Raw genomic sequence first — 532579 nt, 5'->3', positions numbered from 1 at the left:
GACATACCTACTTGCCAAATTTCATGATCCTAGGTCAACGGGAATTACCCTATAGGTTTTCTTGACAGACACAATAGACAGACGGACAAACAAACAGTCAGATAGGCATACAGACAGACAGACAGTCAACAAAGTGATCCTATAAGGGTATTCTTTTTACCTTTTGAGTTACGGAACCCTAAAAACTGGTCAAGTGCGTTTATAAAGTAAAGAACACGTATAGTGTACTGAGAGTTATCCGTAGCCATGCTAGTTGCTAAAAACTTTGGCAGTCAAAGTAAAATTTTTACTGTATGTTTTTCTTTTTATGTAGCAGCAGGTAAGTAGATAATAGGTTTCTATAACTATATTAAATTTCAGATTAACAGCTCTTATAGTTTAAACTTAAAGTGGCTGTGACACACAGGCCCCAGAGTAAGGGTTCCTTATTTTAAAACGGAACCCTATAAAGATTTGATAGAAGATAACTTTTTGCAAACTTCTTTAGTACATTCATTAAAACTTTATCAAGAAAGTCGGAACTTATTCCAGAAAAGGCATGACTGATCTGAGTGAAATTAGTTACAATTTGATTTTAATATCACTTTTATGACGACTACAGACACAATGACGAGTAATGTGTTATGAGTGGAAGGGCCCGGGTTAGATTCCCGGTAGAGGCAAATAGAGATTTATAATTTCTGAATTTGTTCTGGTCTGGTTTGGTGGGAGGCTTCGGCCGCTTGACACGTTTCTGACGCAGTGGGAAGCGCTGTCTTATAAGTAGGAGGTCCGGGGTTCAATCCTGGCAGGGGCAATTTGGGAATTCATATTTTTTAAATTGTCTCTGCTCTGGTCTGGTAGTTTAGGCTAGTTACCACCCTACTAGCAAAGCCGTGCCGCCAAGAGATTTAGCGTTCCGGTACGATGCCGTGTAGAAACCGATCAGGGGTATGGGTTTTATAAAACTGCCATACCCCTTCCAAGTAAGTTCGCTTCCATCTTAGACTGGATAATAACTTACCATCAGGTGAGATCGTGGTGTAGAGCTAACTTGTATCAGAATTAAAAAAAGACATTGCTCACCACTGCGCCAGGGAGGTTGTGATTGAGTGAAAAAAACCATATTATTTAGTCATGATAAAATGAAAATGTGCGTGGTAGACTTCGATGAACAACTATTTTCTATATCAATGGTGGTAGGTATGGTAGATTGATATCTAATAACTGGCAACGCTCGCTGTCAAAATTAAATCTCCGAGTGATTTCCACGTTCGAATAGTTTCCGAAAGGACTCCCGTTACTGACGCCGCGTCGGCTCTGAAATTCTATCAACTATCTAGACGTTTGATTTCTCTTTCATGTAGGAGGATTCTTCAAACGTCTACGTTTCTATTTATAGCTTCCTTTAGTACATTTTGTGTAAAATACGAAGAGTATCTAAGATATTTTCGTTATTTATCCATTACTAAGTACTTATCTTTTAATGTATAGTACTTATCTTTAAGATATCTCGGGTGTTCTTCTCAGAAAAATAACAAGAATAATAAATGTATCTACCTATCTGAGGATTATTTATTGTACTTTGTTTTTTCATGTTTACTACTGCATTCATTTGGTAATTGAATAATTTCCGAAATAATAAACTGAAACATTTATGTACATAACTATGAATTATTATGATACACATAAAATTCTTCTTCTGCTCAATCGTTCACTCTTGGCAGAGTTGTCGTGGCTATGAGTTCTCTTTCACTGCTGCTCGTACGATCTCCCTTCAGCGACTTCTGTTGGTGCCATTGCGTTTACACTACGAGCAGGTGTATTTGTCACGGAACGGATGTCTGTCCACGTAGTTGGGAAATGACCAAGTGGACGTGTATCCTCCACTTGCAGCACTCTTCCTAGTTGCTGGTAAACTGGTAATGCTCAAAGCGATGACGACTAGCGACGAAAACCTTTGAGTTATCTACAATTCTTTGATTCATAATGATTCTATGGGACTAAATAATCCTTTCTCATTTTGGAAAATATACCTAATCCGTTTTTGTCATACGCCTATGGGAACCCTAATTGCGTAATGTCGCCAGTGGCGCTTTGCGCATCATTAGCACCCTACGAAAGGTCACTTGGCCGGGCATTCTTGCGGAAGTCATCTCTTTAAAAGCACCGTTTTTATTATTGCCCTTAAAGGTCAAAGGCAAATGTGGAAATATATTATCTTTGAGAGAGAGACATAAATGTTCAAATAAGTGTAATACTTATATTAAGAAAAAATTGGCGTAAACAGCTTTACTTGGGTGTAGGTTTAATGCTATTAAATCAATCAATATTTAAATCAAGGTATACACACATACCTAAAAATCCTTTGATATACATGATAATGTTAAAAGAAGTAAGCCTAGTGCGCTTCTCCAGTGCTTCCCATACAAACGCAGTTTGATTCCAATTTGAATATTATTTAACCAATCAAACTCAATGAAATTTTGTAGACACGTTCTTGAAACTAATTATCTGTTATTTACATACAAATCTGAGCGGATGTACCTGCGAAACCACATATTTTTACAGAAATCTGTAAAACCACAAATACAAATATTGGTTTCTACAAAATTTCATTATGTTTGATTGATTAATATTGAAATGAGAATCAAACTACGATTGTATGGAAAGCGCTGGGGAGCGCAATAAGGTTACATCTCTTAGGCAATCTTAATAATCTCTGGTATAAAAAGACAAATGCGATAAAATTGTTTATAAACCTTCAATCGACTAACAAGAATACCCTAAGTACTTACTATTAACTTTCAAATAGTCATAGAGTTATGATAGAGATAACCACATCACTGCAAATAGTATTCTTTTTTCCGTAGGAAAAAGGCGGAGAGGCAGAAATGTCACACACCAGTCTATGCACACATCCATTCAATTTTTGACTTTACGCATAGGCGTTAACTTCAAAAGTTACATTCAGCAGGACTCAAGATTCAGGCTTGTAATTTCTCTAGTCCGTGCTTGTAATTTCTCTAGTCCGTGCTTGTAATTTCTGTAGTCCGTGCTTGTAATCGAAAAAACTTCTAAGTGAGTTAGTAAGTACTCGTATTATATTCCTATCCGTCTTAGTTCATTTCCTTCTTTTGTTTGGCATAAATAATACGCAAAGTCCCTTTGCCTACGACCCTTGTCGACTCCGAAGAGGGGAGATAATTAGGAAGGATATCAATTCTTTGTCTTTTGACGGATGTTAACTTTACATTCAAGTGTTTCGCTAAATTCCTTTTTGTGTTTTCCTTTTGTTAGCCTTTCTTTTTGATTGTAAGGACAAAAGCTAAAGATCAAGTTTTTCAGAACGTTGATCAAAAAAGGTTGGTCAAAAGCTGTGATAACCTAGTGGTTTGAACGTCCGCCTTCTAATCGGAGGTCGGGGGTTCGATTCCGGGCACGCACTTTTCGGAGTTATGTGCGTTTTAAATAATTAAATATCACTTGCTTTAACGGTAAAAGAAAACATGGTGAAGAAACCTGCATGCCTGAGAGTTCTCCATAATGTTCTCAAAGGTGTGTGAAGTCTGCCAATCCGCACATGGCCAGCGTGGTAGACTATGGCCAAACCCTTCTTACTCTGAGAGGAGACCCGTGCTCTGCAGTGAGCCGGCAATGGGTTGATAATGATGATGATCAAAAGGTGAAATTACTCTTTCATTATCATTATCATCATCAGTATCAACCCATTGCCAGCCTACTACTAAGCACGGTCTTCTCTCAGTATGAGAAGGGAGGTGAGAAGGGAAATTATTCTTTTATAAATAAATGAAAAAATATGCTCTGTGAGGGCTCTGGATTCAATAATAAAATGATTTTCTTAAAATAAATAACTCATCAAGGAACTTTAAACACTAACCGATTTCTCCATACAAGTGAAACATTCTCCGTTTTGAACACAAAGTTACAGCAGTCAACAAGGTTATTGAGGAAGTGGAACGCTATTTATCCAGACGAGAGGTGGAATTTTCGTTTTGCCTTTGGCATTGTTGGGTCCAGTAAGTTTGGAAGCAATAGAGATAGACGTTTTACCTTTAATACCCAATAGAGATCTACCTATAGAGGAAAATGTGCCCTGCACTTTCCTCTATGTGAATTACGAGTATACACTCTTTCTATTAGAAGAAACTTTAATTAAATTCTTTTCACTTTCTAAAATACAGACACCTTTTTTTACTAATAGAAGTGGTGAAATTTCTAGTAGTTAAGATGTCGATTCCAGGCATGTAACCCACTAACTTTTTGAATTTATACTTATGGGCATAGATTAATTATTGGTCTCGCTGTGCTTATGGGTTTTAAGCAATTAAATATCACTTGCTTTAACGGTGAAGAAAAATGATGATGATGATGATTTAGATTTAGATGTCATTTTGACACTGACAAAGGATCACAGAACATTAATAATATACGTAGCCAAAAGGATACTTAAACGACAAATGAAAAACGTTAATTTTTAAAACGTTTTAATAAACCTACCGCAATAAAAAGAATAAAACCGAGATAAAGGCTTTGCAGCCTCACCTGAATTCGGTAGAAGACCGTACTTTACAATTAAAAAGGGTTAAATAATTAAAATAATTATATATATAGGGCAATTATAATAGGGCTCTGCCTGAAAATCAGCGCTGCAGTAGTCAAATACTGCAGCATCATGCTTTTCAGCTCAAACAAGACATCATTTTAGTTTTTGATACTGTCGAGCTCGTAGTTCTAAGTTTACCTAGTTTTAATTTTTTTTAATTTGTAACATTTGGTTTTCTTTTTTTTCGTTTTTTCTTGTTTTGTGAGCTGAATAAACTTTTATTTATTTATTTATTTAATAAATTACTCCACTTGTACTCGACCGAATATTGAACCGACTCGGTCAATTTTGTCTTACTTACTTTTCATAAATCGGTAGGCGTGTTTGATTTCAGCGTCATGTGAAACTGAAATAGAAGGCTTTGTATTGTAAGATCCCATACCGTGGCTTCGGGCATTGGACGAATTTTTATTCTATACTGACCGAATGGCAGATCAAAGTACTACACAAACCAGCCTAGATACTCAAGGTTGTCTCAAAGATTTCGAGAAATTCAAACAGAATGTAAAAAATCTAAATAGGTAAATGACAAAGTCGCGGGAAAAAGCTTGAATGTAATAAGAATGTTCGTAATAACGTCTGAATACAACCAAATCATACATCCTCTAAATGGGATTATGGCCGAGTCGGCGGTGGGGATTAAAATTAAACTCTTTTGACTGTAACTCGTTTGTCTCTACTGAATATTTCAGTCCAATTTACTAACGCGGCCCGACGTCTGTTCATAAGCCGGAGTCTGTAAGGGTGGTAAATTGAGCGGAATAGAAATATACCCGGATACGGAATAATCTACCACCTTACAAAGATTAGAGGAAAAAAAATTTACTTTACTTGATCTATCTACCTAGTAAAGAATAGAAGCTAGCCGTCGACTCCCTTGTAATGCATATGAGGTGTTATAAATGAAATTTGCTAGATGTTAGGCAAAATTGTTTTTAATGTAACTTTTACCGGGGTCGCTTAATACAGAATGATGGCTAATAATGCTTAGTTATTCTAGCTTAATGCCAAGACTTAATTTAGATACATTAGAATGACTTAGGTAGATAGTACATAAGATCTATGTTTTAAATTTAAGATGCCATTGGCATGGAATAGACAATGACACAGTAAAATTCATAAAATTGTTTCAAAATAAAAGCTCAGTAGTAAAGACAGGGTTCTTACTGTACACATACACTAAGAAGGTTCACTAACTGTTGCAGGATACAAACATTTGCTTACTTGTAGGTGCGAAGACTGCAAGGTAGCTGGACGGCATCGGCCAAGATCCAAAACTCAATTTATTTGATTCTTCACAACCGAAATGTTTCATTACAAAGATTTTCACCAAGTCTTATCCATAGCAATTAAGTTGTCAACGTGAATGTGCAAAAGAAATAAATACGAAAACCGAAAACGCAAACGGAAAACTAAAACGGAAAACTGAAGCTAAACGTAAAACGTAAACGTAAAATTAAAAACGTAAACCCTGTAACAAAGAAAAACAAGATTATAATTTGTGCTGTGTGAAAATTTCGACACGTGGAATTTTCCCGATCAAACACAACTCACCTATTGAACTCCTGGCCACCAATGGTTTTCAGAAGTCCACCCACAACCCATTATCCTCATTTATTTGGGAAGTTAAAATAACTGGAACTGAAAGAAATCATGAGATTAGGATTTTCTCTAACCAAACCGCCATTTTGTCGAATCCACATTACTTGATTTTTCACTCACCATAACTGATGAAACATTGAAAATACGTTAGGATGACTAAAATTTATGACTATTGTATTTTTCCAGGCGAAGCCATGGGCGAAAAGAAGTGAGATTTTCCTGGAACGAAAAAAATTCGTCTTCACATGTTGACTCCAGGAAAATTCTAAATCTCAGCAATCGGTGTTGCCAGACGCAACCCGAGTGTGGCCGCACTCATTTAGTTTGATCATGAAGCCAATTCATTTTTGAATATTTGCGGAACCTAAGGATATATTATAAGAACCGTTTTGTTAATGACTTAACAATAAACAAATGATATTATGGTTTTATTTAATTATTTTGTTTTATTTTTACGACAATTGACAACGAAGCAAACGCCATCTATTGTGGCTCGAATGAACTCTGAACATCGACCCACGCGTAGTTCTGCACCTTGATGCTAGGTGGCACCAACATACTTTGAACAAAATAGATTTTACTTAAAAGCGAAACGCTAATTAGTAGTTCAAAATTTACAACGTCACAATACTTCCCCTCCTACGAAAAGGTTCAACAGGTTGAACCACGCTGCCCTCAGCGTCATCCAACAACTACTAACAATTTGCCTGAAACAAACAAACAAAAAAACACAGAAGTTACGCGTGAACGCACATCTACTACTAACAAGGAAAATTGTCTAACAAAATAAATATACTGAAAACAGTGTTAGGTTTTATACATTATACTTAACTACACAACCCTAACTTCTAAAAAGAATATATACAAAAAAACTTCATGGTGTCTAAGACACTTGAGTGGAAACATCTTGGCATCATTCTTCAGCTGACTGATAGAATGCGTCTAGGCCTACGGTGGTTCACTCTTTTAAACTACCATCGTAATATTTGTTACTCAACAAATACGGAAAATCTGGTTGTGAACGGGTCCATCTGATATGGCAACCGTTCTCTATCCCATTCGGAAAAATAAAACCGAATTAAAATCGGAATATGAGAAAAAAAAAACGAAATAACTCTCCTAGAAAATAGATCTCGGAACAGAATCGGAAAAATAACAGAAATGATCCATTATCTAGAAGGAAACGAAAACAAAACACAAAACCCCCCCCTTTTCGTTATCCCCAAAGTACGATATTTGCATTTTTACTTTCTCAACCGGTTGGTCTACCACAAGCATTCCAATCATCACATATTCATCCCTACATACATCCACTACATTCCTCCTCAACTGAACCATGGTAATGTAACTGTTAACTCAGAACATCACTACACTCATTCAAATTCCTAATTGAATATTGATAACTTAAATATTCAAACAGTTTAGACCAAACTAAGTAATGGCAAATATCTACTTCTTAATATCCTTAATATGCCAAGTGCCTATTGGGTGGTTGTCAGCTACTCTAACTAGTTCATAAACCAAAGGTGACAAAACCTTGACAACCCTGCACTTTTCATACTTAGGTGCCAGCTTAGCTGCGAAAAAATTTGTAGCGTCGCTTTGTGGATAGGTCTTTTTCCACACTATGTCCCCAACAGAATAGCTTGCAGACCTACGCCTTAAGTTGTAATGCGTTGCATACTCTGCATGAGCCTGAAACAAATTTCTCCTAACCTGACCAAATATGTCCTCCAAAGTTCCAAACTTTCCTGCGTATTCCTCCCTTGGAATTCCGGCCTCGTACTCCTTATCCGTGTCCTTATAGAAGGAACCATTTAAAACCGGTTCTCTAGCGTGGACAAGGAAGAACGGGGAGAATCCAGTGGATTCATTAACCGCACTGTTTATGGCGAACTGGACCTTGTACAGGTTTTCGTCCCAGGACCTGTGGTTATCTTTCACAAAAGCGGCTACAGCAGTCATAACAACCTTATTGTACCTCTCAACAAGGTTAACTTGCGGAGTGTACAGTGGTGTGTAGTGTAATTTCGGAATATTATAACGCTTAATGAGATTACGGAATTCAGATCCTGTAAATTGGGACCCATTGTCCACAATCACAGTCTCTGGAACACTATGGTTCAAAAATACAAAATTCTCTAGCGCTTTAACAACAGCGGCACCTGTGGCACGCCGTAACGGAAACAACATTGTATATTTCGAAAAACAACACGTCACCACAAAAAGAAATGTAAATCCTGATTTAGACCTAGGCAAAGGTCCGACTAAATCAGCCGAAATGACCTGAAAAGGTCTCTCGCAGACTTTAGGCTTCCCTAGCAGACCTGGAGTGGCTGATGTCGTGTGTTTATACGCAGAGCAAGTATCACAATTCTTAACGTACTCAACCACGTCCTTATACATACCACGCCAAAAATATCTGAGGGATAATCTGCGATGAGTTTTGAACACACCAAAATGACCTGCAGTTGCATCTGCATGGTTTTGTTGCATAATTCTAAGGATGTCGTTCTTGTGGACTACCTCTTTCCAGTCGAACTCACTGAGAAGCTGGTATTTACATTTACTGTAACGATATAGTTTATCGTTCAAAATACAAAAATTCGGAAAATTTGCTGGATTGATTTTACAGCCATTAAATGTTTTGTCATACCAGTCATCTACCAAAACTTGTTGACTAGAGTTATCATTACGATTACCAACTACATCTACGTGTATGAGTCTCGACAAGGTATCCGGAACTACATTATCACAACCCTTCCTATGTTCGATAACAAAATTATACTGTGATAATCTACAACCCCATCTGGCGAGTCGTCCTGAGGGATTTTCTAAATTTAAGAACCACTTTAGGGATGCATGGTCTGTGATAATTGTGACTGGCTTGGAACCAAAATAAGCCTGAAATTTCTCCACTGCAAAAATCACAGCTAGAGCCTCGCGTTCCGTCGCGCTGTAATTCCTTTCGTTTTTATTTAGGCTCCTACTGACATACGCAATGGGATGATCGCAACCATCGGTTTCTTGCGTCAGCATACCGCCAACACCATATGCAGAAGCATCACAATGTATTTTGAATGGTTTTTCAAAATTCGGTACCGCAAGAACAGGTGCGGTTACCAACGCATTCTTCAATGTATTAAATGCTACCTCTGCCTGTTCGCTCCACTCAAATTTAGGTGCGTTCTTTCCTTTACTCGTTAGTCTATTGAGTGGTGCAGCGATGGTTGAAAAATTCCTAATAAAGCGCCTGTACCAAGAACAAGTGCCTAGGAAAATCTTTACCTCCTGTGCAGTTTTTGGGGTCGGAAAGTTCAAAACTGCGGCAACTTTTCCAGGATCTGTGCGTAAACCAAATTCATCCACTATATACCCTAAATATTTCAAAGAGTTTCTAAAAAAATTACATTTTTCAAAATTTATGGATAGTTGAGCCATTTTTAGTTTATCCAGAACTCTGTTTAATAAAATTAAATGGGTTTCGAAATCAGCAGAACAAATAACAATATCATCTATATAACAAAATACTATTCCATTTTCAATATCACTACAAAAATTTTGATTAAATAACTGGTCCATTAACCTCTGCTGTCGTGCTGGTGCACCACATAGGCCAAACGGCATGACTTTAAATTTGAATAACCCTCTACCAGGAACTGTAAAACTGGTTTTTTCCTGAGAGTCGTTAGCTAACGGAATTTGCCAGAAACTTGAACTTAAATCAATCGATGATAAAAACCTTGCCTCTTTCAAGCTATCTAGAATTTGTGGAATGTACGGTATTGAGTATGAATCCCCCTTTGTCACTGAATTTAATTTCCTGCAATCTAGGCAAAATCTCCAGTCTCCATTTGCCTTTTTCACTAAAATTGCTGGGTTATTCCAAGGGCTTTCACTCGGAGTAACTACGTCCATTTCCAGCATCCTATCTAACTCTTTACTTAAAGCTTCCTTCTTTTCGGGAGAAAGTGGATATTGTTTTATTTTTATTGGCAAGGCATCACCGGTGTCAATAACATGTTCAATTAATTTTGTTCTACCCAATCCAATTTTCTCTGAAGAAATATCTAAAAATTTATTTACTACAGACTGGGCTAATTCTTTCTGTTGAGATGATAAGTTTTCAAAAGAAGTGATGGTATGAATTTGTTTATTATCAATCGCACAAATATTGTAAAATTGAGAAGGTGCCTTAATTAATTCTAAATTATCAAAAATGCCAGGGGCTAACTGAAATGTTTTCCAAAAGTCACAACCAAAAATAACATCCGCTATTATAGAGGGTACTACAAAAAATTTTATTATGTGAGTTACGGAATTATAAGTAATCGGAATAAACATATAACCCATGCAATCAAGTTTGTCTCCATTTGCCACTGAAAATGTGGTATCAATACTGCTATGCAATTTATAACCGAATCTCAAAAAAACCTTGTGCGCCTGGTTACCCAAAATTGACGCGCAAGCACCGGAATCTAGTAAACCTGTAATCTCAAAACCGTCAACAAAAACCTTTAAATGTGGCCTAAAGTCTCGTTTATCCACTGAATACAGAACTGTGTCAGGTAAAAGGGATGTTTTGTTGTTAATGACCAAGTTCTTTACTTGTGTCTCTGCACAGTTCTTACTAATTAGTTTTTTGAATTTTTGTCCGGAGCGGGTTTACTAATCGCCTTTTTACTACAACTTGGACATGTCTTTACTGTAAAGTTCTGACGTCCACACGAAAAACATCTAATAAATTTCGGAACTGTCCTGCAAAATTTAAAGGAATGGTTACCCTTGCCGCACTTGTAACATAGTTGTTTATTTGTTTTCGAAAAATCAGTGCCTTTACTTGTATCAACCTTAGGTGCAGGTGTGACTGAAAGTGTGTTTATCTGTTTTGTCACTTGTTTGTAAGCAAACTCTGAACTTAAAGTTGCCTTACTGTTAGTAGGCTCAGAAAATAAGGCGGAACGCTGCCTCGCAGCCTCTAGTTTGCGACACTTTTCCTTCAACATTGCGACAGACTTAATGTCAACAAGAGCTAATTGTTCTGAGTAAAAAGGGCGAATATTATGTAATAAAATTTGTAACTTTTGTTCTTCGGAAAGTGGTGTTGACAACCTTGAAAACATGCAAAACATTACAGCGAAATAGATAGACACAGGTTCTTCAGAGCCTTGTGTTCTTGCTCGAATTTCACCTAGCAACCTGTAGTCATAATCTACTGCATCAAATTCCTCTAAAAATAAAGTTTTCAATTCTGACCAAGACGAAACTTGACATTTGTTGCCTCTGTACCATAACAATGCTCGGCCTGTAAAAAGATGAAATGCAGAAACAAATAATTTTCCATCTGAAACGCCATAAGATCTTTTATATTCCTCAACGCGTTCGATGAAACTGCGCGGATCACCCTGTCCGTTGAAATTTAACTTCCACTTGGCAACATTTTTATCACCAGTGCAGTCAACGGCGGTACTCTCGGAATCCAGTGATTCGTCGTGAGACGACTCATTGTCAGCATCTAATCTGGAAATCAAACTCTGCAACTTTGTATGTAATTCACTCTTCCTACTTATTAAGCTGAGTTCGGAACACTGTATTCTCAAAATTCTAAAGTACAAATGTGAAGCTAAAGCTTTAGACCTACAGAGGGCATGTCTATCTTTAGTGTCAGAACACTTTTTTAATAAATCTTCTAAGTCTTGAAGTTTTTTAGTAATAACCCCTAACTCACTTTCAGAAGAGAAATCTGTCTCTAAAATTGATTCAGAAGGAATTTCCTGAATTAATTGTTTTAACTGTTTCTTTAAACCTAGCACTGTAGGTGCTGGAGTTTCGGAACGAATGGATACCTCATAACACAATTCGTCCTTCAAAAGTGAATGAAACTGGGCAAAAGTCTGTTCCATTGCGTTAAGTCAAAACACATTTAACAAAATATCGAGCTTGTGTAACTGTCTATGTTTAGCCTTATACAAATTGGTTAAACACAAACACAAAAGAAGTTATTTAAACTATTAAATATACACAAGCAAAATACACAACAAAAACAATATTCTTAAGTCTATCCTAACTATTTTATCAATTATGTTCCTATTCCAAAATATTGTTAATAATACCAGCACATATTATTACTATAGTAAACAAAATATAACAAAATAAAACTTCCCAAAATTGAATAAATGATTGTAAGGTGCAGTATCACCTTTATGAGTACACAGTGTGTTACAACCTTTACAATTACAAAAGTAAACAGGCAACAAAGTTGCAATGAACTCTGAATAGCATATTATCTTTAAAAAAACAAAGAGATTGTGCAATGGTTTGATGACTGTTACTTTACACTTTTAACACATAACCTAAAATACAACAAAATCTGTTTCTAAATGTCACTTTAAACTACCAGCATTCAATTAAACTTAACATGTTTTGTGTGTGAAGTAGCTTTTATCATAACCTTAACACAGCTCTAAACAAAATTTCAACAAAATAATGAAGTATCAAGTCACTGAAAAAAAATTGTTCATAACTTCCTACTTGAACTTAATGTAATCTCTGAATATAGTTTATATATTTAGTTTCACAAGTTGTAACTCTTAGTATTTATAAATGTATGTGTGTAACTAGTTAACGGCACATAGCGTTTCAAAACTTTAATTATACTAAGTTACCGGAATTTTCAAACATAAGATGTACTTACTATTGAAAGCAATACCCAACAACAACTCAGTTAAGCAATGTTTATTACTAAACTGAAGGCAAACATTCACTTATACACCTCCAAGGTAAGTCGATAACATAATTAAACGGCATAAGCACCATTTATAATGTGTTAATTAAATAAGAAAAAAAAACCAATGTTGGACTATACTCAGAAAATTACTTAAACTATCAAACAAAATTTCTAACTATTAGTTATTATTTAGTTAGTTAACCATAAAAAACAGCTTAGTGCTCTTTGCAATGTGTCACTACTTAGAAAATTGTACAATCAGCGGAGTACATTTCATAAAATTCACAAAATTTCTCAAAATATACAGAAATAACTATATAAAAAAACGTTCGGGCGCCATTTGTAAGGGTGGTAAATTGAGCGGAATAGAAATATACCCGGATACGGAATAATCTACCACCTTACAAAGATTAGAGGAAAAAAAATTTACTTTACTTGATCTATCTACCTAGTAAAGAATAGAAGCTAGCCGTCGACTCCCTTGTAATGCATATGAGGTGTTATAAATGAAATTTGCTAGATGTTAGGCAAAATTGTTTTTAATGTAACTTTTACCGGGGTCGCTTAATACAGAATGATGGCTAATAATGCTTAGTTATTCTAGCTTAATGCCAAGACTTAATTTAGATACATTAGAATGACTTAGGTAGATAGTACATAAGATCTATGTTTTAAATTTAAGATGCCATTGGCATGGAATAGACAATGACACAGTAAAATTCATAAAATTGTTTCAAAATAAAAGCTCAGTAGTAAAGACAGGGTTCTTACTGTACACATACACTAAGAAGGTTCACTAACTGTTGCAGGATACAAACATTTGCTTACTTGTAGGTGCGAAGACTGCAAGGTAGCTGGACGGCATCGGCCAAGATCCAAAACTCAATTTATTTGATTCTTCACAACCGAAATGTTTCATTACAAAGATTTTCACCAAGTCTTATCCATAGCAATTAAGTTGTCAACGTGAATGTGCAAAAGAAATAAATACGAAAACCGAAAACGCAAACGGAAAACTAAAACGGAAAACTGAAGCTAAACGTAAAACGTAAACGTAAAATTAAAAACGTAAACCCTGTAACAAAGAAAAACAAGATTATAATTTGTGCTGTGTGAAAATTTCGACACGTGGAATTTTCCCGATCAAACACAACTCACCTATTGAACTCCTGGCCACCAATGGTTTTCAGAAGTCCACCCACAACCCATTATCCTCATTTATTTGGGAAGTTAAAATAACTGGAACTGAAAGAAATCATGAGATTAGGATTTTCTCTAACCAAACCGCCATTTTGTCGAATCCACATTACTTGATTTTTCACTCACCATAACTGATGAAACATTGAAAATACGTTAGGATGACTAAAATTTATGACTATTGTATTTTTCCAGGCGAAGCCATGGGCGAAAAGAAGTGAGATTTTCCTGGAACGAAAAAAATTCGTCTTCACATGTTGACTCCAGGAAAATTCTAAATCTCAGCAATCGGTGTTGCCAGACGCAACCCGAGTGTGGCCGCACTCATTTAGTTTGATCATGAAGCCAATTCATTTTTGAATATTTGCGGAACCTAAGGATATATTATAAGAACCGTTTTGTTAATGACTTAACAATAAACAAATGATATTATGGTTTTATTTAATTATTTTGTTTTATTTTTACGACAATTGACAACGAAGCAAACGCCATCTATTGTGGCTCGAATGAACTCTGAACATCGACCCACGCGTAGTTCTGCACCTTGATGCTAGGTGGCACCAACATACTTTGAACAAAATAGATTTTACTTAAAAGCGAAACGCTAATTAGTAGTTCAAAATTTACAACGTCACAAGTCCGGGCTTTGCGATGTATAATGAATTACAGCATTAAAACGATATTTTATGAACATGATATTAAACTTTTTATCTTTTGACTATGAAACTGACTGACTATACTCTACCCACGGAGAGATGTTAGTTTAGGGCTCTCTCTGTTACGTAATCCCATACAAATGACAAAGACAAAACCGCAGAGGGGGTTAACCATTTTGAGATACCAACCAATCAGAAACGAAACTATGTTTTCGAATTTAATTTTGAATTTTTTTTTTATACAGAGGGTTCTCTAGTAGTAGGGGATAAAATGTTTTTTATAAAAGGGGCATATGGCCTAGTGGCCATAAAAAATAAAGGTATATTTATTCGTAAGGGAATAGAGATAGAAAGTCGTATCAAATCAAACTTTATTCATATTTTCATAATAAAAGTACTTTTTGTACTGTGTATAGTGTCATCCGTTGAAAGGCTTTTGCGTGCGGATCACGTCGGCGCCAGACAAAACCTCGCGGCTGGAGCGAGCAACGTTTTTACTTTATTGTTATTTTACGCGTTGCGCTAACTTACATTTGTACCGCTTTTCATAGAGAAAACAATGTGAAAATATGTCCCATACCATGATTATACTTGTCACATATATAAAAACGAAAGCGAAGTATTCTTGTGATCCTGTGTTCAAAGGCTACAAGTGCGGCATATGTTGAAAACTTACTATTCAAACTACAGAGTTTATTATTAATACTGTTTGATTTATAATATCAGCTGCCATAAAATGGGAAGTACGTATTACCAAGAAAATTACAGAAGTATCTAGTACAATATTGGGCGGGAATTAGCGCTCGTTCCCACTTCCTACTAGTTTAACAGTACAGTTAGTATAAGATTTCATAGTTTTAAAAATACCAATCTCGAAATCGACTGTTTCCATACATCTACAGGCAGCGACACAGCGGAAATATTGCGAACTAAAGATGATCGAGTGTTTGCGAGTATGGCTTTCAACTTTACGATACCAATTACCATATAACTACGTCACCATCGAGAATGGTTTGCGTTTACCTACACCAATACCAATATCGAGTAATTTGGCAGTACGAGTCCTAAGTTTGACGTCCTAAAACTAGTAAATGACGTCATTTTCGCTTATGGATACGAGTCGATAGTCGAATTGTAATTCACCAAAAAATACTCGGTGAGAGAAGCGTGAAAGCTTATTGATAATTAAACAAAATGATGAATTTTAATAAGTGAAGAGCCTTAATTTGCCCACGGAGGCAAGGAGAATGTTTAGGAAGGCAGTCAAAGCTAACCGTCGTGATTGTGTAACTTAAATTTGGTTCAGTGGCGTAATTTGTGATGTGCGCAGTGTATCCGTCAAAGAAACCGGTTTTCACATAGCCCGAACCCCCCAGCAAGTGGAAGTGGCAGTGAACAATCCATGCTTGTCGTACTGGGTTGAGCATCCGTCAAAGAAACAGGTTCTCACATAGCCCAAACCCCCCAGCAAGTTGAAGTGGCAGTGAACAATCCATTCATGTCGTACTGGGTTGAGCATCCGTCAAAGAAACAGGTTCTCACATAGCCCAAACCCCCCAGCAAGTTGAAGTGGCAGTGAACAATCCATTCATGTCGTACTGGGTTGAGCATCCGTCAAAGAAACAGGTTCTCACATAGCCCAAACCCCCCAGCAAGTTGAAGTGGCAGTGAACAATCCATTCATGTCGTACTGGGTTGAGCATCCGTCAAAGAAACAGGTTCTCACATAGCCCAAACCCCCCAGCAAGTTGAAGTGGCAGTGAACAATCCATTCATGTCGTACTGGGTTGAGCATCCGTCAAAGAAACAGGTTCTCTGATGGACCGTCCACATTATAGAGTAGGTAGGTACCTAACGTGAAGTGGCTGAATGAGGATGCCTCAAGACTGGATGTAGAAGACAGACATCCGCAGGCTAAAATGATAGATAATGATAATAGTGCATCTCGGATGAATCATTTTGTGCAGCGATAGCCATGCCATCCATAAATATAGCTCGCAGAATGCATTTACTGAATGTTAAGGTAGAATTGTAGCGTTAGAAGATCGATCACAAAGAGTATGTCATACCTTGATCAGTGAGGCAAAGGTAAGATATGCACAATTTATTACCTACCTAATACCTACATAATATTATTCTAAGCCTTATAGGTAGGTACATCAAACGTGTGGCTCAAATTTACTACTAAGTAGGTGCCTACTTACATTATTTTACCATCATTTAAAACAGTTCACCAAGAAGATTGATTCAATTATACATATAAGTTGGTACAGCTATATCTGATTGAAATCAACCCATTTTTTCACCAGATTAGAAACCTAGGTAGGTAGGTACCTACCTACTAACTAAATATTTTCAAACTTATTCGGTACCTACCAACCTCATAGAGGTGAAGTAGGTAGGTATATTAATAAACATGCATACAATAACAGAAAATACCCACCTACTAGGTACCTACCATTCCTTGCATCCATTCCCAAACAAGAAAGTAGGTACCTAATTTATCTATATATATACATATATAAAAGGAAAAGCTGACTGACTGATCTATCTAATTGAAATTTGTGAAGTCCTCGCGGACAAAATCGCGGGCACAAGCTAGTATAGAAGGGTATAAGTTAGTATGAAATGGACCTACCTACCAAATTTAGCTAGCTTATTTATATAAGTATGTTTCTAAAATAAAATATTATTTTCAGGTTGCAGATCATCTATGGTACCTAACCTATACTTACCAGATTATGTTGCCTATCTTCCAGCTACCTAAGCTAGGGCCACTAAGACCTAACTTAATTCAAGAGTCAAGACTGCAACTAACCCGGGGGTCATCAGACTTGTAGAATACCTATATAATTTGAACTGTTTATGATGTACCTACTTAAATACACCTTATGAATTTTACAGCTGATGTAAAATACTTATATGCATACCTACCTACTTATAGTCTCAAATTTAAATAAAATGATTTAATTTGTTTTATTTCATCCTAAAAAAATAAGTTCTCAGATGATGCTAATAATAGTTAAAAGGTATCCTGGAATTTGCCTGCCTGGATATTTCCAGGAATCTATGATCAAAACTAAATTAAAATGACAGGTTTATGTGTGTATTGCTGTTCCTTTCATAAGCTCCCTGCACTGCAGAAAAGGATAGCAATAGATTTAGACCTTGTCTAACAGAATTAACCACACTGTCCCCAACTGTTTGTGCACCAAGTCTCATCAAAATCGGTTCAACACTTCAAAGATTAGCTCACAGAGCTTATTGAGAATGTAACAGGCAATCTTCAATTTTGTTTATTTGTATGAATAAACATTTTGAAAACGTCGTACCGCCTTGATGGGGGTAGCTGAAGTAAGAGGGAGGGGAGGGAAATCATTCCCTTTGAAAGGAGTGACCTTCCGCCGGGGACGTATACTTTTTAAATGATTTTTTAATTTTGATAAAATTGTCATTGACTTAAAACGGGCCTCGATAGGGGGCGGCGGGGTAAGTCAACCCCTTCACTCCTTCAGCGAGAGACTCGCTCACTTTTTGTATGGGTGAATCCAGAGACCCTCCGGAACGTCCCTATCTACTCTTTTTTTCCTCCATCAAGGCGGCAAGTCTCAAAAGCTAACCCGTTGTATGTAGGTAGGTATAAATTGAAATGCCTATAAAAGAATCTATTATGGCATGACTAGCTATAAAAACACTATGTACTTAATAGAAAAGCAGAGACAAAAAAACATTTTATTTACTATTAAATTTTTATATTATTATAAAACTGTAGTTTGTTGCGCAGTGTTACTGCACTTAGATGACTTATGAGGATCCTGTAGGGTGTAGTCTTGATGCAGCAATATCAACTTGCATTCTTCTAACAAAGTGGATTAGGTAGGTGGTGTGGTAATCCACAGGCTTTGAATAACTAACTGGTCCACAGGTATCACTGAAAAAATAGAAATTATTGATTTTTAATTTTTTTAATTGCTTATTAGACAATGGGGCCGATTCTCTTGTACACAATCTCTAAACTAAACTAAATTAACAGGTCTAAATCTAGTGCTATCCTTTTCTACAAGCAACATTATAAAAGGGATAGCAATAGATTTAGACGTGCCATTTTAGTTTAGTTAAGAGATAGTGTACAACGGAATTAGCCACAACAACTGTTCCTCTTATTTTACTATCTATCTTAATGAGGTCTAAGTTTTATTTATAATATTAATTAGTAAGTGGATGATGCCCGTGACTTTATCCACACTGATTTCCGGGATAAAAGTAGCCTAAGTCTTTCTCCAGCATGTACTCGCAACTTCATTTATCTTGTGGGAACTGTTCAATTTTCAGAGCCTAGGTTATTTAAAAAATAGGCTATATCCATGCCCAGGATGAAAGATCTTTGTACCTTTCGTCAAAATTGGTTGAACGGATGAGCTGTGAAAAGCCAGCAGATAGATAGACAGATAACCTTTATACATACACTAAAATACAGCTCAAACTCAAGGTCCCGAACTTCATTACATGTCTTAAACAAAGAAAACTTTATTGATTATTATTAAAGTGTAATATAGAGCTGCCTTTCTGTAATAGACTACCTAGATGTTTTATTGCAACTTTAACTTCAGTGTACCACAAGATTATGTCTAAAATGTGTTGCCATTTATCAAGCGGTCAGTAGTCGAAACTGTTCTAACAAATATAATAATTAATGATGGCTCAGCCCTTTTTGAACTCATTTAATGCTAGGTACCTAGTAGACAGTAATTATTTAAGTAGGTAGGTACATATGAAGTTATGTTATGATTTCACTATACTCTTCAAACCTGGCCACTTGTCTATGTGTCTGAATTCAGATCAAGAGATTTGTATTACCTAGTAATTAGTACATTATGTGGGCGTGATCCGAAGAGAGAGAGTAAACTTACTTAAGGTCGTCAGTCCAGCGGGTTGGAGGTCGTCCCATACTGCGCTTGCTGATACGCGGTCTCCACTCCAGAACACGTCTGCCCCATCGGCCATCGGTTCTGCGGCAGACGTGGCCTGCCCACTGCCACTCCAGATTGCTAATTCGTTGGGCTATGTCGGTCACTCTGGTCCTCCTACGGATTTCCTTGTTACGGATTTTGTCCCTCAGAGAGATACCCAACATAGCCCGCTGAGCGACTTTGAACTTGTGTGTCCACGTTTCAGCGCCATACGTCATCACAGGTAGGACACACTCATTAAAGAATTTCGTCTTTAGGCTTTGGGGTAGCGACGAATTGAAGACTTGACGAATTTTCCAAATGCTGCCCAGCCCAGCTGTATTCTTCTGTCAGCTTCCTCGTCGAAGTTGTTTCTACCAAAGTTGTATTACGTACAATAATATATACCTAATAAGCAGTAAAACTTCAGTTTTCTAGTTAAAACTAAAGCGATTGTTCCCTTTTTTTCAGTTTCTATGTTGGTTTGTTTTGATTTATTTTTTATTGACAATGACAGAGTAACAGACTAGAAAGCGGTAACTTTTTTTTTAATCTGATGAAAATTTGGCTCTGGACACAAGTTTCTTGAGGTTTTTAGTGATCTTAGACAAATTACCATAGACACACATACCATAGAGTGTGCGGTGGGCTGTCACTTGACTGTCACTGTCACGCTGTCAATCTTCTGTCAAATGCGTCAGAAAACGAAATAATAAATGCCAAATTAAACAGAGTGACAGCGTATATCTGTCTCACTTTTTTGCGAATGTGTAAGAGAGACAAATTGTGGCGAGAGTTGGACCATTGCGTATACTATTTCTTTTACTCGATGAGTCCAATACTGACTGTTATGGCCAACTCATACTGTGAGACAATACGTAAACATTGATAGTGAGGAGCAAACGAAACCATTAACGATAAATGCGTTGTTCAATCTTGTACTAACTGTACTGAAGTTGCACTCTATCGGCTACGTGAATTGTCTACGCCGTATCGTAGAAGCTACGCCTGTAGCTGCATGTAGCGTGCGCTATGAACTAAAGTTGTATGTCGACGTAAGTACATAATTAGTAAAAATAATGATGAAGCTTATTTCGTGGTTTAACGACATTAATCCCTATTTAAATGCAAAAATGCCATCCGAAATTTGTCCACCAGGATACCTGCAGCGGGTTCACGTTCACGTGGCTATTTGGATGAAATTCTATTTTTTACATAATCAGTCCTTTAAAATAAAATAAAAATTGTGGCAATATCACTTAAGCGCAATATCACTAAGTTCGAACGCTCTATATGAAAAACCTTATACGTACTTAGTTATACTAATATATCCTAAACAAAAAGAAATTCGTGGAAGATTGATAATAAAATGACAAAGCACTTGCTCGAAAAAATAATATCATTGTGGGGAAACACAAACAATAGCTCGAAGGAAGCTTCGGATTCTATGAATACTTATTTCGGTTTATTTACCACACTTTTGCGGATTTCTTTTGCGAATTCCGTGTTATAAGTATGAATCGTTCATTGGATAATTGGAAATGTTACATTATTAGGTATCTGAGTTCTTTATAAAGATTTTATGTAATGCAAATAGTAGGTATTTTTCTGTCGAGAATTATTCGCTGACTTTTTTTTAAATAAAAATAGCGAGAAAACCAGCAAGTAAGTTACCTGATGTTAAGCGATTAGATACCACTGTCCACTACCCATGAACATTTGCAGCTCCAGAGAAATCGCCAATGCGGCCGGCTTTTCAAGAATTTGTTGATCCGCATCTTGAATAACCCCATGTTGAAATCTAGTGGAAACACCGTCGCAGGAAGTTGGTTACAGTTTGCATGTGCGTGGAAAAAAGATCTGGCACAACGGGTAGGTAGTCCATGCACCATGGCACCCAGGTGGTGAGGGTGAAAATGCTTACGGGCGGCTTGTGGTACGGTTGTAGAAAAGTGTATTCAAAAACAGTAGGTCTAATGAGGTCTAACATAGTTTATATATGAAAAACTAGCTGATATCCGCGACTTCGTTCGCGTGGATGCAAGTTCTTAAAAATCAAATAAAATAATAAGAGTAGCCTATGTTACTCTCCAGGTCTTTAACTATACCCATGCATAAATCAGCGGGCCGATTGCGAATCGACTGCACCTATCATTTAATGACAGCATCAATGTCAAAATATGGTTTTCCTATCACGGTTCGGTGAGACAGTCCACAAAGGATAGATGTGGACAAAAAAATGTTTTGACAGTTCATTTACACTATCGATAAAATTTATTGTATGAAAAATGCTATTGCGGACGCGTTTTGAAGTTTGATGTCATATAAGAACCTCGACAAATGTTACGTCAAATGAGGTTTTCATTGAAACAACTCGAGAGGTGTTTTTATCAGTGACATAAGCCAACATAAGCTATCCGCAAATCGTTTTACTACTCATATTAATTAAAATAAAGTTATGAAAGGGATTAAAAAAGGCTATAGTAATTCTTCTGCTAGATAAGAAATCAATTATTAATTTTAGAAGCTAGTATAATAGTATAAAAGCATTTTTAGATTAATATAAGTCTCATAAGTACTTTTAAAAGAATATGTGATGACTCTTTCATTAGTAGGTTTGATGCACAGAGTACATTAAATATAGAGGTATACTAACACTGAGAAATGAGAATCACAGAGTACTTTTTACACGCACCTATAACTTCTTGAAGAACAGTTATGTGCATTTTAAGTAAATAATTAAATATCATTGCTTTAACGGTGATGGAAAACATCGTGTGGAAACCTGCATGCCTGAGAGTTCTCCAAAATGTTATCAAAGGTGTGTGAAGTCTACCAATCCGCATTTGGCCAGCATGGTAGACTATGGCCAAAACTCTTCTCACACTCAAGAGAACCGTACTCTATAGTGAGCCAGCGACAGGCTGAACATAATAGTATACCTTTGACTCCTTTGAGAACAATATGGAGAACTCTCAGGCATGCAGATTTCCTCATGATGTTTCCTTCACCGCTTAATCAAGTTAAGTATAATTAATTGTTTAAAACGCACATAACTCGAGATGCGTACCTAGAATTGAACCCCCAACCTTCAATTATTCAGAGGTGGACATCCTAACCACTAGGCTCTTCGGGGGACTTCTTCTAAAATTATTCCCCAAAGTAATGTCCAAAAGTCAAATCATTTTCTGATTTAATTGATTTAGCTTTGGAAATTACTTTGGAATTTGAATTATTTAGGCAAATAAAACAACAGTTTGATGATTTTTATGTTTTCTTTTATTAAAGTAGATTAGATTCTGACATTTTAATTATATCATCATCTGCTTCTTATAAATCTAATCTGGCACCATTCATTATTTTATTTGTCTCTGCACGGGGTCCAAGAGCTCGAGTTCACAACATATCCCAATCCATATCTTTGTCAGGATGAAGAAATGAATGCAGCACTGTATCACCTTTGCCTGAAAAAAATTATGATAACTGAGTAAGTGACCACTGACTGTGTTGCTTAATCTATACCACTAGGCACTATCAGCTTCTGTTTAGGTATGACGTTGTCTGCGAAGACTTTAGAATCAGTGTATATGGTATCTTTGTTACTAATTTAGCTAATCCAAATTGTTTCTTTAAATATTTGTGGTGCGAAGGAGTAAGAAACATCCAAACTTTCATATGAAGAGCAACGTTTTAGGCAGCTCTAGGTACATAAGGAAACATACTCGAGAAAGCACTTGTAGTGTGGAGGTACTTACTATGAAGTCATAACCACCAGTAGCAATGGACTCAATTTGTATAATAGGTACTTTATGAAACGCTGTTAAAACTCCTCTAACTTTTCGGAGTTTAATACCATTGTAACAACTAAATATCACTTGCTTAGCTGTGAAGGAAAAGGAAGATCGTAAGGAAACCCGCATGAGAGCCTTCACTTGTATTGAATGATAACGTTTGTTAACTTACGATTTCTAACTTCTACCACACCTCGTCACACAACAACTTCTCGAAGCAGCCACAGTCCGTCAATAAGGGTCCCAATACTTAGGCAAATCAGTGCCCAGGCATTTGCGTATAAGTTCAGTGAGAAAAACTAAGTCTCCGGAGTCCGAGGAGCAAGCAAAGTTGCAGAATAATTAATCACAAAAAACAAACGGGTAAACTAAGGAAAAACAACAAAAAATTGTACTCTGTGGTCTGGGGTTCTAAATAGTTAGGTACCACAGACTAACTACTTATTTGTAATAAGTAACGTAGCCAAATTTAGGAGACTGTTATGTCCATGTAAATTGCTAGATTACCAAGTGATTACCATAGATATTCGATTTAGTCGGGTTATAAATAGGTCCGTGCTACCAATACGTCATCAAAATGTCGATAATGACCAAATGCGATATAGTGCATTAGTCGTCCGCGATAGCAAATTTATCAACTGTAACGATCACGGTTCTTAAGGATATTTCTATTGCGATGTCACATGTCAGTTTACGGCAATCGGCCTGCTGGTCAATCCGTTGCGACGTGACTGAAGGACAAACCAACAAACAAACACACTTTCGCGTTTATAACATGGGTTGTGAAATACCTCTTAAAGGATACTTATTATAACGATAGTCAGGTCCGGTACCAATAATTAACAAAACTACGTTACGAGTACCAGACTATACTAAGTACCTACTGCATTTTGCATAGGTAAAACAAAACTTTGCCATTGAAAAATTATTCCTATAACCACTCCACTAAAGCTTCATGTAGAAAGCCTAATTTTTGCTTTCCTGTCTACCTACATAATATATTTTTGTAATAACTACGAGAATATCATTAAACAAGAGTGCTTAAAATTTCGGCAGACTTCGTTAATTTTCAGTCAACAGTCACGCCGGTACTTTTGTTTTTTAAAAGTTGAAATTTCGTTTTGTTTCAGGTTTGCAATATTTATTTACACTCGCATTTATCCGTGGCTTTACACGTGACACTATAATATTATAATTATAGTAAATCTCAACTTTAAGCCAATGACCACTGGCAAGTAACTTCCGCATTTTTCACAGAAGTCAGTTTTTTGCACTATGTAAAGTTGTAAGCACTCACAACAAATCAATTTTTATACACCTGCTCAGTTACCAATGATCAGGTTACAGAAACTCCGATCATCGTAATAATCTAACCTACAGCGTTGATTAGTGTTAAATGCATCAGTTGATTTGCAAAACTCAAACGATTTCCTTGACATATTTCAACAAGACGTAACTTAAAAAGTTTTCAAAAAATCCCGACTGCGATTTGCACTGCATCTTTTCAGTCCACACATTAATGCTCATAAAATGCTCCGTTGAACCGTTGAGTAGTTACGAGTGGACATAGGAATGAATATGAATGGACTACATACTTTTATTGACTTCGCCACAGTCGGGTAAAGATTCTTCCTTAATAGCAACCCAATTTTGATTTTAATAACAGTACTCCCTAATTTTTTAACGCTTACTGATTCATTATTCACTGAATAGTTATTCAGAAATCGGTGATTGAATTTCCACATGGCTTTTTAAACAAGTAGAACATGCCCTCCCACACACGAAATGAAATTGATAAAGGTCGTCTTTTTACGGATCATCATAAATATTTCATATCCAGGCGACATTTTAAGGATTACCTACTTACTCTATATATAAGAGAAATTTATTTTCTCTTTTCCTAAAAGATATAACCATTTCATCATTTTATGACCCCTTGGAGATGAACGTTCTTGTTTTATAACCCTTGTTTTGACGTTCAAAAAATGTTGGATGCGGCAATGAAGACGAAAAATTCTTGTCTTGTTATTGGTCCGCAGGCTTCGTAGTAAGTACGTGATAAGACATATAAACCACGTGATAATCGGATAAAACATACATATTTTTCATGAGACATACTACCTCTACCATCATGCCTCGCATGAGTTGATTTTCTAAATGGAATGAGTTCAAAGCTACCTTCAATTTAAGTTACAGTAAAAGTTTTCGATTTCTTAACCCATCGGCATTAGCTTTAAAAGTCTTTGCAGCCAATTACTCAATTGTAAGTAAATTGGCCTAAAGGATGTTCCAAACGTTCCTCGCAGTGTTGAGGATAATACGCAGATAAACTTTCAGCTTTTATAAAATGACGAAGGTCTGGCACGCGCTGGCTCTCTCTCTCTAATACAGGTATGATACACTGAGCAAACTTTGAAATACTCATTTCCAAACCGATGGGTATCGAATCTATCTTATTCCCTCTTGACAACCGGAGACGCAATTAACTGTACTGTTTATATTGTCATGTAATATTTGTAACATACGGCAACAGGGCAGGGTCCAGTTGCTGCTAATTCTGTTGACTGATGGACAGCAATACGTCTCCGTCACTGACCCCTGCGAGATTAGGTACGTCGTCAGATCGGTGTTTGATCAAAATGGATTAAGCCTATTTTATTCGTTGCTATGTTAAATAAGTAGAGGGTGAACTAGTAGTTAGTAATTTTAAACCGGTTGAGCTGTATAGTTTGTTATGAAACTAAAACCCACCTTTTTATTAGCAAAATGTTTGAATTAAGTATTTTGCTTCTGCTAGCCACGATTTTGTTTGCATGGATTTTAGAATATTTAATTAAAACCCTCCAGAACAAAATATTTTCCTGGAAAAAGGAATATAGTTCAAAAAACAAAGGAAATCAGTTTCCCGGTTTTTCTATAGATAAATAATAAGTAAATAAATCATCATCATGATCAACCTACAGCCGGTTTACCTGTATATACTAGATTTGGTACAAAGGTAGCTTACGTCCCGGAATTGACATAATATATGCAACTTTTAACAGGGCTATGGAGCGGGCTATGTTGGGTATCTCTCTGAGGGACAAAATCCGTAACGAGGAAATCCGTAGGAGAACCAGAGTGACCGACATAGCCCAACGAATTAGCCAGCTGAAGTGCCAGTGGGCAGGCCACGTCTGCCGCAGAACCGATGGCCGATGGGGCAGACGTGTTCTGGAGTGGAGACCGCGTATTAGCAAGCAAAGTGTGGGACGACCTCCAACCCGCTGGACTGACGACCTTAAGAAGATAGCGGGAAGTGGGTGGATGAGGAAGGCGGAGGATCGTGTGTGGTGGCGTGCTCTTGGGAAGGCCTATGTCCAGCAGTGGACGCAAACAGGCTGATTGATTGATTGATTGATTGATGCAACTTTTTATCCCGTAATAACAAAGAGTTCCCATGGGATTTAAAAAAACCGAAACCGAAGTCGCGGGCATCATCTAGATTCTAGTCTAAAGATATTTTGAGTTTTCAGACTCTTTTTATTGAGATGTTGTTCGGCAATAATTTAATAGCGATAGGGGAAATTGCTTCTATTTTCCAATAGCAGGTAGGTACTCGGAGCTCCGTTCGCTTAAACCACACGAGTAGTGTGCTTAAACTACTCAATAAATAACGTCTCAAGAACTTTGTGCAGTAACCATGATTTGTTCATAAATTAGTAAGATTATTTTCAAAGGTGCTAGTGCTTATTTACTACTCAGTACTTACCTCATACATTTACAGAAAATAATAGGTATTCTACTGGTAACTACGGTAGTAGAACTTTGTTAAATATTCCAAGAGATGATAAAATTCGAAACTTTTTCAATTCTTCAGACGTAAAATCATTACCCATTTGTTGTGAAGTAGGTACTTACTCAGGTATCGAACTCCTTTCGCGACGGAGGAATGGATAGACATAATTTTTTGGTGGATATAGTTTAAGATCTGAAGAGTTTCACAGTTTGACCTTTTTTATTCCAGAAAATCAGACAGTTCCCACGGGATTTTTAAAACGCGGACGAAGTCGCTGGCATCAGCTAGTTATACCATAAGAAAATAAAATAGCTTTTATAAGTCGATAAATTCTTAATGTAATTACCTATTCTTAGAGTGAATTTAGGGGCATAAGATTCCAGGAACTTATATTTTATTTATAAAAATAATGGTCGAAAAAAAGCTTTTTCTCGTCGATCATAATTTGATTACACTTTCAGTTTCTTAAAAAGAATTCTGTTGTTATTAAATTTGCGGAGCTTTTTAGGCTGGCCTTGAAATAAAAGCAATTAGCTTTGAAAGAAAATAATTTTACAGTGAGTAGGTAAGGCGAAATGCATACCTACGGAGTGGAGTAGAGTTAGCCGCATAGTCTCTTTTGATGACAATTACAATTACCTACTCAACTTTGAGTTGCCAAAGATGCCAAACTAAATAGAACTGAGTTTTTATGCACAAAACAAAGTTTTACTGTCTTCACATAGGTACACAATTTACAAGATGTATTAAGTACTTACTGGCTAATTAATTACTGGGCAAAAATATTTAGTTATAATGTGGAGACTGCTGTTTGAATTAGGTAAAACCTGTGTTTCAAGATACCAGACCCTATCTCCAGAGTTTTAGATTGATGTGTTATCTAATATCTCACTGCGCCTAAGTTCCATTGCACTCTCAATGTAAGCGTTGCGCCTAAGTGTTGTAAAAGTAGGCGAGACTAATCAATCTTGGCTGGCAGGCTGCCCGTGAAACTTGATCCATTCATTCGGCTTATATTATGTGAGTATATAGCCGACTACGGATACTGTATATTGAGTTTATCCGTAGTACTTGCTGGATTTTAACGATATTCAGGAAATGTTGCAAGCTTCTAAGTGAAGACTTTATACTTATGGTTCTAAAAACAAATATCATAAAATTTTAAATTAAAATTTATTAGTGACAAATTTTTCTGCATGTATATACTATAAATATAGTTTTCTTTTTTTTTTTTTTTTTTTCATACTATCGTTGGTTTAATCTGGTTTATTATTTACTTATCGACAAGGAAAATTCTCATATTTATTCGAATTATTTACATAACAAATAAACTATTAATAAACTTAAATCTAAAAAAAAAGATAATAAAAACCTAAATAATAAAAATATCATAAAAACCTTTTTTTTTTGTAGGCAAAACAAGTCACAGATCGTTTAGAAATTCAGTAAATGAAGCGTACTTTTCACACTGTTTTCTACGGAAATCCTGCTTGGTGTTTGTCCTGTTCGTAGCTACATAAATCCCACTAGTACGCGAGTAGGTATGGCAATCGGGGAATGAGGTGGGGGGACGCCCCGTACAGCCACACGTCACTCGCGATATCCCGCGCCGGTGGCTGTGCGGGGAGTCCCCACCCCGATTGCCATCTCGACCTGTTGCGTACCTTTCATCTCTGTTGTACGTATTCTATTTATTTGTTACCTTACTCCTCAATTTCTTGTACAGGGAGACTTGTATCCTGAAGACAAATATTGGTTTTCTTTTTATCCCGAAAAATCAAAGAGTTCCCACGGGAGTTTAAAAACCTAAATCTACACTGACGGACGCGGAAGCGACGCGGTTATCGTCTAGTATTTTCATAAAGTACTTATACACTCAATATAGCTGTTAATTTTCTCTAAAAAAGCATGAAGATCAGTTACCGTTGCTTTGTTACCTATAATATACCTTTGATTCGCTAGATAGATAATCTAAATATATAAAAAGAAAAGATGACTGACTGATCTATCAACGCACAGCTCAAACTACTGGATGGATCGGGCCGAAATTTGACATTTATGAGCTATTATGACGTAGGCATCAGCTAAGAAAGGATATTTGAGAATTCAACCAAGATTCAACCCCTAAGGGGGTGAAATAGGGGTTTGAAATTTGTGTAGTCCACGCGAAGTCGCGAGCATGAGCTAGTAATCATAAAATCACGTATTACTTCAGCAAAAACCATTTTATATTGATAACTAAAATCTTCAGATATCACTAAACTTCAATAAGTCAGAATCGTGTCGTACATAAGGCAAAAGTGTAATAAAAAGCGAAATTAAATGCTGGCAGATTCCATGTTTTCTGCCTCAACAGCGAAAGCGCAAAATTGGAAATTATTTTGGATTAGAAATACCTTTCTCTATTGCGGAGCTTTCCACAAATTCTATCAAAGGAATAGTTACTTGTTTATGTACACACAACACTATCAATAAACGTTTGTTAGAATACTTGTTTGAAATATCTCTTTCTAACAGCTTTGTGAACCTGAATAATGCTCAACGGTGTTTAATTTAATTGACTCTACTGCCTGCGACTTCTACATAGGTTTATTTTCTCCAGTCTAGGTAGGTTTACATGATAACAAGAAGCGAAATAATAAGCATGAAAATTTTAAAACTAACTTATATAAAATGTAGGTCTGTGATCGTCATGCAGCATACAACCATAGGTGCTTTAGACATAAACTGAAAGAAAATATAACTGCACTGAGAAATGAGAGAAAGTCTCTTTTCTTATGACAAATCTACTGAAGTATAAAGAATCTTAAATAATTGCTAGACCTTGTACAAAGATTGCAATTTAAAAATTCAAAGCCGAGCACAGTTGCTTAATGGAAAAGCGTTTAACATACGACCTTGCGGACTCGTTTCTATATAAAGTGAAAATCGTTTAAGTTTCTAACTTAAGAATTAATTAGGCTTATATATTTCAAATGACTTATCATTTATCAAAATTGGTTGAGCCGTTCAATAGTTACAAGAGGACACAGGAACGGACATACATACATACAGGTCAAACCTATAACCCTCCTTTGGGCTTCGCCGCAGTCGGTTAAAAAAGAAGATTTCGAAATTCCCCTAGAGAGGTTTCATTGTTGAACGGTGGAGCAATACAGTCGACGTATTCTGCCGAATCTCTCCCCCACCAGAGCAGTGCTTGTCGATATAAAATGGTGGTTGAAGATGACATCCAGCACAAATATCGGCATACAAAGGCGTTTGTCGGTTATACCTAATATCTTTTCAATAAAGCACTATTGTAGTTGTTATCAGGGACCCAGATTTGTTCCGCCGCGATAAATCTCGCCGAGATGTCAATACTTGTCACAAATAGGGGGATAAATCATGTCTCACGAAGGCCCTTGTCTCATTTTTCGTTTTATTTTTCACTTATTCCCTCTCGTGTAACATGAAACGTGTTTTTATTGTTGGGTTAGGTACGTTTATAAGTATGAGTTTTTTAGAAGTGATAAAAAGTTATCTAATTTTTTCCACAGCTTTGCCTACGTGTATTTTGTGTCAACCTCCATCATCAGTGTTAGCCTATGTGAAATCTCTGTTACCAAACTGCAAGAAATAAATGTTTTTACTTTTAAACTGCGAAAGTTTTATTAAGAAAAAAAAACTAAATTACCTAAAAGAAAAACAGACAAAAGAACTAAAAATCATTTTTAGAGTTTGATTCTGTTTGATTCACGCCTTGCTTGGCAAGTTTACTCATAAAATAGTTTTTAATAATCCGCAGAGTAGAAGAATTCATGACATGCATTATGGACTGTTTTGTGATTATAGCAATAAAGCTTTAAACACACTGACGATGCTTTATAGGTTTTAGACAACTGTTTGAAGAGTCACTCCATTAGTGCCTCGTTAACACCAAACATTTATAATCTACGGCAAATCTTTTACAACCCAGAAAAACTTTCATGCAACAATATACTGTATGCCGTAGTATAGAGAGACTATTCTGGTACTCTGGTTTGGAGTTTAAATCGGATTACGATTTCGTTGGTTGTACCTAAAAACCAGTGCATAGGTGCTGGTGCTGTCAAAGGAACATAATCCCATTTGGAACAGTGCTTCCCTTTGAGGCACATGTTCCATTGTTTACCTGAGTTTGTGCGTGCTAGTGCATTCAAAACGATCTGCAATCACACCTGTGAAATTCTCAAATAAATCACCTTCGCCATACAGCATACAGAGCCTGCGGCTTTACCATCTGCGAAATATGTTAGAGATAACAAAAATTCACAAAATAAAAATTCTATTGAGTCGGTAGCAATATTTTTCTGTAGGTAAATTTTTAGTGAATATTCACTTTTAGGGTTCCTTACCCGAAGATGCCAACGGGATCCTATTACTAAGTCTCCACTGCCCGTCCGTCTGCCCATCCGTCCGTCTGTGCGTCTGTCTGACAGCGAGCTATGTACCTACATATATCTCATGAACTGTAATAGATAATGAGTTGAAATTTTCACAGTGTTCATATAAAAATTTCAAAATGACCACCAAAAAAGTTAAAAAGTACTTACATCGGTACCCTTATTATAAATGCGAAAGTGTGTTTGTTTGTTGGTTTGTCCTTAAATCACGTCCCAACGGAGCAACGGATTGACGTGATTTTTTTGCATGGGTATTGTTGAAGACCTGGAGAGTGACATAGGCTACTTTTTATCCCGGAAAATCAAAGAGTTTCCACGGGATTTATAAAACCCTAATTCCACGCGAACAAAGTCGCGGGCATCAGCTAGTAATGTTATATCTTGTACGATGATATGGGACCCTTCGTGTGCTAAACCGACTCGCACTTAAACAGTTTTTAGATTATTTTTTCTATTCTTAAATATTTAAGTTAATACTTAATATGAATATTACTTTCTTATTAATTAATCAGTTTTAAATTCTAAAACATGCGAAATTACTTGTAATAATCGACTTTTTAATTTTTATCTCTTTGAAAGTGTAAACGCTAACTGAGCTTCAAATAATTTAGTGGCGTTATAATTAAATTACAACCCGCCGGAAATATCTGTGCACCTCGCTAGAATGCGCTTCCCCTTGCGCTTCCCTGCAGCTCACCCATTTTCACCTATCCAGTACTCAAAGAGTAACCATATAAACACTACGTTCTACCAGTACCGTTGCCAGTACCAGTGCCAGTACTGTTGCCAACGCAAGTACGTTGCATGACGCCATTAAGCCAGGTCCCCAGATATTTCCGTTGGGTTGTACTATTTTTCTGTACATAAGTAAAAGACGTGACTAGCCAAATTCCGTTTTCCTGCTTTTTCCCGTTCTTTTGCGCACCGTGCGGCTAATCTAAAATGTGTGATCAGCATAATACAAGTGAGTGGTCTGCAAATACTTCTGATACAGTATTTAATCATAGATAAGTCGTATCGGTGCGTAGAATATTAGTTTGTCAGACCCTCGTCTGGCCGTCGCAAACCTTGACATTTGGCAGATCACGATTTTCTATTTTGGGGATTTTAGGCGGATTATTTAGGGTTCCGTAACCGGACGTGTGAACGATGGCAACGGGACCCTATTACTAAAACTTCGCTGTACGTCCGTCTGTCAGCGGGCTGTATCTCGTGAACCGTAATAGATAGTGAGTTGAAATTTTCACACAATATGTATTTCTATTGACGCTATAAGAACAAATAATATAAATTAAAGTGTTATTTCTTGTACAATGGTAAGGAACCCACGGTGCGCGACTCTGACTCGCACTTGGCCGGTTTTTTAAAGCAATATCACAATAAGTATACACAATATATAATATCTACGCATTGCGCCACCATTTTGCAGTGATTAATTGCATCGCCTACACACTATCAACCCGAATTAGGCATGTAGATTGTAGACCGTTCTATAAAACGGTTCTTATGTAACCCACATCACTTGAACGACGTTTCAGGACCTAATGAAAACGGCGACGTGGGCGGCACAGTAATTAATCTGGCTTAAATATATTTATGGCTCTACTTCCTGAACGCTCAGATTTTCTTCCAGACAAAGCACACACATTTGTTACTAAATTACGCGAATTGTGTGAGTTTTTAGTAATTCAAAGTATTTATACCATTGTACACTTTATGATTATTAATTATTATTGTCGAATTTGTAATATAATGATGTACCTAACTACCTACATAATGGTGACAATCTAAATATATAAAACGAAAAGTTGACTGACTGACTGACTGGTCTATCGACGCAAAGCTCAAACTACTGGACGGATCGGGCTGGGCATGCAGATAGCTATTAAGACGCAGGCATCCGCTAAGAAATGATTTTGGAAAATTCAACCCCTAAGGGGGTGAAATAGGCGTTTGAAATTTGTGTAGTCCACGCGGAAGAAGTCGCGAGCATAAGCTAGTTAATTATATAAACTTGCAAGTTAAAACTAAAGCTACGAGGATTCCAAAGACACCCTGGTCTGAGAACTTTAAAGGTTACAACTTACTACATATTATCTAAGTTAAAGCAATTATGAGCTGTCTATTTAATCGTTATAATATAACTTAACCGAGGAATCATTTATTTAGATATTTTTAAATAAGTAATTAAATTAATTAACAAGCTGTCTTAGTACGAGCACGTGTCAAAGCACTCCTTTTTTATTAGGATCACATTTTAAACTAGCATAATATTATGTAAGGAGTAATAAAAATTGTTAACATTTATTTTTTGTGAAATAACTTATTTACTAAAATTGAAATTGGCAATTTTTCTTCCTAGGGATACAAAAAATCCTGAGACTAAGTAAGCATCTCTTTATTCGCAACAGACAAATTCGTTTAGGGTCCAATCCAGTTGTCGGTTATTGTCGAGATTTCGCAGACAGTAATTTCATGCTTTATTTAGCAGGAAGCAATTCAGCTAGTCCGTAACTCAGCTCTGTAATGTCATAAACCATGTTATTATCTGTTTTCATTATCCTAAGAAAACATAAATTATGAGATTACTCGTAGATACCCGCAACTTCGTATGTGTGGATTTAGGTTTCTCTTTCGCTTCTTTGACAGACAGACAGACAGACAGACAGACAACAAAGTGATCCTATAAGGGTTCCGTTTTTCCTTTTGAGGTACGGAACCCTAAAAATTAGGTTAATGTGTTGCTTTGTTGCGACATAATTGAAGAACAAACCAATAAACCACTTTAGCATTTCATCATCATCATGATCAACCCATTACCGGCTCACTACAGAGCACGGGTGTCCCTCTCTGACAGGGGTTTTGGCCATAGTCTACCACGCTAGCCATGTGCGGATTGGTAGACTTCACACACCTTTGAGAACATTACGGACAACTCTCAGGCATGAAGGTTTTTTTTTTTTTTTAAATCAAAGAATATTAACCATGTTCAATGACTAATATTCCCCTTTCCTCTCCAATTAAGCGTCAGGCTTGTGCTAGGAGTAGGTACGACAATAGTGCAACGGGCGGGGTTTGAACCGTCGACCTTTCGGTTTTCAGTCCACTCCTTTACCGGTTGAGCTATTGAGGCTCTGTTTTATTGTTTCCTCACGATGTTTTCCTTCACCGTTAAAGCAAGTGATATTTAATTACTTAAAACCCACATAACTCCGAAAAGTTAGAGGTGCGAACCCTCGACCTCCGATTAGAAGGCGGACGTCCTAACCACTAGGCTATCACAGCTTTAGCATTTATTAAATAAGAAATATCAGCTTTTGCCCGCGACCTCGCCCGCGTGATTATAATAATTTATAGCCCTTTCCCTTTTGTATTACACTCGGGCATAATGTTAAAGTAAATCAGTAAAAGAATTGTCATAATCGGATCCATAGATTAATTATTGGTCTCGCTCGGATCATTAGTTCTGGAGATTACCGCCTACATCATAACTTACAAACTTTACCTCCTTATAATAGTACCTAATAGTTAATGTAGAGAGATGTTAGTGATTTACCGGATCACGACGACCTGGGATGGAAGATTCGGCGCTAAGAGACATAAAAATACAGCAGCAAAATATTGCCACTTGAAGTTTCACAGTGTTTAAATCTTTATCAGACGCCAGGCAGAATTCGTGAGCATCTGCCCTCGTATGCAGAGCACTCTCGTGCTGTGGAGCTAGCCCGTGACCCTGTGTCTGTGAACTAGGTCGCCTAGTTTCAGCTCATCTAATTTTAAGATATAAATATCCATATCACGCACTTAAATAATCTACATTACTAGGGTTCCGTAACTCAAAAGGAAAAAAGGACCCCTTATAGGATCACTTTGCTATCTGTCTGTCTGTCCGTCTGTCGTGTCTGTCAAGAAAACCTATGAGACATTTACTATTATATTGGGTATGAGTAGTGATGTCAAATCATCATCATCGTCATCAACCCATCGTCGGCTCACTACTGAGCACGGGTCTCCATCTCCACGCAGTTTGTGAAAAGTTTCGTTGCACCACACTGGCCAAGTGTGGATTGGCAGACATCACACACCTTTGAGAACATCATGAAAAACTCTCAGGCACGCAGGTTTCCTCGTGATGTTTTCCTTCACCCTGTTATTTACTTAGTAGGTACTTAATAGTGGGTATTACACCATTTCAGTGAACTGTGAAAAGGATTAACGTAATGATCATATCTATACGTTAATTGAAAACGATAGTAAATAATCCCGTGCGATGCACCGATTCAGTAATTAGTTTGACATTCCATTACCTGCGTGTCCGAGGTTGATCGAGCTATTTGCTTATAGTGTGTTCTGAAACCTCTTGACAGTAGGCTTAAATCAATGAATGATTTATTTATTCAAGAAAATGCAGGTACAAACGGTTGAAATACTGGAGATGGGCCTTATACATTTTACCAATAATGGTCTTGTAATATTAAAATGATCATAAATTCTACATTTTGCAATTTGTCAATCGTTCCTAAATAAAACGTTCCTATACAAACATTTCCCCCCTATTTTACCACTTTTAAGGGGGGTTTTTCCAAAATGACTTGTACATATTTTATTAATTATTATTTACAGCTAATAACCTAAATGTCGATTTTCACAACTTCAAAAACATAGGACTTTCATATTCGACCTTCGACTTCGACCTTCCCTTTCACCCCCTTTGGGGGTTTACTCGAAACCGTTTCTTAGCTGACACTTACGTCCTAGAAGAAACCTACTTTCCAAATTTCGAGTTTGTAGGTTTATAGTTCCTGAGATTTCGTGATTAATCAGTAAGTGAGTGGTATTTCGCTTTTATATATCTAGATTTAGATAAGGTACCACAAAGTATCAATATATTATATAGTCGCCGTGTAATACTGAGAGCTATAATTGGGCCTATATCTGATTTAACTATTATATTCGAAAGCCTATTAACTATCTTTACCCTACCTATACGCAAACATACGCGTAATATGGGAGCTATCTTGCGAAGTACCTAACATGGCGTAGTCAAATTATAAAGCTATTGAATCACGACGACGCAAAACTAAACTGCTCAGGTATGTTGGAGTTGGAAAATAGGTTCCCGGTGGTTTATCCCGGACAGGCTGTCCTTTTGTCACGGCCTCTCCGCTGTGAAATTCGAATCAAAATGTAACTCGGGTTTTAGTAGACCGACTTTATAAAGGTAGACCGTAGACTTTGAACTTCGACAATGTCATTTCAATCCGTCCAAAACAACGCACACCTACCTCGTTTTAGTAAAAGGTGAGCTGGCATGGTATGGGCATATAATGCGGAGGGAAGAAAGCCATGTCACTAGAAGAATGTTAAAATATGCATGTGGCAAGAAAAAAGAGAAGAGGACGACCAAAGAAAAGGTGGATAGATTGCGTGAAAGAGGATATGCGTGTAAAAGGGGTGGATAATACGTTGACGGATGACAGAAGTGAGTGGAAGAAAAAGACATGTTATGCCGACCCCACGTAGCGTGGGATAAGGTACGGAAGAAGAAGGAGAAGATGATAGGTAGGACCTAGCCATCCACTGCTGGACATATTCTCTTGTAGGGACTTCCACACGACACGGTCTTGCGCCGCCTGAATCCAGCGTCTCCCTGGGACCCGTTTAATATGGTCTGTCTACCTAGTACGATAGATGACGTCAAACTTTATATAAATAATAAGTCCAAAATTCATATAAATAATAAGGTAAAGGATATACTTATGTATTGTCAGCCGCGGCCAGGACAAACAATCTCGAAGGATCTTCCATAAATAATCTCGCCTTATAAAGATTCATCGCTCCTTGTGGGGGCTTAAGGTCTGTACGCACAAGGCGCGATGGCAGCATGGCAGAATGATATTGATAGCGTATACGATTTGTAATTTGATATTGACGCAGTGGTGAGCGCTGTGGTCTTATAAGTGGGAGGTCCCAGGTTTGATGCCTGGCAGGAGCAATTTGGGATTTTATAATTTCTAAATTGTCTCTGATCTGGTCTGATGGGAGGCTTCGGTCGTAGCTAGTTGCCACCCTATCGGCAAAGCCGTGCCGCCAAACGATTTAGCGTTTTGGTGCAATGCCACCAATCAGGGGTATGAGTTTGGTAAAACTCAGGCTCGTTTTCTAAACCTTCACTCGTGTTTTAATACCATCTATTATGCAACCGTTACATAAACTACTATTACAATATTTTAGGATGTTATTTTTTGTGTTATTGTATTAATTGCCTGAATTAAATTAAATAAATAAATAAAATAAAGTTAGATTTTGGCCATAAACGAAACCGAATATCGGCCTCTGTTTTGGTTTTGGCCGAAACCGAAACTACGTTGGTCACTAATTACAAGCTCTGGGAGCCATGGTGAACAAATTTCCGTCACGCGTTTTGTTCAACCAAGCCTTAACTCGTATCGTACCGCATCTGTACCGTGACGTAACTTACGAACTTTATCGCATACACTTCACTAGGAATCATGTCTACCAAGTTTTCTACTACATTTTCAGACGATGTAGGGTAAAAATGATTTATAAAATCAGTACATTTTGGTTTATATACAAAGTTATGTTGATAATATTTTAGTACCTTTGCAAGTTTATTACCTAAAGGCTCAGCTAGCTCTCATTCACACCTTAGGACAGGTTTATGGTAGAGTTGAACACACAGTTATTTACCTATTAACCAGGTAATACCAGAGTAAACTGAAGTAAGGGAACTTTTGGTTTGATCTTCAATTGACGATACGTCCAATATTAGGCTATAGTGACGTAAAATCAAAGAAAAATAGGGCTACTTTAAGGCTACCTGCGTCAAATGTACTAGGTAACATTTGACGCTTGCCAGTGACGCCAGAAGCCTTGCCAGAAGCCTCGACGACTTTGTAACAAGTTTCCTAGCTGTCATAAACTGTGGTATACAAAGATCTCTCATGGCTTTAAGAAAAATTAAATCCACACTACCGAAGTATACGCTACCAATCTTCAAGGCTATCATCAAGTCTACGCTAATATTATTAAGATGTAAAGTTTGTAAATGTGGATGTAAGATGTAGTCACCAAAACTACTTATCCGATTTTAAAAATTCTTTCTCAGCTACAATTATCTTAAAGTATAAATTATTAAATTTACTGCGGACGAAGTCGCGGGCTAAAGCTAGTAAATAATAAAATACTCGTAATTGTAAATAGGTGCTTGTAGAAACTATCACCGTCATTATCATCATGATTAGAAGGCGGACGTCTTAACCACTAGGCTATCACAGCTTGTGCCACAACTACAATGCCACAATATACCTAGTATTAAATGATGATCCTCTGTGGCATGTGAATTGTATAGCTACATAGTTTATTGAATATAAATTTCTTTAAAGGTTGAAGCTACATTGAAAGTTATGCAGAACATTTGCAAAGTTTCACGTCACAACTATGTATAAACTTTTGAGCTTGCTTGTCGGGGACGGTGTAATTCATCGAGTTACCTGCTTCATTACAGATGAATAGGCTCGGGACAAACTCGGGTGAGCGCTAAGTGCGGCCGTACGTGGGCAGCTTGAGCAGTTTATCGTTAATCAACTTAGACCGCTTTAATGGGCATTGGCGTCGATTCTGATATCTTTCTCTAAACTAAAGGAGATGTTGCAAATTGAGCCACATACAATGTACGGTTCCTTAAAAAAACTGAGTAAACCCCTTTATCCCGGGAAAATTACAAATACTTAATTCGTTTAAATGTAGGTATAGTTTAGTGCTATATTACTATATTACTATTTTCTATAATAATGGCATCTGATTATTGATATACAAACTACTAGGATTTAGGTTTTTAAAAATCCCGTGGGAAGTCTTTAATTTTCTTGCATCAAAAGTAGCCTATGTCCTTCCCCGGGTTGCAAGCTATCTCTGTACCAAATTTTATCCTTATCGGTTAAACAGATGGGCCACGAAAAGCTAGCAGACAGACAGACAGACGGATAGACAGACACACTTTCGCATTTATAATATTAGTATGGATATGGATATAGATTACACAGTCCTCATAACCCTTTCGTTACGTATTTCCTACATTTGCTATGTAGTCGGTCAGTCATGAAACATGACTGCTTCAAGCTGCCCTTGTACGGCCACCCTTACTGACTGACTCTAACTCGCTATACCCATTGTTCTGTTGCACTTTGCCTCAGCGGCGCGGCGGCGGTGTCGATCAATTTTAATGAGGCAGGAATGTTTAGAACACGTTCGTTTTATAGCCATGCCAAAGCTTCATTGGTGCAGCTTCCAGATTTCCTGACTACTTATAAAATTGATTATAAATATTAAAAACCGGCCAAGTGCGGGTCAGCCACGCGCACCGAGGGTTCCGTACTACATTCGTATTTTTTCGACATTTTGAATGATAAATCAAAAACTATCAACCATAAAGATAAATAAAAATCTGTTTTAGAATGTACAAGTAAAGCCCTTTCATATGACACCCCACTCGGTATTTATCTTACTTACTTTCATGAAAATACCGATATTATTTTGTTCATGAACACGTTTTAATTTTTTTTTGTGATGTAACCACAATTTCACGGTTTTCAGATTTTTCCACTTATGTCTGCTATAAGACCTACCTACCTGCCAAATTTCATGATTCTAGAAGGTCAACGGGTCAAACCCTATAGTTTTTCTTAACAGACACGTTAGACAGTCGGGCAGACGGACAGACAGACGGACAGACAGACAACAAAGTGTTCCTATAAGAGTTCCTTTTTCCTTTTGAGGTACGGAACCCTTAAAACTTGAAGTTCAGTGCTAAAATGGCGACCTCGCGCCGGAAAGCGCTGTGTTTGACGTCATTTGTCAACGGGAAGTACCCTATAGGTTTTCTCGTCAGACACGACAGACAGTCGGAAAGACGGACAGACGTACAGACAGACAGACAGCAGGACAGCAGACAGACAGATAACGAAGTGATCCTATAAGGGTTCCTCTTTTCCATTTGAGATAAAGAACTCTAAAAAGTAAAAGAAACCCCAAGCCGACACATAAGTTAATATTTTCCCAGTGTTTTGGTAGGAAACAAAACATACATAAACAAACATAAGGCGAGCAATTTCCTAATGCAACTGCCAAAAATCCTTACCATTGCGGCCCCATGAGGAAACGTGAGATATTACAAGAGGGCCATGAATGGAAGCTTAGCTTTATCCTGCTTCCTAATACTTACTAATATTGTTACTGCTTGTGTTTGTTGCTAAATAATTGCCAAAACAGCTGGATTTTAATTTTTTTCACTTCGTTGTCTATCTGTCTGTCTGTATAGTGTGTCAAGAAACCTACAGATTACTTCCCGTTGACCTAGAATCATGAAATTTGGCAGGTAGTTAGGTCTTATAGCAGACGTTAAGGAAAAAATCCGAAAACCGTGAATTTGTGGTTACATCCCAAAAATAAATTAAAATGTGTTCATTAACAAATAATTAGTATTTTCAACTTTTAAAGTACGATTACTTATAAGAAATGGAGATATGAAAGGGATTTACCTGCACAATTTTAAAACGGATTTTTGTTTATTTGTTTTATGCATAATAGTTTTTGATTTATCGTGGATAATGTCGAAAAAATACGACTGTAGTACGGAAGTCTCAGTGCGCGAGTCTGACTCTCACCTGGCCGGATTTTTTTGTTAGTTTGTCTAGAACTGTGTACAACAGTCAAAATTTTCAAGCAATCATAGTGCCAGGTAGATGTCTGGAATCTGGATGGCACTGGAAGTATGTGTCTGTACCTATAGATACCTACTGTCCTGAATTTTCGTATTGCGCAAAGGGTTGGCTGGAGAACCAATCGCACGGCGAGACAGACACCGCCGTCCAGTGCATCTTCTTGTACCACCAAATAAATCGATAAATAAAATAAATCACCCACTGCGCAGGTTTACGTCACAGAACTTTTTCCTGCCGCTCACTGTACGGCACACGCTGCTTGATGCGCAATTTAATTAAGTGCTATTATGTACGATATTAAGTAAATAGTACGTAAAAGTAGTAAGTAAATAAATGGGCTTATAATATTTCAAACTCTTGCTATCCTAAATATTCCTAAGGAAATCCAATACATTTAAGAAAACTAGAGTTCGCCATTTTAATCTTCACGTTTTTGTGGAATTTTATATCCATTAATCTTTTAGGCTTGGATGAAAAGCAATTTGCTTAAAAGTAGATTATTTTATAATGAGGTAAAGTTGTTATGAAGAGAGTTGGGCATAATCAATCTTGCTGGCAGCTTGCCCGCTGAGCCTGGACTGATCCTTTCATGCAGGTTCCTAGTTCAAAGCCATTATCTTATTAGGTATAGTACGCGACAGGTCGAAATGACAATCGAGGTGGGGACGCCCCGCACGCCCGCACAGGTCCCGCGCTAACCCGCCTCAGACCCCGATTGCCATCTCGATCTGTCGCGTACTATAGGTACATGTTGAGCTTGTTAATTCTATTTTAGTTCATCATAATCAACCCATCGCCAGCTTACTACAGAGCACGGTTCGATCCCGGGCACGCTCCTCTAACTTTTCAGAGCTATGTGCGTTTTAAGTAATTAAATATCACTTGCTTTAATGGTGAAGGAAAACATCGTGAGGAAACCTGCATGCCTGAGAGTTCTCCATAATGTTCTCAAAGGTGTCTGAAGTCTAACAATCCGCACATGGCCAGCGTGGTAGTGGTAACCCTTCTCACTCTGAGAGGAGACCCGTGCTCTGTAGTGAGCCGGCGATGAGTTGTTCATGATGATGATAAAAAATTAAATGTTTCTTTTCAAATATTCCCTATTGTACATAATTATAGACCATTGATGTTACTAAATAATCATACAGATTATTTAGGTCAAGAGTTGCCTATCTTATTAGTTAGTAGATAGTATACCTAGTCTTTCTTACCAAGTAAGTAAGTAGATAAGTATATTATCCTTGTTTAATACAAACATTTGCCAAGAGTAATGGTATATTTACTGGGAGATGCTCGTATTACTTTTTCTTAACAAAAATAAAAGTTCACGTAACACGTACGGGCTCGTTGCGAAATGCGAAGGCTCCCAAGGGTGCACATCGAGGACTCACGCATGTTGAATGAGTTTTTTCTAGACCCAACTAAACAGTCTACAAAGTATAAACCAACATGAAATATAAATATAAAAACTGGCCAAGTGCGAGTCAGACTCGCACACCGAGGGTTCCGTACTATATTTTTTCGACATTTTGCACGATAAATCAAAAACTGTTGATTTACTATGCGTATCTTCTATAATATAAAAATGAATCACTAAATGTGTGGCTCATCGCAAATCTCGAGAACCGCTGAACCGATTTCGCTAATTCTTTTTTTATAATATTCCTTGAAGTATGAGGATGATTTTTACGGAGAGAAGAATTTAAAAACTGTTAGGCGGTACGAAGTTCGCCGGGGCAGCTAGTAATAAATAAAATCTGTTTTAGAATGTACAGGTAAAGCCTTTTCATATTATACCCCACTTGGTATAGTAATCTTATTGTCAAAATTGGTTAAACGGATGGGCCATGAAAAGCTAGTAGACAAAGCGACAGACAGACACATTTTAAAACAGACTTCATTTTATTTAAATTTTTTACTTAGGTAGGTTAGATACTGGTGTCCAATCCAAATACCTATACCTAAATTTTAAATGAAGCAAGAATAAAATATATCTATATCAAACAGAACTCGGGTTCGGTCGGGGTTAACCACTTGAAAGGGATGACAAAGGGCTTACCGCCTTTCATTAAATATTCATTAGGAAAAATGTGTAAGTCATTAATTATCCTAAAGCTTGCCTTTGAAACCTTTTATTTAGGGAAAAATATAGAATAGAAATTAAGACTGCTCAGAGTTTCTATTCATTAAAAAGCCGACCGGATTTTTAAAACGTAAAACCAATTTTCTTTATAAAATGAAAAAACGAAATGTAGACAACACTCAATAAGAGCTTGTGCTAACAGCAATACTGTCAATTAAAAATGAGTCCAACATTTACTTCCTTTGGATTTTTAAGTCTGTCAAATGAAATTAAGCCATTTAGAGTTCAAATAAAGTTGGGTTTTCAAAGGCGAAGAAACAGTATTTCAGTTTCTTTGCGGTCCACTATCCATTTGTTAGATACTACCTCCTATAGATACAACATAAACAGCTATTATTTTTCTATGACTACCAGGCTTGTACATCATCGTCATCGTTGACCGATAGACATCCACAGCTGGACATAGGACTTGTAGGAAATGTCATCTTGAGTGGAGGCTCTTCCTTACGGCGAGCTGTCTGGTGCAAGATCGCAATTCCCGCTGTTTCAGCTACTAATTTATAGTAAATGATTTTACTATAAATTACTAATATTTATAGTAAAATCAATTTATTTAAATATAGTATCATTCAATATTTAAGCATTTGAATACACCTGTTTTCAGTATTCAAAATATGTACTAATTTATAGTAAATGATTTTACTATAAATTACTTATATTTATAGTAAAATCAATTTATTTAAATATAGTAATCATTCAATATTTAAGCATTTGAATACACCTGTTTTCAGTATTCAAAATATGGGGATTGGCTTATCTGGGCTCAATCAGTATTTTGGCCCAGATAAGCCAATTGCCACCTACTATCGTGGTTCAACGACGAGTGAATACAATATTTTGCCGGACAGCTCGTGAAGTTCCAGTGAAAAGAACAAGAAAGAGGGTAGTTCGCTACTGCCCATGATAGCTCGAACTTCATCTCGTCGTGACCGCGACCCGTGCAATTGGGTTGAGATATCGACAAACAAAACATCAAATTAATCGTGGTATGTACCCGTTATTTACATTAAAATATGTTTTATAGTTGAAAAATCCATCACCCCCTAATGTCTATCGCCCTATGTGCCCTGCCCGTGCCCATCGTCACTACTACAATACTCACAGTCACTAAAGAAAATGTTATCGATACTACATGAGTTCAGACTGTACGATTATGTGTTCTTCTCTCCCATAGCAAATATTTTCAAATAACAACACTATAAAAAATATAGACGTTTTACCAATAAAGTTGCATTTACGCCAAAGCTGTGACATTGCGGCATATCACAGAGCCGCATGGCACAATAACGCACATGGTCGCACATTGTAACAAAAATTATGCAGCAACGTCATGTGGCGGGCTGCCGTACCGTAATATTCCAATTTTACAGCACGATGTTCCCTCGCCGTAAAATAAGGTAATGTTCAGTTGCGCGAAGTTATCATATCCGAATTTCGGTCACGGCGGCCAATCTCCGTAATCTCTGTAGAGATTAGCCAATTGCACGGGAGATATTATATCTAGTGCATAAGTGTGTGCGCAAACACAGGTGCACTCTCTATTCCCTCACTCTCATAGCCCGATGGGACGAAAATCCGACACGACCGCAGAGAGATCAGGCGCAGGACGGACGGCTTTACGTGCTCTCCGAGGCACGGGGGTGACACACCGCCAACTTCCTAATTCCGGGCTAGTACCTTAGAAAAACCCAATACCAATTTTTGAGGCCAATTTTTCCTGGGGAAAACGTAGTGAGGAAATCGTCATGCCTGAGAGTTCTCCATAATGTTCTGGAAAGTGTGTGAAGTCTAAGTATCAATCCGTGGGGGGTTATGCCAAACCCTTCTTACTTAAGTTAGCAAGTAGGTACTTAGTTCAAACTTTGTTTAACATTTTTCAGCGTGTGAACCCCTTTGCAATGTTTATGCCCTGATTCAGAAATTGGGCCAGTTCGCTACAGAATTAGCGGAGTGTTCTCAAGTTAACGCAAATGAATTCCTGTTAGGAAACTTTGTCAGAACTTTGATATGCTAATGCTCTTTGCGGATAATCTTACCTTTTTCTTTTGTTCTTCGGAATTTCTTTGTGTTGCGAGTCTTCGTCCCATCTACTGCTGAACATGGAGAATGTTAATTATTGACTTAGGCACTGTTTCTAACTGTCTTTTTTTTAAAAAAACGATAAACTTTATTACAATGACAAGTTAGATCTTGACTGCAATCTCAGTTCTCACCTGGTGATTGATTGATCTTCAAAACATTATAAAGAGGTAATGCATAGATGGATGTAGAAGGTAATCTCTGGAAGCAATGGTCCGATTCAGATAATTATTTTACTGATAGCACACTATTCCTGAATGCTATATATGTAGGTAGGTCTTATAGTAAAGGAATAAAATATGTGAAAACCGTGGATTTGTGGTTACATCACACACAAAAAAAAAATGTGTTAATGAACAAATAATTAGTATTTTCAATGCTCAAAGTAAGATACCTATATCAAGTAGGCTATCATATGAAAGAACTTTACCTGTATATTCTAAAACAGGTTTTTATCTATTTTTATGCATAATAGTATTTGATTTATCGTGTAAAATGACGAAAAAAATACCCAAATACGGAGCCCTTGGTGCGCGAGTCTGACTCGCACTTGGCCGGTTTTTCTTATCTTATATCAAAAGATAAGGATCATCGATGGGCACGGACTATCTGAGGAATTTCATAAAAGGACCGGAACTTATTATGAGGCATGGCAGAATTTTTTTATTGGATTTTTTTTGGATGCACGACTCTATATCTTGAGAAAATAAATACAATCTCGACACCTAAACTTGTGCCCTAACGTATGAAACAAATGGTATCTAAATCTAAAATTAGAAAAATAACGTTTGTATTTTGGATAAAATAGTTTCTAAAATCCAAACAGAATTAAATAAGAACCTCTATTAATTAAGCCGCCCTCACACCCTAACTTGTTGTTGTACGTATATGTGCAAAATGTCGAAAAAATACGAATACAGTACGGAAACCTCGGTGCGCGAGTCTGACTCGCACTTGGCCGGTTTTTTAAGCGTGTTTAGAGATCTCATGATTTGAGAGCCTCTACTTTTTACCTACCGCATGTAACGTGAAATCTGCTAGATTATAATTTCTAAGACGAGAAAACTGGAGCGATCAATTTTATGTAATAGCATCTCATTGTAAAATGTTTCTGCAAATAAAGAATCTTTGAATCTTTGAAGCGAAAAAAGAAAATACTTAGATAAGTATTGGTAAGTAAGCTGCATTACAGCCAACATCCACATTTCCATAACAAAGAACCATACCTATATATAAAAGGAAAAGGTGACTGACTGACTGACTGATGTATCAACGCACAGCTCAAACTACTGGACGGATCGGGCTGGGCATGCAGATAGCTATTATGACGTAGGCATCCGCTAAAAAAGGATTTTTTAAAATTCATTTTAAAATTTTCATTCATTCATTTTTTAAAAAAATGGGGGTTTGAAATTTGTGTAGTCCACGCGGACGAAGTCACGAGCATAAGCTAGTTTAAAAAAAGATTTTTAAAAATGTGTTTCACAATTTTTGGCATTGAATCACTACTTACTTGGGTATCTAAAGATCATCAAAATAAGGCATTTTATTGAAATGCCACAAACCGACATCTAATGACGACTTAGTCTAGACTAAGTCGCAAACTACAGCCAGTCGCCATGGCGTCAATCGTCTGCGGTCAACCTACTGACGAAGGTTTGACAAACTAATATTATCCCGGGTGCGGTCCCAAACCCCCAGCGGATTACGTTTAGGTAATATACCCCAGTCTCTGAAGGTTACGCCTTGTGGTTAGACAAAATTAAGTGAGAGGTTAGTTATATTATTAGGTTCAGAATGTGCGGCCATGGACGGTCAAAGGACGTTTAACAAAAGTATAACAACTTTAAATAAGATTGTTACAAACTAGTTATAATATGTGACAGGTTTTAATAGTCCCGAGGGAACCCTTTGCTTTTCCGATATAAATAAATAAAAAATAAATAAAATCATTTTATTGCAGGTCAGGGCAGGCATATAAAAACATGTTGATGATTAAAAAATTAAATATGTGTATAAACAATAAGTATATAGTTAATTAAAATCATTTAAAAAATGAATAGGGTAAAGGCGTGATAGATGCCCCAGTGGGATAGTTGCCTCATTTTCAAAAAAAAGTAAATTCACAAAATCGCAACAAAATACACTTATATAAAAAGTTACCTATGCCCATTTCCGCGACCTAAGCTTACCTCTGCACCAAATTTCATACAAATTGGTTAGGCGGATGGGCCTTTAAAACTCGCCCTGGGAACTCTTTGATTTTCCGGGATAAAATGTAGCCTATGTGCGTCCCCGGGATGTAAGCTAACTCTATACTCTGGTCTGAAATAAAAGATTATTTATTTATACCGAATTTCATCAAAATCGGTTAAACTGTTGGGCCGTGTAAAGCTAGCAGACAGACAGACAGACGGACAGACAGACAGACAGACAGACAGACAGACACACTTTCACATTTATAATATTAGTATAGATGTAGGTATAGATGTTTTGTAGCATTTCAGTAAGTAGGTAAATAATATACCTTGCATTTGGTGCATTGTGGATTCCTATTAATTATTATTTGTGTATTTTTATCATATTAATATAATTTCAAATTTGCACGCCATGGTATGGCAGATTGTGGCTTGAAACAAAAACATTTGTTGTAACAACTAATGTGCCTACCTGCAATCAGCAAACAAATGACTTGATTTGATTTGATTTGCATTAAGTTAAAAAAGTCATTTGAACTCGCATAAAATAAAATCATTTATTACGATAAGTCATCGGTTTATACCCTCAATATTGAAAATGGGTTTCCAATAATAGGTATCGATAAACCGACATTTCATCCGGAATCGAGATAAACCCGATTTAACCCAGATCATTTTCGAAAACGTTTTAATTGATACTTCGTAATTCGTCCATTTGTATTTTTAATTTTGTTTATTGTTTTGCTGATACCGGCTCGTTATTTTATTCATCCACTCCAATACCAATATAAATTGATTTTCATTAAATTCGCTACACTTTACACCTCCCTGCGTTCGCCCGGTGTTTTAGCGAGCAACGCACTTTTAGGCCGTTTTTTATTTTTTTATTCAGATACAAGTTAGCCCTTGACTGCAATCTCATCTGGTGGTAAGTGATTATGCCGTTTAAGATGGAAGCGGGCTAATCTGGAAGGGGTATGGCAGTTTGTATTAAACCAATACACCTTTGGTTTCTACACGGCATCGTACCGGAACGCTAAATCGCTTGGCGACACGGCTTTGCCGGTTGGGTGGTAACTAGTCAAAGCCTCCCACCAGACCAGACCAGAAATTTAAAAATTATAAAACTCCAATCTCCTGCCGGGAAACGAACCCGTGACCTCTTACTAATAAGACCACAGCACTTACCACTGCGGCAGGTTGTTGCCGAGAAAGAAAGTTGCAAAGAAAATACTTCTTTGCCGATTGTATCTACATAGATACTTATTGTTTATCCTTATCAAGGTAATAATTACCTTGATAAGGTAATTTAACAATAAAATTATTGTTAAAATTACACACACATAGCTCCGAAAATATTAGAAGTGCATGCCCGGGATTGAGCCCCGGATCCCCCAAATAGGAGGCTGGCGTCTTAATCACTAGGCTATTACAGCTTTAAGGTTGAATAATTTTAAATACATATCAACAATTGCGGAACCGGCTGGATTCGAACCTACGTCTTTTGGGTTCGCGCCCGACGACGCCTTGACCGTTAGGCCACGACTCGCTTGCTGCCAGTGACGAAATTTGTGATATGTGTATGTTCACTCCGTACTGAAGTGACTGTTAATGCCATCTAGTAGCTACACTTTGCAGTTATCGAAATTACTTACAGTACAACTGAACAGACAGATTGCGTAGATTCGAATCTTGCCGGTTCCGTAATTTTTTATATGTACCTATTTAAGATTATTTTAGAAATTTCCTTGAAGTGTAGGTAAACACACTAGCATAAAAATTACAGCATCGTAAATGGTTCCATTTAAAATCTACTTCAAAAGCAAAAATTTTTACCTTTGAAACCTCAGTTGCCGTCAAAAACACGCTGAAAGCTTCGTTATATTGGGAAATAACTCGAAAGGTTTAAGAGTAGATTTTAGGAATTGATTGAAAGGATGGGAAAATTGGTTGAATTGATTGGTTCCGGTGATCGGCAGATTGCAGTTCGACGCGTCACTCGAAATTGGTGCGAATCCCCGAACTACAGAAAAAAGCATTTACAGAAGAATTTTAGATGCAGTGGAGTGCTCCCTTTTAGAGGAAAAATACTAATGAAATTTTCATAGTTTAAAAAACCTTTTCCCCTATTCAGGAGAAAATGGAGGTTCGGTTCCAGACACGCTTCCTCTAACTTTGCGAAGAGTTACGTGCGTTTTAAGAAATAATATGCTTTAAAATATAATGAAGAAAAACATCATGAAAAAACTTGCATGCCTTAGAGTTCTTCATAATTTTCTCAAAGGTGTGTGAAGTTCACCAATCCGCACATGGCCCGTGTGGTGGACTATGGACAAAACCACGAAGTAGAAAATATTTCTACTTCGTGGTTTTGTCTAAACTATTTATCTGAATATATAAAAGGAAAGGACTGACTGACTGATATTGGACAGATTGTACTAAAATTTGGCACTCAGATAGATACCTATAATGACGTAAACAACTAGACATCCGCTGAGAAAAGATTTTTGAAAATTCAAGGGGAAAAATAGGTATAAATTTGTGTAGTCCATGCGGACAAAGTCGCGGGCATAAGCTAGTTCACTATAAATTCTAATAAGTACATAAAGATTTATTTCGAAGTTCCTATTACCTACCTAATTGTAGTCTCATAAATTCATTTCTTTATATTGGACTGGTACGCAAGGCAATATTCGAGCTTCGATTATTTTACATTCGGCCTTGATTCTTATTCATAACACGAACGAATATAAAGCTTTCTTAACAGAAAATATGTTTCAGCCTGAAAATCTTTTTCCATACATATTACTATACAAAATATTCTGAAAAGACATTGCGTTATCGAGCTTTTCTCGTATAAGTATGTAATTTAAAGGTGCTATTTGGCCACAGTTACCTATCTTTTACTGCCATGGCAGAAATTCCAAATATGTATTTTTATATATATTTTTTTAATTTCAGCTAGTTACCTTATAACTGCAATTTCGTCCGCGTTCATTTAGGTTTTTAAAAAGGAAACTTCAATTTTCCGGGATAAAATGAAAACTATGGTCTTTACCTATAACTATCAAAAAATCATATCAATCCGTTGCCCTGTTGGGACGTGATTGAAGGCCAAACCAATAAATCAACAAAGAAACAGTTGCATTTATAATATGGCCAGTGATATCTAAACACAGGTCGTGAAATATTTCATTTTCAGTACCCTTATTATAAATGCGAAAGTGTGTTTGTTTGTTGGTTTATTGGTTTATTGGTTTGTTGGTTTGTCCTTCAATCACGTCGCAACGGATTGACGTGATTTTTTATATGATTTGCATGGGTATAGATAAAGACCTGCAGAGTGACATAGGCTACTTTTTATCCCGAAAAATAAGAGTTCTAACGGGATTTTTAAAAAACCTAATTCCACGCAGACGAAGTCGCGGGCATCAGCTAGTAGTGTAATAAAATATAATAGAACTAGCTTATGCTCGCGACTTCGTCCGCGTGGACTACAAAATTTCAAACCCCTATTTAACCCCCTTAGGAGTTGAATTTTCAAAAATTCTTTCTTAGCGGATGCCTACGTCATAATAGCTATCTGCATGCCAAATTTCAGCCCGATCCGTCCAGTAGTTTGAGCTGTGCGTTGATAGATCAGTCAGTCAGTCAGTCACCTTCTCCTTTTATATATATAGATACCTACACGAAAAAGCCAATTTGATGGAATTAAAGTACTCAAGTACTTTAGCATCATATTTTACAAAGGAGAAGAAGACATCTTTTATTAAGGTTACAGTGGAATCTAAATTAATTCTCCTTATAATTGAAAATCTCTTTACATTTTCACTTGAGTTAAATACGATCTCAGTAATTGAAACTCATTCAGTATCTACAATTCTCCTCTTGTAAAGTAATTTATTAATTTCACGACACAATTACGAACAGCTGTATTCACCAAAAAACGCGTAAAATTTACTAGTACCGTGGATTTTACTCATTTTATTTTCAAACAATTATCATCATCATCTCGACCCATCGCCAGTCTACTACTGAGCACGGGTCTCCTCTCAGAATGAGCAGCATTTACCAATATCTCAAAGTTCACCAAACCAGCTAGTTTGGATTGGCAGACTTCACCTTTGGGAACATAACATTATAGAGAAATCCCAGGCGTACAAATTTCCTCACTACGTTTTCCTTCGCCGTTAAAACAAGTGATATTTTACATGATAGGTACATAACTTTGATAAGTTAGAGGTGCGTGCCTGCAACTTCTGACCTGCCGAATAGACGACGGATGCACGGATGTCTTAAACAATAGGTTAGCACTGTTCTTTTTACCTATATTGTAATTGGAACAAATAAAGATTATTATTATTATTGCTATCACGAACATTTGCCATTTGGAGATCCGCAATTAAATTGCATTTAGGTTTATTTTAGACCACCAATTTTACAGCCAATTTGAATGTTTCCGGTTAAAAAATACCTATCATGCAACGAGTACAAATTTTAAGCCTTACAGACCTATCCAGGCAAAAGTAACATTTTTTTAAATTTCCAGACTGTCGTAACTAGGATCATTACTTAACAAGTGTGACAATCACACTTGTTAAGTAATGATCCTAGGTACGTAAGGTGGAGCATTCTTGCCAAGAAGATGCTTATCCACTCTTGATTCACTTTAATAATTTCAAATTCTTGCCATTAAAACCTACAATCCATATTAGTAATATAATTCTTATTAATATTACTTATACATGCGGAAATATGTCTGTTTGTGGCTTTCTTACCTTTTCATAGCCCATCAACTGAACGGATTTTAACATTTGGTACAGAGATAGCTTGCATTTAGGAGACGTACATAGAATACTTCGTATCTCTGAAATTGAAAGAGTTCCCACGAGAGTTTTTGAAGATTCAAATCTACGTGAAGTCGCGGGCAAGTCATTAAGTATTAATAATATAGATACCTACTCCTAGATATGTTGCACGTCGGTTTGTGTACTCCCAACAGTGTACGTAAATATTTAATACCAAGCGAAGTCCAAGAGAAAATTCGCAAGCATTTTCCCGATAGCTCATAAAATATTATTTGCATCCGCTGAGCAACTTCCGCACGTTGCCTGCTCTTACTAACCTTAAATACCCGAGCATTAGGCAGTGGTCCAACCGCCGACGATGAACGAGAAACGAGTAGAACTAGAAACTTAAACGAGTTGGCGATCAGCGGGAAGCGAGTGTGTAGTTTCGATAGTTTTGCCGCCGGGCTATCAGCGAGTGTGCAAGTGCGACGAGCGATTACTCGCGCCATTCGCCCGCGGTCGCTCAGTCTTGTGCAAACCTGCGCGCGCGTTACACGTGTTCAAGCGAGCGAGCGAACGAATATCGCTGAGCAAGATTATTTTTGAAAGCTCGTCGCTCAGCGACAAAACCAGTAAAGCGAGTCGTCGCCGGCAGTGTAAACAGTCAGAGAGCAAGTTTTCATCTATCTCTTTGAGCATCTCTTTCGTTTACACGGAATGTACATTTATTGTGCGTTTCTTGAGAGAGAAAATCGCCGATAGTTAGTCGTTTTCTCGCCGGCGCGGCGGTCGGACCACTGCCTTAAACTACGTAATAAATATTTAAACAACTTGTACTTCCTAAACCACAAAGCTTGTTTAATATTTTACATACGACGATGTTAACTTTTCCACCTACTTTGGTGTTTTATTAGGTTGAGGGTTTGACCCTTAGGTAGCTTACTGCGTACATTACTAAGGTTAACTGTAGCTGAATAAGTAGGTAAGTAGGTTAGATTTAGTGTAGACACAGTTAGCGCCACCAAATAAGATGCTGGTTTCGTACCTCAAGAGGAAAAAAAGGAACCCTTATAGGATCACTTCGTTGTCTGTCTGTCTGTTTGTCTGTCTGGCTGTCTGTCTGTCGTGGCTGTTAAGAAAATATTTAGGGTACTTTCCGTTCACCCAGAATCATGACATTAGGCATGTTATTTAATCTTTTAGCACAAGTAATGGAAAAATCCGAAAACCGTTAATTTGTGGTATCATGTAAAGGGACTTGTACATTCTAACATAGATTTTTATTTATTTTTATGAATAATAGTTTTTGATTTGTCATGCAAAATGTCGAAAAAAATACCCGAGTACGGAACCTTCGGTGCACGAGTCCGACTCGCAGGCCGGTTTTTACCGCTGCCTGAAAAACTTTTTGTACCTAACGTATCACAAAATAACATAATCAAAAGTTGGATATTGTGCAAGTTTTAGCTACACAGGACAATGAATGAACTCAGAGCTTATTTTGACTGTCGCTTTCCACATTAGCTTACAATCGACTCTACGCAAGTTTAATTAGTTACGCGACAGAAGCTAAATCAAAACTTAGCTTTGACGTTCAATTAGGGATTGAAAATCCTTTTTTCTGTTCCGCAAATAAAAGTGAAAATGTTCTTAACATTCAAGTATTAGCTGCACCAGTTATTTAATTAAACTTTTGTGTACACTTATATAATTGAACTTGTATTAGTTTTGTATTCGTACCTATGCAAATTCAATAAGTAGGTAGGTGCATAGTACTTTATCATTCAATTACGCTCTAATTCAAACAGTGAACATACAACCTAATTTTCAATTTGATAATACGATCACGTTCTCTCATAATGAAAGTCTGTTTTGTTTTCAGATTTAAACATTGGATCTTATTTGGTTGGTCCCAAATCTCGAGATAATTCCAATGGCAACGGAATTTTAAAAAGTAGCAGCCAAGGATGTTCTAAAACCTTAAATAATATGACAAATAAGTAATATATGTAAGTAGGTACATTATACATATATGTATATTGTATAAGAAAAGTTAAAAAGAAGAAAATTGTCTTTCCCGGTTATTATTACTGACGCCTGAGCCGTGAGTATAACTGTGCGTTAATCTAGCATTCTAGTAGGTAAGTACGGATCGTTTCGGCAAAGTTTACGTTAACTTGAAACTACGGCTCGCGCCCGCCACGAGTTAGCATAAATCATCCCTAAGTCGTAACTTGTAACCCTACTCTAGTAAATCTCTCTTAATTAAAGTTTCTTTATAAAATAGCTTATCTATCTAGGGAAGGTAAGAAAACCAGGTAAGTACCTACTAACAGTAGAGAAAATTATGTTTTCAAGGAAAACACGTTTTAATGAAAATATCCACATATTGAAGTGAGACTTTACCTCGTAAACGTCTCATGCAGAGCTCGAGGGTCCACTTAAGATGTCTGCGCTCGTCACAAAAACGTTTACCTGTAGAATATACCAGCAAATTAATGTTTCCATTAGTATGGCTCTTTTCTTTACTTTTCATCAGATTTTTTCGTATTACCTAATTATATTCACTGTTTCTTGTGCCAGTCTTCACATTTTTATTTAGTGCGCAATCTTACAAAAAAAAAGTTACATAAAAATGGCCAGCGCATATAGAGTGGAGTGGAGTTTCATAACAACATAAAATCTGCTTTTTAAGCGTTGAATACGATTTAAATTGGTTAATTGAAACTTTTTTTGCTTTATCCTATATACCTAGGATCTCTAATAAGAAATCAATCCTACCCGTAACTATCGACGTAAGTAAAGCAACGTTGTTATTTGTCGTAAATTGTATGGTCGTTTTTAACAAACAAAAATGTTGCTAAGTAAAATATCGACAGGTTACAGAAAGATTGATTCTTTATTCATTTCTCGGCCGTAAAAGCACACGTACTAACTTAGTTATGTAATAAAGAAAATTACCTAAGTACATTATTTTCATGTAGTACCTAGTTCAGTCCAAATCAAATATCCGTATTACGTATTATGATACACATTACAATGGGTACCTACTACTACCTACACGTGCACAAATATGAATAATAAAATATCAATAAATCTTGTGCAAGCGGGGGACGGGAGTCAAGCTGTGGGATGCAAATCAGACAAATCCGTTTAAGGTTCAATCCCATTGACGGTTACTGTCGAGACACTTCGCTTCTACGCGAAGATTTTCTTGGAATTTAATATTTTTCTGTCTGCTTTGCCTTACGTTTTAATACCAACTTAATTATGCTCTCAAAATTGGGATCATCCACCTCTATTTACGCCAGTTGCTAAATTGGTCAGAACTCTGAACATAACAACATTGTATCAGAAACGGAATACATATTTTGTTCTTTCTTGTATCTGATGAATGAATTATATTTGATGAATGCACATTTATATCTGATGAATGCACATTCATTTATTCTTTCTTTTTTACGTATTCATTAATTTTCATAACTTTTAAATCTAATCATTTAGAACAAAAAAATATTTGACAGAATCTTTCTGGTCACAGACGTTTACGATTACGGGACTAAAGTAGACAAAAAATCATTTTCTTTGTCGATTATCTCTTAAAATATCTCGTATTTTTCTTAACTGACTTAATAGCTGGTTTCCAAAATTCATATTCAATACGGATACCATCAATAGATCCTATATATTTTACATGCTGTCAAATACACTATTGTGTACCCAGCTGTAGTACCTACCGTCATACAATACCTAGGTTACCTAGGTTACTTAATGTACGCGACAGGTCGACATGACAATGGGGATTCGTGAACTAGAAGTATTATTCCAAATGCTATGAGCAGTCCCTTGCCCCCACATTTTATCATTCGGATCACATTCCATACCTACCACACGCGTTGGCTGTAACGGTGTTTTTATTAAATATTTGGCGGCAGTTTTCATATGCAAATTCTTTGACACCATTGATTCCGGAGGGTGCATGCGAATCGTAATATGCAATAAAAACGATTTACAACAGTTTTTTCACTTTTTGGGCACTCCAAATATCACTCATGGTATTATTGTATAAACACTGATCTATGAATAAGTACTACAATATTTTAGACTATTCTATATAACACAATAGAACCCAGATTTCTGATCACACAAATTTCATACTTAATAAGTATTAGAAATGTCTATTGAATAAGATTTGTAAATCTCGGCGGTTAGTTAGACGATAGAAGAGGTGTGCGATTTCGACAGAGCTGCATCGTGCACGACGATAACAGAACGAAACTCAGAAGGATGACACACTAAACGCGCACGTACGCGTGTGTGAATTATAATTGATGTACTTACTTGTAACGACTGCCTAGGTTAACAACTGACGCGCTATAACTCCTTCATACAGTTTTTTGCATCATGTGAGCAGCGTTGAACACATTTCCGACGCATTTTGTGTCAGTCCAGCCTTTTATTCTGGTGGTATAAAGAGATTATTTATGACTAAGACCAGTTCAGTGAGAACAAAGTCTAGGACTTAAATTTTCCAATAGCAAAGCTCTGATCAAAAACTATTCCGTGAGCTTGTCAAGGATATTGAAGACTACAAAACGTCAGCCTCTTGAAAATAATGATGCAAAATGAGATTTCAACTCCACGCTTCAGCCAAAACTTGAAAATGCATTGATGTAGTGAGGAAATATAAAATGCGGCTCCTGGCGGCATTACGCAAGTGAATATGGAGTCAGAAATCCTACATCGCTCGTAGAACGAAAAATCAAAATCCTTTGAGAGGATAGCCGCCTAAAATTGGAATGCAGGTGGAGTGAATTATTGAAATAAAAAAACTTAACTACAGCAATGAAGGAAGCTGTGATAGCCGGTTAGGACGTCCGCCTTCTAATCGGAGATCGGTGGTTCGATCCCGGGCACGCACCTCAAACTTTTCGAAGTTATGTGCGTTTTTTTTTAAATTAATTAAATATCACTTGCTTTTAAAGTAAAGGAAGGTAAGAGAGCCTGAGAGTTCTCCATAATATTCTCAAAGGTGTGTGAAGTCTACCAATCAGCACATGGCCACCGTGGTAGACTATGGTGAAAACTCTTCTCACTCTGAGAGGAGACCCGTGCTCTGTAGTGAGGCGGTGATGGGTTGATCATGATGATGATGAAGTCCTACCTGAAAAAAGCGATGGCAAAATTGGTCTAAAGAAAAACTGCCCAACTGAAATGTGAACTAAGTACTCAAATACTTCGCTAACAGCTAAACGATCAGGTAAATAGGTGAATAGAACGCTAGTTGACGATGAATCGTCGAAAGCGGGAAATCCCGAACTGAAATGGTCGGGCGGTAAACCCCAAACTAGGTCACGGTTCTACTCTACCCCTCGGGATAAATTAGCCACTTATCTCTTTATTCACGGGACACGAAAATATTTTCTATTTAGAGGTTGTGCTTTTCGGCTGAGAAATGAAGAGCATTTGTTTAGTTCTTTGTTCTTGTTAGACGATAACCTAATACTTTATCTCAAAAGTTTGATATATTCAAGAAGTGTGCCTAGTTGTGACAACGCATATCAATCGATTGCGATTCCTAAGTATATCAATACTTCAATCTTAGTCGATAACTGGTAATAACTTTGTATTCAGAATTCGGTCTTTTCGTTACCTCGGAGAGCACGTTAAGCCGTGGGTCTCAGTTATCATTAACATATCTGTTAAGTTTAACCTAACATTCGAATTCTCATTCTCATAGTCGAGTTGTATGCAGAAAGATCTAGCAACGCACCGCATTACTATCCCAAGACAACTCCTACAATTATGTGATTAATGTAAAGGATGAACCTGTAGGGACACATACAGGTAGGGTAACACGATGCTTGGAGATGACTCAGCGAAGCGGACCACCGCCGCCGCAGGGAAAATATAACCTGTAAATATAAAATTCAAAATCCTGAATGACTGACTTATATATCAATGCACAGCCTAAACCACTGGTTCTAGAGATATGAATCTTGGAGGGTGTATTTTTCGTAAAGAGTAGATATCCACTAAGAAAGGTACCTACTAGTAGATATCCACTATGTAGTCCACGCGGATGAAGTCGCGAGGATAAGCTAGTTGCCAGTCTTTACTACATTCTTGTACCTATTGGTAACACACCTAATAAAGGTATCAAGGAATGTGTAATTAATTCTTTGTTCTCAGTTTCTTAGAAGATGCTTATATCTTCTAAAAACCTAGTAGCCCTTGGTGTAAGAGAGAGGAGTATATATCTGTGGACATCCATCAGTCAATTAGAACATAGCAAAAATATCGGGCAGACTATGTTCGTATTCGTCCAAACATGTTTTTCAATCAAGATTCATCCAATTCGAGTAAAGTTTATTTTGTCTAATCCTATAACCCAAGTTCAGGGACTTTAATTCGGACGAGTAAACTGAACCGGTTCAATTGCAGTTGGCAAACGGATTAGAGTCTGACTAATTCGCACCAATCCTCCAAGGCGGTTCGTAGGACGCTGGGAAGTTTTGTTGGCTCCCGTATTAACTTCAGTATAAGGCTAAGAATATATTACACCGTGATTGGTGACGCGACTGGAAGGGCGATAGTAAGAAATCGGCCAAGTGCGAGTCGGACTCGCACACAAAGGGTTTCGTACCATCGTACAAGATATTTTAACATTTTATGTGCAACACTGCAAGATAATGACAGTATATGGCACGAAAAATTTCGTGAACATATTTTTTTTTGTGATGTAATCACAAATTCACAGTTTTCGGATTTATTCCTTTACTTGTGCTATAAGACCTACCTATCTACCAAAGTTCATGATTCTAGGTCAACAGGAAGTATGCTATAGGTACTGACAGACACGATGGCGAATAGACGGACTGCAGACGTACAGAAAGAGATACGGATAACAAAGTGTTAATATAAGGGTTCCTTTTTCCTTTTGACGCACGGAACTCTAAAAACCGGCCAAGTTCAAGTCGGATTCGCACACAAAGGTTAAATTTCCGTACGTTTTTCCCCCCGCAAAATCTGTGAACTATAGAACTAAGTAGGTACATAGAAGTGCGCGCACTGCTGAATGATTTCAGCACCGGATTTTGATAGATTAAAATTCAAATTTGCGGATTTAAAACGCACCGCTACCCACCCCACCGTGGTGAGCGCTAGCTCTTAGATTTTGCAAAGTATTAAGTGAGTTTCCTAGTAGGTAAGTAGGAGTAACCTCAACCGGTTTAGTTAGGAATTCTAATAGTAACTATTACAACAAACGGAGTAGTATCTACATAGAAATAGGTCAACGCTCTATCATTCTCTCCAAGTTTCCCGAAATTTACACAGATAAAATATAATTAGACTAGCGACCCGGCCCCGGCTTCGCACGGGTAGCTTATACAATTTTCGTAGGAATCTCTAATTTTTTTGAAATAAAATATAGCCTGTATCCACGGAACAATGCTGCAATTTCTACGGCTAGCTGAAAGAATTTTCAAAATCGGTTTATTAGCTCCATAGATTATTTATCCCCTACAAACTTTACCTCTTTATATAATACCTTACCTCTTTAGATAAGTAAGATTGTAGATTTTAGATTTATTTAGATTTTAAAACCTCAAGTTACTACATAATAATTTTAAATACATATCAAAAATTGCATTAAACAGTCGCTTCAGTACTGAGAGAACATAACGTATCAGAAATTTCGTCACTGGCGGTAAGCGAAACCGTGGCCGAGTTGGTCAAGGCATCGGGCGCGAACCCAGAAGATGCAGGTTCGATTCCTGCCGGTTACGCAATTTTTGATATGTATTTTTGATAAAATTATTTAGTAATTTCCTTGAAGTGTAGGTAAAACTCTAAAAAATTATAAAAAAACCTCAAGTTATTTAAGCACCAAATTAGCTGTTAGACCCAGGTCTCAGTTGAGGACAATTAAGTAAGATTTGTAATATAGATAAGTAAGATTAGCAGGGTTTACTCTAAGCGCAGCATGCTGCTATGCTAGGCTTTACTTTGTTTGTTTGTCTTTGTTAGTTATCCAATACTGAGGAATGAGCTTTTACTTCGGCCGAGGTTCTGCACAAACCTGCGCATGATGTATTGTAGTACCCGGCTATTGAGGAACTAATTATATTTAATTACCAAGGATATTTATTTTTTCGAAGTTATAGCTATCAAATATTAAGGTATCCAAGACCCAAGCGTTTAAATAAAAAAAGCGATTATCTAAAGTTGTAATTTTTCTAGGAGACTATAAGTATTTAAAGAAGGCCCGAGGCAAAATGGGGAGAACTGTAATTTTCTTGAAAGCAAGCATTTTCTTGGCGAGTGTATTGCTTTGAAAAACTTAATGGCGAGCAAAGTGCAATTGCAATTCAAGTTTAGTGTCCTTTCTTTTTCAGTGGATGCTGGATACAGCGAGATTATTATTTTGTTATTGAACCTAAGCCTTGTGCAAGTCTTGGTAATGCATGAACATTCACCCACTATTTATAGAGTTAGCGTTCAAAGAGCTTAAATATTGTAACTTTTCTTTACATTTGAGTTGCCGTATAGACTCAAAGATTATTATTTTATATCATAATTATGATACTAATTTAATTTAGAGATTGCAATACAGCAACAACTTCCTTATCGAATGAAAGAAGGCTTAGCCGAAGCTTAACTAATTTTTAGGGTTCCGTACCTCAAAAGGTAAAAAGGAACCCTTATAGGATCACTTCGTTGTCTGTCTGTCTATCTGTCTGTCATGTCTGTAGAATTATAAAATTTGGCAGGTAGGGTCTTATAGCATACGTAAGGGGAAAAATCCGAAAACCGTGAATATGTGATAACATCAATAATAAAAATTAACGTTGACGTGTGCTACCAGCCTACCTTACCTACGGGAAGTACCCTATAGGTTTCTTGACAGACACGACGAACAGACAGATAGAGAACGAAGTGACCCTATAGGGGTTCATTTATTCCTTTTGACGTACGGAACCCTTAAAAACTAAGTTGGACAATGGAATAAAAACCTGTGTCGCTATATACTTTAATCTCAAAGATCGTTGCGTGTGTTCATTATTACCATTTTCGGTGTACCCGACAGACCTCCGAAATTTATACTCATACGTGTTACAAGGTAACAAAGCGAGCCAACTGGCGCATGAATAAAACAGAAGCGACCGCCGTGAATATTTCACGAGCGTACAGACCAGTTGCAAAACCTTAACCCGCCTACCAAATGCCTACAAAAATGTCGAAAAAATACGACTGTAGTACGGAACCCTCGGCGCGCGAGCCTGACTCGCTCTTGGCCGGTTTTTTTAAAATAATTCCACCTGTCGCAGTTAAGTTTTATAGTAACACTTTTAATTAACAAATTTAATTCACTTTTGAAGGAACAGTTAAACAAATGAATTGTTTTTTTAAGACATAAAACTGTATTTATGTACTAAATAGCTTTTACCGGCGATTCCAACTCGTGGATTTAGATTATTACTTTTTTCAGGTTAAAAAGTACTTATTATGAAAAAAATCAATTGCTCCCTTGCTCCATTGAGTGAAGAATAGTCAAAGCAACAAACTACGATACGAGATACGTAATACGAGAAAATGCTACGTTCTCGTAGCTTTAAGCTACGAAATAAACTGCACCCGAATGTGGTTTAAACCTATTTGAAAACCTGAATTTCTAGTACGAGTCAGGTAATAGCTTTCGACGTAGAAGTGTAAATATCGAAGTTCAACTCTCGAATACTGGCAAAATGCCATGTTTTTCAAGATTATATGGGATATAGATTACAGAAATACTCGTAGGTTAGGTATTTCTAAAATCGGTAGGAAAGGCATTCCGAACAAGTGGTAGATGCATCCGACGATTCAAAAGTACTTGTGAAAGTTTACTTGAATAAAAAGTATTTTCATTTTCATTTTTCATTTTCAGTTAAGTAAGCGCTTCAAGCTGAATTTGACTCATCTCTCTTAATTGAAATAATAAAGACTTCGCTTTTAATTTTTAATTTTCTCAAATACAATATCTTACGGATCTTACAATATCTTAATATTACGGAAGCGAAGCTCTAGTTCGACTCGAGTTCGTCTCGATTTCGGCTGTAGTTTGACTCTAGTTCGTCTCTAGTTCGACTCGATTTCGGCTGTAGTTCGACTCTAGTTCGTCTCGATTTCGGCTCTAGTTTGAGTTCGATCCTAGTTCGGCTTGAGTATATCAAAGGCCATATCCGGGCCTAGGCCCGCTTCTCATGCCACTGGTGAGAGAAGTTGGTGTGTGTGCGTGAGTGGCACGAGGAGGCACTGAAGTCTGTACGTTTACTCTTTAAACCCCAAAAGAATGACGTCAATAATAAACAAGATTTAAGAATTAATATGACTTCGTTTGAGCATAATGAAAAAGGACGGTCATCAACGTCATAATCGCTAAAACAAGTCATTTGGAAAGAATTAATGTGACAAAACACATTTTGATCGGCCGGCCGCTTAGGGAGCAATTTTGGTAAAATCTCTTTAAATAAAAAATGATGGTTTACTTGAAAAGCTGAGAAAAGCTTAATTTTTCGTTATTGTCAATTTTATAACTTGACTGCTTTTGCCGTCGCCACCGCGTAAAATTCGGTTCAAGTAGGTATAGTATGCTCAGAGGTAATAATCTGTGATAGCCTAGTGGTTAGGACGTCCGCCTCCTAATCGGAGGTCAGGGGTTTGATCCCGGGCACGCACCTCTAACTTGTCGGAGTTTTGTGCGTTTTAATTAAATATCACTTGTTTTAACGGTGAAGGAAACCTGCAGCCCTGAGAGTTCTCCATAATGTTCTCAAAGGTACGTTAGTACTATTATATTATATTCTGTGTCAAAGGTGTGTGTTGTGTGTAGTGTGCCAATCCACACTTGGCCAAACCTTTCTCACTCTGAGAGGAGACCCGTTCTCTGTAGTGAGCAGACGATGGGTTGATCATGATGATGATCATGAATTTGTGGTGGTAAGTAGTATTGTATCAAGGTTTGATCAAGGTTGGAAGTAGTATTTAAGCCAGGCTATAGGTTCAAATAACGAGAGTTGACGCAAAGTAGGTTATTTACAATAATGTTTGGGGTCACGCACACTGCACAGGCTGAATAAAAATGAGAATACATAATTTTAATTTAGTTTTTATGTGAGGTTTTCCCCGATTATCATGACTAACATTAATCGTAGACAGTTTAATAAAGCTATGGTAAGTACAAGGTTTGAACCAGTACATATCTACCACGTTTGAGTGAATAACCAAAACATGATATTAACTGAGCGAAAGCGTACTGACAGCATGTGAAGTGGGCTCTACAAATTGATTGACAAGATGGAAAAATTGGCAAAAATGATTGGTTCCCGTAGTCCTTCGTGCATTTTTCACGTCAGTCGTATTATTGCTGCAAATTATTGAAACATCACAAAAAAGATAGTAAGATAGTATATACTTAAGTTTAGTATATACTTAAGTATAGTATACTTAAGTATAGTAGTTAAGTATAGTTAGTATAGTATATAGTTATAGTATAGTATACTTAAGTGATGTTTCAATAATTTGATGATAAGGTGTAATTACACCTTATCATCTGCGATATATACCTACCTACCTACTTGTGCATGCTAGAGAAGTTAAATTGGTGTCACGTAAAACGGCCTCCAAGGCCTGTGAAATCTGAACGCGATTCATTGACAGATATTAAACGTACCTATACCGGCACCGAGAAGAATTAATAGTCTCTACATACCGGAGATGTCTGCGCATGCGATAAGTATAGTATGGTTGTATTCATTGTACAGACCGCAAAATAAAAGTTTGAATTACAAGCCAATGCACTACGGCAGGTATAGATCTGTTTGCGGCTTGCTTACACTAATATTATAAAGCGGTAAAGTTTTTAAGTTTGAATGTAGGGGGTAATTCCGGAACTGTTCCGTTTCTGCAATCACTGATAGTCGATAGATGTTCAGTGAAAAGAGCACAGGCATGTTTTCAAAAAATCCAAATTCAATTCGAATATGTTGGCAAAAAAACATTCCAATTTCAATTTGAAGACATAAGTAGTTTCGTTTATAATTGATTGGTGCGTCAAAATGGTTAACATATACTGAGATTTCTCTCTCTGTCATTTGTATGGGATTACGTGACAGAGAGAGCCCTATTCTAACTTCTTTCCGTGGATAGAGTATAGTTTCTTGTAACAGCTAGTACCCAGGTAATTCACATCTTGAATTTCGTCACAAAGGTGAAAATATCTCAAATTGTACTCTGCAGGAATAAAGAACACTAAAAAGCCTTTTCGTTTCAGCTGAATGCTCTCCGCAGTGGGTAAGAGTTGAGAACGGAAATTAATTTCATCGTAAAATTATCGTAACACGACTAGCCCATAAATAACGAGCTTTGCTACGAGTAAAATGAAAATTCAGACACTAATTTATAGAGACTGTTCGCATAGATGCTCTTTGTAGGAATGAGATTAGGTATATACAGAAAAGTATACTGAAGCCATTCTCCCATTCCACGCGCGTAATACACGTGCGTATATAGTACATTACTGCACTAGACCGGATTACAAGATATTCAGGAAGAAAGATTATTCCAAATTCAAACTAATGGTACGATTACACCTACCGAGTAGTGAAGCGAGACAGTAAAATGTCACTCGGCCGAGACAGTGCTGTGGCTGAGAAATTGTGGCGAAATTGCAGAAATTGCACTCGTTGTTTTAAGTGTTTATACCAAACGAGTACTCGGCCGAGGACACTGACTCGCCACTGTACTCGTTAGGTGTAATCGTACCATTATCATAGTTACTTTTCTGGACAGTTATGAGGAACAAACATTATTCCAAATTCAAAATTATGATATGAAATGAATGAATTATGAAATGCATACTTACTTTTCTGGTCAGCTTGGTCAGTATAACCATACTACCTACTCTCGTAACCGTAGGCACGGGTGTGCCGGCTGTCTCGTATTTTTAGTACGTTAAAAATAATGGTACAGTTATAAAATTACATGAGCATATCGGTTATTATTTTCTTTTATAAAAGTTTTATATTGTGCACTGTGCAGCCCGAGACTCGGGCGTACGCGTAATCAGTTTTTACGGGCTTCATCGCACCGCCCCTTGTGAATACCGGCTTCAACGTTATTACCTATGTCCTTTTCGCTATAAATAGCAAATACAACGTCGAATGCATTATATTCATGGAATCAGAAACTTTTATTTGCGACTAGCTGATGCCCGCGACTTCGTCCGCATGGAATCAGGTTTTTTGAAAATCCCGTGGGAACTCTTTCATTTTCCGGGATAAAAAGTAGCCCATCTCTCTCTCCAGGTCTTTATCTATACCCCTGCAAAATTACGTCAATCCGTTGCACCGTGATTGAAGAACAAACCAACAAACCAATAAACCAACAGACAAACACACTTTCGCATTTATAATAAGGGTACTGATTAACCTAAAAAAAAAAACTGAGAATCCTAATCTATAGATACTTGTGTAAATTAATATTATAAAGTGAGGTAAGAATATCAATTTGGTTTTAACAATTTGTTAACAAACTGAAATTGCATATGAAATATGAATTTATGAACCTGTTCCGACGTAGAGGGGTGAAAATGCTGAAGCGTTCGCTTTATTGAAATGAGACAAATTTTACATTTCAATCCTATTGAAGATATCGTAGCATTCGGCGTATCCAAAAAACTGAACGTTGCAATTTTAGTGCGGATTACGTAAATTGAGGTTTCGATCCCTCGATGATGTCTTTTCAAAGATATTATACTACTCCTGATAAGCAAAGCTCATACATTCCAGAAAGTAAAGATAAATTGTACGCTTTTGTGTGACACGTTAAGACTCTAGACCATACGTAAGTCGTAACTATATAGGGTATAACCAGAACGCTAGCAAAAACTTAGCATTATTGTTATACTACCTAAACACAATCCAATTCTAATAACCATTTGCTTCATTTTGTAGTTTTAGTGATTTAGTATCTTTCAATGTAAAGCGCGCATCAAAACTCGGGTTAATGCCCCGCCTACGACGCGGTATTGACTCCGAGTGGCCTACTTACGCAACGTTCGTTGACCTCTAGCGTCAGTCAGATGTTTTTTTGTAATATATCGTGAACTTTTATAAAATATAGGAATTTTTTCGCGTTTTTTTTTGTGCTATAATCATCAGTAGGCAAGCACTATCACCTGTCTTCGTTTTTGCTAGCGTTATGGTTACACCTGGGAACTCTAAACTACATAGATCTGACCGTTCTTTCGAAATGCATGTTCAAGAAAATGGCGGCCCATGTCTTTTATTTTATGAGAGTCTGTACAGATTCATTATCGGTTCATAGATTTTTATTTTCGCCGCAAATGAACCTCTAAATATTTTAAATTCCTCTAATTCTCGTTAATTTTTACGATTCCTTACCAAAATGGTTAAAAACCTCTTAATTATGCAATAATTGCTGTCCAGGATTCAGTCTTTTACTAATAATGATGTTTCTGTCTGATTCGACACGTAAAATAACCCTTTTTACTTTAGAAAAATCTACCATTAATCTACCTACCAGGATAAATATATACTAGCAGGCCTGCCGTTCAGACTCTGAAACTCTTTAAATAGGTACCTAAATGTTTTATGACCCTTCACCTGATTAATTATTATAGCCTTCACTGCTTTCAACCATACAAATCTTTAAATAGAATTATAAATAACTACTTAAACTGAACAAATAAGGGCGCAATCTGATTATGAAATCATCCCTTCTCTTTACAGTATACGCTTAGTATAAGATTTTACGTCTCACAAATAATATAAATCGACTTCAGCTCCAATTCGACACCTCCAAATAGGTTACGATATAAATCAGCTCACCTTTGATGTTTACCCCTTTAATTTTTTTGTTTCACGGGTTGAAAGGAAACGCGGACAAAAGATAAATTCGTCGTTACACTAGGAAGTAAAGTTACCATCCGTCAAAAGTCAGAGATATCCTCGCCAATTAAGTCCCCTCGCGAAAATATGAGCCTTGAGCCTCAATAGCTCAACGGGTAAAGGAGTGGTAAAGGAGACTGAAAACCGAAAGGTTGACGGTTCAAACCCCGCCCGTTGCACTATTGTCGTACCTACTCCTAGCACAAGCTTGACGCTTGGTTGGAGAGGATGTCATTTAACATGGCTAATATTATTTTCTAAAAAAAAGCAAGTGTCGTCGATTTGAGATAATTTCTTCATCACTCATACCTATAACGCTTTGTCGGTTTCAACGACCGAGACAGTGCTCTACAAATCTGCTGTCTCCTTCTAAAGATCACTTCTGGCCGCGTACTGTAGGTAGGTATATAAGTAGAAGTTGCTATACGAGGCTTGGCATACCTACATTTTTTGTACATTTTAATGTTTTAATGGTCTTAATTTATCGAACTGTTTGCTGAGAGTAAATAACAAAAATAATATCAAGCTTATGATATGATAGGCTGGAAATTTTCATGATTGCAACGAGCGCCGGTCTCGAGGAGGAAATAATTTTTTTAATTAAATTTATTCACGGCAACTCTGAAGGCTTATTAAATTTAGATCTGGCCCAATTTGACTCGGATGGACTCAGGGACTGCGATGAAAAACTAATTGCCACTTTGAAAAATTTATAGGTTATGTGGGAATGCATTGCGAAATGGAACGTCAGGAAATGACAGAGATGCAAGATGTGCTGAGAGTGAGATGTGAAAGGGAGAAGGAAGGTGTGAGACAAGATGGCGAAAAGTTAGAATGTAGACGCGTGCCTGTGAACTGTACTCGGGGTGTAAATTAAATAAAAAGAAGTGTTTATGTAACTTTAAAGATGTTTAATTTTCTACTTTACATCCCACATTCCCATATGTTTATTTCTCGCTGATACGAAACTATAGGATAGTTGTGTGAAGATCCGCATTTCGCCAGCGTGGTGGACTTCATTCTGAGAGAAGACCCGTGCTTTGTAGTAATGCCTGCGATGGATTATAATGATTTAAGACATAAAACAACAAAAACTTTTTTCCGAGCTTTTTGTGAAACGAACTGATAGAATGCAATTTTTTTACATTTTAATTTCACTGAACTTCCATACTTATATTACGCTTATACTTAAGTCTCAAAAGTCGGCAAATAAGTCTTAGGTAAATATATTTGAATTTTGAAGGTTAAGCAGCCATGAAAAATCGTGATCAGATATTCAGCCAAAGACTTTGAAGAGACCTGGCTCTGAAATCGGAGATGCTTAAAACATAATTTGTAACCTTATTATTTTTAGGGTTTTTAGGGTTCACCTTAAAAGGAAAAATCCTACCTTCATAGGATCACTTTGTTGTCTGTCTGTCCGTCTGTCCGCCGTGTCGGTCAAAAAAACCTATAAGGTACTTCCCGTTGACCTAGAATCATAAAATTTGGTAGGTAGGTTTACCACAAGTAAAGGAATAAATCTGAAAACCGTAACTTTGTGGTTACATTACAAAAAAAAAATTAAAATGTGTTCATGTGTTCCTTTATTCTTACTCTGTAATTTTGTTAACAATAAAGTTGTTTAAATTAAATTAACAATTAATATTACTTAGTATTTTCAATTTTCAAAGCTAGATAATTATACCAAGTGGAGTATCAGATGAAAGGGCTTTACTTGTACATTCTAAAACAGATTTATATTTATTTTTATGCATAAAAATTTTTGATTTATCGTGCAAAATGTCGAAAAAAATACCCGAGTACGGAACCCTCAGTGCGCGAGTCTGACTCGCACTTGTCCGGTTTTTCTTATTTAGAAACTTTAGAAAATTACTACAAAAGGTATGAAAATTCATTTGAGACACTCGCGAGTCGCAGGTGCTCTAATAAGCAGGTCACACGTGCATTTTCACTAGATAACAACCAAGTATCTAACACTTGTGTCATGCGTCTAAAACTACGCCATATTATCTAGGTAGATATACAATTTTATTATTATTTATGATTAAGTAGATTTTATTTTTGTAGGTAGGTATATTTTTCGTAAGGGGCTGCAATGGCTTGTATAGTACGGTATAATAACATTGTAAATTGAAAAATTAAAAAGAGCAACCGCCGAGTTTCTTGCTGGTTCTTCTCGGTAGGAACGGCATTCCGAACCAGTGGTAAATTAAACCTGACTATTCATAAGCACTTTTAAAAAGTTTACATGAATAAAAAAACATTCTATTCTATTCTAAGTAAAAAAACTATATATTATATTGCATAAAAACTATAATGCTTAAAAATAAATGAAAATCTGTTTCAGAATGTGCAGGTAAATCCCTTTCATATGATACCCTACTTGGTATAGTAATATTACATTAAACGCTGAAAATACTAATCATTTGTTCATTAACACTTTTTTTTTTTTTGTGATGTAACCACTAATCCACTGTTTCAGATATTTCCCCTTAGCCTTACTTACACCTAGTGATCCTATAAGGGTTCCGTTTTTCCTTTTGAGGTACGGAACCCTAAAAAAACGTATTTTAGCCGCAAAGATACCTACCTCTACGCGTGAGCGCATAAATTTTACAGAATTTTAAATGCAAGCTCATGCAAATGCGCCATGCAATAAAAGCCATGCGGCGGCACGTTTCATGGTGCCTGAAAGCTAGCTCTTATCCTCTTAGCTTGCAAAACATACAATGACATACCTCATGTTTCGTGTATGCGCAACGTGTGAAGTCAGTATTCGAGCAAAAACGAAGACAGGTAATAAGTACTGACGATTACTGATATGATATTACAAAAACGCTAAAAAAAAAAAATATTTTATTTTATTCGTTTTTTGCAATCAACAGCGATATATACAATATAATTTTACATAATAACAGACTGAAAATAAGGCCAAATAGGGTTACAATTTTTTACAGATTACTTAAATAGATATTAATTATAAATTTATAACAGTACGTTTGATAATTTAAACAAGCTTTACAATAATATAATAATATGAAAATATAAAAGTCAATTAACTAGTAAAAATACCTAGTAGGTGATTCACAACATATGTATGTGTGTGTGTATGTGTGAGTGTATGTGTGACTGTGTGTGTGTTTGTGTGTGGGAGAGAGAGAATACGTGAGATTTTTAAATCCTATGTTTAAATAAACCAGGAATAAATTATAAATTATTCTCAATGACTAATTAAAACAAAACTTTTAGGTACCAGTGATTGAGTGAACAAATTCGTTAGCAATTGTGAAAAATATATAAGTACTATATAGGTCGAGTAGTAATATAATATAGTAGTATGTAGTAATATAGTAGCTAATAATATATACAATGACCTACATTTGGAATCACCTACTATAGGATGTAAGATCTACAAATATTTATAGTGTCCCAATTCCACAGTGCAGTCAATCCGAAACCGGCAAATAAAGGGACCCGCGCGTAACGTTATTTAATATTCTGATCCAGCCGGTTAGGGCGGCCCATCCGTTGAAATGTTTACAGCCCTCAGGGGTACGATGCCGACGCGAAAATACTCGTAATATTCAATTCGAGACCCTAATGCAGTGGGACATTATGTCAACCTTTTTACATGAAAATAAGTAGAATTAGATATCTTCAAATATCTAATCGTTAATGTGCAAGTAAGTATAACATACTCCCTCCGAAGGCTGGTGTTGTTTGGTTGGTGTTGATGTGATTGCACACTGACAAAGCCTAATATTTATGCAGAAACAGCTGTAAAAGGACCATGGAGACGAAAGCTGATTTTACTGAAGGAAAAATCCGAAAATCGTGAATTGTGGTTACATCACAAAAAAAATTAAAATGTGTATATGAACAAATTGCCTAATTAGTATTTAAAATTTTCAAAGACAATCAATCAATCAATCAATCAATCAATCAATCAATCAATCAATCAATCAATCAATCAATCAATCAATCAATCAATCAATCAATCAATCAATCAATCAATCAATCAATCAATCAATCAATCAATCAATCAATCAATCAATCAATCAATCAATCAATCAATCAATCAATCAATCAATCAATCAATCAATCAATCAATCAATCAATCAATCAATCATCAATCAATCAATCAATCAATCAATCAATCAATCAATCAATCAATCAATCAATCAATCAATCAATCAATCAATCAATCAATCAATCAATCAATCAATCAATCAATCAATCAATCAATCAATCAATCAATCAATCAATCAATCAATCAATCAATCAATCAATCAATCAATCAATCAATCAATCAATCAATCAATCAATCAATCAATCAATCAATCAATCAATCAATCAATCAATCAATCAATCAATCAATCAATAAATCAATCAATCAATCAATCAATCAATCAATCAATCAATCAATCAATCAATCAATCAATCAATCAATCAATCAATCAATCAATCAATCAATCAATCAATCAATCAATCAATCAATCAATCAATCAATCAATCAATCAATCAATCAATCAATCAATCAATCAATCAATCAATCAATCAATCAATCAATCCAACTTGGGACATCATTACGGATGATTGTTACTGATTTCGATTTAGAAATTGCAAAGATATTTGAGGACTTTTTCCAAAACATCCCAGTTACCACTACACGTTCCCTTGTTCTTGGTATAATATATAAACGATTCGATATTTCGTCCATAATACTTGCGATATTGTGCAATATATTATGTATACAAGAGTTATTGTAGTTCTATAGTAATATTCTTTGAAGCGCTAGACGAAAGGACCGTCTCTACATAGTGAAATGGTTGGTGGCCGAGCCAGTCTAAATCGGTCACGTATATAATAAATGAAGAGGACTCGCATAAAACTGGTGAACTGTAAAAAGTTTATTGCTTCAAAGACCTTCAAACTACTGTAGATAATTTGTCCTTTTTAGGGTTCCGTACCCGAAGACTGCCACCAAGAATTACTAAGCCTGCCATGTCCATTTATCTGTAAATATGTGTTACAAACAAATAATAAAAATTTCAAAATGGCTGCCATGCAAAAAATAAAGTGTTATTTCTTGTACGACGTGACGCGGCGGTACGTACGGTAATAAGTAGGAGGTAAAATAATAAAACGCTATAACAAATAATAAAAATTTCAAAATGGCTGCCATGCAAAAAATAAAGTGTTATTTCTTGTACGACGTGACGCGGCGGTACGTACGGTAATAAGTAGGAAGTAAAATAATAAAACGCTATAACAAATAATAAAAATTTCAAAATGGCTGCCATGCAAAAAATAAAGTGTTATTTCTTGTACGACGTGACGCGGCGGTACGTACGGTAATAAGTAGGAAGTAAAATAATAAAACGCTATAACAAATAATAAAAATTTCAAAATGGCTGCCATGCAAAAAATAAAGTGGTATTTCTTGTACGACGTGACGCGGCGGTACGTCGGTAATAAGTAGGAGGTAAAATAATAAAACGCTATAACAAATAATAAAAATTTCAAAATGGCTGCCATGCAAAAAATAAAGTGTTATTTCTTGTACGACGTGACGCGGCGGTACGTACGGTAATAAGTAGGAGGTAAAATAATAAAACGCTATAACAAATAATAAAAATTTCAAAATGGCTGCCATGCAAAAAATAGAGTTATTTCTTGTACGACGTGACGCGGCGGTACGTACGGTAATAAGTAGGAGGTCCCGGGTTCGATTCCTAGCAGGGGCAAATAAATTAAATTAGATTGTCTCTGGTCTGGCGGGAGGCTTCGGCTGTGGCTAGTTACCAGGAAAGCCATGCCGCCTCGCCAAACGATTTAGCGTTCCAGTGTAACACCACCAAAGGCTAAGTTGTAACGGAATTTGAAAAAAGATTGATTACTAGCTGATGGCCGCGACTTTATTCGCGTGGATTTATGTTTTTAAAATCCCGGGGGAACTCTTGAATTTTCCGGGATAAAAAGTAGCCTATGTCACTCTCGTCTTTATTTATAGGTACCCATGCAAAATGACGTCGATCCGTTGCTCTGTTGCGAGGTGATTAAAGATTAAAGGACAAACCAACAAACAAATACACTTTCGCATTTATAATAAGGGTACTGATTAATTTCGGTCGTTATGATTTAATTTAAAGCTACAAGTCTTTTATTGAAAATTAGGTAAAAATAAAACAACAATTATTTCATTTTATCTGTTCATTATATTTAACAGAAAACTTAACTGATATAAATAAAATCATTTGACAGTTAGAATGAAGAACTAGGCGCGAGAAAAAATACAATTAATACACATAGACAATATATAAAGATTACATGATTGTAACAACAATTTTCTTTTACATTCAAATTATTATTTCATTAAAGACGGCATACATTTATTCAGTAAAGGATTTCACGTAATTGTATAACGTTAGTAAGTTACGCAAATTGCTAATGCGCGTGGCCGCCATTTTAATGATGTCAGCACTGGACTGAACTTTCGACCTTATGGTATATTTTTATTTCGGCTGACGTCAAAATGACGTAATTTCGATGTTAATGAGACATGGTTCCAGCGCAATAGCAATTTGCGGGACTTGTTTTGGCTGGCGCGTTTTCTGGGTTATTAAATCTGTATTCATCATCCGTTTGGCGCGCGAAGAACTTTTAAAAGCTGTTTCTTCAAACAATAAGTAAAAATACAAGTGACCGCCTGCGGCTACGCTCGGCCAAAATATAAATCCCCTTTATTCCCTATCTTGTGGGAATTCCTTAAAGTTCAGCCTTATTCCTTGTCGACATTACAGAGACCCTCTGTGCAAAATTTCAGCTTTTTAAGTCCAAGGGTTTGGGCTAGGCGTTGATGAGTCAGTGAGTTAGAACTTTTCTTATCATATACCTCTTATTTAGATTGGCACAAATGTGCAACACTGTTACTTCCAAGACCGTAAAAAGCTGAAATATTTAATCCATATTTTTTCAAAACTTTTGAATTCATTTTGACATATAAATAACATTCAATTTATGATATAATGTAAAGGCTGATAATTCCGCTCTGTAAATTCCATTACCTTATTTAGTACCTAAAACCCCCAGAACACATTAGCCCGACGGACTCGGCGAATGCACTCAACGTATATGCACAAGGAAATTTGGCGTACATTTGCCAATTGGGCTAGCGCTGGCCGGTTTACCAAATTTTGTGGTTAATGAGAGCCACAAAATGTTTGACATCAACGCATACAAGTTTAAATTTTGCTAATTTATAACAATTCCCTTACATTCCATTACCGATTCATTATACGACATATATTGTAACATATCGAAATTATATTATTAGATAAGAACATATTATTTTCATGCTGTGGGATTACACAGTTTATTTTTTGCTAAGTTTCCAGACAGTGCGCCTTAACCTTATAAAGTAAAAAAAGTCGTTTGGTAAAAAGCTGTCAACACAAACTGCATATAACTACATTTTATTGCAATCGCAACATCTAGTCATTTATACACGTTCAATAAATAAACAGTTACTTAAAGCTGAATTTCTATTTAACTACTGAAAGAAAGAATTATAATTGCCTTAAAAACATGGCAGGAATATGATGGTTAGGATACTAATTTCTCCGTTGGAGCTAGAGTTGAACTGTATTTATGGATACAGTCCACACAGAACCAATATAATTGGCGAGTGGCGGCCAACGTGTAAACACTGTTTGCTAATCGCACGAAAATCCTGTTGTTTGCTTGAAATTAAACAAAAATCGGAATTTCGACCGCACGCAGTATACGGCTTACACGTTCGCCGAATGCATTGACCTATATGTAGTGGACTCTTTATAATGGAGTCAACGTTCGGGTTGGCAACAGATAAAATCGGAAAATTACCACATCAAGGAACTATTAAACGCGAAGCACATTATTTCAGACTGAACACCAATAATGAGTATTTTATTTTTATAATTATATCAGAACATTTATATTGAATTATTACGTATTTCTAATAACATTGAATTAAATAACTTACGTGTGTATATCGGTTTTTAACGCCTTTAGCACACAGACGCACTCGCAAGTGGTAGTTAAACGGTTAATGGTCCAAACGCACAATACGCTGCACTGCACGACGCGGAACACCGTGCTCCATACAAACTTACATAAACGTGACGTGCCGCGTCGCGTCGCGCAGTGCAGTGCAGCGTAATTGCGTTTGGACCTTAAGAGAAGTAACCCTAGCGCGCTTTGTAGCGTAAAGGCATATTGCCTATTACGTATATCAGCAAGGTTCATCCGATTTTAAACCTCACCAACATTGATAAAATTCGAGTCAAAGCGCTCTAGCGTTAAAGTGAAATGGGCCTTAAAAACCTTTTTTTAAACCTCAAATTCGTCCATACATCTACAGCAAGCGCTCCAAGCCAAAAATTTGAGAAATTAACATTGGCGGTGCTGAATTTTTGACTTTAAATCAAGGATATTAATGTCAAACGTTGTGTGACGTTCGATTTCTATCCACGTTGGTGAGATATAAAATCTCATGCCAACCCTATACAGGGGTGAATGCATCGTATGTGTACAAAAGGAGTGAATAACAAAGGATATTTTTATATGAATGATACAAAATGTACGAAAATATTATAGTTTCTAGCTCTACAATTCTGTTTCAGAGCGTCTAGTGCAAGTTATATAGTAAACGAGTCCCTAGAATTGGCGTTGGCGTCAATTTGTATAGCGAACCATAGTTTTAATTTGTTTTTAACAGTACGCTTAGTATAAGATTTTACGTCTCACCAAACGTTGCTAGAATTCGAGAGTCGAAACACAATAACAAGTAAAATGAACCTAAAGGGCCTTGAATTGAAGTCAAAAATTCAATGCCACTGGTTTTAATTTCGCAACGTTTCCGCTTGGAGCGCTGGCTATATATGTGTAGACAAACTTGAGCTTTAAAACAAGGCAGTTAAGATCCAGTGTACTATAACGCGGAAGTGTTTCGACACTCGGATACTATCAACGTTGGTGAGACATAAAATCTCGTACTAAGCCTACTGACTTACTTTGATTAATGCCCACTTAAGCGGAGCGGAACCGTATTCAGCAGACCAATCTGATAGAACAAAAATCTGAAAAGAAAAAAAATCTCAAAAGGAGAAGTTTTACAGGAGAAGCAAAAATACTGAATGACTGAAACGGTACTGTGATTGTATCGCTTTGATCGAGAATCATTAACTTTTTTTTTCACATACCAAGTTCAGCTGTTTTAGGCCGTTTTGGAACTCGTTGACTTCAAAACTAACCTTAGGCTGAGATCTAGAGCGTGCTTCAATTCTGCTCAGACTTAGGTAGAGTTAAAACAAGACAACTCTTTTTAGTGCCCTAAGTATGAGATTTTACTTCTCACCAATTTTCATAGAATTCGAAAGTCGCAACAAAATAATGTCAAAGTAAAATGGGCCTAAAGCTTCTTGATTTAAAGTTAAAAATTCAGTACCATTGATTTTAATTTCGCAACGTTTCCGCTTGGTGCGCTGGCTGTAAATATATGTACAAACTTGAGCATTAACACATTGATGGACAGTAACGTCCACGGACGTTCAGATAGTAAATAATGATACGACAGAACGCCTGTAGACGTCATAGTTATTACTCGTGTCACGGCAGTACGTCTGAGGGCGCTTGATTTTCAATACTTTTACAAGGAAGAACATGTTGTAGTGTCACCGCAAAAGTAATGCGGCTTTCCTACTGTCATCGTACATAGTTCTACAACATGTCAAGTTACACACACATTGACAGAATTCCGGTACCCCTCTCCCCGCACAGTACGCTCGTGGGCGTCGTGTTTTCAAACATTTAGTCACGTAGTGCGCGTCGGCGGGAGGATTAGTGTCACCTCATACTTTCGCGCGCAAATAACGGTTCGAGTGGTAAGTTATCAACGTATTTTTGTGTTTTTATTTATCGAAACATTCAAATTCAATTCATGTAACTTACATATAAGGTAATTGTGCTTCTAATATTAGTAGTTGCTTGTTTTGAATGCAGTTTTTTGGTATTGAAACAATAATGAATTTATCTACAGATGGCGCCTGGAGATCCGTACGAAAGGGAACAAAAACGGTTGTTAGAATTGTTCAATGAAGTTGAAACTCCGGAATCTAGTGAAGATCCATATGCTGATGATGGGGAATACGGGTCCGACAAGGACTACTATCCTTCAGGCGACGCCTATATGCGTTCTGTCACTCAACAACATTGTACATACAACCGCATTGCCACTACGCCCATAGGCAATGTATGAGAATAAGAAGTGTCATTTAGGAAGAAATTCTTAACTTGTACTGTCCACCAACGTGTTAAAACAAGAAGGGCCATTTTACTTTAACACTAGAGTGTATCGACTCTCAAATACTATCAACGTTGGTGAAAAGTAAAATCTTATACTAAACATACAGGTACATAGCTCTGTCTCGTTTTAACTTAGGGTGAAATCTATAGAGCGCACTCTGATTTTGCTTAGACTTAAGTCACAGTTAAAACGAGACAGAGCTATTTCTCTCACATAAATCTGTCTCGTTTTAACTCTATCTTAAGTCTGAGCAAAGTCAGAGTGCGCTCTATAGATCTCAGCCTTAGTCTTAAGTCTGAGCAAAGTCAAAGTACGCTTGGTTGATCTAATCTTCAAGGTTCTGGTAAAACTTAATGAGAAAAGGAAAAACGAAAAGGTTTAGAAAATACAATCTATTTCACAACTGAAATTGAGATTCGTATGTCATAGCTATTGTAAATGATCTTATTTTTATAAAGTTTAAACATTGACTTATTAGATTTTATACGTAAATCAATGTGTATATGTGTAAGCATTAACTTTTACCCTCTAACAAATAGACATGGAATAGTGATACTGTTGTCTTTTTCCTTCAACTGTCAAATTACTGATGACAGAGAAAGACAAAATAAAGTATAACTAAGGCAGTAAATGATCAATGGCAAGACGCGTGTATTACCTACTGTGGAAAACCGTAAACTAAAAGGAAAGGTGTATTTTTGAGAGAATAAAGATTTTTCAATCGTCAAATAATATTTAACTGCAGAGAAACAAAAAGTACTTTTTAGTATTTGTGTCGAAAATCTACCAAAACGGCTCTATTTGCCAGTTTAAGTAGTTTATTCCGCGATTGAAACGTGTGCTCTAAGAATCTAAAAGAAAACAATCACATACCTACTCATAAAATTACGTGCTATTTCTATACCCCATAATTAAGACTGGAAACACACAAAACACGCATCATTTGCAGCCAATCCGCGACAGGTTGAGATGGCAATCGGGATATGAGGCGAGGGGACGCCCCGCACACCCGCACTCGCCCGCACCGGGTTGGCGCGGGGGCGGGTGTGCGGCGTGTTCCCTGCCCGACTGCCATTTCGACCTGTCGTATACATCCACTGTTGGTCACAAAACTCCCAACATTTCAAATTGGGTATTTGACTCCAATTTTTTTATTACTTTATTATAAACTAGGATAAAAATAATGACGTAAACTGAAAAAAATCTGTTTAAATCGATCAAATAACAAAATAGTTTAGCATTTAAATATTTCTGATTAGACAGAGATAGCGATACAGCAGTTTGACGTCACACCTACTAATGCCATAGTAGCTTCGTGCGGTTTCATACAAATTTTCGTTTTGCGAGAAAGGGATAGAAGACCCTCCCACACCAAAATTAAAATGCCTGTAACTTTGTTAATCTTTGTTGGATTTTAATATTTTTTTAGTGCATGTGATTTTTTTTTCCTAGTTTATAATAAAGTAATAATATTTATCAAATTCAAAAGTAGGCAAATACCCAATTCCTTGGCTTTCCGCATCCAATCGATGGCAACCATTTTCCGGATAAAAGATGAGTTATACATGTGCAAACTGAATACCATGGCATCAAAATACGAAAACAAAAAAAAACAAAAAAAATAGTCAGGGCTCAAATAACTTGTAAAATTTTATATGAATTGGTATTTGAACTCGGTCACTTTACATAGATTCCGGTCGCGTTTTATTAATGTTTCCACCTTTAATTATTACCGTCCAAGATATTATTACATCTATTTTATTTCATACACGATTTATCAAAAGCTACATCACTTTCGTATCACTTTACATTCCTGTACCTTGCCTTTTCAATTTCATTACAATAATTATTTTATATTGTCAATAAGCCAAAAAATGCCCTAAAAATTAAGCTATAAAGTAGTTAAACTACATTTTCCTAGCGGCAAAATTTTCTCAAGGTCACTTTAAAAAGTGCTTTGAAGTTTTAAGTTAGGGCCGACGCGCATCTGTCGATGCGCAGCTCAGAGCATTTTTCACTGCCAAAACATTATCGACTTAGCTTACGTTGAAATAATATCGAAAATTAAGTGACACAACTAGTTGGACTATCCCTTTTACTCTTGGGTATAGCGCATAACTGAGTAGGCTTCTGCGGTAGTGGAGCAGGAACCTACTCACAGTTATGCGTTATGTCTGTAGTAGCAGTGTCAATAGATTTTCAATATTATTTCAACGCAAGCAAGTTCGATAATGGGTTGGCAGTGAAAAATGCTCTTCGCTGCGCGTCGCCGATATGCGCTGATCCTTAAAGCATAAGCATCGATCGTCAAAAATCATACTATTTTTTTACAAACCATAGGAATTTTGTTTGTGTATATACAAGGTGCAACCAAAACGCTAACAAAAACTACTACGTTATTGTTATACTACCAAAACACAATCCAATACCAATAACCATTTGCCTCATTTTGTAGTTTTAGTGATTTAGTATTTTTCTAACCCGCAATGTATAGCGTGCAAAACTCGGGTCAGTGCCCTGCCTACGACGCGGCATTGACTCCGAGTAGCCTACTTACCAAACTTTCGTTGAACTCCAGTGTCAGTCAGATGTTTTATTTGGAATATATCGTAAACATTTACAAAATTATAGGATTTTTTAAATAATTTTTTCGCGTTTGTTTTGGTGTCATATGAGTAACCATCAGTACTATCACCTGTCTTCGTTTCTGCCAGCGTTCTGGTTGCACCCTGTATGGCTTACATAAAACAGTAAAAATGTGTTGTTATAGTATAAATACGTTATCAACCATTATAATTACACAGTTAATGAACGATTTCATTCGAAGACAGTGCAGACAAAGATCTTTGTTACACACATCACCTGTTCTGTCATGTTGTGGCGCGCTGACACCTTATCTCAAGACGCGCTTTGATTGGTCAATCGTCGCACCAGATAAGTTGCAACCACTGAAATGTACATATACAAGTACGCTGGAACAGGTGTGCCGAAATGAGTTATTTTTTGTGCCGATACGAAGCGTCCCACTTTTGACATGTCTTCATGTTGCCACTATGTTGACAGACGTCTCATTACTAACATTTAGTTCCGAGTACCCTCACATGACGCTTACTACTGCTATCAGCGCCTAAAATGGCGAAAATCAACTTGCTTCAAAAACAGGTCGGCTATCGCAGGTCCAGCGTACTTGTATTAATAGAGAATAGAGATCAATGGTTGTAACACATCAAAACATAAGGTGGAAGACACGGTCTGCTCGCGAAAAAATTTAATTTGGTTTTTCGCAATTTGTAAACTAATACGACAAAGTAGGCTTATGGCATTCAAATTGAGCTCCTAGCAGTATCATCTTTACAGGCTTATATAAAAATCTTTACTTGAAAGTATCCAGTTTAAGAAATAGTCAAAATAATGAGTTTGACGTGAGCTACTCACAAATTAGTCATATTTTGACTAATTTCTTGAACTTGAAAACTGGACACTTTCAAGTAAAGATTTTTATATAAACCTGTGAAGATGATATTGCTAGGGGCGAAATTTGAATGCCATAAGTCTACTTTGTTGCATTAGTTTACAAATTGTGAAACACCAAATTAAATTTGAATTTCGCGGGCAGACCGTGTCTTGGGCCTTAATGTACCTGCAGCTTTATTGGTTCAAATTATATTATGAGGAAATAGAAAACTAAAGAACTAGGATGAGCAAGAGTGAATGTGTGAACGTTGAATGACTACCATCAACATGATAAAACTAAAATAAATAACTTCAATAACATTCCTCACTTGAGATAACAGCGAACTTAGCTAGAGTCCGTACAAAATGACTTCTCACGCGCCATTTTAACTATACGGGTGAACTGTCATGTCATAAGTACGGCTCACCTTTAAAATAAGGACTAAAATCGCACTTTTGACATTACAATTGACTTCTCACACGCCATTTTAACTCTATGGGTCAGCGGTCATGTCAAAAAATACGGCTCAACTTTAAAATAAGGACTAAAATCGTACTTTTGACATGACAATTGATTTCTCACACGCCATTTTAACTCTATGGGTCAACTGTCATGTCTAAAGTACGGATCACGTTTAAAATAAGGACTAAAATCGTACTTTTGACATGACAATTGACGCATAAAGTTAAAATGGCGCGTGAGAGGTCATTTTGTACACATAATATATACATTTGAATACTTAGCATCGTTACGTAGAACTATTCATTAGATAACTGTTATGACTCGATAACTCACAGTCCCCAACTAAATTACAAGCGATGTATGAAAGCAGTTAGTTTCCATTACTTGTGTCGTCTTCATACAATAATCGCCTTATGTGAAGTCGCTGAATTGCGCGAGGGCGGTTTTCACTCTGAAAAAAATGCCTACGTCAATATTCATCAAAAACGTTCAAGTGCGAGTCGGGCTCGCTCACGAAAGGTTCCGTCGTACAAGAAAATATAATACTTTAATTTTTAGGATACCTCAAAAGGAAAAAAGGAATCCTTATAGGATCACTTTGTGGTACAGAGGTAGCTTGCATCCCGGAAATTGACATAGGTAATTTTATATCCTGGAAAATCAAAGAGTCACCACGGGATTTTTATAAAACCTAAATCCACGCGGACGAAGTCGTGGACATCATCTAGTTGAAAATATATTTATTACATTGAATCTAAATAGAGATGTCACAATATGGCGGAAACGTTTCCTATTCTTAGTTGGGACACTTTTTACTCACTTCTCGTGAAGATGGTGCGCGTCGTGCCTCGCGCGCAGCAGTTTGAGCGCGCGCAGCACGCCGAGGTCCGCGAGGCGCGCCTGCCTCGCGGCCGCGCCCGCCTCGCCGCGCCACACCAGGTTCCCCGCCACGAACAACGCCGCTTCTTGAAGCTTGCTCTCTGGATGCGCCTGCATGCAAACAAAAATTCAGCAGCTAGACTTCTATTATTCCTAGCCCTAGGCCAGGGTCTCCAAACTTTTTAGTTTGAGACCCACACTGATTCCTCCACTAGTTCAAAGGGCCAACAAGATTAGCTTATTGTTTTGTATGACTTCTCTACATTCTAATGTATAAAACACAAAAAAATGTTTCTTACCATATGGTATGAAACCATAGTCGAAATGGCAATTGGGCCCCCACGCTAACCCGGTGCTGGATAGTGCGTCTGACGTGAGGGTGTGCGGGGTGCCCCAACTCCCACTCTTACCCCGATTGCCATCTAGACCTGTACTATATGTCTGTTACAGACTTTGAAACCACCCAACCGATGTGCCCCAAACCGTTTTTATTCAACAAAGTTTTTTCGTTTATTATACGTACCAGATAATCAACGAGCTTCCTCAACACGTCCTCGTTGGCCATAATGAGATCCTTCGCCTTCTCGCCGTCGCCGATGTTGCCCAGGATGCACAGCGCCTGCTCCTTCACCTCCGCGGGGTACGAGCCTTCCAACACCACTATCACTGCCTGAGGACAAATTAGTGGCACCATAAAAAGGAACCCTATAAAGGTGCCTCACCGAATGGCTGTGGCTTGAGATATAGAGAGGATCCGGACTGGCAAGCGGGATCTGCGTTTTCGTATACGTCTACTCCAGAAAGGGAGAAGATTTAAGGGACAAGGACATACATAAACAACTTGTAGGGAGTCAAGAAAGCGCCTCCGGAACCACGCCAAGAGCAATTACAGTACGCGGCAGAAAGTAATGTACATCGGCCTTTAGAATGACGTTTCGGCTTTGTAGAGCGACCTCTATCACTCATATCTGTGACGTTTTGTCGGTCTCAACGACAGAGACAATGTTCTACAAAACCGCTACCTCTTTCTAAAAGTCGATGTACTTTTCTGCAGCGTACCGTACCAGTGGGCTCTCCCGCGATTCGGCCCATATAACCGAGAGGTTGGTGGGGCCATGGGAGGTGGAGGGTTGTCCGTACTCCCTATACACACCTACTGTCAAATACCTGCATGACTTGTGAGGAGTACTCCGCCATGATGGCGTCGATATGCTGCCGCGTGGACAGCAGGTTCCGCAGCAAGCCCAGGGTCTTCATGATGACCCGCGTGTCGCCGTCGCCCAGCAGCCGAAACATCTGCTCCGTGCCCAGGCAACATAGAATGCGCTGCTTTACTTTTTGTTCCGCCTGTAATACATTTTAAACTTTTTCAGGGGTCCGTACCTCAAAAGAAAAAAGGAACCTTTATAGGATCACTTTGTTGTCCGTCTGTCTGTCGGTCATGTATGTCAAGAAAACTTATAGGGTACTTCCCGTTGACCTAGGATCGTGAAATTTGGCAGATAGTAAGGTCTTATAACACAAATAACGGGAAGAATCCGAAAACCGTGAATCTGTGGTTACATCACAAGATAGAAAAAATATGTTCATGAACAAATATTAGTATTTTCAACTTTCAAAGTAAGATTACTATACCAAGTAGGGTCTCATATGAAAGGGCTTTACCTATACATTCCAAAACAGATTTTTATTTATTTTCATGCATGCATTTTTATATATTTTTGATTTATCGTGCAAAATGTCGAAAAAGTATGACTGTAGTACAAAACCCGTTGTGCGCGAGTCTGACTCGCACTTGGCCGGCTTTTTTAACCGACTTCCAAAAATGAGAAGGAAGTTGTTACGTTACCTGAAAGGCCATGTTCATGAGAGCCCAAATTCCATTTAATCTTAAAGCCGCTTCGGGCCTTTTTGTAAGATTACATAGCATCTCTACGGCACCTGTTAACAGAGGGATTTTACTGTTTCATCATAATATTTATATTTAAAACATTAGGCAGAATAAATTGTGACTCATTCTAAATCATCATCAAACCATGGCCGCCTCACTACTGAGAACGGGTCGGCCAAACCCCTCTCAGAAAAGGGGGGACACGCTGACCAAGTGCGGATTGGCAGACGCCATTATGGTTACAATATAAGAATTAAAAAAAAATTAAACTATGTATTTTCATTTGCCTAAAACCTTAGTTAACTTAATAATGATAGGCAGGATGAATTGTGGTGACTTTTTGCAAGAAACATTGTAAAATGAAAGAACCATATCGCTCACAATACAAAGCAAACCTTGGTCTAACATGGGCTCTTTGGCGGGCGAGAACTCCAGCAGCAGATTGCAGAGTGTGGAAGACCCCACAGTTAGCAGCTCCGTACCGGGCGAGTCATTCAGTAGCTGCATACAACACTAGTGTAGTCGCTACACAATACAAATCAAACCTTGGTCTAACATGGGCTCTTTGGCGGGCGAGAACTCCAGCAGCAGATTGCAGAGTGTGGAAGACCCCACAGTTAGCAGCTCCGTACCGGGCGAGTCATTCAGTAGCTGCATACAACACTAGTGTAGTCGCTACACAATACAAATCAAACCTTGGTCTAACATGGGCTCTTTGGCGGGCGAGAACTCCAGCAGCAGATTGCAGAGTGTGGAAGACCCCACAGTTAGCAGCTCCGTACCGGGCGAGTCATTCAGTAGCTGCATACAACACTAGTGTAGTCGCTACACAATACAAATCAAACCTTGGTCTAACATGGGCTCTTTGGCGGGCGAGAACTCCAGCAGCAGATTGCAGAGTGTGGAAGACCCCACAGTTAGCAGCTCCGTACCGGACGAGTCATTCAGTAGCTGCATACAACACTAGTGTAGTCGCTACACAATACAAATCAAACCTTGGTCTAACATGGGCTCTTTGGCGGGCGAGAACTCCAGCAGCAGATTGCAGAGTGTGGAAGACCCCACAGTTAGCAGCTCCGTACCGGACGAGTCATTCAGTAGCTGCATACAACACTAGTGTAGTCGCTACACAATACAAATCAAACCTTGGTCTAACATGGGCTCTTTGGCGGGCGAGAACTCCAGCAGCAGATTGCAGAGTGTGGAAGACCCCACAGTTAGCAGCTCCGTACCGGACGAGTCATTCAGTAGCTGCATACAACACTAGTGTAGTCGCTACACAATACAAATCAAACCTTGGTCTAACATGGGCTCTTTGGCGGGCGAGAACTCCAGCAGCAGATTGCAGAGTGTGGAAGACCCCACAGTTAGCAGCTCCGTACCGGACGAGTCATTCAGTAGCTGCATACAACACTAGTGTAGTCGCTACACAATACAAATCAAACCTTGGTCTAACATGGGCTCTTTGGCGGGCGAGAACTCCAGCAGCAGATTGCAGAGTGTGGAAGACCCCACAGTTAGCAGCTGCGTACCGGGCGAGTCATTCAGTAGCTGCATACAACACTAGTGTAGTCGCTACACAATACAAATCAAACCTTGGTGTAACATGGGCTCTTTGGCGGGCGAGAACTCCAGCAGCAGATTGCAGAGTGTGGAAGACCCCACAGTTAGCAGCTCCGTACCGGGCGAGTCATTCAGTAGCTGCATACAACACTAGTGTAGTCGCTACACAATACAAATCAAACCTTGGTCTAACATGGGCTCTTTGGCGGGCGAGAACTCCAGCAGCAGATTGCAGAGTGTGGAAGACCCCACAGTTAGCAGCTGCGTACCGGGCGAGTCATTCAGTAGCTGCATACAACACTAGTGTAGTCGCTACACAATACAAATCAAACCTTGGTGTAACATGGGCTCTTTGGCGGGCGAGAACTCCAGCAGCAGATTGCAGAGTGTGGAAGACCCCACAGTTAGCAGCTCCGTACCGGGCGAGTCATTCAGTAGCTGCATACAACACTAGTGTAGTCGCTACACAATACAAATCAAACCTTGGTCTAACATGGGCTCTTTGGCGGGCGAGAACTCCAGCAGCAGATTGCAGAGTGTGGAAGACCCCACAGTTAGCAGCTCCGTACCGGGCGAGTCATTCAGTAGCTGCATACAACACTAGTGTAGTCGCTACACAATACAAATCAAACCTTGGTCTAACATGGGCTCTTTGGCGGGCGAGAACTCCAGCAGCAGATTGCAGAGTGTGGAAGACCCCACAGTTAGCAGCTCCGTACCGGGCGAGTCATTCAGTAGCTGCATACAACACTAGTGTAGTCGCTACACAATACAAATCAAACCTTGGTCTAACATGGGCTCTTTGGCGGGCGAGAACTCCAGCAGCAGATTGCAGAGTGTGGAAGACCCCACAGTTAGCAGCTCCGTACCGGGCGAGTCATTCAGTAGCTGCATAAGCGGCCTCCACACTGCGTGGTCCTGTACAACTTGTATCATACAAACATGTTCCATACAAAGATATGTCACGATATTTGAAACTATAGATGATCCGTTTCACAGAGTCAGCTCATGACGAGGGTGTACCAAAGGGATCCAGTCCAGTTTGCAGAAAACTCCGTTAGTGCGAGTACTGTTGGCGGTACATTTGTTCGGGACTACGCCCTGAATGTTATCGATTGAATAGCGCCATCTAGTTGCATCTGTGGCAACCGCCACAAACGTAAAGAATCAAAGCTCTCGCAACTCGCATCCCCTCGATCCCTGTCAGTCAAGCGGTACACTTTTAAACAATAGCCAATTTTATATTTTCAAAGTAAAACTTTGTTACACGAGGCTTGAAACTCAGATTTTTTCAAACTCGCGTTAAATCGCCGTGCCTATTTAAAATGGCCCCAAATACAAGAGCTTTTTTAGGGGCGCTAACTAGTATGGAAGTTAGTTCCATGGATTAAAAGACCTAATATCTGCTACAACGTCAAAGAACTAAACTTTATTTTAAAGTGTTTACCTACACTATAAGGAAATTTAGTTTGGTTTTTTATTGAAATGGAATCCGGCGATATTTAAATCCCAGCTCCTTGGGTATCGTACCTTCACTGTCTTTGGTTACTTAGATCACGGTTTTCTACGGTATAAGTCCCGCAAATTGCGCTGAAACCGTGTCTCATTAACATCGAAATGACATCATTTTGACGTCAGCCGAAATAAAAATATACCATCAGCTCGAAACTTCAGTCTAGTGCTGACGTCACTAAAATGGCGGCCACGCGCATTAGCAATTGGCGGGACTTATAATGTAATATCCAGGTTTTCGTGATGGGTCTTTGGAAAATTAATTAATTTAAAAATCGGTTTCAAACGGTATATTAAAACATCGACTATATAATATGAAAAGGCCATAAAAGTAGGACTTGAGTCAAACATCCATACTTCCATACTAATATTATAAATTTGAAAGTGTGTCTGTCTGTCTGTCTGTCTGCTAGCTTTTCACGGCCCAACAGTTCAACCGATTTTGATGAAATTTTGTACAGCGTTAGCTTACATCCCGGGGAAGGACAAAGGCTAAAAATTGAAGAGTTCCCACGGGATTTTTAAAAACCTAAATCCACGCGAAGAAGTCACGGGCATCATCTAGTTTTATTATATCTCAAGTGACGATAAACGTACGTGCATACAATATGACATATTATCAGTCATAAATACCTGAAACGTCGTCCGTAACTGCTGAACTGACCTTGACAGTGAGTGCAGACATCGAACGGCCGCTAACCTCACCTACAACAATACACGTGTATTACAACATGCAAACAACCTGCACAAACTCATAAATAAAATACGAAACGACGGCTGTTTCCATTGTAATTTGTAATTACTCTAATGGCAGAAACACGTTCATTAAATTAAATCGCAGTATGTACGTACAAAAGCACGTATTTTGTACACACGTATCGCATCAATAGGGTATTTTAGGGTGACCGATCAATTCAGAAAAAACAAATAACAAAGTTTCATTCCACAAACAACGTTTAGCAAAATTAGGATTCATTTAACAATGTCGTTATAAAACTTCTGGTTCTACAAATAATACACTTGACAAAACAATTTACCAGACAAATTATCATTTCATAAAATATCATTTGACAAACAATTGATTTCTTAATCGTGTTAATTAGTAAAACAACATAATATAGCTTATTTTTTTTGTTGATAAAATGCCCATGATATTATAGGAAAAATAGGCACAGAGAACTAAGGATGCAAAGAGCGAGCGAAGCGAGCTCGGGACTCAGGGCACTCCAACTCCGATGGGTTGTAATAGTGTTAGAGTCAAAAGTAGATAGTGCGAGAGAGAGTCAAATAGGGGAAGCAATGTAGTCTCACCGATGGTTCGGGGTTGTTCATGCCGTTCACCACGTGCACCATGAGGCCGTGCGTCTCGATGATCCTCGTCCGGATATCGTCATCATTAGCTCCGAGGGAAGCGAAACACTTGAAGGCGCCTTGTTTGGCAGCCGCGGACGGACAACGAGCGAGAGGCAGACAGTATGAGAGTGAGAGGTGATTAGTAATAGTGTGAGAGTGAGAAGCAGATAGAGTGCGAGAGAGAGTCAAATAGGTGAAGCAATGTAGTCTCACCGATGGTTCGGGGTTGTTCATGCCGTTCACCACGTGCACCATGAGGCCGTGCGTCTCGATGATCCTCGTCCGGATATCGTCATCATTAGCTCCGAGGGAAGCGAAACACTTGAAGGCGCCTTGTTTGGCAGCCGCGGACGGACAACGAGCGAGAGGCAGACAGTATGAGAGTGAGAGGTGATTAGTAATAGTGTGAGAGTGAGAAGCAGATAGAGTGCGAGAGAGAGTCAAATAGGTGAAGCAATGTAGTCTCACCGACGGTTCGGGGTTGTTCATGCCGTTCACCACGTGCACCATGAGGCCGTGCGTTTCGATGATCCTCTTTCGGATGTCCTCATCATTAGCTCCGAGGGACGCGAAACACTTGAAGGCGCCTTGTTTGGCGGCCGCGGACGGACAGTTGACGATCTCTGCGAGCGAACTCATCAGGTGGTTGGATATTGCCGCTAGCCTTTGGAGGGAGGTGTCGACCTGCACAGACAAATACGAGTTACTATTTTCCGGGTTCATCATAGAAATTGGAAAAGGGTTTGAACATTTTTAGGGTTCCGTACCTCAAAAGGAAAACCGGAACACTTGTAGGATCACTTTGTTGTCTGTCTGTCTGTCAGTCTGTCAAGAATCTTACAGGGTACTTCCCGACATTAGGGGAAAAGTCTGAAAACCGTGAATTTGTGGTCACATCATACAAAAAAAAATTGTGGTCATAAACTAATAATTAGTGTTTTCAATTTTCGAAGTAAGATAAACTATATCAAGTGGGGTATCATATGAAAGGGCTTCGCCTGTGCATTCTAAAACAGATTTTTGTTTATTTTTATGCATCATAGTTTTGAATTATCGTGCAAAATGTCGAAAAAATACGACTGTAGTACGGAGCCCTCGTTGCGCGAGTCTGACTCGCACTTGGCCGGTTTTGACTGCCGGTGACAGACAGACAGACAGACAACAAAGTGATCCTATAAGGGTACCGTTTTTCCTTTTGAGGTAGTGAACCCTAAAAAAGAAAAAATTCAGACGAATTGAGAACCTTTTTTGGAGTTGGTTAAAAACTGGCAAGAAAGTAAAATATATGAAAGGTGATCAAATGAAGCAAACATCTCGTACTAACCTCCGCTAAGTATGCTAGTGTTTCGGCCGCGGTGGCTCTAATGTCTTCAGGCATTTCCTTAGTACAAAGCCTGGCCAGGCATGGCAGCGCTCCGAAAACAACTCTGAAACAAAAAAAAGATTCCGACGAATTGAGAACCTCCTCCTTTTTTGAAGGCGGTTAAAAAGCATTTTCATAACAAGAATTACTTTATGTGCTTTATTTATACCTCGGTGATGCCTGCGACTTCGTCCGCGTGGATTTAGGTTTTTTGAAAATTCCGTGGGAACTCTTTGCTTTTCCGGGGAAAAATGTTGCCTATGTCAATTTCCGGGATGCAAGTTAACTCTGTACCAAATTTCTATGAACAAAAGTGTATTTCTATACACTATGAAATTTGGTACAGAGTTAGCTTACATCCCGGGGATGGGCATAGCCTATTTTTTATGTTGGAAAATCAAAGAGTTCCCAAGGGATTTTAAGAGCCTAAATCCAACAGGATGAAGTCGCGGGCATCAGTGCGGTATGCGATAAATTAGGTGGAGGTAATTGGTTGGAAGTCCCGACCGTGGTTAGCTATCATCCTAACGGTATAATATTATTTAAAGTTTGTTCCACCAACTCCTACTGGTCTATCTCCATCTCTGCCCTGTCACTTAGCAGGACTGCTGTGTCTATATGTCTCCGTCGATCAACTGTATGAAGATTTCTATGGGCTGTGCTAGAGGTATAGTCCTCACCTGTTGTCGTCGGAGGTTAAGGCGTCCGCAGCGCGCGGCGCCCATCGCGACAGGCAATGGTTTATCTCGCGATACGAGTGTTGTAAGTAACTCTGGTATTTGTTTAGGCTCTGCTAGCGGTATAGTCCTCACCTGTTGTCGTCGGAGGCTAAGGCGCCCGCTCTGTGTATGAAAGTGAGGCAGCGCGCGGCGCCCATCGCGACAGGCAATGGTTTATCTCGCGATACGAGTGTTGTAAGTAAGTCTGGTATTTGTTTAGGCTCTGCTAGCGGTATAGTCCTCACCTGTTGTCGTCGGAGGCTAAGGCGCCCGCTCTGTGTATGAAAGTGAGGCAGCGCGCGGCGCCCATCGCGACAGGCAATGGTTTATCTCGCGATACGAGTGTTGTAAGTAACTCTGGTATCGTTTTCTCACAGTGCCTTAAAAAAAGTACCAACCATTAAAAAACCAACCATAAGTCATTAAAATTTTCAAAAATTTTGTATCTATAATATTGTGTTGAAGGTTAAAGTCAAAAAATGATAGCTCATGATGCTTTGCTTTGAATAAAAATTGGCATCATGAAAGAATAACTAAGTTAGCAACATCAACTGCACAGTTATGATAAACATCTGATCAAGGGTAAAACTTCGTATTTGCAACTTTGCAAATGTTGTAAATGTGAATGTGCTTCACATTTTATACTTTGGAGGGACTTATCTTTTTGTAGTAAGACAATGACTATGAGACATGAATGTAATCCTTAAATAACAGCAATCCAATGAAAACAATCACATTTTAATTTACTTTATTTTCAACCCATCGCCAGTCCAGTACTGAGCACGGGTCTCCTCTCAGAATGAGATATGTTAAACAATAAAACAGAAGAGCTGGCTTGTTTTTTGCGCAACGGTTCAGCCTAGCTGTCCAGTGCGAAAACGCAGCCAGTATTCTTGGCACCATTCCACGCGGGCATGATTTGAATGGTAATAACTTAATAAGTTAAGGCTAGCTTTAAGTTTTATTGTATTATTTTCATTTTAAAAATTAACAATAATTTTATTATGTGACGAGTAGTTAAGCACCTGGTATTGAGTGCAACTTGGGACACATTGGCGTTCTCGAAGCACATAGCAGCGAGCAGGTCCAGCGCAGGCAGCGCCCTCGCCACAGGCGGCGCGGAGGAGCCCCGGGTCGCCAGCAACGCGGCGACGGCTGCGCAGGCGCCGGCCGCGCACAGCGCCTCCTGCTCCACCGGCCCACCGCACCAGATCGACAGAATGCGGACTACACACGCGCGCGCTGTGGGTGACCCTTCTCGGGCTATTTCTACAAATATTACACTTTCATGGTACAAATTGCTGGTTGGTATTGTTGGCAAGAACAAACGAACAGCTCAGAATTCTTCTAAATTGAACCAAGTATGCAGAATGATCAAAAATCGCTGAAATTTTCACAGATTTCATGTAAGTGTTCGCAAAAAAGAACCAACGTCATTATTTCGCTTGAGACAAAATATGCTAATATGGCGGTGATAGTTTAGTGGTAAAAACGTCAGCCTTCTTATCAGGAGAAAGAGGGTCCGATCCCAGGGACACACCACTAACTTTTCGGAATTATGTGCATTTTAAAAACAATTAAATATCACATGCTTTAACGGTGAAGGAAAACATCGTGAGGAAACCTGCATGCCTGAGAGTTGATCCGGCTCAGTAATGGGCCGGTAATGGGTTGATCATGATGACGTCAATGTGATTCGCGAATGCGTTTAACACACTCGGTGTGCATATATAAAAACGTTTATATATACTTAATGGCATGCAGATAGATAATATCATGATGTAGGCATCCGCCAAGAAAAGGTTTTTGAAAATTCAATGCCTAAGAAGGTTTGAAATTTGTGTAGTCCACGCGGAAGAAGTCACGGAGCATAAGCCAGTTGGTTAATAAAATAATAACCCAGTAACAATAACAATATACAGTAATAATTATATATTCCCAACTTACGTGTCAACCTGGTGAGGAGTCTCATATCAGCGGGTAGCGCAGCAATAGGCGCAGGTGGGTGCTGGAAAATGCTCCGCAAAGCACACAGGCATGCTTCTGCCAGCCGTGTCCCAGTCGGCACCACCTTCAGCAACTCTACTAGCACTATTGTTGTACCATGTTCCACTAGTGCGGCTACGTTTTCTGGAGTGCCTTTTGCTAAGGATCCTGTATAGTAAAATTGATTCTATGAGCTAGCGAACAGTACCAGTCTATTCTTAAATAACTGTAAATGTGTCGGCAGCGCCGTCTTTTAGACCGGTGTAGGGGATGGTGGAGCCAGTCTAGGTAGGGTTTTAGGTTTGGTTAGCCTTGCAGTATTGTTAGTGCGTCCACGAAGGCTTGGTTAATCTAAAGTGTGTAATCCTGACTTATCCGGTTAATCATCTTATGAAAGCTAGATGCCTTAAAATACATATAAAAAATTGTGGAACTGGCAGGAATCGAACCAGCATCTCCCTGTGAATCACGCCTGGAGAGCCTTACCACTCGGCCACAGTTCACTAGATACCAATGCCAAAATTTGAGATAATATGTATTTTCATTCATGCACTGGGCGCGATTCCCAGGGAGATGCATGTTTGAATCCAGCCGGTTCTGCAGTTTTTGTTATTTTAATTTTATTTGATTTGTCTCAGAACCGCTTACAGAATTACACCCTTAAATAACATAATATATTTTTGAGTATATGTATTTGAAATTATTTAGAAATTTCCTTGAAGTGTAGGTAAAAACACTATCATAAAATTATAAACAGTGTAGTCTCTAGTCCTGTTTTAACTCAAATACATTTTTTTTAATCGTAGTGTCTTGACTTGATCCAGCTAACTTGAACCCTATTGTTATTTTCAATTTCAACAGGCTCGAAGTGGAGTAAAAATAGCCTCAAAACAATTTTCAAACAAACCAGATTAGTCCAATATCCTCTAGAGATTCAAAAATGCAATCATAAGGTGTTTTTCACAGTCATGATCCTAAATAACACTTGCGTCAGTATGGCCTGGAACATTTATGCTTCTTTTCCCCCCTTTCATTGGGATGTAAGCTAACTCTGTACCAATTTTTTTTTAATCAGTTAAACTATTAAGCAGCGAAAAGCTAGCAGACAGACACACTTTCGCAATTATAATAATGTTATAGAAGTGATCATTCATAATATATATACATTTATAAGGATCAGTGTACAACTCATTGTTACAATGAAAGCTAATTTGTTACATGCTAAAAGGGTGTTACGGACTGCATAGCAATGTAAACTTTACTTTTATGTCAATGTTTGTTTCAAGCATAATATTGTGTTCTTAACCAATACCTAATAGCTATGAATATCAGAACGAATACCTGTAGAAGTAGCTCTATTGTGACTCTTACTGTTAGAGGGAGATAGTAAAATGCATTTAAATAATAATAAATAATAAATAAATAATCTTTATTTCATAAGACATCAAAGGCCCACAATATTATGTTAGTAACCATCTTAACCTATGTTAGTAACTATATTATAATATTATAATGTATGTTAGTAAGAGACTTATTTTATGTTAGTTAATATAATTAATATACTTATTAACTAATGCAGACATCCAGTGTGCTTTGAGAGCGCTGTCCTGTCTGTCTGCTATCACCTTCAGGATAATGTTGGGACTTCTCTCCAACCTACTTTTGATTGAGGCGATCCTTTTCCATATGATTGCGAAGAAGCCGTCTACACAGTTATCCGCAAACATACCGGACGCGCTACAATACCGAGGCAGTCCCAACATTATTCTGAAGATGTTATTATACTGGACTCGGAGAGCGTTTATAGATTTTTGGGTATAGTCAACCCACAGACTGCATGTGTAGAAGCTCTGACAAAAGGACTTGAACAAAGTGACCTTAACTTCTTTTGTGCAATGTGCAAATCTGCGAGCTATCATATTCCCTCTAACCGCCAACGCCCTCCTTTCCCTATCAATGTCACAATTATCTTTCATGTCTGCTGTAACCACATGACCCAGGTATGTGAACTTGGGCACCCTAACCAGCTCTGCACCGTACAGTCTCACTGGAGCTTGTATTAGAATGTGGTGAATGATCATGTTCTGTCCTTATCACCGTGGTCACCTTTTTTGTTTGTCAATATGTATTTTGTTCGTGAGATCTTGACAAGCAATGTGAAGTGAAGTTAAGTTGACTCAAGTATTTTAAAGAAATAATTGATCTGTTTTGAAAAAAATTATTTTTGAAGTTATTGTGCAATGGTGGTGGGTTGCAGTATACTAGGCTATAATAGCTGAAGCGACCGTAAATTAGAAGGAATAACATGAGGGAGAGGTATTATAGGGGCCACGCTAGTTGCATATCTGTAGGTATGTGCTATGAATAGAGCTACATTGATAGCAAAGGGCAACAACTTGTCAATAATGTTTGCCAAACACTTTGTATGCAAGGCTAAGGTGAAGGAGCGAAATAGCAGACTCACCGATCGTAATTGTTGCTTCAAGTCTTATGTTTGGATCCAGCCCATCATCAGTCATTAATTGCAACAGTCTTGGTACTATTCCCTGTTGTATCACGGAACTCTTTTGCCGATTGCTGCCGATCACAGAATTCTTCAGTGTCACCAGTGCCTCCATCACCTTCTCAGGGTTCGAGGAGTACAGCTCGTCGATGTACGAACGCGAACTCTCAATATCCTTTCGGCAAAACTTTATAGGTTATGAGGTCCATACAAAATTAGGATTTTTTTAGGAGAACAAAGGCCAAATACATTTTCTCTTACCATAAACACTGTTAGCTGCTGCATCCTTTGTGATATCTACGCAGCACTGTGGATAAAAATATAACAGTGCTGAAAGTGAAATCACAAATTATTTTCTGAATTGTTCCTGACACCGATTGGCGAATACGCTACCGCTGTCAAGTGTCAACAGTCAAACTTTGATGACAGTTGACAATTTGCCACAGATAAATATTAGTTTCATGTCCATGAGGTTTCATCATTCAAGGGTTTCATAGGGTTTCATGCAAAGAACTTGGAAGTACTACTACATGGTTTCATGCTTTCATGCCTCTCATCACTGCTTATACAATATAATACATGGTGCATTTTTATGCTTATCAAGCGAATAACCACAGAAAGAACAAAGAACTTAATTTAAACTATTATTTATATCTCTACTAGCTTAAGCTCGCGACTTCGTCCGCGTGGACTACACAAATTTCAAACTAGGAGTTGGAAATTCACCCTCTTAGGAGATGAATTATCAAAAATCCTTAGCGGATGCCTACGTCATAATAGCTATCTGCATGCCAACAGCCCGATCCGTCCAGTAGTTTGAGCTGTACGTTGATAGATCAGTCAGTCAGTCACCTTTTCCTTTTATATATTTAGATGACAAAGAACCTCCAAAGAACCATAATTATGAGTCTCCGTGGATTCTCCCAATGCTCCAAGCCCCAATGTCATTTTGAGTTTGACAAATTGACAATTTACACCTCGCTGAACTCCATCGACATAGGAACAAAGAATTTCTAAGTAGGTACTACTTCGATAGGAATACACGGTGTACTACGTAGTAGTACTTCCAAATTCTTTGATTGGTCTATAACACAGAGTACTTTTTACATGTCTATAATCTGAGTGTTTGCGACGAGACGAGTACTATAGTAGAAAGTTTGTTAGTTACTCTTCTTGTTGTTTCTAAATTGTTGTTTCCTGCAAACAATTATTGTTGTTTTTCACTTTATTATAAATGCTTGGTATGTATCCCGAATTCTAAATTACATAAGAACAGTATAATGGCAGATTCAGGTGTGGACACTGGGAATGAAAGTAGCGACAATCCTGTTTTTGACCATTCATACTGTGTGCTCGAATTTAATCCGCCAGCGATACCGATCAACCTAGCAGGCCAACCGATGCCTATAGACTTCCTGGGTGAGCCCCATGAACATATTGGCAAGATTAAATGCTCAACAAAAGCGAGACACTGTAGGTTGAAGTATCGATATGGAGGTACAATTTGTTCGTCCAGAAATAAAAAGCTCCGATTCGCTGCCTCTACCAATAATACAGAGCTCGTCGAAAAGCTGCTGCTCTCAGGCGCAGACCCGAATTGCTCAGATGAACATAAAAGAAGTCCTTTGCACCTGGCGGCTTGCCGTGGTTATGTTGATGTTGTTAAAATGCTAATAAGACACGGCGCTAACCCTAATATCAAGGACACCCTGGGTAATACGCCGCTTCACCTCGCTGCCTGTACCAATCACATCCCTGTTGTAATTCAATTGCTAGATGCAGGTACAGATGTGAGCTCACACGATAAGAACGGGCGTAACCCTATCCAACTTGCACAAAGCAAATTGAAGTTAATACAGATGCGCCCTAGTGGTGCGGGCCACTTCGAAGAGACCAAACAGCTCATCAGTGAAATTTGCTTAGTTGTCGAGATGATGTTAAAATATATGAAGATACAAAAGGCAGATGCTGGAGAGTTAGAGTCTGTGCGCGAGAGACTAGAGAATGTCAGCACAAGGGAACAAGTTGATTCTGAAGTACAAAACCTTCTTGACAGTCTCGACTCTTTGAAACTGAGATAAAAACGGATCACATGATAGGAATTGAAGACTGTTAATGTAATGATAACTGCCTAAGATAAGAGCTCACAATAGTTATTAAGTAATTCAATTGAAAACAAAGTCAGTGTCATTTCATTACTCTATTATATTATTATAGTTTTTTTTGTAGGTTAAGATTCTAATTGATGAGTTAAAAAATGATCAGACAATTTTATGCTTATTAGTAAGTCAAATTTTGATTTTATGGACTAAATGCTAAAAATAATAATTTTACTTATGTGTGTTAATATTTTCTCAAGTAATAAAATTAATATTCTTTTTTACTATATATTTTTTCTTTACTTTTACACCACAAAATATTGTTATGAATATAGCTGCTTACTGGATGTACTCAAGCAGGTGGTTATAATGGATATCACTCAAACAACAAAATATTGTATTACAGTACCCAGCAAGCCATATTGTACATCAACCTTAATGAGATTTTGGTTTTGTAGATCATTGTACCTTTTTTTTCATTTTGTTGGTCTCAACAACAGAGACAACACTATGAAACAGCTATTTCTGAAGGTTGATGTACAATATAAATGTATACTTAAAGTTATGTAATAGTTTCCGCAAGGTGATTCGCTAACTCAGTGATCATCACTGACTGATAGCCACCAAGTCATGTGACATTTATTTAACATTGAAGGTTTTCTATGGAAAACTATTTTATCATTCAGTGAAGTAGCAATGTAGAACCAATGCCAAATGAGTTAGCATCCCCCCTCATATCAACTGTTCGTGTATTATAAACATTAGAACAACTAACCAAAGTAAATGAGACCACTATTGGAATTAAACTACAAAATTAATTTAGAACCATTTTATTAACAACAACTTTTAGCATTAAAAGTTCAAAACTTAAATAGAAAGACATGGAATGATAAAATAATAACTTAGATCTTTTATTAATTCCATTTCCATACCCATTTACTTATAGTTTTGCTTAATTCACTATGTATATTAAAATGGAAAGCATTTATATGTATGGAATGTATGTAATAAATACAAAAACATGAAAAATATTATATATTTTGTTGAATTGCAATACCTAATCAATTAAAAAAATTAAAAATTCTGCATATTTTTTCTTAGCTCAAACTATGATACAGTTCTTGCAATTCACGAAGGCTACTAAACTTTACTTGTGGTAACGTCGTTTACATGGTCATTACGTAAGTGTGCGTGCATGTCGGACCAATCAGTCGCGAGCAAGCGCTGTCAAACGCACAAATTTAGTGTACCTTACGTATACGACTTAAACACAAGCATGAGTCAGTGGCCTTTGTGAAATGCAAGAACTATACTATAATTCCTATAACCTAGATGTCAATGACAAAAACAACAGTGTGTTAACTACCTAATGTTGGTTATGTCATGAATCCAAGACATAATCCACATTAGATACTTAGTATTGTTTAGCAGGCTACAATATTCTAGCCTAAGAGCAAGTCTAACATAGTATGTAATTAATTGATCTATTAAAACATAATAACAAGCTACACATAAGAAAATATTATAACATAATTCATACACAAGCCTCTTACACTATTATAAGTAGGTAGGTCGACAAAAGTTTCTAGGAAACCGATTTATTTACATTTGGATACAATCCAGAAAAAATATATTTTATAATATAACAAATAGAAGTAGGTAATTTTTAACTTTTGAGCACTCTTTGAGGAATTTTTTGTACAAAAAGTTTTTTTCAGTTTTATAAAATTATTCTTATCCTTCTGGTGTTATGTTGAAACAAAATTGGCGACAGGATTTGGGAGGGGAAACAGGACTTAGAAAGTCTGAAAATATAGTCGCTAACTTAGCCTCAGATAGCCTGAAAGCGCAAGGCGCTGCAGGAGGGTCACCGCAAATAGCAATTCACAGGTTTCTTTTTCATGATATTTAAGTAAATAATATTTTTAGTACCATTTTTGCAATATGTTATTCTCTAGCACTCTAACCTACCGTAAAAATATGTATAAGGCAGGTAGGTTATTTAAAAAAAATTAACATATTATACATATTTAAAGAGAAATTAAGTATTTAGTTTTTTTATATTGTGCGATGATTTTAAATGTTAAGAAAATGGATGATTTTAAATGTTAAGAAAATGGTACCTAGGTAGGAAAATTAAAAAGAAATGCCTAGGCAGGGCACAATTCGTAGTTTGATAAATTAATCTAAATATCTGACCACTAGTTTTGCTTTTGTTCCTTAATAAATTAATAGGATAGAATACATAATATATGAGTACACAAGATGTGTAAAATAAATTATAAGTGACTTTCATATTCTATTACATATCTAGCATGCAAATATTGAACATTCATAACTTATGGGAGGATTTTTTTAAATAAAATGACCGCGAATGTTAATTTATTAATAAATTGACCTAATCAGTTTGCAATAAGGAACAAATAAAAACTATAACTGAAACTTCGTGTGCGAGTTCGACTCGCACTTGACCGATATTTTTTTAAACTAAACAACCGTTTGTAGCAGTTTAGACACTTAAATATTATATTATGTAGTATATATGTTGTAAGCATTTATTTTATTAAAATTCAAAAATTATTGAAAAGTTCTTATATAAATAAAGCCATTTATCAATAACATTAGGCACGCAGCAGCTATGGGGTTAAGAATTGTAATTGTTAACTAACATTATGGCAGAAACTGATATTTTATCACAGAAAGTTTATATAAATTTTAAATTAAATAATTACTGCTAATATTACAGTTATATTAAGTAAAAAAAACAATTATCTATTTTATTACATAGGTGTACGTGACAGCTCGAGATATCGAGATATCGGGGGGGGGGGGGGGGGGGGGCCGCTCCTCGCATACCCGCACAGCCCCGCGCTGACCCGGTGCGAGCGAGCGCGAGTGACGTGTGGGTGTGCGGGGCGTCCCTCCGCCTCATACCCCGATTGTCATCTCGATCTGTCGCGGACTATAGGTACTTCTAGAACCCATACAAAACTTGAAACAGCTGCCAATCGAAAAATATATCTAATTATATTTTATTTCACTGAATAATATGGCGAATAGACTGGTTTTCTTATAATTTTGATAGAAAAGCGTAATTTTCAGCTACTAACCGAAAGTACTGGCATCATACCTAAGTAGTCACCCAGCGTATGGTAGATCCCAATAAATTTTAATATTATACTCTATCCAAAGATAAAGAAAGAAGTTAATATAGGGATCTCTCTGTTACGTAATCCCATACAAATGAGAGACTATGTTTACGAATTCAATTAAGGCGAGTCACCGAGGCGGGCAGCGCGGCTTTGAAGTAAACCGCTTGGCAACGTTCAAATTCTGTGTTTCAAACGTTAAATTTGAATTTAAGAAATTATAGAAGTCCTGTTGAAAACCAAAATTTAGCAGGGTCTCTGTGTTTAGACTTTAGGCCATAGTTTGCCACGCTGCCCAGTGCAGATTGGCAGACTCCACACACCTTTAAGAACATTATGAAGAACTCTCAGACATGCAGGTTTCCTCACCATGTTTTCCTTCACCGCTAACGCAGGTGATATTTGATGGTTTGAACGCACATAACTACGAAAAGTGGGCATTCCCGGGAGCGAACCCCTGACCTCCAGAATAGAAGTCAGACGTCTTAAAGGTACGGACAGACGTGCTCAAAAAAAGCGTGCTTTTATGCTTGCTTAATGTTAGCATGCTCATGCAACTGTTCACATTTGCCAGCAATAAGCATGCTTAAATAAACTGTAGAGTTATATGTTGTATGTTGTACTGAGTACATGCTAATAAGCAAACCCTGTTCAGACGCGCTCGGAGCACGCCCCCTTCTACCCGCGCCTCAGGTAGCATGCTCGAAAATCAAACGTCGGTTGATTTTTGAGCATGCTCGAAATAAGCATGCTCATTACATGACACACGTGCTACTAATGAGCACTTGCTCAATAAAAGCATGCTTTCGTGCTAGTAATGAGCACGTCTGTCCGTACCTTTAAGCCATTTTCTAACATTTTTTTTGTAACACTACCTGTAGAAGAATTTACAGTAAAGCGTGAAACAAGGAATGGGGCTATCACCCGCGTTCTATATTTGTTTCCGCCTAATGGGCTTAAAACTGGTACCACCATATGTAAAAAAACCACATGAGTACCTTTTTATGTATTCATAAAGTATTTACCTATCCTTAATTAGAGAAACCACTTAGTGAACCAACACGAAAAATGACATGTTGTGAACAATTGCCTAAATTATAATGAACAGTTTCAAGTATGTACTAAAACAGATAATTTAATACAAGGCGCGGAGCTCAATTTGTATTCAATTGCCCTACATTTGAGCATCACTTTGATTAATAAACACTTTGGAGTTATACACCTATGTAAGTTTTGAAACCTTGGATATTAGAAAATTTTAGAGTGCTATATTTGGCACCATCTTTGTAAATTTCGATAGCATTGACTAGTTCTAATTACTTAGGTACGTGTCTTTTTATCGAAATAATCAATCTACTTAAAAATATTATCACAATTTTAGCTGTATACAATTAATTGCAAAAAAATCATGCTTTTATAATTCAAAAATAAACAAGAACATAAATCACAATTGTTATGGATTATGAACAATGCACATAATAGTAGTACCCTTACTTATAAGACACTTACTTTAATATTAAACAGTAGGTAAGTGTACTTATATATGTGTCTTCTGGCACAACCATTTTAGATATATTAAGATTAACATCTGTTACTGATATAATTAATTTTTTATTGCACAAACGGCTCGGCAAATTCGTTTTAATGAACTATTAGGTACCTAAACGGTCATTAATACTAACTTATAACGTTTATCAAACGTTATTTTGTGTCTGGCACCAAGACATTAACTATATTGGGAAACACTTCAGCTTGAATGGGTCCGTACTCGACCAGTTCGCCGTCTACTGTGAGATAGCCATTTGGACCCTCGGGTACTATTCTAAACGCACTAACTGGAACCATTTTAATATATTCATTATTCGCATCTGAATGATTGCCCTGACTCATGCCTATGAGGAATGATAATACTTGAGATCTCGATATTCCGGCTTTGATGATGAGCATCCACATCACTCCGTCCGAAAGGAGAGAGCTCGGCGCGAAAAATAAGTCCTCGCCGATATACGATTGGAAGGAAACGTGAACCATAACAAATTCCCCTTCCTCGTGGACCCAATGCGATGGCAATTGGGACACTAGCGAAGGTAAGTGGGAAGCGGGGCCGTGCATGCACGCGTGAACTGGCGACCGCATCTCGGAGCCACTGCTCGTGACGCTGTGGTAGTCCGAGCCTCGAGTACTGTAGAACGCACTTCTCCTAGAGTTCACCGAGTACCAGGAGTCCACCCGCTGATGTCTCTTACCGTTGACCGCATTGGCGAATACTTCCGAGTTCTCATCGCAATCGAAGAACGCCTCCACGTCGGGCGAGTCGAGTGCGTCGTCTTGACTCACGCTGTGACCGATCGTCAGCGGGTGTTTGGGCTTCGGCAAATTGCTTACGTCCTTTATTTTGGAGTAACTCACCACGCCTTTGTACTTCCTCAACCCGACCAGTCTGGCCAGTGCCCAAAGTGTGAACCTCTGCCCGCCGATGGCTCTTAATCTTTCACTTTCTATATCGATGTCTGATAGCAAGCCCCAGCCGACCGATAAAAACGAAAACATTATCTGTAACAAGATATGATTTGTTTAATTAAGTAATTTTAAGTGGTTTTTAATACATTCAAGTTCATTACGTAAAAAAATAAAAAAACCGAACAAGTGCGAGTCTAATCGCGCACCGAGGGTTCCGTATTACAGTTGTCTTTTTTTCGACATTTTGAACGATAAATCAAAAACTATTATGCATAAAAATAAATTAAAATCTGTTTTAGAATGTACAAGTAAAGCACTTTTATATGATACCCCACTAGGTACAATTATCTAACTTTGGAAAAAAAGACCCGACGGACCGACGGAAACACAGACAACAAAGTGATCCTATAAGGGTTCCTTTTTCTTTTTGAGGTACGGAACTCTAAAAAGCAAAATGTGTAGCACAAGTTAGTATTCGCATTTCCATGATTGAAGCTAAAACAAGTTTAAAGGTACCAAAGTTTACAAATCCTGACTTGTGCTGCTTATGCATCCCTTGGCTTTTATTATGATCTTAATCGTAACTGTAAAGTAACTTTAACCGTCTGTCATGTAACTGGACCTCAACAGACGTGAGTCAACTATTTTGCGTCGTGGACATTATTGGCATAATAAACACGCTAGTCTAGATAATCGCGTAGATTGCGAACGTAATAGGATGAACTAGGTACCTACATGAATTATGGTATCCTCATTCCTCACTAGCACTCCCTCTTTGTTTGTTATGACGGACGCAGTCAATTGAATAGTGTAACATTATATCTGAAGGTGAAATGGCACCAAGCTTGACCGTAATATCCTTCGAAAACAACTGTTAAATCTTTAGAGTACGTATTTGATCCTCCATTTACATATTCTAAAAAACCGGCCAAGTGCGAGTCCGACTCGCGCACCGAGGGTTCCGTACTAAGAAGTATTTTTCCGATATTTTGCACAATAAATCAAAAACTACCATAAAAATTAATAAAAATTCTAATGATTTTAAGCTTATTTCGTGGTTTAACGACATATTTTAATGTATAAAACGGGTACATACCGCGATTAATTTTTGTTTTTATTTGTCGATATTTCAACCCAATTGCACGGGTCGTGGTCACGACGGGACTCAAAATTAATCGTGGTATGTACTCGTTTTATAATAAAAATTCGTTTTAGAATATACAGGTAAAGCCCCTACAGTACAGCCACTTCGAAAAATTACGGATACGAACCGAATACGGATGAGTGCACAAAGGCCCTAAGGGTTCTTTTATTCATTTTATTTATTTTGAGGTACGGAACCCTAAAAAGGTGACTAACTGGCTGATCTATCAACGCACAACTCAAACTATTGGACAGATTTGGCATGGTGATAGATAGCTATTATGTCGTAGACATCCGCTAAGTAAGGATTTTTGAAAATTCAACCCCAAAGGGGCTAGAGGTTTGAAGTCGGGGCATAAGCTAGCTAGAAACTATAAGCAAATTAACTAGGTACTTTTCAAATTTTTATCACGGTTATTACTGCGCTACCGTGCAAGCCAACCCCACATTTATTAACGTTTCGATATATGTACTAGCATAAATACCCGTATCAAGAAAACAATAAACCGATAAGAAATTCACGCAAAGCAGGCGGCCTTCGTTCAGGAGATTAAATACAAATTCATTTAAAAGTGTTGTAATCAATTTGAAGTGAAAAGGAGTGAATAATAGGTATATCAGTCAGAGTTAGCACAAACCATACTTCCATAATACTGTAATACATACATCATTATTATAAATACGAAATTGTGTCTGTCTGTCTTTTTTACGGCCCATTCGTTTAATTGATTTTGACAGTTTAATAAACTTTGTCTGCAACCCTATGCTGGGAATATACTGGTTCTACTATTTGCATATAGTACATGCGCTTTAAAGCTTCTTCCTTCCTTCCTTCTAAAAGCGTTTCTTTTTGAACTTTTCCATTCCCGATTTGGGTAGGATTAATTTCAAAAGGAAAAGCTCTCGCCTTTGAAAAAACCCTTTTGATAGGATAAAATCACAAGGAAACTCTCAGTTTATTGAATCAATTGGCAACACTGTTGTTAATATCATAAGATAGATAGCAAACGTTTGACAAAAGCCAGCCTAATAAATTTAGAAAAAAATATTCATTTGTTTCCAGACCAAAATAATGGTAGTTACAATGTAAGTTTTATTGCATTATACACATAATATGTGTAACTAATAATATTAGTAAATTTAATAAATAAAATTACTAATATAAATCACTAATACTAGTAAAATTTTATGGACAATAAATCAGTATTATGCGAAGTAAAAAAAAAACAATTATTAAGTACGAAAAAATTTAAAAGCGTTGCAAAAATACGTCTGTCTGAAAGAAACAACAAAATGGTTGAGGTTTATGACCGCATTATTTCATTTGACCTTTAAGATTTAATTCTTTGTTGCAGACTTAAACATACATAACTATTTACAGCTAGCTACACGGTCTTAAAATTATTTATTTACTCGAGTTTAAGTCAAAAGGGGACGGATTTATGCCAGCTAGGTATATAAAGCTGTCTCGTTTTAACAGAGTCTTAAGTGTATAGATTTCAGCCTTAGTCTCCGCTGTCCAACCGTCCGTCTGTCTGTCTGTCAGCGGGCTGTATCTCGTGAACCGTAAAAAGGTAAAATTTTCACACAAATTTTTAATAAAAAATTCAAAATGACCGCTATTTTAATTTAATAAAAATAGGTATATAGTCTTGTACGATGGTACGGAACCCTTCCTGTCCGACTCGCACTCGACCGGTTTTTTAGTGTTCTATCCATTACTTCAAAAGCAAAAACGCAACACTATGAACTTTGCTGGCTGGTAGCAATTGTAATTTGGTGGGTTGAATTAAATAATTATGATGGTAGGTCATTTAAGCTGTGATAGCCTAGTGGTTAGGACGTCCGCCTCGTAATCGGAAGTCGGGAGTTCCATCCCGGGCACGCACCTCTAATTTTTCGGAATTATGCACTTGTAGGTACTACATCGGATGTTAAGATAGTTTCTATGACGGAAAATTAGGTAGATCAACATTGAAATGATTAAACTGCTATCCCTCTTCTGATGTAGGCAAAACTGCCTTCATGAAGATGATGATGATGATCAACTGGATAAGTCAGGATCACAATATATCAGATCAACCCAGTCCTCGTGGGCGCACTAACGATATTCTCGCACACGACGAGGGACAACACAAACTACCATTAACAATAACTATAGCAGCCCTCACTAATTATGATTTATGAGACATGATACCAACGTCTCCAATGAGACTAGACAACCCTAACTAGGTCCCTACCTAAACTGGCTCCTCCATCCCCATACCGGTCCCAGACTAACCAGCTAACCTAGCACACCACAACCTAGTACTATAACCTCAACCAACTGAAACCACATTAGGTTACAACAACAATTATAAAACCTACAGTACGACACCCCGTGTCTAGTAAAAAATGTCTTTGGCGAGAGCCAGACGAATAATAAATCGTGACACACTGCGCGTTCGATTTTATAGTCTCACAATGACGGTGGGGACGATGACGTGATGTTCAATGAGCAAGCTGTTTACAACTAAACTACGGTGCTGCCGACATACTTAATTAAAATATCGCTTGCTTGAACGGTGAAGGAAAACATCGTGAGGAAACCTGCATACCCAAGAGTTCTCCATAATGTTCTGAAAGGTGTGTGAAGTCTGCCAATCCGCACTTGGCCAGCGTGGTGGTGGCCAAAAACCCTTCTTACTCGGAGACGAGACCCGTTCTCTGTAGTGAGCCAGCGATGGGATGGTGATGATGATGGTTTGGTACTCACTTTTGATCTAGTTTCAACTCTAATGACGTCCATAGGTGCCGTTTTCCCTCTCGCCAGTGACATAGACAACCCCGTCAGGTTTTGGGGGATATAAGGTTCACTGGAACAAAAAACATTGGATCATTAAAGATTTTATAGGTGGGCATATATGTATATTATGATAGTATAAAAAAACCGACTTCCAAAACCACTACAAAGTAAAAAAAAATTGATTCTACTCGTGTAGATATGTCTGTTGAAGTCGGGCGAGCTTCACGCTTTGTTTCCTAGTTTATTTTATTATGCTCACGCGACTTCATACATACATTATGTACCTAACTAGGTAGAAACAAAAAATATTTTTTTACTTTGTAGTGGTTTTGGAAGTCAGTTTTTTAATATTTTTTTTTTATTTTAAGCTTTTTAGTGTAAGTAGGTAGTCATTGCTTGGTACCTCAAATATCAATTCACCAGCAAAACCTAGTAGAGTAGTAGAGTTCAGTACCTTACAGCATCAGGATTGAAGAGTTGGGACTGTGAATTCAATAACAAATGTCTATGCTTGGCATTTACAATATTATTTCACCTGTTGTTTGTCTGTCCGTCTGTCCGTTGTGTCTGTCAAGAAAATCTATAGGGTACTTATAAAATGTAGTAGGTAGGTAGGTCTTACAAGCACAAGTAAAGGAATAAATCCGAATACCGTGAGTTTCAGGTTACATCACAAAAAATAATTAAAATGTGTTCATGAACAAATAATTAGTAGGTATTGTCAATTATCAAAGTAAGATAACAAAGTGGGGTATCATATGAAAGGGCTTTACCTGTAAACAGACAGTTTACCCTAAAACAGATTTTTATTTATTTTAAAGAATACAAGAACAAAGTGTCGTCAAATAAGGTATCTTAACTATAAACTAAGCTAAGTCAATGGACCGATTCTTAGGTATAAGTACGTTTTAAATAAGTTTAGGTTAATATAATATTGCTTATTAGCCTCTCTCATAGGCTAGATTGTAATGGTAATAAAGTACTGGTGTCAGTACTTTACGACAATTTTTTTTAAGCATAATAGGTTTTGATTTATCGTGCAAAATATCGATTAAATACGACTGTAGTATGGAACCCTCGGTGCGCGAGTCTGACTCGCATTTGGCCGGTTTTTTGGACATGAATGGACACTCGAACCTCTCTCAAGTTTTATTGTCATTAAAATCATAGTCTTTTATTTTTCTCTAGGTTATCAACATAATAATTATGCACTCTACAATATGTATTTTCCCTAAAACAAATGGAAGTTAACACCTGCCTGCGCTCAATCAATGAATACGTCACTTAGTGTCGTACAATACAAATCGATCGACTTCGACGCAAATTCGTACTGTAAAAAAATGCTTATCGACTATTGTTTCGTATCAATACCAAGAATCAGTCACTGTGTTCTATTTCTGTGTAAGCAAGAAGTTATTAACAAAGTATAAACAATGATGAACATGAGCACTTAAGTTATACTTAACCGAAAATTAAACCTGACCAAAATGCAATTTGGATGTTTCCTCAACTTGAAGGAGAAAAACCTATAAAACAGTTTCCAAAAGATGGTCTCTGCATTTCGTCTCAAAGTAGACTAACTTTGACAGGTATATTTCTAACCAGATGATGCCTGCAACTTCACGTGGATTAATTGAGGTTTTTAAAAACCGTGGATTCCTTTGATTTTCCGGGATAAAAAGTAGTTTATATCCGTCTCCGGGATGCAAGCTATCTCTGAACCTTTCGTCAAAATCGGTTAAGCGGATGGATGCACAAAGTTACCTTCCACAAAGACACTTCCGCATTTAAAAATCAATACGGGTTGAGGATTGCAATAATGTAGGTATCCTATTGGACACCTCTTTTTTAGGGTTCCGTACCCGTATGGTGCCAACGGGACCCTATTACTAAGACTCCGCTGTCCGTCCGTCTGTCTGTCAGCGGGCTGTATCGTGCGAAACATAATAGGTAAAGACATATTTCACAGAATGTGTACTTACTTCTATTGCCGCTATAACAACAAAAATCTAAAAAATAAAAAAAGATTTTTGTTGTTATAGCGGCCTATAATGACAAATTTTTTTTTAGAATGTACAGGTAAAGAAAGCCGTTTCATATGATACCCCACTTGATCTTACTTTGAAAGTTGAAAATACTAATTATTTATTCATGAACACATTATAATTTTTTTGTGATGTAACCACAAATTTGCGGTTTTCAGATTTATTCCTTTATTTGTGCTATAAGACCTACCTACCTACCTACCAAATTTCATGATTCTAGGTCAACGGGAAGTACCCTATAGGTTGTCTGGACAGAAACGACGGACAGACGAACAGACAGATAGACAGATAACGAAGTGATCCTATAAGGGTTCCTTTTTCCTTTTGAGGTACGGAACCGTAAAAATTTCAAAATTGCCGCTATGAAAATTAAAAAGTGTTCTTGAACGTCTGAACGATGGTACGGACCCTTCCTGTGCGAGTCCGACTCGCACTTGACCGATTTTTTTAGTCGGGAGAAAGGGGTGTAAAAATAAAAATGCTCAACTTATAATATTCATACTAACCTATCTTACTCGAATGCATAACTTGATCACAGTCGTGGCAAACGCAAATGATGCAAAAGTGAAAGTGTTGATGATCAAACTAAATCTGAATGGGGTAGAGCCGGTGTGCGGTGTGGTGAGGGAGGCGTAAACAGAATTGTACAGTTATGAAATTGTGACATAACGCTGCATTGGAAATTGGAGAATACAACAGCTATAATATTCTCGTGCGCAAGTTTATTTGTTAAACAAAACTAGTTCATTTATGTTGGCTTTGTTTACAAACTATTGACCACCCATTGATTCGGTTGACGTCAATATAAATTCTATTTATTCCCTATCCCGTAGGAATTTCGACATGTCCACCTGTTATTCCTTGTCTACATTACAAAGGGACACTCTGTGCAAGATTGTATAAAATTCCAAAGCTTTCCAGTCGCATCCGATGTCCGGGATCTGTAATGTGCCAGAGAGTCTGCCAGTCAGCCAGTTCCACAAACCCGCTCTTGTGCGGGATGCGTAATTGAATTTTTACCGGCAGGAACAAAGGGTATTATCTATTTCCATTCCAACAGGCAAATCCGTCTAAGTCCGTTTCTGTGTGAAAGAGTAACAAACACACACGCATACACACTTACACCACACACATACCCAGTGGCGTGCACAGTGTTTGAAGCCAGGGTAAGTATTAGTTAGCTAGGAACCTATTTACTGGCAGGTCATAATGAAAAATATGCATTGAGCTATTACAACTGGGGTAAGCAATGCATTTATGCCTCTGCACGCCACTGCACATACCTACATACAAACTTTCGTAATATTAATATTATTTTGTAATATATATAACTTTGTAATATTAGTTTCATTACTTGGACACAGTCTCTCTCTCGCGCAGTTGTGCAAATAATAATTCAACGAACGCAATCAAAAATTAAACTTTAGGAAAACAAGAAATTGAGTCAAATTAGTAAATGATCTTTCTAATATAGCTTTGGATTTTTGTCGTAATTTATGGTAGTTTTATTGGCCTTTCGGTAAAGCCGTACTCCCAAGGATTGAGGTTCCAAATACATTGCTTATGCAAACTTGAAGATGCCTACAATACCCTTTTTTTTAATTCATTATAGGCGCACGCTTGACCACGATCACACCTGATGTGATGATGTGGTCTAAGATGGGACGCGTTTGCCTAGAAGGTGCCTATTCACTCCTGTTTTAAAGATACCCGGATTATAATTGGCAGGAAACACTGATCTAGGAAGAGTATTCCAGACCCTAGCCATACGTATAAGGAATGATGACGCAAAGCGTTTCGTACGCGAAGATGGAATGTTGACGATATAGGGGTGGAAACTCGTAGGTACCTATACTGTAACAAACTGTTTAGTAGGTGCTCCGAAGACGAGTGATCACTACCCATATTAGAAATGCGAAAGTGTGATTGTTTGTTGGTTTGTCCTTCGATCACGTCGCAACGGAGCCACGCCGGATCGACGTGATTTTTGCACGGATTTATAGGAAAATCTGAAAAGTGACATTTTATCCCGGAAAATCAAAGAGTTCCCACGGGACTCCACGCGGACGAAGTCGCGGGCATCAGCTAGTATCTAAAATAGTACTATAGTATATAGATGTCATTATCCATGAGTTTTTTTTATAAAGTGAGAGAGAGTCCGTGAAAACTGAAAACCTACCAATGAAATAAGCGTCACCAAAGTTCAAACGCTAAAACAAACCAATCAATCAAATACGTTGACAAATTCCCAAGGGTCAACGTTCACAGGGTACACTGCCCTCATTTGTCAACTACCTATCTAGTAACTACTATATCCACGCAACATAATCATATGAATACGGAGAAAAGATTACTTTGGGTTATTTCAGAATTTTTTATTGTTCCGTACCTCAAAAGGAAAAAAGGAACCCTTACAGGATCACTTCGTTGTCTGTCTGTCGTGTCTGTCAAGAAACCTAAAGGGTACTTCCCGTTGACCTAGAATCATGAAATTTGGCTGTTAACCTGGTCTAATAAGGGAAAAATTTGAAAACCGTGAATTTGTGGTTCCATAACTAAAAAAATAAAGATTTATGTTTCCGGAATAATTAGTTTACTATATCACATCAGGATGGCAATGTACTGGCGCTAAACTTGCAATTATTTACTATCCTTGTTTGAGATTTCTGTACGATGGTGCGGAACCCTTCGTGTGCGAGTCCGACTCACACTTGGCCGGTTTTTTCCTACTATGCTTGCGTTGGCCTTGCCTTGGCCAGTTCGACCTCTTTCTTACCGCGACCTTTTAGATCCGTTCCAGTTTATTTTCACTTTCATTTACATTACATTTTCAAAGAGACAAAGCTCAGTGCAAGTTGCTTCTTAACTAGATGCATCATGCATAATTAATTATCTCGTTGGAATTAAATAGGTCACACTTCACACATTTTCCAATCGAACACTATACTTTTAATAGAACTGTAACTAGACAATTGCTGTACATCTTCTATAATATAAAAATGAATCACTAAATGTGTTGGTCATCGCAAATCTCGAGAACCGCTGAACCGATTTCGCTAATTCTTTTTTATAATATTCCTTGAAGTACGAGGATGGTTCTTACGGAAAAAAAATAAAAACTGTTAGGCGGTACGAAGTTATATATATTTTGAAAATTTTAATCTGGGGAAACAATATTATCGATATAGACCTGAATCGATATCGATATAGAACTTTTTAGGGTAAAACGGGACCATATTACTAAAACTCTGCTGTCCGTCCGTCTGTCTGCCTGTCCGTTTGTTACCAGGCTGTATCTAAAGAACCGTGATAGTTAGACAGTTGAAATTTTCACAGATGATGTATTTCTGTTGCCGCTATAACAAGGGGGTTCCCATACAACAAACGTGATTATTTTTTGCTCGTTTTTATAGATAATGGTACGGAACCCTTCGTACGCGAGTCCGACTCGTACTTGGCCGGTTTTTATATCCGTATTTTCATGGACTCGGATCGGATGAGTGTGTGACAGCTCTAACAATGAGGAAAAAGAACGAAAGAAATATTGAAACTGCAATGTCATCTAACATGTGCTATCCGCCCGACAATAACAGAACAATGTTTATTTACATATTTTGGCACCACAATTAATCTTACGGGGAAAAAATGTCTCATATCTAAATTAGAAAACTTCCTCTGAAAATCTGAAACAAGTTTGTGAAATACACACTTTAGCACACTTTTTGCTATCTTTAACTACCCTCATCCTAAATCTTTTTAATTAAAAGAATATACCTATCTAAGGTTAAATTTATGTTACAATTAAAGAAGGGAGGGGGGGGGGGGGTTAAGTTTGATACCCCGCTCGAGGGTCTTGAAAAAAAATTTTTTTAACCTGCACATTAAATTCTTATGACATCATAATTTATATTATAATGTTCTAATTAAGAGACCACAAAGACTTACTCATTAATTAATTGCAAGAATAATAAACATACTTGGAAGATCGATTATACTTGTTAAATTACGGAAGTACCTACCTATTAGGTGCCAAAATATAATACTGACCCCATTCCCAAATTGCATAGTTATCAAACCAGTTTAATTAATTAGCATGATGCTCTAAGTAGCCTTCACTCAACGAGTTAGCTGGCCGCGCGGTATCATTAAAGTTACATCCACGTACTCCTACTTTATTTTAAAATTCAGATACAAGTTAGCCCTTGACTGCGAACTGATCTGCTGGTAAGTGATGATGCAGTCTAAGATGGAAGTGGGCTAACCTAGAAGGGGTATGGCAATTTTTAATAAACCTATGCCCCTTTGGTTTCTACTGGTACCTACTAATGCTACTAAGTATCTACTAAGTAGGTAGCTACTTTCGTTTCCTCCGTGCCTTGGAAAGCACGTTAAGCCGTCGCTACCGATTATTCGATCTCCTACCAATAATTAAATTTTCTCTAAAGGTTAATTTTTTGTGAAGGTTGAACGAAAACTTATCAATCCAACTCGATGTAATCGTCTGTCGCAACTCAAGCCCTAGATAACTAGAATGTTTTTGTAAAGCGCAATGCCGGAAGCTCGACTAGGTAAAGCTGAATGAAGGGACGACGGAGCTAGTCTTCTGGCGCAGCTAAAGTACCACTAGCGGCGTACTAGACACTTCCTTTAATTGAACCTTGGCAGTTAGCAATAAGAGACAAACTTGCGACAGAAATAACTCAATAGCTCAACCGGTAAAGGAGTGGACTGAAAACCGAAAGGTCGACGGTTCAAACCCCGCTCGTTGCACTATTGTCGTATGTACTCCTAGCACAAGCCTGACGTTTACTCGGAGAGGAAAGGGGAATATTAGTCATTTAACATCGCTAATAATTCTTTAAAAAAAAAAAATAGAATTTAACCCACTAATAGTAACAGATTTTTTTTATCTAACAAGCACTTGTGGCCATATTATGCAAGTACTGCCAATTCGAGCCTATTGTTTAAGAGGTGTTTTAAAGCGCAACTGTGCCCACAAAAGAAGCAAGACCGTGGCGTGTGGAAGTCCCTACAAGAGACCTTTCTTCAGCCGTGGACGTCTATCGGTTGATGATGATGATGATGATGATGCAGTAATTATTGTGAAAGAAATCGATTAAAAGATAGGCAATAGTTAATTGATAATTTTATGAGGTCAATGGTAAAAAGATAATTATGGATAAATAACTATGTACATATTGATTAAGAATCCAGCTGTAGGTAAAGTTAGATTACCTGTTTTATGAATAGACTGATAAAGAATTAGATATGACTAGCTGATGCCCTTGACTTCATCCATGTGGATTTAGGTTTTAAACCCGTGCAAAAAAAACCAAAGAATGGAACCCTTGGTGTGCGAGTCTGACTCGCACATGGTCACTTTTATTCACTACTAGCTGATGCCTGCGACTTTGTCCGCATGAAATTGGGTTTTTAAAAATCTTGTAATTACTTTTTGATTTTCCGGTATAAAAAGCCTGTCACTCTCCAGGTCTTTATCTATAACCATGCAAAAAAATCACGTTAATCCGTTGCACCGTTGCGACGTGATTGAAGGAAAAACCAACAAACCAATAAACCAACAAACAAACACACTTACGCATTTATAATAAGCGTACTGATAGGCAGGATACCTATTCACTCTTGTTTTAAAGATACCCGGATTATAATTGGCAGGAATATATTTGTAGAGTATTTTTTTGTGCCTTATCATGCGATCAGTCGTTGCACTATGAGCAGATTGGTTGGAGACAACTTCCCCAGCGGGAAAACTCCATGAGTCTCAGCTAATTATCCAGTACTAGCTGATACCCGCGACTCCGTCCGCGTGGCATTAGGTTTTTTTAAAATTCAGTGGGAACTCTTTGATTTTCCAGGATAAAAAGTAGCCTATGTCACTCTCCAGGCCTTTATCTATAACCATACAAAAAATCACGTCAATCCATTGCACCGTTGCGACGTGATTGAAGGACAAATGAACAAACACACTTTCACATTTATAATAGGGGTAGTGATATAATGTATGCTTTGTTTAGTGCTCATGGAGTTCTGATATCTGCAAGAACCATGGTGCATTGGATAGTTGTTTCAAAATGTAAAATTGAGTTCTTTGTACAATTAAAGTATTGGAGTTGCATGCTGATCACCAGAGCTCTATGCCATATGATATGACCTAATTAATTTTAAAAATAAAAAGTGTACTATGTAGATTGTAGAGGTTTCATTCTTATAATCCTTATATTTAATTGATAAATTATTTTTTAAGTTATTAATTATTATCATTAAATAATTTAAAAAATAAATGACTCACTTGTAGTGGTGACAGATGGTCCTCGCCAGGCCATTTCCTGAGCCACAGGGCAGGATAGCCAGCGGCACCTCCGCCAGAGCCTGCTGCCAGTCCAGCCGCTCGAACATGCCGTTCAGGATCTCAAACAACACCCCGTCACCACCCACCGCCACGATGCCGCGCCAGGCGTACACATTCCTCGTACGCACAAACTCACGAGCATACTTGGCATACTTCGTCACATGCAAGTCGTAAGAAGCCTCAGCCTCTTGCAAAATAGGCGCGACTTTAGTTTGAAACAGCTCCCTCGCCTTCCCGGGACCCGACTTTGGGTTCAACAATATCAATAGCTTCTTTTCGCTGTGCGGCAACGCATACGCGACGGGCAAGTCCGCTAACAGACATTTAATTGTAGTCCGCCACTTCTGCGCCTCCCTATTGTTGTCTTCGTACCTGTCGTACGATCTGAATCGCAATGTTATTGTTGTTCTCTCCCGCTTGTGAGTGCGGCGACTGCGCTTTAGAACGTACGCGTAAATGTATAGATAAGCGCTGATATCGCTCTCGTCAAGGTCGCCACTGTTTTCATCCACTACCTTGAGGTGGTGACCAGCGAGGGAGCTGCACACACAGGAACCGGCACCGACACGGCGTCTTTTGCTTCTCATACATTTGCTGCCGATAATGTCTCGCAAAAGAATCGTTTGCTCTTTCGAATAATCGTCGGTTTCTTTTATTAAAGAGAGCCCTTTCGATGTTAACCGTACACGGAACACGGATTTCTTCTTAGTAAGAATATAAAATGTTTCTTCAAGATAAACATGGTCCTTTGAATCAGAATTCTCATCAGTTTTGCCGTGCAACATGTCCTTCACAAACTGTGGTTCCGCCATAACTGACATAGAGATTCTGTGTAAGAAGTCTGGAACCGTGAGCTGAGCTGTCAGTGTCAAAATAACAAAGAACCAAAGAAATTTTATGTACTACGTAGACAGAGTAATAAAGGTAGAGACAGGAACGTTTGCTTTCTCATTCACACTAAAAAGAGAGCACAGATAAAGTTACTAATGTGATAAACAGAGACGCAGCTAACCTATTTTTTGTCCCTTATCGTGTAACTGGTTTCCACATCGCATACAGTGCGACAAGGCTCTCTTGGCCTAGAACATTAGAATATTCAAACAATAACAAAGGGGACACTTGACGGCAACATTAGTTCCGATTTTTGCCACTGTAGGTATAGGTATAGTTGGGTATAGTGGTAAACGTAGTGATTCTATGATTATATTCTCTTTGCGTTTGGTACCTACCAAGTACCTACCTACTGACTCAGGCAGGAGTAATAGTCTATGTTTGGTCTGTGTCCTTTTTTTTCTGGTCGGTGGTCTCTGTTAGTTATATTCTCTTTGGCAGTCTTTTTTTCTTCATGATTTTTGTAGTGATTACCTACCTATATATGTTATTGGTCCGTGCCTATATTCTCTTTGGATTTTTCAATCACAGAGTACATTGAATATACGGGTTTTCAATAAAAATAAAGACCAATGGACCAAAAGACTATAATGTAAATCTCAGCTGTAAATGAGTGAAAGTTCTGAAAAGATCCACTGCTCCATTGATTAATAATGCCTCAATAAAGTTCATTAATCAGCAAAGTAATATTTTAAGTTGTAAATTAGAAATGCACAGAATACTAGAACTTTATAGTGGAATAGGTGGCATGCACTGTGCATGGAAAGGTGTGTGCATGCATAATATATTTTAATGGCACATTTATGTTCTACTTACCTTAAAAAATGAGTATATAACACTAGTTCCTAAATCTTTACCTATTATAAATAAAATCGTTTAGATAGTAGATCTTGTGTTATAAGTTATAAATTATTTCATGACACAATCACAACTATCTACTTATTTCTTCACTGCATGATCATAACTTACTATCAATAGAATCAACAGTTGGTTATTTTTTTTTCCAGAATCACAGTTGGATGGGAAAATAGTATTAGCTGTTGATATTAATACTGTAGCAAATGAAGTTTATACATACAATTTCCCTGAAACTTGTCTTTCAAACAGAAATATTCAATCGTTGACTGCTAAGGAAATTGAAAAATTTAATGTTAACTCTGTGCTTATGTCTCCACCATGCCAACCATTTACTAGAAATGGTAAATACTTGGACGAAAATGATCCTAGAACCAATTCATTTATTTATCTAATTCAGTTATTGTCTGAGCTAAATAATATTGAATATATTTTAATGGAAAATGTCAAGGGTTTTGAAAGTTCGACAGTAAGGAATTTATTTATAGATTCATTAAAGGCTAATGGATTTAGTTATCAGGAGTTCCTTCTCTGTCCGTCCAGAGTTGGAGTTCCAAACTCCAGATTAAGATATTATTGTATTGCTAGAAGAAGCATTTTAGAATGGCATTTTAAAAGGAAAGAAGAAATTGTAAGTAATAACATTTTAACATAAATATTGTTAGTTTTTTTTATTTGTTCATTTGCTTTCATTTGTTCATTTGCTTTCATGATTACACGAAGCCCAAAGCCCCATCAGGGCTTTTGAAAGTTAGGTACTTTTACAAGAAATACATTGTAAATATATATTATTATACAATATACAGTTACATACAAGCTATGTGTTACATTGTTTTATAATAGACTAGATGATCGCCCGCAACTTCATCCGTATGGATTTCAATTTGGAAAATCCCATGGGAACTCTTTGATTTTCCGAGATTAGGAGTAGCCTATGTCCTTCCCCGGTATGCAAGCTATCTCTGTACTAAATTTCATCAAAATCGGTTGAACGGTTGAGCAGTGAAAAGCTAGCAGACAGACAGACACACTTTCACATTTATAATATTAGTATGGATTTAATTAGGTAGTTGTCCTGGGATCTTCCACTAATAAGATCAAAGGCATCACCACTGCACTGGGAGGATAAAAGGCAAGTTATTAAATTAATTAAAAATTAACTTTCAGATCACAAGTCTCCCCCATGATTATGGTGTTCCAAATACCCTAGAAGATATACTACAAACAGATGTACAGAGTATTTATTTATTAAATGACAAATTGTTAAGGAGAGCAAATGTATTAGACATTTGCTATAAGCATTCCAGAAGGTCTTGCTGTTTTACCAAGGCTTACACTCATTATGTAGAAGGTACAGGATCAGTTTATACAGAAGCAAATGAGGATCAGGTTGAAAAATGCTACAAAATGGCAAATACATTTGACGTAAGCAGTGAAAACTTTATTGAGTCGTTAAAAGAATTAAAGCTGAGGTTCTTTACGCCCTATGAAGTTCTTAGACTAATGAGTTTTCCTCAAAACTACAAGTTTCCTTCAAATGTAACAACAAAGCAATGTTATAGGTTATTAGGAAACAGTGTTAATGTTAAAGTCATAAGTGAACTTTTAAAGATACTTTTTGACTAATTAAATAGGTAATACTGTTATAATTCTGTGTTTAATATTCCACTGCAACATAAAAGATCCCTCTCTCATCAAAGAGAGAGCATATAGTACGCGACAGGTCGAAATGGCAATCGGAGATGGAACAGCCCACACTCCCGCACGAACCCGGTGCGGGCGGGCGTGAATGACGTGCGGCTGTGGCGTTCCACCGCCTCTTATTGTTATAAGCAAATCAGTAAAAAAATGTGTTGGCGAGAATAAATTATTATTTATTTATAAGTATAGGTATTAACTATTACATTAATTAAAAATACGAACTTAAATAGCTCCATTACTAAGCACCTTTTGGGCTCTCTTTTTCGCTCTAAAATTGAGTACTCTTGTTCTAAGCATTACAGCTAATGAAGATGCCAGGCCTATAACAAAAGTCCAAATTGTAAACTTCCAGTAAGCTCTTTCCTCTAAATATGCTACTCTATCACAGCTGTAACAAAAACAAAAGTGCATTATTTCATTGCTATGGGTACTGATTCTGAGCACAACCTAATTGGGTATTTGACTCCAATTTTGTAATTACTTTATTATAAATAAACTGAAAAAACTAATTAAATCGATCAAATAACAAAAAAGTTATAAGCATTTAAATATTTCTGATTAGACAGAGATAGCGATACAGCAGTTTGACATCACACCTACCAAAGAGAATATAATCACTACGTACACCTACTAATGCCATAGTAGCTTCGTGCGGTTACATCCAAATTTTCGTTTTTCGAGAAAGGGATAGAAGACCCTCCCACTCCAAAATGAAAATGCCTGTAACTTTGTAAATCTTTGTTGGATTTTATTATTTTTTTCAGTGTACGTCATTATTTTTATCCTAGTCTAAATATATAATAGGTAAAGGTGACTGACTGACTGACTGACTGACTGAATGACTGACTGACTGATCTATCAACGCACAGCTTAAACTACTGGACGGATCGGGCTGAAATTTGGCATGCAGATAGCTATTATGACGTAGGCATCCGCTAAGAAAGGATTTTTGAAAATTCAACCCCTAAGGGGGTGAAATAGGGGTTTGAAATTTGTGTAGTCCACGCGGACGAAGTCGCGAGCATAAGCTAGTTTATAATAAAGTTATAATATTTATCAAATTCAAAAGTAGGAAAATACCCAATTTTAAAGTATTCGCATCCTCTTCTTACTAATGTAATATGAAAAGGACAGACGCAGTTTAACAGTTTTAAATTAAATTTAAGATGGTAAAACTCGTGATTTTAGCGCACAGTCGCGAGCCTACTGTTTAAATTTGTAGCGTGCACTAAAATTTAGTCTTTATTGTAAAGTTCATGTTCTGTCCCTTTTTAGCATTGTTAAAAAGAAAAGGATGCAGATACTCTAAATTTAGTTTAGAGAAAGACAACGGAATCAGTTGCCATATTAAATTTTTTTATAGGTTACAAAAATCAAATAAAATATTTTTGAAGTAGATTTAATCCATACAAAATTATTATAAATGTAAAATCTGCCTGTCTCAGTCTGTCAGCTTTTCACGTCCTACTAGCCGATTTAGACGGGATACAGAGATAGCTTGCATCCCAGGGATACAATTATTTTTAGGGTTGTGTACGTCGTATATGTCAAGAAAACCTGTAGGGTACTTCTCGTTGAGCTAGAATCATGTTTGGCAGGTAGGTAAGTCTTATATCACAGGTATAGGAAAAAATCGCTCAGTGTGGCACTACTGAAAGCCATAAAGCAAAATAAGAAGAAAACCGTTTTGTGGTTACCTACATCACAAAAAAGTGTGAGTCTATTTATTTTTAGGCATAATAGTTTTTGATTTAGCGTGTAAAATGTCGATAAAATACGATTGTAGTACTGCGCGAGTCTGACTCGCACTTTTTTTTTTTCACACCGGTTTTTTTTCACTTATCACCACTAATTAATTGCCCTGCAAATAGTGTGCTGAATTCATTGTTTTTTCATACAGGTGATCTTTAAATTAAAGAAGTCTTTCAATTTCAATTTCAATTTTTATTTATTGCATTTCCATAACTCATTACACCATATTAAGCATGTATAAAGTATTATGGATACCCAGTTTGGGTGTCGCAATTTGGTCCTTAGACCTTGGTAGGGAGACCGATATTATTATTTATTTTTATGTTCGTCGTTTAGGAAATCATTTTTTGCTCTTAAATGGGTCCAATGGTTACTTTGACCATATATCTTAAAAACAGTTTTACCTATAAATATTATAATAATTACCTTCTTGTTACTGTTTCACCATTTTTACATTTTAATATTTCTTTGAAGCTTGTATGAATGCATACGCCAATACTCTTGCTCCTAATTTCAAAATCTGGAACATATTATTTTAAATTTTTACTATTATTATTTTCTTAATAATTATAATAATATTATAAATGTGAAAGTGGGGATGTTTGGATGCTCGGATGTTAGTTACTCAATCACGCAAAATCGGCTGCACGGATTTGGATGAAATTTGAAATAGACATAGATTATACCCTGGATTAACACATAGGCTACTTTTAATCCCGGAAAATCACCCGCGGGATTTTGAAAAATGTAAATCCACGCGGACGAAGTCGCGGTCATCAGCTAGTGATTAATAAAATCTAAAAAATCATACTGGTTGAGTAGTACACAATTCACAAATCTAGTTACCAAAATAATGAGCACAACATCTGTCAAGAATGGTTAAAGCAGGCATGAATTTATTTGGAATTTATAGGCTTGGTAAGAAAGATGTTCTTAAGGTTGTCAATCCAACAGGATGAAAGGCCCAAGGGTGACAAAAGTTAATTACCTGAGCAAGGATGGCATTCACTTATTACAGTGTATGGTTGATGAATCCAACAAGTTGAGTTGTTCTCTGTGGGAAACATTTTATTCCTTCTCTGGCTGCCAGATAGAGTATCAGCAAGGTGTGACTCAAGTATTAGAACCACTATGGTCAGCCTGAAACATTCAATAAGTACTATCTATACACTGGACCTCATAAGAAAGCTCAGAGTCACTCAGCGGGCGATAGAGAGAGCTATGCTTGGAGTTTCCTTACGTGATCAAATCAGAAATGAGGAGATCCGTAGGAGAACTAGAGTACCTAACTGACATAGCTCATCGGGTTGCGAAGCTGAAGTGGCAATAGGCACATAGTTCGTACAACCGATAGACATTGGGGTCCCAAGGTGCTGAAATGGCGACCTCGCACCGGAAGATGCAGTGTTGGAAGACCCGTGGGGCGTCTTCCAACACAGCATCTTCCAGTCTTCAAATCTTTGTTTTTTTTTATTTCACTGCATCTTCCAACACTCTAGGTGGACGGACAACATCAGACAAGTCGCAGGGAGTCGCTAGATTCAGGCGGCGCAAGACTGTGGCGTGTGGAAGTCCCTACAAGAGACCTATGTCCAGCAGAGGATGTCTATCTGTTGATGATGATGATGATGATCTATACACCTGAAAATATGTCTGTTTTCTATATTATTATAACAGACTAGCTATAACAATTATAATATTATATAATTAACAACAACTGAAATGTTTTAAATCAGAGGAATGGTAAATAAACACAAAACCAAACATATTCTTAGGGTTCTGTACCTCAAAAAGCAAAACAGAACCCTTATAGGACCACTTTGTTGTCTGTCTGTCTGTCTGTCAAGAAATCCTATAGAGTATGTTGGCCTAGAATCATGATATTTGGTAGGTAGGTAGGTCTTATAGCACAAGTAAAGGAATAAATCCGAAAACCGTGAGTTTGTGGCAACATCACAAAAAAAATTGCAATGTGTTCATGAACAAATAATTATTAGTTTTTCAATTTCCAAAGTAAACTAACTATATCAAGTGGGGTATTATATGAAAGGACTTTACATTGTACATTCTAATTTCTAAAACAAATTTTCATATTTATTTTTATGGATAATAGTTTTTGATTCATAGTGCAAAATGTTTAGAAAATACAACTGTAGTACAGAACTCTCGGTGCGCGAGCCTGACTCGCACTTGGCCAGTTTTTTTAGTAATAGAACAAACTGATTGATTGACATAATCCACATATAAATAAATCCACACAAGCAATGTCTTTGAGGAATTCCAATGGAATCAGCAAGGTAACTAATGATAGATACAACATTGGGAATCTATGTATTATGTGTGACCCTCTGATCTTAGGGCATAAGCCGATTAACTATTTAGTGCTCACACAATAGTGTACACCAGTGAAAATACATTCACATCTGTTCCAGTGATATAGTGTGATGTCTCCTAATGCCACTTGGTCAGTAGTGAGCCGACGATGGGTTGATCACTTGGACGGATTAAAGGTTGATCATGATGCAACTTGCACTTACTATAGTTTTGTTCAGTCTTTATGAATATGTTAAAAAGATAATATTATTAGGTACCTATCGGTATTTTTTTGTGGTTGTGTTAAAATACTTACACTCCCATTAATATAGTTCCAAGTAACATACATCGTTTCGAGCACGTTTCAATCATTTTCGAGAGTTAATACCTAGTGGTTTCTCCATGAAAACAATTATTTCTTTGTGACCACCACAGAACACATTTACTCCAGGAGGTGACCACTGACCACACACATTTGAGCAAAGAGAACAAGAGATTAATAATTATCCCTATTAATCTGTGGATTAAGATAATATAATCACTATATTTCACATTTTAATATATATATGTATGTTTTTTAAATTAAGATACTAATTAGGATGCTCAGAACAAAAGGATGTATGGCTAATGGCGTAGATTGAGTAATAAAGGTAGATTGAAGTACTGTGTAACCGCGTAGTGATAGCACGACGTAACGATGAATAACACGACAATTATCACCATTGTTTAGTACTCAATATTTGTATTAATCGATCAACAATATTTGTACTAAACGTTTTTTACATGAAAACAAGTAAATAACTAATGAGAAATACAATTACGCCACGAATTCTCAAAGTTTGTTTTGCAACTAAAGTTGTATTCCTTGTATGTATTCTTGAAAAAAACCAGCTACACGATAAGGGACAAAAAATAGGTTAGCTGCGTCTCTGTTTATCACATTAGTAACTTTATATGTGCCCTCTTTTTAGTGTGAATGAGAAAGCAAACGTTTCTGTATCTACCTTTAATACTATATCCACGATGTGTGGTCATAGGATGATTTCGATAGTTTTCTTTTCGACTTTACGACTCTGGGTTCTAGCCTTTTTGAGCCAAATCCAATTGACCATCGATATTTTGAATGAAAATATATGGTAGTAAAAGTAAAAAGTAGGTAAAAACCTGAGTCATTTTATTTGTTGGTTTGAAAAAAATTCGTTTTTATACCTTTTCGATAGTTGGAATTTTATATCGATACATCGATATATCGAAAAATTAAATATCGCTCAAAAATATCGATATATCGAACAAATAATATCGATATTTCGATATATTGATATGTTTTCGATAAGCCACAGAGTCACAGATAGCGTGGCCTATGCGTGGCCTCCTCAGTCCCTCTCACTCAAGCAGAGGTACTTACTTGTGAAATGTTATTCCGTCTATTGTACGTTCGCTTCGGCTATTGTAGCCTAGTATACTGCAACCCACCATTGCACAATAACTTCAAAAACAAAAAACAACAAAATGAATCAATTATTTTTACGATCGCACGTGGAGCACGATAGTGGTTATTTACAATACTTGAGTCAACATAACCTCACTTCACGTTGTTTGCCAAAATCTCACGTACAAATACATTTTGGCAAACAAAAAAAAGTGGCCACGGTGATGAGGACAAAACATAATTATTTTGTCACGTTCTAATAAGAGCTTAAATGCATTTAGCTATCTCGCTCTAACAGTAAGTGTCACAAGAGGGCTACTTCTAATAGTCTTATTCTGAGGACAGAGTACATTGGTATACTTTCGACAAGACCCGTGGCCCCTGGCAACACTGTCTGTGACAAAGTCAAAACTCTACGGATGGATTACTGCCTAAAACAAAAATTGCAAAGAAAGCAAACCGCCATGTTCGCTACGCTAAAAACGTAAACGGAAAAGAAAGTGAATTTTTTGCTGACTGTAAGTGTTGTCGTTTAATGTTATATACGGAATTCGTTTTTTCTTAAGTGTTATGTTTTGTATTTACTTTTTTCCTAATAATTGATACAAAGTGCTACCATGGCTCAGCCTGCAGATTCTCAACGATCTTTTCGGCTTTATGTGACCCATGTGGATGGTGAGGGACACTTACTAAAAATAAGTGGGCAGCTCGATCAGCAATCTTCTCTAATGGTCGAGAGCCTATTCGATGCAGCCCGTGAGAACTTAGAAAAAGGTATCGGAGCAGTTCCCGCGGCAGCTATCCGCGAAGGTGTAATTTGTGCCGCAAAGTACAAAGATGGAACATACTACAGAGCCAAAATTATAAACATTTCCAATCTCAATACCGGCTTAGTCGGTGTGCACTTTATCGATTTTGGCAACAAAGATCTTATTTCATTAAGTACTATCCGGTACTTGGAGACGTATGATCCCATGTTATCTCAGTTGCGCGGACAAGCCACGGATTACTATTTGTCTCGCGTTACGCACCCGTCGGGGAGATGGGATGAGCCCCTAATACTTAAACTGCAAAGTCTTCTGTGCTATTCCGAATACACTGCAACTGTCGAATTGCGGACGCGAACCTTACCCATTATATCCATTCAATTCAAAGGAAACGACCTGTCGACTCACTTGATCTCCAATAGATTTGGAGTTGACGTTCCTGTGGTCAAACAGGAAGTTCTGCTGTTGCAAATGAATGAACAGCAAAGCAACTGGTCTCCCACCTTGTTGGCACCGGGTCCACCACGCTTGATGGAACATGTACCTTTTTCTATGAATCAACACTTCCCCAATCCTGCATCAGCCATGCGCTTGAATCAGAATGTCGCCTTGCCATATAACAGCACCTCCGGTCAAGGAGTGAGCCAAAGATTGATAGTGAACAAGTCTTCAAGGACTATGGCGAACCTTAGAGCGCCAGAGCGTCAGCTGCAACACACTCCGGCCAGCGTAGCTCCCCTGCCTGTCACCCCATCCCTGTCTGACACCCCTCGGGCAATGGCAACAGTGAACAAGCCAGTCTCACCAAAGAAATCGTTGACATACAAGAGTAGACTCCTCGAAGTAAACTCTCAGCACCAGGTTTTTGTATCATTTGCTGAAGATGGCCCTGAGCTGTTTGTCGTCCAGCTCACAAGCGAAACAGTAAAGTTGCAGGAAATGATGGATGACATCAACAGAAGACCACACAGCAGTCTCGCAGAGCCACCCATGATCGGTACAGTATGCCTCGGCCGAATGAGAGGAGATAGAATCATTTGCAGAGCAATAGTCACGAGTCTATCTGGAACCTATTGTAAACTATTCTTTGTAGACTTCGGGGACACTGAGATGGTGTCGTACTATGACATATTTGATATACCTGAAGAGTTTGTGAAGCCCCATATATTTGCTATGCGTTTCTGTCTGTCCGGTGTGAAGAAGTTGGAGAAGAACGCACAGCTCGAACAGACCTTTAAGCAATTGGTTAATGGGCAAGTGTTGATGCTACGTGTGGTGCCACCCGACGGGCCACCGTTGATTCAGTATGGTGAATTATTCATAGACAATAAGAATGTTTTAGACTTGCTACTGGCAAATATGAAGGATACCCTTCAATTCAAGTGGATGGACATGCTTCCTTTGGGCAGCAGGCAATCTGTGCTGGTGTCATACGTCGATAGTTGCATAAAGTTCTACGTGCAACTGTCTGACAAGATTGATGAGTTGAATGCTGTGATGGACGCTGTGAAGGCTCACTGTGAGAACAGTTTGCCCCCCGGAGAGTTGCCTGTCGGGGCAGTGTGCTGCGCCAGGTTCCCTGATGATGCCAACTGGTACAGAGCAATAGTGAGGGAGACGAAAGGCAACAAAGTGGTGGTTGCATATGTGGACTATGGGAATGAGCAGGAGGTCAATGTAGAAGATTTAAGGACCATTACACCAGATCTGATACTGCTACCCGCACAAGCCATGAAATGTGCTTTAAAGGTAAGTTTTTTTAATACTCTACACTGATACATGTAAGCCTCTTTAACATTATATTATAGTCCATACAAAATGAGAACTCATGCACCATCTTAGCTCTATGTATCAACTTTCATGGCTTGTTCCATGGTGGCACTACCAAAAGCCACTACTACTACTACAACAACAACTTTCATGTTAAAAGTATGATTCACCAAATGAAAAAGTGACTGACTGACTGACTGATCTAGCAATGCACAGCTCAAAATACTGGACGAATCAAGCTGAAATTTGCTATTACAGAGAAAAAGCTATTACTATAAAAAGTAAAAGTAAAATATGCTTTATTGTACACCAAAACCAAAACAATAGACATATAACAAAGATAGCATGTACAATAGGCGGCCTTATCGCTAAAATAGCGATCTCTTCCAGGCAACCTTAGGGTAGAGGATATTATAAAAATTAAAGAAAGCGGAAGGGGTGTACTAATTAAATAATGTTATTTACATTAGTTTAATTAGTACATTAGTATATATATAATATACGTACGTATATATATATATATATACAGATAAAAATACAACAGTAAATAAGAGAGGAATAGACGACAGATAAGTGGAATAAAAAGTAAAAATAAATAAATAAACACATCAAATGGAAGATAAATAAAAGAGCTTATAGAGTATTATATATATAGTATATTAAAGAGTATATATGTATTATGTTAAATGTGTGCGTAATCCCAGCAAAATAATGTCGAATTTCTGGATTTGAGTTGGATAGATTTTTAGTGCGTAACGTCGTGTAATTGTGCGTGAAAGTTTTAAATTTGTGCGTCCAACCAATAAGTAGATATTCGAAAAAAACGCGTTCTGCCAGGAATACGTCATCCCAGCTACACATTTTTTTCCCAATGGACGTACGAGAAAAAAAATGTGCGTGCTAAAATCAAATTTGTGCGTCATAACACTTCGAAGATATTCAGTTTTTTGCTGGGATGACGTTTAACCATTTCTTATATCTCTTAAACGGTTAAACGTATAGATGTGATTTTTTTTACACATGTTGCTATGAATTTGTGCGTAATGTTTGTAAAAACAGAATTAAAAAAAAATTACCGTTCAGTTTTTATAATTAAAAAATAAAATCACGTTATTAGGTCCTAGTACTTTAAATATGACCTCTAAAGATAAACTTATACCGTTGATTTGTCCCTTATAACGGCCCACAGTATCTTATCAAGTTTCATTGGAGTATTTTAAGTATTTATTGAATTATGAAGAAAATTACTACGACAGGACACGATATTTTTAGACATTTAATTGGTCGAGTTTTTTATGAGTTGGCTAATTAAAATTTCTACCAATAATTAGTGCGTCAGCTCATTTATCCATCTGCAAAAATATAGCCCAATACACAGATAAATTATAGAGATATAATCAAAAACCTATAAGATGCGCAATACAATGATAAACCGACAAAGTTTGAATAGCCACAAAAAAGCGACCGTGTCATATATTGTGCTAACCTTCCAAAATTGATAGTATTGTACCATTACTTTTTTAGCACTTAAGTACATGTACGTACATAATAGTTAGTGAAAATTAAAACAACAGAACAGTTCAATATATTTTTTATTTTCTAAGTTTTAGTTGATCAATATTCTGACTGAATACCGATTGTAAATTAAGTAGGTAATCAAAAATTATTGTATTAACATAATTTGTCATATTAACATAACAATAAAAATAATCAACAGTAACAAAATAGTAAAAAAATCTAGAAATAGAGATAAATCACGTTGAATCAACTAGTAGCTGGTGCAGTGCCCCATATTTTCCCTAACCTACCTAAGAATTTGCGTTACCTAAGTTACGTGCGAAAAAACATCTAGGATGGATCCCTCTAAAAGGGAACAGCTGTATAAACAGCGAGCGTCGTCAAGAACTACATGAGCAAGCCCAAGAAAAGGACTATCACAAAGGACAGGAAATAAAATAACTGTTAACTCTAATTATAATAGGAAATAAAATATCTATTAACCCTCATTTATGTTTTATTTTAGTGAAATAGTAGGTAGATCTTCAAAGTTTCAAACAAGTTTTAAGTTCCTACATTCTTACGAAAGACATACCTACTAGGTACTGCCTTACATTAAGTAAGTGGGCCGTATGTGGTCAATACGTAATTTCAAAAACTAATGATTTTATGTATTTGTAATGTAAGTAGGTGCATAGTGTTTTAAATATAACTAGATACAGCCTATAGAAAGCTGTCCACTAGTACACTTGTAGCTCTATCGGTTTATGCCACAGATTCACGGCGGATCCTAATTGCGACGTTGCCAAACTTAATAGCATGGCTTGTAAGTAAAGATGGCTGTGGTCGGAACCTTTGGTACCTATTAGTTTTAAAATTCAGTTTTATTGCCGTGTTTTGAAGACGAACGGGTGGCTTAGTTTAACAGTTTCCAGAAAACTATATTGTTTAATTATGGCTTGTGACCAGACAATAGGACTGTTTGCTTTTGTTTGTTAAAATCCCGTGGGAACTCTAATATTTCGGAATAAATGTAACGGGTCACTTATGCAAAAATCACGTCAATCTGTAACTCTGTTGCGGTGTGATGGAAGGACAAACCAACAAACAAACATATTTTATAATAATGCTCGCATTTATAATTTTAGTATGATTAATAAAAAGCTTAATAATTTTGTGCGCACATGTACCAGAAAAGAAATGGCACAATACTATCAATTTTGTAAGGTTAGCACGATATATGACACGGTCGCTTTTTTGTGGCTATTCAAACTTTGTCGGTTTATCATTGTATTGCGCATCTTATAGGTTTTTTGATTATATCTCTATAATTTATCTGTGTATTGGGCTATATTTTTGCAGATGGATAAATGAGCTGACGCACTAATTATTGGTAGAAATTTTAATTAGCCAACTCATAAAATACTCGACCAATTAAATGTCGAAAAATATCGTAGTCCTGTCGTAGTAATTTTCTTCATAATTCAATAAATACTTAAAATACTCCAATGAAACTTGATAAGATACTGTGAGCCGTTATAAGGGACAAATCAACGGTATAAGTTTATCGTTAGAGGTCATATTTAAAGTACTAGGACCTAATAACGTTATTTTATTTTTTAATTATAAAAACTGAACGGTAATTTTTTTTTAAATTCTGTTTTTACAAACATTACGCACAAATTCATAGCAATATGTGTAAAAAAAATCACGTCTATACGTTTAACCGTTTAAGAGATATAAGAAATGGTTAAACGTCATCCCAGCAAAAAACTGAATATCTTCGAAGTGTTATGACGCACAAATTTAATTTTAGCACGCACATTTACCTCTTAAAACGCACTAATTCATGGACCTATTTTTTTTCTCGTACGTCCATTGGGAAAAAAATGTGTAGCTGGGATGACGTATTCCTGGCAGAACGCGTTTTTTTTCGAATATCTACTTATTGGTTGGACGCACAAATTTAAAACTTTCACGCACAATTACACGACGTTACGCACTAAAAATCTATCCAACTCAAATCCAGAAATTCGACATTATTTTGCTGGGATTACGCACACATTTAACATAATACATATATACTCTTTAATATACTATATATATAATACTCTATAAGCTCTTTTATTTATCTTCCATTTGATGTGTTTATTTATTTATTTTTACTTTTTATTCCACTTATCTGTCGTCTATTCCTCTCTTATTTACTGTTGTATTTTTATCTGTATATATATATATATATATATATACGTACGTATATTATATATATACTAATGTACTAATTAAACTAATGTAAATAACATTATTTAATTAGTACACCCCTTCCGCTTTCTTTAATTTTTATAATATCCTCTACCCTAAGGTTGCCTGGAAGAAAATGCCAAGGTTGCCTGCCAAAAAATGTGTAGCTGGGATGACGTATTCCTGGCAAAACGCGTTTTTTTCGAATATCTACTTATTGGTTGGACGCACAAATTTAAAACTTTCACGCACAATTACACGACGTTACGCACTAAAAATCTATCCAACTCAAATCCTGAAATTCAACATTATTTTGCTGGGATTACGCACACATGTTAAATAATACGATAATTAATCATGAGAACATTTTATTGAGCTAAGTAGCAAAACATGACAGTGCAACAATTATTTTAGTTTTTTATCTACCCACTTGTATTATCTTTTATTACAAAAAGGTAAGCAAATGTTGTAGGTTTTTATACATGACACTATATTAAGGAGGTAAAATAGGGGTTCGAAATTTGTGTAGTTCACACGAAGTTGTGGGAATAAGCTAGTAATGACTAAAATCATACTTTGACATGACAATTGACACAAAAACTAAAATGGCACATGGGAACTTAAAATTTATGCACTATAAGGTACATAATATTATATTTTACTTCAAAAACAGGGTTTTGAAAACAGACCTGTAGAGACAAAGACATCAAACCAACTGGAAATGATAGCTTTAGAGAAGACTTTAATGGCCCATGTAGTGGGTGTGCTATCTAATGACACTATGATAGTGACCTTGGTTGATGACACCGACAACCCACCCCTGGACGTGGCCAGGAGGATGAACCAACTCTCACAACCCAGGAGCGTGGAGGTAAGTTGTTTTTAAATCTCTTTTTGTTTCATATTCATTTATTATGCATTCCAATATAATTCACAATGATTTTATAGTTTTTATATCATTTTATTATATCAAAAATTTATATTCTATTCTATTCAAAAATATTGGAATCCTGTTTGAGGCACAGCAATTTTTGAGGAGATAGGTCTTGGTCCCAGTTTCGGCCGAAACCGAAACCGAAACCGAAACTTATTTGAATTTTTATAGCGTCTTAAATCTATTGTATTTTTACGCATATAGGGCCAGTAAATAAAACCGTTTTTTTTGGTCAACCTCGCACTAAATTTCCGATCCAATTTTATTTTATTTTTAGGTTAAGGGTCACTTACTGACCATAAAATCACAAAATGCTGTCAGATCCAGGTAGAGCTTCGATCGCAATCTTGAAGGAAAGTTTTTGGCCGATATCTCGAAAACTATCCACTTTAGGGCAAAAGTTATGTAGACCATTATTGTAGAGAATAAAATTTCGCATCTTTTGTTTCCTGAAAACTTTTTGCGAAACTTACCGTTTACGATTTATGGCCGATTTAATTAACCGGTTTTTCTTTTTTGGCCGATAACTTTTAAAATATCGGATTAATAAATAAAAACTGGTCATTAAATCGGCCATAAATCGTAAATGGTAAGTTTTACAACTGTACACATGTGATCGCGTTGAGTGTTAACAAAAGTCTGCCCGTTGCCGGTTTAAACATTTCCGGCCCGAAGTTATAATATTATCATAATACAAAATTATCATAAACAAGACTTATCAAACAGTCACCAAGGAAAATAATAAAAGCTCCGTACTGTGAAGTGTGTACGAGATCTCATTACGCGGGTCACATAAACAAAGGCCCGCTGATAGGTACCTAATATTCGAAATATAAACATACGGGCAATTAATGAGGCCCAGCAATAGACGAATAATGCGCGACAATTCACGAACACCTAGTTTCGGCGGGGCCGAAGGTTCGGCCAATTATTGGCCGAAACTAGCCGAAGCCGAAACCGAAACCGAACCTTCGGTCGGTCCTTAATAGTTATATTACTTTGAAAATTGAAAATACTAATTATTCATGTTCACATGTCATGTTGTGTTCATGTACACACTTTTTTTGTGATGTGACCACAAAGTAACGGTTTTAGGACTTTCCTTTTACTCGTGCCACAAGACCTACCTACCTACTTCCCCAATGTTAAAATCTGGTGGGAATACCACTTCTCAGACTGTCATAAACATTTTTTTAAAAATAGATATACCGAGCAAACGAGCAGGCGGGTCACCTGATGTTAAGTGATTACCGCCACCCATGAACATTTTCAGCACCAGAGGAGCCGCCGATGCGTTTGCCGGCCTTTTAAGAATTTGGTGGTCCGCCCGTCACAACAACATTCATCAAATGCTGTCCTTTCTTGCTTTATTAGGCAAAAACCACTACAACAGCGTGGAAAGAAGCACCAGAAGCCTTAAGTTCATCGGAAGGCAGTGTCCCAGATGACAGCCGGAAGAAGAGCTTCCGGCGGGAGAAGAGCTTCAAAGAAGACAAGAGATCTAAGGACGGTGAGGACTTCGGACAAAGAGGTGGCAGTTTCCGGAACAGGTACGAAGACTGACACTTGACGCTGATGCGAAGATCCTTATCATTCATTTGGAATTGGTTTGTTTCCTTTTTGATGGCTTCCCTGGCGCAGTGGTGAGCGGTGCGGTCTTATAAGTGGTAGGACCCAGGTTCGATTCCCGGCAGGGGCAATTTGGGAATTTAAAATTTCTAAACTGTCTCTGGTCCGGTGATTAGTTATCACTTTACCGGCAAAGCATAGCCACCAAGGGATTTAGCGTTCCGGTACAATGCCGTGTACAAACTGATAAGGGGTATGGGTTTAATAAAAACTGCCATACCCCTTCCAAATTATTCCGCTTTCATCTTAAACTGCAGTCAAAGGAAGGCTCATTGGCTGGACAGCGCGTATTGTTATCGTCGGTCGACCTATATATACATCATGGCTTTTTGAAGTAATGCCTAACAGCTAGATATAGGTATTAGGTTAACGCGTGACTACTATCTTACGTGGGTAAAGAGAAAGTGGCGGTTACTCAGACTTCATAAAATGCATCGAGAAAAAAGATCAAATCAAATCCAAATCAAAAGGAGATTGGCGAAGATGAAACCAGCTATTTTAAAAATCATTTAATTTTTCTGAGTAAAAACCATATTTTTAGAAGTTGCAAATCAAAAATATAATTTTATTTTGTGATGCATAAAAAATCGTTCTAATATGTGTCATACTCAAAATATACCAGTTGTCAACTCAAAGTTCAAACAAATGTCATCAAGCATTTGTGATTTGTGGTCATTATTTTATTTACGTATAATTCATTCGTATTGTATTTGAGAACTGTATAGGACACCTGGGCAAAGTATGAAATCAAAAATATTTTATACATTGCCTGTATGTTTTAGGTTCGATGGAATGGTTAGGTAATCTATACAATACGCGTATATAGCGTATATAGATTGACGGTAACATATACATTATACACTTCCTAAAGGCAATTCGTGCGGTCTCGTTAGTGCCCAACTCTTGTCAGCAACTTCGTATATTTTTCATGTGTACCTAAAGTACCCTTTAAATAGAATCCCGACTCCAAATTGACAAGATCTCTTAAATCCATATTCCATACTAATCCATCCATACTAATATTATAAATGCGAAAGTGTGTCTGTCTGAAATTTGGTACAGAGATAGCTTGCATCCCGGGGAAGGACATAGGCTCCTCTTTATCCCGGAAAATCAAAGAGTTCCCACGGGATTTTCAAAAACCGAAATCACGCGGACAAAGTCGCGGGCATCATCTAGTTCTGTATAAATAGCGGTTTTGCTCATCTAAAGCTATTAAAAGCAGACATTGTAGTGTATAATGGTCATGAATATTCAGTTAAAGTGATGAATCTCGATCAAAAAAGCGAAACATGGAACTGAATGCGCTTCGGTTAACTTTTTCTCTGTGATGTTAGCAAAAAAATGATAATAGTACCCTGAGTCATGGTCAATGTGGCCTTCGTTCTCGGTTCTTGAACTCGTTGCAAAGAAAAATTTTCAGTCGGATTAAGACTTTGAGCATTCAACATGCACAGATATTGGTATAGGTAAATATTATGTGGAAATATACTGTTTCCTTTCGCTTTTCTTGCCCTTAGTTAAATGCGTTGTTCAGTTTCGTGTTCTTCCGTGCTAAATCAGTTTGACGTGTTCGTTTCTAATGGATTTATATAGCGGTGTAGGTTTGCGTGCGCGTATATTGAAATGATTATTATCTTGTGTTTTTTTCATTCAGTGTATTTATTCAATTCTTTTATAAGTTTATCTTCTCGAAACTTTAAATGAATTCATTAGGTGTATATTTTTCTTAACTATGTAATATAGTTTGTGAATCAAGCTTTAAATAACATATTGGGGATTATAATAATTGCGTTTTAGTTCTATGATAATCTGCTAATGCAGGAACTACTTTAAATAAATTCGCCTGTTTGCGACTTCAACGTGTTATTTCAAAAACTTGATTTTTGAGAGTAAAAGATTTGCAATGGCTGTACATTAGTTTCTATGCAGTTTAGAAGGATTGTGAGTTCTGTGGAATTAACTGTCCAGTATCATAGATTGAGAAACAATATGCATTGAATGTAACTTTTAATATTTTAATAATAAATAAATAGGTTTGAACATTATTATCAGTTAAAAATGTCACTTTTCCGAAATAACAAGTTGTAGTTGCAACAGGTTTTAGGGATGTTTTATGTTACACCGGGCCCGTGCCCGAGCGGCGCGGTGCACGCTCAAATATTATTTTGACATTGTATGAAGTAATTCATGCTATACCTACTGTGTCGTGTGCTTGCCCTACACCTCTCACTTTTGAGAACATTAGGAGATTTCCCAGGCATGCAGGTTTCCTCATGTTGCGCGCTTGCCTAGAAGTTACAGGTACATGTCCGGGGTTGAACCCCCCGACTTCCCGAAGAGGACGCCGACATTTAACCACTCGGCTATCACCACTCTTTTCGGCCTAAGTATTACGGCAAACAATAATATTGTAGTAGCCATGTATTTTGTGAAGTGAATGTTTTAGGGTTCCGTACTCGAAGGGTGCCAACGGGACCCTATTACTAAGCCTCCGCTATCCGTCCATCTTTCTGTCAGCGGGCTGTCTCCCGTGGACCGTACCTAATAGAGTAGAGAGTTGAAATTTTTACAAAATGTGTATACCTATGTATAACAAAAATTAAAAAATGGCCGCCATGAAAATTATGGAATATAAAAAGTGTTATTTCTTGTACGACGGTACAGAACACCTCGTGTGCGAGTCTGAATCGCACTTGACCGATTTTTTTGTCTGTAGAGATCAAAAGGAAAATTTCGAAAGGTCAGCGCCGGCCCGTCACAGTGAAAAGTATGGCGCCAAACCCGAGCGCGCTGAACGATACGAAAGGTGAGAGTTATAATTACTGTTGTTACTTGACTTGCCAATTACTGGGTTAAGTGCAGCTTAGAGAAACAAAAGTAAAAGGCCGGAACACATTTCGACGGTCAGTTTGAATTACCAGTTAGATTATTACAAGTTTATAATCTAAACTAGCTTATGCCCGCGTGGACTACATTTTTTTTTTTTTAAATTATCTGACATTTTGTAAGGGGCTTTTACAGATAATCTATATGCCAGCCCCATCGTTACAAACTAAATTAAAATCAAACTACACAAACACAACTAAAAAACAAATTTGAAACCCCTATTTTACCACCTTACGGGTTGAATTTTCAAAAAGCTTTCTTAGCGGATGCATGCCAAATTTCAGTTAGTCTTTTCCCCTTGTCTCTTTCTCCCCTCTCCAGCTCTCCTTCTCCTCTCTCTTTCAGATCTCGCAGGGAATAAGTATATTAATTGTGATTTCTATTTGATACTTGACTAATTTTAGTATCATTCCGGACTCCGGTCACTTACATAATTACTTTGTAAATTGAATGAAATTACGTGCATTCGTTCAGGCGTTCGTAAAACCGATAGACGTTGGGGTCCCATGGTGCTAGAATGGCGACCTCGCACCGGAAGACGCAGCGTTGGAAGACCCCCCACTAGGTGGACGGACGACATCAGACGAGTCGCAGACAGCCGCTGGATTCAGGCGGCGCAAGACTGTGGTGTGTGGAAGTCCCTACAAGAGACCTATGTCCAGCAGTGGACGTCTATCGGTTGATGATGATTATTTAGACGTTACAATGCTCTGACAGACGGACGGACGCATACAAATTCACTCAAGTAGACTCAAGGACCTCTTTTCGCTCCGTCAACAATAGAATAGAACGACCTCCCTGGCGCATTGGTGAGCGCTCTGGTCTTTTTTAGTGGGAGGTCCCCGGGTGCGATTCCCGGCATGGGAAATTTGGAATTTTATAATTTCTAAATTTTGTCTGGTGTGGTCTGATGAAAGGCTTCGACCGTCGCTAGTTACCAACCTGCCGGCTACGCAAATCGCCAAGCGATTTAGCGTACCGTTACGATGGCCTGAAAACTGTCATGCCCCGTCCAGGTTAGCCAGCTCCCATCTTAGACTGCATCATTACTTACCACCAAGTGAGACTTAGCAATCAAGCGCTAACTTGTATCTGAATAAAAAAATATTTCTATTCAAATAAATTTACTTTTAGGTACTTTTGAATCTTGAGTACAATGTGAATGTACTTGTTCTGTTTCAGACGCGGGCCGCCCAAGCACCAAGAGAACCACACGGCCGTGTCCCCGGGCGGGGACGACGAGTGGGAGGAGTCGCCCGCGCCCGCCGCCGACCCACCCACCAGGGACTTCCGACCCCCAAGGGACAACACGAGGGACAGGTGACTATCACATTATGCGCAGTCGGCCAGTCGCATGGCGACTCAGTCCTCGGCGTCCACCGTTAGAATCTGTACGTTATATGGAACTCGCTGTGTCTGAGTATGTCGCCATAGACTACCATATAAATTACATATTCTAACGGTCGCCGGGCGTAACGGGTTGTAGGCTTCACCTAAAGAGCACACGAGTACGATTTTCGCCGTGCAACTAGTTGGTACCCAATTCGCCAGCCCCGCCATTTACACAGTTGACTGAAACAAGCTATAAGCTCATTTTATTCGTTGAGCAGAGTATAGGTCTCCATCGTGCTGGCTGTGACATAATTCGATAAGGAAAAGGAACGGAAAAAACATATTGTTAAGGTTTTTCCAGGTTTTTAAAACTATATCCATGCAAAAAATCACATTGATTCGTTGCTCCGGGACTGAAGGACAAACCAACAAACTAAAATACTGGTAGTGATGATGCATTAAAAAGGGTTGACTATGATCCCGATATATAATCTTATTAATGTCAGATACAGAAGCTAGCAAGAAATATTGTACATCAACCTTTACAATGAGATTTCGGCTTTGTAGACCATTATCTGATGTCTCTGTCACTCATACCTATGTGACGTTTTGTCGGCCTCAACGACAGAGACAACGCTCTACGAAACCGCTATTTCTTTCTAAAGATCGATATACAATATTTCCTGCTGAGTACTTTGATTCATTTATATTTCAAGTCACGCACAAATCTGCAATAACTTTCATTAAGAAATTTCTAGCTAAAAATAACAGTGGTAACGTAAAAGAAGTCTTGAATCATAACATATCAAATGAGATTTCAAGTGATTCTGTGCGAAACTCATGCGTTCAGATAATTGGTACTGAATAAAACGGCAACGCCTATCGCGCATAATATGTTCTATTTTTCACTTTATTAATGCCAATCGAGGCAATTCTCTCCTCGCTAGAAAATGATACAGTGAAATCGGTTTCGTTCAAGTCAATCGAAAGTTTTGTATCTGATATTTTTAATGATCTCGTTTATGTCATATTTTGTACACTTAATGGGGCCAATTCTCTTGTACACAATCTCTAAACTAAACTAAAATGACTCGTCTAAATCTATTGCTATCCCTGTCATAATGTTGCTTGCGGAAAAGGATAGCACTAGATTTAGACCTGCAGTTAATTTAGTTTAGTTTAGAGATTGTGTATAAGAGAATCGGCCCCATTTTATTGTTATATTGTACTATGCTTATCTGACTTTCGTAAGTGCTTGTATAAGTTTAAATCGAAAAAAAATACAAATACAAATTAATTGACAATGTTTTAGGGTATATGTACAAGTCAGAATGATACCAAGAATGGCTGCATTTCTGAGCTGAACAGCCAGATTCCTTGCACAAAATATGACATGCCTTGTAAAAAATTTCAATTTCTCATTGCACTTCCGTGAGCGGAAGAGCCAATTAAACATTTTAATCTTTTGTACACAATCTATCAATTGCCAGATTTAAATCTAGTGCTATGCTACTCTTTTCCGCAGAGAGCATTACCATAGCAAAGGATACATATATCAGTTTAAAGCATACATTCAGACTTCTAATTTTAGTTTAGTTAATAAATTGTGTATAACAGAACAATTAGCCTCAGTGAAAGGTTTTTTGGCATGAGGGCTGGATGTTTAAATTTCAATCTACATAATATATTACTCAGTATAATATTTAGGATGAAAATGTACAGTACCCAGCAGGAAAATATTGTACATCGACCTTTATAAAGAGTTTTTGGCTTCGTAGAGAGTTGTCTCAGTCACCTATGTGGCGTTTTGTCGGTCTCAACGACAAAGACAACATTCTACGAAACCGCTTTCTCTATCTAAAGGTCGATGTACAATTTTTCCTGCTGGGTACTGTAATGTATTTACTTATATATATTGTTTCGTTATTCGTTGAATTTTGATGCGATCTCATGATAGAATACAAATTCTCAAAAAGAGGTTATCTTTTATTTACTATAGAAAATAAAAAAATGTATCAACAGAAGACCTAGAGGGGATCACCATGACAAAAAAGGTGCATGGAAGAAAGAAACGGGCGGGGTCGGCAAACGGCTTAGACAGGCCGCTGAGGCGGCGTCCTTAGACGTCCAAACGCACTCGCATACCGGGCCCCAGCATAAGGGCGCGTCCATACAGGACCGGTTGAAACGGTACAGAGTGCAGTGTGACGCTTTAACGAGCACGCTTCCACGTAATCTTGTACAGCACTTGTAAACGTTATGCACTCGCTGTAACACGCTAAAAGACATAGACCTTAATGTTTGCACCCTGCTACCTATAATATGACAAGAATGCATAGATCAAAATTAGCACGTACCATAGACACATACCTACATTTTGTGTTCCTATTGAGTTATAGATGACAAGTGTTTGGTGTGCTTTTGAATCATCTACATTTGTGTATAGCCCGTTCAAAATGTCTCCTCACGCGCCATTTTAACTATGGGTCAACTGTCATGTCAAAAGCCTAAAACAATTACTAAAATCGTACTTTTGACATGAAATTTGACACGTAAAGTTAAAATGGCGCGTGAGGAGTAAAATTTTACGCATCATACTACCATTAACACTTTCCCAGCGGGCGATGCGATACCCGTACGCGGGCGGTTTTTAGTGAGTTATAATATATTTCAATTTTCATCACACCATTGAAAAGAAAATATTTAATATTTATATTTAAATGATAAAACTAACAACAATAAGAATAATAAATTACTTGTTTTTTATGTACACTTTAATATTATATGTATTAAAATAAACCCCTGATATCTTACGGCCGCCATTCTAAGAAACTACAGCATAATCCCTTAAAAAGCTAAATCCCAAATCGCTGGATAACAAATTTCCTATTTCATAGTTGCTCACAATTTGTGTATAAACTGTGAGCAACTATGAATATATGTGATAAAATAAAGACATTAAAAATTAATATGTCTGTGTGTAAAACTCAGGTTATAATCTAAAACTATAGATATAAAGATTTTTTATAGGACTTGTAATTGTGTCAAATGATCACGCCTGAAAGCCAATAAATACCCAAGAAGTACATCTAAAAACCAGATAAAAACAATGCATTTATAAACAATGGCATAAAACATTCGATTTTATGTTCATAAAAGCATTAACAGTAGAATTGTTCTTGATTCCTCGCCCCATTTGCTTCCCCGATACGCTTCGCCGCGTAGCACTGTATCGACTTGCGTGTTTTAGGGTTCCGTATCTCCAGTGGGAAAAGGAACCCATATGGAATTATTTCGTTATCTGACAATCTGTCTGTCAAAACCCGTCAAGGGAATTAAAACCTATAGGCTACTTCCCGTTCATTGACCCGTACTAGAATCATGTTTGGCAGGTACCAAGTCTTAAATAGCACAAGTACCTATAGGGAAAAACTGGCCAAGTGCGAGTCAGACTTGCGCACCGACTGTTCCGTATTACAGTCGTATTTTTTCGACATCTTGCACGATAAATTAAAAACTATTATGCATAAAAATAAATCTGTTTTAGAATAGTTATCTAACTTTGAAAATTGAAAATACTAATATTTGTTCAGGAACACATTTTATTTTTTTTGTCTACGATGTAACCACAAATTCACGGTTTTGGGATTTATTGCTTTACTTGTGCTGTAAGACCTATCTACCTACCAAATTTCATGATTCTAGGTCAACGGGAAGTACCCTATGTAAGTTTCTTGACAGACACGACGGACAGACACAACAAAGTGATCCTATAAGGGCTCCTTTTTCCTTTTGAGGTACGAAAACCTAAAAATCAGAAAACTGAACTTGTGGTTAGGTACATCACAAAAAAAAGTGTTACATCTTGTAAGATGTTACGGAACCCTTCGTGTGCGAGTCCCAATTCGCACGTGACCGTTTTTTTCTATTCGATATTTAGTAACCAGTCTGTTACTGACCACCTGCACACAAAACGTTGCATTGTAACATTATATCACTTGAAAAACTACTTTGAAAACTACAAGGCTCAATTCACATTGACGTAGACTCATAGACTGATATTATATAACTTTTAGGATGAAGACAGGCCAGCGTAATGTTAGACGGTAAAGAATGTACAGTACTCGGCAGGAAATATTGCACATCGAACTTTAGAAAGAGATTCCGGTTTCGTAAAGTGTCGTCTCTGTCACTCATACCTATGTGACTTTATGTCTATTTCAACGACAGAGATAACGTTCTAACAAACCGTTATCTCTTTCTTACGTTCGATGTGCAATAAACACCACCCGTACGTCACCCGCGCTCGTCCGCATCGGGTTAGCGCGGGTGACGTACGTACTGTGCGGGTATATGCGGGGTGTTCCTTCCCCGATTGTCGTCGCGTACCATAGATATAGAGTCTGAGTGCCGTTAATGTGGATTGATTCTAATCGATTTGTTATGTATCGAGTTATTTCTATGACTAGACTAATATCAATTAAAAAGCTAGAATTAGGCACGGTTCGTGTGCAGTCTTGAGTCTGCTTTGTTTTTTGTTGCATTCAATAGCACCTTTCGTTTCAGCACGATTGTACATTACCTATCATTTGGTTTCGTTTTCACGTAATCTGTTGTCTTCGCTGATGCTTGGTTGAAAATTTGTCGTATAAGCTCACCAATTTAATATTTCTTCTTCTGCTAAATTCACTTAATTTTAAGTGCAGGTTAGATAATGGCACCGATTCTGTTGTCTTTCTCTAAACTAAATTTAGAGTATTTGCATCTTTTTCTTTTTAATATTGCTTAAAAAGGACAGAACAAGAATTTTACATTAAAAGACACTAAATTTTAGTGCACGCTATTTAAACAATGCTTGCGGCTGGCATTTAAAACTGTCAAGCTGTCTGTCCTTTTCATATTAAATTGGTAGGAAGAGGATGTGAATACTCTAAAATTTAGTTGTAGATGTTGTTTGTGTGATACATTGCCCAAATTACTGTTCTAACTTTACATAGTAAAAAATAACAGACTAAAACGCACTATTAACTGTATTCTATTGATTATAACGAAAGAGCAAATAACGTAAGTTCAAAAAGAGAGAATACATTATTATTCATTTGCCATCACACACAGTTTTTAAATTAATAATTGTGAATTAAAAAATATATTCTAAATTTTACGTAAAGGTGTATATATAACATGTCTTATAAAATGTACTGTTAATTTACAAGCGACTAACTACTGAAATTTCTTCCAGTGATAATAGGTTCGGTCAACAAGATGACGACAACCAAAGCAACGACAGAGGGAGGAACTTTAGACAAGACAGAGAAAGACCGTTTAGGCCGGACAATCGGGGAGAGAGACGCGATTGGGGCGACAAAAAGGAAGGCTGGAACCAAAAGCGAGAATTCCGGGACAATAGGTCCGACAGAGGAGACAGAAATGAAAGAAACGACCGAGGAGATAGAAACGACCGAGGAGATAGAAACGACAGAGGAGATAGAAACGATAGGGGAGATAGAAACGATAGAGGAGATAGAAATGATAGAAACGACAGAGGCGATCGTGGAAATAGAGGTAACTTTGCACCAAGGGATAGGTCGGACAGGTTCGACAGATCGCAGAATTCCGATGGCGACAAGAGGGAGAGAAGCTTCCGATCCCAAGGCAGTGGCGACAACTTTGGCCGCGCACCCCCGTTTAAGAGCCGGGGCAAATTCACACCATGCAAGGAATTGTCAGATCCCCTGCCCTTAGAAACTCCCTTCGCAGAGCCCTCAGTAGAATTAGGATCCCAACAGGAAGTGTCCGTGACCTGGATTATCTCGCCAGAAAACTTTTACACACAAATTTTGTCGCTGCAGCCGAAATTCCTGGAAATGATGCACAAAATCCCCGAATTATACAAGGGAGTTAAGTCTTTCACTGGAAACGTGCCTGTGGGAGCATCAGTTCTGGCGCGATATCCGGCAGATGGTGTGTTATATAGGGCCACTGTGGTATCTGTGCAGCCTTTCTCCAAATTCATTGTTCGTTATGTGGACTTTGGCAATAAACAATTGGTGGACGCTAAGGATATATGGCAGATGGATAGAGAACTAATGGAGCTTCCCAAAATGGCCGTTCACTGCTCTTTGACGGGTGTAGCACCAAAGGAAGGGGAATGGAAGGCCGACCCCGAAATAGACCTTTGTTTTAACGCGCCACGTTACCAATGCATATTCCAAGATTGTGTGGAAGAACAGTACAAGGTGTCCCTATGGAATAATGGCGTAAGCGTGGCTGATATGTTGGTCGAAAAACAGTTGGCCATTATGTCCGAAAGTCAATCCGTCACACTAAAGGGTAAGGTTTAGACTAGATGATGTAAATGTGGATAGCTTATTACTTTCCAACTTGTTACTTATTAGCTAATACTTTTAGATTTACATTCATTTACAGATGAAGCGATCGATCTGACGATCATTGTGGGTCAGCAGATACTTTGTAGAGTGACGCACGTGGAGTCCTTTGAGAAATTCTTTGTACAGTTGGACTTGGAAAAGGCTGATTTGGTGGAAAGTGCTATCGCTAACTTTGATGTTGCGAACGTGAGTATTTAATTTTATTCATGTAAATTATAGGGATAATGAATAAACATTATTTCATTTTATAATTTAGTATGATTCTTATCTAATTAATAACGTACATGTTAAGACTACTTTGGGCTCATTTGAGTTGTTTGATGGCTGTTTTACGTCGAAGCAACAAAATGCGACAGTGTGGCGTGCTACAAATGGAAACATTAAAAAGTGTTATTTCTTGTATGGTGGTACAGAACCTTTAAACTACGGTTTTTTAAACTATATTTTAATAATTGTTTTTTAGCTAACGCCCCTGAGCGCTGACAACCTCACAGATGGAACTCACTGCACGGTGAGACGAGACGAGAAAATATACCGCGCCATACTCAACGACGTGTCCGACCCGGCCAACGTGCAAGCCGTGTTGCCAGACTATGGGAACGTTATTACCACTTCCATAGACAATGTACGTATTTAACGCTAAGGCGATATATATAGCACTAAGTTAAAAAACTGCTCCCACTAAAATCCCGTGGAAACCCTTTCATTTTCCGGGATGAAAAGTAGCCTATGTCCTTCCCCAGGATGCAAGCTATCTCTGTATCAAACGTCAAAATAGGTTGTATGGATAGGCTGAAAGGTTAGCAGACAGACAGACACACTTTCGCATTTATAATATTTATAGAAGTATGGATTGACAATTGTTGTTCGCGTTACAGCTAATGATCCTTCCGACTGAGCTGAGCGTATACTACTACCAGTCGTTGCAGTGCTGCCTCAACAACTACTCGGAGGAGTCCAAAGCTTTGCTGACCATCGATGAACTGAAGAGCAAGCTGACTGGAAACAAATTCATTATATACGTGAATGATGTCGATGAGATCACGTAAGTTATACATATCTACATAATATACAGGCATAATACATAACTAAGTAGGTTCCTGCGGAGGAGGAGATATAATCAGATAGGAGAGGGGTGTTGACGTGACGCGAGAGCTTAGTGATTCGTCAGCTTGTGACAACAGTCTCCTCCCGCACCGCTCCACTACCGGAGGAGCCTACTCAGTTATGCGCTATACCTACATACATTTCATGAAAATATGCGGCGCATATTTATATTTTCATGAAATGTATCAGAAAAATTTCTCTCACACTCACTCTGCGAACATCAGAAACGTTCGTCCGATCCGGCGAAGTTTTTTCTGACATACAACAATATGCGGTCGTAAGCTAAAAACCAAGTTGCTATTAGATTATATGCTAATCTAGGAGCAACAGGTGTCTCCTGTCGCAAATACCACAATGCTTTATGTTATTTAGATAATATAGAAAAAATTTCTTTAGATTGGTGTCCACATTATACGAGCCAGTGAGCGGCCAGAAGATTGCCATATTCGAGCCGGACGAGGGCGCTTATGACGAAGTGGTGCAGCTATGTACGCGAGCCGTGTTCAACTACAACTTCGGCAACGCGTACATCTCGCATATAGAGAACCTCAATGAGTTCTATCTGCAGAAGGCGGCCGATGGTGACAGAATAGCTCTGTTGTTAGAAGAGTTGTACAAGTTCTATGAAGAAGGTAAGCTCTCACTACATTGATAACAATATACTAATGACTGTCTGTTTTATTGTATAAACAGCTATAATTGTGATAATGACGAAATCAGTATTTTTTTTTACCAACGTTAAATTCAACCAAAATTAATAAATTTGATTGGTGCAAAATAACACAAGAGTCGATTCTGACAGCCTGTTATTATTTAATTGTTCTATGTTGTCTTTTTCCTCTATAGGAACACCAGAGCCTATCACCGAGGTAGAGGTCGACGCGCTCTGCGCAACCAAGTCGGCAGACGGCAACTGGTATAGAGGAACCATCATCAGCTCCACCGAAGAACAAGTGACAGTGCAGTTCTCTGACTATGGCAACTCTGAAACAGTGGCCAGAGACGCCATCAGAAAACTTGACCCCAAGTTCTTTGAACCATGCTGTTTGGCTCTCGTCGCCAGCTTGGGACTTATGGCATTGCAAGAGGATGCCGTAGCCAAACTGAGCGAATGGACCACCGAGAAGGAAGTCCAAGTCACGCTAGCCTTCGGTTCCGACGGGTGGCTGGCCAATCTACATCTGGATGGCATCGATTTATCCGTCAAGCTAGTCAACGAGAAGCTCGCAGCGCCGCATGTGGCCTCCGAAATTCCAGGAGATCCCAAACCCGAGGAACCTCCCGTCGATGAACCTATATCATTGCCGGCTGGCTGCTCCCAAGTCAACGTAAGTCACATCGATAGTCCTGGACAGTTCTGGCTCCAAATGCTGGATAAGGCCGATAAAATTGACGAGATCCAGGCTGAACTACAAACGAATGCTGAGAGCTACGCCGATATCGACACGCGTGAAATAGGAACTCAATGCGTCGCTAAGTACTCCGTCGATGACCAGTGGTATCGCGCTGAGATACTGGATTCCGACTCCGATATCACAACGATTCGTTTCGTAGACTATGGAAACACGGACGTTTTAGACAATCAACCCGGATTGATAAAAGTCATTCCTGACCATCTCAAGGATATCGACCGGTATGCGATCAAAGCCAGCGTGAATGCAATACCGACGGGAACGGGGCAGTGGTCTGAACCGGCTTCAGATTACTTCACACAACTCGTCGGCGACCTTTCTGCGCCCGTCGACGCGTTGGTCGTGCTTAAAGACGTAACGACATATGTGGATATTTTCGTAAATGGACAGAATTTAACAGACAAATTGGTATCAGAGGGACACGCTACGAGGTCTGAGGAGAGCGAATGCGGAAACTATCCGTCGTGCTTCGCCAGCCACGTCAACTCTCCCTCCGAATTTTGGATTCAGCTCGAGAGTGCCGCCCCGGAGCTGCAGTCGATGGAGACCGCGTTGGTTGACGCCGAAAACTTCCCCGAGTTGACCGCGAAGGAGGAGGGCGTGCTCTGCGCGGCCAAGTATCCCGAGGACGGCGCCTGGTACAGGGCTCAAGTCATCATCGACGGCTCGGAGGGCACGGAAGTCCTTTTCATGGATTACGGAAACGCCTCGATCGTCAGCGAGTTGCGCAGCCTTCCGGAAGAACTCCAATCCAAACCAGCCCTTTCAAGAAAATGTGCCCTGCAGAAACCTCCCCACGTCAAGGCTTGGTCGCGAAAATCCGAAGTCAAATTCAACGAGTTGGCTGCTGAGGGAGCTACGATATTTAACGTTCAGTTCATTGCGGCTGGAGATATTTCTATCGTGGACCTCTTCCTCGAAGGAAAATCCGTTTCTGATGAGTTAGCCGCTCTCTGCGAGGAACATCCCCCCTCCGAGAGACCGACGCCTGTCGGCCAAGACTTACACAGCAGTGGAAAGATTTCTTTCGTTAATTCTTTGGAAGAGTTTTACGTGCAACTCGATGATTCATCGGCGAATCTGGATAAAGTGACAGAAAGTTTAAATAATGCTGAAGATTTTGAAGCTATCGGAGAACTGAAGGTGGGTTCTGTTTGTGCCGTCTTCTGGGGCGAGGACGAGAGGTGGTACAGAGGTAAAATATTAGAATTTTGCGATGTCGGCTATCACGTTCAATTTATAGACTATGGTAACAAAGCCAAGTGCGAGGACTTCAGACAGTTGCCCGAAGATATAGCGGGGATCGAACCGCTAGCCAAGTGTTGTCGCCTGTCAGGATTCGTGGGTGATGCGAATGAAGCTGCAAAATCCAAACTAGAAGATTTAGAAGCGGAACTTGTTACATTCCAAATAGAATTTTTAGATAGCTTAAAAGAGCCTTCACTAGTTAGGTTGTTACTTAATGGTACAGATATAAGTTGCATACTAAAGTCTGACTCACCAGTACCCAATACAGAAAATGATAGTATAGTTGAACAAAAAGAACAAGTTGACGAAATTGTAATTGACCAGAAAAAACAGATAGATGGTGAAGTTGAAGAAAAAGAACACTTTAAAGAAATCGTAACTCAACAGTTAAATCAACTTGTGGACAGTGCAGTTGAGCAGACAGAACAAATTAAGGAAAGCATAGTTGAACAGAAAGAACAAATTGAGGAAAGCGTAGTTGACCAGAAAGGACAGATAAATGGCAGTGTAGTTGAAGAAAAAGAACACATTAAAGAAATCGTAACTCAACAGTTAGAACAACTTGTCGACAGTGTAGTTGATCAGAAAGAACAAGTTCAGGAAACCATAGTTGAACAAAAAGAACAAGTTTCGGAAAGCATAGTAAATGAGAAAGAATCAGTTAAAGAAGGCATAGTAGAACAGAAAGAACAAATTATAGAAAATATAGCTCAAGAGAAAGAACCAATTAAAGAAAGCATAGTTGAACAGAAAGAACAAGTTAAGGAAAGCATAGTTGAAGATAAAGACAAGGAAAACGTAGTTGAGCAGGAAGAGCAAGTTACAGAAAATATAGCTCAAGAGAAAGAGCCAGTTAAAGAAAGTATAGTTGAACAGAAAGAAAAAGTTAAGGAAAGCATAGTTGAAGAAAAAGACAAGGAAAACGTAGTTGAGCAGGAAGAGCAAATTAAGAAAAACATAGTTGAACAGAAAGAGGAAGTTAAAAAATTAGTTACTGAACATATAGACCAACTCGTGGAAAGTGTTGTAAAACAAAAAGAACAAGTAACTGAAAAACAGCCAGTTGCTGAAGAAAACACTGATGATTTCCATGACGCGGAAAATGCCATCGGAGATGCAAATGATTTGGATTCGTCACTGCAGGATTTGAACGAAAGTCTAGGAAGTACTAATACTGTCATAGAAAAATCTTTTGAAGAAAAAGACGTCTCAATAAACGATGCTACGTCAGAAGAAACCGCAACAACTCTCGATGCGAAGAAAGTATCGACACCAGACAAAGAGGGCCCTGTCACAGAATCGTTAACACCCCTCGAGGAGAGTAAAAATTCTACACCAGAGAAAGAATAAGTTGATTATTTGTCTAACGTAATTATTTCCCCAATCACGCCAGTATCGGCAATCTAGGAACACAAGATCTTGTGAAGGGGCAACAGAAAAATACCTCTTAACTGTAACTAACTTTTCCGTTTTAAGTGAAAAGCTTACATGATTCGCTGACAATGGCAAAACCAAAGTCAAGAGAATCATTAAATGCAGATATGGGCTTTGTCATTGTAAGCAATAATGAAAATTCTGCTCATTCCTTAGTAGATTTTTCGTGCGGCCACATGTGTCTAGTGTTGCCTGTCAAATATACAGACGCTTAGGACGAAAAAAGGTTTTAGCCTTGCTAACCTGTATAGTGACTATTTTTATGTCAGTGACAGCTAATAATTTTTTTAACTTGTGATACTTTTTCTTTATGTGCTAGATATTGTTAAATTATTTCATAACTACTTGAACTACTAATGCAAGTTATTGAAATATAACATCTGACTGGAATTCAGCCGTAATAATAAATTGTGTTTAGTGTTCAGTCTTGTTAGTTATTACTTAAACTGTATATGTTAAGAATACATCACTATTCAGTATTCACTACCCATATAAATGCGACAGTGTGTTTGTGTTGTTGGTTAGCAACGGATCTGCGTGATTTTTTGTAAAGACCTGGAGTGACTTACACCTGTATTCACAGTAGTTGCTATGAGGCCTCACAGTGCGCTCAAACGCAGTCTAGGTTCCACCAACCAGATTAATATGTCACGTCAATTTTCAATAATGTGATTGGTGGAATCCACACCATACGTTCGAGCGCCCTGTGAGACCTGTGGCCCTACCGCGGTTGTTTGACAGCTACAATGTCACGATCGCAATCATCTCTGATTGGTTAACGCTCGCTCACTATTGGCCACAATGCATTTTTGCAACAAGAATCTCACAAATTCAGCCAATCAGAACAATTGAGATTGTAATAATGATTGATGCAGGTTTTAGACAATCGCCCTTCTGATAGTACTGTGAATACGGGTACATTTTATTCCGAAATATCAGAGTTCCCGCGGGATTTTTAAAAACTTAAATCCACGCGGACGAAGTCGCGAGCATCGGCTAATACTACAGAGTATATAGGGCAATAAGCGCCGAGCTAATAATGTTTCTGTTAATATTGGCCATGGAATAGTTTTCAAAGCTCAGGCATTTTTATGCACAAATTGAGTCAAAAAATAAGTGATCGAATTAAGAAGACTATTAAGTATTTCTGTTCAAAAGACAAGATATAAATAATAGTACGTTAACTTAAAAGTAAAGCTACGAGGGTTCTTAGCATACATACTCTCTGTATGGCCACGTTTAGTTCGTTCTACTTACGAATATTATTGGTGTGCAAATTGCTACATTTTATATTTTGTTGTCAGATACTCATTTTTTTTATTTGTTTAAGTATTAACTTGGTTTAAAATTTGCTCTTAAGGATTTAGGATTAAGAAAAAAAACTGTTTTTTATAATATCTTAAAATTTCGCAAGTCGAAAATGCTAAAATGTTAATTTGTTTAAAAATAAAGATTGTGTACATACAAAGGTGTATTTTATTTAAAAATGAAACTGCCTTGATATTACCATATTAATATTATTATTTATTTATCGTCAATATAAATTGAATACAAAAATAAATGCCTACAAATGTCTGTACAATATCGGGACAGAACTATCTTCATTTCCTATGAAATTAAAAAAATACTAAAAATAAGTTTTGGTTTCTTTCCATGCTGATCGTCGACGGTGAAAGATGTATAGTACGCGACAGTTCGAGATGACAATCGGGGTATGAGGCGGGGTGACGTCCCGCACGTCACCCGCGCTATCCCGCACCGGGTTAGTGTGCGGAGCGTCCCCACCCCGATTGCCATCTCGACCTGCCGCGTACTATACATACTATGAAACGTTTCTGAATACAACCATATTAACACGAGTTAGCAAGTACAACACATTCACACACATTGCGCTTAGTGACATGAAAGCATAGCATGATAGGCTGTTTCGCACGCGGCCAGCTTATGAGCATGACGGAGAAAATTTTATTTTTACGACTATTATAAAATACAGGCGTGATTATTAACTGCGATAGATGTTACCTTTTTATGAAGAACTAGATGATGCCCGCGACTTTGTCCGCGTGGATTTAGGTTTTTAAAAAATCCTGTGGGAACTCTTATATTTTCCGGGATGAAAAATAGCCTATGTCCTTCCCCGGGATGCAAGCTATATACCAAATTTCGTCAAAATCGGTTATACGGTTTAGCCGTGAAAAGCTAGCAGACAGACAGACACACTTTTGCATTTATAATATTAGTATGGATTTAACCAACATTTACAGAGCTAGTGAGGCCGATTCTCTTGTACATAATCTCTAAAACTAAACTAAAATGACACGTCTAAATCTATTGCTATCCCTGTTATAATGTTGCTCGTGGAAAAGGATAGCACTAGATTTAGATCTGTTAATTTTGTTTAGTTAAGTGGGTCCAGTTCGGTGATTTCTTCATACAAACGTAGGAGGTTAATTACTATATTATTAATTGATATTGTGGCTAATTGCGTTGTACACAATCTCTAAACTAAACTAAAATTGCACATCTAAATCTATTGCTATCCCTTTCATAATGTTGCTTGCGGAAAAGGATAGCACTAGATTTAGACCTGTTAATTTAGTTTAGTTTAGAGATTGTGTACAAGAGAATCGGCCCTATTGTATGCTCAAAACTAAGTATTATATCGGTTTGTCATGCCTTAATCTAGGTTTATTGATATACCTATTAAACATTGAAAAAATATTGATTTTAAAGTTACACGAGCCTCAAGATTCCTATTTTAACACTAAATTTTTGTCAACTTTGGGCGTAAACAAATAAGATTAGGGGTATGAAAATTCTAAAACAATTTAACATTAGACATAGTTTATTTATTCATTAGTTGAAATATTTTTATTTTGCAAACATACCTACATTTAGTATTTTTTTCTCAAAAATACTTTTCCTAAACCCTTGAGTTCAGTGAAAATCATCGCGCCTCTCACCTTTCTCATACAGTCAAGTGAAAAGCAAACAGGTCAGGTCGAGCGTACTGCGTTACCTTAAAGATTGTGTACAAGAAAATCGGCCCCAATATAATATTATTTATAACAAACTATCTCAAAAGTCGGGACACGGAGCGCGTCGAAAACAGCTTGGGGGCAACCTTGTTATAATAGTCCAGCAGCCGCCAAGTGTTTATTTTTCCGTTTGACGAGGCGCCCAAGTTTTGCTCGTGAGTGGAGGACACTCCAGTCACACCATCTATTTTGTAGGACAATAGTTTTCAGAGTTTATTATCCAACTAGCTGGTCCCCGCGGCTTCGCCCGCGTGTATTTAGGTTTTTAATGATCCCATGGGAACTTTTGAGTTTCCAGGACAAAAAGTAACCTATCCGTAGTAGCCCGTCCCCGTGATGCAAGATATCTCAGTAGGTACCGGAATTCGTAAAAACATTTAAACGCAACACTGTAATAAAATTGCGTTTTTTTTTTTATAAAGAATATTAGCCATGTTAAATGACTAATATTCCCCTTTCCTCTTAAGCAATTATTTTAAGCTTAATTCCAATTAAGCGTCAAGCTTGTGCTAGGAGTAGGTATGACAATAGTGCAACGGGCGGGGTTTGAACCGTCGACCTTTCGGTTTTCAGTCCACTCCTATACCGGTTGAGCTATTAAGGCTGTTTGAGTAGGTACTGTGCCGTACGTGCCAACTCTTGTCAACCGACCTGTCCCGCTGACAGAGTGAACTACAGTGAGGAATCTCTCGGTTTGATCCTGAAACCGACATCGTCAAATATTAGGTTATAGGAAGGTTATAGGTGACGTGAAATCACAGATAAATATAATACCTAGTCGTTTCATAGCCTACCTAGAGTTAAATGTAGGTAACATTTGACGCCTACCAGCTGTACCAGTGTATAGTCGAATGTTTAATTAAACACGTTGTGACATTAGCTGATGTCAAATCGTAAAATAATGATACCATATTCAAGATAGTGATATAATATGTGGTTCAGTTGTGTCATGTGAATGAGTCAATGAACCAGTTCCTGCTTCTCTTATTTTACATTGAGCTCACACAAGCAGAGTAAAAAGGAAGCATTATAAAACTAGTAAATAATTACTAAAATAAAATAAGTACCTAGAGGTAGGTAAGATCGGTATGTATAATGGTGCTTTAAAAAAGGGTCTTAGGGTATGATTTACGTGAATATATATTATTTTATTGAGTAATTAGGTGGTCTTAGATGTTATTAAACAATTTACTGCAGTTGATTCGAGTTTTTTTTATAAGTTTTATACCCTTAATTCCATTGAACCATGTTATACATTAAAATTCTAAAGTTACCCGTAGCTACTGTACCAACTCAGTTGGTGATTCTTTTTGCCCCCCTCCCCCCTCCCACTATTTATTTTTCATGGCGTCAAATTTTAATACATTTGACCCTGCAGCACTAAAGTAGCCCTATTTTTTTTGATTTCACGTCAACATAGCCCAATATTTGACAGATGGTCGATTCAGGATCAACCCGAGAGTTTCCTCACTCGTTTTGTTACAAGTTTCATAACTGTCGTGAACTGTGACGCTGATCGGTCAGCGCTGAAGCGTCGCTGGATCGCCGGCGTCGACGACAGCGTGAGGTGAAAACGGTCTAATTATGTACAAGATAAGAGCAATAAAATGTCCAGCACTCGTATTATAACAAAATAATATAGTTAAATGGCAACTGTAATTTAGTACATAAAAAGTTTTAATATTTTGGTGAATTTAAACATTTATGTTCTTAATTTAGGCCAACTAGCACAAGGACTTATGCTGTCACTTTTAAACAAGAGCATAATATGCGGTTGCTAAAAAGTAACAGAATTAAAAACTAACTAAATTCAAGTGCCTTTGTGCAAGTCCCAAGTGGGCCTTATAGACTTTAGAATTTGAATCTAATGTTTAATTAGACCTACAATTCCAATGTCTTTTAGGTCATCCCTTTTTTCTAGGATAAGGCCTTTTTCATTAGCTAGATGGAGTACAGACAACAAAGCCAAGGGCACACTGAGAGATTCCCTCATGTTTGTCGAAAGCTTCTCCGGCAATCGAGAGTAGATGGAGAAAAATGTAGTCGGTGTGACATCTTCCTTGTGCCCTTCCTCAGTTTTCTCGGTGAGCATTCTCCAAGTAGTGTGTTTTAATTGTTTCATATCGACTTTTTTCGCCCGCATCGCATATGGTATGAAGATTTTTGCAATCTGTAAAAGAAATTCTTATAAAGTTCACTTTTTTTTTAAAATACTGAAACGTGTAGATTGGCATATTTCATACACCTTTAAGAACATCTGTAACGAACATTGTGTAATCTTTTTTTTGTCTTCATGCTTTGTTTATTTGTTGTGTTTTTTTATTTGTTTTGTTTATGTACGTTTGTCTGGTGTTGTTGTGTTTTGTACTGTGCGCTATGGTCCCAAATAAAAGGTTATTTATTTATTTATTTATTTAACATTATGGAGAACTCAGGCATTCAGGTTTCCTCACGATATTTACTATTGAAACTTGAAACAAGTTCCACCGGTGTGCCCGGGATCGGGCCCTGGATTCCTCGAATAAGAGACTAAAGTCACTAGGCACGAAACTATAGCACGGTGAACTATGGCCTGAACCGTGCCTAAACCCTTCTCTTTCTGATAGACCTGTGCTCATCAGTAGTCCGGAGAAAGGTTGAACCGAACCGACCGTGGTTTGAGGAAATAAATGCCGATATTGAGGATAACGCTCGACAGGAGTGCCAGACACCAATGTTCGTTAAAAACATACGAAGCAAGGTTGTTGCGGATGCCAATATTTTGACATCCGCGGATGCGGATTATTACAAGTTCACATCCGGATACGGATACGTGTTGTCTGAATTAATGTGAATGTTCCGCATTTGCGGATGTGGATAAATTGCCTAAGGATGTGGTTATGTCAAGTTCTGTTAACCAGTTCAAGAATAGATTGGACAAACATTTGGAAAACTCGAAGCACTGCTGATACAGACTCATCAGCGGAAGCTGCTTAGTCTATTAAAAATAATAATAATAATGTGTATCGCTGCCCTCACCTTGGTGGGCGGTTCCAGCATGTCGCCGATCTCCTCCAGCTCGGCCGACTTGGCCTGCTCGTGCAGGTCGCCCGCCGCCAGCCCCTCCTCGTTGCACCACTCGTCCGCCTCCTGTCAATAAGTACAACATTGAAGAATGGTGCTGTATTTTGTACTAACTGCCCCGGCGAACTTAGCACCGCCAAACAGGCGATTCTTTTTCAGGATTTTTTTAAATTTCTCTCTCCGTAAGAACCATCTTCGTACTTCAAGGAATATTATAAAAAAGAATTAGCAGAATCGGTTCAGCTGTTCTCGAGCGCGATTTCGAGCGAGCGAAATTCAATATAATACATTTTGATTGACGAAATTTAAAATTCAATATAATACATTTTGATTGACTGCACTTATCGATCGAATTTTTTTTTTGTATTTGATAGTTTTTTATAACTTTAGGATCAAATTAAGAAACTTTTCGAAAACGAGTAAAATATTCTATGGTTCTCTCCTAATGTGAGGGTTATTCTTGGTGAGCTGCTCGTCTCACTCGTGAGTCATCACGACGTTACAATAGCTTCCTCCAGTGTGGCCTAGGCCAGTCGCAATACACCGATGTTTGAGCTTTGGGCTAATGACTGAACTATACATACCGACACGTGGTTAGGGCAGTACGACGCGTCGTTCTCGTTATTGTAGTCGTATTCTTTGTTCTCCTCTACTGTGAGCGGCTCGGTACTGTTCTTGGCGAGCTGCTCGTCTCGCTCGCGAGTCATCACCACGTTGCGACGCAGGAACAGCTTCCTGAAGTGCGACTCGTCTAAGCCTCTGTGAACGAGAACAAAAAATTAACTATTGTTATATTTTACGGTCGTCATTTCCTTGTGGGGTAGTTTTGAAAAAATTGCAGAAAACATTTTAATAATGTGGCTAAATCCGTTGTACACAAACTCTCTAAACTAAAATGACACGTCTAAATCTATTGCTATCCCTTTCATAATGTTGCTTGCGGAAAAGGATAGCACTATATTTAGACCTGTTAATTTAGTTTCGTTTAGAGATTGTGTACAAGAGAATCGGCCCCAATATGTATTTCAGGAACTTATAAATTTAGAAAATTACAGATTTTGTGTGGACTGCAAAATTGCAGTTATTGTGCAGTTAACACATACATTACGACTACCGACTGCACAATCAGACGGTTTAGACCTAAATTGTAAATATTTAAGTCAGTAACGACTATAATAGATGAGTTTATTAAGTGCAAGTTCACTGATTAATCGCAAATGTTAATATGACCTGTCTATAGGAGTCCTGTAGTTGGCCTCGTTCCACGTGTGTCCCGTGGCGAGGGTCTTCCTGCTGATCATGATCTTGGCGGGCTGTGTGGGCTCGTAGTCTGGCACTTTGCTGGAGCGCGCGTCGAAGGCCAGGCCTGCTCCCATAAAGTCGAGCTGTCTTTTCGTTCGCGCTGGTTTCTTGCCTTCGACGGTCAAGCGGCCTGTCACTGTTGATTGGGTGCGATCTGATAGTTTTGACGCTGCAAATAAAATGCACCCTTAAAAATTTGGAAAAAAGTTCAATAGAATACCATAAACTGTCACAAACAGATTGTGACAGACTTGGTTCAGGTTGAGGTACACTCTTGAATTGGGGCGCCAGCCAGGTAACCTCCCAGTGTGCTTGGGTGCTGAGATTCCCTTTTGGATACGTCCGGGGGGAAGAGCTGTGTTCGGGCCGGTGCGCCCCAGTAACATGGCCAATAATTCCTCTTCGAGGTTGAGTTAGACTCTTGGATTAGGTGAGGTCGAGACCATAGACGATACATTTATAACCAGAGATAGATGTGCGATTGAGGTCATTGTGAAATATGAGCACCTAAGAGATACGCTGCGATTCTTATTCATAGCGACCGACCGTCAGGCCTGGTGGGTTGCGCGGGTGGTTCGGTTTAAAGACATTTATTTCTCAATAAAGAACACAATAGTTCACTTATGTATCGAGAATTACATCGAGAGTTTACATTAAGTTAATTACTTAAATTAATGGTATGTACATGGTATCTAAGTGTCACTATCTAGTACTTAATATCTAACATTAATGTTACAAAAAATAATTATGTAGGTAGTTAGTAAAAGAATTAGCGGGACAGAACATTCATACGGTTACAATACTGGTTTTCTTTTTTTCTTACTTTTTTTATTAAATAAAAAATTGCGAGCAAACGAGCAGGCGGGATGTCAAGTCATTACCGCCATCCATGAACATTTACAGTACCAGAGGAACCGCCAAAGTGTTGCCGGCCTTTTAGGAATTTGTTGGTCCGCCCCTTGAATAGCCCCATGTAGTAATATAATGGGAACTCCGCCGACGGGAGTTGATTCCACAGTTTGTACGTACCTCTGTTGTTCTTCAGCCGCCAGTGCGAGGGCCCGGCCCACGCGGTGACGATGGCCGCGCAGTAGCTGTACTCCAGGCGCGAGTGGCCGGGCGCGCTGGGCCTCATGTCCGTCAGCCGGGCGGGCTGCGCGGCCGGCAAGCGCGCCACGCACGCCGCTACGGCCACGTCGGCTTCTTCCTCGCTTTCGATACCGCCTAGTGGTTCATCATCTGAAACAAAATATATAGTTACAATCGATACCAAATACATATATATCTTTTTGTATATACATATATTAACTAAGGATTCTTGTATTAATTTTAATTCTAGTACCGTAAGAGCTATTCCACTTATTAATACGCCTTACTCACAACCTTGAATCGGAATCTAGAAGAAATCTCTGTTTAGAGATAAGCATTTCCAATGTATCTTAAGTTACTTTCTTTCACCAGTAGAAAGGTACATTATTCCTGAGTGACATAGGCCATATTTTACTATCGAAAAATTAGAGATCCCTACGATATAAATTGTAATAAGCTACCCGTGCAAAGCCGGGGCGGGTCGCTAGATTTATAATAAAAATGTACTTTACCAAATAGATCGTTGTGAGCCTCATCCTGCGGGATGGGCTCGACCTCCGCGTTGACGTCGAAGGCGAGCGCCTGTTGCGACAGGTTCAGTCTGTTGTTCTCTTCCACCCAGTTTGTGATGCGGTCGCTGTAACACAACCTTATTTTTAGGGTTTCGTACCTCAAAAGTAAATAACCGGCCAAATGCGACTCGAACTTGCGTACCGGGGGTTCCGTACTACAGAACAAGTAAAACTGTAAAATCACTTTTGGTAACGAACCGCAAAACTTTGTTTATTGTTAATAACAAAAAAAATATGATAGTTAGTGTTAGTTTTAAAATAACACAAACTTCTATTGACCATAATTATTTCAGATTTTTCGATAGGGAAACTTCGGAGATAAGGGGGGAGGATGAGGTCACTTCTGCTGACGGCCGGCAGCAGTTTCAGAGCCACGGCTATGCGCTCGTTGAGCGACAACTCTTGTGACTTACGTGTCCTCAGTGTCGGGGTCCCAGTTGCTGATGGAGAACCCGGAGAAAGGTTCGCAGATCGGGTCACTGCTGCTGACGGCCGGCAGCAGTTTCATAGCCACGGCTATGCGCTCGTTGAGCGACAACTCTTGTGACTTACGTGTCCTCAGTGTCGGGGTCCCAGTTGCTGATGGAGAACCCGGAGAAAGGTTCGCAGATCGGGTCACTGCTGCTGACGGCCGGCAGCAGTTTCATAGCCACGGCTATGCGCTCGTTGAGCGACAACTCTTGTGACTTACGTGTCCTCAGTGTCGGGGTCCCAGTTGCTGATGGAGAACCTGGAGAAAGGTTCGCAGATCGGGTCACTGCTGCTGACGGCCGGCAGCAGTTTCATAGCCACGGCTATGCGCTCGTTGAGCGACAACTCTTGTGACTTACGTGTCCTCAGTGTCGGGGTCCCAGTTGCTGATGGAGAACCCGGAGAAAGGTTCGCAGATCGGGTCACTGCTGCTGACGGCCGGCAGCAGTTTCATAGCCACGGCTATGCGCTCGTTGAGCGACAACTCTTGTGACTTACGTGTCCTCAGTGTCGGGGTCCCAGTTGCTGATGGAGAACCCGGAGAAAGGTTCGCAGATCGGGTCACTGCTGCTGACGGCCGGCAGCAGTTTCATAGCCACGGCTATGCGCTTGTCATATCACGATTAAAAATATAGCCATGATTATTATGCTAAAATTTACCTAATCATAAACTGGGAGTCTAAAATAAATATTTGTAGTAATATTTTGAACAGAATCGTTATGCCGTGACAGGATACAACGTCAATGTTACCCAACTCAAAAGGTTATGATTTAATAGTATCTTATTGTAATGTAAATCATCAATTATATTATGTCATTAATTAATGTAGTAAAACAATAATAGGTAAACCGTCAATACATGTTGCAAATAATATTATTTAAGTAAATTAATAATAATGTCAACAATCTCAATGTTGGTACAATGGTACCTACCATTGTACCAACATAAATAATTATTAAAAATGTCATGTGATGGTCGACGTCCGCCTGTTTTTGCGATGGGAAGATATAAAAGTAGCTACCTCGACAGAGGAGCCACAGTATCGTACAGTCTCTAAGTGAAATTGATTCGGTGTTAGTTACAGTCTCGTATTATAACTCCTTCTCGTGTTAACTACAGCCTTAGTCTAGTGAAGTGATGTGACTTCAGAGTAAACAAAGGCGACAGAGTTACTAAAGTTAAGTATTCTTATATTTTATTGTAATCACTTGCCTTATAAAGGTTTAGTTATTATAACCATGTACCAAATATGTTTAGATATTATGTTATGTATTATGGAATGTTGTAATGCTTTTAAAAGATGTGTGTTGTGGAGTTTCTTTGCCCATTTCTTCTCCACAACGAAACACCTTTGGAAACGGGTGGTAGATTCATTTTAATATGAAATAGACCTATGCTGAGAAATACAACAAAATACAGATAGGTCTATAAAGATTAAAGTATTAAAGATCTTTCAATAAATGATTAATTATTATTCGACTTGGTTGGTTTTACTTCTGTATTTATAACCTACCCTCTTTGGCTATTTATTTTATACATTGAGATAAAAGTAAACACTAGGTTGTTAGCTTCTAATTATTATAGAAGCCTGTTTAGATGATTAGGATTCTTACTTTAAAATAATACAGCAGATGCTCTGCTTGATTTTAATAACTTAATATTGGCCTTACCTGACAAAATTTACAACTACCTACATTTTCAGATAAATGATAGATGATAACTTTTATTAGTCGTCATTACATTTCATTAATCATCACTATTAAAGCCCACTGTCTTAACTTCTCTTTCTTTTTCTAAATCTCACATCAGAAGTGGGATACGATAGTTCTTTTCTTGTCGCAATACTAATACTTTTCAAATGCTTTCAGCAATCGTGGATGCGGCTTCTCCTCGAAGCGACAGGCTGCCGCCTGTCGTCGGGGGCACTTGATGTTGGTGCCTGATCCCAAAGCGAGGGGCAACTCTGTTGTCAGCGGCTCTTGGTGCTGGTGTGGCACCGCCGGTTCAAACGTCGCGTAGTTTGATCAAGCTAAGTACAATTTTGTGCGTTGTGTGTGTGAAGAAAAGTGTAAATTTAAAAACCACGATTCTGTGGTATTGTTTCTATGAAAAAGTTTTTGTGAGGGTAATAATAAAAGATTGTAATTAGTTAGATAAACCACGTGTTGTGGTATAATTTATTTAGATAAGAATAAGTCTAGTTAGGCGTCAGATTGACCGAGCGATTTATAATAAAGTATATAACAATGTGAAATCATTTAGAAGGTTATGATATACCGAAACTAAATAACGAATAAATCAGTAGGTTTGCTTTAGAGACATTGCATCGTACCGTTTGCTTACAACTCAAAACAAGAAGAAATCACTATTTTGATTTATGTAACTTAAACGTAAACTATATTAATTATTTCCCTTCTTAAAATAATTCAACTATTTTTCTTTTCTTAAAAAGAGATTTACTTAACTTTAGTTAACCAAGTAATTTCCTTTTCTTAAAACAACGTAAAGCAGAGTGCCTGCTCAAGTACTTTTTTCTGTTTAGTGATGCTATCAGAACATTAAATTTTATAAATACCTACGTTACGTGTTATTAATTTATTCTTGTTTTGAGTTGGTTTGATGTACATACACTACGCTTGTTTATAAAACATAATCAACAAAGAAAACATTCTCTTCTACTCTAATTTCGGTCTGACGTCTAGCTACCCTAGTTTTTATGACAATAACATTGACGTTGAATCATTGAATATCGTTTTGTGGATGGAGCAATCTTACTTTTTTTTGTCGGTACTTTTGTTACCACTGTTCACTGGCTGCAGTTTTTTTATTTTCCTATGTACTTCGGGAACGAAGTACTTATCAAGATGGCCGAATGGCAATTAAATTACGGAAAGAAAACAAAAATATTGGCTTAAAAGAGAAACAAAAACAAAACAAACAAAAAAAAAGAAAAAAAAAATTGTGATTCTCAAGTGGAACAAAGGGGATTAGGTTAGTTAGGTCTGCCTGGAGCTAATCATTACCTTGTACTATGTGGAAAACGGAAAATAATGATATTATATTATCTTCTTTTTTTTTTTGGTCTGGTAATGTTAGACGCCTTGTTCGGACGGTGCTAGCGTACAGTATTTACTAGACAAGAGTCTTGTACAAGACCCATTTATGGGCGGACAGACAGTTAGGCAGGGTAGTTAGGCTGCCTGGAGCTAATCATTACTAGTACTAACGCAAAAAAATAATAAATTATTAGGCTAGTAATGTTAGACGCCTTGTTCGGACGGTGCTAGCGTACAGTATTTACTAGACAAGAGTCTAGTACAAGACCCATTTATGGGCGGGCAGCGGTTAGGCCAGTTAGTTAGGGCTGCTCAAGCTAATCATTACTAATACTAATGCTAAAAAAAATATATATTTTTGGTTTAGTAATGTTAGGTGACTTGTTCGGACGGCGCTAGCGTACAGTCTTTACTAGGCAAGAGTCTAGTACAAGACCCTATTTATGGGGTGCAGCCAGTTAGGGAGTTAGGCTGCTGGTGTCCTGCCCTGTTGCTTTGCCGTTATGTCCCACCAGCAGGGGAATAGGTACCCTGCAATAAAGGACGGAGGCAAAAAGTCTGCTGGGGTTGTTGACCCTCTCAGTCTAGATCTACACGCACAGCAGGTGGGAGGACCGAGAGGGGGTAGCAACTGGTTAGTTAGCTGTAGCTTATAGATATTTTTTTAGCTTACAGATATATTTTTTTTGTAGCTTTTAGCTAGATCTCTCTTCTTTTTTTTTTCTCTTTTCCTTCTGTTTTTCCCTATGTACTTCGGGAGCGAAGTACTTATCAGCATGGCCGTGTCATATCACGATTAAAAATATAACCATGATTATTATGCTAAAATTTACCTAATCATAAACTGGGAGTCTAAAATAAATATTTGTAGTAATATTTTGAACAGAATCGTTATGCCGTGACAGGATACAACGTCAATGTTACCCAACTCAAAAGGTTATGATTTAATAGTATCTTATTGTAATGTAAATCATCAATTATATTATGTCATTAATTAATGTAGTAAAACAATAATAGGTAAACCGTCAATACATGTTGCAAATAATATTATTTAAGTAAATTAATAATAATGTCAACAATCTCAATGTTGGTACAATGGTACCTACCATTGTACCAACATAAATAATTATTAAAAATGTCATGTGATGGTCGACGTCCGCCTGTTTTTGCGATGGGAAGATATAAAAGTAGCTACCTCGACAGAGGAGCCACAGTATCGTACAGTCTCTAAGTGAAATTGATTCGGTGTTAGTTACAGTCTCGTATTATAACTCCTTCTCGTGTTAACTACAGCCTTAGTCTAGTGAAGTGATGTGACTTCAGAGTAAACAAAGGCGACAGAGTTACTAAAGTTAAGTATTCTTATATTTTATTGTAATCACTTGCCTTATAAAGGTTTAGTTATTATAACCATGTACCAAATATGTTTAGATATTATGTTATGTATTATGGAATGTTGTAATGCTTTTAAAAGATGTGTGTTGTGGAGTTTCTTTGCCCATTTCTTCTCCACAACGAAACACCTTTGGAAACGGGAGGTAGATTCATTTTAATATGAAATAGACCTATGCTGAGAAATACAACAAAATACACTTGGTTGGTTTTACTTCTGTATTTATAACCTACCCTCTTTGGCTATTTATTTTATACATTGAGATAAAAGTAAACACTAGGTTGTTAGCTTCTAATTATTATAGAAGCCTGTTTAGATGATTAGGATTCTTACTTTAAAATAATACAGCAGATGCTCTGCTTGATTTTAATAACTTAATATTGGCCTTACCTGACAAAATTTACAACTACCTACATTTTCAGATAAATGATAGATGATAACTTTTATTAGTCGTCATTACATTTCATTAATCATCACTATTAAAGCCCACTGTCTTAACTTCTCTTTCTTTTTCTAAATCTCACACGCTCGTTGAGCGACAACTCTTGTAACTTACGTGTCCTCAGTGTCGGGGTCCCAGTTGCTGATGGAGAACCCGGAGAAAGGCTCGCAGATCGGGTCACTGCTGCTGACGGCCGGCAGCAGTTTCATAGCCACGGCTATGCGCTCGTTGAGCGACAACTCTTGTGACTTACGTGTCCTCAGTGTCGGGGTCCCAGTTGCTGATGGAGAACCCGGAGAAAGGCTCGCAGATCGGGTCACTGCTGCTGACGGCCGGCAGCAGTTTCATAGCCACGGCTATACGCTCGTTGAGCGACAACTCTTCTGGGATGTTCTCTTTGATCGGCTCCAGGAATTGAACGTCTGTCCTGAAAAGAAGTGCAATATGTTTTGAAATCAAGCTTTTTAACAAACATCAAGAGCCCTAACAGAAAGCTTGGGAATGAGTAGCCTGACAGATTTGATATTTCTAATAACAATTAGTTCTAATACACAGATTTTGTAAAATGGTGATAATAAAAAATACCTAGCTGAATTTAATGTGGGCCCTTCTCATACCTGGGCGCGTTTGGAACTGTCATGTCAAAAAATATATTAAGAAAACCGACTTCCAAAACCACTACAAAGTAAAAAATAACTTTTGTTTCTACATGTGTAAGTATGTATGAAGCAGAAACTAGTAATCAAAACGTAAATCTCGCCCGACTTCAACATTATACACGCGTAGAACCAAAAGTAATTTTTTACTTTGTATTGGTTTTGGAAGTAGTTTTTTTTAATATATATTTTTTGACAGGACAGATGACACAGAGTTAAAATGGCGAGTGAGTTCTCATTTTGTACGGGCTAGGTACATAACTCATTTCAATATTTGTTATTACAAACAAAAAGTTACCTTAAAATCAATGCTAATGTGTTATCGTGTATAGGCAGCGACGCATTGAACGCTCGGTTGGAAGACGTGATGTCGCCCGCCGTGGCCGCTACTCGTTCAAAGAATGGATCTGTAAATATATTAGACACATTGAATACACAACAGGATTGAATATAATAATTTTGTACTGTAATTATTTTCGTATTTATTACTATTCAAGCATATATTTTTACAAGATTCAGGATAATACCTTACCTTAACTTTACCTTAAAAACTAAATTCTTTTAATTAAAGAAGAAAGAAAGAAAGAATAGAGTTTGCGCACACACTTGTGCACTATAATATCTCCCGCGCAGTTGCCTAATTTCCATGGAGATTGGCCGCCGTGCCGAGATTTGGTCGGGCGGACATTGGGGCCGATTCTCTTGTACACAATCTCTTAACTGAACTAAATTAACGGGTCTCACGCGGTGTTCTGCGTGAGCGACGAATACTACGCGACGCGACGCTGCGAACGCGACGAACGCGATCAACTCAACGGCATACCGTGCTTGCGGCCTATATGGCAGTCTGCAGCGAGACGCAGACTGCTATATACGCATTACGTCGCGTCATATTCGTCGCTCACGCAATACACCAGGTAAATCTAGTGCTATCCTTTTCCGCAAGCAACATTATGACAGGGATATCAATAGATTTAGACGTGTCATTTTAGTTTCGTTTAGAGATTGTGTACAAGAGAATCAGCCCCACTATTGGGCTTTAGCACTTACCCACGCAGTCGTTGGCATCAAAGTCCCCGTTCAACACGTCTGGGTTGGCGGCGATGGCTCCCTTGGATCGCTTCTTCTTCTTTTTGGGAGCTGCAGCCTCCGCGTCATCCGCCACGCCATCGTCTTGAACATTCTCATCGTCTTTCTTGCCTCGCTTCGTCTATGGTATGAAAGAAAGAAAGAAAAAGTGTTAATTTGGAACCACAGATAGTGTACATGAAATAGTTAATCATTCAAAATAAGATGCGTGGTGTGTGGTATCAAAATGCACTCCACTCATAATATTTTGCTTATCTCTACACAGGTACAGCGCTGGTCTTCCGTGGAGCCAGAAGTTTCGGACAGTATAAAAGATATTTAAAAAATCTTTAATGAGATAATTATAAGCTGAGCTATTGAATTTTACAGATAAAGTACGCTGCAGAAAATAATGTACATCAGGCTTTAGAATGAGATTTCAGCTTTGTAGAGCATTGTCTCTGTCACTCATACGTATAAGTATGACGTTTTGTCGGTCTCAACGACAAAGATAATGTTCTACAAATCCGCTATCTCCTTCTAAAGGTCGATGTTAATTATTTTCTGCTGTGTACTGTACGTAGATAGAGAAAATATACGAGTATGCTTATTCATCATAATGAAAGTGAACAGAAAATCAGACTTGATTATTTATAAGTTTTGCAAAACAAATCAAGAGAAAATTTTCTTTAATTTTACAGAAACGATTTTTATAATTTTCTATTGCAATTCTGCTACACCCAGAAGAGACAACCGCCCATGTCAAAGTCAATCGCCCTGAGTATTTGACTATATCAAAAATAAATTATTTCTCAGTAATTATTGTGGTAAAATAGGTAAAATCCACTTTCTTTGTTAGTTTTAAGTGTAATAGCCATTTGAAATTATCGATTAAGCTAAAAAAGTACGTCATTATGATGTGTCGTCACATCACAGTATTTCACAGAATCTCGCATACTAAGCGCGCATTTTGACATTTGATAAAAAGTTACTGATTTGACTATTTGTCAAATACCGTATTCGCCTTTATGGATTGGCCAGCCCAATAGTACAATGTTGCTAATTCCGTTGTGCACAATTCCTAAACTAAACTAAAATGGCACGTCTAAATCTATTGCTATCACTTTCATAATGTTGCGTGCGGAAAAGGATAGCACTAGATTTGTGCGATTCTTGTTGCAACAATGCATTGTAGCCACTAGCCAATAGTGAGCAAGCTTTAACCAATCAGAGATGATTGCGATCGTGATTCGTGACATTGTAGCTGTCATTCTTCTGCAATCGCGCAGCTGTTAATTTAGTTTAGTTTTGAGATTGTGTACAAGAGAATCGGCCCTTATACAAACCTGTGCCGCTTTGCTCAGCCCGCCCGCCATCTTCAGCACGTCATAGTGCACGGCATCGACGCGGAAGGAGTATATCCGCGCCGTGGCGTCCAGGACTGTGGACGCGGTCTGAAAGTTCTCCATGCGCTGGTCGTGGCGCCGAAGCATAGTCGTCATGAAGTCTATGAGCTGGAGATTCCATGCATTGTCTTTGTTGATTTTCTGAAAAGGTGGAGGTTCATTGTATTCACATTACACTCAAAATCTTTCTTACTGGTTCTTCGCGATAGGAAAGGCATTCTGAACCAGTGGTAGATGCATTTGATGATTCAAAATTTCAAAAGTGTGTATGTCTGTCTGCTAGCTTTTCACGGCCCATCCGTTCAACCGATTTTGACGAAATTTGGTACAGAGATAGCTTGCATTCCAGGAAAAGGTTACTTTTTATCCCGGAAAATCAAAAAGTTCCCACGGTATTGTAAAAATTTAAATCCAAGTGGACGAACCTCATCAGTCACGGGCATCATCTAATAAAAAAATTTTATATTTCTATCTATAGGTACATAATAAAAAGATTGGTCCTAACTATCTGACTGATTTATACATAGCCTAAATCGCGTGATACAGTACACGGCAGAAAATAATGTACATCAACCTTTAGAAAGAGATAGCGGATTTGTAGGGCATTGTCTCTATTGTTGAGACTGACAAAACGTGATATAAGTATGAGTGACAGAGACAACGCTCTACAAAGATGAAATGTCATTCTAAAGGCCGATGTACATTATTTTCTGCTGCATAATTATTGTAGTAGGTTGGTTCCTTTTCTGACATAGGCACTGATTAAGAAAATCTTTTTGGAAACCACCCCTAAAAGGACCCTCCAATTTTCGGGGTGAAATTTCTTACAAAAGTTTCTAATACACACTTAAAACTAAAAATCTGGTATTTTTTAGATATTTTCCATAAATATTAGTATTTAGGCTTTTAGTAAAAATGAAGAAATATGTGTTTCAGGATTTTTGTAAAATTCATTTCCACTTAAAGAGGTAAAATACGGATTTGTTTGTTTGTTTGTTTGTGTAGTACATGCAGACAAAGTCGTGAGCATAAGCTAGTGAAATATAAATAGGTGCTTAAATATTTTTCAATAATTAATTATTAACTTCTAGCTTAGCTCAAGTATCAAATCATCATCAAATCTATTCAAGCTTTTACATTTTCAGCATAAAGCTTCAAGCAGCCCTGGTAGTGCTCTTTCTGTGGGGAAGAGGACATGGAGCTCCTCCCCCTGTGTGGGGAGTGTGGGGTGGAGGTGGCCACTGCACGCTCCGAGGCCAACAGTGAAGACCGCTCTGCCTCATCATCATTGCACTCCTGAAAATAAAATGTATCTCTAAATGTACAAGGAACCGAAAGCTTAATTTGCAATAATCCTCAAGAACAACCTCCCTGGCGCAGTGGTAAGCACTGGTCTTATAAGTGGGAGGTCCCAGGTTCGATTCCTGGCAGGGGTTTGGAATTTTATAGTTTCTTAATTTCTGGTCTGGTCTAATGGGAGGCTTCGGCCATGGCAAGTGGCCCTACCGGCAAAGCCGTGCTGCCAAGCGATTTGGCATTCCAATACGATGTCGTGTAGAAAAGGGCATGGGCTTAATAAAAACTGCCATACCCCTTCCAGGTTAGCTCGCTTCCATCTTAGGCTGCATCATCACTTACCACCAGTAAAGGGCTCTTGCATCTCAATTAATTAAAAAAATTCCCTGAAACAGACAAATCTGTATGGATCCCCACTACCCAGCCTCACTCCAGGAAGCTCTCGGCAACCAGGGTGATCTACTCGGCTTTTGGACCAAGATTGGATGGTTGGAGTGAAGACTCCAGCAGGGACGTGTAATGCATATACAACATACGGAAATATTTGAGTGCGGAATCCTGCCCAGAGAGAAGAAAGAAAGAAATATATCATGTATGAAGCGATTTGCCTACTAATTTTAATTTCTAATTTGAACTGCTAAGATTTGGAACACCAGTTCCAGCATCAGTTTTCCCCTCCAGTTATAATATGGATACCTTCAAGTCAAGAGTGAATAGGCATCTTCTACACAAGCGCAGTCCATCTTATGCATCATCACTTGCCATGAGGTCTGATTGTAGCCAAGCGCTAGTCTATAAATTTCATTAGAAAAAATGTAGTTCTGCAAAGTGACACCTGCATTTCTATTTTCTATACACCTTTTAATGTGGCTTAATACATCAACTATCTGAAGTTGAGACTAGTGTTGCAAATGACTCAAGTATTCAAGCAATAGTTTTGAAGACCACTTAATATTATGAGTCAGTGCGCTAAAAGGCTCGAGACTTAAGTCAAGCCAAATCCAAGTCATTTAACAGCAACTAGTCTTACAAAGACCAGGAGTCTTAAAAAAACTTGAATCTTGAATATTGTTTTTTAAAAATCTAAAAAAAAAATTTTACTAGAGGCCACAGAGATTCCAGAGATTCGAATATGTAGTGTTATAAAATAATTAATAAATTATTTAAGCGTACCTCAACTCTACCATTAGCAACTCGGCTTTGCGGTATAAGACTTCGCCTTCGTATAGCACTGCTCCCGCCAATGCTTGACCTTGGCAAACTATTCGGTGTTGATGTTATAAGATTTTCCACCATCATTGCACATATAAATTGTAGCACTCTGAATCTAAGTTAATACTTCAAACAACGTATTTACACATACGGAAAGTAATCCTCTGTGGAAAGTTATTTTCAAAATGATTTGAAAATGATCCCCAATGTTTTGATTTTTATAAATAAAATCAAAATGCAACCGTTTACAACGGATTTTTTAAAAGTAACTTTACAGTTCACAGCTCTGGGTTCTAGCTCTTTTGAGTCCAACGTCAACGGAAAAAGTGTAGTCAAAGAATTTTTATGTACTACTTCGTAGTACAGTGTAGTACAGTACGCAGCAAAAGTAATGTACTTCTATCTTTAGAAGGAGGTAGCAGATTTTGCAGAGCGTTGTCTTGGTCGTTGAAACCGACAAAACGTCATATAGGTACGAGTGACAGAGACAACGCTCTACAAAGCCGAAATGTCAGTTAAAATGGCGCGTGTTCATTTTGTACCATGTTTTGTACGCATTACCTAGGTGATATGGCATTCTAAAAATCCTCGCTACTATGATTGTTACCCATTTCTACTGTAACGCCTTCATTAAAAATAAAAATCGGTAAAATTTTTGATCATATCGATTTTTATTATCTATATTCTCAGCTGTTTATAAACGCTCCGCTTGCTGCCAACTTCACTTCAGTCATTTTTTCGGTGCGATTTGGTGACTGTTGGTTTACGGCTAAAAATATCGTTAAAAATCTTCGTCATCGGTGGTTAATTTACAAAGTGACATTATGAGTTCTGGTATGCCCGAATTGGGCTCCAAGATAAGCCTTATATCGAAAGCAGATATCCGTTACGAAGGCCGACTCTTCACCGTCGATCCTCAGGAATGTACCATCGCTTTGGCTAGCGGTAAGTTGACAAATGGATGCTGTTATCTTGTTGGGATTTATTTTCCAATGTTGAATACACCTTTCCTCATCGTTACTCTATTGTATTATGGGGATAATAACTGAAAATTTCACGTGGAGGTGCAAGAAAATTTTAGAAAGTGTCTTTCTTGATACATCACAACCCCAACATTCAGGAGTTTTATTTCAGTACCTTGAAATGGTTTTTTCGTGGTTTATGTGCATCCTGTAATGTTAAAGCGATAATTTTTGCAAAACTATAGCCTTAAATTACTTCATTGCTTAAACTACCCTCATATTGTATTAAGTTTCAACCTTTGTGACCGCGGTATTCACATTGATGACGTTGATAATAATTTGTACTTGTAAACATCGGGGTCGCAGTTGGAGGTGTCGAGTTTTATGCTCAATATTCATTTTTTATGAGGACATTGAGCGATAGAAAGTTACTCAAGTTTATACTTACTTTGTAACTTTTGTTAGTGATTTTCTTTGTTTATTTTGATTTGTTTTACAGCTTCCCTAGGTTTTTAATACCTACCTATAGATAATTATACAACTAAAGATATTTTTGTTTTGTTTAAATTAATTTTTTGTTTATTTTGCACTATAAACTTAGAAATATTTGTCAAATATATCACTGACTTGTTCGTACCCATATTCAAATAGAACTTTCCAAATGTATTGAATAATTCCCTTTATCATGAATAAGTCATGTTCACAGTGCAACATACTTAAAGTTCTTTGACTTTGGGTTATAATTTATATTCATGTTTCTAGTTGTCACAAATTCACTGAACACTACAGTGCAGTTATGTTTTGTATCGCAATAAGGTGGCAAGAAAATTCTTATGGACTTAAATTTTTAAAGATTATTCACCTTATGCTGTCTCTAACTCATCTTCAACTTGGGTGAAATTGGATGTACCTATGTTACTTGTCTATAAAGTAGCTATAATAATACCTAATTGTGAATGAATTAAAATTGGTTCAGTAGTAACAGACTTTATTGATTACAAACAAACAAATCTTGTATGTTTTTGGTACATAAAATTGAGTAAATTTTTTTTGTTACAGTGCGATCTTTTGGCACTGAGGACCGTGAGACTCAGTATCCTGTGGCACCTCAGAGCCAAGTGTACGATTACATCTTATTCCGAGGCTCTGACATCAAGGATATTCAAATTCTCAAGAATGTATCTTCTTTGCCAAATGATCCGGCAATCGTGCAGATGTCAGTACCACCCTCGCTCGGCAGTGGGGGACAGGGACAGTTTGCGGGGCAATACAACCATCCAGTGGTGGGGCAAACTCAATATCCCCAGTATCACCCCATGGCTGGCTTCCCCGGAAGTGTGCACCCTCAACTCAACAAGACGAGTGAGTTATCCCCACAAACATCAGTGGACCTGGCCCTTCAGCCCCAACCTATGACAGCACCGATTGGATCTGGAGTGGTACACCACACCAACCAAGTGAAAGACCAAGGTTTTTGTTTGAACATAATATGAGTACAGCTTATGCACATGCCATGCTTGCGATTTTTTTATCATCATGCACATGTATTCATACTAATTTGCTTTGGGCTTTACGTATTGTTGTTATATTCAATATACACATATATGTATAAACATCTTTTCATTATTCATTTATCATATTTTTCATAATATTTACCATGATGCACATGTATGGAAATATAACTTTTATGTATAAATATATTTTTTTCATTTCACTACTAAGAGAGTGGAGACAATAAGATATTATTTGAAGAAAAAAAAAACAATATTACAGGTCAATAATACAGACAACTCTTGCTTATTACAAAAAAGATAAACAAAGTATTACTAAAAAATTAACAGTTTATATTTATTATAAGTTATGGCAGAAAATCACAACAAATGGTGAAATTATAAAATCGCAATCTGCATATTAAGGCCTTGGTCTGTTGCTTGTGCATCCTGTTGTACAATGAAGCATATTAAATGAAAATAACAACTATTTACTGCTTTATATTACTTTGTGTTATGTTAAACAACTCTTCATTGAAGAAGTTTCAGTCATACAGCTATGTTAAGTACACCTTTGAAAAACATACATGTCGTTGTAGCCCCTTTGCCATTTAGTAATTTTATTTTATATCTTACTGAATTTAGATCATTTCATTTCATATTCATACTATATCATTGTCCTTTGTGATTGAGGCCCTTCAATCCTTCAAATTCATTAAAATTAAGATTTCACAAAAAAAAAGTGCGAGTCAGACTCGCGCACTGAGGGTTCCGTATTGCAGTCGTGTTTTTTCGACATTTTGCACGAAAAATTAAAAACTATTATGCATAAAAATACATAAAAATCGGTTTTAGAATGTAGGAGTAATTAGTAAAGCCCTTTCATATGATACCCCACTTGGTATAGTTATGTTTAGTTTTAACTATACATAACTATACCAAGTGGTAGTGGTAGTGATTGTGTTTAGTTATCTAACTTTAAAAATTGAAAATACTAATATTTGTTCATGAACACATTTTTTTTTTTCTGTGATTTAACTACAAATAGGTACATGGTTTTCGGATCTATTTATTTACTTGTGTTATAAGATGTGCCTACCTACCTACCAAATTTCATGATTCTAGGTCAATAAAAGCTATAGTCCAGACTCAAATGTTCCAACTTCAGGCATTAGGTCCGCTTGAATACAGCTTTAACCGAATGTTACGTGGGTGAAATATCAATCAATCAATCAATCAGCCTTTTTATCTCAAACTTACCATTGTTGATATCTGTTTCCTAAATTACTAGTCCCTAAACTTGTGATTCCTTTTGGCAAAGACAATACTGCCATGTTTCCAAATGGGATAAGTAAAATGATAATACAGTGGATCCCCTGTAATCCGGCACCCCCTGTAAAGTTATAACAAGTTATAACTTGCACCACCACTATTTTGCTCGACGCGTAGGGTACCTATTATTTTAATTCTGATTGCTTAGTTTGAATTTGAAGTTTGAATACATAGGGCGTCTTAGGCAGTCCTTTATAATCCGACAAATTCGATAGTCCAACACTACCGTGCAAAATGATTGTCGGATTACTGGGGGTCCACTGTAATCAAAAATATGCAGAACCCAAGCTTGAAGTAATAAAAAATACACATACTAAACTAGAGATAAGCATTTAAATATTTTATTCCTATAGGTTCAATGCTTGACTTGATCGGAGGAGGCTCTCAGCAAAGCACATCTCGTTCTGGAACCCCGGCTGCCGTGGGCCACAGGAAGAGCCCTACTGCTGACCAAGGCACTCAGGTAATGTACTTTTTGTTTTTACTTTTTAGCATATTTTTGGTTTTTAGCATTTACAGTACTTTACAGAGTCAAAAAGGCTATCGCAACTATTTTTAATTGCCTAACTTTCAGCCTGACTGAACTAAGTTGTGACCTGCCCATCTGGTGTAATAGACTATCAGATGATGCCCGCGACTTCGTCCGCGTGGATTTAGGTTTTTAAAAGTCCTGTGGGAACTCTTTGATTTTCCGGGATAAAAAGTAGCTTATGCCCTTCACTGGGATGCAAGGGGAAGTACCCTGTAGGTTTCTTGACAGACTCCCAGACAGACAACTTAGTGATCCTATAGGGGTTTCTTTTTCCTTTTGAGTTATGGAACCCTAAAAATTAACTTTTTATTTTTTGTAGAATTTGCATTAGTTGAATCCTGGATCCCCGGAATAGGAGGCCGACGTCTTAACCACTAGGCTAGGTAGATAACCTATTATTATTGACCTACCTATGGCCATGTCAGTTAACCTAAATTTCCATAAACAGGCTGGATCTGGTGCAAGTGGTTCTGGCCAACGCGACAGCCGTCGCACCAGTACTGGCAGCGGAAATAAGGCGCCGGGCACACAGAACCGCGCGCGGCCGACGTCTCGCAACCGTCAACGCGCGACCAGCGGCTCCATGCCGGCCCAGCCCCACCAAAACCAAAACCAGAACCAACACCCTCATCAGAATCAACACCAGAACCAGCACCCTCACCAGAATCAACACGCTCACCAGAACCAACACCCTCACCAGAATCAACACCCCCAGAACCAACATCAACAGCAGAATCAGCATCCCCACCAGAATCAACACCCCCATCATAATCACCAGCCCGGTGAGCGTGTAGAAAGTGAGTTGTATTTAGTGAGTTAGTCCAAGTGTCCACTGGCATTAAACTAGCAAACAGTAGTTATTCTATTTATTCTTCTCTGTGACTTTTGGTACTCTGACGAATTGGGATGATGCCTACGTCAAAAATAAATTATTTCTTGGTAATTATTAAGTCTTCCAAAATTTATAAAATCCACGTCCGCTGCTAGTTTTTAGACTATTTTAAATTATCATTACATTTTTTATCAATATGACGGAAAAATCATTCAAATTTGGACCACCTGATATTATAGAATTACGGTTATTGAACTTTGTATGAGTGTGTGAATACAGAATACACCCTCATGCAAAGATTATTGAACTTTGTATGAGTGTGTCAATACAGAATACACCCTCATGCAAAGATTATTGAGCTTTGTATGAGTTTGTGAATACAGAATACACCCTCATGCAAAGATTATTGAGCTTTGTAAAACAATGCAAACGTAAATGATTCTCGCCTTCAAGTATTGTACACGAAGGCTTGGCTCAAGACTATTTTACTTGACACTAGCAAAGTGCATTATCTCCCTGCCAACAGTGGGATATCGGACATTAAATTTATATGAATTTATCATATTTCGTCACCTGTTTATGGGATATCTCTTACCAAATGTAGCGCCGTGTTCTTGTCAGCCTATCGGGGTAAATGACACAAAAGTTCACCAATAAGTTACTGCTTTAATAAATTCTTTCCAGAAGTTATAAACACAAATTAGATAATTAAGATAAATAAGATAGATAGGACCAGTATACGCGGCAGGTAGGGAGCAACTGACTGTCCGCTCTAAGTCTTACAACAAGCCAATTTCTCAAAATGCTCGTCAGCAGGTCCCCTACTATAAAAAAGCAAGTTTTCTATATTCACACGATAATCACATATTCGAGACGAGACGTCCATGTAAATGGCGGCTATAGGGAAAGATTTCAATGAAATATGTTTGAACAGTGCAAAACTACAATCGCGGAGGCTGGAGGGGCCGCTCGCGCGGGCGCGGACGCGGCTTCGTGCCTCGCAGCAAGAACACTCTGAAGTTCGAGAATGACTATGACTTCGAGCAGGCCAACACGGAGTTTGAGGAGCTGCGCACCCAGCTCGCCAAGGCCAAGATATCCGACGGTGAAGTTGCTAAAACTGAGGTATATATCATGTTGATTAACTTCATTCTTTACTAGCTGATGCCCGCGACTTCAGGCAGAAACATATTTACGTGTCGTGGCGTGTCGCACGTCGGTTTCATACATTTAGTATGGCTAGAGACACATTATAGTGGAGTGGTGTGGCGCGTCCTGGAGCCTCACGACACGCCACGACACGTAAATATGTTTCTGCCTTTCCTCCGCGTGGATTTAGATTTTAAAATCCTGTGGGAACTCTTTCATTTTTTGCGATAAAAAGTAGCCTTTGTCTCCAGGTCATTATTACCATGCAAAATTCACGCCGAACCGTTGCTCTGTTGCGGCGTGATTGAAGGACAAATAAATAAACACTTTCGCATTTATAATATGGGTAGTGGTAGTCGTTATTCCTCATTGCTGAGGGTCGTGGCTCATTTCCAGTAGTCACATAATGGCAGGATTTCTCTTGGGATAATAACGCAGTGGGTTCCCAGATCCTGCATACAACTCTCTAAGAGAGCAAGATTTCAATTCTTAGGTTGTACAGTTATTTTCAGATGTTAGTGATAATAACCGGGACAGACGGATTAACGTGCTATCCGAGGCACGGAGAAAACGAAAAGGTCAAATTTGGACCTCCACAGTTGGTCACCCATCCAGTTACTAACTTGGATCAACGTTACTTGTATTGATTACAATAATTTTATTATTCACTAGCTTATGCTCGCGACTTCGTCTGCGTGGATTACACAAATTTCAAACTTCACTTTTTTGAATTTTCAAAAATCCTTTCTTAGCGAATGCCTACGTCATAATAGCTATCTGCATGCCAAATTTCAGCCCTATCCGTCCAGTAGTTTGAGCTGTGCGTTGATAGATCAGTCAGTCAGTCATCTTTTCCTTTTATATATTTGGATAATTAGATAATAGCAGAACATATTAGGTATAAGCTGATTCTTGATTTTGTTGGGCGACAGGAACCAACAACTGAAAACTTCCCGGGTGAAGTGGACAAGAAGGACGACTCGGGCAACGAGACGGGCGCGGGTGAGGCGGAACTGGAGGATGACGGCTTCATGGGATATGACAAGAAGAAGAGCTTCTTTGACAACATCTCTTGCGAGGCTGTGGAGAGGTGAGGACGAATGTAGCGTTTCGAAAGGGTCTATACCATAGATTATCTACTATATACTAGAGATAGATGTGCGACTCTAGATTTCTTTTTCAAAGTTACGCGTGTGCTCACATCTAGAGGGCACTAAAAGCGCGCAAGGCGTGCGAGAGCGCGAAAATTTAAATGCTATTTAAATGTACTTTACTAGAATATTTTATATTTTTGAACATGTTTTAAAAAAAACATCAATAATTCCATTAACGTTTGTTTAAAACATGTTTAAAAATATATATTACAAGACTGACTCTTTAAGATACTAAATTATAAAACACTATAGAAATAAAAAGGTTTTAAGGGTTTGTAAAATATTTTATTTTCATAAATTCGTAACTAGGTACATAAAATACATACCCAAATTCAAGACCCACGAGATTGTGAAATAGGTAACGCTCAAATCCAAAATTTTTGGTTATTTACTTTTCATAACTTTCATATTACTACCACAACTGGTGTATTTCAACGATCTTCAAACTGGTGATTGCAAATTTGATAATTCGTTACTATATATTATTTCATTATCAGTCTTGTTTTCTAAATGTTGTCCTACTATCTCTTTTCATTGTTTAAATGGTTTCAAGGAGAGGAGTAGCCAGGTTTTGGAAAGCCATGCAAACATCTGAAAAAGTAATAACATAAAATATGCATTAGTCTATTCTTACTTATTGTACTTAATTAGTTGATAGCTGATACCTATAATATAAAAATAACTTAGTCAATAAAGTTCAAAACAAATGTTGTAAGTACACTTAATTACAAAATAAAAAATTTACAGAATTAGTAGTTAATAATCCATAGCAATATGATAAATGCAAAAGTGTGTCAACCTGTCTGTATGCTAGCTTTTTACAGTAAATTTGTGTAACCGTTTATGATGAAAGTTAGTACAGAGATAACTTGCATCCAGGAAAGGACATAGGCTTCTTTTGTCACGGAAAACTCAAACAGTTCCCATGGGATTCCCAAAAACCCTAAATCCACCTAGACAAAGTGGTGGTCATCATCTGTTTGGTACAGAGATAGCTTGCATCAGACGGTTGTAACTTGTAGGCCACATTTATCCCGGAAAATTGGACTTCTCACGGGATTTCTAAAATAGTTTTTTCGAGCGGACGAAATCGCAGGAACTATATACCTAGTATCATGATAAAATACCTAATGTGCTAATGGTGCCTTAATGGTGCATAGAGTTTGACTCATTGAAGTAATTTTGAGTTAGATTACGAGTAAGCTGATTTTATACTTACCGAATTAGTCACATCCAGACACACATCGAGATCTCCGTGGCATTTTTCTGCACAAATATATTCACAGAAAAATCATTTCACAAAGCAAAAACAAGTCCGTAATCCGTAGCCGTGGTCAATCGTTCAGGCATAAATCAAGTCACTAAATCAATCCTTAGAATATAGTTATCGAGGTGGTGAAAGGAAATACAGACTACAGAGTCCTGTTATTAAAGCAGGGTCAGATAAATTTAACAGAAATATAAATATTTACTACAGCACACGAAAACATGAAAACTTGGTTATAATTTATTAATGTCATTAAAATTACACCAATGTGCCCGCCATCTATTGACGTCTTTTGTAAACTGTTCTCTATTTGTTTAGCCGTGCTCGCGCTTAGATGGCACCACAAGCGATTTTCAATTTGCGATTTTTTAATGTTCTAGAGTTGCACCCCTATGGTCTATACCCTCACCACCTGGGTGTCTGATGCTCTTCGACCATCCGTTGCATGCAATTGTTAACTGTAGAATCAACTCCTTTCAGCGGTGGTCCCTTTAGATTACAACATAGTATTATTCAAGGGGTGGACCAACACATGGTGGTTCTTCTGGTACTGCAAATGTTCATGGGCGGCGGTAATCACTTAACATCAGGTTACCCGCCTGCTCGGTTGCTCGCCATTTTTTTTAATAATAAAAAACATGAAGTAGAGTGGATTTTACTTCCAATGCCTACTTGAAGCAAAGACCTATAGTCTATATATACCTATAGTCCGCGACAGGTTGAGATTGCAATCGAGGTATGAGGCGGAGGGGACACCGGTTTAGCACGGGGGTGCGGAGCGTTCCTTCCCTAATGCCATTTGTCGCGCACTATACTTATCGCTATCCCACTTTGACTGTCAAATTTGGATAGCAGTCAAAGTGGGATAGCAATAAATAGGTTTTGCTTCAAGTAGATAGTATGAGTGGGCAATCCAGATAGGTTCATGGTCTAAACCAACTTGGTCTTGGTCTAAAGTTCTATGGTTAAAGGACTGGACTGATATCCGAAAGATTACTGGTTCAAACCCCACCTGTTGCAGTATTGCGTTTTAAGTATGTAATTAAATGTCACTTGCTTTAACGGTGAAGGAAAACTGCACACCTGAGAGTTCTCTATAATTTTCTCAAAGGTGTGTGAAGTCTGCCAATCTGCACTTGGCCAGCGTGGCAGACTATGCTCAAAACTCTTCTCACTCTGAGAGGAGACCCGTGATCTGTAGTGAGCTCATGATGATTGTGTGCAGGTCAAAGGGCCGCAGCCAACGGACGGACTGGCGAACGGAGCGCAAGCTGAACTCGGAGACGTTCGGCGTGGCGTCGGCGCGGCGCGGCGCGTGGCGTCCGCGCGCTGCGTGGCGCCACCCGCCCGCGCACCACAACCCGCACATGATGCCGCACCACCCGTGAGTGTGCAGCTTTATATTACACAAGCGACCCGCCCTGGATTTCGCAGGGGAGCTAATTAGCTTATTACAATATTTAGAGGGTTCTCTAATTTTAAAATAAAATAAAACAGCCTTAGTCGGGTTCTAAGGCGGGGGGACGTCCCGCATACCCGCACGTCACCCGCGCTCGCCCGCACTGGGTTAGCGCAGGAGATGTGCGGGTGTGCGGGGCGTTCCCTCCCCGATTGCCATTTCAACCTGTCGCGTTCTACATGTGTCATTTCAGAGGATTTTGAAGGCGTTAATTAAAGACATTATTTACTCAGTCTCAGTCAGTGTATTTAAACAATGTTAGTATGCGGGAGCAGTGATCGTAACTCAGAAGGCAGTATGTCTTACTTCCCCAGCTGGCGGCCGATGCGCGCGCGCGGGCGCGGTGCGTCCAACAACAACAACATGCGCCGCAACAACGCCGCCGCGCCGCAGCCGCAGTCGCAACCCGCCGCAGCCGCAGGTGAACATTTCATATTTTTTATTCACAATGACCCAAAGCAAATATTGGATGTTACACATGGATATAATATATTGCATCATACATGGGTACATTAGATGATGCCCGTGACTCTGTCTGATGTCTGTGTGGATTTTAAAGAGATGGGAACCCTTCCTACAGGATTATTTAGATTTTCCAGGATGAAATCTCTATACCACGTAGATGATGCCCGAGACTTCATCTACATGGGATTTATGTTTTTTTAAAACCCCGGGAAACTCCAGGACAATAAGTTGCCTATATCCTTTCCCAGGATTGCAAGCTATCTCTGTACCAAATTTCTTCAAAATTGGTTACATTTAACCATTTAAATAAGCAAGAGACACACACAATTTCGCATTTATGATGTTCGTTATGTTTTTGTTCGTTCATTCGATTGTTGTTTTCCCCTCAGTCATTGAGATGTTTTCTTTCCAGCGAAGTAGGAGATAAGTGACAAGAGAAGAAAAGTGAATCTTAATTTATTATTGCAAAGACTAATCACAAAGGATAAGTGTATGCCAGTGATAAGGAGTTTGTAATTAATAATTGTTTAAATCTGTAACATGGGAAGAATCAACTCGGAAAGGAATTCAGTGATGGACATTGCTTTGGTGTGATAGTGTTTGTATCCAATATATGGAAGGTGATAGATGGAAATTCCCCGCAGAACCGGATGTGTTTTCTTCGTCCAGAAGATAAGTGTCAAGTAGGTGGGCTTCGACAACCTCTCGACGATATCACGTACACACGTACAATGCTACAATAGATCTAATATAATAATCGTTGACACCTAAAGGGTCTTCCAAAACATTTGCACTGCTGGGCAAGGTACCTCTGTACCTTGCTTAGCAGTGGAAGTAGCACTGGCTACTTGCAAGTGCCAGCGTGGTAGACTACGGCCAAACCCTTTTCATTCAGTAGGGAATGAATGCTCTAGTACCCAAAATCGCACAAATCTTACAAGAGTCGCAAGATTGTGCAACGACACATTCTATGACCATTCGAGAGCGCGGCCGTAAAAGTAAGTCTGCCAAAAATATCTAGGATTGTCTTACGAAAAAAAATTAAAAAATCGGCCAAGTGCGAGTTGCATTTGCATACGAAGGATTCTGTACCGTTGTACAAGCCATTTTGAAATTTATACTATTTGTTATAGCGGCAATAGATTTATATGAAAATTTCACCTCTGCCTATTACGGTTCACGAGATACAGCCCGCTGACAGACGGACGGACGGCTGAGCATAGTAATAGTGTCCCGTTAGCACCCTTCGGGTACGGAACCCTAGAAATCTAATCTAAAAAAAATCCAACCCCCAAAAAAAATTGGATCATTGCTGCAAGATTGTACTTCCTACTCAACAAACTACTATGAAGTCATGATTTGAATTGACTTGATATGCCGACTCCAGACAGTTGGCCAACACTCCAATACTCCAACAACCAACAAACGTCGATAGTGTGGAGGCGATCAAAACAGACAGTGTGGAGACACACATACGTTCCAACCTCATTCACTATGGGGGCGTTGAAGTGATAGGTGCCTCTGTGCTATACCTTATCAGTTAATATTAATTATTACAATAAAATAATTTTTACAAGTCTATAACCGACGTAAAATGATCCATCTCAACCAAGCATCGTGTAAAGCAACGTGACAAACATGTGCGAACTATCTCTCCACACGTGGACGGTTGGACGAACAGTTGGAGTGTTGGCCGACTGTCTGGAGCCGGCAATATATTTCTACAAATCGATAGTGTGTGCGTGAATTTTGAAGATTAAATTTTGACAAACACACTTGATTTTGTAAGCAAAGTTAATGGCATTTTTTAACATTATTAAATTAAATTTATTGTAGGCTAAATTCTGTGATAAGGGTTGTCGAAGGTTGATCATATTATTATAATTGTTGCCTTTTATTAAAAAACGATTAGGAAGACCCTGCGAATTTATAATTAAAAATCTTATTTATATGAAATTTCATTAAATCCACACGGATGTTATATTTTCCTAGTTTTTCCTCACACCTATTATGTGCATTTGTGCCTATTAAGATAAATTAACAAGAATTAGATTTTAAAATATTTTTCTTTTTGTTGTTTCCAATGTGTCATTCATTGTGCTTGCTATTATTGTGCTTCTAATGTTGATGATCGATTTTAGTTCTCGATTTGTAAATCGTCGTTTTTAGGGTCGGTGATTTAGCCGATTTTCTGTCGTTTCATCTTATTAAATCGCCGAAAATTATTTGTCGAATTTGGTCCGTTTTTTGCAGGACCGATTTCTTGTGGGCTGGGTGTTAGAAATACTTGAGATCTGTCGTCATAGTAGGCTTATATGATGGCAAGCAATGACACAATGGACGGGGTAACAGCAGTCCTACTAGATTATAGAGAATAAAGAGCTTATAGAAATACTATTGAGCGAGTTGGTTTATTTCTGCCGGGCGGGTATCGGTTCCACGTCGAATATAAGGCCTCCTACACACTACAGATTTTTTTCGCACAATAGTTTAGTGCTTAATTGGTACTACGCATTCAAACAAAGAAAAGTACAGCCAATGAGCTTTACAAAATACAAATCAAGGAAAATTATACATTTTGAGATCTCACTCGACATTATTTCTGTTAACTGTCATGGAAAAATTACGATTTTATTCCTTAATCTAAGGCTAAACCTTACTTTTGACATGACAATTGACACAGAGTAAAAATGGCTAATGAGTTCTCAAAATGTGTGCTTATTGCTTGTATAGTCGGTACGAAATAATTCTTTGGGTCAACTGTCATGTCAAAAGTACGGTTCACCTTTAAAATAAGGACTATATTCGTACTTATGACATGAAATTTGACACAAAAAGTTAAATGGTGCGTGCGGAGTTAAATTTTACGCGTGTATAACAATTATTTCCACACAAGTCATAGTACTACAGAATCTTGAAAATCTATTGAATAATAATTATGCAGCTATGAATGACGTGGCAATAGCGAAAATTCAGTCTTATTTTAATTTGAATGTGTTTATAGTCTTAGGTAAGTGCGCAAATGCAATATTTTAATGTAGTAAGTAATAAAAAAGTTTTATTTCCTGAATTTATTTTATTTTATTTTATTAAATAATCAGAAGTATCAATCGTAAGTCTGTAGTGTGCGGGCGCTGCGTATTGTGCAACTGCTCAACGTGTTTCAGCTCGAAATTAAATTAAAAAAAATTGACTTATTGTGATTTCATTGACTGTCGTTTTTTATTGTTAGCTGTAGGTGAATGAGAAGCTATAGTAGGACTGCTGGCGTGCGCGTGCGCGTGGGTCCTCTGCCAGCCGGAGCGTTTCAGATTGTAGTATGAAGATTTGTTAATATTTGTATAGGATAGAGGCTGCTATGGGGATTTCGGTTAGAGGTGGTAATCGCGCAACCCGATCGCGATTACAATCGCCTATGAAACTCATTTCGATTACGAAATGGTCCATTAAAATTTACAAAGGAAAGATTCGTTTTTAAACAAACAGCCGACGGAAGCGAGGCTTCTACACGTCTACTTAAAATTTACCAACTGATAGACAGACAACACAGCTTATCCGATGGGTCTAGTAAAGGTTGACGCACAACGCCAACAACGCAAAATACCAAAATTATAATTTGTGTTTTAGCGATAGTGAAAATTACTTGGTACTTACGGATCAATCAATACACTACGCACAGGTAGAGAATGAAATGAAATGAAATAAAATTAAATTAAAAAAATTCTTAAATAGAATATATCTTCTTGACTTCTTAAACAAGGGTGTTTTAAATTTTGAGAATCTTTACCTTTACAAGCTAAAAGACCCTTTGGCCTATTATTTTTTGTTAAAATTTTTGCTTTTCATGTATTTGACGTATATTGATATTATGCTTTGGCATTGTGTGTACCGTTTAACTCTTTTATTTTACGTTTTCGGCGTTGTGCGTATAAACGGATCTAGGACCATGAAATTTGGCACAATTGTTCCTAATAATAAAGGTGAGCATGAAGAAAAGATTTTTGAAAATTCATCCCCACTCATCTCAGTTTCACTGCCAATGTTAATCGAACTTAAGGAGGTTTGATGGATGTGATGGGGATTAACAATCAAAAACCTCTTTTTACAACAAGTTTATTTAAGTGAATAAGTCTTTCTATGATAAAACCCATCGGGCTAACGGCTAGTTGTGCTTATATATAAAGTCATGTATTCTGTCCAATACGCCTAGACGTTCACTTTTGCTAGTTAAGTCAATACGTTCTACGTCTATTAAGAATGTTCGCTTCAAAAGTTGACTTGAAAGCCAGGGTTACTGTTGCCGGTTGCGCGATTATCTCCACATTGATCTGCAGCGATGTGGGTGGTTGATCGATGATCACACAAATTTTAGTGTATTTGTTAAAAAGGAACTTTGATTTCTCATACCGTTAACTGTGGACATTGTAATGTACATTTTAAATTCGATTGACTAAATGTTCCGTGTTTAGAAATAATGTGTGCATATTTAAAGTAAACCTTTGACAAATACGATAATATATTTCAAAAAATCTGTGAACTCAAAAAAACAGTACCTGGCAATTGTATTAAATCTAAAATATACGTTTACTACGAATCTTCCAGACGGCTATTTCATTGAAACACCTTTTTTATTTTTTTACTTAGTTTTTATTGCAAAGTAAAAACTTAAAGCTGGTACAAAACGTACTCTTGCGAGATAGGAATCAACGTAGGTACAAAATGTTTATAAAACATACAAAATCTCTCCACTGATACCAAACAATGGATAATAATAATTAATTGAATACATCAACACAATAAATATTATTATAATATGGAAACATTCCCCACAGTCTTGCTAATGAAAATTTCAGCATTGCTTATTCACGTCATATATGACAGCACAAAGGTTTGCGCCTAAGGCTTAATTTACATTGGAGGGGTATAGAAGTGAATTTCTAAAATATTACATAGCATATTGACTTCTATCTCCACACTGTAAAGCACAAATTTCTACCTAGAAAGAAAATTCCCGCGCGTTCCGCGGCGAATTTTTCTTTTGGGCAAGTTTTTGCTTTACGTGGTGAAGATAAAAATCTATCAATATGCTATGTAATATTTTAGAAATCGCGTCCATTACCCTTTCAATGTAAAATGAGCCTATGAGGGCCCACAAAATTAGATACAAACTATGGGCCAATCTCCACAGAGCTATTCTATCGGGGCGATAGTTAGTGTCAATTTCGTCACACTCGTCCGTGGAGATATGGCGCCTTAGAAATAAAATTACATTGAATACAAATGTAAAAGTTGGGTATATAAAAAATTTATAAGTACTACAAAAATTAGACGGTATTTAGTATTTTATGTATCTAGATATATAAGGGAAGGTATAAAAAGTGCCGATCTCTATGAAACTTACGCCTTATAAATCCTTAGCAACCACGAAATTACATACTATATGAGTTATCATATTCAATAAACACTAATACAAACAGCTTAAGCCAAACAACAAATCCATACATAATTGTCTGACATTCGTAACATTTAAAAGCACAAAGTGTACAATTTATAAGTATCATACTTTTTTTTGCGTGCAAGGATTTAGACTTTAAAATCCCTTGAAATGACTATTTATCAGGATGAAAAAAATCCGTTGCCATTCTACATATGCAAGCTATCTCAAACACATTTAATATTATGTAAGTAACTTTTATGATAGTTATTGCACATTGACATTATAATAATTGCAAGTCTTAACATAGACTTATTTAAGATTTATCGAAATCTTTTCCATCAGAACAACTAAAATATTTGTCGGTCCGTTGGTTACCTATGGGTTCGCGTATCGTTCATGCGATTGAATTCAAACTTAGTATAGTTGTTGTTAACACTTTCGAAAAGATTTCTGGCATAGGTACCATCAATGTACAACGGCGTGCGAATTGTTTTTCATCGCATGCCACTTTGCTAGTGAGCTATAAAAATTAAGCTAGCCTAATATGCCAGTAATAGTACAGGCATATCTATCAGGCATCCCTCGCTTCGCATCCCCGCAATGCCCTGTGGTGAATAAGCAGCCTTAAGTCTGCTTGTAGGCTGAAATAGTGTCCCAATGGGTACACGTATAGTGCAATACCTACACGAACTTACGATCCTAAGTTTATATTACACTTTATAAACATGTTAAAAATATAAATACATACCGCTCTTACAACTATCACTACGAGAAGAAAATATTTACACAACCACATCTTGCCTGAAAAATACTTAATATGTAAAAATATCTTATTTTTAACGGCTCTCAGTAATGAAAAACACACTGCTTATTATATAGCTATAGATGGCTTATTACATGTCAAAGTTCAAACTAAGCCATTTACAGTACGCGGCCGAAACTAATGTACATCGACCTTTAGAATAGATATCAGATTTGTAGAGCACCGTCTCTGTCATTGAGACCGATAAAACGTCATGTAAGTATGAGTGACAGAGACAACACTCTACAAAGCCGAAATGCTATTCTAAAGGCCGATGTACATTACTTTCGGCCGCGTACTGTATAAGTAGTGTGTAAATTATTATCAGTAAGCTTATCTCTAGCCCTTGTGGTGCCCGTGTGCAACCAGTACCCTGGCGCCCTCTAGTCTAGTAGGAGCAGGGTCAAAATGGAATACTAACAGTTATATTTTCAAACGGAAATTCGGATGCAAATGGTGCAATTTTTTAAATGATGACGGCGTCGGCCATAATACGAGCGCAGGGTCTTTGAGAGCGGCGGCATCGACGCATCTTTGGAGGTGTCGCATTAGAGGGCGCTCGGCGCCCCCTTAGACCAGGCGCCCGTGTGCGCCGCACACCCTGCACCATAGGTAAAGACGCCTCTGGGGCCAAAGAATAAAGTGCAGAGTGTACAAAAGCATAACTTTGATTTTGAATATTTTTGTCACAATTGTTTTGTATTTTGTTGTTATGTTCAATTAAACTATGTACAAATGCAGCCATTTGAAGGCATATTGTTTGAAAGGGACAAAAATTAAGCTATGCCTCTGTACTCTGCTAATTCGATTGCACACAATCTCGTTAGTAGTAGTGGAACCTAGTTTTTCAGTTATCGCCAAAAAACGTTTTAGAAAACTGTTTCTAAAAAAGTTTGGACCAAACTAAAAACCTTGGTCCTTATGTAGCATTTTTTTTTCAGAAACATAAATTTTTGAAAACTCCTACGTTTTTGGCGGTAACTCAAGTACTAAGTATATAAAAACACGGCAGTACCGAACTAGCACCGCTACGTCAATAAGTGAGCTTATCTAAACGTTATTATTAATTAAGCATTAAGTACTTATCTTAAATATTATTGAGCCTTAATAGTGGCTTACGTGGCCTTAAAGGAGCTTTTTCATTGATGTGTTTTCAAGAGACTTACGAGTATCTAATCTACGCCCACTGATTTTAATTGCAGTTATTTTTACGCGAAAAACGATATTTTATAAGCCGGCGAAAATATCTGCGAACCTGGCTTAGTGACGTCATGCAACGCCTTCACGTTGGCACCGATACTGGATAAGCGAAAACGGGTAAGCGCGAGGGGATGCGCATTCCAGCGAGGTTCTCAGATATTTTCGCCACGTTATACGTATAACATTCCTATTAAATTGTACCTTCTTGAGTATTTGTTTATGTGAAAAATAAAAAACTCGTAAAAAATGAATCTATGTACTACCTAGCGGAAATATCTACGAACCTCGCTGGAATGCGCTTCCCGCAACTCGCCCGTTTTCGTCTTAGATCTAGTGCCGGTGCCAACGCGAGCGCGTTGCATGACGTCACTAAGCCAGGTTCGCAGATATTTCGGTCGGCTTATAGAAGGAAATGTAGGAGATACAAAACTTTTCTGTTACGTGCTTATAAAATTACTGCGCCGTACTTGGCCTTACAATATTTTACAAAAAGTATATTATGTTATTTAAATTCGACCGGGCCTGCCTCTTACCTCTGCTATAATAAAGCTAAAAAAATTAACAAATTACAGCTATAACTGACAAAGTAATAACATGCCGTACTCAATACTTTCCCTCAAAAACTCAATAATTTTACCGAAAACAAAGAGGTCGAAATCGTAACGAAAACTGTAAAGTCGTACGAACGTGTTTCCTTAACTCAAATCGTAGTATTTTCAATATCTGAAAGACGTAATATTCTATGATGATAAGAAACTACAAACCTTACGCAACGTAGTGACCTGTGTTTGTTTGTATCTACCTATCTTCATAGAAGAAAAACATCGTGAGGAACCTGCATGCCTGAGAGTTCTTCTAAATGTTCTCAAAGGTGTGTGGAGTCTGCTAATGCATACTGGGCCAGTCGGGCTGACTATGGTATGGGCCCTTCTCATTCTGAGAGAAGACCTGTCCTCGGTAGCCCACTGGCCAGCAATGGGTTGATCGTGATGATGATCTTCATAGAAAATACTAAAATTTGATTTGACTCAACACGGCTTTGGTTTCCGACCTAACTGCACTGTTGTCTTAACCGCGCCACTCCCTCGGCGGTTGTCCGTTCTCCACGATCCAGACGGAGCCGCTTTGAGCCTTCATCAGAACGTCGACCAGAGTCCTGGCCACGTGTTCGGCGCTGCAACAACATTGGAATTCTATTTATCATCAAATTGGCGGGCTTATTAGGTACACAAAGGTAAGAAAGTAATTTTTAGGGTTCCGTACCTCAAAAGGAAAAACGGCACCCTTATAGGATCACTTTGTTGTCTGTCTGTCTGTCTGTCAAGAAACCTACAGGGTACTTCCCGTTGACCTAGAATCATGAAATTTTGCCAGGTAGGTAGGTTAACAGACAGAAGGGGAAAATCGTGAATTTGTGGTTAGGTACATCACACAAAAAAAAATTAATTGTGATCATTAAACTAATAATAATTAGTATTTTCAATTTTCGAAGTAAGATAACTATATCAAGTGGGGTATCATATGAAAGGGCTTCACCTGCGCATTCCAAAACAGGATTTTTATTTATTTTTAGGCATCTTGGTTTTTTAATTATCGAAAAAATACGACTGAAGTACGGAACTCTCGTTGCGCGAGCCTGACTCGCACTTGGCAGGTTTTTTTTTAAATCTATCAAAGTTAATTGCCATTTGCCAAACTACAAAACTGATAAGTACTTACGTATAGGTATCAATCTTGGCAAAAAGTTGATCTGATTAACGATTAAAATTAATCAAGATACTTTGCATGCATCCCGGGGACGTATCTTTGTCCTGGAAAATACCCACCCAAAAAGTACCCACGGGATTTTTAAAAACTAAATGCCACGTGGGCGTCACCTAGTTGCTAATTAAGTCTGAAACGTAATCCGCTGCGTTTTCCCTGAAAACGGCAGCAATAGAACTTACCTCTGTGGCTTGCAGTTGGCGTTGTCCCTCTGCCAGGCAGCTTCATAGTCTGAAGACATCAGCTGCTTGCGGATCTCCTTCACGAGGCCAGTGTCCGTGAGTCCCGGGCAGAGCGCTATGCTTCTTACCCCGGTGAGGTTTACGTGGTATTGGTCCTGAAGAAAAAATTATAAAGGAACTAGAATCTTGATGATGTCCGCGTGGATTTAGGTTTTTAAAAAACTCGTGGGAACTCTGATTTTCCGGGGTAAAAGTAGTAAAGGGATTCCCTCGACAGTTACGACAGACAGGCAACGAAATGATCCTATATAAGGGTTCCTTTTTTAACCGACTTCAAAAAAAGAGGAGGTTTTCAATTCGACTACGTTGTTTTTGTATGGTACGCGATTAGTCTGGAGATACGGAACCCTAAAAACTAAAAGGGGCCAGGAGGTTAGCGTTTTATTCCGGGGCGGATTTAGGTGGAGGAACTCACCCCATACGACCTTGTAAGACCAACAACAGCATAATTAGTGGCAGTGTAGATCGGAGTGGACACCTGCGGTCTAGCGAAGGCAGTGGACGCCGTGTTCACGATGGTGCCGCCCTGGCCGCCGCGGTCCTTGCCCATAAACCGATAGGCGAGCAGTGTGCCACGGATTACTCCATTCTGAAACATGGTACAGTTCTTGCAATTCACGAAGACGAGTGAACTATACTTGTGGTTAACGTCGTTTACATAGGCATTGCGTATGTGTGCGTGCATGTCGGACCAATCAGTCGCCGCAGCAAACCCTCACATTTAGTGTAGGCACCTTACTTATAGGTACGACTTAAACACAAGCTTTTAGAAAGAGATAGCCGTTTTATAGAGCAATGTCTTTGTCGTTGAGACCGACAAAACATCACATAGATAAATGTGAGTGACAGAGACAACGCTCTATAAAGCTGAAATCTCATTCTAAAGGTCGATGTATTGTATATTATTTTCTGCCGCGTGCCATAATCTAGGTACCTAATTACTAAATTAGTATAGTAATGTACCACTCCCACGAAGCCGTTTTATAGTGTTGTACCTACCTAATCTAATGAGATGTCTTCTTGTCCAAAATTACTCAGTGCTTGAATACCAAAGTCTTCGAACAGTGCGCGCCAGTGATGACATATTATGGATCCGAGACATGGTCACTAACTATGGGCCTCATAAGAAAGCTCCGAGTCACTCAGCGGGCGATGAAGGAGCTATGCTTGGAGATTCTCTACGAGATCAAATCAGAAATGAGAAGATCCGTAGGAGAAGAGTAACCGACATAGCTCAACGGGTTGCGAAGCTGAAGTGGCAATGGGCAGGACACATAGTTCGTAAAACCGATAGATGGGGTCTCAAGGTGCTGGAATGGCGACCTCGCACCGGAAGATGCAGCGTTGAAAGACCCCCCACTAAGTGGACGGAAGACATCAGACGAGTCGCAGGGAGCCGCTGGACTCAGGCGGCGCAAGATTGGCGTGTGGAAGTCCCTACAAGAGACCTATGTTCAGCAGTGGACGTCTATCGGTTGACGATGATGACTTACCTAAAATAACCACTTACCAAATTAACATCGACTTCTAGTTCCCAAAATCTATCATTCATAACCCCAGCGTTGTTGATAACAATGTCGAGCCGGTTGAACACCTTTATTGTCATTTCGAAGGCCTCTGAAAATTACAAAATTTTATTTAGTACTAGCGACCCGCCCCGGCTTCGCATGGGTGCAACGTAGATACTAATGTGGTGTCATTGAGGTGTCATTGCCTCGGAAACTCTCAAATGAGAGGATTTTTTTCCGACCTAATTCACATTACTTCAATTTCTCTGGGGATCTCTAATTTTTTGAGAATTAAACTATAGCTATAAACCTTCCTCTTGAATCACTCTATCTATTGGTGAAAACCGCATTAAAATCCGTTGCGTAGTTTAAAAGATCTACGCGTTCATACATACAGACGCGGGAAGCGACTTTATTTTATACTAGCTGATCCCCGCGGCTTCGCCCGCGTAGATTTAGGTTTTTAAAGATCCCGTATAGCCTATGTCACTCAGGAATAATGTAGCTTTCTACTGGTGAAAGAATTTTTAAAATCGGTTCAGTAGTTCTAAAGATTACCCCCTACAAACAAACTTAACGACATTACCTCTTTATATAATATATATAATATATATACAACGGGCCGTGCAGCAGAAATCGTAATATTTTAATTTCGCCATAACTTCAAAACCAAACGTCCAATTTTAATCATTCAAAGACCAAATATTATCTCCATAAACTGTTCTTAGTGATGAAATCATTTATTTTGATAAGGATTAATAGCATGAGTAAAATAAACGCGTTTAAATGTAGTCCAAAAAAAATTCAAGATTTTTAAATAAAAAAATGGTTGCTGTGCCTCACTCGACATAGATGGGTATAGTGTGTCGCGGACTTTTTTGTAGATATTTATAAGATCTACAATTAATTAGAACATTTTATGGTTCTATCTTTTATAGTTTAGGCAGCGTACGCAAAATAAGTAACTTTTCTGGTTGATTTTTTACACCTTGTGTCCGAAAAACCCAAATATCTTACGGAACCCTATTTTTTTCCAAAATAAAATATAGCCTATGTTACTCGTGGATAATGTAGCTTTCGAATGGTGAAAGAATTTTTAAAATCGGTTCAGTAGTTTTTGAGCCTATTCAGTACAAACAAACAAACATACAAACAAAGTTTTCCTCTTTATAATATTAGTGTAGACTATGTAGAGTACATCGATAGGTCGAGATGGCAATCAGGGTGGAAATGCCTCGCACACCTCGCACAGCCGCTAACCCGGTGTGGGCGAGCGTGGGTGACGTGCGGGTGTGCGGGACGTCCCCCGCCTCATACCCCAATTGCCATCTCAACCTGTCGCGTACTATACATCATCGTTTAAATGCGTTGGTCTATACTTCTATAGTCTATACTGATATATTATACTCTATACTTTACTAATAAATAAAATTGTAGTGTCTGTCTGTAATTTCGAAATAACTACCTCAAATTAAGCTCATATGGTTATTTGAACTGTATCTACCATAAGGGGTCTGATAAAAATGATTTATGAGTCAAAGCATATCGCTTTCTGTCGAGTCACAATTTTCGATCACATTCGGTGCAGTTGCGGTTCTAAACCGGATATCTCACCTTCGTATTGAGGGTAGTCGGTGACGTCGCACTGGCAAAACAACACATTTTTCCGGCCATACTTCACGCCGAGTTCGTCAGCCACCTGCTCTCCGATTTCAGAATCGATATCGCATAACGATACCTGAAATAAAAACACGAGTATGTACCCACAGCCCACTTGTTGGAGTTCCTTCACGATTTTCACTTAGTTACGTATTTTATTTATAGTAGCATTCGAGTCATGGAGCGTCCACTGAACTTTTGCCACTAAAAATATTTTTTTCAAAGAATTTAAAACCGACTTCAATACCTTACCGCAACCACTAAAAAGAAAAAAACCGGCCAAGTGCGAGTCAGGCTCGCGCAATGAGGGTTCCGTACTGCAGTCGTATTTTTTCGAAATTTTTCTACTATTGGGTGCTGTTTTGGTTTTATAGGTAAAGCACTAGCGGTTATTGCAGGTAGATACGTACTAGCTACTCTAATATACCTACATACTCTTTGCGTAGAGAGAGGAGAGTGGGTACACAGCGTACAGTTCAATTTAAAAGCACTCTAGTGCTTCAATACTAGATTGGCTTGGCAGTTGCGAGTTCCGACTTTCATGTTTGTACAGGCAGTGTACCTACCTACTTGTACTGAGTACCTACAGTAGGTACGCGGCCTTAAGAAGATAGCGGGAAGTGGGTGGATGAGGAAGGCGAAGGATCGTGTGTGGTGGCGTGCTCTTGGGAAGGCCTATGTCCAGCAGTGGACGCAAATAGGCTGATTGATTGATTGATTGAGAGCGTTGTCTCTGTCACTCTTACTAATTATATGACGTTTTGTCGGTCTCAAGTCTCAACAATGCTCTACAAATCCGCTATCTCCTTCTAAAGGTCGATGTAAGTACATTATTTTATGCCGCGTAGGTACTATACGTATCCTACTCATAATAATGGTTCCTGATGGCCGAATAGATTCTTCCATTTAGATAAATACTGAATACGTACCTATAGGTCTAGGTGGGCATACATTTTAAAAATTACGCGACCAAAATTATTATTAATCTATCTAATATTATAAAGAGGAAAGATTTGTTTGTTTGTAATCGATAAACTTTGATACTACTGAACCGATTTTAATAATTCTTTCACCATTAGAAACGTACCTACTTTATCCCGAGCTTGATTGAAGATAAGGGCGAAACAAGATGGCGCATCTTAAAAAAAAGTTGTGTTCGTTCGTTAGTTACCTATCTATGCGTTCATGCATTATGTTGTTCCGATCGAGTTGAAACTTTATACAGCTGTTGTTGGGAATTGCGGGAGAGTTTCTGACATAATGCCATCATTCAACGCATAGATCTAGATAGATATAGAGTTGCATTGTATTTGCAACGTGTCACGAGTATCAACTAGTTAGCAACGAAAATTGCAAGATAAAATACCTACTTAGTTGAAATATGTATTAATTTTCTTCATCCATGCGGCAATAGAAAGTAGGTGATGATAACAATGAACCGTCTAATTCCAGCATTAAATCTCCAGTTACTACATAAGGGTGCGTTTCCATTGACGCGGAACTAGGCGGAGTGGAGAAGAGCGGACCGATCAGTCAAATTTGTCTACCCTACCCGCCGCGCCGCACCGTCCCGCCCACTCCACTGCGTGCCAGTTCCGCTCGGCACCACAGCACAGCACATACCAGAGCCTGCTCGACTCCGTTCTGTTCGGCTTGGGGCCGCGTGTTTATATATTTTGTTTGAAAGCCCGCTCAGCTCTGTGCCACTTACACCGTCTGATGCGGAGTGGAGATTTCGAGCACTGTGATTGGCCAATTCACAGCCCGCTCCGCTGCACCCCGCACAGCTCCACATCAGTGGAAACGCACCCTTAAGTAGGTAAATAAGCTATACTGTATCTAAGTTGTAAATTCTTCAAGCTGATTTATTTACACCTACCTATATGTTTAATTAAATTGACAACAGTAAAATTAATTACGACTTTTAATATAAAGAACATTTTTTCAAATACACTTAAGTACTTAACTAGATTTTTTAACGAATAGATACAGGATAGGATTGTATGTAACTAGGTAAGTTTTGCGGGTCTATCAATACCGAGTGAGCTTGGGACCGATGATGCGCAGACTAGAGCTATAAATTACAATGCTTCATAAAAAAAGGTAAATATAAATGAAAAGAATCAACGACCGAGGCGGCGCAAAAATCAATACAAATAATAGCTGCCGCAAGAGAAGACACTTGACATCTTTTCTTTCATCCTTTGACCACAAATAATATGCGTAGCTAAATTATTTACGAGTCACGCACTGCATTTGGCTACCTTCCAACCCACTTTAACCTTTTACCTTGAACTTAAGATAAGTAATGGAGCATTGGTGTCCTCTTACTTGGTACGACTCACCTTCGCTCCTTGCTTCAGTAACTCCTCGCTGTAGGCAAGCCCGATGCCGGCCGCAGCTCCGGTTATTAACGCTACCTTTCCTTTTATATCCATTATACGGTATTTTTCTATTTTGAGAGGACTGCGCCCGAATGCGGCAACCACTACGCTCAATGTGGGCGCGCTTCGATCGCGACGGAACTCGGGTCGGAAGGGGAGGTAGGGGGGCGCACTCCCAGTTTCTCCCCCAATTCCCCTTCTGTAGTAAATATACGCACGATTGCACGCCACTCTCGCTAGCCTACGTCGATTCAGTCTCGTGTGGACGGTTCACAGGACACTTTGTACATCGCTATAAATAGGTCCCGTAGTACGACACTCATATGTTTTATGGTATGAATGCGTTTGTGACCCATGCGCTTTGAACGCGACGCCATAAACGATAAAACAGAAATAAAACGAGCCACTCGTTCAGTTTACTTTATTTGTAAATTTCTCAACATTTCTGTATGGTAGGTACAATAAATTTTTACTGAGTAGAAATACTTCTATTTTACATTTTTTTGAATTTTCTTCAATGACTAGTGAAAATATCACAGATAAATTAACGATATGAAGACAATATTATCATTCTTTATTATCGCTGCATAACATTTTTAATTATACACATTTATCCAAAACGCATCCTCTGATTGCAACGGAAGCGAACTATACACTATATACGAGTACCTACCTATTAAAATAAAATTTATCACAAATAACATTGTTAATTAAAAAAAACTTGATAATTTAAAAATGACTTTTTTTTTTAATCGTTTCTAAAATGAAACGAATTATTGATTGTGTTTTGATTTCGCTAATTACATAAAATAAATAGGTACAAATGTTCAGTTATAATATTTGAATAAGTAGGTCTGTACAATATTGATTTAAATACAAAAAAAGGAGTTTAAAAATAAACTATTTACAGTAAACGTATGGCTGCCAGTCTATAACTCCCTAACGTCTCTCGCACTTAAAAAATCGACACGTAAAAACCTCGTCAGTAGATTAAACGGATAAGTAATAGTGATTGGCGAAATATGGTACGAAACCATGAAAACTGTTCTTATGCTATTTGATTCGGTTTAAAACAAAATCTGCGAGCTATGAACGATACAAATTTTGCTGGCCGATTCATTGAAAATTAGGATTTTTTAAATAAATTTAGAAAATTCAGAAATTTAGCCTCGTGATAAATTCTCAGGAGTGGTGGGCCTGATCTGCCCCAGCTGCTGGCACAGCTTTGGCCAAGTACGAGAAAGATCTGGCATTCGGAAGGCCGGCAATAACACAAGCGCTCAGTGCGGAACGTGTCAGATTCATAGGGGCTGCGTCGTACCACTCTGATGTGTCCGCATCGTAGCATTCCACGTGAGGGATTGTGGTTGAACCTGCAATTGCATTTACTTAGTGACCTTATAAAACTATTTATTTTTTATTCAGATACAAGTTAGCCCTTGACTGCAATCTCACGGTGGCAAGTGATGATGTAGTCTAAGATGGGAGCTAACCGCAGTTTTTATTAAACCCGTGCCCCTGATAGATTTCTACACGGAATCGTACCGGAACGATAAATCGTTTGTTGGCACGGCCTTGCCGGAAGGGTGGTAACTAGCCACGACTGAAGATAACCAGAGAAAACTCCAGATAGGCAAAGCCGTTCACATTTTAAAATGTGAAGACATAGTAAGCTAGTATGTGTGACACGCATGCACATGTAGTGGCACAGCTTACATACATTAGATAATGGCATGGTGGTACTGCAACTTTGGGTAAAACGACACCTAGCGAGCATGCTTCAAAATAATATGGCGGGCTGTTACCTATATGTAGAAGTCACTGTTGCTTAAGTTAGTACCACTGATCATACAAGTAAATAGATTCGTTTAGTGTTTATTCTGGACTCTTATTTTAATCGGAATTTGGCACTCTATTACCTCACTTTCATAATCCTATGGGACGGCAATCCGATACGACCGGGAAGAGATCAAGGGGCAGGACCACCGGCTTTACGAACTCTCCCAGGCACGGAGTCATAATACCGTTAACTTTCCAAATCTTAGTTACTACTGAGATTTAAGTACTTTTGTGGTCTAACCTGGGATCTCGTGATACGCAGCCAAATAACCACAAGACCAAGAACGCAGTTTTTTTTTTGTTTTTTTTTTAATTTTGTGATTTGCGATCAGTCCGAGGACTTTTAGCAAATTAGGTGTAGGATATTGTTTTGTAGCGGCTGCTCCTCTTTAGGAGCTAGCACTCAACTCTTTATTGCCTATCAATGAAGCGAGGTCGAGAATACATTTTCTCTTTAGGCGTCTCGGGTAGTCCTCAATTAAGAGCCTGGTGGCTAGTGGATTCGGATGCATCAGAAGCCGTTCTTTGTAGCGTTTCGCTAGCCCCCGAACTTCCTCCTTTTATTATCCTTGATATTACGTTCAGGTTCTGATGGAGTTCTTCATTTGTTATAAACCACGGCGTGTTAGCGATCGAACGTAAAATTATATTTTGCATTCTCTGTAATATGTTGAGGCTGGAGTCACATGCACTACCCCACAGTTGTGCGCCATAGGCCCAGGTTGGCTTCAGGACTGATGTGTATATAAGCAGTTTATTATCCACTGATAATTTAGAGTAAAGAACGCAGTTAAAATAATTATTTCAATAGAGATTACATTCTAACCATTGAATCCTCCTATAACGAAGATCATATCGTCGAGCAGTACCGTGGCAAAATTGCTCCTCGCGCTGAACATTTCCGTCACTTCCTGCCACTCGCCGCCGCGGTGTGGACAAAACCGTTCCCCTTGTAAAAATAGATCCATCATCAGCTTTGATAATATTTAAGTACTTCCTTACGTCTTTTATGTACCTAGTTTGAAGTTCGTGATTTAATACGGGCATTTTGATGCCCGTATTAAAAAGAATCTTATGTTGCACAATATTGTTCCTGTTTTTGAAGCATCAAAATTATGAATTTAATAAAACTGGGTCAGATCTTAGGGGACATTAAATATTTGGGGGTTTAGTCATCTTAAATTCATTTCAACTTAGTGTCGAAATAGAATATGGTTTCTTTTTGGTAGGTATGCAAGCCAACTTAAACATTGCAGTTTGTATGTAGTATTATTGCAGTTCACATGACTGCATCGAAGCTCCAACATCTAAAGCAAAAACTACTGTCAAGATACTTGGCATCCTCAACAAAGTTTTAACCGGTACTTCACGCTGAAATAGCTTCTTACCCTCTGTCCCTATACCAAGCACAAGTTCGATCGTGCATGGAGTACTGCAGCCATTTATGGTATGGCTCTGCTAAGTACTAGCTTGATGGAGCAAGGCATCGCCAAGGTCTGCACCCGTTCGTAGTTGAAATTCCAAGAATACGTAGGTACGAAACGATTTGCCTCCTCATTTCTAATTCGAACTATTATTCGCTATTATTTAGAACGCCCTTCCAGCATCAGTTTTCCTCTCCAATTATAACAAGGGTACCTTCAAGGTAAGAATGAATAGGCATCTTCTAGCACGCTCCATCTTAGGCTGCATCATCACTTGCCACCAGGTTTGATTTCAGCCAAGCGCTGTCTATAAGTTAAAAATAAAACTGCGCAGTTCATGTGAAGTCGGCACGACGGACGTCGGTTTACGATAGCGCGCAGTGTGAACTGCAATATGAATCGCTATTGACTTGCAGTCCAACTAAGTGGTACATGTCTATGATCTAAAGCCCAAAACAAGTCAAATAATAACCAGTATTAAGTCGACTATAGCCATTAAAACCTCCCAGCGCGTACAGACAGTCCCGATACGCGATAAGGCTGACTCCGGACCGTGGGCTGATCATGGACCTAATGAAAGACCATTGCTTCGTGTCCGGGTCGAAAACTTCCGCCGAATTCAGCACTTCTTGACCATTGAAACCGCCGACTATGTATATCTGTGATGAGGAATTATTGTTGATTGAAGAGTAGCATAAATATAATAATAATGAAGAAGGAGATAATGAAGAGTAGAACAGAAAGTTGCCCAAGCAATTGTAGCGACACAAAAAATTAGCCCTGGTGCCGTTGAACACCCGACAGAAGCGAAACTTTTTACGTACTGTATTAAAAAATTTGTACCTACATTAGTATAATATAATAGAATAGAATATAATTTTTTTCAAATAAATTTTCACAAGTGCTTTTGAATTGTCAAAATAATTTGCCACTGGTTCGGAATGCCTTCTTTATAATATGGGCACTACCCAGCCAATGAGGTACATTTTCATAGCCGCATTCGTTCTTTTAAATTTTTGCAAGTTAGGTGCCCATTCCAGACGTTAAGAAGCTTCGCTTCAAAAATCATTAGTGACTAGCCTTTCCACCAAGCGAAGCAGCACTGGCGTCAGACCGCTGTTTGCTCATAGGAGTGGTCATCTGCCATTGGTTCTTATCGGGATGGTAGCGCTCCACGGACGACATGCGCGTACGACCATTGTACCCACCCAGTGCGTAGATGAGACCCTCTGAATTAATAGGAAATCAGATTTTAATTGATACGTAAAACCAAGAAAAACTTCATGCCACAAAAAAATAAAAAAAATGTGTCACGTTTTAATTTTTTTCGGTTTAGAGTAGGTATAGGTACAGTAATAATTTACTTCGTGTGTTCTTGATTACCTAAATCTTTTAAAAACGGTGTCAAAATGTTTTCGCAGGTACCGATCTCTTTTTTGAAAGTTATTTTATTTATTAACATCCAGAAAATTAGATTTTTTAATTAAATAATTTTGACTATTATTAAACATGAAAAATATTTAACTAAATAGGTAAGTATTATAAGTATAAAAAAGTATTATAAGTATAAGTATAAAAAAAATTTGCCGTCTACCTGTGTCAACTGACCCTTTTCCACCCTCCCTACTCTATTCTTTGATATTACCTACTATCCGTTTTAAATGTGCCATTGGCATTATTGTTGTTTATTTTTAGGGTTCCGTACCTCAAAAGAAAAACGGAACCCTTATACGATCACTTTGTTGTGTGTCTGTCTGTCTGTCAAGAAACCTACAGAGTACTTCCCGTTGGCCTAGAATTATGAAAAGCAGGTAGGTAGGTCTTTGGTAAGCAAGGTAACTATACCAAGTGGGGTATCATATGAAAGGGCTCCACCTGTGCATTCTAAAACAGATTTTGATTTATTTTTATGCAACATAGTTTTTGAATTATCGTGCAAAATGCCGAAAAAATACGACTGTAGTACGGAAGCCTCGGTGCGCGAGCCTGACTCGCAAATGGCCGGTTTTTAAAAATAGGTTTAGGCCCCTTGAACTTTCGTAATCCATAGAGTAGCTAAACTACGTAGGTAAATTGTATGTAGGTACAACATTTTGATGGCACTTACCGTGAGCAACCACGCTAACATAGCACCTCGCCTGATACATGCAAGCTCTCTCGAGCCAAGTGTTAGCGACAGGGTCGTAGCACCGAACTGTATTGAAGTGGTCGCTGCCGTCGAATCCGCCGATCATGTAGATCAAATTGTTCAACGTACATAGCCCGTGGTAAGCGCGCGGTGATAGATCCATGTGAATAGATAGAAACCAGCGGTCGGCGCTACAAGTTTATAACATGCCATTTTTAAAAAACTGTCAACCATCACGGTTCATGAGATACGGACAGCGGAGTCTTAGTTATAGAGTCCCGTTTTACCCTTTGGTTTCAGAACCCTAAAAAAGAAAAATGATCAGCTGTTCTTTTCAAATTCTTTATTTTTACCGGATTCTAATTTTTAAGCTCTGAGTTCTGTCCACAGAGTACATTGGTTCTGTCCTTGTTCTGAGGTTCTGTCTAGTGACTAGACTCTGGTCTGTGGTAGCCGTAGCTTAGAAAAATTGCCATATGAAAAAAATTAAAATTCTAAAAGACTGTTACATGTTTTTCTCATACTTACCGGATACACAAATTTAAATACGGATATATTAATTTATTTAAGATGAATTTTAAGTAACCGTGTGTCATATGTTTCAACGAAACTCGTGGGGCTCCCCGCACTCCAGCCTCCTACGGCGAAAAGTATTTCGTAAGGTATTCGCGGTCTCGCTAAGGGATCGTTAAGATCTGCTTCTGTCTCGGGTCTGGAGTCCAAAACCGTAAGGAAAACTACTGCTGGATATAATGCTTCTTGACATTTCTACAATAAAGTTCTGTATAAATTAAAAATTACGTAAAATAAAGAAATGTAAAAAAGTATTCTGAATTTACCGCATCGTCCATCACAGGTTGCCATTGTAAAATTTTGGACTTAAAATAATTATAACTTATATGGCCATATCGTACACAGGATAATAGAGACGGAATATATTTTCTTCTGTTTTCTAAGTCGTGCTCTATCCACGTCTTTACTGCTTGGAATACTATTTCTTCATTTTTAACGTTCAATTCGTCATCTCGCAATACATCCTCTAACTCATCATAGGATAGAGATTTGAATTCACTACATTCTTTTAATATCCTGGCAAAGTTTTGTCTTATATACAGTTTGCCTTTTTTCTCTAAATCACTACAAAAGTAGCATCTAGCAAATTTAAATATTCCAAGACAGTTATGTGGACGCAATTCTTGCAGAAGAAATTGGCAGCATAGTTGAATGACTCCAACTACGTCAAACTGATCAGCATATGGAAGCAAATATTCCACATTTTCGGCAGTCACTTTGCATGTTCCTGAATAGGCATAATCGAGAATCAAGTTCATATAATAAGAAGGAACATCAACGACAATTTCTCTTTCTTCAGGCTGCCCTTTTCTTAAAGAGTTTACAAATATGGCTTTAAAATACGGACTAACTGCTGAAAGTATAGCTCGATGTACTTGTATAGAAATGTTATCTTGACATAGGATTGTTCCATCACAAAGTTGTCCATTCTGTCTTAGTTCATTCCATATTGCTGGAAATTCAACTACCGAATAATTTTCAGGGAGGCACACACATTTTCTTTTGCGAGTTACAATTATTCTTTTTTTCGCTAGCCGGGGCCTAGTTGATGCTGGAATACGAACGGAATTTTTATTTTTTGATAATTTTCGATGTTTCGTATTAAATTCCATCCCTTTTGAAAAAACGGCGGTCGAAACTTGTTATTCTGTCACGATGACAGAATCCGACATTTTGTGGCAAGTTTTGTTCTATTTTTTGAAAGTACAGTTCAATTATAATTTTATATCTGGCCAGCCGCCAGTGCATAAATATGACGTAGGTACAGTAGCCGGCAATAAATATTGTACATCGACCTTTAGAAAGATATTACGGCGGCGTATAGCGTTGTCTTCTTCTTTTCTTGTCTATGGCTCTATGTACTGCGGTTTTGTGTATAGCGTTGTCGCTGTCACTCATACTTATGTGACGTTTAGTCTGTCTCAACGACAGAGACAACGCTCTACGAAATCTCTTTCTAAAGGTTGATGTACAATATTTCTTGCCAGCTACTGTATTTTAAATACAGTAGAAACGGGTAACATTGATATAGTACTAGCAGGGATTTTTATAATGCTATACCTACAAAATTTTTACGTGGTATTTTGTATAGTCTGGCTAACGAAAGAAAAGGCTACTTTAGAATTACTTATTTTTATTTCTGTTCTATGAAATTAGGTTATTCCAGGCTATTAAATTCCAGGCAGTTCTAAAATTAGCACCTGACCTGGGTCTGTCAATTGTCATACTCTTGGATGAAATACTAATTTCAGAGCTGCCATACTGATATTTTTTAAGTTTGCCGCGCTGTTCCCGTCTCTTCTTTGCCAGACTCGAAAGGTATTTTGTGGAGATAAATGGTTCCAAATTAAAAACCGAATTTACCATCTAAAGAACATAGAAATGAAAAGTACCTACTAACTAGTACAGCTACAATAATACCCTACAATAATGATGACTGTCAACAAAAGCCAAGAATCTAGAACCGTGTCTAGAACTGATCTATGGTCAAAAATTATTATAATAGGGCAACAATGAATTGAATGTCACTGTCAAAAATTGGTTCCCTCTTTTTGTCTATAGTCCGTCTTTTTCTTCCGGTTGTCAATATGGTGAGTTTTGCACGGAAGAAAAATAAAATGAATCATGAAAAATCTTAGTGAAATGGATGTGTTGTAAAAGTTTACAGTGACTTTTAGTTAGACAAGTGCTGTTAAAATGTGTTGCATTATTTATTTCAGGGTGTCGACATCAACCATAAACATGACAGGAAAGTGCGGCGCACTGAAGTCAAATCCAAGGATGTATACTTGAGATTGCTTGTAAAAGTACGTATCATAACAAATCCTGGAAGCTTACTCCACTGTAGTATGCAAGCAAACTTTTGTTGTATTGTTTTGATTGGACTCCTAACCTATATATTTGGTGACAGTTATACAGGTACTTGGCAAGACGTACAGAAGCCAAGTTCAACCAGATCGTCCTCAGACGGTTATTCATGAGCCGTATCAACCGCCCGCCTCTATCCCTGTCCCGGTTATCGCGTCACATGAGCAAGCCTACTCGGGAAGGCCTGATCGCCGTTGTAGTGGGCACAATCACCAACGACGTGAGGCTATACAAGGTTCCCAAGCTCACAGTGGCTGCCCTGCATGTGACTGAGAAAGCGCGCGCCCGTATTTTGGCTGCTGGAGGTAAGATTTCATGTTATAATTTAACTCAGTGGTATTGTTTACTGTTGTAAAAATAACATAACCTCTAATCAGCTATCTAAAGTATGATCTTAGTGCAAATAAAATCCTTATAAGCTTTTTCATGCCTAGTACTCATGAATACGTAGTAAACTTATTACAGTGGATAGTATAATTATCGAGTTTACTTGCTTACTCAAAAACTGAATTAATTCTTATTAAGAATGGGAGTTGTTAGGAGTTTTATCAATATAAAATTAATATTCTAGTTTTCTTGATTTTTGTTACTGAGCAACCATCAAGTTTCTTGCTGGTTCTGCTTACTAGGCCATTGGAATGAGTGATAGATTCATTTCACTTATTGAAAGCTCTTTGTATATTTTTTTGTACATATTTTACTAGAGAGAGTATTGGTTTGACTAACCCAAGTTATGTTAACATTAGAGATTTTCTGTCTAAAAAGTTTTGACATTTAAAATTTGTCATTGCAGGAGAGATCCTGACATTTGACCAGCTTGCTCTCCGTGCCCCCACCGGCCGCAAGACAGTGCTCGTCCAAGGACGCAGGAACGCCCGTGAAGCAGTGCGTCACTTTGGACCGGCTCCCGGCGCGCCTCGCTCTCACACTAAACCTTATGTGCGCTCAAAGGGACACGAGCGCGCACGGCCGAGCCGTCGCTCTAATGTGTAATCTTTTAAATATAAGGAGTACAATCTATTTGGTTTTTTATTTATAAAATGCAATATTATGTTTTTTATAACTTGACTAGGTTATCACAGCTTGCTCATTGCAAAATGCATTAGGTACAAATAATTATGTAGAATCAACTATGACTTAAATCTTTCTCATTCTGAGAGGATACCTGTTCTCAGTAGTGGGCTGGTGATGGTTGATCATGATGGTGTGGAATCAAGTTTTCAAGTAGTGTTAATAATGGAAAGTAGTAGAATTACTTATAATGCTTACGTAGGTGGTGGGAAGCAGTAGAAAACAAAATAAAATTCCCAAATGAGGTAACTCAAACATTTTTTCAACAACAAATTGTTTAACATTCACTGTAGTGCATTCAAAATAAACTGGCGTGTTTCCACTTGAGACCATCATAAGCAATTACAATAGGATTAAGTCGTGGCGGGTGAATTCAAAAGTATCAACACTGAATGGTTTGCAACAAAATATATAAGGTTGAACTGGCTCCTTTAAAAGTGAGTGGGCTCTATGAGTGTTTGGTTTATCACCCCTATTGTTTACGTGGCATGTCGAATGTAATCCTATTGTTATTGCTAATGCCGGTCTCAAGTGGAAACACGCCAGTTTATTTTGATTGCACTATACTTATAAGCTCACTTAGAATAAAGTATATCACAGACTTTCAATCACAAAAGGCATGGGACCAGTAATTCACTACAGACTCATCTTGCTTTGTCACGCCCAATACTTGCTCTAAATTCTTGACGGCATCAGGTTTTCCTGAGAGCAATGCTGTTTTCAATGTTCTAGTAATACTAAAACAAAAATAAAAACTTTAATGGCGCCAATTACCATAATGGAGGTTGTTTAGTTTAATCATATTCAGCATTTCTTAGGCGCAATGCACACCTGCAGAGTGGAATGAAGTCTTGGCATATTGTTTTTAAAAACTATTCAAACACAACTTTATTTAATCACTAGCTTATGCCCGCGACTTCGTCCGCGGTATTTATGTAGGTATTAGGTAGGTAGGTTATAGTCTGTCACTTCTGGTTAAAGTAGGTTTCTTATGGTGTAAGAATTATTAAAATTAGTTCAGTAGTTTCAGAATTTCAAATCAAGAATTCTCAGATTCGGATCAGAGGCAGTGTAGGTATAAAGAGCCTAAAGGTTGTGCGGCTTTCAGTTGCTGCTACGGGGATTTAAATAAATATATGCGAAATTATAATTTAAAAGAAGATTTTTTATTCATACGTGGTTCAGACGCCCGAGTGACGCAAATAGCCCATTTTCTGGCATGATCCTTTCAACTCTACCTATTACGGTTCTTGATATACAGCCCGCTGACTATGGACGGGTGCATACCTAGCTTTGTTGCTGACTGTACATAAAGATGCGCCTCGAATCCACTCCACTCTGCAGAAGTGAATTGCGCTTAACATCATGGTCCTTACCCCAACCATTCCAGTTGTAATGATTTAATATGTTGAAACAGCACTGCATCGTTGAATTTTGTATTTTGCATGGCATTCTCTATTTTCTTCATAAGTGTAGGACCTAAAATGATAGAAATTTTTTGTACAAAACCTCTTACAATACATACTTGCTGATGATAAGGATAACTTTACCTTGCTTCATCATCATCATCAACCAATAGACGTCCACTGCTGGACATAGGTCTCTTGTAGGGACTTCCACACGCCACGGTCTTGCGCCGCCTGGATCCAGCGGCTCCCTGCGACTCGTCTGATGTCGTCCGTCCATACCTTGCTTGCCTATACCTAATATGTAATACAAAACAAGAACTAATTTAGAAACATCATCATCAAGAACAACCCATCGCCGGCTCACCACTGAGCATGGGTCTCCTCTCAGAATGAGCAGTTATTGGCCACAGTCCACCACGCTGGCCAAGTGTGTATTGGCAGACTTCACACACCTTTGAGAACATTATGGAGAACTCTCCGAGCCGCAGGTTTCCTCACGATGTGTTTATCCTAGATAAGATAGACGTCGCCTCGTCGGTCCTATTCGGGAGGTCGAGGGAACGATCCTGGGCACAGGCCTTTAACTTTTTGGAGTAATGTGCGTTTTAAGCAATTGATGTGGCTAATTCTGTTGTAAACAATGAACTAAACTAAAATGACACGTCTAAGTCTATTGCTATCCCTTTCATAATGCTGCTTGCGGAAAAGGATAGCACCAGATTTAGACCTGTTAATTTAGTTTAGTTTAGAGATTGTGTATAAGAGAATCGGCCCAAATGTCACTTGCTTTAACAGCGAATGTAGAAGGAAGTTTTACAAATTTCATTAACCAGGGATTGAACATAGAATCTTTTCTAAGTGAGTCAGATTTGTACCACTGTGCCATAGGGATCGAAACTTACATTTTACAGGTAAACTATGACTCCATTTGCAATCAAAATTACTATTTTCGGTTTCTTCTAAAATGCAGACATCTTGTGAAGGTAACACTTGAACGGAGCTATGTGCTCTGATGTGACTGATATTATGGTTTACTCCACTTGGTATCAAACTTGATAGACTGTTGATTATTCTAGAGGGTTCTGTATGGTGGGATTTTATTACTATCTGGAACAAAAATGTGAATTGACCGCTGGCCGTACACGATCAAATTTATTATCGACCTCCCTGGCGCAGTGGTAAGCGCTGTTGTCTTATTAGTGGGAGGTCCCGGGTTCGATTCCCGGCAGGGGCTTGGAATTTTATAATTTCTGGTCTTGTCTGTGGTTACCACCCTACCGGCAAAGCCGTGCCGCCAAGCGGTTTAGCGTTCCGGCATGGGTTTAATAAAAACTGCCTTACCCCTTCCAGGTTAGCTGTTAAAATATAATATAATATATATAGCTAGTTAAAATCACGGGTTTTACCATCTAAAAATTAAATTTAGAACTGGCAAACTATGTGTCTTTTTCATATTACATTAGTAAGAAGAGCATGCAAATACTCTAAAATTAGGTTGTGCTCAGAATCAGTGCCAGTGTACTACTATGCTAAAATATTACGCTTCATTGCAACTTACATCTATTCCAGTCAAAGAGCAATACAACAATATCCTAAACACATCTTTGCTTAACAATCTCTCTAACTCTCTCAGTGACATATTCATATCATCTGGCACTGTGCATGCATTTTCTTCAAAAATTGTACCACTTGTAGTGGGAGAGAACTTTTTAAGTAGGTCCTGACTGGTGTACAGGGTCTCTGAATATGTGACCCCACCGGTCCTTAGCATCCATGTAAAGTGCGAGTGTAGCTTTTTGAAAATATCTTCGTCTCCTAAAAATTAACATGCATACTGAAATAAACACAGTACAGACCAAAGATTAAAAAAAAAACTGTATACAGGGTGTAACCAGAACGCTGGCAAAAACGAAGACAGGTGATAGTACTGATAATTACTGGTATGATACCACAAAAATAAATCATATATTTGGAAAAGTGCATGATATATTGCAAATAAAACATCTGACTGACGCTAGAGGTCAACGAACGTATAACGATACATTGCGGGTTTGAAAGATACGTAATCACTAAAACTACAAAACTGACTGACTGATCTATCAACGCACAGCTCAAACTACTGGATGGATTGTGCTGAAATTTGGCAAGCAGATAGCTATTATGATGTAGGCATCCGCTAAGAAAGGATTTATGAAAAATTCAACCCCCAAAGGTGTGAAATAGGGGTTTGAAATTTGTGTAGTCCACGCGGACGAAGTCGCGAGCATAAGCTAGTTATTTATATTCTTCTACCTGTCAGTTGTATTAGTGATCGGGACTGGCCAAAATCATTCCTTCCTGTCTTTAACCTCAAGGCCCTCTGTGAACATATGCTTTGCTCATTCTCATACACCAAATCTGCTAGTTGTTGGAGCTCATGTGCTATTTTCTGCAAAAAATAAGTTGATCATTAATGCCTTGGCAGTTCTTCAAATGATAAGGCAAATTAGGAAAAAAAACCGGTCGATTTCCCATTGGAATCACACACAAAGGCTTCTGTACGATATAAGTAATAACACTTTTTATTTATTTTGTGATGTAACCACAAATTCAGGGTTTTCGAATTTTTCCCTTTACTTGAGCTTTAAGACATTGCTATCTGCCAAATCACACTATCAACATGATTCACTTTACTTGACAGATAGACAACAAAGTGATCCTATCAAGGTGCCTTTTTTTGAGGTACTGAACCCTAAAAAAATTTGTTTAAATTTTTTTACAAACCTGCATGTGTTCAGAAAGCACAGGTGTAATATTTAGTAGCAGCATCTTATCCTTCATCAGTACCACGACAGAGAACAGCCTCTTCAGCCCCCTCGCCCTGGTGTCTTTGACCGGGAACATGAGACTGAGCACATGGCCCTGGGTGTCACTGAAGTACACCACACCACCTTCTTTACTCCAACTCACCTGAAATTTTAGCAAATAAATGTTTCCTGACTTTTAAATCACTTTAATATAAGGGCCTTCACGCACAACAGACTGAAGAAAGAAGCCCCTTTATCTAACAAATAAAGCCATTTTGACAGATTACCATACCCAGTACAAGATGTACTTTAAAATTCCTTAGATGAAATTTATCTGGAGGTTGTGAAATCCATACTAATATTATAAAGTGAAAGTGTGTCTGTCTGTCTGCTAGCCTTTCACGGCCAATCTATTCAACCAATTTTGACAAAATTTGTTACATACAGCTTGCATCCCAGAGAAGGACATATCTTTTTATCCCGGAAAATCAAAGAGTTTCTGCAGGATTTTAAAAAACATGAATAAGTAGTAGGCTGTACATCTTGTAAAACAATCTCATTAAAGACTGCCTTCCACCCACAGATTAATTTCGAAAGAAAACAGGTAACCATTAAAATTTTCTAATTAACCTGATATAAAATTGTTGCACATAATAGTGCAATATCTTTTTCAGCAATAACAAAATAATATTACAGTATAAGTAGGTACTATCAAGTGATTTTGTGGTTTCGATAGTACCTTAAAAAGCTTAGTTGAGTTATAGTATTTATTTGCATTATACATGTTGATTCTATTAGGTTATAGCAAATAAATAAATTACAAGTTTGAATTATATTTCATGAAATTAAGATTACTTAAAAATAATAAAATATAGCGATAAGGCCGCCTTTGCATGCTACAGCTATTAGATTAAGATCCTGTATTGTGTTTTTTCAATGTTTACTTTGTGTTGTGTGCAATAAAGTGTGTGTAAATAAATAAAAAATCTAAATTAATAGTTAAAGTAATTTATAGCTACCATTGGAAACTATCACCTGACCAATTGCTTCTTTTTAGCTACTGTGTATTTGGGTTTTAACAACTTAGGCATTTGACATTTCAGTTTCTGAAGAACAGCTCGTGCTTCTGTAGAGAGCTTCTTCCTCTAGAAAGTCAGGCAATAGTAATCAATTAGCGTAAGTACACTTTCTTCTTCCTGCGTCGCTCGCTCAATTTTGAGGATCGTGGCTCCCCTTAGATCCAATCTTTGCTACGATGTTTTTCTATTTCCCTTTGTTTCTTGCCGCGTGGATTGCATCACAGATAGGTGATGCAATGCAGGTGTCGACCGCTTCTTTTATTTGGTCTGACCAACGTCCCGGGCTACGTCCGCGGGGTCACCTTACACCTAACCTAAGTACACCTTAAGCTGATAAATCTAATTAGCTGTAATATTACCATAGTATGACTTACTTCACAAGTAATACTTCGCAGAGCCGCCTGCCTCAAGAACGCAGTAACGTCATTATTCGGGACCGACTCTCTGCTGCAAAATATAATACCGTTGTCATCTCGCGATACAAACACTGTGTCTGGTCCAACGGAGGTGCACCCACTGCATTGAACTGTGCCCCTTGAGGCCTCTGTCGTGTGACTCTCGTCGTCTGTTGTGAACGTGCAGAACAGAGGCCGTGGACCGTGAGCCTCGCAAAAATGGCATAAACCGATTATGGCATTCATTTTTCATGTGACGAATGCACTGTGGCAAGTTATATTAAACGTTGAATGCACAGTATTTTACAAGGGTTTATTTTAATTCTAGCAAATAAAACGATTACTATTAGGGAAATTTCATAAACTTTTGTACCTACAAATTGATATTATAATGAAAATTGTTTGTTTATACGTGTTATCGAGGTGTTATCATGTTTTCTGTCACCGACCAGAATTTTCCGTCAATGCCAATTGGCAAAAGTGGCCCTACCGCGGTTGTTTGACAGCTACAATGTCACGATCGCAATCATCTCTGATTGGTTAATGCTCGCTCACTATTGGCCACAATGCATTGTTGCAACAAGAATCGCACATATTCAGCCAATCAGAACAATTGAGACTGTAATAATGATTGATGCAGGTTTTAGACAATCGCCCTACGGGATATAACTCTGGTTACTTAGGCTCTGGGTTCTAGCCTTTTTAAGCCTCAACAGCAAGCATCAGCAAACACCACAGAGTACTTTTTATAAAGTGTTTGCCGTAGATAGAGTAATAAAGGTAGATGCAGGAACGTTTGCTTTCTCATTCGCACTAAAAAGAGAGCACAGATTAAGTTACTAATGTGATAAACAGAGACGCAGCTAATCTATTTTTTGTCCCTTATCGTGTAACTGGTTTTTTCAAGAATACATACAACTTACATACAAGAAGTTGCAAAACAAACTGAGAATTCGTGGCGTAATTGTATTTCTCATGAGTTATTTACTTGTTTTCACATAAAAAACGTTTAATACAAATATTGTTGATCGGTTAATACAAATATTGACTACTAAATGGTAATAAATTGTCGTGTTATTCATCATTACGTCGTGCTCAGAACAAAACCCGAAACTTCAGTCTAGTGCTAACGTCACTAAAATGGCGGCCACGTGCATTAGCAAATTGCGGGACTTATACCCGATATCTACATTAAAATATATGATGGTCAAAAATTAAATTAAAACACCACTTCCACGATTTTCAGTACTTCGTTTATTGAACTGTACACCAATCCATCATAATGACGAACTCCACATAACAGGCACAGTTTACAAAATAATTGATATAATTTCACGACCAGGCCGAGCCACATTCATTTTCACGCCACGTTATACGTTAGTTAATATTAGATAAATTATTAACATTAAAAATACCACCTCGCTATAGTTAGCGATTAACTCACTAGCCAGGCTTTGATTGGTAACGGTTAAAGCGTTGAACACTTCACAAGATTCCTGGGAAAGAAAAAGATGCCGCAAAAAAGAAATAAATTATTTTAATCATAACAATTAATAACATGATGATGTCCACCTATCGGAAAAAAAATTGTCTAAATTGTACGTAATAAGTAATCACACTACTATACTGGTTTATTTCTTAGATACAGGTTTGAAGGCTAGCTTTCTGGACTTGATCGAAGACCACTTGTGTCGTTTGTAGTAGTAGACGACTGCGGCCAGCATTGAGAACATGCCGATGGCTTTGATGGTCATGAGCCTGCGGTCGTCCAGTTCGGGCTCGGAGCACCACCTCAGGAAAGTGGCCACGTCTTTGGCCAGTTGTGACACGGTGGCAGGAGTTCCATCGCTGTACTCTGCAGCCTGAGGGAAAAATAAATATTTATTATTTGAGGACTTCTCATACTGCATGCAGGTAATTAATGCTCTGCTTTTCTCACAGAGAATTTAACTCTTCGAGTACGCATATACAAGGTATTGCATGAAACAATGGCGGGGGACCGCTCGGTCAATTAGAATGTACATATTTTTATCATACAGAAGATACTTGTACCTATGTTCTTTAAACAATAAACAATTAATTTATTACATACCTCGTCGAACAGTGCTTGTGCCATAGAGATGGCACCGCCGGGGAAGTACGGGTTGTAGTTTTGCCCCTCCCGCAGCACGACGCCGGCGGGCGGGTCCACGTAGCCCGTCAGTAGAGCAAAGATGTAGTCCTCGCCACCCTTGCGACCCAACACGATGAGAGACAAGTCCGGTGGGTATGCACCTATACGAACACAGTATTATTTACGACAAGCAGTGGCGTGCAGGTCATAGAGGCATAAATGCACTGCTTACCCTAGTTGTAATTTAGCTCAATGCAAATTTTACATTATGACCTGCCAGTAAACAGGTTCCTGCCTAACTAATGCCTACCCTGGCTTCAAACCCTGTGCACGCCACTGACGACAAGATAAGGACGAAACTCTTTGGTTTTCTAGACAAAAAATTGTCTATATCACAGCCTCAGGACGCAAGCTATCTCTGTACCAAAGGACCATGGGCATTTTTGTACAAACTCTGGCCATAGATAGATAACCAATAGAGTATGTTAGTTTATTGCTTATAATCTAGAATTACTGTTACACAATAGTTTATCTCATGGAACCACGTACAGTCAGGGACAAAATTTTCAAAATACAAAATTCCATTAATTTATTCAAAATAGGTAATAAATTACTCTTTTTGATTTTCAGTTGTTGGATTTGTAAGATATAGTGGTGATAATTATTACGCAACATAAAAAGTTATATATTTTGTGCCGATTTTTTTGTGAAAAATTCAATCAACAATGGAGAAGTTCATGTTATGCTGCACTTTTGGTCAGCTTAGCACTTGGGTAATTAACCTTGAATGATACCTTAGCAGAACCTGTGCAGTGTGGTACGCGGAAAAACCGAGCTCGATTTCATGCAATACAAGTTGCAACATTGTTCTTCTCAGGTATATGGGCGTACGAACAAAAAAGATTCATGACGTCAGTGAAAACATTATTTGAGACCCTTCATATATTAAAAGTTCCTACATTTTACTGGTGGCAGGCTTCGGCCGTGGCTAGCTGTCACCCTACCGGCAAAGCCGTAACGACAAGCGATTTAGCGTTCTGGTACAATGCCGTGTAGAAATAGAAACCAAAGGGATATGGGTTTAATAAAAATTGCCATATCCCTTCCAGGTTAGCCCGCCTCCATCTTAGATTGCACCATCACTTAAAACCAGGTGAGATAGCAGTCAATGTGGCTAATTCCTTTGTACACAATCTCTAAACTAAACTAAAATATCACGTCTAAATCTATTGCTATCCCTTTCATAATGTTGCTTGCGGAAAAGGAAAGCACTAGATTTAGACCTGTTAATTTAGTTTAGTTTAGAGATTGTGTACTAGAGAATCGGCCCCAATGGCTAACTAGTATCTGAATAAAAAAAATTAAAAAAAGTTACAGACAGTTACCTCATTATAAAGGCGGGTGGGTATTGGTGAATATACAATAATACATACCTAAATATGTGTACGTTTTTGAAGCAAAATTATTACATGGATGTTTGGACTCCCTTTGGTAATCACTTAACTGCCCCGTCTTCGTGTTTGTTCATTATTAATAATTTATGTAAAAAAAAAAGTTAGAAGCTTTGTTACCATTGTTGGCAGCTCGGGCAGCGTTTTCGTTGGGGTATGGAGATGGGAAGTAATCAGAGAGCTTGCCCGGCCTCTCAAAGTAGTTGCCCTCTTCATCAGGACCATCCTTCACCATTACCTGGAAATTGTGTGTTAAGTTTATGTTTTTAGTCAGAAATTATGGATTCAAATTTAAAAGTGCCATAGATTACAGCCTTTTCAACGGACCAATCAGATTAGTTATAGATGTGATAATGGCGATGATGCCTAGGTTAAAAAAAATTATTTCTTCATCATGATCAACCCATCGCCGGCTCACTACAGAGCATGGGTCTCCTCTCAGAGTGAGAAGGGTTTTGGTCATAGTCTACCACGCTGGCCATGTGCGGATTGGTAGACTTCACGCGCCTTTGAGAACATTATGGAGAACTCTCAGGCATGCAGGTTTTCTCACGATGTTTTCCTTCACCGTTAAAGCAAATGATATTTAATCAATTAAAACACACATAACTCCGAAAAGTTAGAGGTGCGTGCCCAGGATCGAACCTCCGATTTCCGATTAGAAGGCGGTCGTCCTAACCACTAGGCTATCACAGCTTCAATTCAATTATTTCTTAATAATCATTAAATAAAGGTTCTTCCAAAATTCGTAAAATCCTCATTTGCTGCTAGTTTTAAGCTAACCATTTTAAATTATCGATTCAACTAAAAAAGTACGTCAAATGTGTATGACGTCACATCTGTGTATTTCAACAAGCTCCCATACTAGCGAGTGTTTTGACGTTTGATAAAAAGTCGCTGAATTGACTAGTAGTCATCATCTCTATTTTAGAGCTAGCGCGTGAAGAATTTCCATACACGCGCGCACTGCGGAATTAATTCCGCACCAGATTTTCATACATTTAAATTCAAAGGAGGATGGCAGATCCTGACCCACCAATTTACACACAATATAAATTGATGATTATCCTATTGATCCTAGTATTAAATAAACACTTAAAAATTAAAAATTGTGATTTTAAACTTGCGGATGTTTTTATTAGTTTCACAATATTATAGGTAAATTGCATATTACCTAGAATCATTGTGACTTAATCTTAGATTTCATGAAAAACCGCAAGTTCTAGAGGTGTTAAATCCTATGTTTAGTTATCAGTAATGAAACAGCAACAAAATGTTGCATGAAGCATACGTGTAAACGACTTTTATATAATAAAATGGGTTACGGTTCTATAGAAAATCTGTCATTGTACTTTACGGGTTTTAAAACGCACCGCAATTCGCCGTACCGTGGTGCGCGCTAGCTTTTACAAAACATCTATTAATAAATAGATAATTTGACTGAGCACATTTCTCTTCTGTTCTCCTTAAGTTGATACTACACCTTAGGATTACACAGTCTAATTAATTTTGGAAATCAAGCTTTGAAAATGAGTCCTTGTCTTACCTCAGCCGCCTCAGCCTTGGCCTGATCCTCGGTGTGGGTGACGTTGACCAAGTTGCGGAAGGCAATGTACTGCAGCGAATGACACGCCTTGCACACTTGCTTGTATACTTCATACCCTCGCCTCACGCTGCAAAACGAAATTTAATAAAATCTCCTTTTCTTCACTGTATTCCTCATTGCTGAGGGTTGTAACCACTTTCCATTCGCATAAGGGTATGGTTTTTGTGGGATAACTATGCAGAGTGCTCCCAAATCTTTACACATACAACTTGACTTATGAGTATGATTTTGACTGTAGATGTAACAAATTATATCAGGTCGATTTCGTAAAACCGGCATCAATCATTAATACAATCTCGATTGTTGTGATTGGCTGAATTTGGGCGATTCTTGTTGCAACAATGCATTATAGCGAACAACCGTCAACCAAACAGGTGATTGCGATCGCGACATTGTATTGTAGCTGTTATTCTACCGCAATCGAACAGTAGATGTGATACTGATGGTGATAACTAACTGTTTAATGTGCCCTTCGAGGTATTGAGGATATGATAGTCAAATTTGTACATCCAAAAACAAAAAGGTCATGTCACCCATTCAGTTACTAGAGTTGGGAAAATGTTGCTTACTCAGTGCATTGTATAATATGCACTATTGTAACAACCACACATTAATTTATTTTTAAATTAATATCCTTCCTTATATCAAACATGATATTTTATTCTACAAGCAGGAAAATCATTATTTTGTCATGTCATGTGCAGTGATATCGAATATCGCTATATATAATAATCGATACTTATAATAAAAGTGTAGCAGTTCTAATTCTGTACATTGAAGATATGTATTTTGATTTTTTTTTGGAGGGCACTCTATAATCGTTACTGAACCCAAAATTGCACTTTTCATTTTTCATTTTCATTCATTTTGGTTTTTTTTTCATTTTTATATATCTGTCTGCATCAAGGCCTGGCATCACGCCGAAACAACTGAATGAATTCAAATGAAACTTGGCATGATTTTAAGTCATACTATGAGGAAGGACATAGGATACTTTTTATCCCTTACCCCTATCCCCTAAAAGTCCATTCAATGACTGATTGCAGATAGCTTTGAAATATCAAAAAAAGTTTTCATCCCGAAATGCAGCATGGTTCCCTTGGGAGAGGGGATGAAAATCAAGCATATTACACAATTGAAGATTATCTAATAAAAGAGCGTGGATTTGACCTGCAGCTCATTCCAACAACGCGCGGGACTGCAAATACTTTTTAAACATGGCATAATATTGTATATTAAATCTTTGAAAAAAGCAATTGCCGAATTTCATGCTGGTTCTTCTTGGTAGGAAAGGCATTCCGAACCAGTGGTAGATGCATTTAACGATCCTATGAAACATAGAATGTATAAAGGCGGAAGTTCTCAATTCGGACCGTTTTGTTCATGTAGGTATGCACACCATAGGCTGTATAGTAAGTTTTATAAGGATGTCTAAACAAAATTTTGGCAATTTTAACACTAAAACAAGCATTAATTTCTCACCTAGCATGGTCAAGTGACTTGAACCACCCATCATGGCTCCAGGGCTGGTGGTAGGGATGTGCCTCTGTGCCTGAGGCCTGCACTGACTGTTCCAGGGCAAAAAGCAGGGCCCCCACACCACCCCCTACTACACCTAATGTGGATAACCACTAGAATATAAAAAAAACGATGTTAATCCATTAGGGTTGCAAAAAAACTTAACTCTCAGGCATGCAGGTTTCCCCACGATGTTTTCCTTCACCGTTAAAGCAAGTAATATTTAATTAATTAAAACGCACATAACTCCGATAAGTTAGAGGTACGTGCCTGGGATCGAACCCCCGACCTCCGATTAGCAGGCGGACGTCCTAACCACTAGGCTATCATAGCTTCCTGTGATAGCCTATTTAAATCTATCTGTCTGTAACCTATCTGTTTAAATAATATTGACAAAACTTGGGCCTAAGATAACTTGCAGCAATAGATAGATGGGCATAGGCTACTTTTTATCCTAGAAAAGAGAGTTCCTACAGGATATTTATCAACCTAAATCCACAAAGTCTATGTCAGTTTATAATTTGTTTTTATTGATTTATTGATAAATATGATATTTAATTTGTACCTATGTCTAAGACGTGAAAAACAAATAAAACTAAATGTATGCAATTTCCATTTTGATCAAAAAACATAGTCTTAAAAGTTTGAATTTGATTCAAGCACTTTAATGCACAAAAAATAAAAAGATAAGTAAGTTACTTAAAATACAATTATTAAAACATGAATAAAAGCCAGCACAAGATATTTATTTATTGAAATATAAATTAATTAGTTAATGTCTGTTATTTAAGCTTTGGGTTCAATTAGGCATTATTGCCTTATCAAACAAAACTTTAAAACAAAAGAAATATTGGGAAGTGGCATTGGGTGATTATGATTAGGTACCTAAAAACTAAAAAGGTATCATAAATTCATGCCCTCATACTTACCAATTTTCTGTTTCTCGTCCATCCCTTAGCACTGGTGGACAGCTGACAGACCTGTAAGGGACGGGTTTAACGTTAATTTTCTCTATACTTATTACATAATGTTTAGAAGGTTATAACTTCGCCCTGCAATTTTTTTATGATACTAAGCGAGAATCTTGCTGCCTTGTATCTTTCACTCACACTTTTCTAAAATAACCACGATATAAACTAAAAGAAAAGTCCAAATTTAACAAATTACACCACTTTTTCCTCTGAACTGCAACTTTTATAAACGTCATTTTATTTATCGAGGGTGCACTTGATAACAGCTGATATGATAAAATGATACTGTAATTAACTTTTATACTTCTAGGCAATACCTGGGGTGCAACTATTCCATAATTTTTCAAAAGTCGTGCCCCACAAATCCTGCCTACGGCGGCCGCCATGATAGTATGATAGTAAAATCGAAAACGTCGAAAAGTCGAAAACGTCGTATGAAAGAAGAATCAACTGTCAAGTAGATTGTCAACAACTGACAAGAGCCCATAGAGAAAAGGCATAAATAGAGATCTATCTCTATGTATTCATCCAACATTCAAAGCATAGGGGTGCAACTCTAGAACATTAAAAAATCGCAAATTGAAAATCGCTTGTGGTGCCATCTAAGCGCGAGCACGACTAAACAAATAGAGAACAGTTTACAAAAGACGTCAATAGATGGCGGGCACATTGGTGTAATTTTAATGACATTAATAAATTATAACCAAGTTTTCATGTTTTCGTGTGCTGTAGTAAATATTTATATTTCTGTTAAATTTATCTGACCCTGCTTTAATAACAGGACTCTGTAGTCTGTATTTCCTTTCACCACCTCGATAACTATATTCTAAGGATTGATTTAGTGACTCGATTTATGCCTGAACGATTGACCACGGCTACGGATTACGGACTTGTTTTTGCTTTGTGAAATGATTTTTCTGTGAATATATTATTTGTGCAGAAAAATGCCACGGAGATCTCGATGTGTGTCTGGATGTGACTAATTCGGTAAGTATAAAATCAGCTTACTCGTAATCTAACTCAAAATTACTTCAATGAGTCAAACTCTATGCACCATTAAGGCACCATTAGCACATTAGGTATTTTATCATGATACTAGGTATATAGTTCCTGCGATTTCGTCCGCTCGAAAAAACTATTTTAGAAATCCCGTGAGAAGTCCAATTTTCCGGGATAAATGTGGCCTACAAGTTACAACCGTCTGATGCAAGCTATCTCTGTACCAAACAGATGATGACCACCACTTTGTCTAGGTGGATTTAGGATTTTTGGGAATCCCATGGTAACTGTTTGAGTTTTCCGTGACAAAAGAAGCCTATGTCCTTTCCTGGATGCAAGTTATCTCTGTACTAACTTTCATCATAAACGGTTACACAAATTTACTGTAAAAAGTTAGCATACAGACAGGTTGACACACTTTTGCATTTATCATATTGCTATGGATTATTAACTACTAATTCTGTAAATTTTTTGTTTTGTAATTAAGTGTACTTACAACATTTGTTTTGAACTTTATTGACTAAGTTATTTTTATATTATAGGTATCAGCTATCAACTAATTAAGTACAATAAGTAAGTATAGACTAATGCATATTTTATGTTATTACTTTTTCAGATGTTTGCATGGCTTTCCAAAACCTGGCTACTCCTCTCCATGAAACCATTTAAACAATGAAAAGAGATAGTAGGACAACATTTAGAAAGCAAGACTGATAATGAAATAATATATAGTTACGAATTATCAAATTTGCAATCACCAGTTTGAAGATCGTTGAAATACACCAGTTGTGGTAGTAATATGAAAGTTATGAAAAGTAAATAACCAAAAATTTTGGATTTGAGCGTTACCTATTTCACAATCTCGTGGGTCTTGAATTTGGGTATGTATTTTATGTACCTAGTTACGAATTTATGAAAATAAAATATTTTACAAACCCTTAAAACCTTTTTATTTCTATAGTGTTTTATAATTTAGTATCTTAAAGAGTCAGTCTTGTAATGTATATTTTTAAACATGTTTTAAACAAACGTTAATGGAATTATTGATGTTTTTTTAAAACATGTTCAAAAATATAAAATATTCTAGTAAAGTACATTTAAATAGCATTTAAATTTTCGCGCTCTCGCACGCCTTGCGCGCTTTTAGTGCCCTCTAGATGTGAGCACACGCGTAACTTTGAAAAAGAAATCTTGAGTCGCACATCTATCTCTAGTATATAGTAGATAATCTATGATTCAAAGTGTGATCCACAGAGTACATTGAATATATCCCCAAGGAGAGAGGTCACACTCACAGTGGGTCACAGAATCACAGACACAGAATCTGAAATTAGATTCAGAATCAATTTTATAAAAAATAAAACATGGCAGATTGTAATTTTAATGTAAATAATAAATTTAAATGGCATTAATACTTCAAATATAGATGCGTATTACAGTTCTTCAAAGGATCCGCAGTTTTTTATTAGTAAGGTAAATGTTATTCTAACCTCCAACCGGTCTTTTTCTTTAACAAGTGTTTTTTAATTAGACGAAGATTCATGAGTAAATATGATGATGATTCGTGGTTTCAGATTGGAAAGCAGTTCAGTGACATCAAAAATGCAAGTATTCACACAGAAGAGAAATCCGATAACTGGCAGTACAGAATGGGACGTGCAACATGAAGACTACGATTTTCATCAGGAGATCGCCCGGTCGGCGTTTGCGGATATGCTACACGATACAGAGAGGAATAAGAAGTACCACAGGGCTCTGCAACTGGCGATAGAAAAGATGCATGAAGCTGGGAAGAAGGCTAACGTTTTGGATATAGGTAACCACTAACCACTGAAAAAAATAAAGCGAAGGTTGCTTTATTTTTTTTAAATAGTAAAGTTTTACTGAGAGAACTGTATAATTATGGTCTTCATCAGCAAGTTACTATTTCAATCGTATACCTTGAAACAACTAACCTACAGGAATAAAAGTTTTCATTTTTTAACATTTTTAGCTAACTCGCATCAGCTTTTTAGTGGAATTCCTGAAAATCATTTCTTAGTGAGGGTTATAAAAAAAAAACCGCCCAAGTGCGAGTCAGGCTCGCGCAACGAGCGTTCCGTACTACAGTCGTATTTTTTCGACATTTTCCACAATAATTAAAAACAAAAATAATTAAAAATATGATACCCCACTTGATATAGTTATCTTACTTCGAAAATTGAAAATAGTAATTATAAGTTCATGACCACATTTTTTTTTTGTAACCACAAATTCACGGTTTTCAGATTTTGCCCCGAATGTCAGCTATAAGACCTACCTTCCTGCCAAATTTCATGATTCTAGGTCAACGACCTAGAACCCCTAGAAGTACCCTGTAGGTTTCTCGACAGACCGACAGACAGACAGACAACAAAGTGATCCTATAAGGGTTCCGTTTTTCGTTTTGAGGTACTGAACCCTAAAAATACGAATATAGTACGGAACTCTCGGTGCGCGAGTCTGACTCACAATTGGCCGATATTTTCTTTTCAAGGTACTGGCACAGGTTTGCTCTCTATCATGGCGGCGAGATGTGGTGCTGACACAGTCACAGCCTGTGAGGCATTCAAGCCCATGGCAGAATGCTGCTTGAAGATCCTCCAGAGGAACGGCGTGGCGGACAAAATCACTGTCATACCAAAGAGGTCCACTGATATGACAGTGGGCGAGGATGGGGATATGAAAGAGAAAGCTAATATTTTAGTGACAGAAGTGTTTGACACTGAATTGATTGGCGAAGGTAGTTTTAACTTTCATTAATAAAAATGATTTGATATAATATATGACCTGAAGAAGGTGGTGGGGAGCGGTTGGATGAGGAAGGTGGAGGGCCGTGTTTGGTGGCGCGCTCTTGCATAGGCCTATGTCCAGCAGTGGATGCGAGCAGGCTGATAGATTGGATTGATTGAATTAGATATATATTATGTGATAGCCTAGTGGCTAAAATGTCCGCCTCCTAATCGGAAGTAGGGGGTTTGATCCTGGCCATGCATTTGTAACTTTTCGAAGCTATGTACGTTTTAAGTAATTAAATATCACTTGCTTTAACGGTGAAGGAAAACATCGTGAGGAAACCTGCATGCCTGAGGAAACGGTGAAGGAAACATCGTGAGGAAACCTGCCTCCATAATGTTCTCAAATTTCTACCACGATGACCATCTTGATAGAGTAAGATAGGTACTGTTTAATAAAATGACTGAAAGTTTTAGTGTTTAAACTATCGTGAGTGATTTCCATTACACATGTATGGCAAAATGACTTTACAGCGATTACGCACTGCACTTTCGTCATTCGAGTTCTATCCGTCACCGTGAGAATACCAGCGATTATCTACGACATATGTCATAAGCTACCATACAAAACAAAAAGGAACGTATTTTCACGGACTCGGATCGGATGCAGTGCGTAACCGCTCTTACTCTGAGACAGTCTCAACCGCGACGCGTGCGCGAACTGAGTCCCTGTGAAAAAGGAACTAGTCGAGCTAACGTCGACGAAATACGTGAGTAAAGCCGTTTCATACATGTTTAAAATTTTTCTTCTAGGGGCTCTCTCGACATTTTCTCATGCACACAAGTACCTTCTGGAAGAAGACTGCATAGTGGTCCCAGACTCGGCCGTGATCTACGCACAGGTTGTGGAGTGCCCCATGCTGCAGAAGTGGAATAAACTAAACGATCTGGCTGATGAAGACCTGGAAATTATATTGAGGACTCCTCAAAAAGTAATTAGGAAATCACTATTATTATTAACGGTCAACGGGAAGTACCTTATAGGTTTCTTGACAGACACGACAGACAGACAACGAATTGATTGAAAGGGTTCCTTTTTTCATCTTGAGGTACGGAACCCTAAAAATAAAATTAATACTGATTTTTAGGGTTCTGTACCGCAAAAGGAAAAAAGCTGCCCTTTGAGGTACGGAACCCTAAAAACCCTAATACGGAACCCTTAAAATAAAATTAAAACTGATTTTTTTCTATTGAAAAAAATACTTTTCCAGATGAAAGAATGCGCCGGTTCAGCGGCAGTCCACGATGTTCAGTTATCACAGTTACCTCGACATGCGTTCAGGGAGTTATCAGACCAGATCCCTGTGTTCTACTACGACTGGTCAGGACGCTCACCCATAGACATGAAGAGAACTGTCAAGCAAGAGTTCACTGTGAGCAATACCGGACAAGCTCAGATGGTGTTCATGTGGTGGGAGCTTAATATGGATCCTGAAGGTATTGATTTTGGTACAGTACTACCACTTTTTAGGGTTCCGTACCCCCAAAAGAAAAAAGGAACCCTTATTGGATCACTTTGTGTTCTGTCTGTCTGTCTGTCTGTCTGTCTGTCCGTCCGTCTGTCTGTCAAAAAACGTACAGGATACTTCCCGTTGATCTAGAATCATGAAATTTGGCAGGAAGGTAGGTTTTATAGCTGACATTAGGGGAAAAATCTAAAAACCGTAAATTTGTGGTTAAATTAGGTTACGTTTTTAACCGACTTCAAACAAGGAGGAGGTTCTCAATTAGTCGGAATCTTATTTAATTATTTCATATATTTTAGGTAAAATATGCCTAAGTTGTGCCCCTTGGTGGACACACCCTGACGCTGACCTCTCATCGGAAAGACCTCAGGACTCAATTCCCTGGCGTGATCATTGGATGCAAGCAGTCTACTACCTTCCACAAGAACTTACAGTACAAAAAGATTCAGAACTATCATTAGTATCATGTCAAGATGAATATTCCCTATGGTTTTACTTGGAAGACGAGAAATCCAAGCGAAACCATTATAAACGACCCATTTGTGAATGTGGTGTCCACATGTCCATATCAAGAACTCATGTATCGTACTTAAATGATGGGAAACGGAGTAAAAAGTTGCTAGCACAATTAAAGGAGGTCTTAGTTAGAGATGCTGTAGTTTTGGATTTAAATGGCAGCAGTTTCCTTGGGTTGGCTGCAGCGAAAATGGGTGCTAATACAGTTTATATTATCGAAAATATGAATCTAAACATTGGAATTTTAAATGATTACATCAAAGAGAATGATATACAAAACGCGATTGTACTTCCTGAAGTTACAGATGAAGTTTTGGAGAAAGTGACGAATATCGTTTGCGATCTTAATTTCAGTAGTGCGATATTGCCTTGGGAGAACTTGAAAGCGGCGTATCTTTTGTACAGGTAAATAAATAAATAAATAAAAATAAAATAGCCTTTATTCTCTGATACAATAGTTATACATCTTATATTACTAACTAACCGTATTACTAATTTCTTATTTCCTATTATTTAATTATCCTATCCTACATAATTTATTCTAAAAAATTGGTAACGCCAGCAATTTACAGTTCAGGTTGTCCTCTTTGGACATAGGCTTCCTCTAGACTTCTCCATTTTTCCCTATCTAACGCCACTAATATTTGTACAGGTACAGGAGTAAATTGAAGGAGCTTGTGCCAGTTCTTCCTGAAGGCTGTGAGTTTTGGGCGATGCCGGTTGAATTTCAGGATTTACACAAAATAAGGATACCACTTGGAATGTGCGAAGGCATCGATATGTCAATATTTGATAGTCTAGTTGAGGTAATTATCTCTTGTTAATGTTGGGAAGACACAGAATAGGGGTGGTGGGTACTAGTCAAACCAGCGACTTTTTATCAAACGTCAAAACCCTCGCTTAGTAAGGGAGCTTGTCTAAATATATAAAAGGAAAAGGTGACTGACTGACTGACTGACTGACTGACTGATCTATCAACGCACAGCTCAAACTACTGGACGGATCGGGCTGAAATTTGGCATGCAGATAGCTATTATGACGTAGGCATCCGCTAAGAAAGGATTTTTGAAAATTCTACCCCTAAGGGGGTGAAATAGGGATTTCAAATTTGAGTAGTCCACGCGGACGAAGTCGCGAGCATAAGCTAGTATGAAATATGTACATAGGTGTGACGTCATACATACGTCAACATTTGCCGTAATTGGACAGAATTTTAAAGGAAATTAACAGCGGACGTAATTTTACGAATTTTGGAATTCCTAAGAAATAATTTACTAGGGTTCCGCACCTCAAAAGGAAAAAGGGCCCCTTACAGGCAACGAAGTGATCCTATAAGGGTTCCTTTTGTAACATCGTAGCCAGGTTCCTCGATGAAATGATAGACATACATAGCCCGTTTAGTAAAACGTTTATTTCTCTCGAGCACTATCAGTTATTTACCGTGACTTTATTTCGTTTACTTGTTTAGCAATTATTGATGATTCACTTTATTAGGTAATTCGTAAATTTACGGTCGTGGACCGATATTAAAACGCGTCAATACTGACAGAGCAAGACTGGGCGTTAATCCCGCTAAAAGATATTATTTATAGACGTTATGATTTTAGTATCATGACTTGTTAAAATGTTTATACTGAATTTATTCAAATCAAGACTTATATATTTTTTTATATTTAAATTTAAGTCAAATGAAGACTTTGTATTTTCTTTATTTTAGTCAAATAGCCTCAAATATTAATTTATGAAATAAAAGGCTAACACTTTTTTCCTTTTGAGGTATGGAACCTTAAAAAAAAAACAATAATACATTTTTTTTAGAGTTCTCGTGTAATAAGTGACGCGGAGATAGAAGCGCAGCCGCTGTGGGAGTACCCGTGCCGATGTCGCGGCGTGCCGAGGAAGCTGATCGACATACACTTCAAACACTTGACAGTCACTTACGCCTCTGATGGTGCGCATCCTGTTGTGTAAGTCTAGACATTTATATAAAGACTAGCTTATGCTCGCGACTTCATCCGCATGGGTTATACAAATTTCAAACCCCTATTTCAGTCCTTTAGGGGATGAATTTTCAAAAATCCTTTCTTAGCGGATGCCTACGTCATAATAGCTATCTGCATGCCAAATTTCAGCCCGATCCGTCCAGTAGTTTGAGCTGTGTGTTGATAGATCAGTCAGTCAGTCAGTCAGTCAGTCAGTCAGTCAGTCAGTCAGTCACCTTTTCCTTTTATATATTTAGACTAGCTTATGCCCGCGACTTCGTCCGCGTGGAATTAGGTTTTTAAAAATCCCGTGGGAACTCTTTGATTTTCCGGGATAAAAAGCCTATGTCATTCTCCAGGTCTTTATCTATACCCGTGCAAAAAATCACGTCAATCCGTTGCACTGTTGCGACGTGATTGAAGGACACACCAACAAACCCACAAACCAACAAACAAACATACTTTAGCATTTACAATAAGGGTACTGATTTTGAATAAACCTTTTGATTTCATTTGATTTACTGTAATTGACATCTAAATAAAATAATCCTTTTCTAGCGATTCGAAATCTGAGGGTAGTCACTCAGTAAACGGATTCGCGATATGGGCTGTTTGGATAGTGGGCGGTAAAGCAATAAGTTCCGGACCCGTGGAGTGGCCGGTCGTCGGCGACAGAGTCGACTGGGATATGCACACGCGGCAGGCTGTCAAAATACTTGTGAGTATTTGCTCTTTTATATGACGAAGAGGCGTGTGGGCAGCCATTCTCTATCAGCTATCCATTGTAAATATCGCAAATAAGACTCGATTTACGTTGGATAGAACCTATCACAACCATAGAGCAGAAACAAAGAGGAGTTGGCCTAAGCAACTGTGCACTGTGATTTTCAACTAGGTCCTGACGTCATCACTGTGGGCGGGGCCTTAGTTAGTATGCTGTCTGCGTTCGTCAGGTTCACATATATTGAGACTCGTATTATCGGTGTGTTTTCGCGTTTTTAAGAACAAAAGGATGAAGTGTTGTGTTTTATCGTGTCAAAGTTATTCAGACAGACGTTCTGATGCTATGAATGGTATCACATTTCATTTGTAAGTAATTTTATACGTAATTTCTACACTTAATGACATCTAGTGTGAGATAGCTGAACTATGTAGTGACATCAATATATCGATGTTAGGTCGCTAAGCGAGTAGTTTTGCTACTAACCCGCAGATGGAAAATTGAGAAGTGGGCGGCGTTCCACAACCCCTCACCCCGCAAAATGTCACTCGATATTTCATAGGGAAATCTTAATACAACATCTCCTCTTTGTTTCTGCTCTATGATCACAACAAATCACTGCAAAATCGCACTTAATAACACACGTGGCGCGGATGCGAGCGGATTACATCCGGAACGCGACGAAGTCGGGCCAGGGGCCGGAAAGTCGCTTATTATCACCTATTGTAGTTTTTATTAGCGCCGTCTATTAGTTGGTCACATGAACTAAATTATTGCTTGATTTACTTTACTCTATGGTCAGAGATTGCAAATGGCTGCCATTTGTGTTTTGAATCGGCATGGTGTTTTGTTTTTTTCTGTTTTGGCGAAAGGTAAATTCCGTTACTAGTACGTCGAGTCGAGTGGTTTCTTCTTCGTCTTCTCGTGAAATTAACATTTAGTGATCTGTGAGACATAATAAAAATAAAAAGTAAATCACAATCAGTGTTGTTATTCCAATGAACCTATAATAATTAAGGTGCCAATAAAAAGGTGGTCCTGTTACACTGCGTGCATTAAATAGATAAACCAAAATCACATGGATCTTTGACTTTTCAGTGTTTTATTGTTTTCAATTCACTAATAAATTAAGTATTATTGTTAAATTAATACTTGTTTTGAAACTCAATAAAACACTGTAAAGTCAAAGGTCTATTGTGGTTTTGGTTTACCTATATAATGCACGTAGTAGGTACCACCTATTTATATATAGGTATAGTAGGTATATATGTATGTAGATACCTATAGGTATGTATACAGTTACAGTTGTAGTTGACCAACTAATAGATGGTGCTAGGTTTGCATTAGGAATTTGGGTGACATTAAAATCTTATGAGAAGGCTCTCTATTTCCAGTGTATTACTTTACTCTATGAGTCGGGCTTAGATTGGCCTCACGTGCTAACCGAACCAGCAAGTGTCCATTGCCACGTGTCACAATGTCCCATTGTCAAACCACTGACAGTTTACACAGACATTTTTCCAATGTTGCCAGCCTACGCTACCGAATACGCCGAAGACAACCAAGGCTTGACGTTCCGTTGTTTACGCTGCAACATATATTATAACTAGCTGATGCCCGTGACTTCGTGTGATTTAGGTTTTTAAAAATCCTATGGAGAAGGCCTATGTCCAGCCGTGGACGGAAACGGATTGATTGATCAAAACAAACAAAGAAACCCTGCCCGTTGCACTATAATTGTCGTACCTACTCCTAGCACAAGCTTGACGCTTAGTTGGAGAGGAAAGGGAAATATTAGTCATTTAAAAACCGGCCAAGTGCGAGACAGGCTCGCGCAGCGAGGGTTCCATAGTATAGTCGTATTTTATCGACATTTTGCACGATAATTCAAAAACTATGATGCACAAAAATAAATAAAAATCTGTTTTAGAATGCATAGGTAAAGCCCTTTCATATGGTACCCCACTTGATATAGTTATCTTACTTCGAAAATTGAAAACTAATGCCAGCTAAAAGACCCACTACCTGTCAAATTTCATGATCATTTCTAGGTCAACGGGAAGTACCCTGTAGGTTTCTTGACAGACCGACAGACAGACAGACAACAAAGTGATCCTATAAGTGTTCCGTTTTTCTTTTTGAGGTACGGAACCCTAACAAGGCTAATATTCTTTAAAAAAATAAATAATTAAAAAATGGCATATTCCTCACACCTTAATAATTTAATTAAATATGTGTATCTTTTTGTTTGTTGCAGAAAACATCGAAAATCGTGAGCGACTCCGACAAATGGAGCTACCAAGTGGCTTGCGACTTAGAAAAGGGCCAATTTAACCTAAACCTCGACTGGGTCAATGAAGAATCATAAATCTGTTTATGCAACGCTTTAAACACTTATATTTGAATAAATATGTAATTTTTTTTAATGAGAATGTCTTGATTTTGGTCTCTTCTTCCATATGGAGTAAGAGCCCATGAGGGCAGATCCCTGTGTCTGGGACAATTCCCAAACACGAGGAGCGAAACGAACGCCACCAAACCACCACCATACAAACTTCACAGTCGCGAATCGTTCCTCCCTATGTTAGTGACAATGCGCATAGACATTTTCAGCTTTTATAAAATAACGAAGGTCTGGCCCTCACAGGCTCCTCATCTATAATAGCAAAAGTTGTTCCGTTAAATAAAATGTTTTAAATTTTTTTTTTTTTTCCGCATAAATTAGAAGTGATGTCCAATGTAGGGTGATGTCATAGTTCACGACACAGTCAACGAGAGATTGCGTTTTTGACGTTTCGATAGCAGATAGTAATGTGTGCGAGATGGCACACAATATTATTTTGTATGTAACTGAAGGAACTCTTCTCGGTAGGAACGGCATTCCGAACCAGTGGTAAATTAAAACTACCCGACGATTCGAAAGCGCTTGTAAAAAGTCGACTATAATAATAAATATATAATTTTTTAATGAGAGAATGTCTTGATTTTGGTCTCTTCTTCCATATGGACTAAGAGCCCATGAGGGCAGATCCCTGTGTCTGGGACAATTCCCAAACACGAGGAGCGAAACGAACGCCACCAAACCACCACCATACAAACTTCACAGTCGCGAATCGTTCCTCCCTATGTTAGTGACAATGCGCATAGACATTTTCAGCTTTTATAAAATAACGAAGGTCTGGCCCTCACAGGCTCCTCATCTATAATAGCAAAAGTTGTTCCGTTAAATAAAATGTTTTAAATTTTTTTTTTTTCCGCATAAATTAGAAGTGATGTCCAATGTAGGGTGATGTCATAGTTCACGATACAGTCAACGAGAGATTGCGTTTTTGACGTTTCGATAGCAGATAGTAATGTGTGCGAGATGGCACACAATATTATTTTGTATGTAACTGAAGGAACTCTTCTCGGTAGGAACGGCATTCCGAACCAGTGGTAAATTAAAACTACCCGACGATTCGAAAGCGCTTGTAAAAAGTCGACTATAATAATAAATATATAATTTTTTAATGAGAGAATGTCTTGATTTTGGTCTCTTCTTCCATATGGACTAAGAGCCCATGAGGGCAGATCCCTGTGTCTGGGACAATTCCCAAACACGAGGAGCGAAACGAACGCCACCAAACCACCACCATACAAACTTCACAGTCGCGAATCGTTCCTCCCTATGTTAGTGACAATGCGCATAGACATTTTCAGCTTTTATAAAATAACGAAGGTCTGGCCCTCACAGGCTCCTCATCTATAATAGCAAAAGTTGTTCCGTTAAATAAAATGTTTTAAATTTTTTTTTTTTTCCGCATAAATTAGAAGTGATGTCCAATGTAGGGTGATGTCATAGTTCACGACACAGTCAACGAGAGATTGCGTTTTTGACGTTTCGATAGCAGATAGTAATGTGTGCGAGATGGCACACAATATTATTTTGTATGTAACTGAAGGAACTCTTCTCGGTAGGAACGGCATTCCGAACCAGTGGTAAATTAAAACTACCCGACGATTCGAAAGCGCTTGTAAAAAGTCGACTTGAATAAAAACATATTCTATTCTATTCTATTCTACTGACAGATGTCAAAAACGCAACGCAACGTCGTTGGCTCTATAATTAGGGAACTTGTGGGGAACTTCTAACAAAGCGACTGGCAGGCGTCAGATGTTAGTATATTTTGCCGCAGGTAGCCCTATTTTTCTATGATTTCACGTCACCATAGCCTAATATTTGACATTATCGTCGATTCAGGATCAAACCGGGAGTTCCCTCACTCTAGTTCACTCTGGCGATGTTATCAACTTTGGGAACCAGTGACGATGCACATCACTCGTCTAACCACTAGCTTATATAGCAATGGAGTTGAATAGTGAATCGTACAAGAACTCAAGCCCTAGAAAGGCGATTAACGCACAATATTAATTAGCAAGAACACATCCTGAATGATTCGTAATTAGTTTTCGTCGATAGATAAATGGGTAATTAGTTTTCGATAAATGGCTGATTAGCTTTCCACGCCTTTTAGAACTAGATTTACGGGCGTAATGTTTACTGGACAAGCTCATTTCTCGTGGTTAGGCGTTTCCAGCTAATTGATTGTGACAAAGACGGCTATTTATTGCTAGACCTTTTTTAGGATTCCGTAAAGTACTCGACAGGTTGAGACGGCAATCGGGGTATGAGGCGCACACTCGCACGTCACCTGCGCTATCCCGCCCCGATTGCCATCTCGACCTGTCGCGTAAGTAATATACTTACTAAATAAGTATAACCTACCTACATAATTAATAGAGAAGGTGCTTCCTACACTAATGGCATTGCAAAACACATTTTATTTGTACGCGCACTCATTATAGTGGTTCAAATCCGGGCAAGAAGCAACCGCCGTTATCAAAGATCCGCCACGTCTTCCCGCGAACTTGCGCCATAAAAAGATCGGATGTTAAAGTATGGTAACTAGAAACCAGCGCCCACCTACCGCAGCAGCACGAAAAACTTAATGGCGGCTTAGTGATTCTACACTCGTAGGCCAACCACGCTTTTTGCTGCGTCTTCACGCAATCTCATTATACTGTCGAGAACTCACACGATTAATTAATTATTTATGGCTTATTAGAAAATCAGTTTAGCGCCCGGACCGAGCCTCGGATGTGGAATCAATCTGTGGAGGTTAACGGTACTGTTTTTGTCTCGGCCATTATCTGCTGGAACATCGAGATATCGGCTATAAAATTTTCTGCGAGTGTTTCAATACTTGATAACTCGAGCGATCATAGCACAATCTATTAAGAGTGGATAAATTGAAGCCCAGTTCTTTTCATTAGGTTTCTAGCATTCGATTGGCATAGAATTTACAGTATGCGGCAGAAAGTAATGTACATCGACATTTTGAAACGTCATATAGGTATGAGTGACAGAGACAACGCCTACAAAGCCGAAATGTCATTCTAAAGGCCGATGTACATTACTTTCGGCCGCGTACTGTAGGTATAGAACGGCTATTCCGAACAAAAATCGTGTTCCACAAAGCTGTCGAACCAAACATGATCAGCACCAAGTTACAAGCAAAGGCTACAACCGCATCAAAAAAAATCTTGTTTGGAATGCCTAATCTAGTGTATAGCATGAGACACAGATATTTGATGGGCATATGCTTCTAGAACGTGTCTACAAAATTTCCTTGAGTCCGATTGGTTGGAACTGTGTAGCCAACTTCCTTCGGTGGTGTTTCCATTAGATTACAATATGGGGTTATTCAAGGGGCGGATCAACAATTTCCTGAAAGGCCGGCAACGCATCGAAAGTTCTTCTGGTGCTGCAAATGTTCATGGGCGACGGTAATCTTTTAGCATCAGTCATCAGGTGACCCACCTGCTCGTTTGCTCGCTATTAATATTTAAAATAAAAACATTCAAATGAGAACCAAACTACGATTGTAAGGAATAAATAAATAAAATTAATATTTTTTATTCAATTACGTTTTTACAAATATTTTCAAAATTAAATCGTCAGATGCATCTACCACTGGAATGCCTTTCCTACCTAGAAGAGAGCAAGAAACTCGCTGGGAGGTTACTTCTCTTAAATACCGGCAACGGCGCAGAAGATTTATTATAATTGCCTTTAAATCTAGTACTTGGAGTCTGAATGTTCACATATTTTTGCTGCATGGAGATAATTTTCTAAGCTATTGAATATTTATTAATTTTATACAACTCGTGTTCCTTTTACCCGGCAGGCGACAGGGTTCCACTTCTTAGCGTGCTTAAATCTAAATTAATCTTCTTGTTCATTATCGTCTCATGTTTGTAATCTACATTATTTAATGTTAAGTTTCACGCGAAACCAATTAAAATATTCAGTTGAAATGCCTAGCTTTGAAAACATGCTAGAATGTGTTGCTATTTATAAATGGTAGGTAAGTACTAAGTACAAAGTCGTGTGGTAATTTGTGGAAATCCCTATCTACAAGATGATATCCATCGGTTGCGCAATCATCTTTTTGGTTCCGAAACTGACCCATAAATAAAATGTAAAGTCTATTCTGACCATAAATAGGTACCTATCCCGCACCTTAAGATTTATAGATAGAAACCTGAAAAGACCAAATTCGAAATTTTGATATGTTTAACTTTTATTAAGTTAAAACTTAAAACAGAAGCCTATTGTAGCGTTGAGAGGCATAAACTTAACTTACACTGAAAATTGCTTATAAACATTCGGTATCAATAAATAATTATTCGAGTTTTCTTACACCTAAAGGTGGACTGGACAGACGATATTAATAGAATCGCAGGGAACCGCTGGATTCAAGCGGCTGCGAGCGGCGCAAGACTGTTGCGTGTAGACTGTGGAAGTCCTTGTTCCCTACAAGAGATCTATGTCCCTATGTCCGCAGCAGCAGTGGACATGTATCGGTTGACTATGATGATGCTTACACTATTTAGGTTTCTCTAACTGAAGGTGTAAGAGAAGATAGGATAGGACGATTGTAAATCTGGTTCTGACATACATATCACCTTTAGAAAAGACAATAGCAAAGTGTCATGTTCTTGATTGAACTGTTATATTTAATTTTATCTTCCATACAGCATAGCTCCCTAGAGTTAGGGACTGATAATTTAAAAAATCTAGAATTGTTGTTAGATGTTTTTTGCGAGATAGCTTGTTATTAGCGTGTTTACAAAACCAGTAAAATAATAACGGTAATTACAGTCGTAACTCGTAGATGTAGAGCCGCGCTGTGTGGCGCCAGCTTTTCCGCCTTCGGACATGCATGGTTCAAGTTAGGGTTGTCAAAACTTTTAGAGAAATTTTTGTTTTCATCATCATCATGATCAAGATGTCGCTGGCTCACTGCAAAGCACGTTGGTATCTCTCTCAGAATGAGAAAAGGGTTTTGCCATAATCAACCACGCTGGTCATGTGCGGATATCGACTTTATTAAAAAAGATTTTAATGTAGTTTTAGATTCAATCGAACCGTATGCTAAATAATCTTGGAGCCTTATTTTGCCAAAACTTACCATTATGAGTTCATGGCTGAGATCACGACCCACAGGCCACAGCAATTATGATCATGGCGCGGAGTTACTAGAGGTAACCCTAGGCCTAGTTGACAGTACAAATCGAGAATCGAAGCCGTAAGTAGTCACAAACTAGATAAAGCCATGTTTTTGTCCCGGTTAATCGCTGGAACGTCTTCGCTTAGTGCGAGCGAACAGGTTTAATATCCTTATTTAGTTATTTTTTCTTAATTATTTATGCCTCGAATGAAGAATGCGCAAAGAGGTTGCGATTGAAGTAGCAGTCGTTTCAAATCAAATCAAATCAATTTTTTTTATATTTTTTTATTCAATTAAATTTTTACAAGTATGAATCCTCAAATGCATCTACCACCTGGTTCGGTATGCCTTTCGTACCGAGAAGAACCAGCAAGAAACTCGACGGTTGCTCTTTTCAAAGATTTCATATATTATTTCAATATTTATTTGATGGTTTGATCACTCTGGGGCAGCAGTGACTTGATCTTGATCACGTCACCCGCGCTATCTCACAGCGGGTTAGCGCGGGGGCGTGTGCGGGGCGTTCCCTCCCCGATTGCCATCTCGACCTGTCACGGAATAGGTATATACCTAACTAGCTGATGCCCGCAACTTCGTTCGCGTGGATTGAGGATTTTAAAAATCCCATGGGAACTCTTTGATTTTCCGGAATAAAAAGTAGCCTATGTCAGTCTCCCTTAAACTATACCCATGCAAAAATCACGTCAATCCGTTGCTCCGTTGCGACGTGATTGAAGGACAATCCAACAACACGCTTTCGCATTTATAAATAGGGGTAGTGATTTTGCAATCCATCCGTACTAACATTATAAATGCGAAAGTGAGTTTGTCTGTCTATCACGTTTTCATTGCTGTAGACCATCGACATAGAATCTATTTTTGGTCGTAAGCTTAACCAATGAACCGATCTTCACGAAAGGCACAGAGACAGCTTGCATATTAGAGATGGTTATAGGATACTTTTTATGCCAAAAATCAGATTTTTTTTAGATTTTAAAAACCTTAATTTACGCGGACGAAGTCTCAGGTATCATCTAATAGGTACTTAATAAAAAAATCTGATCCTGGTAACATACGGTTAGCAGTTTTGTGCTTTGTAGGTAGGTACCTACTTGTATCTAATCGAATTCAATAAAAAGGGCTTAGAGAATGATTGTGTTACAACTTACAAGTGAGATATATTATAAAAAAACCGGCCAAGTGCGAGTCAGACTCGCGCGCCGAGGATTCCGTACTACAGTCGTATTTTTTCGACATTTTGCACGATAAATCAAAAACTTTTATGCACAAAAATAATATAAAATCTATTTTAGGATGTACAGGTAAATCCCTTTCATATGATACCCCACTTGGTATAGTTATCTTCCTTTGAAGATACTAATTTTTTGTTTATGAACATATTTTTTTGTGATGTAACCCAAAATTCACGGTTTTCGGATTTATTCCTTTAGGTACTTGTGCTATAAGACCTACCTACCAAATTTCATGATTCTAGGTCAACGGAAAGTACCCTACAGGTTTTCTTGACAGACATGACGGACAGACGAACAGACAGACAGACAACAAAGTGATCTTATAAGGGTTCCTTTTTTCCTTTTGCGGTACGGAACCCTAAAAAGTACAAAACGGGTCTGTAGTTATGAAGGAATGGCAGCCAATAAATCAAATTTGCCGTACTAATAGACTCATTATGATCATAATTATTTCTTTCTTCATTAATAGGCCTTGATGAGTGCTTTTTATCCATGTCAAGTATTGCAGTTGGCTAAATGCTGTAGCGTAACTTTTTAAGCTATGTCTGCCAGACGTACGAACCGGTCTATATTATACAATGTGTTTACGCCTAGTCAACAATATCCCCGAAGAGAGATTATTAGCCATGTTACCGTCCAAAAGGGACCAGCAGCACCCAACCCAGGCACACTGGGAGGTTAGGTACCTGGCTTGGCTGGCACCCTACTTACCCACATACCTGTTGCATTTAACCTCAGTGCCCATAACTTGGTATATGTCTTATGGAATCTTAATATGGGGTAAAGCGGCAGATATTGGGAGAATTTTTGTATTACAAAAAAGGGCAATACGCGCAATTTATAACTTAAGACCACGCGATTCCCTTCGAGAGAAATTTAAGGAAATGGATATCCTTACTGTAGCCTCTCAATATATTTATAATAACATAATTTTTGTAAGACAAAATATTATAATAGTTACAAGAAAATTGGTGATCTACACAATAGGCTAACTAGAAACAAAGACAAGCTTGCAGCTCCTGCCTTCCGCCTCAGGAAAGTCCAAAAGTCATTTGTGGGTATGGGTATTACCTTTTATAATAAAATCCCGCAAACTATTTTGGACTTACCTTTGCACAAGTTTAAAAAATCTATTAAAAATATGCTCAAAAATATCTATATAAAGCATATTACACAATTGAAGATTATCTAAATGATAAAAGAGCGTGGATTTGACCTGCAGCTCGTTCCAGCAACGCACAAGACTGCAAATACTATTTTATACATGGCATAATCTTGTACCTATATCAAATATTTGAAAAGAGCAACCGCCGAGTTTCTTGCTGGTTCTTCTCGGTAGGAAAGGCATTCCGAACCAGTGGTAGATGCATCCAACTATTCGTAAGTGCTTGTAAAAGTTTATACGAATAAAAAAGATTTTTATTTTATTTTATTTATTTATTTATATACCTACATAAAAAATAAATCATTGACGCTTGGCCTTGGCTGGAATATTGTTGATGGTTGAAAGCAAGATTTATGAAGAAATAAAATAAATAGAACTTGATAATTCTTGATAAGCTCTGATAGCCTAGTGGTTAGGACGTCCGCCTTCTAATCGGAGGTCGGGGGCTCGATCCCGGGCACGCACCTCTAACTTTTCGAACCTATGTGAGTCTTAATTAATTAAATATCACTTGCTTTAACGGTGAAGGAAAACATCGTGAGGAAACCCGCATGCCTGAGAATTCTCCATAATGTTCTCAAAGGCGTGTGAAGTCTACCAATCTATGGCCAAAACCCTTCTCACTCTGAGAGGAGACTCGTGCTCTCTAGTGAGCCGGTGATGGGTTGATCATGATGATGATGATAATAATTCTTTAAAACGCATTTTTCCTGGCATAAAAACCCTACCCATATCCTTCCGCATTATTGGGTCTAGAAATAACCAAAAACTAGTCAAATTAACGTACCTTTTTATAGATGTATAAAAATAAGAGTACTCAGGTATAAAAAAGATTTCAATAAAAACAGCACGCTATAAAAACAATGTTCTTCAAAAGGAGGTTATTAGTTCCAAGGTACTTACCACTGCAGGTTGATATTATGCAATTGATATCTAAATATGGCGTCCTGCAGATTTATATAGCAAATGTGTTGAGAACCGAGGCATAAGCCTTGGTTATACAACGGGCGACGACTTGACTTATAGAAGGTTGGTATCAAGGTAGGGAACTGAGCGTTTAAACCATCGAGCGCCGGCTGTTCTGCTGGTGTAGTGGATCGTGGTTACTGTTTCTAGTATTAAAATCATGGTACGTAACAGGAGGGACTGGAGAAGACGCGAGGGGGAAGGTTTTAAAATGCACGATGATGTCTGGTTCAATGTATTAGCGCGTAGAAGAGAGAAGAGGCGAACCAACGCTGCGACGCATCTGTCGTTGGCTTTTGTTGCGGAAATTGTCCAAGTCAACTCTAGAAGTCTAGCATGCCACCCAGGTTGTCCAAGACTTCCCAAAGTGAGCGACAGTTCCGTATTTTATAAATGACTAGCTGATGTCCGCGACTTCATCCGCGTGGATTTAGTTTAAAAAAAAAATTCGTGAACTGTTTAATTATTGGGACAAAAGTAACATATGATAAGTATTATTATATATAAGTTGATTTGGGTATTTATTATAAGATATTTATGTAGTTTATTAGATTCTAGTACCGTAGACCTATTCCACGTCTTGATACGCCTTACTCACAACCTTGAATGGGAAGCTGGAAGAAATCTCTGTTTAGAGATAAGCATTTCCGATGTAACTTAATTTATTATTACTTTGTAACTACAATTTTTGGTACATGAATAATAAAAATAAATAAAATAAATAAAACATATGTTATTCTTCAGGTTTTTAAATATATCCATGAAAAAATCAGGTCAATCATTTGCTCCGTTGCGGCATGATTGAAGGACAAACAAACAAACACACTTTCGCATTTATAAATGGGTTCAATGATACTTTCTGTGGTGCCACTGCCGTCGCGCTTCGTGTCTCTCCAGGCCTTAAAGTATATGGCCCCATTAGACCCCCTGACGCGCCCACTTCCTAACGAGACAATATTTTAAAGCGAACGGCCGTTACCATAAAAATGAACACTTTTTCTGACTTCTTCCAACTTAAAATGAATGTCGTACAATGTCTTGCCGACGGATGCAAAAAGTTGGTTGTGATAAATAGATGTTCGGCTGACAGACTACAAGTTCATTATGAGTCAGCTGTTTCGAACTCGTGATTGACCGCGACTGCTCTTGCATTTCTGATTGAAATTGATTGTTGAAAACTCCTTTTCAGTTCGCAAAAGTTAATTAATATCCATAGGAAAAGGTAGGTTATGTGGAAATGTTAATAGCTCTCATTTACCTACGTATCACACCTGTGTTAAAAGCTGTGATAGCCTAGTGGTTAGGATGTCCGCCTTCTAATCGGAGGTCGGAGTTATGCGAGGAGATATGCGTTTTAAGTAACTAAATATCACTCGCTTTAACGGTGAAGGAAAACATCGTGAGGAAAGCTGTGAACTTGAGAGTTTTTCATAATGTTCTCAAAGCTGTGTGTGAAGTCTACTAAGAATCCGCACATGGCCATCGTGGTAGGTATATAATATTATAAATGTGAAAGTTTGGATGTTTGGATGTTTGTTACTCAATCGCGCAAAAACTATTGGACGGATTTGGCTGAAATTTGGAATGGAGATAGATTATACCCCGGATTAGCACATAGGCCGCTGTATATCCCGGAAAATCAAAGAGTTCCCGCGGGATTTTGAAACACGTAAATCCACGCGGACGAAATCGCGGGCATCAGCTAGTATATAATATTTATGGATCAGAAATAAAGGATTAGTTACCAAGGTAGTTATACTTACATATTGGGTAGTTTTCATGAAAGGTCTGTGGTTTTCGCAATACCCACTGTATTTCTACGGTTGTTCGGCACAATAGATCGGCGTCTGTGACGGGTTTCCAACCGTACCCCGATTAACCTTTGACGTCGCCTCGAGCGTTTCGACCTTATTATATCTTTGAGATTATAAATTGAATATCTACCTAACAGCCCATGGATATTATTGGTAATATTAGACATACCTAAGTCTTATTATCGGTTCACATTTCTCCAGTCGAAAGATCCAGTAAGCTTCATTATTTTAATTTTAAATAGTTTGACGATTAATCAATATAATAAGTAGTCTGCTTGTACCGTAATTGAGACTTTATAACGGCTATATAAAATTATTGAACATGAAATTGCTAAGCAAAGCAATTATTGCTTAAGAAAAGGTCAACAGTTTTAATAAATAATGGTATTTAACTGTAATGGAGGCAATAAGATAAAATCATAGATTTTAAGCTTATTAAGGAACGCTAGCTGTAGTTTCTAATACACTAATTATCTATTGGAAAATGTAACAAAACTTTTGATCAATAAAATTCCACATCAAGCAATATATACATCACATCTATAAGATCTAACATAAAGTGACTGTTACATTTAATATTATACAATATGATCCTTATTGGCAAATCGATTAAGATCTAAGAAATGAAAGCCAAAGATAGCCTAGGACCTAGGTAGACTTTCTAGATAACTAACTCATCTGTCCCGGCTTTACTCGGGTGGAATTCCTGAAAATCTTTTTTGTCAAGAAGTCTGTCTACGTTGCAGATAAAACTTACACGAAGTTTAAAGTTTCTAGAAAATGCTATAATAAGTATATTAAAAAAATATATTAAAAATAATATAATAAACACGTTAAAATATATCAAATGCTATAATATAATGTAGCTTAGCGGCCAGAGCGTCGGGTTCGATCCCAGGAGACGCGCGGTTCGAATCCTTCCGGTCCGCAATTTTTGATATGTATTTAAAATTATTTATCCATCTCGTAATTATCTACTTACTTTCTACAACCGTTAGGTAAAGCTAAAAAGTGAGGTGCGGGAATTTTAATTGAAATGGATTTATTTGGCCGTTGACTAGACCTAGGTATTCGCTCACTGACGCAACCAGGTTAAATTGAAGCAACTAAAATTGTTTCTCAGTTATGCAGATAGGGCTGCATTGCAATCGTACATGTATTTAACATTCCCAGCATTCAAATCAAGAGGTTTACAAGATTTGCTTACAACGTACAAGTGAGGGCCTTTTGAACTGTGGGAATGAAGCAATAGGTAGATACACGAACGAAAATAACACACAATGTTTATGTAGGTAACTGCAGATATCATATCAACATACGGGCGTTTCTCTATTCCTGTAAGAGCGACTATTATTTAACGGATGCTATTAAAATCTGGTAGAAGTCAGAACAACCCCAGAAAGCTTGACAAAAAGTTAAGACTAATCTCATTAGTACCTGTTTTACGGATTTTAATTAATAAAGGAGCACAAAAATTGTGTTTTGAATCTTATCTATAACTAGCTTATGCTCGCGACATCGTCCGCGTGGACTACACGAATTTCAAACCCCTATTTCACCCCCTCAGGGGTTGTATTTTCAAAAATCCTTTCTTAGCGGACGCCTACGTCATAATAGCTATCTGCATGCCAAATTTCAGCCCGACCCGTCCAGTAGTTTTAGCTGTGCGTTGATAGATCAGTCAGTCAGTCAGTCAGTCAGTCAGTCAGTCACCTTATCCTTTTATATATTTAGATATAAAAATGAATCACTAAATGTGTTGCTCATCGCAAATCTCGAGAACAGCTGAACCGATTTCGCTAATTCTTTTTTATAATATTCCTTGAAGTACGAGGATGGTTCTTACGGAGAGAATTTAAAAAATTTTAATCGACTGTTAGGCGGAACGTAGTTCGCCAGGGCAGCTAGTTTCAAATAAAAATGTTTAATGCTATTCGTACAAACATACATCTTCATGCTCGTAATTTTTGCTCTAGGACGAGTAAGGAATACATTTCGGTTGAGTTAAGAAAAATAAATTATTTTGTAACCTCATGATTTTCTCGACTCGAGCTCACTGAGGCGATTTTATATTCTTAATTGTAATTTTTCACCTCAACTCAAAGAGTTTCCTCACTCGAGGCGAGTGCGAGTCGAGGAAGCAACTGTCAAACGTAAGGTGAGTTAGCAAATCACTCCGCAGAAAATTGTTGAACCGCCGCTTGAGCTTAAAAGTACCCATGCGTGGGTACTTTTAAAGGAAGCTAACGGTAACCCAGTTTATTTCGATGCGATGGCGACAGAAACTCCTCTCACCGCGTTGCCAATATCATTAGCGGTAAATTAACTGCCCCATATCAAAGTGTGTTAGGAGTTAGGACTCGCTCCATAAATACCTACCTACCTAACCTACCCAGTGAAAGGTCAGCCAAGAATTTATGCTCGGCTGATACGTGTGAAGTGATACAATTCAATTAGTTTGATAGAACTCGATTGGCGTAATCAACTCTATATCTAGAAATCTCTGAGTAAAGGAGAATATACATAGTCACAAAACCCGCGAGATCCACAGATAGTGTCTGTACGAGATAAGACAGCCTTTCCACCCGGCTGTATAGTGTCTTGTACATGGTAGGCATATTGTTTTCCTATCTATGCGTGTGCAATATTTTTGAATAAATAAAAATAGGTGTATTTTTCAGTACTTACTGAATTTAAAAGTGATGTTCTAAGGTAAAAAATATGAGCAACATGCGTGATACATCATACAATTTTTAACATACATCATCATGATCAACCCTGAACCCATCACCGGCTCACTACAGAGCACGGGTCTCTTCTCAGAGTGAGAAGGGTTAGTTAGTTAGCCATAGTCTATCTACCACGCTGGCCATGTGCGGATTGGTAGACTTCACACACCTTTGACAACATTATGGAGAACTCTCAGGCATGCAGGTTTCCTCACGATGTTTTCCTTCGCCGTTAAAGCAATTGATATTTAATTAGGTACTTAAAACGCACATAACTCCGAAAAGTTAGAGGTGAGTGCCCGGGATCGAACCCCCGTCCTCCTAACCATAGGCTATCACAGTTTACTAGTATTTCATGGTAAACTTTGAAAAACTGAAAATTCAGATCTCGAGCCTAAAGTTCCGATATAGTGTAATGTTCATTGCTATTGATGAAGATAGTCCGCGATAGGTCGAGATGGCATTCGGGGAGGGAAGGACCGGCACACCCACACAGCCCCTGCGCTAACCCGGTGCGGGCGGGCGGGGGTGACGTGCGGGTATGCGGGGCGTCCTTCCGCTTCATACCCCGATTGCCATCTCAACCTGTCGCGTACTATATCTATGTAGTTATGTACATAGCTTGGAGGTTAACATACCAAACATTTTATTTTTATTTTAATAGTCAAAAAGATCAACCAAACCATCACCTTATTGTGGGCTTATACGAAATTATTCACTTGTTATTCCCCTTTATCTTTCCGGCGTGAAATAATGAGAGATCATTAATTTTGAGAGCGAAATACTATGGTAACCTGTTATTATGATTTATTATTATTGATGCCTTAATGCCTTCGCCAACACGGCTATAATATATTGGGAAATCATTTACAACAATATGACCTCTATTTTCTATGCAGTAAGGAATGCATTTTGTGTTGTTGTTTCCATAGCGTATTTCGTATTTATTGTGTAGGATTGCCACCACCAAGTGTTGAAAATGAGGACATAAAGATTTCTAGAATAATAAAGCCAGAATAAATGATTATAAAAACTGGAAGCAATAATAAAAATACGTAAGTGCTTACGTACGTACTTAGGTTAATCTCGTGAATAGGTATATATTTTTTTAAATAAAAATGGCGAGCAAACGACCAGGCGGGTCACCTGATGTTAAGTGATTACCGCCGCCCATGAATATTTGCAGTTCTAACTCTGTACATTGAATATATGTATTTCAAATTTTTTTTGGGGGGCACTCTATAATCGTTACTGAACCCAAAATTGTACTTTTTTTAAAAATAGAGATAACGAGCAGGCAGGTCACCCTATGTTAAGTGATTACCGCCGCCCATGAACATTTGCAGCACCAGAGGAACCACCAATGCGTTGCCGGCCTTTCAGGAACATGGTAAAACAGGACCCTATTACTTAAGACTCCGCTGTCCGTCCATCTGTCCGTCTCTCACCAGGCTGTATCTCATAAACCGTGATAGTTGAAATTTTCACAGAAAATGTATTTTTATTTTTAGTATTTTTTTTACCACAAATACTAAAAATAGAATAAAATAAATATTTAAGGGTGCTCCCATACAACAAATGTGATTTTTGCTCGTTTTTATAGATAATGGTACGAAACCCTTCGTGTGCCAGTCCGACTTACACTTGGCCGATTTTTTTCTCATTTTCCAGGACGTTTAAAAGTACCTAACTAATTGAAATACTACGTAATAGATCATAAGCCTGTCTAAGTAGGAACTTATCCTGACAAAACAGCACTGTTGGTCACTCTAATATATACAAACCTCGATTGATTTTATCAAAGCCATGCAAGGAAATGGGTGTAATTATATATTTAATCATATTGATTACACTAAACCTTGAGTGTATAATTATAAATACTTAACTAGATATCGGCATAAGAGCACTAATATATTATAGCCGCAATAAAACGCTTTTGTTCGTTCTTTGTGTTCAAAATTTTCCGAATTATACGTGTGACCGTGACCCTAAAAATGTATTCAAAAGGATATAAAAATGCTTCATTCATAAATTTAACATTACGTAGATACATAAGTATCTAAATAGATTATCAAGTAATTATTGACTTTTAAATGTTAAATTTATCGTGAAATTGAAAAAAACTAAAGCATACTAAAGTACTTACCTACTGAAAAAGAGGGTGTGGAAAATATCGAATTTTTAGGGTTCCGTACCTCAAAGGGTAAAAAGGAGTATAAGGGTTTATAGGATCACTTTGTTGTCTGTCAAGAAACGTACAGGGTACTTCCCGTTGACCTAGATTTAGAATCATGAAATTTGGTAGGTAGGTGGGTCTTATAACACACATAAGAGGAAAAATCTAAAAAACAGCGAATTTGTGGTTACATCATTAAAAAAAATTAAAATGTGTTCATAAACAAATAATTAGTATTTTCAACTTTCAACCTAAGATAACTAGGTATATCAAGTGGGGAATGAAAAGACTTTACTTATACATTCTAAAATAGATTTTTATTTATTTTTATGCCTAATAAGTTTTTGATTTATCGTGCAAAATGTCGAAAAAATACGATTTTATTACGGAACCCTCGGTGCGCAAGACTGACTCGTACCTACTTGGCCGGTTTTTTAAAATATTAAAAGAAAAATTACATAATCGCCAGTAAATCGGGTTTAAAAATTAGCGTTCAATTTTTGAATTAACATCAACCGTGGTTAGTGGTCACAGAGTAAGTAATTTCATATGTGGCTATGGTAGAGTTACCACATTTTTACCGCTATTTAAAGCCATGCTTGTTACTTATTATTTGTCAGCTGCGCAGTACATGCGAGCCGGGGGCGATAGCGAGCGATCGAGATGCGTAATTGATACAAATTATACCCCCCCAGCATAGATATTAACGGATATAATCTGTAATTTGTTTGTGCTAAGACCCATGGGTGTGACGCATCGTTTATGCGCCTTTGAATAATAATATCGTATGGCAGCGCAGAAATATTGAGTTCTTAATATCCATAAATAACATGTGAGTGTTATGGATAAGTTACGAGAGGATATGCAGTAATTTCCTATTCATTAAATGCCATACATCGCTCGATCTCTTGAGCTCTTTATTTTAGTTATCAATGCGCTGGTAATTTTTTTAAATGGTAAAACAATATTATTTTCTTATAGACTATATTCATGCTATAATATTCTTATTGTAAGAGATAAAGACCTATAGGTATATTATAAAAACTCGATATCTGATCTTGATAATATCGAAATCTATTATACAGCTTATGAGTAGGTTATATTATCTGTGGTTTCAAAAGCTTTTTATTATATTGAGGGAGATTATTTTTAAAATTTATTTTAGTGGGTAGCCAATTTTTATTCTTATAAATTATGTCATAAATCTAACACGCTTGTTCTATATAATACAAGAATATTAAATTTTATTTGATAGATGACTTTAGATTTAGACATGATGAATCGATCATGTCGTAGCAGCCGCAGGGAATTATACAGTATACCTAGATATCATATTTTACAGTCCAGTCACGCTTTCAAAATGTCGACTAAGTATTAACATTAGTACAATCACGGTTTTGTCTTATTTGTCACAGTAATAGAGCCATAACTTATGAACCTTAGAAATAACTAGCGAATCTATCTATCGCTATTTATTTTAACAAAATATGTGGAAGAGCTTGTAAAGGTAAGGTACTTAATCAAAACGAGGCGCTGGGAGCCGCTGGATTCAGGTGCGAGGTTCCTAATCCTATTCTAGCACCTTGGAGTCCCAACAACTATTCTTTTCAACCGACTTCCAAAAAGGAGGTGGTTCTCAATTCGGCCCGTGTATGAAGGTTGTCTACATACACAGGCCGACATGTGGTTAGGACGTCCGCCTTCCAATCGGAGGTCGGGGATTAGATCCTGGGCACGCACCTCTAACTTTTCGGAGTTATTTGCGTTTTTAAGTAATTTAAATACCTATCACTTGCTTTAACGGTGAAGGAAAACATCGTGCGGAAACTTGAATGCCTGAAAGTTCTCCATGTTCTCAAAGGTGTGTGAAGTCTGCCAATCCGCACTTGGCCAGTGTGGTAGACTACGATTGATATGGTAGATGATGATGATGTATGTAGTCTAGGGCTTGCAAATATTCGGAAATTTTGTTAGTCGAATATTCCTTTTTTTTTTGGACATTATTCGAATAATAGTGAAAAAAAAACTTTCAGCCTCTGAATCAGGTTGGGTTTCCGTCTGTTATGTGTATGCTCCTGCCACTTCAACATGGACTCGATTTCGCTGGATTCAGGTAGCGGCGCAAGACCGTGGTGGGTCCGGAAGTCCATAAAAGAGACCTATGTCCAGCAGTGGACGTCTGTCGATTGAGTATGATAACACTTAACGTGTCAGATTCTACTTCCATGACTCTGAAGTCTGAAGGTCCATGCCATGAAAGTCCTCTTTTAAAAGCTTTTTATTAGGTTTCTTTATTATTTTATTTAGGCGATAGACACGTGTGACTTGGATAAAAATTGATGATTATTGGTTGCATTGAGTGTCCCTGATGATGGAAGTGGGTGGTGGATAACTTTTGGAACTTTGTGGTAGCACTGTCGAAATTCGAGTCATTTGCTTTGTTGTCACGAGTCATAGTCACAGCCATAATTACTCGTACTTCAACGTTTCTTAACTACTTCAAAAATACAAATTGCCATTCTCTTCAATTGACCAGGACAGGTAACCATTAAGGCATTATTCAAACCTTCGAGGAATCTCGTTCTACTTAAATCATAGATCGGAATGCTAAACGATCGTACATTTAACTTCATTAGTCCATCATAATTGCCTTATATGGACGATTGAGAAACAGTTAAATGATAGCAAAAACTCCAACCAGCTTCCTTAATCTAGGTAGGTTTATTTATGTTTTATATCGTCTCCACCAATTACACAGATATGCGTTACCCAACCCAATCGCAAAAAGTAGTAAGGTTCGAGACTACCATGCATGGACAATGGCCACCACGCTAAAACCCTTCTCATTCTGAGTGGAAACCGGTGCTATCTGTCTGTCTGCTAGCTTTTCACGGTCCAACAGATCAACCGATTTTGATGAAATTTTAAAAAAAGTTAAGTAAGTTAAACTAAGGGAACGGACATAGGCTACTTTTTATCCCGGAAAATCAATGAGTTCACACAAATTTTCTTGAAGGCCCATCCGTTTAACCGATTTATATAGAATTTGGCGCAGAGGTAGCTTGCGTCCCAGAAATTGACATGGGCAACTATTTATCCCGGAAAATCAAAGAGATCCACAAAACTAAATAAACGTGGACGAAGTTACGGGCATCATCCAGTTGATGATAATGATTATGGAATAAAAGTTTTTATTACTAATTAATAATTATCAGTATAAGTACAGCTATGTCCTTTCTCTTCTATCATATTATGTGCCCAGGTACAGTTAAAGGGCACCAAGCTTTCAAGATAGAAAAGCTAGGCCGAGATTTTATCAGAAGTGTCAGTTATATATAAAGTAGTGTAATTAAATGCTGAAGACAGCTTCCTGACTCTGTTCGCTATAAACTACTGGCAATCCTGAACAGGATATAGGGCTGCCCATACTACCATTTTTTTATTACTTATTACTTATACGTAGATTTTTTTTATTTTTTTTAATCTTTATTTTTTTGGGACTTTTGCCCGACACGGACACGCCAGCCCCATCGTAACCTAAATTACAATCTAAATTTCATAATGGAGTGCAAGTAGATTATTTTGTAATTAATTAGGTACCACTGTCAGATAGGTAGGTAGAGAGAATATCACAGTCAAGCTAACGTTAGCTGGTAGGTATGTACATTGTACATACATATGTATTGAGCCTCAATAGCTCAACCGGTAAAGGAGTGGACTGAAAACCGAAAGGTCAACGGTTCAAATCCTCGGTTGCACTATTGTCGTACCTACTCCTAGCACAAGCCTGACGCTTAGTTGGAGAGGAAAGGGGAATATTAGTCATTTAACATGGCTAATATTCTTTTAAAAAAAAACATGAAGTAAGTGGGTACCTAGATCACTTCTCAAAGGTTAACGGCCGTACTTAGACTCGTGAGTCTCAGAGTCGCTTAATCGTTACTTAAGTTTAGTTAAAACGAGACAGCTATATCTTTCACACAAATCTGTCTCGTTTTAACTCAATCTTAAGTAACGATTAGCGACTCTGAGTACGGCGGTAAGTATATTATTCTTTGCGAAAATTCTGCTTTTCTCATAGGATAATAATGTGTGTTGGATCTGTGTGCTCTTAAAAAAATATTTAAGAGCACAAATTAATGAGTGTATTAGTGCGTATATTGTGGTTAAAGAATTTTTATTCTCAAAAGAAATCAGATTTACAAATTTCACTTAATGAGAAATTATAGTAACAAACAAACTTAAGCTAATTTTATCTTTCGGCACAGTGCGGTGGCAAGCAACAACACGATCGTAAAATAGCGGGTATAGTAGGTATAATCTATAGGTACTAATAATATTATAAAGAGGTAATGTCGTTAAGTTTGTTTGTAGGGGGTAATCTTTGGAACTACTGACCCGTTTTTAAAAATTCTTTTACCAGTAGAAAGCTACATTATTTCTGAGTGACATAGGCTATATTTTTTTTTAAATTAGATCCTTACGAAAATTATAATAAGCTACCCGTGCGAAGCCGGGGCGGGTCGCTAGTGTCCAATTTAGGTATGACGATGCTCATACACTTAGCCGGCAGGGCCTATATATTGCTTGTCCTAAAGGCATCCGGGACTAAAAATATAAGTAACTAAAAGATTTTTTCTTACATACAGCTGTTTTGTTGATATCATTTTTGGAAGTAGACAACCCTACTGTAAGCATTCGTTTGTTTTTATGGCAGTGTACGTTCTTGGCGATTGGCGAAGATTTGTTAACACTGTTTATATCTTTGACGATAATCCAGGTGAGCTGTGGCTTTGATAGAGAAGCGAAGGCTAGGTCTATAGATTAGCTTACACGGCATTAACATATTGGCATAGGTATAAAACTTGGTTCGCACAACGATCTGTATAGTAAAGGCCAGTTGCACCGCAGAAAGTTTTCGTTATGCATAAACTTGCCCACCAAAAAACAAGATAATGGCCACTTAGCTATGGCTTTGGCATAGGTCAGTATGTATCATCATCATGATCAACCCATCACCGGATCACTACAGAGCACGGGTCTCCTCTCAGAGTGAGAAGGGTTTTGGCCATAGTCTACTACGCTGGCAAAGTGCGAATTGGCAGACTTCACACACCTTTGAAAACATTATGGAGAACTCTCAGGGATGCAGGTTTCCTTACGATGTTTTCCTTCACCGTTAAAGCAAGCGATATTTTAATTACTTAAAAACGCATATACGAGTACCTCCGAAAAGTTAGAGGTGGGTGCCCGGGATCGAACCCCCGACCTCTGATTGGAAGGCGGACGTCATAGGTATAAACGGCCGTATCTCAAAAAATTTAAAGAACCCTAACGAGTGACCCAACGTTTTATGGTCTTTAACGTTGGCCGTAAACGTATGTGGTGCAATTGGCCCTAAATCTATTGAACATACGTGTATGTACTTATTTCAAAGCGCTTGTTAGCTATTAAAGCATATCTATCATCCAATAACTTGCACACAGTCAGGTACACGAGTACTGATTGAAATTGATGTATTTCCTCAGCGTAACCTACTTGATTGATCTTACTCGAGTCTTGAGGTGACTTCACCCGACTGCTGGTACGCGTACTGGTTCGTACAGTACGCAGCCGAAAGTAATGTACATTGACCTTTAGAGGGAGATAGCAGATTTGTAGAGCACTGTCTCTGTCGTCGGTGAGACCGACATTAAACGTCATATAGGTGAAGCACAACAGACGGAAACGTTTAAGTGCGGAAACCAGCCCTGAGTGTGAAGAACGTCATATAGGTATGAGTGACAGAGACAACGCTCTACAAAGCCGAAATGTCATTCTAAAAGCCGATGTGCATTACTTTCGGCCGCGTACTGTACTTCGTTCCGTTAGTGCTGCCGTCCACTGGGCTACAAGTGGCGGTCATTAAACGCAACAACTGCTACCACTAGTCACTAGTGGTTAATTTAAGCCACTAGACGCAACCACCAGTCCCAGTCACCCCCCGTTCCCACTTGTCGTTTGATGTGCCAGTGGCAGTACATTTTGACACAAATTCTGTTTCCGACAAGTGCAAATACCTAGCTTCATTAGAAATGCTCTGCCACTGCAACATCCGATTTAAATCTGGGCCCGACACACGACAAGTGGGAACGGGGGGTAACATGTGGATGGACACGGTCACTCGAACGCTTTTGTTCACGTGCCATACAAAATGTATGAAAAATCTCGTCCAGTAACTTGTGGCAGGTAGCAGGTAGTACCACTAGTCGTCGCCATCGGCGGCTCAGTGTGCGGCGGCACTTAGCTATACTGGCGCCAAGCTATCTTCGACGATAAGAAAAACATTACACATCCGTTCTATCGCTAAATGATCTATGAACTCAGTCATCATTACAAGTAACCACACGTACCTTCTATCTCACACAATCGTTAGTTGAAATGATCCGCATTTTTCCCGCGCTCGATGCAGCCGAGTCCTTCTTCTGACATCATTCAATAGGTACTACAATTATATGGTAACTAGCCTATGCCTATGTTTACGTCATAATAGCTATCTGCATGCCAAATTTCAGCCCGATCCGTCCAGTAGTTTGAGCTGTGCGTAATATTTTTTATTCAATTAAACTTTTACAAGTATTTTTGAATCGTCAGATGCATCTACCACTGGTTCGGAATGCCTTTCCTACCTAGAAAAACCAGCAAGAAACTCGGGCCTCGGCGGTTGTTCATTTCAAAGATTTGATAAAAATTTAATGGTAAGCCCTGTATAAAAAAGTATTTGCAGTCCCGTGCGTTGCTGGAACGTGCTGCAGGTCAAATCCACGCTCTTTTATCATTTAGATAATCTTCTATTGTGTAATATGCTTTTTTCAGGAGCATACTTTTAAAATACATTTTTTAAACTTGTGTATAGGCAACCTATAATAAACTAGATAACTACTTCATCAACATCATCTCAATGCATCGCAGGTCCACTACAGATAACATTTAGAAGGAATTTGGCATGGTTTAGGTCCACCACGCTTGCCAAGTGCAGATTGGACTTTACACACGGTTGAGAACATTATGGAGAACTCTCAGGCATGCAGGTTTCCTCACGATATTCTTCCTTCACCTTAAAAGCATATTTAATTCTTCAAACTAAAGAAACACCGAAAAGTTATAGAGATACAGGCCCGGGGTCGAACCCTGGATTGATATCCGGGGCCTGATGGCCCAAGTCTTAGCTTAAAGTAACTACTTAATCAGTACCCTTATTATATATATATATATATTTTTTTTTTAAATAGATATAGCGAGCAAGCGGGCAGGCGGGTCACCTGATGTTAAGTGATTACCGCCGCCCATGAACATTTGCAGCACCAGAGGAGCCGCCGATGCGTTGCCGGCCTTTTAGGAATTTGTTGGTCCGCCCCTTGAATAACCCCATGTTATAATCTAGTGGGAACACCGCCGATGGGAGTTGGTTCCACAGTTTGCACGTGCGTGGAAAGAAGGATCTGGCGCAGCGGACGGTCGAAGTGCACCAGACACCCAGATGGTGAGGGTGAAATTCCTTACGGTGGCGCGCGGTGCGGCTGTAGAAAAAAGAGGGTGGAATGAGGTCAAAAAGCTCTTCAGAGCACTCCCCATTATACAGGCGATAGAACACGCATAGAGAGCTAACGTCTCTGCGGTGCTCCAGGCTTTCCAACGAGCCGGTTAGTTTGGGATCGTCCACAAGTCGAACAGCCCGCCTTTGGATCCGATCAAATGGAAGGAGTTGGTACTGGGGTGCTCCAGCCCAAAGGTGGGAGCAGTACTCCATGTGAGGGCGGACTTGCGCCTTATAGAGTAGGAGCCTATGCTCGGGCGCGAAGTACCGCTTTGCTCTGTTGAGCACCCCAAGCTTTTTGGAGGCTAATTTGGCCTTGCTTTCCAAATGATCGCGGAATTGAACCTCGCTCGAAATGTGGACTCCAAGGATCCCAATGCTGTTGGAAGGTGTGAGGGGAGTGCTCTGAAAGAGAAGAGGCAGTGTAAAAGGGGACTTCTTCTTCTTATTATAAATGCGAAAGTGTTTGCTTGTTGGTTTATTGGTTTATTGGTTTGTTGGTTTGTTGGTTTGTTGGTTTGTTGGTTAGTCCTTCAATCACATCGCAACAGAGCAAAGGATCGACATGATTTTTTCTATGGGTATAATCAAAGACCTGGAGAGTGACATAGGCTACTAGAGTTCCCACTGGATTTGTAAAACCTAAATCCATGCGAACGAAGTCGAGGGCATCAGCTATAGTCATCTCTAAATGAAGCTATCCGACTAACCGTTCAGTTCCGTTTAATGAAAGATTTAAAAGTATATAACAGTATACTCTAAAAAAAAAGACGGTACCTAGACGAGACTGCACTTAGCACACATTACATGACAATGTTAAACTTAGTGTGCCCTGTATCATTAAGTCACAACTTTTCCCACTAATGAGCGTCGCATCACAAAATGACTCCTAGTTTATAGCATTCTTTTAAAGCCAGCGGAAATTCCTTGGACACCGCTTCTCTTGATAGATTCTGCACACTTCCTTTTTGCGGTGGGGTAATTATTGAGCCCTAGTTACTGACTTAGGTACCTAGTCTTTATAAGTGCGATATACAGTTTAGTAAGGTAAAAACCTAAGTAGAATACCTACCTACCTAAGTATTTATTAACTTTTTTTAGGAAGTTTTGATGAAACTGATGTCATGCGTTTACTATTATTAGCAGGACAGACACGTGTTTAATTTTTCTGTTAAAACGTGATAAAAGCGTTAAGGTTCTTTTAAATAATATTTACCTAATGACGGGCTAGCTTCAATTGATTGATCTTCTATCTTCTTAGTTGCATGGTTAACGTAACGTTTTTAACATTATATTTTACGTTTACTTACACTTAGGGCACTACTTAATTTGCAACGATAATGTCATATGTAACTGTTTCTTTGTAAGTATATTAAAAAAAATACTACATACTTATACTTAAATAGAACGGTGAAAATCATGGCATAATGAACCCTCGGTGCGCGAGTCTGACTCGCACTTGGCCGGTTTTTGTAGGTCAATATGGAGACTTGATTCTTGAATTGTATGTAGGTATAGTCAATACATTTAAGTGTAAGTTTATATAAGGCGCAAGCTATTGCCGTATATTTGCCTTATTCATATTCTTTCGACAAGAATGTTTGAGCAAAGAGTTTTCTATGGCAAACAAAAATAAGTGGACTCTGAACAAATAGTTGAGCACGTTAGCCATGTAGCGTATTTTTGTACATACAACAGTCAACAACATCCAAGAATAGCAAAAAATACAGCACGCAATTCTATTTCTTATCAGAATTCTTCAAGGGTTATTTATCTGTGAAAGTTTTAAATTTTATAACAGTTTTGATATGTTTTCGTATAGTTTGTTCGTGTAATGACCAAAACGCTTTACACGTCATGGATATTATACTGAATGTTTTGAGTAGTTTATTGTAGGAGTTTGTTATCTTTAGCATAAAGTCCATAATTTTATACATACATTTTGGTCTCTATGCTAATATTGAGATATGAATTTGTCTAATATATTTCATGTCAATGTTCAGAGTCGATTGACTGATCAAATAGAAAGGGTGTAACATCTTTTAAGTAAAAGCATGTTCTAATAGGTCTTGTCTTAAAAATTAAAATACTTAAATTATGGAATGTACCTATGTGAGAGGCTATGCTTATTCCTGATAGGTAGGTAGGTATCTCCCAGAAAACATATTGAAGATGTCTCTCTTCAAGTTCAAAGTTTTTATAAAACGCTGTATTGGAAAATCCTACCACAATGTAAAGGATTATCTGAATAAGAAAATTTGGAAATGAATTGCTGCTTTGATAGTTCTTATAAGTTTTAATTGATAATAATAATAATATTGAGAACTTATGATAATAAAAAGAATACCCAACTTAGTTTCTTGCGTCTCAGACCGCGTCCGGGCGCGTTTGGAACCCTCGTAGCTAGTTTTAAACAACTGAATTTTAGACTTGTTCCCACCTGGTCCAAGCCTCAATAGCTCAATGGGTAAAGTAGTGGACTGAAAACCGAAAGGTCGACGGTTCAAACCTCGCCCGTTGCACTATTGTCGTACCTACTCCTAGCACAAGCTTGACGCTTAATTGGAGAGGAAAGGGAATATTAGAAAAAAACTGATTTAGCTGAAATTTGGAACACAAATGAAGTTTGGGGATTTGTTATCTTCGATAACAATGAAATGGTACCACGGAAGTGGTCTCCTGATGGAGCAGGGAGGTGATCATAGGAGCTCCTCAACTTTTCAACATAGCTCCATCATGTTTGGGCTCGTTGGATGTATCTCGTGAAGTACTTAATTAATATAATCCTAGCTGATATCCAGGTTCTCATGATGGAACCGGCAGGTAATCATAAGAACTCCTCAAATACGTCCATCATACATCGTGTTCGGGCTCGTTAGATTTGTCTTGTCATATTCGTTTTAGTACCTACGTGGCTTAAAATATAAAAGCTTGTTTGTAAGGCTCCGTACCCGAAGGATGCCTCCGCTGTCCGTTCGTCCGTCCGTCTGTCTGTCAGCGGGCTGTATCCCGTAAACCGTAATAGGTATAAAGTTGAAATTTTGACAGAATGTGTATTTTTATTGCCGCTATAACAACAAATAATAAAAATTTCAACGTGGCCGCTATGAAAATAAAAAATACAGTGCGACAAGGCTCTCTTGGCACTTCAATGACATTGACATGGGGGCGCTGTTGGAGAACAAAGGCTTAGAATATTCAAACAAGAACAATGGGGATACTTGATGGCAACGTAAGTTCCGATTTTCACCACGCGTCAAGATAGCCTTGTCGCACTGTACTGTGTTTTTTCTTGTACGAATGGTACGGAACCCTTCGTGCACGAGTCCGTCTTTTTTTTAAAATTGAGGATATATTTAAAATTCTACTCTAGGTTCTAAGGTCAGTAATGTTAACTTATCCGATCGCGTAGGAAGGTACCTAACCCACTTAAGAAATACAATGAGCTAAACCAGTTTAAAAACCAGTACCTACCTAATCTCTTACATATTTATGAAGTTCACAAATCGATTGATGTTGTTGTCTATATGCTATGTTTATCCCACATAAAAGAAAATGGCCCATGGCCATGAATCAGAAAAAGAAAGTCTGTTGACGCCACGACGCGCTTAAATAAATTGAATTTAATAATAATGATCTAGAGAAGAGCTGACTAAGGAGGGGTTTAAAGCTAGGTTTACACTGGATATGTCATTATTTATAACTTTAGCTCATTTTATATTAACAGATATTTATATCCATCCTAATATAATAAATGCGAAAGTGTGTCTGTATGTCTGTCTGTCTGCTAGCTTGTTATCATCACTTACCAACAGGTGAGATTGCAGTCAAGGGCTAACTTGTAAAAGGTAAAAATAAATAAAGCGATAAATTAAAAAGTTGTATGCCCGGGATCGAACCCCCGATCTCCTGAATAGAAGCCCGATGTCTTAATCACTAGGCTATAACCGCAAGACATATCTAAATTCTACATATCTGCATATTGGGTCTTGGGGTTAAATTTTTAAACTACGCGTAGGTAGGTACCTCAACTTTTTAAAAGTTGGTTAAACAAAAATCTTTTATCTCATAAAAATTAATATTGTATTAGATTAAACTCTAAGAGCTATATTTTTATAAAATTGCCTACGGTTGGCGACGTTGTGTAACTTCTCTGCATATTTTTTTTTTTTTATTCAGATACAAGTTAGCCCTCGACTGCAATCTCACCTGATGGTAAGTGATGATGCAGTCTAAGATGATAGCGGGCTAACCTGGAAGGGATGTGGCAGTTTTTATTAAACCCGTACCGCATCACGGCATCGTACCGGAATGCTAAATCGCTTGGCGGCATGGCTTTGCCGGTAGGGTGGTAACTAGCGACGGCCGAAGCCTCCCACCAGACCAGACCAGAAATTTAGAAATTATAAAATTCCAAACCCCTGCCAGGAATCGAACCCAGGACCTCCCACTAATAAGACCACAGCGCTCACGACTGCGCCAGGGAGGTCGTCGAAATAATCATGTTCATACGATCCCATACCTACTATACAATCACATAAAGTAGGTAATAAAGCTAATATCATTCCATAGCGCAAATGACTCGCGGTCGTGTGGGAATATGGCAGGTCGAAGAAAATTGTATCTAGCAATCTCCTTGTTATACTAGCGCATTAGCTATTACGCCTATCGCAGACAACCGAGAAAATATCGGTCAGCCTATTTTAAAGCAGACGTCACACAGGCGTCACATAATAGCAACCATCTTACAAAATTCGGGAAAAGTATAGAAATGTAAATACACTCTCAAAGATTTTCGAAAATTCAGAACATAAATATAGAAGTTACCTTATCGCTCCAAGATGTGAAACTATCGCTAGTGAAACATGAGAAGATGTTTAGTGAAACATCAACGTATTATACAAACTATTTGTATAGCATTACAGTTTAATTTACTTGTAATCTTATGATATTTAGAATTATTTTTATGCGAGTGTGTTATTAAAAATCGGAAACATTTTGTTCCAGTAATAAAAACAGCAGGTACCATTTTCATTACCTTATTTAGAATTCTGTGGATATAACATTAACGATATCCACTCATGTGGTACAAGTCAGAGATAACATAAGTTGTCTCTGGTACTAGTGAACATGGACTCATAATAAAGACATAATATAAGTACTGCTTTTTTTAATGAAAATATTACAATAAAACTTAAAGCTAGCCTTATCTAAATACTATACAAATCATGCCCGCGTGGAACGGTACCAAGAATACTGGCTGCATTTCCGCGCTGGACAGCCAGGCTGATCCGTTCCGCAAAAAAATGAGCCAGCCTTTCTGTCACCAGATGAGCGGTGAAATGATTCGTAAATTTTTTTTTGCACTAAGACTCCATGGCCCCAGGGTCTCCACGGCAAACGGAACAAAAATGTAACTCTCGATAAGAGAGGCATACTTGCGCCGCTTGTCGTTTTCAGATGTTTCTGCTGTGGCTCCTGGTCGTGATGCTGTCTTCCTGATATGACACGGGGTCAATGTGTCAACGCAAGATGCTTACCTAAACTTAAATAGCTCAATGCTCTTTTTTTCATCATGACAGTCAGCAGCATACTACCTAACTACCCTGACTTCAAATCCTTTGCACACCACTCGCTGTGGCGTTCCTTATAAAATCGGTCACCAATTCTCACCTCGGTCTCAAACTAAAAGCTTGTCGTCTACGTTAGGCCTTAGCTATTACGACAGCATAGGAAAGCACTTGTTAGCCTACAGTTAATTGGTTCCTGTATTTATTGGGTATATTAAATCTCCTACGAACAATATGAGTTATGACCGCCATTACGTATTGGCTACACCTGTAAGCACGTGAACTGTAAATTGTACTCCTCGTAGAGATTAACAAATCGCTTATAGATTATGGTATATAATGGTAGGTATGATATGTATGGTATGGTGTGTAAGCGGAATTAAATAGGGGTAAAAGTTTCTTATGCTTCATTTTTCCCCATTCCAATTCATTAGCAAGCTGAAGTGATATCGGACAGTCCTTTCATTGGGGGCCAGGCGAAGGCTGTTGGAGTTGAAAAGTGCTAGGAGACCGCGTACAAATGTCTAGGCTTAATATGAGACGCCCTCCAGCACGATGGACCAACTACACAGGGTGTAACTAGAACGCTAGCAAAAACTTAGCGTTATTGCTATACCTACTACCTAAACACAATCCAATACCAATAACCATTTGCCTCATTTTGTCTGTTCGCTAACATAGGTAGTGTTACCACCCAACTTGTGTTTATTATTTATATTCGTATTTTGTTACAATAACCGTAAGAATAATAATATAGTATTCTATTTTATTCTTAGAATTGAAAACATTTATTTAACAGACAGTTAAAACTAATATAAAAAAACGAAATAATAAGTGCCCTGCAGGTGACTTTAACTTAAACCGAGGCTGGAATTGAACTTGGGCCTCCCATTTATAAGGCTGCAGCCTGTAATGTCTGATGTAATTATAGGTTACGATTTTTCAATTGAAAATCGATAAATTACAAGCAATTTAAATCGTGCGTGCCTTATAACAAATGTACACAGCTTCGGGAGTTTATGAGTGGAGCAATCGATCACGAAGTCATGACGAACGACGGTGTTGCCAGACACCTTCAGGGCTGAAATATTGTATTAATTCGATGTTGCAAGTCGTGTCAACTTGTATAAACGGACAACCATAACTCGCCATTGATAGTCCGAGAGGCAACCGATCTAAATCAAAGGCCTTCGTAACTTTTAGCGTTGCCTGTAAACAAACAGTAATTCGACCATTCCATACTATGGCCGAATAACGTTACTAGCTGATAACAGGTTTTCTGACTTAAGGAATCTTATTATTATATAATTATATATAGGTTCTCTCAGTTTTAAGTTTAAAAAATACATACATTATTCTGTCAAAATTTATTATCGTCTCTTTGAGTGTCATAGCCATTAAAAATAAAACTTAAATAACTGTAAAAATTGTACAGTTAGAGCTAGCGCGCACCACGATAAATTTCTGTACGTTTTTTCTGTAATTTTTTGTTAAAAGGTGTTTGCTTAGTGGGCCTATAGACAAACGAAAAACTAACAAACTAAACCGCCGGGACAGGTGTCTATCTACCTATCGGAGTGTCTGCTTACGCTGCACTTTCAGGTGCGAGGCTGCCACTCCAGCACCTTAGGACCCTGGAGGAATGTCTGTCGATTCTTCAAGCTATGTGCTCGCACTTCTGAGAGTAAAATTATATCGCGCAATTCAGCAACTCCTTCAGTGGGCTCTTACACTACACTAGAAGCTTATTGTTGATAGCTCGCAGTTTCTTAAAGGGTACGCTGTGTCTGTAATCAATTAGATTAATAATAATAATTCATTATGGGAACAAATAATATCTCACGGTTTCCATTGTTGAGGTGAAAGGCTTAATGGCCCTAAATGGCATTAATCTATTCTACATATTCAGCTAAACTCAAGAAGGAAAGAAGATAAATATGCCCTTAAGTTAGTTTTAGAACTTAAGGGTGAAGTTATATTGACGCGAAGTGAAATTGAAGGACGCGACATTTAACTCTAATGAATCTAACACTTACCTTATTATAAATTTCATGAGTTTCACTATGACAAGACGTATCTAATAGAATAGAAAGGCTGTTTGTTGAAATACTTTTGTAAGACTTTTGAAACGTCAAGTGAATCTTACTGATTCGGACTTCCCTTCATACCGAGAAGAACCACTAAAAAATTCGGCGGTTACTCTTGTCGAGTAAATTCGCGCGCAATCGTGAAATGCACGCGACTTTCTGTGTTGGTTAGCAAAAAATGTAGATTACAAAACGCAGCTAAAGTTTAGTGGTACTTATGCTATGTACTAGTCCTTATAACTTTTATAACCTAATTCCGCAACCTATTTTGGACTTGCCTTGACACAAGTTTAAAATACTTATCTATTAAAAGTATACTCCTCAAAGAAGCATATTACACAATCGAAGATTATGTAAATGCAGCTGCAGCTTGTTCTAGCAATGCGCGGGACTTTAATTACTAATATTGTATTTATATCAAACCTTTTAAAAGAGCAACCGCCGAGTTTCGTGCTGGTTCTTCTCGGTAGGAAAGGCATTCCAAGCCAGTGGTAGATGTATTGTACGATTCAAAAGTACTTGTAAAAGTTTAATTTAATAAAACATATTTTTATTTTATTTATTTATTCTAGAGACGCGCCTTTTTCCTCGGCAATATGCCTTGACCTTTACTTTAGTAATAGTACTTAATATGGTATGTACGTATCTACCGTAAAGCGAGTAATTTCATTATACATAATATCTTTGATACCTGTGCCGTTAATTTAATAAGCTTTGACAGGCTGCCGTAAGTTAACGATAAGTATGGTAATTTAAGGTACCTAGGCCATCGCATCTAACATTTAATACCATCATACCACACACCCAGAGAAAAGTGGTGGTGCTAAAGTAAATGGTTTTTGAGTGCATAAAATCTAAGTGCAGATTTTTTTTTAAATTCAGATACAAGTTAGCCCTTGACTGCAATCTCACCTGGTGGTAAGTGATGATGCAGTCTAAGATGATAGCGGGCTAACCTGGATATACCTACATCATGACCAACCTATCGCCGGCCAACTACTGAGCCCGGGTCTCCTTTCAGAGTGTTTAAGCCATTGTCTGCCACGCTGACCAAGTGCAGATTAGCAGACTTCATACACCTTTGAGAACATTATGGTGAACACTCACCAGGTTTCTTCACGATTTTTCGCTTTACCGTTAAAGCAAGTGATACTTAATTGCTTAAAATGCACATAGCTCAGAAAGGTGCGTGCCCGGGATCGACTCTGGACCTCCCGACCAGGAGCCCGACCTCAACAACTAGGCCTTCACCGTAGGTAGGTACATAGCTATCAAAATCCCTAAAAAATATATAACTCGACCCCATAATTGGTCACTTGACGAAGGTCTGACTTTGACGGTGCGTTTTTAAGCATTCACGGGTTAATTGCGGTACGAGGAAGCCATTTTATCCAATTAAAAATATTCCAATATTTACCTGGTTAATTTGAGGCTGCATTCGTTGAATAAAAAATATAATATCCAGGTACTTATATTCATTGCATTTTTTAAAGTTATAAGCTCTATATATAAAAATGAATCGCTGAATGTGTTGCTGATCGCAAATCTCGAGGACAGCTGAACCAATTTCGCTAACTCTTTTTGTATAATATTCCTTGAAGTACGAGGATGGTTCTTACGGAAAGAAAAATCTAACAAAATTCCTAAAAAGGATCGACTGTTAGGCGGTACGAAGTTCGCCGGGGCAGCTAGTTAGAACTGTTTTAGACTTGAAAATAATTTTTTTCATATTAATTGACTATTCGACTCAATAGTCGTACCCAGCTAACTAGCATATTAAGTTGATGTGACCTTTCTAATAAAAAAATTAACTTAACAAACTTGACCTAAACGAATTAACTAACGAATTTAAACCTATAATGCAAACACATACTTACAAGTTAGAAGAAAAGATGTCCATCCAACTTTAAAAGTTTAACCCGACTTAACATGCTTAACCCGAGTTAAAAAGTTTAATCCTACTTAACATGTTTAACCCGAGTTAAAGTGTCTAATATGAGGACATCTGATTTGTGAGGTATACCAAGCCCCAGCTAACGGTAGGTAATATGGAGACATTGACTGACAATATGATGCGCCAAAGAAAAATATCATCGGGTTTGAAATTAAAAAATTGGCATCATTAAACATCAGGTGTTTATGTAATAATATGTAAAAATGAATATTTATCAAACTTGAGTGATTAATATTAAAAATGGCACCTCGAGCCATTATTTTCCACTTTAAAAAGAACGTTTTGTCATTAAAATACAATTTGCCGTTGTACAAAGTAATACTTAATTGTAAAATTGCCTTAGTATCATTATATTATTCGGTTACTAAGGCACTTGAACGGAAGTAGATCGCTCACAGCCCGCAGGCTAACTGTAGACTAACTACAATGTATTTAAACATCGTCATCGTCGTCATCAACCGATAGGTGTCCACTGTTGGACACAGTGGCGGATTTTCAGTCTTGGCCGCCCTAGGCCCCAGGATTTCGTAAATACCAGCCGCCCCTTTCTCAACACCCATTAATCATGGTCGTAGCCATGAGTTGAGGGGGGGGGGGGGATTAAAAATTTACCTTTTGATTTGTCAGTAAAATACAATCCAATGACAAATAGGAGCTCGAGCGCAGCAGGCGCAATTTTTTTTTGTTACTAAAAAAAAGTTCTTTTTGTCATGATTGGCCGCCTCTAATATCTAGCCGCCCTAGGCCCGGGCCTACTGGGCCTTAGGGCAAATCCGCCACTGGTTGGACACTACCTGTGTCCCTACTTACACAGTCCACGGTCTTGCACCGCCGCCGCGCTGAATTCAGCGGCTTTCTGCGACTCGTTTGATGTCGTCCATCCTACCTAGTGCAGAGATCGGCAACCTTTTGAGACTGAAGAGCCAAAAGTTACAATTTGCAAGCCACTAATAATAATAAGGTTAATTTGATTTATAAGTTTTCTTTCTGTAAACTTACTGAACTCTAATCAATGGCCAGTTTTTATAGTTTCTGTTATGTACCTTTGTACTCGTAGATGTATAAAGCGTTATGTTAGTTACATTATAATAATTTATGTGGACGGTCAGCCTTATAATATGATCAACTAAATGGCAGTTTTGATGTATGTTCTATGCGCATATTTTATTATGCAGTTAACCAAATGGATGTGATACGAGAACTAATTTGCCTCTTGCCTTGTCCTACGTCCCTTTATAATTGTAGGTAGATTATTATAAATACATAGTAAAGTTAGCACATTATAATCGAACTAGCTTATGTCACGACTTCATCCGCGTGGACTACACAAATTTAAACCCCTATTTTACCTCCTTAAGGGTTGAATTTTGAAAAAAGATCCGTCCAGTAGTTTGAGCTGTGCGTTGATAGATCAGTCAGTCAGTCACCTTTCCCTTTTATATAATTATTTAGATTAAAAGAAGAAAACATAAGGGAGTATTTGCTTGTAAATAAAGTGTCTATCTCTATACTGTGTGCTGTTAGGAGATTTTGTCCTTGTTTATTTTTTCAAGGTATATAAAATTTATTGTAATAAATCAGTCGAAATGCAAACTGAAGCCAATTCAATTTGTGAATTGGCCTTAACCGGAAAACAATCTAAAAATTCTGACTGAAATCCTCTGACTTTTTCATTCTAGGGAGCTGTGCTTTTCCAAGCTAGGGTAGGTACCTACTACCTAGTGCAAATATTTCTTCAGCAAAATATGAAGGGGGTGCAAATATTTATTCACAAAAATTTTGTGACGTTGCGCTCGCTTCGCTTATGTTTAACTTTCTACTTTAGTTTCCCGAAAAAAGAGTGAAGTTACAAGTATTTCTATCTGGAATTAAGAAATCTGCAGAATATACCTATTATGCCACCGCTGGCCAACTTGCAAAACAGCGAAAGCGATAGTTAAGGTATTCTTAATTAATAGTTACTTATCGCAAATATAATTTTGCAACGGATCTAACCACAAGTAGAGAGGTTATACAAATAGTAAATTTGTCCTGATTATATTTACGCACAAGATATGCAATATTTAAATTAATGCTGTTTCGCGTAATCGCAATCATAAATATTTTGTTCTTATCTAAATGTAGGGGCGCGTTAATGCTCTTTTACTTAGTCAAGTTACGCTGTAAACATAATGTAAAGTGCAATCAATTAATAGGCCCACAATTTCGATATGTTTTTATCGAGCAACCTTTTCAACGCCACATGGCATATCAATTTTAATAGGGTAGTAAAAAGCTTGAAAAGTGTCCGGGAAATTGCTATAAGCTACTTAGTACAAACTTGTTCGTAAAACCGATAGACGTTGGGGTCCCAAGGTGCTGGGATGGCGAACTCGCACCGGAAGACGCAGTGTTGGAAGACCCCCTACTAGGTGAACGCGCAAGACCGTGGCGTGTGGAAGTCACTACAAGACAAGAGACGTATGTCCAGCAGTGGACGTCTATCAGTTGAGGATGATGATGATGACTAAGTACATACATAGATAAGCGAATCCAACTCTGCGCTTGCTGGTCTCCACTCCAGAACACGTCTGCCCCATCAAGCTATCGACTTTCCGACGGACATGGCCCGTCCATTGACTGGCACCTCAACTTGCTAATCCTTCAAAATTTAGCCCCGATCCACGGGACGCGGTAGGAAAGGCATAAGTTGTACTTTTTTAGGGTTCCGTACCTCAAAATGAAAAAAGGAACCCTTATAGGATCACTTCGTTGTCTGTCTGTCTGTATGTCCGTCTGTCCGTCTGTCCTCTGTCCGTCTGTCCATCTTTCCGTCTGGTCGTCTGTTCGTCTGTTGTGTCTGTCAAGAAATCCTATAGGGTACTTCGCGTTGACCTAGAATCATGAAATTTGACAGGTAGGTTGGTAGGTTTTATAGCACAAGAAAAGGAATAAATCCGAAAATCGTGAATTGGTTGTGGTTACATCATAAAGAAAAGTTAAAATGTGTTCATCATAATTAGTTAGTATTTTCAAAGTAAGATAACTACACCAATTGGGTTATCTTATGAATGGGCTTTACCTGTACATTCTAAAACAGAGGTTTGATAAGTTTATCGTGCAAAAAGTAAAAAAAAAAACTCGAGTACGGAACCCTTGGCTGGTTTTTTTGTATGTATACCTATAATGCCTCCGAGGCCAAGAAATACTTTGGGTCACTGACCTAGCGAAGTAAAATATATTTATTTATGCCTTAGGTACTAAAAACTAAAAAAAATACAGGTTTGCTGCCCAGCGGCTTGTTGGCAGATTGTCGAATTCATTATTCAACGAAATTCAAGTATTTCGATGCGCTTACGAATGCCAGCTGGAGTTACCAATTGTATGTAGCAGTTTACAAAGGGATATCCATACTTAAATTTTACAAAATCTGTCTGTGTGTTTGCTTACATTACAACAGTTCTTGCATTTCACGAAGGCATGCTTGTGTTTAAGTCATATCGGTATACGTAAGGTACACTTTGACAGCGCTTGCTCGCGACTGATTGGTCCGACATGCACGCACACTTACGCAATGACCATGTAAACGACGTTACCACAAGTAATGTTCACTAGCCTTCGTGAATTGCATTTTTACGGTTCAACCACGATCGAAAGGACCATAGGTTGTTTGCATCCTGATAACGGGCATAGGGGGTACTTTATTAGATTATCCAGAATAACAAAGAGATTCTTTGGGCTATTTAAGAAAACCGGTCAATTGCGCATCGGACCTGTACTTTTAATTTTTTTTAATTTATAAATGGCGGTAATTTTGAAATTATTATTAAGTTTTATATAAATAGGTATACACTCTGTGTAAAATTTCAACTCTCTACCCGTAACGGTAATAGTAAGTACGGTTCACGAGATATCTACAGCCCACTGACAGACAGACCGACGACAGACGGACGGACGGGCGGACAGCAAAGGCTTAGTAATAGGCACCCTTGGGTATGGAACCCTGCAAAAAACACGATTGCTCGCGGACGAAGTCGCGGAGAAAAACTAGGAGCAAATATTATGTAATCGTTTTGATGAATCTAGATCGAGACCAAATGTTTTCATGCAAAACGTTCACGACATCTTGGCGTAATCGTGGTCTTTTTACCCACGACGGAAACGGAGATGATCGGTAAGTAAGTATACAGGGTGCAACCAGAACGCAAAAACAAAGGCAGGTGATAGTGCTGATGATTACGGATAAGGTACCAGAAAAAAACGCGAAAAAAATATATTCAAAATGCTGTATTTTTAAAAGTTCGTAGGTAAACATCTGACTGACGCTAGAGGTCAACAACCGTTGCTTAATAGGTGCCGCGGGGTCAATGCCGCGTCGTAGTCGGGGCGTTGACCCCGAATTGCACGCTTTACATTGCGGGTTTGAAAAATATTAAATCACTATAACGACAAGTATAAGGCAAATAGTTACTGGAATAGGATCGTGTTTAGGTAGTATAATAATAGCGCAAAGTTTTTGCTAGCGTTCTAGTGGCACCCCTGTATAGTAGGCGTTTGGAAGAGGTAGTATAATACGCTAGTTTATGCTCGCGACTTCGCCCGCTTGGATATGAAACCCCTACTTTATACCCTTAGGGGTTGAATTTACCTAAATCCTTTCTTAGCGGATTTCTTTGTCATAATAGCTATCTGCCTGCTAAACAGCCTGATCCGTCCAGTAGTTTGAGATGTGCGTTCATAGATCAGTCAGTCAGTCAGTTTCCTTTATTATTTAGATAATATACAGGGTGTAATTAGAATGCTAGCGAAAACTTAGCGCTATTGTTTTACAACCTAAACACAATCTAATACCAATAACCATTTGCCTTATACTTGTAGTTTTAGTGACTTAGTGTTTAAAACCTCCCAAGTTTTGCACGTTATACAACGTGCAAAACTTGGGGCCAATGCCCCGCCTACGACGCGGCATTGACCCCGAGTTTTCACGCTATACATTAATTACAAGGTCACGAACCCGCGGCAACTATCTACGCAAGGTTCGTTGACCTCGCATCAATCAGGTTTTATTTGTATAATACATTGCTAACTTTTGAAAAATACAGGTTTTTTAACGTTTTTTTGGTGTTATGTTATCAGTTATCATCAGTACTACTATGTATCACCTGTCTTCATTTCTGTTAACTTTCTAATTTAATTAAATTATGTATTTGTGTTTATACACAGATACAACTTCTTAACAACTTTTATATTAACAAAATAATAAGAAAAAGAACTTTTATAATTATTTTAACTGGTAAGTGACGATGCAGTTTAAGATGGAAGATAAATAATTATTGTAAATTGATAAATAACTATTTATCAGTTTAAAAATTGTTTTAAAATTTTTGTGATTCCTGTTTTCAAACAGGTTTTTTTTGTATAATAATATTATATTCCGTTCAACGCGTAGGGAGTATGAATTATGAATGAGCGATATAAGGTGATAAGAACGTCTGTACGTGATGTAAAACATCGGTCGATGCGTGATGCAAGATTAGATTAATATCTACATGTGTGGCGGTGCTCTTAACATCTGAAGCGTAGTTAAGTAGGCAATATTAAAGCCAGATACATACTGTTATCATGCGATGCGACCTTAATATGAAACGCGATGAATTTAGCCACGTGCGAATCCAGGGCGCACCCAGGGTTCCGTACTAGTCATATTTTTTCGACATTTTGTACGATAAATCTAAAACTATTGTGCATAAAAATAAATAAAAATCTGTTTTAGAATGTATAGGTAAAGGTACCTACACAAAAAAAAGTGTTCATGAAAAAATAATAAGTATTTTCAACTTTCAAAGTTAGATAACTATACCAACTGGGGTATCATATAAAAGAGCTTTACCTGCCAGTCCAGGCCTAGGCCAGTTTAGAAATTCCTTGTGCGCATGGCTAGGGTCTGGAATACTCTTCCTAGATCAGTTTCCTGTCAATTATAATCCGGGTATCTTTAAAACAAGAGTGAATAGGCACCTTCTAGGCAAACGCGTCCCATCTTAGGCCACATCATCACTTCCCATCAGGTGTGATCGTGGTCAAGCGTGCGCCTATATAGAATAAAAAATAAATTAAAATCTCAAATCTTCCTGCCCCAGGTATCGAAACCGACATCACCCGGCACCCATAGGAGCTGTGCAGAATGGTCGTCATGGTGTTTTGTAAGTATGTTTCTGCCTTAAGGAACTCATTAAAATGCTTCTTAGTTACAGACTTAATGTAACAGTATGTCAACATACCGATGTGAGATAATATCTAACGTAAATATTGCCATTACTTTGCTTGCTAATCAATTGTTACTTACGAGTTACGCCTCCACGTGTAAAAAGCCTTACCTATAACTGAGTGGCTACTCCCAGCTTCATAAGCATCTTTCATCCTTTTGAGCCATCATCATCATCATCATGATCAACCCATCGCCGGCTCACTACAGAGCTCGGGTCTCCTCTCAGAGTGAGAAGGGTTTTGGTCATAGTCTACCACTCTGGCCCAGTGCGGATTGGCAGACTTCACACACCTTTGAGAACATTATGGAGAACTCTCAGGCATGCAGGTTTCCTCACGATGTTTTTCTTCACCGTTAAAGCAAGTGATATTTTAATTACTTAAAAACGCACATAACTCCGAAAAGTTAGAGGTGCGCGTGCCCGGAATCGAACCCCCGACCTCCGATTGGAAGGCGGACGAGATGAATGATATTTCATATTATCTCTATGATTTGAGCAGTCACAGACCGAGCAACATATCGGGAATTGGTAACTGATTTTTAGGGTTCCGTACCTCAAAAGGAATAAAGGAACCCTTATAGGATCACTTCGTTGTTGGTCTGTCTGTCTGTCTATCATGTCTGTCAAGAAACCTACAGGTTACTTCCCGTTGACTTAGAATCATGAAATTTGGCAGGTAGGTAGTAGGTCTTATAGCAGACATCAGAGGAAAAATCTGAAAACCCTGAATTTGTGGTTCCATCAAAAAAAGGTGTTCATGAACTAAACTATTGCTATTTTCAACTTTCAAAGTAAGATTACTATACCAAGTGGGTACCTATATCATAATATGAAAGGGCTTTACATTCTAAAACAGATTTTTATTTATTTTTTACACATAATAGTTTTTGATTTATCGTACAAAACGTCGAAAAAATACGACTGTAGTACGGAACCCTCGGTGCACGAGTCTGACTTGCACTTGGAACTCTGAGCTCTCTGAGCTATTACAGTTGCGTGACTTCCTGACACACTCATCGCCACGGAAGTGTACGAGACGAGCCGCGTTGCGCGTGCGCATGCGATGCATCTCATCAAGCTTCCATTATTTCTGACTCGGACGAAGATTTTTTAATCTTAAGTACCTAAATATCTGGATTTCTGAATTAGTCCACGATCACAACTTACTTGGTACCTACTGCAGGAATCCAGGTATTTTTCATCGATGGCAATATTTAGTGGACGTCTACCCACGCCATCACGATAATATAAAGATGGCTATTAATTAACCTACTGTTTATTGAATTATAGCTATCTATAATATTCAAGAGTCTATACGCGTAGAAAATCTACCGTTTTTTTGCAAATATAATAATTATTACTTATCACATTTTATGGATCAGAAACATGAAATAATTTTAGAATAGACAAACCTATTTTGTAAACAAAACCATAAATCTTTCCCATATAGCCTTCCTATTAGCAAAACCGTGCCATCTAGGAGCTCGGAGTTATAATTCATTTATGGTTATCAAGTGCTGCCACCTCTAACCTGGAGGTGCGGTCGCTGAGCAGAATTCAGAAAAGATTTAGAACTGGTAAAGAAGTATGTGATTGTCGCCGCGCAGAGCTTGGGGACCCATGTTTATCGGTTTTTCGAACTATGTGCCGTGTGCATTGCCACTTTAGCTTCCCAAATTCCCAAACGTAGCCAGCTGAGTTGAATTCGGCGGCTAACCTCTTGTGAAACATCAAAACGCTAAATGTAAAACCAGCTGTTAGATACTTTCTAATTAACTTTGCTTTGTATGCTAGTGATTATGTTCTTTTAGCTCCAAATCGGTGACATGGTGGCAGGTAATAAAGACAGCAGATAGTATTTCTATTACGTTATTTGGAGTTCTGTGAGCCCCTGCCATAGAAACATTAGGTGCTGCATTACGGCCCTAATCGTCTTGTTTTCCTTTCTACGATTACGGAATTGCAGAATTAATGGATTTGATATTTGATCCCCCTTATTGTTATTGATCATAAATCTATTACCTGTATCTACCATTGATTACACGATAGCTTGTGAAAATAATTACAGGGAATCAATAAAGTTAAATGATGTATTTAATGTGTGGATATTTATTTTATTAATGTTTAATTTAATGTGCGTCTGAGAGCCGTACCATGTGCAATTAATGATCTGAAGATGTTGTCGTAATATTATTGACGTAGAACCTAATGGTTGCAATGGCGTCACGATATCTAAATGTTTTGTTAATTATGTGTGTAGACCAGTTATGTCATTGCAGTATAACAGCGCACTCGAACGATAGCAAAATAGTCCTCATTGCGGCTACGAAACTGGTTGACATCGATAGATAAATGATAATGTGGTTAAAGAATTTTATTCTCAAAAGAAATCAGATATACAAATTTCACTTAATGAGAAATTATAGTAACAAAACTTAAACTAATTTTATCTTTCGGCACAGCGCGGTGGCAAGCAACAACACGATCGTAAAAATAGCGGGTAGTATAATGTATGGCAATGCTCATACACTTTGCCGGCAGGGCCGGACTCAGATATTTATAATAACAAAATTTTTCAGTTTCTTTTTGAAAATGTTTATCTTACTAATATTTTTAATTTCTGTAGGTATTTTATTAAACATTTGTGCTCCTTCAAAAGTTATATTCTTTTTACCGTAATTAGTGCGTGAACCTTTTAGAGAGATGTTATCAACGTTACGTAAAAGTCGGCCTCCCAGTTCCCTTTTAGTTTTAAATGATAATTTTGAATGTATTGTCTTTGATATAATTTTTTTAATTAATATGCATGTATTATAGTAATACATTTGTAGGATATTCATTAATTTAGTTTCCGCATAAATAATTTTTGTAGGGGTAAGGAAGTCATAATTATAAAGAATTTTTATTATTTTATTTTGGATTATTTGTAGACAATTTAAATTAGTTTTAGCCGCACTGCCCCAAATTTCTATCAAATAATCAAGATGAGGTTTTACGAGTGAGTTGTAAATGTTTATCCGAACCTTTTGTGGAAGACATCGAACTATACCATATAGCGATCCTAGAAGAGATGACAGTGTTGATTTTACTTTACTTATGTGCGGTTTCCAAGTTAACTGGCTGTCAATCGTTAAACCAAGGTATTTTTCTTCGGTAGATTGTTTAATTTTAAAATTATTTATTGTAAGTGGAATGTGTACCGGGACTTTTTTGTTTTTTGCTTTAAAAATAACATAGCTCGTTTTTGATGTATTGACAGTTAGTAGGTTGTATTGAAACCAGTCATGTAAGGTGTTGAGATCCTCTTGTGCTAATTTTATTAAGTCATCGATTGAGCGTCCATAGTAGAATATACATGTATCGTCAGCATATAGACTTACTTCTCCATGTAAAGATAAATCACTAATATCATTGACATATATTAAAAATAACAGAGGCCCTAGTATAGAGCCCTGAGGAACTCCGCAAGTAATTGGCTGAGCATCACTTTGATAATTGCCAATTTTTACAATTTGGAACCGATTTGTTAGGTAAGACTCAATTGTTTTGTACGCAGAGCCCGTAATTCCTATGTTTACAAGTTTTTTTAATAAGACTGAGTGACTTACGGTGTCAAACGCTTTCTTTAAGTCTATAAATATACCAAGAGCAATATTTTTTGAGTCTATGTTCGATTTAATTTTGGTCACGAGATCTATTGTAGCTGATAAAGTATTTGACTTTGGACGAAATCCGTACTGCCGTTCGAAAATAAAATTTAGTTGGTTAAGGTAAATATCTAGTCTATTATAAATAATCTTCTCAAATATTTTTGAAATTACTGGCAATACTGAAACTGGTCTGTAGTTACTGGGATCCGATTTCTTTCCAGATTTATATATTGGCGTAACTTTTGCTATTTTGTGCTCATCTGGGAATTGGCCTTTGTCTAAATAATGGTTAATGCAATTTACAAGAGACGGGCACAGGTAATCTTTTATACATTTAATAGTTTTTGTGCTGATTCTGTCTATACCTGAACTGCAATTTGAATCAAGATTATTTACTATTTGAATTACTTCTTCTGCGGTACAGGGTGTAAATTTAGGTAACTTTTGCGAAAATTTATCTCGATTTGCAGTACATGTATTAATGTGATATTTTAATGGAATTTGTTTAGCTAATTGCGGACCAATTTCAACAAAAAAATTGTTAAAATATTTACATATTTCATTACCGTTCGTTATTATACCGGATTCAGTCATAAGCTTTGGAGGAGCACATTCTGTTTTGATTTTATTATTAGATAGAGTATTGATAAGATTCCATGTCCTTTTACGATCGGTTTTACATTTGTCAAATAAATTAAGATAATATTTCTTCTTAGTCTTAGCAATTAATCCAAAAGTTTCATTCCTTTCTTTCTTGAAGTTCGATAGAATATCTGTATTATTAGGGTTTTTCTTTGTTTTTCTCCAAATTTCATTTCTCTTATTTATTTTATTGATTACATCTTTATTTATCCAATCCTGTTGCGGTAGATTAAGTATTTTTGTTTTCTGTATTGAGCTTTTCTTTACTAAATCTTTAATTGTATTTTCCAGTAAACTGTAATCGTAATTATCAAATGTGACTTCTTTCGAATAAGTTCGCAGGTTTTCATAGTTGATAGTTTCATAGTTGACTTTTCGATGTGATTCTGGTTTGTAATTTTTAATACCAAGTACAAGTTGTTGATGATCTGAAATTGAAGAGTCCAGTAATGCTACGTGGTAGTTTATATCTTTTAGGTTTGTAATGATATGGTCTAAAATACTATTTGTAGTAGCCGTGGTGCGTGTAGAATACTCTGGCGATATATTGTTTATAATTTTGTATCCATTTTCTTCTATCATTTCTTTATACTTTTGTATGTTTCCATCATTAGCTAGAAGGTTAATATTGAAATCACCAAATATTATGGCTCGTTTCCTCTGCCGTAGTTGCGTTTCAAAATCAACCAAAAATGTGTCCATATTTGAATATCCAGGTTTGTACACTAGTCCTATATCCATGTTGTATTTTTCAGTATGAATCCATAAGTAATTGTTACCATTCCTATATACCTCCTGAACTACATTATGTTTTATATTGTTATGTATATAGATTGATACTCCTCCACCAAGTTTATCATTTCTGTAATTATAGTAATGTGTATAGTTAGAAATTTGAAGGTTTTTAGCATCTTGTTCACATTTTATCCAAGTTTCTGTTAAAAGTAATATATGAATCTGTTGTTCAAACGAATTCAAAATACACTTTAACTCATCTAATTTTCCTGGTTTCACAATACTTCTCACATTGCTATACAAAAAATTAAAGGCACATCGTCTTTTATCTAAATCTTTGTAATTTTGTAATATCTGGTAGGTTATTTCTTCTTGGTTAGTATTATCATCCGATCGTGTTACTTTTCCTAGTTTTTTGATGATTTCACTATTTTTGGAGTCCCTTTAATATATTTTATCGTAAGGTTGTTTTCACCAAGTTTTTGCCTGCTTGAAAGTTCTTCTTTTAATTCCTTAAAGTATAATAGCTGTGACGGTGTTCGGTCAGCAAAAACTTTTATATTTTTATCCTTAATATTTCCCTTGTTTTGGAGAATTTTTCTGGATTCCGCAGTTGAATTAAATAAAACCTTTAAAGAACGGTTACTTCCCTGTTTATATTTCCCAAGTCGAATTACCTTTAAAGGATGTGGTGCATTTTTCAGTATTTTACTAAGTAATTCAGTGACTTCAATAGTATCATGTGTTATCCTGTCTTCAATCTTCTCTGTATGTGTTTCGGAAATACCTACTATGATGACATTTTTCTCTCTTTCAGCACGTTCACGAATTTCTTGCAGCATGTTTTCTTTAGAGATGGCTGACATCGTAGAAAAATCCGCCGATGTTCCTAATTTTAGTTTCTCAATGTCAGTTTCTAGGCGTAAAATACTCTCCTCTGCTGTACGGCTTTTTGATTTTAACTCGGAAACTTCGTTAAGAAGTTTATTGTGCTCCATTGCTAGATTTTCAGTCGTTACTTGAATGTGGTCGACTTTCTCTTTTATGTGCGATATATCTTGATGTAAAGAAAGAGTATACTCTTTTTGAGATAGCATAAAGCCTTCAAACATAGCTTTCATTTCTTGATGAATCTGAAATAACTCATTGCGGCAGTTACAGTCCGGCCCTGGTTGTTTTCGTTTGCGCAACATGACATTCAAGTCGACCGCATCCCTAATTTTCGATAAATCTGGTTGTGATCCACTTCCTGAGAAAAATACATTTTCAGTCTTTTCAGTTGTAGGAGTAGCAGACTTTGGTTTACCTCGGATAGTTGTATTATTTTCCTGCGGCACTGCACTTGTATTTGCATTTTCGTTTGTCATTTTTATCAGGTAGGTGCTAAACGGATTTCAATTCCCACAACATTCAAACAAACGCTGTTTCACAGTAAGTATATCACTTGTAATTAATATTTATTAGTAAACACAACACTAGACTTGCTTTAGACTTAATTTCAATTACTTTTTGTGGTAATAAATACTTAAAAATATTACGAGCACAGTAACGCGATGTTGCTCGTACCGGTGCCGTGCGTAATATGTCTTATGAACAAAAATTGTTATGAACAGCCTCTACTCTACCCTACTCATTGAATCTATTCTGTTATTCAGCGGGCGATGGAGAGAGCTATGCTTGGAGTTTCTCTACGTGATCAAATCAGAAATGAGGAGATCCGTAGGAGAACTAGAGTAACTGACATAACTCAACGGGTTGCGAAGCTGAAGGCCACTTCAGCTTCGCAACCCGTTGGGCAGGGCACATAGTTCGTAAAACCAATGGACGTCAGGGTCCCAAGGTGTTAGAATGGCGACCTCGCACCGGAAGGCGCAGTGTTGGAAGACCCCCCACTAGGTTGACGGAAGACATCAGACGAGTCGCAGGGAGCCGCTGGATTCAGGAGGCGCAAGACCGTGTCGTGTGGAAGTCCCTAAGAGAGACCTATGTGCAGCAGTGGACGTCTATCGGTTGATGATGATATGATGATTCTGTTATTGAAGAAGTTGTAGACGTCCAAAGATAAGTTCGCATACATTGTAGTGTCACCTAACAGTATAGTGTGCAAAAAGCAGGGTGCGAACAGCGAAATGCATAGTGCAAGGTGCAAAGTGCGAGGGGGAGGAGGAGGGGCTAAGTTCTAAACAAGGACTATTAGACACATGACATATGACATGTAGAATCCAATATCTATGCGAAAGGATCTGGAAACCCACTGCAACATTATTATCCCAAGTAAATTCCTAATCTTATATATATAAAAGGAAAAGGTTACTGACTGACTGACTGACTGACTGAATGACTGACTGACTGACTGACTGATCTATCAACGCACAGCTCAAACTACTGGACGGATCGGGCTGAAATTTGGCATGCAGATAGCTATTATGACGTAGGTATCCGCTAAGAAAGGATTTTTAAAAATTCAACTCCTATAAGGGGGTGAAATAGGGTTTTGAAATTTTGTAGTCCACGCGGACGAAGTCGCGAGCATAAGCTAGTCTAAATATATAAAAGGGAAATGTGACTGACTGACTGACTGATCTATCAACGCACAGTTCAAACTACTGGACGGATCGGGCTGAAATTTTCCAAGCAGATAGCTATTATGACATAGGCATCCGTTAAGAAAGGATTTTTGGAAATTCAACCCCTAAGGGTTGAAATAGTGATTTGAAATTTGTGTAGTCCACACGGACGAAGTCGCGAGCATAAGCTAGTAGAAAATAAAATGAAAAAAGAGTAGTTCTTGCGGTTCCACTGTAGTCGAGCGCTTGGGCAAAGTTGTCAGTTAATTGATTGTTGGTCGACTGGTGCAAGTAATATAGGTATTTGCAAGAAAGCGACGTCGGATCTCATAGACCTTTGCGATAAGACTGCAATACCTACCAGACCGCCTGCATCACTGCGATATGGCCAGAGTCTATAGCAATTGCAGGCTTACTCTTGAAAACGATTAAATACGATGTCGATTCGAAAACTGCAAAGAGTTTCGATACAAATAATGTAACAAATTTTACCTCTTGAAAACAATTTGGCTAACATCTGGTGTAAAATCAAAAGTTTATCACTTTTGCAAAACTACAACGCACTAACACTTGTTTTTTTTTTCGACATTTTGCATGATGTCTGCTATAAGACCTACACCTACCTGCCAAATTTCATGATTCTAAATCAACGGGAAGTACCCTGTAGGTTTCTTGACAGACCGACAGACAGACAACAAAGTGATCCGTTTCCGTTCCGGTTCCGTTTTTCCTTTTGAGGTACGGAAACCTAAAAATGCACATTCATTCCGAATAGTTACAGGTGATTAAAACCCCGACCATCCGAATGGGAGAACGACGTCCTTACCGCTAGGCTATCACGGATACTAAATATACAGATAGATAACTTTCCAGAATAAGTGGGTAGTACGTAATAATAGAACAGCACAGACGGTCGGGTCCGTTAACTAATAATCGCATTAAGCTGCATCTAGTATCATCCAGGCACTCGGACGTTTGATAACTCGATAACCATCTCAATAATATATTCTCGTGATACGACAGGATGCCCTGTCCGAACTGCTCAGTGGTTAATTATGAATTGCGGCACCACACGACTGAACTTCCTCGGAATACTCCGGTTTAATTCGTTGGACAAAATAATGAGCATGTACCTACATTATGAGATCTCACTCGCCATTTTAACTCTGTGTCAACTGTCAACTGTCATGTAAAAAGTACCTTTCACCTTTAAATCTACATATATGTATAACGAAAAGGTTTCTGACTGACTGACTGATCTATCAAAGCACAGCTCAAACTACTGGACGGATCAGTATATATTTACATATTATATAGTTCGTTGAGCAAAAAAATCGAGATGAAATTTTTCGAATTTTTGAAAATAAGGTCTATCCCGTATTTACCTACTACCCTACTTTGGTAAAAAACCAATAAGCTTGGGTGTCATTTTATTTTTAAACATGGCACCCATTTAGGGTACCTATCTAGTGAGCACCAGGGATAAATTTAATGCAATATACCAATTACATTTTCTGTTAACAATTTTTTTTTGTCTTATAACGATGAATTTTATCTTTGTCATATCTATTATCTCCAAACTTATTATTTTATCATTTAAATGTCCAAATTTTACGGTTAAGAATATGGTGTACCGAATTATGTCCCGTCCAGTTTTATATTCCTTACGCATCTAGCGGCAGCAGCGGCAATTGCGGTGCGTATGCCTCGATAAAACTGAACGTTCGAATAAAAAACAACACCGAATCATCTCTCACTCTACATGCAACCTTAGCTGTGTTGCAATAGAAATTATTTTTGATTGATCTAATTTGGATATAGGTCGTTTGGTTACGGAAGTTATACTCGATGTGACTTGCGCTAGCGCACCTGCCCTGTGTGAGTAATCGAGGATTCGTTCAGCGCTGTATTTAACAGTTCAGCTTTATAATAGACTTGTACAGATTTATAGGAATAGAAATGAAAAGGTGTAATGAATTATACATGTTTCACACCCGGCTTTACTCACGCGCGCGGTCGCGTATCAACCACGACGCGTGCGCGAACTGAGTCCTTGTGAAAAAGGACCCCGAATGGGTTCGAAACTAGTCGGGCTAAGGTCGACTAAGCACGTGAGTAAAGCCGGATGTGAGACATGTATAATGGAAATCACTCACGATAATTTAAACGCTGTAATAAATTTGCAAAAAAACTAAAACAACACATAGAGCGGCTCATGTAGTGTAGACTCATGCTGTAAGTTGAAGTACACACGACAAAGAAAGTTCCCGGGAAAACTATGCTGTGACATTTCCCGGAAAACTAGGGAATACATCGGATCATCATCAATCATCATCATCAACCGATAGACGTCCAATGCTGGACATAGGTCTCTTGTAGGGACTTCCACACGCCACGGTCTTGCGCCGTCTGAACCCAGTTCCAGCGGCTCCTTGCGCTCGTCTGATGTCGTCCGTCCACCTAGTGGGGGGGATCTTCCAACACTGCGTCTTCCGGTGCGAGGTCGCCATTCCAGCAGCTTGAGACCCCAACGTCTATCGCTTTTCTTGATGTCTTCTTGTCCATAATTCCTCAATGCTTGAAGACCAAAGTCTTCGAATAATGTGTGTTGCCAGTGATGACATAATATGGATCCGAGACATGGTCGCTAACTATGGGCCTCATAAGAAAGCTCAGAGTCACTCAGCGGGCGATGGAGAGAGCTATGCTTGGAGTTTCTCTACATCGAATGGTCATTGACAATTTCCACCATGTACAAGTGTCAGCAATAGATTAATTAATTAATTTTATGTCAAAACTTAATTTTATGGTTCAATTGATCAAATATTCGGAAATTTAAACAAAATTTTACCTTGATTGGCGTTATACAAATGCAATAAATACGAGGAATCAGTTAGTCGAAGAAGTAAAAATAGCTTGCAATAATATATAAACAAAAATTATCTCATGAGTGACCATGTCAATCGTGAGCTATCTATTATTTTTGTTCCAGAAATAAGTAAGTATCAAAAATAAAAGTGTAATAAGTAATGCAATTACGTGTATGTCGATTGTAGGTAATTGAATAAATATCGGATGTAATTATTATAAAAAACCTTAAAAAAACGCATTTATAGACTTAAAGGACTCTCATTGTAATAATAGAGACAGGAAAAGTATACCTCATGTGTGACAATGTCCATCGTGAGCTATCTTTTCCGAAACACATTTTGCTCCAGAAATATGTAATAAATAACATATTTTATTTCGAGTATGTAGATTGTGCGTACTAATTGAATGAATATCGTATGTAATTATTGTAAAAAACCGGCCAAGTGCGAGTCAGGCTCGCGCACCGAGGGTTCCGTACTACAGTCGTATTTTTTCGACATTTTGCACGATAATTCAAAACTTTGATGTATAAAAATAAATAAAAATCTGTTTTTGAATGCACAGGTAAAGCCCTTTCATATGATACCCCACTTGGTATATCTTACTTTGAAAGTTGAATATACTAATTATTATTTCATGACCACAATTTTTTTTGTGTGATGTAACGTTAAATTCACGGTTTTTAGATTTTTCCCCTCATGTCGGCTATAAGACCTAATTACTCTATAGGTTTCTTGACAGACAGACAGACAGACAGACAGACAACAAAGTGATCCGGCATTCCGAACCAGTGGTAAATTAAAACTACCTGACTATTCATAAGCACTTTTAAAAAGTTTACATGAATAAAAAAACATTCTATTCTATTCTATTCTATCCTATAAGGGTTCCGTTTTTCCTTTTGAGGTACGGAACCCTAAAAATATACCTACTTATAAAAGAGCGTGGAATTGAATCGCAGCTCGCTCCAGCCATGCGCGGGACTGTATTTTACCTACTTATATATAGGGCGAACGGACAGACGAACAGACAACAAAGTGATCGTATAAGGGTTCCGTTTTTCCTTTTAAGGTACGGAACCCTAAAAACCCTTAAAACAACCTATTTATCGGCTCACAAGGACTCACCTTTACGTAAGGTGCAGTGCACACGACAAAGAAAGTTTCCGGCGGCGACTCCATCTTTATGCATGAGCCTTATCAATATGTTGGCAGCCCGCGCTTACAATTTAATACGAGGCTACCACATAATTACAGCTTCGCATTTACATATCGGTCGCTTTTATACTGGAAGACAATTGCCACTAGCTGATGCCCGCGACATCAATCAAAAAAATTGAGATTTGTAAAGTAAAGTAGGTATATCTAATATCCCGACTAAAATAAGATTTTCAAAAATTCCACCCGAGCTAAGCCGGGGCGAATCAGCTTAGTTTATGATTAAAATACAGTCTAACTCTGGCAAGTTAAAAGGAACTTGTAAAATAATTTAGGCACGTTACAGAGAGAGAGAGAGAGAGAGAGAGAGAGAGAGAGAGAGAGAGAGAGAGAGAGAGAGAGAGAGAGAGAGAGAGAGAGAGAGAGAGAGAGCGGGAGAGAGAGAAAGAGAGCTAGAGATGATGAGGTTACAATTTTTTATACTTTTTAAAAATCGCTATCGTAACGATATCGTTAAACTTAAAGAAAATCCAATTGACTGACGTATTTTAGCTTTTAAATGCAGAATTATAAGCTAAGCGATCCCAGACGTAGATACAGCTAGTCTTAGATAGTATATCAATTAAATAGCTTTATTAAATAACCAGGGCTTGAAGTAATTATAAAATTAATTGTAAAGCTATCGTGGGTTGTACTTAATTGATTTATTGGAATAAAAACTCTACTACTCCGCTGATTTCATCCATCCATACTAATGTAATATTATAAATGCGAAAGTGTGTCTGTCTGTCTGCTAGCTTTTCACGGCCCAACAGTTCAACCGATTTTGATGAAATTCGGTACAGAGTGAGCTTACATCCTGGGGAAGGACGAAGGCTTTTTATTCCGGAAAATTAAAGAGTTCCCACGGGATTTAAAAAAAACCTAAATCCACGCGGACGAAGTCGCGGGCATCATCTAACAACCTAAATATATGTAACAATGAGTTTGTTGTAGGCTCTTCTCAGACCTGGGCGCGTTTGGAACCCTCCTAGCTTTAGTTTTAAGTTTGCGTAATAATTATCACCACTATATTTTAGAAATCCAACATCTGACCATCAAAAAGAGTAATTTATTACCTATTTTGAATAAATCATTTGACTTTGACTATGACTTTGAATTCGAATAGAAAAGTACTGACTCACTCAATGACTGATCCATCAACGCTCAGTCCAACCCTTGGACCTAAAAAACTGAAATTTTACAAAGAGGTTCCCTTTAACGTGGTGCATGACAAGGAGTCCCCTCGCTGTGACATATTTGCTGACAAATGGGCTGACCTCATGGGTCAGATCTTGCACTTTTGTGAAAATTTATAATTTTGCTTTTTAAAATTTATAATTTTAACAATTTTTGTAAGTATGTTTATGTTAGTTTGTACTCGTAGTTTAATTAGTGTAATTGGCTATATGGCCGTTCTAATTAAATAATAAATAAATAATAATAATAATAATAAGGGATAAGGCCGGATTTTTCGGCCAAGAACAAAGTACGCAAGTAGTACGCCAAGGAGATATTTGACGACTCCCTGGCGCAGTGGTAAGTACTCTGTGGGATGTCTTCTTAGTGGGAATTCCCGGGTTCGATTCCCGGCAGGGGTTTGCTTCGGCACTTTTGGCTTCAATTTTATTCGATAAGGCTTCATCTATATTTTTCTTTAGTGTGCATTTTCGGTATAGCTTAAATTACAAACACCAATTAAATGTACGGCGGCCAAGCAACGGTTTGATTTCCCAATTCGGTATATCAATTAAGAGAGTTACTTTCCACTTGTTCGCTCCAATAGAATCGACATTCCGCATTGCTGGGCTCATTAACAAAACTTAATAAATAACTTAATTTAATTGCATACTTACTGCTCGAATGGATCTGTAAATAATGGTTTGTGCATATTATAAGTATACTAGCTGATGCCCGCGACTTCGTCCGCGTGGAATTAGGTTTTTAAAAATCCCGTGGGAACTCTTTGATTTTCCGGGATAAAAATTAGCATATGTCACTCTACAGGTCTCTATGTCTCTCCACGCGGACGAAATTGCGGGCATCATCTAGTCTAACATCATCATGATCAAGCCATCGCCGCCAGCTCACTACAGAGCACGAGTCTCCTCTCACGCTGGCCATGTGCGGATTGGTAGACTTCACACACCTTTGAGAACATTATGGAGAACTCTCAGACATGCAGGTTTCCTCACGATGTTTTCCTTCACCGTTAAAGCGAGTGATATTTAATTTCTTAAAACGCACATAACTCCGAAAAGTAAGTGGTGTATGCCCGGGATCGAACCCCCGACCTCCGACTAGAAGGCGGACGTCCTTATCACTAGGCTATCACAGCTTAGTCTAACATACCTACTCGTAAATGAATATGAATATGAGCTCAGAGGAAGACCGTCCGTCACGTCAAAGTGAACTAAGTAGGTAGGTACTAAATAGTTTTTCGAATAAACGCCTACATGTTTCTATATTCGATGCAATAAATAAGTGCTATTTTCGTTTTTAGTGCAGTCCAGGTATATACGTGCATCAACGTCAACAATTCTCAATAACACCTACCGCAAACTACCGATAATGGTGGTCAGACAAAAGTCGGTGAAAATAAAATACATTTCCCCAGAAATAATTTTGCGAAAATAGAACACATTTTCCCAGAAATAATTTTGCGAAAATAGAACACACTTTCCCAAAAATTATTCTGTGAAAATAGAAGATATTTTCATAAAATTTGTCCCAATCCTAGATCACATTTAGGATTGTGGTTAATTCTATTGTCACAATCTCTAAATTAAACTAAAATGAGAGAAAAATATTTCTATCATTTTCATAATGCTCGCTGCAGAAAATGATAACACTGGATTTAGAACTGTCAATTTATTTTAATATGTACAAAAGAATAGACCAGAGTCATTACTTCAAAGCAGATGTCTTAAAAAAAACTTTCAAGAAGATTACTCTCATTGAGTCGATCCACTTTCGTTGAAAGAGATATGTTGCATTTTATCGATCTCAACGACAGTGACAATGCTCTACAAATCCGCTATTTTCTATCGCTATCGCTAAAGGTCGATGTATGTACATTATTTTCTATCGCGTTCTGTAGGCTATGAAACGACTAGCTATGTTTGATTTCACTGCCCAAATACACAATATTTGACAGATGTCGTCTTCTTTTCTTGTTTGGTGGCTTTTTGTGGTGCTAGACCAGCACAATGCACTTCGCCAGCTTGACGGATGTCGATTCAGGATCAAACCAAGAATTTGCACACTCTATCTGAAGTAAATCGGTTTCAGATAAAAATTAGTCGTCTACGTTAGGCCTATTCCTAACCATGTGTAATTGCAGCTGCCATAGTATCTAGACTATTTCTGCTAACTTATTTGGTGTGAAATGAAAACAATTTGACTCGCGAAAGATTTATGGGCGAAGATAATGACGTTCTAGGAGTCGGTGGTAATTGTTTAAAGGTCTTCGCTCACTTCTTCCCCTTGGCATTATAATACATACAAGATACCTACTTAGTTTGTAGTGTTGTTTGTATTGTTTGTATGGATTTAACCAAACGCAGTCATGAGATTTCAATTAAGTATATCTGATGCAATTGTAACTCGTAGATTGTCCTCTTAGATTGAGAAGGCCGCTGGCCAAGTGCGGTTCGGCAGACTTCACATAACTATGAGAACATTTTGGAAAACTCACAATTATTCATGTAGTATTTTATTCTTCTTTCTTTCTTTCACTTACCTACTGGCACATACGTGTACCTACTCGATTAGTAGATGAGGAGCCTTACTTATTTACTCTACCTTGAGTTGATAGTACCACAGTAACATTTTGAAGCGAACGTGAGGTCATGTCAAAACAAAGCTTCACCGACCATTTTGCGTTGTATCATATCATTTGCGGACAAGCACGTGCGAGTTGGAATCAAAAATTATTTAAAAATACATTAAGAAAATTTATGTTCGCAAAAAATGTAATTTTATGGCTCCGTTTTATCGGATATTGTATTAGTGTTCTTGTTATTTTTTTTTGATGAATTATTGCAGGATTGCATTTCGCGTTGCGTGTAGGAGTTGTCTTTATCCTGGGTATAGGTACTGTAATTTGTGCTGAGGTTACGCCAGCGTGTAAACCAGATATTATCGAAGATTGATTCGGGCCTCATAATATATCAAATTATACAAATAACATGTTCACATCCTTGGACATAATATTATGTAGGTATGTGATACAATGTATGCGAATTCCGTACATAGAATATAATGTATGGTAACAATGATCCTGTTCGGCGAATTTGTAGGTTAAGCCATACTGAAAACTTAATATTACTTAGTTAGATATTTAATACTATAGATCTTTTATTCATGGAACTTTTGGAGCCAACGTCGTCATCATCTCAACCCATCGTCGGCCAACTACTGAGAACTGGTCTCCTTTCAGAATGAGAAGGGCTTAGGCCTACGCATAGTCCAACCACGCTGGCCAAGTGCGGATTGGCAGACTTCTCACACCTTTGAGTACAATGAACATTACGTAGAACTGACAAGCATGCAGCTTCTCTCACGATGTTTTCCTTCGTTGTTAAAGCATGTATGGGCTAGAGCCAATCCTAGGTAAGGTCAATTCTCTATCATCTTGTGCATCATGGGCTTTCACTAACGTAACCAACATATTTTATCCAACATATTATACATACATATTATATTATACATTATTTCTATCCAACATATTTTTTTAAAATTTGGATGTAATTTTAGAAAACAAGTGAAACGCAGTAACTTCAGTAACACAAACAAGATATATAATACCCAAGGGTACCAACGGGACCCTATTACGAAGCCCTAGCTGTCCGCGCGTCCGTCTATCTGTCAGCGGGCTGTATCTCGTGAACCAAAATAGGCAGAGAGTTGAAACTATCACAAAATGTGTATTTCTATTGCCGCTATAGCAACAAATAATAAAAATATCAAAATGGCCGCCACAAAAAAGAAATAAATAAATTAAAAAGTACTTTCTTATATTATCTTGTTCTTGTACGATGGTGCGGAACCCTTCATGTGCGAGTTCGACTCGCACTTGACCGGTTTATGTTTCCACTATGCTGGTATTTTAATGGCTTCTTTCGCGCCCGCAGCGTTATCAGCGATAATCATTGGTAGTACATTTCAAAGTCAGCTCGCTGGTCTTGCATCGCGAGAGACGTCGTAGGAAACTTTACCCGTTAATAAATGGTTATAAGTACTTAGTTGTATGAGAAATTAACGTTTTAGCAGATGTAGTGGCTCCTTAGGGCATTAATTATTCATTTGCGCGGTAATAGTTTGTGTAAAAAATTATAAATTTCTATATTTTTCTTGCAGGTTTTGCTTTTGATTACTATCTCACCTGTTATCTACACTTTTAATATTATAAATGCGAAAGTGTGTCTGTCTGTCTGTCTGTCTGCTAGTTTTTCACGGCTCAACCGTTCAACCGATTTTGACGAAATTTAGTACAGAGATAGATTACATCCCGGGAAAGGACATAGGCTACTTTTTATCCCGGAAAAATAAAGAGTTTAAAAAACCTAAATCCACGCGGACGAAGTCGCGGGCATCATTTAGTAACCTATAATATACAAAGATGCTAAGCTAAATGAGTCACGCAAATTGCTATTGCGCTGGAACCATGTCTCATTAACATCAAAATGACGTCATTGTGACGTAAGCTGAAATAAAAATGTACCATCAGCTCGAAACTTCAGTCTAGTGCTGACGTCACTAAAATGGCGGCCACGCGCATTAGCAATTTGCGGGACCTATATTTATGTACCTAATCGTTGATCAACTTGTCCACCGGTAATGCATCTTCATTTGCCAATCATCCTGACGGAGTCGGCCGCACAAAATGATAAAGCGCGCTTTTAATACGTCAGAAATTTAATCGCAAGATACTTACTTGAAGAACAAGCTTTGTGATAATCGTATAAATAGGCGTAAACTCTTCGTTTTATATTGATTTTAACCATAAATAAAATTTTAACCCTGTAGAGGCTTTGAATGCATGTAATAAAGTACTACTCGTAACTTAAAACCTAAGTTTTAAGTTATTTTAAATTACTAGAATATTTTACTTTTCATAACAAGACAAAGGGCCGGACTGACAGATTTAAAGACGGAATAAAAATAAAGTAATTAATTGAACTGAATCCAAAAACATTCTCTTCTTCAGACATTGTCTTTTGTCGTGGCATAAGATCGTAATAATTGACTTATCAGATTAAACTAATAACGATTACCATATTTTGATTTAAGCATTGTCAATTTCGTTGAACATGATAAATCGCTATACCTACTTAATGTTTGTCTTTTAACTGCGAAACTTAAAACATCAACCTAAGTTACAAAAATGGACAGGACCGAAAAATTATACCAAAGTTTTTTATTAAAGGCATTTATATACCTACATCTAGTCCTATAATAGTTACTGACAGTATAAATCTACATCTGTAGTGTAGGTTTAAATATGTACACTTAAAAAATTACAACTAACCAAAATGAGCAAAATTTCAAAAGCAAAATATATATTCTCTGTAGAATTTTTTATTAAAGCTCTAAAATACCAATATGCTGAACTTACAATACACCACTGCGGAGTACTGACATTTAATGATCTGTTAACCCCTATTCAGAGCTGCCAACTTGAAACAAATGATATCTCCGCATCTGAATAGAAAGCTCCGATAAAACTGTACGAACCTCTGACCCTTGACACCTAGGCAATACAAAGCACTAGTAAATGTTCCGAGGTGTATCTAGCCCTATCATTGACCAAGGGGTCAGGTGTAATAGTATATAAATGAATAGTTGTTTACACAAATCTAAAGGAAGATGGGAGTAATTTATTTCAAGATAAGTGGTTATGAGGGCTCGAAGAAATTTCTCCTGTAATTGTTTGACTCCGCGTCATATCTTTCATTGTCAATGGTCGGACAGTGAATTTATGGTTCATTAATAGTTAAATTAAAGCTCGGGTATTAATTTTACAAACGTTCATTTGAAATGAGCGGGAACCAACTTATGTGAAGAAAATTACTAGTATAAAGCGGCGATAGTCCAGTAGTTGAGATATTGGCATTCTGTTCGGGGAAGAGAACGGAGCGATTCGGAGTTCGATCTCGTGCAGTATCTACATTAAACTTTTCGGCATTATGTCCTTAAACATTCTGAGGAAATCTCATTGAACACAAAGATACTTATAAAGGTGTGAAGTCTACCAAAAACAAATTGAAAGGTCGAAGTCATTCATTCGGAAGAAATTAGGGTTATGACTATTGACTATCTAAAGTAGTTAAGTAAGGATTGTAAGAAATGAATAACACTATAGTAAAACGAAGAAAGTTAGAAACATGACGACTGTTCAAGGTGGTGATTAAGAAACAGACTCGTCCGAGTTACTGTATTCACTTACTAATATGTGAACCAATGATTCGGAAGCGAGTCCGAATCAATGACGATTTGAAATGAAGCAGAAATAGTGCGAAATTATTGGTTGTTCCCAACCGTTCGTGATTCTAGAACGCATGATTGGCTTCCTGAGCGTTCCGTTACATCGACTCAGACCATTATTTTGCATTCGATTCGCTTTTAAATTATTGTTCATCAACGAATTAGGCACTTACATCGCAAGACACAATTGTATGCCCTCAAATATCAATGTAACTGGAAGCGATGAAATCTATAAATGATTGAAGATAAGCTAAAACTAATGCCAGTATTCTGGGCACCATTCCACGCGGGCATGATTCGTATAGTAATTACTATTAGATAAGGCTAGCTTTAAGTTTTATTGTAATATTTTCATTAAAAAAAAAGCTAAAACTACAGTTAGATTTTGCAGACACAGCAAATTTGTTTCACTAGAATTTGTTGAAATAAAAGTTTCATGCTCTAGTTTTAAGCTATGTCTCAACGTGCGAGCGTAAATGACCTTTACGTTCGTAGGTTCCGTACCTAAAAGCCAAAACTGATCTCTAAATCCATTCTCTCATCTCTAAATCTCTAAATCGTATGTGACGGATCTCTGGCTTTGAATGGGTTATAGACCTGAAATTTTGTATAAGTATACAACCTTAGTCGGGGCAAATCCCGAAAGTAGATTGTTCGGAATCAGTAACAGAATCGATTGCAATCATTTTTCCAACGTGTTATATTTTGACCAAAAATACTTTAAAATCTATCGATGAATATGAGGATGTTATCTGGTTAGATATTTTTCGAAGCCCGCGCAACCGTTTCTCCAAATAAAATATAGATGATTTTATTCAGTCCAGATTACAATACGTGTTTAGTTTCTGAATCATAAACAAAACTAAGCTTTTAGAAACCATCAAGACCACAAACGCTTTTTGATACGTGAGAGATTCAGCTTGGAACGGATATGCCAAAGAGATGAAAATAAATTCTAATCCAATAATAATGTAAATTAATGTAAATAAATGTTACGTATTGTTTCCTATATTATTTATTTTGATCTGCAAAAACTCGTAAAAAAGCTTAGTGTATTGTATAAAATATGTTTATAGTTCTATTGAACTCGAAGTCATAATATTTTTATTCAAATATGGTTTAAGCTCTTTTAAATCGATGCTGGTAGGTAAATGTGTATTTGATCGAATTCTCGATTATATCGATTTTATTGTTATGTCAATATGAATGACCTACATGAGGAAATTCGCTAGCACATTCACATTCCTTTTTTACCCGACTACGGCAAAGCCAAAAGGAAGGGTTATGATGTATGTTTGTATACATGTGTTGCACCGTAGCACCTAAACAACTGGACCGATTGCGTTGTTATAGTCCGAGTGACATCGACTAGATTTTACACGAACAAACTCGATCTGACGGATGTTACACGTCCACAAAAGTGGGGATCTTTAAAAAAATTTTTTGCTATTGGATCGAGTGGGATGTCAAATGAAAGAGGAAAAAAATACTGAGTTAATACCTAAATGAAAAGTAATATAGCTACTATTAAACTATACCAGTGACAGAACTCATTTTTACTATAATGTTTCAGCGTTTATTAAGACGATCGTAGTCGGTTTTTATTTTTCAAATTTATACTGTTCTCCAGCTTTACTTAATAAGATGATTTTTGCTGACGGGTCACCTGTCTCCGTCAATGTTGTATTTTTCAGGTAGGTACCTAGTATATTATTATTTGCAAAACAAAAATGTTCTCTCGGTGGTAGATAGCTTATCGTTAACTTATGTATCTACTTATATTTAGAATTCTTGTTAACCTTTTAAAGTATGATTTATTGAAAAGGAATATCGATGTTATTTTGAAGTCACGCGGCACGCCGCTTTGCTCAATTGGTTCCGTAACTACGGACCGCTAGATGTCGCTGTAACGACTGTCATCTCGTTTGACATTTACTTTTCGCGCCGCCCTCTTTTGTAACCACAGCAATTTTCCATTACTTTCAAATGTTTAGTTGTTTACTGCAATATATTTAAGGTTGAAATCGGAACTGATCATCGCCGGTAATCATGGTCAACACCTAACAAGGGTACAGCACACGAAACTTCGTGCTGTAAAATACCAATTTACTTTAACAATATAGCGATTTACTTCCAACATTTCATTGCCTTTTAAGGGGCCTACATTCAGGGCAGGCTCATAATGCTCGGAGGTAAATAAAATATAAATAAATGGGTCCCGATCGAGCCGGTTAAGTGCTTATTTGCCCACTTGTAATTTTAGTATCATATCATCCCGAGAATCACCAATTGGGGATAAGCTAAGTTTATTTCTCTCGTATTTTTATAAAATAATATTTTCATTTTTATTGCGTTATTTTAGATCAGTATTAAACTCAAAAACTAAAATATTTAGAAACGCGTGAATTCATATTGTTTTGGTTTTTAGGGTTCCGTAACTCAAAGGGAAAAATAAACCACTTCACTCTGATCACTTTGTTGTCTGTCTGTCTGACTATCTATCTGTCTGTCTCTCCTCTTTTTTCTAGAATCATGAAATTTGGTAGGTAGGTAGACCTTATAAGTTATAGCACACGTAAGGGGAAAGATTCGAAAACTGTGAATTTGTGGTTACATCACTAAAGAAATGTGTTCATGAACAAATAATTAGTTGGTATTTTCAACTTTCAAAGTAAGATTACTATACCAAGTGGGGTATCATATGAAAGGGCTTTACCTGTAGATTCTAAAACAGATTTTTATTTATTTTTACGCATAACAGTATTTGATTTATCGTGCAAAATGTCGAAAAAATACGACTGTAGTACGGAATCCTCGATGCGCGAGTCTGACTCGCACTTGGCCGGTTTTTTTAATTGCTTTTGTCTCGTGTGTCAGGTCTTTAATAAAGTGTGGCAGCTTCCACGGCTTCCTCGTACAAATTCTCCCTCCTCTTCCTCGTTAGATTCTACACTTTGCAATGTATTAACTTACACCGTACTAACTAGATGTCGCTACAAGAAGTCTTCAATCTCTCGCCTTAGATCCTCAATCGCGCTAGCAAAGTTTTATCTTCGAAGTACTACATAATATACAAGTTTTAAGCTACAATGATGGGATCAGCTGAGTCCGACCGTAATTAAGATTCGCCCTTCTAAAATAGGAAGGCATTTCTCACGGTTTTAGAACTCAAAATTAACTTTATATTAGGTACTCGCTTATGCCTGCGACTTCGTTCGCGTGGACTACACAAATTTCAGACCCCTATTGTACCCCCTTAAGGGATGCATTTTCAAAAATCCTTTCTTAGCGGATGCCTACGTCATAATAAAAAATAAAATAAAAATAAATAAAATAAATAATAGCTGCTAGCAGCTGATAGCAGCATTCCAAATTTCAGGCCGATCCGTCCAGTAGTTTGAGCTGTACGTTGATAGATCAGTCAGTCAGTCAGTCAGTCAGTCAGTCAGTCACCTTTTCTTTTTATACATTTATATTTAACCACATTTTAGTGTGACCATGTGACCACGACAAGAAACAGACTATAATTTATAATCATGATTCACACATCTTAGTATCTCCATATAATTATTTTCAATATCAAGGTACTAACACAACTAGATAGCGATATTGCTAAGACATCAAAGCGCAAAATATACGATAATGAGGTACAAGGCGTTGGATTTTACGACAAAAGGTGTTATGCCACCCACGAAAATATTAAACTCGAATCTAATGTGACTCATAATACTAAATTGGAACCAGTTGCATTTGATTCTCTCACAGGGCTATTTGGAGGTTATACCTGGTTTTAGCTTGAAATAGAAATTACAAGTATTTTTAACGAAGAGAGTTCAGTTAAGGATCTGTTTGATGAACGAATTCTTTTTAACCTCCGACCCAAAAAGAGGGGTGTTATAAGTTGGACGTGTGTATCTGTGTATTCATAAAATACTCCATATTATTTCTGTCAACTCTGTACCTACTGATTTCGATTTATGTTTGGTTTTCCTTATTAAAGAATCTACTGTTATGTTTCAAACAAAACACCAAATGAGAGCCACTGTTGACATAAATATTCACTTTGTATACCCACTTTGTAGAGCCCAATACTTTAAATTCTTAAAGGTTTTTAGGACACGTGTAAACAAGCAATAAAGGCAAGATCCGAGTATTATATCCGTCCCTCAAAACAGTAGGTAATCCGCCCGACCTCATCAATTCCTATCACGCTAACTATTCCAAGGATTACGTTATTCCACGTGTTTACACAAACTAAAGATGTTTATTTACAAATGTGTAAGGCTGACACTTGTTGAATCATAAAGTAGCGGTCGGCAAACAAGGAAGAGCGATGCGTCAGGGTATTGTTCAGCATACCAGTAATACGTATGGCATGCTTGACTCATTTAGATATTGGGAGGGTGCCAAATGACAATCTCTGTTATCTTGTAACTTTGTGGGCTCGCTCCTTCGGTCAATTTGTTCGTTACAAATTGGTTACATAGTCATAGAGATTGACTTATATATTACTTCGTATGGACAGGGCCATTGAACAAACGAAATGGCACCGACTCATTCGTGCTTTAGCACCAATGCAACCTCAGTGACGTCTGGATTTCAAACGGGTCGTTCATTAGTATCTAAGAGGTGACGCTGATTTATTTGGTTCCAAATTGTGAAAAATTTTGTTCGCCCAAGCGAATGACAAGATATGCCCAAGCATATCTTGTCATTTATATCGACGGTCATAGATCATTATGTTTATATTTGGTACCGGGAAGGACAAAATAGACGAGGAATAGCACTGGTTTAAAACAACTATCGTTAAACTTAAAATGAAGCCTTAAATATAATGTGTGGTACGATTTCATACTCTTTTTTTACATTTCATCTTCTTGTCCGTCTCCGCTTAGAATGAGAAGGATTTGGCCATAGTCTACCACGCTGGTCAAGTGCGGATTGGGAGACTTTACACACCTTTAAGAACATTAAGAAAAACTCTTAGGTATGCAGGTTTCCTCACGATGTTTTCCTTCACCGCTAAAACAAGTGATATTTAATTGCTCAAAATGCGAATAGCTCCGAAAAGTTCGACCCCCCGAACAGCAAGCCGACGCGACGTCCTAACCATTAGGTTATCACTACTTTGGTATTGAATATAGTGAGGAAAATATGTATTTTCTTATCAAGTCGGCAAACTCGTGTGGTTTAACGGGAATGTCTTGGCCGCATGATCCCGTCCACTTATCAGATGAGTAGGTACGCTTTTCTCGCATCATTCCGATACCTAAAAAACAAAGTTATCCTTACACCCCCCAAAACTGAACTAACCCTTCTGTCAAACACCATAAGGTGTATTATAAAATTACTAGCGTTAAAGTACACGCAAAAAGATTTGTTCAAGAAATGACCGGAGAAATAGCTGACGTTGCATATCATTGGAGAGATCTTTGCAGCAATTCTTGACTAGTTTGATATTTACATTTAATATCTGTTTTAGTACATCTAGTATTAGGGAAGTAGGTACATTTCAGGCCATATATAAGCCTAACATATCCACTTCACAAATCGAGGGTCGAGGCCTGAGAGACATGAGTTTTGACACTGCTCTTGTACGAGTTGACGGGTTTCACATATCCTGGAATTATCTGCAACCATGCAGGTTTCTTCCTATTGACCCTTTTGGTCATACCCCACTTGATATACATATGATTTAATACGGTTTTCACCAATAGATAGAGTGATTCAAGAGGAAGGTTTATAGCTGTAGTTTAATTCTCATAAAATTAGAGATCCTTAGAGAAATTGAAATAATGTGAATTAGGTCGGAAAAACATCCTCTCATTTGAGAGTTTTCGAGGCAATGAAACCTCAATGACACCACATTAGTATCTACATTGCACCCATGCGAAGCCGGGGCGGGTCGCTAGTTAGTTTCTAAGTTGGCGGTTATAATAATCTCAGATCACAAGAAATCATATTTTTTTACGTTTCGAAAGAATCATGATATAAATAAGATTCGAAATTCCAGTAGTTTCTATTAATTTACATCGAGGAAGTGTCTGGACATAAATCACTTGGTTATACCTTTTCATTGGTCCGGCTGATAAAAGCGCACCGGTTTATCGTTTATCAAAGAGTTATGGCTCTGTATGACGGTTTTAGCGGGAGCTGCCTCCATAAGATATCATTATCATCGTAAACTTTGGTTTGCGGTTGCTCTTTTTTTATTGATCTCACATTTTATATTCTATCATGTAGGTTTTATGAAGAAAAGGCAACATGCGCATTGCGCGTGTCTTCGTGATTGCGGGATTAGATTTTGAACTTTTTATAGTGTTTTTAAATATTTCCGTTCAAAACTTTTATAAGACAGTATATTAGGCATTATTGTAAGGCCTTATATTTTTTTAATCTGATATTGTTAAGGGGCTTTTATAGATGATAGTTTATATTATAATATGCCAAGCCTATTAGAGAGAGAGCCAGCGAGTGCCAGACCTTCGCCTTTATAAAAGTTGAAAGTTTGTTTGTATGCGTATTGTCCCCACCACAGGGACGAATTGGGGAGATAACAAGTAATTCATTACTAAAACTTACATTAACGAAAATATTTTAAAAAATTAGACTATACTTTGACGTAAGATTTTTACACCTTCAGGTGTAAAAATCTTACGTCAAAGTATAGTCTAATTTTTTAAAATATTTTCTTCGGAATAGTATCAGAAATCACGTCATGCATTGCCAGACACTTAGTATCGTGGCAACCCCCTGCCAGACGTCACCCTTAAACTTTTAAACTTTAAGGGCGTCTGACAGGGGGTTGCACGGCACTAAGTGTCTGGCAAATGGCAATGCATGACGTGATTTCTAATTCTATTCCAAAGGAAATATAAAAAAAATTAGACGTTAAACTATGACGTAAGATTTTTATAACTTTATTACCTGTTATCTCCTAAAGCCACCATGATCCAAACTACATAATCGGTGATCGTGCCTCCCTGTGTTGGGGACAATATGCAGAAAAACTTTCAGCTTTTATAAAATAACGGAGATCTGGCACGCGCTGGCTCTCTCTTTATAACAAACTAGCTGATGCACGCGACTTCGTACGCGTGGATTTAGGTTTTTAAAAATCTTGTGGGAACTCTTAAATTTTCCGGGATAAAAAGTAGCCTATGTCCTTCCTCGGGTTGCAAGCGGGTTGAACGGTTAAGCCGTGAAAAGCTACCAGAGAGACAGACAGACGCACTTTCGCATTTATAATATTAGTATGGATTCATATAATATTTTCTTTGCTGAAAGGCTTAATATTTGACTGACATGTTTTCTGAGGACGAGGACGAAACAGAACGGATGTGGAAACTATTGCAGCGGTTCACCGAGTGGCTCAACGGGAACTATAACATAGCTACTCTCTCACGCACATCGTGTAGAGGATAAATTCTCTGTGAGGAACCAAAACGGTGGAGCTATTTTATTTTCTCAAAAATTAATAACCTCCGTACATTCCAACGTTCCAACGTTACGTACTACAGTGTTATTTTTTTACATTTTGCACGATAATTCAAACACTATGATTCATTAAAATAAATAAAAATCTGTTTTAGAATGAACAGGTGAAGACCTTTCATATGATACCCCACTTGATATTGTTATATTACTTCGAAAATTGAAACTACTAATCATTAGTTCATGACCAAAATTATTTTTTTTCTGTGTGATGTAACCCTAAATTCACGGTTTTCAGATTTTTCCCCGAATTTCTGCTATAAGATATACCTACCTGCCAAATTTCATGATTCTACCCTGTAGGTTTTTTGACAGACCGACAGACAGACAGACAACAAAATGAGGATCATTTTGTATAAGGATCTTATAATCCGTTTTTCCTTTTGTGGTACGGAACCCTAAAAAGTTTATAAAATTCATCAATATGATTTTTCATAAGCTCGTAAGATCAGATTTTTCATACAACTTTCGTATTTTACAAATCTATTTCATGAATTTTAATATTATTGTGATGTGTGGCTGTTATACATGTTTCATACATTATTTATACTTACGTTGCAGTTCCCATCAGGTAAGCATAAATCTCAAGCAGTGATCACGACAGTAGCCTGCGAGGTCAACACTGAACCTACGACCCTTCAGGCCCTTTTATGGTATTATTTGATCTGCTGATCTTTTACGGCTTACGATTTAGTTAGATTGTTTCGAACAATGTTATTTTTACAAAAATAGAACATGTTGTAAAATCAAATAGGGTCTTGAACTGTAGTAATAAAATGAATAGATTTTTGTATAACGTTACTTTATGGGGCTAGAATTAATTATTATTAAAGAGAATAATTTAAAAAAAATCATGATATATGCCAGAATATTATTTGCGTATCCGTCTTTTGTCAATTTACGCCATAAGTTTCTGTTACAGGAAAACTTCGATAACATCTATATTTATTCTAGGAACAATTAATTCAAGGAATATACTACCCTCTAACGGGAGAATTAATTTATTTGTGCTTTCAAATTAAGTTGTTTGTCAACTGTCACTTTTCATCAGTCAACAATTTAATACTTGGAAGTAATTATTACAGTCTCCTATTTAAGGAAGCGATGTCCTTTGATGTGCAACAGTGTTGAGACTTCGCTTAGGACAATTTAACAAGACCACAGGCCACAAGACAGTGTAAAATTTCCACCTTTCCATCCCAATGTCTCGGCAGTTCGTCTTTTCCTTTTGATCTTTCACACAAATAGATGAGTATATTTTATTTGACACTTCATTTTGGTTGTTTATTGTTTACCTCGTTTTAATGATGACATATCGGGTGATAAAAAAGTTAGTATGTAGGTACAGTACGCGGCAGAAAATAATGTACATCGGCCTTTAGAAGGAGATAGCGGATTTGTAGAGCATTGTCTCTGTCGTTGAGACCGACAAAACATCATATAGGTAGCCGGTAGGTATGACAACGCTGTATAAAGCCGAAATGTCATTCTAAAGGCCGATGTAGGTGCATTATTTTTTAAGTAAGTACCTAATGTAGTTGCACTTTCAAACAAATTTAAAGACATTTCTAACCATGCAGTGTAATTCACTACGTGATTGTTTGAGAAAAAAAGACTTTCCTATTTAGGTATATTTTCAAACGGTTACCAAATAAAGTTTATTTTCTATTCATCACAAAATTATACAAGAACTATCCATTCAAAATCACCATTCCTTATTATTTTATCCATCTGACATCATAATATTGATATTCAATATGTGAATAAACAATGCAACGGACTTTGCATAGGACATGACCCGCTTGCCATTCAGCCAGCGAACGGGTTGAATCAAACGTATAATCGGATAATCGATACAAAATCGAGATAACGATCGCAATCGCTCCATTCTGACGCATCGATACGCATCGCTTTGGACGTAGACAAATTACGTCTTTACCAACTTTATGGCGGACAAATTGAGGCTAAGGATATAAACGGTGAGCGATGAAGAAATATCGAGAACCGAGAATCGAGATGCACACGCCGATGTTTTATCACCTTGTATGTAACGTTATTTCCTTTCGGCAAATTGTTATCGATTTCGTATCGAGTTTAATCGGATCCTGTAAAGCGTAATTTATTGGAGTGTTGGTAGTTAACGGGTTATAAGTATTATTATTTTTTATGGTAAGCAGCTTAGTTCAGATGATCGGGTGGAGAGAGGAAGAAATTTCATAATATTATTATGGCCGCCATTTTAAAGAAGATGCAGGTACCTACCTACCCATTAAATTTTAGTGCAATGCTTATCTCTTGATGCAAGACATCTTATGTTCAATGTATGATAGATACCTAGTTAGTAGGTACACGAAATTATACCTAGTATAATGAACTATATGATCCGTAGGCGAACTAGAGTCGGAACCGACATAGCTCAACGGGTTGCGAAGCTGAAGTGGCAATGGGCAGGGCACATAGTTCTTAAAACCGATAGACGTTGGGGTCCCAAGGTGCTGGAATGGCGACCTCGCACCGGAAGACCGTCACAATTTGAAAGGTCTTCGAATTTTTTTAAGGAATCATACCTACTTAAATATCACTTGCTTTAGCGGTGAAGGAAAACATCATGAGGAAATCTGCGTGCCTGGGAGTTCTCCATAATGCTCTAGAATATGTGTTAAATCTTCCAAACCGCACTGGGCCAGCGTAGTGGACTATGGGACGGTGATGAGTTTATATAAAGTTGACCTAAAAGAGTATGTAATAAGGAGTCATTGACCGACCGTTATATCCGAAACTATCTTTTTGGCACTTCATACAGCACACAATAGGGCCAATTCTCTGGTACACAATTTCTAAACTAAACTAAATTAACAGGTCTAAATGTAGTGCTGTCCTTTTCCGCAAGCAACATTATGAAAGGGATAGCAATAGATTTAGACGTGCCATTTTAGTTTAGTTTAGAGATTGTGTACAACAGAATTAGCCACAATGTGGGTATAACGAGTATATTGTAGTGTACACCCATTAACATTACTGCGCTGGGTAAATAGACTGCTTTACGTCGCAGGTGTACAGCTCCATTGCACTTATGCGACTTTCTTTGGATGCTCTGACGGACGGACGGCAGGAAACTGTATTATAGAGTTTATACTGTGATATTACTGTTGATAAACGGTCCGATATGGTCTAAGACTAAGTACGTACATAAGTACATGACATACTTTATTCCCGCGCTTCTTCTACTTGAGGTCTTTTGACTTTACTACTCAAGTATTAGAGGCGCCGGGATAACCTAACTGGTAATGTGTGGTACAGCTTTAAAAAATAAACGTTTTATCTTCTTTTCTTCTTCTTCTTCTTTTCTTCTACGTTATGAGAACAGAGTGAAGCATGAGGAAGAATATAATACAGTGCGACAAGGCTCGCTTGGCACTTGAATGACATTGACAGGGGGGCGCTGTTAGAGAACAAATGCTTAGAATATTCAAACAAGAACAAAGCAGACACTTGACGGCAACGTTACTTCCGATTTTCGCCACGCGCCAAGATAGCCTTGTCGCACTGTACAATTTTGGATCTTCTTAAATCTTCAAACTCCACTGGTTCACTGCTGGACATAGGTCTCTTGTAGGGACTACCATACGCCACGGATCTCCTCACTTAATAGACTGTGATAGCCTAGTGGTTAAGAATTTAGCCTCCTATTCGTGGGATCCGGGGTTCGATCGGCATGTGCCTCTAACTTTTCGCAGTTATGTGAAGCAAAACATCGCGAGGAAACCTGCATGAGAGTTCTCCACTATGTTCTCAAAGGTGTGTGAAGTCTTCCAATCGGAACTCGGCCAGCGTAGTAGACTATGACCAAATATTTCTTATTTTGAGAGGAGACCCGTGCTCATAGTAAGCCGGCGGCGATGGGTTGACGATGGAGGAAAGCGGGGCTGATAAAAGCAATGGAAACGCACATTTGAGAGCAAGCACTACGTACTTCATAGGCACCGCTATCTGCGATCAAAGGGGCCGCGTTCTTCAACCGCACCGCTCGCTCGAGTCCCGCACATTACTCGCCAAATGTTAACGCTTGTCACACATTCGCTGCCGACCTTTTGCTGAAAACGGCTAACCCCAAAAAGTGGTTCTTTGCGAGTTATCGCCAAAAAATATGAAAATTTAGAAAAACTAATGTTTTTAAAAAGTTTGCTACGTAGGATAAAACTAAAACTGGTAACACCAGAGATTAATTATAACGTAATACAGTACACGGCAGAAAGTAATGTACATCGATCTTCAGATCCTTCTGAAGATCGATGTACATTACTTTCTGACAAACAGAAGCAGACTCTCCGTCGTTGAGACCGACAAAACGTCATATTCTTTATTTTATTTTTTATTGACACTTTATTGCACACAACACAAAGTAAACATTGAAAAAACACAATACAGGATCTTATTCTAATAGATGTAGCATGCAAAGGCGGCCTTATCGCTAAAGCGATCTGTTCCAGGCAACCATATAGGTATGAGTGTGAGAGACAACGCTCTACAAAGTCGAAATGTCATTCTAAAGGCCAATGTACATCATTTTCTGCCGCGTACTGTACATGGTATTCTTTCTAGAAACATCATCGTCCGACCGATAGACGTCCACTGTAAGAGATAGATCTCTCTTGGGACTTCCTTGTTTTCACGTCATCTATCTATGGAATTCGGATCGTCAATCTGGATATGGAAAAATTTACAAAATCAGACACAACTAAAGTCTCTCTCCAGTGCAGCGCAAAGAAACGTTTGTGTATTTCTTTTTTTTAAAGTTGTATTTGTAATACCTTTTTTTTTTTATTTTTTTGTGATGAGGTAGGTAGGTATTTGATGTGACTAATTTTATCAAAACTATGTACACGTTGTTAGGTATATCATAAAATATTGCATGCTAATAGGCAGAGTTTGGCTGTACATTTTAGTTTTGTAACATCTCTACAGTTTACCCAGATTCGCAATAAAAAAATTGTATTTGTACCTATGTGTATTTGTACCTATTTGCTCTACCTCGGAGCAAGTAGTGTGATTATAACGAAGCGCAAATCAGTAAACAAACCCTATCTTTATTAACCTTGTATGCAGCGAGCGAGAATTCCTCCTTTAACGAACACCGCAGCACAGAATAAACATTCTATAAAATCTGATTAATCGGGTGATAACCCTGAGTGAATGCCACCGCACGAAATTAAATATGGCGGCGTTAAAGTGTTTCTAGTAAACCGTAGAATAGTAGTCGAGCTTGTTGAATGAATGGTTATAGTTCTGGGAAGGACGTGGAATTGACACTGGTTCGTGATCTCTAACGGCTGCTTTTTACCCGACTGCGTGATGCAAAAGGTTGGTAATGTGTTTCAACCACACTAATATCTTACAACCTTACCTAGGTATTTAATGTTTACTGCTAACTGAACTTTCATAGAAAAAAAAACCGGCCAAGTGCGTGTCAGGCTCGCGCACCGAGGGTTCCGTACTACAATCGTATACTTACTTATTATCGTCATTTTGCACGATAAATCAAAAACTATTGTGCCTAAAAATAAATAAAAATCTGTTTTTTAATGCACAAGTAAAGATATGATACCCCACTTGGTATAGTAATCTTACTTTGAAAGTTGAGAATAGCAATATGTGTTCATGAACATAATATTTTAATTTTTTTCTTGTAAAGTAACCACAAATTCACGGTTTTCAGATTTTTCCCCTCATGTCTGCTATAAGACCTACCTTCCTGCTAAATTTCATGATTCTAGGTCAACGGGAAGTACCCTATAGGTTTCTTGACAGACTACAAAGTGATCCTATAAGGGTTCCCTTTTTCCTTTTGAGGTACGGAACCCTAAAATAAGCACTATTTTTTTAATTTGCCTCCATTTTTTACTAAGTATTTACCTTTCACTTTAGACAGACTCCAATCATTGGCATTGATCGTAATCGGTACCTAAAATATAAATTCTATTCTAAATAAATGAACGGTTCATTCTAAAACTGTTGATTTTATCGTTGCGTTGACACATTCAAACTGTCTCCAATTAACAAATTTATTGGTCACCTTACGTGTTAAGATATTTGCCTAGGGGTTAATCGTTGGTCAAAGTCGGGAGTGTAATGTGTTTGACTTTAGACTTAACAGCTAACATTACGTTAACTGTCCTCGAGTTGAAAATAATATGTACTTCTATTTTAATCAAATGCCAACTTAGTAAACGAATCTATAATTCCATGCTAGAAATTGTGTAGCTATGTCTGTCAGTCTGTTTGTTAGTCTGCTGGTCGATTGCGGAAAAACTGCATCATTCATTATTACAACCACAATTGTTGTGCTTGGCTGAATCACAGGGCTGAATTTATGATAATTCTTGTTGCAACAATGCATTGCAGCCAAGTGAGCGAGCGTCAACCAATCAGAGGTGATTTCGATCGTGACATTATAGCTGTCACTCTACGCGATTGTGGTAGAATGAAAGCAACAATGTCACGATCGCAATCAACTCTGATTGGTTGACGCTCGCTCACTATTGGCTACAATGCATTGTTGCAACAAGAATAGCACAAATTCAGCCAATCACAACAATTGAGATTGTAATAATGATTGATGCAGGTTTTACGAAATCGCCCTACTGCAAACTGTCTGTCAGTTAGCTCTGCCTGTTACTTTTGATAGACCAACTGCTGAAACCAAAAGTTGATGATGATGATGAAAGAATGCGGTATAACAGCAATCAAACGAGTCTTTACGGTAATTAAGAGTTTCATAAAACGGTTACATTTAATATTATATTACCACAGATTGCAATGTAATTATTGCACTCAATAAATTTTGTAATTAACGATTATTTTATTATAAATTTTTAATTTATATACAGTCGAGATAAATAATTATAGTGATTAATTGTCTTTATTGTATATTAATTAATGGTTTGTTGGGTATGTGGTCGTGACATGGCTATAAAAAACATAAAATACCATACGCAATACCTACGCACACAGCTCATACAGGTACGCATGTCTTAAATGACTGAATCAGTGATTTATGTGTGTTTAGGCGCCATGGTAAGGTTTACTTATTTTTAAAGTCACGTATTAAGGTTACACTTCATACGCCTGCTCCATACAAACGTATTAATTATAGGTACGTCAATTACTCTATTATTAAGAACAAAGGAGTATGCCCATTGCCCATGGACAGTACTCTCACAAGAAGCATTGTACCTTAATTTTTTTATTAATTTAGGCTAGGCCACAGCATATTTTTACATACTGTAGGGCAATTGTCTAAAACCTGCATCAATCATTATTACAATCTCAATTGTTCTGATTGGCTGAATTTGTGCGATTCTTGTTGCAACAATGCATTGTGGCCAATAGTGAGCGAGCATTAACGAATCAGAGACGATTGCGATCGTGACATTGTAGCTGTTAAACAACCGCGGTAGGGCCACAGATGATTAAATAGGTGTTATTGATATACACCTACCCAAGATCAAAGATAGTGAGTGAATCGATTAATTTTAACATATTTTGATACTTATAATTAAGTTTGGCTTTATTAATTAAAAGCTTTCGATTGATAATAAATAATAACTATTATAAGATATAAAGTTTGACCGTGAGAATTTAGTAATAGAAAGTGGGAAAGGTTAATTATTTTATGAAAACTGGTTTGCACTTATTAAACAAGATTTTGACTAAGGGCCGGTTGTTTCAAACCATTGGTCTTCGTAAGATCCGTTCGTTAAAATTTAACGGACGTAGACGAACTTTAACATCTGTTAATTTAAGTGCGTTGCTTCATTGTACAAAAAACTGTTCGTCATTGTTATTTTGGTTGCGAAACTAACCCTAAAAATTAACTTACTCCTCCGTATCCTTTTCTTATTTCATTTTAAGTATATTAAATTATATACATAGTTATTAATATTGCTACTTCGCATTTTAAACACTTTTTCTTTCTTACAAAATCTTCAAAAAAACTATCATTAAAAGCTTTGAATTAAATTGATTCCATTATAATTTGTAAATAAAATATTCCGTTTGTAAGAAGTATGAAGTTACGAACTGATTTGACGATCACCAATGGCGCCAGCACTGGTTAACGTAAACGTAACTTTTTAACGAACGTTAGCGCTAATAGATGCTGAATCAACGCTTTTTCTTTACTTACGTTCGTTAGCGCCATATTTAAAGGTTACGTGTCCGTCAAAGTTTGTTGAAACAACTGGCCCTTAATCTTGAGAGACTTTGGTAAAGATAATGTAACCTTGAAAATATAGGTAGTACAATGAACCAAAAGCTTAATTTGCTATAATCCGCTGAAACAAGTCGAATCTGTATGGTGCAACATGCAGCATGCGACATGCACCGCCCGCCCTCCCACTGCTAAACATGCAGGAAAAAGCAGCCACCGCCCACCAGGCAAGCAATGCACACCACCACCACGCAGCACCATACAAATCCCAAACACACTCGACACATGTTTCACCCCGACGCCGGAGCATCCTCAGGAGATGTTGACCTTATAATCCACAATATTGCAAGCTTTGCAAATTCAGTTATCAGTGCCATTTGTATTACTACAATAACAAATTTAAATTCTCTCTGATGTCAAATTACAATTTATTAAAATTTATAGACCAATTTTTAAATGGAAAAGCTGATACACAAAAATCATAATAAATAGATTTCCATAAAAGATAACACTTAAAAATTAATAAACCAGAACAGGTGAAATAACCGTACGTAAGCCATTAGATGCTGGAAATCATAAATCCCATTCTAATTTTAAACAAAAAACGTTTACACAATTTATTGCCTAACTATTAAGGCAAATGGATGGATTTAAAAATATATTATAAAGTAAGTAAATAACACACTAAAGGCTTAGTCAAAAAGCGCGACGCGCGTGCAGTACCCAGCAGGAAATATTGTAAGAAATAGCGGTTTCGTAGAGCGTTGTCTCTGTTTTTGAGGCCAACAAAACGTCACATAGGCATGAGTGGGTAGGTGTTTTGCAAGTTTTGTGTATATAATATACTGTCAAAGACTCACAGCTTGTTTTTGGTGTGAATAAAAAATGACAACATGCGTACTGTAATGTAGAGTACATATTTTAGACTTTGATGTTTAAACGAGATGTTATAGTAGAAAGCTCCATAAAGCAAGTCACCTTAAAATTGCTTCACAAAAAATGCAGTGTAAATGCGGATTCCCCGTGCACGATTAGAACGCATCACTGCGCGTTCTATCTGTCCAGGCCTTTAAGAGAAATGGACGGATTTAAAAATATTACAAAGCAAGTTAATAAGACACTAATGGAGAACGGTTAATTCGGAAAGGAAGCGACATAATAAACACGGGGAATGGGGTATGAGAACCGAAAATAACCGAAAATAAATATGGCACTGGTAACACGTCACGTATTCCTCTTGGGAAATAATTCGAGTGTTGCCACTCCTTGGGTGGCGCGTCTGTAATTTATTAACGGTTTCTAATTAAGACACGCCTAGGTGCTATAGGGTTGTGCATTTGTAAACGATTGCGACATCACCGATACTAGTTTGCGTTATGACATAAATATTTTTAGTTTGATTACCACGGTAGATCATGGGGAGCACGAGGAATTTTAAGTGAATAATGAAGTTATATAAATATACAAAGTAAGTAGGCATGACAATTAGGTATTATTAGATGATGGATTGAGGGGTTTTTCGTGAAAAGGTAGCTGACACGCAGACAACCAGACACACTTGAATTTATAATATTTCTTAGTATGGAATGTGGATTAATATCAGTCACAACATTTATCTTAAACACTTCATTAAAAGTTTTAAAAATACTCAAACTTATGTACCTATAAGAAAAATCTTTAAAAAAATCTAAACTTGAAAATGTCTAAGTTTAAAAGTGAATATTCAACTCTTGACAACCCTCGTTTTAAATGTGTCTCTTAAATGACGTCTTTTGCTTAGTTCGGATTAAAGTCAAAGGTTAAGCTATAATATTATTACGTGTGAGAACAGTTATTACTTTAGTAATCCATGAATAGGTCTGTTTATTGGTTTAAGATATTGAGTTAGGTAATGAAGCAGCAAGCCTCAAGTACATCAGACATACGCCACAGCGCCAAACTTGGTCGGTTAACAATATCTACATTATTGTTGTCATTGGCTATTCCCGCACCTAATGTTATCGCCGTTATCGCACTTGTAGTTGCCGCCTTTTGAAACGGAAGTCACGTGATCTGTTGCGGGGAAGCCATCTTGAGTCGATCGTATAAAAATGCAGATGGTTGATGGTTTTTAAGCTAGTCTCATCCAATGAACCTAAAGCTTAATTTGCTATAATCCGCTGAAACAGGTCGAATCTGTACCTGTAGTACAAGATTTTACGTCTCACCAAACCAAACCAAATTCGAGAGTCGAAATACTTCCGCGTTACAGTAAACTGGATCTTAAATGCCTTGTTTTAAAGCTCAAGTTTGTCTACACTTCTACAGCCAGCGCTCCAAGCGGAAACATTGCGAAATTAAAATCAGTGGCATTGAATATTTGACTTCAATTCAAGGCTGTTTAGGTCCATTTTACTGTAACGCGGAAGTATCTCGACTCTCGAATTTGGTTTCGTTTGGTGAGACGTAAAATCTTGTACTACGGGTACTGTATGATGCAACATGCAGAATGCGAAATGCACCGCCCGCCCTCCACTGCTAACCATGCAGGAAAAAGCTGCCACCAGGCAAGCAATACGCACTCGCACCACCACCACGCTGCTGTATTGCTATACATTACTGATTTACATGTGGACCCTATACTTTAGGTAAAATATAATGATATTATCCATAGATAGTAGAATCCGTCCTACCGGTAGTATCATGGTAATATCATTTGCAACCTTGTACAGGCTTTATTTATCTAGCTAAACAAAACATCTGTTTGCGGGTGGTCGTGTGTATTTTCTGCAATAATACACAAAATCTGCATTGAAAGATATCCACTGCTAGACCAAGAGTCCATAATCAAAATAATATAAAAAAAGAAGAATCAATTTCACTAAAGCTGTGTTTCCTTCACTAGTCCGGGGTTCGATTCTGAGTATGCACCTCTAACCTTTCAGAGTTATGTGCGTTTTACACAATTAAGTATCACTTACTTTCACGGTGAAGGAAAACATCGTGAGGAAATCTGTATAATGTTTTCCATAGTGAGAGTTCTCCATCACTCTCAAAAGTGTGTGAAAACACTACTACTAGCAAAGTTCGAATTGGTAGACTACCAATTCGAACTTTGCTAGCATGGTATAGACTATGGCCAAACCCTTCTCATTCTGTGAAGAGACCCGTGCTCTGTAGTGAGCCGGTGATGGGTTGATGATGATGATTTTCATTGAACCTTTTTAAGAGGAAGTGAAACTAAGCTAAATAATCAAAATGTAGCGATCCAATCGATGGGTTTCGCCCCACATCCCTCGTTAACCATCCTTGCACATCCCTAGAAGAAAGGCAACATTCCGTTGTCTTTCGCTAAACTAAATTTAGAGTATCTGCATCCTTTTCTTTTTAACAGCATTGTTAAATTGCAAAAGGGACAGAACATGAACTTTACATTTTAAGACTCTAAATTTTAGTGCACGCTACAAATTTGAACAGTAGGCTCGCGACTGTGCGCTAAAATCACGGGTTCTACTATCTAAAAATAAAATTATAAACTGTTAAACTGTGTCTCTCCTTTTCATATTACATTAGTAAGAAGAGGATCGAATACTCTAAACTAGGTTGTGCTCAGAATCAGTAGGGCCTTAATGGCCTAATCACTAAAGCAATCTGCAAAAAAATTAGGTAGGTACTAATAGCATTTTGCGGAAGATAAAATTGTAAAATGGTATCAAGACCACACGTGCACGAATCGATGCAGAAAATTGCTGATAATATTTTATTCATAACTTTGATTATGTTTTGCATAAAATAAATGACAATTTATAAAACCTACCTGCTCTGAATCTGATTACTTACAAGGGCTTGTTTACATCCAGCGAGTGCTTTTAATATTCATTCAAAATAAAATAAATAATTAAAAATAATAGAAAAAAATGTTTACAAGATAATATTTTTTTTTTAATTTTTCACTTTCTTAAGGTGCTACCTACTAAACCTACTTAATTATTTACTAGCAAAAACATTATTTATAAGATTAATAAACTTAAATCTAAAAAAAAAAAACAACATTAAATTAAAACTAAAATAAATTAAATTAAATCTAAAACCTCGTCGAGACCACCGCAGCGAGGCATTGTACCCAAGATGCTGGCAGCATTACCCCTTTGGATGGCCAAACTAAATCTTTGACCAAGGTAGCTGCCAGCTCTCGGGTCCCCGGTTGACTCGATAACTCTTTTCGCAATTTCTTCAAAAAGAGCTCGAGCCCCCGGGCCCCACGGCCCCAAGGTCTCCACACCAAAAGGCACGAATACGAAGCTCCCATCGAGGTTTTCATATTTGCGCCTCTTGGCCTGTTCGGCGCTTAAGATAATATAATTAAGTAAATAAATTAAATCTACGTTATTTTACTTAATCTTATTTCTATGCGACTGAATAGAAATATGCACCAGTGAATAAAATAAATACGATACGAGCGCAGTGAGCGAGAAGTTGAAAGTGAGATGCAAGTTATTTTATCGGATAATAATTATTATTGATTAAAAGCTCAGGGATTTTGGTAATTTTGGAGCGATTGTTTCGGGAATTTTAAAAGATAAGACGTTGCATACGTTTCGGCATGCATGACATCATCTCTTGGTGTAAAGTCGATTGCAGATACGAGTACCTACTTGATTTACCGTTGTCACATGCTGTTGACAGTGCCCACATATGCAATCAGCTGGAGTGTACCCACTAACAACTACCTAGCTGTACGTAGGCAGTGGAAGATCCGCGCTTTCTCAAAAGAAAAGATGTAAAACTGATACCAACTTAGCAACCGTGGGCTCTCGATTGCAGATACGAGTACCTGCATACTTGAGTTACCGTTGCACATGCTGTTGACAGTGCCCACATATGCAATCAGCTGGAGTGTACCCACTAACAACTACCTAGCTGTACGTAGGCAGTGGAAGATCCGCGCTTTCTCAAAAGAAAAGATGTAAAACTGATACCAACTTAGCAACCGTGGGCTCTCGATTGCAGATACGAGTACCTGCATACTTGAGTTACCGTTGCACATGCTGTTGACAGTGCCCACATATGCAATCAGCTGGAGTGTACCCACTACCCACTACCTAGCTGTACGTAGGCAGTGGAAGATCCGCGCTTTCTCAAAAGAAACGATGTAAAACTGATACCAACATAGCAACCGCGGGCTCTCGATTGCAGATACGAGTACCTGCATACTTGAGTTACCGTTGCACATGCTGTTGACAGTGCCCACATATGCAATCAGCTGGAGTGTACCCACTAACAACTACCTAGCTGTACGTAGGCAGTGGAAGGTCGGCGCTAATTCTCAAGTCGCGGGCCCACGCGATCGCATGTCCTACACGACGTCTATCGTTTTGTTTTACTAACGGGTTTGAAAGAGACTTTGATGCGGTTACGGTATTCTTTGTTCTTAGCTCTTGCACACACACGCAGTGGTATGCACTTCAAATACTTATAAAAAAAGATTTACGGCTGAAAACTGAAACTTCTGCTCGATTGCCGTATTAATATGATAGCTACAGTGTCACGATCACAATCATCTTTGATTGGCCGACGAATAATTAATCTGGGGGTCGACGCTCTCGCACTATTATAGCTAAAATGCACTGATGCAGAGAGATTATGTATATTAGGCTTTGCAAGGCTAAAAACCTACTTTACTGTTTATTAGTTTGAACACTCTTATTCGTTGAGGAATTTCGTTCTCTATATCTGAAGACTAATCAAATTTTCACTGAAAAATGTCATCAACCTAAAAATAATGTACTGACGGAGTTATGGAGTAAGATCGCCAAAAATAAACAAAATATTAGAAGGTAGAGGTACCTACGCATCTAATTAATAACTTCTCCTTTTTAAATTCTGTTAAAAATAATTGTAGACTAATTCGGTTGCTTGCGTCAAGTATTTCTTGGAGTTTTTGGTTTTTAGAATTAAAAAAAAATGTAGTGTAGTAGGCACCTACTCAGTATAATGTGAGTAGTTATGCCAATTAAGATACAATAATCCCTCACGAGAATATTCTGATTGTTAATATTCCATAAACACAACAACACATACCGATTAGCATCAGTAAGGATTGCAATAAATCAAAACCACGATGTCTCTATAATCCTATAATTATATTACACATATTTAATTTCTATGTATATCTAATTAAGAACTACATTTGCTTGTATAGATTTCAATAAAGCTCTAATCTTTATGGGTTATACGAGTATGTTCGAGACTCGAGTATTAGGTCGAGGTGTCGAAGTATGAGTAGGTGGTAACAACCGTGTGGGATTCGCTAATGTATTGAGTGGATGAAAATATTGGGTAATAAAATAACACGCAATAAAAGTATAGCGGATATTTATGTCTTTGCTTGTGTACTAAAAGCCTGTAATAGCTGGAGAAAGATGCCTACGTCATAATAGCTATCCACGCCAAAGTGAACTAGAGTGAGGGAATTCTCGGTTTTTATTTATTTATAGACCAGCCCTTGGCTGCAATCAGCCCTGGTGGCAAGTGATGATGCAGCCTAAAATGGAGCGCGCTTGCCTAGAAGATGCCTATTCTCTCTGATTTGATCCAGAATCGACGATATGTTCGACATATTCAATTTTAATGGAAAGCAGGAAGCATAATAGCAAGGTTGCTTAAGAAAAATAATTCAAGGGTCATTGTTGCCACACTAATAAGTTTCAAATTTTTTAACTTGGTGCAATGATTGGTGATCTGGAAAACAAAAAGATTTAGCAATTTACATTCACGTAGACAAAGTCATGAACAATAATAGTAATTAATAAAATATGATGTTAATCTATTATTCACTTAAGAATAAAATGTTCTAAGATAAGAAATTAACACTACAATTTGCAACAACACTGAAAAATGCAGGTCCATCCATAAACCGATGCAAATACTTTATACACCACAAAACATATCGAATCCCCTTAAAAATCACTTATAAATAACATAAATAAATTACTCACTTAATGATGTTTTCCTTTATAAATTTAACTAATAAATTTTGAAGTCACTTATTTACCAGTAAACATTCCCACCGCAAAAAATAATGAAGCAAGTAAGTATAATTCATTCCCTTACTAAAATTAGTCGTGGCTTTCTCATATATCATCCCCGTATGTTGGTACCGTCGGCAGGCAAGTCATTATGGATGTGAAATATTTAAGTTTATATGGCAAACATTTTTCGAATGAGCGCTATTTGCAGACATCAGACAATTTTATCAGACCGACAGTTGTTGATAAAATCCATGACTTCCATATTGTAAAAAGTATGTCAGTCGAGTCGAGTCGATAGTCTACTCGATCATCATCGCGGGCATCATCATGAAATAATTTAATGCAAGCGTTTCATTAACTGTGTCATATAGGTTTTTCAAGGTTGTGTATTGAGCAGGTTGCGAAATCAGAACTACTGTTTGTGGATTAGTGGTAACCATACTTCTACTATTTTTCGGTTTGCTAAGGAAATTTCGGTTAAGGTTCTATGAAAAAATCACGATCTCAATCTGCCTTTACCTTTTTACTATCAACCTAAACCTAGTACCTACTGCAAAGTTTTGCAATATCAGGGACTTACTTAATTGACTTTCTGTGAATGTATGAGATATTTCTTTCCTTCATATTATTAAATAACCACTTATAATAATAGGTATGTGAAATCTCTATTAACTATTTCCTTTTAGCTTTCTGAGAAGTTAAATAACCATTTTCTAGGTAACCGCAGTCTATCTTTTACCGGATCATTATTTACCATCAAGGATAATTTGAGTCGAGTACTTCAAAAAGTCGGTCGGTTGTGCGAAACCTTATATGCTGTCTCTTTTCTACGAAAAATATTTTAAAGACAAATCAGTAACTTTTAGTAAGTATATTTTTTACTTTTACGAAATTATCGGGTTTGGTTGGACCTTTTTTAAGGTGATCCTTAAATACTTTACAAAGTAGATATCCCGTTTCTCGACATTTTAAACGTTAATAAAGAAAGTAGTATAGCGCATATAAATTTTTACTTTTTTACCTTGTTTCCACAATCTGTAACAAGGCTGAGGTTTTTTTCATGTAGGACCTAAAGCAAAGTAAATACAGCTTGAATAGAATAGAATAGAATATTTTTTTTATCAAGTAAACTTTTACAAGTGCTTTTTAGTCGTCAACTGGTTCGGAATGCCGTTCCTACCGAGAAGAACCAGCAAGAATTGTGTTAAGTCTTTACAAGATTGTACATCAAATTTTAGAGTTCCGTAGTCGAAGGGTGCCAGTGAGACCCTGCTATTAAGCCTCCGTTGTCCGTCCGTCCGTTAATAGATAGGAGTTGTCAGTGTATATTTCTATTGCCGCTGTAACAACAAATAACAAAAATTTCAAAATGGCCGCAATGCAATTTATAAAAAAATAAAATTATAAAAATAAGTAAATTGCTAATTTAATGAATAACATGTTTTGCCTAACTTCATAATTTTTAATTATAATATATATTATTATTAATATATATTAGATAAAATAGCAAAAATATAAATAGAAATTTTACGATTTCCGGAATTTCCCAGGAAACCCAAAATTTTTATCCCGTTTCCCAGGAACGTAAAAAGGTCGGAAAAAGCGAAACTCTACACGTGAGTCAGAAAGCAACGTATGGTATTTCACCGTGTGCACACGCCCTTACACAGCAATCGCGTGTGCGTGATGTACAGATGACTTCACTGCGTCATCCATCATACCGTCTCGTTAGCTGCCTATATGCCTGACGCATTATCGTGCGATTGTTTCATATTATCGTATTTTTCAGTCAACTTTTACCTACTGGCTTAAATAACATTGCAACCGCTTGCCGTATTCAGCCATTTCTGATGCGGCTCCCGGTCTTGATGACTCTCCATGACTCGGGGCCAATGTGTCAACGAAAGTAACGTCCCACATTAGCGCCCGTCCCCGTTCCCAGGGAACCAGCGTCAATTCATCAGGTCTCTTGCCATCATCCTGACTAATCCCTGCCGGCTCAATGAGCGCAGGAATGTCTATGGTGGTAAGAGCCCTTTCGATCGTATCGTTAAGAGAGTTATGCCTAAATAGACTACCAGAGCTGCTTTGCCAAGAGTCCGTGGATTCCAAATTTATCAACCTCTTTTTCACACGGACATTTATTCTGCGCTAATGGCACAGCGGTGTTCCAAATCTGAGACTTAGATTAATTTAAATACAATTTAAATGCATTTTTATTGCACTTATCGATCGAATAAAGTTTTTGTAAACTTTTTGGTAGTTTATTATCACTTTAGGATCAAATCAAGACACTTCAAAAAAGGGTAAAGTAAAACTGAGGTAATCTTCTTAATTTTTCCCATCAATCTAAGCCACTATACAATTTAAAGGAACTAGAAAATTTAAGACTAGCTAAACCTTGCTACTTGAATTTAGTTTAAAATCCCATTGAAATATCTCAAAATTCCTTCTACTAAGTACTTCACGTTATAAAGAAAACCTATATAGCAAAATTTTAAGTTTCTATAGATAGACCCAACCGTTTTGCAGTAGGTACTGTTAGACGGATAAAAACTAGGTGATTGTATTATATGTGGCGTGCTCTGCGGAGTAGCATCTATGCGAAACGTCACTCTGAAATGGCGCGTAGAAAGAGTGGTTTGGTCTTGTGCTGATATAACTAAGAATTACTATGTGAACAGTGAATAAAAGCCTTCTAAAGTATATCAAAGGTTTTCATTCTACTAGTACATTGATATCTCAGTTAGTTTTTATATATTATACAAATTACTGAGTAACACAGGAATGTCTATCTCAATTTAATATCTATTACTCAGAGTCAGCATTACTCACAAAGGCTTTAAAACATAGGCAATATATACGACGTCGCATATGAGTAATGCATGACAATTTCCTTTATATCTGGCATGGATATATGCAGTTCATTCTCACAAGTGGAATGATGTAATCAAATGATGAAATATTATAGAAGGACATATAAAAGTTTAGAGTTTTAGATCATAGGTTTGAACCTCTTGCACTCATACAAATAATATCGTGTCTTACTAATATGTACAATGTCAAACTACTGATGACAGTATTTGTAGATCGATGCATGACAGAAAGAGGGACTGATCACCGGCGCTATTTGCTATTGCGCTGGAACCATGTCTCATTAACATCGAAATGATGTCATTTTGACGTCAGCCGAAATAAAAATATACCATCAGCTCGATACTTCAGTCATCTGACGTCATGCATTTGTAAACAACAGTATAACCACTGTGGTTATACTGTTGTTTACAAATGCATGACGTCAGAGCACAGATAATCTATCGGCCAAACATGGCCGACAGTGTTTTCACCTGTCTAAGAAAAATATTTTTTTAAATTAAAGTTTTACGGTTTTTAGGGCGCAAAAAAATATAGTGTTAATTTTTTTGATATAATAGGACAAATATTAACCATTTAAGACCAACTTAAAAAAATTGTCAAGTAGCCTATTCAGCTTCGCAACCCCTTGAGCTGTGTCAGTTACTCTTGTTATTCACTGTGTAGATATTACGATAAAGAGCATTCGGTACTTTTTGTCTAAGAAAACATTTTATAAAGAGTCCCAAGAAAAAAGCAAGCGGCATTATCTTTGTGTCTTGTTAAGACTAAACATAGGACGCATTTAAAATTCTAGACATTTCTAGAAGAGGTATTCAGGAATTCTATGCATTCGACTATCGTTTGTACAAAGCAGTAGGGCTACTGATTTTATAGCCTCTAATTGCTCGATAAAACTCGGTAGTGACTGTTAGAGTCGGAGGCGTTGGACAGGCTAATTGCGTACAGCGCTAAGGAATTAGAGCCATAGGATAAATGCTTTATAATAAAATGTTATTGTATCATTAATATCAGAGGCATGAGGTAGATTACCCGTGTTAATCTATGTCGCTTCTCTGGCTCTCTCATTATAACTACCTGATTTGTCTTTATTGACTATTTAGTGGTACTTATCGGGACATATTTTATATTAAACTTTTTAGCCACATGTAACTACATGACGCACCTACAGTTTTAACGTAGTCTTTAGAAGGTTAGTGAGAAGTCGTCAGCTGTTGCGAGTTAACTGGCTTCATTCTGTAATGGGTTTTTAAGAAATGGTACCTATCTATTTTTAGTTTGCTAGCCTATGTCTAGTTGTTCGTGCGTAGCGGGTAGTAGGATTTTTGTAGAACATAATTAGCTTTTAGGGTATGAACAATTAAAAAACCGGTCAAGTGCGAGTCAGGCTCGCGCAATGAGGGTTCCGTACTACAGTCGTATTTTTTCGACATTTTGCACGATAATTCAAAAACTATGATGCATAAAATAAATTAAAATCTGTTTTAGAATATACAGGTGAAGGCCTTTCATATGATACCGCACTTGATATAGTTATCTCACTTCGAAAGTTGAAAATACTAATTATTAGTTCATGACCACAATTTAATTTTTTTTTGTGTGATCTAACCCTAAATTCACGGTTTTCAGATTTTTCCCCAAATGTCAGCTATAAGATGTACCTACCTGCCAAATTTCATGATTCTAGGTCAACGGGAAGTACCCTGTAGGTTTCTTGACAGACAGACGGACAGACGGACAGACGGACAGACGGACAGACGGACGGACGGACGGACGGACGGACGGACGCACGGACGGACGGACGGACGGACGGACAGACGGACAGGCGGACAGACGGACAGACGGACAGTAAATTGTAAAACATCTTATAAACCTATATATTTGAGCAAATAAAGATTGATTTGATAGCTCTAGCGATCTCTATTCATGGAATCTTACATTCTTTTATTCTTATCATCATTTTGTACGAGGTTGTGGTTAAACACGTACCTACTTATAGTCCGCGACAGGTTGAGATGACAATCGGGGTATGGGGCGGGGGGACGTCGCTCACACACGTACGTCGCCCGCACCGGGTTAGCGCGGGGGCTGTGCATGCATTTGCATTTGCAAAAATAAAGATTCGGACATTTTAAAAGTGTCTTACCAATTTGCGGCACTTATAAGAATACATATAATCGACAAAACATCGTCAAATTGTTTAGTATAAAAGTAAACTCAAAATATATATAAAAATATATAAAAGTAAATTCAGACTGTAGTTGGTTCGTCGATCTACCCTCGCGTGAGCAAAAGATCGATCAAAAACTGCATGGCAACTTACTACTTATTTATTTTATTTTTATAACCACCAATGTGTCAATTTAAGCATCCATGCAGGCGAAGTTATAAGCCACAAACTGGTAATAAACAAAATTAAACATAGCAAAAAGCCAGAAAATATTCAAGTACCCTTTCAAGTGCTTTTTGCGTTCACACAGACGTGTAAGTTTTAATAACTGTCCATTAACATTGATAAGTCGCTTCATTCGCCATCTTGCATCCAACAATTAACATAAAGTGGCGTACAAGGTATTATACGCTTTTGTCTTATTAAGGCTGGTTTACATTACTCCACTACCTAGGAGAAGCTCGCTTAAAACTTGCCATGCTATCGTGGTTATATGACCCGAGAAATATGCCTGGATTGACAGTCTATTTGATTCAAATGTATATGGTCTCGCTAGGCGACCAAAGTAGGTACCTACTTAGTGTTATTTCATTTTAATCAATTTCAATAGTTTTAGACAACTTCTTTAATATTGATTGCTACCATGCTACCTTCCAATTACCATGCTATCATCGTAGACTGCCTCTTCACTTACCACCAGGTGAGATTGCAGTCAAGGGCTAAACTTGTATAAGAATTTTAAAAAAAACACTGCGGATTTTCCCCAAGTGGAGCTTCGCGCTCGCCACCCGCGCCAACGTGGTCCACCCGTCTTCACCTTCTTCGGATGATATAATCCACTTCAGTACAGCACTGGATACAGCGAGTGGAATAATATGAACCGGGTATTCTCCACAAAAGGGTTTTTTGAACTTTTTACACGAAATACAAAATTGGTCGCAAGATGACACGACGCCGATGGAAAGGGATTGGGATACACCTATCTCATTCTTACTGCAGACCAGGGTCTTTTCACTCAGTACATTTTAGCCACAGTACAAAATCGCACAGGGTACATTGACTCAGACTTAGCTCGACAGATGGCACTAGTAGTAAGTTTTGTTGCCAACCACGCGCAACAGGTGGCACTATTTGTAAATTTTGTGGCCGGTCAGCAGTGTGACCGTTTGTGGCAGATTTCTGCCATTTGGGCAGATTTGGCTCCTAAATTTTAACTCTGGTAGAAAAAGCTGACGATTTAACAAAGTGGTAGATTGTGGCAGATTTCAAGGAAATCCTTATTATTTTTCTAATCTATCGCCCCACTTATCTAATCTTATTATTTTTCTAATCTAGCGCCACACTCACACACACACAGTTAAAGTATCAATTATTAATCTTGGCAATCTATTTTCGTCCTTATTCAAGCAATTAGCAAGGAGTGAAATGTAAAAATTCTTAAATGTGATGGATGAATGCAATAAAAAAAAATATATATGAAAAGACATTGCTATGCTAGGAGAGTCAGACTCAGAATAATATTAATAATTAATTAAAAAGCAAATTCGTAACGTTTTTTTCTTTTTAAAAATTACACGGTAATTTACACGGTACCTATTCTTTTAGCTCATCCACCGTAATTTAATCAAGAAACACCGTATTTTTAACATTACAACACGGTAATTCTTGATTTACATATGGAAACACTGGCACAGTCACAAATTGTCAAGTCTGTGGTCTGTGTCTATTAAAAATTATTTATTTTCAACCACTTTTTTCCGAGGTTTTCCATTATCTCAAGGTGTTTATGTGATATTTTCCAACGACTTGACTTTGTTACTTGGATTTTGGTGATTCTGTTATAGTGAAGTGACTTGTGCTTTATTTTGAACTCTACCGAGCAACTTTCTTTATTTCTTTGTACCTCTTTCAAGCTATTCGAAACTGCAAAGTATGGATTTACAGTGCATTGTGCTGATCGGGATGTGATTGAAAAAGCCATAAAATAAGAAAAAAGAAGAGCTCTATAAGTACCTAACTAATATAACCCCGATTACGCTTCTCGGACTACGATTTGCTGTAATAACAGAAAAAAAGTGTGCCCAGTTATAAAAATAAATAAAAGATTATTACCTTATTTATGTGTTTTATTGATTGAAATTAACCATAGAAAAATAGAAATAAAAGAAAATTTAAAACCTATATATAGGTACCTATCTAGGTAGCGTATATACTGTACCTATAGGGATTAGTATATATAGCAGATCCTGTAGTTGCAACTCAGCTCAATAGATGGCGTTACCAAAAAATAGGGACTGATGACTCTATACCCGTATATTCAATGTACTCTGTGCTGCAGACTTAAATGGACTTTTGTGAAGGTGTTGGTGTCGGTGTCGTAGCGTTGTCGTTAAGTAAAAAGCACTTAATTCTTCATTTGTATCAAGGGGTGACAAATAAATAAAAAATTGCGGAAGACAAAATTGAAAATACATATAGGATCTCTTGTAGAAAATTAAAGACTATTGATGAGCGTGAATGATATTTTTTTAACCCCCGACCCGTGGTGTGATAAGTTTGACGTGTGTACCTGTGTGTTTGTGTATTTGTGTATCGTCGTGTAAACTTCCGTTAGGACAAAGGTTTACTGCACACTGGATGACTGCCCGGCACGCAGGAAAGATCTGCCAGCCTCCGGAAGAGCCAAACACGAAACAGAGTAGCAGCTTCTAGTGTTAGACGATATGATTTTTTTATCAGGTCTCTAAACCAGCGTAGTCAAAAGGAAAGTAAGTACGATCAAACCCCATATATGACAATATTGTAAGAGATGATACCATGGAACTTTGCGAAAGGATCTGGGAACCCATCGCATGACTCCCATGAAAACTTCTACCATTTTATGAATAACTAGCGACACGCCCCGGCTTCGCACGGGTAGCTTATTAAAAATTTCGAAAGGATCTCTAATTTTTTTGGGAAAAATTATCGCATAATATGTCACTCAGGAATAATGTAGCTTTCTACTCGTGAAAGAATTTTCGAATTCGGTTCAGTAGTTTCAGAGATTACTCCCTAGAAACAAACTTAAAAACTTTACCTCATTATAATATTAGTATAGATGGAAAGGAGCTTTGACCTTTAGCCATGAGGACTACGGCGCAAAGACAGAGACTGAAAGCGGGCTATCAAGTCATTAAAGGTCTTTTAATACCTTACTTACTTAAACTATTTTAACTTACTTAATTTGGTACTTTTAATTTTGTATAGAAGCAGACGTTACTTTGCGGAAGTCCATGATATACAATGAACCAAAAGCTTAATTCAATTGCAATGCAATTGTGCATTGTAAGCTCTACATCTGAGGATGCTCCGGTGTCGGGGCGAAACGTGCGTCGAGTGTGTTTGGGATTTGTGTGGTGCTGCGTGGCGGTGGTGCGTATTGCTTGCCTGGTGGCTGCTTCTTCCTGCATGTTTAGCAGTGGGAGGGCGGGTGGTGTATTTCGGATGCTGCATGTTGCACCATACAGATTCGACCTGTTTCAGCGGATTATAGCGAATTAAGCTTTTGGTTCATTGTATACTTTTAATTTTGTGAGGTGTTTTATCTCAGAAAAGATTTCTCAGCCCTAAATATATCTGATACGTGCACGCACATCCCACGAACCTTTGTGTTTTTACGGACACGGTTAGAAATTCTATTGTAATTGCTCTTGGAACATATTAAAAGGCATTGAATTTTATGTCTTCGAGGAACATTTCAGCAATATTTTCTTCAAAGAACGATAGGCAGTTTGGCACGTAGAGTGTCATGATCTTAGAAGAATAAAAGTACTTTTTCTGCGATCATTAGACAATAATTATCCATACTTCCATTCTAATATTATAAAATAAATGCGAAAGTGTGTCTGTCTGTCTGTCTGTTTCTCTGTCTGTCTGTCTGTCTGTTAGCCTTTCACGGCCCATCCGTTCAACTGATTTTCACGAAATTGGGTACAGAGATAGCTTGCATCCCCGGGAAGGACATAGGCTACTTTTCATCTCGGAAAATCAAAGAGTTCCCATGGGATTTTTAAAAACCTAAATCCACGCGGATGAAATCGCGGGCATCATCTAGTATGTAATAAGATTTATATGTTTTGTTTTGACTCATCAAATTCCATTACACGTCCGGCTCCGGAGCTATACTTTTTTTAAAATTATGTACAAAATCTGAGCGGTCGTTCTTATTATATAGTTGTGTATACCACATGTCACACAGAAAAATACAGTATTATATTTATTTAATAAGCGCATTGTGAACTTGCTGTTGGTGTACCTAAATTTAATAAATTAAATTTATATTTAACGACTGTAGTTGTATTTTTTCGACATTTTGCACGATAAGTAATTCAAAAACTATGATGCATAAAAACAAATAAAAATCTGTTTTTGAATACATAGGTAAAGCCCTTTCATATTTTGATATAGTTATCTTACTTCGAAAATTGAAAATACTAATTATGAGTTCATGACCACAATTTTTTTTTGTACGATGTAACCCTAAATTCACGGTTTTCACATTTTCCCCCTTATATCTGCTATAAGACCTACGGAGTGTACCCTGTAAGTTTCTCGACAGACCGACAGACAGACAACAAAGTGATCCTATAAGGGTTCCGTTTTTCCTTTTGAGAAACGAATCCCTAAACAGTAATATATTAGCACTTCATGACTCGAAGTGTTTTTAAAACTAAACAAATGCCCGCACTAAGTTAATAAAGCATAATATGCATCGCGAATGAGAGATGAGAGATATCGATGCAATAAATCTTTTTGGCGAACGCCCGAGGCGCGGCTTAACCGATTAGTAGGTGCGCCGGTATACCACAAGAAACAATTTCCAATGCGAAAACGGTTCTCATAGTCGTACGTCTGATTGACGTATCCGGCAGAATAATCGTGTAAAAGTGATAATCTATGGTAGCATTCCAGTACTGGATAGCTATAGGGTCATATTATAAGGTTTCAAGAGTTTTATGACGCAAACTTATTGAAAAATCTTGAATCGTAGTGATTCAAGATTCACTACCCCTATTATAAATGCGAAAGTGTGTTTGTTTGTTGGTTTGTCCTTCAATCACGTCGCAACAGAGCAATAGATCGACGTGATTTTTTGCATGGGTATAGTTTAAGACTTAGAGAGTGACATAGGCTACTTTTTATCCCGAAAAATCAAAGAGTGCCCGCGGGATTTTTAAAACTAAATCCACGCGTACGAAGTCACGGGTTCATACTGTATTTGACATTCAAAAAGTGTACAATTGTTAGGTATCATATTTTGAAATATATGACTAGACAATGACTTATTTACTGGTATGTGCTTTTAGGAGACAGTTCTAAGGAAGCATAATAAAACAGTATCTGTAATTTGGAGTTCCCAGTCCAGTAAGATTAATCAGAATTCAGAAAAGAATCTGCTCTAACAATTTGCATTTTATTCGGTTTAAATTTTTTTTTAAATTATCAACAAGTAAATGTTTATTTTTACTTTTAAACCGGACGCACTAGGACAGTGGAAACGAGCACACATATAATTTATGACTTCATCGCCAATCGAGGGGTCACGAGCGACTTGAACGTGGACCTCGGAGTCTCTGTTGGTTGTTTTGTGACTTTCGGAAATCGAATGTCTGTTTCGAATCAAATCATGATTTATGCCCCGGAGACGCTGGATGTGATTCGAATCCTCGATGATCTGATTCGTTTTCATAATTACCGTAAAAAATTTGGTGAAGAAAATATACGATAGCAATGTGTAGAATAAGAGCAAGCGGCATTATTTGGAAGGTCATAATCATCATCATTATCAACCAATAGACGTAAGGACTTCCGCACGCCAGTCTTGTGCCGCTTGAATGCAGCGGCTCCTTGCGACTCGTTTGATGTCGTGTCTACCTAGGTCCTAGTAGGGATCTTATAACGCAGCGCTTTCCGTGCGAGGTCGTTATTTTTTTTCTTTTTAGGGTTCCGTACCTCAAAAGAAAAAACGAAACTGTCTGTCGGTCTGTCAAGAAACCTACAGCGTACTTCCCATTGACATAGAATCATGAAATTTGGCAGGCAGGTAGGACTTATAGCAGACATTCGGGGAAAAATCTGAAAACTGTGAATTTGTGGTTAGTTCACACAAAAATAATTAAATTGTGGTCATGAACTAATAATAAGTGTTTTCATTTTAGAAGTAAGATAACTATATAAAGTAGGGTATCATACCATAAGAAAGGTCTTCACCTGTGCATTCTAAAACAGATTTTTATTTATTTTTATGCATCATAGTTTTTGAATTATCGTGCAAAATGTCGAAAAGATTACGGAACCCTCGTTGCGCGAGCCTGATTCGCACTTGGCCGGTTTTTTAAAATTCAGATACAAGTTAGCCCTTGACTGCAGTCAACCTGGTGGTAAGTGACGATGCAGTCTAAGATGGAAGCGGGCTAACCTGGAAGAGGTGTGTCAGTTTTTAACTGGGAGGTGCGTACCCAGGATCGAATCCTCCACCACCGATTAGGAGGCGGACGTCCTTACCACTAGACTATCAGATCTTATAAGCTGCGATTAGGTTAACACAAAGAAAAGACTTGTACCATACACTCTCCTATTATATCTCAGAATGAACCAATGTTTCAGAATGGGCCATTAAAGTTGATAGCTCTGTTAATTATTATTATTACTTCATTAGCTTTCTTTGTTTGATTTTAACGAGCCATCTATAATTGTGAAGTGCAGAACTAAGTCAAAAGTGTCTTAAGACAGCCGTTTATTACTAACTAGCTGATGCCCGCGACTTTGTCCGCGTGATTTTAGGTTTTTCATAATCCCGTGGGAACTTTTTGTTTTTGGAGATAAAAAGTAAATAATCTATCTCCATTCCCAGCCAAATCAATTTAGAAGTTTTTGCATTAAAGAGTAACAAACATACACACACATATCTACACATGTAAACTTTCGCCTTTATAATATTAGTGTGACTAGCTGATGCCCGCAACTTCATCCGCGTGGTTTTTCAAAGTCCCGTCGGAAATCTAAAATTTTTGGGTATAAAAAGTAGCCTATGTGTTAATCCAGGGCATAATCTATCTCCATTCCAAACTGCCAAATCCGTTTAGAAGTTTTTGCGTGACAGTTTATTTTCCTTTATAATATTAACTTATGCCTTTATAATATTAGTGTAATAGTGTGATGTGAATTGTAATTAGTGTGATTGTTGTCGTGACATTCAAAGTCTGAACTTCATCCGAAAAGTCTTAAGTGTGCAACCAATTCCACCAACAAAATATCTTCCGAGACACACATTTTCGGAACGCATGATATTTTACGATTTCTTTAACGACGTGCTTGTGCACTGATCCTAGCAAGGATTAATTATTATAAAGCATCGTATGACAGGAAACATCGTGATTCATTGCGGCTTTGAAATTTATTATTTTATTGAATAAACTAGCTTATGCTCGCAACTTCGTCAGCGTGGACTACACAAATTTCAAACCCCTATTTCACAGTCAGTAAGTCAGTCAGTCAGTCAGTCAGTCACCTTTTCCTTTTATATATTTAGATTTCTGAAATAAAATCACATCTTTATAATTTCGTGACGAACATCAAGTTTTGTTTTCTTATTACATGACATCCATACTAATATTATAAATGGGAAAATGTGTTTGTCTGTCTATCTGTCTGTCTGCTAGCTTTTCACGGCCCAACCGCTTAACCGATTTTGATGAAATTTGTTACAGGGTTAGCTTACTCCCGGGGGCGGGCATAAGCTACTTTTTATCTCGGAAAGAGTTCCCAAGGTTCCGTACGTCCGAATGAAGCAACGGAAAGCTATAAGATTTAACAAAAAACCGGCCAAGTGCAAGTCAGGCTCGCGCAATGAGGGTTCCGTACTACAGTCGTATTTTTTCGACATATTGCACGATAATTCAAAAACTATGATGCATAAAAATAAACAAAAATCTGTTTTAGAATGTACAGGTGAAGACCTTTCATATGATACCCCACTTGATGTAGTCACTCACTTCGAAAGTTGAAAATTCTAATTAGTTCTAGTTAGTTCATCACCACAATTTAATTTTTTTTGTGTGATCTAACCTAAAGATCTACCTACCTGCCAAATTTCATGATTCTAGGTCAACGGGAAGTATCCTGTAGGTTTCTTGACAGAGAGACGGATAGACAGACAGACAGACAGACAGACAGACAGACAGACAACAAAGTGATCCTATAAGGGTTCCGTTTTTCCTTTTGAGGTACGGAACCCTAAAAAGAGAAAAATTCTAGGTATTAGAGTAGTGGAGCCTGAGATAGCTTTATCATACTTATTAAGTATTTCAAGGGCTGAATTCAAAAGCGAAAACAAGCGACTCATAAATATAACGTATGTGATGATATAAATGCCTTCTTTGCAATTTCGTGAGATCACAATAAGATTTTTCTTCGTCTTATTCTGTAATTTAACAACCGATGTTGGTATAAGTGGGGTAATTTACTGGTGTCTCTCAATTATTTTGCCGTAAATTAACTTAAGAATCGGCCGATGGTACGTGAGCTCATAATGTGGTGGTTTAATATGAAATTTTAATATTTGCGGATGTGTTGGTGCGAGTAATCGATTCCGATGAAGCTATAAATTACTATAATGCCTTTGGAAATTATTTTTGCGGAGGCTCTTTTTTGATTTTTGTACCGCGATTAAATCGTGGGCACAGGGCCGGGTCGACGCAACAATGTATGACAAACATTTTTTAAATTTCACTCTAATTACATTATATCATACCAAGAAAATTGAGTTTCTTTTTGTTTCCTACATTGTTCTCAACTTTATCGTTCTACACTTGCAGTAGGTATCATGTTTTGTGCAAATAAATAAACACATACTTACCTATTTATTACCTATTGTATAAAATACTCATTCGCATGAATATAGATTTTTTTAAACCTCGTGGGAACCTTAAGGATTCCGGTATAAAAATACCTATAACATGAGAGGATTATGAGAAATCTTTAAAAAATCCTAATATTCTGAGGAAAAATAGGGCTTGATTACGGCTTGAAAAAGTTACAAAAAGGTGGAAAAATCTGTATAAATACAAAATTTAAAGTCCTGACTGACTGACTGACTAAAGGTATATCAACACAGCCTAAACCGCTAGTCCTAGAGACATGAAAAGAGGGGGTATCCACTAAGAAATAATTTCTCGATTTCCACCCCTAAGTGGGTTAAATGGGGGTTTGAAATTTATGTTGCCCACGCGGACGAAGTCGCGAGCATTTAGATATATTTGAGTTTTTTTTGTAGACGGGAACGTCTACCAAATAAGAAATCTAAATCTTTCCCCTTCATCCGCTTGGATTTAGATTTCTGGGGATAAAAAGTAGCCTCTATCACTTTTCAGGTCTTTTTTTTCGAATTATTATAACCAAAGATATTATAAAAATCCAGATCGGCAAAGCTCATACAATAGTAGGTATTTTACAAAAGTGAAGACAATTTCGAACGCGTGTGTGTGACACAACGCGTAGCGGCTCCTACGAGCGAGCTTCAAGAAATCCTATGGAAACTCTTTGATTTTTCGGGATGAAAAGTAACTAGCCTATGTCACTCTCTAGGTCTTCAACTATACCCGTGCAAAAAAACACGTCGATCGGTTGCTCATTTCCGATGTGATTGAAGGACAAACCAACAAACAAACACACTTTCGCATTTATAATATGGGTATTGATTCATATGATTGTCGGATTATTTTGTCAGTTAATCTTTCAGATGGGTTTTCAGTCCGTCCCTGCGTGGGTCCTCTGCCCTTCGTGGAGGTCTCAGTGTGAACATCGCGGCATTGCTCCACTCCCCTATAATAAATTGATCACTGTTAAATTTTTAATGCACACCCTACCGACTCGTATTATCTAGATTTTGGACTTATTATTATAGCCAGGTAGGGATCGCAGCACCTTATGATTAAAGGTTTAAATCAAAATTGGAATAATTTACTACCATTTTTATTCTGTTTCTTTTCTTAATGCTTTTATTTTATAAATAAACTAGCTTATGCCCGCGACTTCGTCCGCGTGGAATACACATATTTCAAACCCCTATTTCACCTCCTTAGGGGTTGAATTTTCAAAAATCCTTTCTTAGCGGATGTCTAGGTCATAATAGCTATCTGCATGCCAAATTTCAGCCCGATCCGTCCAGTAGTTTGACCTGTGCGTTGATAGATCAGTCAGTCAGTCACCTTTTCCTTTTATATATTTAGACTAGCTGATTCTTACTTCGGAACTGAACATTTAATCTCGTTTTTCTTTTTTCCGTACCTCAAGGAAAAAAGGAACCCTTATAGGAACACTTTGTTGTCTGTCCGTCTGTCTGTTGTGTCTGTCGTAATGATGCAGCCTAAGATGGAGCGCGCTTGCCTAGAAGATACCTATTCACTCTCGACTTGTCTCCTCCAATTATACCCATATTATAATTGGAGGGAAAAACTGATGCTGGAAGGGTGTTCCAAATCTTAGCGGTTTGGATAAGAAAAGAGGAGGCAAATCGCTTCGTACGTATCCAATGGAATTTCGACTACGTACAACGTACAGGTGCAGACCTTTGCGATGCCTTGCGGTAACGATAGAAGAAAAGTGAAGGACGAAGGAGGAACTAGGTTGAAAAGTAGCAATGAAGAACCAACCCATGTCAAATGAGTTCAGCTTCTTTCATTCAGTGTTAGACACTGAGTTAGCGAATCACCCCGCTATAAGTCCCGCAAATTGCTATTGCGCTGAAACCATGTCTCATTAACATCGAAATGACGTTATTTTGACGTCAGCCGAAATAAAAATATACCATCATCTCGACACTTCAGTCTAGTGCTGACGTCACTAAAATGGCGGCCACGCGCATTAGCAATTTGCGAGACTTATAGCTTATAGCTCAGCATCCAAATTAAAGGCACTAAGAAGAAAAGCGGTACGTGCGACGCGTTGATGTGCAATCGGCAATATTACATTATACGACATTTTATAAAAATGGTCCTATTATTAAATTTATATAATAATTACTCAGACAGCGCACGCGAGCACGCTAGCCTCTTCGGGCGATATAATATATTATGCTGGAGCAATTTGTTAATTTATTAATTAAAATAAAAATGCTACAAAGTTTGCAATAAAATATATTGTTGTGGCATAAAAGATGACCGCAATTCGTAATATACGAGGTTTCTAAATTATAATTTATATGGTAGGAGCGTAGGAGTAGTATTTATACATGGGTATATTGAGTTATTTAGTGACGTGCAGTTAAGTTTTTAATATAAAATGGACAACATTTATACTACACTGTGAGGATTCAAGACTAGCATAAGTATGGGGGTTTTCTACGAAAGGTATAAGTACATACAAATTTACTTTGGATAGTAAATATTTATTGATGGATGACGACAGTCAAAGATCGTGATCATCATCGTATCTTCGCTATTAGGTATATTTATAAAAAAATCTCAATAATTATATTAAAAGCAGTTAAAAAAAGTAAACAATCATTTTATTTAGCTGTGAGGATGAATACTCGTAATAAGTAGGTATTCAAAACGAAAAACGTGGGGCGCACGCAATGTAATAGGATGAGTAGGTACCTATTATATAATTTGATGCATGAAATAAATAAACAAATTTATTTCATTTCAATTAATGAACACACCTAAGCCATAAAATATTTTAGCGAAGTTGTTTTTTTCTCGCTTGGTGTAAAATACACCAAGAGAAAAAATCTAAAAATGTTTGAACAAAATAGTATCTATTAGCAATAAGCAATCGAAAAATGTTAATTTGAGTTTTTAAATTATATAATGAGTTTTATAATTCATTTTCAAGATTTCACTTTTCATCAACCTAAGAAGATGGCGGGTAGCGTTTTCGCGGTGAAATTTGAAATGCGAAATTTAAATGCATTTTTATTGCACACTTATCGATCGAGTAAAAATTTTGTTCACTTTAGGAGCTTTTATAAAAGCTGTGATAGCCTACTGGTTAGGACGTCCGCCTTCTAATCAGAGGCCGGGGGTTCGATCCCGGGCACGCACCTCTAGCTTTTCGGAGTTATGTGCGTTTTTAAGTAATTAAAATATCGCTTGCTTTAACGGTGAAGGAAAACATCGTGAAGAAACCTGCATTCTCCATAATGTTCTCAAAGGTGTGTGAAGTCTGCCAATCCACACTTGGCCAACGTGGTAGACTATGGCCAAAACCCTTCTTACTCTGAGAGGAGATCCGTTCTCTGTAGTGAGCCGGCGATGAGTTGATCATGATGATGATGACCCTATTCTTTGAATTTTATGCCAACTGCCATCCTCTTGCAACCAGCTCACAGACAGCAGCTCTATATCACAGGCAGTCTCAGTGAAACGGAATAAGCACCTATAGTTTGGTAGAGTAGGTAGGTACCTATACTAAAATTAGTTTGGTAAAAGTTCCGCAAATTGCTATTACGCTGGAACCATGTCTCATTAATATCGAAATGATGTGATTTTGACGTCAGCTGAAATAAAAATATACCATCAGCTCGAAATTTCAGTGTTAGTAGTGCTGACGTCACTAAAATGGCGGCCACGTGCATTAGCAATTTGCGGGACTTATTAGTTTGCAGTACATATTCAGTTATTAGGTACCATCAATCACACAGCGCCCTCTGGGGCCGGACAAGACACGCCGTGGTTGTGTTGTGACTCGTGACATGTGCCCCATGACCCGCGATGAACTGGCGACCCCGCCGGATCTCATGGCGAAATAGAAATTGTTCCAGCGAACAGTTGACAAGTTACTTTCTAGAAATATGGCAAGGAAATGGCAAGGAACATGCAAGAAAGGAAAATAGAACTGTCATAGTTCAAAGAAATGATGTATAATGCATACAAAATGAGTTCTCACGCGCCATTTTAACTTTATGTGTCAACTATCGTGTCAAAAGTACGATTTTAGTGGATTTTAGTCCTTATTTTAAAGGTGAACCGTACTTTTGACATGGCAGTTGAAACGTCTATATATATTTCAATTCAACCCAGGGTTAAAATAGGGGTTTGAAGTTTGTATGAAAGTCTGTCAGTTTTGAAGTTAGAATTGCGAAATTTTGCAATTTACACTAATCTATATATATAAAAGGAAAAGGTGACTGACTGACTGACTGACTGACTGATCTATCAACGCACAGCTCAAACTACTGGACTGGTGGTGGGTAACAATAATGGTGTTAAATAGGGGTTTAAAATTTGTGTTGTCCACGCGGACGAAGTCGCGGGCATAAGCTAGTAAATAAATAAAATAAAAAATAAATAAATAATCTTACTGATTCACAATATTTCTAAAAGGCATGGATTTAAAACAAAACAAGTTCTTATTTTAAAAGTTAAGTAGCACTATGAAAAATATTATATTTTGTAGAGAAAGGAAGTTAGGTAAGAAAAAACATTACCTACCGTCAAATAAAATATCAAACCTTAAACGATATTGTTTGTTTGCGGTTTACTTGATTTTTAGGGTTCCGTACCTCAAAAGGAAGAAGGGAACCCTTAGGATCACTTCATTTTCTGTCTGTCTACGTCTGTCTGTCCGTCTGTCTGTCATGTCTGTCTATAAAACCTATAGGGTATTTCCCGTTGCCCTAGAATCATGAAATTTGGCAGGATTTCGGATTGATTCCTTTACTTGTACTGTAAGACCTACCTAGTCTTACAGTACAAGTAAAGGAATCAATCCGAAAACCGTAGATTTGTGGTAACATCACACAAAAAATAAGTGCTAACTTGTATCTGATTAATAAAAAAAACATAAAATTACGACACTTGGGTCACATTTTTACAGCATTATCTCTACTATTATCTATTTCTACTCGCGTGCGTTTTGTAGTGTTTTAAAACAAAATAAAAAGTTAACAGTTGTTTCATGAAACATATCTACTTTAAATCCAAAATTTTAAGTCTCTGCCAAGGCCAAGGTAAGCAAAGTCTTACGTGTCGCTGTCGAGTCAGTCAACTCGAACTCTTTACGAGTAATATTTGTATCGAAAGTGCAATCTCCATAAAAATGAGGTAGGTATCATAACAAATATTCAAAGCAGAAAAGGACGACATCACCCCTCGAGTGGTTAATGGGTAGGTGTAAAAGAGACGGCGACAGAGTGCAATGTTCATTAAAGAGGGTCAATGGGGGGATAATTTCCCCCCATCCCTGGGGCTATCCTGTGGTCGTCTTTTTAATTTGGTCTTGGATTTCAGGGGTGTAAAAAAAATATTTTTAAAAATTTATAAGCTAGATTTTGAGATGAAAATTATGCTGTAATTTTTTGACACTATACCTAGGTAATTATTATTTTAAACAAAAATGTCGAAAGTTGCACTTTTCTTTTCTCACAGTTGACGAAAAAATCTTTTTTAAACATCTGAAATCTAACACAAGGCTTGTTGGATATGTAAAACGTCTCTTAAAAATTCATTACTAACGCGTAATAATGAGCTTAAAAAAGTATTCAAAATAAGGTTTAGGTTTATATTTTAAATATTACATTTTTGATGATTTTTTGATTTCGGTGTTATTTAGATACAATGATAGTTTATGAAATAATATTTATTTGCTCATAGTTAGTTCAATATATTTTACGAGGAATTATTAAATTAAACTGACATTGAGGGCAAAATGTCAGTTTTGCAACAATCTTAAGCTAGCTTATCTACCAATTTTCCCCATGGCCGCGTTGTTTTCTAATGTCTTACTAGCTTATGCTCCCCATTTCGTCCGCGTGGACTACATAAGTTTCGAACCCCCATTTAACTCACTTAAGGGTGAAATTTCGAAAAATCCTCTCTTGGTGGACACCTACTCTTTACGGAGGTCTACTTATTAACAAAGAACACACCTTCCAAATTTCATGTCTCTAGGATCAGCAGCAGTTTAGGCTGTGCGTTAATATCAACACTCAACAGTCAGTCAGGACTTTGTATTTTATTAAGTATAATATACAGCTGAACCAGCGTAGTTAGATCAGTCAGCTGATACGTGAATGTAATCATATATGTTACCGTGCATCAGTAGCAACTAAAATTAGTCGTCGTAAGCTATCAATTTTCCGTAGATTTTCCCGATGGCAGCCCTGCGTCCCCGAGACAGCGATGCCGGGAGGCGCGGCGTCTTATCAACGAATTAATTCTAGACTAACGAAGACCGGGGGCGGTCGCGATTAACGAAACCACCCTGTGCTGAAGAGTTAGGCATGTTCTAGAACTGCACAACCAAATAAATCTATCATCTGATGATATGTATCAAATGGCTTATGATAATGGATTACCATTAGATTATCACGCGCGACATCAACGCGTCCAAATCGGCTCCTAACAGCTGAAAAAAAGAAAGAAAAACGTTTATTTTGTGAATTGTGCCACACATCACATGCTATAACGTAACGTTTTTCAGAGAGGAAATAAGCGGATGGGCCGACAGACAGAGACACTTTCGCATTTTATAATATTAACTATGGATTATGTGAAGAATCTTTCGCGTTCAGCGCCATTATATTTGCCCAGCTCTAGATGCTTCCGAGCTCTTCGTCCCAAGGTCCGAGCGGGTGGCATATTAAGACGAAGTTGGAAGTAAAAAAAGGCGAAAAAGAGTTTTATATTCTCTCTCGAATGGGAAGAAATAGGAGAAATCTTTCTCATTTAGCCCACCAGTGCTGACTGGGGTGCTCTTGCGGGAGCACTGTTTAAGCTTAGCGCTTTAATTAAAGATACTAAGTAAAGATCTCAGTAATTAAAAGGAGAAGTGTTTTTCTTTAGAAATACCGTGGCAGTTTGTTGCTCGCGAATCGTTGAAGTGCTTTCGAGAAATCAAAGTGGAGTCTCGCATCTGTGAAAGAACTGTGACGTCATATAACTTTGTGAATGTTTTTTCTTTTTATATCGTGGAGAAGGATCTTGTATTGACGTGGAATTCAGGAGAATATTTGTAAAATACCAAGTCACGGCATTTGTTTTTGAGGTATGTATCGCATTATAATCATAATTTGCTGTTCTGCAAGCTTTGAGATTACCTACTACCTAAAGGTATCAGTGTTAGAGATCATAAACAAAAGAGTTTCGCATCCGTGAAAGAACTGTGAAGTCATTTTTATTTTTTATTTTTTACTTGCTTATGCTCGCGACTTCGTCCGCGTGGCCTACATAAATTTCAACCCCTTTTTACTTCCTTAGGGGTTAAATTTTCAAAAATTCGTTCTTAGCGGTTGCCTACACCATAATAGCTATCTACGTGCCAAATTTCAGCTAAATCGGTCCATTAGTTTGAACTGTGTGTTGATAGATCAGTCAGTCAGTCAGTCAGTCACCTTTTCCTTTTATATTTATAAGATTCAGATACAAGTAAGCCCTTGAATACAATCTCACCTGGTGGTATGTGATGATGCAGTCTAAGATGGAAGCAGGCTAACCTGGAAGGGGTCTGGCAGTTTTTATTAAACCCATACCCTTTTGGTTTCTACACGGCATCGTACCGGCGCGGCGGCGGCGGAACGCTAAATCGCTTGGCAAGTCATGTCACTGTGGCAACTTTGCGAAGGGTTACCGCTATTGCCCTATTGCTTTGAGGTAAGTATTGTATTTCGTTGTTTATCGTGCTTTGCAATCCTGCTGCTTGATTATGCTCTGAGTTTTAAAGATTGAAGATTACGGAGTTAAATATCTAAGTAATTAAAAGAAGCCTTTTCTATTGATATATCTGCTAATTTCTCTGATAATGCAAGCAGCAACATCTGAAAGGTAAACAATTGCCTTCATTCCTAGACTCCCCTATCGATGCCAAAAAAAATCACACAAATCCTCGTAAAATTCGGGTCATAGTCAATAAAAAAACCGGCCAAGTGCTAGTCAGACTCGCGCACCGAGGGTTCCGTGTAATAATTCAATGACTCGAGTATTTTTTGACATTTTGCACGATAAATCAAAACTATTATGCATAAAAACAAATAAAATCCCGTTTTAGAATTTACAGATAAAGCCCTTTCATATTATGAGACGCCACTTGGTCTAGTTATCTTACTTTGAAAATTGAAAATACTAATTATAATTTGTTCATGAACACATTTTAATTTTTTTTAATGATGTAACTACATACAGTTTTCAGATTTCACCTTATGTCTGCTATAAGACCTACCTACCTGCCAAATTTCATGATTCTAGGTCAATGGGAAGTACCCTGTAGGCTTTCTCGACAGACATGATATAAGGGTTCCTTTGTTTTCCTTTTGAGGTACGGAGCCCTAAAAAGTACTCGAAACAATAATCCGGAAACTCGGGAAGGGTCAAATTCTTACCTACCAAAAGAGTAGGACCTTCGTTCGTTATCCCTAAAATCCACACGGCGGAAAATTTCATTTCAATACCGATACCCGCCATAGCAAATAGGTCTGGACCCGGCTTAATATGCATTAAGGGTATTCCCGAAATTTCTCCAGTAAAAATGTATGAGAGCAACCCAACCGTGATGTATAAGTGGATTATGTTCTTCTGTCTCTTTTCCCCTTGTTTTTCTCTCCTTTTCGTTGCGTCGAGGATAGATTTTGGCTCACGGGGTGTGGAGTGTGAATTTGGTTTTTTTTCTTTATCCCACTGCGAAAGGCAATGCACGGGGCACATTGTTCAAAGAACCGAGATACGTTAGGGTCTTAAGGTGCTGGAATGGTAACCTAACAGCGGCAGATTCCGCAATGAACAGGGCACATAGTTCGAAGAACTAAGGTGTTGGAATGGCGACCTAGCCCCGGCAGACCTGTCTAGGTGGGCAGACAATACGACACGAATCGCAAGGAGCCGGCGCGCTGGATCCACGTATCGCAAGACAGTGGTGAGAAGTCCCTACATGACACCTTTGCCCAGTAGTGGACGTCTATCGATTGACGACAACCGATGAGGACGACGACGACTAAACGAAAGGATTTTGTCTGTCTAAGGCAAGATCTTTGACTTTGCTTAAACTTAAGTCACTGTTAAATGGTTAAAACGAAACAGCGTTATATGGATGGCATAAGTAAGTCCGTTTCATTTTAACTGAAACTTAAGTCTGAGCAAAGTCAAAGTACGCTCTATAGATCTCAGACTAATGGTGCCTGACCACTGAAGCGGAGTGGAGCAGAGTGAAGCGGAGATGTGTTGAACAGTAGGAGGTAGTCGGTAAATCTATATATATAAAATTCAAAGTCCTGACTGACTGACTGACTGACTGACATATATATCAACGCACAGCCTAAACCGCTGCTCCTAAAGACATGAAATTTGGGGGGTCTATTCTTTGTAAAGAGTAGGTATCCACTAAGAAAGGATTTTTCGAAATTCCAACCCTAAGTGGGTTAAATGGGGGATGGAAGTTTGTATGAAAGTCCGTCATTTTTCAAGTTATTTGCATGAAAATTGGTATTTCGGTTTTCGGTCACAAATGAAGAAATACGTGTTTCAGGATTTTTGGAAAATTCGCCCATTGCTGGTGCAGGGTGCGCGTCCTGATGTTATAATGTTTGTTTTTGAAAAAAAAATGCCCTTTGTTTCCTGTAGGCCACGCGGGTGAAGCCGCGGGCAGAAGCTAGTAAGGTGATATTTTTATTTCGTCATCTGATAAAACTGATTGGTCAACTATCCACATCTGCGCTCCGATCCGCTTCAGTGGACATGCACCCTAAATGTATGCGAGCGCAGTTTACATTTCGTCGATAAATTAAATAAAAGTGTTATCTCCATATAACACAGCATTTCATATTCTTCATAAAAGGAGACAAAGACTGTGTGATGTAAGCATATTTTTTGCTGCGAGAGTTCGTTCTGAAATCAATACATCCGACGAACAATTTTTGCATTTCGTTCATATTTTTATTCCGTTCTTTTCTATGATAAAGGAAAATACTTTTCAGAATATCATATAATCCTTCCTTGGAATGATTGGAATCTTTTGTCAATTTTCCTGATTTAATATTATGAAACTGTCTTTGGACTGTGGATTTTTTTATTAGCTACCTACTACCTACATCTCTATATAAAGATTCGATCGTATAGTAGGTAGGTACATACCTAATCGAAAAAGATCTACTTAAGTATTCTAAAATCTGCGTAGTATATGCTGATGTTCACAACTTCGTCTGCGTGGCTTTATGTTTTTCAAAAATCCATTGAGAACTTTTTAATTTTCCGGGATAAAAAGTAGCCTATGTCAAATTTCAGGTCAGGTACCTATCTCCATACGGATATTCTATCTCAACTCTCAATCCATTATCTATGAAAAAACCGGTCAAGTGCGAGTCAGACTCGCGCACCGAGGGTTCCGTCGTATTTTTTTCGACATTTTGTACGATAAATCAAAAAAATATATACATAAAAATGCATAAAAACCGAAAAAATACCTGATTAATTTTACCAACAATATTTCATTTGGCTCCTCAAAGAAATTAGTTAAAATATTTTATTTAGTCTTATTTATACTACACGCGACGCGTGCGTGAACTGACCCCTTTGATAAAGGACCCCGGATGGGTTCGAAACTAGTCGGGCTAATGTCGACTGGATACGTGAGTGTAGCCGTAGAAATATATCATTATATAATAAAAATATTTTTATTATGATTTTCGAGTGATATCAAAACAGAGTCTCAACTCTCAAGCCAAACAAAATCCAAAACTATTTTACCATTAGTACAGTAACCAGATAGTAGGTAGAAGAACTAATATAAAATAGAAGTAATTTCCCTCTAAACCAATAATCGCCGTGGAACCAGCAGGACGTCTGCGCAAATAAAATTCAGACTGAGCGAGAGAAAATAAAATCTGCAGCGGTATTGGAAGAAATTGTTTGAAATAGCCTTCGCTCAGCCACTAACGTCGCGCAATACTAATATTTACAGTCCTCGGCGATAATTTGATAGATGCAATAAAAAAGTATAGGACTTTTTCTCTTTACCTCGTCGACTTGGAGGAATTGATGTCCGCGCTTTGATTTACCTTTAGAATCAAAGTACCTACCTACTATATTGCAAAACATTTATGCTGTGTATTTCGAAGTACTTATAAAAATAGGCAGATTGGTTGTACTTGTTTTTCGATATGGATTAGACCGATTGTAGGCTAGTGTTCTCATTTAAGCCTTATTACTTAAGTCAAAAAGGCCGTGACGATTAAGAAAAGTAACAGTACTAGTACAGTTCTTGCAATTCACGAAGGCGAGTGGCTCATGTTTGTGGTTAAGTCGTATCGGTATAAGTAACGTACACTGAATGTGAGCATTTGCGAGCGCTTGCTCGCGACTGATTGGTCCGACATGCACGCACACTTACGCAATGCCCGTGTATCCGACGTAACCACAAATAAAGTCCACTCGCCTTCATGAATTGCAAGAACTGCATACAATAATAGACTTTCAAGCAGAGCTGTTTTGAAGTATATTCGAACCTTTGTCGACCGCAGCCGGTCGAAGGATTTGCCTAAAATAACTTTACCGAGCCACTCTCGCAACAGGTGAAATGAAGTTATTTGTTCTGGTCAACTACAAAGGTTTAACTCTATGAACGTGAGCTTTTGTGAATTTAAAGCTCGACATAAGGGCGACTGGATATGGTTAATAAATAAAGTTTTAGGTAGGTATCTTATAATAGTAGTCTTTCAGAATCAGACTCGCACTGCACCCATCTAATAACGTACCTATCATTTATTAAAATCGGCTCAGGCATTCAGTAGTTACAAGCGGACATAGGAACGAACATACATACATACATACAGGTCAAACACATAACCCTCCTATGGGCTTAGCCGCAGTCGGATAAAAAGATGGCGGGTAGCGTTTACGCGGCGGAAATGCAAAATTTAAATGGCATTTTTATTGCACTTATTGTACGAATAAAATTTTCGTAAATTTTTTAGTAGGTACTTTATAATCACTTTAGGGTCAAATTAAGATACTTTTCAAAAAAAAGGATCCGACACGTCTATGAGGATATGATAAGTTGGGTATCCATTAATTAACACATATTTATGTGAGATAAAATCTCGACTCTAGTATCATAAGGTCGGATGTGTACCTCCGACCAAACTCACTTTTTTACATAAAGGTAATGAGCATTTCGGGCTCTTTCTGCCAAGCTGACACCAGTATTTCTATCTCTTTTCGTTGCAAAGATAAATACATGCATAATGTCGTATCTGAACACATTCTAAAAATTTGGAGAACCATAATTATATTTTTTGACTTGCGTATGTATGCACCAAAGCAATGGAGAAAAATGATAGATGTATTTTGAGTTCGACCATTATGCTACGAAATAAGTTTATTTGTAATACTAGCTGGTACTGCAGTTACGCACTTCTGCTTCTAAAATATGTAATAATTTTGTTAGGTAAAATCACAACAGATGTTATGCTTCGAATTTTTTGTATTAATATTTGGACTGTGAATCATTTAAGACTTTTTGCCTTGTAATATAAATGATTTTGCAATAAAATTCATGGAAGTAAGTTGAAATAAAGCTTTTTGTTTGTGACTACATTAAAGTTGATGTGATTAATAGGTAAGAGATCCATCCTATTTCACCAAAATTTTGGACTAAACTGCGGGAAAAAAGTAAAGAGCCAGAATAAAGCTGAAGACATTTTGAAAATATAGACTAGAAAATCTTTTAGGACCACGAAAATCACAGCATGGAAATCTAAACATATATTATAATAATACCCCACTAAGCAAAAAACCGTGCATTTATGGTGTTTTTTATGATTCATAGTTCAAATCATCAGTTCAAAAATTTATTGCCCTAGTTTTTAAGGTAGCCTTAAAAAATTAGAGTACCTAATCAATTTTTTCCTTCGTTACCCGTCTTATAATCGACCGAATTTGATATTAATCGAGAGCAGAAATTATAAGGCACCTACAATATGTGATGATAGTGATTCCAACGAAACACACCTAATTATAGGAAGCTTTAGATTATGTTAATTTAAATATAAATGTAGTATAAATTAATTTATTAATTAAACAACTAATAAAAGTGAAAGTAAAAAAATAAAAAAACTTAACTAAAACACGAAAGAAACAGTTTAAAAAAGTATCTGTTAAAAAGAACAGTCGAAACCGAAGCAATGGAGTTTTCAAGAAAGCAGAAAGTATTTTTTTATTACAAAAGTGGCAATGCCGGATTTGACTAACAGTAAATCCTTATACCTGCGTAGTTTCTGCACCTTAAAAACGATTCATGATGCTACCAGCAGTGTTGCTACTTTAATGTGGTCTGAAAACATCAGCTGCAGCGGAAGGAATAAAACAGTATCTTGTCTTATTTCATTAATCTACTAGAGAAGAAACAAAGTATTCTCGAAATTGTTGAAGAATTGACTTTGTGGTCTGATAATTGTGTCGGTCTTATGACCGACACAATTATCAGACCACAAAATCGGAGCATGATAATCGTAATGGCTTACTTATGATTATTATAAGGATTACCACACTAAAAGGTGATAAATCACAAGCTTTATGCTAAAATGCAACATGTACCTACGTGGAGTAAGATGTAATCCATGCACAAATAGAAAAAAAGGGAACAGCTGAAAACAATGCAGATTACTAAACTAAGAGATTGGTCACAGTTTACAAGAACATGCGAAGGAACAAAACTTTTTGATAAGTTTGATTTGGCACTACAACATATTTTTAAAGACCACATTCCTTTACAAAGGTGATATATCAGGACCGTTTGTTATATCAAAAGAAAAATAAGAACGGCGGGGATTTTCAGAATTCTGGCTACAACTAACGCAATAATGTTGGGTGTTATTAATTTATAAAAACTACTTTAAAGAAGACTTTTTTGTATTTCATTAGTATGTTATAGGTACATATAAACTTAAAATTCTTCCCCGCTTTCGCCCAATATACGACATAATGAGAAACCATTATCCACTGTAAAATATAACCAACTTTTGCAGTAGGTACCTGTTGACCTCCATTCTTACTTTACGTACCTAATCATTATAAGGAAAATCAGGCTATGTTGGCATGTTTAAGATTTCTATATTGATGTAACCGTCATGTATGCAATTCCACAAAAAATGTTTGGCCCACTGTAGGTTTCTAATTACTTTGTAATTTTTTTTTTCCAATTTTTGGCCGTTGTTTTTAATTAATGGGCTTTATTTGTGAATTTGTTAATGCTATTTTCATTCATTCAGAAGTCACAAGGTTTACACGGATGCAATGGTCAGACTATCGGGCGAATGCAATTATTATGTTTCAGATCTAACTAATCAGTTTCAGAAAAATCAGATAGGTACATTGTTGCTATCTCACAAAACTCCTAAATGATTTTTGTGAGATAACTACTGTGATCTTTTGTCCGAATATTACTTATGTATAATCAGTTAAGACGTATTATGAAATATTAAGTAATAGATCCGACTTTTATTTCAAATTTGTAATAGTAAAAATTGCAGCCATAAAGTCGGTTTACAACTTATGCACACAATTTTTTAGCACAGTTACGAATATTACCAGCATAAAGTCGCATATCGTCCATTTTGATGAAATTGTGAGTTTATATTTTATTTATTAATGATAAAGTATTTCTAGTAATGGTTAATGATAGGTACAGTTAAGTGTTAAATATTACAAAAACAACTGAAATTGTATCTCTAGTAGTTTAGAAATTATGACCCGATTTCCCTAGCATTTTTGTTTCGGCTCTCCTGAAAAGTAGCAAAAATCCACATCCGACCTTATGATACTAGAGTCGAGAAATAAGTGTACCTATCTATTAATAGATGAAGTTATTAAAATTTATTATAAAATAACATATCCATATAAAACGATTCGTTCAGTGAAAACGTGAAAGTATTCCCAGTTATGGGAACGCCACGAAAGTCGTGGTCTCACAGGGACAGCTCTGTGCCGTAACGCCTTAGTCGGGCATAAAAATGAGATATTACCATACCGAGTTAAGTAGTCTATCTAGGTATATGGCTAGCTAACCAGACTGATAACTGCTTACAAATTGTAGTAGCATTCTATTAATATGCCACTTTTTGATCAACCATAATATCTTTAGGTATTATCCATACTCCCAAACTAATAATCTAAATATATAAACAGAAAAGATGACTGACTGACTGACTACGTCATACTTACCTCATAATAGCTATCTGCATGCCAAATTTCAGCCCGATCCGTCCAGTAGTTTGAGCTGTGCGTTGATAGATCAGTCAATCAGTCAGTCAGTCAGTCACCATTTCCTTTTATATATTTAAAAGATTTACAAAATTTTGTCTGAGTTCTATGTACCTACAGTGATGACAATCATAATGCCTATTATTCCTCTCGTTAATAATTTAATTTATTTTTATCAAAGAAGTAATTAAACTATTAATAAACTTAAATCTAAAAAAAAACAACATTAAATTAAAACTAAAATAAATTAAATTAAATCTCGTTAATGCAAGTACAGTAGGTACCATGGCCAAAACCCCTATGTCGACTGGGCATTTCCCTTTACTTTGCTATATGATAAGGAAGTCATAATACGCGAATTGTTAACACTGCTAGTGCATAGCAATTCTACTTAATGTATGGTGTTTTTGATAAATAAATTTCCGCCTCCACAGTATAAAAAAAACCGGCCAAGTGCGAAACAGATTCGCGCACCGAGAGTTCCGTAATACAGTTGTATTTTTTCGACATTTTGCACGATAATTCAAGAACTATGATGCATAAAAATAAATAAAAATCTGTTTTAGAATGTACAGATTAAGACCTTTCATATGATACTCCACTTGATATAGTTATCTTACTTCTAAAATTGAAAATACTAATTATTATTAGTTTATGACCACAATTAATTTTTTTTTGTGTGATGTAACCACAAATTCACGGTTTTCAGATTTTCTCCCGAATGTCAGCTATAAGACCTACCTACCTGCCAAATTTCATGATTCTAGGTCAACGGGAAGTACCCTGTAGGGTTAGGTTTAGGTAGGACAGACAGAAAACAAAGTAATCCTAAACGGTTTCCGTTTTTCCTTTTGAGATACGGAACCCTAAAAAGTATGCTAACGGATTCATTAGCAAGTCAATTACTATTCAGTAGGGGTTCCAAAGTATTTTGTCATTCTATAGTTCTGCGTAGTAAGTGCCGAATAAGCTATATAGTACGTGAGTTTACTCCATATTTATTCTGACGATGTGTCTAGTTTAAGATTAATTCGTATAATATTCACGTCTATCATTATACAACAGCTTATGAATGGGAAAAACGGTCAATATAATTTTATTATATAGTAACTTACATGATAGCAGCAGTGATAGCCTAGTGGTTAGGACGTCCGACTTCTAATCGGAGGTCGGGGGTTCGATCCCGGGCACGCACCTCTAACTTTTCGGAATTATTGCGTTTTAATTAATTAAATATCACTTGCTTTAACGGTGAAGGAAAACATCGTGAGGAAACCTGCATGCCTGAGAGTTCTCCATACGGTTCTCAAAGGTGTGTGAAGTCTAACAATCCGCACATGGCCAGCGTGGTAGACTACGGCCAAAACCCTTCTCACTCTGAGAGGAGACCCGCGTTCTGTAGTGAGCCGGTGATGGGATGATCATGATGATGATGATGAACTTACATATTTTTGGAGAGTTAGGGCACTCAGTTAGTTGCATGGGTCGAAATATCAACAAATCAAAATCATCATCTACCTGTTATTTACTCTTAATATATTTTGTTAAACCACAAAACAATCAGTACCCTTACTATAAATGCGAAAGTGTGTTTGTTTGTTGGTTTATTGGTTTGTTGGTTTGTCCTTCAATCACGTCGCAACGGTGCAACGGATTGACATGATTTTTTGCATGGGTATAGATAAAGACTTGGAGAGTGACATAGGCTACTTTTTATCCCGGAAATCAAAGAGTTCCCACGGGATTTTTAAAAACCTAATTCCACGCGGACGAGGTCGCGGGCCTCAGCTAGTTTAAAATAATTACTTGGTTGATAACAAATGATCTTATAAAATTACCCGTACTAAGTAGGCAAACGTCTTCATGTACAACTACTAACTACAACTTTGCAGAATTGTAGAACATTATCAAAATGGTGGCAAGTCACATGACTAGATGTACCTAGGTATAGCAAACGAGGCCGCGGTATTGTACTAAGTCAGCTCGGCATCTCGCGCTTATTTCCCCAGAGTGGTTGCGTCGTGGAATATAAAGAAATATCTCGTGAAGAAAGTGCGTTCACTAGAATTTTTTCGTAAGTGGTTTGAGACGTCTTGATACTTTGTTATAATTTTTTGCGTTGGATGGTATCGGTGATAATATCACCAAATAGAAAATGACAATAGAATTTAAATGTTCTTGACATTCCCGGCGTGCAAGTGCCCCTTAAAGCAGTGCCAATCAATATTTATTATTCTTCGGGAAAAGCTATTCAAGTGTCTCTACCAAAATCGTAAAATCTTATTTATTAATTCACGATGCACCAGGCAAAAATACGGTAAAACAACTGGCTTGAAGCCAACACGTGTAACAGCGTGCTCTCGGATTCATATTACAAAACACATTTTGTTTTTTATTTACAATGTTGCTTGCTGCACGTAAATGTACATTCCTTTATGTTGACTTCATCTCCAATCATTTCATTCATGTATAACTTTACACAACACTCAATATCAATTTTCAATTTTATTTATGTTACAATTCAACAACGTCATTAAAAGAAAGTCAGGTATTGACAAAAAGCTGTACGTTTTACAGCTTATCTATCTATTTATAAGTGAGCTAAGTACAGACTTTCAATAGTTAAAAAATTTAACTAAGAAACGAATTTGATAATTTGATAGTTTTTGCCGGAAATCTGTTCAATTTATTTTTTACTTGGGATATAAAATGTTTAGGAAATAATATGGCTCGCACACGTCTTGTGTGTCGCAAACATACTATTTAAAATATAGTAATTAAATCCATATAAATAGAAGGAGAAACTGACTGACTGTCGTAAAAACTTTAAGAAAAAAAGGATTTTCAAGAATTCCACCCGAGCTGAACCGGGGTGTGTTAGCTCATCTAGTATTTATAATATTTTAAATCTTTGATTTCAAGTCACTCCTTGTGCTCAAATCCATACACTTACATACTAATCCATACCCATACTAATATTAAAAATGCAAAAGTGTTTCTGTCTGTTTATTAGCTTTTCACGGCGCAACAATTTAACCGATTTTGATGAAATTTGGTAGGTTCAAAATTAGCTTACATGCCGAGCAAGGACATAGGCTACTTTTATCCCGGAAAATCAAAGAGTTCCCACGGAATTTTTAAAAACCTAAATCCACGCGGACGAAGTCGCGGGCATCAGCTAGTTATGGATAAATCCTCGATTGCTTGCATATGATTTAAAAAGCGCATAAGAACAAAAATTATAATTAATAATTAAAAAAGTCAAAACAATCAAGATCGCTTAAGCGAAGTGCACGAAAAAAAAACCATTTCAGCCGAGCTAAGAGACGCTATAAGTAGGATTTGGCGCTTGGAAATCCTTGGAAAGGGAGAATAGATGGGCCAGAAAGAAATAGAACATCTAGAGTAAATGAAATGTATGTACATAAGCTACGTATATAAATTGAACATTAAATAAAAGGTCCGAAAGATTCTCGAGACCATTCGAGTAAAAGAGATGAAAATGGCAAGGCGTAGGAGAAAATAAGCGAGAATGAATACAAATGCGGATTTTTGCGCGGCCAGTGGATTTACTTTGTTTATGTTTGTTTAGATTAGTTTAAGTGGTTCCAAAGTAGATATGGCTTTGGATGGCAGACGTTTGCAATGCAGAATTATGGTTAGTTTCAAACGCATTATAATTATTGCATTGGATTTGAAGAATATCTTCGAACTGAATTAACGTAACTAGAATTCATATAACCAGAAAAAGACTTAGCCGAAATCGATTAATGTTTGATTATTTTAAAATAACAGCACTGAAATATCAGCACTATTGATCTTGATATTATTGTTAGTTAATTTAATATAGCTAACGATTGTAAATGCAGAAATTGCAAATTCATTTTATAAAGAAAAATGACCTGTAAAATCACTGTGAAGAAAATAATAATTTCGTCAACTGAAAATAATTTAAAAGTAGCAATAATGCCCAACTCTAGTATAAAAATCTAAATATGTATATAAAAGAAAAAAACCGGCCAAGTGCGAGTCAGGCTCGCGCAATGAGGGTTCCGTACTACAGGCTGTCCGTAGACAATCCGCTAAGAAAGGATTTTTGAAATTTAACTCTGGGTTTGAAATTTGTAGACCACGCGGCCGAAGTCGCAGGCATAAACTTGTATCTTATACCTACAGATACGCGTGCAGAATTGCAGTAATCTGCCTGTTTATTACACAGATAAAATACAATCAATAAAGAATTCATCATGTTTTGAAATAGTTCATTAAGGCAATTTATATTATTGCAAATAATTTTACCCATCGTGACCTGTCGCTGTCGGTTTGAAAGCTTGTAAAATTGGATATCTTATTCTTTTGGAGCACGCTACCTCACCAATGAACTCGGGCTTCTGGGCAGTAAATATATTATCATTGAATTAGTTCAAGACAGCGAGAATGTTACAAACGTGTCTTTAAACAGTTTTATTTAGCCTTGTTTATGTTTATAATATGACATAGGCTACTTTTATTGCAGAAAATCAAAGAGTTCCTACGGAAATTTTAAAGAGTTAAATCTACACGGACGAAGTCGTGGGCTGAGCCCATACGGGAGTAATTTTTTCACACTTTTTTTGGTCACACTTATACAGTTCCGCTTCTGTCAGCTGTGTACAGCATCGTACGCCTGCTAGCATGCTAACGCCAGGGTTCAGCGCTGATCCGCCGCGTACATCGCTATTCCGCCACGTACAGTGCTGTTCCGCCGTGTACAGCGCTGTTCTACCGCGTACAGCGCTGTTTCGCCGCGTACAGCGCTGTTCCGCCGCGTACATCGCTATTCCGCCACGTACAGTGCTGTTCCGCCGTGTACAGCGCTGTTCTACCGCGTACAGCGCTGTTTCGCCGCGTACAGCGCTGTTCCGCCGCGTACATCGCTATTCCGCCACGTACAGTGCTGTTCCACCGTGTACAGCGCTGTTATACCGCGTACAGCGCTGTTTCGCCGCGTACAGCGCTGTTCCGCCGCGTACATCGCTATTCCGCCACGTACAGTGCTGTTCCGCCGTGTACAGCGCTGTTATACCGCGTACAGCGCTGTTTCGCCGCGTACAGCGCTGTTCCGCCGCGTACATCGCTATTCCGCCACGTACAGTGCTGTTCCGCCGTGTACAGCGCTGTTCTACCGCGTACAGCGCTGTTTCGCCGCGTACAACGCTGTTCCGCCGCGTACATCGCTATTCCGCCACGTACAGTGCTGTTCCGCCGTGTACAGCGCTGTTCTACCGCGTACAGCGCTGTTTCGCGGCGTACAGCGCATTTCCGCCGCGTACATCGCTATTCCGCCGCGTACAGTGCTGTTCCGCCGTGTACAGCGCTGTTCTACCGCGTACAGCGCTGTTTCGCCGCGTACAGCGCTATTCCGCCGCGTACAGTGCTGTTCCGCCGTGTACAGCACTGTTACGCTGCGTACAGCGCTGCTCCGCCGCATACAGCACTATTACGCTGCATACAGCGCTATTTCGCCGCGTACAGCGCTGTTCCGCCACGTACTGCAACGAAATTGCAACGAAATTGCAACTTGCATAGCGCTGAATGCAGCGTAACAGCGTTGTATGTGATGGAACAGCACTGAACACTGGCGTTAGCATGCGCCTGATAAAAACACAAATCGTCATTTTATGCCTGTTTGCCGTGAAAGCTGAATAGACGTGGGAAGCTAAACGGATGTGTACGCATCTCCATACAAAACTAGAGTTTTCTATGGACAAAAGCTGATCTGAGCTCAATAAGTATATTTACTTAATTAGTCCCTAAATCGTACACGATACGACGTACGATATCATTAAAAAGTTCGACATTATAGAAATACAAATTCTCGTACCAACATTGTACACGCACTAAAAATTCTCATGAAAAGTAAAGTAAGTAGATAATTAGTAAAATAAAGATGTGCCGACGATAACTAGTGAAAATTACCGAAAAATTTCCTATACGTACAATGGAAACATTTAACAAGCCAACTTGCTAATATCGAAAATTAAACGATAAATATTATTGACGCAGACATACGATAACCAGAAACTTTAGTAGAAAGCATTTTGGATCTTATTACCTAGACGATAAAGTTTATAGATGTTGATGTTAAAAGTACTGTAGGTACGTGGTACCTGTAAGCGAAGTTTGAAAAGCAATATCCTCGTAGGTAAAGTTCACGTGTCTTGAATTTGTTTGGCGTCAAAGAAAGAATTTCTCATAAGCGAGGCTGGCTCATCTTGTATACGGCTAGCTAAAGATAAATAACGGCACAAAGGGGATATACCTATGTATGTCATAATCAACTGCTATAAGAATCTGTACACTATTGCCAAAGGCAAATACAAAATCACCACCCATATTACAAAATGCGAAAGTGTGTTTGTTTGTCCTTCTATCACGCCAAAACGCAGCAAAGCGTCCGCCTGATTTTTTGCATGATTATAGTTAAAGACCTGAAAAATACTGAGTGTTTTTTTAACTTATATAGGCTAGCATTTGGTTGCATTCAGATTTCAAACCGTGCAAGTGCTGCATTGTGCTGCCTAAGATGGAGCGCGTCTCGGAAAATTAAAAACCTAAATCCATGGCAGACGACGTCGCGGGCTTTATATGATTACTGGGTAGTAATTAGCAGTGAAAATATTACTTTAGAACGTAGTAAATTGGATACGGGTACAGAAGAAATGAACAAATCAACTCAAGTTTGAAGTCAAAAACAAAAATTCCTATTAACTCAATTACAGCCACTATCGAGTGCACTGAACCGGGTATAAAATGGAAAGAATCCGATATCGCGGAGAAAGAATTTGCAATAAAACAGGCCCCGCCCCCCACACGTTACTATTGGCGAGTACGTTCGGAAAAATGGGCTAAATGGGGGAAAGGGGAAAGAGTTAGGGTGTGTGGATAAGATATGTGTGGGAAAGATTCGCCTATTGGCGATATGCTAAGAATACGGGTATGGATCGCTGGGTACAATGTATTTTTCTTTTGTCTATTTGCAAGGAAAAGTTGTTACGATTTAAATAGATTTCTCTGTCCGTGCAATGTCGTCATGTTACCAGCTTTGTAACTGTAAAAATATTTAGTATTCTAGTCTATAATGACATAAAAAGGCAAATATAAAATATCGATATCAGCTGACATCAAACGATTTTATAATAGAAAGAAAATCAATTTTTTTTTGTCATTAAAGCCTGAAATAACTACAATCTCTCTTTCTTTTTTTAAATTTAAAAAATTTAAGTTAAGGCCTAAAAAGTGAAAAACTAAAACTAAAACGCTAAAAACAAAAAACTGCTTTTCAAAAAAAGTTTGCTCGGTATTTGTTGTGGTAATTTAATTTACTTATGTCCAATTGCACATTAGGTGGTTAAAGTAAGGTTAACGTTAATTAATAGAACTATCAAAAATTCCCTTTTAACATGTTTTACATAATATATTGTTGTTATTTGTTTAAGTAAGAGTTCTTTATCTATTTACCAATATATTACACTTAAACCTTAACCATATATACGTACCTACTTGACTTGTGCAAATTACTTTGCTAGTTTTTACTGGGAAAGTTTATTTTAATTTTAATGGGTACCAACATACCTGTCGGGTAAATAGCCCTTGATACCGAAAAGTTTTATATTAGGAATGTATACCATTGTCTCTTATACTACAAGCAAACCGTTTAAGAAAATACACACAAAAAAGTCAATAATCTCGACTCCGCTGCCATAAACATGAATGGCTCTATCGCAATATTGCAAAAGTTCTCAAGAACTTTATATTAATAGCCGCCAACGTCTTTTGTTCTTCGCCGACACTCTTTATTTACATGGTTGTTGTAAGGGCCATTGTATACACGATTTTATTAGTATCGGCAGATTAAAACAGAGGCAGAGATGTATAGAGCGGAGTTAGTCTTTGCTCAGATTTTATTTAGAGGTGTTTCGAGTCTAAGCGCACTTTGACTTTGCTCAGACTTAAAATTTACTGTAAGTATAGATTTTCTCTATAACGTAGACTAAGTATCATTTTCAGAAATTCCACTCCAAAGGGCATGTCAATAAAAGCTTAAAAACCTTTATAGGTGAATCTAAGACCTGGTTTGAAATGCCCTTTAAACCAAATACAATCAGATAGACAGACAACGAATTGATCCTATAAGTTTTACTTTTTCCTTTTGAGGTACGGGCCCCTAAAAACCATCAAGAAACATGGCATTAAAAAAACTTTGTAAGTAAGGGAAGTTTTGTAAGTACTTGGTAAGTAGCCTAGTGGTTAGGACGTCCGCCTTCTAATCGGAGGTCGGGGGTTTGATCCCGGGCACGCACCTTAACTTTTCGGAGTTATGTGCGTTTTAATTAATTAAATATCACTTGCTTTAACGGTGAAGGAAAACATCGTAAGGAAACCTGCATGCCTGAGAGTTCTCCATAATGTTCTCAAAGGTGTGTGAAGTCTACCAATTCGCACATGGCCAGCGTGGTAGACTATGGCTAACTTACTAACGCTTCTCACTCTGAGAAGAGACCCGTGCTCTGTAGTGAGCCGGTTATGGGTTGACATGATGATGATGAAGGGAAGTTCGATTGGATAGTTTTTCGGGAACAAAAGAACTACGAATGATCTTTTAACTGCGCTTATATCCTCACTTGCAAGTTGCAATAATTTTGCAAGACTCTGGAATTTGTCATTTTTGATACCACGCTCAAAACCAATAAGTCGCCATATGCGATACAGTGGTAAAATCGCTGATCGCCGATGCTAAAGCATCGTGTGTGCTTTGGCCTCAGGCAGTCAGTTAAACTTTTTATTGAGCCACTGTAAACACGTAAAAGAATTCTATGTAATCCTGGATACCACAGTTTATGTAGTTTATATCCTTTTTATTTACACTATGGCACTGTAAAACAAGCAATACTATGGTCACTTAAAAGCGTATTTTATTTAAGCCATATTTTGCTTTGTGTAAAATGTAAATATCTTCATTTGTTCGATCGAGAAAATGTCTCGTAATATTTTCACTTGATAGAAAGAAAGCCAAAGTCAAATATTATTGTTTTCTTTGCTGCTTTAGATGACTTGAAAAAATATGAATAATTTTATTTTTATTGAACTTCGCAAGTAAGGTCGAAAGTATCATTAAATTAACCAGATGATGCCCGCGTTCGTTCGTTCACGTGGATTTAGATTTTTACAAACCCCGTGGGAACCCTTTGATTTTCCGGGATAAAAGTAGCCTGTGTCCTTTCCCGGGATGTAAGCTAACTATGTAACAAATTTCATCAATATCGGTTAAACTGTTGGGCCCTGAAAAGCTAGCAGACAAACAGACAGACAGACACACTTTCGCATTTATAATATTAGTACGGAAGTATGGATTTAGGGTATTAGCGGGTTTGTACAAGATGACGACTTCGTCCGCGTGGATTCAGGCCTTTTAAAAATTCCTTGGATCTTTGGTTTTCCGGGATAAAAACAGCCGCGTCCGTCACCGGGATGCAAACTATCTCTATACCAAACTTCCTAAAAATCGGTCAAACGGATGGGCCATGAAAAGGTAATACACAGACATACTTTTGCATTCATAATATTAGAGATACTAGATATCAAAGAAACAGTGTTAATTTATATTAACTCAAACTGCGGGTGATTTCTGTATCTAATTTAATTTTAACAAGCGAAATCATCTAAACAGTAGGTATAATGAACACTCGGACCAATCAGATGTAATGGCATCGATGCCGCTTTGAAGAGAAATAAACTGCGCATGCCATTTACCTACCTAAGTTTATTAGAATTCCTTGGACAATCAAATGATGAACAAATTTTTACTAGCTGATACCCGTGACTTCGGCCTCGTGGTTTTAGGTTTTTAAAAATCCCGTGAGAACTCTTTGATTTTCCGAGATAAAAAGTAAGCTATGCCACTCTCCAGGTCTTTATACCCACCTAAAAATCACGTCGATCCGTTGCTCCGTTGCGACGTGAAGGACAAACCAATAAACCAACAAACTAACACACTTTTGCATTTATAATATATCCTTTATCCTCTGGTGCTGAAAATAATCATGGGCGGCGGTATTTTTTTTAACGCTGGAAAATGCATTTACGCATCCCCCCCTCCTGGAAGCCAGCCAGCTAACCAGCCAGCCAACCAACTGGAGGGAAGGTATGTGGGACTCACCGGCCGACAGGCGACCGGCATACCCACTAAAACCCAGCGGCACTCCTGCGCGTCGCCTGGCGACTGGCTCACGGGAACGCCGCCAAAGCAAACCACCGCGACCCAGCCAGCGACGTCCGCCGAGGCGGACTCTCCGCCGGAGTCCCACTCACGAGGTCCCCCGTAGCACGTCCGAGGTGCACCAATTATATGCACCTCACCTTCCCCGGAGACCCAACGGGCAACACACCTTCCAGGTCATTAGCCATGGCTAACAATATCCCCGAAGAGAGATTATTTATTAGCCATGTTACCGGGGTGCACCGGCCCGAATACTGCTCTTTCCGTCGAATGCCCGATGCATCCAAAAGGGACCAGCAGCACCCAGGCACCCAGGCACCCCATGGGCGGCGGTAATCACTTAAGATCAGGTAACCAGCCTGCTCGTTTGCTCGCTATCTCTAGTAAAAAAAATATGCCCATCTGTTTAACCGATTTTGACGAAATTTGGTGCAGAGATAGTTTGCATCTCGGACATAAGCTACATTTTATCCCAGAAAGTCAAAGAGTTCCCACGAGATTTTAAAAACCGAAACTTACGCGGATGAAGTCGCGGGCATTATTTAGTTATTAATGTTATTTTTATTTTCATGTGCCAAAATTGTAGTTACAAAGTAATAATAAATTAAGTTACATTGGAAGTACATTATCTCTAAACAGATTTCCTCCAGATTCCAGCTTTCTTTATTATGTGTCTGGTCTAACTTTAACAATTTGTTAAAAGCTTGGGGAACTATGACGGGTTAGCAATCTATGTTGTCGTATAATAAACTACAGAACCATCTTCTCAAATATTAAGTTCGCGCTTTATCCGCCTCTAGTTATGGAAAAAACTGGTAGTCATCAGGAGTTGCATACTAATGAGTTTAATGAGATCTGCTCATTAACGGTACGCGCTGATGTTTGCGCGGTGATCACAGAATACGGCTTTTTTAAATGTCCTAACATAACTGATTTCTAGCGGTACTAACCCGTTTAGAAATGAAAATACGCCTACGTTTATGCCATTAGATCATACTTACTTATGTTTTTAATCAAAATTTTAAAGTAGATTTATGTGTACAGACAAGTGTTTTATTTTAGGTAATCTACCTTATATTTAAAAGTACTTTTGTTAAGATCTGGTAGGTTTTGTGAAATCTACCACAAGGTCTGAAAGAAAAATTAGCTACAAATTCTGTAATAACCTAACTGCGACATTAACTTGATTAGGGCCCAATTGCTATTGCGACCACCCAATCAAAATGGCGACCTAAACACAAAAAGCATTTTATAGTCAGTGAGTCTCGCAACCGGTGGTATTTATACAATCGACTGAAGATGGCTGCCTCAGAATAGGTCACACGGCTTCCATTTCAAAAGGTGCCAAATATAAATGCGAAAACAATTGAGTGGTTGCAATAGCAATAGCCAATTACTGTGCCCTAATCAAGTTAATGTCGCAGTTAGGTTATTATAAAAAGTAAAACTCTCGATGAGCCTCTGCGCGTTGTAATTAATATTTAATTTCACTTCTGGTATGTTTATATGTATAGTAGGTACTTCGTCAAGCTAATTTTAATTCTATTCGACTCCATAAATAATAAGGTAGTATTATCGTCTAACGGCTAACAAATATTAAATTATTCATGATCAGTTTGATTGTTAACCACAATGACGTACCTTCACGAATTAGCGACTCACAGAGAAACACAAGTAGGAACCTTGTCAATATTAATTTAGTCGAAATCACTACAATATTAGTATGTTAGGGGCCGATTCTCTGGTACACAATCTCTAAACTAAATTTAATTAACAGATCTAAATCTAGTGCTATCGTTTTCCGCAAGCAACATTATGAAAGGGATAGCAATAGATTTAGACGTGCCATTTTAGTTTAGTTTAGAGATTGTGTACAACGGAATTAGCCACACTGTTTGAATAGTTTAGTGCGGCATTGGCACCGATTCTAAGCACAACCTAATTTTAGAGTATTCGCACCCCCTTCCCACCATTGTAATATGAAAAGGACAGAAGCAGTTTGACATTTCTAAATTTATATTTTAGATGGTAAAACCCGTGATTTTAGCACGCACTCGCGAACCTACTGTTTAAATTTGTATTGTGCACTAAAATTTAGAGTCTTTAAATGTGAAAGTCATGTTCCGTTCCTTTTTTAGCATTAGTAAAAAGAAAAGGATGCAGACACTCCAAATTTAGTTTAGAGAGAGACTAGAGAATCGGGGCCAATGTGCTACAGCGTATTTAGCAGCACCTATAGACTATAATACTAACTGCTATAAATTCGCGATGGTAACTCTAGTATGGTTTATGGTGTGACACCTTGGACATGCAGATTAGTACCCATTTCTGAACCTCTATACGTGATATGATCACCATTTGGCTGCCTTTTAAATCCAGACGTGTACTTTACATATACATTTTGACACTAGGTTTTGAATACCAATATTAATAGGTACTTAGTCCTTCTATAAATTATTCTTACACCTATACTGTTGGAAAGAGTTTAAATAAATTTTTTTTACTTTATTTCAACCAAATAAAAATTGTACGTTTTTTTGCTTCACATCCTGAAACTCTCTTGAGTTTATATGGATGTTGCACATTCCTCTAGATACTGAACTAATCTAGATAATAAGAGGTTATATACCTTTAATCGAAATAATCAAAACTGAAAATAATAATATCGATTTCAGCATTTACTTCGAAGTACCAATTTTACTACTTTTTTTTCGAAGGTCGGCACTCCCTATTGGATTCAATCAAATCAATGATTCACATTGATTTCAGGTACCTACAGTTCAGATATTACAGGATTTTTAACAATGTACAATCCACCATACGATGGGCATGCATTTTGATACAAAATAGTTTTTCACTATTAATATCTTATTAGTCTTTCAAGAATTTTGAAAAGAAAAAGAAAAGAGAAAGGGGTATAGACAGACACACAGACAACGACGTGATCCTACAAGGTTTTCTTTTTCCTTTTGAGGTACGGAACCTTAAAAAGACTAGTGTTCTATCTACGGCCTCAAATGTCTCATTGAGAAATGAAGGCGTTTTTGTCTCATTAATACCGTGCACAATCGGTGATGACGATGATTCATCACAATCCACGCTAATACATAGCATTCAAGCACGTATTATATTAATAATTTGCCCATCTAACTGTTTGCCTAACGATCAGGGAGAAATTAAGGTGACGGGCTGGAGAGATAGCAAAAATGAGCTACAGAACCACTTTGCTAAAACATGTGCAAACTTTGTATAAACATGTAGTGAGACAGCTACAATGTGAAGTTATGATAGCCTAGTTGTTAGGACGTCCGCCACCTAATCGGAGGTCAGGGCCTCTTTTCGTTGTTATGTGCGTCTTAAGAAATAAAATATCACTGTGTGCTTTAACGGTGAAGGAAAAGATCGTGCGGAAACTTGCATGCCTGAGAGTTCTCCATAATGTTCTCAAAGGTGTGTGAATTCTGCCAATCCGCACATGGCCAGCGTGGTAGACTATGGCCAAAACTCTTCTCACTCTGAGAGGAGACCCATCCTCTGTAGCGAGCCGGCGATAGCGAATGGTCTGCCAGTCAGATTGGCTGACCATTCTTTTACACTGATCGGCTATTCCAAAAATATCGTGTTCCACAAAACTGTTAAACCAAACCACCGGCAGGTTGCCATCCAAACTGCACTTGTGCAGCGTTTTCGTCTTGACCTAAAATATCTTTGATGATGCTGACAATGTATTATTTAATATTTCCTTGCAAAATGTGCTTAAGCATATTTGCTTCTTTTTTAAGTACTTGCAAAGCAAACATTGTGTGTTAGCTTTTTAAAATAAAATATTGCACCTTCTCGCTACGAGGTAAGTGATAGGTAGTAGATTTATTTTTTAGTTAAAAAGCTAAATAATTTTAAAAGACGAGAAGACCCTATAGAGTTTTATATTTATTTTTATTAAAAAATTATATAAAAATTAATGTTGAAATAAAATAAAATATTATGTTGGGGTGATAGAAAAATTAAATTAACTTTTTTTAAAAATTAAACATAAATATATGATTAAATGATCCATTAATAATGATTATAAGAAAAACTTGCAGTTAAAAGGGACAATGCTTACATAAGCATTGTGGCTAATTCTCTTGTACACAATCTCTAAACTAAACTAAAATTACACGTCTAAATCTATTGCTATCCCTTTCATAATGTTGCTTGCGGAAAAGAATGGCACTAGATTTAGACCTGTTAATTTAGTTTAGTTTAGAGATTGTGTACAAGAGAATCGGCCCCATTGTCCCTTTTAACTGCAAAAAGGAACAAGGATTTTTTTTGCAAACGGTACATGTCGAAAGTCAACTCAGCGTGAGTGTTGACCATTCCTACAATATATTTGCGTTCTCCTCAGCTACCGCATTCCGCCCGAAGCAAATATTGTAAGAGCCTTTGCCTTTCCACGCAACCGGTTTTTTGCTGTCCGTACACGCTTGAGGGATAAACGAAATTATCATGGAGTGGAGTCAATAATAGACTTGTGTGTTTTAAGTAAAGTATTATTTTAGGACTAGCCGTTGGCTAGTTTTGCTTGCGTGAAATTTCATGACGGCAAATTGTATTAACATAGCTAACTCTGTTCCATTTGCTTTTACGTAAAATGTAGAATAATATTTCCATAGCGTCCAAAACACGGGTATCTGGACTGGTTTCGTCATGATGGCTTAGTACAGTCGTATTGTGGAGTCTTACAACTCGTCGTTTAACTGCTAAAAGTCCACAGCAGGAGCCAGGTCTTTTGCAAACATTTACACAAAATAGGTTCCCCACAATAAACATCGTGAGAAAATCTGTATGCCTGATAGTTCTCCATACAGTTCTCAACGTCTTGGCCGGCGTGGTAGACTATGACCAAGCGCTTCTCACTCTGTGAGGAGACCCGTAAGTACTCAGCAGTGAGCCGGCGATGCGTTAATAACGACGGCCTTGTACCTCTTGAGTCCAGTAGCTCCCAGCATCTCACATGCGATCTCCATCTACTTAGTGGGGAGTTTCCCTACGCTGCATTATTGCCATCATAGCCATCATAAATGAGACACCTTTTATCGCTTATTTCAGCTATGTGCTCATTGGTACTTTGACTTTGCGACTCGTTGAGCTATATTATTTGTTTGGGTGAGACTATAGATCTTCTTCTTTCTGATTTGATCACGTAGAAATACTACAAGGGGATCACCTATGCCCATAGAGATACCATAAAGAACGACTATGTTTTGGAACACGTGTTCGAAGGGTGAATTATGTTCGAAAACTCTTTAGTCTCTTTAGAAACTAAGGAATTTTGAACAAAAATATGTCATAGAGTTTCCTGAACTTGCTGGTTCGAAACAGCTTAGCTTTTGTCTCCTTGGTCAAATCGCGTGTGCTGCATGCCTTCCCATCTGTGAACCAAACAACATAATTAATTTTGAATATTTTCCCAAAAAATCGTCGTCGCAAACTGAAGCTCAACGCGAAAAGCAAAGTCAAATACCTGATATCGATTCACCGCGACCTACCCCAAAAATCGATACCCCAAATATCTAATTACTGTAGGCGTAAATTTAGAGCACCCCTCTATTGATTATAAGCGACCTTGGTGGAAAAAATTAAGTCAAAGGCCGACCCAATTTTGGAGAGTTTTCCCCCATTGCCAAGTTTACATTAAAGAAACCGAGCCCATTAAGATGGGAGTAAAACGGGCTTCGTAGTTGAGAAAAAGGTCCGTAATGAGACAGACGCTGGGGCGTTTAAGAAATGTGCCGCGACCGAAGTGTCTTGGTATTAGCAGTTAAGTTCATATTCGTTTTATTTATTAAACTATTTAGGACTTACCTTTGCACAAGTTTAAAAAATCTATTAAAAATATGCTCCTGAAAAAAGCATATTACACAATTGAAGATTATCTAAATGATAAAAGAGCGTGGATTTGACCTGCAGCTCGTTCCGGCAACGCACAAGACTGCAAATACTATTTTATACATGGCATAATCTTGTACCTGTATCAAATATTTGAAAAGAGTAACCGCCGAGTTTCTTGCTGGTTTTTCTCGGTAGAAAAGGCATTCCGAACCAGTGGTAGATAAATCCGACTATTCGTAAGTACTTGTAAAAGTTTATTCGAATAAAAAAGATTTTTATTTATTTATTTATTTTATTTAGGTATAATGCACATTATACATAATTATTTATACATTTGACCTTGTTAGGGTATAGCAAAAGTCATGGCCTTCACAATTTAAGCAAGCAACATACTAAACCAGTGGAGCTATTGCCACAAAACTTTTGAATTTTATAGTCCAATATACATATTGTTTCATGAAAATTGGTTCAGTAGAGTATACTAAGCAAAGCGTCAAGTGAAAGCTAGTTACTTAGTGAGTATTATGCAAAGTTACTTACAATGGACGTAAAGGTTATTAAAAGTTGATTTAGTCAGTTCGTTTGACGATGTAACACTGTGGCATTCATTAAAAATCAATGAAGTGTGCGATGAATAACTAATGTTTTCAATCAATTCTCCTAAGCAATTAAATAGGGTAGGTACCTGTCAAGAAAGTTGCATAACCATAATAGAGAATTGTAATTCAATGATACATTGTTTGATGAAAATAATTACTTCGTAGTTAATTTAAACGTTTGATACTTAAGTTTAAAATGCGAAGATAATTGAAACAATGACAGGTATTCTATCGTAATGAGCAACATTGTTGAGTGACAGACAACTTATAGAATTGTATATTAGTTAGTTGGTTTGTAATTAATTTTATTTTTTGCTAAACGATGCCAAAGACTTTGTCCGCGTGGATTTAGGTTTTTAAAAATGTCGTGGGAACTATTTTATTTTTCGGGATAAAAAGTAACCTATGTCCGTCTCCAGGATACAGGATATCTTTGTACCAACCAGATGATGACTGTAACATTATCCACATAAATTTAGGGGTTTTTTTTAGAATTTCGTGGGAGCTCTTTGATTTTCCGGGACAAAAAATAGCATCTGTTCATCCCCGGGATGCAAGCTATTCCTATACCAAATATTGCCCAAAACTTGCCAAACGGATGGACTGTGAAAAGCCAGTACACAGACAGACACACTTTTGCATTTATAATATTATTATATATAGTAGTAGTATGGATACAAGGAACTGTTTGTAGTTCATTTAGCAACTTCTAGGACTTCTATTGGACATATTTCTATGGCGCTACAATACTGTCCGCCCGGTGTTTGTGTCCCAAAGCCTTAACTGAAAATATGTAATTGTACTAATTATGCATAGTTTGTTACAGATGCAAATATTATTTATATTTGTATAATGTTTCATTATTTTAGTTTACGCTTGACTTGTTGATATCAATGAGTGAATCAGATATTAATGGCAAATGTTATATTAACAAACGTTAAATAAATTCATTGCTAAATTGAAAATTTGAGCAAATACGTTTGTCAATCAATTAATAATTTATGAGCTGCAGCTGGACGGTAAAATTATGAAGACCGAAACTTGTATAACGTTCATGCATAAATTACTGTACATGTAAGAACATTATGTAATTAATAAGGTCATAAAATTAAGTTATATTGGCTTTAATAGTCGTCATAAAACGATCTCGACGACACGGTTGCAGTATAATTAATAAAAAAGAATTAAAAAGGAGTTCGAATCAACGGTCGCGTGCCCTAGAGGCCAATGTCCTTTAGACAAGATCGCCCCCTCGATTTCTGTCTCACTCTAATTAAGCATTTAATCCGAGTACTTGTCTCTTTCCGCCCGAGGGATGCTAATATCATGTTACTTAATACCCTGCTGGGTACTTCGTATAATAATTTTCGGAATACTTCAGCTCCTCTGTAAATCATCGTTTTTTTCCAAAGTGAAATGTGGTTGTCGGTATTCAGTTCAACAATCTGTAATGAAACGTTCGCGAAGAAATAGAAATAGGAAACTTTTTATTCAAATATAATATATTAAAGTCTTCGTAGCGTCAATACCTAAAGATAACAGTCTTTAACCAGTGTGTTCTTCCCGTCCTAACTTATGGCACTGAAACGTGGATACAAGCGGCTTGATCCACAGATTCAAAGTCGCCCAGCGAGCTATGGAGACGCCTATGTTAGTGTGTTTCTCCGAAGGATAAGATCCGGACCGAGGAAGTCCGCGGAAGAACCAACAAACATCAGCCCAAACCATTAGAAAGCTCAAGTGGCAGGAGGCAAGCCATGCTTGTGGTAATGGCCGAGCCGAAAATTCCTAGAGTGGAGACCACGCACGTAGTAAGCGTTGCGTGGGGCGTCCCCTCAGCATGATGGACTGACGCATAAAGAGGGTAGCGGGAATCGGCTGGACGAGAAAAGCTGAGGACAGGGTATGGTGGACGCCCGCAGGCTGATATGATGAGATAGATTACTTTCGAATATCGAGCGAATCTATCACTAGTTCGAAATAGACTTGCTATCGAGAAAAACCAGCGAGAAGCTCGAAAGGCTTTAGTTTCCGTTGAATTTACTATATATAGATTGGAAACCGTAATATATTTTTAATACTTACACAATGATGTACGGCAAACGGGTATCCGGTATCGTGAGTTAGCAATAAAAGCAAAGCATGTCGAAAAATATCGTTAAGTAGCACACGCCTGCCCCTTAATATTTTCCACGCGGGCGCTCCCGACGCGCCGTATCGGAGAATTTCCATCTGAATATTTTCCTTTCTCATTGTCGTTATCTGAAAAATATGTTTTTCGTACAGACCGTGCCGCGGGGGGAGGGGAAGCGGCCCAGTTCTGAAAAGACATAACAACTGCGAGCAGACATAATGCGTTTTAAGGCGTGCGACTGAGCATCCAAAGTTCAGATTTTTTCCCGAGGAGACAGCATCTAAAGAAAAATAGTACAATCGCGGCCACTTGAATTTGAATTTTACATGCATATGTTAGAGTGGCGTTTCCAATGATGTGTCGTGAGGGTGGCGGGTGGAACACGGGAACCGGAAGCTCGAGGAGGGGGAGGAGGCAAAATGGACGGAAGAGAAGCGAAGGCAAATAACTTCGCCCTTTTATACACATGTACACGTACAGCTTTCTGCTTTAGTGAGGGTGTACAAAAATTCAGCGCTTCTCGCAACTTTAACAATGAAACGTTGAGTATTTTTGTCATTTGTCGTCATAAAATCTGGCGTCTAAAGTGCCCGGGACTGGAGATGCATGCGAGCTATGTGGGATATGGTAAAAACGCTCATTCTTGTTCGCGAGATTGCCTTTGCTCACTATTAAATTTAAGAAAAAAGGCAATTGTTAAAAATGGCTTAGGAGTAGTAAAATTATGAGCAGTAAAATAAGTCTTATTAGTAACAGATCAAAATGCTAGAATCCAGATAGGTATTATGTGATATCAGTTATTAAAAAAAACCGGCCAAGTGCGAGTCAGGCTCGCGCAATGAGGGTTCCGTACCATAGTCGTATTTTTTCGACATTTTGCACGATAATTAAATTATTATAAATTTAAATTTATTTTATGTATTAGGAAGAATTGTATGGATGGAATAAAGTAAGTTCCTATGAGTTGAGGTTATGTTCATTAATCTGATGGTTCGTTTTGTATTTTTCTTGAGACTTATTTTTGTTTTTAGACTGTTGCCTCTTAAAACTCCTGCCGATTTAAGATATTCTTGCTATCTTAATGTTTATGCCAACTTCTTAAGTTAGGTATACTGCAGAAAAGTGGCTATTTATTTTAATTAGTGAGTGGAGTAAGCTATGTACTATAAATGAGTCGAGCATTTTAATGCATGTCATGGACATTTTTTAGAGTATTTTCGATAACTTCATGGATATTACTTATACCATAAATACAATGGCACTTCCTTTGGACATTTCCATCGGCGGTGTTCCCACTAGATTATAACATGGGGTTGTTCAAGGGGCGGACCAACAAATTCCTAAAAGGCCGGCAACGCATCGGCGGCTCCTCTGGTGCTGCAAAATGTTCATGGGCGGCGGTAATCACTTAACATCAGGTGACCCGCCTGCTCATTTGCTCGCTATATCTATTTTAAAAAAACAAATTAAATGTTTTCGATAGCATTATTGATGTTATTTTGATTAATGGACCGTTTGTTACAAATATGCCATGCGACATCAACGGAACTTTACTTTCTTATCGTCTTCGAGTACGCATTAAAAGCACTTGTCATCCTAATCCCTATTTGGTTAAAAAGGTGTTGTGGAGAAAGCCTTTATAAAGAAGTAAAACCTAATAAGCCAGAAAAACTGGTTTAACCTTTCATAAATTTTTACCCCAATAATAGACATTAATAAATAATTTTTAAACATTGTTGATGAAACATAAAAAGAACATTGTTCTCAGCAACAAATTTCTCGCGATTAAACGGCTATAAAATAAAGAGGTTCGCATGTAACCGAGTAATTTGTAAAGAGTTTTAACTCGAGCCAATTTGCCTTTAAAAGCCCGCGAAACCGCTCTCAAAAAAAACGTTTATCGTCCATAAATCTTTTACAAGCAAACAATTATCGGACCAGGTAGCGAGTATTAAATTGGAAATTAAATCCTTGCTTAATATCGCGAAATCCCTTTGTGGTCTCGCAAATTCTTTTCGAACTCGGAAATCAAAGAGCGAAACGGCGAAAGTTGGTGCCCTTTGAGGAGTCCTGTTATTATTTTCTCGAGAACCTCTTTTGTATAAAAGAACGCTTCAGATGACGAGGGTGGTAAAGGGAAAAATATGACGGAGTCGCGTTATCGGCGTCCCTTACTTCTTTGTGTTTTAGAGCGGGAAGGGAGAGGGTCGGTCGAGTGGCTTTCGAGTCGAGAGGCTCTATACGCTGGTTCTCGTTACGTCATGCCTCCGGGCCTCGTGTGGGAGGAATTTCGACAAGTATTTTATGAAAAATGTAACCGTCTTTACGACAATGCTCGAAACTTTTTATGTAATGCAACTGTTTCAAGCAGTAATGAGATGAAACTTGTTACGGCGAGCTGGGTCCACGGGGCCCATGTTCCAAGAATTAGCTGTGTGGGCTGCCTTTACGGTCTTACAAGTATCAGCTATATAATGGCTATACTCGACTAGTAGACTAATAGATTATGTTTGTTGGATAAATGAACAAAACATGCTGGATGAGCAGAGCAAAGCAATGCATTGAATAGCAACAGATTTACAGGGATGCCAACAAAAATATTTTTACTTTCAATCTGTTTATAGATAGTACCTACCTAAGTAAGATATGATGACGTGTTCGATTAAGTATGGTCTTTAGCCTAGGAAGTGACTACCGTGCGGTATGTTAGGAAGGTTCAAACTAAAGCGGATCATTGTCCCGCAGAAAAAAAATTACCACTGGCTCCCAAAGAAGTAAAAAACTGTATCATGGAAGCCAGTGCCTTCCCTGTTACATAAGATTTTTTCTACTTTGCAAAACACTCATTTTATTATCTAATTAACTTATTACTTAATAATGAAATCTAAATGACACATATAATAAAATAAATAAATGTAAATAATAATCACATTGAAATCCGATTCAACTGGGATACGAAATACGAGAGAGTTTTTTATAAAACCGTTTGACGTGTGGAAGCAATAACAGTCATAATAAACTCCGGAAGGAACGACATTTTCCTCCACGGATTAAAGTACTTCTGGATGAGATATAAGATAATTACATATATCTCACAGACGGCTATACTCACGTGTTTAGTCGACAAGCCCGACTAAACACATGAGTATAGCCGTCTGTGAGATATATCTTCTCTATATATAAAAATGAATCGCTGAATGTGTTGCTGATCGCAAATCTCGAGAACAGCTGAACCGATTTCGGTAATTCTTTTTTCATAATATTCCTTGAAGTACGAGGTACGGTTCTTACGAAGAGAATTCTGATAAAGAATCGACTGTTAGGCGGTACAAAGTTCGCCGAGGCAGCTAGTATAATATGGAAATCACTCACGATAAGATAAATTATATTTAACAGCGCGCGGTGATACATTAACCATTAAGCATTAGTTAAGACGTGGACTTTCTATTGGGGACGTCGGGGGTTCGATCCCGGGCACGCACTTGTAACTTTTTGGAGGTGTGTTTTAAGCAATTAAAAATCATTCAAAAATAAAAACGGGCCGAATTGAGAACCACCTCCTTTTTGGTTGTCGGTTAAAAACTAATCACAAGTACCTATATTTCTGAGAAATGTTGTTAAGGAGATATTGATAAAGACTTAAACATTTTACCTAGTTCGGTTCCTTTCCAGAGGTTTATATAATCAATGCTTTTCCTCTCGGTAGATTATTCCCGCGCCTCCCTCATTACGAGGCAAATAATTACTTGGTGAAATCGCATGGAATCGCGAGGGATTGTCATTCCTACACAATCGAAAACAAATTTTCAAATCATAGAAATAAGTCTCATTTTAGATTGTGATTGATTTAAAGTGTTTGCCGTGATATATCATCTATGGGCGTATAAAAAATATGGGAATATTGAGAAAATGAAATCACTTCGAGTTCTTTATTATTATCCTGTTGAGAAGGTTTTCTTTGGAAAACATTTTTTTCGTTATATTTTTATAATAATACTGCATGATGCCCGCGACTTCATCCACGTGGATTTAGGTTTTAAAAATTCCGTGGGAACTCTTTGATTTTCCGGAATAAAAAGCTACATAATATGTCACTCTCCAGGTCTATATCCATGCAAAAATCACGTCGATCTGTTGCTCTGTTACGACGTAATTGAAGGGCAAACCAACATACTTTTTTTCATGGTGGCCATTTTGAATTTTTTAGTATTTGTTGTTATAACAGTATATATACAATATGGGCTATGGCAATACAAACACACATTCTGGGAAAATTTCAACTCTACCTATTACGGTTCGCGAGGAACAGCCCGCTGGCAGACAGACAAACGGACAAACGGACGGACGGACGGATAGCGGAGGCTCAGTAATAGGGTGCCATTGGCACCCTTCGGGTATGGAATCCTAGAAACTAGCGTTTAAGAAATAATGACAGCCAAAGTTTTAAGCAATTAGCATGTCTACGGAATCCTACTATAATATACGTGTTCTGAGCGTGCGGACACGCACTTATCAATTATTTTTTGATTGTCCAGTTAGAATTTTAAAAATATAAAATTCATATAGGATTTGCCAACTTGTATGTGAAGAAAATGTTTTTCTCGACATATAAAACGATACCTTCGTACCAGCCTACGTAAAAACGTCTTCACCAATGGGAAAAAATTGGCAGAAAATCGCCGTATTTTTTAATCCGCCTACACATATACCCCTAACGTGAGCTCCCTTGTACACATTCCTGTAGCACACATGGAGTTTACTGATTAAAGACGTAACTACACAAAACTACAATTGAAAAACTACCTTAACGTGTAAGCTTTATAATTCAAAATGCTTTGTAGCTTTAGAAAATTTTACACATACGACATAGGAAACGGCGACAACTGATACAGTGCGTGAGATTGGTCGACATGAACGTAAGTACCTAAAGATTTTTACGATTCCGATATTGCTGTGATTGTGTAAACTTAGTACTTAACATTTGTAAAGGTCGCCTCCAATATGTTTGAACGATAGAGAGGTTAATTGCTGTGTCGAACGAAATTGTGATGTTTCTACACGATAGTGTAGGCCGTAGGGTAAAGGTTCCTATAAGTACTACTTACCCTATACGTACCTACTGACTTAGTAGGTATTCAAGTTTATCGTTGACTTTGTTGGTTCAAATCAACAACTCATATTACATGGTTTAGGAAGTCCGTCCTCGCTCATCGAGCATAAAAATAATTCGAAATTAAATTAATTCCTGTAAGGCCAGCAACGCACTGGTGGCGGTAATCACTTAACATCAGATGACACACTTGCTCGTTTAATAAAAATAATGGGATGTGAAGATAATATAAAATTATGAAACCATAGAGATCCAAGTATGAAACCGTGAAGTCGTTTACTTGACATCTTGTGAGGTAGATAGGAAAAAGGGTGTTTATAATAAAAGTTACAACCTCACATTTACATCCGCATTATTCGTAGCTTAATTAATGAACTTTTAATTAAGAAACGATAGGGGGGTAATTTGGGTTCATCAAACTAGCTAAGTATTTATTTATATAGCAAGCATTATAATCATAGAATGTTGGAGTCGGCCGATTTTATGACACTTTTTAGGGTACCACACCATTGGTACATTTATAGTAGGAAAGGCCAGAGAAAGAAAAGGAAAACGAGTTGACGAGCAACGAGAAGCGAGTGTATAGTTGTGATAGTTTTGTCACTAGGCTATGACTGGGCTGGGCGAGAAATCGTCTGTCATGCATTAATTTTATTAATCGCTGCTCAAACTGCATGAGTGTTTTTTTCCTCCAAGAGAGCGTCGCTGAGCGAGATTTTCTTTGATAGTTCTTATCGCTGCGACAAATTGAAGAGAGAGTTCCAGTCAGCAGTGCGTACAGCCAGCGATTAACTATTAATACGGCTATTCTAAATATGAAAAAAAACCGGCCAAGTGCGAGTGAGACTCGCGCACCGAGGGTTCCGTACTCGGGTATTTTTTCGACATTATGCACGATAAATCAAAACTATTATGCGTAAAAATAAAATAAAAATATTTTAGAATGTACAAGCCCCCTTTCATATAATGATACACCACTTGGTAGGTAGGTATAGTTATCTTACTTTGAAAATTGAAAATACCAATTAGGTACTTTGTTCTTGTTTTTGTGATGTAACCACAAATTCACGGTTTTCGGATTTTTTCATTTACTTGTGCTATAACACCTACCTAGCTGCCAAATTTCATGATTCTAGGTCAACGGGAAGTAACCTGTAGGTTTCTTGACAGACAGACAGCGGGTCGACATCCTATACTTATGGGCTCCTTTTTTCTTTTGAGGTACAGAACCCTAAAAATGTGAAACATAGTAAGTTATACTCGTGTGTGGAATCATTATGATCACTCGTGGAACTTAATAATGGATTAAAGTTTTATGGGCTTTAATAACCATGGAGAGCGTTCGGCTAGGCGACATTCATAAGCGTAGGTTTTTAATTAGCAGTTCTAATGGTTACTTATGGCATAAGCCGTAATTATTACGATGTTGGGTAATAAACATGAATTAGAGAACGGGTAAAACTGGCGTTTTTTCTGCGGTGTGTATTTCTATTGCCGCTATAACAACAAACTGTAAAAAAACCGAGCGAGTCAGATCCAAGCACCCTAACAGAACAGTGTGTCGATGTTTTTCAGGTACTTACTCAGAATATGTCTATTGACAGAGCCTCAATAGCTCAACGGGTAAAGGAGTGTACTGAAAACCAAACGGCGGGCAAAGTTGACAGTTCTAATTGTGGATGACGTGTGGCACCACTTCACTACCCCTCTTATAAATCTGAAAGTGTGTTTGTTTGTTTGTTGGTTTGTCCCTCAATCACGTCACAACGGACCAATGGATCGACGTGATTTTTTGCATGGGTAGGTATAGTTTAAGACCTGTTGAGGGACATAGGCTACTTTTTATCCCGGAAAATCAAAGAGTTCCCAAATAAATTTATTTATTTCTTTCTTCTTTATTCTTTCTTTCTTACACATACTTTCCTCAAATCATTTTTCGCATCTCCATTCAGCTGTCTATCTCTTGGTCTATTTAATTAACGATCCCGCCCTGATGAACTTGACCTCCCGTGACCCCATTACAGCTATTACAAAGGGGGCGGGGGTTACGAATATTATCGCCATCGTCTATTGTCATACAAATACAGTTCGTTCTGCTAAACTGAATTAGTAGTAAGTAACTACTGTACATCAGTACCCGTAGTACAAGATTTTACGTCTCACCAAACGAAACCAAATTCGTGAGTCGAAATACTTCCGCGTTACAGTAAAATGGACCTAAACAGCCATGAATTGAAGTCAAATATTCAATGCCACTGATTTTAATTTCGCAATGTTTCCGCTTGGAGCGCTGGCTGTAGAAGTGTAGACAAACTTGAGCTTTAAAACAAGGCACTTAAGATCCAGTTTACTGTAACGCGGAAGTATTTCGACTCTCGAATTTGGTTTGGTTTGGTGTGACGTAAAATCTTGTACTACGGGTACAGTTTTGATATAATATTGTGATATAATATTCCGTAATGCTACTTCTCACTATATACATTGAAAATATTACAGTGAAACTTAAAGCTAGCCTTATCTAATTACTATACGAATCATGCCCGCGATTTAGCGTTCCGGTACGATGCCGTGTAGAAAACAAAGAGGCATGGGTTTAATAAAAAAGAATCTGCCAAGTGCGAGTCAGGCTCGCGCAACGAGGGTTCCGTACTACAGTCGCATTTTTTGACATTTGCACGATAAATCAAAAACTATGATGGATAAAAATAAATAAAAATCTGTTTCAGAATGCACAGGTGAAGACCTTTTATACGATACCCCACTTGATATAGTTATCTTATTTCGAAAATTGAAAATACTAATTATTACTTATTTTACTCCCTAGGAGTTGAATTTTGAAAAATCCTTTCTTGGCGGATGTCTACGTCATAATAGCTATCTGCATGCCAAACAGCTCGATCCGTCCAGTAGTTTGACCTGTGCGTTGGCAGATCAGTCAGTCAGTCAGTTAGTCAGTTAGCTTTTCATTCATATATTCAGATGACCAGTGAGTTAGGGAATAATCCTCCTGGGCGCTTACCACTGCGTCAGAGAGGACATCAGGAGTTTCTAAAAAAAAGCATGAGTTTGAATACCTCAAATTTTAGCTAGATATGTCCAGCTGTTCGGACACTAAAGTTGATAAACCTGTCAGTCAGTCAGTCAGTCACAATAGCCCGAAGATATAAGATTAAATACAAATTATTGTGGTTTCGATCCAAAGCGACAAGCGTGAAATTGTAAAGCGCAAAGTGACATTTGATTTAATACCGAATATGTAGTGAACAATATCAAGATAAGTGCAAGTATACAAATGCTAAGATTGAAGGCGATTGCTATTAGCTGATCGAACCATAAACGGATTTCGTAAAGGTTGATCCATATTATACCTGTTTATTGTACCTACAAACCTTTTATTAGGAGTGCCACGGGAGTTCGTAATTTCTTTTAAAAGTAGATTTAATTAATTATATTAAATCAAGCTTAAATGCTTATGAGCCTATTACTAATGACATTTATTTGTATCAAGATTTACTCTAATGGATGCCGAGAAGTCATAAAATAAATGTAGAGTTAAGTATAGAGTTTTTCAGCATGAGAATTAGTTCGATAACTATTTAAAGCCAGTGGTGTTTTTAGGGTTCTGTACCTCAAAAGGAAAAAAGGAACCCCTGTAGGATCACCTTGTTGTCTGTCCGTCAGTCCATCGTGTCTGTCAAGAAAACCTATGGTGAAACCTGTGGTAGGTACATAATATCAAAACGGGCAAATTCTTATAGGAAATAAGCGAAAATTCTATGGTTCTGTGAAATATCTATCTTGGAATAAAATATACCACTATACTTATGTCAAGCCTGGCGCGGCGGAGTACCTATCTAATGAATAGTTTTAGTTAGCATCAGTGTTAGACACGTTCTAAACAAAAAAAAATTCAAATTGTTTCTTTTCAACCAAAATTATGTGTCGAATTTTGCGAGGAGATGTCAATGCTCCAGACCTTCATGACCAACTGTGTCGTAAACATGTCCCTAAATCTGACAATCTTCGTCCACGAAAAAATAAATTTTTCGTGGTCCCATATCATCGCACTGTTGCTAGAGCTATGTCACCTATATACCGCGTTCATTAGCATCGTTCAACACGCTTTTGGACAATAATGCTCAATGGGACCCATTCAATGATGGGTGTGCAATTTTGATTCGGGAGTTACTGAAGTACGCGGAGAGCATTGCATGAATATGTCATTCAATGTTCTCAGCGTACATTCAAAAATCTTTCAATGTTTTATCGTTTTGTATTTTGTGTCTTTTTTGTACCTTTATTTGTATTTAAATTTATCATTAATCATTTATTTAGTGTAAGTGGCACTGCCGTTCTATTAAGATATAAAATAAATAAATAAGGTTATTCAATAGATAAAATGTGGCAGGTCACTTATTTCTCATGCTTTAAGTTGAGTTCAAAGCATATGAGTAGTAATAAGTAGCAATATTGAATTCACGTCAAGATCGGCCTGTGATAGCTCGGTTTGGCGCGCGCGTGATACAATGGCGACCTGCGCTGATACGGCGACATGGTAGTTGAGTGCAAACTGGTGTCTTTTATTGTATTTATTTATACTTATTGAAGGATTTCAAATACATTGACATCACGGTCTAATTTATAAATACCTACTTACCTAGAAGTAGTGAAGAGCTGAGACGTGGCACGAACACATAATACAACGTTAGTTTAAGTATACGCAAAACCTATAAGTAGTTTGTACAGAATCAGTAAAAGAATTGATTGCAATCATTTTTACAACGGGTTATATTTTGAACAAAATACTTCAAAATCCTGCAAGTTTGGTCACCTAGTTGAATAACCACAATATGCACCAGCTGATTCAAGCCGCGCAAGCGGGAGCGCGCACGATCGACAGCAACCGTCTCGTTCACTCACAGCCGCTCGCTTGGGGTGACCATGTTTTTGCGATGACAACGACTCATCACAACAAGCTTATATAGGTAACTTAGTAAGTAAGTTAGGTAAGTTTTCATTAAATATTTTTGAAATTTTGTATATTATATTCTTTATTTAAAAATATTCGACACGTGTTTCGGTTGTAACGTTGTATATCTACTACATGAACATTCGACGTGACGGCGCGGCGCCTGAACTACGTACCCTACAAATAACCAACACCACATATTTTAGTCGATGTAGGAGACAGTGCACGTGCCACGTCTATGTCACGCCCGCGCCATGCCTGTGTCATGTTTGCGCCATATTGCTCCTCCATTTATGCCAAGGCCGGATAAAATCACTAACACGTGTACACTACGGCCGCGTCACTTCCAATACGTCTGCAAAAGGTAGCCATATGCGTTGTCCACGCCACATCTTTGGCAGTAGGTAGGCAAATAATAATTTGGTAATTTGGTAGGTAGGTAGGCAGTAGGTAGGTAGGTAGGCTGGTTTTATAATTCTTGGCATATATTACTCAATTTGTTATTATTGTCATAATCTGTATTGTGTGTTTAATAAATTAAAAAAATAGTTGCTTGGGTCTCCCGAGGCGTGGATCAGCTTTTGGGACATGATGTTAATAAAAGCTTGCATGTTAAAAAAACATTGCATTTTGTAAGAAGGTGGAGAAAATATGGGAAAGTCTCGGCATTTGTAGGCATTTTTGTTTAGCACGTTATTGGCTTTCCTCCCTTGTCACACGTGGCAACCGAAACTCCCATTTTTCTTATCACACACTTCGTACTATAGCATATATGGATTACATACGCCTATCTCAAGGTATTCTTAAGGGATAGATGCGCGAAGCAGGGGCCCCGCCTTTAAATTGACATATGGAACACCCTTTCCACCCATTCGCGGATTTTCCGATTTTTCCTTAACTTTGCGAAAGTAGGTATATTGTCATATGGGTGGCATTGGCTTATTTACGGTAAGAAATAAATTTTTGGCAGTTATTTAGGACCTAACATACTATAGCTAGTCTAGCTAGTAGTTTAGTAGTTACCCGCGGAATTCGCTACTCGACTAAAACGAAAGTTTCAGACTTGTTTAGGTGATAAACCTGTGGGCAGTGACGCGTGGTGAGGCTTTTTGTTCTTTAATTAATTTAGCTTATCTCCTCATTTGTCATTTCCCCTTACAGTTCCACGCCTTTACATCTCAAGTTACCCAATATTGAGCAAGTTTTCTTTAGAAAGTTTCCAGTGTAGAGGTCGCTATTGAATCCGTAATGTGACTGTAATCTGGTACTTACTATAAATCACGATAACGACTAATAAAGTCGGAAAGATATCTTCCAAAAGTTTCTATTAATTATACTTAGATACACAGTTCGGAATTTTTAGTAGGCGAATAGTGCTGTGCAACTAACTGTGCATGTAACACGATATAGCTAAAACATACCGTAATAATTTTTACCCGACTACGACAAAAATTAAAGGAAGGGTTATGATTTTAGCAGTCTACGTATGAATGTTTGTATCTATGTGTGATCCACCGTAGCGCCTAAACTACTGAGCCGATTTTGATGAATAAGCTGTCAATCGATTCGTTATCATGGTCCGTATGACAAAGGCTACATTTTATACGAACAAAATCGATCCGATGAATGTTACATCGAAAAAGTGGGGGTAATTAAATTTTTTTGGTTTATATCGAGGGGGATGTGAAATGAAAGAGGAAAAAATACTGAGTTCATAAATATAACTATGAGTTTATCCGTGTGGATTAATTCGGGTTCTTATAAATCCCTTGGGAACCCTTTGATTTTCCGAGATGAACATTTCCCCTTGTTAGTCGCCGGGATCAAGCTATATGTGTAGGTACTAATAGGTGTACTCAATTTTGTTAAAATCGATGAAACTGATGGGCCCTGAAAAGATAGCAGACTGACAGATAAAAAGATAGTCAGACACACTTTTGCATTTATAATATATGATATGTATGAGGAAGCAATTTTCGACTAAATAAAACAATTTCTTTAATTCGCTTCTTCTTTTTTGCTGAAATGTTTATAAAATTATGTGATTTTGATCAATAAAAAAATTGGTCCAAAAATTATATCTCTAAGTACTCAGAATTATGTATTTCAAGGAAATAGAATCTAATCAAAATTACTCTTTTATCTTTTTGGCCTTATGATAAATGTATTCACCAATAAACATGCACAGATATTAGATATACTTAACACGCAAGTTCAAAAACCTTCACCCAACCAAACCAAAGAAAAACCCAAAAAATTGAGTTCGCCCGTCTCACATTCCAGACAAAGTAGTATTTGTTGCCCATTCACGTCCAGTGACAGGGTCATTAACTAATACAAATAAACCAACTGACGCGTCAATCTTCAATCGGAGTCATGTCACGAAATAATTCACTTAAACCAATAAATGCCACCGATTGACAAAACGTACGCAATAAATACGCTTAAACAAACCTCGAAATCAAACAGTATTACCACTTATCGACATCGACATTCCGATTGCGGTAACGACTCCTCGGTGTCGACGCCCACGACACAACACTATTCGATAAATCACATACCGTGAGAATCAACGTGAACAACACTAGAACTCCGAAAGGCGATAGGTAGCCGTCTGAATGTGTAATACGCTATAGCGAATTAAATTATAATTTATTTACTTAAAGTTTTTATTTATGTCCAGGCTTTTGCTTTACGAATTGAAAAAACATAAGTATAAGCCATACAAAAATGTAACGATATCTCATAATTGTCGTTCAAAGGGCTTATTAAATATAAGAATGTATGTTTTAATTAGCAAGGACCTAAGTGATTAACTGAACTTACTTGCAAACCACTTTTTAAGAAGCTTAACTTGTTAACTCTGCCATGTTTATATTTATTTGATATTTGTGTCTTCATTAAGAAGCATAATAATCTTTTTACTAAAGCGTATGATGTTTGCTCTTATCCTACAAGAAATCCTAATAGATTAGTTTTTAATTGTGTCCCTAGAACGGCCTTGTTTATGAAAAATTTCACTGGAATGTGCATTAAAGTATTCAATAAATTGCCAAATCACATCAAGTCCTTACCACTGGGACCATTTAAAAAAAGACTGTATGAATGGCTGACCGCAAAAACATTTTATTCCGTTAAAGAATTTTTTGAATACAAGGAATAAAATATTATACAATTTATACTTATGTAGTAATAATAATAGTAATCTTAAGGTAATTTAATTAGAGTTGACTTGATGTGATTATATTATATTGACTATTTTTTAATTTTATTATTTCTTGGTTAATATATTACAGGTAGATAATTATTATGTGACATGTGATATTATATTATAGTATGTGATATGTGACTGTTGAACATTGGTGCTAATTCTGTTGTACTCTAACCTAAACCTAAACTAAATTTTAGATTCTTTAATTTTAGGATTTCTATTTCTAAACTGCATTCGCTTTTTTGCTTCAACTAAATTTAAACATCCTAAATGGCCGTCTAAAATGACGTTTGAATTGAATAGTAAGTGTTGCTATTTAAGATAACAAGAACTGCACTAAATTTGTGTTTGATTTTCCCCTTTAATCTTAAAACTATTTTTTGCGAAAAATATCGAACGATGTTACTTGAAATACAAAAATAATAACTTTACTTGATTTATTTAGGTCGAATCACAATAAAAGTGTCGAAAATTGAAGTTTTGTTCATTTTATCGTGTGAAGTAGGCTTAAGTGTTTGATCAAAAGTGCTAGAACCCAGAGCCGTAAAACCAGTTAAAAAAACAGATCTATTATTTTTGTTGCAAATATAATTTCTAACCTAATTTCTTTATGTTTTGTGGTTAAAGAATCTTAGTTTTTGTTACAAAACTTTGTGAAAATAGTGGTTATGTGCATAAAATAGATAAAAAAAAAGAATTTTGCTTGGAATCTTACCTACCTACCTTACCTTGAAATCACCGAGGTACCTAATTGTCAAACTCTTGCTAGGAAATCAATGCAAACAGATGAAAAGCAATCATCCTAAATAACTGACTGCCACAGAGTACATTGAATATACAGGTAAAGGAATATACAGCGAGGAAGTTCTGAAACTTGGCGGTATACTTACAAATCTGGCGTGCAAGGACGTGGAACGAGGTATCCATGAATTCTGCTATGAATTCAACAAACTAAGGCGGAAATGTGATTTAAGGCATGAAAGTACCTACAAGATCAAGATTGAATGTATATACCTACGTGTATAATAATAATAATTACAGGTAACAGCTGGTATCATCATAATGATCAACTCATTGCCAGCTCACCTCTCAAAATGTAGTTTGGCCATAGTCCACCACTCTGTCCAAGTGCAGATTGACAGACTTCACACACCTTTGAGAACACTATGGAGAACTCTCAGGCATGTAGGTTTCCTCACAATGTTTTCCTTCACGGTTAAAGAAAGTGATACTTAATTGCTTATTAAACAGCTAGTACATATTATAATATAGCAAAAAATGGAAGTGTAGCATACCTATATAAAAATAATAATTACAGGCAACAGTTAGTATCATCACACGATCAACTCATTGCCGGCTGACTACTGAGCAGGGGACTCCTCTCAAAACGGGAAGAGTTTGGCCATTGTCCACCACTCTGGCCGAGTGCACATTGACAGATTTCACACACCTTTGAGAACACTATGGAGAACTCTCAGGCATTTAGGTTTCCTCACAATGGTTTGGTTCACCGTTAAAGAAAGTGATGCTTAATTGCATAGTAAACAGCTAGTATGCTTAGCAAAAAATTGAAGTGTAGGATACATTAAACCTTTCAACACATCATCATAACAAACTTTCAACGTTGATAATTTTTATTTCAGTCCATTTCATGAAACCAAGTATATGGAGTCTGCGAGTTAAAAAGATGTTCCGTCACTCATCTACCAAAAATGAACAGTTGTTTCCTAAACTTAATTTTTATTTAAATGTTATTGAAATAAATATTAATTATGTACAGTACAGAATGAAACATATGTATATATTTTATTATTTTATTTAATAAAAGTAATTGTTAATTATCTGATTGAAGTTTTCTTGCTTTTGTTAGGAAATTCTTGCCTTCATCATACTGAGCAGCTGTAGTATGACTTAGTTGTACTAGTACTACCTGAAAAATGAAATTTATAATCTATAGGTATAAATAGTTCAAAATTAGTTTTCAGTCCCTATTTATATCAATTTCAATGAAGTCTTCACCATAACAATTATAAAATCATTTTTTGAGGTTTGCATATTCTTTGGCTAAAATCTATAGAGTACTTATACTTTGAATTAGCTCAGACTAGACATAGTTAAAACATAATACTTTAAGCACAGATATGTATAGAGAGCATACTTTGACTTTGCTCTGACGTAAGTTTCAGTTAAAACGAGACAGATTTATGCCAATGATATAACTCTGTCTCTTTTATCAGTATCTTAAGTCTATGCAAAGTCAGAGATCTATAGATTTCAAACTAAATAAAGGTTGAGTCTATAGATTTCTGTATTAATTTGTAGAATTATAGGAATGTGTAGAAAACTTTAGTCCGTTTTCAATAAAATAGATCTAGAAAAGATAAAAGAAATCAAATTATTTTTTGACGTTATTTCTCTTCTAACTATGGGTTCCATACCTCAAAAGGAACCATTATAGGATCACTTTAGGTACTAGAAGTACCCTATATACTTCTTGTCACCTAAAGACAGGTAGCTAGGTCAGTACATCATCATCATCATCATCATTATCAATCCATCGCCGGGTCACTACTACTGAGTACGGGTCACCTCTCAGAATAAGGTGTTTTGGCCATAATCTACCACACTGACCAAGTGCGGATTGGCAGACTTCACACATTTTTGAGGATGTTATGGAGAAGTCCTAGCTTTTCTCTCTCTCTTCTGTACATATTATGTAAATGTAAAAATATAAACTGACTGACTGACATCAGCATATAAGCTGCTGACTCCTGAGTCTAGTAATTTATTAAGCTGCTGAGTTTAAAAACTTGAGAATTTGCATGTAAGGAACGTTTACTTTAAGTACCTATATAGACCACTACGACATAATTTTCAGATACTTACATAGGTACTTATTCCACCCGAACAAAGCTGGGGCAGGTACAACTCAGGCAGGTCAGCTAGTTAACCTGAAATGTGATACCCATATGGGTATGGGTATACCTGTATAGGTAAACTCAACAAGATCCTATCATGATATGTTTAGGAATTACAAGATGTATCTACTAGGTACTTCTCAACTAAAACTTATCAGATGATTAAAGTGAACCCAGGCTATGTCAGTTAGTTGTAGTTATCTATACTGTACTGTAGCTAGTATAAGTACCTACTTATGCATGTAATAGGTAGTCTTTCAAGCAGGTATCTACTGAGTTGAAAATAAAGAAGTAACTGGGTACTACTCAAGTACTGAGTTCAATACTAGGGGTATGTAAGTATAAGACATAACTAAATGTAAAATCTGTTAATTTAGCCTATAAATAAACCTTTAGGTGAACTCATTAAGATTTTAGAACTTAAACTTTATTATAAGTACCTACTCTACCACCACACTTATTCTGCTTTATTTTTGATATGTTTAGCAATAAGTAGTAGGTAGTAGGAATTAATCTCATTGATAATGATAACAAGGCATCAAGTTTTACCTTGGCATACCTAATTGGCAAAGATTTATGTTCACACTAATATTTAGGTAGCTACCTATGCAAGTTTTTGTCTCTGGGTATGTTCCTTTATGCATCTAACCTAGTTGGGCACAGAGATTTTTCACAAGGACACATACTAGTGAAGGATATACTTATAGGCTACTTTTATTAGGTAGGTAGGTAAGCTTAGTACCTACAGAAAAGTATCCTAGTCCCACAGGATTTTCGAACAGCTGCCACTTGCTAGTTAAGAAATAAGGAGACTTAAGGATCTTAGGTTTGCCTTGCTGAAGCCGCCAGGATGTCTGTGGAGGTGTCTGATACTCTTAGACAACAAAGTAGATAACCAACCTAATTATTTTTTGCGAATTAACGACGAGCCAGAGAAACCACGTATATTTCCATTTTATAAAGTTTAAATTAAATTAAAACACTTAAAAGACACTTTTTTTTATCTTAAATATAACAATTCTAAACTCAAATAAAAATATTTCTTTCAAAACACGTCCATTTTGCCATTTAAGCAGACTCTTTAAATTTAGTGGGCACCTCGCGAGGTCCACTCTAATTTTAGAAAATTTTAGGTTGACGTTTCTTAATTTAGGCATTTAGTTCGTGCAACAGAATAACTTTTGCTCTTTAAAATCTAAATTGAATAGTTTAGTGCTGTCAAATTCAATTTTAGGTTAGACCTGTCATTTAAGTGGGTTTTCAGAATAACACACCTTTCTAAGTCTAATATTAGACATTTTAAAATTAGAAAACCGCCTAGAGAATCGGCCCCATTATAATTCTAAAAAAAATGTTAAAAAAATAGCTTATTAATAATAGATAATAAGAAAATAAATTTTGCATGCCCACTGTATGGCGGATTGTAGCTGTAAATAAACCACTGTAACACCATCATTGTACCTGCAATCGTGCAAATAAATGATTTGATTTGATTTGATTTGATTTGAACTGAGATACATAGTTATGTATACATACATACATAGTTACATTACATACATAGTTATGTATTAAAGAAATAAAAATAAACTTGTAATGCCCACCTCTAGGCTAAGTAAAGTGAGCACTTCATTTGTTGGTTTTTTTGGTGTGATGTAACCACAAATTCACGGTTTTCAGATTTTTCCCCGAATATCTGCTATAAGACCTACCTACCTCCCAAATTTCATGATTCTAGGTCAACGGGAAGTACCCTGTAGGTTTTTTGACAGACCGACAGACAGACAACAAAGTGATCCTATAAGGGTTCCGTTTTTGCTTTTGAGGTACGGAACCCTAAAAAGGCAAAAATCTATTGTACTGACAAGAACCGGCTAGAATCTCCGATAGATATACATAGCTTTTGCTATTCGCGCGATATAAGACCGCATCTTAATCTGTGCTGAGGGCACGAAGTTAACATAAATTAGCCAAATTTATTTAACCGATTTCAGGTCTTTGACATGGCTTGTATAATGTACGTGTTATTTTGGCTTCGTAGGTATTTGAATGATGGTATTTATAGTTCCCAATTGAAGCGTAAGTTTCATAATAATTGTTTAACGCAGCGTTTTGTTTACTAAATGTGGGTTACGATTACGAGTTTATTGATTTTCGAGATGTTAGTATCAAGGCAGGGTTTTATAAATATAGCTTTTGTATTTTGAATTCCAGATTATTCAGATTTAATGATGAATTGGCATTCCTTGTTTTCTTGTGTACATTAAGATCCTTAATTAAGGGCGTTCATGACCTTAATTTTAAGTCATGAACGCCCAGGGCTACTACAGTAGGGCTACAGTGTTCCATGCCATTTCCATAATTTTTCGTAAAGATGGTAATTTTGTAGGAGTAAAAACATTTTAAATCTCAAATGACTTTCAAAATCAAATTAAATTATCGAGTAATGAGTCTCAAGCGAAGCAAGCGCGAAATATTTTGTTGCGAGGAAAAAATAAGTCCATTGAATTTTTATTAAATGGACACAAACGAGTAAAAAAATGTAAGCAAAGAATGTGCATAACCTTATTTTACCACAATCTTGCGTCCGAAAAAGAGTTTTTGAAATACTAACTGTCATTTGTGCCATTTTCCATGTAGTTATAGATGTAAGGTAGGAATTGTAAAATGCCACAAAATTTACTAAAGGTTACGAAAATTACCATTAGACATTTAAGTGTTTTAGTAAAATAAAATATATGTATAATAGATCAGACTAGATTAAATTTAATAACTGCAGAAAATTAGAAATGTCGTATTGGTCTAACAAACCTAAGACTTTTCACCCAGAGCAAGCAGATATCGCAATGCTATAGAATGGCTATAAACTAAAAAATATTTTTTATTTCTACACGTGTAGGTATGTATGCTGAAGTCGTGTTATATTACGATAAGAAGTGTTATATTACGATAAAATTGGATACATAATTATTATGCTAAAATTCATCTAATCATAAACTTGGGAGTCTGAAATAAATACTTGTTGTGATATTTAAAACAGAATCGTTATTCCGTTTCCGGATTTAATGTCAATGTACGGAAAGAGTATGATTTAAATAGTATCTTTTCTTGTATGTTGTTCAATTTAATATTTAGGAATGTGACAATACGATAAATAATATTATGTGAATTGTCAATACTGGTAACTAATTATTCATTGTAAATTAAATACTGTCAATGTACTAAGAGTGACATTATACTAAGCTATTGTCAACATACAGTTGGCAATAGCTATTATGTGAAATAATAATGTTGTGTAAAGTGTCAATTTAAGTCGCTTATTATTATTGTAAATTATTAATACGTAGACCATCAATGTCACTGATTTTATTATTGTAAATTGGGTGTGTCAACATGCCTTTTGTCAACAAACCTAAAATAAATAATGATTAATATTAAGATCATGTGATAGTCGACGTCCGCCTTGTTTGCGATGGCAGTGTTATAAGAGTACCCTACCTCGACAGAGAGGACACAGTCTTGTATGGTATTTCAACCTGTAAAGTCCAGCGCAGAACAGGCTAGGACGGCGGCTATACAAAGTTAAGTATTCTTATATTTTATTATAATGTATCATTTGCCTTTCTATAGCTTACTTGTTATAACTGTGTACCATCTGGTACACAGTACCACGTTTACATACGTTTTAGGTACTGTGTATGGAATCTTATAATTGAATGTTATATATATGTTTTAAAAGATGTGTGTTATGGAGTTTCTTTGCCCTTTCTTCTCCATGACTAAACACCTTAGCGAAATGGGTGGTGGATTCATTTTAATATAAATAGATCAATGCTGAACAATACAATTCAGTTATTATTCGACTTGGTTAGTTTTACTTCTGTTTTTATAACCTACCCTCTTTTGCTAATTAACTATCTTATCTATTGAGATAAAAGTAAACATTAGGTTATTAACTTCTAATTATTTTATAAGCCAGTTTAGATGGTTAATAATACAGCAGATGCTTTGCTTTAATTTTAATTACTTAGTATTTGGCCTTACCTGACAAAAATTAAAACTAACTATATTTTCAAATAAATGATAGATGATAACTTTTATTAGTCGTCATTAACTTTTATTTATCATCACTATTGAAGCCCACTGTCTTAACGCTTCATCCAAATCTCACAAGCGAGCTTCACGCTTTGATTTCTAGTTTCGTTTATTATGCTTGCTCGACTTCGTCCATCGTTCTGGATCCATCCAGAATTTTTTATGGGACCACCACGGAAACTTCCTCTGTTGATTAAAAAAAATATGCAAATCGGTCCAGAAACCTCGATGTACATACATAAAAAAAGGAAACTAGCCGAATTGAGAACCACCTCCTTTTTTTAAGTCGGTTAAAAAGAAAGGTCCTCAAATATTATTCGTGTCCGCAATTAGTAGTAGACTTGTAACCAAAACAATTTATCGCAACGCCTCGCCGCCCACTCTCCATAACATTAATAATTAGCGGCATTCGCTATAACACGACTTGGACTGGGAACGTAGGAAGCCACTTGTAGGCCATTGTAATATGCTAATCGAGCTGCAAACAAGGGCGTAAATGAAGCGATTTATGACGACTTAGGCCGAGCGCACACTGCCACTGCACATTTTTTACAACACATCAAAAAGAAAAAGGTGAAGTTTTCTGTTTTATTTTGAACAGAGCTTGATGGAATCTTCAGGAAACGGTTTGGTAATTTTTTTGGAAAGTCTTAGCTTCCTCCTTTAATTAGGTACGACAAAAGGTCTTAGGCCTGCTAAATATTGCTAATAGGCAAGTCGAAATAAACATAAAAGGAAAAGGTGACTGACTGATCTATCAACGCACAGCTACGCTCAGCAGCACACTACTGGACGGATCGGGCTGAAAGGCAAGCAGATAGTTATTATGACGTAAGTAAGGATTTTTGAGAATTCAACCCCTAAGAGGGTAAAATAGAGGTTTGAATTTTGTGTAGTCCACGCGGATGAAGTCGCGGGCATAAGCTAGTCCATAACAAATATTAATATTATTAAAGTGAAAGTTTTTCTGTTTGTCTGCTAGCCTAGCCATGGAAACTTACTTTGACATTTGGTATAGGTAGGCTTTTACCATCCCTGAAATCAAAGAGAACCCTCGGGATTTTTTAAAAACCTAGTCACGGGCATCATCTATTGTTATTTCATAAACCGAAGAAAGTTCTATATAAAAATGTAAAACCTGCGCTAGTCAGGTCCTCATAAGCCTTATGATTTTCACCAAAAAGCTTAAAAAATATTTGGCCATGATATTGTAGGTATATGGAGGTAGAACTCTTATGTATACCTCTTATGTATACCTCTCAAAATACGGGGGTGTACTTAGAACATGCAATCTTCTATTTCCATTTCGCACCTTATCCATCCATAACCATTGTATTCTTTTGACGGTATAAGGCTAAGTCACACTAGTGACTAGACGCGTTTGAGTGTACAAACCAGGGGTGTTATATAATAAAATTTCAAACCCCTATTTCACCCTCTTAGGGGTTGAATTTTCAAAAATGCTTTCTTAGTGGATGCCTACGTCATAATAGCTATCTGCACGCAAAATTTCAGCCCGATCCGTACAGTAGTCTGAGCTGTGCGTTGATAGATCAGTAAGTCAGTTAATCAGTCAGTCAGTCAGTCAGTCAGTGACCTTTTCCTTTTATATATTTAGATATGAATATGATATTATTAACGCAGCGTATGCTCCGCTCGTCTGACAGGCCCACACTCCAGCCCCGGCAGGTGGGGGCGTCAAGGGGTTACAGCCCCAAACCTTTTGTAATACACGCTACCATTACGGGATTTTCTTCGCAGCGTGTATTTCGGATGAAAGAATCTTCCCAAGAGAGAGCCAGCGCGTGCCAGACCTACGTTATTTTATAAAAGTTGAAAGTTTCTCTGCGTATTGTCCCCAACACTAGGAGAAACTTTGTTTGGATGTTTGTTTGGATCATGGTGGCTTTGGGAGATAACAAGTAAGTAATAAAGGTTTACAAAATCTTATGTCAAAGTTTAAGTTTATTTTTTTTTAATTTTCCTTTAAATTGGTACCTTTTAGAAATAACGTCATGCATTGTCAGACACTTAGTGTCGTGGGTACCCCGCCAGACACCATTAAACGTTAATAATTTATTAAACTTTAAAGGTTTCTCGCAGGGGGTTGCCATGATATTCACGGTATATGCCACCGTAATCATTTAACATCAGGTGGGTCGCCTGCTCGTTTGCTCGCTATCTCTACTAAAAAAAAAACTTTCAGCTTTTATTAAATAACTAAGGTCTGGCACGCGCTGGCTCTTAGTCCATTCCATAATCTCCCCGACACGCAATTTGAATTTTATTCACGGCTCCACAATACGATTTGTCATTGTGTCATTACGTTCTGCCAGGGATATCGAGTTATTTGTAATAGATAAAGTTGGATATATTTTTGTATATTTTTTAATCTCCTTTTGGCGTTGGAATTATTCTTTACTAGCTCATGCCCGCGACTTCGTCCGCGTTGAATTAGGTTTTTAAAAATCCTGGATATTTGATTTTCTTTTTTTTTGAACTCTTTGATTATCCGCGATAAAAAGTAGCCTATGTCACTCTCCAGGTCTTAAACTATACCCATGCAAAAAAATCCTGTCGATCAGTTGCTCCGTTGCGACGTGATTGAAGGACAAGCCAACAAACAAACACACTTTTGCATATTTATAATAAGGGTACTGATAATAAGGGTACTGATTCTCCTTGGTGTGTGCCAAAGTTAATTATAATTATTTATTTATGGCGTGTCGAATGTGGCGTATGGCAGACGTCAAATGTAAAACTAGGTGGCTAGCATAGTGGCTAGATAGGCTACGAAGTGCCTGAAGTGCCTATGTCGTATGTGACATGGACCGTCGAAGTAACGTTCAAATACCTAATATTCGACTGATGTTTATTCAGTACCAAGCGGAGAGTTTTGCCTATGTCCAGCTGCAGTGGGAGTGGACGTCTATTGGTTGATAATGATGATGATTTATTTATTATTATGTGCCTCGTTATATGAAAGCTAGAGTCACTCAGCGGGCTATGGAGAGAGCTATGCTTGGAGTCTCTCTACGTGATCAAATCAGGAAAAAAATCAATTAAACTTTTGCATCGTCAAATGCATCTACCACTGGTTCGGAATGCCTTTTCTACCAAGAAGAACCAGCAAGAAACCCAGCGGTTGCTCTTTTCAAAGATTTGATATATCTAAGTACAAAATTATGCCATAAAAGTAATTGCAGTCCCGTGCATTGCTGAAACAAGCGTCATTTTATATCCACGCTCTTTTATCATGAAATGAGGAGATCCGTAAGAGAACTAGACTAACCGACATAGCTCAACGGGTTGCGAAACTAAACTGGCAATGGGCAGGGCATTTCGAAAAACCGATGGACGTTGAGGTCCCTTATTATAAGAATAGTGGAGAAAGCGCAGCATTGGAAGACCCCCGCTTGGTGGGCAGATGACATCAAACAAATCGCAAGGAGCTGCTGGATCTAGACTGGAGACCTCTATGTCCAGCAGTGGACGTCTATCGGCTAATGATGATGACGAGGCAGATAGACAAACTTTCGCATATGGATTTTTCTCTTTCGTTATCCAACAAAATACCCAACTTGCCTGGCACTACTATCATTATTCTAAGTGGGAGTAGGCAGGTAGGCTTCAAGTGAGCGCGGGTGGGGGGTCGGAGGCGCCCCCTATTTTTCGCGATGAGTGCGAAGTCAGGCGCGCTCGTGACCTCGCATCGGGAAATGACCAATCTCAGGCGGCTATGTTTGCTTGAGAGCAGCGCAGACGAAAAACAAAGAGTAAAAATATTCATACGAAACTTTAAGTGGGTTTTATAAAGTCACACGAGGTAAGGCGTTGCTGCTTATAGAATTTGTTAAAAAAATGTGACATTTTCTTCGCCATAACGCTCCTAAAGTTACGCTTACATGGGCAATTTTTTAAGCAATTATTGTTCGCAACACGTATGGATCAATCTAGAGCAATAAGTGGAGCAATCTGGAGCAATTTGGATCAATTATTTCGCTTAACATTCCTGAAATTTTCAGGTATTGCTGGGTATTGTAGTTAATCACTTCATGACGTCATAATTGACTAAATTGCCTGGAAAATTGCCTGGAATTTGTGCCCATGGTGTGCCTAATATTTTGTCTAATATCTTTTATTTGCTCTTTGGAAAGAGGAACTGAGATCGCAATATGGTGGTAAGTGATGACAGTGTCTAATAGCAAACGCATACCTACTGACGAAGTGGATTAGACTATAAAACTTCCTGACCACTCCACTTCCTCTAAAATTTAGAGGAACCGCCTCTTTTTTCGAGGAATTTTAAAAAAAATGTTTTTGTTCTTTAAAAAGCCACATAGCACAAGCGCTGTTGGCTTCAGGATATTAATTGAAAAAAATCCATGAAAACAGTTCTAGTTAGGCGCAACGCTCACCGACGTAGTGGAGTGGTATACTAAGTTGCGGCTTTTTAAAATTCGTCTTAAACTTAGCTTTTTTAGTTTGACATAATATTACCTACGGTTAAATTGTTACAGTGAAAATATAATGAAAACCTCAAGCTGTGTGCTCAAGTGGCATGTCCTATTCTCGCTGGTAAAAACCCTAATGGTACGGCTCCACTATCAGGATTCGGCAACTGCCGAACTACATTCGGGTTAGTGCTTTACGGAATGATACGATTGACTGCGGCCATGCAATTCGCAATATGACGAATCATTTTTTGAATCCTGATACTGGATCCGAACTATAACAGTACACCCACCACCACTCGGCGCACCACAAGTCAACTCGCCGCAACTCGCCGCGTTGCGGTTCTACCTCGGCTACTCGCCGTCACACAACACGCTCGGTATGCGCTGAGCCTTACAATTTTAATTTATTTTGTGTTGTAGAGACCAAATAACTTTAACATCCCGCATTTTCATAATGAGACGAAACGCTTTTAACTTGTATGGAACAAAAAGTCTAAAGGGCAGGGGGTAAATATTAAAATCGCCCGGTTTGCAGTCATCCTACTTACATTTTTAAAGAGGCGCAAATGAGGGCTCAGTTACTACGGCTAGGGTATGCCATACGTCCACCTTCTTTGTTTCACCCGTTTCACGGACCCGACCAACTATTTTGACCTTCCGTATCCCCTTTTAAGCCCAGTACTCACATACGAAGTGTAACTTAAAGTTACATCCACAGCTTTTCAAAAATCGTGATTTGACACCTCCTTACGAAATGATACCTACCTACTATAAGAGAATGATAATTAATTAGTATAACTCCCAGTCAAACTTTTTCAATTTAAAAAAAAGTTCCACTAAGGCTATAAGGCCCTGAATGTCCATATTGCAGTGTTTTTTTTTTCTTTTTTTTTAAATAGAGATAGTGAGCAAACGAGCAGGCAGGTCACCTGATGTTAAGTGATTACCGCCGCCCATGAACATTTGCAGCACCAGAGGAACCGCCGATGCATTGCCGGCCTTGAAATTAGTTTTATGCTGTCACTGTAATGAAATAAAAATTGAAAAGTATAACTCTGACCTTAATGCATATAGACTTTTGCTATTACGTCAAATATCGTTTAGAGAAAAGTGCTGAGTGTGCCAAACGTTCATCTCCTTTGTTTCACCCATTTTATAGACATGACCAGCTGTCCTGACCCCTCGTATCCCTATCTAAAACCTAGTGCTCACATACGAGCCATAATAGCTGTAACTGTTACTTCTTTGATCTGTTACTAAAAAATGCATGTAATTCGTGGTCCGTCGTGAGTTACTTAACTACAATTTTATTTTCGAAAGCAAAAAGATTTTTCGGTAATGAAAAGTAGCCTAATGTCACTTAAATTACACTTTTTGATGGTCGGTTGTTGCATTTGTAAGATGATGATATTGTGTTGATAATTTTTACGCGAACTTAAAACTAAAGCTACGAGGGTTCCAAACGCGCCCAGGTCTGATTGATACATAGATTCTAATATGCCGTCATCATCATCATTTATCCATCACCGGCTCACTACTGAACACGTGTCTCTTCTGAGAATTAAAAAGAGTTTGGCTATTATATTGGCAGACGGATATGCTGTACCTACGATTTCTATATTAGCAACCAGTAATACTTCGTGTATGAGTACATTTACCTAGGCACTCGGTTTTTTTTAAAAGTGCCCATGCCTATTATTTCACAGTTCAAAGTACGCTGGTCGCGAATAAAGCGGAATAACTTAAAAAGAAAAATTAATGCAACGAGAAATATAATGTTGAATGTTGGACGGTGGAATGTGGGCTTCCATTTTGAGGTCTCTCGCCGTTTGTTGTCATGCATTTTATATTGCGTTTCTTGCATGGCTGAAGATTTGCAAATATATGTTATTTACTCTCACAAAAAAGTTTTTTTTTAATAATAGAATATTAGCCATGTTAAATGACTAATATTCCCCTTTCCTCTCCAACTAAGCGTCAAGCTTGTGCTAGGAGTAGGTACGACAATAGTGCAACGGGCGGGATTTGAATTGCATATATTCCCAATTTTAAAACCAGGGTTTCCTGTAAATTTTTTGGATACTTTTTACTTAGTTTTCCCCTCCAATTATAATATGGGTACCTTCAAGTCAAGAGTGAATAGAATAGGCATCTTCTATAGGCAAGCGCGCTCCATCTTAGGCTGCATTATCACTTGCCGCCAGGTCTGATTGCAGCCAAGCGCTAGTCTATAAATTATAAAAAACTCGGGTCAATACCCCGCCTAGATGCGGCATTGACTCCGAGTGGCCTACTTCAACGTTCGTTGACCTCTAGCGTCAGTCAGATGTTTTATTTGCAATATATCGTGCACTTTTACAAAATATAGGATACTTTTTTGCGTTTTAAAATAATTTTTTTCTTAGCTTTTACACTGCTATATTATGTAAAAGTTTATGTGAAAAAAAACCATTTCTATTTCACTAAAAGCGCTGTCCAGCTTAACATACTGGGAACATAACGTTTGTTACTAGTTTCCACGCAAAAAGTTAATTAATGTACCTATGTGGGTCCCTAATGTTACTAAAGGCAAATCCCGTTGTTACGTGTGCCTTTGAAAGCATTACCTAGTAAAATAATTACAATTTCAAAAAGGTTTGACCCTAATTTGCACCATACGGCTCTCTAAAAGGTTCACTTTCCTAAAAAGAAAGTAAAGCGTTGGTTGATAAAGGCCACAAGTACAGTACCCCTAGAACGAGTTTCTTTAATTTTCGTATACGAAATTCATATTATTGTAGTTTTTCAGATATAATTTTTACAGTCTTAGCAAAGGCTTACTTTAGAAAATAAAAGTACTTACAGAGAGTATAACTTTAAAATAAAGAGCTTTCAAAATGCCATTATGTAGAAGAAGTAAATGCCGAAGACATTATGTGGACATTATCACTTCCTACACATATTATAAATGCGAAATTGTGTTTGTTGGTTGGTGGTCCGTGGAATCACAAGTTAGATTGTAGAAGAGTAAAAAAGATAGTGAAATTAAGGTTCTTAAACTAAGGTGAAAGGAGTCAAATGAAATGTGAACGAGAAGAGGGAGAGAAAGAGAGAGAGAGAGATTATTTGTAATCAACGATCTAGTGTGGTGCTTTACAAATATAGCAGCAGACAATGTACATCCGTGCGTACGTGATCAACATTAGCATTTGATGAATTCGGGCTTTAAGGCAGAAATAAACTATAATAACTAAATAAATTAAGCTACGGCTGACAGCCGCGACAGATAGGTGTTTAAGTTGCGGCTTGCGAGATATCTATCGGACGTCCGAGAGCTCAAGGTTACGTCCGCTACTTGCATCCCATGTGTACTATTTTATCCAGATACCTATATCCAATAATAATTTGTTTCCGCCTTTACTCCGGCGTCATGTCATAGAAACTCATAAAATTTTCCAGATGAGCAAACCATCAAAGTTTTCGAAACATGCAAATTCGTGCTAGGGGTCTTCACGCATGAATAGACCCGGTCAATTTTGGACCACCCGCGCGTAGGTAGGTCGGTTGGAGGTATGACCCTCTCGAAACAATACGGGACTCGGGAAATCCGAGAATGGTGTTCCTTCGTACTGGAGGAATTTGAGAGCCGTCTTAACTTTAATCTTTTCGTCTTTAGTATTTGTCTTTAACCAGGCGATCACGAAGATTACGATGGGGAATTTCGAAGATAATTTTATAAGCCATGAGGTATCGTGCGACAGAAGCCAAGCTGCACAACCATCAATGAGGTTCCATTTTTAGGGTTCCGTACCTCAAAAGGAAAAACGGAACCCTTATAGGATCACTATGTTGCCTAGAATCATGAAATTAGGTCTTAGGTATAGCAGGCATAAGGGGAAAAATCTGAAAATATTTGCATACCTACTTATAAAAAAAGTTAAGATAAAAAAACCGGCCAAGTGCGAGTCAGACTAGCACATCGAGGGTTCCGTACTACAGTCGTATTTTTTCGACATTTTGCACGATAAATCAAAAACTATTATGGATAAAAATAAATAAAAATCTGTTTTAGAATGTAACATATGATACCCCACTTGGTATAATAATCTTACCTTAAAGGTTGAAAATACATTTTTTTTTGTTGTGATGTAACCACAAATTCACGGTTTTTAGATTTTTCCCATAATAGGTATCTGCTATAAGATCTACCTACTTGCCAAATTTCATGATTCTAGGTCAACGGGAAGTACCCTATAGGATTTCTTGACAGATAGACAGAGAGACAGACAGACGGACAGACAGACAACCCTTATAGGATCACTTCTATCCGTAGATAGTTCTTCCGATACACGCACTACGTATAGTCCGCGACAGGTCGAGATGGCAATCGGGGAGGGAACACCCCGCATACCCACACAGCCTCCGCGCTAAACCGGTGCGGGCGAGCGCAGGTGACGTGCGGGTGTGCGTGGCGTCCCCTCGCCTCATACCCCCATTGCCATCACGACCTGTCGTGTACTATAGGTAGGTATAGTATGGGTAGCTAGGATGTTGAGAAGACGATAGCATCTTTCAATGTAGGAGATCTTGAAAGGGAAAAATTCCTTTAAACTCCAAGCACGAGTGTCGGGGCGTGCTCGCGGGGATATTATATCGAGGCGACGACGACGAGACGAGGGCGCCTCGAGGGTGCCTGACTTACATGTTTTTTTTTCTGAAAGTTGCTACGTCTTGCGAGCTTTTGGCATAATGTCAATGACGTAACATGACACATGTTGCTATGCTAGCTATGATTCCGAACCACGCTGCACGCTACCGCAACAGTGCTGTCACCAGCTGTCACAGTCCTGTCGCGGCACTACTGGTCCCCATACAATCTCTATAAGCTTATATGACATTACATTCCGAGCTAGGCAGCAATGTCGCGGCAGCAATGTAGCGGAACATTGCTGCCTAGCTCGGAATGTAATGTCATATAAGCTTATAGAGGTTGTATGGGGACCAGTAGTGCCGAGACAGGACTGTGACAGCTGGTGACAGCACTGTTGCGGCAGCGCTGCTGCGTGCAGCGTAGTCCGGAATCATACCTTAAATAGCGCATAGGAAGGATTGTAATACAAAAGATAGTGAGTTTTAGTTTCCATACCCGAAGGTTGCCAACCTAAGTATTATAAATTCCCAAATTGTCTCTGCCGGGAATCGAACCTGGCACCTTACAGCTTACAGTTATAAGATAATAGCATTCACCATTGCAGCAAAGAGGCTGTAGGTAGGTTATGCACGTAAGAGCAAATGATGCATCAACCATTTCCAAGAAGTAACAAACAAAACAATAGTAAGAAGCATCTGCAATCATGTACTCGTAACTCCGGTTTAGCATTAAAAGCAAACCGTTGTTGCTGCAAAAATGATCGCACATTAGATGAGAGCCGCACCCACTGCGAAGACCATACGCCCCGAATACAACACATTGAAACAAACATAACTGAAAATGAAAAGACGTTATTATGCTATACTTAGGTACTATTTTACAAGCCACCAACACCGATTAAATTGGCGTAGCTGATGAGATCTACCCGTAGATATATTGCATTTCAATAGCAAAATACAAGTTTTTATTATTTAAGGCTTGCGTTTAGAAACAATCAGGCTTGATAGAACGCAAAGATGTGTGGAAAGGAGAAACATCTGTTTAAAAAATATAAACACAATCGCAAAAGGAAACGCAAGCCTGAGAGCCTTCAAGAACCTAAATAGCTCAACAAAGGAGTATTTTTTAATCTATTTGCTATTGATCAAAGGGTATTTAGACAGGTCTTAGGCCGAGTGTCCATATATACAAGTAACTGTAAAATTGTAAAAATGCGCAGCAAGTTAACTTTTGCATTGCAATTATTGAATCCTGAAAACTTGCTCATTTATACCGAATTCTGCGAGGATACTTTTCAGCTTTCCTCCCTAGCAATTTGCACGTGCGATTGCTGCGGCACGGGCCGTACTGTTGTAATCTGCGATCAGCATTAACACTAGGTAAAAGCAATCCGTTGTCATCGTTAAAAAACAATTACTGGACAGAAATAGCGTTTAGCTTGCACAAAGTGCTGTTAAAGCTAATCGTTTACCGGATACGTGGAGATGCAACAGGAAAGCCCATAAAAGTACAGTATGGACATCGGCCGGGCCCTGCGTAGCCTGTTCTACAGAATGGAGTAAGATTGTAAATGTAAAATGCCCTTTTAAGACGGCACGAGGAAAAAGTTGAAAGTCGCTTGCGTAATTTGTAAGAACATGAGTTTGTAACAACACCAAAGCTGGGTTCTTGACTTTGTTAGAAAAACTGTTACTTACTTATAACTGTAAATGTTCGCAAGTTTTTTCTTATCATGAATTTAAAAAAACTGTCTTTTTCCCACAATTGTATTAGTAGTTATTAACATTAGTTTTAAGTAAGTCTGTCTACTAACAAATTGAGCCATAGGTGCTTTCAATAAAAAGATTTTATTATATTTATTTTATTATTTAAAAGGAAACCTCCAGCTGTGATAGTTTTTAATTCATATTTTTTTAGAAAAAGAAAACATTCAAACTAAACTGTGTAAAATCATTATTTACTATGACTAAGCTCTAGATAACGGTTTGAAGTAAAATGAGCACTGGAAGAAACCTTTATAAAAGTTCGTATCCGTGATTCTTCGAAGTGGCTGTCATACAAATATGTACCTACATTCGATTCGTATTTTTTGACGATCCGTGAAATCACAGATGAGTGTACAAACGCTCTAAGCGTTTCGCGTTTGGCGCATTTTTTATAAAGCAATAGCTGCCTGAACTTCGTACCGCCTAACAGTCGATTCGTTTTCAGGATTTTTTAAAAAAAATTATCTCCGTAAGAACCATCCCCATACTTCATAATAATATTATGAAAAAAGAATTAGCAAAATCGGTTCAGCTGTTTTCGAGATTTGCGATCAGCAACACATTCAGCAATTCATTTTTATTATATAATATAGAGATGTATTTCCAACAATAACATGTAGAAAAGATTCGAATTTTCGAGGAAAATATTTTACGCCCAAGCAGTGTACGTCACACGTCGTAAAATTTTATTGGTGTAAACTGTAGACGCAGCTTTAGAGAGCTTACAACTAGAAATCTTCGTTAACGACAGTTTACTCGTAGCATTAATTGCTGAAGATGGTTAGAAAGTAGCCGTTCACCAACTGTGTTGTATTTGTGTAACCACAATAGAGTGGGCTTGTATTGCTTGTTAGAAAATATATGTGCGGCTTCCACACAACGTAGCTAATTAACAGATAATTAAAATTTATACTACCAGTTTGAACGCGGAATAGTCTCTGTTTGTTAGTTTGTCCTTCTTTCACGCATCTATAAATGTGAGGGAACTGAGTAATGAGTATTCTGGTAATTGGGAAGTCAGAGATTTGAGTTTTTTTAATTTATTTATTCAGATACAAGTTAGCCCTTGACTGCAATCTCACTTGGTGGTAAGTGACGATGCAGTCTAAGATGGAAGCGGGCTAACCTGGAAGGGGTATGCCAGATTTTGATAAACCCATGCCCCTTTGGAATCTACAGGGCACGGTAGGGTGGTAACTAGACTAGCCACGGCCGAAGCCTCCCACCAGATCAGACCAGAAATTTAGAAATTATGAAACTCCAAATCCCTGCCAGGAATCGAACCACTGCGCCATGGTGGTCATCAAGTCGTATCCACCCAGTGAGGGTCTTCTAACACTCCATCCAGGTCGCCATTCCAGCACCTTGGGACACCAACGTCTATCAGTTTTCGAATTTTTACTTTGGACATCCTCTATATAGTTATATAAAAAAAATTACAAAAAAAATAAAAACCGACTTCAATACACAAACACTAAAAATTAAAAAAAATATTTAATTTATAACCGAATATATTATGTATGCCAATTAGCTTTAGCTGCGCGAATCGTCTAGACTTCATATTTTTATGAGACTCTACAATGGCACCTCATTGGCACCGACCCCAAAAAATATTATTATGGAACTATATTAACTCTTGCATACATAATATTTTCGTTAATAATTTAAATTATTTTTTAATTTTTAATGTTTGTGTATTGAAGTCGGTTTTTATTTTTTTTGTAAAAAAAATTTATTTCACAATTTTTAGTGGCCCCATGGTATTAAAATATGCTATTCTTGGTTAAAAATCTACTGTTTACTAAGCTATTACACTGATCGCGAGCAATTTACTCTTATCCGTTGAGGAGTTCCATTATCTATCTTCGAAGATGTTCATCAGATCTTGACCAAATTTAAATGGGAACAACTTTGAAGTATACCCTTTCAAACAAATAAAGAATTTTCAAAATCGGTCCAAGCGTCTTCGAGTAATCGGGGAACATACACAAAAAAAAAAAAGATTCTGACGAATTGAGAACCTCCTCCCTCCTTTTTTGAAGTCGGTTAAAAATGAATCGCTGAATGTGTTGCTGATCGCAAATCTCGAGAAAGTTACCAGTAATTAAACTGGTAAGACTATTCGGTAAGACTATTGGGACAGGAGGATTTTTTGCAGCGTTATACCTAATTAAAAACTGATAATAGGTATATAGGCAGTATTTCAGTAGGTAAATATTTTATATTGATTATATTGATTATAGACATAATATAAGTACCTTTTTTCCAGCATGCGGACAAAATTGAGGGCAAATCCTAAAGGTAAAGTAAATAAATATAAAATGAAATGATTTTATTTAAGAACTTTAGTCAACTTTTTACCAGAAAATAATATTATGTAAGTATTTAATTATTAAAGCTTAAAACTGTGATAGCCTAGTGGTTACGTGTCCGTCTTCTAATCGGAGGTGGGGGTTTGATCCCGGGCACGCACCTCTAATTTTTCGGAGTTATTATTATTATTTATTTATTATTATTTAATTAGAACGGCCATAAAGCCAATTACACTAATTAAACTACACTAGTTATGTGCGTTTAAAGTAAGTAATTAAATATCATGAAGAAACCTGTATGCCTGAGAGTTCTCCATAATGTTCTCAAAGGTGTGTGAAGTCTACCAATCCGCATACGGCCAGACTATGGCCAAAACCTCTGAGAGGAGACCCGTGCTCGGTAATGAGCCGGTGATGGGTCGCTCACGATGATGATGATGATGAATAGGTAAGTATAACACGACTAAACCAGAGGAAGAATCTTTTACTATTACCCCCTGTTACTCTATAACTATTTTTAAGTAATCTGTTAAACAAAATTGTAACGCTGTTGATTACAAATAAATGAATAAAATAAAAAAATAAAAAATAAGGAATCTACTAAAAGAGTTCCTCCCCAACTGAAAGATTCTGTTTGATGCACCAAACAAATCGTGTAGAAGTACCTACGAGATATAAGGAATCCTTTTATAGCCAGTAAATGGGCTCTACAAAAGCCAAGGGCGGCGAGTATCTATGCATCTGAAAAACCAGTGAGATTCTACATCTTTAGAGCACGCAATGTCCTACAAAATGATCTCAAACAAACAATACCCTGGGGCATAGTATAAAGAGAGACAGTAGCCTGACGCCATTGTTTCGTAGTAATGATGACATAGATAGTAAGTAGGGCGCAGAGCCCACGATAGATAGGGGCCCACTAGTCCCTGCCAGATCACCAAACTATAACCAACCGACCGATATTTTATTACCGAAAAACATTTATTTCGATAAAATCAAAGGTCAAAAAGGCCCACTCAAACAGAGGACCATAGGTCCATAGAGATAGTAACTATAGTCAAGACTGACTTATATTCGATCCTTCTTGTTTACCCCCCGACCCACTACTCTATCATGGTCATAGGGGCCCAACTATTCTAATGTGTCCAGGGCCTCCAATAGGTTAAAGATGGCCCTGGTGACGATCATAACCTTTGTGATTGGCTTACATCTCTGCAATTGACTCAGTCAATAACAACAATTGCTCCTCCATATATAATATCAACTCTCTACGAAAACCCCTTTTAAAATGTTTCCAAGTGGAACGAGTGGAACGCGAATAATGCAGGAGAGAAAAAAATTATAACAGCACCACACTCCAAGTCTCAAAGGCTGCACGTTGTCGCCTTCTTGTGTTTTGTCCTTTTTAGGGACATGTTTGAAGTTGGGGCCTGTTTTTCTATACGCTTATTTGTCAACTTTCTGATGGATAAAAGGTATCTAAGTATTAGTTGACGTTCAGCAGTGCGTGTCTATCGGTTGACGATGATGATGATGATGACGATAAATATAAGTAGGCACTACTAATTTTACACCCGATACCTGAAGTTTGTTTCTCTATAGATATATATCTCTGTGAAAACCCCTTTAAAATATTTTGTAGGTGGAACGCGAATAATGCAGGAGAGAAAAAAATTATAACAGCACCACACTCCAAGTCTCAAAGGCTGCACGTCGTGTCGCCTTCTTGTGTTTTGTCCTTTTTTAGGGACATGTCTGAAGTTGGGGCCTTTTTGTGCGCTTATTTGTCTACTTTTAAAGGGAATGCGGAATTATGCAGTCTTAGGCCACATTTACACTGTTGTACAATTCAGCTGATGTTCTGTAAACTAGTGAAGTAAAAAATTAAAGTGACTTTTTTCTATTACAAGTTAGCCCTTGACTGCGATCTCACCTGATGGTAAGTGATGATAGAGTCTAAGTTGGAAGCGGGTTGACTTGGAAGGAATATGACAATTTTTTTAAACCCGTGCTCCTTATCCGTTTCTTTTCTCGAAACTGATTTTTCGGGACAAAATTTAGCCCTGAGATGCAAGTTATCTCTATTCCCATTTAAATCGGTAAAACGGATGGGCCGTGGAAAACTAGCAGACAGACACTTTTACATATTTTATGATATTAGTAGCTGATGCCCGCGACTTCGTACGCGTGGAATTAGGTGTTATATAAATCCAGTGGGAACTCTTTGATTTTCCGGGTTAAAAAGTAGCCTATGTCACTCTCCAGGTGTTTTACTTTATCTAAGCAAAAATCACGTCAATCCGTCGCTCCGTTGTGACGTGATTGAAGGACAAACCAAAAACCAACAAACAAACACACATTCGCATTTATAATCACGGTATTGATTAGTACCTACCTATGGAAGTACAGTACGCGGATACCTATGACTTTTTGTCGGTCTGAATGAAAGGGACAATGCTTTAAAAATCTGCTATTTCCTTTTTATTAGGTTACATTAGATACTTTCTGCCGCATACTGTATGGACTATGGATTTAGTGATCTAGGTTGGAGGTTTTAAAACTTGACAAGGGGAGTCTTGAGAAATCCCTTTTCAAGTCAAGAGCCTCGATAGTCATAGTCATAGTCATAGTCATAGTCATAGTCATAGTCATAGTCATAGTCATAGTCATAGTCATAGGCATAGTCATAGTCATAGTCATAGTCATAGTCATAGTCATAGTCATAGGCATAGTCATAGTCATAGGCATAGGCATAGTCATAAACATAGTCATAGGCATAGTCATAGGCATAGTCATAGTCATAGTCATAGTCATAGTCATAGTCATAGTCATAGTCATAGTCATAGTCATAGTCATAGTCATAGTCATAGTCATAGTCATAGTCATAGTCATAGTCATAGTCATAGTCATAGTCATAGTCATAGTCATAGTCATAGTCATAGTCATAGTCATAGTCATAGTCATAGTCATAGTCATAGTCATAGTCATATTCATAGTCATAGTCATAGTCATAGTCATAGTCATAGTCATACTCATAGTCATAGTCATAGTCATAGTCATTTCATAAATTCACATTTCTACTTACAATCTGCCATCATCTGGCGCGCAATTTTACAATAGTGTCAGTTACACTTAAAAAAAATTAAAAATATGATGTCAAAGAAAACCTAAAATAGTCTTATTTAAGTGCATGCAACTTAAAAATAAATTAATTATATTGATGAAATTTATTACTTAATGTAATCTTATGTCCAGAAGAGACTTATGTCCAGCTGTGGACGTCTATCGGTTGATGATGATGATGATGATGAACCTGAATAATAATTTAGAGTTTTCGCGCACGTTTAATTTTGAAAAACGGACTGTGTCTAAAGCTGATTACGATTTACGATTGACAGGAGTGCGGACAACGATGATCGTTGAAACATATTACAATAAAACGTCGCCTCTAGTGGAACATTTACATCGCTGACATAACAAAACACAATCTTGTCAATCCGACAGCTGAGATGTCATCATGAATGTATAAATTTTACGGTCGTGTCAATGCAACCCACACAATTTATTTGATATGCAGTTAAATATTTACTTTTAGATTGTGTGTTAAATTTTTAAACTTTTGATAACTTGTTAATGTCAAAGGATTGCTTGCTACTTGTCGTCGCTAAAGTTAGATATTTAGTTTAACGTTCATGGTACGTTTTAATCAGTACCATTATTATAAATGCGGTGGTTTGTTAGTTCGTTGGTTTGTTGGTTTGTCCTTTAATCACGTCGCAACGGAGCAACAGATCGACGTGATTTTTTGCATGTGTATAGTTAAAGACCTGGAGAGTAACGTAGGCTACTTTTTATCCCGGGAAATCTAAGAGTTCCCACGGGGTTTTTAAAATCCTAAATCCACGCGTACAAAGTCGCGGGCGTCAACTAGTTTTATTTAAATTTCAGTAAATGGGAAATTTTCTTTTCATCCTCTAACATTTTTCTTTGACTACAATATAATGATGACGCATTTTACTCGTAACGTTGTTTTTAGGGTTCCGTACCTCAAAAGGAAAAACCTTATAGGATCACTTCGTTGTTTAGATCGTGAATTGGGTGATTAGCTGTTGCGATAGCATTTCTTTTGCCATTACTGAGAGCCAAATTACGTTTTTATGGAGCGCACTACGAATAAAATCCTCTTAATTAAAATTCATGAACGTAGCATGGAAAAAAAATTACCTATACACCTATACTAAGTCGAAAAGAATGTCTTTCAAATAAGGTATAGCTGTTATGGGTATTATTAATGTAGGAAAAATGTTTGATCAATTTATGATAGACTTAGAGCCTGTGAGGACGAGACCTTCATTGTTTTATAAAAGCTAAAAGCTGCTGCACCTGCATTGCCCCCCAACACGTTGTTGTACAGGGAGAAACGATCAGCGACTATGAAGTTTGGATCATGGTGTCTTTGGCAAATAACAGGTAACAAAGACGTTTAAATTCTTTCGGCAGAATAAAAAGTCAAATTTTTTATATTTTTTTCGGAATAGTATTAGAAATCACGTCATGCATTTCCAAACACTTAACTAGTATCGTGGTAACCCTGTCAGACACCCAACACATATTAAAGTTTAAGGGGGGTTGCCACGATAATAAGTGTCCGGCAATAGCATGACATGATTTCTAATCCCATTCCGAAGAAAAAAATAGACTATATTTTGACGAAAGATTTTAAATATAAATACGCCTTTGTTACCTGTTATCTCCCAAAGCCACCATGATCCGAGCTTCATAGTCGTTGATCGCTCCTCCCTCTGTTGGGGACAATGCGCAGTGAATCTTTCAGCTTTTATAAAATAACGAAGGTCTGGCCCTCATGGGCTCTAAGTCCATGATACTTGTAATCGATGTAACCAGTGTGTACGCGCTATTATTCACAATGCTCACTTTCATCTTATAATTATTGAAATATTCAATACAATGTACCTATTTGTATTTTATTTATGCTATAGGCATTTACTAATTAATAGTAATATTGAAAAGGCGATGCATGCAACAGTGTCGCTACTTCCTAACAACAACTACACTATTTTACTCCAGTTATATCAACTGTAATTTGACAGCTTGCATTTACTCTCAATCCTTATACTTAAGTCTAATTATTAGGGTTCCGTACCTCAAAAGGAAAAACGGAACCCTCACTTTGTTGCCTGTCTGTCTGTCTGTCGGTCTGTCAAGAAACCTACAGGTTACTTCCTGTTGACCTAGAATCATGAAATTTGGCAGGTAGGTAGGTCTTATAGCCGACATTCGGGGAAAAAATCTGAAAACCGTGAATTTGTGGTTACATCACACAAAAAAATTTAAATTGTGGTCATGAACGAATAATTAGTATTTCCAATTTTAGTAAGATAACTATATCAAGTGGGGTATCATATGAAAGGTCTTTACCTGTGCATTCTAAAACAGATTTTTATTTATTTTTATGCATCATAGTTTTTGAATTATCGTGCAAAATATCGTAGTAAAAAATATAGCTGTAGTCCGGAACCCTTGTTGCGCAAGCCTGACTCGCACTTGGTCGTTTTTTTCGCTTTAACGGTGAAGGAATACATCGTGATGAAACCAAGGAGAAGAAAGAACACTGCCCTAGAGTAATCCATAATGTTCTCAAAGATGTGTGAAGTCTGCTGATCCACATTTGATCAATGTTCAAAGTACCAAAAATGCCGAACTCTGGTTTATAGCCTTTACTTAAGTAATTAATTTTAATTATAACTTGTAGCACTTCCGATACAAACTATCGAGTCACCGAAACAAAGACATTTTTATTCCCGAAAAGAAATAATTCCATATTTTCCAAGTCTGTGATTAAATCCAACAGAACAGGAATTTCGTTCCCGTATCATAACTTACACCGATCATTATTTTACTAAAATTGCGTGACGAAATGTATAATTGAAACGTGAAATATCTGATAGGGCGAGCGCAAACTGTAGATTTTTCAATTCACGCTACTATGGAGCAAATGATGGACGTGGTTGTTTGCATGGATATATTTAAAGGCCTAAAGAGTGACATAAGCTACTTTGTATCCCGAAAAATAAGAGTTCCCACGGGATTTTTAGAAATCTAAATCCACGAAGCCAAGGCCATCAGTATATTTGGAAAACTGACTGACGCGTGTCCACTTCGATTGGGAGAAAACATACATCTCTTAATCTCAAGTTTTTAAGCCCAGTGGTTTAAAAACTGTACGTCGATGTTAGTCAGTCAGTTTTTTCTTTTATATGAGACATAGATATTATTATTATTAGGATTATATTAAAGCGAGTCACACGCAACACACACCGAGAGAGACTATTACTAGTTCATTTTCCAATACTGGAATATTAACACCTTTTAGGCCACTGTGCGCTTAGCCTCAGACCTCAGTCATACAGAAAGCGATTTCATTATCAAAAGCGTACACACGAATTTAGTTTTTGCTACGCAGGTATTACGGTGGTATTACTTGCAAAATACACAAACGAAGAAAAACAAATTACGTTGCTATGTTTATAGTGCGTATAAAAAGAGTGTTTGAGGTGAAATTAAGAGGTTTCCGGTGTTAATAACTAGTTAGGTAACGAAATAAAGTTTCACAGTGCTATTAAACAATCGAGTCATTTTGTTACTTTGTAGCGAACCCATTGTTTAGGTGAAACCTTGAAACTTTTATCCACACTTATTATGTTTACTTAACCATACATTAAAAAATTATACTTACTTATAAAAGAGCGTGGAATTGAATCCCAGCTCGCTCCAGCCATGCGCGGGACTGCATTTTACCTACTTATATACAGGGTGTAACCAGAACGCTAGCAAAAACGAAGACAAGTGATAGTACTGATGATTACAGAAATTATACCACAACAAAAAAAAAAACGCGGAAAAAAACCTATTACTTAATTAGTAAAAATCACGATATATTGCAAATAAAACATCAGACTGACGCCTTTCGGAGGCCATTCGGAGTCAATGCCACGTCGTAGGGGGGGGCATTGACCCCAGTTTTGAACGCACATACGATTTGTAAAGCTAAAACTTTTTAGGCAATTAAATATCACTTGATTTAACGGTGAAGGAAAAGATCGTAAGGAAACCTGCATGAATTGGAGATGAAAAGGAGACACGGACAACGAAGTGATCCAATAAGGGTTCCTTTTTTCCTTTTGAGATACGGAACCCTAAAAAAGAAAAAGTAAATAACTATACCTGTGCATTCTAAAACAGATTTTTATTTATTTTTATGTATCATATTTTTTGAATTATCCTGCAAAATGTCGGAAAAATACGACTGTAGTACGGGACCCTCATTGCGCGAGCCTGACTTGCACTAGGCCGGTTTTTTAGAAGTTCCCGTCGTGAACTGTGCCTCTAGTATAAATTATGGGATCTCTCTGATGTAGACAACTTATTGTATCGGTTAATTAATTAGTCCAGTTAGATTTATGGCTTAATCTGCATTTTTATTTTCTCAAATTATAGTAATGCTATTTTTATTACGAAATTGATCATTATAATTAAACGACCATTAAGATTTCTTAGCGGGTTCTGTGTCGGTTTATTATTGCGCTCTAAAGTTTTATGATATTCATATTATTATGTAGTAATTGGCATTTTTTTTGCATAACTTTCCAGATTTTTCATTCTTAGGGCTACGTGAGTTTTGCAAAAAAATACTTGAAATGTTAATTATAGTTCCTTACGTTCCCACTAGAAGTACGATAACGGTATTATCCATACCTATTAATAAATATGCTGTCTGTCCGTTTATCTATTGTCGTTTGATGGCACGCTAAATCGTTTTTGGAGATGGACGACAATTAAACTCAACGTACTAGCGACGCAATGTCTGCAAGCTTTATATTCATCATCATGATCAACCCATCGTCGGCTCACTACAGAGCACGGGTCTCCTCTCAGAGTGAGAAGGATTTTTTGGCCATATTCTACCAGATGGCCATGTGCGGATTGTTAGACTTCACACCCCTTTGAGAACATTATGGATAACGCTCAGGCATGCAGGTTTCCTCACGTCCGTCCTTCACCGTTAAAGCAAGTGATATTTAATTAATTAAAACATAACTCCGAAAAGTTAGAGGTGCGTGCCCGGGATCGAACCACCGATCTCCGATTAAAAGGCGGACGTCCTAACCACAGCTTATAGATTTATATTAATAGATACTAATTAAGACGATATGAGTGGAAGGACCATGGTTAAAATAACCACAGTACATTTATACCTAATTTCACCAAATAAATTTAATCATGGTTTAGTTAATATTATTTGTATGTCTCCTTTTTGAAAATCGCGTACCTATCTCATCTGCCAATAAGGGAGAAGCATTACAATAAAAAAAAATACAATGTTTAACTGAACGGGGGTTAATTAAATGCTTGATGAAATTGATCTTAACCTCTTAAAGAAAACTGACCAAATCTTCTGATTATTTAGGTAATTATTTAAATTATTATTTGTTCATGAACACATTTGAATTTTTTTCTTGTGATGTGACCACAAAATCCCGTTTTTCAGATTTTTCCCCTCTGCTATAAAACCTACCTTCCTGCCATATTTCTTGATTCTAGATAAACGGGAAGTACCCTATAAATTTCTTGACAGACAGACAACAAAGTTATAACGGTTTCTTTTATCCTTTTAAGGTACCTACGGAACACTAAAAATATTAATATTCTTACGTTTTCCGCGCAACTTTACCTACAGGTGACGAAATGACATTAAACCTCTAGAAAAAAGTTACAATACCTCTGTGAACCTGTTAGTTCGAGTAAAAAACTCAAAAGTCAAAAGGAAAATTATATCTAAAAACGTAAAGTGATGCGATGAGTTCCATACAAGGCTTGCTATTATGGCACGGTTGAAAGCGCATAATTTTTGTATGGTGTATGTTTTGTAAGAACTTTTGTAAAGTTAACGGTTAAAAGGAAATGGTCCATTTTGGATGTTCTCTTGTACCTTATACATACCGTTAAAAGCGAAAAATACAGAGAGTTCATCAAAAATAAAATAAATTAGAAAATCATAATAAATAACTTGCAAAAATAAAAATGTAATTTCAAGTATTTCGGTACTGCTTAGCTTGCTGACAAGATGGCGTCCTTCAAGCCATAGAGAAGGTAGTAGACGTTGTTCTATGTCAAATGTCATTTCTGACAAGTGACGTGACTTTCACAGACATTTTGACAAATCAGATTACGTCAAAAAACATGAATCCGTCCGCCATTATTACGTATTTATAGCTTTGGTATGTTGCGTCACATGGAAATAACTTAATATTACTACTAAAATGAAGATGAGTTTATTAGATTTGATCAATCAAAAATGGTTTAGTATTTTACTTTATCTTATTTTATTACTGGTACAAAAACAGACCCACACACTCACAGGTTATCAAATTATGAGATCAAGAGGGCTGTTAGTATTTCGCGAACAGTCAAAAATAATTGATTTCAATAAAGAAAATCATAAACGTAATTCGTAATCGTTATAATATACGATAGCGTGTAAACTTTAAGTGAAATATAAATGTACCTTTTCTTAGCTACTACAATTTGTTGAATCCTCACTTTAGGATATTAATTTTGAATATTATTTGTCTTTCCACACAATGTTTTTAATAATTTTGCAAATCATAAATGTAAAGTAGTATTCAAATAATGTATGCACTTATATGTTTGAACTAGATTATTCCCGCGACTTCGTCCACGTGTACACAAATTTCAAACCTCTATTTCACCCCCTTAGGGGTTGAAAAGTAGATAGTAGTAGTATTTATTAGTATAGATGCACATAAATTTGTAACAAAACAAAATATTTTAAAACTATACTTAGTAACTAAACTAACTGAATATCGAGATTAGCAGATGTCTACGTCATAATAGCTACTAGTCCACGCGGACGAAGTCGCGGGCATAAGCTAGTCGCAATATGTATGTCCCGGTGATTGTTTCTCGGAATCCCCGGCCGTGTTATTATTTCGGCCCGCGGCGCTGTACACGATCTTGGGTTTCTCGGATTCGTCTGTCATCATCGCATTCATAGAAACAATGTTGGCCATATAAGTGTGTTTATTTGTCCCGAGGTACACAAAAAACATCGTGGATGTATTCATTTTAGCTATCTGATCGAGAACTGTGTTTTGGAATCTTTGAAGTCCATGTTAGACCGTGCTGGGTCCGAGCCGTGCCACGTTCGAGGCACATCCGACGCGCAAACGATCCGAGGATTGAAATTTTATATTATGAAGAGATATAACATGGACGAGGCTCGGACAGGACATGGCACAGTCTGATATAACTTCATACATATCCTCCTATCATTTGCCCTAATGTGACCCACACACACAATAACGACCAGTAAAACAATCAGAAACTCTCAGTTCGCAATTAGGATTTGCTGCAACGTCAAGAAATGGGGCGCGGCTGCGGTTTCAAAATTGTTTGAGTTGCGATCAAACAACACTTTCCCTTCGATTGTCTAAAGAACCTCACATTTTACATTTCAATATCAACCTTATGAAGTAAATAGTAGAATTCAAAATAAAAAGCTACGTAGTTGCAAAGACTGTCCGCGTGTCACACATCTTTTCCCACGGCGGTCATCCGTGTATACCTCTCCTATTAGATCTTGGCTCAAATGAATTTATATCTTTACGTAAACAGAACAGAGTTTAAAATTGGTTGAGGAGTATCGTTTGCGGTTTTCTTAGTGGTCATTTCTTGAAGTAGAGAAGCTCTAGGGCCTGTATATGGGCATAGGTAATTAATGGCTTGCAGTGTTGCGCACTGACATTTTATGCATCGGTGCATGAGAAATCTTCTATGGAAACTGTCACTACTCATTATGAAAAAGTTGCTAAGGGCTTTGTTTAGATACGCTCGCCGATACGTATATGTAAACTTGTTGATTCGGTATACTGTCCCGCGATAACCAAAGCGAGAAATACTGGTATACCGACTTTTTTGTGATTTTACTTTTTGTGATTTATATCTATTTGCTGGAACTGAGAGAGTTTATTTGCGTACTCGCGATGCCTTTGATGTTTTTTGTAGTTTGTCTAACTGTGACTCATGCCGATTTATGTTTCGTTGTCGGGTCGTGACATCCAGGGCTCTGCCTGAAAATCAGCACTGCAGTAGTCAAATACTGCAGCATCATGCTGTGGCAGTAGCCCTTTCAGCTCAGACAAGACAGCATTTTTGTTTTTAATAGTTTCAACCTCGTAGTTTTAAGTTTACCTAGTTTTAATTTTGTAATTTTTGACATTTGGTTATATATTTTGTTTCTCTTGTTTTGTGAGCTGGAACTTTTATTTCTTTAAAATGTTTTTAAAGCAGCCAACCAGTGAATGAAGATATATCAGGACGTGTTAGTGCTAATGAAAATACTTAAGGGTAAGGAGAGAAAGTACCTAGATAACGCTTTGTACCACATACCAATGAATCAGTAGCTTCGAATGAAAAGCGTATATCTAATAAGATATTGTAGGTAATTCTTCGGTTAATTACAGATATTACCATGTTTATATCTTTTAGGTACCATTAGACTATATGTTTGGTAAAAATGAAATTTAAAAATGTAAGGATATCGTATGAAAATAACGGCTGAAAATTAAAATACGGTACGTAATGATTGTTTTCTGCGTGGGCATGGAAAACAAAATCGCTGCTCGCAGAAAATAAAATCCCTGTTTATAAATGCCATAAATTACACAAAACACAGGCCCCTCTTAATGCAATGTAAACGATCATTTAAAAGGCCAATTAAACAATCGGCTGTACAAGAAAAATTCCGAACCAAACCCATTCCACGTCGAACCATCAATCAAGGTTTATACTCCGCTCATAAAAGTGCAATCCATTAAGGGCAGTTTAAAACCAATGAGTGGTATTAAACGCCACTTAGGCCGAGTGTACACTGGACGGACGTTGACGTAGTAATCCGCGGTTATTGAGTGTGCACCCCGCCGATACAAAGTGATTGATAAAACCGAGCGGGATTTACTAGTGTTTGCAAATAGATTTAGAGCACTTTGAAATGTCTATTGATCGGCGAATCTATCAAACGCAACGCTTTGCTGACGGGTTGAATATTTGTTTTTATTTATATTGCGATTCAATCGGTTTTAAAATCTGCCTGGGGATTCCTTTGTTCATGTAATGTTTTAGGGTTCCGTACCTCAAAATGCAAAATTGAATCCTTATAGGATCACTTTGTTGTCTGTCTGTCTGTCAAGAAACGTATATATTTGACTCGTCTAATGTCGTCCGTCCACCACCTAGTGGGGCGGTCTTCCAATGCTGCGTCTTCTGGTGCGAGGTCGCCATTCCAGCACCTTGAGGCCCCAACATCTATCGGTTTTACGAACTATGTGTCCACTTCAGCTTCGCAAGCCGTTGAGCTATGTCGGTTACTCTGTTTTCCTGCGGATCCCCTCATTTCTGATTTGATCACGTAGAGAAACTCCAAGCATAGCTCTCTCCATCGCTCGCTGAGTGACTCTGAGCTTTTTTATGAGGCCCATAGTTAGCGACCATGTCTCGGATCCATATGTCATCACTGGCAACACGCACTGTTCGAAGACTTTGGTCTTCAAGCACTGAGGAATTTTGGACAAGAAGACATTTCGAAGCTTCCTGAACGCTGCCCAACCGTTGGATTCGGCGGTTGACCTCTTTCTCGAAATTGGACCTACCCAACTGGATTGTGTGTCCTAGGTATATATGTATACTCGTCTACAATTTCGAGTGCAATTTGTATGTATATATAGAGTGAATACTTAAAATGAAGTCAAAAATGCATTAGTGCATCCAGTAAGTTTTGACGGTTCATGATAAAAGTTGCACTTGTACAATGTTGAGAGCACAATGAAAAATTATAACAAAATTTGAAATTACTGTTAAACAATATTGAACTTTGACTGACAAGTTTTAAGGTAGATTTTGGCAGTTTTGCGTGTGTGAAATAAATTCGTGTTGGTTGGCAAAAAATCAGGTCATCGCTCGCAAGTTGTCCGATATAATAATGATGAATGACCTCACACGTCCTTTTCTTGCAGATAAGTGTGTGGTCTGATTAGACGCGGGTTTCGAAACATTTTTTGTATGGATAATTACGCTTGACCGCTATCTTAACCGATAGTAAGTACTGATGTACTCTAAAACGACTTTTCGAAGGCTTTATCCCTAATTTTATCAATATGAGGCATCGTACAGGAGCGCAAAATAAGGTAGTAACTAGCTGAAGCCTTAATATGGTATCGTTAGTACCAATTATTGTGATTTGACCTAAAACTCTGTGTATTATAGACTCTAATTTTAGGACTCTAATATCATCAACGGCGCTCCAGCCCTTGTAAACCCAACGCTGTTCCTGTCTCAACTCTCAATCGATCCCTATCATAAATATTAGTATTTTCAATTTTCAAAGTTAGATAACTATACCAATATAGTATTTGACAACTAGTCAAATCAGTAACTTTTTATCAAACGTCAAAACTCGCGCTTAGTATGCGATATTCTATGAAATACCGGTGTGTGACACAATCATTTGACGTGCTTTTTTTAGTTTAATCGATAATTTAAAATGGTTACTACACTTAAAACCAACAAAGAACGTGGATTTTACGTATTTTGGAAGACCCTCTATTTAATAATCACTGAGAAATAATTTATTTTTGATGTAGTCAAATACCCAATTATAATATTACGAAAGGGATTTACCTGTATAGGTACATATTCTAAAACAGATTTTTATTTAGTTTTATGCATAATAGTTTTTGATTTATCGAAAAAATAACGAAACCCTCGGTACGCGAGTCTGACTCGCACTTGGTCGGTTTTTTTCAATTAATTAATATTTTTCTTTTCCTTGCTTACCTTCTTCGTTATTAGATCGGGCCGGCTAGCATTCATTCTGTTTCTGGATTCCGCCAACAATCAGGGCACACATCCGTCAGTTTAGGCACAGTAAACGCACTTTCAAACGCACTCATATTAGCGATCTGATAGCGCTATCGGCACGGTAGCGGTATTGACAAATGATAGCGGGGAATCTACCGTCGCATCTTCACGGCACCACATTGTAGGGGGCAGTTAATTACCACCGGATGTCGTTAGTGAAATCCATTGCGTACCTACCCTTATAGTCACGGAGAGGGCTGAAAGATTTTATATGTCTATCACTACCCATATTAATCCATACTAATATTATAAATGCGAAAGTGTGTATGTCTGTCTGTCTGTCCGTTTGTCTGTCTGTCTGCTAGCCTTTCACGGCCCATCCGTTCAACCGATTTTAACGAAATTTGGAACAACGATAGCTTGCATCCCGGGAAAGGACATAGGCTACAGTTTATCCCGGAAAATCAAATAGTTCCCATGGGATTTTTAAAACTTAAATCGACGCGGACAAAGTCGCGGGCATCATCTTGTTCTAAATAAATAAATAAAGTAAGAATATTTTTTATTTAATTAAAATTTTACAAACAAATTTTGAATCGTCATATGCATCTACCACCGGTTCGGTATGCCTTTCCTACCGAGAAGAACCAGCAAGAAACTCGGCGGTTGCTCTTTTCAAAATTCATTGCAGCTCATAGAGGTATTAAAAACACTGCTCGGCGCAATCATAAGCGCTGTGGTCTTATTAGTGAGAGGTCCCGGGTTTGATTCCCGGCAGAGATTTGGAATTTTATAATTTCTAAACCTCTGGTCTGGTCTGGTGGGAGGCTTCGGTCGTGACTAGTTTCCAACCTACCGGCAAAGCCGTGCCGTGCCGATGACGCAGTGTAGAAACCGCTAAAGACAACAGAAACTATTATTTCTACAATAGATGGCTTTTATAGTTGTTTCTGTTACCTTTAGGTCCCCGGACGCGACGAGCGCTCGCATAAAAACTTTACCATTTATATTAAACAAAAAGGATCAATACATACCTACTTACTTATTATTTTTTCACTTTTTAGAGGTTTTTGTGTCGGGGTTTTTTTTTAAATTAATTCTTTTACAGCGGTCTCTTACTCTATTAGTGACTTACTTATTTCATGTAATTCGTTCACAATATTATTGCAACTTTATTATTATTTATTTAATGTAATTTGTTCACAATATTATTGCAACATTATTATTGCTTATTTCATGTAATTCGTCCACAATATTATTGCAACTTTATTATTATTTTATAATGGAAATCACTCACGGTAGTTTAAACGCTAAAATATTATTTATTTCATGAAAGTTGATCACAATATTATTGCAACATTATTATTACTTATTTCATGTAATTTGTTTACAATAATATTGCAAACCGGTTATTAATTATTGTAAAATAGTGTTATATGAGAGCTTTCACTTTATGTTTCCTGGCTGCCTCTTACAAACGTTGATTTGCATTTATTACTAAAACCATCGGTGTTAGGGGTCGTGCCCACTGGCATTTTTACCATAAAAACATCAAAATCATTTAACTTTATACGGTCATAGAAGCGGAGACATCAATGAAAAAACCGGCCAAGTGCGAGTCAGGCTCGCGCAGAAGGGCTCCGCACCTACTATAGTCATATTTTTTCGACATTTTGCACAATAAACCAAAAACTATGATGCATAAAAATAATTAAACATCTGTTTTAGAATGCACAGGTAAAGCACTTTCATAATAGGATACCACACTTCATATAGTTATCTTACTTCGAAAATTAAAAATACTAATTATTAGTTTATGACCACAATTTTTTTTTTTTGTGAAATGTAACCACAAATTCACGGTTTTCAGATTTTTCCCCTTATGTTAGCTATAAGGCCTACCTACCTGCCTTTCATGATTCTAGGTCAATGGGAAGTGCCCTGTAGGTTTCTTGACAGACCGACAGACAGACAGACAGACAAGTAAGTGATCCTATAAGGGTTCCGATTTGCCTTTTGAGATACGGAACCCTAAAACAAGCAACTATTGTATCAAACGTCAAAGTTGGTTGGGAACCGGATGGGCCGTAAAAAGCGATAGACAGTCGGGCACATTTTCTCATTGTCACTCTCCAGTGGAGTGATTCGCCAATTCAGTGTCTAACGCTAAATGATAGCTACTGAGCTCATCAGACATTAATTTTTAATCCGTTGAAGGTTTTCTTTGAACAATTATTTACATAACACTTAATGAAGCAGCAATGTAGAACCAACCAATGTCAAATGAGCTCAGTGGCTATCATTCAGTGTCTGACGCTGACGCGAAGAGGTTGGTTGGTTCTACGTTGCTGCTTCACTGGGTGATTTTAAATATTTTTTCGTAGAAAATCTTCAACTGACTAAAAAATGAGCTTGTTGGCTATCATTCAGTGTTAGACACTGAGTTAGCGAATCACTCACCAGCTAGGTGATTCTCTAACTCAGTGTCTAACACTAAATGATAGTCACCGAGGTTGGTTAGTTCTACATTGCTGCTTCACTGGGTGATATTAAAATATTTTTCGTAGAAAACCTTCAACGGATTAAAAATGAGCGTGGTGGCTATCATTCAGTGTTAGACACTGAGTTAGTGAATCACTCACCAGCTAGGTGAGTCTCTAACTCTGTGTCTAACACTAAATGATAGCCACCGAGGTTGGTTAGTTCTACATTGCTGCTTCACTGGGTGATTTTAAATATTTTTTCGTAGAAAATCTTCAACTGACTAAAAAATGAGCTTGTTGGCTATCATTCAGTGTTAGACACTGAGTTAGCGAATCACTCACCAGCTAGGTGATTCTCTAACTCAGTGTCTAACACTAAATGATAGTCACCGAGGTTGGTTAGTTCTACATTGCTGCTTCACTGGGTGATTTTAAATATTTTTTCGTAGAAAATCTTCAACTGACTAAAAAATGAGCTTGTTGGCTATCATTCAGTGTTAGACACTGAGTTAGCGAATCACTCACCAGCTAGGTGATTCTCTAACTCAGTGTCTAACACTAAATGATAGTCACCGAGGTTGGTTAGTTCTACATTGCTGCTTCACTGGGTGATATTAAAATATTTTTCGTAGAAAACCTTCAACGGATTAAAAATGAGCGTGGTGGCTATCATTCAGTGTTAGACACTGAGTTAGTGAATCACTCACCAGCTAGGTGAGTCTCTAACTCTGTGTCTAACACTAAATGATAGCCACCGAGGTTGGTTAGTTCTACATTGCTGCTTCGCTGAGTGACATTAAAATATTTTTTCGTAGAAAACCTTCAACGGATTAAAAATGAGCGTGGTGGCTATCATTCAGTGTTAGACACTGAGTTAGCGAATCACTCACCAGCTAGGTGATTCTCTAACTCAGTGTCTAACACTAAATGATAGTCACCGAGGTTGGTTAGTTCTACATTGCTGCTTCACTGGGTGATATTAAAATATTTTTCGTAGAAAACCTTCAACGGATTAAAAATGAGCGTGGTGGCTATCATTCAGTGTTAGACACTGAGTTAGTGAATCACTCACCAGCTAGGTGAGTCTCTAACTCTGTGTCTAACACTAAATGATAGCCACCGAGGTTGGTTAGTTCTACATTGCTGCTTCGCTGAGTGACATTAAAATATTTTTTCGTAGAAAACCTTCAACGGATTAAAAATGAGCGTGGTGGCTATCATTCAGTGTTAGACACTGAGTTAGCGAATCACTCACCAGCTAGGTGATTCTCTAACTCAGTGTCTAACACTAAATGATAGTCACCGAGGTTGGTTAGTTCTACATTGCTGCTTCACTGGGTGATATTAAAATATTTTTCGTAGAAAACCTTCAACGGATTAAAAAATGAGCGCCGTGCCTATCATTCAGTATTCGACACTGAGTTAGCGAATCACCCTGCTGGTCGCTAATTATAACCACCTAGGTATAAACATGCAAAAAGTCACGTCTATCTTTTGCCCGTTGCGATGTGATTGGCGTACAAACAAACGCACTTTCGCATTTATAATAACCATGGGTAGTGATAAAAGAATCCCCATGAACATGCGTCCATTTTAATTGCAGGTGGACACGCCCTTATGCGGGCTACCTAGTTCCTGCCCAAGGAGTTATGTTGCAAGCCCGGCCGATGAGATATTGCCTGGTATTTAGTACCTTTCCTGCCTAATTATCGTCTTACACTTTACAGTTTATATTATTGGCATTATTCATAGTCATACTATTATGACTGGACACAATAGTTTATCTTTTACCATGGTATAAAAGCAATTATTGTGTACCTATTGGTCAAAGAGATTTACTTGAATGGTAGAGCGTCTATCTTATACATCACAAAATTTTAATTAGGTAGGGTTAGGTACCTACCATACAAAACCTGCTTGGGCAGAACAGAGCACGGGTCTCCTCTCAAAATGAGAAGGGTTTTGGCCACAGTCCACCACGCTGACCAAGTGCGGATTTCACACATCTTTAAAAACATTATGGACTTTCAGGTAAGTATGCAGGTTTCCTCACGATGTTTTCCTTCACCGTTAAAGCAAGTGATATTTAATTGCTTAAAACACACATAACTCCAACAAGTCAGAGGTGCGTGCCCGGGATCGAACCCCCGGCCTCCTGAACAGGAGGCGGACGTCCCAACCACCAGCCTATCACCGCTTTAGGTATATTGCACAGTTTGAATTTAAAATAAATCGAGTTTCCTAAAATATCTATACCTACAGGGTGGAATTTTGTAATGCCGCCGGAAGGGAAAGTACCTACTCTTAATACCTACCTACTGTAGATAGAAAATTTTACTCAAAGAAAACATTCCTTTATTTTTGAATAGAAAGAAAACTGTATTGAAATATTTTCGAAAATTCACTTGCCACACCCGGGAATCGAACCGACTAAAATCTGTAAAAATTAAAACCTGTACTTTTATTAAATAGATCGTTAGGATCAATTATAAGGATCATAAGATACTTGATAAATTAAATGAAAGGAAAACCACGAGTACGTTCCCTTCAGGTGGCATTACAAAATTCGACCCCGTATAATTGGTCAAAAAATTGTTAATGTATGGTAACGCGGGGCGTTGGCATGCCATTTCATTATTCGTAGCGTAAGTATAGTGTGTCCATACATTTATTCAAGTTTTAAAAAAAAACTTAAAAAAATTTGTTAAATTATTTATTTTATTACTATCCAAAGCTAAAAATACTGACTTGTGCAACCAAATTTGCTTTTTCAGAGTATTTAACCGTAACCGTCGGGTAACTTTAACTGCATGCCCATGTCGTGCAACTGGACCTAAGTCCTGTCTGTTACTAATATAATACGTTTATCTGTTGTATCATGCCATGTGTAGAATTTCTCTTCTCCATTCTATTTATTTATATTTAGTTATTTATGAGTTAATAAATAGTTTGAAGAGATTGATTTTCAATTAACAGATGCATGTAACTTTTCACGATTTACGGAAAATTATAAAATAGAGAGCCCGTAATATTATGGCATTAAGATCATCAAAAACCAACAAACAAACATTTTCGTATTAGGTAGTGATGTCTTGGTCTTGTAGAATCCAGTAGGTATGTCTCTAGACAGTCAGTCAGTCTTGCTAAAATGTATATAGGCTGTAGTTTTTTCAACCTGCTACTTGATACTAGATGGCGTTGCATTACTTTAAATTGCGTTACCACGCGACGTCAGTGCTTCTATGACTTAGTACACGTTGTTTGATATTTATAATTATTTCATCGTTATCAACCGATAGACATATTTTTGGACAGATGCATCTTCTAACAGAGAGAGGCATCTTATAAGTAACATAGTAGAGACTAGAGTAGTTAATAAAGCTCACGATGTATTGTAGACCTAGACCAGATCTACTCCACTGAGAAAGGATTTTCAGAACTCCACTTAAACGATTCCGGGGCGGGACAGCTAGTTCTTTTTAGTCGTATTCCTCATTGCTGAGGTTCGTGACTCCTTTTTATTAAATTCATAAGTGCAGGAGTTCTCTTGGTGTAATAAATACAGTGGGTTCCAAGATCCTTCCGCATCAGCTAGTAGGAAAACATGAAGGAGACCGACCATCTACCATACATCGGCCCAGAAATTGATGAACCACAAGGTTCAAATTGGTGTGATTTGTTAGGTAAAAATATCTGCTTTGGACTGCTTTAGTTTCAGTTGGAGTGACAATTGCATATTCAAAGTATATGGGCTCAAATCAATGACAAGGTTGTTTAGATAATTTGTTATTTAAACAATATTTTTGCAATTATTTAATCAAGTAATAATAATTAGACGACTAGTGAACTGTTTAGATTGGTTTCCTTTAAGTACATAAAATAATACCAAATCCTACCAGCTGTACACCATCCCACTGTTCAATTACAATCTCGACAAAATCAGACATTTCCGTTAATGTTGTCTATATTTAGCAACTGTAAATTAAAATTATTTTTTGTGATATTGTTTTATCATAAAATAAAGGATTTTTCAAAAAAATAAATTTTTCTGTAACAAGACTGTGCCCAAAACTGGTCGGTCTCCTTTATGTTTACCTACTAGCTCTACTATATTTACTGGTTTTTAGGGTTCAGTGACCGAAGGGTACCAAAACGGGACCCTATTACTAAGACTCCACTTTCCGTCCGTCTGTCTGTCAGCGGGCTGCACCTATCTCGAGAAACTTGATAGTTGAAATTTTCACAGGATGTGTATTTTTATTGAAACTATAGGTAACAACTAAAAAAAAATTAAAGTGTTATTTCTTGAACAAACGTACGGAACGGTAAATCGCGAGTGTTCAGTAACATATCGTTAATTACCGACCTATATTTTACTTACTTAATGTTATTACTTATTATGATTGCATCGATTTCATCTTCAGTTTAATTTGTATACCTGTTATTATCTAGCTTAGTTCAGTATTATAAGAGGAATGTGTACCATCCACATAAACTCAAGAGATTTTCTGGATGTCAAGCAGAAAAAAAAATTTTTTCCTTGTCATTATCTGCAATCAGTCGGGGGACTATAAGCAGATTTATTGTGCTGAATTTGGTATTGAGAAACGAGGGAGCCATTGGCCACTGCTCCCACGTCCATCAGATATCGAGCACATCAGCTCGTTTTAGTCTTTTTACTCTAGGGGCAGCTAGAAGTGAGTTGGCGAGTAAGAGTAAGCAGAAAAATGTACAACTATTATTTGGTTGAAAATAAAGAAATAAAAAAACCCTTCGTGTGCGAATCTGACCGACTTTTAAATCAACGACGAAATCCGACCTTCTGTCTTTCCTTATACCTGATTGAATCCAAAAAGACTAATCCAATAAACTATATCCCAGCCTTCAGGCAAAGAAACGAGACTCGGGTGCAGTATCGAGTTTCTCTTACCATTATTGAGAAAAATCCGTTTAAGTGCGAGTCGGACTCGCACACGTAGGGTTCCGTACCAAGATTATGTAGCTACTTTTTAATTTAGCAACAATACATTATTGTAACAAACATTTTGAAATTTTATTATTTGTTGCAGATAGACACAATGGACAAATTCTGTAAAAATTTAAACTCTACCTAACGGTTCATAAGATACAGGCTACATCCCGCTGACAGAAAAACAGACAGACGGACGGACGAACAGCGAAATTGGATCTCGTTGGCACGCACCCTAAAAAAGCGGTGATAGCCTAATGGTTAAGAAGTTGGCCTTCTATTCGGAGGGTCTGGGGTACGATCCCGGGCTCGTACCTATATAACCCAGAACGGCCTAAAACTATACTGAAATTTATTAGTCCATACGTCATTTCGATCAAAATAGCAGAATTGCAGTAAATTAATTCAGTTTTTTTGCTGCTCCTGTACATTTTTATTTTGTGCAATTAAGTTTTTTTTAAAAGATGCGAAATGAGGAGATCCACAGGAGAACCAGGGTCACTGACTTGGGCTATCCCAAACTATATTAGCAAGCTGAAGTGGCAGTGGGCAGGTCATGCCTGTCGTAGAGATGGCCGTTGGAGCCGGAAAGTCCTTGAGTGGTCAGTGGATAGTGTGGGACGCCCTCGATCACGATGGACCGACGATATAAAGAGGCTGGCGGGAAGTGGCTGGATGAGGAAGGCTGAGGACCGGGTGTGGTGGCGCTCTTAAGGGAAGGCCTATGTCCAACAGTGGACGTCCACAGGCTGATGATGATGATGATGATGAAGTTTTTTTTATTCGCCAGCTTCTTATTATTTTATTGCCGCCCAAGTTTAAGAATACTTCCGGTATTACTTTTCAATTGGTCACGAACATGCCATATCAATCTTTATAGAGAGAGAGCCCGGGAGGGCCAGACCTTCGCTATTTCACAAAAGCTGAAATTTTCTGTGTGTATTGTGCCCAACACAGAGAGGAACGATCAGTGACTATGAAGTTTGGTTTACATCATGGTGCTTTGGCAGATAACAGGTAACAAAGGTGTAAAAAAATCTTACGTCGAAGTATATAGTGTAATTCTTTTATATTTTCTTCGTAACAGTATCTATTAGAAATCACGTCATGCATTGCCAGACGCTTAATGTCGTGGGAACCCCCTGCCCTTAAACTGTAACAAATAGTTAGATTTTTTACACGTTTGTTACTTGTTATCTCCCTAAGGGACCATGGTTTAAACTTCATAGTTGCTGATCGTTCCTCCCTGTGTTGGGGACAATGCACAGAGACACTTTCAACTTTATTTATTTATTTTTATTTTTCATGTAGGCCAAAAGTGTAGTTACAAAGTTATAATAAATTAAGTTACATTGGAAATGCTTATCTCTAATCAGAGATTTCTTCCAGCTTGAGTAAGGCGTACCTATTAAGAAGTGGAATAGGTTTTACGGCACTAGAATAATTATAACATGAATACCAGAATCCTTAGTTAATATATGTATATACAAAAATATATATATGGCTATGGTATTTATGAAACTACATAAATATCTTATAATAAATACGCTTTTATAAAACAACGAAGATCTGGCCCTCCCTGGATCTCTCTCCATTATGGGAGTTTATCGAGATCGTTTCTGTGATGGTGAGAATTCGATTACGTTCCGGAATGCAACGTGTCTACTTATTACACCGCTCGACCTGGGAATGGTAGAATCCAATCTAGTTAGTTTACTCCAAATGGTTTTTAAACGAATCCGTATAACACACGCATATACTGGAGAATGCTACAAGCCGGAATATATTCCTAACAAAAAAAAAATTATTAAAAATATATTCCTGCTCAAAAATAGCAGGAATATCAATTAAAAGGAACAGAACCAGATAATTATGACCCAACTCTATGACCGAAGCCGAGTTCCTTGTATACAAATTGTACTCGAGTACGCGCGCTTTCTATGTGACGTATTGACAAACAGTTTATGTCGCGCGTTTTGTAAGTTACGCTCGGTGAGTCGACTCGCCGCCGAATTACCGACGGGTTTGATTGAAAACTGAAAGGTGAAACGCGCTGCGCATCGGGATCCGATTACGTTTGTCAATTGTATATGCTAGGTCACAAGATAAAGTTATTACAGAATAACTTCGCCGATTCTGTCATTCTCTAAACTAAATTAAGAGTATCTGCATCTTTTTCTTTTTAATAGTGCTAAAAAGGACGGAACATGAATTTCACATTAGAAGACCCAAAATTTTAGTGCCCCCTACCAAATTATAGACTCGCGACTGGCAGCTAAAGTCACGAGGCCTGCCAGCTCTAAATTAAAACTCTCAAACTGTGTCTGTCCTTTTCATATTACATTAGTAAGAAGAGGATGCGAATACTCTAAAATTTAAATGTGCTCAGAATCAGTAGGTACCAATATCTAACAAGCTGATGCCCGCGATTTCGTTCGCGTGGATATAGGTGTTAAAAAATCCCGTGGGAACCCTTTGATTGTCATCCATGTGTCATTAGATATATTCTTGTTTACCTATAAACACTTTATGCACAAAAAGCAGTTTTTTATGGGATCACCAACCTACGTAGCTACATACCATGATTTGGCATTACTAATAAATGGTTATTGAGGGATGATTTATGCCAACACGTGGCGGGTATGAGCCGTGCTACGTACGAGGAGCGGGCGAGGCAAAGATTCAGAACATCACCACCGCCCGTGCACGGGCGCCACACGGTGAAGCATAAACTGCTTCATATAAAATGCTCGTGATGTTTAGAATCCGTGCCTCGTCTGCGCCTCGTACGTGGCACGGCTCGTACCCGCCACGTGTTGGCATACATGATCCCTTAAATTACTTAATAATATTTTGAAAAGCTGACATTACATGGGGATTTATGTTGAAATTTCACCCATACTACGTAATGCCAATGCGAGATAATTCGGTGTACACGGCCACGCTCGCACGGTACGAGCCCGTTCGCTACAACTAATCGATTTCACGTCTATTTCTCTGCCACCTCTATTATACTCGATGACCTCACTCAAATATCGATAATATCCGATTCTTAACCTAATCGATCGATTAATCGAGAATTCTTTAAGGCTTACGCTTTTATCTTCGAAATTAAAAGGCATAAATAAAAGCCTTAAAAAAAGTTCGAACAACGGAGTTGTAGGTAGATGTAAGACTTGTTTTTAGATTTTAAAAGTGATAAATTATAGCAGTAGGTACCTACCTACCAACTAGATGATGCGTGCGACTTTTTCCGCATGGATATTGGTTATTAAAAATCTCTAAAGGTTTTTAACTTTTTAATATTCCAGGATAAAAAGAAGTTTATATCTCTATAGATTGTGGACTATACCAAATAGATGATGGTCATTACTTCGTGCATGTGGATTTAGATTTTTTGAAAATCCCGCGGGAAGTCTTTTTACGAAAAGTAGCCTAGGAGTAGGTACATAATTACTCATCGTACAGAACCTTCTCCACGCGAGTTCAACTCGCACTTGCCCGGTTTTTTTCTTTTAGCAGGTTATTAATTATGTAGTTGGTCAAAGACCGGTCCTTCAATAGAGGATTAGCTTTGCGGTAGGTCAGGTTGTTCGATGTAGGTTAGGGCCGTTTTAAAAAAAAAGGGAAGGAGTTCTCAATTCGCCGAGATTTCTTTTTAAATATGACGACGCTTTAACTATTAGTAAATTGCCTTTGTATAATAACAGTAAAATAGACAAAACTAATTAATACTCATTATAAAAGCAAAAGTGTGTCTGTCTATCTGTCTGTCTGCTATCAATTCGGCCCATCTGTTAAACAGATTTTGACGAAATTTGGTACAGAGATATAGCTTGCATCCCGGGAAACGACATAGGCTACTTTTTATCCCGGAAAATCGAAGAAATCCCACGGGATTTTTAAAAACCGAAACTTACGCGGACGAAGTCGCCCGCATCACCTAGTCCATACCAATATTATAAATGCGAAAGTGTGTCTGTCTGTCTGTCTGTATATCTACTAGCTTTTCACGGCCCAACAGTTTAACCGATTTTGATGAAATTTGGTACAGAGTTAGGTTACATCCCAGGCAAGGACATAGGCTAGTTTATATCCCGGAAAATTAGAATTCCCACGGGATTTTTGAAAACCTAAGTCCACGCGGACGAAGTTGCGGGCATCGTCTAGTGTTTTATAAAGTGGAATTTGCTCCATATTAATTCATTAGCGAAATTCGAGCCGGGCAAAAAAGAACAATGGATGGTAAGCCGCCGCCAGAGTGGATGCGAGCAATTAGAGTGTGAAGTAACATCTCGGCAGAGGATGAAGCTTACACGCATCGCCGGCTCCGTGGACTTGCGGCTTTGTGAGGAAACTGGAGCGAACCGGGTTATAAATAAAGCCTCAATAGCTCAACCGATAAAGGAGTGGACTGAAAACCGAAAGGTCGACGGTTCAAACCCCGCCCGTTGCAGTATTGTCGTACCTACTCCTAGCACAAGCCTTACGCTTAGTTGGAGAGGAAAGGTTAAAAAAAATCCATTCTAATATTAAAAATGCGAAAGTGTGTCTGTCTGTCTGTCTGCTAGCTTTTCACAGCCCAACACTTTGACCGATTTTGATGAAATTTGGTACAGAGTTAGCTTACAACCCGGGGAAGGACATAGACACAACATTTTTTATCCCGGAAAATCATATAGTTCCCACAGGATTCTTAAAGGCCCATCCGTTCAACCGATTTACATGAAATTCGGTACAAAGGTAGCTTGCATCCCGGAAATTGACATAGGCTACTCTTTATCCCAGAAAATCAAAGAGTTCCCACGGAATTTTTAAAAATCTACGTCCACGCGGACGAAGTCTAGTCATCTAGTACTTACTTAATAATATAAAGCGGTGATAGCCTGGGGTCGGCCCTCCTATTCGGGAGTCCTGGGCACGAACCTCTAACTTGTCAAAGTCAAAAAAATAAAATACAGGTAACTTGCTTTAACGGTGAAGACTTATAGATATAGTGTGGGTAAATTTCTTCCTCACAACTAGCAACACCTATTAACACCGTAGCTTAGGTTAGATTTTTTTGTGTTCGATTTTCGTACTAATAATGTATCAAATACAGAAGTAAGTAAGTATTTACGAGTAAAATGAAATACCATCACTTTTTTTTACATTTTGCTGTTTCGTGGTAATAATATTTCCCGCTACAAATAGTCATTTTTAAAGAATTTGCACGAGCTGTTTTCCACTAGAAGAGACGCAGCGCACTGACGGGTCGCTTTTTTTTTTGTTGTTTCGGATTGACTATGCTGCGTAGGCCCTATTGGCCGCTACAGCGTCACCGGGGGGGTTGGCGAGCGCGAAGCTCCGCCTGGGGGTGAGCCCTAGGGCTCGAAGAAATAATTCGAGAGGTCGGGGGGCAACGTCCTCCTAAGGGCGCCTCCTGTGAGGCTCGGACCACGGCTTAGGATGACGTTGGGATGGGTGGAGTTGTCGGTTTTGTTAGTTAGTCCGTACGCCCCCGAGGCCGTGGCGTGAGCCCACGTCCGGGTGACGTTAGAAATCGGGGACCTCGTCTTCGCCGGCGAAGACGCTGTGATGAGGTTGAATTGTGTAGCCCTACGAGATAGGGTGCATTGTCGGTCATGATTTGATCGTCGGGGTCGTTAAGGACGTGCTTAGGGCGTCTTTTATCTGGGGGGTCGTTTCGGTCAGGGGTGTAAGTCGCTGCCTCAACTATTAGGGGGTTGGGGTGTCTAATGGCTTTCTCAAAATAATTTTTGGAAAGCTGTTTAAAGTAGCTGTTTAAAGCTGGTTGGGCGGGCTTTGGCGCAGGGGGGTTAGCCCTGGGAAGGGGTTTTTCCCATGCGTTGGTGGCCGGAGCCGGCGCAGGGACGAATTTCTGGGCGGGTTGGGGAGCTGCAGCAGGTTTGCGGCCGGCCGGTTTGACCCTTCGCTTTTGCTCCTTGGGGGCTTTAGGGCATCCGCGATAATTCGCGGTGTGCCCTTGAGACCTGCAAAGAACACAGCTCGGGGGTTCCTCGGTAGGTTGCTTCCTGGGGCAGTCGGAGGTGCCGTGGTCCCCTAGGCACTTAACGCACCTGGGGTGGGCGAAACAATTCCTTGCGGAATGGCCGTACATCTGGCAGCGATGGCACTGGCCCATCCTGCCGCGGTTACGGGGGGGCTCTATTTTAAGACCCGTGAGGCGACACACCGATGTGATGTTATTGATTTTCTTACCCGCGGGGGTAAGTTCGAGGGTTACGAGCACCATCTCGTAGGGGGCTTTGGTTCTAGGATGGTACATCCTGTGAACCTCTAGTATTGGCAGCTCCTACTACGCGTAAAACGCGTTCGTCGGGAAGAGCGTAGGTGTGGAACCCTACATTCTCTTGACGGAGAGTCTTGGTGAGAAGGCGATGGTCGCCTGAAGTTGGGCATTGAACTTTGATGCCCACTGCGGTCGAGCGGGCACTCGTGAAGGAGATACCCTGCTGGTCTAATAGTGGCAGGATACGCTGCCAGCTCAGTTTCTCTCTAATGAAGAGAGGAGGGACTTTTTCCCTTGGCGGTTCCTCCATGGGGGAGTCTTCAGACTCCTCCTCGGAGGTCGCTTGGGAGGTTGTGGGTTGGTTACCGGGCCCTGAAGGGGCTGCAACGCCCACCTTTTTAGGTGGGTTTGCGTGCGACTTTGAGGCCTTCAGCTTTCGCTTCTGGGCCTTCGTCTGCACCGTCATGAATTCCTCTGTTTCAGAGGAGGCTGGGGACGTTTCGGAGTGAGGCTCCTTGGTCGGGATCGGTTTTTGGGCTGAAGGCCCGGCTGGGGTTTTGGAGTGAGGCTCCTTAGTGTCGGTCGGTGTCACGGTCGGGGTATCGTCCTCCATGGCCGTGGCCGAGGGAGGAGATGCCGGGGGACGGTCGTAGCGCGTAGGCGTCCGACTTGCATGTACCTTAAATTTCTTAAGGTAGTTGGGGTCTCGGGTCGCGAGGTCGGCGATGAGAGCACTCATGTCGACGTCCTTGTAGAAGGTCTGGGGGAACTCCGGGCCCTGATGGGGCCCAGGAGCGGGTTGGTCGGGGTGGTTGGGGCCCATAGTGGACCCGGTGGCGCTAAAGGTCCTCCCTGCCAAGGCAGGGAGGTGGGTACCTACGGTGTGGCCCTAATGTGAGTCCCCGCCCTTGGGTGACGGGGGTGTGAACCTATGCTGCGCTTAGACTAGTGTACTCACGGGACCTGGATCCTAGAACTACACTAATACTACACCCAACGCAGGAACAATCCGATGGCACTGATAATGGCACTTGCACTGACACTGGCGAACTCGCGCGAGAGAGTTCAAACCGGTACCGAGAAACGGAGCGCATCAGCAAACGTCCGCACGGGGCGGAAGCCGAGCACGGGGACGGGTCGCTGAGTAAACTGAGCTTTATCAAGCGCAGTTTAACTTGTCATACTTTTTCGGGCACGTACTAACCTTCTATCGGGTTGTTATTCTAAGGGCGAAGGTAACCTGCTTGTCTGAGATTTCCCCATAATTCACCATTGCTCCACAATGTTCTCAAATGTGCGTGAAGTCTGCCAATCCGCACTGGACCAGCGTGGCAGATTATAGCCTAAATAAACCTTATCATTCTGATAGGAGACCGTACTCAGTAGTAGGCCGGCAATGGCGCCGATTCTGTTGTCTTTCTCTAAACTACCTAAATTTAGAATATATGCATCTTGTTCTTTTTAATATTGCGAAAACATGAATTTTACATTTAAAGACTCTCAGTGCTCGCTTTAAATTTAAACAATATGCTCGCAACTAGCAGCTAAAGTCACAAGGTTTGACAGCTCCAAATAAAATTTAAAACTGTCAAACTGTGTCTATCCTTTTCATATTACATTACCAACAGAAGGATGCGAATACTCTAAAATTTAGATGTGCTCAGAATCAGTTAACCATTATAATAATTAAAGTGATGAACCATTCGTTTAACGATTTTTACTGTCGAATTTATATTTGTCAAAACCTTCTACCAAGGTAATTTATTCATACAATTTTGGAAAATTCAGTTAAATGCGTATGTTTAAAATGGTTTTTATTTGCTCAAATTAAAGCTTGCGTCATTAATTTGAGACATCATAATCGTATAAAATTTCCGACAAACTTACTACGTTGAAAAAAACTAGCCAAGTGCGAGTCAAGCTCGCGCACCGAGGGTTCCGTAGTACAGTCGCATTTTTCGACATTTTGCATGATAAATCAAAAACTGTGATTCATAAAAATAAATAAAAATCTGTTTTAGAATCCACAGGTAAAGCCCTTTCACATGATACCCTACTTGAAAAAGTTATCTTACTTTGATAATTAAAACTACTAATTATTAGTTCATGACCACAATTTAATTTTTTTGTGCGATGTAACTACAAATTCACGGTTTTCAGATTTTTCCCCGAATGTCAGCTATAAGGCCTACCTACGTGCCAAATTTCATGATTGTAGGTCAACGGGACAGATAGACAGACAGACAACAAAGTGATCCTATAAGGGTTCCGTTTTTCCTTTTGAGGTACGGAATCCTAAAAAGTGCAAAAAAGTGCAAAATACACCTGCACCCTTATCGCACCAACTTTATCACCCACAGCAATTATAGCCCATTAGTGGACAATAAAGGAAAATTCAGTTCAGAAGTGTCAACAACTATAACTGGAAGTAATCTAAGAGCTAAACAACCAACTGACTGAGGCTGTGAAAGCCTAATGGTTAGGACGTCCGCCTCCTAATCGGAAGTCGAGGGTTAGATCCCGGGCACACATCTCGGAGTAATGTGCGTTTCGAGTAATTTAATATCACTTGCTATAACGGTGAAGGAAAACATCGTGAGGAAACTTGCATGCCTAAGAGTACTCTATAATGTTCTCAAAGGTGTGTGAAGTCTACCAATCCGCACATATGGCCAGGTACTACAGACTATAGCCAAAAACCCTTCTCACTCTGAGAGGAGACCCGTGTTCTGTATTAAGCCGGCGATAGGTTAATCATGATGATGATGATGGTCATTGACGTCACAAGGAGATAAACGACAACCTCTAACTTTTCGGAGTTATGTGCGTTTTAAGTTATTAAATAGCATTTGCTTTAACGGTGAAAGAAAACATCGTGAGGAAACCTACATGCCTGAGAGTTCTCCATAATACAAAACGATATTGGTAGGCTTCACATACCTTTGAGAACAAAGGTACCCGTGCTGTGTAGTGAGCCCGCGATAGGTTGATCATGATGACGAATCAGTTTCAACAAATCGTTCGTGGGCTCTGTAACTATCTCTGGATGATATTAAAGCATAATGAGAAATATGAAATTTTGTCCCAAACTTGGTGACAGACATGATAATAGCAAGCAATTACCGTGGTATTTTAAGATGCAATTTTAAATCATAAAGCGTCATATAACTCTTTTTAAGATAAAAATATGATGATACTGCCTAATTGACATAAAATATAAATACAACTAGCGACCCGCCCCGGCTTCGCATGGGTGCAATGTAGATACTAATGTGGTCCATACTACTTTTATAAATGCGACCACTGCCGCCTCCGTTTCGTTATGTTGCGCGTAATATTGGTTAATTTTCGATGGATAGCTTGATTTCTTCCGAAATTTTGTTCAAATATCGTCATATAATAACGCGTATTTCAATCAACACAAACCAATATTAAACTATACCTATAAACCTTCCCCTTGAATCACTCTATCTATTGGTGAAAACCGCATTAAAATCCGTTGCGTAGTTTAAAAAAAAGATCTACGCGTTCATACATACAGACAGCGGGAAGCGACTTTATTTTGTATACTATGTAGAAAGCGATTTCGTAAAACCTGCCTCAATCATTATTACAATCTTAATTGTTGTGATTGGCTGAATTTGTGCTATTCTTGTTGCAACAATGCATTGTAGCCAATAGTGAGCGAGCGTCAATCAGAGGTGATTGCGATCGTGACATTGTAGCTGTCATTCTACCGCAATAGCGCAGCTGACATTACATACCAAAGGTCCTAAGTTCGATTTACAAAAAAAAATACTAATTAGCTGATACCTGCGACTTCGTCTGAGTGGATTTAGGCTTTTAAAATCCCACAGGCACTCCTTGATTTTGTAGGATAAAAGTAGTCTCTGCCAATATAGGAATCTTAATTTATTTGCGATATCATTGAGGTATCGTGATCTAATTAATACTGTTAAACAAAAAAGATACGTTTGATTATAATATTAGTATAAAAATTCGTTTCTTGATGAATCCTAAGCACTTTTAAATGGGTTTCACGTTAAAAATTGAAAATGAACAGACCGCTTTGGCTATTTAAATTGTTACTCAGAAACAATCAATATAAGTAAAGCTAGATACAAAAAGGCGTACGGACGTTTTAGGGTACGTTTCGTCATTCCATACTTGAGAGAGAAATTGCGTGATTGGCTCTAAATCAAAAAGTAGTTTTTTAGGTATTTATCAAGTTAAAAGAAGAGTGACAAATGCATGGAGAAAATACTGGTCATTCAAAGAGATCATGATAACACTGTATAAAGATTTAATTTTTTTCTAGTAGTAGTTTGAGCTGTGCGTTGATAGATCTGTCAGTCAGTCAGTCAGTCAGTCACCTTTTCATTTTATATATTTAGATTGAAGATTGATGAAGATTATTTGTCTTAACTTTACGATCGCACTTATAAAATCCACCTTAAGAACAACTCCACAGCTGTAAGATTCATCAAAAATCGATTACTTACAACAAATTGCAGTTTAACAACCGGCCACGGAGGCTTTTGCGAGTTGCGCCTCTTGGATCGTGCACTTCAGTACATTTTAAGTGTGTTCTTTTAACTTCTCGCAAAACAATAATATAGCTAGGTACGAATTAGGTGCTTTTGGAACGGATTTCAATTGCATGGTTTATTTCACTTTTTTACCATTATCATACTCAAAACACGAAGAAGTGGTGATAGCCTAGTAAAAGCTCATTTTACGTTCATTTTACGCGTGTTCTTTTAGCTTCTCGCAAAACAACAATGTTGGTACGAATTAGATGCTTTTGGAACGGATTTCAATCGCATGGTTTATTTCACTTCTAGGGTTCCGTACCTCAAAAGGAAAAAGGAACCCTTATAGGATCACTTCGTTGTCTGTCTGTCAAGAAACCTATAGGGTATACTTCCCGTCGATCTAGAATCATGAAATGTGGCAGATAGGTAGGCCTTATAGCACACATAAGGGGAAAAATCTGAACACCGTGAATTTGTGCTTACATCACATAAAAAAAATTGAAATGTGTTCGTGAGCAAATATTAGTATTTTCAACATTCAAAGTAAGATTAATATACCAAGTGGGGTATCGTATGAAAGGGCTTTACCTGTACATTCTAAAACGAATTTTTATTTATTTTTATGCATAATAATTTTTGATTTATCATGCAATATCTCGAAAAAATAAGACTGTATACGGAACCCTCACTGCGCGAGTCCTCTCTTCAATTTTCCGGGATAAAAAGTAGCCTATGTCCTTCCCCGGGATTAAGCTAACTCTGTACCAAATTTCATATAAATCGGTTGAACGATTGGGCCGTGAAAAGCTAGCAGACAGACATACAGACACACTTTCGCATTTATAATATTAGTATGGATTTACTTAGGCTAAAGTTTATCACGCTGACCAAGTGTGAATTAACATACTTCACACAGTACACACCTTTAAGAATATTATTGAAAACTCTCAGGCATGCAGGTTTTACCACGATAGTTTTCCTTCACTGTTAAAGCAAGTACTATTTACTTAATCAATATAATCATTTAAAACGCACTCAAATCCGAAAAGTTAGAGGTGCGTGCCCCGGATCGAGTCTAGGAGACCATGAATAGGAACCACTAGGTTATAGCCGAGGCACTAAGTGTAACCTATCCAACAACAAATGGCCCAGGGTAACGATAGAATGTAAGGACAAAGTTGGCAGCTGCCAGCCCATTAATAAAAATCCGAATCGATTTAATTAATCGAGTTAACGAATCCACCTGTTAATTGCTAAAGCGATAATTGCACATCATTAGTGAAACGATACTGGTGACATTTCGGTTGAATTACAATTTAAATCGATCTTTTCAATTATCGATATACTTAATAGATTAATTGCGTTTCGTTCACATAAGTTATGAAGATATCTGGAATTCATTTTAATTTAGATTATTAATTAATTTAACTATTGTAGCTATTACGGAAGCCAACGTTGTTTTTTGCTGACTTTTGTCTGTATGTCATGTGTATTTATTATTGTCCAGTTATTTTTTGCTGTGCCACTTGCTTTTCAATACAATATCATATATTTTTGACGACCTTCCTGGCGCAGTGGTAAGCGCTATTGTCTTATTAGTGGGAGGTCCCGGGTTTGATTCCCGGCAGGGGTTTGGAATTTTTTGGAACACATTTTTTTTTTAAATAATAACCATATTCACGATTTTTGCATTTTTCCTTTACTTGTGCTATAAGACACTACTAAATTTCATGATTCTAGGTTTTCTTGACAGACACAACGGACAAACGGACAACCAGACAGACAGACCGATATAGATAACAGAGTGATTCTATAAGGGTACCTTTTTTCCTTTTGTGGTACGGAATCCTAAAAAACGTCTGTTACAAGTATGAGTAACTCCGAAGACCCCATGTCCTTATAAGGATTCCGTATCGAATAAGACTCCCAAAATTCTCAAAACCTGTGACTCACGGTATCGCTGTTTTCATATTAGGTATTAGAACTTTTATGGTTGCATTTTGTAGTCTTTTTATTATTTTTGCGCCTGTGAGTTTGCCTAGAAATAATTATCCTCGAGAGCGTGATAAACTACAATAATTTTATTTTTTAAATAAATAGCCAAAATGATGACTAATATTCCCCTTCCCCCTCCAACTAAGCGTCAAGCTTGTGCTAGAAGTATTTACGACAATAGTGCAACGGGTGGGGTTTGAACCGGCGACCTTTCGGATTTCAGTCCGCACCTCTAACCGGCTAAATTATACTTATTTATTATTGTAATTTTACAATTATACTTATTTAAACTAAATACTTATTTAAACCGGCTAAATTATACTTATTTATTATTGTAATTTTACAATAATAAATAAGTATAATTTAGCCGGTTTAGAGAAGAAATAAAAGGCTTTTTTATTTTTATTTAAGTGACATAAATAACAGATAGATTGAACATAGGAACCCGATATTACAAAGATCCTTACCAAGATTACATTACCTATTAGAATTTGGAAACAAACTGACCCAAATTTCATGCAGGCGTAACAGGGCATAAAGGAGTCGCATTTATTATAATATTAGTTCATGCATTATAAATGCAAAACTGTGTATGACTAATTTAGATTTGATTAGGATGTAATTATGAAAAACTTGGTGCTGAAAATCCTCTTAAACATGACGATTTCATTTAGACTGCAAATCCTTACGGTGTCCGTCGTCGGTCTGGATTCTTTGAACCAATCTACTGCTGCGCTGACGACCTCCATAAATTGCAAGGGCCAAATGAATGTTCATCAAAACCAACTTGACTGCGTTTCCACATGTAAAACGTACGCGAAAATAGGCATTATGTTAACGCTACTAAGATTATCCTGAATTTCAGGAGTGGTAAATATTAATTTGCTCTTTTGGTGTTGAGAATATACAGGGCAGTGTTGGTGCGAAGTTTGTTGTGTAATACGAGATAAAGTGGGGGTATTAGAGTGAGTCAGTACATAGTATGTAACATGTAGGGGTATTTTTAGGCTTCCTAAGAACTAAAGCTGAAATTGCTCGTTTAATTGCGTCGACTGTTTTATACTATTTGTGTGTATTTTATCATAAGAAAGTTCAGAGTCGCTCAGCGGGCTATCGAAAGAGCTTTGCTTGGAGTTATAAGAATATTTATACCCATGCCAAATTACAGATTACTAGCACTAATATTCTCTGAGATTAACCGAGGACGGACGAACGGACGCACAGACGGACGGACATGGCGAAACTATAAGGGTTCCTTGTTTACTACGGAACCCTAAAAACGGTTCTTTAAAAAGATTCCCAAAATTGCTCTTGACAAAATTGGGCTCCAACTGAAGAAGACATATCGTCTTCAAGATTTTTTAATGATAGGGGCCAACAGTTACGTCCAATTTGGGCCCGTATAATAAAAGTTGACCTGGCATACAGGGCTAATGATTCTAATGGAGGTGACACTTGACCCACGCTAGTTAGGAGCGAGATAACTTACGACCCGGCTTGAACGTGGACGTTCCAATAGAAACCGATCTTGGATCTAATGAAGAAAAAACCGGCCAAGTGCGAGTTAGACTCGCGCACTGAGGGTTCCGTACTCTGACCCGCACTTGATCGGTTTTTAGGGTTCCGTACCTCAAAAAAAAACGGAACCCTTATAGGATCACTTTGTTGTCTGTCTGCCTGTCGGTCTGTCAAGAAACCTACAGGGTACTTCCCGTTGATCTAGAATTATGAAATTTGGCAGGTAGGTAGGTCTTATAGCTGACGGACGGACTGAATTTTGGTAATCACCAGGTTGGTAGTTCGTTCACCAGAACCAATGCGATTCATGGCGGCTCGTTAATTTTGCTTAGCAAACAATTAAAATTCAAGAATCGAAATGACATAGAGAGCCTGTCTGTTGAGCGAACAATAGAACTATCCTCAGTTGAACTTGAGCAATTCATTGTTGTGTCTGTATATAGACCACCCTTGTCTAACTTTGATCTTTTTGAAAAGGTAATGGATGAAGTCTTATTCAAAATCTCAAAATCAAATAAAAAGCTGATTGTGTGCGGAGACTTTAATGTAAATATTTTGGAAAGTAGCCCTTTAAATGGCAAATTATTAAATCTTTTCAAATCCTACAACCTATCCAACATGTTTATGGAGCCTACAAGAATAACTGTAACTAGCGCCACATGTATAGACAATATTTTTACAAATATAAATCCAATTACTAAAACCATAATTAGCAAATTGGATTCGGATCATTGTGGACAGTTGATCCAGTTTGAAAATTTGAAGAAAAAAAATTCTAAACGTAGAATAACCTTTGTACCAGTAACGTCTGACCGAATTGAGAATATGAGACTAAGCCTTATAAAACACCTTCCATTTTTGTCAAATGGGTTTAGTCCTGATGAAATGTATAATACATTTTTTAATATATTCAATACTATATTTAACTCAATATTCACCAGTAAATCGGTCTTGACTACTGATGCAAAAGTTTTTAGTGAATGGGCAACAGTAGAACTACATAAAAGTAGACAAAAACTATATGAATTGTATGCGGAGCGACAATATGATACTGGTGACGAATTCAAGCAGTACGTTCAACTGTTTTCCAAAAAGTTTAAGAGAGATTGCATTGCAGCCAAGTCAAAATATATCCAGGCAAAAATTAAAAACAGCTCCAATGTAGTAAAAACTACCTGGAAAATAGTTAACGAAGAAACAGGAAGAGTGACACATAAAACTTGTAATTTTGAACTAAAATATCATGACAAGTTGATTACGTCAGACCCCGAGGTTGCAACCGTTTTCGAGACCTTCTTTACAGATATTCCTGTTTCTACTACAAAATCATTGAACTCTTCAGCAGCCGCCGCTCTCTCACTATTGGAGGATAACGTGCCTGAATGTAATAAAATGTTTGAATTCAGTCACGTTAGTTGCTCTGACGTTATCAAAGCTTTTAAATTAATTAATAATAAGAAAACAAATGATCTGTGGGGCATTTCCGTTAACGTTGTGAAATCATTAATTGATATTGTTGCACCCGAGTTAGCATTAATATTCAATAATTGTGTTGACTGTGGTGAGTTTCCAGACTTAATGAAACATAGTAAAATAATTCCATTATTTAAATCAGGTAGTACTAGTGACCCCACTAACTTCAGACCGATATCTGTACTACCCACTTTTAGTAAAATCTTTGAAAAAATAATTTTAACTCAACTGCTTAATTTTTTCAACATTAATGATTTATTTCACACCAAACAGTTTGGTTTTACACGGGGTCGCTCAACAACCGATGCTGGTGTTGAGTTAATACTAAATATATTTGAAGCCTGGGAGGAATCACGTGATGCGCTTGGCGTTTTATGTGATTTATCCAAGGCTTTCGACTGCGTTGATCATGAAACATTGGTCGCGAAATTGCACCATTATGGAATTAGGGGTGCAGCATTGGAATTGATGAGTTCTTACCTAAATGATAGAATACAAAGGGTAGACGTGAATGGAAAGCGATCTCCCGGATCCGTTGTAAAAATGGGGGTGCCACAAGGTTCCATCTTAGGACCTTTTCTGTTCCTTATTTACATCAATGACCTTCCTTACCTCGCTAAGGACAATTACGGGATAGTCTTGTTTGCTGATGATACATCACTTTTATTTAAAATCAATCGATACTTAACAACTTTTGATGAAGTAAACAATTCTCTCACCAAGTTAGTACAGTGGTTCGAAGCTAATAACCTGCTTCTCAACGGGAAAAAGACAAAGTGTATTAAATTCACTTTACCAAATGTTAAGCAGGTGAAAACCACTGTGCAACTTAATAATGAGGAATTAGATTTAGTGGATACCGCTATTTTTCTTGGAATAACGTTAGATGCAAAACTTCAATGGGGCTCTCATATAAATAACTTATCGAACAGACTTAGTTCTGCCGCATATGCGGTAAAAAAGATTCGCCAGTTGACAGACATAGAAACTGCGAGACTAGTATATTTTAGTTACTTTCACAGCATTATGTCATATGGTATATTATTATGGGGTAATGCTGCTGATATTAATTCTATTTTTGTGCTGCAGAAAAGGGCTGTTCGAGCCATATACAGTATGGGGCCACGAGAGTCGCTGAGAACTAAATTTAGGGAAGTTAAAATTATGACAGTGCATAATCAATATATTTTTGAAAATTTACTGTACGTACATAAAAACATAAATAAATTTAAAAAAAAAAGTGACTGTCATAATATAAATACTAGAAATAAAAATAAACTTGTAATTCCCGCCTCTAGGCTCAGTAAAGTTAGCAATTCATTTGCTCGTAATTCCATACGTTTCTATAATAAGCTTCCAGAAGACATATTGGAGATGTCTCTCAACAAGTTCAAAGTTTTCATAAAACGTAAACTAATTGAAAAATCCTATTACAATGTAAAGGATTATTTAAATGATAAGCAAGCTTGGGAATGAGTTGCTTAACGACTTTGTGATAGTTCTAATAAGTTTCAATAAATTTGTAAAGTGGTGATAATAAAAAGAATACCCGGCTGAGTTTGTTGTGGGCTCTTCTCAGACCTGGGCGCGTTTGGAACCCTCGTAGCTTTAGTTTTAAGTTTGCGTTATAATTATCACCACTATATTATCTTACAAATCTAACACTATACCAGACAATCAATAAGAGTAATTTATTACCTATTTTGAATAAATCATTTGACTTTGACTTTTGACTTTGACGTTCGGGGAAAAATCTGAAAACCGTGAATTTGTGGTTACAGCATACAAAAAAAAATTGTGGTCATGAACTAATAATTAGTATTTTCAATTTTCGAAGTAAGATAACTATATCAAATGGGGTATCATAATATAAAAGGTCCTCACCTGTGCATTCTAAAACAGATTTTTATTTATTTTTATGTATCATAGTTTTTGAATTATCGTGCAAAATGTCGAATAAATACGACTGTAGTATACGGAACCCTCGTTGAGCGAGCCTGACTCGCACTTGGCCTGTTTTTTTATTTATCGAACGTATAGATACGAGCTCCCTTGCGTATGACGTATAGACTTTCATAATTGAAGTTTATCATCGCTGAAATACCAACATTTAACGCGAATTCCAGTGCTATTTTAAACACTTCCAGCGATCGCGTGACCGTGTCCCAATATTATAATCAACCAGATAATATCCAGAAATCACAATTTAGCTCTTACCTCTTAGAGAATAAAGTTCAAAACGTTATTGAATTAATTTTCAGCGCATCAGGAGCGTTGGCTGGTAGATTAAAACAATTACAGGAAGCGCACGGGTGTTGATAATCGGCCTCTCAATTGAGATTGATTAAAACCACTATTTTTGATGCGAACAAATTAATCTTCCTATTTTCGGAACAATTGGCTAAATTATTGTTACACCCGTTGCGAAATTGGTGCACTTTTGACTCTGCACTCGTTATCAAAGATGATAAAATCCCGCCTTCTATTTTTGTGCCTATTCTTCTTCTTTTACGACTTTTCCCACCGCCTAGGGACCACTGGTGGAGATCTTTCATAGAGTTAAGTGTTTCCCTGTCCTCTCTTTATCTTTTTAGGGTTCAGTACCTCAGGAAAAAAGGAACCCGTATGGGATCACTTTGTTATCTGTCTGTATGTCTCTCTGTCCGTCTGTCCGTCGTGTCTGTCAAGAAAACCCATAGGGTACTTGACCTAGAATCGTGAAATTTGGTAGATAAGTAGGTATTGTAGCATGAGTAAAGGAACAAATCCGAAAACCGTGAATTTAGTATTCCCAATTTTCAAAGTAAGATAACTATACCAAGTGGGATATCATATGAAAGGTCTTCACCTGTACATTCTAAAACAGATTTTTATTTACTTTTATGCATAATAGTTTTTGATTTATCGTGCAAAATGTCTAAAAATACGACTGGAGAATAGAACCCTCGGTGCGCCAGTCTGACTCGCATTTGGCCGGTTCTTTCTTTTTAAAACATGACCCATACATAATATGCAAAAGTGTAACTGTCTGTCTGCTAGCTTTTCTGAGTTTAATTCAACATATTAAATACTAAGTATAACTCCCTACAAGGCTATCTTGGCGCGTGGCGAAAATCGGTACTAACGATGTCCCCTTTGCTCTTGTTTGAATATTCTAAGCCTTTGTTCTCCAAGAGCGCCCCCCTGTCAATGTCATTCAAGTGCCAAGAGAGCCTTGTCGCACTGTAAGTTCGCTAGGAAACTTTTCGAAGTAGTGAAAGTGTTTTCAATAAAATGAAAAGTTTGACTTTGAAACCATCTTGTTAAGAATGATCACGATCGATAAAGTACAATTTGTATTGTCGGGATCGAATACTGAGAAATGACATAAAAAGTGATGTAGTTTTTGTTTAAACGTGATCACACGTAGGTAACTTCACAAAAAATATTTCCAAAAAAGGAAAGCACGTAATAGCTGAAATGATCCGTAATTGAGTTCAATATAAGCAATTATGCGGTAAAAAGTGATGGTAAGTACTGTTAGAGATATTTACTGCCTGCCCGCGCATTAACGAAATATTTCCGTGCGGTAATTTTGACCCATGTAATAAAAATATACAATGAACAAGTACCTAAATAGACCAATTTGAACACGAGGCGTATTACTGCGAGTGAAACGTCAGTGTATGACTGCGAATAAAATGACATTGTATCCCTCCAAGACCTGGGTTTTCTAAATGTATAAAAGGAAAAGTGACTGACTGTACTGACTGATCTACCAACGCACAGCTCAAACTACTTGACGGATCGGGTTGAAATTTCGCATGCTCGTAGCTATTATAACGCAGGCATCCGCTAAGAAAGGATTTTTGAAAATTCTACCCCTAAGGGGTTGAAGTAGGGTTTTGAAATTTGTGTAGTCCACGCGGATTAAGTCGCAAGCATAAGTTAGTTATATTACAAAACAGCATTTAATTTGTCACGGAACTACCGATAGTGAACTTAGAAGGGTATTATTCTGTTCAATAATTTTCCAATATTTCTAAGGACTTGCTCAGAGAAAAGTTTTTATATGTTACTTAGTCCAAAGTACTAAAATATGCATTTACTTAATGCTATGTATACCACTTGCTTTAACGGTGAAGAAAATCATCGTGAGGAAACCTGTATGCCTGAGAATTCTCCATTATGTTCTCGAAGATGTGTGAAGTCTGCCAATCCACACTTGGTCAGCGGTAGACTATGTCTATGTTCACTTGGTAGACTATGGCCAAACCCTAATCACTCTGAAAGGAGACCCGCGCTCTGTAGTGAGCCAGCGATGGATTGATAATGATGGCTATGAAAATAGTGTTTTATGTATTTGCATATATGCAAATTAGTATACCTATTCAAATGTATATAGTCCGCTGTCTAGTTTTAATACTATGTGCTTAAATAAGGATACGAGCTCAACAATAATCTTCAAATACTTCATGTCTCAGGAAATAACTTCGTGCGATAAAATTCCACAGTGCGAGTTTACCACGAAGAATCGCTCGTACTGTCAGTCTGGTGCCTACAGCCTTGTAAGATGGTAATAGTAGTGCGCTGTGCATTCAACATTACAGAGTCTTAAGAGGGCTCAAGCTTTCTTCATACAAACATAGAAGGGTAATTACTACATTATTTGATATTATACGCTCAAAACTAAGTATTATATCGATTTATCTCGTCGTTGTCTAGGTTTTATTGATATATAAAACATTGAAAAAATATTGATTTTAAAGTTACGAGCCTCAAAAGATTCCTATTTTAACACTAAATTTATGACAACTTTGCGCGTAAATAAATAAGATTAGGGGTATGAAAATTCTAAAGAAATTTAACACTAGACATAGTTTATTTATTCATTAGTTGAAATAACTATACTTTGCAAACATAAACTCAGTAGTTTTTAAAATACTTTTTCTAAACCCTTGATTTCAGTGAAAATCATCGTGCCGCTCACCTTTCTCATACAATGTCAAGTGAAAAGCAAACAGGTTAGGTCGAGCGTACTGCGTCACCTTAAAGGCTTCATTGCTTTAAGTGAGACCTGTCAATCTGAACGCGACTTTAGCCCGTTATTAAATCTTGAGAGGAACTTTCGTCGTTTCATAAGATGAAATATGTACTGGTTAATACTTAGTGTGCTTTGGGTTGTCTGCCAATCCGCACTTAGCTAGATTGTGCACTATAGCCAAGCCATGCTCTGCATCATGCAGCCACATTCTGAGAGGAGACTTGTGCTCAGTAGTGGACCGGCGATGATGATGATGTTTTAGTTTTCCTACAATATTTAAAAAAAAATATTATCTACCCTTTTTGACAACCTCCCTGGCGCAGTAATAAGCGCTGTGGTATTATTAGTGGGAGGTCCCGGGTTCGATTCCCGGCAGGTGTTTGGAATTTTATAATTTCTAAATTTCTGGTCTGGTCTGGTGGGAGGCTTCGGCCGTGGCTAGCAAAGCCGTGCCGCCAAGCGATTTAGCCTTCTGGTACGATGCCATGTAGAAACCAAAGGGGCATGGCTTTAATAAAAAAGGTGCCATAGCCTTTCCAGGTTAGCCCGCTTCCATCTTTGACTGCATCATCACTTACCACCAGGTGAGATTGCAGTCAAGGGCTAACTTGTATCTGAATTTAAAAAAAAACCATCACCGCCGACCCACTACTTAGTAGGTACGTGTCTCTTCAGCATGAGAAAGAATATAACCACTAGCTGATGCCCCCGATGCGTACGCGTGGATTTAGATTTTTAAAAATCCCGTGGGAACTCTTTGATTTCCCGGGATAAATCCCCTGGTCTTTAACTATACCCATGCAAGAAATCATGTCGAACCGTTGCTCTGTTGCGACGTGATTGAAGGACAAACCAACAAACCAACAAACAAACACACTTTCACATTTATATTATGGGTAGGACTGATAGTCACGCTGGCCAAGTGCGGATTGACAGACGTCGGTCCATCGTGCTGAAGGGCGTCCCACACTACGCTCCACTCAAGGACTATCGCATCTACGACAGGCATGGATGGCCTGCCAGTAATCTTTCATCATCATCATCATCCGATAGATGTCCACTGATGGACATAGGTCTCTTGTAGGGACTTCCACACGCCACGGTCTTGCGCCGCCTGAATCCAGCGGCTCCCTGCGACTCGTCTGATGTCGTTCGTCCACCTAATGGGGGGGTCTTCTAACACTGCGCCTTGCACCAGTAATCTTTAGTAAGTAATCTAAAAAAAAATTGAAACTAAACATACCACTTTGAATCAAGTTTTAGGAGGTACTGCTTAATTTGTCACTAAAAAACAAGCTAAGCTATAATCTATAATAGAAACTTAGATTAAAATCTACGTAAGTTTCTCACAGTTTAGACAGTCACGAGCGACGTGAGCTAAAACCATAAGCGTCTTATTAAATCAAATCCAAGGAAAAAGGCAACACGCCAATCAATCTTTACTTATGTAAGTCTCAATAACTCATATTGGAAAAACTGGACAAATTCATTCGATAGTTGGTAGGTACAGTCGTTCCCAGATTTAAATGATCCCATAAAATAGTGCCGTAGGAGAACTAGAGTAACTGACATAGCTCAACGGGTTGCAAAGCTGAAGTGGCAATGGGCAGGACACATAATTCGTAAAACCGTTAGGGTCCCAAGGTGCTGGAATGGCGACCTCGCACCGGAAGACGCAGTGTTGGAAGACCCCCACTAGGAGGTGGACGGACGACATCAGACGAGTCGCAGGGAGCCGCTGGATTCAGGCGGCGTAAGACCGTGGCGTGTGAAAGTTCCTACACGAGACCTATGTCAGTGGACGTCTATTAGTTGATGATGATGATGCGTTTCCGGGATGCAAGTTAACCTTTCGTCAAAATCGGTTAAGCAGATGGGCTCCTTTTATATATTTAGATTTATTAATTCGCCAAAATAAAAATGTATTTTTTATATTATATAAAAAATACATTATATATTTTATTATATATTTTATTATTATATATTACCACTTATATGCGAAAGGTGGACAAGAGAACTCCGAACTTAACAAGAGATCTTTATCAGTAAGGCACTCTTGACAGTGAGAGAGGTTGAAAGATCATAGGTTCTAGAAAGGAAGATGGCGATATAAGACTTAGTAGAAGTACGAAGTACGTACCTACGTATGAAATACTTACCTACTCAAAAAAGTCAAAAATACTTAATAATTTGCAAAAACATTAATTATGGAAATATACAGAATAAAACAAAATATTTCGCCAAAATACCACTAATACAAGTTCTTAAGTATGGGTTGCCTAGAAGAGATCACTGTAGTCGCCCTTTGTTTTTAAGTCTATCCTGTATTTTTTTTATTCTTTGTCATAGAATTAAGCAATGAAGATATTCAAATAAAAATAAATACTTAATTTCAAATTAATATTTACACTTCTGTCTTGCAAAATTATGCACAAAGTGTTTCGAATAAATATATAATTTTCATCGAATATATTCATGGTTGCCTGTACAACACTTACTCGATACAATAGCAAAGTTGACGGTCTGTCGATATATCGAGTTGACAGCTAAATTACAGACCCCGTATGGTTAGCAAAGGCCAGCCTTCGTGAGACGTACGATCTCTATTACGATTTTATGAGATATAAAATTGATGATCTTATAATGAAGGAAATTATACAAAAAATGGGTATACTAAAATAAAGTTCTGAGTTGTTTATGATACCTTGATTTTAAATTTAATTTATAGATACAGATAGTTGTCTTAAATGATGAAATGATTGAATAATTAATGACCTAATGAATAACGTAGTTTTTTTAACAAGAATATTAGCCTTGGTAATACTGACTAATATTCATCTTTCTCTTCCAACTAAGCGTAAAGCTAGGCGTAGGTACGACAATAGTGCAACGGTTAGGACTTGAACCGCCGATCTTTCGGAATTCAGTCCGCTCCTCAACTGTTGAGCTACTGAGGCTCTAGGTCTATTCTTTGTTAAGCGAATCAAAGTTTGAAGCCTTAGGTTTAGATGTACCTACTTACTGAAATCACTTCATGCATTACCAGACACTTAGTGAGGTGGTAATCCCTGCTAGACACCCTTAAACTTTTAAACTTTAACTAAGTGTCTTGCAATTGTTACTTTTAATACAATTCTGAAGAAAATATAAAAATAATTAGACATGATTTCTAGACGCGTGGATTTAGGTTTTCAAAAATCCCGTGGGAACTCTTTTCCGGGATAAAAAGTCTATGTCCTTCCCCAGAATGTAAGCTAACTCTATACCAAATTTCATCAAAATCGGTTAAACTGTTGGGCCGTGAAAGGCTAGCAGACAGACAGACGGACAGACAGACAGGCACACTTTCGCATTTATAATATTAGTATGGATGGGTGTTTTGAACAGTTTTATTTATCTACAGCATCCGCATATCTAGAACCCACTCCTGGAATGACATTATTTCTATCAGCTTCAACTTTTTCTGTATCCTGGATCTATATGTATTTACTAACTATAATAATAATCGACGATTTACATCGATATAAATAACAAGATATGGTCAAGCGAACAAAAACTACTTATTGTTAGAAAAGACATATTACTCGATTAATGATTACCTTGTAGAGAAATTTTAGTTTTATTTCAATTTTTGACATTTGTAATATTATTATTTAAATTTGTATTTTTTTGTGACTAATTTTATCAAAACTATGTACACGTTGTTAGAGGTATATCATAACATATTGCATGCTAATAGGAAGAATTTGGCTGTACCTTTTTGTTTTGTAATATCTGCACTGATTACCCACATTCGCAATAAAGAAATTTAAATTTGAATTTGAAAATTTTTCACGGTTTTGGAACCAAATAAATCAGCGACATCTCTTAGATACTAATGAACGACCCGTTTGAAATCCAGACGTCACTGAGGTTGCATTGGTGCTAAACCACCACTGAGTCGGTGCCATTTTGTTTGTTCAATAGCCCTGTCCAAACGAAGTAATAATATAAGTCAATGACAATTTATAATGAGTCTGTATGCGGCAGCATGTCATCCGGAACTGTTCATTTTCGCAAAAAAGTACCGCAGCGTCTTTACTTGAATATGAAAAGCTGTCTTGTTGTCAAACTGTCAACAATTGACAACAGACGTAAGAAACAGAATCACTAGAACCATCGATTATGGAAGATGAGCTGTAAAAAATGAATAATATCGTTGCATCTGGTGTACCTATTAGGTACTTGGTGATTCTTTGATTTCTGTATAAAATCACTTATAAGTCCCGCAAATTGGTAATGCGAGTGGCCGCCAATTTAGTGACGTCAGCACACACTGAAGTTTCGAGCTGATGGTATATTTTTACTTAAATATAGGTCAAATGACTATAGCAATTTGCGGGACTTAAAAAATTAAATTTTGACGATCAAGGAATAGAGCAACTCAGAGGTTGTTTGATAAGGTTCGTTGTTCGACAAAATTTAAAAGCAACGAATGTTCAATGTTTTGTTACAAGTGATTGCTCAGGTGTATCAGCACCTTCATGGCACTTATCATCAGGTAAGATTGCATTTAAGAATCCGTAGCCCTGATTTTCGATTTTTTAGGGTTCCTTTTTAGGGAAAAAAGGAACGCTTATAGGATCACTTCGTTGTCTGTCTGTCCGTCTGTCTGCCGTGTCTGTCACAAACACCTATAGGGTACTTCCCATTGACCTAGAATCATGAAATTTGGCAAATAGTTAGGTCTTATAGTAAGTAAAGGAATAAATCTGAAAACCGTGGATTTGTGGTTACATCACACAAAGAGATTAAAATGTGGTCATAAACTAATATTTAGTATTTTCAATTTTCTTGATTTTTTCATTATTTTTTCATTATTTTCCTCCGTCAGTGGTTTTTTTTTCTCTTTCTGTAGAACGTTCTTGGACAGTTTTTTATGTGGTAATTAGTAACCATAAACTTAATTGTAGCCTAAAAATTACGATTTACCTAGGCATTATGGAACATGACTATGAACATGTATATTATGTCGATTTTAAGAACATCTTTCTTCCATCCTTTTTAGTAGGAATGCAATAACAGTACAAACCGTACCATAAATCAACCTAACACCATAGAACACTCCGACCAAACGAGATTAATTATGATTTACCGGTACAAGAAAATATATCTCTACCATTTTTGTAACCACAATTAATTTCTATCGGGACTGGTATCTCCTTTGTTGGTGCTTAAATGGCATTGGTCTGGAGGTCGCAAGAATCATTTTAGATACACTATTGCAGTGATTAATGGACTGTTTGGAAAACATACTCTGTCCTTTCCAAGATCATTAGAGACGTGAAATTTATTATTGTGCCAGAGGAATGACAACATTTTTTAATCTTCTAAAGTCATTGTTTATTATGTACCTACAGTGCCACAAGGCTCTCTTGGCACTTGAATAACATTGATAGGGGGGCGCTGTTGGAGAACAAAAGCTTAGAACATACATAGACATTAGGTAATAGAACTGTCTGCAAAATTACATATAGAAGTAGAAGCAAACTGCTATAGTATGGAACAAGTGACGGAAAGACCGCGGCAATGTCGGTAATGAAATATTTAAAAAAGCAATCAAAGGAGCTGACGAGAGCGAGTAAATAGCAATATTTCTTTACTCCCGTACCAAAATGGAAATCGATAAAAACGTTAAGTGGCTACATTAACACTTACTAAACACTATTAAACGGTCGATACCTTTTTCAAAAAGTGTCAGGAATTTTAAACTTGAAATTCTACCTTTATTCTTAACCGTCGTTTAGAGCTACCAACTGTTCTGATTTTCCAGGACTTGTTCTGATATTCTAGGACTTGTTTGATATAATATTGTAGGATTTGTGCTGAATACTAGGTATATCAGGATGAAAGGGAAACGTACTTATGCAATTTTATTGCATTCTTTGAATGCTTTGAGTTGTTGAGCTTTTAAAATATTCTTCATAAAACGTAATAATTGGGGAGTATTCTAAAAATTCGGCATTTACAGCCGAAATTATTGTAATCAATATTTGTGATCTGTCAATAAGTTACTTAGCTTTGTTATTTGTCCAAAAGACCATACATTTTTTGAAACATAACGTAATTGCTTAGTAACTTATCGACAGATTACAGATAGACTGATTACCAATTTCGGCCGTTAGACATAGTTATTTGGTCCTTTGAATCGGATAAGGTAGACTTTGTTTATAAATCTTGTAATAATCTTGTATTTGTGTGCAAGTGGTATGTTTAGGGAAACATTGCCAAAGACTAGTTGAATACCATAGGAGAAGCTAACATAAGCTAAGAATAATTAACTAGCTAAACTAATGGATTTTTGAATGCAATTATTTCGATTATACATATATATTTTGAGTTTGTATATGTTTTTTCCGATTTTGTCCCTCGACTACTTACTATTATTAGAATTGGATGAATTCCAATTTTGGATATTTGACTTATTTATTATTGTGCCATGATTTCTAAAAAAATGTGGACCTGTGACGTTTTGCGAGTGAAATCCAGGTTGAATAATATGAGCCTAAATAATACCTTGTCCAGTTGTTATGACTGTAAATAGTCAGCGGAGAACGACGGAAGAAAAATTACGAATTCCGTTAATCCAGAGTTATGTCCAGAGTGATAAATAGACTGAAACACGTTTGCGAGTACTTATACACTTTTAGGTGGCTGTTTTAGGGTGGACAAATTAATTTTCTCCTTTTTTTTCTTTTTTAAAAAGAATATTAGCCATGTTAAATGACTAATATTTCCCTTTCCTCTCCAACTAAGCGTAAAGCTTGTGCTAGGAGTAAGTACGACAATAGTGTAACGGGCGGGGTTTGAACCGTCGACCTTTCGGTTTTCTAGTCCACTCCTTTACCGGTTGAGCTATTGAGGCTATTTTAATTTAATTAGGTAAATTTAAGCCCCTATTTTGACGTTTGTGTCCTATATTTAAAATTTTACAGATGGTCTCCTTTTTATCATAAATTAGTAATAGCTTTTTTGCATACAGTACTTATATTTACCATTTTGAGCGTGTAATGGTTGCATAAATAGATCTTTGGCTAGACGTAAGAAGCTCAAGAAAATTAATCCTTAAAATTATAGTGGAAAGGAGTATTTGGTTTAAGTACAGATTTACAGCCGCATTATAAATTATTCGCTGTGATTATTTCTATTTTGAACTTAAAATCATAATTATTTAGGGTCATTTTGCAGTGTTGAAATGTTTTATAGTCAGCTGTAGTATCAGCAACATAGTTGCAAATTATTTATGGGTGCATTTATCTTTCCGTTATAGTCTGGTTGAATAGATAATATATTTTTTTAATGCTCAGCATGTGACTTATTAATAAAAGATACTTTGTGATAAATGAATTTATTTGCATGACCACGACGGCTGAAATAATAATACTTAAGTATTTATTACCTTGTCATATAAGATTATTATCAATCTATCTGTAATATATCGATTACGAGTTACATATCACCTAAAATTCAATCTATTCGTAATCTATCGATAAGTTATTTTGCAACTGTCAATGCATTTGTCAAAATGGTAGGTAGGTACAATTTTTAACAAATAACAACGAACTAGCAAACGAATCGAAGGATAACAGATAGAATTATTATTCATTTAGGCCGCTAGTAGCGTTGTCATTTGTCCAATAAGGTGACCGATCAATTGACAAAAAACAAATGACAAAGTTTCATTTCCCAAACAAATTTTGGCAAAATTATGAATCGTTGTATGATCGTTATAAAACTTATGTTTCTACAAATAATTCATTTGATAAAACAAATTACCAGACAAATTGTTATTTCATAAAATATCATTTGACAAACAATTGATTTTTTTAATCGTGTTAATTAGTAAAACAACATATCGCACTTTTTTTTGATAAAATGAATTGTTTGATAAAATGAACTGTTTGATAAATATTTTAAGAATTCACTCAAATCTTTTATATGTCGACCGGGCCGACGGAAGAGACCGCTTACTATAGAGGGGGGTCTCTTTCAACCCAGAAAAACGGAGCCCCTCCTCCGCTCCGTCGACGGGCCCCGGTCGCCGAGAAGAGACCACCACTATGGTGGGGGGTCTCTCTCATCCCCCCCGCTTCCACCATCAAGAGCGAGCGAAGCGAGCTCGGGACTTGGGGCACTCCGACTCGGAACGGTTAGGTTAGAAGGGGATGGCGGGGTCTGTAAGACCCCGCCATCCCCTTCGTGGGTTATTTCTTTTTTTACCACCCAGAAAAAAGGAGCCCCGCGCAGCGGGGCTCCGTCGACGGGCCCCGGTCGCCGAGAAGAGACCACCACTATGGTGGGGGGTCTCTTTCCTCCCCCCCGCTCCCACCATCAAGAGCGAGCGAAGCGAGCTCGGGACTTGGGGCACTCTGACTTGGAACGGTTAGGTTAGAAGGGGATGGCGGGGTCTTACAGACCCCGCCATCCCCTTCGTGGGTTATTTCTTTTTTTACCACCCAGAAAAAAGGAGCCCCATGATATTATTGATGCGTTGCATAGGGGTTTGCATATGTATGCAAAACAGACTTTTTGTATGTTTTTTGTTAATTAGTTATTTTATCAAATAATAAATTTATCATCTATTATTTTGTAAAATCGCGAATTTGAAAAACAAATTATTTGGTGAAATAATAAATTTTTAAAAATTTGGAAAGTTAAACATTTGTGAATAGAATATTTGTCAAATGATCTTTTGTAAAATGATATGTTTGCGGTATACGACGTTTGTGATTTGATTAGTTTTTCAAAAGTTTTTGGTGAACTGATAATTTGTCATACGTTTTTTGTCATTCATTAGTGAACCGTCCAATAAGCTAACAATTTATGATGAATAACAACGTAGCTAACTTTTCGATAAATCACTACTCATGTCATTAAGTTATCACTATTCACATGCGAAAATGCATCTAAATACTTTTCAGCTTTTCGTCGTCATTCGTTTCATAGCAAAAATAAAAATAAATAAAACACATACTTAACAAATGTGTTTTGTGTTGTGTAAAATGATTCTTACATTGTTAAGTACATAATTATTACATTGAATAAACTTCAAAGTTAACAATAAAAATTAAATATCAAACCTCCGGGCAATATTTTATAGTAATATATTATCAGATTGTCACGCAAAACCACGAAATATTTTAACTCGTATTAATATATTATTTCTTTTGCGGTGAGTCACCAACAAACATGGTGGACAGGCGTCATTTTTAATTATAAAGCTTTTCCCATTAATTAAAGTGAGCCATTAATAATGTTGGATAAGATATACATATTCCGACAAAAACCAAAATAAGTACCTAAGCCGCAGTCTTTCGTACACGGCAATCTTCTATAATATCTATAGGTGACCAGCGTGGTGGACTATGGCCAAAACCTTTTCATTCAATCTAAACTATTGCCGGCGATGTGTTGAAGATAGTGATTATGTAGATCTACCCTGACAGATAGTAAGCTGTGATAGCCTAGTGGTTAGGACGTCCCCGCCTTCTAATCGGAGGTCGGGGGTTCGATCCCGGGCACGTACATCTAACTTTTCGGAGTTATGTGCGTTTTAAGTAATTATATATCACTTGCTTTAACGGTGAAGGAAAACATCATGAGGAAACCTGCATGCCTGAGAGTTCTCCATAATGTTCTCAAAGGTGTGTGAAGTCTACCAATCCGCACATGGCCAGCGTGGTAGACTATGGCCAAACCCTTCTCACTCTGAGAGGAGACCTGTGCTCTGCAGTGAGCCGGCGATGGGTTGATCATGCACCCTGACAGAGAAGTCCATTACGCGGCCAAAAGTAATGTACATCGACCTTTAGAAGGAGATAGCAGAATTTGTAGAGCGTTGTCGCTGTCGTTGAGACCGACAAAACGTCATACAGATATGAGTGACAGAGACAACGCTCTACAAAGTCGAAATGTCATTCTAAAGGCCAATGTAAATTACTTTCGGCCGTGTACTGTAAACTCACTTCTCAATATTTTCGTAATTTAAATACGGAATAGGAGAATAGGTACCTACTTATTACTTTATCATTTTCTTGTTTTATTTTTTAAGAAATAGGAGCTTCAAAAATAAATAGACTAAAAACAGAATATCCGAAACGGTATTTTTCCCAATTAATCTTTAGTTTCACTGTAACTTTAGAACTTAGAGAAAGCTTCCAAAATATTAACGCCACTTTGCTTGTCTTCATTAAAGACGTCTGGGTGTTGCTATTTCTGAAGATGTTTATCTACCTACTTCCAATGAGATTCAACGTGTTCTGTACATTTCCACGTTTCCACAGATTTTCACGTTTGCTTTCATCTATCACACACTAGTCACATTTTTTTATACTTAAATGTTGGACTGCGATCTCATCCTCTGTACTGGGTATTATAGCACAAGTAAAGGAATAAGTCTGGAAACCGTAAATTTGTGGTTATCTGTTTACAAAAAATAATAATTTACTAAATCACATATAGATGGCGCTGTTGTTAACTTAACTATTGTTAAATTAACTTGCAGTGTTGCACATGAAAATGTTAAAATATCTTGTACGACAGTACAGAACCCTTTGTGTGCGAGTCCGACTCGCACTTGACCAGTTTGTTGTTATTAACTAATTACAGACAGTCTTAACTCTGTAAGTGTAATTTAATTTAAAAAAACAGCTTTTTGGCACCGATTCCTTTGTCTTACTCTAAACTAAATTTAGAGTATCTGCATCCTTTTCTTTTTAACAATGTGGCTAATTCCGTTGTACGCAATCTCTAAACTAAACTAAAATAGCACGTCTAAATATATTGCTATCCCTTTCATAATGTTGCTTGCGGAAAAGGATAGCACTAGATTTAGACCTGTTAATTTAATTTAGTTTAGAGATTGTGTATAAGAGAATCGGCCCCATATTTGGCTAAATAAAGAAAAAAAAAATAACCCCGTGATTTTAGCACGCAGTCGCAAACCTACTGTTTAAAATTCATTACAATTTTTTAATTTTAATTATACAATTTTACGCTTGACATCCTAAAACTCTGTTGAGTTTGTATGGATGTTGCACATTGGCACCGATTCTAAGCACAACCTAATTTTAGAGTATTCGCACCCCCTTCCCACCATTGTAATATGAAAAGGACAGAAGCAGTTTGACATTTCTAAATTTATATTTTAGATGGTAAAACCCGTGATTTTAGCACGCACTCGCGAACCTACTGTTTAAATTTGTATTGTGCACTAAAATTTAGAGTCTTTAAATGTGAAAGTCATGTTCCGTTCCTTTTTTAGCATTAGTAAAAAGAAAAGGATGCAGACACTCCAAATTTAGTTTAGAGAGAGACTAGAGAATCGGGGCCATATAAGAATAAAACTAAACTAAACTAGATAATAACTATGTACAAATCAAAATTGATGAAATCGATGCGATCTTAATAATATTGGTAGGTAAAATTTACCATCTAAAAATTAAATTTAGAAATGTCAAATTGCTTCTGTCCTTTTCATATTATTACAATAGTAAGATAAGGGTGCGAATACTCTAAAATTAGGTTGTGCTTCGAATCGGTGCCACTACCTACTTAATTTAGCTATTAATAAAATGCTACTAATCCTTTGTCCGCAAACGTATACTACGATTCCTCTGAACTAATTAATATGACACGGTCTAATGTTTTTTTAATAACCGCACCATAGCAGTCCCATTGCAATTATTCTAATGCATACGCGTACCATCCGACCAACTTATAACACCACTCTATTTTCAAAACTTACGCTCTTATTCCATTGAAATTAAGACTTTCGAAAACGCAATCCTTAATTTGTACTCTATTTAGGTACCCAATTGAAAAATGTTCTTGATTAAACAAATGTAAACTTTATCACACAGTATTAGGAGCTTTGAAAAGTGTAAATAGATATTGTTATTTTCACACATGTTTCCTGCTAATGTATTTCGGTTTCTAATTTGTGAAGTAACTTCGTGTTTTGTGACTTTTTAGTTACGAATTCAGGTGGATTAACTGAGGGTGTAACAAATTTGATATTGGGTCTAATATTTATGCAAGAATAATGAGACAGCCTAATTAATTTATTCTTTTGTACCTATTTTGAATTTGATTTAGTTTAGCAGGAAATAAAACCTATTTTAGTATTAATTCACAAGCCGTGTATGTTTTATGAGGGAAACTTAGCTATCAAAATTGCAATATAGTCTGGAACTCGAAAAATATCTTGGAAATATGTAGGTAGGTACGTTTTAGATAAAGTTTCATGACAGACAGTTAAAATTTAAATTATCGTTTCTTTTAAATTTTGACTGTCAAAGATGTTCACTTTTGACTAAAATTTTAGGTTAACCTAAATCATGGTGGTATGAATAGGTATATAAACTTATGAAACCCACTTTGCTTTTTATTAGTGGTCAAAATTAAACGCTAATCGTAACTTTAACTGGCTGTAATGCCTGGACTTTAGTGTAGCTAATATAACATCTAGGTTCCCATTTTGAGTCAGTAGAGAAATAAGTACCTAGCATTTTTTTATTTGTACCAAAAACATTTACAATAAAGAGAAAAAGGGAGTAAAAGTGGACAGGGAAGCACTTATCTCTATGAAGATCTCTACCATAAACATCAGCTGTAGGAGTAGACAGCTAAACGTTTTCTCCAATTCGCTTTATGAATAGTAGCTTAAACAGCTTTAAGTCATTGATATAAATGACAAGATATGGTCAAGCGAACAAAATTTTTCACGGTTTTGGAACCAAATAAATCAGCGCCACCTCTTAGATACTAATGAACCACCCGTTTGAAATCCAGACGTCACTGAGGTTGCATTGGTGCTAAAGCACCACTGAGTCGGTGCCATTTTGTTTGTTCAATAGCCCTTTCCATACGAAGTAATATATAAGTCGATGCTATTTATACTTTTGATTTTTTAATTTTGCTGTATGCTTTAAGTTCATCCGATTCTCACAATCACATAGGGATTCATAAAATAGTTACCTATATAGTTTGTTAACTATAAACTACTCAAACGCTGAATGTGGATCCAATTTTTATTTAACTTTTCATCAAAAATATACGACAAAAAAGTTTAAATTAAACTTTATCTCGTCTCGAACAAAATAATTAAATATTCGAGACGAATCGCCGAAAATGTGTAAATCACGTGAAACAATGCGATTGACCGGGCCGAAACGGAACGAATTATCGAGATGAATCGATTACCGACTTGACCAATCGATTAACTGTTCGAACGAATAATTGTTCGGTTCATAATAATTGGGTACAATATTGTTTGTTGATAGAGAGCGGTGATAGCCTAGTGGTTAAAACGTTGGTCTCCTAGTCCAGGGTTCGATTCCGGGCACGCACCTCTAACATTTCGGAGTAATGTGCGTTTAAGCAATTAAACATCGCTTGCTTTAATAGTGAGGAAAACATCGTGAGGAAACCTACTCGCATGAGAGTTCTCCATAATGTGATCAAAGATGTGTGAAGTCTGTCACACTTGGTCAGCGTGGTGAATATGGGCAAATCCTTCTCATTCTAAGAGGAGACCAGTGCTCAGTATTGAGCCGGCGATTGGTTGATGCAGATGATTTATAAACTTGAAGTTGCAGTTATAAGGCTCTAACAGACGAACGTACAGACAAATTGATGAAAGGACCCAGAGAACTCGAGAAAGGCGTTTGTGCACTGAATCGTGATTTCATAGATCTATCAAAAATACGAATCGAATGTACTTACGTATTTGTATGACGGCCACTTCGAAGAATCACGGATACGAACCGAATACAGATGAGTGCACAAACGGCCTTACTCGGTCCAATTAATTTAATGTCCACTAAGGCTTCCAACGGCTAACTCAACGACGAATGCATTGCTTTGAGAATAATATCTGCGGTAGTTTCAAAAGGCACCATTTCTGATGCACCGTTTATATTGCAGCCATTTTGCAACATTCCTAACCTTTGAACGAGGATTTCATACGAATCAATAACCGTTGAATTTAAATGATTCTTTAATTTTACATTTAAATCCCTACTATAACGTAATAGCAAGAAATGCTATAAGTAGGTACCTACTATGCGTTTTCACTAAGAAGAGCTCCGCCTTATTTGAAACTATTACGCCAACGACCCTGTGGATTTAGATTTTTAAAAATCCCGCGGGTACACTTCGATTTCCCAAGATACAAAATAACCTATGTTTCACTCGTCGATCCGTTGCAACGTTGCGGCGTGATCGAAGGACAAACCAACACACAATTTGCAATTATAATATTATGGATAGTAATAATGATGTAATTTCAAACCTCAAACTTACTTAAGTTTGAGGTTTTAATTCGGTATTTAATTTTTAATAATGTGTGTATTTTTTAAATAAAAACAGTACATAAATAGTGCAAGCAAGAAATCCGTTGCTGATGGTATAACTTAAAATTTATTTGCCGTTGGTCTTCTCAATTGAAATGCAGAGTATGCCTATAATTGATAAGTTCCGATGACGATGGGTCAATGTCCCCAGATTGTCATAAAACTAGAAATACAAGAGAGAAAAACTATAAAATAACATATTCTGTACGACTTGACTACGCTCGACCGTCGTTTTGTAAAGTTTAAAGGCACCATTTATTTCAAATTGACAATACCCGTCCCGTTTCTGTGTGAATGTTTATTATTTATTTACATTGATGATACATTATTTTATTGCACATAATGCATAAAATGATCATAAATATAATTTTTATGATATCTTTTTTCTAATTTATGTATTTCTCTAAACATAATATAAGTTATGACAGTGATAAAACATATTCATTATTTTAACAGTTCACTGTCCGTTAAAACAGTCTCGTGTATTTTTAATACATTAGTGTAGGAATATTATAATATTATATGTATTTAAATCAAATATTCAAAAAATATGACAAACTAATTACATTAGGTGTGTTTATATTATGTATAAAATTTATTTAACAGGAAGCCAACGCTATACAAAGAAATACTTTTTTTTATATCTAAATTAAAAGTAAAAAAAATAACATTAAATTAAAACTAAAATAAATTAAATTAAGTCTAAAAACTCATCGAGACCACCGCAGCGAGGCATAATACCCAAGATGCTGGCAGCATTACCCCTTTGGATGGCCAAACTAATTCTTTGACCAAGGTAGCTGCCAGCTCTCGGGTCCCCGGTTGACTCGATAACCCTTTTTGAGATTTCCTCAAAAAGAGCTCGAGCCCCCGGCCCCAACGGCCCCACACCAAAAGGGATTATGTATAATATTTAATTTGTCACATTTTGAAATAAAAAATATTAATATGTTTCGTATAAATAGATAAATATTTTTAAAGGTAGAATTCCGTGTTTGAATGGAGGTTTTTAAAAGAAAGAAGAATATTTTTTGCACAAAGGCGTCCTATTTGTTTTGATTAAGATCCCATGCATTGCAAGGTCTACATCGACTGAGGATGCTCCGGTGTCGGGGCGAAACGTGCGTTGTGTTTTGGGATTTGTGTGGTGCTGCGTTGTGGTGGTGCGGGTGCGTATTGCTTGCCTGGTAGCTGCTTTTTCCTGCATGGTTAGCAGTGGGAGGGCGGGCAGTGCATTTCGCATGCTGCATGGTGCACCATACAGATTCGACCTGTTTCAGCGGATTATAGCAAAATTAAGCTTTTAATGTTCAAGTTTCAAGTGGAGGAATCGCCGGGAGAGGTGGCAAAATCTGTAAACCATAGAACTACATAGAAGTGCGTGCACTGCAGAAATAATTCCGCACCAGATTTAGATAGATTAAAATTCAAATTTGCGGATTTTAAAACGCACCGCAACTCATTGCACCGTGGTACGCGTGATGTGTGACACAATTTAAGAAATAAACGTTTTTCTTCTCCTCTTAAAATAAAGAAATAGAATATAATGGTCACCCCAGTAAAGACTGTACCACATCGGGCGGACGGGACGCAATCAGCATGTAAATGACGCTCTCACCGGCCGGCGCAAACGACGAATATTGATCGGCGCATTATGATAATGTGCATTTTAAATGTTACCGACAGCGACCGTTTGACGCACGTCGCGAATCGTGGAGTGTGGTGCCGTCTTAATGTTCTTATATGAATACCAGAAATATTTTTATGACGGTTTGCCAGGTTGACTATATTGATAGTTGATATAATTTGCAAAGAAGGTGAAATACTCGAAAGATATGACCAGATATTTTTTTAAAAGCGTATTTATTTTTTATTTTTTCATAATTTAATTAGGTAGATATTATTACAACTATTCTATTAAATAAACTAAAATCTAAAAAAAAACAACATTAAATTAAAACTAAAATAAATTAAAATGTACCTATACCCAAGATGCTGGCAGCATTACCTTTGTTTCAAATGGTGGATAGAAGCAAGCGTTACTTTGCCGGAGTTCATAAATACATTTCCTTTCTTTCATTCTATCTTTTTGTGGGAATTGGGATGGCTGTCGGTACAAGCCACCCTAAAAATCGAAGTACAGTTAGGTAGGTAGGTGTACCAATTATTTTATTTATAAGGACATTAAATTTTATATTTTAAAACACAAGCTCTACTCGTTTCCGCTACAACTTGCAACATCTGCAGTATTGTTTAACTTTGGCGATATCCTGTCATTACTACTACCTTTAATGAACTTGCACTAAGTAATAGGTAAGAACACTTAAGGCGAGTCACCGAGGCTAAGCGGAAAAAACTGGTTTGCTAGATCAAATGTTTTAGGTATTTATTATTTAATAATGGCCTTGCTAAAAATATACAATATACCTAAAGACATTGTCTAAAGAATGTGCTACTTTGATACACAATGGGAAGTACTTCACTCGATCAAATAAAATCTTGAAATAAGTCGAAACAAAAGTCTAAAACGAATTATTTAATACTAAAATTTCTGACTTGGCAAATAATTTTTATATGGAAATATTTGTCTTTAAGTACTACAGGGAACCTGCTAAATTTTGGTTTTCAACAGGACTTCTATAATTTATTAAATTCAAATTTAACGTTTGAAACACGGAATTTGAACTTTGCCAAGCGGTTTACTTCAAAGCTGCGCTGCCCGCCTCGGTGACTCGCCTTAACGCAAAGCATTGTCAGTGCAAATACGATGGTGGTATCACCTTTTCATACATTTTTGTTAATATTTATAAGTCATTTATGGCTGAAGGCTAAGACTCAATTTATATTGATAGCGAATCGAAGCGAATTTCTAAAATACTAGCCGATGCCCGCCACTTTGAGCGCGTAAATTTAGGTTTTTAAAAATTCCGTAGGAACTCTTTCATTTTCCGGGATAAAAAGTAGCCTATACCACTCTCCAAGTCTTCAACTATAGCCATGCAAAAAATCACGTCAATTCGTTGCTTCGTTGCGACGTGATTTAAGGACAAACCAACAAACCATTAAACTAACAAACAAACACACTTTCGCATTTATAATAAGGGTACTGATGTGTTCTCCCTGATCCCTCGCTCTTCAAGATTCATTGTTTCAAAAAACTCAAAATTAAAGACATCGTTGTAAAAACACTAGGTACAGCGCCAGCTGTAGTCATAATCTGCCTAGGTCTAGTCACAAAAAAGCTATGGCCCTAGATACAAATGGCCCTATACACATTTCAAGTTGATTCCACTGATTCCATAACGTGATTCCAAACGTGCCATTAGATTCCACTTTTGGTAGAATACGATTTGCTGGAAAAAAACTAGCATCTCAAAGCGCGACAAACTGCACGACCTAAAGTGCAAACGATAGATCTTGACGAGTTCCTATTGCCCATATGGAGTTTTATAGAGTTCACGCACACTAACGATCATTGACTTATATATTACTTCGTATGGACAGGGCCATTGAACAAACAAAATGGCACCGACTCTTTGATGCTTTAGCACCAATGCAACCTCAGTGACGTCTGGATTTCAAACGTGTCGTTCATTAGTGTCTAAGAGGTGGCGCTGATTTATTTGGCTCCAAAACAGTGAAAAATTTTGTTCGCTTGGGCATTTCTTGTCATTTATATCGATGCTAACGTCATATGTATTTGAAAAATTGTTTTTACCTATTATGTCACGTCATCTACAGCGTATTGCAGTCCACTGTATAAAAGGAATTTTCAGTAGCACGCCATATACTTCTTTTTTTATTTTATTCTGAGACAAGTTAGCCCTTGTCCGCGACTGTCAATCTCCCGCTACTAGGCTTGAATACTGTCATTACGACTCTATCGTGATTGCTGTAACAACGTTAATGTCTAGTGTGTGTACAGTCTCATGGTCCTAGGTCGCCTAGACACTCGCCGCATGCGTATCACCGCATTAGCATACAATGGCGCGGCGTGACAGCGACCAACTGTCCGCGACTGTCAATCTCCCGCTACTGGGCTTGAATACTGTCATTACGACTCTATCGTGATTGCTGTGGCCACTGGCGTACCGGCAAATCGATTTGAATAGATTTACCGTGGTCTAGAATCTAGATTGACTCGATTTGATACCGGACTACGCTATTATAAGAGAGTAAAGCGAGGGTTGCTATACAATGAAATGAGAAATCTAGAATTACAGTATAGGTCTAATTTATCAATTTGTTAGGGCACAGAACAATATAATAGTACTGTGTTAAGGTATCATGATTATCTTCATCATCAACCCATCGCCTGCTCACTACTGAGCACGGGTCTCCTCTTATAATGAGCAGAGTTTGGCCATAGTCTACCACGCTGGCCAAGTGCGGATTAGCAGACTTTACACACCTTTGAGAACATTATGGAGAGTTCTCAGGCATGCAGGTTTCTTCGCCATGTTTTCCTTCACCACTAAAGCAAGTAACAAGTTGCAAGCTTTACGCTTAAATGGAGGGGAAAGAAGAATACTTGTCAGCTTGATAGACTTGGCTAGTATTCTTTTTTTTTAAAGAAAAAAAAACTACCCTAACACCTTACTATATCCTTGATCCGATTGCAGACTCCAAGTATACTCCAGCGTGAATCCATCTTTACGCACATCATAGGCTATCATCACTAAACAAAAAATATTCGTCGACAAACTATAATGTTTTCACCTCAAACAAGTCAACTAGTCTTTAAAATAAAATAAAATATGGCACCTAACGAAGAAGTATAAAAATAGGAAAGTCGTAAACTCGTAACAGCTTCGAAATGGCCTGTTTCATAATATTTGCCGTGGGTATTTGCGAGCGGAGCCGGAAAACAGGACAACGACCTTGTCGAGCCTTCGACGTGCCGGACCGACTGACTAAAGTGGTGGGGCAAGAGATAGACTGAAGCGGAAAGCGGCAAGAGGAATGACCCACCGTTCCAGCACACGAAAAAAACAAGAAAAAACTGTTGCTGGAAAGTAATTTTTATTTTTATACAGTAGTGTACTTCATACTTCAGCTTTACAACCCGTTTAGCTATGTCGGTTACTCTAGCTCTCCTACGGATCTCCTCCTATTTATGATTTCATCACGTAGAGAAACTCCAAGCATAGCTTTCTCCATCGCCTGCTGAGTGACTCTGAGCTTTCTTATGAGGCCCATAGTTAGCGACCATGTCTCGGATACATATGTCATCCAGTGCAACATGCACTGTCAAAGAGTTTGGTCTTCAAGCACTGAGGAATTTTGAACAAGAAGACATCTCGAAGCTTCCTGAACGCTGCACAGCCGAGTTAGATTCGGCTTACGTGCTCACGGTCTTACGTTGCGGCGGCTCTCTACGACTACTGCCACTAGTGGGGGTCTTAAAACACTGCGCTTTCCGGTGCGATGGCTTGATCATGACTCGCTTTCTCCTGCACCTTGGTCCACAACCATAAAGCTGTGGACACAGCCAACACTAAGTACACGCTAGCTGTGTTCTCACGCGGCGCTGTTCCGGCCGGATCCTACAGATTTACCCTTTGCTTTCTACTTGACGAATGGACTATTAAGTGCATTCATTCTATGGGTGCGATGATGTATTGAGCTGTCAACCGATGGACTAGTTTGGTTGGCGATGACGAAGTTTGGTCAAATGATTGATCAGCCCCCCGATTGTGTAAGAAAAACGTATTCATCGTTATCGTAATCGTCAAAAAAATCTGCTCTTTGATTGGTTGATTCGCTGTTTACATTTTTTCACAGCCAATCAAAGGGTAGAATTTGGCGACGATTTGGTGATTTTACCAGGTTTAAAATCCCATCGACGCTCTTAAATAAGCTAAGGTAATTCATAGCTCATGCTCTTAACCTCACCTTTAGTGTGCAATTTTGACTTAAATAATCTTATTTTATTTTACTTTATATACCTAATTAATTTGCAAAAAGTTACTTTTGGCTATTTATTTTATTTTAATTTAATTTCATTTAAACGTTATTTTATTATATTGTATAACTGGATTTTTATCTGAAAATAAAGATTTATTATTATTATTATTATTAAGGTCCCATACATTAGATTACAACATGGGGTTATTCAAGGGGTGGACCAACAAATTCCTGAAAGGCCTGTAACGCATTGGCGGTTCCTCTGGTACCTACTGCATATGTTCAAGGGCGGCGGTCATCACTTAACATCAGGTGACCCGCCTGCTCGTTCGCTCGCTGTTTTTATTTAAAAAATAAATCAAAATGGCTGCCACGCAAAATTAAAAAATCTAAAGTATAAATAGCATCGACTTATATATTACTTCGTATGGACAGGGCCATTGAACAAACAAAATGGCACTGACTGATTGGTGCTTTAGCACCAATGCAACCTCAGTGACGTCTGGATTTGAAACGGGTCGTTCATTAGTATCTAATTGTGAAAAATTTTGTTCGCTTGTGCATATCTTGTCATTTATGTCGATGATAAATAGTGGTTGTTGTCAATAGTAGTTTGTACAATGGTACGGACCCCTTCGTGTGTGAGTCAGACAAGCACTTAACCGGTTTTATTGTGTGTCTATGCCAAAGCCATCGCGTAGATTAAGTCGTGTAGTGAACGTAAAACGCAGAACTCTGGACCGTTAGTAGTGGGATCGACGCCTATAACTCTGATTAGGTAGGTACGGGTTTACCAGCCTTATAAATCTAAAGCTCATGAGTTTAATACGTGCCAGCGCAGCGGGGCTCCACAGACTCATGGCGGCGTGCACGTAAGGTGTTTAATTGAAGATTAAATTTCAGCACCTCTGAGAGAAACCCGGCACTTACCTACTTAGGTATCTTATTTTGAGTGAAATTGTTGCAGGCTATTTTAGTAGAAACACAGCTGCTGTTTCTTTACTTTTTTCTTTAAAAAAAACCAGCCATGTGCGGGCGCACCGATATGGTTCCGTACTTGGGTATTTTTTTCAACATTCTGAGCGATAAATCAAAACCTATTATGTAAAAAATTAAAAAAATCAAAGTACTTACAGGATTTTCAAAAACCTAAATTCATGCAGAAGATGCTGCGGGCAGCAATTAAAACAAAACAAAAGCGCGAGCGAAGCGAGCGCGAATTTTTTTTACAAAAAATAATAATTGACAAATTAAGCCTCAATAGCTCAATCGGTATAGGAGTGGACTGAAAACCGAAAGGTCGACGGTTCAAACCCCGCCCATTGCACTATTGTCGTACCTACTCCTAGCACAAGCCTGACGCTTAATTGGAGAGGAAAGGGGAATATTAGTCATTTAACATGGCTAATATTCTTTTTAAAACAAAAAAAAAAAGCTTGCCTATGCCTTGCCTTGCCTACCGAGAAGAAGAAAGCAAGAAGCAAATGCAAGAAATAGTGTATCAATTTGATACTGGGCAGGAACTAGGGGCCCTATCGTTCGTGGGTCCTGGGCACGTGCCCACAGTGCCCAGTGGGAAAGAGGGCCTGCGTACTATAGGTCTCTTATAGGGACTTCCACATGCCTCGGTCTTGCGCCGCCTGAACCCAGTCGCTCCCTGCAACTCGCTTGATGTAGTCTGTCCACCTATAATGGGCGTGAGGGTCTTCCTATCCGGTACGAGGTCGCCATTCCAGCACCTTGGGACCCTATCGCTCTTCGATCGTGTGTCGCAAGAGTATCGCGCAAAATTTTATGACAGTGGCGACAGTAATGGTACAGCGATGAAACACTGCGACACGGCAATCACCGACTATCGCCGATACTCGATAGCTGGAGGCGCCATTATTTTTCATTATTGATAGTATTGCGCCCGCGATTTATCGATCGCTACTGGTTATTGTTATCGGATACAATATTTTTTGCGGGATTTGATTATTATCAGTAGGTACATTTCGCGTTTTGAAAAGAGTAACTCTATAGTTCCTTGTCGGAGCTTTTAAGAAGAATCTACTACCAGTCGTAGAACCTTGAGGTATCATAAGACGTGTCATAAGTGGACATATAATAATAATAATAATATAGCCTTTATTTACTGAAAACCTTACATGCAATTACATTTTATCATAATATTCAGTATATACATATTTTAATAGAATCAAAAAAACAAAACTTATACATAATACTTATTTACATTTACATTTATATTTATATATCAATACTATTATTTATGTCATCGCTATTTATAATTATTAATTTTCTTACTGTATATATATTTTCATTTTTTAATATGTACACAATACTATTCTGTATATCACTACTAATTTTCATATTTTATTAGGTATCTTCTTCCACTTTTATTTCTCAGTACGCCCCATTTGGACGAAGGCCTCCTCCAAGTGGACATAATATAGTAAGTACAAAATGAGAACTAACTCGCCATTTTAACTCTATGTGTCAACTGTCATGAAAATAAAATCGTGCTTTTAAAATGACAGTTGACACATAAAGTTAAAATGGCGAGTGAGATCTCATTTTGTACGCATTATACATTAAATAAAGATATTTGAACTATTTAATAGGTATTAGGTAGAATGATCATCTTGAAATCTGAATACAAAAAATATACCCTGCTCTTCCACTTATTAGGTCATAGCGCAAATCTTTACATTCATAGTAAACTGCATACCTCACATACCTGGGACCGAATCGGCCCGGATCTTTGGAATAGGAGGCCATTGTCTTAATCACTAGGCTATCACTAATTTAATGGACTAAGAGCCAGCGCGTGCCAGACCTTTCCTTATTTTTTAAAAGCTGAAAGTTTAGCTGCGTATTTTCCCCAACACCGGGAGGAAAGTTTGTTCGAATGTTTGTTTGGATTGTGGTGACTTTGGAAGATTGATAAAGGTGTAAAAAATCTTACGTCAAAGTATAAAGTCTATTTTTTTCTTCAGAATAGTATTAGCAATCACGTCATGCATTGCCAGGCACTTAGTATTGTAGCAACCCCCTGCCAGGACACCTTTAAAATTACTAACATTTAAGAGTGCCTGGCGGGGGTTTCCACGACACTAAGTGTCTGGCAATGCATGACGTGATTTCTAATTATACAACTCCGAAGAAAAAATATAAAAATTAGACTTTATAGGTACTTTGGCGTAAGATTTTATACACCTTTATTACCCCCAAAGCCACCATGATCCAATCAAACATCCAAACAAACGTTCCTTCCAGTTAGGGACAATACACAGAGAAACTTTCAGCTTTTATAAAATAGCGAAGGTCTGGCACACGCTGGCTCTTTCTGTCTTTCTCTATAAGATTGATAGACATGACTAATCCGCACAACAGTGTGACAGTGGCTTTGCCTACTTGTCAAATTACCTCACGCTTCGATCACGATAACGATTACAATCTGTAGCGGGTAGTGTCGCTATCGATATCGGTCTGGTTTCAGTGGTCTCCTTAACAATGGGCTAGGTTGCGACACTAGCGCATTGACTTGTCTATCATTTCCAAGAGAGCGGTGATAGTTTAGTGGTTAAGACGTCTGTCTTCTTTCTTGAGGTCGGGGGATCGATCCCACCTCTAGTTTTTCGAAGTCTAAATAGATAAAAGGAAAGCTAATCTATCAACGCACAGCTCAAACTACTGGACGGATCGGGCTGAAATTTGGCAGGCACTATTATGACGTAGACAATCAGACATCCACTAAGAAATAATTTTTGAAAATTCAATCCCCAAAGAGGTAAAACAGGGGTTTGAATTTAGAATTTTTTATTATTGGTTGTTATAGCGGCCTTAGAAATACCTACACATTCTGTAAAAATCTCTTTACCTATTACGGTTCACGGACGGACGGATGGACGGACAGTAGAGTCTTAGTAATAGGGTCCCGTTGGCAATCTTCGGGTACGGAACCCTAAAAATGCATTGCGTGGTCCTTGCACCTCTAGTTACCTATGCCTATACGATTTTATATACTATACGATACCTATGCCTATACGATATTGAAAAAAAAAACCGTTCCATATATTTTACTAACGACGTGTTCATAGTTCTTTATGGCCTTTTAGTACCATAATACTATGTCATAGATAAGAAACTAAATATCGGCCATTTCCTTTGCCCCGCGGACAGTAATGGGTCCACGTCACATTGACCGCGCCCACTAGCAGTAAGATCAGATTAATGATGTTTATTTGGACACCACAATACTCTCATAAAACTCTGACGTGGGCGTTTATTGGAGTTTACATGATAAACTCTCATCACAGAATACTGAATAAAGCAATAGAAATAGATAATATTGTGATATCTTCAATACTTGTAGGACTACCACAACAGTTTTGCAATGAAGATCATAGCGCACTTATTGGCTGATACCTACTCCTCAATATTAGGTAACATACATGCGATACTAGAATAGCATAAATTCGGCCAATGACAACATTCGGAATTGTAGCCATAAATCACAATAATTGTCGTGCAGGGGTCATGACAGTGTGTCGCTGATTTTGAGCAACTTACTTTTACTTTCCCTTTTGGAAGTCAGTTAAACATGATTAAGGTCATATTATCTCTAGCATTTATAGCAAGTTAATTAAACTGTAACGAATAAACGAAAGAATGGTTGTTTTTACAAAAATGTGCAATGGTGTTTCACTAAACATCTGAGCGGTGACAATCTGACAATTCTACTCTAATTCTGAATTCTGTGACAATAATATATTATGTTACACATTGGGGTATAAAGTGTCAGTTATAACGTGTCATCGGCATCGTAAAAATGACCATGTTTATGTATGCCTATTCTATTAATTTTAGACAACATCGAAAATACCTTAAGCTGCTCTGCCGTCCTCCTGTGACATAGCAGCTAACCCTTAAAAATTGTGTTTGAGTTATCATCAAAAAGTGGGAATTTTGAAGATACATAAATAAATATGCTAGACTGGTACGTACTACGTAGGACCGAACTAAAACAAACTAATAGCCTAGATTTTATAACGACATAAATAAAATTGATGAGATTTGCTTGGACAATATAAAGTTGATTTGTACCTAGTTAGTCTCTAGCTTAGTTTAGTATTATAATAGGAATGTGCAACATCGATACAAACTCAAGAGAGTTTTTGGATGTCAAGCGTAAAATTGTATAATTATTATTTGGTTGGTTAAATAAAGAATTAAAAAAAAAAAGACTTTATTACAAGACCTACCTACTACCTATTATATCGTATCCTAGGGATTTGATTATATTATATTTTGTCATCATACTTGAGGTCAGATCAATGGGCGCTACCTTAGATAGCTTTTGTAACAAAAATATATTTAGAGCTTAAAGCAAGCGATGCAAGAATATACCCACTATAATATTATTAATAACTAGCTTATGCTCGCAACTTCGTCCGCGTGGACTACAAAATTTCAAACCCCTATTTCACCCCCTTAGGAGTGGAATTTTCAAAAATCCTTTCTTAGCGGATGTCTACGTCATAATAGCTATCTGCATGCCAAATTTCAGCCCGATCCGTCCAGTAGTTTGAGCTGTGCGATGATAGATCAGTCAGTCAGTCAGTCATTCAGTCAGTCAGTCAGTCAGTCACCTTTTCCTTTTATATATATATATATATATATATAGAAGAAGATTAATAGTTACCAACGTTATATCTTTCTTTGCATCATATATCTTACCTACCTACCTACAGTACGCGACAGAAAATAATGTATATCGACCGTCTCTGTCGTTGAGACCGACAAAAACGTCATAGGTAGGTATGAGTGACAAAAGACAACGTTCTACAAAGCAGAAATGTCATTCTAGAGGCCGATGTGCATTATTTTCTGCCGCGTACTTACCTCATGCTGTGATAGCTTAGTGGTTGGGATGTCCGCCTACTAGTCGGAGGTCGGAGGTTTTCGTTCAACCGATTTTGACGAAATCGGCGGGTCGTGCAGCAAACAACAACTAAACTCTCACAACGTGCCTGATAACGCGTCGCGCTAACCAGCTCATGTCAAGGATTCTGAACGAGTTAGAAACAAGTCGATGAGAGTGTAACGACTACTACTATTATCGAGCAGCCGTTTAGTTTTACAACGAAAACCTGCAGCAGAAATGGCACTAAAGCAAATTAATTACGTATTTAATATCAGTTTTGTAACAAAGGGTGGAGACATATTGTAAATTATACAATTTTTAAATAATCGAACAATAGAAAGATTGAATAATAAAATCAACAACATTTTTATTTTTTTAGATTACCTACTTTATTGCACACACAAATATATACATACAGAGAAACAACATAAGCTACAAAAGAAACCATATAAGAGGGTGCAAAGGCAGCCTTATTGCTAAAGCAATCTCTTCCAGTCAATCTTTGCTAAAATAATAAAATGACCAGAACGCGGGATGGTGCACAAAGAAAAATTAATAAACATAATATTATAAGTAATAGATACATATAATTAGAAAGTGCTATATTTACACAAAAAAATAAAAAATACCTACATAAATATAATAATACCTATATAAATAACATTATAACAAAACAAATATTATACTAAATACGTAATATTAATAAACTATGTGAAATAATCTATAGATTCTGTATAGAGAATGAAGACATAAGTAGGTACTCTGCAACTGTCCAACTTTGATTCTCAGCAGGCCTCAAAGACCTGGACGAGTTATAAATGGGAATCTGAAGGAATTGCAATAGATCTTATAGGTAGCACTAACGCTATGGTCAATTATTGGCGTCACTCTAACTTCTAAATAATTAAATAATTAATCATCATAAGCAACCCAAAGCCGGCTTTCTACTGAGCACTAGTCTTCTCTCAGGGTGAGAAGGGTTTTTGCCATAGTCTATCACGCTGGCCAAGTGAGAATTAGCAGACTTCACACACATTTGAGAACATTATGGAGAACTTTCAGGCATGCAGGTTCCCTCACAATGTTTTCCTTCACCATTAAAGCAGGTGATATTTAATTTAAACGCACATTACTCCAAAAAGTTAAAGGTGCATACCCGGGATTGAGCCCCTGACCTCCGATTTCCAGGCGGACTTCCTAACCTAAAAAGGACTAGGCTATCACAGCATTAATAAATAAATAGCCCGATTATGCAATTGACAGCTTTTATCGCACCTGAACAGTACAATGGAGATTCACGTTGTCGGTGACATTATCGTCATCGTTCTGTTAATATCTGAGAATGCGACTACACTAAATTTTACTGTATCTAAATGGCTGAACAACAAGATCGGGCTACAGGATAAATGCGTTTACCAGTGGTCAAATCGACGTCATTGTTTTATTTTCTTCAATTATAATACCCTTCCTTTTTTATTCAGATACAAGCTAGCCCTTGACTGCAAGCTGAGAATAGCTTCGCTAGTGACATTATAGTCATCGTTCTGTAAATCTGTACGGATGCCACAGCGCTATAAATTTTTAATTCCAAAAACTTTGTTATTTTTAACCGTAAATGTAAATTGTTTATAGAAGCACTATTATTATGTATTAAGAAGTAGACGGAATGACACACTTTTTAAACCTTCGTGGTTTTTTGCTGTGTCTAAATTGGATTCGTTAAACATTCTTTATGTTGGTAATTTAAAAAAAAAACCGCACCTCTATAGTGTAATGGAGAATAGCCTCGCTAGTGACATTATTGTCATCGTTCTGTAAATCTGTCGGAATGCCACTGCGCTATAAATTGTACAGTATCTAAATGGCTGAACAACGGAATGGGTCGGGTAACAGAACAAACGCGTTTACGGAACACGCAACGCACAGTTTTGTTTATCACCGAAAGAAAACCTTTGGGTATAATTTCGTCAAGTACTTTTACTGCCTAATCCAATGGGAATGTAAATCACCATAGACGTAATCGTGATTGTCACAGGGACTACTAAAAGTCTACCTAAAACTACATAGGGTAGTTTCAAATTCAAGAAACAGGTAGTATCGTAAAGATTTTCACGTTATTTGATTTTGTTTATGGATAAAATTTTAGTCTATGGATTTTAGTTTATAGATAAGTAAAGTCCGTCAATTTATACTAACTATTGAAAAGCATTTATGAAACATTCATCATCATCATCTTAATCCATCGCCGGTCCACTACAGAGCATGGGACTGCTTTTAAAATGAGGAGTATTTAGGCCATAGTCCGCTAGCAAACTGTGGATTAATAGAATTCACACACCTTTGAGAACATTGTGAAGAACTCTCAGAGATGCAGATTTCCTTGCGATGTTTCCTTTCAGCGTTAAAAAAATTAAACCTCATATACATATAGTGTAGGTAGGTAAATCCGAAAAATTAGAGGTGCGTGCCCGGGATCGAATCCCGAACCACCCGAGGCAGATTTTTCAACTATTATCAAATATCATTGCTTTTAACACACATCAACATAAATATCACACATACCGATAGGTAATCTGTAGGAATGAAATGAGTGTCAAATATTTCTTTTGTTTATATGTTTATAACTGGATATCTATGCAAACTATTAATTTCGATCTAATTGATTTATGATCTTTAGCCCGTGCCTTGGTCTATGATCGATCGACTGAAACTCGTCCCTGGGTGACACAATGTACCTACCTACCTACAGCCTAAGCACAATCAAAGCGATAATTCTTTCCCGCGGTTTCAAACGCTTTGTCGATAATAAAGTCGCGAGAAAGCTTTGTCGCAACTTGCACTGTACCTACCCTGTTATTTTTCGTTTTAGGTTCCTGTAATATTTAAATGAACATTCTATTTCAATTTTACGATAATTTCAGATTTTTCGTATTGCTATAGCTTCGGAGATAATACCTAATGAGAGCTGAAAAACTAACTATAAAAACACTAGGAAATTTTTTTTTTTTAATTTTTTAATTATATAATTTCTAACTAGCGCAAGGCTACAATCAGACTTGCTGGCAAGTGATGATGCAGTCTAAGATGGAGTCTAGAAAATGCATATGTGTCTATTCTTTCTTGACTTGAAGGAAAAAGAAAAAACCCATTTTAAAATTGGAGGGGAAAACTGATGCTGGAAGGGCGTTCCATATCTTAGCGGTTTGAATTAGAAACAAGGAGGCAAATCGCTTCGTTTGTGTCCGTAGAATTTCAAACTACGTGCGGGTGCAGACCTTGCCGATGAACCAGGTCAAAAAGTTTTGGGCACACTCTCCGAAATACAGGGTGTAACCAGAACGCTAGCAAAAACTGCGTTATTTTTACACTATACAAACACAATTCAATACTAATAACCATTGCCTCATTTTGTAGTTTCAGTGATTTAGTATTTTTAAACCCGCAATTTTTAAACGCGTTCAAACCAGTTATAAATGCTATACATCGCGGTTTTCAAAATGCCCCAATTACGACGTGGCATTGACTTCGAATGGCCTACTTATGCAACGTTCGTTGCAGCGTCTCAGATGTTTCATTAGCAATATATCGTGAGCTTTTACAAAATATAGGATATTTTTATTTATTTTTTGCGGTTTTTTTTGTGGTATCATATCAGTAATCATCAGCACTGTCACCTTGTCTTCGTTTTTGCTAGCATTCTGGTATATATCATACCCTGTATATCGTATGGAAATACTAAATGGTAGGTAGGTACTAAATGACAGATTTATTTTAATGCTCATGTCACGTTTGCTCAACTCACGTAAACTTGAACAGTTGCACTAGGGCTTTGGGTTATGCCAGATGTGCTAGTTTATTTTCTGAATCAGTAATTTATCATCACCTAATGACAAATCGGTCTCGCCGTCGCTCGCTGCGGTTACATAAAAGTGCTTGGTAATTAAACTATAGACGCTAATTGTTTTTTTGTTAATAATAAACATCAATAGTTTACCGCGAAGAGATTTTATCGTCCCGTTATGATGGTGACTAGAAACTGGGTTAGAGATTTTTAAGGCGATATGCGCCCCAAAAGCGGCGTTGAGACACATTTCGGATGTTCAAAGAATAATGTTTGGCCTCAAAAACTAAATTTTCTTAGAGAGCACCCGTGTACAACTGGGATGTGGGATGTGGGGGTGTAGGATTGATCCCATTTCGCCTTAAGTAGACATGTGACTATATCGGAGCGATGATAGCCTTGTAGTTAGGATGTCAGCCTAACTAAACCCGATAGACGTTGGGGTTTCAAGGTGCTGGAATGGTGACCTCGCACCGGAAGGCGCAGCGTTGTAAGACCCCCCAGAGTCGCTGGATTCAGGCAGCGCGAGACCGTGGCGTGTGGAAGTCCCTACAAGAGACCTATGTCCAGCAGTGGACGTCTATCTGTTGATGATGATGATGATGATTATTATTTCTACTGAAAAAATCTCCAAAAAATCTAACGCAGAATGCAGGGACACAGGTGCGGGATACGCATAAATCGTGCAGGTACCAAAACCCTTTACATGCACCCTGGTAGAAGTTCCAAACATTTGGTTGTTTTAAGCAAATAAAAGATTGATTGATTGAAACGTGTTATAAAAAGCGAGGCGTGCTTAGAAAATTAAAATTAAATGCATAAATCCGCATGTATGCATCCTATGGCTTACAACTCTTTATAACTAAGTTTAAATATTATATTTTTTCTGTATAGATTAAGTTATAATTCATATTTTGTGTGCTTTTCTAAATAAACGATTATGGCAAAAGTTAACTGAGCATTAAACAGCTTCAAAAGAATAGATTCTCAATTTAGAGTAGGATGCGGATTAAAACTCTAAAAGTCCCGGTTTATACACCGTCCGTTGCATTCTAGCAGAAACTTTTACACTTAGTTAAAAAAAGTTAGGGAAAAAAGAACATTAGGTATATATTTTATTTTTCAAACAGGTGTTTAAAATATTTCATAATATTTATATAACGCGTAAAATTTAATTCCTCACGCGCCATTTTTTGTGTCAAATTTCATGTTATTTTACATGTAAGTTGACCCCATAGAGTTAAAATGGTGCATGAGGAGTCATTCGTACGGACTTCATTCCATTCATGATTCCAAAAAATAATTTTATAGATTCAATTTTTTTATTATTATTGTAATGTATTTAAACTTTAAAGGAATCACATATTATTAGGACATTAACCTACGTATAATGTAAAAAAAAAATAGCTTTAACATTCGTGGGTGCTTAAAAAAATTATATTTATTAACTTCATTTTCATTCAATTTCGGCCTTTTAAAAACTGTGAAAATGAAAAAATTTTGTTTCAGTAAAATGATCAAACAGTTCAATAAAATTATAACCAAGTAATCACAAGAAAAGAAAATGTTTTCCTCCTCTGTCTACAGTTTATCCCAACGGCGAGTTACGTGTGTTATTGAGATGGAAGATACGTTACCTCAAATAATTATTATTGGGATAAGTTTCTCTGGTTTCGTGACAAATGACGATGAAGTACCTATTTTTATTTTATTTACTTGGCTAGCACGTAGCTCCTCATAGCTCCATGAAGCTCAGCTTGGCACCTCTTTGCCATTATTGATAATGTACAAAAATTTTGGAAAAAGAAGATAATCGAATACTTACATTCGGAGAAACAGTCACGTCGAAGTTTTTTTTTAACAAGAATATTAGCCATGTTAAATGACTAATATTCCACTTTCCTCTCCAACTAAGCGTCAAGCTTGTACTAGAATAGAATAGAATAGAATAGAATGTTTTTTTATTCATGTAAACTTTTTAAAAGTGCTTATGAATAGTCAGGTAGTTTTAATTTACCACTGGTTCGGAATGCCGTTCCTACCGAGAAGAACCAGCAAGAAACTCCAGCAAGAAGAGTACTAGGAGTAGGTACGACAATAGTACAACGGGCGGGGTTTGAACCGTCGCGTCGACCTTTCGGTTTTCAGTCCACTCCTTAACCCGTTGAGCTATTGAAGCTCTAGTTTGTGTTTAGCAAACAGCAATGTTATTTTTTAAAGGTTTGATCTTTCTTTGTTCCATCGTCAGCGGGTTCTAACTTCTATCATCAGTTTTCTGTTTACTTTTGCTGATGCTATTTTAGTTTATCTGGAACTATAGGTTACAAAGTAACTTACCATCTCCTCACAATATTATATTATAGCCTCAATAGCTCAAACGGTAAAGGAGTGGACTGAAAACCGAAAGGTCGACGGTTCAAATCCCGCCCGTTGCACTATTGTCGTACCTACTCCTAGCACAAGCCTGACGCTTAATTGGAGAGGAAAGGGGAATATTAGTCATTTAATATGGCTAATATTCTTTAATAAAATAAAATAAATAAGGTTGGCAATCATTTGGTTGGTTTCAACTTTGGACAAAGATCTTCTGCTCTTCCTTAACCAAATTTTGAGGACCTGATATATTTGAGGACCTGCGGCCAAGCTTCCTCCTGCCTTCCACTTTTCTTGGCATGATAAGTCGAAGGAGTTCATGTTACCAGGTGTTGCATAACAAAGTTAACTGTATTAAAGAAAACCGGCCAAGTGCGAGTCAGGCTCGCGCAATGAGGGTTCCGTACTACAGTCGTACTTTTTCGACATTTTGCACGATAATTCAAAAACTATGATGCATAAAAATAAATAAAAATCTGTTTTAGAATTTACAGGTGAAGACCTTTCATATGATACCCCACTTGATATAATCACTCACTTCGAAAGTTGAAAATACTAATTATTAGTTCATGACCACAATTTAATTTTTTTTGTGTGATCTAACCCTAAATTCACGGTTTTCAGATTTTTCCCCAAAATGTCAGCTATAAGATCTACCTACCTGGCAAATTTCATGATTCTAGGTCAACGGGAAGGTTGGTAGGTTTCTTGACAGACAGGCGGACAGACAGACAGACAGACAGACAACAAAGTGATCCTATAAGGGTTCCGTTTTTCCTTTTGAGGTACGGAACCCTAAAAACATGATTTTAAGTCAGTGTAAGCAAAGCCTTATTATACCGCAATTGTAAAATCACCTTTACGAGTTGTTTATGATCAAGGCGGTTAGAACCAACCACCACTTTTCAATTAACGTTCTCTTTTTGAAGATTGCTTATCTGATTGTTTGCTCTTACACTGTGATTGTCGATCGTGCCTTTATGATTTATGTACCAGTATAATTTCTTCCAAACCCACATACAAATTTAAACTCTACAGGTTCAAAATTAAAGTTTAATTTCCAATAGGTTTGGTTTAAAAGTTATTATATTTTGTATGTCATTATGTCTACATTTATTAAAGCATGACGCGTAGATTCATGCGTGTGCGCAGAAAGATGATTTTAAGTTATTAAAATAAAAACTGCGTATAAGCCGACTCTTTGGTGTCATTTCTCATTTTATAATTGGACGTTTGATTTTCATCGGAATTTTTAAATGAATAAAACATTAGTGTTACCTACTAGAAATTTTGTAAAATATAATCAAAGTTTTTTCAGATTTAATGATAATGTTTACTTTTATTTCTTTCTTTTAGATTTTTGTATTCGTAGTGCTAGAAAATTGTTGAGGGATTTTAAGTATCAAGTTTTATTATAGCTTCTAGCGTATTTTTTTTAGCTTAATACCTAGGTATTTGGCTAATAAACCTTTGAATTACTTCGTTCTGCCACTAAGAAATTAGTTTTATATTTAACCTAGGACTTTCTCAAATATGGAGAAAGAGGTCGGAATAATGTATTGTATGTAGGTACTCATACACAAAACCGAAAGTGTTTGTTTATTTATGGTTTCAATGGCCAAGAAGCATAAACATAGGTGGAGAAAGAACGTAAGATGACTTATAACTTCAGGCACATAAAGATTTCCTAGGGAATTTAAAAAAAACCTAGATCCACGTGAATGAAATCGCAGGCAAATGGTAGACATGTACCTACTTACACATAGTTATCTATGTGAGTCGAAGTGTCGAAGTATCGAGTGACGAAATGTTTCAACTCTTTCTGTACTTTGATCTTTATAAATATCTCCACCTTGCCACATTAAAAAGTGTACATTTAGCAACAGTTATGATCCAGCTTATTCGAGCTATAAAATACGTTATACCGCTTCATACGCAGCAACGCTTCCACAAGCCAATAAACATGTCAAACATTTTAAAGTCGTAAAACGGAACGTTATGTGATTTAGGGATGTGCTGCAATTGTATGGCCTATGTAAATTTTTTTTTTTTCGTATTAATTATTTATTATATTATATAATCTTCCAAAATTGGTTAAATCTACGTCCGCTGTTAGTTTACCATTTTAATTTAACGATTTAACTAAAATTGTACGTCAAATGTTTATGATGTCACATCAATGTATTTCATGCAAGCACTCTTACTAAGCGAGCGTTTTGACGTTTGATATAAAGTTGCTGATTTGACGGAAAATGTTATGTTTGTAATTAAATATTAATTAATAATGTGATTGACGTAGTGGGATCGCACGTAAATTAATATTGTATCATAACCTACTGTTTATTCAAGCACTGCTGTGAACCCCAATAAATAAAAATAAAAATAAAATAAAAATTGAAAATACCGATGTATGTAATCGTAGTTTCGTCACATCCCTACTAAAAATGATCTAACCACATTATACTTTATGGTGATTAAACAACAGGAAGACCACATTGATGCTGTAAATCATTATTAAATGCTTTCCTAGACTTTTATAGTAATTTAAAATTTATTTCATTAATAGTTATGATGGAGGAGTTCTCAGTAATTAGCCCTCAACGACCGTAGGCGGATACAAGCTGTAATAGTCTTGTTACTTGTAGTCACGTAGTAGTTAAGAAGAACATGGGATTACTAGAAATGCGTGCGAGTAATTTTGAAACATTGTAACTAAGATCGTTAGGATTTATATATATTATTTTTTGCTGTTTTTTAGCTCTGCAAATATTTTTTAGCAATTAATGTGATGCAGTAGTAATTAGTTTCGGAATAATATAGTTTATGTTAACACGTTCACAATAAGATCACATTTAAATCACATCACATATTTTAAACTATCGTGAGTGATATCCATTACGCATATACGACAAACCGGCTTTACTCATGTGTTTAGTCGACGTTTTCCCGACTAGTTTCGTTAGTGTTTAGTCGGGCTAACGTCGACTAAACACGTGAGTAAAGCCGGTTTGTCATACATCACATATTAAAATTAACTTTTTTAAATAATAGTTAACTTTAACGGTGAAAAAAAAACATTGTGAGGAAACCTGCATGTTGACATTTTGATATTTAATTGCTTAAAACGTACACATAAGTATCTACTTAAAGCTCCAAAAAGTTAGTGGTGCGTGCCCGGGATCGAACCTCCGATCGCTTGAGTCTTTGGATATCACGAATCATGTCTATATCATCATCATCATCAATCCATCACCGGCTCACTACAGAACTCCTCTCCGAGTGAGAAGGGTTTTGGCCATAGTCTACCACCCTACCCATGAAGCTTGGTAGACTTCACACACCTTTGAGAACATTATGGAGAACTCTCAGGCATGTAGGTATCCTCACGATGTTTTCCTTCACCGTTAAAGCCAGTGATATTTAATTATTTAAAAACCACATAACTCCGAAAAGTTGGAGGTCCGAGGAGTTAGAGGTTAGCCCGGGATCGAGTCCCTGCGCTTCGATTAAAAGGCGGACGTCCTAACCACTTGTCTATATAACCCAATTATATTTCAAGTTGTAGAGCTAATCTTTGTAATACAGCAATCACTGACGTAATTGATCAAGATATAGATAATCCATGATGACGCGCCCCACTCTTTGCCCCAATCGGTTACAATTTAAATGTGCTGTGTACTGTTAGAGTGTGAGTTCTATCGTAAGTCGTAACACACCGATCAGCGATGTGGGCACACGCACAATATTAGGTAAAGATCACTCTCCGCACCCGTGGCACACGAGTAGATATCCCTACAGAGGGGAAGCTTCCTATACTGTTCAAAATTTTATACCTATTCTTATAGGGTTGTCACCTGTTGCAAGTGAAAAATTAAAAGAAAAAATACTAAATATAAGTCCCGCAAATTGCTAATGACATGACAGACAGGCAGACTGACAGGACAGACTGACAGACTGACAGACTGATAGACTAACAGATTGACAGACTGAAAGACTGACAACAGAATGACAGAATGACAGACAGATAGACATTCAGTCTGATAGACAGACAGACAGACTGACCGACTAACAGACTAACCGACTGACAGACAGACTGACAGTGTCTAGGTACTAACTTACTTTAGTAAAATAAATTATTTTAATATAGTTACTACAAAATATATCACTAAGTCTATTTTTTTGTACAATTTACACGTAACTAATTCGGAAGTAATATATAAATATTCTCGCTAAGGATCATTTATATCAATGCGCACGACCCACAGCCTTGCCGTTCGCCATCCAACTGGGCTCACAGGAGCGTCCGTGACACGTTGTGGTGTGCGTGAGCAGCGCTATGAGTGAGTGTACCTACAGCCAGCCGGTTGTATGAAGCTTCTTCTCTGTAGAATATCTACTCGTGTGCCCGTGGTTTCCCCGCACGAACAATAGTGGGGCGCGTCTTCGTGGATTGAACTATGTTTATACGAGTATGTATGTATCGTATTGCTTTGAAAGTTAGTACATAACATCTTACTTCCACCCTTCACTGCTCACTTCGCCGCGGCTCACAGGGTCAAGCCGAGTTAATTGGGCTAATTCATCTTTTACATTAAAGGCTTGGGTAGGCGAAACGCGTGACCAAACGAATAGCCCAACTATGATTGTGCCTGGAGTGTATGGGTCTAATGTTCTATACAGATTACAGATGAACTGCAAACTGACTGCAAAATTGCAGTTGGGATGCAGTTGACACAACTGCACTGCAGCTGCCGACCGACTGCGCAGTCGACGTGCAGTTTTAGTAGGTACGGGCATTCACTTGAGTGTAAACTGCACACGCGTGTTTGCGTGTAAGCATGGATTTAGGTTTGACAGTCCTATGGGAACTCTTTGATTTTCTGAGATGAAAAGTAGCATGCCACGATCCAAGTTTTTGACATGGATACCACTGTACAGTTTTTGATTGTCAATTGTGGAATTTGAAAAATAAATTGACGTAATGGATAATTAAATACATAACTTAAAATGTTCGTCATAATTATTTCATCATCATCAACCAATTACCGGCGCGGCCCACTACTGGTCTCCACTCAGAATGAGAATAGCTTACTCTGTAGTCCACCACACTGACCAAGAGTGCATTGGCACACTTCACACACCTTTGAAAACATAATGGAGAATTCTCGGCCATGCGGGTTTCCCAAGTTGATAAATTTATGTAATTTAAAATGATTTCTAGGAGTACGTAACGTTGGAGATCCTATCGCATGCAGATTTCGTCACGCGTTGTGTCTGCCCCAGCCTTAACTCTCAGTTCTAATTGCCGATCAAGTCTTGAGGTTAACGAGAAATATTTTGTAGGTGCGTCTCTTGTTTATGGATCGCTTTGGAATCTCGTTTGAATGGATAGTTTTAAATGGTTATTTCAGACGTGCGTACGTTGCATCATCATCATCATGATCAACCCATCGCCGGCTCACTACAGAGGACTGGTCTCCTCTCAGAGTGAGAAGGGCTTTGGCCACGCTGGCCATATGCGGATTGGTACACTTCACCTTTGAGAACATTATGAACATTGGTAACCCTATTGTTATTGCTAATGCCGGTCTCATGTGGAAACACGCCAGTTAATATTGAATGCAATATACTATTGAATACACTACTATATAGGTATGTATTTCTATTGCCGCTATAACAAATACTTACACAATAAAAATTCAATGTCATGCATATTAAAAAAAAAAAGTAAGTAAATATAAATAGGTTTATGTCTTGTACGGTAGCACGGAACCCCTCGTGTGCGAGTGCGGCTGCACACTTGACCGGTTTTTAATAGTATTAAACGTACAAATTCATGCGAATAAAGTCGCAGGCTTCATCTAAAAAAAGTCGTGTTTGTCTCGTATTCTGTATACATTTAAATTAATGCTGTTCATTGCACAGTATTTTTGTAACCGTCAGAATTAATTGTTAATACTTAAATCAGAAACTTAATCATCGATTCATATTAGAAGTTCGGAAACGGTATTCGTTAAAAATCAGCGATATAGAGCGATAATCACTAGATGCGACGCTTCATAGTAACAACATATTCCAACGAACATCCATATCCGCACTTCTTTCACGTTTCAACGTCTTAAACGACGTTCCATTTGTAATAGAGCCTCAATAGCTCAACCGGTAAAGGAGTGGACTGAAAACCGAAAGGTCGACGGTTCAAACCCCGCCCGTTGCACTATTGTCGTACCTACTCCTAGCACAAGCCTGACGCTTAGTTGGAGAGGAAAGGGGAATATTAGTCATTTAACATGGCTAATATTCTTTTATAAAAAAAAAATTAAACTTGTGCTTTAACTCTGAATTATTCACTTTATAATATTTGAGTATAAGTATAGGTAGCTTTAGTACCTGGTCTAAACCTACCTATTCTTACCCAAATGATTATTCACGTTATTATAATTGAGTACCTAGATAAAGGACCTATTCAAATATGATAAACGTGAAAAATAATAATTTAGAGTTATCGCACAAGTTTAATTTTTACAAACTGACTGAGTCTAAAGTGGATTACGATTGACATATTGCCATCGATGTGCGTTGGAACATGTTGTCACTATGAAACGCCGCATCTAGTCGCATTTATATCGCTGTTAAAAATATGTTTGGTTATTAGTTTAAATCACCGAACGATTAGTCCAATCACCGCGTTAACTTGAATTAGTGAGAGAGGAACTGACGAAATAGTTTAAACTCCAATGTGCTTAGTATGAGATTTTAACTTTGACGACCTCCCTGGCGCGAGGTGAGTGCTGTGGTCTTAAAAGTGGGAGGTCCCGGGTTCGATTCCCGACAAGGGCAGATCGGAAATTTATAAACTATAAAATTTCCTCTGTGGCTAGTTACCACCCTATCAGCAAAGCCGTGATGCCACAAAAAATCTCACCCACCTTGATAGAATTCGAGCGTTGATACACTTCAGCGTTAACATAAAATGAACTGAACTATTATCAAGTTTCGTCCATCTACAGCCAGCGAGCGCTTCAAGTGGAAACGTTGCGAAATTAAGACCTGTGGTACTCAATTTTTGACTTTAAATCAAGGAGTTTTAAGTCTATTTTACTCTAACTATGTTGAGTTTTAATCTCGTATTCTATTAACGTTGGGTGAAATGTGAAATCTCGTACTAAGCACAAAGAGTACAGACGGTTAATCGTTTAAGAATTGAAACTCAGCCAAATAAGAACTGTAAGCTCAATTACCCTAATCAAGTGGTAGCAATAAAGTTTAAGTAACTTCCTTTTTAAAAGCATTACAAGTTTCCTGGGGGCATACCACCATTCGACATCTACAGCACCATGATAAACCCATCGCTGGTTCACTACTGAGCACAGATCTCCTATAGGAGTATAGGCTAATATAGTCAGCCCCGCTGGCCAAGTGCAGATGGATGTGTCTACAGTGTGATGAACACAATCATCTAATTACCTCGCGATTTGCCTCCCCATTTCTAATTCAACCTTTAGGACATGGCACACGCTTCCAGCAACAGTTTTTTCCTCCACTTTTACTATGGGTACCTTTAAGTCATGAGTCAATATTCATCTTCTAGGTAGGTAAGCGCGCTCCATCTTAGCCTGCGCTCCATTTTAGGCTGCATCATCACTTGCCAGCAGATCTGATTACAGCTAAGCGCTAGTCTATAAATTTATCTGACACTCACCATTGGCTGAATTGTTTCAGCGAGAATACCTACCATAAATTCAGCCAATTACAACAATAGAGATTGTAGCAATGTGATAATAACAAATGTCGAGTTAAGGAGGCTGGATAACAAATTCTGGTCTCTGTCTAGAAATGGAACGGCTTCGAAAGATCGTCTCCTTAAAAGGAAAGGATTCCTCATTTCGCTTTCTTTCGAGGGACGGTCTCGAGTAAATTAATCAACCATTCAACTCAAAAATACGAAATCATTCAATGAATTTCGTGTAAGTCGACACGTAATTGGCGATTGGTCGCAAAAAGCGGTTGCCGCTTAAATGGTACGCTCACCCGCTATACAAGGACATAAATACGCGACAAAAAAGTCGCCGCTCGCGACACGAGTCCCAGTCGCGCGACAAAAACATGACGAGTGGACAGGGCCGTAGCTAGGGTAGTTACAGCTAGGGCGCGGCGGAAGTAAAAATTTTACTTTCGTCAATTGGGTCGTAAACTCATTGGCGGTTCCTTTGTCGCTGAAAATGTTCATGGGTGGCGTTACCACTTTTTCTATTTTCTATTACAATTCTAATGATTTCATTCAGATCAACTGAATTTATTATTTTGTTGATTGGCAACCTCTGAGGCCTATTGCTTGCGGCAAAGTTTAATAAAGGTAGATTCGTACACAGAAGTTCTACATCCTTTAGTTGCCACAGATGCAAAACGATGATTGTGACAAACGGCTGTTAATTTGGAATTGTTGAGATGGAGCTATGCTAGACTTTTTTACTAGTATTTTTTCCTGTCATATCACACTATGAACAAACAGTTTACTTAGCATATTAATTGATGGTATTTTTAAGGTAGGGTATTGGTACATATTTTAAGGTGGGGCATTGCCCCACAGTGCCAACCCCTAGCTACGGCCGTGCAGGCGGGTAAGACATCGTGAGGCCACCGGCCGAAGCTGAACGTAACTGACTGCAGCCGAGAGATCGATGGCCGAATGTTTATTTTCATTTTAATTTAATTAATATTTCTTTGTAGCTAGTGCAATAATGATAAATGTAGCAAAAAAGTGGCATGGCACATTTAGCATTATTAATGAGGTAAAAATATTTGTGTCTATTAAGAGGGGTTTAATTCGTGGTGCCCTCCAAACAAACGTAGTTTGGTCAAAATTACTCCAAGGCACCTTAAATCGACATGTACCGTGGGGGTTGTGCGGGTGTGCCACCCTCGTTGCCATCTCGATCTATCGCGTACTTTACGTTTGTATGGATGGAATGACGGGGAGACCTCCGTTCAGGTATATCGCCTTAATTGCTAAACTATTTTCCTGATGCCTCTCCGCAGGTTTGTTTTCAATTTTAATTCTGCGACAATAGTGCCCTTTTTGAATTTCAATACATATTGCTAATAAAAAATTGATACGAATTCTTGTATTAATTATTAATTTGTGACCAGTTTGTAAATGTTACATTATTGGAAAACATCTGATGTGCTATGGGTGCTATGACACTTCCGTCTGCTGCTTTTGAAAACCAGTTCCGAACTTGTTATTATTACATTGCGATCATTGCTATTCAGTTGGGCGATTGCCTAAAACCTGCATCAATCATTATTATTGTTATGGTTGGCTGAATTTGTGCGATTCTTGTTGAAACAATGCATTGTAACCAATAGTGAGCGAGCGTCAACCAATCAGAGGTGATTGCGATCGTGACAGTGTACTGTCATTCTCCCGCAATCACGCAGCGAGTTGTTATTCTAAGTTGCTATCATTATGGCTGCGGACACACCAGCTAGGTGATTCTCTAACTCAGTGTCTAACACTAAATGATATAGCCACCGAGATTAGTTAGTTCTACATTGCTGCTTCACTGGGTGATATTAAAATATTTTTTAGTAGAAAACCTTCAACGAATTAAAAAATGAGCTGCGTGCCTATCATTGAGTATTGGAAACTGAGTAAGTGAATCACCCTGCAGTATAAGTTTTACTCATAGATAACAGAACTAAGTTATCTATGGTTTTACTCACGTTACTATTCCACGTGATTAACTTACAACAAATTTACTAATGTAAACACTTATAAGTACACAGTACACTAGCTTACGACCGCGACTTCGTCCGCGTATAGAATTCGAACAAAACATAGCTTGGCTTGCTCTTTTACATTGGCCAAGTGTTATATATTAAGTAATATAATCATGTAAACTATTCTGCCGTAAAAGCAGTCGATACCTTTGACTTACATGGCTTCATTGAATAAGAAATATAACGGTGGTACACGCATATCCTTATTTGTGGTAATCAATATTTATTGATGTCCTTATATTATTCATCAAGACTAAAAAATAAAACGTGCTTACGTAACCATAGTTTCATATAGGTATATTTTAGTCCATAGGTTTTTTTTATTCAGATACAAGTTAGAACTTGACAGGATAATCACTTGGTGGTAAGTGATGAGGCTGCCACCCTACCGGCAAAGCCGGACCCCCAAGAAATTTAGCGTTCCGGTACGATGCTGTGTAGAAACCAAAGGGGTATGGGTTTAAGAAAAACTGCCATACCCCTTCCAGGTTAGCCCGAATCAATCTTGGATTGCATCATCACTTACCATCAGGTAAGATTGCAGTCAAGGGCTAACTTGTATCTGAATAAAAAATAAATAAAATGTTAACAGCAGTTTAGCCGGTTTTGACGTTTGGTAGCTAGGTACAGACAGATATAGCTTGCATTCTGAAAACGGACATAGGTTACTTTTTGGTACCTACGCAAAATTAAAGAATTCCCACGGCAAACAAACCCCTAAATCCACGCGGACGTAGTCGCGGATGTTTTTTTTAAATTAATTATAGGTAAACGCTTGACCACAATCACACCTGATGGAAAGTGATGATGTGGCCTAAGATGGGACGCGTTTACCTAGAAGATTCCTATTCACTCTTGTTTTAAAGATACCCGGGTTGTAATTGGTAGGAAACATACATCGTGGAAGAGTATTATCTAGTAAGTGTTATCTAGTAAGTTAATATTTTATAGCAGTGAGAATTATTATAATAAATCAAAGCACAGCGTTCCAGGTATTTCTGTTATTGGATATCTAAGTACCTCCATACTTGCATGAAATGTGAAAATTAATGTGTTTGTCTGTAGCTTGTCGCGAAGTCAGTATTTATGGCATTCGTATATTTTACACGGCACAGACTCCGGAAGGTCGCTCAGCACTTCATAATCGCCGGCCGGGGTCGCTGTATTTATAGAGGCGCATGTTAATAAATGGTCAGTTCGTGACTGCGCTTAACATTTTACTGGCTAGTTGGTAAATTTGTTCATCTTATAAACTTAAAACATACTTAATTTGAATGCGATGATATATCGACGTATACATCTATAATCTTTATTATGGATGCGACCTATAATACGTCTCCTCAAACTTTTGAGTTATGTGCGTTTTTAGGGTTCCGTAGTAAACAAGGAACCCTAATAGTTTCGCCATGTCCATCCGTCTGTCTGTCTGTCCGTCTGTCCGTCTGTCCGTCTGTCCGTCCGTCCGTCCGTCCGTCCTCGGTTAATCTCAGAGACATGGAGACCGCACCGATGGAGAGGTGAAATAAAATTGTGATTTGTGAACTCGATTTTTAGATCCGTTTGAAAAATATGATGTTTTAAAGTGCTAATTTTTATTAGAGTCAAGTGTATCCCCCCCCCCCCCCCCTCTATCAGCCAAATGGTAGTATATAGGAACGTGAAAAAATTCACAGCAGTAGGTATATATAATCAATTTTAAAAAACTATCATGGCTAAGTAGGGTTCACAGGTTGCAGAAGAAGTTATATCTGTTTTTCGAGGTTAATTGTGACTACGGAACCCTACATTGCGCGTGGCACGCCACGCACTTGGCCGGTTTTTTTAAGCAATCAGCTATCATTTTTTTGACTTTTGTATTATTTTAGTGTTTATTTTAAGATAGTTGTAACATTTTATAATATACACCACTGCATCTTAATACCAAGAGAACTCCTGCCATTATGTGACCCTCAGCAACAAGGAATACGACTAAGAAAATCCACGCGGATGGAGTTACGGGCATGTCATCTAGTATACCTAATGTAAAGCATGCCTAATAGTGTGTCAAATCTAGCGAGTACTAAAGCTCAATACAACAACTTGCGTGAAACCGTTACGCGATATATCTTATTAAAACTTCATAATGGCGGCTCAAGATACGGGTAATTGTGTGGATGGCTTAAGCAACACCTTAATTATAGATTAGAGAGTGCAGGGCCTAGCATTGCCTCAGAATGAGAAACTTAGTTAACACAAGCCACACTAAAAGATAAGATTGTAATCGTATCTTTCAATGGTTAAATATATTTTAACCAGTGAAAGATACAGATATCTATAATCTAAAATATAGATATCTATAATCAATTAAAAATCACACACATTAAAAATATTATAATCCATTGTTGTTCTCAACTTGTCTTTCCACAAATAAGTCACCTATTAGGGTGTTTGAGCACTCATCCGTATTTGGTTCGTATCCGTGAATCTTTGAAGTGGTCGTCAAACAAATACGTACTTACTCGATTCGTATTTTTACGGAATCCGTGATTTCACGGATGAGTGCCCAAACGTCCTTATACACCAGAAAACCGATTTATGTGAAATTAATATTATAGGTAGATTGTAGGTAACTAGAAAGATGAAAATGCATTGCCTCAGAATAAGAACCTTAGTAGTACAAGCCACATTAAAAGGTAAGATTATAATTGTATCTTTCACTGGTTCAATTGTAGGGTCTACAATCCGTTAAAAATTTGTTCATATGTACTAAGATTTCCAAATCTACAACCAAGCCACCGATTTTATAACAGAAAACCATCAGAAGACCGATTTATGTGAAATTAAGATAACAAAATATAATGTAGTGAGGACAAAAGCTTGGATGGGTTAAGTAAAGTCTTCCTTATACATTAGAGAATGCATGCGTTTCATACTGTGGAGCATAGATTCATACCTTCTCGTATATTACAGCATATACGGGATCAGTGCCTTAATACGCCTACGTTAACAATGATTTAGGAAGCCTGAAGCACGTACGTCTTAAAAGGTTTTGCATACAAGTTAGAACCTATAACAGTTGCGCAAGTGTTAGCTAATGTAATCTGTGAGTTATTCTCTATTCTCTAGTACCAGACCATTTGTTTTACAGAATTCAGTTTTTTTTAATCCTTTTGGAATTTTCCAATATATTTTTAGATGGGGTTTTATAGAGAAAATTATGTTTTTGTATCCAGCGATTCCAAGACTATGTGCCTCAAAAGAAAGCTCAGGCGCCGTCCTATTGTCGTCGCTCGCGCGATGATGCGATGCGATTTCATCGTGCAATGAAATACAATATGAAAGCATCGCATAATCGCGCGATCTTCAATAGGACTTTCAGTAGAACACAGTTTGTTTGAACGCACGGGACGCGCAATCATTTTCATCATCGCACGAGCGATGACAATAGGACGGCGCCTGGAGCTATGCTTGGAGTTTCTCTACGTGATCAAATCAGAAAGGAGGAGATCCGTAGGAGAACTAGAGTAACCGACATAGCTCAACGGGTTGCGAAGTTGAAGTGGCAATGGGCAGGGCACAAGATCTTCTTCTTCACTCTGGGCTGGTTTCCGCACTTAAATGTTTCCGTCTGTTGTGCGTGCGTCTTCCCTCCCCACCGAAGTGTTCACTCCAGCCATCCAAGCTCGCTCCAGAACAAGATCTGTCAGACAGTTTCTCCTTTTATAAACTTAGATTTATTTGTCATTTTTATTTTAGCCATTACAGATGGCGATTATGTATGCAGTACGGCAGATAGGCTTACATTACACACTTCAGCACTTAATAAGGCAATAACTTTAGAATAATTAAGAACTTACAAAGATATTACCTATTCTTTATTCAACCATTCGCATTACAAGTAACTCCATCAAAATAATTACTGCTTTAAATGAAAAAGTAAATACGGAGAAGTTATTTAATTTAACGATAACATCAATAACGTAAATTTTCGCTGACATTTTGTTTGGGGACAATAATTACATAGCATAATAAATAGGGGGTTCATGCTAAATGTCAGGCCATGAGGGGATAATTTTATGTTTATTATTAAAAGTAGTTGATGGGTTTTGCTTGACAACGATCTCACCTGCGACCCTAGCACAAAACATTAACAACTTCAATGCCTCTACGCAACCCTTTTACTTATAACTAGCTGATCCCTGCGGCTTCGCGTGTAGATTTAGGTTTTAACAATTCCGTGGAAACTTTTAATTTTCTAGGACAAAAGTAGCTTATTACCACGATTTAGAAATGCAATTCCTTACAGCATCAGGGCTGAGGAGTTGGGTCCTCGAGTTCAAAAAGTCTTACTTGGTAAGTACCTCCAATATCAATACCTATAGCCGACAGTTTCTAAATCCCATCAGCCTTGGTGGTCAGGTCCCATGCAGCATCAAGATTGAGGAGTTGGAATCTAATTTTCACAACAACACAATGGGACAATGTCACAAAGTGTCTCTATCGATTAAAAAAAATACGCAAATCGGTTCAGAAGTTTCGGAGATTTCGGTGTAAATAGGTAGAAAAACGTAACTCCTCCTTTTTTGAAAGTCAGTTTAAAAAGTAGCCTATGTTAGTCCTTGGTTAATCCTCTACTTGTCTGTGAAAGCCCCGTCAAAATAGGTTCAGTCGTTCCGAAGATTAGCCCGTTCAAACATACATGCACTTCAATTTTATTTTTTTGTATAGATAGTATAGGTAGATATGGCGCCGTGTCTCAGAGATAGGGTTCCTAGGTAGTACCTATCCAAGATAGGCCTCATAAGATAGTTAGATAAGATAGAGTTACTCAGAGGGCGATGGAGAGAGCTATGTTTAAGTTTCGCTGCGTGATCAAATGATCAGAATCAGACTTTTTTTTTATTTATTTTTATTTAGATACAAGTTAGCCCTTGACTGCAATCACACCTGATGGTAAGTGATGATGCAGTCTAAGATGATATGAAGCGGGCTAACCTGGAAGGGGTATGGCAGTTTTTATTAAACCCGTACCCCTTTGGTTTCTACACGGCATCGTACCGGAACACTAAATCGCTTGGCGGCACGGCTTTGCCGGTAGGGTGGTAACTAGCCACGGCCGAAGCCTCCCACCAGACCAGACCAGAAATTTAGAAATTATAAAATTCCAAACCCCTGCCAGGAATCGAACCCGGGACCTCCCACTAATAAGACCACAGCGCTCACGACTGCGCCAGGGAGGTCGTCGTTGAAAGGACTAAGCCTTTTGAGCTATTGTGTAACCATAGTAAAAGTATATTGCTAGTGCAATTCAAAGTCAAGACAAAAATTGTGTTCTTCCAATCATCATCATGATCATCATGAGCAACCCATCGCCGGCTCACTACAGAGCACGGGTCTCCTCTCAGAGTGAGAAAGGTTTTGGCCATAGTCTACCACGCTGCTGTCCAAGTGCGGATTGGTAGACTTCACACATCTTTGAGAACATTATGGAGAACTCTCAGGTATGGTTTCCTCACGATGTTTTCCTTCACCGTTAAAGTGATATTTAATTACGAACAACTTAAAAAAAAAATACAATTTGACCCCAATAAAGAATACGATTTTTTTTTGTTTTATCTATGTATGCCCTTTGTAAAGTTGTAAATTACGATGCAATAGCCTATGGCTATGGCTAACAATGAGATGAATTATAATCCTATTGTTAAAAATACAACTAGGCCAATTACTCCTTGTATCTGTTAGAATTACAGCACCTGTTTCAATAAATTTGAGAATAACCATACAATAGTGTTAAAAATCAGCCAAGGGCGAGTCGGGCTCGCAAATGAAGGGCTCCGTACCATCGTACAAAAAATAACACATTATAATTTTCATTAATTTACATCGGTCATTTTGCAGATTTTTATTATTTGTTATTATACTTAGCGACAATAGAAACACACATTCTGTGAATATTTATTCCCATAAGCGGTGTTGAGATACATTTTGCATGCTTCAAAAACTATTTATTTTTTAATATTATAAAAATTTAAGATATTATTCAGTGAATTACGAGAGCCAAAACACGAGTGGCACGATTTGGCTCGATTCATAAAACTCGCGAAGTTTTACTAAAATACGCATTTTTTACACGACCATTAGGAGAAAAACCAGTTTTATTCGATTGATATAAAACTAATTTCAATAAAATTTCGTATTCACGTTAAACATTTATTACACTAAGGGATTACGGCATTATTTTATGGTAACAGAGCACATAGAATTTTAAATAAATCTATTTATAAAAAGCGTGCAACAAATTTGCGCTCGGGCGGGCCGTCAGTCGCCCGCAACGCGTCTTAGCACTCGTACACAACTTCAATCATATATCACCTTAAACTCTCTACCTATTACGATTCACGAGATACAGCTCAGAGGCAGCTGACAGGCATACCTACAGATAGATAGACGTACGGTCAGCGGAGGTTTAGTAATAGGATCCTATTAGCGCTCTTCGGGTACGGAACCCTAAAAATGCAGGTGCGTCGACGTCCCAACTTCCAACGCACTTATGCGCGCACCTTGAGTTTTTTTTTAAACGTCCGTTAAAAAGTTAATACCAAAAAATATCGATTTAGACCGTGAAAGTTGATGATCTATCGATTAATTCGTATGGACAAGACGAATGAATAACAAGTATCGATTATGAATACGTAGATTGTTAAGATTGTTTTGTTTTCATGTCCGGTTTGCATGCTGCCATCAGTAATCGATGGTAATTTTTAACCATATTTTTTATGTATGTCGCATGTAGTTACATTATAGGTAATGTTACTTACATTTACTATAATTTAACTACATGCGATGAAATGTAATAAATGTTTTAATATTTTTAGTTAAAGTTTTGAATACGTACCTATTTAATATTTTTTTGGGCCAATGCAATGTAATGATAGATTAGATTCAAGATTTTGAGAGTGATACCTGATTGTTTGCGACATCGCCTATCCATACTTCCATACTTAATACTTAATAATATAATAGCGAAAGTGTGTCTGTTCGTCTGTCTGGCGTGTCTGCCAAGAAAACCTATAGGGTACTTCCCGTTGACCTAGAATCATGAAATTTGGCAGGTAGTTAGATATTATAGCACAAGTAAAGGAATAAATCCGAAAACCGTAGATTTGTGGTACATCACACAAAAAAAATGTGTTAATGATGAAATAATTAGTATTTTCAATTTTAAAAGTAACATAACTATACCAAGTGAAATATCATATTAAAGGGCTTTAACTTTATATTCTAAAACAGATATTTATTTATTTTTATGCATAATAATTTTTGATTTATCATGCAAAATGTCGAAAAAAATACCCGTGTACGGAACCCTCGGTGCGCGAGTCTGACTCGCACTTGGCCGGGTTTTTTTAGGATTCCATCTGACTAGGACTCTTTTGAGGTACAGATCCCTAAAAATTAAATATATTCACCATACTTAATACATATTAAAACAATAAGCCCAACACACGCCGTCACAACAAAGAAACGACTTTGCAAACGAGTTGCATTATTTATAAATGCATTGATAAATTATGCACCGGGAATCAGAAAAACGCAGCCAATCAAAGGATGGCATCATGTTTTCTTAATTCAATTTAGGGGCAGATGTGACTTATAAGGTGCATTTCGATCGGTCCTGCTGTGTCTCAAAAGTCAAGCTATGGATTTCCAAAACAGCTGGACATATTGAGTCTTGAAAAGATTTTCTTCATTTTTCGGTTTTGTATCTCTTCGCCTTGTATGATGTGGCACCCTTCTATTCATCTTAGACAAGTTTTTGAGCGTAAAAAATTATCCGTAAAATCATTGATAAGTACCTATGAAAACTCAATTTTTAGGGTTCCTTACCTCAAAAGGAAATACAAAACCCTTATAGGGTCACTTTGTTGTCTGTCTGTCTCTCCATCTGTCTGTTTGTCCGTCTATCTGTCGTGTCTGTCAAGCAAACCTATAGGGTACTTTCCGTCGACTTAGAATCATGAAATTCGGCAGGTTGGTAGGTCTTATGGCATCATGTTTTTCTTAATTCAAATTAGGGGCAGATGCGACTTTTAAGGTGCATTTCGATCGGTCCTGCAGTGTCTCAAGCTATGGACACACGAGTTCCCTCTGTGCTATGGATCACACGAGTAGATATTCTGTGCTATGGATGTCCAAAACAGCTGGGCATGTCTCTTGAAAAGATTTTCTTCAATTTTCGGGTTTGTATCTCTTCGCCTTGTATGATGTGGCACCCTTCTATTCATCTTAGACAAGTTTTTGAGCGAAAAAAATTATCCGTAAAATCATTGATAAGTACCTATGAAAACTCAATTTTTAGGGTTCCTTACCTCAAAAGGAAATACAAAACCCTTATAGGGTCACTTTGTTGTCTGTCTGTCTCTCCATCTGTCTGTTTGTCCGTCTATCTGTCGTGTCTGTCAAGCAAACCTATAGGGTACTTTCCGTCGACTTAGAATCATGAAATTCGGCAGGTTGGTAGGTCTTATGGCATCATGTTTTTCTTAATTCAAATTAGGGGCAGATGCGACTTTTAAGGTGCATTTCGATCGGTCCTGCAGTGTCTCAAGCTATGGACACACGAGTTCCCTCTGTGCTATGGATCACACGAGTAGATATTCTGTGCTATGGATCACACGAGTAGATATTCTGTGCTATGGATGTCCAAAACAGCTGGGCATGTCTCTTGAAAAGATTTTCTTCAATTTTCGGGTTTGTATCTCTTCGCCTTGTATGATGTGGCACCCTTCTATTCATCTTAGACAAGTTTTTGAGCGAAAAAAATTATCCGTAAAATCATTGATAAGTATGAAAACTCAATTCAGGGTTCCGTATGAGATACAGGAAATGAGATAAAGGAAAAAAGGAACCCTTATAGGGTCACTTTGTTGTCTGTCTGTCCGTCGTGTCTGTCAAGAAAACCTATATGGTAAGTACTCTTTAAATTTCAGCCCGATCGGTACAGTAGTTTGAGCTGTGCGTTGATGGATCAGTTAGTCACCTTTTCATTTTATATATTTAGACTCCAGCCTTGGTCGAGCTCGTGAAATTGTACTTTTAGGGACATTGTTTATTATAATTGACAATTGTATTCAGGAATGATTTATTGTACCCCTTTATCGCAAATCTAAATTGTTTTATACTAAATTAATGAAGCCATGGTATTACATTTCGTCCGTGAAACTAGTTTTTGTATAAATAACTCTTAATACTTACTTTAATGTGATTTTAAATTAAATTATTACCTACAGCGAACGTTGGTAGGTTTCCAAAATAGATAGCGTTAAATTATTTTATAAGAGTTTTTTTTTTATAATCGTACATTCAAATGAGAATCAAACTACGCGCTAGGCGCTGCACATTCCTCTATTTATAATACTATTCCAAAGAAAATATATAAATAAACCGGCCAAGTGTGAGTCAGGCTCGCGCACCGAGCGAGGGTTCCGTACTAATCGTATTTCTTCGACATTTTGCACGATAATTCAAAAACTATGATGCTTAAAAATAAATAAAAATCTGTTTTAGAATGCACAGGTAAAGCCCTTTCATATGATACCCCACTTGATATAGTTATCTTATTTCGAAAATTGAAAATACTAATTATTAGTTCATGACCACAATTTAATTTTTTCCTAAATTCACGGTTTTCAGATTTTCCCCCTTATGTCTGCTAGTGGTCTGCTATAAGACCTGCCTACCTGCCAAATTTCATGATTCTAAGTCAACGGGAAGTACCCTGTAGGTTTCTTAACAGACCGACAGACAGACAGACAACAAAGTGATCCTATAAGCGTTCCGTTTTTCCTCATGAGGTACGGAACCCTAAAAAAACTAGACTTGATAGTTTGACGTAAGATTTTTAGACCTTCATTCCCAAAGCCTCCATGATCCAAACTTTGTAGTCGCTGATCGTTCTTCCCTGTGTCGGGGACAATACGCAGAGAAACTTTCAGCTTTTGTAAAATAACGAAGGTCTAGCACGCGCTGGCTCTTAGTCAATTGTTTATTTTGTTTAATTTAATAAAACTACTAAAGTACCTATACAATGCAATGCACGGGGCTGCAATTGCTTGTACAGTATGGTATAGTAATATGGTAAATTATTGATCACTTGAAAAGAGCAACCGCCGAGTTTCTTGCTGGTTCTTCTCGGTAGGGACGGCATTCCGAACCAGTGGTAAATTAAACTAGTTAACGATTTAAAAGCACTTGTTATAAGTCTGCTTGAATAAAATATATTCTATTCTATTATATTCTAATAAGTATCTTCTAAGGTATAATTATTATACCAAACCTAAGCCCAGTGGAAGGTGTTGTATTGATAGATATTAGCTGATATTATCTTTTACAGTAATAATTGCTTTTCGATGATAAAATTAATTATTAATGGCTCTATTAAAATTGTACATTTTAGAAGATTTAACATGGCCCGTGACGTGATTTATATCTAATTAACATAAACATTGATATATTACTTAATCACTATAACCAGTCAGTTTAATAACAAAAAAACCGGTCAAGTGCGAGTTTGACTCGCACACGGAGGGTTCCGTACCATAATACAAGATATAAACACTTTTACGTGCAACACTTTACACTGCAAGATAATGACAGACAGTGCCATCTACATAATAATTTCAGTAAACTAATTATTGGTTAATGAACACAGTTTAATTTATTTTTGTTGTGTAACCACAAATTCACGGTTTACTCTATAGGTTTTGATTTTCTTTTAATTTTAATTTAATTTTATACATTTATTTGTTATCAACAGCGTCACAGATAACATGATTTTATATTTCAGACTTAATACTATAACAATCCCAAATAGGATTACAATTTTGTTTTAATTATAACAGTAGGTTTGAAGATAACAGTATGTTTGAAGAGACTAAATAATTTAAGCAAGCTTTACAACAAAATAATATTATGATTACAACAGTCAATTAGTATAAATACCTAGTAAGTAGTAGGTGATTGACAACATGGTGCGCGCGCGCTTGTGTGTGTATGTGTGTGTATGTGTGTGTGTGTGTGTGTGTGTGAGAGAGAAAGAGAGACACGTCGACAGATGGACAGACAACAAAGTAATCCTATAAAGGTTTTTTTCCTTTTGGGTACGGAACCCCAGCAAGACGAATCATTACTTTTGTCACTCACACATTACAACACTACATTTCTCACTCTTATTCGTTAAAAAACAAATTAAACCTAAATAAATATACAATTTATTATTTTATTTATTTAAATAAACAGTATAATAAAAAATTATAGCTGACAGTGTAACTGTATTTTCTTGTATGCACTAAAGTGCTTAGATAAATGAATACAGGCAAAATACTATACAAAAATTTGTAATAAAGAAACACATGCACGTACATATACAATATACATACATGAGCCCCGAAAACATTACACTCCTTTTTTCGGGCAGTCGTGTAAAAACACTCGACTCCACTCCGTTCTGTCTGTTTGCATTAGCATTTAGACCGTTGGCAGTGGACACGTTACCATCAACTTTTTTTTGTGAAGCAATCATGTATCGAAGATATCTGGTCTGGTCTGGTCTGATGGGAAGATGTCTGGTGGGGGGCTTCCGCCGTAGATAGTTACCACCCTACCGACAAAGCCGTGCCGCCAAGCGATTTAGCGTTCCGTTACGGTGCCGTGTAGTCGTAGAAACCAAACGGGTGTGGATTTAATAAAATAAAATAAAACACATGTACAATGTACATGTGTTTTATTTTATTTTATTGTACATACAGTCAGCAACAAAGCTAGGTATGCACCTGTCCATAGTCGCTTGTACTGGCGAGTGCATACCTAGCTTTGTTGCTGACCTTACACGAACCCTGAAAACATTACTCCTTTTTTCGGGCAGTCGTGTAAAAACACTCGAATCCACTTTTTTTGTTTTTTTTAATTGAAGAATATTAGTCTTGTTAATTTTGACTAATATTCCCCTTTCCTCTCCAATTAAGCGTAAACCTTGTGCTAGGGAGTGGGTACGACAATAGTGCAACGGGTGGGGTTTGAACCGCTGACCTTTCGGTCTTTCAGTCCGCTCCTTAACCGTTGAGCTAGTGAGGCTTTGCATTAGCATTAAGACCGTTTCGTTGGCAGTGGGATGGACACGTTACCATTTTTTTTTTTTTTGAACAATCATGTATCGAAGATCTAAAAAGTGAACGGAGCCGCGGGCGGGCACTTGTAATTAAGTGCACATGGAGAAGAATAGTGGCCGGTAATTGTGGAACGGTGTCAAAACCGCTACAGGCGAATTTGACCGCACCTGTTGAAGTCAAGTTAAAAGTTCTTGCTCACGTGCGAAGCGGACTTTTACATACTTTTTTTTAATGAACATTCATACCAACACATATACTACATCCAAGACACTTGTCGTCTCGGGTCTGCACCCCACGCAGTGTGCGTGGGAGGGGTAATTGTACTGAGGCGGGCAGTCGAGCTCGGACCCGCGCACAGTGAAGACGTGGACAGTGAGATGGTCGAGCCGATATTTACACACTACAATTAAATACTCATACATGAGTTACTACATTAGCCATGTTAAATGACTAATATTCCCCTTTCCTCTCCAACTAAGCATCAGGCTTGTGCTAGGAGTAGCTACGACAATAGTCCAAGGGGCGGGGTTTGAACCGGCAACATTTCTATTTTCAGTCCACTCCTTTACCGGTTGAGCTATTGAGGCTCTACTGCTCTACTCTCTACTTACTCGTACCTACTTTAGTAATAGTAGTAGATGGGGCTGGCATGAACGTGTCGGACAAAAGTCCCATAAAAATGAAGATAAAAAAATCATAGTCTGTGTAGTAAGTAATATACCCAACTGTGCGTTGGTATGAAATGAAAACAAATTAAGTATAAAGTCTCTGAAAAATTAACTTGTGTGGGTATTTGACTCCAATTTTTTTATTACATTATTATAAACTAGAATAAAAATAATGACGTAAACTGAAAAAAACTTATTAAATCGATCAAATAACAAAAAAGTTATAAGCACTTAAATATTTCTGATTAGACAGAGATAGCGATACAGCAGTTTGACGTCACACGTACTAATGCCATAGTAGCTTCGTGCGGTTTCCTACAAATTTTCGTTTTGCGAGAAAGGGATAGAATAGAAGACCCTCCCAATCCAAAATTAAAATGCCTGTAACTTTTTAAATCTTTGTTGGATTTTAATATTTTTTTCAGTGTACGTCATTATTTTTTATCCTAGTTTATAATATAGTAATAATATTTATCAAATTCAAAAGTAGGAAAATATCCAATTATGTCTTCAGAACTCCTAAGCCAGTGGTACAGACTAAATGAAAAAAGTCAAGTTATCAATCAAAGTGGCCGTTGAAACGTGGGTGTAACCAGGATGACGCGAAAACGTTTGAACACTTGGCATAATCCGAAACGTTAATTATTTTTTCATTCAATATACTTTCAAATTAGCGCCTGAATAGCTCAACGATTAAGCGGGCTGAAAACCGAAAGGTCGGCGGTTCAAATCCCACCCGTTGCACCCACTCCTAGCACAAGTTTTCGCTTAATTGGAGGGAATAGGGGAATATTAATCATGCTTCCAATAATCAAACAAGACGTGTAAATTAAAAAAACCGGTCAAGTGCGAGTCACGCTCGCGCAACGAGGGTTCCGTACTACAGTCGTATTCTTTCAACATTTTGAACGATAATTCAAAAACTATGACGCATAAAAATAAATCAAAATCTGTTTTAGAATGCACAGGTGAAGCCCTTTCATATGATACCTCACTTGATATAGTTATCCTACTTCGAAAATTGAAAATACAAATTTTTAGTTCATGACCACAATTTAATTTCTTTTGTGTGATGTAACCACAAATTCATGGTTTCAGATTTTTCCCCTAATGCTATAAGACCTACCTACCTGCCAAATTTCAGGATTCTAGGTCAACGGGAAGTACCCTGTAGGTTTCTTGACAGACCGACAGTCAGACAGACAACAAAGTGATCCTATAAGGGGTCCGTTTTTTTTTTGAGGTACGTAACCCTAAAAAACACCCTTGATCTGTGAAATGCATTGCTATCAGTTTGATTAGGGAGATTCTGATTTTGATATGAGTCAAAAATCAAGAAGATCACCGTAAGAAGTTGCATCATGAGAGTCCATAGTCCATACGGTCGAAGATGCAAATTATTCAAGTGTTGTGTGATCATTACAGATAAATAATAGATTAAGTGACAGAAATAAATATTTACAAATCGCGTACCATTGACCTGTGTGACTTTAAGAGGATTTGCATTCAAATTAGATGTACTTAGTTGGAGTTTTTTTTTTATAAATTTATTGCAATATGTTGACAGATATAAATTGGTGTCATTGTAAATACCTCATAAAGATAATTCAGATATTTAATGCGTGGTTAGGAACGGATTACAACATGATAAAAAAACCGGCCAAGTGCGAGTCAGGCTTGCGCAATGAGGGTTCCGTACTACAGTCGTATTTTTTCGACACTTTGCACGATAATTCAAAAACTATGATACATAAAAATAAATAAAAATCTGTTTTAGAACGCTCAGGTGAAGACCTTTCATATGATACCCCACTTGATATAGTTATCTTACTTCGAAAATTGAAAATACTAATTATTAGTTCATGACCACAATTTATTGTTGACCAAATTTTTTTTGTGTGATATAACCCTAAATATGTTACCAACGATTACTCTCATATTTCGGCCACATCATACGGCGGGGGGACGACAGCTTAGAAAAGCTCATAGTGACGGGCAACACTGAGGGCAAAAGACCGAGAGGCCGCTCACCAACTAGGTGGTCTGACCAGCTAAAGGAGTCCAGCAGGTGTGGATTTCATCACATTGTAAAAATGGCCACCGACAGAAGCCGATGGAAACAGATAAGCCATTCGAGGTCAGTTTGCCAGGGCCACGATCTTCAGCAATGAAGGAACGACCGGAGAGAGAGAACCCTAAATTCACGGTTTTCAGATTTTTCCCCGAATGTCAGCTATAAGACCTACCTACCTACCAAATTTCATGATTCTAGGTTAACGGGAAGTACCCTGTAGCTTTCTTGACAGACCGACAGACAGACAGACAACAAAGTGATCCTATAAGGGTACGGAACCCTAACAAAAGACTGACTGATCTATCAACGCGCCTTAATCGGTGCGGCTAAATTTGAAATTGAAACAATCATCAAACTTGAAATTTTGCTTACACAAAAGCGAAAAAGGAATTTAAGTATGGTCAAAATAATAAATGAATTTTAATAAAATAGTAGGAGAGCGTGGGTCTATCAAAAGTGATTACGATCTCCACATTAGCTGTGGGAGTAATTTATCTCTCAATTAATGTTATCTCTCTCTATCTTTAAAAACTATGGTAGTAATATAGTGTGTGGCTTCTTGCAAATTGAATATTATCGAGGTTTTGTTAAGAAATTCTTGTACCATCATCAACAACAACCGATAGACGTCCACTGCTGGACATAGGTCTCTTTTAGGGACTTCCACACGTCGGCCTTGCGCCGCCTGAATTCAGCGAGATCGCCATTCCAGCACCTTAGGACCCCAACGTCTATCGGATTATTCTTGTATGGTTAGAGTAATTATTTATTTATGAACTTTCCTTTGAAGAAAAAACCTTGGGAGGAAACATACAAATGCAGTTTATCGATGCCCGCACCTTCTGGATCCTGGTTTCCCTCTATCTTTCGTAATTCTCGGTATTTTTGTCACATACCTGATAATTATGGAACAAGCTTCATTCTCTCACAAAACTGCAATATTATGCGGTTGTTCATAATGGCGGATAAACAAATTCCTGAAAAGAAGGCAAAGCCTTGGAGGTTCCTCTGGTGCCGGGCGGCGGTAATAACTTTTTTTTTAAGAATATTAGCCATGTTAATCATGAGTCACGACTAATATTAACATGGCTTGTATTAAGGGTAGGTGTGACAATAGCAACGGGTGAGGCTACCCCAAAAAATCTAAGCTATCTCTGTACCAAAAAATCGGTTAAGCGGATGGGCCATGGAAAGCTAGTAGACAAGACGGACAGACACACTTTCGCATTTATAACATTAGTATGGATTATATAAGTAGGTACTTGTAGTCGAAGTCCAACTTAACAAGCGTCCACCGTCCCCAAAGTTAAGATAAACCCAACTAATAAAATACAAATCTCTGAGAAAATGTTTACGACATCTAACCTGCGACACGACCAAATTGAAAATCCATTCAAATCACTTCCACAAACTTACATTTACCATCACATCTTGCTGTCATCCACTCTTATTTGTACATACATAAGGGTTATGATAAATTTTGAGGATGGTAAAGAGAATTTGGTTAAGAATGTGTCAAGAATGGAAGAGGCGTAGGCACCATCAAAATGTTGACCTTTCCGTTAGCCATTCGATCTTTATTTTGTAAGGGTGGTAAATTGGGCGGAATAGAAATATACCCGGATACGGAATAATCTACCACCTTACAAAGATTAGAGGAGAAAAAAAAATAATTTTAATTTACTTTACTTGATCTATCTACCTAGTAAAGAATAGAAGCTAGCCGTCGACTCCCTTGTAATGCATATGAGGTGTTATAAATGAAATTTGCTAGATGTTAGGCAAAATTGTTTTTAATGTAACTTTTACCGGGGTCGCTTAATACAGAATGATGGCTAATAATGCTTAGTTATTCTAGCTTAATGCCAAGACTTAATTTAGATACATTAGAATGACTTAGGTAGATAGTACATAAGATCTATGTTTTAAATTTAAGATGCCATTGGCATGGAATAGACAATGACACAGTAAAATTCATAAAATTGTTTCAAAATAAAAGCTCAGTAGTAAAGACAGGGTTCTTACTGTACACATACACTAAGAAGGTTCACTAAACAGTTCCAGGATACAAACATGTGCTTACTTGTAGGTGCGAAGACTGCAAGGTAGCTGGACGGCATCGGCCAAGATCCAAAACTCAATTTATTTGATTCTTCACAACCGAAATGTTTCATTACAAAGATTTTCACCAAGTCTTATCCATAGAAATTAAGTTGCCAACGTGAATGTGCAAAAGAAATAAATACGAAAACCGAAAACGCAAACGGAAAACTAAAACGGAAAACTGAAGCTAAACGTAAAACGTAAACGTAAATACGAAAACCCTGTAACAAAGAAAAACAAGATTATAATTTGTGCTGTGTGAAAATTTCGACACGTGGAATTTTCCCGATCAAACACAACTCACCTATTGAACTCCTGGCCACCAATGGTTTTCAGAAGTCCACCCACAACCCATTATCCTCATTTATTTGGGAAGTTAAAATAACTGGAACTGAAAGAAATCATGAGATTAGGATTTTCTCTAACCAAACCGCCATTTTGTCGAATCCACATTACTTGATTTTTCACTCACCATAACTGATGAAACATTGAAAATACGTTAGGATGACTAAAATTTATGACTACTGTATTTTTCCAGGCGAAGCCATGGGCGAAAAGAAGTGAGATTTTCCTGGAACGAAAAAAATTCGTCTTCACATGTTGACTCCAGGAAAATTCTAAATCTCAGCAATCGGTGTTGCCAGACGCAACCCGAGTGTGGCCGCATCAGTTAGTTTGATCATAAAGCCAATTCATTTTTGAATATTTGCGGAACCTAAGGATATATTATAAGAACCGTTTTGTTAATGACTTAACAATAAACAAATGATATTATGGTTTTATTTAATTATTTTGTTTTATTTTTACGACAATTGACAACGAAACAAACGCCATCTATTGTGGCTCGAATGAACTCTGAACATCGACCCACGCGTAGTTCTGCACCTTGATGCTAGGTGGCACCAACATACTTTGAACAAAATAGATTTTAATTAAAAGCGAAACGCTAATTAGTAGTTCAAAATTTACAACGTCACAATACTTCCCCTCCTACGAAAAGGTTCAACAGGTTGAACCACGCTGCCCTCAGCGTCATCCAACAACTACTAACAATTTGCCTGAAACAAACAAACAAAAAAAACACAGAAGTTACGCGTGAACGCACATCTACTACTAACAAGGAAAATTGTCTAACAAAATAAATATACTGAAAACAGTGTAAGGTTTTATACATTATACTTAACTACACAACCCTAACTTCTAAAAAGAATATATACAAAAAAACTTCATGGTGTCTAAGACACTTGAGTGGAAACATCTTGGCATCATTCTTCAGCTGACTGATAGAATGCGTCTAGGCCTACGGTGGTTCACTCTTTTAAACTACCATCGTAATATTTGTTACTCAACAAATACGGAAAATCTGGTTGTGAACGGGTCCATCTGATATGGCAACCGTTCTCTATCCCATTCGGAAAAATAAAACCGAATCAAAATCGGAATATGAGAAAAAAAAAACGAAATAACTCTCCTAGAAAATAGATCTCGGAACAGAATCGGAAAAATAACAGAAATGATCCATTATCTAGAAGGAAAACGAAAACAAAACACAAAACCCCCCCTTTTCGTTATCCCCAAAGTACGATATTTGCATTTTTACTTTCTCTACCGGTTGGTCTACCACAAGCATTCCAATCATCACATATTCATCCCTACATACATCCACTACATTCATCCTCAACTGAACCATGGTAATGTAACTGTTAATTCAGAACATCACTACACTCATACAAATTCCTAATTGAATATTGATAACTTAAATATTCAAACAGTTTAGACCAAACTAAGTAATGGCAAATATCTACTTCTTAATATCCTTAATATGCCAAGTGCCTATTGGGTGGTTGTCAGCTACTCTAACTAGTTCATAAACCAAAGGTGACAAAACCTTGACAACCCTGCACTTTTCATACTTAGGTGCCAGCTTAGCTGCGAAAAAATTTGTAGCGTCGCTTTGTGGATAGGTCTTTTTCCACACTATGTCCCCAACAGAATAGCTTGCAGACCTACGCCTTAAGTTGTAATGCGTTGCATACTCTGCATGAGCCTGAAACAAATTTCTCCTAACCTGACCAAATATGTCCTCCAAAGTTCCAAACTTTCCTGCGTATTCCTCCCTTGGAATTCCGGCCTCGTACTCCTTATCCGTGTCCTTATAGAAGGAACCATTTAAAACCGGTTCTCTAGCGTGGACAAGGAAGAACGGGGAGAATCCAGTGGATTCATTAACCGCACTGTTTATGGCGAACTGGACCTTGTACAGGTTTTCGTCCCAGGACCTGTGGTTATCTTTCACAAAAGCGGCTACAGCAGTCATAACAACCTTATTGTACCTCTCAACAAGGTTAACTTGCGGAGTGTACAGTGGTGTGTAGTGTAATTTCGGAATATTATAACGCTTAATGAGATTACGGAATTCAGATCCTGTAAATTGGGACCCATTGTCCACAATCACAGTCTCTGGAACACTATGGTTCAAAAATACAAAATTCTCTAGCGCTTTAACAACAGCGGCACCTGTGGCACGCCGTAACGGAAACAACATTGTATATTTCGAAAAACAACACGTCACCACAAAAAGAAATGTAAATCCTGATTTAGACCTAGGCAAAGGTCCGACTAAATCAGCCGAAATGACCTGAAAAGGTCTCTCGCAGACTTTAGGCTTCCCTAGCAGACCTGGAGTGGCTGATGTCGTGTGTTTATACGCAGAGCAAGTATCACAATTCTTAACGTACTCAACCACGTCCTTATACATACCACGCCAAAAATATCTGAGGGATAATCTGCGATGAGTTTTGAACACACCAAAATGACCTGCAGTTGCATCTGCATGGTTTTGTTGCATAATTCTAAGGATGTCGTTCTTGTGGACTACCTCTTTCCAGTCGAACTCACTGAGAAGCTGGTATTTACATTTACTGTAACGATATAGTTTATCGTTCAAAATACTAAAATTCGGAAAATTTGCTGGATTGATTTTACAGCCATTAAATGTTTTGTCATACCAGTCATCTACCAAAACTTGTTGACTAGAGTTATCATTACGATCACCAACTACATCTACGTGTATGAGTCTCGACAAGGTATCCGGAACTACATTATCACAACCCTTCCTATGTTCGATAACAAAATTATACTGTGATAATCTACAACCCCATCTGGCGAGACGTCCTGAGGGATTTTCTAAATTTAAGAACCACTTTAGGGATGCATGGTCTGTGATAATTGTGACTGGCTTGGAACCAAAATAAGCCTGAAATTTCTCCACTGCAAAAATCACAGCTAGAGCCTCGCGTTCCGTCGCGCTGTAATTCCTTTCGTTTTTATTTAGGCTCCTACTGACATACGCAATGGGATGATCGCAACCATCGGTTTCTTGCGTTAGCATACCGCCAACACCATATGCAGAAGCATCACAATGTATTTTGAATGGTTTTTTCAAAATTCGGTACCGCAAGAACAGGTGCGGTTACCAACGCATTCTTCAATGTATTAAATGCTACCTCTGCCTGTTCGCTCCACTCAAATTTAGGTGCGTTCTTTCCTTTACTCGTTAGTCTATTGAGTGGTGCAGCGATGGTTGAAAAATTCCTAATAAAGCGCCTGTACCAAGAACAAGTGCCTAGGAAAATCTTTACCTCCTGTGCAGTTTTTGGGGTCGGAAAGTTCAAAACTGCGGCAACTTTTCCAGGATCTGTGCGTAAACCAAATTCATCCACTATATACCCTAAATATTTCAAAGAGTTTCGAAAAAAATTACATTTATCAAAATTTATGGATAGTTGAGCCATTTTTAGTTTATCCAGAACTCTGTTTAATAAAATTAAATGGGTTTCAAAATCAGCAGAACAAATAACAATATCATCTATATAACAAAATACTATTCCATTTTCAATATCACTACAAAAATTTTGATTAAATAACTGGTCCATTAACCTCTGCTGTCGTGCTGGTGCACCGCATAGGCCAAACGGCATGACTTTAAATTTGAATAACCCTCTACCAGGAACTGTAAAACTGGTTTTTTCCTGAGAGTCGTCAGCTAACGGAATTTGCCAGAAACTTGAACTTAAATCAATCGATGATAAAAACCTTGCCTCTTTCAAGCTATCTAGAATTTGTGGAATGTACGGTATTGAGTATGAATCCCCCTTTGTCACTGAATTTAATTTCCTGCAATCTAGGCAAAATCTCCAGTCTCCATTTGCCTTTTTCACTAAAATTGCTGGGTTATTCCAAGGGCTTTCACTCGGAGTAACTACGTCCATTTCCAGCATCCTATCTAACTCTTTACTTAAAGCTTCCTTCTTTTCGGGAGAAAGTGGATATTGTTTTATTTTTATTGGCAAGGCATCACCGGTGTCAATAACATGTTCAATTAATTTTGTTCTACCCAATCCAATTTTTTCTGAAGAAATATCTAAAAATTTATTTACTACAGACTGGGCTAATTCTTTCTGTTGAGATGATAAGTTTTCAAAAGAAGTGATGGTATGAATTTGTTTATTATCAATCGCACAAATATTGTAAAATTGAGAAGGTGCCTTAATTAATTCTAAATTATCAAAAATGCCAGGGGCTAACTGAAATGTTTTCCAAAAGTCACAGCCAAAAATAACATCCGCTATTATAGAGGGTACTACAAAAAATTTTATTATGTGAGTTACGGAATTATAAGTAATCGGAATAAACATATAACCCATGCAATCAAGTTTGTCTCCATTTGCCACTGAAAATGTGGTATCAATACTGCTATGCAATTTATAACCGAATCTCAAAAAAACCTTGTGCGCCTGGTTACCCAAAATTGACGCGCAAGCACCGGAATCTAGTAAACCTGTAATCTCAAAACCGTCAACAAAAACCTTTAAATGTGGCCTAAAGTCTCGTTTATCCACTGAATACAGAACTGTGTCAGGTAAAAGGGATGTTTTGTTGTTAATGACCAAGTTCTTTACTTGTGTCTCTGCACAGTTCTTACTAATTAGTTTTTTTGAATTTTTGTCCGGAGCGGGTTTACTAATCGCCTTTTTACTACAACTTGGACATGTCTTTACTGTAAAGTTCTGACGTCCACACGAAAAACATCTAATAAATTTCGGAACTGTCCTGCAAAATTTAAAGGAATGGTTACCCTTGCCGCACTTGTAACATAGTTGTTTATTTGTTTTCGAAAAATCAGTGCCTTTACTTGTATCAACCTTAGGTGCAGGTGTGACTGAAAGTGTGTTTATCTGTTTTGTCACTTGTTTGTAAGCAAACTCTGAACTTAAAGTTGCCTTACTGTTAGTAGGCTCAGAAAATAAGGCGGAACGCTGCCTCGCAGCCTCTAGTTTGCGACACTTTTCCTTCAACATTGCGACAGACTTAATGTCAACAAGAGCTAATTGTTCTGAGTAAAAAGGGCGAATATTACGTAATAAAATTTGTAACTTTTGTTCTTCGGAAAGTGGTGTTGACAACCTTGAAAACATGCAAAACATTACAGCGAAATAGATAGACACAGGTTCTTCAGAGCCTTGTGTTCTTGCTCGAATTTCACCTAGCAACCTGTAGTCATAATCTACTGCATCAAATTCCTCTAAAAATAAAGTTTTCAATTCTGACCAAGACGAAACTTGACATTTGTTGCCTCTGTACCATAACAATGCTCGGCCTGTAAAAAGATGAAATGCAGAAACAAATAATTTTCCATCTGAAACGCCATAAGATCTTTTATATTCCTCAACGCGTTCGATGAAACTGCGCGGATCACCCTGTCCGTTGAAATGTAACTTCCACTTGGCAACATTTTTATCACCAGTGCAGTCAACGGCGGTACTCTCGGAATCCAGTGATTCGTCGTGAGACGACTCATTGTCAGCATCTAATCTGGAAATCAAACTCTGCAACTTTGTATGTAATTCACTCTTCCTACTTATTAAGCTGAGTTCGGAACACTGTATTCTCAAAATTCTAAAGTACAAATGTGAAGCTAAAGCTTTAGACCTACAGAGGGCATGTCTATCTTTAGTGTCAGAACACTTTTTTAATAAATCTTCTAAGTCTTGAAGTTTTTTAGTAATAACCCCTAACTCACTTTCAGAAGAGAAATCTGTCTCTAAAATTGATTCAGAAGGAATTTCCTGAATTAATTGTTTTAACTGTTTCTTTAAACCTAGCACTGTAGGTGCTGGAGTTTCGGAACGAATGGATACCTCATAACACAATTCGTCCTTCAAAAGTGAATGAAACTGGGCAAAAGTCTGTTCCATTGTGTTAAGTCAAAACACATTTAACAAAATATCGAGCTTGTGTAACTGTCTATGTTTAGCCTTATACAAATTGGTTAAACACAAACACAAAAGAAGTTATTTAAACTATTAAATATACACAAGCAAAATACACAACAAAAACAATATTCTTAAGTCTATCCTAACTATTTTATCAATTATGTTCATATTCCAAAATATTGTTAATAATACAAGCACATATTATTACTATAGTAAACAAAATATAACAAAATAAAACTTCCCAAAATTGAATAAATGATTGTAAGGTGCAGTATCACCTTTATGAGTACACAGTGTGTTACAACCTTTACAATTACAAAAGTAAACAGGCAACAAAGTTGCAATGAACTCTGACTAGCATATTATCTTTCAAAAAAACAAAGAGATTGTGCAATGGTTTGATGGCTGTTACTTTACACTTTTAACACATAACCTAAAATACAACAAAATCTGTTTCTAAATGTCACTTTAAACTACCAGCATTCAATTAAACTTAACATGTTTTGTGTGTGAAGTAGCTTTTATCATAACCTTAACACAGCTCTAAACAAAATTTCAACAAAATAATGAAGTATCAAGTCACTGAAAAAAAATTGTTCATAACTTCCTACTTGAACTTAATGTAATCTCTGAATATAGTTTATATATTTAGTTTCACAAGTTGTAACTCTTAGTATTTATAAATGTATGTGTGTAACTAGTTAACAGCACATAGCGTTTCAAAACTTTAATTATACTAAGTTACCGGAATTTTCAAACATAAGATGTACTTACTATTGAAAGCAATACCCAACAACAACTCAGTTAAGCAATGTTTATTACTAAACTGAAGGCAAACATTCACTTATACACCTCCAAGGTAAGTCAAATAACATAATTGAACGGCATAAACACCATTTATAATGTGTTAATTAAATGAGAAAAAACAAATGTTGGACTATACTCAGAAAATTACTTAAAATATCAAACAAAATTTCTAACTATTAGTTATTATTTAGTTAGTTAACCATAAAAACAGCTTAGTGCTCTTTGCAATGTGTCACTACTTAGAAAATTGTACAATCAGCGGAGTACATTTCATAAAATTCACAAAATTTCTCAAAATATACTGAAATAACTATATAAAAAAAAACGTTCGGGCGCCATTTGTAAGGGTGGTAAATTGGGCGGAATAGAAATATACCCGGATACGGAATAATCTACCACCTTACAAAGATTAGAGGAGAAAAAAAAATAATTTTAATTTACTTTACTTGATCTATCTACCTAGTAAAGAATAGAAGCTAGCCGTCGACTCCCTTGTAATGCATATGAGGTGTTATAAATGAAATTTGCTAGATGTTAGGCAAAATTGTTTTTAATGTAACTTTTACCGGGGTCGCTTAATACAGAATGATGGCTAATAATGCTTAGTTATTCTAGCTTAATGCCAAGACTTAATTTAGATACATTAGAATGACTTAGGTAGATAGTACATAAGATCTATGTTTTAAATTTAAGATGCCATTGGCATGGAATAGACAATGACACAGTAAAATTCATAAAATTGTTTCAAAATAAAAGCTCAGTAGTAAAGACAGGGTTCTTACTGTACACATACACTAAGAAGGTTCACTAAACAGTTCCAGGATACAAACATGTGCTTACTTGTAGGTGCGAAGACTGCAAGGTAGCTGGACGGCATCGGCCAAGATCCAAAACTCAATTTATTTGATTCTTCACAACCGAAATGTTTCATTACAAAGATTTTCACCAAGTCTTATCCATAGAAATTAAGTTGCCAACGTGAATGTGCAAAAGAAATAAATACGAAAACCGAAAACGCAAACGGAAAACTAAAACGGAAAACTGAAGCTAAACGTAAAACGTAAACGTAAATACGAAAACCCTGTAACAAAGAAAAACAAGATTATAATTTGTGCTGTGTGAAAATTTCGACACGTGGAATTTTCCCGATCAAACACAACTCACCTATTGAACTCCTGGCCACCAATGGTTTTCAGAAGTCCACCCACAACCCATTATCCTCATTTATTTGGGAAGTTAAAATAACTGGAACTGAAAGAAATCATGAGATTAGGATTTTCTCTAACCAAACCGCCATTTTGTCGAATCCACATTACTTGATTTTTCACTCACCATAACTGATGAAACATTGAAAATACGTTAGGATGACTAAAATTTATGACTACTGTATTTTTCCAGGCGAAGCCATGGGCGAAAAGAAGTGAGATTTTCCTGGAACGAAAAAAATTCGTCTTCACATGTTGACTCCAGGAAAATTCTAAATCTCAGCAATCGGTGTTGCCAGACGCAACCCGAGTGTGGCCGCATCAGTTAGTTTGATCATAAAGCCAATTCATTTTTGAATATTTGCGGAACCTAAGGATATATTATAAGAACCGTTTTGTTAATGACTTAACAATAAACAAATGATATTATGGTTTTATTTAATTATTTTGTTTTATTTTTACGACAATTGACAACGAAACAAACGCCATCTATTGTGGCTCGAATGAACTCTGAACATCGACCCACGCGTAGTTCTGCACCTTGATGCTAGGTGGCACCAACATACTTTGAACAAAATAGATTTTAATTAAAAGCGAAACGCTAATTAGTAGTTCAAAATTTACAACGTCACAATTTTGTAGTTAAAGTTATCGTTGGAGATTTAAACGGATAAGAAATTGAAAACATTTTGTCAAAGTGTTCAAGACAAACCATACGAAATTCATTGAAGTACGTTAAATACTGACAACTAGAATAGTGGTCATTATTTAACGTAAGGGCACTATTAGGCATTAAGTATTTCATAAACAGAATTTTGCGTCATAGGTTCCCGAAAGGATCAGCAAAAGCATACAAAGTGGTATGTGGTGACATACTGAGAATATAAAACGGTTCCAATATTATAGTTGTAAGCTTTTTTTTCAATATTTATAGACTATTGTAGTCGGGCATGGATAGAGTTACCATTTATTAAACTTTTTCGAGATTTTATCGACGCTTTTTTAAATTTATTTTTGCGTGGGAGTGCAGTTACCCTAAAGTAGCCTTAGTAAGTAGATAGGATAAGGTCCCGTCGTGACCACGACCCGTGTAATTGGGTTGAAATATCGACAAAAATAAAAACGCCAAATTAATCGTGGCATGTATCCGTTCATGACCATCATCATCATCAACCAATAGACGTCCACTGCTGGACATAGGTCTCTTGTGGGGACTTCCACACGCCACGGTCTTGCGCCGCCGCCTGGATCCAGCGGCTCCCTGCGACTCGTCCGTATTCGTTATCTACATTAAAATATGTCGTTAAACCATGAAAAAAGCTTAAAATCATTATTATATAGGATAACCTTAGTAGATTATATTAAGACTAGCTGATCCCCGCGGCTTCGCCCGCGTAGATTTAGGTTTTTAAAGATCCCGTATAGCTTATGTCACTCAGGAATAATGTAGCTTTCTACTGGTGAAAGAATTTTTAAAATCGGTTCAGTAGTTCTAAAGATTACCCCCTACAAACAAACTTAACGACATTACCTCTTAATATAATATAATACAACGGGCCGTGCAGCAGAAATCGTAATATTTTAATTTCGCCATAACTTCAAAACCAAACGTCCAATTTTAATCATTCAAAGACCAAATATTATCTCCATAAACTGTTCTTAGTGATGAAATCATTTATTTTGATAAGGATTAATAGCATGAGTAAAATAAACGCGTTTAAATGTAGTCCAAAAAAAATTCAAGATTTTTAAATAAAAAAATGGTTGCTGTGCCTCACTCGACATAGATGGGTATAGTGTGTCGCGGACTTTTTTGTAGATATTTATAAGATCTACAATTAATTAGAACATTTTATGGTTCTATCTTTTATAGTTTAGGCAGCGTACGCAAAATAAGTAACTTTTCTGGTTGATTTTTTACACCTTGTGTCCGAAAAACCCAAATATCTTACGGAACCCTATTTTTTTCCAAAATAAAATATAGCCTATGTTACTCGTGGATAATGTAGCTTTCGAATGGTGAAAGAATTTTTAAAATCGGTCCAGTAGTTTTTGAGCCTATTCAGTACAAACAAACAAACAAACAAACAAACAAACAAAGTTTTCCTCTTTATAATATTAGTGTAGATGTAGACAACGGGCCGTGCAGCAGAAATCGTAATATTTTAATTTCGCCATAACTTCAAAACCAAACGTCCAATTTTAATCATTCAAAGACCAAATATTATCTCCATAAACTGTTCTTAGTGATGAAATCATTTATTTTGATAAGGATTAATAGCATGAGTAAAATAAACGCGTTTAAATGTAGTCCAAAAAAAATTCAAGATTTTTAAATAAAAAAATGGTTGCTGTGCCTCACTCGACATAGATGGGTATAGTGTGTCGCGGACTTTTTTGTAGATATTTATAAGATCTACAATTAATTAGAACATTTTATGGTTCTATCTTTTATAGTTTAGGCAGCGTACGCAAAATAAGTAACTTTTCTGGTTGATTTTTTACACCTTGTGTCCGAAAAACCCAAATATCTTACGGAACCCTATTTTTTCCAAAATAAAATATAGCCTATGTTACTCGTGGATAATGTAGCTTTCGAATGGTGAAAGAATTTTTAAAATCGGTCCAGTAGTTTTTGAGCCTATTCAGTACAAACAAACAAACAAAGTTTTCCTCTTTATAATATTAGTGTAGATAACTTCAACTAAGTTTAGTTAAAGTAGCTTCAGAGTTCTTCATAATGTTATCAAAGGTATAATAATCTCTGCCAATACCTATTTTTGTTTAATAGATATAGCGAGCAAACGAGCAGGCGCGTCACCTGATGTTAAGTGATTACCGCCGCCCATAAACATTTGCAGCACCAGAGGAACCGCCGATGCGTTGCCGGCCTTTTAGGAATTTGTTGGTTCGGCCCTTGAATAATCCCATGTTGCCAACTTAGTGTACTCTACCTATAGTAGGCCTAGACCTTTTTAATTCTGAGAGGAGACCCGTCCTCAGCAGTGGGCCGATGATGGGTTGATGATGATGATATAACTGCGACGTAAAACATAAACTGATTAGATCAAAACTCTGCACGGGCCGTCGTTAAGTAAGAATTTCATCGATATAGCTTTTCAAAGCTCTTGTCCGTATTTAATGACATAATAGCTGGCAGCCCTAGGCTAGGGACGTGTGTTCACGGCCTATTATTTCGGCCTCTGCCCACGCGCCGAGAATTCCGAATCGTTGTTATGAAGGTTTATTGAACTTAAAAACGCACGGCCAACTTTACCGGCTTATTAACACGTTTGTGTGTATTGTAGTGTCCCATTTCGTGGACGCTTTAATGGACTTAAGTGAATTTAATCATCATCATGATCAACCCATCGCCGGCTCACTACAGAGCACGGGTCTCCTCTCAGAGCGAGAAGGGTTTTGGCCATAGTCTACCACGCTGGCCAAGTGCGGATTGGTAGACTTCACACACCTTTGAGAACATTATGGAGAACTCTCAGGCATGCAGGTTTCCTCACGATGTTTTCCTTCACCGCTAAAGCAAGTGATATTTTAATTACTTAAAAACGCACATAACGCCAAAAAGTTAGAGGTGCGTGCCCGGGATCGAACCCCCGACCTCCGATTGGAAGGCGGACGTCCTAACTACTAGGCTATCACAGCTTTTAAGTGAATTTAGTGTGTATGAATTTTGACGGTTAAGTAGCTCTTTGAGTAGGTAAGTTTGTTTGTCATGATCCACCTCAACCCATCGTCGGCCAGTTGTACAGCTTGTGAGGCTACTCTCCTAGGTCTTTTAGCTAATACTAACGACACGCCCCGGCTTCGCACGGGTGTTATTTCTTTTTTTTCCCGACAGATTCAAGAATATAAGATAGAGATTCATCAATAGATTTACCTCAGGAAGTCCCAGTATGACTCCCAAGAAAACATCCATAAGGAGATATTAATTATATGCAGATTCGACGCGAATAAGGCAAACGTGGTCGATGCGGCAAATGCAAAAAGTCGATGTCGACAAATGTAATGACTTTCAAGACGGCTTTTAGATTGGCATGCCTGCTTTAGTTTCCTTGTTTGGACCACACTTAGATCGCCTCTTAACATAAAATATGTAAAACAGTAGTAGAGCACGAATCTTTCTCATCTTCTCTACATAGTATAAAATAAAGTCGCTTCCCGCTGTCTGTATGAACGCGTAGATATTTTAAACTACGCAACGGATTTTAATGCGGTTTTCACCAATAGATAGAATGATTTAAGAGGAAGGTTTATAGCTATAGGTTAATTCTCCAAAAAATAGAGATCCCTAGAGAAATTGAAATAATGAGAATTAGGTCCGAGGCAATGACATCTCAATGACACCACATTAGTATCTACGTTGCACCCATGCGAAGCCGGGGCGGGTCGCTAGTCTATCTATATAAGTAGGTATATAAAAGGAAAAGCTGACTAACTGACTGGCTGACTATAATCAACGCACAGCTCAAACTACTGGACGGATCGGGCTGAAATTTGGCATGCAAATAGCTATTATGGCGTAGACGTACGAAGAACGTACTAGAATCCAAGCTTTATAAATAGATACAACTATTATATTTTTATATAGATATCATCATGATCAACCCATCGCCAGCTCACTACAGAGCACGGGTCTCCTCTCAGAGTAAGAATGGTTTTGGCCATAGTCTACCACGCTGGCCATGTGCGGATTGGTAGACTTCACACACCTTTGAGAACATTATGGAGAACTAGAGTTCTCCATACTGTTGTAAGCTTTAGAAGGCATGCAGGTTTTCTCACGATGTTTTTCACCGTAAAAGCGAGTGATATTTAATTAATTAAATATAGATATAGATATTGTATTTTTGCCATGACTAACGGACAAACGTCAAAACTTACGAACGCAACTCTGTAGTAAGCAAATAAGATTAATTACTTATAATTTAATTTCGTCGGCAGATCAAATAATAATAAAAACCATCTCCAGCGATGAAACCGCATTAAACAAAGAGAGAATAATTACCTCGCATAAAGATTACTCAGATACGACACGGATACGGTAAACGCAAAAAGTCGTCGAACAATGTATCATTTCACGATGTTATCGACAAATCTGATCGCACCCACTGGCTGGGTACGGTAAGTTTTTACTGTAGTTCATGGAGATGCAGTATACCTACCTAGAGGTGCCTGTCGCTGCTCCAATCAAAACGCCTCGTAATGAAAGTCTTCGTCAATCTTCATGACTTCTCTGAACCACACGGCGAGTTAAAACCGACCAACAAACGAACTTGATGAACTCCGATTTCGAACTTGCGCATGGTACGCTGAAAGCGTTCTGCACATCGAAACGCATCTATGATCAGAGCGAGCACAAAGATTACCTATGGCTGTATTACAACTAACGCGAGGGTAATTTAGGACAGTAAGAAGAACGGTGACAAGGCAACAAATACTTATACTTTTCTCCAAGACAGTATAATAGCAAGCAGAATGATTTGCAGAGTAAGTAGGCCAATTAAAGAAGAGTTACACTTCAAATTATCCTTCAAAATCGTAAATTCTATTGAAAAGAGCCCGCAAGAAAATCATGTATGAAGTCTGCATGTGCTGACGTGCCTACTAGGATTCTGAAGTGCGTTCGGATAACTAAATGGTACGCGACAAGTCGAGATAGCCATCGGGGTGGGACGCCCCGTGCGTGATAGCGTGTGCGACGTGCGTGTGAGTGGGGTGTCCCCCCCGCCTCATTCCCCAATTGCTATCTCGACCTGTCGCGTACTATAGACTCTAAGGTGAATAAGTGAGCCTCCTCCCTGGTCTTACATATGGACAACACCTAAGTGCAAAAACAGGCTCAAGAATTAAAGCAAGAAATAGAGACGGGGTTTGCATCTCTATGGTCTTCAGCTCATTGCCCTAGCACGCGCAGTTTCCTTGTTAGGACCACACTGCACAGTGCAGGAAATTGCATGATGCGTGGCTGGATAAATCTAAGCTGATTTATAACAGGTATGTTAAATACTCACATTTCAATATGTATGACGGCGACTTCGCCTACTTTTTGTTGTCTTCAACGTGCACATGCACCACTGGGCATAGCTCTCTTATAGGAGCTTCCACTTTTGTGCCACTTTTGTGCCACTTTTGTCTAGTACCTCCCACTCTTGACTTGCAGGTTTCTATGATTATAACACCCCTCTTTTTGGGTCGGGGTTAAAAATGGAAGATCTAATTAGAAATAGGAAGGCAAATCGCTTTGTACGTGTCCGTGAAATTTCGAGTACGTACGGGTGCAGACCTTGACGATGCCTTGCGGTACGATAGTAGAAAGGTGAAGGCAGAATCAGATCAAAAATTTTTTGGGAACAGTATCTGAAATATATTATGTAGAAATACCGATACGCTACTTTGCGCCGAGCGATATGACATTGAAGTTTATAATTGACCAGAGCTTCGTCACTATTGAGCTTTCTATGCGACGATCCATCGAATCCAATGCATCAAGTTGGTTCTTTGCAGAGCCATCCCATAAATGGCTGCAGTACTCCATGCACGATCGAACTTAAACTTGGTATTTACATGGTAAGAAGGTGTATAAGATCGCGTAGATAATGACCAATATGCACCGACACTATGGTCTGTGTACTTGCAAAGCGGTAGTTTTAGACTTATCTGTCTAGCTAATGAGGCATTAAGTCATATCACGATAAGGCAGGCCTTCGGTAAGTATCCTCATTTGTTTTGATTATATCTGCTGGTAACTGCCCCGTATATGGAAACAAGACCTTTATATGTCAAGCAGTTATAGAACTGTGGGATTGTAACCTAAGGTTAAATATATTACAGTTAACCTTTACCTAGTAATAAGTAGGTACTCTATTTTTCTTTTGAACTAGCTGACCAGCACTGGCTTTGCTCGGATGGAGTTTCCGAAAATCTTTTCTCACAATCGTTATAGTGAGAAACGCCATGCAAAATCTTAAATAACTAGTACTAGCCGTACCTACTAAACATCTGTTCATATGTCAGTGAGTCAGTCAGTTTATCATATTTGGTAACTACAGTCAGTCATTTTTTTCATTCAGTCTTCACATCACTTTAGGTACTATGAATAAAAAGAAGTTATCTAGAAGTTAGTGTGTGAATGATGAAATTCACCGACTGCTAGAAATCATCAACTTCTTGATGTAAGATGATGATATTTCTGTTTTTAGGAACTCAAGACCGTTGGCAGTGGACTCGAAGCTTTATTGATGAAGCATCATTAAGATATTGCAAACCTGCACCTAGTAAGCGATTTAGAAGTGGCGTTTCAAGCGACTAGAGCCAAAGACAAAGTCCTTTTCATGTTCTCAAATTGCTCATTGAAGCAGTCTGGCGTTCAAGCTTAGTCCGGCCGAGAGAGGGTTGGTTGCATTTTAATTAATCAATCTAAGGCTACTAAAGGGCTCTTTTATGAAATAGGTATGACCTAGGTACCTAGTACCTACTTATACGTTATGGTCAAATCTTATATATATTTTTTTTTATTCAGTTACAAGTTAGCCCTTGACTGCAATCTCACCTGGTGGTAAGTGACGATGCAGTCTAAATGGAAGCGGGCTAACCTTGAAGAGATATGGCAGTTTTTTAATAAACCCATGCCCCTTGGGTTTCTACACGGCATCGTACCGGAACGCTAAATCGCTTGGCGGCACGGCTTTGCCGGTAGGGTGGTAACTAACCACGGCCGAAGCCTTCCACCAGACCAGACCGGAAATTTAGAAATTATAAAATTCCAAGTCCCTGCCAGGAATCGAACCCGGGACCTCCCACTAATAAGACCACAGCGCTTATCACTGCGCCACGGAGGTCGTCAAAATCTTCTTCTTCTTATGTAAGAATCCGTTGAATGCATTGAAACTTTGTACTGTTGTTGTTGGCACTTGCGTGAAGGTTATTGACATAGTAAGTAGTATTAACTTTAAATATAAACAGTGGGTCAGCGTTGTCATTAAGGTTGTCATCAGGGAAGGCATTAAGCTAGTCCTAGCTTAATCCCTTAGGTTCGATCTTGGGTACGCACCTCTAACTTTCCGAGTTATTTGCATTTTTAAGTAATTAAAATATCACTTGCTTTAACGGTGAAGGAAAACATCGTGAGGAAACTGGCATACCTGAGACTCCTCCATAATGTTATCAAAGGTGTATGAAGTCTACCAATCCGCACTTGGCCAGCGTGGTAGAGTATGGCCAAAACCCATCTCACTCTAAGAGGAGGCCCGTGCTCTGTAGTGAGCTGGCGATGGGTTGATCTTGATGATGATGATACCATTGCCAATATTAAGTGAAGGTAGGTACTTATTGGGAAGAGTGCAAGTAAGTACTCCTTGTGAAAGGTTTGAACTATTAATATCATCATCATCATCATGATCAACCCATCACCGGCTCACTACAGAGCACAGGTGTCTCCTCTCAGAGTGAGAAGGGTTTTGGCCATAGACTACCACGCTGGCCAAGCGCGGATTGGCAGACTTCACACACCTTTGAGAACATTATGGAGAACTCTCAGGCATGCAGGTTTCCTCACGATGTTTTCCTTCACCGTTAAAGCAAGCGATATTTTAATTACTTAAAAACGCACATAACTCCGAAAAGTTAGAGGTGCGTGCCCGGGATCGAACCCCCGACCTCCGATTGGAAGGCGGACGTCCTAACCACTAGGCTACCACAGCTTCAACTATTAATATGGGTACACGAAACTTGACACCACGAGAAAAACTCATCGTTTGGCCCGCGTGGGCGTTTATTTGACCAAACAATAAACTGTGAGACTTAAGGAATGACATGAAGTGAACAAGTACTGTTATTCTGTTTGTCTTGAGACTCTTTAGTCGTGTGTGCATAGTAATAAAGCTGGGAACACAATATTTTTGAGAAAAAATCCAAGTAGTTACCTAAGCATAATCGGATGCCTGTACTTCAGTCTTAATCATGCAAAAATATGCAAGATCATGCCCGTTTTTGTGTGCTTTTTTACTACTTATGCAAACTAGGTGCCATATTATAATGTTTGGCTGAGTTTGCTAAAGTTAGGGCTTGGAAAATGTAGGAGATTTCTTTATCTCAAGTCGACGCGTTATTTAATACCTACGAGTATAACAATGCATAAGTACTGTATTATCACCACAATATTATCTTGTGAAGATTGAAATAAATTGTTCAAAAGTCAAAGTCAAATGATTTATTCAAAATAGGTAATAAAGTACTCTTTTTTTTGATAGTCAGTTGTTGGATTAATTTAATTGTAAGATATAGTGGTGATAATTATTACGTAATATTAAACTTAAAACTAAAGCTACGAGGGTTCCAAACGCGCCCAGGTCTGAGAAGAGCCTTATTTGACTTTGACTTTGAAGTAACTAACTCATTCAAAATTCTGAATCATGACGGAAATATTTAATCAATAATACATGACAATACTTGCATTGATTGAATCGATTTGCGTGATCCATGTCACCCCCGTGCCTCGGAGAGCACGTAAAGCCGTTGGGCCTGCACCTGATCTCTCTCCTGTCGTGTAGGAATTCCGTCCCATCGGGCTATGAGACTGAGGGAATAGAGAGTGCACCTGTGTTCGGACACACACTTGTGCACTATAATAATATCTCCCGCGACGTTGGCTCTCTATGAGGATTGACCGCCGTGGCCGAAATTAGGTCGGGAGGACAGTCATCATCATCATCATCAACCGATAGACGTCCACTGCCCGACATAGGTCTCTTGTAGGGACTTCCACACGCCACGGTCTTGCACCGCCTGAATCCAGCGGCTCCCTGCGACTCGTCTCATGTCGTCCGTCCACCTAGTGGGGGGGTCTTCGAACACTGCGTCTTCTGGGGCGAGGTCGCTATTCCAGCAACTTGGGACCCCAACGTCTATCGGTTTTACGAACTATGTTCCCTGCACATTGTGACATTGCCACTTCAGCTTCGCAACCCGTTGAGCTATGGCGGTTACTCTAGTTCTCCTGCGGATCTCCTCATTTCTGATTTGATCACGTAGAAAAACTCCAAGCATAGCTCTCTCCATCGCCCGCATCGTCGGGGGGCAGTACGTAGTAGTAGCTAAATAAAGCCAAGTTGCGAAACAGATCGGAACGGAAAGGGCAGAGCCGAGCTGCGGGTAATAAGCGGGTAGTGTAATAGAAGCTGGGAAATGATAATTTCGTTAATGCCATCACAGAAGACAATACGTTTTGTTCGAGCGGACGGTGACCATGGGTTTCGCTTTTCAAATTAAATAAAAGGAAAAGGTGACTGACTGACTGACTAACTGATTTATCAACGCACAGCTCACACTACTGGACGGATTGGGATGAAATTTGGCATGCAGATAGCTATTATGACGTATAGGCATTCGCTAAGAAAGGGTGTGGTGGCGCTCTTTAGGGAAGGCCTATGTCCAACGGTGGACTTCCACAGGCTGATGATAATGATGATGATGAACATTAAGGGGTGAAATAGGGGTTTGAAATTTGTGTAGTGCACGCGGACGAAGTCGCGAGCAAAAGCTAGTTCTAGTCTAAAATCTGAATACTGAAATCCCTTTTTTTAATTCAGATACAAGTTAGCCCTTGACTGCAATCTCGCCTGGTGGTAAGTGATGATGCAGTCTAAGATAGAAGCGAGCTATCCTGGGAGGAGTAGGTACGGCATCGTACCGGAACGCTAAATCGCTTGGCGGCACGTCTTTGCCGTTAGGGCGGTAACTAGCCACGGCCGTAACCCGGACCAGAGAAAATTTAGAGATTATAAATTTCCAAATTTCCCCTCCCGGGAATCGAACTTCAATTTTTTAATGAAAGCTGACTAACTTCCATAAAAGTCTACCACGCTGGCCAAATGCGGATTGGCAGACTTCGCGCATCTTAGAGAACATTATGGAGAACTCTCAGGCATGCAGGTTTCTTCACGATGTAATTCTTATACTACCTAATTTAATAGATCGAGCATACAATTAACAATATACCTAATTAGTCACCACATACGTTGAAAGCTGTTCTATTCAACATATTGAATTACAGTCATTTTTTGTACTTAGCTATTTGAGATAAATGGTTTCACACTTAGCTGTCGACACGAGCTGATAAAACAAAATGAACGCGGTTAAATAAATGAGTATATTACTTTAAACAGTGACAAATTGTATCTACAGTGATAATTTATCACACGTAGTATCGTGCATTGAGTTTAGACCATCAAATCCGCTAGAATATAAAATGTCTTCGCCTCCTAACAAGGACGTAAGCTTAGAACTAATAAATATTTGTAGCAGAAAAACATCTAAATAGTTATTTTACTTCAGCTAGTTTTTAATAAAAAATAAAGTTTTTAAATGAAACATGGGGTCTCTATCGAAGCCCAAGCTTTTGAATGACAATGCGCGTGGACCGCCCACCGTACATCCGGCGCTCAGGCCATTTCACATCACCGGGACTCGAACCCGGGAGTAGGCGTCGCAACTTAATTACTATACATACTAGTTGACAAGTGGATTTTTTTTTATCTGTGATAAGATGGAATTTTCGAAAATCCCGAAATACTGATTTCTTCATTTTAAACCGAGAGCTAAAAAACCAATTTACATGCATTTAATTTTAAAAATGACGACTTTTTAACCGACTTCAAAAAAAGGAGGAGGTTCTCAATTCGTCGGAATCTTTTTTTTTTTTTTTTTTTTATGTATGTTCCCCGATTACTCAAAAACGCCTGGACCGATTTTGAAAATTCTTTTTTTGTTTGAAAGGGTATACTTCAAAGTTGGTCCCATTTCAATTTGGTGAAGATCTGATGAACATCTTCGAAGATAGATACTGGAACTCCTCAACGGATAAGAGTAAATTGCTCGCGATCAGTGTAATAGCTTAGTAAACAGTAGATTTTTAACCAGTCATAGCATAATTTCATGGGGCCACTAAAAATTGTGAAATAAAATTTTTTTACAAAAAAAATAAAAACCGACTTCGTTACATAAACACTAAAAATTGAAAAATAATTTAATTTATTACCGAATATATTATGTATACAAGAGTTAATATAGTTCCATAATAATATTTTTTGGGGTCGGTGCCAATGAGGTGCCATTGTGGAGTCCCATAAAAATATGAAGTCTAGACGATTCGCGCAGCTAAAGCTAATTGGCACCGGCACCAAAAAATATTATTATGGAACTATATTAACTCTTGTATACATAATATATTCGGTAATAAATTAAATTATTTTTCAATTTTTAGTGTTTATGTAACGAAGTCGGTTTTTATTTTTTGAACAAACTTTTCCCATTTTTCAAAGATCCTATCTTAGTGTGCCTATATCGTATAAAGGAACCTATTTTATCAAAATGTCAAGTTTCTTACCCTAGGGTTTAGGCTGTAGGTACTTAGTTTATATATTAGTTAGAACAATTGGTAGTACATAGTAGTTTATTATGCATGTATGTAGCATGCACTGCAAAGCATTTTTACGATTTTTTGAACAGGTTTCCTCTTAGAATGAGAAGAGTTTAGTCCATAGTCCATCATGCTGACCAAGTGCGGATTGGCAGACTTCACACACCTTTGAGAATATTATAGAGAACTCTCAGGCATGCAGGTTACCTCACGATATTATTCTTTACCGTTAAAGTAAGTGATATTGTTTAAGTAATTGCTTAAAAACGATACTCCAAAAAGGACGTGCGTACCCGGAATCGAATCCCACACCCCCGAAAGGCTATTACCGACGTAGATATACAATTATTATGTAAAGATATTCATTAGATAATACTTTCTAATCAATCACAGTCTTGAATACAATTGACATGATATAGGTAAGTAACCTATTTAACACTGACTCATTCCACCTCATTCCGCGTGAGTCATCGACAATTCAATGGCCGACCTTTCGGCATAATAACCTTCGTTTCTAGAACCAACAAAAATAATATAAATAAAAGAAAAATTAGTTTTATAATCGTATGCAAAGGTCCATTTTTTGCGAGTTTGCCAAATGTACAAATCTAGATAATGCTCGTAACTTCATCCGCGTGAATTTAGATTTTTAAAAGTCCTTGATTTTCCGGGATAAAAAGTAGCCCATTCATGTCACCGGGACACAAATTATCTCTGTACCGAATTTCGTCAACATCGGTTAAACCATAGATGATGGAATAAGGCTTAACCAGATAGGCCGTGAAAAGGTAACCGACAGAGGGACGATAGAAGAAGATTGATGCTCTGGAGATGTGGTGAAGGAGCCTCATGGACTGAATTTCGTACCAACGTTTCTATACTCCAAGAACTCGGCATTAAACAATGTCTATCAGCGTTAGCATCTAAAGTTCTTCGGACATGTTTACCGGCGTGAGAGTGACTCCATCGGACGTCTTCTAGTGCAGGGCAAAGTGGAGGGTACCAGCTGGCGAGGAAGGTAACCTACGCAATGGATCGACCAAATTAAGTCCGACTTGGGCGGTCCCAATGTACCAGACTATCGGCCAGCAGGGAGAAGTGGCGAATGCTCGTGAGGCGTCTCTGCTCCCAAAATCGTCACTTCGTGATGACCACGACCAGTCTGCCGAGAGTGTTATGATGACGAAGAAGATTAGGTAGATACTGTACAAAGTTTCAATTCAATCGGCATAGGTAATTAACAGGCAATTACACGACGCGACGCGACGGTCTAAAACAAGAAGTGTATATACTGTTTTCATAGTTCATGTATGTAGGGCGTAGGTATATTATAATTGTGTACCTATGTACCTATGTGTGTTTCTTTATTTTCAGTAATTTCTAAATGCACGAACAAATTTGGATGTATGAGATATCCTTAGAATCCCGGATCTTCCCGAGTGACACTGACTACAATTTAAAAACAAAGTGATCCTATAAGGGTTCCGTTTTTCCTTTTGAGGTACGGAACCCTAAAAAATCAATATGGCGGCTGAATGATGCCATTTCAAATGTAAAAATATAACTTTTTAATACGTTTTGGCAGGACAGCAGTGTCTTTTAATTTTTTTACTACGACTTGTTTTTAAACTATTTTAGAAGATTTACATCCTTCTAAAAAACCGGCCAAGTACGAGTTAGACTCACGCATCGAGGGTTCCCTACTAGGTACAGTCATATTTTTTCGACATTTTCAATAACTATTATGCATAAAAATCTGTTTGAGAATGTACAGGCAAAGCCCTTCCATAATTATGATACCCCACTTAGTATTATAGTAATCTTACTTTGAAAGTTGAAAATACTAAGTATTTGTTCATGAACACATTTTTTTTAAAATCATGTATCCACAAATTCACGGTTTTCGGATTTTTCACTTTGCGTGTGCTACCTGCCAAATTTCATCATTCCTAGGTCTACGGGAACTAGGTACCCTAGGTTTCTTGACAAACACGACAGGCAGACAGACAACGAAGTGATCCTATAAGGGTTCCTTTTTCCTTTTGAGTTACGGAACCCTAAACAGAGCTCGTAAAAAGCGTGCTACTTTTTAAATTATCTCCACTGCTCATGTTCAATTTTGATAAATGCCCCTTAATTTATGACGCTATCAAAAACCGATAAAACCACCAAGCACCAGGAAACAATTGTACGCGTAGAGCTATAAAGTTATTTCGGAACACTTCACATCAATATGGGCATACGAATTGGTTTTTAAACGGGTATTTCTAGTACGCGGACAAGTTTAGAATTAGTCAGCTAACACATAAAAATCGAATTAAATATCAAGATGTAGATGAGTATCGTCCAAAAATACGTAGGATGGTAAGATCATCAAGATGAGATGGCCGAAACCCATTAATATTAATAAATTAAAATCAGTTAGGTAAAGGTGTCATTCCGGACCACGCTGCACGCAGCAGTGCTGCCGCAACAGAGCTGTCACAGTCCTGTCGCGGCACTACTGCAGGGCGATTGTCTAAAACCTGCATCAATAATTATTACAATCTCAATTGTTCTGATTGGCTGAATTTGTGCGATTCTTTGTGCAACAATGCATTGTGGCCAATAGTGAGCGAGCATTAACCAATCAGAGATGATTGCGATCGTGACATTGTAGCTGTCAAACAACCGCGGTAGGGTCACTGGTCCCCATACAATCTCTATAAGCTTATATGAGATTACATTCCGAGCTAGGCAGCAATGTTCCGCTACATTTCTGCCGCGACATTGCTGCCTAGCTCGGAATGTAATCTCATATATTATAAGCTTATTAGAGATTGTATGGGGACCAGAAATGCCGCGGTAGCACTGTTGCGGCAGCACTTGGCACTGCTGCGTGCAGCGTGGTTCGGAATCATACCTTAAATCGACCAAAAAAAGGCGACGAAAAAATCGGATACTGTTTTCTACACTAAAATTGATTGTTGTCTCTTCTGTCATCTCCATTCTCATCCCAGACAAAAGATAGGTTGTCTGCGTTAATATAATCCATCCACCCGAAGGATTGTTGTACCTAAGCTCTAAAGGCAGTTGTACGACCAACGACGATTAGCGAGAAACGAGTTGAGCTAAAAGCTAGAAGCGAGTTAACGAGCAATGTAAAGCAATTTAGTGTGTAATTGAGCGAGCTTTTCTTTGATAGTTCTTGCCGCTGTGACGAGTCTGCATAGTCAGCGATTAACTAAGTGGCTGTTAATACGTTTATCTCTTTTATTGACGTGGAATCATATACCTATTGTACCTAGGTACGTTTCATGAGCTAGTAAATAGTCGATAGCTGCTCGCTTCCACGTCGCAATGGGACTACTGCATAAGGTAGGAGAATATCGTCTTTCATCATCAACATCATCAACCAATAGACGTCCACTGCTGGACATAGGTCTCTTGTAGGCTCCCTGCGACTCGTCTGATGTCGTCCGTCCACCTAGTGGAGGGGTTTTCCAACGCTGCGTCTTCCGGTGCGAGGTCGCCATTCCAGCACCTTGGGACCGCAACTTGCTAGAATGGTATCGTCTTTAACAATATCAAAAATTAAATAAAATTAAATCCACAATTACTTATATTAAAAACTAGCTTATGCTCGCGACTTCGTCCGCGTGGACTACAAAACTTCAAAACCCTATTTCACCCCCTTAGGAGTTGAATTTTCCAAAATCCTTTCTTAGCGGATGCCTACGTCATAATAGCTATCGGCATGCCAAATTTCAGCCCGATCCGTCCAGTAGTTTGAGCTGTGCGTTGATAGATCAGTCAGTCAGTCAGTCAGTCAGTCAGTCACCTTTTCCTTTTATATATATAGATTGCGAAAATATATATCTATCTGAGTTACCTTTTCATAGCCGTTTAACCTATTAAATACACGCGGAGTAAGTCCCGGGCATCATCTAGTGTGTAAAGTTAAAAGCATTTAAAATTTTAAGTAAACAACATGAACAAAAAATATTAATTAAATCTAACTACCCATTTAAAAAATAACATTAGAAAATCTCCCGCATGTTATTATTACTTCCATCAATTTGAATTCAAATAAAAAAAAATTAACAGGACCACGAAAATATTTTACAATTTACACTTTACAGTTAGGTAGGTGTAAAAATAAGTACCTAATTTTAATTCTAAGCAATTTATGAGGCATAACATAAAAGGTTGTGTTGGGTGCCGGCGTAATAAACATCTACAATTCAACAAAGAGTTCTCACTATATGATATTTGTGGTTACAGAATTTTATTCTCAAAAGAAATCAGATATACAAATTTCACTTAATGAAAAATTATAGTAACAAAACTTAAACTAATTTTATCTTTCTTGATATTGTACATCATAACTAGCTTATGCTCGCGACTTCGTCCGCGTGGACTACACAAATTTAAAACCCCTATTTCATCCCCTTAGGGGTTGAATTTTCAAAAATCCTTTCTTAGCTACCTACGTCATAGTAGCTATCTGCATGCCAAATTTAGCCCGATCCGTATAGTTTGAGCTGCGCGTTGATAGATCAGTCAGTCAGTCAGTCACCTTTTCCTTGTATATATTTAGATTTACTCCTATTTTTTGTGTAGTTGGTATCATCATGATTAACCCATCGCCGGCTCACTACAGAGTACGGGTCTCCTCTCAGAGTGAGAAGGGTTTTGTCCATAGTCTACCACGCTGGCCATGTGCGGATTGGTAGACTTCACACACCTTTGAGAACATTATGGAGAACTCTCAGGCATGCATCAGGGCGATTGTCTAAAACCTGCATCAATCATTATTACAATCTCAATTGTTCTGATTGGCTGAATTTGTGCGATTCTTGTTGCAACAATGCATTGTGGCCAATAGTGAGCGAGCATTAACCAATTAGAGATGATTGCGATCGTGACATTGTAGCTGTCAAACAACCGCGGTAGGGCCACAGGTTTCCTCACGATGTTTTCAGTGATATTTAATTAATTAAAACGCACATAACTCCGAAAAGTTAGAGGTGTGTGCCCGGGCAGGCAAAGCAGGAACCAGCCACCTCATGGCTTGACTTATTGATAGGTACTACTTATAAGAGACATACAGCTCTGGTTGCGTCTTCCCAACAGGAGCGTGAGAGCAGCAGGTGGGATTTTTTTAAAGAAAGCAAAACGCGGCAACGACTAAAGCCATCACTAAACTTTGTTTTTACTAACTAAAGTATCCTTTCAAATGAAAAAATGTGGTAAGTTACTGTTGTCATTTTTTCTTTTTAAAAAAATGGCACATTCAAAAAAGAGTAAGTAAAATAATAATATACCTACTTTAAAAAAAATAACTTCATGTCTGGTATTTCCGGTGGTTTGAGCCCCAAAACCTCTAGCCTGCTGTCAAGCAACCAATCGGAACTAAATATTAGCATTAATTAGTAATTTAGAGGAAATAAAATGTAGGCATGTAGGCACATACTAAAACAGACAAAAACAAACACACACTGATAAAATCTTCTACAATAATGTAGTGAAAAGGTAGATAATAATATAATTATTGTATTGTATTTTATTGTAGGTAATTAATGATTAGATAGGCAAAAGTTAACGGTTAGCGGATGCAAATAAAGTCTAACTCTTTTATTTGGATACTAATTCGAATGTTTAATTATACTGAAGGCTGAGCTAAACAGAACGCGAGTCGGAAACGCATCCAAGGCGACTCCAGTTCTAATAAGCCGACTACTAGACATTAATATCTACCTTTACGCCATTTTGTACCTACATTTTAAGTTTTCTTTTTTTATTAACCTGTCGTTTGTGTTCTGTGATGTAATAAAGTATAGATGACACCTCATGACGACGATGATGATGATTGACATCAAAATCAGCTCAGTAGGCACTACGGTGGAACATACACAAATTTATAATTTTAACAATTTTTGTAAGTATGTTTATGTTAGTTTGTACTCGTAGTTTAATTAGTGTAATTGGCTTTATGGCCGTTCTAATGAAATAATAAATAAATAATAATAAATAATAATAATAATACATAAATACAATCCCTCCTTTGGGCTTCGCCGCAGTCGGGTAGATATGCAAACATACATACATACATCATCATGATCAACCCATCGCCGGCTCACTACAGAGCACGGGTCTTCTCTCAGAGTGACAAAGGTTTTGGACATAGTCTACCACGCTGGCCATGAGCGGATTGGTAGACTTCACATACCTTTGAAAACATTATGGAGAACTCTCAGGGATGCAGGTTTCCTCACTGTGTTCCTTCACCGTTAAAGCAAGTGATATTTAATTAATTAAAACGCACATAACTCCGAAAAGTTAGAGGTGCGTGCCCGGGATCGAACTCCCGACCTCTGCAGATTAGAAGGTGGACGTCCTAACCACTAGGCTATCACAGCTTCATACATACATAGACGGCTAAAATCATATTTATTCTGGCTTTGCTGTAGTCGAGTAAAAAGCCTGAAAGGAGACCTACTGCCATTAATTTATAGTCGCGCGTTTTGTGTGTTTCAGGCTTAAAACACACTAAAAATGTAAAACCACTGATATTTTGACTCTTTTGTTAAAAAAACACGGTCAGTAACTTCATTTGTTAGCAGTCAATTTTTGTAGTAAAATCTATTAGAAGCGACGTAGATGGTATCGGGATAATCAGATAGGTCAAGAGACGGTGGAAATTTCCTATAGGGGATAAACACAAATATTTACCTAGTAGGCTTGAACGCTACTGCTTTTTTGTGCAGCGATATCTTCGTAGAGTTACTTCAATCTCTGTACGCACTTGTATAAAATATTTTAAGTAATTTATAGTAAGAAATATCAAAACTTCTTTTATACTGATTAAAATTATTTACTTACTAGCTTAAGGTCGCGACTTTGTCCGCATTTCAAACCCTTATTTTAACCCCTTAGGGTTTGAATTTTCAAAAATTCTTTCTGAGCAGATGTCTACGTCATAATAGCTATCTCATTGCATGCCAAATTTCAGCACGATCCGTCCAGTTGTTTGAGCTGTGCGTTGATTAGTCAGTCAGTCACTCAGTCAGCTTTTCCTTTTATATGTAGGTATAGATTTTTAACTATTGCTTTTATCAGCAGTGATTTCATCGTAGAGTTACTGCAATCTCGTACTTGTAAAAATAATTTCAAGTAATTATGATATTATTTTTACACAAATTTCAAATCCCTATTTAACGTTGGATCTAGAATCTTGAGATTTTGCATGCAGGTTTTCTCTGTAAAAGAAACAAGTGATTTTGACAAATTTATGCATAATTTAACAGTATAAAACTTCAATTTAAGAATGCTGTGACATTTTTTTTGATTGTTAATACGTATTCGTCACCTTAGCCTTATTCAAGGGGTGAATGAACAAAATTCTGAAAGGCCGGCAACGCATTGGCTGTTCCTCTGCTGCTGCAAATGCCCATGAACATTTGCAGTACAAAAGGAACCCCCAATGCGTTACCGGCCTTTCAGGAATTTGTTGGTCCGCCCCTTGACAGCTCGGAGCATACAGGTGCCAGGCCGGCACCACGGAAGAGCAGCAGCGAGGATCTTAGCTGTGCTAGTGACTTCTAGCCCCCAAGGGAGGAGAGTGAGCATAAGGAACAAGGAAGAGACAAAATAATTTGTTAATTTGTAGGGAGTCAAGAAGGCGCCCCGGGAAAACGCCAAGAGCAAGCACCGAACGGGCGCCCTCCCGCGATTCGGCCCATATAACCGAGAGGTTGGTGGGGCCATGAGAGGTGGAGGGTTTTCCCGGTCTGCCTCATGAATAACCCCATGATGTAATCTAATGGGAGCACCACCGCCTGCTGTTGGTTCGCTATTTTTGTAAAAAAACCTAAGAAATCTTTCCCGCAGTTTCCGGCCTCTCTTTGACTATCAAAGTGCCCATAAAAACCCCAACAATGTTCTATAACAATCACCAAATTTACGTAACATCAAATTGACGTTGCACAATCGCCACGCCTCATGAATCCTACAACACAAAGAGATTTTGGACATTAAAATGTAATGGGCGTATTGTGCAACCTTAACTCGAAAACTATTCGAAATTGGGTCTCGTGGAATTAAGTAAACAATGCGTGCGAGGGCCATTTTCTAAACGATTTCTATCATTTCTATAATACTACTATTATCCTAACTGTACGGAGTACCTGAGCTTGTTTTGGGCTACTTCTCAGATCATCAGGGCGCGTTTCGAACCCTCGTAGCTTTAGTTTTAAGGTTACGTACCTAACCACCAATATTATTATTGATCTACAACTACACCCCCCTGTCAATGTCATTCAAATGCCAAATGAGCCTTGTCGTACTGAAGTTATGTTTCTACGGTGCTTCCCGCGGTGTATAGGATAGAATTAGCCGAAATTAGCCATCGCCCTGCCACATCCTTGTTTGCTCTGTTGCTATGCTCCAGTATATGTGAAACTGGAGATAAAACGGATCATTTTTACCGTTTTTAGAGTTCCGTACCAAGATGCCAACGGAACTCTATTATTAAGCCTCCGCTATCCGTCTGTCCAGTTCACTATTTACTCTCAAGTCCAGTACTCCCCCACAAGGGGACCTACCGACTATTAAGCTGGAGGTCGACTTGTAACATTTTGGTGTAATATATCCATCTTTAAAAAAAACAATTTTATTCAATTAAACTTTTACAAGTATTTTTGAATCGTCAGCTGCATTTACCACTGGTCGGAATGCCTTTCCTATCTTCAATGGATGTGTTACCTAAACATTTAAGAGGGACGAGTGAATAGGCATCTTCTAGGCAAGCGCGCTCCAGCCTCATAATTGCTTTTAATAGGCATCTTTGTTACCAAGCGCAAGCCTATTTTGCAATTAAAAAAGTAAAAGCAACAAACTTTTATCACTATAATATACAGGTTAGCCGGGGATGTGACGTCTAAAAGATTTTTTTTTCTTTTAGACGTCACATCCCCGGCCACCCTGTATATTAGCTACATGATACATCCTTACCTATACAGGTTCGAGTAAGAAAAATGCGTTAAACAAATACTATTAATAAATATTAATGTTCATAGTTTGCATGTGCTCGCGCCAGTTGCATTGCGACATCACACTCAGGAAATGACTCTATCGCGGGTCGCTGCCTCTATAGAGAGAGAGCCGCCGCGTGCCAGACCTTCGTTATTTTATAAAAGCTGAAAGTTTCTCTGCGTGTTGGCCCCAACACTGGGAGGAACGATCAGCGACTATGAAGTTTAAAAGTTTAAGGGCGTCTGGCAAGGGGTTGCAACTTGCAACGACACTAAGTGTCTAGCAATGCATGACGTGATTTCTAATACTATTCCAAAGAAAAAAAATAGACTTTATACTTTGACGTAAATTTTTTTACACCTTTATTGGTACCTGTTATCTCCCGAAGCCTCCATGATCTAAACTTCATAGTCGCTGATCGTTCCTCCCTGTGTTGGGGACAGAAACTTTCAGCTTTTATAAAATAACGAAGATCTAGCTCGCGCTGGCTCTTAGTCCACTACTCTACCCTACATCACACGGATATAAACCTGGGAAATGATTTACGAGGTAGGTACTTTGATTTCTCTGTTTTACTAAATATGTTCTTCGTAAAGTTAACAGTTCCAATGTTAATTAATAAACAGCCTGATCCATTTTGTCCCGTCTCACAGCACTTAATGCACACGAGTAGATAAGCGTATCCACTGGAGTACCGCAGGGAAGTATATTGGGTCCATTGCTGTTCATAACATATATAAATGATTTCCCCAAGGTAACTAACCATCAGATGATTTTATTTGCTGACGACAGCACAGTGATATTTATAGGTGACACTTTAAATACTTTTGAAGATGATATTAATAATACAATAGAAAATATTATAAATTGGCTAAAATGTAACAATTTAATCATAAATCTGGACAAAACTAAAATAATGACTTTTGTAAATAGACGTAATAAAATATCATTGGACATCAATTATTTAAGTAAAAAAATATCAGAAATAACACACACAAAATTTTTAGGGTTACATATCGACGACGGTTTAAATTGGAAAATCCATATTGATAATGTGTGTATGAAGTTAAATAGATTTTCTTTTGCACTACACATGCTATCTAAAGTTGTAAACCAGACAGCAGTGTTAATAGCTTTCAATGCATACGTAACAGCAAATATTCGATACGGTATCATATTTTGGGGAAACTCGACTGACAAAGATAGGGTTTTTTAAAAGTCAAAAGAAGTGTATAAGAGCCATATGTCATTTGAGCTCCACAGATTCGTGTAAACCATATTTTGATAAATTTAAGTTACTTACATGTCCAAGTTTATACATTTATGAAGTACTTGTATTCATTAAAACAAATGTTAAATTGTTTAGATATTCTGAGAATGAGCGTAGACAGAATAAACTGTGTCCTATGCAACATACAACAGCACTTTTTGGTAATAGTATCTTTAATATGGCACCTCAGTTGTACAATAAACTACCAGCATCATTGGCTGACCGAAATCTAAACATTTTAAAACTTTTAAATATAAAACTAAAGAATTTTTACTACATAAAAGATACTATTCCATTAAAGAGTATTTAACAGACACAAATTTATAATAAGTTGTAGCATTTTTTTATTAGCAGTCTTTAAATTAAATAGTATTGTATTATATTGTTAAATCTAGTAGATATGTATAAAATATAATTATTAACTGTATAAAGATAAGTAATAATAGATATTTCAATGGTAATTTAAGTCAGTAAGTTGGTTTTAGTTTTTATTTTTTGCATGCCATAATATGGCTATTTGTGGTGAAACTTTAATAACTGTAACATCTGTATATACATACATACCCACATGTGCAATAAAGAATATTTGATTTGATTTGATTTAGATATAATGGTCCTTTAATAGGGGTTACCTGGTAAAGATCACTTTAGTGATAAGTCACCTTTTGTTTATATTTTTGTATAAATGGAAAATGGTAATGAAGATGCTAAAAAAAATTGGAAAAGTTAGAAGTGAGACTTGAATATTTAAATGAAAATAAGTTTTGTATAAATTCTACATGAAACTTTTTTAATAGATACCCTGCTGCGCGATTGCGGGAGAATGACAGCTACAATGTCACGATCGCAATCACCTCTGATTGGATTGGCTCGCTCACTATTGGCTACAATGCGTTGTTGCATCAAGAATCGCACAAAATCAGCCAATCAGAACAATTGAGATTGTAATAATGATTGATGCAGGTTTTAGACAATCGCCCTACAGATCGTTACTAAGATTAGAAGTATACGAATGAAAAATAAATAAGTACAGCTAACATCAAAGGGCAGACAGACTGACAGACACACTTTCGCATTTATAATATAAGTATGGATATGGATTAGTGTGGTAGTAGTATGGACAGTAGAAATTTTTTCATTTCATTTTTTTTTCATTTCAGTCATCGATCTAATCCTATGGAATTTTAAAAAACTACGCTCAAGCCCCTTCCATTCTCTCTATGTCAGTGTACAGAATACACAGTAGGGCCAATGATGAAGCCACTCGTGCCGTTCCGTTAGAGATATTTACGCATTAGCATCTCCCATCAGTGTTGGGTTAGATTTTTCATTCGATACCGATAAACACTGATCAAATATCGAGTGTGTACATTATAGGTACATATTGACGGTTCAATTATTTACTTGTAGGTATAAGTCCCGCAAATAGCTATTACGCTGGAACCATGTCTCATTAACATCGAAACGACGTCAATTTGACGTCAGCCGAAATAAAAATATACCATCAGCTCGAAACTTCAGTCTAGTGCTGACGCCTCTAAAATGGCGGCCACGCGCATTAGAAATTTGCGGGACTTGTACCTAGACAAAATTTACGTTCTATGAACGTGGGCAGATTTTTGAAGCGAAACTTCTATAGTTCTCTATCCGAAGAGTGTGGATGGGACCCTGTTACCTATTACTAAGCCTCTGCTATCCGTCCGTCTGTCCGTCTGTCTGTCAGCGGACTGTAACTGAGGAACAGTAGGTAGAGAGTTAATTTTAATTCGATTGCTACAATAAAAACAAATAATTCTCAAACTCTATAGGTATGTGACATGGTGACTGTGCGATGGTACGGACCCCTTCGTGTTCGAGTCCGACTCTCACTTGGCCGGTTTTAATTTCTACGTGTCCTTAAATATCATTGTTCACTACAAAGTTGTTAATCTCGGAACAATTCTACCTTTCGCCGCACACACAAATACAGCCATTAGATCCATAACATCGCTTCGATAGGCCGGCGGCACGTATCAATGCCAGTAATGGCACGATCATACCTCAATGGCTCCGATTTGTATCAACATTGTAGACCGGGGGCTCACGACAACACGTTATGGTAGGCTCACCTACCTAACGCGTCACGACACGACGGACAGCGCGCACGCATATACAAAAAAAAACTTTAAGCCAAATATTCTTTTTTTTTATTCCATTCAAGCCTTTGACTGCGATCTCAACTGGAGTGGTGGTTAGTGATAATGTAGTCTAAAATACAAGCAGGCAGCACGGCTATTGTTGGTAGCCTAGGGTGGTACCTAGCCTCAGTCGTAGCCTCTCAGTAGACTAGATCAAAGACAATTTAGAAATTACAAATCTCCAAATTGCCCTTGCCGGGAATCTAACCTCAAACCTCCTACTTATAAGACTACAGCGCTCACCACTGCGCCAGAGAGATAATCGAAAGATGCTGACCTAATAGTTGACAGACAACTCTTCACTCTTCACTCTGTTAGACCTCCTAAACTCCGGTAAAGGAGTGGACTGAAAACCGAAAGGTCGACGGTTCAAACCCCGCCCGTTGCACTATTTGATTGTCGTACCTACTCCTAGCCCAAGCCTGACGCTTAGTTGGAGGGGAAAGGGGAATATTAGTCATTTAACATGGCTATTCTTTAAAAAAAAACTATTCTGACATGTCTAAAAATAATAATTAATGGTATGAGTCATGTATGAGTAGATAGGTACCTGACATGTTTTCTAAATGTGCCCAGTGGAAAATAATTAGGTATAATATGTAGGATCTGTGAAATTAGTTTAGTATTAAAAAGTAAAACTAAATTAGTTTTGAAATTATTTTAAAACATTTTTGAAATTGAAATGTTGTTTTCGAAAGTCAGAAGCCAGACTTTTCTGCGAGCAACACTTCTTCTTCCAGCAACTTTTGTAAAGAAGTTTGAAGTAAGTTTTCACTGTAGACTGTACCTACCACACCCGTATCCTGCCCAGGCTTTGGGCAAAATTAAAAATTTCCAGCATCGTCGGCCCGATTTGTGCCGAGTACAGAGTATAACACGTGACAGGTCGAGATGGCAATCGGGGTATGAGGCGGGGCGACGCCCCGCACACCAGCACGTCACCCGCGCTATCCCGCACCGAGTTAGCGCAGGGGCTGCACGGTTGTGCGGGGTGAACCCATCCCCGATTGCCATCACGATCTGTCGCGTACTATACTTTATGTGGTGTAAAATAAATCATTCCTTATGGGGATCGTATAATTAGTACGGTACTAATAATAGTACCTACTTATTGTGGATGAAGAAATGACATGACATTTTCCAAAATTATTGACTCAAATAAACGCAGGATTTCTTTGCAAGGCAAGTTTTTGTAAGTATAAATTAATACAAAAAAACCGGCCAAGTGCGAGTCTGACTCGCGCACTGAGGGTACTACAATCGTAATTTATCGACATTTTGCACGATAAATCAAAAACTATTATGCCTAAAAATAAATAAAAATAATAAAAATCAGTTTTAGAATACACAGGTAAAGCCCTTTCATATGATATCCCACTTGATATAGTTATCTTACTTTGATAACTGAAAATACTAATTATTAGTTCATGACCACATTTTTTTGTGTGATGTAACCACAAATTCACGGTTTTCAGATTTTTCCCCTTATGTATGTTATAAGACCTACCAACCAACCTGCCAAATTTCATGATTCTAAGACTTACAATCATGAAATTTGGCAGGTTGGTTCCGACAACAAAGTGATCCTATAAGGGTTACGGAACCTTAAAAATTATAGAAGGTACCACTTAACTTATTTAGCAATGCATTTTGAGAGATTACATTATTACTTCTTTTGGAGTCGTGAATACTAAATGGACAGAAACGGACAGACGATATTTATCCTGCCAGAAATCGTTAAATGTGAAGTTTTCAAAAATACCACATGTCTCTGAATATTATACTGACGAAGATATGTAACTTGTCTGTCGGGTAAAGTTATCGTGACCGATACTCTGACGGGGTTGATGTCTCATCTTTGTAATTAAGTACAGCACACGGCAGAAAATATTGTAAATTGACCTTCAGAAAGAGACTAGCTGACCCGCCCCGGCTTCGCTCGGGTGGAATTTAGAAAATAGAGGTGGGGGTTGAATTCCCAAAAATCCTGGAACACGTATTTCTTCATTTGTGACCGGAAACCCAAGTAGGTACCTACCTACCAATTTTCATGCAAATAACTTGAAAATTGACGGACTTTCGTAAAAACTTTCATCCCTATTTAACCCCCTTAGGGGTAGAATTTCGGAAAATCCTTTCTTAGTGGATACCTACTCTTTACAAAGAACATACCCTCCAAATTTCATGTCCCTTTTACCAGCGGTTTAGGCTGTGCGTTGATATATATGTCAGTCAGTCAGTAAGGACTTTGAGTTTTATATCGACCTTTAGAAAGAGATAGATAACGGTTTCGTAATGGCATGGCAATCGGAAATGAGGCACACGTCATCCGCGCTATTCCGCACCGGGTTAGCGCGGGGGTTGTGCGGGTGTGCGGGGCGCCCCACCCCGATTGCCATCTCGACCTGTCGCGACTATACAAACTTTAGTTCCGAGAACACTCAAATAACGCTCACTGCTGCTATCAGCGAGCGGCAAAACGGCGATAGTCAAGTTGCTTCAAACACAGAGTGGTACATTGGTGCTGATTCTGAACACACCGAAAATTTTAGAGTAGGTATTCGCATCCTGTTCTTACTAATGTAATATGAAAAGGACAGACACAGTTTTAAAATCAATTTAGAGCTGTCAAATCTCGTGAGTTTAGCTGCCAGTTGAGAGTCTTTAAATGTAAAATTCATGTTCCGCCCTTTTTAACAATATTAAAAAGAAAAAGATACAGATACTCGAAATATAGTTTAGAGAAAGACAAGAGAATCGGCGTCTGTCTTATTTAAAAAAAAAAAACAATAACGATTTTATTTATAAAACCAAAAAGTCTCTGTTTCCGCCCGGGATCGAACCGGGGACCTTGTGCGTGTGAAGCACACGTGATAACCGCTACACTACGGAAACTTAGAAGCAGGGCGCGAAATTAAGGATTAGTTTCTACCTCATAATATTGTAGTAAAAGGCGGTTATAGTCTAGTGGTTGAACTCGGCTTCTTATTGGGGAGTCCGAGATTCGATCCCGGGCACCTACCTCTAACTTTTGAGTTTTGTGATTTTTTAACAGTAATTGGGCATCATGCGAAAACGGGAATTATTTGTCGATTCAACAGCACTTGTCAAATTTCATGTCAAAAGTATGATTTTAGTCCTTATTTAAAAGGTGAACCGTACTTTTGACATGCCAGTTGACCCATAGAGTTAAAACGGCGCATGAGGAGTAATTTTGCACGGATTATACAAAGAAATGATTTGCGCAATCTAAAACAATGCCATTGCATTAGAGCTTGAGTGCCCGGTGAATTATGTCGTCAATAAAATGTCACATGTCAACGTCAAGTTGACATTTCAATGACAGCGCGCTTCGGGCTACAAAGCGTATCAACAGGCATTGAATTATAGATCCTAGAGATGCAGACCTCATACATCAGATCATCATCATCATGATCAACCCATCGTCGGCTCACTACAGAGCACGGGTCTCCTCTCAGAATGAGAAGGCTGGTACGCTGGCCAACTGCGGATTGGCAGACTTCACACACCTTTAAAAACATTATGGAGAACTCTCAGGCACTTTAGTTTCCTTACGATGTTTTCCTTCACCGTTAAAGCAAGTGATATTTAATTGCTTAAAACGCACATAACTCAGAAAAGTTAGAGATGCGTGCCCGGGATCGAACCCCAGACCTCCCGATCAGGAGGCGGACGTCTTAACCACTATGCTATCACGGCTTTTACTAGATACTTCAGATCAGATATCAATAAAGCACGCGCATCTAGCTCGTGGGGTGGTTTGCTTCAGATACAAGTTAGCCCTTGACTGCAATCTCACCTGGTGGTGAGTGATGATGCAGTCTAAGATGGAAGCGGGCTAACCTGGAAGCTGGCAGTTTTTATTAAACCCATAGGTACCCCTTCTAACTTTTTCCAACTGCAACTAACTTTGACTTTTAATTGAGTCCGGCCTACAATAGGTACAATTAGTCTAAACTCATTTCCAAGCAAAACGACGACGAAAAAGAAAATTGATTTTGATCAGTGAATGTAAACTAGAATTTGTTTACAAGCAAAACTGCCTAAAACTGTGCTAAAATTGAGTCCGAAATTCAAAATGGTATAATTACAGTAAAGTTTCAAAAGCTTTTAATCAGTTTCTCGTATAAAAAATTATTTCATGCAATTACACCGTTTTGTTCGCCAGCTCTTTAACTATCCAGCCAGAGGCTCTATTGCGGAGCCTCACCCTACATCACACATTACCACCTCTAGGAAATAGTAGCTCTCTGCCCGTAGGTAATATACCCGACTACTGCATAGGAATTTAATCATCGATACAAATGACAAGATATGCCCAAGCGAACAAAATTCAAGGTTTTGGAACCAAATAAATCAGCGCCACCTCTGAACGACCCGTTTGAAATCCAGACGTCACTGAGGTTGCATTGGTGCTTTATAAGCATTTTAGGACCAATGAGTCGGTACCATTTTGCTTGTTCAATGGCCCTGTTCTTACGAAGTAATATATAAGTCAATGAATTTAATACATTTTACATTAATAGTTACTTATTGAATGGATTTGTGGTATGCCGTATTTATTTCTATTCAATTCAATATGTTAAAAATCTAAATAAGATCTAAAGGGTACCATATCAAGTAATTGAAACTGCAAATAGACTTTAGACAGATATAGAGACTATTTCAAATAGCAATTCCAATGTATGTCCTAAAGAGACATAAAAATTTAAATTTAGTACTATGTAGATAGGTATTAAAAAAAGTGAATCGAATAAATAAACCTCTTCCTTTTTAGGAAGTTGGTAAAATAGCATTACGAGATAAATAGGGTTGCCTTTGTGTATAAATAGGTACTAATAATTACTTTAAAGAGGAACGATTAGTTTGTTTGCTTTTAATCGGTAAACTACTGAACCGATTTTAATAAATTCTTTCACCATTAGAAAGATACTTTATCCAGAGAGATTTTTATATTATATTTAGATAAAATGAAAAGCTGACTGACTGACTGATCTATCAACGCTAAATTACTAGCTGACTAGCTGATTCGCGTGGATTTAGGATTTCAAATCCCGAGGAAACTCTTTGATTTTCCGGGATAAAAAGTAGCCTATATCACTCTCCAGGTCTTTAACCACGCACGTCGATTAATTGCTCCGTTGCGACGTGACTGAAGGACAAACCAACAAACAAACACACTTTCGCATTTATAATATGGGTAGTGATTATTTTGTTAAAGTAGTAAATTAAATTAAATTCATTATTAAATTAAGTGACAATATTATATGGGGAAAAATTTTGGTAAATTAAGGTGGTAATGTTTTATCATTTTTAATATTAAATTGTATTACTATTATGCAAAATGCGTAGTAGACTTCATTATGTCCACAAGTCAGATCAATTTATTCAAAATCCCAAAGTAGTAGAGAGCTGCTAGATATCAATAGACAGTTTCTGTATTAGAGCAGATTTGAATAAATTCACTATTTACATTTGGAATCACATTCCAAATTCATATGTAAAGTGTGACCTATGGCTGTTTCGCTTAACCTTAAATATCTGCTCCAATAAGGTGAACAAATGATCGACTAATATCCTGTCATAATTTACAAATTATAATATAATTTTATGTTAACTAATTCGCGCGTCTTTGCGTGAATATATTATGTTTTTATATTATCTATATCTATTATCTATACTTTATTTTTTTATTTTTTTTAATAAATAAAATTAAAGTGTCTGTCTGTAATTTAAAAATAAATAAATAAAATAAAAATAAAAAAGCCTTTTATTCATCCTTAATAAATTATTAAACAAACAATTGGTTGACAAATTTACAAGTTTTGTACATGCATTTTATTATTTTAAATTAATTTACTTGTGCATGCATTAGTTAATATTTATTTTAATTAAGATTAAGTATCTTAAAATATAATAATAATTAGAAATGTCATTATTTGTGTTATTTTAATTTTAAGGATCTCTCAACGAGTAAATGCCTCCTCCAGATTTTTCCAGGTCTTCCTGTCTAATTTCAAAATAACTAATTAAGCTCATATGGTTATTTGAACTGTACCATAACTGAATCACGCGTTTTTAAAATTTTTGTCTGTATGTCTGTCTGTTTGTTTGAAAGGGCTAATCTTCGGAACGACAAGTAGAGAATTGATCAGGAATTAACATAGGCTACTTTTTTAACCGACTTTCTAAAAAGGAGGAGCAGTGTTTTTCTACCTATATACACCGAAATTTCCGAGATTTCTGAACCGATTTGAGTAATTTTTTTTATCGATAGAGAAGCTTTGCGAAATTGTCCCATACAAAAATTTGGATTCCATCTCTTGAATCCTGATGATGTACGGGACCTGACCACAAAAATTTATGGTATTTAGAAACTGTCGGTTATACATTGATATTGGAGGCACCTACCAAGTAAAGACTTTTTGAACTCGAGGACCCAACTCTTCAACCCTGATGCTGTAAGGAATCGCATTCTTAAATCGTGGTGATCCCACAGAATTTTTAAAGAACCATCAACCATGCATTTAAATGTTTTTACGAAATATGGTCCTGAGATATCTTGCATTTCGGTGACGGGCTACTACAGATTACTTTTTGTCCTGGATAATCAAAAGTTCCCATGGGTTTTTAAAGACCTAAATCCACGCGGGCGAAGCTGCTGCTCAGCTAGTTTAACTATAAAACACACTAGTTGATGCGCGCGACTTCGTTCCGCGTGGAATTAGGTCTTACAAATCCCGTGGGAACTCTTTGATTTTCCGAGATAAAAAGTAGCCTATGTCACTCTCCAGGTTTTTATCTATACCCATGCAAAGAATCACGTCAATCCGTTGCACCGTTGCGACGTGATTGAAGGGCAAACCAACAAACCAACAAACAAACACACTTTCGCATTTATGATAAGGGTACAGATTAACCACATAAGCCAATAAACACAATCATTCTGATTGCGTGCCCATTCAAATAATTCGAGTGGAAGAGATCAGGAGGCATGCATGACGGCCATTACCATGCGATGCGGAGTGGTCACTCCACAGGTCATTAAAATAAATTAGAAGCACTGTTCTACGACTCCCCCGGTTATCATAATGTTTATAGTGAATTAAACAGACGATGCCCTGTGCTCGAGCCATTGACTTATATATTACTTCGTATT

At 37.6% G+C, this 532579-nt stretch overlaps 14 protein-coding genes, 1 long non-coding RNA gene and 1 other non-coding gene across 30 annotated transcripts; 6 read left to right on the top strand and 10 right to left on the bottom strand.

Annotated features, from left to right (window-relative positions):
• Nucleotides 1-18490: 18490 nt before the first annotated feature.
• LOC138403253 (uncharacterized) lies at nucleotides 18491-20652 on the bottom strand. Its single transcript, XR_011237553.1, has 2 exons — nucleotides 19699-20652; nucleotides 18491-18719 (listed from the first exon to the last, which is right to left on the bottom strand). It is a non-coding gene; the product is annotated as an uncharacterized lncRNA (long non-coding RNA).
• A 57513-nt stretch (nucleotides 20653-78165) lies between these two features.
• On the bottom strand, nucleotides 78166-96058 carry LOC117988271 (armadillo repeat-containing protein 8-like). The gene is made up of 15 exons (XM_034975399.2): nucleotides 95929-96058; nucleotides 95629-95842; nucleotides 93126-93332; nucleotides 92204-92447; nucleotides 91424-91558; nucleotides 90421-90523; nucleotides 89565-89780; nucleotides 88377-88448; nucleotides 87014-87149; nucleotides 84627-84718; nucleotides 83945-84124; nucleotides 83301-83447; nucleotides 82719-82888; nucleotides 82153-82349; nucleotides 78166-81780 (listed from the first exon to the last, which is right to left on the bottom strand). Exons 1-14 carry the CDS (start codon nucleotides 95950-95952, stop codon nucleotides 82310-82312), a joined length of 1980 nt encoding a protein of 659 aa, XP_034831290.1. The 5' UTR covers nucleotides 95953-96058; the 3' UTR covers nucleotides 78166-81780; nucleotides 82153-82309.
• Nucleotides 96059-96780: 722 nt separating this feature from the next.
• Nucleotides 96781-98850, top strand: LOC117988265 (ankyrin repeat domain-containing protein 54-like). Its single transcript, XM_034975394.2, has one exon. The coding sequence runs from the start codon at nucleotides 96948-96950 to the stop codon at nucleotides 97746-97748; it is 801 nt and encodes a 266-aa protein (XP_034831285.1). The 5' UTR covers nucleotides 96781-96947; the 3' UTR covers nucleotides 97749-98850.
• A 2922-nt stretch (nucleotides 98851-101772) lies between these two features.
• On the bottom strand, nucleotides 101773-116530 carry Sk2 (Sphingosine kinase 2). Its single transcript, XM_034975379.2, has 3 exons — nucleotides 115659-116530; nucleotides 107274-107373; nucleotides 101773-103468 (listed from the first exon to the last, which is right to left on the bottom strand). The coding sequence occupies exons 1-3, from the start codon at nucleotides 116528-116530 to the stop codon at nucleotides 102617-102619; spliced, it is 1824 nt and encodes a 607-aa protein (XP_034831270.2). The 3' UTR covers nucleotides 101773-102616.
• Nucleotides 116531-117138: 608 nt separating this feature from the next.
• Nucleotides 117139-119113, top strand: Mt2 (methyltransferase 2). Its single transcript, XM_034975392.2, has 3 exons — nucleotides 117139-117376; nucleotides 117617-118095; nucleotides 118632-119113. The coding sequence occupies exons 1-3, from the start codon at nucleotides 117319-117321 to the stop codon at nucleotides 119088-119090; spliced, it is 996 nt and encodes a 331-aa protein (XP_034831283.1). The 5' UTR covers nucleotides 117139-117318; the 3' UTR covers nucleotides 119091-119113.
• Nucleotides 119114-119317: 204 nt separating this feature from the next.
• JTBR (jumping translocation breakpoint protein JTBR) lies at nucleotides 119318-123870 on the bottom strand. Of its 3 annotated transcripts, XM_069503005.1 has the most exons (5): nucleotides 123685-123862; nucleotides 123547-123652; nucleotides 121906-122057; nucleotides 121344-121437; nucleotides 119318-119553 (listed from the first exon to the last, which is right to left on the bottom strand). In XM_069503005.1, exons 2-5 carry the CDS (start codon nucleotides 123600-123602, stop codon nucleotides 119388-119390), a joined length of 468 nt encoding a protein of 155 aa, XP_069359106.1. In that variant the 5' UTR covers nucleotides 123603-123652; nucleotides 123685-123862; the 3' UTR covers nucleotides 119318-119387. The 3 variants fall into 3 exon arrangements, with proteins under 3 accessions (XP_069359106.1, XP_069359107.1, XP_034831288.1); XM_069503006.1 differs by having other exon boundaries at nucleotides 119318-119485; nucleotides 123547-123870; XM_034975397.2 differs by having other exon boundaries at nucleotides 123547-123862.
• Nucleotides 123871-125086: 1216 nt separating this feature from the next.
• Nucleotides 125087-150790, top strand: tud (tudor domain containing protein). 3 transcript variants are annotated; one of them, XM_069502881.1, is made up of 12 exons: nucleotides 125087-127175; nucleotides 131608-131805; nucleotides 133243-133418; nucleotides 136217-136306; nucleotides 137569-137706; nucleotides 139741-139908; nucleotides 142958-144048; nucleotides 144145-144293; nucleotides 144571-144732; nucleotides 144986-145152; nucleotides 145611-145846; nucleotides 146061-150790. In XM_069502881.1, the coding sequence occupies exons 1-12, from the start codon at nucleotides 125277-125279 to the stop codon at nucleotides 149222-149224; spliced, it is 7638 nt and encodes a 2545-aa protein (XP_069358982.1). In that variant the 5' UTR covers nucleotides 125087-125276; the 3' UTR covers nucleotides 149225-150790. The 3 variants fall into 3 exon arrangements, with proteins under 3 accessions (XP_069358982.1, XP_069358981.1, XP_069358983.1); XM_069502880.1 differs by having other exon boundaries at nucleotides 144127-144293; XM_069502882.1 differs by lacking the exon at nucleotides 139741-139908 and having other exon boundaries at nucleotides 144127-144293.
• A 2927-nt stretch (nucleotides 150791-153717) lies between these two features.
• Nucleotides 153718-169530, bottom strand: barr (non-SMC condensin I complex subunit H). Its single transcript, XM_034975398.2, has 12 exons — nucleotides 169335-169530; nucleotides 168003-168161; nucleotides 166806-167006; nucleotides 165442-165601; nucleotides 164690-164798; nucleotides 163989-164162; nucleotides 158313-158437; nucleotides 157741-157950; nucleotides 156640-156880; nucleotides 155994-156168; nucleotides 155365-155475; nucleotides 153718-154516 (listed from the first exon to the last, which is right to left on the bottom strand). Exons 1-12 carry the CDS (start codon nucleotides 169458-169460, stop codon nucleotides 154211-154213), a joined length of 2097 nt encoding a protein of 698 aa, XP_034831289.1. The 5' UTR covers nucleotides 169461-169530; the 3' UTR covers nucleotides 153718-154210.
• Nucleotides 169531-170074: 544 nt separating this feature from the next.
• Nucleotides 170075-180569, top strand: LOC117988259 (protein LSM14 homolog B-like). Of its 8 annotated transcripts, none has more exons than XM_069502932.1 (9): nucleotides 170075-170318; nucleotides 171395-171805; nucleotides 173511-173620; nucleotides 174138-174471; nucleotides 175456-175646; nucleotides 176603-176760; nucleotides 179317-179475; nucleotides 179847-179971; nucleotides 180433-180569. In XM_069502932.1, the coding sequence occupies exons 1-9, from the start codon at nucleotides 170198-170200 to the stop codon at nucleotides 180444-180446; spliced, it is 1623 nt and encodes a 540-aa protein (XP_069359033.1). In that variant the 5' UTR covers nucleotides 170075-170197; the 3' UTR covers nucleotides 180447-180569. The 8 variants fall into 8 exon arrangements, with proteins under 8 accessions (XP_069359033.1, XP_069359035.1, XP_069359034.1 ...); XM_069502934.1 differs by having other exon boundaries at nucleotides 174138-174486; nucleotides 179865-179971; nucleotides 180436-180569; XM_069502933.1 differs by having other exon boundaries at nucleotides 174138-174486; nucleotides 179865-179971.
• Nucleotides 180570-186151: 5582 nt separating this feature from the next.
• LOC117988266 (15-hydroxyprostaglandin dehydrogenase [NAD(+)]-like) lies at nucleotides 186152-195190 on the bottom strand. The gene is made up of 6 exons (XM_034975395.2): nucleotides 194973-195190; nucleotides 192583-192706; nucleotides 190971-191077; nucleotides 189876-190049; nucleotides 189401-189555; nucleotides 186152-188628 (listed from the first exon to the last, which is right to left on the bottom strand). The coding sequence occupies exons 1-6, from the start codon at nucleotides 195063-195065 to the stop codon at nucleotides 188523-188525; spliced, it is 759 nt and encodes a 252-aa protein (XP_034831286.1). The 5' UTR covers nucleotides 195066-195190; the 3' UTR covers nucleotides 186152-188522.
• A 227-nt stretch (nucleotides 195191-195417) lies between these two features.
• Nucleotides 195418-202147, bottom strand: LOC117988255 (kelch-like protein 10). Of its 2 annotated transcripts, XM_034975378.2 has the most exons (7): nucleotides 201242-202147; nucleotides 200989-201170; nucleotides 200382-200593; nucleotides 199355-199503; nucleotides 198747-198933; nucleotides 197677-197799; nucleotides 195418-196384 (listed from the first exon to the last, which is right to left on the bottom strand). In XM_034975378.2, exons 1-7 carry the CDS (start codon nucleotides 202085-202087, stop codon nucleotides 196194-196196), a joined length of 1890 nt encoding a protein of 629 aa, XP_034831269.1. In that variant the 5' UTR covers nucleotides 202088-202147; the 3' UTR covers nucleotides 195418-196193. The 2 variants fall into 2 exon arrangements, with proteins under 2 accessions (XP_034831269.1, XP_069359020.1); XM_069502919.1 differs by lacking the exon at nucleotides 197677-197799.
• An 806-nt stretch (nucleotides 202148-202953) lies between these two features.
• RpL18 (ribosomal protein L18) lies at nucleotides 202954-204362 on the top strand. Its single transcript, XM_034975396.2, has 4 exons — nucleotides 202954-203065; nucleotides 203195-203281; nucleotides 203386-203647; nucleotides 204136-204362. The coding sequence occupies exons 1-4, from the start codon at nucleotides 202997-202999 to the stop codon at nucleotides 204333-204335; spliced, it is 618 nt and encodes a 205-aa protein (XP_034831287.1). The 5' UTR covers nucleotides 202954-202996; the 3' UTR covers nucleotides 204336-204362.
• A 294-nt stretch (nucleotides 204363-204656) lies between these two features.
• BHD (folliculin) lies at nucleotides 204657-210528 on the bottom strand. Its single transcript, XM_034975388.2, has 7 exons — nucleotides 210062-210528; nucleotides 208586-208771; nucleotides 208115-208250; nucleotides 207381-207637; nucleotides 206725-206929; nucleotides 205790-205892; nucleotides 204657-205150 (listed from the first exon to the last, which is right to left on the bottom strand). Exons 1-7 carry the CDS (start codon nucleotides 210326-210328, stop codon nucleotides 205018-205020), a joined length of 1287 nt encoding a protein of 428 aa, XP_034831279.1. The 5' UTR covers nucleotides 210329-210528; the 3' UTR covers nucleotides 204657-205017.
• A 785-nt stretch (nucleotides 210529-211313) lies between these two features.
• Nucleotides 211314-505725, bottom strand: Cyt-c1 (Cytochrome c1). Of its 2 annotated transcripts, XM_069502981.1 has the most exons (8): nucleotides 505721-505725; nucleotides 218059-218161; nucleotides 217700-217750; nucleotides 216735-216883; nucleotides 215193-215319; nucleotides 213767-213884; nucleotides 212175-212356; nucleotides 211314-211944 (listed from the first exon to the last, which is right to left on the bottom strand). In XM_069502981.1, exons 2-8 carry the CDS (start codon nucleotides 218125-218127, stop codon nucleotides 211714-211716), a joined length of 927 nt encoding a protein of 308 aa, XP_069359082.1. In that variant the 5' UTR covers nucleotides 218128-218161; nucleotides 505721-505725; the 3' UTR covers nucleotides 211314-211713. The 2 variants fall into 2 exon arrangements, with proteins under 2 accessions (XP_069359082.1, XP_034831284.1); XM_034975393.2 differs by lacking the exon at nucleotides 505721-505725 and having other exon boundaries at nucleotides 218059-218180.
• LOC117988254 (protein arginine N-methyltransferase 7-like) lies at nucleotides 220026-228664 on the top strand. Of its 2 annotated transcripts, none has more exons than XM_034975376.2 (10): nucleotides 220026-220213; nucleotides 220315-220556; nucleotides 221256-221501; nucleotides 222307-222485; nucleotides 222765-222990; nucleotides 223319-223940; nucleotides 224188-224341; nucleotides 225354-225502; nucleotides 226076-226235; nucleotides 228496-228664. In XM_034975376.2, the coding sequence occupies exons 1-10, from the start codon at nucleotides 220167-220169 to the stop codon at nucleotides 228604-228606; spliced, it is 2136 nt and encodes a 711-aa protein (XP_034831267.1). In that variant the 5' UTR covers nucleotides 220026-220166; the 3' UTR covers nucleotides 228607-228664. The 2 variants fall into 2 exon arrangements, with proteins under 2 accessions (XP_034831267.1, XP_069358931.1); XM_069502830.1 differs by having other exon boundaries at nucleotides 220084-220219.
• Nucleotides 505726-528221: 22496 nt separating the features above from the next.
• Nucleotides 528222-528294, bottom strand: TRNAV-CAC (transfer RNA valine (anticodon CAC)). The gene has a single exon. It is a non-coding gene; the product is annotated as a tRNA-Val (tRNA).
• Between the last annotated feature and the right edge of the window lie 4285 nt (nucleotides 528295-532579).

This window comes from Maniola hyperantus, chromosome 14, assembly GCF_902806685.2.
Source record: "Maniola hyperantus chromosome 14, iAphHyp1.2, whole genome shotgun sequence".
NCBI classification, from domain to species: domain Eukaryota; kingdom Metazoa; phylum Arthropoda; class Insecta; order Lepidoptera; family Nymphalidae; genus Maniola; species Maniola hyperantus.
The sequence above is the reverse complement of the archived record's forward strand: the minus strand, read 5'-3'. Positions and strand labels throughout refer to the sequence as shown.

Bases quoted from the DNA above. Each gene is read 5' to 3' on its own strand.
- LOC117988271 (XM_034975399.2), bottom strand. From the start codon at position 95,952: ATGCAGCAGCTAACAGTGTTTATG. The intron at 90,524-91,423 runs GTGAGGACTATA...TTTTTGTTTCAG, and splicing joins TTAGCCTCCGACGACAACAG to AGTTGTTTTCGGAGCGCTGC. The intron at 82,350-82,718 runs GTGAGTAAAAAG...CATTTTTTTCAG, and splicing joins GCGCACCATCTTCACGAGAA to AGTGAAAACCGCCCTCGCGC.
- LOC117988265 (XM_034975394.2), top strand. From the start codon at position 96,948: ATGGCAGATTCAGGTGTGGACACTGGGAATGAAAGTAGCGACAATCCT.
- Sk2 (XM_034975379.2), bottom strand. From the start codon at position 116,530: ATGGCGGAACCACAGTTTGTGAAGGACATGTTGCACGGCAAAACTGAT. The intron at 107,374-115,658 runs GTGAGTCATTTA...TTTTTGTTCCAG, and splicing joins ACCATCTGTCACCACTACAA to TGAACCTTATATCCCCCAAA. The intron at 103,469-107,273 runs GTGAGTACCAAA...ATCTTGTTACAG, and splicing joins GAGTTGAAACTAGATCAAAA to ATAATGTTTTCGTTTTTATC.
- Mt2 (XM_034975392.2), top strand. From the start codon at position 117,319: ATGCACAGAATACTAGAACTTTATAGTGGAATAGGTGGCATGCACTGT. The intron at 117,377-117,616 runs GTGTGTGCATGC...TTTTTTTTCCAG, and splicing joins CATGCACTGTGCATGGAAAG to AATCACAGTTGGATGGGAAA. The intron at 118,096-118,631 runs GTAAGTAATAAC...ATTAACTTTCAG, and splicing joins TTAAAAGGAAAGAAGAAATT to ATCACAAGTCTCCCCCATGA.
- JTBR (XM_034975397.2), bottom strand. From the start codon at position 123,602: ATGATTGAAACGTGCTCGAAACGATGTATGTTACTTGGAACTATATTA. The intron at 122,058-123,546 runs GTAAGTATTTTA...TGAATGTTTCAG, and splicing joins GGAACTATATTAATGGGAGT to GCTGACCATAGTGGTTCTAA. The intron at 121,438-121,905 runs GTAATTAACTTT...AATATGTTCCAG, and splicing joins TGAATGCCATCCTTGCTCAG to ATTTTGAAATTAGGAGCAAG.
- tud (XM_069502880.1), top strand. From the start codon at position 125,277: ATGGCTCAGCCTGCAGATTCTCAACGATCTTTTCGGCTTTATGTGACC. The intron at 137,707-139,740 runs GTGACTATCACA...ATGTATCAACAG, and splicing joins AGGGACAACACGAGGGACAG to AAGACCTAGAGGGGATCACC. The intron at 145,153-145,610 runs GTAAGTTATACA...AAATTTCTTTAG, and splicing joins AATGATGTCGATGAGATCAC to ATTGGTGTCCACATTATACG.
- barr (XM_034975398.2), bottom strand. From the start codon at position 169,460: ATGATGGTGGAAAATCTTATAACATCAACACCGAATAGTTTGCCAAGG. The intron at 167,007-168,002 runs GTAAAAGCTTGA...CCACCTTTTCAG, and splicing joins TGAAGCTTTATGCTGAAAAT to AAAATCAACAAAGACAATGC. The intron at 156,169-156,639 runs GTCATATTAACA...TCTCGTTCACAG, and splicing joins TACAGGACTCCTATAGACAG to AGGCTTAGACGAGTCGCACT.
- LOC117988259 (XM_069502930.1), top strand. From the start codon at position 170,198: ATGAGTTCTGGTATGCCCGAATTGGGCTCCAAGATAAGCCTTATATCG. The intron at 171,806-173,510 runs GTTTTTGTTTGA...TTATTCCTATAG, and splicing joins CAACCAAGTGAAAGACCAAG to GTTCAATGCTTGACTTGATC. The intron at 179,476-179,846 runs GTGAGTGTGCAG...CTCAGAAGGCAG, and splicing joins CACATGATGCCGCACCACCC to TATGTCTTACTTCCCCAGCT.
- LOC117988266 (XM_034975395.2), bottom strand. From the start codon at position 195,065: ATGGATATAAAAGGAAAGGTAGCGTTAATAACCGGAGCTGCGGCCGGC. The intron at 191,078-192,582 runs GTGAGATATCCG...TGTAATTTTCAG, and splicing joins CGACTACCCTCAATACGAAG to AGGCCTTCGAAATGACAATA. The intron at 188,629-189,400 runs GTAAGTTCTATT...ATGTTGTTGCAG, and splicing joins GCCAACTGCAAGCCACAGAG to CGCCGAACACGTGGCCAGGA.
- LOC117988255 (XM_034975378.2), bottom strand. From the start codon at position 202,087: ATGGAATTTAATACGAAACATCGAAAATTATCAAAAAATAAAAATTCC. The intron at 200,594-200,988 runs GTTACTTAAAAT...ATAAACTTGTAG, and splicing joins GTTGAAACATATGACACACG to CGCCGACCGCTGGTTTCTAT. The intron at 197,800-198,746 runs GTTATTATTTGA...TATTTTTACAAG, and splicing joins CTATAGTCGACTTAATACTG to GGGAACGGTTTTGTCCACAC.
- RpL18 (XM_034975396.2), top strand. From the start codon at position 202,997: ATGTCACTGTCAAAAATTGGTTCCCTCTTTTTGTCTATAGTCCGTCTT. The intron at 203,282-203,385 runs GTACGTATCATA...ATTTGGTGACAG, and splicing joins ACTTGAGATTGCTTGTAAAA to TTATACAGGTACTTGGCAAG. The intron at 203,648-204,135 runs GTAAGATTTCAT...TTGTCATTGCAG, and splicing joins CCGTATTTTGGCTGCTGGAG to GAGAGATCCTGACATTTGAC.
- BHD (XM_034975388.2), bottom strand. From the start codon at position 210,328: ATGAATGCCATAATCGGTTTATGCCATTTTTGCGAGGCTCACGGTCCA. The intron at 208,772-210,061 runs GTAAGTCATACT...CTAAAATTTCAG, and splicing joins TGCGAAGTATTACTTGTGAA to GTGAGTTGGAGTAAAGAAGG. The intron at 205,151-205,789 runs GTAAGGACCATG...TTTTTGTTTTAG, and splicing joins TTACAACTGGAATGGTTGGG to TATTACTAGAACATTGAAAA.
- Cyt-c1 (XM_069502981.1), bottom strand. From the start codon at position 218,127: ATGGCGGCCGCCGTAGGCAGGATTTGTGGGGCACGACTTTTGAAAAAT. The intron at 216,884-217,699 runs GTAAGTATGAGG...TTTATATTCTAG, and splicing joins GGACGAGAAACAGAAAATTG to TGGTTATCCACATTAGGTGT. The intron at 212,357-213,766 runs GTAACAAAGCTT...GTGTTCGTATAG, and splicing joins TGCCCGAGCTGCCAACAATG to GTGCATACCCACCGGACTTG.
- LOC117988254 (XM_034975376.2), top strand. From the start codon at position 220,167: ATGCGTATTACAGTTCTTCAAAGGATCCGCAGTTTTTTATTAGTAAG. The intron at 224,342-225,353 runs GTAATTATCTCT...CATTTTTTTTAG, and splicing joins TATTTGATAGTCTAGTTGAG to AGTTCTCGTGTAATAAGTGA. The intron at 225,503-226,075 runs GTAAGTCTAGAC...ATCCTTTTCTAG, and splicing joins GATGGTGCGCATCCTGTTGT to CGATTCGAAATCTGAGGGTA.